Source organism: Pleurodeles waltl, chromosome 1_2, assembly GCF_031143425.1.
Source record: "Pleurodeles waltl isolate 20211129_DDA chromosome 1_2, aPleWal1.hap1.20221129, whole genome shotgun sequence".
NCBI lineage: Eukaryota > Metazoa > Chordata > Amphibia > Caudata > Salamandridae > Pleurodeles > Pleurodeles waltl.
In genome coordinates, this window is record NC_090437.1 from 168,583,322 (window position 1) to 169,160,037 (window position 576,716).

At 44.7% G+C, this 576,716-nt stretch overlaps 2 protein-coding genes across 2 annotated transcripts; one reads left to right on the top strand and one right to left on the bottom strand.

The window, feature by feature from the left end:
* The first annotated feature begins 846 nt into the window (after positions 1-846).
* LOC138298954 (zinc finger protein 248-like) lies at positions 847-118,314 on the top strand. The gene is made up of 8 exons (XM_069236916.1): positions 847-1,111; positions 25,308-25,434; positions 27,463-27,573; positions 34,502-34,615; positions 35,112-35,213; positions 73,232-73,345; positions 84,481-84,591; positions 117,057-118,314. Exons 1-8 carry the CDS (start codon positions 1,088-1,090, stop codon positions 117,725-117,727), a joined length of 1,374 nt encoding a protein of 457 aa, XP_069093017.1. The 5' UTR covers positions 847-1,087; the 3' UTR covers positions 117,728-118,314.
* Positions 118,315-132,962: 14,648 nt separating this feature from the next.
* LOC138298970 (sulfotransferase 6B1-like) lies at positions 132,963-439,405 on the bottom strand. Its single transcript, XM_069236917.1, has 7 exons — positions 439,013-439,405; positions 344,156-344,265; positions 335,771-335,860; positions 320,055-320,181; positions 238,814-238,908; positions 184,298-184,454; positions 132,963-133,665 (listed from the first exon to the last, which is right to left on the bottom strand). Exons 1-7 carry the CDS (start codon positions 439,209-439,211, stop codon positions 133,535-133,537), a joined length of 909 nt encoding a protein of 302 aa, XP_069093018.1. The 5' UTR covers positions 439,212-439,405; the 3' UTR covers positions 132,963-133,534.
* Between the last annotated feature and the right edge of the window lie 137,311 nt (positions 439,406-576,716).

Sequence of the window (576,716 nt, forward strand, 5' to 3'; positions counted from 1 at the left end):
TGTTTCTTTATGGGACACCTTATTGTGACAATCTGTTTTCTTTGTATTGTTCCTATTACTATTTTGTTCTCATTTTATTGTGCGTAACTTACTAGCTTGTTTTGGTCCCCAGACTTTATTGTTATACCTTTTGAATTTGTTCCTGCTTTGCATATATACTGGTTAAATGAATTTTCTAAAATATACCTTTATGTTTGAAGTAATTGATTTTTGTCTTCACTGGTGACTCATTTTGTCTTCACTGTTTCGGAAATGAAATTCTGATCACAGCTCTTTTACAATACCTCACATCCACTAATAAAGGGCCATACGAACATGGGAAGATATGGTAGCAGAAGATTGTTAGTCACTGAAGAGTAGGGAGCTAAAATAGCTTTGAAGGAAATTTAGATTTGACCCAAGCCGAGTTTAAGTCCTAAATGCTCTTACCTTTTAAATTTGTTCCTGCTTTACATTTATACTGGTTGGATTCATGATCCAAAATAAACGTTTATGGTTGAATTTAATTGATTCTCGGTTTTTCTTGTTGGTGTCACATTGGCTTTCCATTTTGGAAATAGGATTCTGATACTAGCTCCTCTATAACTCAGAAATCTTGCATCGCTCTTAAGTTAAATTATGCAGGGAAGCGGAGAGGCTGTATGCATCGATGCAGCTGTCTACGGAGATAACCCCACTCAGTGCTGACTACTGTGTGCTGAGCCTCTCGCTGGAAGAAACGAGAACACAAACTTCTCACCCATGAGTGCAATGAAGCGACATGCTCCCACTACGCATGCTCGGGTTGAAAGTGTTACACTGAGCATGCGCCATAGAGCATCATCTCTGCTCCGAAAGTGCCCGGTTAATTCTAGACCGAATGAGATGCAGGAGCTGCACAATAGATCGGAGCTGGCAGGTGTAAAAAGAGCCCGTTACTTTTCGGATAATTATCAAGGCGGAGTTTTTCGAGTTTGTCCGTCTAGCCTATTTTTTCCCCTCTCTGTGTAGGTACGGGGAGAGGCACTCGGCTGCTCCTCCTGATCCGTTATCTTGTTTAGGGACCCTCTGAAAATTCATCTTGAAATTTCCAGCAAGCAAGAGAGAAATGAACGGGCAAGATTCAGATGAGGTAAGTGTGAGTGACCTGTAAAGAAGTTTCAACATAATAACTTCAGAAATCTGTTGTACTTTTAAAACACCGGGGTAAAGCTTGCGGTGGCTGGTGAGTCGATGAAGATTTTTAGGTACCGCAAAGTAAGCAAATAAAATCCCTTACAGACGCCTGTCGCAAAGGCTGAAAAGCAGAAAAAAACTGCCCTAAATTTGAGCGCTACGTCTTTTTATTTTCAACTAACGACTTATATACTCATAGCTCCCATCTCGTGATGGTACAACATCGCAGTGCACTGAATATATGATTGTAGTTTGCTTTTTACTAAACGCGTATTTTAGGCTTGGATCAGTCTTCCTATTTTTTTTTTACGATGATCGTCAAAGTATGCCACTCGACCAGAGCACCTGTTTTTTTAATGGCCAGTGCCAGGACCAGTCGCACTTAAAGCCTTCGTATCAATGTAATATGTTTTAATTTGAATATAAATGCCTCTTTTCACATCGCTGCAACGTCCCGGAGGTCGGATCGATACTTTTGAAAATGTGCATCATATTAAAGTTTAATCTATCAAGTAGAACGTAGTTTCGGTACTTTCTGATAACCAAGGACAAGAAATTGATAATCTGTTGTCCTGGCACGTTAAAGAGAGTAAGTACTCACTTTGGTGAACTCTAACTCCCATGTTAACATCTAGCTGTGCTATTTAGGGTAGATGGACCGTTATGTTCACATGCTTCTGTTGCAGAAATCGTGTTTAATGCACCGTATCCAGTTTACCTAATATGTGCATTGCCACCTTCACCACTTAGGGCCCGATTTCATTCTTGGTGGTAACAATACCCTGTCGTAACGGCCACAGAGTATCTTCGCCGCCAAGAATGCGGTCCTCCTCCAGCATTTTACTGTGGGTTAATCACAGCAGAGACTACTCTGTCTGATTAACCCCTTCCCACAGCACTGGGGAGCAAGGGCAGTGGGAGAAATGACGATATGTCCGCCACCCAATTTGGATGGGTGGACATGTAGTCATTTTTAGGTTGAAGCCTTCCACACAGCTCTGCTGTCTAGTGAGCTAGACATCTCAGGAAAATTCAAAAAGCAATCCTGGGAATGCATTCCGTCCATGCTTATCATTGGCTTTGTGGTTTGTAACTAACATTTGCTTACTTTCAGTTTGTTTTAGGATTCCCAGCTTGAGTTTGTCCCTTCTCAGACCTGCAAACTCACATGGTGCCACCATGTGACACACTAAACAGACTCCCTTCAGAGGGTCACCTGGCGAGGAGCTGATATCACACAGTGGCAGGGAGAACAAGCTGAAAACTGCTGTAAGCAGTGTTTTCAGCTTGTTTTCGGAGGCTTTCAACTGCCGACATCCATTAAAGGGTGTGAAAGCACCACAGGACATCAGAAGCAGCCTCAGCAAGATTATTTTTTTTGGGGGGTGCTTGTGGTGGAGTCAAAAGTGCTGCTTAGGTACTTCTCCACACAAGGCCCTACCCTCCGTCACACGGTTAGATTTGTATTCAAGTTCGTAGGTCTGCGTCGCCCAACCCTGTTTATTGTATTCTTCCACCAGTACTGAATTTCTGTAAACAGGCCTTTAAATCTCACTCAGTTTCAGTCTTCCAGGGAGCTTGGTGTTTACTTTGCATTCTCTGATTTCAAAGTGAGAGGGTTTGTGTGACAAGTATGCTGGCTAATGGGGGAGTGCTTGAGGAAGGCAGTACAATGTTATTGTTTTCCAGCACACAACAACATTTAAATGTTAAATTAACTTGCAGATATTTCAGAATATATCAGAATTAAAAAAACACAAATGAAGCACATTTTTAAGTTATTCTGAAGTGTGGTGTAAACAAATATTTTAATACGAGTAAAAAACAAATCAATACACTAGGTGCTGCAGTTTCCACACATTATCTTTTGCAGTGAAAATCGTTTTAGCAGTAAAACTGTATGTCTGTGCAATTTTAATGGTCATTTCAACTGAAGATGTTTTGTCTGTATGGCAGTGAGCTATAACACCATGCATATTCTCTATGCCATTGCATTATATGACAGTCCACGGTACACCGCTCTAATCTAATATGTGCTGGAATGCCACTCTGCTCTATGCCACTGTACTCTACCGTGCACTACTCTACTTTACTCTGAAACAATCTACTCTACGTCACTGCACGCAGGGCCACTGTACTCAGTGCCACTACACTGAACCCCTCCACGCCACTCCACTCTGTGCCATCACTGCTCTGCATTACTGCATTCTACGCCAGTGCACCCTAACAACTTTACTCAAAATGAATGCATGCTACGCAACTGCACTCTATACCTATCTACTCTGCACCACTGCACTCTACACCACTATACTCTTCTCAGCAACACTTTATGCTACTGCAGTGTATGTCATTGTACTATACGTTAGTGCTCTCTGCCCCACTGTACTCTATGCCTCTCTAATCTGCACCACTCAACGCCACTGCATTCTACGGCACTCTTCTATATACCAATGCACTCTATGACAGTCTACTCTGCAACAGTGCACTCTCTCCCATTGAACTCTAAGCCACTGCACTCTATGCTATTGCACTGTATGCCATGCTACTCTACTGCACTCTACGCCAATTCACTAAACACCACTTTACTCAAAACCAATGCACTTTACGCCAACTACTCTGCCGCATTGCACCCTATGCCACTATACTTTACTCCGTAACACTCTAAGCCACTGCACTCTACGCCATCTACTCTGCTGCACTGCACTCTACGCAACTATAATCTACTCTGCAACACTTAATACCACTGCACTCTAAGCACTCTACGTCCTGGCACTCTACTCCACTCTATTCTACTCTCCACTACTGTACTCTCCACCACTACTCTATATGCCACTCCACACCACTGTCTCCCACTGCACTCCACACTATGAACTTTATGCCACTCTACGCCACTGAAATGCCCCACTATACCCTACTCTGCTACCCTTGATGCCACTGCACTCTATGCCAACAAGTCTGCACTGCTGTACTCTACTGTGTGCCACTCTATTCTGCACCATTCTTTTCTGTGCCACTGCACTGTGTGACACTCTACTCTGCAAGACTGCATTCTGTGCTAGTGAACTCAACACCACTCTACTCTGCAGCACTGCACTCTAAGCCACTGCACGCTACACCACTCTACACCATTGCACTGTATGTCCTTGAACTCAGTGCCATTCTATTCTACTGTGCACCTCTCCGAACCACTCCTGTCTGCTTCACTGTACTCTGCGCTCTGCACCGCTGCATTTTATGCCACTGAACTCTACAACACTGCAGTCTGCAAGACCGCACTCTCTGCCACTTACCTCATGGGCACTCTGCACCACTGCACTCTACGCCACTGTACGCTATGCCACTCTACACCATTTTGCTCTGTGTCAGAGTACACTCTTCAGGGTAGAGTGATATGGAGTGCACTATCAGTGCTCTCTGCACCACTCTGCCCTATGCCATTGCACTCTTTGTCACTGAATCTTACTCAGCACCACTCATATCTATGCTTTTCTACTGTATTCTACACCAATGCACTCTTCTCCACCACACTCTGCATCACTCAACACCACTCTAATTCATTCAGCACCACTGCATTCCACACCACTGCAATCTACATCACTCTGCTCTACGCCACTGCCCTCTATGCCACTCTACTGTACGTCACTGCACTCTATGCCAAGGCACTCAACAACACTTTACTCAAAACCATTGCACACTACGCCACTGCACTCTATGCCAGTCTACTCTTCACCACTGTACTTTACACCACTTCACTGTAGGCCACTGTACTCCACTCTCTGACCCAACACTCTATACGATATTCCACTCTATGATGCTCTAGTACATTAAACTCTACTCCACTCTGTGCCACTCCAATCTTCTTCACTCTACTACACTCCTCCGCTCTAAGGCGCTCTACACAACTCTCTGTATGCCACTCCATGCCACTTTACTCCACTTCGTTCTACGAGACACTACTCCACTCTACAGCACTCCACTCCATGCCCCTCGCCTCTCAACTCTACTCCACTCCATGCCATTCCACTCTCTAAACTAATCTATGGCACTGTATTCTGCGACAATCTGCTCTACGCATCGCTAATCTACTACACTGCACCACTCTGAGCAACACCATCTGTGCCACTCCACTATGCTCTACATCACTCCATGACAGTGCCACTCCATTCTATGACACTCTACTCCATTTCACTCCACTCAACTCCACATCACTCTCCACCCTTCCTCTCTATGACATTTTACTCCCTCCACGATACTCTGCAACACCCCATGCCATGCAACTCCTCTTCACTCCACCCCACACCATTCAACTCTACTCCACTGTACGCCGCTTGATAACACTCTCCTCTACTCCACTTTACGACACTCTCCTTTACCCCACTAACTTTTAGCCATGCTGAACATCAGCCACAAAGGTGTACAGTATGGCTAAAACGTATTGGCAAAGCCAATAACTCTTGTGTAGGCACTACCTGTTGGCTTTGCCAATGCTTATTTACTGTTTCCTACTGCTGGGTTAAACCTGGCGGTAAGAAGCAGTAGAAACATTTTAATGATCCCGCCATGGAAGAAGCACCCTATCACGAAGGAAGCATTACATTTTTTCTTTACAAAAAGAAAATGCAATACAGGGATTTTCTTTCTGAAAATAAAAATAGATCACTGCTTGTTAATGGGCTGCGTCCTTCCAACGCAGTCCTGTAAGAAACTGTAAAATGCATTGACAGGAACCCCCATGGCAGCTTTCCTGCCAATCCCTTTATAAATGACCAGCTGTGAGCCTGTCATTTATAAATTTGACGGGCCTAGTAGTCTCAGCCTGGCGGACGTAAAGTCTTCCACCAGGCCAATGGTGACTACTCCATCCGCCAAATATTAAATCGGGCCCTAAGTTATGTGATTATGGCATCATTCTCTTACTGTCTATGTTGATGATGAACTACTCATTGACAGGGCTAAAAAGGCTGCTCCAGCTAATCTTCGCACAACAAAAACATCACAAATAATTATTAAAATAAATACTAAAGCTTTGCACTGGAACACAACTCTTGTCAGCAAACACTGTCTACTTGTGGGACGGTAAGTCTTTTGATGGTATGACTGACAACTCTGTGTGAAGGTGCTGAAACGTGGGCCGCAGTCAGTTGCCCCGTTTCAAAGATTAACGTTTACCTTGAGCCCTGCTTCCTTTGATAACAATACTTTATTAGTTTATAGGCATTCAAGTACTGTATAATCAACATGCGATATTCCATACAAAATAGAACAATAAAATGACATAAAAAGGTAAACACGTGAGCATCCAAAAAAGCAGCAGTGAAAGTGTGTTCCATCAACACAATGCAAAAATAAACCAAAAGCCTGATTCTGCCGTATACATTTTTTCAGTTTTCACTTTTGGAAAACAAACACAAACTTGCAAACATTCTATAAAGTAATTAAGCAGTTCAATCAGACGTTAACATTTCGTGGTTTCTAAGCTTTTGCTAGCTCTAAAGTACCTTAGCATGGGAAATGAAAATATTTTAGCACTTTCATTCTAGCTTTGGAGCGATTCCATCAAAAATCATTGTATGTTCAACGCTGCATCTACTGGTTGGGCCTCTATGTTAGTTTAAAAAATTGGTCTCAACACATCTTACGTTGAGATGACAGTATCTTGAGTGTGGTCAGTGAATGAATAAACCCTGAGATGCCCTCTGTGAAAACAGCATTAAGACACATTTTTAACAGAGCCTTGACTCCTCTATATAAAACTAACTTGGTAAGTGAAATTCTTTCACGGATAGATACCGGGCTTATTTCTGTTCTCATGTTTCCTGGGATGCCTAAAGATATTCCTAGAGTTAATATTAGGATGGAATTTTGAAGAACTTCATTTCCGTTGTGTTGAGTAACCCACTCATACTTTACGGCTATAGGAAATGAATGAAAGTACTTTTGCTTTATTTGTATTTTAACTTGGCATATAAACATTGGGTTTTGACAAGTATTTTTATAAACGACTGTCAGGCCATGTCTGATGGTCCCAGTGAACTCTAGCAGAAGTGGCAGTCCTTGTGACAAATACTGTATGTTGATGCTGGATCCTCTGGCACTAGGTACTTCTGTATGCTTATTAAAATCCCAAGTGCCTCTTTTTAAGCTTTGTGTTTCAAGGTGTAACAAGGCCAAAGAGGCAATAGCTTCTATTGTATGACTATGATGTCCGTTTGAAAGGTCATTCACAAATAACACAGAACTAATGCCCAATTAATTGATAAACTAGTCGGTACTACATCTGTATAAAAGAGTAGGAGTTCTGTTCATTTAAGATTCAGTAGCTATGTTAAGTATGATCATTTGCTAGTTACATACATTTCTATCCACTGTGGATGATTAGCAGTAGTTGCTGTTCGATGTCAGAGGATACATTAAGAAGAGTACATGGGAAAGTCTGCATGTTCAGTATCTTAAGGGAAGTTTGTTCCCTTCTTCCTAGCCTGCACACCCACTTCAGAAGGTTTTGTGAGTGAATCTGTTCAGTCGTACTTCGAATTTGGTGGGTGCACTATAGCACCATCTGTTTTCTGAGACTTCAAAGTTCGTTTTTAATTCTTCCAGCAGAGGGGTTGCTGCAGCGGTTGGGGTGTCCCATACATGTGTGATGGTGCAAGAAGAGGTGCCCGGTCTCAGGGAATCAATACTGTTTGCTGTGGAAGTGTATGGTGCTAGTCTGGGTCTCAACAAATGGAAAACAGTCTTTGAGAAAGGTTTTCAGGTGAAGTGATTGCATAGGCTTGTTGGTGGTAATCCGCAATGGGAAAAGCACCAAAAAGCCCACAAACACGAGGGCATGGGAGGAAGAAAAGGACAAAGGGAAGCAAGAGGACCTGGTCAGCCCATTGAAAGACATTTGTGCATTCAAGGAAATCTTGAGCTCTTTCCTAATCATTGTCTCAAGTGCAGTAGCCCACGGGCTCTCTCTAAAAGTAAACATTGAAAGAGGCAGCAAACTACTATCTCTGACTCACGGCGATGGTAGTACCCATGGCAGGGGTCAAAGCAGCTGATCGTTCTTGAGATATTTTAGGGAGGTACTCGACCTACTAAACAGTCTGAATCAGCCTGTGGCAGAGCAACAGTAGGCTTTCTTTCTCAGGCATACTCTGTGCCCGACTCTCCTATCTTTTACTCCGCAGTTTTGGCTTGAGTTTCATCCACAAGTAAAAAGGTGAACGAAGAACTAGGCTCACAAGACTAGCTTGTTTTTAAAATTAGTTTTAGTTTGTGCCTGACCCACTGCCTGCTCAGACAAACAGACTCCTTTAAATTCTGGAGGGAACCAGTGTGAACAGTACATAGTCCAGTCTCATGGTAACCAATTTCAACATAACTCTTGCAGAGTCCAAGAATCTCTAATAAGGATAGACACCTCTTAATGCTAGCAGGAAGTGTGAACTTGCTCAAAATTAACTGCAGCTGTTGCTAGGGCTGAATTTGTTTTGAGAGAGCTGTATGCAGGACCCAGAGATGGGTAGGGAACACGGCCAAGTTGTCAGAGGGGAGGGGAGCTGGCCATGTTACTAGTCACCTCTTTTGTGTTGTATCTTCTTTTAGGCCCTGTGTGAGCTTTTTGGGAGGAGTGGGATGAACAACCCACATTTGCCTCTTTCAAAGGTATTCCAAACAAGACATTGTGCTCTTGTGGGCATTTGGCGTAAAAGACTGACAGCATTTTATGTCCCCTGTCCCAGGGTTTAAATGATGACATACGGTCTACGACCAACTTAATCCACTGGGATTGTAACCTTACTATGAGATGTGGGGTGACTTGTCACGACCGGCGCATCTCTCATCTACAGTCTCCAAGTCTTGATACATAAACATTTTACTAATGCTTTTCTGTTTCTCCCCTAGTGCCATTGCTGTATGATGGTTTCATATATATATTGTTTCATGCCCCTGGTGAGGGACCAAAGCAGTTTTAGGAGTCTGCTAGTGTTCTACTGCATGGGATGTGCGTGGATGGAAGGGTGGCGGCTTTGTAATGTGGTCTGTGTGAATGGTATTTTGCTGTCTGTCATGCATGCATTTTATTGTTTTGCATGACGTTTGGCTGCTCCTATGTGGGTTTTGGTACCTTTGCTATTGTGGTACAGTGCCCTGCCCACTGTCCTTTTCTCTGTTGACCCCTTCCGTTTGTGCTTTTTTATGATAAATGCTTCCAATACCTAAGTTTCTTTGGACATGCTACTCAGACAAGGCCTGGTGTCCAAATGTTTTATCACTTTTTCCACCTTTTCTACTTAATTTGAAAATGAAATGTTGCCAGGCAGTGGCACGTCACGCCACTGGGACCTGATACACATGCTCACCTATATAGGTGGGGAGTGGTGTCAACAACGACTCTACTGGACATCAGGCTTTTTAGAAGTTTGTTCTCCACTATTAACGTGAAACCAATACCACACAAGTTCCTTAAAAAAAAACCAGCTTGCAAGCCTGTGAGCTTTCAGGAGACCTGTTTACCAGCACATAGTTTATTGTGCTCAAAGTCATGCAGGGATCAAAACGTAAAGGCTTTTGTACTTGCCTGCCCATGTACACTTGTCTTGGTCACCCTTCCAGATCGAGCATGATGCCTTCAGTGGCCATTATGAAGTTCCTTTTTTAGTTCACAATGTAATGCATACATATAAAACCAATAGAAATATTGAACACGACCACCCATAAGGTGGCAGTGTGCTAATGTTGTGTAACTAATTTTGGAATGTTTCTGTGCTACTCATACCAGACATTCTTTATTAATAAACTATTAGAATGCTGCTTTGGTGATATACACTAGAAAGAACTCAAATGATTGAAATACTTCACTTTTTTTCTACTGGCGAAGAACCACATTCATGTACTTCCACTCAACCAGACTTTGGCATAACGATTTCTGCTGAGAAGATGGCCCATGTAACACCTAGTGCTAACCCACAGGTTTCATTGGTTTCGTCGATCATTAATCCTTCCTAACACAGAATACTGATACTTGTGCTAGCCTTGAATTTTCATGATACATCAAAAAGCAAAGCAATTCCATTCTCCTCCTCCACAAACACCTTTGGTCGTTGCTCTCCGAAATCCAGTCGAAGCCAGATGACCTTCTTTCAGCTTCGTAAGCATCATCAAGTGTTATTGGGTGGAAGAGAGATATGATGTAATGGAATTTATTTAATTATGAATGTGGTCAAGATTTCATTTGAGTCTGCAAATATCAGTTCCTTAGGTTGCATGGTCAAGGTAGACAGAGGATTTCTGTGTAATTACTGTAATTACTAAAGAGGCCAAGCATTCCTGCTCACCACTGAAGTCTATGATGCTAGTGACAATATTGTGCATTTCTTGCATTAATTGGTCCGTTGCTCTCATAAACTTGAGCGTCACCCCTGTTAATTTGCCCATTTTCTATGTGCGACGTTCTGAAGACTTTCTCTTCTATAATTCACCCACTCCAGACTCTACCTGCTTACGAGTTTAGCACAATTTTAGCTCCTTTTGTTTCATTCAGAATAAGATGGGTGTTACTTTTTCCATGATATTGACTTTAGCTGCTGTTACCCTATCTCTATGTGTAACAATCACCCTAATACAACAGAATGTATTGTTGGCGAGCCTTCATAAGCGGATAACTATTTGAACACACACTATGTAGTGGCTGTATGGGACTCGTGATTTGACTAAAAAGTGTACCTCTATAGTTTAAAGAGTACTCTGTGACAGGTTGTTTTGTGTTTTCCGGTGTTCATTAGGGTAGGAAAGTATCATCTTGCCTGGCATGTTATCCCCATTTTTACATGTATGTAAGTTTGTTTTTGCCTGTCTCACTGGGATCCTGCTAGCCAGGACCCCAGAGCTCATAGTTTGTGGCCTGAATGTGTGTATCTGTGTAGTGACTAACTGTGTCACTGAGGCTATGCTAATCAGAACCTCAGTGCTTATGCTCTCTCTGCCTTTAAAATTGTCACTATAGGCTAGTGACCATTTGTACCAATTCTAATTGGAATACTGGAACAGCCTTATAGTTCCCTAGTATATGGTACCTAAGTACCCAGGGTATTGGGGTTCCAGGAGATCCCTGTGGGCTGCAGCATTTCTTTTGCCACCCATAGGGAGCTCAGACAAATATTACACAGGACTGCCACTGCAGCCTGAGTGAAATAATGCACATGTTATTTCACAGCCATTTTCCACTGCACTTAAGTATCTTCTAAGTCACCTATATGTCTAACCTTCACTTGCTGAAGGTTAGGTGCAAAGTTACTAAGTGTGAGGGCACCCTTGCACTAGCAAAGGTGCCCCCACATAGTTCAGGGCAATTTCCCCGGACTTTGTGAGTGCGGGGACACCATTACACGTGTGCACTACATATAGGTCAATACATATATGTAGCTTCACAATGGTAACTCCGAATATGGCCATGTAACATGTATAAGATCATGGATTTGTCCCCCATGCCAAATCTGGTATTGGGGTGCCAAGCCCATGCATCCCCGGGGCTCCACTATGTACCCCGGGTACTGCCAAACCAGCTCTCTGGGGTTTTCTCTGCAGCTACCGCTGCTGCCACCCCACAGACGGGGTTCTGCCTTCCTGTGGTCTGGGCAGCCCAGTCCCATTAAGGAAGAACAAAGAATTGCCTCTGAGAGAGAGAGTGTTACACCCTCTCCCTTTGGAAATAGGTGTTAAAGGCTGGGGAGGGGTAGCCTCTCTCAGCCTCTGGAAATGCTTTGAAGGGCACAGATGGTGCCCTCCTTGCATAAGCCAGTCTACACCAGTTTTGGGAACCCCCAGTCCCTGCTCTGGCGCAAAACTGGACAAAGGAAAGGGGAGTGACCACTCCCCTGTCCATCACCACCGCAGGGGTGGTGACCAGAGCTCCTCCAGTGTGTCCCAGACCTCTGCCATCTGGAGGCCTCTGAGTGGCCAGTGCCAGCAGGTGACGTCAGAGACCCCTCCTGATAGGTGCTACCTGACTAGTTGGCCAATTCTCCTCTGAGGGCTATTTAGGAACTCTCCAGTGGGCTTTTCCTCAGATAATGACTTGCAAGAATTCACCAGAGTTCCTCTGCACCCCTCTCTTCGACTTCTGCCAAGGATCGACCGCTTACTGCTCCAGGACGCCTGCAAAACTGCAACAAAGTAGCAAGAAGATTACCAGCAACATTGTAGCACCTAATCCTGCCAGCTTTCTTGACTGTTTCCTGGTGGTGCATGCTTTGCCTTCATCCTGCACTGGAAGCCACAAAGAAATCTCCAGTGGATTGACGCAATCTTCCCCATGCTCCAGCAGGCACCAAACTTCAGCGTCACCGGTACACTGGGACCCCTCTTATCTTGATGAGCGATGCCCCTGGAACACAGGTGGTGGACCCAAGTGACCCAGACTGTCCAGTGGTCCAACTGTCCAAATTTGGAGGAGTTATGTCCTTACCTCCCCTCTCCAGACAGTAATCCTGTGCACCGCGTGAACTGCAGCTGCTAGGGCTTCTGTGCACATTTCCAAGGAATCCTTTGTGCACAGCCAAGCCCAGGTCCCCGGCACTCCGTCCTGCATTGCTCAACTCCCTGAGTTGACCTCCAGCTTCGTGGGACCGTCTTTTGCCGTGTTGAGACGACCGCCGTGTTCAGACTTCTTGAACCCGTGTTGAAGTGCTTCTGTGGGTGCTACCTTGTTGTGCGTGGGCTCTCTACGTTGCTGAGGGCTCCCTCTGTCTCCTCTCCCAAGTGGCGACATCCTGGTCCTTCCTGTGCCCGGGCAGCACCCTTTTTCTTCAACTGTGACTCTTGCAGCTAGCAATGCTTGTTTGCGGTCTTTTGCCAAAGAAACAACTCTGCATCCTCCGGGCTGTGGGACATCTTCTGCATGAAGGAGAAGTTCCTAGCACCTTTCATTGTTGCAGAATCTTCAGCTTCTTCCATCCGGAGGCAGCCATTTTGCACCTTCATCCTGCCCCCCTCTCCCGGAACACTTTCACGACTCTTGGACTTGGTCCCCTTCCTTTGCAGGTCCTCAGGTCCAGGAATCCGTCTTCAGTGCTTTGCAGTCTGTTGTGGTCTTTGCAAAATCCACTATCACGAGTTTAGTGTGTTTCTGGGGAAATAGAGGTACTTTACTCCTACTTTCCAGGGTCTTGGGGTGGGGTATCTTGGACACCCTTAGTGTTTTCTTAGACTCCCAGCTACCCTCTACACACTACACTAGCCTAGGGGTCCATATGTGGTTTGTATTCCACTTTCTTAGTATATGGTTTGTGTTGCCCCTAGACCTATTGCATCCTATTGTATTCTATAGTGTTTGTACTTCTTTCTGACTGTTTTACTTACCTGATTTTGGTTTGTTTGTATATTATGTGTATTTTACTTACCTCCTAAGGGAGTATATCCTCTGAGATATTTTTGTCACTTTGTCACTAAAATAAAGTACCTTTATTTTTAGTAACTCTTGAGTATTGTCTTTCTTATGATTTGGGGCCAGATGTTCCAAACTTTTTGCACGTCGCAAACAGCGAAATTCGCTGTTTGCAACGGGCAAAAAGCACATCGCAATGCCCAATCCCCGTTTTGCAAGTCGGTAACCTGTTTACTTTCATTGTTTACTTTGGAATCTTGATGCATGGATGATAAAGCACTTTCTAATGCCAATTAACCAACATGGAACTTTGGTTATTCTAAATGGTCATGTTTAACATATAATTTAAACCTAGTTACAGATACATTTGTAATCAGATTTAATTATGTTGGTTTTTGAGCCTTGATGAAGTCAAAGCAAATACTGTTCGCACGACGAAACATGTGTTAGCTGGACTGTTTGGAAGTGAAGAACATACTAAATAAAACAAGTGGATCTGCTGTACTAAGAGATACGGACAATGGTCATATTTATCTGACATGAGTGCCTTGGATTGTGCGTTGCTTTTTCTCTTTAGAGTGTTTGTGGAGGAGTGGGGTGGGTCCTCCTTCCAGGAGCACCGTGGAGACATTTTTGATTTTTGAAAACTTTGGGTGGAATAATTGTGAGCGCCATTCCTGTAAACACACCCTGTCGTATTGTTATATGAATATTTTTGGGGAATACTAGCATTCAACACCTGTTACTAGTTGAGGCTTCAAAGAAATTGCATCTAAATTATTTTCTAGTTATACTTCTTTGTGAACATTTTGGGCATGATTATGACCTTGGCAGATGGGATACTCAGTCACAAACGTGACGGATATCCCGTCTGTTGTATTGCAAGATCCATTATATCCTAAGGAACTTGTAAAACAGCGGGTGGGATATCCGTCACTATTGTGACGGAGTATCCCATTCGCCAAGGTCGTAATTAGGCCCTTTATTTTGAAAGGAAAGACTCCTCAGTCTTGCTTTCAAGCTTTTGCAAAATTTGCATCTAATCAGAGAGAATTCTGGGAACAATATATGTAGATTCATATTGTGAATCTTTACAATTGTGCATACACACTGGAGCCACTGTCAGCAGTACAGTCCAGAATTGCACCATTTCCTTAGAGCTCTCACCATAATAATAAAGGATTTGCATTAATGAACCATAAATACAAGTTCGAAAAGCATTAACATATGGATGCAAATATTACCTTAACTGCAGACAATGGTGCTGCACGGTTTGGGATTACTTGCTACAAGGACAAAATAAATAAGGAAACCCGTTGTGCTTGACCACATACATTATGTTTTGAGAGTCAGGCTATAGGAATTCTACACCCCTGCCTACCTGTATGACCCTGACAGTGAAACACCATCCATCAATCACAAATTATATTTAAGAACTACACACCCATTCCATTGTCCAAAATAGGTAACCTTGCACAATCAACATTTAGAAAATGGATAGTGATCCTGTAAGAGTATCTAAGAGAACACTGAATATCATATCTAGCCTGCTCTAACAATGTAGATAGGGGTAAATGTGGCAACTGTAGAAGCCTTGTAGCAATAATGCCACACGCAATGTATCTATGCTATCCTGGAATGAGTCTCAACTCTTCATTTTCCGCAGTATACCAGATGTACTTGGCAAGATAGGCTTATAATCCAAATGGTCAAGTTTGGTTGAGATTTTCTGATGTGCCAAATTCGTCAGTAGGATCAGGCTTAAGTAAGTACTGATATTTAGAGTAGCAACAGCCTAGTTCAGATTCTCGAGCATAGTAAACATTAAACCCACAGAACAGCTGTTTCAAATGGCTTGCTAGATAGAATGTGTGTTACACTTTTACAGGTCCCTCTGTCCTCATCTTGAGCATGCATGGCACAGCAATATTTAGTCCATCTTCAATGCATTAGTTTGCTGCTTGGCTCAATGCTGATGCAAGAAGGATCACTCAGTAGTGATTGTTAACATGGAGACCTTTAGACACCAGATTTAAATGCCAACATGATCCCTCAGCCAATGAAGTGGTAGGTTTGTGAGGAAAGTCAAGAAGCTTGCTGTTCCATCTAAGGAGGAAGGGGGAGGTCCTGGCAGACTGTTTTTTGATTGTGTCGAGCATGACTATACGGTTTTTGGGGAACCCACAGTAGATTATTGCAGTAGTTGAAAAGTGACCTGACAAAGGATCTTGTTGGCTTCATTCTGTGATCAGTATGAAGAATTGGACGGGTTTTTTTTTTGTTGAGAAGTTACACATTTGCCTCCTTTATCACTGCACTAACTTAGGGAGCAAAAGTGTGATTGACATCAAATAATTCACAGGTTCTTATATTTTAGCTGAATTGAAGAGAGGGGTACGAAAGCCAGACAGCAAGCCAAAGGGCAGTAAGTTGGGCTCAGGGTTACATAGTACTAAGTTCCCAGTCTAGAAATCATTTATACACAAAAATCTGTTTCATCCAGTGGAATATATGTTCCAAACGTGACATGATGTTGGTGGGATTCTCCTTTATAATAAACCAGGCTTCTTTATATTAACACAATCACTTATTCTTACATTAGGATTCCAGACAGCATGTGTCCTCCCCATCCATCCCTTAGCTTTAAGCTGTCTTCTAAACGTATTTTTTGCAGTTTTTCCTATTTTCATGATTTTTTTACTAAATTCCCTTGACCATGTGAGATTAATTTTAGCATGAGGTATGTGTTTTTTTTATTAATTCCACATGAGAAGTAACTGATACACATTTGTAGGCTAACACCACAGCCTTTCCACTAAATGGTCCTTGACATCAATTCCATTAACTAGAGCTGTTTAAATTGCTTCACATCCAACCATCTAAAACCACTCTATCAAACCGTTGTTCTGTGGTAAATACAATTGAGTTATTATCCAATTAACTCCAGATTTAATCAGAAATTCTTGCATCTTTATTGACAGGACCTACACACCCTTGTCTATGTCTACAGATACCAGCAACCCTTTTCTGTAAAACTCATCCCTTATAATCTGGAACACAGCATCTGTGATGGGGTCCCTTACAAACCTCAGGTCACCCTACTTTGAAGAATAATCATTAATCACTAGAATATATATCATGCTACCTTTGATCACTTTGTGGTTCAAATCTATTTTTATTCAGTTGCACAAGGATACACATGCGCTCACCTACATCCAGCGGCTGGTGTGGTGCAGTAGAAAGGAACAAAACAACTAGTCTGATTTTAACATAGCGAGAAAGGGGGAAGGGATTAGGAAGAAAGATGAAAGGGAATTAAACTTGGGGATGCAACCAGGTGTGGAGGATGGCTCCTTGCTTGGTGATGCTATCTTATTAAGAACAGTATCCCTGTTGGGGAAACAACAAGGTCCTCGGTATGACTTCAGTCCATTCCCTTTTGGTTGTCTGCAGTGTGTTCGCCCTGCATGAGTCAAAAGTGAGGTAGAGTGCAAAAGTTAGTTTCCAGAATTATTTTGCTAGGAAATGAATACATGAACCTCATATCTTGTGAAACTGTGGTAATGTGGATGTCAACGAGGGTGTAATATTTTCCATGCCAATAGTGTCCCAGGTGTTATGCAGCCAGTCTGTGAGGTTGGGGGTGGAACTGGTGCCCCATTTAAATGTGATGACTTGCTTTACCGTGCATAGTGCATCATAATGGCTATCCCTTTTCTGGAATACAGTAGGTGCATCAATGTGTTCGGCAGCCCTAAGGACCTTTGAACACTTCGAAGAGCTCAAAGTAATTTGTAGATAAATGGACCACCAGGAACTGCACACATTGTAATGGGACTGCATAGCTATCCATGATTTCCCTGCATTTTATCTGTGGTGTTCATATACGGCCACAAGTCAGTAATCCATTTTAATTTCTTAGAAGCTGTTTCTTAGTTATATAATTGATACATTCCTTGAACTATTTTGCTTGTTAAATTTACGCAGATCAAAAGTCATTTGAAGGATAAGTGGTTATTAGTGGAGCAAGCCTTATTGAACTTTCTAAAATATTTGCTAATCGGTTTTGGGTAAGCCCACTACCACATATTTATTTTACTTTTGTCAAAGATTTATTAATCAGCATGTCTTTCCTTCATTCTTCGTTCCATGCTTACTGGAAGTATCTACATGTGGTATCACCGACCAGAACAGACACAATAGTAATCCAAATCTTTATTCTGCTTAGCATCTTCAAAATTAAGCTACACTACACAAGGAAGGATCCACACAATTCCTGGTGGACCCTGCTGTTTATAGGGCAGAGCAAGATGATACATATACCCATTTACAGCTAAACATAATGACACACACTCTTGACCTCTGAAAGCAACTGGAAACATTTTTGGGAAAAGTTAGCCACAGGGCAGAGACCTTGAAATACTGTAAATCAACCCCTCCTCTTGCATACAGTCTGCCTTCTGCCTTGCCTACCTAACTTTAGTAATATTTTTCAAACTGGACCCTTCGTATCCAGTAACATAGATTCTAAGTTTCATTCACAACTTGTATCTAACTGATATTTAATAATTTACATAGTTTGTTTGATTGTACATTCCACACGGCTACACGTAGGCACGCAATTTGTGGTGATTGATATATAAAAGAAAAAATAAATTGTGTTGCTTACGTTCTTGTTGTATCTGCAGAGTTTGTTTGGTATAGCAGGGAACTTGTCCCTGAAATCCATTATTTATACAGAATATATTAGGCATATGCACTGCTGTTTCAAAGTACTGTTACCCTTTTCCTATGTATGCATAAGATATATCATTTAGTTGATTCTACATAGTTGTATCATGTATTAAGGGTTTCCAACTACCATATTCCATGATGTGTATGAAGGTATGTATGGATGTATGCTTTTAAGACTTTACGGTGTGTGTTGTCATTGCTGTATCAGAGGCAGGGACCAAGGTTCAGATCAGTGTGCCCTAACTTCCAGGGTCCTTCTCACTCTTTTTAGAGGATGTCCTTAATCATGGTAAATAGACTCTTAACCACACAGAGAAAGTGCATCTCTCATCTGGAAAAACTTTAATAATGTCATGAAAGACTGAAATCACGTGAAAGTGAAGAACAGAGTGTCAAAATAAAGAGGCCAATAGGAGTGTGATCATTTTATCCTAAAAGTCAGTAAAATGGTGAAGCAATGATAAACAAATCATTTACTGTGAACAGAATACAGGAGTAAAAAGTGAATAAAGTAAATTGAAGATTAGATACAGATGAAAGGTAAGAAAGAAAAGCAACTGAATGCTAGACTAACTGGTCTTTCTTTGTTCTCAACTGAATTATTGAAGCACTGCCCTTTGAAGAGTGGTAGGCCCTTCTCCTGTCAGACGTCCTTCTTTGTCCTGTTGCTGATAACCTTCATGATGCTAAAGTGCGATTTTTCTGCCTTTTTGCCCTGGACCCACATAGTTTGGTCTAGCTTTTAAAGTGACTATAACTGACAAAAGGAGCATAGGCTGGTGATTTCAACATTGAAGGTATGACAACTTGCCTTGCTCTTTGTCCCTTCCGCTCCACTCGCAGATATGTTGTTTGGCTTTAGACAGGCCCACAGAGGATGTTGAGCAGGCAGGCGCTAGATCTCCAAAGGGATTGGGGAAGACATGAAAGCATGTACTTGGAGGGTGGCTCAGATGCAGTTATGGGTTGCAGTCCTATATTCTTATAAACAGATTACTAGTGCCAGCACGCCCAGGTCTTCCTAAAAAAGATGATCATGCCAACCATTTAATTGTGAGTTTATCTGGCCATCTCCTCTCATTCTAAGTGAGTATAAGAGGAACTGCAATGAGAAATCTGCATTTTGCACATGTCTGCTTCATTCTGACTGGCATTAAATATAGACATGTGCGGACTCATGCAGAGATGAGAGCTATTCCATAGTCCTCCACTCACCCATGTAAAATTTCAGCTTGTTGAATACAGGCCTGGAAATCAGAAATGTGGCGCTTTTGTAAGGCTGCATTTCAGCTATCTCATGATCTTTCTGCTCTTTCTACACTTAAGCACTGGTTGTTCTAGTCACAGATCTTCTGTGAGCTCATCAACAAATTGTTATTCCTTCATTTGTTGTCTGAGTGATGATAGTGATATTTGAAAGCTGTCATGCTGTAGAATCTGGGGTGGATGTTCTGTTTGCCCTCCCGTTGTAAGCTCTTCAAGGCTGTGGCTGGACTGCTTGATGGGATGCGGTGACAATCACTTTGAGGTCACAGCATTCCAGGCAGTGTCAAGCTTCTGGGGACGATTTGAATGTGATCAATTAAGATCTTGGTTCGCTGCCTGAGGAAGTTGGATAAACATGCTTCGAACCTGATAAAGGTTTATGAAGTACCTTTGAAGTGAAAAGCGTATTCTTAACACTGGTGGCAAGGGAGAAACTGTCGCCAATCTCCTAATTGAATCAGAACCCACCGACCCATATTAAGCATCTTTTGAAGTAATATGGTGGACACCAAGGTGAGGGGGAGCTGCCAAGAGAGAGTAGAACCGCTGTGTATGTTTTTGCTGACCCTGGGTGTGGGTGGAACTTTGGTGCGTTTTGTGATCGGTTGAAGGTAGTGAACTGAGCCGAGGTGTGAGCGGAACCTTGGTGCATGTGCAGCTGGTTGAAGGCACTGAGTCGGGGAGAGGTGTGCTCTTGTTGCTGTCTGCGAGCACAATTATGATGGCGTGAGCCTGTGACGTTCCGTCTGACGTTCCTTACGTACAAAGGAAAACTTGATCATAAATGCCTACACCCATTTTTGATTAATCCTTCTCCCGCGGCTCACTTGGCAACAAGCGGTGACCCGCACACCTTTGAGATTGATGGGTGATCTGTACACCGTTGATATTAATTAATTGCTGACAATAAATGAGGCATGATTTCCTTTTTTTTGTCTATATGTATATATAAGTTATTTGCTGGTCTTCGTTTCAGTGATCAGCACACTGTAGTCCTTTTGAACAACAGAGAAGTAAGTTGTTAGCCCAAAGTACTTCTAGTGTTACTAACAATTCAAATATTCAGACATTATGGCAGGCGCTAATATGTCTGAGCCTCCTCATTTCCTTTCAGATAAGGGGAATCCTATTTTGCCATGAAAAAGATGGAAGCAGATATTTGATTCATACTTGTGATTGGGGGAGAAACATTGTTGGCAGTTTGAAAAGAAGATGTGTTATCACATAATTTAGGAATAGAAGAGAGAAATGTGTATGAGAGTTTGGAGGAAATCATTAGTTGTCATGGGGAGGGTGAACCAGACAATATTTTTGACATATCTATAATGATGGTGGAGAACCATTTTGTGCACAGATTAATGTGACACTGGAAAGGCACAAATTTTTCACTAGAGTGCAAGAGAAACAGAAGAAAATTGGCACGTGTGTTCCATCCTTGAAAACATTAGCTTGTAACATGTGAATTTGAACAACTGACTGATTCTCTTGTCAGAGAACAGATTGTCAGGTGCACAAACAAAGTAATAGTACAAGAAAAAATATTAGAAAAAATCCCACTTTGAAAGAGATGATAGCTATAGTTGAAGGTATGGATAATACTAGTATGTGGATGCGTGAAATGCGTGATGAAAAAGAAAAAGGCAGCATGCTTGTGGATGAGTCAGTGAATGAAGTAAGGGGAGTGGGTAGAAATGCAGATAGAGAGTAGACAAACATAAAAGAATGAAGAGCAAGGAGGGACATAAAAAATTTAAGAAGAAATTTTCTCAAAATTATACTCTAAAATAAACAAAAAGTGGAGGTGTGAGATGTTTTAGGTGTGGGAGCGAAGGACATCTTTCCAATAGTCCTGGATGTTTCTCAAGGTTAGCAGTCTGCAAGAGATGTGGTTATAAATGACACTATGCAAGGGTATGTAGATGAAGAACATTTTGAAGAAAAAATTATTTTGAGTTATAAAGGATGATAGATGTGTGGATACAAATCCAATTGAAATGCTAAAATGTGAAATTGTGGTGGGTAGTAAAAAAGTTGTTGTACTTGCTGATTCAGGATCACCATACAGGATGATTTGTGACAAAGCACAGGAACTCAATATTTGGGAATGGAGAAATTGAATTACTACCACCAGATATAGATCCTGAAGGGTACGGAGGCAAGAAAATCGATGTTTTGGGTTATTCGTGATGAGAATTTGATTTGATGAGCGTGAAACAACTGGGAAAGGTTATCTAGCGAAAAGGGGAGATAACTTTTAGGTTGGAAACATCAAAGGACATGGGGATAATATTAAATCCAAATTCCAAACAGGAAGTTTTACTAATGGCAAACAATGGATTCTCAGATGATATAGTTTCTAGGTTTCCTAAAGTATTTGGAGATGATTTAGGGTAACTAAAGAACCTTGAACATAGAATTCTTCTCAAGAATGGTGCAATACCATGTGTGTCTAAAGTAAGTAAAGTTCCTCATAAGATGTTAGCACCCCTCGAACAAGAATTTAAAAAAATAAAAGAGGAGTAATTGAAAAATTGAGTGCTCAGTGTGGTTGACACTCCTAGTTCAAGCACCAAAGGATAGGGTAAAGAGATGTGTATGTCTGTCGACTTGAGAGGATTAAATAGAAACATCTGAGTTGATTGTCAACCATTACCGAATATTTCTGAAACTCTGGCTTTACTCAAAGATGCTAAGATATTCAGTGTGATGAATTCTATTCTTATTCTAGGCCATTAATATCATTTATAACCTCTTTGGGAGCATCTAGGTTCATCCGGATGCCTTTTGTACTGGCTTCTGCAGCGGTATGCTTTTAGATTGTCATGAAGAAAGTGTTAAATGGGTTGGACAAAGTTTTGTTTTTCCAGGACGATGTTTTGGTCTATGGATGAAACTAATGTGAACATGATGAAATATTGTGCAAGTTGTTGGAGCGAATACATAATGCAGGCTTGGTGATAAAAAAGGAAAAGTGTAAGTTCAGAGTATCCACTGTAACTTATCTGGGGCCAACTATCTCAGGTGAAGGTATAAGTCAAAAAATTGATTTGGCAAACAGTATTGTGGAAGCTCCCAAACTAGAAAACAAAGACCAAGTACGATCATTTCTTGGTTTGGCAGAAGTTTGTTCAAAATGTATCCAAAATGTTGCTAGTGTTTCTCAACAATTGAGGTTGCTGCTAAAGAAAGGTGCCCAGTTCAGCTGGACTGAAGAATGTGATCAGTCTTTCGACAGTATTAAATGTAGCATTAGAAAATTACCAACTTTGGAGAATTTTGATGCTCACAGGAAAACAATTTTACTGACCGATGCCAGTCTGAATGGTTTGGGTGCAGTTTTAGCCCAAATGGTGAAAGGTGAAATGAAGGGGATAGCTTTTGCTTCTCGCTTGTTAAAAAGTGCTGAAGAGCGTTATTCAGTTATTGAACAAGGGACCCTAGGTGTATATTGGGCAGTTATCCACATTAAGTTTTTTTATGGGGACCATTTGTGGTCAGATCAGATCATCAACCACTTACTCGTTTGTTCTTATGTAAGGAGATGGAGAAAGTATCCTCCAGGATCAGGATGTGGTCAGATAGATTGACCAGTTATAATTAAACAGTTGAGTATATACCTGGAGGAGGGAATGCAATGGCAGATGGTCTCTCTAGATTGCCGATCAACCAGAGTGTAGATGTGTGTGAAGAAGTAGCTGTAGATTGTGTATGTGAATCAGCCCTGGAGGAAACAGAGTGGGATAATGCTGTTTCAAATGACTTAGAATTATCTACATTAAAAGAACTCATTGTAAATGATTGGCCAAAGAAGAAAGATAGACCAGCTAATGTGGAAGGATTTCTTTGTGTAAAAGACAAACTTAGCATTAGTGATGGGAAAGTATTAAGGGGAAAACGGCGGTACCGCCTGATGTTTTGAGACAGAAGTTAATTACCTTGGCTCGTGAAGGACATTTAGGGAGAAATTTGGGCAAGGCTTGTTTGTGTGAATGGTACTGGTGGCCAAAAATAGATCAAGAGGTTGAAGTGGTGATAAAGGATTGTTGGCATTTTGCGAAAAATGACAAAAGAAAACTCACACAGTTCCCCTGTCACTTCTTGAGGTTCCAGTGAAGCTATGGAGTAAGTTAGGTTTAGGTATAGCAGGACCATTTGATCATCTAGCCATTGATGAGCAATATATTATGCTGCTGGTAGACTAAGTGGGTAGTCACAAAGTGTGTGGCTACGGTAAACACTGAAATAGTAATCGATTTTTTTTAAAGAAGAATTTCCTAGGGAGGGTGTTCCGAGAACTCTTTTAACTAATAATAGGGTACAGTTTGTATCCCAGGAAATGAAAAATGTTCTTAAAGAATTGTCAATAACTCATTTCAAGACAGCCCTCTATTCTCCTCAAGCCAATGGTTTAGCAGAGAGTATGAATAAGACAATAAAATATTGTGCACAGCGTGCGCTCTTGAATAGGACATCCCCAAAAGATATGTTGAGAGAAACCTGTTGGGCACACTGTGTCACTCCTAATATTGTAACTGCTATATCTCCATTTGTTTCACTTAAAACAAGGAAACCACATTGTAAATTCAATCCTGTGTGGCTAAAAATAAGTGGGGAACAAAATGTGTACTTTCCAAATCAATAGCTTGTTCTGCGTAGGAAGGAACATCAAAATAAATATAAAACTCACTACGATGCTAAGAATTGTGCACATGAATCAAAGTTTCAGGTCATTTACAGAGTTTTAGTGAAAAGGCCTAATATAATAAGAAAGGGCCGCTCAAAATTCATGTTTCCTTTTGTGATAACTTCTCTTAAAAGGAATGTCGCAATTGTAGACTCAGGATGTCTGGAGCATATCTAGATTAACAAAACTAAATGAGGTTGGTTCTGGAACTATGCTTAAAGAGGGGCATGGGGTGGAGGATCTGAATGATGATAAAGAGTTTTTGTTAAGAAGAGAGAGAGATACACCTACTTGGCAGAAGGACTACGTAATGGGGAAAGTTACAAACTACAGACTTAATTAAGTTATGAATGGAAGGATTTTATTAAATAAGGGGACCTCTACTGTTATACATAAAGTGAATGTTTGTATATAATATGTTTCATTTCATTTTATTTTTGTAAACATATGATTTCCATGATGTAATTTGTTTCATTAGAAGCTTAATATGTTAATATTGATTTTTAATTTGTATTCTGATATGATATTATAAGTGAGGGAAATGTGTTGTGGTTTGCACTAGATCACTTGGCTGGAATCACTTTGAGGTCACAGCATTCCAGGCAGTGTCAAGCGTTTGGGGGGGGGGGGTAGCGGGGGGGGGGAGATTTGAATGCGGTCAGTTACAATCGATTCCCTGCCTTAGGAAGTTGGATAAACATGCTAGGAACCTAATAGAGGTTTATGAAGAACCTTTGAAGTGGAAGGCGTATTCTTAACATTGTTATTCCTTCACTTGTTGTCTGAGTGATGTTAGTGATAGTTGAAAGCTGTCATGCTGTAGAATATGGTGTGAGTGTTCTGTTTGCCATCTAGTTGTAAGCTCTTGTAAGCTATGGCTGGACTGCTAACCTGTCTGTGATGAGTAACTATTAAGAGGCTCATTTTATTGTACTTCCTGCTGGAAAGCACTTAATAACATTGTGCTGGCAATGAATGAAGATATTATGGACAAGGTGATCATAAATGTCATGTTATCAATCCACGTAGTGTCATTTTATGTTTTTAGCTGAGGGAAGTAACTGGATTTTAACATGAAATCTGTTGTTCTAGGCACAAGTCAAATTCCGCGAGGTTGCTGCTTTTTTCTCTGAAGAGGAATGGAAGCTTTTGCACAGGTGGCAGAAGGAGTTTTACAAGAATGTGATGAAAGAAATTCACCAAGCCCTAATTTCGCTGGGTAAATTCATAGGTGTTTGCTATTACATTGCGCTGAATGTTAATATTTATTGACTCCAATGTCAAATTCCTCTTAGTACATAGGAACACTTAGAAGCGTCCTCTGCTCTTTAGTGAAGCACAGTCAGTATACCATATCTTACCAGTCTACAGTTTATTTCTAGTTTCTGAGAGAAGGTGGGGAAGGTGCCCCTTGTCAATGGCAGGCCAAGGTTACCAGGTTCAGAGATGTATAACCGTCCTGAGTCCGTGTGGTCTGCATTTGCTTTCAACACAAAAGCGGGGATGCCTCTAAAACCTGAATGGCCCTGGGCTATACCATAATTACGCAAGATGGAAAGCACAGGGATAAATCATGAACATTGTGTTATTGCAAGACAAAATTAATTTGTTTGCACAACTGTTAATGTTGTTCCAAAGCTTCAGCTAAAATACAGTAACACCCCACATCTTTGTTTAAACACGTGTGTATTTCTTAATTCTTACTATATAATAGAGGTCACATTCCATACCATTCCTTGTATACATTTAGTCATTGACATAATTTATAAGAAAATGAAATACATGTACATAAATACACAACAACACATAAAAATACACCTTCTATTTTATATGCATTCTTTCATTTTTTTATAATTTCTCTTCTATCCAAACAACAATTTTATATCCAACTGGTGGTACATACAGTATATTTTGAGTCCATAAGCCGCCATGAGGTAGCAATGGGAAGATCAGACTTAGGAAATAGTCTATTCAAATGGTTCCGACCTTTCCGCTGAAGAAGTTAATATACATGAGGAGAGACAGAGAGTACATGGGAAAGTCTGTGCATGCTTGTAATGTAAAGGTGAAGCCTTGAGCTTTTAAATGTTTTGGACTTTCTGGGGCTCATTTTTAGTGAGAGGATGAGGTTCCACCTTAGTAGGGTCCATCTGTTACATGGGCTCATGCAGAAACTGAGGAGTGTAAGAACTCCCTTGATTGTGCACACTGGCTACATCATTTCATTTTATTGTGTCTTTACTCAATGAAATCAGTACATTCTTCTTATCTAGATAAAGGTGCCAGTGTCCTGACCTGGCCACGGGGGATTCGTATGCTGCTTGAAGTGTGGTATCCTGGCACATAACTTTCAGAATTCCCTTCACATCACTTTAATTCTGGAATTCCCTTTATTAGTGTCTAAGAACTGAGCTTTGCTTGTTGGATACATTTTCTGTGTAGTCCTGGTAAGTGCAGTTTCCTCTTCGCTTTCGAGCCCCTTTTTTCTCTGTGGGTGGGTGAGACTGTTAAAGGAATTCAATATCAGTGTCTCCCTGCTGGTATGCAATAACAAGAGACTCCCCACATTTCCATCATTTTAGTGCCCCTGTGTCAGGCAAGGATGGGAAACTTGATTTGAGAGAATCCATGTGTGCACCTGGTTGGACCTTTATTGGTGTATATCCTCTCCAGGTGCATGTCCGTGTTCCATATTTGAGGGCGTAGTCTATCTCTCGTTGTATATAAGATGGTCCTGAGTTAAGTCTTAAAAAGCAGTGGGAAGACACATGGAAATCTATATGGTGCAGAATGCCAAGCAAGCAGTATTTTCCTGTCTTGTAGTTAATGCCTCTTTGGTACCACAAAGGTGAGGGCTCTTGTTGGCCCTGATCAAGCTCTGCAGAAGAGATTAGGATGCTATCAAACTACTCTGTCACTTCCCTAAAGGCAACTGAGCTATTTATCCTTGGCCATGATTCGTATGTGAGGTGACTCATGGGTGACACATGGGTGCATTTCTGCGTAAAAGAGAACTGGAAAGGGCACTACCACATCCCAATGTCTCCTCATAAAGTTCACGTAATTACTTCTTCAGTGACAATGCAAACCAGGTGCCCTCCATCTTTACAAAACCCTACCCATTTCTCAGAAAGCTTTCCTGTCCCCCTACAAGCTCATATTTGCAGGACCCAGGGTGCATTTTCATGCAGCCACTTTATGAATGAAAAGTCTAATAGAAATGTGCTCTTTTTTTTTTAAATAACAGGTTATCAGATTGTCAATCCTGATACATTGCTCAAGATTTATAAAGGGAAAGAGGCATGCATTGAAGATTCCCTTGATCCAGAGAGAACAGACATTAAAGATGCCATCCTATGTAAGTAGGATCTTTTAATTATTTGCATGCCTGTAAGCGTGCTACTCAATAATTGAAATACATTATTATTTCCTGCAACTAACTTTCACAGCTCCAGTCAAATGATTTTTGGAGTCTTCAGCAAAAGATTAATTTGCAATTTGTGTACTTCCTTTTCCCTAGCAGTATGACAATTTTTGGGACATTGTTCCAAACCGTTGCCCTATTGTGGCAATTTATGGTGAAGCTGTAAGGCTGGGCCTACAGAAGCCTCAATACAACACCTGCCCTGCACTTTGAAACATTGCAGAAAGCTATTTTCAGTATACCACCAACTGTTATAGTTGTTAAGGAACAATTCTGTCTATTATTGCCGCCTTCACTAGCATTATACAGCATGGTGCCTACAACCCCACGGGCTGGCTGCTTTCGAGAGCATAAAAACGATTACATTATTGTACATAGCTTTTGCCTACAGCCCTCTGGCCGGCAGCGCAAGGTAGGCAGGTTAAAAAAAAAAGTTACATTTTAAAAAAAAACGTTCCCCCCTACACCCCCAATTCTCCTTTCAAATAGTAGCTGAGTGGTCAATATCATTGGCAGAATACTAAGTCAGATCGTGGATGTAGAAGACAGAGGACCCAGAAGTACACATGGTCTCCTGCGAGATCATAACTGGAATCAAGCGGAGTAGTTGCAAATAGGCTGGGCAGGTCAAATCCCGGAATTCAGACGAAAGTAGGTGAATGAAGGGTGCCCACAAATCCGCCTATTGAGTGCAGTCAGGTTCTGAATCTAGGGGCAACTTCTCCATCCCCAAGATGAACCACAACCTTTGCAACCAGGAGGTATGATCTTGTGTTCTGTCTGTGCCCCAGAGTGAGAGTATAACCTGTTGTGCTGCACCCAGGGCCAGAGCCGTTTGTCTACCTCTATTAGAGTGTAGTGGGTAAGTCAGAGGATTTAGTAGACCCAGAATGGTTTTGGCTGGGACCTTGGAATGGATGTGTTAAAGGCAGAGTCGATATCATGCAGGACTTGTTCCCAGTATCGGGTGAGCTTTGGGCAATACCATGAAAGGTGTAGGTGGGTCTCAATGTTACCACAACCCTGCCAACTCTCCTAAGAGCTTCTGGCCTTCCACCGCTGCAGTCTTGATTGGGTTAGATACCAATAGCAAACAATTATGAATGTATGTCGGAACAACGCATGCTGGAACAACGCATGCCTGAACAACAAGGTCAGAACAAAGACCGCGTTGTTACCACAAATGCCTTTACCACGGATGCCTTAACAACGATTTTTCGGTGTAAAGGCATTCCTGGTAAAGGCATTAGTGAACAGCATGCATGGATCCAGTCTGCGTCCCCCCGGTCCTCCACCCCTAAAATTACGGCGACCCACCCCACCCCTAAAACCATGCCAACCCCCCAACCCTGCCCCTAAAACTACCCCAACCTCCCACCTTGCCCCTAAAATTACTGTGACCCCCACCTGCCCCTAAAACCACCCCAACCCAACTCCCCCACCCCACCCCTAAAACAGACCCAACCCCCCACCACAACCCTAAAACCTAAACTACCCCAACCCCCACCCTCACCCCTAAAATTACCCCGAACCCCCACCCGAAAGCCTAAAACCACCCCGACCCCCCACCCCACCCCTAAAACCACCCCAACCCCCACCCCTAAAATTACCGCAACCCCTCACTCGCCCCTAAAACCACACCAACCCCCACCCCTAAAACCTAAAGCACCCCAACCACCCACCCCACCCCTAAAACCTCAACCACCCCAACTCCCCACCCCCAAATACTAAAAATACCACGACCCCCGACCCCTGCCCCTAAAACTAAAAATGCCCCCGCCACCCCACCCAGCCCCTAAACCACTCCGACCCCTAAAACTAAAAATACCTCGACCCCCCACCCCTGCCCCTAAAACTAAAAATACCCCTCCCCCAAACCTAAACCGCCCGACTCCCCACCCCTAAAACTACAAATACCTCAACCCCCCCACCCCTGCCACTGAAACTAAAAATACCCGACCTCCCTTCCCCCACCCCTAAACCGCTCCTAAAACTAAAAATAACCCGACCCCCATCCCACCCCTAAAACCTAAACCACCCCAACCCCACACCCCCAAATACTAAAAATACCCGACCCCCCACCCCTAGAAATAAAAATGCCCAGACCCCACCGCCCCAAACCTAAACCACCTCGACCCCCACCCCTAAAACTAAAAATACCTTGACCCCCCACCCCGCCCCTGAAACTAAAAATACCTCGACCCTCCCAGCCCGCCCCTAAAACTAAAAATACCCCGACCCCCTTCCCCGCCCCTAAAACTAAAAATAACCCGACCCCCGCCAAACCACCCTGACCCCCAAAACTAAGAAGATACCACGACCCCCCACCCTGCCCCTAAAACTAAAAATACCCAGATCCCCCACCCCTAAAACAGCCCCACTTACCTGACTGATCACGTTGTCCTTCTCATCCGAATCCCTTCTTCTGTGCCTTAACCACGCATGTGCGTGATTCAGCACATGCGTGGTTAAGGCACCAAGCAACGTAGTCGTGGTTAACGAAAGCGTTGTTCCACTTTCGTTGTCCACAACTTTGTTGTTACGGAGTTGTGGTTAAGGCCACTTCCCAACAATTATATATGCCGTTTTCACTGCTAACTATATTGTGCACAGAGTGTTGTACTCTGTAAAAAAAAAAAAACTGCCGATTCTTTAGTGCAGTGCTTCCCAAACTTTTTTGACCCGCAGCTCCCTTGACAAATTAGCCGTGGGCCGTGGCTCCCCATTACAATACTAATTGAGACAACACATTTTTCCACAACCGTCGGTTCCTCATTATGCCACAGGACACCAGATGTTTTTTACGTGACTGGAGACTTTAAAGTACTTCATTTATCCACTTTGGAAGAATGAAAAGCTAAGTTGGCGACTTCAGGACTCAAATTTGTGACCTACAGCTCACCATACATTTGAGGTGTGAGCACTGAATTCACTAAGCTATGCAGCCTCTGAAACATTCCCACTACTTGATAATATCTTATAAAACACACACAGATAAGATTAAATGAATATATTTTGGGCAAGCTATCACTGAAGATTGAAAAAATGCAACTTAGAGAGTGTATGAACTATGATCAAAGATACAAATGAGTTTGCAAAGGTTGCACAGGGATGTGGATATGAAATTTTCAGGAATGAAATGATAAACAAGTGAGCCTTAAACTGCTTTGCATTATTTGCATGTTTGAAGTTTGCGATGTTCGCTGCAATGCTTTCTTAAAACATATAAATACATTGCACGGTCATAAATCACATTCTTAGAAAACCCTGATTCTTTCTTTTGGTAGATGCAGTTTTCATTACTGACCTTTCATTGCTAAATGCATGCAATTTAAGCTCTCTAACCTGGGTGTGTGCTAATACTGACATCTAGTGGCTCCAATAAGAACCCCAAGTTTGTTTATACGATCTGCTAAAACTTCACTGCTGTGCAGCATTGATAGTTTTGTGATCTTGGCGACCTTGGCGCCCCTGGCTGGTTTTGGCAGCTCACCAGAGTTCCGCGGCGCACAGTTTGTGAACTACTGCTTTAGTGGATAGGGTTCTTCCCAATTCTTCTTTCCATCAAAGTTGCCCTTTAGATTTGGTTAAAGTCTGCTCCCTCTCCAACACGGCATACAGTACAGATATAAGGCGTGTCATCTGATTTAAGGAGTATCCATTTTTCAAAGGTGTCTTGGGTAGTCCCGCTCCCTGTGAGTCCCAGGGCCAGTCACCCAGTGACTAAAATGGAGACATCGGACATGATCTAAGTCAGTTAAGGAATAGTCAGCTTTTAGTTGCTCGAAGGGGATAAGCACCTGAGAATCAAAGAGGGACCCCACCCGCTTGCAGCCACCATCTGGCCAGTTTCGGAATTGTCCTGTCTGCATCCCAGGGATTAAGGCAGGGTTGGCTATGATCAGGATCCTAGGGGAAGGGAAGGTCGTTAGGCCTGCCTTGATCGCTATGAAGTCCCATACTTGCAGTGTTGAGCTTGCTCCGGGGAAGAGTACAGGCTTCAAGCACTATGCTTATGGGGAAGCCAAACCTCCTTCCATATGTGAGAACCCGCCACAGATTGGTCCATAAAGGTCCAGTGCTTCTCAGAGAACAGACGGTTCCATTCCACTATAAATCGGAGTTGAGCCGCTTAGTAATACCAGAGCAGCTAGGAGACTGCCAATCCACCATTCTCTTTTTCGGCAGATACCCGCGGAATCATTATTGGAACCCGGAGACCCCCCCACTTAGTCATTACTGAAAGCTGGGGACCTAATCTGTTAATATTATTTAATTTTCTGAGCAGTCGCAGACCCCCTGAGGAAGATTAGCGGATCCCGCGGGGTCCCCGGACCACAGGTTGGGAACCACTGACCTAGTAGATCCACCTTTGCCCTTAGGCATGCAAACGTATGTACCAACTTGGCAACTTACGAAGGAGGAATAGACATGTTATAGACCATACACTTCTCTAAATGATCTAGTGAGAGGGGAGTGTTATGAATGTAACAGAACCTGTCAGGGAGTGTCAGGCATTTTGATTTATTATTGCGTGGTTTGCAGCCTTTTGCCACAGATGCACACAGACAATAAATACAGTTATTTTTAAGGCTCTATTCTACGCTGAATTAGTCAGAATAAATGGAAAAGTAATGTTGCAGAAATTAGTACAATTGTAAAAAATGCAACAACACAGAATGTGAAAATTATGAAAATGGGCAACATTTTCCATAGTGCATGTTGAAGGTCAATAAAAGCTTAATTGTAGCATAAAACGCTTGTCATATGATGTTTTAGTATTTAAATATAGTCATCACACATACATACCGGAACTCATTTTATTTTCCACAATCCACAGACTTCCTGTCTTGAAGACAACATGAGTTGTGTATATTTGAAAGGATTTGTATTAGCCAGTGACCTTGGTGCGGTTACATGAGTAACTGCACAGCTCTATACTTAGCCTGGAGTTGAAGTCTAACTCTGTGCCCGGAATGCTATGAACATCTAACTAGTACAATCCAAGCCAGTTATTTTGAGAAAAATAAACCTTGTGACTCTTGATGTCAATTTGGAGAAATACCATGACAATGTACTTGCATATTCATTTTAAAGCTTAAAGCCATTATGACTTTCAATCATTTAAATGAATACATGAATATATTAACTAGAAACATACTATCAGATTGTATGATAAATGTAGCACAGATTGATGACCATAAATGCATTAGTTATTTCAAACAAGGAATTACTTATAGAGCCTAAGATTTCAGTCCGTAATTGAGCAGGTACACTATATAGGGGCGCTCCCAAGGCACACGTAAGGCAAAATATATAGCACCCTCTATCCTCTTCATGTACCAACCACCCTTTATCTTTCTTATGCCCTTACCTGCTTGTTCTTGACCTCCATTCCTGGCAGCTGCCTCTTTTCATTCCCGCCTCACTTTCAACAACCTCTCCCACTACCCTGTCTTTGATCTGTACAGGCTCCACATTCTCCCCAGCAGATGATCTAAGAGTAGTTTCCCTTTCACTCCTGAAACTCTACTTTCCTGCTTACTCCTTTCTGTCTCTCCCTACCTGTATTCCCTGCTCTTCTTTTCATGCACTAGATCTTTTCTGATGCAAATCTGTTTACTCCTAATATTTTAATGTACTGCCTGTGACTATGGTCTCCATGCGAATTTTTAAATATGTAGCACATGGCACCTCAGGTGGCAACAGCGTTGTTTTATAATAATCGTGAATGAAATGGAGAACTCAACCCCCAAATAACTGCTACCCCCTTCACTTCATGCAGCAACTGCTACTCCCTGGTCTGCACTGCAGCTGCGTCACCTCCTGTGCTGGCACTGCCGGCACTGCACTAGTGTGTCTGAACCACCTTTATCTGCGCACCTGAGACTTCCCACCTGATGTTGTTAAGTCCACCTCAACCCCCTTTCCTTCCGTTTTTCCTCTTAGGCAACTGAGTGATTCCACCAGCCCCTCCTGGCCCTCTGCAAGTGCTTTTTAGTCAGCCACATCGGCTCTGTGCGACTCTTTTCACTTCATGCGCACCTGCTTGGGGGTGAGGCCTGCTCCTGCCACCTTCACTCACCTCGCCAGCTCACTCTTGGCTTTGGAGTTACCCTGCGCACCCTTCCCCCAGCTACCTGTGACCGGGTGGCAAGGTGGTGAGCATGACGTACTGCTGCCACCAGCCTCTGTGGACGCTGCCTACCTGGTCAACTGACTAGAGTGTACTATAGCCCATCTCCCTCCACTCTTGGGCTACCTGGCTGTCGCACCTACGCCTCCCGGAGCCCATGAAGAGCTGTTAGCACTTTGACTGACACTTCACCCAGTGCCAAAGCACACTAGCTTGCTACACATAAATTGACAACACTCGACACCCGATCTACTAAGCTAAATGTAAATAACAGAAAGGCCCACTGCCCAAACACTACTGCTCCGTGATTAACTGATTGGTGTTCAGGAACAACAAAAAGAGGAAGGTTCCACTGGTCATTAGTAACAAATATCTCTACTAATGTCGCCCTCACAGATATCCAGCAATCCGATGGCAGGGCAGCCATTAGACTGGCCACCTTGCCCAAAAAGCCGTAGGGTAGAAGTCGGTGGGGAGGGGGTAAGTGGGAGGATTGGGTGACTGCCCTAACTCCCTTCCAGGTTCTGGTTATGAAACTCGGGACTTCTGATTATGACTTTTGCAGATCATTTTTCATGCCTCTTTCGGGTAAGGGAGAAAAAGGATCAGATTGTTTTATCTGGATCCTTCTTGAAAGTCAAGTTTATGTCTGCTCTTTTTCTGATCTCACATGTGTGATTTCTTGCACACTCAATAATATATATTGTTTCTTGTCTCTTTGCGCAGCTTCTCACCCAGTAGTCTATCCTGACATATTGTTCAGGATCACACAAGAGGATTCAGTTTGCAGAGATGAGTGCAGCTCAGTGGAAACTGAAATCCGTAACCGTTCCAGTGCATGTGAGTTTAATAATTGGACATTGCAAGTAAGTTGAATGCTGAATGGTAGTTGTATGAGGCTTTCCCCTCTATTAAACTCAGAACTACAACCTGTTGTATTAGCTTCAGTTTTATTTATTATTAATAATTTTTGCAGTTTCATGTAGCGCAAACTATCCATGGGTTTAAGAGTCCTTCACGTGAGCACCAGACATTTTATAATAGAGCCAGACTTCAGATTGTGTTATTAGGCATGAGGAGGTTAAGTGATTTGCCCAGCTCAGAATCACAGGATGTTGAGAGTTGGCAGCTCCAGCCATTATGCCACATCTCCTCCACCTCAACCCTAAACTTGGACAGAGAGGGTAAGTATTGGTCGGTGAGAATGGGGGAGATGGCCACTTTTAATTCGGCATGGGGTCTCGGAGATCGGGTTTGTTCTAGAATGTTTAGTAAGTAATATCCATAATATTTATCATGGATCTTTAAAATCTTATTTATTCACTTTTTAAAACAGGTTTTCCTGTTGTGAGTTCAGTCTTCTCCCTAGCATCCGAAGACAAAAAGCTGCGTCACATGAACTATCAGAGGAAAAGAGAGAGTATTAATCATTCCTCAAGTAAGTGAGAGGTTTGCATGGGTAGAAGAAAATCCCAATGATCAATATATATTTTTGGTTATCTGCCCTGGAATCCTTACATTTGTAGAGTAAAGAGAGAAATGGACCAGGTTCCAATATTGCACATGAGGCACGTGAACGGGGGCACCAACTTCTTGAAGGCTTCATCGCTTCTACGGCCAGACCATGACGTTGTAGTTTGACCATAGCTTTTGGCTAGTTGTACAGGATAAACAGGAGAGTAAAATAGTAGAGGAGGGCTACGAAACAAATGGCCAGTTTAATTAAATTAAAAGGCTTAGGGGCACTTAGCTAGGGTGTCACAACAGGTAAAGTTTTCAAGCAGGAGCGAGTGGCATAGACATACATTTGTGGACAGACATCAGTATGTGTCTCTTCAGTTAGTCATCTGGGTATCCAGTGAGCCATTGATCTTTATTAACTGCCCTGTGCAATTTAAAAATCTCTCTAACACTCACTGATAGTGAAATCCAGAGTCTTAACATAGGTAAGAATTTAGGGGTTTAACCAACACATTTATATTTCAAATGTATTAACCCCATGTATGCCGTCAGTAAACAAGAGTTCCTCCCTGTAAGTGACACTTGTGTTTGAGCCTCCTGTCGACTGATTTTGTCCTGCTGAGTAATGCTCAATCACAGTCTAATCCAGTGGGTCAAAATAACATTTTAAAAAATCGTTCCATCTTGATTTTCTCTGTGACAAACGAGTGTTTACTACCACAATTCCCATGGTAGTATGAGCGGTAAATCTGGCCATGCACTGACATATTTGGGCGGGTGATGTTGCCCAGTTTCTTTATTTTCTTTACCTTTGTCCTTTGTCTAATGACCCTAATCTTTCACTGACCAGAAGGGACTGCAACCTCTACATTTTATTTTGTGTTTCAGAAAGTTTTACATTACATACCTGGCTTGGTGAGGTTTAATTCCATGTTATATTAATTTACTCACTTTTTATTCCATCCATGCTACAAACGCTTCCTTTCAAAGCACATTGGGTTCAGTGATCAGCTGCTCTAAGATGCTGACTCCTATAAAACTGATGTTTAATTAAGTTGTTTTTCGGATTAACTAACCATCCTTGGCTATCCACCCAGGTTCATTTAAATACAATACAAGTAAGGCATATGTTCTCTGTCTTGAGGGATAACATCTGATTGGCTCCAAGCAGTTCAGTTCACAGATAACAAGCTGCACAGTGTAAAACACCTCCATAGTTGTGAGACTTCTAGGGAAATGTCCAGAAGTATAATGAGTACAGTATTACGCCCCCAGCAGTTATCAGTGATCTATATACCTTCTCGACTTCCAGCACAGACAACATGTTTTCCAGGCCAAACATTTCTTAAATCAGGGATTCCACAGAAAATTCCATTTTACCAGTGTTGGTGGCCTCGGGCACCCCTGTAATCCTCAGGTTGTTCCTGCGGGGCCTCGCTTCCAAGTTCTCATTTGTGACCTGAATCCCCGCCAGGATCTTTTCCATGTTGAGGCACTTAAATGTTACCGTATGTAGGTCAATTTTGGCTGTGGAGATGTGCTGTTCCGCCTTAGTTATCTGCAAGTTTTGCTTGTCCAGCTTGGTCGCCATATAGTCCATACATAGATTGAGAGTATCTGTTTTCCCATCTATAGATTGCAGGCTTTGCTGCATAGCTAACAATGTTGCTTCCAGCGCAGTTGCCCTTTGAGGAGGGGAGTCCTGGTCAGGGTCAGAGAAAGTGTATGGTTGAGATCTGTGAAGACGTCTGGCCTCGAAAGTGAGAGACAATTAATGCTTATCTGTCTTCCCCATTGCAGCACAGTGGCTCAGATCAGTTCCAGTAGGGAGCAGGGGCACGGGGCAAAGCACGTATGTAGCACAGCAGTGGGAAGCGGCCCGTATCAGGGATGGGCATGTGTCTCTTAACAGGTGCTGATCACATCCTCAGGTTTGCTATATAAAACTGTTCACCCCGGGTGTCTCTCAGGCTCACCAGCTCAGAGGGTACGATCATCAGCAATGTGCCATTCCAGCTCAAGTCTCGCTGATTGAGTACTCAGCATGGGCCTCCTGGCTCCACCAGCTTTTGGGGGGGGGGGCAATATCCTAGGGTCCCCTCAGTCCATACAACAACAGTGCTCACAGTACAGTCTTCCTGTCATCAGCAGATCTGTCCTGCTGTGCTTAGCACATCGCTACTACCCCAGCAGGGATCTCCCCCACAGACGCCTCTCCTGTTCCATGCCAGGGTTGGAGATAGGGCCTCAAGGGTATCCATTAGGGCGCTTACCTCAGGTTCCAAGAGCTAGCAAATTTGCGGCCTCCAGGAGAGAATCAGAGAGCTGCGCACATAGCAACACCTCCAATGCAGGCCCCCATCTTGGGCCTGCAGAAGACCTCTCACTGCCTTCAGGCCCCGCTTTGTCTGGCCTGCGACCCCTGCTCCGTCAGTTGGCTTTATGCAGAACTCTTCATTGCCTCACAGCTTCTCTCCAGCACCACTCCACAGTGCGGTCTGAGGGGGACCCGCACTCCTGGGGCCGCAGGCTGCGCAGCTGCACAACTAGCCACTGTCAATCAAGGCTGAAGAGTGTGGCCTCTCCCAGTGCCACACAGCCAGGCACGTCTGGCCGTGACCACCAGCTGCTCCACAGGCACCACACTTGCAACGTGCCTCACCTCTCCCCAGCCGCAGCCACGAGGACAGCCAAGCTCTGCTCCTTGGTCTGCCTCCAACTCCATAATATTCTGGGGCCCGCTAGTCACCGACCGCAAACCTGAACTCTCTATTCAGCTGCCATTTTAGGCTCCGCCAAGCTGCACCATACAGAGCTATGCAGGGTTGGCCCTATTGCCCTGTGACTCCGATTTTCTTGCTCTCTGGGGATAGGCAGGTTCACTAGGGCCCCTGCGCGTCAGGCCATCCCTTTGCAGGTGGGATGGGTGCCTGTTTGTAGGATTATGGACGGATATTAGAGCTCAGTTGGCAGAACTGTGCTACTGTGCGGCCATCTTGCCGTGGGCTCACTAGCGCCCCCCCCCTCCCCCAAGTCATGCACATTTATGGACATTTCTCATTGTATAATGCATCTCAGCGATCTCCAACCTTTTCTGTAGTGAGAGCTACTTCTGATAATTGAAAATCATAGTGAGTTACTGAAGGCTAAACAACTCACACATTCTTACCAGACATCCCCACAGCCAGCTTCATTGACTTTAAGCATAATGTCCATAGAGCCAAATACTATGGTTTGAACAAAATACTAGGGGCACTATGGCAGGGCTGCCATGTGTGTTAGTAAGAGCGTGGTCTTTGGGGGATATATAAACCTGTGTGAGTATGAATGGGATATGTGTGTATGGGTGACCGAGAGCCTGTGTCGTACGTACCTGTGGCACAGGATATACTTTTCACTATATGTGGCACCTTCACATGTATAACACAAATATACAAGTATTTATTTAATGGGAGAAATTTAAAGTGCAGAAAAATGTTCTCCAAAAATGTTAAAATTATGTAACAGTTTTCTGCACTTCAAATTTCTCCCATTTAAAAAAACACTGTATTTTTCGCTTCTACATATGGCACAGTGTCTACTGTGCAATGAAAGCAAGAAGCCTGCTGTCTGTAGAGGGGACACTTTGAAATGGCAGAAAATGAAAACGAAGTTAACTTAATCATTAAGGTAACTTATGCTTTTAATTTTAGCAGCATTCAGAAACATAATTTTGTTCTCACACCCCAATATTGAGTTGGCAACGACTTTTAAGAGTTAAATACCTCGTTTTTTTTCAGTTTTTCACCTCTGTGCCCCAGCTGCAGCCTGACTCATAAATCTGACCGAGGACTGCTCATTATCAGGCCCTGCTAACCTGAAGATAATAATGCAAAACAGACTTCCCTTAAATTTAAAAGGGCAATGTGGCCCGGTCCTTATTTAAAAATGAACTCTGGGCAACAAGCTACTCTGAACGTGTCTGGGAGCTACTGGTAACTCGCAATCAACTGGTTGGAGACATCTGTCTAAAGGATTTGTTCAACTCAACCCTGCCTAGTCTCCAGCCCTTTCTAAGGATCCATCAGAGAAAATAGCCATTTCTTTATCAGTGGCATTCTTGACACCTCAGAGGAGCAAGAGCTGTGAGCAGAAGAAAACGAGAGCTCAAATCGTGACAAGTATTCTCAAATAACCCTATGGCCCGTACAATCACCTAATTTCCTTTCTTCCGGGAGGAGAGGATTCAGTCATCACAAAAATCCCTTATCAGCCTAACTTGATAGTTTTCAGGTTTCTTGCCTGGAAGTATTTATTATTTCCAGACTATCACGTGAGGAGGCCTCTACACCCACCCTCCTTCTCTGAATCCTCTAGACAGAAGAATCTTTAGTCCCAAGTAGTCCAAATTTCATGATGGTACCAGATGCATCCTTTCCTGATACTTCACAGAAAATAGTTTTTGAATCTGTCTCTTACAGCTAATCCTAACTATTTTTGAATGTCCTAGGCAAAATGAGAGTGGGGCAGTATCATAGGAAGTTCCCTTAAACATCCTAGGGTTCAGAGATGTCCTTCAAGGCTTTTAGGGTCACAAGGTGGAGTCTTCTACTATCACATTAAAGATAAACCTTGCGCTGCTCTTCTTTTTCAAGGAAAGGGATGTCCTGATTCCTGAAGAGATTTAGACTGACAAGAAAAGTATAGTTGATCTTCCTATGCTCTCAAAAAATGTTTCACTAATCTATACTCCTGGCTAGTTGTACAATTCCCTCACCACCTTCTAGAGCCTTCTGGCACTTCACCAAACTTTGACCAATTTCAGTAGTTTCAAAGAGCCATGGGCATTTTAAGTTGTTGCATCGGTGTGGTGGATCCTATTTGCTGGTAATTTAAATGACACAGATACATTTTGTTTCTCACTGTAATTATCAGACGGACCCCTGGTTGCTGATGATCCATTTTTCCCAGGAGGAGGTGGGTCATCTGTATCAGTGATTTCAGGGGGCCTGCCTCTTTGTGATCCGCCTTCATGTTTACAGACTATTGAATTTCAGTGACCACACGTTCCTCAGAATATTGTTTAGAATTCTCCATTGGTCCTATCTATGTGCATGACCTCAGGCACCCAGTGGACTTCCTACTCCACATCAACATTCAGACTTAATTCATCTACTCACCTTTTCTTTTATATCAGCAAGTGGTCCTAGTGCTGCTCCAGTGTCTTTGGTTGCCCTCCTTGGCCCCTAGCACCTGATAGTCTGACACACAGACATTTGGGACTGTCTTTCTGTTAACCTACCAATGCTAGATGCTGCCTGAAAATAATTCTCAAGGCCAAATACACACAAGTGGCTATGGTTGTGCCCTGGGACTTTGGAAAAGAGTATCAGTTCAGTAGCCTATGCGCTAAATGCCTAGGTAGGTTTGGGATTTAAGTGAAGTACTGTAGATACCACCTGACATCTATTGGAGTATAGGGAATCTGTTGTTTTATGTAACATTTTCTGTATGCTGCTGTGGTTAAGCAGAGTGAGACCTTACTGTGATCTTTTCAGTTACGTCTCATTAGCCTTCACAGTACTGAGCAGCAGTGACATTCACCCAGTGACCTAGTATATTTTGTTTTTGGTTGGATTTACCTCTATGGGTGTTACAGTGAAACCCAAACACCCATTACCCAAACAGGTCATCCTAACCTTTCAAGCTCTTGTTTCACATAGATGAGTTCTTCAAAAGAGTTTCTGGTTGTAGTGGCACTCTGGACCCACAGGCTCAAGCCACACCCACTGCAAGCTGGTATTTACAGGCATAATCCAACCACACCTTCAAAAGATAAAATCTCATACCTGAAGTCACAGCCCTATGACAGTCAGACAATAAACTCACTTTGGACATGGCGTAGTTGCATCTTGGTGGTCTGTGTTCAGCATTCTGCTGTGATTTAACCATTTAACCCAGCATGGATCAACCAAGCTCTGCTGCAATCCTCATACAGCTCTGCTTCCAGATCTGTGTATGTAAATTGTTAAGTGCATTATTCTGAAGCACACTTGGAGATGCATCCTCAAAGTTTTGAATTTACGTTGTGCTTAGATTGCATCTGTAGCTTCCACTAGATCTGCAGGGCCGCAACTTTAATTATCTTGCACACCTAGTTGATTAAGAATAAGCATTTGCAATGCTAGTACATCCGGCTTCAAAATACTGCACTCAGTCCTGACAAAGGCACACCTCTCACCGTGCACTCATTCGGGCACACTACTTACACACAGGCATGTCACTCAGGCACATTACTCTGCCTTCATTCACACACCTCTCACATTGTACTCATATTGTACTTGTAGGCTCACGTTTCACCAGGCACTCACATGGCCACAGATCTCACTATGCACTTACACAGGCATACACCATGGCCTGGACTCCCATGGGCATACTACACACCTTGCATCTACACATCACTAACCCTGAACTCATGCAAGTATTGTTCTTACCCCAGCACTCACAAAGCACACACCACATTCTCACAACTACTACGTACATCCTGGACCCATACCAGTGCAGAAAAGATGAAAAGCAGGTGGGTGCCAGGGGATACACAGGAGGTGGAGCGTGTTAGTGCTAGGGAAAAGGGCAGGGGAGTGCCACAAATGAAGGTCAGGTGAGTGCAACAATAGATGACTGGAGTCCACCAGGATAAGGATGGCAGTCAAAAAGAGGTCCATAAATAAAGGCAGAGGGTTCCTGCTGTGGTAGCTTCCAAAGACAGATGTTAAAATAGGAAGGAGGTACAGTATCAATAAAGTATATTCTACATGTATATCTGGAAAAAGGCAACAACTATTACACGTGTGGTAGCAATGGAAACAGAGTCCAGCACAATCCTTCCCAACAATGTGATCAGTAAACAGAACTAGAAATATAGTTTAATGTGCTACTACAGGCAGAACCCCTGCTGAAAAAGGTGCAACCAGAGACGCTGCCTAGGCAGAGACTGATGCTACATTAAAAAAATGTCTGTAACACATACTGAATACATTTAATTGAAACCACAATAACAATAGAACTAATTTATTTAATCACAATCATATAGTAGTAAAACACTACAGAGAGGTATAACTCTAATACATGTGCATTGTAAAAACCTTCAGGCAGCCAAGACCATAACCAAGACAAATCCGAAGCCTCTATGTTTGCTTCTCTGCACTTATTAATGTATTAGCAACAACTTTCATTAATTAGGATACAGATACCACATTGTTGAGACATTAATAAATCAAGAGCATGGCTGTTTAGCATCATCATTGCGACTGCAGAGTTAATCTCCACCTGCAACCCGAATGGCATCTTGTGTGGCATTGAAGGCAATGGCCAATTCTGCGGAGATGTTAACGACAGCCCGTTCTAAGTATATAAAGTCAGGGATGTACTCAAGGAGGCTCTTCAAAAAGTCGTTCTGTCATGTTTCCATTATTGGGGTGCCTCTCAGAGGCTCATAGGTCGGAATACGTGGCACCACTGTGATGTTTGGTGTGATGTAGTCTATGTAGCATGTTCTTTCCCAGTCCTTAGGGATCACCTTATAGACCCTACTGCCACACACAAAATACATGCCTCTTTGCACTTGAGTGTCCATTATTTAATATTCACCAGCAAAGAGTCCTATCCCCTCTGGCAAATTGTGACTGAATCCACTGCACCGTCTGTAGTCTTCCCACATGATTTTCAGGCCAGGCATCTTCACCCAGGGTAGCATAGGATCATTGTGCTGACCAGAGAGAGAATCCCAGGAATCTGTAAACTATTTGTGTTGGCATAGCACTGTGACTCTGGGCCTCAATCAAGGGATCATTTATAGCCCCATCAGGAGCCACCAGCATGGTGTCCACCTCCATGGTCAGGTTCCTGTAATAAACTGTATAGTTGCGAGTCTGCAGCCCAATCACATTGGTCCAAATTCTCTCCTCCAGGTCCCAGTTCCCTGTAATGACATCAAACTTCAGCAGCCTACAACACTTATCCTGCTCTAAGTCATCCAAGCGATGGACGCTGGGATTGTGTCCCAGGGAAAGGTGTCGAAAACGCAATGGAAACTTGTCCTGTGTCGTTTTTTTCTCCAGGGAAGGGGGACAATTCATACTGGGCCTGAACATTGGACTCCAGGGTACAACGGAGCTGCTACTGTCCTAACTCTCACTACATGTCCAGGCGACGTTAGTAACATGGCACACCTCCTCTTTTGTATACTCTCATGCTCAACAGGAGAAGCGTACAGCCCTATAAGGTCTCTTGGATACCTTGACTGATATATACAAATCCAGCTGTTCTCAAGACTCAAAGTCTTATCTAGCTGCTCATGAACCTTGATCAAAGGGTGCAAGGCTGGCCTTTGCAACTAAGGAGTAACACAGACAGATGCCAAATCCATCGGAGGAACACAGTCCTGCCAATTCATCTTTGGTTTTTTGTGGTAATAAACTAAATACTATTACATGTAAAAATTCAGTTCTCATAGAGTTTGTTTACATAGGCTAGGTCTATGCAGTGTTCAGTCTCACTACATCAAGTATTGGTAAAGGTAATTCCTTGCTCATTTGTAGTCATCTGCTTCTCATCCTGGTCTGCCGTTGTCGGTTTCTGAGGCAGTTTCCACACCTTCCCTGCAGTGTCCTTTTTGTCTTCTTCTGGGGTGGTTTCCCACACCTGCCCTATGGTGACCTGTTGCATCTAGTTTTTTGTAGGTGAAGATTATCACCTTACTTTGAGATTCCATTGTCTCTACTTCACTCAGGCACATCAGGTGGTGCTAAGCTCCTTTAAACATGAGTGAGATGAATCCAGGTTGGACGTGCAGCCACCTTGATCGCAGTGTGGAAAATTAGCAGGACTTGGCAGGGTGACCTCAACCTTGGTTCAAGGCAGTCCTTCCATCTGAACTCTTTAATGCACACCCAGTCACCTGGCCGCAGGTTGTGGGCAGGGACTGCAAGAAGGAGAGGTTGGGCACTTTTAGCAAGATCTAAGCTCTTTGCATCCTTCAGCAATACTACACCAAGTTTTCTTTCCCTCTCAACAGAAAAAGAGAGAGCAGTCTGAAATACTCTTGGTGTGGAAATGGTCTCCCAATAAGGAATTCTTGGGGAGTTAGCCCATAATTCTTCTTGGGGTTGAGTCTGATGTTCATTAACACCATGGGAAGAGCATCTGGCCATTCGAATGCTTTCTCTTGACATATTTTGGCCAGTTTGATCTTGATCTGTCAATTGATCTTCTCCACACTACTAGAAGATTGGAGATGATGAGTCTTCAGACTCTGAGAACCTCGTAGTCACTTAAGAATGTGTTTAAATAAGTGAGCTACAAAATGTGGGCTATTTTCTGAGTCCAAAGATTTTGGGACTTCGAAATGAGGAGTAAACTTGTACATACGTTGCTTTGCTCTGGTAATGGCATCTGTTTTTCTGCACTGGAAGGCCTCCGGCCACCCTGACATTTTATCAGCCATCACTAGTACATGTTTGAAGCCTTGTGAGGGTTGTAGGTCAATTAAATCAACGTGCAAATGCTGTATTGGCCACTCCGCTCATTCCGCCCACTGCCTCACTCTTTCTCCCTGCTGCCTCAGCACCCTCCTGGGTTATTTCTCATACATGTGATGCAGTTATGGGTCACTTCCTTAGCTATCTGATGTATACTGGGGACATACCAATTTTTCAGTATCATTTGCAGTTCCCACCTTGCACATGTGTTACATTGAATGGAACACATGTAAAAGCTGTTGTTGGAACTCTGAAGTAATGGCTGGCCTGCTGTCATGGGAAACATACAGTTGAGAAGCAGGGTCTGGTGTACAGCTTTGTGAAGTCCAGTATAAGATAAGCTCTGGAGTGGCTGCTTTTTGCATTGCTAGGATATCTGAAACTGAATGATAAGGGTATCCGCAAAGGACCTAAGTTAGGGAATGTGGCAGGCGCCCCATCCAGCACTGCATGGCGTGCAGCAGCATCTGCATTGGCACTACCATGGGCCTTATCTGACAGTTTGTTAGTGTGGGACTTCAACAGAGATACTGATCAACAAAGGATTATCCATGATGGTGTCTAAACAGAGTCCCCAGGGAGCTCAATGTCTTTCAGATCTTCCTTCAGTATCTAGGTAAATGATGGTGGGGCTAATCTAACCACTCTGGCACCTCTCGAAAAGTGACCACAAACAGGAACTGAGAATCATGGTGGACTGGCAGGTCAGTATGATTCTCGGGGGTTGGGGGGTGCTTGGGGGGGATGAGCTTCAAATTTCCCAACAATCACACAGGGACACTTGTTTAAAGTTAAAATGTGTTATATGAGAAGCAGCACATGAGAGAGACCTATGGGGCAGTGAAAAAAGAATGAGGAGTGGTGAGTGTTAGGGGTCCTTAAAACGTAAAGTGTTTGTAAGTAATCAACATATTTTAAGGCCTTCAAAACATAGACGAGAGAGTGTGTGTATTTTTGTCTCTCTGTGCATGTAAAAATCCAGGTTAAATTCCAGCAGACACCTAACTGTGCCCGACTGAAAGCACTTTTACCCAACTATTTACTACAAAATTAATGTTTTAAGGGAGTGGAACACCCCAAACCTGCCTGGACGTAGGCCCCTGTGGACTGGGATGAAGAAGAAGGCATATCAAAGGTCCATGATGGTAATGTGGGGTGCACTTGTAGGGATAGTGGCATGGATAGTTGCAGGATTGGGGACCACTGGGTTGCAGGTTGACAAATTTGTTCACTGCTCTAAGGTCCTACAAAACATTGGTGTGGGGTAGCATCTGGCAAAGGTTTTGGATTTTCTAAGGAGAGTATAGGAGTGTTACATGATGAAATACAAGGAACCAAAATGCCCTTCAGTAGAACCAACTCAATAATAATGCTTAAGGGTACTGCGGTTTTCATGGAAATGGGGATGTCAGTACAATAAGTAATTTGAACAGTGCAAGGGGACTTCAACAGTCCAATTTCATTTTGGTGTGTAGACCATAGTCAAACAGGAACACTGTCCAAATAGGATCAGCATCAAGTCCAGCATCTTCATGATGAGTATAGAATAAATACTATGCACTCTGTTATTTGAGAGAAAATCATGCATACCTTTAGGATCACAATAAATTGTAGCCCTCATTGTACAGAGGAAGCCATGGCCTAACAGATTGTCTAAGGCTTGAGGGCCAAGAAGAAATGTGTCTGTCTTTGATAGGGCCAAAAGAGACAGAGAGAGGTTAAGCAAGGAGGAGACTCATTGGGGTGCTAGCAAAACCCTGAACAATGGTGTTAGCATCTGAGGGCCATATTTGCCTGACCCCCAGAGAGCTGAGTGATGCCCCAGTGTCGACCAGTATTTCATAAGGAGTGCCGTCAATGATGCTGATAATCTGAGGGTCCTGGGGTTCCAACACATAGCAAGGCATCATAGTGTTATGTAACTCAGGGTGGATGGGGGAAGAAGGGGGGTTCTGGTGTTGGTACATTGGGGCAGGTAAACTGCTTACTTGATGGGTGGGGTATACTCTGCCCATCAGGTCTCGAGTCTCTGTTCCTCTTCTTGGAGCAAGACCTCACCCAGTGTCCCTTACTGTAACAATACCTACACTCATCCTCTGGGCGTGGCCCATTGCCTGCCACCTCTTGGTCTTTCCTGCCCGCCCTGGCCATTGCCTCTGCTGTATCCCTGGCCCCTCTGCTGAAGCCTGCAAATGTTTAAGCTGAAATGCAAGGACTTTGCCATTCTTATCCTCTTCCTTCAACATGTCCTTCTGCTTTTTCTGCCGCAAATGAATCACTATGACAATGAGTTGCGGGTGCCCTATATCCTACTACACACACTGTGTTCTTCAATGTACCCTCTGATGTAAGAGAGTGAAGTTCTAACATAGACTCCGACCACTAAGGACACAGAGAAAGCTGAGTCTGGATTGACTCCCTGTGTGCTCTAGGTGTATCTACAACTCTAGAGGCAGTCAGCGGCTGCTCATCTGCTATTTCTGTGCATAGCTCAGCCTTACTTCGATTCACCTGTGGCTGCCCCAACTCTTCCATATCCTGTGTCAGGGCACTATGGGCATTCCTTAAGCAGTCAGGTGTGCACTACTTGCTGCCTGTATGTCCCATCCAGGGGCCTGTACTGGTCACACCTGGGCAACATTATCTGTCTCGTGAGCTTTGACTGTTTGGGCAACCACAGCTCTCTTCTCAGCGTGGGATAGAAAGGTGTCTAACTTCATGTTCGAGGTATGCGTGGCTGTAGATACACATGCTTAACATAATCCTGCCATCTAGTATTGAGCTTGTATGTGTGCAAGTTGCTTTTCTTCGAAGAAGGTTTTCGATTCTTGAGGTAGAGTGACCTCTCCTCTTGCTGGTAATGTGCATGGGCATCCACTCCATTGTTAGATTATTTTTTTCCGTCGTCGAGCTCAGACCTGTGTTCCTCTGCTGCGGTTCGACACTGTCGTCTCTCAGTCCTATCTAGACTTTACAGTCAGTATTGTTTTCAATCACGGTTTTCTCAGTCTCTGTTGTCCGTTCATCGTGTCTACTTTGTTGGGGTGACTCGATTCGGCTGCGGGCCCCATGGGCCTTTGCCCTTCTGGGCAAATATCATATATTCGATGTTCTTTCTGCACCATGTCCACTGCGTGATGCAACAGATGCCCTCCCAATCCTGTCCTTGCTGCCACACCAAGTACCCACGTACCGATTTCCAACAGGTGTGTAACTTGTGCCTTTCCCCTGAACCTGAGGCGGCTACCTGCGAGGCCTGCAAGTCCTTTTGGTCAAAGAAGACGCTGCATGACCATTGAGTCTGATGCTTATTAGATGTCCTGCGGCAGCACTGAAGATACATCCGACTTCTTCAAACCCGAGGGCCCTCAAGAGGAGGCACAAGCCCAGGCATTGGTTGATGATGAGGGCACCTTCTCCTCCGAGGACAGCTCAGGCTCAGAACTGGGGATGCAGGATCTCAGACCAGGTTGAACCATGAGCACTAAGCTCCCTCCGCCTCCATCTGACCCCAGCAGACCACCACAAAGGGTCGCCTACCTACCCCAGGTCAACCAAAGACTGTTGTTGGACCACCACTGCCTTTGGGCCATGACCGAGATGACAGGCCACATCGGACATGCCCAGCCTCGGTTGTGCGCTGAAAAAACAGCACAGCCCGCACACTCCGAACTGACTCCTCGTCCATTGGAGTTGAGCTGATCTTCGGATCTGAGACCACACCGCTCCACCTTGGTGCCGAAACACTGCTCCACCTTGGTGCTGAAAATTCCAGCTTTGGACCGTAAACCCTTCAGAACCGAAAACTTCAATGTCGGAGCCAAAATCCCACACCTTCGGCATAGATGCACATGCTTCTGAGCCTGTAGAACCAGTGCATCAAAGGCTGCAAGAGGAGATAGACTCCAGACAAAAACATATTATGATACACCCGGACACTGGTTGTATCATTACGAAACCTCCTCATTCTGGTGCAAGGCAAGCAAATAGACAATTATCTTTCTAAGAGACTTTGGAAGTATCAAGACCGCTAAAACAGAGAAGGAGGACAGACAAGGCCACAAGCCTGGTGCACGTCAGCCCACCACCAGCGCCTGTTATGCATCACATGCAGCCGCCACCGCCTTCACCTATAGAACACACACCGTACTCTTCTGGGAGTTCCATCCACTCTTACTCAGGGGTGAATAAAGAGGAGACCAATTTTTCATCCCACCCCACGACGACCCAAGAGATTCCTGTGATGCAGATCCACCTGCCAACACAGACCCCAATATGTATCCCTCTAAACCCTCTCCTCAAATGAAGCTACCACCTACCACAACCGGATATGCAGAGCTGAAGCCTTTCACAAAGTGGAGCTACATACTGAGCCTTTAGCGGACAATTTCTTATTTGAGAGACTCACCTATAGCCAGCCCTTGGCACAATACCTGCCAGTGCTTAGAGGCATGCTGTGCCACACACCAGACATATTCAATGACCCTGTTAGGTCACAGGTCATCACACCCAGGGTCAGCAAAAAACACAAAACATCACCCAACGACCCCACATACATTAAAAGGCACTCTCACCAGATGCTTTGGTAGTTGCCACTGGACGCAAGAGGGCTAACTCTCAAACATCTGGTGAGGCACCCCCACTAGATAAAGAAAGGAAAAAGATTGATGCCACGGGTAAGAGGATGGCTGCCCAGTCCCCCAACCACTGGAGGATCTCTGACTCCTTTTGCCTTCAAGAGACGGGCATACCAGGTTGCCTCCAGGGGTAAGTTAATTTCTAACACCTCAATTCGCTGTGTCCTCGATGCTGCCAACACCGCAGCTAGAGGCAAACATTCTACTGTCTGCCTTCGGAGACATGCCTGGCTTCCTGTATCAGGTTTTAAACCTAAGGACCAGCAAAATCTCTTTTCTCTTCCCTTTGATGGGGAACAACTTTTTGGTCCCCAGGTCGACACCTTCCTGGAAAAAATAAAGATGAAATGGCCAAGGCCATGGGAGACACCATTGTAACACGGCTCCTTTCACCACTCCTTATCTTGGAGGATCCAAGGCCACCTGCCATAAGACCTCACCTCATACTACCGTCCCCTGGGATAGACCACTTCACCGGAGGATACTAAGGAGGCTCCTATAGGGGCAATAATTCCAAGTGTAGAGGCTAGGGTTGTTTCACTAAGCCCTCTGCCACACCACCAAACCATGACTTGCCAGCCACCCCCCTGACCACAAAACATATTTTGTGGGGTCGAATACAAGTGTTCTTTTCCGTCTGGCGGAATATCACCTTCAACTAGTGGGTGTTGAATATTATCCGACATGATTATTGTCTGGAGCTCCCTTCCACACCTCCAGATGTTCCACATCTCAAATACAAACTCTCATCACATCAACAATTGCGCAAGGAAGAAGTTCAGGCACTCTTCAAAAAAGGGGCCATAGAACCAGTCCCAATACACCTGCAAAGCATAGGAGTTTATTCACTCTACTTTCTTATCCCCAAGAAGGACGGGTCTCTGAGACCAGACTTGGACTTCAGACCCCTAAAGGAATACATTCTTTCAGAGCACTTTCCCATGGTTACTCTTTAAGATGTCATTCTGTTGAAACAAGGAGACTTCATGGCTGTGCTTGACCTGAAGGACGCTTATTTACACATTCCTATTATTCCGGTGCATCGCCAATATCTCAGACTCTAATTAAACAGACAACATTTCCAATTCAAGGTGCTCCCCTTCGGGGGTCACAACTGCCCCCAGACTTTTCACCAAATGTCTTGCGGAAGAAGCTGCTCCATTGCGCCCGCACATTATACACGCCTTTCCATATTTAGACAATTGGCTCATCAAAAGCACAACTTGTCAAAAGTGCTTTCAGCACACTCAGGCCACGATAAACCTACTTAGTCAGTTAGGCTTTATCATCAATGCAGTTTAATCCCACCTCCAAACCCTTCAAATGTAACCCTACCTGGGAGCAATCCTCAATTCGCCATGGGGCATAGCTTACCTCAGTGACGTTTAGGTTCAATCCTTCAATGCACTCATTCCTCAGTTCCAACCTAAGCAGGTAACAATGAGTACAGTCATACGTCACCTCGGTATGATGGCTTCATGCATAGCGATCGTACCCCATGCCTGACTCAGCATGCGTCCGTTGCAAGAGTGCTTCGCACACCAATGGACTCAAGTGGAGGGTCAATGTGAAGATCTCAGTGTTGGTCGGCAATCAAGCTTGTCACTCTCTGCAGTGTTGTTGGAACACCAACAATCTCCTAAAAAGACAACCTTTCCTAGATGGAGTTCCTCACAGAACCCTAACAACAGATGTGTCCCTCATGGGTTGGGGAGCGTATTCACAAGACGTCTATCCAGGGTCGCTGGACACCCAGCCAGAGACATCTCCATATCAATCACCTGGATTTGCTAGCTGTTCACCTTGCGCTCAAAGCCTTTCTTCCTCACCTTATTGGGAAGGTAGTCCTGATCAAAACAGACAATATGACTGCCATGAATTATCTCTAAAAGCAAGGGGGCACCAGGTCCCCTCAGCATTCTCTTCTAGCCCAAATCATTTGGAGCTGGGCTCTCTGTTACAAAATTCACCTGTTAGCGGAATACCTCCTGAAAGTAGATGACTTTGCAGATCTCCTCAGCAAGAGGTGCCAGCAAGTCAGCGAGTGGAAATTGCACCCACAGGTCCTCCTCTCATACTTCCAGCATTGGGGTCACCTAGAAATAAAAAAAAATTGCCACAGCAGAAAACACCAAATGCCCGAACTTTGCCTCCAGGTTCTCACAGTCCAAGGGCAATGCACTATGGATGAGTTGGTCCGGGACATTTGTTGAAATTTTTCTGCCTCTCCCACTGTTTCTGTTTGTGGTTTGCAAACTTTGGCAGACATCTCTCACCCTCATCCTAGTGAGGTACTGCCGAACAGGCAGGACCTTCTCAAGCAGAGCCATGGAGAAATTGGTCCCCCAGACTTCAGGACCCTCAACCTTGTGATCGGGCTCCTGAAGTCCTAGAGTTTGGTTATGTAAATCGACCACAAACTTGTATGGACATTCTTAAAGAAGCACGCAGGTCCACTACTTGTGCCTGTTATGCAGCTAAGTGGAAAAGATTTTTGCACTATTGTCATTCCAAACACATTGAAACTTTGGCAGCCAAAGTGTAAGAAAATGTCTAATACTTGTTTCATTTACATACTTCTGGTCCAGCTTCTACATCTAGAAGACTACACCTAGAGGCAGTAGCAGCATATCTACAAAACAGAGAACACACTTCTCTATTCAGGCTTCCTGTCATTAAAGCCTTCCTAGAAACTCTTAAAATAGTCATTCCTCCTAGGGTGCTTCCACTCCCCACTTGGACTCTCAATATTGTATTGACAAGATTAATGGACCCACCGTTTGAGCCCCTCCACTCCTGCCCCCTCCAGTTTTTATCCTGCAAGATATCATTTATAGTTGCTTTCACTTCACTGGTATGTGTCACTGAGCTTCAAGCATTTAGAAGAATCCTTCTTCCAACTAGGGTGGTACTACAAAGCACTCCTAAATGTCTTCCAAAGGTGGTGTCTCAGTTCCACCTTAATCAATCAATCCAGCTGACAGTATTTTTTCCCCAACCTGACTGAGTTGCAGAAAGAGCTCTACTTACCTTAAATGTAAAACAAGCCCATATGTATTAAATTGATAGAACCAAATCATTTAGGAAAACACAACACTTTGTTGCCTTTTCAAAGCCACTCAAAAGAAGGGGCATTTCTAAATCAGGCCTTGCACGTTGGATTCTCAAATGCATTCAAGCATGCTCTGCTACAGCTAAAAGAACTTTACCTATCCCTCCTATAACTCACTTAACTCGTAAAAAAGGAGCTTTAATGGCCTTCCTAAGAAATACACCTATAGCTGACATATGTAAAGCAACTACAAGGTCTACACAGCATACATTAACAAAACATAACTGTGTAGATGTGCCGGCCCATCAGCAAACTAATGATGGCGAAGCAGTTCTTCGAATATTATTTCAAACAACTGTTAACCACCGCTTATGGAGTAGGATTGCTTCACAGTCTATGCTAAGCATGTATATCTACAGCCACTCATGCCTAACACGTAAAATGTTACTTAACCAGTAAGCATGTGTTTATGGCATGTAGTGCTGTAGATTTAAATGTGCCCACCCTCCTCCCCAGACACCTGTGTTTGTTACAGTTACTTTTATAAGTTAGCACAAATCCACTTAACATGGATATTTCACTCTACTACGCTATGCTTCACATTTCATCCTCACCCACCTTGCGGGAAAACAATCTAACAATGGAGTCGATGAACATGCCCATTACCAGCAAGAGAAGGAGTCACTGTACCCTGTTACTCAAAAGACTTTCTTGGAAGAAAAGCAACTGGCACACATCCGAACCGACCACTAGATGGCAAGATTGTTCTAAGCATGTGAATTTACCACATTACATACCACGAACAGATGCTTACCGGGTAAGTAACATTTTCCTTCAACATCTGCCCAGTTTGGATCGTGTGTTATACAGATAGCCTGAAATTGCCTAATAAAATCACTGGAATCATCTCTAAACTTGTGGAAAGAAATGGATTAGGTCAGAAATGGTCCAAAGTACTTGGACTAGTTTGTTATGTCCCCCTTCAGCTGTTGGTGAATATGCCTTAAGGAATGCTATTTTCACAGGCTTGACCTCACTTTCTGGTGGGCTTTTCCCTTTTTCCAGCTACTTGCCCAACCTCAGCACCATTCCTCAATCCCCTGCACTGGAAGCCTCTCCTCCCTCTGATAACTTCTCCTGCTCATCAACAAACACATCCTTCACCTCCTCCCAGTGCCCCCTGTCCACCCCTGAATTGGTTAACAGCCAAGCAACTGGTTGGAACTTCTCCCTTGAAACCTGAATCTGGGGAGGAGGTGGGCGAATCCATGAGTACGAGTCCAATACATCCTCATTATATGGGGTGGTCTTGTTTCTCTCTCTTTGCCTGGGGCGTGGAGGGCAACCAATGACTGCGTTTAAACACCCCAAACCCTCTCAGTCTCTTGTTTAATGTTTCGTCAAGGTTCTTGTTAGAGTGCTGCACACTAGCAATAACAGATTTATCTTATCTTCGTGAAGCTTCATTATATCACAAGTAAAAATTTCCCATTTACACTGTGCAGGGTACCTCTAATAAACCCTGGAAATACTCCAATTTATCAAGTTCAAAAGTACCATCATCAGGATTTTGCAAACCAGGCTTGGCACAGTATATCGATTTCAAGCATGACACAAGAATACCAACTTTTTCTGTGACAATCCTCGTGTTCCCAAAAATTCGGAAATATCTGTACACATATAGGCCACTAGAGTGTTGCTGGCGGAACAAGACAATTTTCGTCTCCTTTTGCTTCACACTTAGCCCTGTCCCTTTCACAGCAGTCACACTTTACTCTCCTGCGCACAGAGGACTGAATACAGACATTAGGCGCCGTAGGTCTTGACTTGCATTCGGATCGCTATTCTTGCTGCCGAAAAAGATATGATAAAAATGAGCAAAGAGATAATGTTACGGAGTTTAAGGAAGAGAGATGATTTGCTTAGGAATAAAGTCCGACACACAGTGGTCCTTCCATTTAGCAGACACCGGTTATAGCGAGGGAGAGCCCGAGCCACTGCAGTTGGGACAGCTACCGACTATATACTTGGAGTTAAGAGTTCATACAATCCCGCCAAAGAGATAACATGCACACAGAGGACCTCACATACTACATACTCCCCAGAACCCCACCCTTCTCAGGCCCAGACTATCTTGAGGGGGACAGACATCAGGGAGAGATACTTTGCCTTTCACCCGAAGAGTGCTCAAGCGGGTCCCATGTAACAGAGAATACCCCTTCTGTTTTGCCCCAGTCCCCAGTACACCTTACCTGGATGCTTCTGCGCTGTTGAGTACCGCTGTCTGCGGTGGGTCAGTGGGCAGGAAGAGATCCCACACAAGCTGCGGACTGGCCTGCCTTTGTCCCCATCACTTTGACAGAGAACCAGGCAATCCCATGCACTGACACCAGCATTTTTACAGAACTGGCCAAGGAGTGTGTAACTCAGCACTACCTTTTGCCTGGAAGGCCAATAAGTGACATCATGCTAGCAAGGTGTATTTAAAAAAGCGTCAGAAGTTTGTTTGTGTTGTACTGTGTGGTGTGACGCCTTCATCAGAGCTCCGAGAACGTGTCACACTGTGAACTTCATTGAAGAGGTGTTTATATCGTTTTTACAGATTGCAGACGTGGCAAGAATTTTCAAGAATTGGAGTGTTTATACCCTAAATCTTATATTTCATGTACACAAATGTAACATTAACACAAGTTCTGGCATTCTTCGTGAGTTTGCAGAGTTTGGGCCTGTCCTTGCGTAGGACTCTGCCTTATCTTTACCACTCAACACAATCCTTCAGCTAAGAGGCCCTCGGTCTCACCCAACCGTGGCAGGCAGCAAGAGCAGATCTAGGTGCGCGCACGCATGCAGCAAAAAAGGGTCGTAGTTCATGGTACTAAAGGGTCAGCATACCAAGGGTAGAGTAAGTTGAGTAAGTTGAAGAGTTCAGAAATTCAAGAATCCAGTGTACAAAGAGTCTAAATAGGGAAAGGGTTTAGACGAAGTTCATTTGAAAAAGTTCAGCGAGAGTTCGCTACATTTCCCTCTCACTGTGAACTGAACACACACTGTATTGACTGGTGCTTGTAAGCCAACCCTTTTTTTTAACGTGGGACAACGTCAGATTTATAAGGGTAAAATTAGTATAACGTACTATAATATCTTTACATAACCAGAGCACAGCACTCATTTAGCAATTATCAATGTACATGTATTTTCAACGGACATCTAATCATTGTGGAAGAACACAGTACACCACACATAACATATCAAAACATAGCATACACTGTAATGTAATGTAACCCAACATAGCCTAAAAAGCATAACGAATTTTCCTCTACTTCAATTGGGAGACTACCCATAAGGCACAAAAACGGCCAAAATAGAAAAGGTACTATGAGACCATAAGGAAGTCGTTTGGGGCTATATGAATATAAATAGCATAATATAGCCCCATTCTTTGACAAACCTCTCTTCTAGAAGGTTCTTCCTTGTACTTGTAATTGGGAGGAAATAATGTTCTGTTCACGTTAAACCTCAGTGAAACTTTGGCTTGGGGGTGCATGTATAAGTGCAGTGCAGGTATGTATGCAGTATGTTTAAATACTGAGAGGGAGACCAGTGAACAGTGGAAGCACACCTTGAATACGGAAATGCAAAACATGAAATGAGGATGAAAAAGGAGAGATCTCATGGGTTTGGCGAGAAAGTGGGAAAACAGTCAAGAGAAAGAACACAACAGAAAACAAGGTTAAAGGAGAGTTGATAGAAAGGGGAGAGGAGAAATGCTAGAGAGGAAGGAGAGAAATAAGGGAAAGTGTAAAGAAAAAAGTAATAAAATGGCAATGGAGACAGGGGTTGAGAGAAAAGGAAGAAGAAAGAGGGATAGATGTGAATATAGAACAGTGAGAGAAAACACGAAGGAGGGAAGACAAGAAAGAAGGAGAGAAAAGAGATCAAGCATAGGCAAAGCCAATAGCTCTCGCCAGTGGCGTAGCGTGAGGGTGCAGGGGGGGCCGGCCGCACCGGGCGCAACATCTAGGGGGGGGGACTCGAATGCTAAAATCCACGGGTTAGGGGGCGCAAATTACTTGCCACAAACAGTTAGGAGCGCACCTGCCTGACATCCCAGCAATTAATCTGCCCCATTGCATCATGGTAGATGTAGTATCTTCAAAAAACGAACTCCATTAATTTTTAAATATTTCACCTTTAAGTAGGTACAGCCTTTACTGTGCATCTCTGGACACATGTGTTTCTGGGTTAATCCCTTCTTCAGCAGAGAACATATTTGCGGGGTGCTGGGAATGCTGCCATAAATCCCCCGGTTTCAGTACCTCTTCCCTGGCATGCTGGTGCCTGCTCCAGAGCTCGTCAGCCCAGTAGCTCAAGGGAGCCTTTAAAGTCACAAACAGTTAGGAGCGCACCTGCCTGACATCCCAGCAATTAATCTGCCCCATTGCATCATGGTAGATGTAGTATCTTCAAAAAACGAACTCCATTAATTTTTAAATATTTCACCTTTAAGTAGGTACAGCCTTTACTGTGCATCTCTGGACACATGTGTTTCTGGGTTAATCCCTTCTTCAGCAGAGAACATATTTGCGGGGTGCTGGGAATGCTGCCATAAATCCCCCGGTTTCAGTACCTCTTCCCTGGCATGCTGGTGCCTGCTCCAGAGCTCGTCAGCCCAGTAGCTCAAGGGAGCCTTTAAAGTCACAAACAGTTAGGAGCGCACCTGCCTGACATCCCAGCAATTAATCTGCCCCATTGCATCATGGTAGATGTAGTATCTTCAAAAAACGAACTCCATTAATTTTTAAATATTTCACCTTTAAGTAGGTACAGCCTTTACTGTGCATCTCTGGACACATGTGTTTCTGGGTTAATCCCTTCTTCAGCAGAGAACATATTTGCGGGGTGCTGGGAATGCTGTCATAAATCCCCCGGTTTCAGTACCTCTTCCCTGGCATGCTGGTGCCTGCTCCAGAGCTCGTCAGCCCAGTAGCTCAAGGGAGCCTTTAAAGTCACAAACAGTTAGGAGCGCACCTGCCTGACATCCCAGCAATTAATCTGCCCCATTGCATCATGGTAGATGTAGTATCTTCAAAAAACGAACTCCATTAATTTTTAAATATTTCACCTTTAAGTAGGTACAGCCTTTACTGTGCATCTCTGGACACATGTGTTTCTGGGTTAATCCCTTCTTCAGCAGAGAACATATTTGCGGGGTGCTGGGAATGCTGCCATAAATCCCCCGGTTTCAGTACCTCTTCCCTGGCATGCTGGTGCCTGCTCCAGAGCTCGTCAGCCCAGTAGCTCAAGGGAGCCTTTAAAGTCACAAACAGTTAGGAGCGCACCTGCCTGACATCCCAGCAATTAATCTGCCCCATTGCATCATGGTAGATGTAGTATCTTCAAAAAACGAACTCCATTAATTTTTAAATATTTCACCTTTAAGTAGGTACAGCCTTTACTGTGCATCTCTGGACGCAAATTACTTGCCTTGCCCCGGGTGACTTGCCTTGCCCCGGGTGCTGACAACCCACGCTACGCCACTGGCTCTCGCCTTAGGGACCTGTGGGTTTTGCCATTAACTCTAGCTATGCTGCACAGCATCCCTAATGCTGTGCAGCATGGCTTTTAAAAAAGAAAGACAAAGCTGTATGTGTCCGGTCATGTGGGGGAGGGGGCCAATGCAGGGAAGCACCGCCTGATTTACTCTAGCAAGCCCTCCTGAATCTAGAGCCCAAAGTGAGATGTGGGGGAGCAGGAGCATTAGACCCTATTTGGGGGGAAAGTGGTGTTGTGCTTGCTGTAACTGGAGATTGGGAAGCCCTAAGGGGAGGGTAGTGAGGTCTCCAAATTTGGTTCCCACCAGGAGTTTCTGGAGAAGATTTGTTGGGGGGGTCTTGGGGTCCAAGGAAACTCTCTGTGTTTTTTGGCGAATGCCTGGTCTCTAATTAAACATAGTCTAGAAATTAATGAACTGATCAAGACAGCCCAGTTGGGCTGCCTATTCGTCATGAAGACCTGGGCTATGGAGGATTTGGCCCCTGACTTTATTGCTACATTACCAGGTTATGGGATGGTGAAATAGGATAGGCCTGTCCAGAGTGGGGGAGATCTTGCCATTATTTTTTTAGAAAGGTTGAGTTGCATGTTAGAGCCTATTAACACCTGCACTGACGGCTGCAAGGGAGGACACGTCAAAAACCAAGTTAAGAATGTAGTCAAATTGGCAGGGCTTTTGATTTGTAGCCCGCCTGGTCTCAAAGAGCAACTCAGTTCTAATTGGCACCAAGTGTTAGAGCCCTTCATCTCTTGTAGTAACTTTATTATCCTGGGGGATTTTAGTTTTCACTTAGAGGAAAGCTGGACAGGGATACTAGAGCTTTTCTGGATTTAATGCTTAGCTTCGGCTTGATCTAACGAGTTAAATCTGCGACTCATAATGCCAGTCATATATTAGATGAGATTGTTTCCATTCAAGAGGGTTTGATCACTATTGAGTACTCACAGTCAGATTGGACCTATCACAGTTTGATTTCATTCAAGGGCCAGGAGGTATGCATGGCAGAACACATGCGGAGCACCGCCAAGCGCATCAGAAATTGGGGTAAAATTGAAGCTAGAAAGTTCACTCATGCCCTGAATAAATTAATGGAGAAGGGCTTGATGGATCTGAGCTCTCCAGCTGAGAACTTTAATAATTGGATCAGGTCGGCGGCAGAAGAGGTTGCTCCCCTGACGAGAGTAAGCTCTAAGGGCAGAAACCAACCATCTGCCCTGTGGTTTTCAGAGAAGCTCAAGGAGCTCCAAAGGCAGTGCAGGTGACAGGAGTCGAAATGGAAATTGGTCCCTGAGCCAGTAGAGAAAATCAAACTTAAGGAGCTTATACTGAAACATAAAAGGGCAATCAAAGAAGCAAAAGTTGGATACTTCTTTCAGAAGATTAGGTCGGCCATTAATGTCCCGAAAAAACTTTTCAATACAGTACACACCCTTATGTCACCTCCAATGCATCAGGAAGTTGAGAACTCTCAAATCTTTTGCAATAAAGTAGCTGAGTTCTTTAAAGAGAAAATTATTAAGATCCACACAGATTTCACTGTTCTCACTGATGACCCCACTGATTCTGGGACTCAGTCAGGATATGGTGAGGACAGGGCAGCCTTAGGACAACTTCCCTCCAGATTCTTCATGCTGCCTGCGCTTAAGATTAAGACCCTGTTAGTATCACCTCGGGTTCCCCAGACGACCGATGTCCACCTAGGGTCCTGCAGTTAGTTCCAGATCTCATGGCTGAGTCAATAGAGAAGATCTTTTCTGAGGTGCTGGAGACCGGGGGTACCCACAGAGCTGGAAGAAGGCAGTTGTCATCCCTCTGAAAAAGAAACCAGACGGGGACTCCAGCGATTTAAAAAACTTACGTATGATCTCTTTGTTGGCTGCTCCTGCGAAAATCTTGAATATGAGTATATATGAATATAGAAGAATATAAACCAGGAGCTAGCCAATTATCTCCTTGATCAATAACTCATGGACCCTTTGCAGAACGGATTCAGGAAGAACCATAGCATCGAATAGGCGCTTATTGCTACTGTGTACTTTATTCGCAGGAAAGTTGCTCAGGGAGGAGCAGCTATTGTGGTTTTGCTAGACCTGTCAGCAACCTTTGACACCATATCTCCATCACTGATGGTGCAAAGGCTACGGCAGGCTGGGCTGAAGGATGTGGCAATTAAGTTGTTGGAGTCCTTCCTGTATGATAGATCGATCACAGTGAGTTGTGAAGATTTCAGAGCAGCCCCCTTTCAGCTTCCCTGTGAAGGTCCCCAAGGGTTGTCCCTTAGTCCGACTCTATATAACTTGTATCTTGTCCCCCTGGCAAAACTGGTATGCTCTTTCTGTTTCAAGGTCTTGTCCTATGTGGATGACACCCAGATCATCGTTTCCATATCTGAGGACTGGGAAGAGGTAGCAGACAGGTTTCGGGCATGTATGGGGGAAGTCATCTGGTGGATGAGGGAGAACTGGCTCCAAATGAACGAGGAGAAAACCAAGATTGTGGTGTTTGGATTTGACAGTTCAATATGGCCTGATTGCTGGTGGCCAGATATTTGTAGTACTTTACCTGTCCCAATAGGTGCGGCCGAAAACCAGGGTATGATGTTTGATAACACTCTGACCTTTGACACCTAGGTTAATAGAAAGGTTAGTTGTTGCTTTTGAATGATCAGGATCTTGAAGGAAATACTGCTTTTTTTACCAAAAGAGTGCAGGGTCCTGGTGGTCTTAGCTCTCAATAGATCTCAACTGGACTACTGTAATGCCCTGTATTTAAACTTCAACTAACTTTTGTTAAACAAGCTCCAACTCAGGTATTGTGTTATCTTAAGACAATCCTGTACTGGTATGATCCTAGGAGACCTTTGAGATCGAGGGGTGCCACAAGGTAATAGCACCACGTTGTAAGAAAGCCAGGTGGGGAGATAGGGCTTTCACAGTTGCGGCTGCCAGGTCGTGGAACTCCCTTCCTGAACATATCAGGAGCCTGTTCTCGCACATCCTGTTCTGTAAGTGACTAAAACATGGCTTTTTTTTACATTAGGCCTCTGCTGGGAGCTGCATTGCAGGAGGTTTGCAGGTTTCAAGCTACCACTGTTTGCTCTGCTTCAATTTAATTTTAATAAGGTTTCCAGCACTCTGATGCCTTCTGGTTTAATGTGCTTTAGAAATACCATAGAAATAACAACATTGAAATACAAAATGATACAGGCCCTTTTTTTCTGTTTCTAGTTCTGAGTTGGATTGGTAAACAACAACAGTAGCGTAGGTGGGTGGAAACAGCATGGGGAAGTGGGAAGCAATGAAGGGGTCAGCACTGAGGAGGGAAGTCACAGGAGTGGGTGCGTAAAACAAACGCGCGGTGCGGAGAGGGGAAGCAACACAGAGTGCACAGGAAAGGAACATGGTGGGGGAGAAAACAGCGAGAGAAGTGACCGTGGGATAAACAAACAAATGAGAGTGTGTGCCGCACTCTCGTAGAATGCTTAAACAAAATGCAAAAAATAGCACCTGTAAAAGCAGCAGTGGAAGGGCACAAGGAATGGGTCATTGCTCCTGGAGAGGGATAAACCCAAGAAAAGGAAGTGAAACCCACACACCCTAACAAGTTATAAGCAAGAAGATGAGGGCGACAATGAGGCTGATCTATGGTAAGTAAAGGGCATTGTAAGTAAACACAATGTCACACAACAAACAGTATGTGCGCTGTTTTAGGCTAAGCCTAAAAATGAAAAGAGACCTGGGGTAAGAAGGAAGACAGGATAGGGGAACAGAATGGAAGGATGAAATGGGGACAGTGCCTGTACTTATGGATCAAAATTTACATTGATTATAGGGGTGAATAGTTGACAAAGACCAAGGTTCTGTCTTTACGGTGACCATAGTTACTTAGTTCAGAATTAATTCCACTGGCAAACCTGCCGGACAAAATCTCCAGCTTACGGTTGTAGAAAAACAAGCATCCAATCATTTAATATTTGAAAATTAGGCTCAGGTATACATTATTGCAGTTAGGGCGTTTGCACTGTGTCATATCAACGATGCAGGAACAGGTAGATTTTAAGTATTTTATTCAGAGTAAAAAAAGTACGTCAAGCGTAAACCGTTTCCAAGCTAAACTGTCCCTCTCTCCCACATTCTTTTCCTCCCTACCCCACGTATTCACATTCTAATTCTACATTCCTTAAAGAGACCGACATATAAGAATACAACACATTTTCCTCCTTAACAAAATAAAGAAGTATAATAACAGTCTAAAGTGAAATCAATAACTATAAAGATATGTACTAAGAACAAAGAGAAATTAACATAGACACTTATACATAATCAACTAACCGCGAAGATCTCTGTCGGTTGCGCACATCAGACTTCACTCTTGATGCAATAGAATCATCTTCTATCTCATCATTCATACAACTCCTTCCATTGCTTCCACCGTTCTCCCAATCTCTATTACATACAACACCATTGGTTACAACAATACTTCCCTCTTCATCGACCGCATCGCTGTCACCATCCCCACACACATCCGCACCAATGGGCTCAAAAAACTTCTCACTACCAATGGACCACGACCCCGTTGAATCTAGCTCACCATCATGTTCAGGGGGACACTTTGCCAGTCTGTTAACATTCCAAACTTTGCCATCCTGTGTAACCACCCTCTTATTGAAGACTTTAACAATTTTCATGGCTCTACTAAACTTAGGCATGTCTTTTCTTATAATTCCTGGTCTCCTTACCCTGACCCAATCACCCACCAGAAAAGTAGGTTCTCTCACCTTCCACCTCCTATCATATGATTCCTTGCTCTTTTCCTGCTTATTCACCACATAATTTTTAACTCTCTCAATATCAAACCCACCATCACTATTGCCACTTATTTTTTTGAACCACCAAGGACAAAGCTTAGACACAGGATCTCTACCCCTTAATAATCTAAATGGGCTAACACCTGTGGTACTATGCGGAGTAATGCGGTAATACCACAATTTCTCTCTTACCTTTTCCTTCCAAACTCCACCAAAACTTCGCGCCCAACCTATGCAATCTTTAAGTACACGATTAAACCTCTCTACTTGACCATTCTCTTGCGGTTCATATAAAGAGGTGGTCACATGTTTGATGTTGCAGTACTTAAGGAACCCTTTCATTTCTTTCGAAATCAATTGAGTACCATTATCAGTTACTAGAGTCTCAGGATAGCCTTCCTTTGCGAAAATCTCCTTAAGAAATTCAACAACCACACCCAAAGTCACGTGAGGTACTAACTTTACTTCAGGCCACTTGGAATGGTAATCAACAAGTACCAAAGCAAACTTTGCCTCATGAGGTAGAAAAGAGAATGGACCAGAAATGTCCAACCCTAGCTTTTGCCATGGGGAATCTGGCCATGGTACAGGATGCAAAGGCGCAGGCACTGTCTTCAGCATCTTTTCATTATTAATACATACGTTACACTCCCTAACCGTCCTCTCCGCCATCTTGTCCATGCCAGGCCACCATAAGGAGGTACGTATTAATTTTTTCATGGAGGACATTCCTGGGTGACCAAGATGGGCCAAACTTAGAATAGCCGATTGCATGCCCATAGGTGGAATGCATTTTCCCTTCTTAAACAGGAGTTCATTCTCAATTTCCAATTCTTCTCTTATCTTAAAGAAGGGAGAAACTTCTTCTAATATTCTTTCCTTCCTTGGCCAACCCAATTTCACAAAAGATTTTACTTGTTGTAACACAGAGTCTTCTTGATCTTTCTCAAACCATTCTTTCTCCTCAAGAGATCTAAACTCATCAGCTACAAATTCAGACACCACAGACACAACATCTAAATCCCTGGATTCACCTCTATCAGGCGTATCTGGCATTTCCTGAGGTAAGCGTGACAAACAATCTGCTACTGAATTCCTTTTACCAGGCACACACTCAACATCAAAGGAATACTCTTGCAATCTCGATACTAACCTTGCAATTCGAGCAGTTGCGTTCCAACCACCACCCGGGGATAATATGCCAACCAACGGCTTGTGATCAGTGCGAAGCACAAACCGTGAACCCCATAAGTAATTGCGAAAGTGCTCAATAGCCCAAACACATGCAAGCAACTCCTTCTCAATAACTGCATATTTTCTCTCTGCATCATTCAAAGTGCGAGAAGCAAAATTAACATTCCATTCATCCTTACCAATTCTCTGTGACAACACCCCCCCAATACCATACATACTGGCATCTACTGTTACCATACAACGAGCTCTGATATTGAAAGGTCTGAGGGTAGGTGCACACGCAATCTCCTTTTTTATAGACTCAAATGCATGTTCCTGTTTATCCAACCACACAAACTCTACATTTTTACGTGTTAACACCCTTAAAGGTTCCATTTTAGTAGCAAAATTCTCAATAAACTTGCTGTAGTATTCACATAACCCAGCAAAGGACAAAAGTTTCTCACGATTGTCCGGTTTAGGTGCATCCAGTATTGCTTTAACCAGAGAACTTTTGGGTACAACACCGTTGCCTGAGATGGTGTGCCCTAAATACTCGACAGATTCTGCAAAAAAACGACATTTCTTGAACTTCAGAGTTAGTCCATTCTTATTGAATACCTCGCACACCCTTTCCAGATGGTCTCTGTGTTCTCGTTCATTTTTTGAATATATCAAAACATCATCTTGGAAACACTTAACAAATTTGTCCATATCTTTGAACATCATAAACATTGCCCTCTGAAACACAGATGCCGCTGACGCTAATCCAAACGGCATACGTTTAAATTGGTACGGTCCTTGTGGTGTAATGAACGCCGTGAGATGACGAGAGTCTTCTGTGAGTTCAATCTGGTGGTAAGCTGACCTCAGGTCCAATGTAGAGAATATTTTCGCTCCTTCCATCATGCTAACTACTTCATTAATATTTGGTAAGGGGTGGCAATTAACTATAATATTAGCATTCAGGGCTCTCAAATCAACACACAATCTCAACGATTTGTCTGGTTTACGAGCCAACTCAATGGGGGAAACCCATTCGGATGACTCCACCTCCTCAATAACGCCATCTTTCACCAATTCATCCAAATTATTTCTCAACTCCTCACTTATACTAATAGGAACATTTCTTAATTTCTGCGCAACAGGTTTAGCTTTCTGTTTAAGCTTAATCCTATGGCTGTAGTTTTTTAATTTCCCCAACTTTTCAGAAAATACTTTTGGAAATTTTGATGTAATTCAACTGGACTTTTCCCCAACACTCGCCAGCATAACTGGTTCAATCGCCCTGGGGTTCAGAACTATGCCCAACTCTGCTTGATCCCTCCATCCCAGGACATTGGCCCCTTTTTCTGCAACATATACCTTGATCACAGCAATACGTTCTTTAAACCACACAGAAGTCTCTACATAACCAAGAATATTGATTGCTGTACCGTCAAACCCTTCAGCCACTATGTCTGAAGAGTTCAAACTAGATATATCCCACAACGACTTAAATTTTTCCAGAAAATAATCATATGTAATAATTGTCCAAGGAGAACCAGAATCCGCCATGAGTTCTAGTTCACGACCTTCAACCACTATAGTACATTTAGGTTGTTTCACAATATTTTTTGTATTGTCAAGGACATCATCTTTGACAGAAAGAACTACTCCCTTTTCCTTCTCATCGTGTACATACGAGATTTTCTTCCTATCATTATTAGCAGCACTTTTAATGTCCTCACACACTCTGGCAAAGTGTCCAGACCTTCCACATTTGTTGCACTCTTTACCAATCGCAGGGCAATGTGTAGAATTTGCAATATGACTCAGACCCCCACACCTATAGCATTACATTCTATCTGTTCTTTTACTTCTATCTTCTCTTTTGTTTCCTGTATTATATTTCAACGTGGATCTACTATAGTTACTACTATTCCCAACAGCTGCAACAGAATCCCAATTAGGAGAGTTGTTTTTTTCAGCGTCTTGCACAGTCCTCATCCATTTTTCCGATTGCTCCAGTGCTTTGGCTGTGTTTATAACTTCCTGTAACTTTGGATCCCCCATCACCCATAGTTGTTCTTGAATCCTTTTACTCTTTAAATGAACAATGATCTGATCCCTGATCATCTCATCTGTGATGGGTCAAAAATTACAGTGCATAGACAGACTGCCTAAACTGGTCAAAAATTCGTCAAATGCTTCGCCTTCCTGTTGAGTTCTAGTATAAAATTTAAATCTGTTCAATGCAATGCTTGTGGTAGGTTTAAATCTTTTCTCAAGTTTGCACAAGGCATCATTGAATACGTCAATTTCTTCATCCTGAAGCATTACTTGTGGAAGTGTCCTAAAAATAAGCTGTCCTTCTGATCCTAAACAATGTAATAGAATGTTCTTCTTTCTCTCTTGAGACATTCCATCCACATCAATTGCTTTGAGATAAGTTAAAAATTCTTCCTTCCACCTTGACCAAGGAATGGGAGGGTCTCCTTTTAATTGCAAAAATTTTGTAGGGGGCTCAAATTGCATATTGATTTAAAATTATCTATTTATCTTACTATAGCAACAAAATAAATAATTTAACAGCAATTTGAAGGTAATAGCCCTTGCAAACAGTCTATGAATAAATAGTAGTTTATTCTAGTAATTTTTTTATTTTTTTTTATGCTTAACACTCCTTGAGTTAATAGAAATAGTGCTTTAAAACAGCCTTCCAACTGTTTGTAAAGGTATGTTTTTAGTTGCTAAACAATACTCGATAACTCAATGAGCGTTTCCCAAATTCTTTCACGCGAGCGTTTCTGACACAGCATGTGTCTTTCGAAATGTCAATGGTTGAGAATAACACGAAATGAACACAGCGAGCGTCTTTTGAAGCGTGCTCGCGCAAAGGAGCGTCTTCGGTTGCTAGGCAACCCCACCAATTACAGTTCCCGTTATGTTGCCGATAAGAAAAAAAATAACCCAAGGGCAAATAATACTTGCACTTAGAGAGAAGAAGGTGTGTTTCACAAACTAGCGTTGTTTGCTAGTTAAATGTTTTCCTCTTCAGACGTCCTTCTTCAAAAGGTCAGCAACACGCCGTATTGCACCAATGAAACGAAAATTCCCTCAGCAATGGTGACACAGGAAATCACAGGAACAGGTTCTTCACCTCGTCGACAATTTCTGTCATATCAACGATGCAGGAACAGGTAGATTTTAAGTATTTTATTCAGAGTAAAAAAAGTACGTCAAGCGTAAAACGTTTCCAAGCTAAACTGTCCCTCTCTCCCACATTCCTTTCCTCCCTACCCCACGTATTCACATTCTAATTCTACATTCCTTAAAGAGACCGACATATAAGAATACAACACACTGGTTCTGAACAGCCTTTGGTCATCCAGCTGTACAAGCACCAGGCAAATATGAGCTAAGTTAGTAAATCTTGCCTCAGCATTGTGGCTCGAAAGGTGAAGTCCCCTGCTGCGGTGGTGCCCTTATAGTCACCGCCAGGATGGCAGTGGTGGTCCCGAACAAGAAGTCTGTGGCCGTTCCCGTAGATCAGCTTATGTACCACGCGGTACATTTACATTGAGTCTGGTAACTACAGTTTTAGTGCATCAAACATTTTTCTCCCTAGGATAGTTGACAATTTCATTTTAATAAGGTTTCTCCCACCTTTTCCGTAGTATGTCTTTCTTCACATAGTGAGCTGGTGTGGGATACCAAATGTTCTGCTGCTGGCCACATCGACAAACAGCCAAACACACTAGAAAGTGTACAATTCATTGCATGTACTCATTGAATAACCCGACTGGCCTCGGTTCAAAAGAGTGGCCACGGAATGCCTCCTCATGATTGTCGAAGGAAAAACAGATTCTTACTAACAGCAGGATAATTAATGTGAGTCCACCTTCTGCAAGGTGTGGTCGAGATTAGCCATTGACACAGGGGGCAGATAATGCATTGCGATCGGAAATGTAACCTTATTGTACCTCGCACAAATGAAGACACAATCAAACAAGGAAATTATAAAGTTTCTCCAGCACCTAAAAATGTAAACGGAAACTGCATGAATGCGAGCTTCAACAACCCAAACGAATTCCATACACAATGCATTTCATCCCATTTACTTATGTTTCAAAGTGTGGGAATTACGTACAAAAAGGAATTAAAATAGGTTAAAGGGAGAACAAATGGCGAGGGACCATAAAAACATTAGGCAAGCACACTCATCTTGTTTCTGTGTGACATGCCTACACCTTCAGGTGCTTGTATGTTAAAATCGTGTGGGTAACATAATGGGTTAAGGGTGATCCAAGAATAGTGGCAGGAATTCCCCAATACAACAGCTGCAACCTCTGGGAGGATGGATAAATATGTTTAGCACTCAGAAACATGAGGCTAGACAATGCAGTTTGACAGCCAGGCGAGCCAACAAACCAGTAAGAACAATGTCAAAAGATATACTGAAACTTGAATCTTATCATGTGACATTAATCACCTCAATGCACTGAACAAAAAAAAAAACACAAGAATTTACATAACCACCCCTAATGATGGACATGAAACAAGCTACAAATATCATCCCTGTGGCGTGCTATAAAGACCCCGGACTAAAAAAGTAAGCTGTAGCAATTGCTAGTAAGAGCTGTACCATAGAGCTTAAAGACTGGAAATAGTTTTTTCCCTGAACACGAAAATGCTGTTGGAATAGCCCAAACAGCGAGGATCAAAACTTGGCACGCAAGTAATGCTGTGACTGGCCTGATCACCAGGGCAAATCCTGGGGCTATATTTGCCCAGACCAAATCATGCTAAGCACCCATAGTAGACTCCCAATAAACTAAATATTAAAAAAAGAACCCACACGAAGATGGGAACCACACATTCCTGAATCAACACATTGGTCCTCAGAAACAACACTCCTTGGTCAAACAGTGGCCCTTGAGTTGATTACGCTTGATAAAAACCGTACCAATCTCTAGCTGCATACAGTCTTCTCCTGTGAGGTCGCAGGTGCATTATGATGTTGTGCCACCATGCATAATGATATCTGTCCGCATTATGAGACTTCTGCCAGTCATGCTGCTGGCTTACGCAGCATAATCGCAGAAGGCCCTTTGAGCTAATGATATTACAGCATGTTGGGACATTTACTTACCTCTTGCATGCCGTCGCATGGTGTACTAATGCGGCGCCCAACTGAGGTGGGAGAAACCCTATGCCAGCCAATAGGAGTGCTATTTAAGCACTCTTTCTGTGAAAGCACATAGCTTTTGCCACATCAAAAGTAGTACTCAGGTCAAACAACATCTGAGTGGAACCACAGCCCCTCTTTCTGTATCACCTTTTAAATTTATTTTTTATGGTGATCACATAAGGTGCCTAAAAATTGACTGATGCCTTGTTCATTCTAAAAGGCTTTTAGAATTCTTTTCCTTAAAAAAGTGTCCCAAAAGACTACAGTTTACACATGAAGAATTGGATGGAAACCAGTATTAACTTTATTTATAATTTACATGGTATGGTTGTCTGAGGGGCTCGCTGCATAGAACGAAGCAAAAATAATTCTTTCAAGGTTAGATTCTAGTTGTAGTATTCGTATGAGCTAGCATTGTATTCTCCTAAATGGTGCAAGAAATAAGGGAGATCCTGCCAGACCCTCTTTTCGTTAGCTATTTCTGATCTGAATCTGGAATCCGGCTAAGCCAGTAAAATATGCTGTTTTTTTCCCTGGAGTAATTTTCCTACACCATGACATAATTCAGTAATGGCTGCACTTTGTCTGCTTTCTGTTTGGAGTAGCAACCTGCAGGCCGTGATGGGGCTCTTTGTTTTTTTTTCACTTCCACCTGGGCCCAAATCAAAGGCCTGATTTAAAGGGTCATCCGACCTTTTGCTCTAATATGATCCTAGCTGGGAGCTATCTGAAGCCTAATACCTAGATGCCAAATCAATGGAGGGAAACAAAGGCACTTAGCTTATTATCACTTCTCAAGCACTTAAGAGAAACTATTAATTAGAAGAATATTTTTTAACTATCTATGTAAGCTATGTACATGCACTGTTAGAATACCAGATGTATCTGTGTGGCAATGGAATAGAGGTAAGTCATGCACACACACTGTACATTAGCCTTATGTGTCCCACAGCACAACACACTACAGTACACACCACATACACACTATATTCCATTGCCATTGCAACATGACACAACACGTACATGCTGAAAACACACATTGCCATGCATCCATGACACAGCGCACACACACATTGACACTTCACCCACAAACGACACAACCACAACAACTGACACAACTACACACTCTGCTACACAAACACACTCACACATAAGCACATCTACACATGTCACAACAACGATCACCACACAACAACACTAACCTCAATGTTGTGTCATGTACCAGTGTGTCCTCATCTATGTCCCTCACAAATGTGCTCCCGACATATGCATGTCACGGTAATTAAAATAATTATTGTAACATGTATATGACTGCAGTGGTCTCAACCTCCTATGTGGTGACCACACAACGTACACAGCCAATGCCGATTCCCTACCTTTAAGTCCAGTGACTGGGGTGCAGGTGGGGGGGTGGGGGCTGGGGGATTTTCTGTGGTCCAGTGGCAGCAGCGACTGAGGGTCCTGTTCAGTCGTGTCCAGCTGGAAACAGAAGTGGAATGCTGAAAAAAGGTAGGTTTGGACCCCATTTTCCCTACAGTCCACCAACTCATATGTGGAGGTTGGGCCACCACAATTGTCTTGATGGTAAGGCAGATCCAGGTCTGCTCAGTGGTACAGGTAGCTAAGTCCTGCCGTCAGCCCCTATTCCCAATGCCGCCGTTGAGGCAGCTGGAGATTCTTGGCAGGGTTGGCAGGACTTGTGCTCTGTTTCGCCCATGGGACTGACAAAATCTAAATCAAGGGGGCGAATGAGTTTTTCAGTAGAAAATCAACGGCGGGACCGTTACTACGAAGATCTAAATCAGGACTATAGTCAGGATTTAAATGTAACACAGTGATTGGGGTTGTCTGTGCTAACAAGACTTTAATTACTCGCCTAAGGACCCCTTATTTGTTATGCCATATTATGTTATGTGCATCTGTATAGTGCATAACTCACCTGGGACAGTATCCTGGAGCTGAATCAGGCAAACGTAGAATAAAAATAGATTGAGGGAAAAAAAAAACAATAAGGATCTAAACCTATGGCTTGCAGTTCGCATGTGCTCCTTGATTCCGGCTCAAAGCTCATTGTGCTATTTTAGTTGGATTGCAAAATATGAACCGGAAATAACAAATGGATCTCAGTGTCAAAAGCAGAAAGTCACTTACTTATCTACATAAAATAAAAACCTGTGATAGGCATGTTGCATGATGTGCTTTGCAGCAGGCACATTAGCCCTCTATGCTGCTTTATGAGTCAAAACTGTGATAGGACAAAACACAGAACTCTCCTGCAACTGCATTAACCACCAGAGTTATATTACTTTTACTATAAGCTCCTGACAGTTGCAGGCACACAAAGATTTCTGCTGCAGGTGACTTAACCCTTTAAGACAGTACTTTACAAACATTTCAGGATACAACAACGCAATATTTAGAGCAACAAACTTTCAAGACCCACCTAGCCTTAGGAGCTATGAGATGTGAGCGATTTGTTAATGTAATAATAGACATGCTTTCAAAATACAGTGAATTCCCCAAATAGCATACTTTTTTTTTTTTAAACAAATTTGCTTCGCACTAACAGCAATTGCATGTAAATGTCATGATCTTGACCATACCCCCTTGAAATGTCTTTATTAGACTCTGGCCAAGACATGAATCTGCAGATAATGAACTTCTCTGGAGATGGGACACTTTTCACAGTAGGGTGCTGGACAGTGGCATCTATTCACTAAATCAGAAGGCTTCTGAAAAATATTAATGTTGATACTAGTGATTTTAGTAAATTTGAAGAACCCCTTCTGCAGCAGAGTACAGGGTAAGGCCTCATACCCATTTTTATATCAGAACAAGGCCCAGCGGTGCTTTTATATTTTGCAGTTTCATATAGTCATACATAAATTGGATGTTTGTATATGATCACGTATAGAGAGCCCATTCTGTGTGCAAATGAAATGATATTGTGAAGTAAGAAAAACAACAGTAAGAAATACTGGAAGGTTCACCCATAGTTTTGCTTGAGAATATTTATAAGGACCTATTTTAAAACAGGACATAGGGACATAATTCAGCACATTTGCAACAGTAAAGTTGTAACATTTTTCAGAACGGGGTTGCTTGCATCAGTGTTATACACTCATTGAAGCGTAAGTCATATGGATTGTGAAAAAAACAAGCTTCACAGTACGTGTAGCAAATGTACTGAGCAGGAGGGAGGTAAGGCTGTAGCAGGTAGCTGGTGATGCATTGCAGAGCACTCAGTCACATATATTACTAAAACATCATACAGTAGCTCATTGAAGTCTACAGACAACACATTTTTTCTTTGAAATGGCCAGTAATGTTGCACGGAAATACAGTTATACTGACAAAACTATATAGAACACACATGGTAATGTGTGGAAAATCGTTTTCAGTGAATATTTATTATTTGCACATTACCAAGTCTTGATTTGTTTTGATCCTTTAAAAATCTTTGTTTCCATCACACTTCAGAATTGCAAACACATATGCCTCATTTTTGGTTTCCTAATGACTGATATATTATTATGAAATATGTGTACATCTCACTTACTGGTATTTCATTTTTTTGAGTCTTTAAAAAAAATTACATCCTACAGCCTTTCCTTTGACACACCTTGTACCCGAACAAGATTGTCACATAGTTCACCTTGCAACTACTCTCACTTTGCAGTCAGAGAAAGAAAAATAAACACTAATCCTCATGTTAAAAGAATAAGCAGCAATTTTTCAGAAGGCATAGCCTGACATTTGATCTCTGCCTTTGATGTACAGCAACTGTGCCAAAATGTAAAGGCATCTTTATTTATTGCTCTTCTGAGACCCACCAGAAATTGGCTGGGGACCCACCACTGGATTGCTGGTAACAGCACAACAAAGACAGAATTGATTTTGCCTAGAGTCAAAAACTGGAATTGCTGTCTTTTCACAAAACTCATAGCACAATGTCTGAGATGTTATACTTTTTGCATCTTTTCTGTAGACACTTATTGGATCCAACTTTAATTCCAATAGTTTTTTCCTTGCAGCAATTTATTTTTTTGATGTAGGATACTCTTTTTATGTCTTTATGCAGGAATGCCATTTTTCCCGGCGGACGTCTGCTCAAGAGATGAAGATGAGCATTCTATGCGTTTGATGGATCACTCTTGCCCTGTAGGAGAAGACCGCCTTGCTGCCCCCAGCTCAGGCATGTGATCCCTGTTTGAGTCATCTTAAGTCAGTGATAGACCTGGGGAATTTTAAGGTGTTTTGTGATACTGACCACAGACAGTACTTGGCACCCAACAATCAGAACATGTAGAATTCATAAGTAGTAGAAATAACACATCACTGTGACTGAATTAGCTATCCATGATCCAGGATAGGGAGTAGGAATAACTATTTCTCTACAGACACATTTTGAAATGATGAAGTTAGAAATTATTTCAGGTGAAGAGAATATAAAAACAATTAGCAGGAATAGCTGTCAGAATACTGACATACGTTGAAAATACATGTCATTCTGTCTTCATATGTAAAATAAGCACTTTAGCAAGTGACTGACCTACAAAGCTTTACTGACCCTTCCAGAAGTAGTGGCATATGAAGATTGGCATCTGACGAAATCTGCGTCTGCAGCTACATTTTAGAAACAACAGCCTCTGTCTTGTTAGTCCAGGACACCTGTCCTCTTACCTAAACAAATGTTATGAAGTTGGAAGAATAGTTTTTCTGTTTTGGGACTGAGACTCCAGTAGCTGTCTAATGTGAAGATTTGTTCTTCAGCCTGTGGCCCAATCATTTCATATCTGTGTAACTGAAGAGATAGGTCTGGTGTGTGACACCCGAGACAGTCCGGTAAACAAAGGGTATGATCTGCTAAGACCTGAGAAATCTAAATAGCCTGAAATATCAGCCTGCAAGATATAGGTAACCCAAAAGACAGCTATGCTGTTTAAAAAGTTTGCACAATTTACAAACTGAGTTTCTTAAATGGAAATCCTACCACAAACTAGCACATCTTTTATGTTTCTGTGCAAAACATGCTTCCAACTTCCCAGGTCTGGGACATAGAATTGGATTTTACTTACTATTTTCTGTCTTGTCTTTCCTAGCAATCATTTCTGTTCAGCACTTTTCAATGGTAAATTGATCCCCTTTTTATTATGATAAAAGGTTTTAAGTGAATATGACTTCCTTTAATGGTCACCCACATCCCTGACTGAAGGAGCTTTTAATAGATACTTTTTTAGAATGAGGCTTGGGGCATGCCATGGCATCCCATGTTAAAATGCACTCACAAAAAGCAAACGACTTTTCGAGCTTCCTAATGCATCTATATTAAGTATGCAGGTCAGAGGAGGACAAAATTCCATTTGAGCTGAAAATGTATTATTTTCTTAATCCAGCCCCCTCTAAGTTCTACCGAAGTGTAAATAAGTTACCCTGGGTAAGGCACAAGCTGAATTGAAGGTAGCAGTGTGATTTGCTTCCTTAATGTATCCGTTCAAGAGAGAGCAGGTGCTTCTTTGGTTACGTAGCCTCTACATCCAGTCATATATTACCTATGCTCTCCAAAATGGATCCACCCAAAGGTCCCTTCGCTTAATTGCTTTAAGCAGTTGCAGAGAAGTGGGCTTAATGTAGCACACGTTTCTGACAAAATCAGACCAAAAATGGTTGCAAACTACTTAGACTAGGTTGATATACATTGCAATTAAACAGGCGGATCAAATCACTTTTTAACACAACAGGTTTTCCCTTTATACCCTAGGCAACGAGACGTACGTCTGGGCCTAAACCATATGTCTTTGAAAGCCAGGAATACAGTGTTAGTATGGCCACCTGACAGAGTTAGATGCATACTCTCACTAAGCATGTTGCCACTGTTTTGAAGTGTTTTCTCCATGTTTTGTTTACCACTGGTGCCTGCTTACCAAGAGTTCCTTGGGTGTGTAGTTTGCCATAGTTTCAGTAAACACCTGCCCTGTTGTTCCTAATTGTGGCAAGTGGCACTTTTTAACTTTAAGTTGAATATCACAGTATAACTTCATGTGCATGTAGTTCAAAACAAAGTAGATATTAAGGCTTTTATTATTCGTATCTACATTTTCCAAAAGCTGAAGCAGGCTATGACTGTGTTGGAGAATGTGTCTGAAGAAACAACGTTCCTTTGCCATTTGTCACACACCCTACCACCAATTATGTATTCAGGAAATCTGTGTATATTCCTGCCTGAAAGTGGTGGATATGGGCGTTGCTTCCCAGTCCTTGTCTTGTTGTAAACTCGACTGTGCATTCATTATTGACTCAAGTTCTCCATGAACTTTATTAATTACTGGCTGGAGACTTCTTAATCCTTTGCGCATGATGTGGTTTGCCCTAGTCTGCTTTTTACCTCCCAACAAGAGGATCCAGCTCCTCAGGAGGACCGTGTCTTGCCCCCGATTTGCAAACCTGTATCTGGCTAATCGTTTCAAACCATCCAGAGCTTATTTTTGTTCAGCATGGGGCACAGTGATAGAACTTTCCAGCAGTGGTTTGACAAAGAATAGCCTTATACCGGGAAACTAATAATATTTCCAGCTCTTCTCTCTTGTCCTTGAAATGTAGACAAAGGAAACCTTCCCAAAGGGTTTGAGGCCTCTCAGATGGAAGTTGGTTAGTGTTGACTCTACCAAAACCAGATTGTTTGCCAGTGGAGCTCTTGGAGTGTGCCATTTGCCACAGCCACTTACATTTCACGTTCTATCTTGCAATAATAAAATGTATAAACTCCACATTGTTAGGAACAAACCCTGCAGTGTACCAGTAGAAGGTCTGCACTTTGGTTCTTTTTAAAGTTGTCCCCTTTGACACATGTTGTTAGAGTGAACTCTGGCTAGGCAAGTGTCAGACTTCTTGTTTGTTGGTCTCACTAGCCCTGGTCAGGGATGTTCTTACAGACATTCCCCATTTGTCCAATACTTTAATAAGTCATCTAAAATTGGGTCACAATAGGAACTGAATAGACCTGTTAGATCTAGTTAAGACATACTTGTTGCTGGCCAAAAGCAGAATCCTGCAACCTCCATAACTATTAAGTTGAGATACCAGGATACCAAGAGATACCACTTCCTGTTATTCATTTCAGAGCATGAAGGAAAAACATGCTTTCAAACACCTTAACCTGTCCCACCAGAAACCTGAGAATCTTGATGTTGATTAGAAACAACTCCCCAGATGATAGTACTTCATTAAAAGGCATAAAAGTTTCTACTGATATCTTGAGAATAATATAAATGATTTTATGCGTACTGTGGATTCAGTTGTGTAATTAGCTCTGAACTTTGCTTGCATGGAAATTAAAATGAAGAAGGGTCCCTTGTGCAAAACATATCATCTCCATCTTGTATTCCTCAGTTACACTTTGTGGCAACACTGGCCAGCATTTCAGAAGCAATAAGGTCCATTGCAAAGCAATATTCACCCCTGGATATGCACAGATAGATTCAGTGGTCATACCTTCCTCTACCTAGCTTCTAAAGTCTGGAATGATCTGCCCCTGCACAATAGAGCTGCATTGTCAGTTTTTGAATTCTGTAAAAACTTAAACACCTGGCTCTTCACCTAGCCCTGACCTTGGCTTGGCCCATACAGCTCTTCCTTAACATAGCATAACCTTCATACGTGTGGCTACACTGCTTCTTCATGAGAGTCGCTAGGCACTTGCTGTGAAATGATGGTTAACAGCTTTTCCCTGCTAAGATGGTTAGAATATTTCACCTCCCATTCAGTTTGCACATGTGGTCTCAATGTAGTAAAAGCCATGGATTAAATTGCTTGCCCAATTCCATTAATTCAGGCTTCTATGTACCTTTTCTCTTTCTCTTCTCTAGGGGCTGTAGCTGCGGATGGATGTAATTTGTTGTTCTAGCCAAATTTGTTCCTAGCAGCTTGGTTGACTTAGTGTAAAACCTTCCATCCCATAGTTTGAGAATTGTTTACACATTGCCTTCTATGAATAAGAGATTGTTAGGTCATTATACCTAATCTAGCAAAATAAAACGTGACAGACATCTGGTTACAGAGCACAACGTTGGAAGGGAAAATAACCCTGTCCTAAACTCTGTTTAGGCAGTGTGGAGCCCCGCTACTATTCAGCCCTAAGGTGTTTTAGAAAGTTGCCTTTAGAAGCATAAGCATAGAAACTGCCACGCACACATGCAGAGCTGTCCACCCTTACCTGCCATTGTGTTCCCGGCTCGTTCACTTGTTTAAGAGATTCAGGACCTTGCTTTTGGTCATGCCACAGGCTTACATCTCTAGATTTACATTTGGTCTGTTTAATGCCCAGTTTCTATAAAACAAGGGTGACATTTCAAGAAGCCATAGGGAAGAAGAACATATCTAAAGTGATAGAGATAAGGTTAACAGTGGTTAGGAACAGAGTGTAGGATCTGGTAGACTGAGTTTTCACCTCACTCCCATTACAAGCAGCAAGAGAGACAGTATGCATGAGTCGTAGGAAAATATAGAAATTCTACTAAAGAGTCATACATTTTTGATTTCCAACACTTGTGAGAGTGAAATTCAAGCAAATTTAATGTGTAGTCTCTTAAAACAGCATCATTCTGAAAGGCACATGGTCATTATCCTACTGATGGTAACCTTACCCATTGCTCCCTTAGAGATTAAAGTGTATTGCCTTAGCTATGCTCGCCTTGATAGCCCCACTCTTGGCCTGTACACTTATTGAGCTGTGCCACATCCATATATGATTTGGAGCCTTCCAATTTTCATGCACTGAGATTTTTTTTCCATAGGGCTCGGACTTCCATTGCAAAGGTAACCATAAGTGGAATGTGAGATGTGGTTTGAGAAAGTTACACTGGCACCACTGCTCAGTGTAGCTACATGTTTGATGGCATGTGTAGCTGTTGATACACATGCTCTGCATACTCCTGCCATCTAGTCTCGGGTCTGGAGCTGTGCAAGTTATTTTTCTTCAAAGAAGTCCTTTGAATCACAGAGTCGAGTGACTCCTCATCTCAGTGATATTGCGCCTGGGCATCGACTCCATTGTGAGAATGTTTTCTTTCCTCTGTCGGGTTCGGATGTGTGTGCCTCCACTCTGTGTTTTTGACTCCGTTCCGTACGATTCTTCCGTTTCCTTACTGTCCTCAATGGTATTGTTTTCAATCTCACTTTTCCACTTCTGCGCTTCTTTCAAAATTTTGTTAGGTCGAACTCGTTCAACCCTCTTTGTCTCGGGGCACCGTCCACTTCAGGCCTACCTTCCAGTGTGCCACCGGCTCAATGCAGGATGCTTTTCTGATGGAACAGATTTTGTCTGCGTTGCCACGCAAAATATTCGGACACCGATCAACACCTTGTGTGCAACCTCTGCCTTTCACCTGTCCATAAAGGGATCATATGCAGTGCCTGCAAATCATTCCGTTTCGAGAAGACCCTTTGGGACTGAAGGGCTTGACAACTTGAAATGTCGCAAAAGGCCTAGGTTGACGCTCCTGATCTCTTCGGTGAAGAACATGCGCAGGAAGAGCTGACCGTTTAAGAAGAGGAGGTCTTCTTGTTCAAAAATAGCTCAGGTTTCGATGTAGAGGTGGACCTCAAAGTGCAGGAGATGTCATCTGCCCAGCGCATGAGTACTGTGGCTCCTACTCCAACACTCAAGCCCTCCAAAAAATCAAGGGCTTCCCCCTCCCACTATCCGAGGTCCCCAGACCACCGCTGCTTTCTAGCCACAGTCAGATCCGAAAGACTGTCTTGGCCTCCCAGCCCTCGCCACCGAAGATCGCCTTAAAGGCCAAGCCTTTGGTAGCGACCTACACCATATCGTACCAAGCGTATGTTTTGGCATCAACCTGACCCTCTGTGCCAATCACTGCGCGATGAAGCCTCATCCGGCCAAGCCCAAACTTTCAATACCAAAAGCCTCAGAGCCGAAAGACTCCAGACCGGCTTTGGCCTCTGCTTTCCCTGTTGAGCCCATCCTTGAAAAACTGGAAATTCGACAGAGGAAGATTCAGATTCTAGTGGGGATTAGCCGCATTGTAGCTACTCCTTCCTATCCCCCACCTCTAACGAAGAAGTTGACTTTCGAGGAGGCACTGGATTTCCCTCTTCCTGCCAGGAAGAAGACTAAAGACAAGGCCATCAGCCCTGCCTACCATCCTGTTCCTAGACCATCTCCTCCACCATCACCACCGTCTTCTTCCCCTCCTCATTCTCCTCCACCACTGTTTCCTACAAACAGTGCACTTGACCGTAAGGTGACCCTGACCCTAGGTACATCTATGACACTGATCCCACCATCCCAACCGATCCTGACCTATACTCAGCTCGTCCCTCCTTTCTGGAGAATACCACCTTCTTCCAGCAGGTTATTGCTATGGCGGCAGCCTTTCATAATGTTGAGCTGCACAAAGAGCCCCTAGAATACTACTTTCTTTTTAACCTCCCTTGCTTCCACACAAAGGGATCCACAGTTTTTGCCCATGCTTCCTGGCATGATGAGGTATGCCAAGGAGCCAGTCCGAGCTCGGGTCATCACCACTTGGGTGGACAAAAAATATATAGCGGCACCTTCTGATCGCTTGTTCATCCAGAGTCAAGTACCCTTTGACCCCACTGTAAGAGTGCAAACAGTCAGGCTACTGGGGATACCTCCTCCTGAAAAGGAAAACAAACGTATAGATGCTGCTGGGAAGAGGGTTGCTGCACAAGCCCCCAACCATTGGCAATTTTCAGGCCCTGTTAGCCTGTTATGATAGAGCCAATTGGGAGGAGAGGGAGGAACTCTTGCAGTACCTCCCAAAACAGCATAGGATGCAGGGGTCAGCAAATTGTCACTGAGAGCCATGTCATCACAAACAACTCCATCTGCTGCACCCTCAATGCAGCAGATACTGCAGCTAAATAGATTAATACCAGTGTCCTTCTTAAGAGACCTGCATGACTAAAGTGTTCTGGGTTCAAACCAGAGGTCCTACAGGCAGTATTAAATATGCCTTCAGCTAAAGATCACCTTTTGGGACCGCAGGTAAATTTTAACCTCTACAAAATGAAAAAGAATACCAATACTTCCAAGGCAATGGGAGTGTTGCAAACTTCCACTCCCAGAGGCTCCTTTTGTCACCCAGGCTACAGAGGTACATATAAATCCACCTCCACAGATGCCTCCACTTCTTAACAGAAACAACCCCAGTCTGCCTACACCAAGGGCTATTATGGAGGCTTCTTCAGGGGAAGTAACAACAAGGGTAGGTTCAAGGAGGCCTATGCACGTAGAGCAACATACACTGCAAAGCAGTGACTTCCCAAACCTCCCCTCCGACCACACAACACCAGTCAGAGGCAGACAACAGTTCTTTCACCTAGCCTGGAATACCATCACCATAGACAAATGAGTATTAGCCATTATCCAACAGAGCTACTGTCTGGAGTTCATTACCACACCGCCCAACATTCCACCTCGCAGTCACAGGTTATCACAGGAACACCTTACACTTCTCAAGCAAAAGGAACAAGCCCTTCTTCTCAAAGGGGCCACAGAACCCATTCCTCTTCAACACCAAGGCTCAGATCTCAGACCTCTAAACAAGTGCATCCTATCAGAACACTTCCATGCGGTCACTCTACAGGATGTCATTCCGCTTCTGCCACAGGACGACTTTATGGCAACACAAGACCTAAAAGACGGCTGTTTGCACATACAATACACCCTGCTCACCTCAAATACCTAAGAATTATCATAGCAGGCAAACATTATCAACTCAAAGGGATTCCATTCGGGGTGACTACTGCACCTTGAGTACTCACAAAATGCCTGGCAGTGGTCAGAGCACATCTGCGAAGACAAAATATATATGTATTTCCCTACCTGGACGACAGGCTTCCCAAAGCCAGCACTCACCAGCAGTGCCACCTAAACACTCAGTTGACAGTGGATCTACTTCACAGACTAGGGTTTACTATCAACGTCCCCAAGTCTCACCTTCAACCTCTTCAAGTTCAACCTTACTTGGGAACAATCTTAAACACACGGTTGGGATTAGCCTACCTCAAGCCCTCTCGAATTCAGAACTTTCAGGCAACTCTGCTCGCGTTTCTAGCCAAACCAAACACTTACAGTAAAGACAGTCATGTGTCTGCTAGGAATGATGGCCTCTTGCACTGCGATAGTTCCCCACGCAAGACTACACATGCGTCCTCTGCAGCAATGTCTAGCTCGCCAGTGGTCTCAGTCACAGGGTCACCTAGAAGATCTAGTGCTGATAGACCGCCACACACACCATTCTCTGCAATGGTGGACACCAACTATCTGTTAAAGGGGCAACCTTTTCTGGACCATGTTCCTTACATCACTCTCACCACTGATGCATCACAGACAGGTTGGCTTGCCGATCTACAAAACTGGACAGTAAATGGTCTTTGGGATGCCAGACTTCAATCTCTATGCATCAACTACCTGGAGCATCAGGCGGTCCACTTAGCACTGAAAACATTGCTTCCTCAACTGTCTCATAAGGTTATCCTAGTCCAGACAGATAATATGACAGCCATGTATTATCTACAAAAACAGGGAGGTCATGGTCTTCACAACTATCACACCTGTCTCAGACTATAAATGGAAGTTGGCTCCTCCCCACAGCATTCACCCCTTAGCCGAATACCTTCCAAGAACAGACAACAACTTTTCAGACATGCTCAGCAGGGTGCAGCAACAATTCCAGGAATGGGAACTTCACCAACAAGTACTTCTTCCATACTTTAAAAAATGGGGGTTCTCTCAGATTCACCTTTTCGCCACTGCAGAAAATGCAAAATGCCCAAACGTCACCTCCAGGTACCTACATTTGCTATCCAAGGGCAACACACTATGCATGAGTTGGTTGGTTCAGGATATTTGCCTGCGCCTTTCCGCCTCTCCCTCTCATTCAATTTCTGGTTTGGAATCTCAGGCAAACCTTGTAGCTCCCACCTAGGCACGTCAGCCCTGGTTCACAACACTGCTGATCTCTTAGTAATTCCTCACGAGAAGCTCTGCAACAGGCCAGACCTTCTCACTCAGAAACAAGAACAAATCAGACACCCTGACCCCAAAACGCTCAACCAAGCAATTTGCCTCCTGAGGTCATGGAATTTAGCTACCTTGGTTTACCACCAGAATGTATGGACATTCTCAAGGAAGCACGCATACCCACCACTAGAACCTGTGATGCAGCAAAATGGAAACATTTTGTTTACTACTGTCAATCCATGGATCCTTTGAAAGCCACGGTGCAATACATTGCTGCCTGCTGTATTTTCAGAAGGAAAATGTAACTTACACTTCTATACGGTTACACCTCCCTGCAATGGCTGCCTATCTCCAACATCTTCCAGTGTTCAAAATTCCAGCCATCAAGGCTTTCATGGAGGACACTAACTCTAGACGCATGTGTCCCCCATTTGAGCCTTTTCACTCATGCCCTCTTCAATCTCTTTCATGGAAAGTGGCATTCGTAGTCGCCATTACCTGACCCATGTGTGTTAGTGATCTCCAGGCTTTAACCTTAGAAGAACCTTCCAAGTACATAGAGACAAAGTGGTTCTTCATATTAATCTTAAATTCCTACCTAATGTAGTTTCACAATTTCACCTCAGTCAGTCAATAGAGCTCCCAGTTGTTTTCCTGCAGCCAGATTCTGTTGTGGAAAGAGCTCTTTATACCTTAGATGTCAAAAGAACACTCATATTCTACAAAGCCAGAAAAAAAACTTTCAGGAAAACTAAACAACTCTTTGGGGGCTTTTCCCAGCCTCATAAAGGCAACCCAATATCAAAATTGGGCATAGCCAGATGGATAGTCAAATGTATTCAAACGTGTTACATTAAGGTCGAAAGACCTTTACCTGTTTCTCCCAGAGCACACTCCACTCGTGAAAAGGGAGCCACTATGGCCTTTCTTGGAAACATTCCAATGATTGACATTTATAAGGCAGCTACATGGGCTACACCACACTCCTTCACAAAGCACTACTGTGTGGATGTTTTACCACGGCAACAAGTCAGTGTAGGTCAGGCATTGCTACATACCCTTTTTAAGACTACTGCAACTCCCACATGCAAGCCACCGCTTCTAAAGAAGGACTGCTTTACAGTCTGTGCAAAGCATGAATATTTATAACCCTGTAAGCATCTGTTTGTGAACTATGAAGAATTTGTTAGAGGCACATTTCCAACAAATTTCACAGCCTAGAAGGATTATGTTACTTACCTTATGTAAGCACCTGTTCATGGCATGTAGGGTGTAGGTTCACATGCGCTCTCCCTCTTCCTTGGATGCCTTGGATGCCTGTGGCCGTTGTAGTTACATTATTATATATTTACATTTAGCATGGGCATCTCTTTTCCTACACATACCTTACTCTCCTTCCTCACCCACCTGTGGGAAAATAATCTAATAATAGAGTCAATACCCATGTGCAATATCACTGAGAGCAGGAGTCACTCAACCTTGTGACTCAAAATACTTCTTCAAAGAAAAACAACTTGCATAACTCTGTACCCAACACTAGATGGCAGGAGTATGCAGAGTATGTGGATTTACAGCACTACATGCCACAAATAGATGATTACAGTGTAAGTAACATAATCCTTCTAGGCTGTTAATTTTGTTTGAAATGTGCCTCTAACAAACACTTCACAGGTCTCCATTTCCCATTGGGCTGTGCCATACATCAACCTTTGGTATAACATGCAAGTTGACTATGTTTTCAGTGATGTTCATGCCATTCCACTGGACCAAAGGCATTTCAGAACAATGTTATTTTCTTTATAAACACTATTTAATAGAGGGTTCATGTCATTTTCACCTTATGTCTGTTCCTTGAGTGACATCTAGATTATCTGGGGTGCATGGAGACAGAATCGGTGTTATGAAAGGGACATGTTAGACCAGGCACTAGTTAATGTAGGCTCCAAGAAACTGGCCAGAACAATGGCCTATTATATTATAGGTTTTATTCACAAAAACATTTATAGCAAGTAGTACTACAGGAGTACTATTTTAGGTACTATTGTATGCCTTTGTGAGCTGGCCTGAAACATCCGACTCTATTACTGTAAGTGCTAAGAGGGCACAGTCCTTTCTATGCGTGCAATATATAGCTGATTCTTGACTATTCCCATTTAATATGTTTTGGGGCCAATTCATAAAGGTATGGAAGAGTACATAACTACAGGAATATTACTTTATATGCTCCAAAATGCCCTAGTGAATATGCCGCTATGAGTCCCTGGTTACAGCATTTATTTTCTTTTTTTGGTTAACTTGTTTGTTATTCTAATGAACAGGACGTGCCGTTAGTCCAGCAACTGTCGTAGTATGCATAGAAGAGGATGAAGAGACCAGTTCCACAGATCACCCTGATGTAGAGATAATAGAGTCCACTAGTAGTCCAGTAGGTGAGTTAAAAAAGCTTACCTCAGTTAATTTTTTTAAATTGCTACGCTTCATTCGGGCATATGTACAAAGCATGGCAGAGCCACTTTCCTGTTTTTGTTGTGTAGTTCCATTTGTAGCCTACTTCAGCATATGCTATTACACTGTTTGGTTATATCAAAGATATAATTTATTAAGTACTGACCTCCAGATCAAATAAACATGATGTGCTGTAGGGATGGGAACTTGATAAACCTGTATGTCTGTCACAGTATTATTCACTATTGGTAGTGTCCTTTTCAGTGTAAGATCTTTACCAAAGCAGTGCGTTTTCTGATTATTGCTTTACCAAACTAGCTATAGGCATCGCCTACTCACGTGCTTAAAAATATTTCTCTGCAGAACTCAAATCACTTGCTGAGCTTCTGATTATCCCATAATATGGCTATACAGATATTATCGATCAAAACTGTTCAGCCACTTTAAAAAAGGATGCACAAAAAAGATAATTTGGGATGATGGACTGCATTCTCTTAAGTGTCCACCAGTGGCAGTGTTTGCAGCGCATGTAAGTTTAATGCTTACATGTGCAAAGTGAAAGTTAACTCTCTTCAGCAATTGTTATTGTTTACCTACCAGGATGTGTTTTAGTTTACATGGGCAAAGTGAAAGTAAACTCTGTTTATCAATTCTTATTGTTTCCCTATCAGGATATGTGGATTAAATGGCTCTTACATATATCTGGTACTGATAGTTATTAATGCTGAAGGAAAATGGGCATAGCTTTGATCTGCATTAGTGATTATGGGTGTTCCATTGCCATAAAATCTATTTAGGAATGTATTTGTATTGTTCCAGATAGGAAATGGGGATAGGAATTTTCTACATAGGGATGATGGGGATTAAATGGCTATTACATGTACCTGGTACTGTAATTTAGTAAATGTTGAAGGAAAATGGGCATAGCTGTCTTCGGCATGGGGGATATTATAGGGGTTACAATGTGTTGCAGAAATGGGCATAAATATTTTTTTAATGGGGATGTTGGTGGTAAAATGGCTGGTATATACACCCGGAACTGTTATCTAGTGAATTTTGAAGGTGTGATCTTTATGGGGGACTATGGGTGTCACCTGGTCATTGAATGTATTTGGAAATGTACTAGGATTGTTCAAGGTATGAAATAGGGATAGGGATTTTCTCCATTGGGGCTGATGGATGTTAAATGGCTTTGACATATACCTACCACTGTATTTTCATGTTTGGTGTAAGGGAATGGTAATAGCTACTTTACTGACAGAGGATAATGGGCTTTAAACAGCTGATGAATACATTTCCCCTATAATATAATAGTCCTGTTAGGAAAATTGAAATAGGTAATGCTTAATGGGGAGATTATGGGGGTTAAATGGCTGCTATGTACCCTGGGCATCGCATTTTACATAGCCTTCTTGGATTAATGGCCATAATGATTTCTGCATGGGGGATGATGGGTGTTAAATGCCTGTTGCTTACATCTGCCACTGTAGTATAGTCACATGTTTTGGGGAAATGGGCATAAATATTGTTTTAAATGGGGATGATAGGGGTTAAGTGGCTGGTACATATACCCAGCACTGGTATTTAGTAAATGTTGAAGGTAAGCGGTCATTAGCTGTGTCCTGCATGGGGAATTATGGGTGACGCATGGCCATTGAATATATTTGGAAATGTATTAGGATTCTTCAAGGTAGAAGATAGGGATGGGGGTTTTCTACATTGGGGATGGTGGACGTTAAATATTTTCATGATGACTGTAAGGAATTGGTAATAGCTACTTTACTCACAGGGCATTATGGGCTTTAAACAGCTGTTGGACATATTTTCCACTATATTATAATGGTCATGTTAGGAAGATGGAACTAGATAATATTTAAAGGGGGGTACAGGGGTAAATGGCTGCTACATACACTGGGCATGGTATTTTATGTAGCCCTCTTGGGATAATGGCCATAATTATTTGTACATGGGGGATGATGGCTGTTGCATACACCTGCTACTGTAGTGTAATAACATGTGTTCAATGAATGGGCATAAATATTTATTTAAATGGGGACGATGCTGGTTCAATGACTTTTAGATACACCTTGTACTGTTATTTAGTGAATGTTGAAGGTAAATGGGCATAGCTGGGTTCTGCATGGGGTATTGTGGGGGTTACATGGCCGTGGAACATATATGGGACTGTACTGGGATGGGTTCCAAGATGATCAGACAGCATTGTAGTTCTGACCATAAATGATGCCAACTGGCGATCCGGCAGCGTTATTCTTTCGGGAAACCAAAATCATTTATGGTCAGAACTACAATGCTGTCTGATCATCTTGGAACCTCTTACTTTCATTCTTAATTGATGAAAACATTCTTGGCAAATACTTTTGCTGTTGTTCATCTTGCGCCGGGCCATGAATTTCACCTCTAGCGGCACAATACCAATGCCCCCGGCCATCCCTCTTAATTGTGGCCTAAGCTCTGAAAACCAACCAATTAGAACTGGAGTACTTTTCTATTATTCTTATCCAAAATATTCAGGAGATCGGCTTTCTTTGAACACTCTAATTTGTTTTTAAAAAATGTTTCGGACCCCCAGGATACTCAGAAAAAAGCATCAAAGGGGTGCAGTGAGGCAGGGGCTAGCAGAGGTGGTAAATCATCTTGCGGTGAACCCCCAGCTGGATCGTAAGATTCAAATATGAGCTTTTGAACTGCAGCAACTTTAATATATGCTATTGGAGCTGGAATTTCCACTGCTGCTGGCACCAGACTTGCCCTCCAGTGGATCCTCTTAAAGGATTGAAAGTGTACCCATTCCAATTACATGGCCACGAAAAGTTCAGTATTGTTATTTGTCATCAGTGTTGGGAGTGGGTAATTTGCATGTCTGCTGCCTTCCTTGCATGTGGTAGCCATTTCTCAGGCTCCTTCTCCAGAATTGAACCCTGATTCCTCATTAATTGTGATCACCATGGTAGGCACAGAAAGTACCATCAAAATGTTGATAGAGCAGGCCGAATGTATCTTCGTCATCACAGGGTTGTCTGATTGGCCTGAGAAAATCCAGAGTGGCCTGGTGAGCCCGGATTGATCTGTTAAATGCACGCAACCCAGGAGGTCAACGTTTATTGGCATGTATTAGCTCTAGAATTATCACATTTATCTGAGTAACAGACAGAGCGATCAAAGGAGCCATAACTGATTGTTAGAAATGGGGTCTCTAGTTGGCAGAGGTATGCAACCTAAGTAGGGACTTTCCTCTGGTAGCTTGGCACAGAGCTGTCAGGCTTATCTTAAGAGGCAATGTGTAAAGTATTTGTTCATCACTTAAAATACAGTAACACAGTGAACACACCACAAAAAGACTTTTCACTGGTTTAGTAGAAAAATAGAGAATATTTATCTGATTAAAATAAGACCAAGACGACAAACATCTCATAAGTATTTCTCAAGTTTTCTCCTTAAATACCTTCGGTAATCACAATGCTCAAGGGAGCATGTTTGCTTCTTTTATAACTCATACAGTAGTGCTTTGAATGAGCCCAAGGGGGCCCCTGGCGGTCTGAGCATGAAAACAGTGCTCCCTATGTGATTTACCAAGATAGTTGATGTCGGTCCCACAAGACCGATTTGTTCTCAAACACCCAGCAACTTGCGAGCATGTGAAGCAGCTGCAGAGGCCTGCTGAATCCCTCTGGGTTCACCGTACCTTCGTCCAAAGTTGTGGGGCTGGCAGCCCCGTGACTCCTGTCACTGGGTTTGTGGGTTTGAAGGAGGTACATCAACAGGCCGCAATGGGCTATCTATTGGGCTGGAGTTGACGATCCATGGACAGAGAGGAACATAGGGCAACAATCCACGTTGATTAGGTTCCTTTTGCCTTAAAGCGGTCGACACGAAGTGTTGGTTCAGCCGAGGTAGGTGGGCTTAGTTGATGTGGCATTGCTAGAGCAACCCTAGTTACCAGGGCAACGCCAAGGGGTCCATGCTGCGAGGGCTTCTCTTGGTGCTGGCTGCGAGTTCTGAGGCAGCTATTGTATTCAGTGCGGGGATCTGGCTCTCAAAGGCGATTGTTGCAGGTCAGAAGGTGAATGTACTTAGACCATTGTACGGCCCCTTTCACTGGGCAGGGGTGCAACATGCCTTCCTGAATGAAACTGGGTTGTGAGGCTCACAGGCTGAGTCGGCAGATGCATTCTGATCTTTGTCCAGCTGCCGGACTCTCGAGTGGCAAGATCCCAAGGTAGTTTGCAAGAAGGGGAAGCCTTCGATGGCCCTGAGACTTCAGAATACAGGAGGCAAGCCAACATCCCCTTGGAGCCATCCTGGGTTCAAATGAGATGGGTCTAGTCCCTGTCTTCAGTAGGGCAGAGATCAGCAGGCAGCAGGGCAGTTCAGCAAAGCACAGAAGCAGTTCCTTGGAACAGTCAGTCCAGGCAAAGTGGCAATACTTACAGCATGGCAGTCTTTACTCCTGCAGAGTTCTTCCCAGGTCTCATAGTATACTGATTTGGTAGGGTCAGAACCCCAGTACTTATGCCCAAAAGTGCCTTTGACGTAGAGGGTGACTTCAAAAGAAATCTCTGAAGTGCACAAGGACCCCTTTCATGTTTAAGGGCTCCTGAAGTGAGTGGGGTAATCAGTGCTGCAGGCCCACCAGTAGCATTTACTTTACAGGCCCTGGTTATATGGTATACCACTTTACAAGGGACTTACAAGTAGATTACATATGCAAATTGTGTATAAACCAAAGTTGCCAGGTTTAGGGGAGAAGCACATGCACTTTAGAACTGATCAGCAGTAGTAAAGTGCTGATAGTTCTAAGGCCAACATAAAAAAAAATAAAGCAAAAAGTGGAGGTAAACAGGCAAAAAGTTGGGGGAGGGACACCCTAAGGATGACAAGTCTAACACTGATTTAATGAGCCATTCGCAGTTTCACTATACCAGCCTTGTGTACTTACACACGCATAGTTAAATCTTTGAGACAAGTATATGCTACTGGCAGGCTCAATCAGGTAGCCACACCTGCTGACTAGGGTTGAGGGGAGATGCATACCTGTTTTGGACCAACCTTCGCACCACTTGGAAGTCTGCTGTATGGGGTAAGCCCCTGAGCCTGAGCGAGGGTGCCGGGGACACCCCACTGAATGTTCATTCTGAGCTGCTGTGGAAATGCGCTGGATGGAAGAAGGCAATGGTGTGGCACGCGGAGCACAGACCACCAGACGGTATTCGAGTCCTGGCGCAACCGACCCCTTCAACTACGGTCAGGCCACTGGGGAAGCGAGCTGCCAGGCTGCTTGGCATTTGCTCTGCTGGGTAGGGCCAGTGCGAAAGGCAGGCACTCGAGTTGGATGGTCCCTGGTGGACTGAATGACAGAGAGGACCATCGATGCAAACGCACCAAACCTCTTGGAGACCTGACTGGGCTTGAAAGAAGCAAATGCACCGTCATAGGGTCTTTTAGGGCAGTCCAACCATCTGTACATGCCATAGGAACGCACAGCGCATGAACAGATGCTAGAGTGCTCAGATCAGACAGATGGCCGGGCTCCAAGTACAGCCATCTGGTTGCAGCGTTCCTTAGCAAAAAAGCTTCTGCTTGCCCTTGGAGGGGGGCAGGGACTCTGAGACCTGGTTCTCAGACCCCTCGCTGGGCCCTGGGCAAGGGGCAACTTGTAGAGCTCTGACCCTGGGCCTGGAGGCACATTTTCCAGCCGGCGAAATGGGGGAGGCTCTCTTGGGACCCCATCATGGGTGCTTTGCCTTGGGGTCAGCCAGAGAAGGGAGCCCTGGCACGGGGGATACCGCACTGGAGTTCTGACCTGAGGCCTGGTCAGAGCCTCTCTACTCTGGCTACCAGGGGAGGCCTTCTTGGGCCCTAAGGATCCCCTCCTATGCACTTTCCCACGTGGCAGGCCATAGATCCAAGCCCAAGAAGGGGGCTGTTGACCCAGGGCCCACCATAGTCCTGTCCCGGGGACCAGTCAGAGCTCCTGAACCTGATGGAGCAGGGAAAGCCTATCAGTGCCCATGGGATCCTGCCCTGGGAGCTTTGCGATCCGGCAGACCGGGCTAGGCATCCTAGTGTGAGGCTTCCACTGATGGCCAACCAGAGCTCTGACGCAGTGCACAGTCAGAGCTTCTCTCCACCCTGTCCTTGGCACTGTGTGACACGGAAGGCCAGAGAAGGGAGTCCAGGGCCCTGGGGGGCTTGCAGACCCAGGTAGGCTGATTCAGCGGGCTTGCAGTTTCAACGGTTCCCTGACTCTGCGCAACCCCATCCCTTATGCTTTGTGGTTCTGAAGCCCTTAACAGGGGGGCTTGATCAGGTGTTTCCAGCAAAGCAGCCTATCTCCAAATAGGCCTATGTATGCCCAATCAACCATAGTCCACAAGCAGGCCTTCCTGTCTGGGACCGCAGAGCCCTGCCTCTGAGCTTTGCGGCAGAGAGGGCCAGTGAATGGAGCCTGGACCCTGCTGTAGCTCTGATCAAGAGCACGACCACGGTTTCTGTCCATGCTGGTGGATGGGAAAAGGCTTCTTTGGCCTGCTGCTTCCACTTTGCTCTTGTTGGTGGGGGGGGGAGGGAGGGGGGAGGGATTGGTGCGTTGTGAAGAATGGTAAGCCTTGTGTGGGGCCTGCTTATGGTACCTCCTGGTTTGTGCGGGACATCAGTAGTCACTTCCTTTTGAGACCGGGTCCAGGCATCTGTTGAGGGCATCTCGGAGCTCTCCTGGGGTCGTGTTCCATATCGCGCCCCAGGGGTGGGTGCTGGGCCTTCAAACAATGGGCTGAGGGTGCTGCCTTGGTTGGGTGCCTTCCACCTTCCTGGAGCCCAAGCTGGAGAGCCAGGGAGGTTTAAGTCAAGCCCACCCTAAACCTTCTCCCCCCAGACCTGTCTGGAAAGCTGATTATCATTGACTATTAAGCCCCCACGCCTGCCTGCCATCTGGTCCGCCATCATGTGGCCAGCCGGCCCGCTGGCAATCTAGTCAGCTAGTCCAGTGATTAGATGGCCTGGGCCAATCCAGTGACCAGATGGCCCAGGCCAACCCAACAGCCAGATGGCCCGGGCTGATCCAGCGACCAGATAGTGCGGGCCGACTAGAGTGACCTAGACCTCAGGCACACAGCAGTCTGACGAGGACAAGAGTGGCAGTGCATTTTACGGCAAGTACCAGGGAGGCTCCTTGCCTCCGGGTGACTCCTGCAGGGTAGAAGAAGGGTTTCTGCTCTGGCCATCCAGTTGCCCTGCTGACCAGCAAGGTTTCATGCCCCATCCCAGCACCCGGCGATACAGGGCAGGGGGGAGGCCCCGGGTTGCACATTGGGGAGGCAGCTTCCCATTGGCCTGGGCTCCATTCGCTGGCCCTCTCTACTGCAAATCGCTGGGTGGGCTCCACAGTCCCAAACAGGGCAGCCTGATCGGGGACTGTTTGGAGATGGGTGTACAGGACAGGGTTCGGCAGGGTCAGAGAACCAGCAGGCCTGGGCTTGCAAGACCACTGAACCAGCAGACCTGAGTCTGAAAACCCACCAAGGCCTGGGCTCTGTTTTCTGTCCTTCCATGTTGCACAATGCCCAGGATGGTGGGGATGGAAGTTCTGACAGTGCAGCGCTTCGACTGACTATTGGTGGAAGCCTCACACTGGGCTGCCTACCCCGGTCTGATGGGTTGCAAAGCACCGAGGACGGGGTCCCGCGGGCCTAGAGAGGTTTCCTCTGCTGTGCCTGGGCCAGAGCTTGGCCCTGGGATGGGCACTCCCTTTGTCCTGGGCTCCGGAACCCAGCCTGGTGTGTCACAAAGGGCCTGGGACGGGATTCCCGTCTGTCTCAGGAGACTTACCCTGCCAGGCCAGGCTGGCTAGGCCAGGTTCAGGAGCTCTGGCCGGGTTTAATAGCTCTGACTGGGTCTCAGGTCAGGGCTCTGGCAGGCCCTGGGTTAGGAACCCTCTTCCTGGGCTCTGTTTTCTGGCATTCCAGCTGGTAAAGTGCCCAGGATGGAATCGTGCGTGCCCAAGGTGCCCTCCCCAGGTGGTGTGGTTAGAGGAGTCTGACAAGACTCCAGGTCAGAGCCCCAGGCTGGACCTGGGGCGGTAGGTGCAGACCCAGGGCTCCACTCTGGCTCACTACCTGGCAAAGCACCCGGGATGGTGTTCTACAGGCCCCGGGAGGGTCTCTCTCTCTCTTCACCAGCATGTAACGGTGCCTCTGGGCCCAGGAACAGAGCTCTGTCAGGCACCCCTCACCTGAGGCCCAGCTGGGTCTCAGAGAACCTGACCTCTTAAGCCGTATCCCCTCCAAGGGTGAGCAGAAGCCTTTCATTAAGGGATGCTGCAGCCAGATGGCTGTCCTTGGAGTGCGGCCATCTGGTCGATCTGAACCATCTGGCATCTGGTCATGCACTGTACATTCCTGTTGCGCAATACAGATGGCCGGACTGCCCTGGAGGTTCTATAAGGGTCCATCAGGCCCAGTTAGGGATCCAGGAGATCAGGAGCATTTGCACCGATGGTCCCCTCTGTCATTCAGTTTGCACCAATTACAAGAAAGTGGGAGGGTAGCCTTCCTCAGGATTATCAGTGACAGTATTGTGGACGCCGGTGTCCTCAGCTGCCTGTCTGAAGGGCCCTTCGTCTGAGCCTGCCCCTGCAGAGAGCAGACAAGGACATGAAGCTGACATCCCTGCACAGGGCAGCCTGACCGGGAAAGATCTGACCACCACCATACTTTAATTGATTGAGGATGCTTGGTCCATTTAAGGATGGATTGCTTGGCCAGGCATGACTGTTGTTTCAAGCAAAGTGCTTGGACCCCACCTTAGACCATCCAACTCGATGGCCTGCCTTTCGCGGACACCCTAGCCAGCAGAACGAAGGTCGAGCAGCCTAGCAGCTTGCACCCCCCCCCCAGTGGCCCTACCACAGTCGAAGGGGTCGGGTTGCACCAGGACTCAGATTTCACCTGGTGGTCTGGGCCTTGTGTGCCACGCCGTCGCCCTTCTCTTCCCAGCAGATTACCACTGCAGCTCAGAACGAATGTTCTGTGGGGTGTCCCTGACACCCCTGTGTTTTGCTCAGACTGTGTCTCTGCCCATTTCTCCCCTCCATAATCGACAGCCAGGCCCACTGGTGCCCATGCGACTGGGTTGTCCCTCCCAAGCCCCCCAGGCAGGGGCTTCCCCCAAACAGCAGGCTTCCGAGTTATATGAAACTCAGGTATGCATTTCCCCCCAACCCTATCCAGCAAGTGCGGCTACATGGTTGATGCTACCAGTAGCATATGCTTGTCTCAAAGATTAAGCTATGCACATGTAAGTACTCACTGCTGGTATGGTAAAACTGCCAATGGCTCAATAAATGAGTTATAGCTCATTAATTTGCTCCTTCTGTTACCCGGATAACTGTGGTAATTCTAGAGCCAATACATGCTGATGAGCGCTAACCTCCTGGGTTGCGTGCATTTAACAGACCAAGGCCAATATTGACTGTTAGACCTGACATGCTGAGGTAGTATTTCTCCAAACCTTTTAGCTTTTTCTAGTATGTTTTGCTGCTTCTCCCTTAGTGCCCTAGGTACTTTCCCACTGTAAGCACAGTGTGAACTGCACCGCACCTTCATACATATGTTAGGAAGTGGTGCTGTCCAGTGTGTGCACGCATGCCCACTGGTGTTTTAAACATGTGTTTTAGCAGGCCTGTGTGTGCGCACTTGCACCTGAGGTGTTGTTAAACATGTGTCCATCCTGCCAATGCAGGCTTCTATGTGTGCATTGCACATATAATACCCATGTGTGTATTTTCACTGTATTTGAGAGCTGCTCTGTTCATAGGTTAACATGGAGGAAGTTTCCAATTGCTCCTAGCTGCAATAGTGAGTTGTAGGAGAGCAGCCTCCTAATGTTTCCTATCATTGAATTCGTCCTTATAAACCCCTTCCCATGGTGAAGGTGGTTTTGTCAATAATAACTTAGAAATACCACTTCTAGAAAGTGGGCTTTGCTATGCTCTAAAACACATTGTGTGCCATTTAAATTTGATTTTAGTCCACACTGGAGGATGGGGAGCACATCTCAGCATTGCCAGCCGCAGTTATAAACCTGGCACACAACTGGATCAACAGACCTCTGCCATTTGAGGGCCTGGCTGGATAGATTGGAGGGAGAGGTTTTGACACTTGCCTCTCGGACCAGATCATGACCCCACTAAAGATTAAGATCTGCATTCCACAGCTCCGTGGCAGACAGGACTGACATTTAGGGGAGACATCTGTGGTTCAAAGGAGAACCTTCTGAACCTCCCCTAACATCAAAGGCACACTGCAGTATACCTACTGGTGTTGCCCTGCAGCAAACGAGAGATACGCTTGCGAGGACCACGGACCAGAGATTCTGAAATGCGTGGTGCACACTGCCAGAGGAATCTGTTGTACACATGGAGTAATTACTGCCCTTGAAAGGGATCGCACACCTTTCCTGAATCATGGCTGGCGTGGGCCAGATTGCCTGCTGCTGTGTAGGACCCCAAAGTGTGCTCTCCAAGGGCTTTTTGGCTTGCCCCCTGTTCTTTGGTGGAGGTCTCAGGAACATCAAAGACTGCCCGTGGTGGACCAGCACCTTCGCCTCTACCCATGACATCTGGAGAGTGGTGCCCTCTTAAGTGCTCTGGTAGCAGAGGTGTGAGCGTGGAAACAAGTATTGTGTCTGGAGACTCAATTGCCTGGTGCAGAGCCCTCAGAATACTGCCTGCAGTCTTGTTGATGGTGGTGAGTGAATTCACTGATTGCGGGACCCAGTGTGACCCGCTTCATTGTTCTTGCCACATTTCAATTGTGTGGCACATCGACTGCATGCTCATTGTATGCGGTGTCCGATTCACAGGTTGAGACCCTCATAGGTGGGTGCTTACCCATAGCAGTGCCGCATTGTACCTTGTGTGGCACCGCTGAACTTGCGCCTTTGTGTGCTAGCAGAATTGTCTGCTGCGACTCAAGTCACTGTGTACCGGACTTTGTGCCTCATCCCAGGTAGGTACGGAATTAGTAACTCTTCATGAGTGATCAGAACTGTCTTGTGCAATGCAGGTCATCGCGTACCAGACATTGTGCCTCATTCCAGGGAGGTATGGAACTAGTAACTCTTCATGTGTGATCAAAATTGTCTGGCACCACCTCAGTCATCGCGCACTATACGAACCAACATCCCAGTGGGATGGGGGGGACAGAAGAGTGGATTTGTATACTTGATCGCTTGGCCTGGCTGGGTGCTATTGTAAATGGCATGTGCCCTTTGGTGACCCTCTCCCTATGCTTTGCAGAACAGGGTCCATGTCAGAAGGCATAGTGCGGAGACCTTTGAGTGAACTTCCTGAGTGGGGCCAAACGTTCATTTGTTGAATGCTGCCTGATCAGCCTGTTATCCATTTCTTTTTCCCCACCTTTCCCCAAAGAGCCTGAATAAGTATGACTCCGGCTGCGATCGGCCTCATACCCTGGGAAAGTTGTCTTTCATCTACAGCCCGTGGGGCAGGATAGTAGGGGATGGGTGAACGGTGGAGGAGGGTTTGGGCCCAAGGGGTCTGCGAGTACAGTAACAACTGACCTGCCGGTTATCAGTCGACCTCATTAGGGTGTTGGGAGCGAGTATGTGCGAGTGAGTGCTATACAAGCCTGTCTGATATCCATGGCACCACGGAGTGGTGTGGAGTGAGTGTGTGGAGTGACTGCCTGTGGTTAACTGCACCGCATGGCAGTGTTGCCTTCCATGTTGTTTCCTTGACAAAAGATTATCACGGTTGACACTGGTTTTTACCTGTATGGCCTAAGCCCACAAGGCTATTTAAAAGTTCTGTATTTACTTGTGTTTATACAATTCTGCTATTGTTGTGAACCGGGGTGCACCCCGTAACTGTATGGTATTTAATGTGAATCATTGCTAGGGTGGGACTGGTGTGGACGTTTTGCACCACATGAGGGTGCTGGGAGGGAAAGTAGGTTTTTTCCCAAGTGTACATATTGCGGATGTATTTTTAACATGGCTGGGCCTAGTACTGACAGTGTTATTTCCAAATGTGATTTATGCCCAGATGTACTTGATAAATATGTCGTGTTAGTTAAGATGTGTGTTGAATACAAATCTTCGTTACATACCCAACGTGTGAAGTTTCTTTTGTGACGTTCAGTGTATTTGTGTAAGTGTGCTGTGCCACTGCTTTACACATCGCCCCTGTGACAAGCCTGACTGCTCAGTGTCAAGCTACCCAAGGGTGGGCGCAGGCTATACAGCGAGTGTAATCACCCACCCCTGAAAGGAGTGGTAGGTTCTTCCTGGTTAGGGTCTCGCCTCAGCCAACCAGTGTCCTGCCTCCAACACTGGCTCACCCGGCCCCTCTAGTAAGTCTAGATAATCTTGGGCTGATCACATGTCCCTGTAATGGCAATGATGCATTCGGATGCCTGCCCTATCAACTTTTGATGGTACTTTCTGTAACCACAAGTAATGTGGAATCAGAGTTTGATTCAGGAGAGGGAGCCTGAGAAATGGCTACCCAATCCAAGGAAGGCAGCAGGCGTGCAAATTACCCACCCCGACTTGGGGATGTAGTGACGACAAATAACAAAATCGATCTCTGTTGTGGCCCTGTAATTAGAATGAGTACACTTTAAGTCCTTTAAAAAGGATCCATTGGAGGGCAAGTTTGGTGCCAGCATCAGGGGTAATTCCAGCTCAAATAGCGAATATTAAGGTTGCTGCAGTTAAAAAGCTCGTATTTGGATCTTGAGATTGAACTGGCAGACCGCTGCAAGATGAGTGTCCTGGGGGTCTGAAGCTTTTACTTAGAAAAGGTTAGTGTGTTCAAATCAGGCTGGTTGCCTGAATGTTTCAGCTAAGAATAATAGAATAGTACCCCAGTTCTATGTTGTTGGTTTTCGAAGCAGGGGCCATGATTAAAAGAGACGGCCAGGTGCCTTCGTATTGTGTCGCTAGAGGTGAAATTCTTGGACCTGCGCAAGATGAACCAAAGTGAAAGTATTTGCCAAGAATGTTTTCATTAATGAAGAATGAAAAGTTGAAGGTATGAAGATGATGATGAGATACCATCGTAGTTCTGACCATAAATGATGCCAACTTGCAATCCAGCAGCGTTATTCCCATGGCCTGCTGAGGAGCTTCCAGAAAACCAAAGTCTTTGTGTTCCAAGGAGATGGGGGTATGGTTGCAATGCTGAAACGTAAAGGAATTGACAGAAGTGCACCACCAGGAGTGAAGCCTACAGCTTAATTGACTCAACATGGGGAAACTTTACCCAGTCGGGACACAGAAAGAATTGACAGATTGATAGCTCTTTTTTGATTCTGTGGGTAATGGTTCATATTGGATCTTAGTTGATAGAGCGATTTCTCTGGTTGATCCCGATAGCGTACAAGACGCCTCCATGCTAAATGTTAAATTAGGTGGGCCTAATTAGAGGTCTGCCTCCAACAGCCCTTACTCCACAGGGCTGTTGGAGTGGTTTAAACATGGCGGGCACACTGTGATTAAACCTAACGTCCAGCTGCTTTTAAAATTGGTGGGCATACAAAAATCTTAACAGTATGTATACTCCCTTGCAACGGAGCATACATAACATCAAGATATAAATACCCCATGTAAACATGATACATTCTCATTTTCCTAATAGGACCAATATAAAATAGTGGAAACTGTGTCCAGTAGCTGTTTAAAGCCTATAATCCCCTGTGAGTAAAACAGCTATTACCATGTCCTTACAGTATTCATGAAAATACAATAGGAAGTATATGTAAAAAACATTTATCAGCCATCATTCCTGATGCAAAAAAATCCTTATCCCTATTTCCTACCTGGATCAAACCTAATAAAATACAGTTCCAAATATATTCAGTAGAAACATAATCCCTCATAATCCTCCATGCAGTACACAGCAATGCCCATTGACCTTCAACATATACCAAATAGCAGTAACAGGTATATGTACCAGCCATGTAACCCCCATTATCCCCATATAGGAAAATGTATGCCCATTTCCTCAACATACTTCACTACAATGAAAGGTACATGCTATAGTCATTTAACACCCATCATCCTCCATGAAGAAATCATTATGGCAATTCTCCCAAATGAGCTATATGAAATACTGTGTCCAGGATATGTAATAGCCTTCTACCCCCATAATCCATCATGTAAACATTTCCAATGCCCATTTTCCTAACAGGACCAATATAATATTGGGGAAACTGTATTCAACAGCTGTGTAAGGGCTATGCCATGTTAGTAATATAGTGATTACCGTTTCCTTATAGTATTCATGAAAATACAGTGGGAGATATAAGTAAAAGCCAATTATGGTCCAGCAGCTCTGATAGAAAAAAATCCCTGTCCCTATATCCTGCCTTGAACAATCCTAATACAGACCCATAAATATTCAATGGCCATGTAACCCCCATAATTCCCGATGTAGAACACAGCTTTGCCCATTTACCTTCAATATTTACTAAATAACAGTATAGGGTATATGTACCAGCCTTTGAACCCCTATCATCCCCATTAAAAAAATATTTATGCCCCTTTCTTAAACACACATAACTACACTACAGGGGCAGGTGCATGCAACAGCCACTTAACACCCATCATCCCAATGCAGAATTCATTATGGCCATTGCCCCAAGAGGGCTACAGAAAATACCAGGGTATGTAGCAGCCACTTACACACCTTAATCCCCCTTTAAAAAGTATCTATTTCCATTTTCCTAACAGGAACATTATATTATTGTGGAAAATGCGTTCAACAGCTGGTTAAAGCCCACAATCCACTGTGAGTAAAGTAGCTATTAGCATTTCTTTACATTAATCATGTAAATACAGTGGTAGATATATGTCAAAGCCATTTAATGCCCATCATCCCATATGTAGAAAATCCTTATCCCTGTTTTCTACCTTGAACAATCCTAATACATTTCCAGTTACAGTCAGTGGCCATGTAACAGCCATAATCTCCCATCCTGAACACAGCTATCGCACTTACCTTTAGCATTTAATAAATAACAGTACCAGGTGTATGCCCATTTCCTCAACACACCGCACTACACTACAGTGGGAGGTGTATTCAACAGCCATTTAACACCAATCATCCCCCATTTAGATCAATATGAGCATTATCTCAAGAGGGCTATGTAAAATTCCATGCCCAGGGTATTTACCGCCCCATAATCCCCTCTTTAAACATTATCTATTTCCATTTTCCTAACAGGATTATTATAATATAGAAGAAAACGTGTTCAACAGCTGTTCAACATCCTTTATTTATTGCGAGTAAAATAGCTATTACTATTTCCTTACAGCAGTCATGCAATTCCAGTGGTTGGTATATGTCAAAGCCATTCAAGGCCCATCATCCCTGATGTAGAAACTCCCTATCTCTATTCCCTACTGTGTGCAATCTTAATACATTTCCAGATATATACAATGGATGTGTAACGCCCATAATCCCCAAAGCAGAACACAGCAATGCCCGCTTGCCTTCAACATTTACTAAATAAGAGCACTGGGTGTATGCACCAGCCATTTAACCCCATCATCTCCATTAAAACAATATTGATGCCCATTTCTTCAACACACTTCACTATACCACAATGGAAGTTGTATGCAACACCCATTGTCCCCCAATTACAAATCAATATGGCATCATCCCAAGAGGGCTACATAAAATACCATGCCCAGGGTATGTAGCAGGCATTTACCCTCATAATGGAGATTTTCTTAGCCTTAGTGAAAGAAAGTCTTGATTTTATTAAACACACGGAGGCGAGTATTATGCTATCTTCTCTTGCTTTAATTTGAATAGCAGCCAAGAGAAAAACTACAACTCCCAGCAAACCTAGCTGGGAAACTACTCAAAATATGTCATACAGAAAATAACCAATCAGAATAACAGGTGAGTATAAACATCTTGACTGAGAGCAACAAGTCCTCTTTTCTTGCAGAGCAGTTAATCCACTCTGAATAAAGGAACAATCAGAAGTAAAATAACACATGCCAACAGAATCGAAAATAAGACTTCAAAACGATATATGATATTAACAGTCTTTTCATCGAGGTCTGGATGAAAAAAGGAAAGATGGAAGTCTTGAAGTAGAGTCCTCTTCTGCATAAAAGAAGGTATGCCAGTCGGAGCATCATAGTTTGGTGAAGCAAAAACTTTAAGACGTCTGGTTGGTAGAGGTAGATGGACCTGCTGAAACAAAGGGAGGGTTAAACGAAGGAACAAAAGTGGTGGGATAATACTCGCCTCCGTGTGTTTAATAAAATCAAGACTTTCTTTCACTAAGGCTAAGAACATCTCCATTTTATTACAAACACGGAGGCTCCTATTATGCTAGTTCAAAGCATAGAAATCACTGAATTAGCCACATGAGAAACAGGCTTACAATAAAAAGTTCTAAAAGTTGAGACATTTGACCAATATGCCGATTTGAGAATGTCGACCAAACTCAATCCTGCCCAAAAGGCCGTCGAAGCCATAGCTCCCCTAGTGGAATGGGCCCCAAAAAGGGAAATGTCAATGCCAGCCAAGTTCATAATCCATTTCACCCAACGGGCCAAAGTAGTAGTCGAGACAGGATTGTGAGGGGACCTGAAGGAGAGGAGGAGTTGAGTTTCGGAAGGCCTTCTCAAATCTTGTGTTCTTGATATGTATTCTTTCAAACAAGTTCCTACTCATAAATTAGCATGACCAGGGAAGTACGGGTAAAAAACTGACATTAGATTAGTCTTTGTCCTTCTTCGAACCTGGAAGAAAACACCTTGCCAGGAGCCCAGGCCTGACGTATGAAGCTAGCAGCTTCCTGCGAAAATTCCTGGGGTTCTCCAGGCAGACCCGAAACCATCTATGCGACTAACCGAAGTGAATGGTTGAGTATCAGATCATGAGGTTGTCCCTGGGGATTCAACAAAAGAGAGGGAAAGAGAGAAAGAAGAACAGGGAAGTCTACCAGTAATTCGAGAGCTGAAGGGAACCAGGGCTGTCCCTGCCAAAGGGGGGTAATCAATAAGATTCTGGTGGATTGGCGGCGGACCTGCGCCAAAACTCTGGAGATCATAATGAAGGGAGGGAAAGCGTAATTCGTTTGGTTGGACCAATCCTGTTGAAAAGCGTTGGTAGCCAAAGCTTGAGGGTCCGGTCGCCAACTGTAGAATTGAGGGATTTGAGAGTTCAAACGAGAGGCAAAGCGATCGACAGAGAAGGGACCGAATTTGGTAGAGAGATTCTTGAAGATAGAAGGGTGAAGACGCCAATCGCTGGAGTCTTGAAGGTACCTGGAGCACCAATCTGCAATTGTGTTCATATTTCCCGGAAGGTATTCCGCTCGTAGGGAAATTTGATTTTGAAGACAAAATTCCCACAGACTTTTTGCTAACTCGGCGAGGGGTTTCGACCGAGTACCTCCCAGGTGATTTATATACTGAACTGCCAAAAGGTTGTCCATCCGGAGGAGAATAGAACAACTTACCCTGTCTTTGGCGAAGGTTTGGATCGCAAAGGAACCCGCAAGAATCTCTAAACAATTTATGTGCAGAGATGACTCCTCTCTTGACCATAAACCTCCAGTCGAGAACTGAGCGTATCTTGCGCCCCAACCAGTCCGACTTGCATCGGATTCTAAGACAAGATCTGGTGCTGTAGAGAAAATTGCCAGGCCATTCCAAGCGTCTAGGTGGTCGAGCCACCATTGGAGTTCGATCCGGGACTCGTGATCTAGCAAGAGTAGATCCTCGTATCCGAAACCTTCGCGAAGATGGCACATTTTTAATTGCTGAAGCGCTCGATAATGAAGAGGGCCTGGAAATGTGGCCTGAATAGATGAGGCTAGAAGACCGATTATCTGGGCTAGACCTTTGATCGTAAGTTGTGACTTGTTCAGAACTGACCGTATTTCCTTTTTTATATGGGAAATCTTTTGAGCTGGAAGATGAAGAGTAGCCTTGATGGAATCTATGAGAAACCCCAAAAACCCCATGTGATGGGACGGAATAAGGTCGGATTTGTCTTTGTTGATAAGAAAGCCTAGGCTCTGAAGGAGGGAAATGAACTTTTCTAAGTGTTGTATTAGTAAGGATTTGTCCTGATGTAAAATGAGAAAGTTGTCTAGGTAGACTATAATCCTGACCCCTTGCACTCTCATGTGCGTTACCCCTGGTTTTAATACCTTGGTGAAACACCAAGGAGCTGAAGAGAGACCAAAAGGAAGACATGTGAAGCGGTAAAATTGGTCCTTCCATTGGAACTGAAGAAATTTTCTGAAGGACTGATAAATAGGGATGGAGAGATACGCATCTTGTAGGCCCAAACGAACCATCCAATCGTTTGTCAATAACGAATCCCAAAGATGGAGAATAGTTTCCATCTTGAAGTGGTGATAAACCACAAATTTGTTGAAAAATTTGAGGTTTATAACTGGACGAAATTTTTTGTTCTTTTTTTGAACTAGAAATAGCGTACTGGTGAACCCTGAAGGGTGAGGGGAACATGGCTCTATTGCTTGTTTGAGAATGAGAGAATGAATCTCGTGAGAGAGCAGACTGTCTTGTTGTTTGGAAAACATTAAGGGTTTTGGAACACAATGTTGGATTGGAGTGGAATAGAGTTCTATACAATAACCTGAAACTGTCTGCAAAACCCATGGATCTGCTGTTAAAATCTGCCAGTTTGTCAGGAATAATGCTGTCCGGCCTCCCACCAACAATGGACCACAAATAGGAGCGCTTACCTGAGTTTTGTGCGCCTCTGGATCTGAAGCCACGTCTGAAGGAACAATACCTCTGTGGGTAGAACTGCGGCTTGAATTCCTGTTGATAGGAAGTGGAGGCTCTGGTGTGGTTGACCGCACCCCTATGGGTGTATCGGCCGACAAAGCGGCTCCTGCCTTTGCCGGCTCTTCCAAAAACACGTGAATGAAAAATCTTCTGCATGGAAGACTGCGCTTTGTCCATAGAAGTAAAAGTTTGTACATATTTGCTAAGCTCCTTGATAAAGGAGTCCCCAAACAGCAGGCCGTTGGCTTCCGGACCCATCTCTTTGGAGGCCAGACTGTTGAGTTTAGGGTCAATCTTCAGTAAAAAGGCTTTTGCGTCTTTCCTGCGCCATAGAGGCGTTTGTGTTGCCAAGTAGGCAAATCGCCCTTTGGGCCCAATTAGAAAGGATGACCGGTTCAACTTTCTTGCCCTCCATTCTGGCTTCTTCAGCCAAATCCAAAATTCTCGTGAGAGGACCAGAGAGATCCAGCAACCTGTCCTGGCAGTTGGTCCAGGCCCTGTCTACCCCTTTCTTGGGTTCTTTTCCAAATCTGGTAAAGAACATTAGCATGTTGGGATCAATAACAGGAGTGGCTGTAATATTGTTGGCAAGGGAGGGTCTGGGGCATTCCGATTTGAGTCTATTACGCACTAACTTATCCAAAGGTTGTCGTAAATTTCTCGAAACATATGCTGCCACATGATCACAGGGAGTCCATCCGGTGGAGTTAGGGTGACGGATAAGCGACGGATCAAACATCGGTTGACCCGCAAAATCCAATAAAGAATTATTTTCATTTGATTTAGATGACTCTCCCAATAAATTTAGAGAAGTTTTATGCCTCTTCTCCACAGGCCCTGACCAGGATCATTATGTCTGGATCATCCTTATCCGTGTTAGTATCACCTATGTCATCATCTGTATTTACCAGGTTAGTGATTTGAATGGGGATGGTGGCATTGGAGGAAGTGGACGGTTGGTTAGAAACATTTTTTGACGGAGAGTCAGAGTTAATGGCGATATTGTCTGCCTTTCTTTTCCTGGACTTGGAAGGGGTAAATGTAGAATCCAAAGACAATAGTTTTTTGACAGAGGCTTCAAATGTCTTAGAAAAATCGGAAATTGAGTTGGAAACCGCCTTCTGAACAGAGTCCTGAATAAAAGAATCTAAATCCTCTTTAAACTGTTGAGCCTCTTCATCTTCAGAATAATTTTCCATTGTGAGTAAAATGGAAACTTTTTGTAAAGAAATAAATTATTTAAGTAATAATGTAAAATGTAAAATGTGGGGTGAAGGGTTAAACTGTCTTCGATATAGAAGCAGGCCTAATACTGAAGAAGGGGAAAAAACTGGCAGTAAAAACGAAGAAACAACGAAGAAAAAAGGCTTTCCAATGTTGAAACGGTCGCGCTTGACAAAGTGTGACTGAGGAGGGAGACCAGCTGAAGAAAACAGCTGATCTCCTTGGGCGAAGAACAAGGAAAAAGCTCACCGGTTAGAAGTTGTTAATAGCGGTCGCGCTTGATAAAGCGTGACCGCGGTGGGGAAAGCTGAGGAAAACCAGCTGAACTCTAACGTGCTGTGCCGGCAAGCGTTGAGCTGTCAAACGCTGCCGCTGCACAGCACGCGCCGCGGGCGTTTGCTTTAGAACGCCAGGAGAAGGCTAAATATAGAGTCAAACAAGCGGCAGGAAAAAGGCTGGAAATAGATTCAAACGAGCGCACGGAAGAATTCAGAACAAGCGTATCAGCAATACATTATGATAAAAGTAAAAATTTAATAAAAACAGCAACATAACCGTATTAAAACTACATAATAACATGAACAAGAAAGATAGTACTTATCTTGACTGCGAGCAGCAAGAAAAGGGGACTTGTTGCTCTCAGTCAAGATGTTTATACTCACCTGTTATTCTGATTGGTTATTTTCTGTATGACATATTTTTAGTAGTTTCCCAGCTAGGTTTGCTGGGAGTTGTAGTTTTTGTCTTGGCTGCTATTCAAATTAAAGCAAGAGACAATAGCATAATAGGAGCCTCCGTGTTTGTAATAAAATCCTCCATTTAAACATTATATATTTCCATATTTCTAACAGGACCATTATAATATAAGGGAAATGTGTTCGTCCGCTGTTTAACACCCATAATCCGCTTTGAGTAAATTAGCATTTCCATTTCCTTACAGTCATGAAAATACAGTGGTAGGTGTTTGTCAAAACCATTTAACGCCCAGCATCCCCGATGTAGAAAATCCCTATACCTATTTCGTACCTTGAACAATCTTAATACATTTCCAAATATAATCAATGACCATGTAACCCCCATAAGCCCCCCATGCAGAATACAACTATGCCTATTTTTCTCCAACATTTACTAAATAACAGTACCAAGTATATGTAATAGCCATTTAATGCCCACCATCCCTATGTAGAAAATCCCTATCCCCATTTCCCATGTGGAACAATACTAGTGCTTTCTGAAATATATTTAATGACAATGGAACACTCATCATACCTCATGCAGATCAAACCTATGCCCATTTCCCTTCATCATTTATTTATTAAATAACAGTACAAGGTATGTGCAATAGCCATGTAACCCACCTATCTTAATAGGTAAGCAATAAGAATTGCTGAAGAGAATTTACTTTCACTTTGCCCATGTAAGCTAAAACACATCCTGGTAGGTAAACAATAACAATTGCTGAAGAGAATTAACTTTCACTTTGAATGTGTAAGCATTAAACTACACTGCCATGGAGGACATTTAAGAGAATGTGTCCCATCTTCCCCAGTGATCCCCTTTGTATGTCCCGTTTAAAAATACAGATTTCAGTCAGACTACAGCTATGAGGTAGAAGAAGGAGAAATAGCTGGTTTGTAGCATGTGTTGCTGTAGATACATATGTAAGTAAGTAAATATTTGTTGTTTCAGTTGATTAAAACCATAACAATTTTGTAAAGTTACATGGTAAAAACATTCTAAGGAAAAGAACGAAGATTAGGATTGTGATATAAATTACGTGGTAAAAAAATTAAATGAAGGTTGAAGAAATTGAAGGTTAAAATTAATAAATTTAAAGAAAATAACTCTTAAAATGAGGGATAAAGGATGAGCGGGCCGGGGGTCTAAGATATCGTTAGAGATAGGTTTATTACTGACCCAGTCTTGAAAAATGTCATTGATACGTATAGACTTTTCGTGGTCTGCGAGTGCTTGGTACACTGGAGCTAAAGATCTGAGCATCCTTTTTTACTTAGTGCATTTCAAGAACTTATTTAGCTTATACTTTAACTGGGGGGGACAGTGTGCATAACGTGTTTCAGGAACTTGACAAACCTGCAGTTTAGCTGGGAGTCATGTGGATTAAAGCAAGCTACGATGGCTCCCCTGCAAGTCCTAATGGCTCTGTCAATGAACAGCCTCTTAAGAAATCTCTTTCGAAGATCTAGCAGGCCCGGACAAATGCAGATTATGGGGGTCCTTACAACATTGGCAGAAAATGTCGCTTACCGCCGTGCAGAAGATCGCCAACACCGCGCTTCGGCCGCGGAAGTCCTCCACAGCTATTACGACCCACAGCTCGGAATCCGTCAAAATCCAGACACCCACACAAGTCCGCCACACCAAAGGTCAGTGATAAACTGGCGATAACAAAATCTCCACCGTCACGCAAACAGGAATATGCCCACACTATCACTACCCACGAATCCACGCGGCGGTCTTTCAACTGCGGTAAACCATTGCCGGTACACACTGCCGCGCTCAAAATACACACACATTTACAAAACACTACCACATTGGACAATTCGAAATACACACACCTGATACACATACACACACCACTCCCACACACCCAATACAATATAAAACACCCGCCCACATCACCCACAAACCCTTACTACCAAAAAGTTAGACGAAGGCCAGAGAGACAGCACAGCAAAGACAACACCAGCATACAGAGGCACACAACACCATCACAAATGCACATCCACGCACAAAACACCACACACCCCTAAACATCACCCCACACATCACAACACACCACCCCATGGCACTGCAAAGACACCCCAGGTTTTCAGAGGAGGAGCTCAGGGTCATGGTGGAGGAAATCATCCGGGTAGAGCCACAGCTATTCGGATCACAGGTGCAGCACACCACCATAGCTAGGAAGATGGAGCTATGGCGCAGAATCGTGGACAGGGTCAACGCAGTGGGACAGCACCCAAGAACACGGGATGACATCAGGAAGAGGTGGAACGACCTACGGGGGAAAGTGCGTTCCGTGGTCTCAGGACACCACATTGCGGTTCAGAGGACTGGCGGCGGACCCCCACCTCCTCCTCCACAACTAACAACAAGTGAGGAGCAGGTCTTGGCTATACTGCATCCTGAGGGCCTCGCAGGAGTAGCTGGAGGAATGGACTCTGGTAAGTCAACTCTTAACTATTACATCCCCCACCCTACCTGCATGCTATCACATACCCCCACCCTCGCCCTCACCCTTATCACTCCAACTCCTCACATATGTCCCACTATCACAAACCACACATCCCCACACCAAGCCCTGCATGTAACAACAAAGCATGGACACCCATCACCAATGCATGGCCACTACACATACCCACACAGATCCCTAAACAATTAGCACACAAGGTCCTACACAAAAATGCCAGCACTGGGGTACAGGGTCACCCACCCATTGCACACCATGGCACACACAGATGCAATCATCATGCATTTACACCCCCTACAGGACCCCTACCCAACGTCACCAGACAGGAGGTTCCAGACATGTCCACTCCACCCACAGAAGAGGCCCACCGTGATGACAGCAGCTCTGTCCATCTGGATCTAGATGACCAGCCCGGCCAATCTGAGACCTCAGGACAGTCGGTTCCCCTCATACTGGCACAAGCCACAACAGAGCCTCTCCCCTCTGGAAACACCAGCACAGAACACAACCAGTGGGCCCATACCTCTGTCCCCAGGACACGCCAAGCAGCAGTGTGTCCACCACTACAGGGAACCCAGGCTAACCCACACCCCAAGAACAGCAGGGACGTGGGGGCAGTGGTAGTGGGACAGAGGCCCAGGAACACAGGGGAACTGTGAGGGCTGCTGTTCGACAGGGGGAGGACAGGCCCAGGGAACCCACTCTCCATGAGGCACTCTCCAACATCATAGGAGCCTACCACCATTCCCAGGAGACAATGGCAACGGTACTGGCCAAGTTTTAGGAGACCCAGCGGCTGCAGGAGGAACAGTATTTGGGGTTCAGGGAGGAACTCAAATCCATCAATACCACCCTGGGCACCATTGTAGGGGTGCTGAAGGAACTCGTGAACACCAGGAGGGACACTGTGGCACAACAAGGGGCCCCTGACACTAGCCTGGACGATGAACTGCCCACAACCTCCGCCAGCGCTAGTGGACAGGAGGCACCGCCACAGGACCACGACACCAGCACCCCACCCCCTGCAGATCGAGAACCACCCAGCAAGCGGACCCTGAGATCCAGGACAAAGACAGAGAACAATGCCAAGACCCCCTTCCTGAGACCACCCTGATTGTCATCCTTTTGTCCCACTTTGTCACCCTGTCCATCTTTAAACTGCCCCAGCTCCACTTCCTATGCCCCTTTGGACAATGCACCTGTGAGACTAATAGACTGGACTCTGCCATGGACATTCCTCCACCGCCAGCCCTGACCATTTTACAACCCCCTCCACTATTTAGCACTTAAACACCCTTAAATCACAATACTATACAGATGAGAGGTAGAACAAGTGTATGAGATGTAGGAGGCAGTGATGTCTTCTTACCTGTGTCTCACTGGAAGTATTGATGAATCACAGTGTTTCTGTTGTCGATATCCTCTTCTTCTGCCTCCTCTTCTTCACTGTCCACAGGCTCCACAGCAGCCACAACACCTCCTTCAGGACCATCCTCCTGCAGAAAAGGCACCTGTTGTCGCAAAGCCAAGTTGTGCAGCATACAGCAGGCCACGATGATCTGGGACACCACCTTTGGTGAGTAGAATAGGGAACCACCTGTCATATGGAGGCACCTGAACCTGGCCTTCAGGAGGCCAAAGGTCCTCTCTACAACCCTCCTAGTTCGCCCATGTGCCTCATTGTAGCGTTCCTCTGCCCTTGGCCTGGGATTCCTCACTGGGGTCAGAAGCCATGACAGGTTGGGGTAGCCAGAGTCACCTGCAAATGTCGAGGGACAACTGTTAGATACACACTAACCCTTAGGGACAACCCCAGACAAATATTCACACTGTATAGGGTCCCTGTGCTCACCTAATAGCCACACACGGTGCCTCTGGAATTGCCCCATCACATAAGGGATGCTGCTATTCCTCAGAATGTAAGCGTCATGCACTGAGCCAGGAAACTTGGTGTTCACATGGGAGATGTACTGGTCGGCCAAACACACCATCTGCACATTCATTGAATGGTAACTCTTCCGGTTTCTGTACACCTGTTCACTCCTGTGGGGGGGACCAAGGCCACATGTGTCCCATCAATGGCACCTATGATGTTGGGGATATGTCCCAAAGCATAGAAGTCACCTTTCACTGTAGGCAAATCCTCCACCTGAGGGAAAACGATGTAGCTGCGCATGTGTTTCAGCAGGGCAGAAAACACTCTGGACAACATAGGCTGGGACATCCCTGATGCTATGGCCACTGTAGTTTGAAAAGACCCACTTGCCAGGAAACGGAGTACTGACAGGACCTGCACTAGAGGGGGGATACCTGTGGGATGGTGGATAGCTGACATCAGGTGTGGCTCCAACTGGGCACACAGTTCATGGATTGTGGCACGGTCAAGTCTGTAGGTGACAATTACATGTCGCTCTTCCATTGTCGACAGGTTCACCAGCGGTCTGTACACCAGAGGATGCCGCCCTCTCCTCACCTGCCCCAGCGGACGTGCTTTATGGATGGGAACAGCGAGCAGAGGGTGAGCCAACACTGAGGTACAAAATAAGCAACTTTATTCCACACATTTGTCAATCCACTGCGTGCCTGTCTTAGTGTGTATGCAAGGCCTAGATATGTGTGACGCATTTACAATTAATGCCATGTGGCCCCCTGAAATGGCGGCTGCCTGACCTTTAAGGTGGGACAATGGGATATGAGGTAACATCGCTGGCGTTGTACACAGTCGCGGTAGGCGGTCAAAGACCGCAGCGCAATCCTGCATTGGTTAACATTGGACCCTATGGGTCCCAGGAGCCAATGACGATGTACGGCAGCAGTGACGGTACGCACCACCACGGACACGACCGCCATTTTCTCTCTGTTCACTCACTTGATACCTGATCTTCGACAGGAGAGGACCTACACAGCAAGTGCTGCTGTGACCTCAGTCTGGAAGCGAAAATGGCTCAAGTGTCTGGGGAAAGGGCCCCTGCATTCACATCGGAGGAGTTGGACAAACCAGTGGATGGGATCCTCCCCCAGTACACCCTACTCTATGGTCCTCCAGACAAACAGGTGAGTACACTGTGAGCATGCTGTATGGGCAATGCCTGTTTGGAGTGGTGTGGATGGGAGATGGGGGGGGGGGGAATGAGGCGTGCATGAAACTACGGTGAGTGTATGTGCGTCATGGCAAGGGTAGGAACGTGGGCCAATGACTGTTACGGTCCGGACGGGTATATCTTCTTTTCCCCTGTACTATTCCTGTAGGTCAGCGCCCACCAAAAGAAGGATATTTGGCGTGCCATCGCCAAGGAAGTCCAGACCCTGGGGGTCCACCACAGACTGAGCACCCACTGCCGGAAAAGATGGGAGGACATTCGCCGCTGGAGCGAGAGGACAGCGGAGGCCCAGCTGGGGATGGCCTCCCAACATGGGAGGGGTGCCCGTCGCACCGTGACCCCCCCCTGATGTTCTGGATCCTGGCGGTGGCCTATCCAGACTTGGATGGGCGCTTGAGGGCATCACAGCAGCCACAAGGGGGTGAGTACAGTCACATTCATCTGATTCAGCGCACATGGGATGTGTCTGGGTGGGGGAGGTGGGCTGTGGGTACCCCTAGGCCAGGGCGAGTTTTGTAGGCAAGGTCCCTTCGTAAGGCAGGCCATGTGGCACCCCACCCCACCAGTGTTCAGAGCTATCTACCCCTAGTCAGGCTCCTGTGACTTCCATGTGTGCAGAAATCGGGCATAGGCCTTGTACCCCATGGCCCTGTGATTAATTAGTGAACTCTAAGTGCATGGCGTAGTGCAGAGGGCTGCTGTGTCTGTAGTGTCCGCCAACGGTAGCGGTATTACATGCATTGAACATGTCTTTCTACTTTCTTTCTCCCCCTTTTTGTGGTCTCCCTGTTCTTGTGTGCATTAGCATCATCACGCAGAGGAGCAGTGCCACCGGAGCAGAAGGGAGCTGCATCCCACATGGCCCTGGAGGGCGACACTACAGACTCCGAATTCACCAGTGGGACGGAGGGCGAGGGGAGCTCCACGGCGGGGACAGGAGCTGAGACCAGCGACACCGACTCCTCCTCTGATGGGAGCTCCCTTGCGGTGGCAGGCCCCTCTGTGCCGACCGCATCTACAGGTACAGCCGCCACCCCCCCTACGAGCGCTGCCCTCCCAGCAGCCCCTCAGCGTGTTCCCCGTGGCTGCTCACCCAGGAGGGTGGGCATCTCCTTCGCCCCAGGCACCTCAGCCCCTGCCCCTGTCAGCCCTGCTGCCCTCAGTGAGGTGTCCATTGATGACCTCAGATCCCGCACTGTTGGGCAGTCTACCATTCTGAATGCCATCCAGGGTGTAGAGAGGCAGTTGCAGCAGACGAATGCATACCTGGAGGGCATTCATTCTGGTCAGGCAGATCAACAGCAAGCTTTTCGGACTCTGGCCTCAGCACTGATGGCAGCCATTGTCCCTGTGTCCAGCCTCCCCCCTCCAACTTCCTCCACCCAGCCCCAATCCCCAGTACCTCAGCCTATCCCAAAAACACCATCAGACCAGCATGCACACACCTCAACACACAAGGGTAGCTCTGGCAAACATAAGCACCACACATCCACAGGCACTCACACAAGCATCATACCCATGCACACATACCAACATCCACTGCCTCCACTGTGTCCCCCTCCTCCTCGTCTCCCTCCTTCCTCCCTGTCACGTCTCCACTCACACCTGCATGCACTACATCTTCAGCCACTACGTCCATCACCAGCACGCCCACCACCACACCTGCTCACTTGCACTCACCACCCCCACTACCATTCACACATCCTGTGTCCTCTACCAGTGTGTCTGTGAGCCCACCTCCCAAACTACACAAATGCAGTCACACACCCACCCACCAGCCATCCACCTCACAACAGCCTACAGCCCATGCACCTTCACCCAAAGTCGGCAAACAAACACCTCCTACAACCACTACCTCTTCCTCTACTCCCAAACCCCCTCCATCTACCCGTCCCAATGTGTCCAAAAAACGTTTCCTCTTAAATGTTGACCTCTTCCCTACACCTCCCCCACCCCTTCCATCCCCTAGGGCACGCCTTTCCAGGTCCCAACCCAGCACCACATCACCGGGAAAGTGGTGCCAGCAGTAACTGGCTTCTGGAGTGCACCAAGCAGCAGGGCAGCCAGTGTGCCAAGGAGCCAGGCCAAGGACAGTCCCCCACCTCAGAAACATAAGAAGTTGGCCACAGCCGGGAGGGAGAAGGGCAAAACACCTGCCACCAAGGGCTCTTCCAGGACTACAGTTGGGAGTGGCAAGGCAGCTGTCCAAGGTGGGGAAGGGGCAGAGAAAGAAAGGGAAGTCGCTGCCAACCTGCACGGCGGACAAGACCGCCGCCACCAGCACCGCTTCCCAGTACACCGCTGCCACCAGCACCGCTTCCCAGGACACCGCTGCCACCAGCACCGCTGCCCAGGACACCGCCGCCACCAGCACCGCTGCCCAGGACACCGCCACCAGCGGCACGCTCACTGAGCCACCCACCAGCACCGCTGGCAAATGAGCGCCGCAAGCACCGCTGCAGCTGAGGCCGCCGCAAGCACCGCCAGTGGCCACGCCACATCATGTGCCAGTGGCACCACCGCAGACATGGCTGCCATCCCCAGTGGTCAGTCGTATGAAGCTGGTGATCAGTTCCAGGGGCCTGGACAGCTTCCGTGTAGGCCCACCGTCAGTGGAGTGTCACATCCACTACCTCAGTCCTTGGCAGGATGAAGCACTCTGGGCACCAAGCCCCCTCCAGAAACAGTGGAGTATCACATCCACTACCTCAGTCCTTGGCTGGATGAAGCACTCTGGGCACAAAGCCCCCTCCGGAACCAGTGGAGAAAGGCATCCACTACCTTAGTCCTTGGCAAGAGGAAGCACTCTGGGCACAAAGCCCCCTCCAGAACCAGTGGAGAAAGGCATCCACTACCTCAGTCCTTGGCAATATGAAGCACTCTGGGCACAAAGCCCCCTCCAGAACCAGTGGAGAAAGGCATCCACTACCTCAGTCCTTGGCAGGATGAAGCACTCTGGGCACAAAGCCCCCTCCAGAACCAGTGGAGTATCACATCCACTACCTCAGTCCTTGGCAGGATGAAGCACTCTGGGCACAAAGCCCCCTCCAGAACCAGTGAAGAACTGTTATCCACTTGCGAGACTGTGGCTTTGCACTCCCCAGGATAAAGCAGTGGGCAAGCCACCCACTGGAGAGACTTGTGAGACTGTGGCTTTGCAATCCCCAGGATACATCAATGGGCATGGCGCCCCCTCGTGGAGCTGGCGTTGTGCACTCATCCGGTTGAGGTGCCCTCCCTTCCCTTCCCCCTGAGGTGCCTGTTTTATTTTGATCTGATGCCCCTGCAGTGTTCTCTCCGTTTTGATTGGGTATCTTGTGTGGGCCTCGCCCATGCATTTTGGGCCCAGTGGTCCACGGACTATGTAGGTGCAGTACATGGACTTGAATTCTTGGTGTATATATTTGTTAATAGTGTATATATATTTTTGAGTAATGGATTTTTATTGATTACAATCGTTCAACTCATTTAATTTTGTCCTTGCGTTCTTCCAGGGGGGTTTGTGGGGTGTAAATGTAATGTATCAACATGTATTTGTGTGTTGTAGTGGGTGATGGTGGGGGTTTTGCATGTTGTGTGTGTGTGTCCCTCTCTTTTCTCTCCCCCCTCCCCTGTGTCGTAGGTGCAGTACTCACCGTGGTTGTCCCCGCCGGCGTTCGTGCTCCTGGTAGAGGAGCAGGAAGTCAATGGCAGGTAGAATTTGGAGTTCCGGCTCCATGGCGTCCTGGTTCCTAGTGGGGTGTGGAGAGGTGAGCGTTTCCCCTTCCAAGTCCTGTTTCCGCCGTGTTTTTGTTCGCAGTGAATCCGCCCCGTAAAAGGTGGCGGATTGACCTCTCATGATACTGTGGGCGGTATATTGTCTTCCGCCTGTCTGTTGGCGGTGACCGCCACGCTGTTTGTTTGTACCGCCGTGGCGGTTGGAGTGTTAAAGTGTCTGTCTATGTTGGCGGTTTCCGCCACAGTTGTAATTACATTTTTTTTTACCGCCGGCCTGTTGGCGGTTTTACCGCTGCTTTAACACCGACCGCCAGGGTACTAAATTTAGCTTTATCCTTTATGAATGAGTAGCAATCTGGAAAGAGAGTTATATGTCTGAGCAGCCTCCCACAGATCCTTGAGCCGTAACTCGACTATTGAGGATCGAAGATACTTATGGTAGGGTGAGCGATGGTCATATTCTAGGGTCTGCCAACGGGCCTCGTTCAGACTATCTGCAGAGTGACTGATTATATACCTGGTTTTGACTGCCTCTACTCTTGCAGCCAGGTCTTGCCTACAAGTCTGAATTCAAGGCGGAGCTGTGCGGGGAGGCAGAGTTTGGTAGTTTGGGAACTCGCCTAAATACTTTGAGCTGTGCTTTATCTATCAGGGGCCCGCCTTCACCGTGCATAGCCACTCTTGCATAGGTTAGGGTGGGAAGCAGTTTGGATGAAATAATTGTTATCAGTGGACGAAGTCACGGTCCGTGTAGTCATTTGGCCGGTAAGGAGAAGGCGTTGATTAGTGCTGGGACTCTGCACGATGTATTTCTTCTGTTGATGAAAGGAGCCCTGGGCGTCTAAGATTACTCCAAGCTATCTGTAATAGGGGACCATCTCAAATGAAACGTTGCTTAAGGTCATCCTGGATTTGAGGGTGTGCTTGCAGCCAACACACATTATTTTTGATTTTGAGACATTGAATTCCTGCTGGTTGGATTGGACGTAGTCTGCAAGAATATTTAGAGATCTTTGTAGCCCACCTTTGGTGCAGCTGAATAGTACCAAATCGTCTGCATAAAAAGATGTGTCAGTGAGAGACCTCCCAGGCTGGGAGGAGTGAGTGTTACCGGCGTCCAGAGATGGGGTCAGGTCTGCCATGAATAGATTAAACAGAAGTGGGACGAGAATGCAGCCTTGTTTCAGGCCAAGGGTTGTGTATATATTATCCTTGAGAGCCTTGTGCTATCCCCGATCTTTAAGCCTCCATTGCTTTAGCTTACTCCAGAGCAGGTGTCTGTTCACTCGGTCTAAGGCGGCCTTGAAGTCAATGAAACCAAGATGTAGTTTCCTATGCCGCCATTTGCTCTGCTCTATCAGGAGAGTTATAAGTTATTAAGATGTTTGTCGTAGTACCCACTCCTTTTCTGAAGCCTGTTTGGTTGATTGGGCCGATTTTATGTTTTCAGACCATGTCGTTAGTTCAACGAGGAGCAGGGAGGCGTAATTCTTTGCCTGCAACCCCTGTTGCGCATGGTTGGATGGTTATAGGGGTTGGCGTTAGGGCCAGGCCACAGGCCAAGCCCTGCAACCAACCCTCGCTGCACACAGCCACAGGCAGTGTGCCACAGGGGTTGGGTTGTTATAGGGTTGGGTGCATGGCCTACAGGCCAGGCTCTACGTCCAACCACCGCAGGGCATGGCCAAATGCTGTGCACGGTGGTGGTTGGATTAAGATATAGTAATGAAAATTACTTTACATTAAAAAACTGTACAAATTCACTGAAAAAAACGAAGGTTACAGGGACGTTATAGTTAGGTTCTGAATTTACTCGTACAAAACCATAGAAATTCAGCAGTTATAGTTGAAGTTCTTTTAAGTAACTATAACTCACGCCCTAAGGTAACTATAAGAAGTACATAAATATACATTTTTACAGTTATTTAATCATTCATGCTCATTCGGTAGAAGCACAAATGTTGTATTGTTACTACTAGCATTGTGAAATTGATTACTACCAAGTAATTGGCTCATCTGGCCCAACAGTCTTTTGCCCATATTAGGTGTTCATCTTCCTCATACTTAGTGTTGTGAACTCACCACGGCTTTAAAGATCTGAGAAGAGATTTTATACTGCGACATCTGATTGTTAAATATTGTACTAACTGTGGAATGAACAGCTAAATCACCCTTGCCAGAATCTAAAATAGAGAAATGCTTGTTGCACAAAGTTTTCTGCAGTAGACAAGTCGACCTAATGAGCAGTTTTACCAAAGATGATGTTTTTTATACAACCCCTGAGAATAATAATTTGAAGTGAACTGTTGTTGTAGAAGCTATTTTTTTAATACATTCAATGTTAATAAGTTTTGTTTCAATCCAACAGGCCATGAAGTCATGAACAGACAAAGGAAATGTGTTGCATCTGCACAGTTTACTAACAAGAACCAACCCTGCAAAGCTTCATCTGGGACGACAAACATTAAGGGTCTGCAGAACTACCACAAGAGAAGCAACATTAAAAACCACCTATGGGCAGAAAATTATGTGCAACTAAAACAAGAAAAAACTGCCCAATATAAGGGTGACTTCAGCAAATCTGAACTTTTCAGATTACAGCAGCAAAGGACTAAAATAGGGATGTCGCAGAAATATAATGAATATGAAAGTAATATGAGAAACTCACGTTTTCTTGGTTTCCTTCCAAATGCACAGCAAAACCAGTCACAGTACACATGTCCTGAATGTAATAAAAGCTGCAGGTTGAAAAGAGAGCTTCTTCGACACATGGAAACACATTCACGAGAAAGGATATTTGCTTGTCCTGATTGTGATAAAACTTTCTTTCGGAAGACCAATCTTATGACACATTCTAGAACACATACAGGTGAAAAGCCATATGCATGTCATATCTGCAATAAAAGATTCAGTCGAAAAGATAACCTGAACGGACATATAAGGATACATACTGGAGAGCGACCATATAAATGCACTGAATGTGGAAGAAGCTTTACTTGGAAAGGGGACCTCAATCAACATCGAAGAAAACATACTTGAGAGGACTGCTTCACCTGAAAAGTAAATGACCAATCAAAAAACATAATAATATAAAGGTTGTTACACTACAAGGAGCATTACGAAAAATGAATTGTAACCTGAGGAGCTAGAACAAGGAGGTGCATGTAGGACCTAGCACTGGAGAAGTTAACAATAAGAGCTCAGATAAGCAAACCAATGTGATTTCTTTATATCACAGATTTGATCTGTTTAGAGATAGAAATACCAGGTTGTTGACAACGACCTCAATGAAGGCCTTTTATATGAAAAGCAAGCCCTACTTCAACATTGAAAACATGAGAAGGAAATCATTGTCTATACTATCTACCTCTTCAGTAGATTAACTACTAAAAATTGCAAGTTATGTAGCAGTGCTAAAAAAGAGAGGTCCACGACGGGTTTAATGACCAGCTTGTCACTAGGTTCTGGTTAAACCTGTTGAAACTTGTCATTGAATACTTTATAAACATGAACACATATGTACAAAGTGACAGAATTAAATGTAACATGGTTATTAGATGGAATAACTTCCTCCACCTTGAACTTTTCAAACTGCCTTCCAGCCCCTAATAAAAGCTAAATACACATGGTGGGTTGATCTGCTGTTTCATATTGAATCACTAAATAAATGCAATCCAGAGGTACAAAGTCATTTTATTTTGTGCAAGAAACTTTAGGCAAAATGTGCAAAGTGCAAGTAAAAGAGCGATTGTGCATCATATTGTTATGCATACATTTTTATGTAGCACATTTACCACTGCATTAGTACAGCATGCACCTGCCATTGACATAGCTGTTTAGAGTTGTGCATTCTGTAGACTGTGGTTTGCCTCACTGTTCTGAGATTAGTCCTGAAAGGGGTCTCCTTGTGGAAGCTTAGTGCCAGGCATGGCTACGTGTTGTTTGAGTAATGGATGTTTTGTGGCCATTGTGGGGCTGCAGCAAGTGTATTATTCATGGAGTGTGTATGTTGGTGTGGGTGTGTAGTTTTTTTCCAGGAACAACTTGGCATGTATGTCCAAGTACCTTTGCAGATGTGAAAAGGTATATAACACTCTTCTACCCAAGAAATACAGTAGAGCACAGGGCAGAATGTACATTAGAACTTTTAGAGTGCCCTCTTTCGTTGAATACATATTTTGCACTGGAGAAATGTCATCTTAAATATGGGGCTAAAAGCAGCCTGTTGCAAATCATGCAGCAGTGTGGAAACCAGTACATGTGCAGAAACTCATTTGGATGCAGGGAATCATTATGAGTATTTAAGGTATGTGTTAGCTACATATAAGGCCTTGCCATGTGCCATCATATATAGTAAGATAGTAAGTGCACATGGATGTGTATAGTTTGTGTACATGCACCCCAAGGGTTAAGCAGCCATGCTGTCATGACAGGCAGACTTTGGGATGCTCAAGTGTCCGTCACCTTACCACAGTTAGTCAAACTGTTAGTAGCTGGCATATCAAGATATTTTATGTACCATGTTTCTGGGGTTTTGTGCAGTACGAGTAATGTCTGTATATACACTGTACTGTTATTACGCTTTTTGATAGATGTTGGGGCAAAAAAACACATCCACTTTGACAAGTGAATATTCTGGTTTATCACTCATTTAAATGGTTTATGACACCACATGCCAGCCCTGGACTGTTATATATAACTTTCATTGGGAGTTATGATGCCTTAGTAGTTATTACTGGAATTGTTAGTTTACAGGAAAAGCTAATTAATCTTATTTTGCAAATTAAGTTGATGACAATAGACAACAATCTCATGGTTTTTCAAAACTTTCTTTTTGAGTATATGCCGGGCTATCATCAGTCTAAAAAACAACAATTTACTGCTGGTAGAAAAAATATTTTTGATCTAAAAAACACAAACATTACACCACTTCTTCCTAGCACTAAGGGGAACTACTTAGTGTGGATGCGTATCATGCGAAAAGGGAGCACACCGTAACTCATAGTGAAAACAGCCAATGGCTGAAGTGGACTTATACACTGTCCTTTATTGCAAGCTGGAGTGGTGGAAGAAACATTTGAATTACACCAACCACAGACTAATGGATGAAGTCTGGCTGAAAACCCCAGAAGTAACTATGTTACACACATATTGTTAGTAAAATCAAAAGGTCTTGGCTAACACAGACCTTAAAGTAAATTGGGTGTTTGCTGCAAGCTTCTTTCCTTAGACAAAGGAAGATAAAAAGGAGGAAATAAACAAGGAAGGAAAAAAAGAAGGGAAGCGAAAGAAAAGGAAGAATGATGAAAACAATTAGAAGGAAAGAAAGAAAAGGAAAGAAGGCAAGAGAAACAAAGAAGTAAAGAGAAAGGTATGATAGAACCAATAAACAAAGAAAAGGGAAAAGGAAAGGAAAGAAAGAGAAGAAAAGTGAAGGAAAGAAAGAAGGAATAGAGAAAAAGAAATGGACAGAAAATAGAATGCAAGAATGGAAGAAGGCAAGACAGAAGGAAAGCGAAAGAAGGAAGGACTGAAAGTATGGAATGAAGAAAAGAAAAAGTACAAATACTTAATACAGAACAGTTATAAATGGGCACAATCTGATTTGGTGTGCTGTGAAATAGTAGCTGTCAGAAAAGCAAAACACTCCAAAATTAGTTTACAACAGCATTTGCAGGAGATCGGATCTGATAAAGATATAATGTGCATCAGAAGTATCTTGCTCTCACATGCCTTTACAATATTGGTAAAATCCTCTCAGGGTCACAATCTGAAACTACTGGTAGCAGTAATGAAGACCAAATTGCTACCTACTCTTTCCTATGGATCGGAAATAATGGTAGGTGCTGAGGCCAATCTCTTCGATAAAATCTTGATAAGATCCTACAAACAATTTTTCTAGTTACCCCTTCTCGGGCAATGAGGACAGAATTCCATACTAGTAAGCAAGTCCTAATATTACAGCTGGGTGGCCACTTCTAAACCATTTTCTGCTAATTTTGTGCAAAAATGACCAAGTGCAAACATATGTCATCTAAATTTAGAGGTTCTCTCACAGTAAGGATGCTCTCCATTGTGCCTCAGTTTCACTTCCAGCCAGATGACGAAGTAGACCCAGAGAAACAAAACTATACATTGGGATTCAGGTTTACTGCACGTCATGCAGTGAAGCACTGCCTGACATTGTAGCACTGCATCACACGAAGGGAAGAAAATAGTGCACCAGCAGGTTTAGTAAGAACCTTCTGCCATTACATCATGGGCTGCTCTCATGCTAAATTTGGCTATTATGTGTAAGGCTAAGTCTTGTGTTGTTGAGCAAAGATGAGCCAGTGGTGTCTAGCCTACAATGATACTGTAGGTACAACCTCTAGTTCAAATTCTGAGGTGGGGAGAACAGCAATGGGATCAGACATGAAATATATTCGCTTTATGGTTAAGCACACGCTACAACTAGGTACAAGAGTCGCTATACTGCTTGACCTATTGCGTGCCTCTGATTTCACTTGGCATTAGAATTTTAGAAAGAGTCAGACCATGCTAATTTAGTAGATCTGGCTTTGTGCTGAGACCTACATTTTTTTGTGCAAGCTCATCTCAGACATGCTTTCCTGGCATACATTAACGGAGATAGTACAAAGGTATTTGGGTACTGCATGATGGTCATCTTTCAACACAAAATAGATTTTATATTTGAAAGTTGCTGTTTGCACCTTTTTACAACACTTTGTATTGTCCCAATCCCACAGCAAACCTTTAGTAAATTTGGGTCTCTTTGTGTTTTCTGGGAGAGGACAAATTCGGTACCAGGTTTAGGATATTTCTTGTACTGAAAATCAGAGTTTCATTGGTTTGACAAGGAAGTTTCCTAGCATATTTTGTTATATGTAGAAGCAAATGTCTTGTGGTTTGTCATCACACTTTCTACAGATATTTAGCTGGTTACAAATTACTTCCACACAACAATATAGATGAGCAAAAAGAAAGCAATGTATGAGACATTTTTTGAATGAATGAATGAATCTTTATTGCCTGATTAATTAAAATCATTACAACATATTAAAATAATAAAAGTGAAAAATATAAAATAAACAGCAAGAAACACCCTTGCGATACCAAAACTGATGCCTAATCATAGCACCTTATATCTATGTACAGTAAAATACTATAAAGCCCAGAAAGTTGCCCCAACCTAGGGTCCCCAGATGTTAAACCCAAGCTGTTACACTAGTAGGTACCAGTAATACAACCTTCTGCGAGCACCAACTAATTGTTCTCCTGTTGAGCCAGACCCGTTTCCAACATTCCCCAGGACCAGCGCAACAGGATATGCACTAGCCAGGGAACTGCTGTGTATAAGGAGCCTCTCTCATCTCATCATCCAAGGGCATTAAGTGACAGGGAGGGATGACTTGGGAGGCAGGAGCCATCTCGTCAAAGCTGTTTCTTTGAGGGCCCCCTCCGTCCACAGGTAGGTAGAATTTTCCAAAACAGGCTTGTTCCATGGGGACCACTGCAGTAAAAATAAGGCTTATGGCTTAATTATATGTTCTCACCCCATGTTTCAAGAACAGAGGTTTTAACAGGAGGCACCGTTCAGACGCCAGGCAAGGGCAGCAGCATACAAGATGTTTTATTGATTCAGTGTGGTATTAACACAACATGCATTCATGCTTGTGCCCCTGTGCGGTTTTCCACTTCTATCGATATTCCCAGGCAGGTAAGGTTAAGAGGCACATCTGAAGAATATTCTGGAACGCTCGTTCTCCTAGAGGGGCTTTTAGATAGGGCTGGCCTTTGGTGGTTGCATACGATTCATGTAAGTGATCAGCTCCACGGATATCCCTAACTATTAAAATATCTTTGGCTCTTGAAGCTTGCACGCCAGGCTCTTTCAGTTTTTTCTTCGGAGCCGCTTTCGTAATGGCAGGGTCTGTAGAGTAGGAAAGGGCCAGATTGAACTGTTCCTCAGCCTTTGTTAGATAGATGGCCCAATTACTTGTTTTATGTTTGAAAATTACTTTCAAAGCCCCCCTGAGGCTACAATCCTCTGCCTTGCTGACACTTTGATAAAACTTTATCATATCCATTTTGCACAACAAGTCCATGCATAGTATATCTAGTTCCAAGCAAATCCCTGCATGCGTTGTTGATCTGGGGATCTTGAGGATCGTTTTGTAGGCTCTCACCTGGGCATTCTCTAGAGTGACTGTCAATTTGCCCAGAAACGCAAAATGACCGTAAATAATTGGGGTTAGCAGTTTTGCTATTATCACCCTCCCTAAGGGCTCAAATGTGGGTGCCTTAAGCCGTTGATGGAGTTTTGCTAATATGTGGGAGATTTTTACCGCTTTAGAGGTCAATGCCGCTACCTGGTGTATTGTTGTCCCAGTGTTTGATAGCCAGACACCCAAGTAGTGATATTTATCTTCCAGCTCTATGCTTAGAGGACAGAGTTTCCATCTTCGATACAAGTTTTTTGACTGACGGCTGAAAACCAAGACTTTGTTTTTTTCTGCATTTGATTTTAAAGCATTTCTTTCATTGTAGTCATGCAGTATATCAAGGCCCCTTATGAACCCAATCTGGGTTTGGGCAAGCAAAACCATGTCGTCCTCATATTGTATTATGGAGAGCACCAATTGCCCCAGCCACGGAGGAAACGTATTTCCTCTGAGCAGCTCAGCACCCAAGTCAGCTGTGTATAGATTGAAGAGAGTGGGCGCTATGACGCAGCCCTGTTTTAGGCCTTTGTTGGTAAAAATCTTCCTAGTCATGCAGGATTTTGTGATTTTTATTCTCACCCAGGTGTCCGAGTATAGGGCCATTACTGAGACTAGCAGTTTCCTTGGAATCCCCCAGGATGCTAATTTCTTCCACAGGATGTGCCGCACCACCCCATCAAAGGCCGCACTGTAGTCAATAAAGCATGCAAAAAGCGATGGAGACGTTGGTTTTAGTGCGTGTTGTCCAAGATATAACAGTGGCAGGACATTATCTAACGTGGGGGAACTGGGTCTAAAACCTGTTTGATAAGGTGGAATTATGCCATTTGCTGAGATCCATTCTTCCAACTCTTGTAATAAAACCCTTGCATATGCTTTACCATCTACATCCAGTAAGGCTATCAGCCTATAATTTTCAGGGCAAGTAATGTCCCCTTTCTTATAGATAGGTTGAAGTATTGATCCCTTCCAAGCCGCCTGAACCACCGAAAAATATGAACAGTCATTAAATAGAGCTGTCAGGGATACGTCCCAGTAAGCTTGATCGTCTCTGAAGATGCTCCCTGGCAGGCCATTGGGTCCAGGAGCCCCATCCCGCCTTATTTTGCCAAGGATAGTTTGCACAGATTTAATGGTCATGGGGCCAATTGTGTTGTCTAATACATCCAGTTCATTCAGACCAGCGCTGTGAGCTTGATCCCCTACATATTTTATGTTTACATACAGATTTCCCACATGCCTTTCCCAGTCGCTGGCTGAGATCACGTTAGTGCTTGTTTCAGAGTCGTAGAGCAATGTGCTGATGAAATCCCAAAATTCTCTACTTTTGGTAGATGGAAGCAATGTTACCAGATGTTTCCAACGTTCTTCCGTCTCTTTAATCTTCAACACCCATAATGCTTTTTTATAATCTTTCTGTGCCGATTTCCTTAGTGCATCTGAGGCTGGAGTTTTAAGCCTCTTATAGCACCTTTCTGCATGCTGATATGTCTTTTTATGCTGGGACCATTCCTTGGGTACTAGCTGCTTAACCACCCTGTTCTGTTTACACCCAGTTTGACCGGGCTACACTCTGTTGCAGAGGTGAGCTTGAAGTTTTTTAAGCACCAGCCCCCATTGATCTATTATTTGACCAACCCCTGATGAAAGCTCATTGGACCGTTTGCCTTCTTCCATGCCTCATATTTTATTTTGCAGGCAGCAGACCATTTAATGCGTTTTATAGTGGGGCCTTCTGCAAGTTGACGACCACTTGCATTATACAGGTCATGTCTCGTAGCCCTTAGATCGACTTTTATCGCCAACGGGTTATGATCACTTTCAGATCTGTAAATCAGCTTGTGGCTTAGGCACCGGCTCATGAGTGCTGGACTTAGAAAGATGTAGTCTATTGTGGATATGTCTCTAAAAGTAGGAATACAGGTGCCCACTGCTATATTGCTAAGATCAGTTATTTTTCATATTCATTAAAAAAAGATTCTAAGGCCAGTCTTACGGGGTCCCGAGAAAGACCCCCTTCCTGACCAAGATGCCGAGTATTAAAGTCCCCTGCCAAACACATATTTATGGCCTGGATGATCATAAACAAACTCTTTTTAATAGGGCCAGTGTAGATTTGGCCATCATCAATTTCTTACCTTGGTGGGGATTAATGTATATGTTTATCACTGTAACAGGAGTGTTTTTTTTACATAAGGCTGAGCTGTGTATTGTTAACAGTAGCATGTTACTAGTAGATTTCTCCCACGTTACTAGTTTAGTGGCCAGATCTAGCTTAACATATGTAGCAAGGCCTCCGATACGTCTACCAAACACATTTTTTTTATAGGCTGGGTACTGAAATGTTATGAAGCCCTCTATAGCCAGAGGTTCTGCCGACCATGTTTCTTGAAAACACATAATATCTGCCTCATTTGCAAATGTCTTAAAGTCAGCGCTGGACAGTAATGAGTCCAGGCCAGCCACGTTCCAGCTAATTATTTTAATTCGATTAAATTGAACTTTACTGGAAGTGCGTTCAGAGCTAAATACACTTCTTCATATTGATATTCAGTGCTGCAGGGAGCCAGTCCCATCCTTTCCCCTTCACAATATCATGACACTCATTTAGCCCACCAGAGTGAGTCCTACCTATATTCTTAGGCCCATCCTGGTTGGGTTCATCAGTTTCCCTTATCAGATGTATCGTTATTTTTTCCCCGTAAGAATAGTGGATTCATAACCGAGGTTCCTCTCAATACATTGAGATTTTCTCTCGCCAGAGGCGAAGCTTAATTTCCAGCGGATAAGGCTTGTGGGTGCCAATCTCTGACTTCCTTACTAATTCTTAGGCCCCAATTTTCTAAAAGGCCTTCATATTCAAAAATTCTGTCAATATTACTATGTCCAGACCATGTGGTCAAATGTTGATTCTATCTAACTAATCCATGTGAGAGTGCTAAAATTTACCTCTAATAAATCTTCTGACATTAGATTTGCAAATGCCGATATATGATGTAATAATTGTAGGATATTCAATCAATTGAGAATATCCCATGACCCCTGAGTAGCATATAATGGGGTAAAAATTATGGTAGACAGAACCGTGTTTTCTTGATGGATTACAGGCTGTATTTTTAATACCCTAATATATTCATAATCTGATTCTAGACGAGTTTGACATCTGTTCTCACTGCTCCAGATCCCCACCTGGCCTGGCCTTAAGCTTCCTGTTGATTGAAACCCCCTCTCAACTTTCCCCATAGCCCCATGCAGTACAGAAGTGGCGTCTACAAAGCTCAGATGCTGGATGATTGCATTGTCACTATTACTTTGTTTATTCAGACCTGTGGGCCCGTTAGAGACAGATGGCATATTATTTAACTCTTTATTTAGATTTCCTTCAGTGATGCTGCACCCACCCTTCGTGCCCAATGAGTAAGGCTCAGGGGTGTAGCTCGGCACCTCTGCTATTTCCGTACTCCCTGTAGATTCTTTTCCCATCACAAGCAGCTCCCCTCCAGCTAGAGAAGACCCCTTTGTTATCCCTGGGACTAAAATTCTAACAGACCTAGCACCTACTGTAGATGGTACTTGACTAAGTGCTGTGTTTGAGACACCCAACCCAGAGTTGGTAGGTGGGGATTATACATTTCTTTGTTAGTCGAAACAGCCTTATTGTCATTGGTTTGGAGTTTAGGCTCGATATTAGGTGAAAAATCTTCACCTGCAGGGGGACGCTCAGCGTGGAGCTAACTACTGATCTCTGCATAAAAATGGGGTAAGGTGCCAATGTATCTGCGGGGTTGCTATTTTCGCTGAGTGTTCTCTCAGTGTGATTCCATCTAAAGTTTTTTTTTGTGGATTTACGTGTTTTTTTCAATCTCTTCTTCTGTCTTCTTGACAACAATGGCTGTTGACCATACCCCATACTCGACTTGTGCAGCTTGTTCGACTCTGTCTTCAGTTTCCGCTTCTAGTCTACTTTTCCCCACAGTAATTGTAGGGGAAAGTTGCAGCACCGGCAGGGGAGGCTCATTTTGAGACTCTTTCGGGCCTATCTCCGAAGTTAGCTCTTTTAAGCTATTGTTTTCCACAGTGGTAGAGGGGTGAGATGGAAGCACCATGAGAGGCGAAGCTTTTTGCGGCTGGTCTGCAGCTTTCTCCAGATTTGATAGCTCAAGACTTTCTTTCCTCACAATAATTACGGGAGATAGTGGGGCGCCGCCAAGGGGAGGTCAATTCTTATGTCCTACACCATACTAGACAACCCCACAGGCTTGGATGCGGGGGGACTCCCTTTACGGGCGTCCTGCTTCTTGCCTCCAAGTGACATGCAGCTAGTTGTTTTTTCCTTTTCTGTAGTCCCAGCGAATCTATAAGATTGGATTAAACTGGTTAACAGCTCTAGCAGTATTGAGGTTTTATCCAGAATTGCTTCTGTGTGACTCCCATCCTCTCCCTTCCCTGTTGGACCGCACTGGTCCCAACCTTCTAACTTCCCCATCAACGCATTCAGTTTATTATCTATCAGGAGCACATTCTGAGCCATCATATGGATTAGATCTAGTTGAATCTCCATCTTATGGGATTGCCATGTCAACCCCTTGACTGTCGCCAGCAAAGAGTTATTGATGGTGGTTATAATGCAGTCAGTGCTGCCCTCTGCCTCTCGATCCACTTTGGGTGCATGATTTCCTTTTATTTTTTCCCCAGGATTTCTTCTGTAATCCTCTTCATGTGCTTGTTCGTTGGAGCAAGGGTCTTGCAAGCACCACCCTTCCTGAGTCAATGAACTGTGTGAGACCTGCGGGACCCACTCAAGGCCCCGTTCAGGGGGAGATGCGGACCAGCAAGTGTCTATCGGTTCTAGAGCCAGCCGGGCCGCCGATTGGGTTGGTGCTATATGATGAGTCTCAACAGGTGATTGCCATCGGCTATCCCTTGCATGGACATCCAACCCACTGCATGGCAATCCTGTTGTTGGTGATAGGCTCTTTACTTTAGCTTGATGTGTTTGTGGGGTGTTGATATTATTGCCAATGATAGTTCCAGGGATATCATACTGCTGATTCTTGTTGTGAGTGGCCGTATTGCCTCCTATTGCGTTATCCGCCAACTCTATCAGTTCCCCAATGAGTGAGGCATCCAGGCTGCTGTCTGTGCCTACAATGCCACAGGGCTCATTTTGTACTTGTTCTGGTTGCGTTGTCTTACTTCCTGGAACGGTCCATAAATCTTGTGTCCCCTTGTGGGAGGTGGATACCACTGTTTCCCCAGCAATACCTGGGTCATTCCTAGTTCTTGTAAAATAGTTATGTATGTATGATTGATTGACATCTCAAGCCTTTTGCTTCAGGCTTTGGTTTTGAGCCTTTCTGGTGCTCCAGGTCAGATCTTTGTTGTGCTCCTTGCGGCTGGCCAGATCTGTGGGAGCTATAAGCTCTATGGGATTCACCAGTACTGAAGACTCCTTCTCCGGTGACATCGGGCCTCCTGTGCATGGATCAGTCAGGCTAGGGGGGTTGTTATGGCACTAGAGATTTTTTTGTTGCTTTTTTTCCATATTAAGATTATTACTCGGGCCTAGAACCTTAAGGGGACGTCTTGCCCTTAGTGATTTTCTCTGCTGCTTTGGTTTACTATGATCCTATTATCTAAGGAAAATTCTATGTGCCAGTTTCCATTTATCACCAAAAGGCCTATGGACCCTCTGTTCTTTCGGGCCCTTGGATTTGACCTCCTTTGACAGTTTTGCCAGCTTCATCCGCAGCATTTGCTTTCTTTATACTGATTATGCTGTTTTATGGCTCGGTTTTGTCCTCTGATGTCCTAGCAGGATAGACGCATGCCAGAATCGGACTGAAGCTGCTGAGGGGGCGCTTGTTGCTGATGTTTAAGAAAGAGGTAGAGGTAATAGAGGTGTAATTGCTTAGCACCACACCACCTCCAGACCTTACGACTGAGCCTGGGCCTGATCTAATGTTGACTTAAAGCTCCTGAGGCTAGTCACTAATAGGATGCTGGTGCTGATTATTTTGAGCCTTGTAGGAATTCTGGGTGCAATGTACAATGCGGTGTGGAGTACTGTTTCTGGAAGTTGCCAAGTGAAGTTCAGATGCCACAGGCAAAGAAGTGCTAGGCGCCGCCACACCTCCTGCGCTTACTGTCATTCCACCTTGTTTATTGCTGTTTCCTCAGGCTGAGGAGGGGCACGAGCACGCTTACTTCTTTCTTTCCTTTTCCCTTCTCAAGTCTCCAGATACTCTAACTCTCTTGGCTTGAGGAGTTGGAGCTATATATGTGTCCAGTGAGAGTGCAGGCAAGTGTTCAGAACCACCAACGGGAAGAGACTGAGCGCTGCCACACTCCCAACTGCTTGTGTCGCTATTGCAGTACTTGTTGCCCTCCACCACCTTACTTTATTAGTGCTTCCTCAGTCCAAGAGGGGGCACGAGCATGCTTATTTCACCCTCCCCACGCTCCAGAATACTCTTAGGGCCAGATGTAGCAAACTATTTGCGACTCGCAAACATCGAAAATCGCCGTTTGCGACTCGCAAATGCGTGTTTGCTATGCTGAAATGCATTTTGCGAGTCGGAACCGACTCGCAAAATGCATTTCCGAGTCGCAAATAGGAAGGGGTGTTCCCTTCCTATTTGCGAGTCGCAGTGGTATGCAATTCCATTTGCGACCGCGTATGCGGTCACCAATGGAGTCGCAGTTACCATCCACTTGAAGTGGATGGTAACCCACTCGCAAACGGGAAGGGGTCCCAATGGGACCCCTTCCCCTTTGTGACTGGACCCAAATTTATTTTTTCAGGGCAGGCAGTGGTCCAAGGGACCACTACCTGCCCTGAAAAAATCCGAAACTAAAGGTTTCGGTTTTTTTTTTCTGCAGCTCGTTTTCCTTTAAGGAAAACGGGCTACACTTGGAAAAAAAAAAACTGCTTTATTTAAAAGCAGTCACGGACATGGAGGTCTGCTGTTCCCAGCAGGCCTCCATCCCCGTGAGTGCCCAGAGTCGCTATGGGGGCGCAAATTGCGACCCACCTCATTAATATTAATGAGGTGGGTCTTTGCGACCCCATAGCGACTCGCAGAAGGTGTCTGAGAGACCTTTCTGCATTCCAAATTGCGTGTTGCAATTTGCGAGTCGCTGGGACTCACAAATTGCAACTCGCAATTTGGATCCTACCTACATCTGCCCCTAAGTCTCTTGTTTATCGGGAAGCTGTAGCTATAGCTGTATACTGGCAAGCACACCTGGGGTGCATGAGCGTGCCTGCACCTACCCCCGCCCCAGGACCAGACTCCAGTCTGCCCCTGTCGCTACCACAGCTCCTACTTGGACTTGCTTGTTGCCTCCACGGTTTCCATGTGGGTTTGTGGACATGAAGGCATGTGGGTTACTATACCCCCTCCGAAATGATTGTTGAGGTCGTTGTTGGCTTTCTCCGTTGCCGGACCAGGACGGCCACACCAAGTAACCTACTGAAGGTTGCGCTAGCACCCCCGAGTGTCCTGGACCAAGGATGGTGAAGGGGGGGACACAAGGGGCACTGGAGTTCGAAGAGGCTCAAGGCCCAGGCGGCTGTCCGGGCTGAGGGCTGCTGATCACAGCCCACTATCCACAAGTCCAGAGAAGGGCCCGAGTGCACCCCCCCGAGAGCCTGTGGGCTGTGGTCGAGGCTGTGCCTTGACAGCAGCAGTAAGGAGTGAGCAGCAGTGCACAGCAGCGAGGAAGTTCGGGCTGCACCAGTCCTCTTCACCAGGCACCTGGGACCTGGCTCCCGACACCTGACTCCCAGCACAAGCCACGGAGAATCCACAGAACAGCACCCGGATTAAAGCGGCAGATGCAAATGCAAATTTTGGGACCACACCAGCCCCTTCAGTCCCGGCGCTCGAGCAGTGACGCTCCCCCAGTGCCCGGGTGTCAGTCGAGTAGGAAATGGGTTTATGGTACAGACCGGGGGACCGTGGGCCGGTTGTATTCGTCTGTAGCCACAGGACATAGAGCTTGCCGCCCGTCGGAAACGCGCGTTGTGTGCAAAGTCCCACTTCCGGGTCAGCAGAATGAATGGGCTCCCTTGCAGCCACTCCCAGACTGTTAGAGATCCACCGTCCGTCCTAGGCTGAGTGTCCGCAGCAGCCATCACATCCCTGGAGAGCCCGGAATTCGTGCGGTCCTTCCCGGGAGAGGTTGCATGGTTTCTCGGAGCACCGTGGGTCTCCTTCAGGCGAGCAGTGGTGGATGTGGCAGCCCAGAACTCCCGCCCGCTCCTCTGCGCTGGTCTGGCTGAGACTTGCACACCACAGAGCAATATTGCCATTCTTTTTATTTTCTGCTGAAATATTTGAACTCACGTTCCTATAAAAAGCCATACAATCCAATTTTTCTCAACATATTTATGAATCAGGTTGTATAGATCTGCATAACAGTACAATATTCTTAAATTATGTTGTGATTGTGCTGCTCCATGTCTTAAGTTACCTCCTGAGTGCTAGTTAGTCTTGGTGGAACTAACAGGTTTGGTGAGTTAGAGGAGGTTTATGAAGATCATTGATGGAACTGAGCGAATATCAGCACAAAGGAACAGGAATGAGGAACAGAACTTCACCCAAGCAGTAGCCTCACACAGCCCATCTAACCTCTAGCAACGGGATGTTCTTTTAAAATAACCAGCGTGTCTCGGAATATTGGTGGGATTGCACACAGGTAAACTCTCCTATTTATTTTGCTAAATGCCCAAAGGAACACACTTTTAACTGGCTTCAGGAGACCTGTATTCTTGACCCTGTTTTCATTTTGAGTCAGTAAACTATTACAAGCCCTGCAGTGTGTAGCCTAAGCAGATTCACAAAGGGTGGATTAGTAATGGCTATGGCTAAACTGTTGGTATGTCGCTCATTAAATGCCACACGGATCATACCTAGTACAGTTGTAGTCATACTAAACTACAGAATGCACATAAGAAAAGTATGTTACCAATTATACTTATTGTTACTTTCTCCAAGAAAGAAGAGTTATCTTATGTTTACACAGTTTTCAAGGTAACAAGCACATCTAAATAACATAAAATAGTTTCATAACGGTTTCCAGTTACAAAGAAGGGTGACATGCCAATCTATCACTCTTTAGACTTTTGACAATGTAAAGTCCCCTGCACACTCACTTCGAAAATCTACACTGAAATATTGACTGGTAAACTCTCACAGTAGATGGAATAGTCTACAACTATCCTGCTAATCCAGAGTTGATACAAGAATAGAATGGCATGATGCAGCAGCACCTTTGCTGTTGACTAACCTAGCCCATGTTCATTCCTAGACTTTATAATCTCTTGCCACAAGTTACACTGGACCTTTGTTTGGGGAATCTATAGACCTTTGTTGTGCCATTCAAACTGGTGATGTTTATTAGTCAGTTTTATGAAGGATCAAGGACCGCTGTAAATAAAGTGCCAGAGGCTAGAATGATGTACAGTGGGGTACAAGGGTGCTTGCCCTGCTCCTATTCAATCTGCACATGTGACCTTGACTCAGAATTTGAGGGGGCACATTTTTCCACTAAAATTGGAGGTAAGAGTATATTGTTTAACAGATGATATTCTTATCAAGTAACTGGCTATCCTTTCTACTTTTCCACCCACTAGGAATTTAAAATTCATCCATGTTGGACCAAGGTTATGTCTTTTGGCAGTTTATAATACAGCAAGAATTGGCTTATTAATGGCAGAAAACTGCCTTGTACAATATGGTAGCAAAATGGTGTAGGAAGATAAGAGAAGGGCCAAGGGGAAGGTTTATTTAATAGTGTGCAGTGCTTTATTAAATTTCTGTAGATCCTAAGAAGCTCATTGATTTGTGTCTTTACAAATCTCAATAAAAGCAAGATGCTTGCTTGATATGCTGTGTGAAATAATAAAATCTCTGGCGATACAGACATCAACTCAAGTCAAAATACTAGTCCTTGTGAAAAGCATGATATTTTGCACTGTGATGATTCAGACTTTATAGTTTCCAGTGGGTATTTGCAGACATTGATGAACAATCCCGTCGAGATGAAATTTAATATGATGTTTATTGTATATTGTGGATGGAAATCTTGAATCAGAATATTATTCATTTCACTGCTAGTATTCTGATGCATTATTTTAAAGCTAAATTAATGAGTGCCTTAGGAGATGGCTTACAAATTTCAGAGCATTATTTATTGAGCTTCAAAACCACAGGTACACATAATTTCATTGCCTTTCTCTGGTATAATATATTATATGAATTTGATTGAAGACTGTCAGGTGAGATCAGTTTTCACCTGGTACAGATCTGGATAGGTTACAACCATCTGGATTATGAAATCATAAAGACAATTAGGGAATAAGGATATCAGTTGCATAGCACTGTATATAGTCATGAGAACTGTTGGCTAATATTTTATTGTTTAGCACTTTTTAAGTATTGTGGTGTAATTCTAGTGCCATTTTTATGAGAACGTGGTCTAACACTTGACATAATGGGCACTTAAAAGTATGTTTGTGATTATATTGCTACAATGTTAAATTTATTTGTATGTACAGTTGGAAAGTAAAATTACATTATTGTTGTGCTCAAGGTTAGCAGCTCTGTCCTTCGCATTAGGTCTTGCAGTATACATTGTATAACATCTTTTCTCCTAGTTTTGTTCCGGCTAGACATTCTTCAAACTTTGCATCCATTTCCTGGCTTTGTGCTTCAGAGAAGTAGTTCTTCCAGTCCCCAACATCTCCTTTGAAGACAAAGAATATAAACATATATATGCAGTTGGCAATGACACGATCTTAGGTTTTACATTGTAATATCACACTGCCTTAAGACAACTACATGGCTCATAGGGAGTAACGACAATTTAAAGAGAATGTTGTGCAAATCAGGATCGATATTTGCATTCAGAGTTGCATACAAGCAGGCAGGCACACTCATCAACACACTATACTCTATAGAATTGCCCAGCAATAGAGACCTACTAAATACAAGTTATGAGGAAATTGGAAGTATACTGGGAATGTCCTCCTGACCCGAGCACCTATCTTATTGCTGAGAATATGGGGGGAAACAAGAGGTACCCAGATCTAAAAACGACTTATCCATTCATGCTTGGTAGTGGCCAAGAGGGTCATAGCTCACAAATAGTGAAGTCCAACTCTGCCAATATTTGAGGAGAGGTGCTGCTGCTTGGATTGAAGCAAGGCTGCAGAAAAGTGATTTATGCTAGCTGGATGTAACCCAAGCAGTGTAAATAAATCTTGGGGTCCTGGATAACACACACCTAAATAAGACAGCCAGTTCGAGAGTTGCTAATAATGCAGGGCTGTAAAATCTATATTGTATACATAAAGTAACTGGATTCAGAGATATGAAATCGTTTATTTTATCATTCATACTGCTCCTGAATCCACACTTTCAAATCGATCTGCTGCCCTGTCTTTCTTATATGTCAGTTATAACTAAATATGGTTATTGTGGATGTCCAACACTGTTGCATAATGGAGATCAGTCTGTGTTACATGCATTAGAATTTTAAAAAGCAAATATTGTAATAAAAACATTTTAAATGGAGGATACAGCAAAACTTCTTTTAGAAAATAGCAACATTTGGAGTGAATATTATTACTATTTCTGAACAAGTGGAGAAAATATTACGACACCTGAGTAGCCAAAACACATTTGTGAAACACCCTTACACGTTCTCTTCTTTTTTTGCCGGCGACACTTCTTAATCCAATGTTTATTTGTTCACCCCTGGATTTCTGGGTATTTGTGGCGCTGACACAGCTTTCTCAAATTAAATCTAATATTTTCTATTTCTATTCTGATGACGAGGGTGGTGAAATCTTTGCAGAACTGAGTGGAAATAAGCTGATGGAACCACAAGCCATCTCTAAATGATGATCATGCACACTGAAACAACACTGGCTACTCGGAAGAAAAAAAGTTTGATAATTGTTTGTGGAAAGAGAAAGGGGTGGTGTTCCGGTAATTGAAAGGGCAGCATAGTCTAAACACAGGATTTTAATTTAAAAAACTGAATTTGCCTCTGGTGAACAACCAGTAACATATAGATTTTTGTAGTTGTTTCTGAAGCTTTTAAGCCTTGATCCTATATAACTTTAAAACTCCATATTCCAGACTTGCACCCCTGCAATTGTGGGATGCTCATGGGTGAACTGTGGCTACAGGGTCATTTGTAGGGTCATGTCTCTTAAATATGCTAGGAGGTTCTTGCTATTAACCAGACTATAGATCTCTAAATGTTTTCGCTCTCTAAACGTTAGAATGTTATATTTACCTTTTATTTTCCCTTGTATTATTTTGCATTCTTTAATATAGCCTTAGAACCTGCCGTAGCGGGCTCTACCGGCTATTAAAGGCCCACTCCCATGTAAAGGCCCAAGCCGAAGCTGTTGAAGCTGTTGCGTGTTTTTATGTTGGGATGTTTTAAACATGACATTGTGTTTAAGGTGAAGCAAGTACCGGGGGTGGACACTGATATTGCGGATGCTTTGTCTCATTCATGGTGGGTGAGATTCCATGGGCTGGCCAAGGAGGCAGACGGGGAAAGAACGCCAATGCTGAAAGAGTTGTGGACAGTAAGATACAGAGGATGATCCAGCTGATGGTAGGGTCATTGGCTGATCCTACCAGGAAGACATATGCACAGGCCTGGGCTGCATTGTGCAAGAGAATGGAGGATGTGGTTTGGGGTTACGCGCTGTCAGCATGAGAGTTAGGGTGGGTGATGTTGGAAGGTTGAGCCAGAGAAAAAGGTCACATGAGCCAAAAGGAAGCCACTGTCTAGGTATTTGTTTAGCTGGGTGATTCATATTTTGCCGGCAGTACTGTCGTAGTTCGACTCTCGCTCCTAGGCGAGACTGCTGGTTTAGGGATGACAGCACTTTTGTTTGTAGGTGACTAAGACAATACTACAACAAGTCACAACTATCTGCCTAATCCTCCCGGCTCACAAGCAGTACCTCACCAATAACTCAAACAGTAAAAGGTGATTTCTAGCAGCATTTACACATGTACTCTAGAGTGCAACCTCTCAGGGGAGTCATGGTGGAATGGAAATTACCCTTTTCTCACGTTAGTAATAAGTCTCAATCACACACATTCAATGAAGGAGATGCAGATAATGAACAATGCAAGAAGCAGAATTGTAAAGATGAGAGTTGTGAATACAAAGACCCCCATCATCTTGCAATAAACATGAAATATATGAAATGTACGAATCCCTAAAACCCTAGGGGGGAGAACCTAATCTCTAACCTAACGAGCGCTAGGTGTGATAAACTTAATCTGCCAATGGAGTGTCTGTGTGAGATGTATTTACACAGATCTTGTAGGAACCCTGATCCAGGTATGTTCCCAAACAATAGAAAAGGAGGCATACCTGGGGCGGCAATTAGATAAACAATTTCTTCCAAAAGTACATTATGTTCCTGTCACACGTAAGTGAGAAAGGGACATGATGTGAATACCTACGTTCATCACTTGTCTTTGACGCTGATAGTGACGCCTTCACAGGGTGGTACTGATAAAATGAAGATCAAAACATTTTACTAACTAGAAACATAGCAGCCATCTTGGAAGAAGTAATTAAATGTGCTAAAACAGAGCATGCTACGTAGGTTTAAAGTCACTAGGTGATGGGGGCACAGGTCTGCGAGCCAGAAAGCTAAGCAAACTCCTGATTCCCAGTAAAACTAGATAGGATCTACTGCACTATGCAGGAAGAATGCAGAAGCTGTTGTATTTGCTACACTGATGACCTGGATGCTCTTTGGTGCTTTTCAGGTGTCAGAGCTATTGCAGAGAAGGGGCAATACATGTCTACTCTGGGAGGATGTAGTAAAGCAGGAAAACAGGCTGGAGATATGGGTACACAGGTCAAAGACGGATCAGAGACCGAAGTGGAGGAAGATGGTGCTGCAGACCTGCCTGTGGCTATTTACTGCCAAAGCAAAGTGGGGAGACAGGTTCATACCTGTACCGGTGGGGTGGGGGTTTCATGCATAAGGATGAGGCTCCTGTGACGGCTTTTCACTTGCTAGCTGTGCTATGAAAGGCGCTTTTTCAGTTGGGGATGGTAGCGGGGGAATATGGCACACATTTGTTTTGAATCGGGGTTGGTAAAGCTATCAAGAGAAGTTGGAGATGGGAACACATCATTAGGTGGGGAAGGTGGTCGTCCAAATGTTTCAAGAGATATGTGAGACTGGAAGGTGGGGATTGCTGAAGATAGGTACACTGCTCTTCATTTACTTCCTGTTGCTGTTTTGCAGGTACAGTTCAAAGTCCGGAGGCTTTCGGCTTGTCTGTATGAATCATGGGACATTCTTTTCAAATGAACAGAGAGACTACCAGCAAAGAGAGGACACAGTCTTAATTTGGGCTTTGACACAAGTTTGTTTTCAGTCACGTGGCACAGAAAAGGGGACATGTGTTGGAAGCCACTGCTGTCAAGTTTGAACATGTTCTTGAAAAGAAAGAGGTGCCCAGATATGTTAGCGGTCCATCTTGGAGAGAACTATCTGGTTGTATGAAAAGCCTTGGCTTTATTGAGAGCAATATAAAAAGACTTGTGGGAGGTTAAGCAGCAGTGGCCAGGGTGTTTTGTGATTTGGACAGTTTATCCCCAGGAGAAATTGGCAGGAAGCCTTCAAGCCAGTGGCTATTGACAAAGCCTGGAGCCAGGATCGACTGTGCAGACTTGAGATATGACAATGTGGAGTTTTTTCGTGGCGTACATCTTTCACACAATGGTATGGACTGGTATTTACTACAGTTGAGGGAGGTTTTAACTAGAACGTTAAACGTATGCCAGTGAGCAACAAGGGCATGGGGGTGGGCAGAAAGTCAGGATCAAGGCCTTTTTCTGAGTGGCGGTAGGCTGAGAAGTTTACAGGGGTTTAGCTAATTTTATTATTGTTGTCATCGGCGAACAGTTCTGAAAAGGAGGGTGTGAACAAGCTCACACCTGCGTGAGGCAGGAAGTCAAAAGTTACGCTATAGAAAGTTACGTTAATTAGATATTAATAGATGCAGTGATAAGGTGTAGGGAAAGTTAAAGGTCACAATTACAGAAGTGCAGTACGGTAGGAGTTATATACTTGTTGGGTTAAGCTATGTGGGGGACGCGACATTTAAGGGTGGGGGATAGGAAAACATAGGTGACACTTTTTGTGAAGTAAGGTTTTAGTTTTGTAAGGCAGAATGCGAAAGGAATTGTGTGATGTGCAGCTGTTTCAATAAAAACTGCCTTTTTTCACATAAAAATGTGTCGGTGGTCTGTGCTGCACCTTTCTCACCCAAGAAGCGTCATGCCTGGTCAGTGACAGGATCTTAAGTAAAACAATCGCCACAAAAGAATTTGAGCATAAACCTTTCAACACAATTGAAGCTCGCTTGCCTGTCTTATAAGTAAGGTGCATTCCCCACAAAGGATCATGCACCAATCTGGAAACTCACTTGGCATACAATGGCATGTCAATTATGTGGTATACGGCTGAGAGTATTTTGCACATCCTCTGTACCTGCCCCCTTTGACGAACATACAACGGAAATTGTTAAAGTCAGAAGTTCTGGATCTACAAGTAAGAACATGTCACCAAGCATTTTTTTATGTCTTTCTTGAGAGAATACCTAACTGAGGTGTAAACTTTTAAAATTTATGGTACATGCATGCTTTTAAAATTCAACCATGCGTGCCAAAATGGATTTGAAGTAAGCTTCACTAATGCCAAAGCAATAATTTGTAAGAATCTGCTAAATTTATGAACAATGTACGTAACTAGTACATCTTTTTAAGAAGTGCCTCACTCCAATTAATTTTTACACATATTGGGGCAGATTTAAGAATCTTTCACAGAGCACAATGCAACAAGCCACCTAGCTGTACTGTGCTGCGTGAAAGGCCAGGAATGTGCTGTATTTACCATTATATGGCACATTCCTGTCCTTTCCTAGCGCTGGTGCACTTTTGGCTGCCTAGCGGCAACGCAGGCACCATTGCAACATATACAGGCACCTTTAAGTTATGTTTAAAAAATGCCTGTGTTGCAGGCAGGGTTGTTTTTGTGCAGGAAGCGACATCCAACCTGCGCAAAAACAATCCTGGGAAGCATTTTCCTCTTTCTACATGTGCTGCAGAATGTAGCACACGTAGAAAGAAGAAGAACTAGGAGAAATAAAGATATTTCCCCTCATCTGGGGAAACATAGTAGTTATGACGCATTCCTAAGTCTACCACAAATGGTAAATCTGGGAATGCTTGAAAATTCCTGGGTGGATTTATGGGAACACTCACACTCCACCCATGAAACGCCTCCCTGCTGCAGAGTAATGCAAGGCAAAGATTTGTGCTGACTTGCAGTAGTCTACATTTATCAAGCCATGCAGGGCCACACAAAGTGGCCTTGCGCGGTTTGATAAATCTCACTTAAGTTTTGCTTCGCCCTTGCGCCCTCTTCAGAGGCGCAACGGTGATGCAAAATCCTCATAAATATGGTCCGTATTCTTTTAACTCTGTCTATTTTGTAATAGTTTTTATTATCCGAAAAAATAATGTATATATACTCATATTGTCAGCTTTTACACTGGGTCCTAGAACTACTAAGTGTTGTACGGGTGTTTGCACTGTACTGCAGAGTTTTGCACCATACCCATCTGCATTTATAATGGTATGTAAATTGGCGCAATGCATTGACATGCAAGCGCCGTGCACAAAACATTAGTAAATAACATGTAGAGCTATTCTCTTCATCCACTGCTTGATTTGTAACTAACTAACAATTAAATAAAGTGGTGGGATGGAATATTTGCCCCATACTCCAGTGAGCAAGGCAGAATTTTTCTAGAAGGGTTCAGGTATTTTTTATTGAGAAACGTTTGAAAAAATGGGGTGCACTATTGCAGTTTGAAGGGCTATTTTCAAATACATTTGCTAGAATTGCATATGCTCAGAAAGGGCACTCATGAAATAGTGCATTTTTTTTATAGTGTGCCAAGGAAGCTTGATCCTCCCCATGAGCTGGCTCCATTTCTTTTTACAAAATTTGCCATTGGCTCATCTCTTGTATCTGAATTACATCCAGTATGCCAGAGCCAGCATTTTGTCATGGGAGCCCCCAATGTGTCACTGGTGCCCTTCAGTCAAAATTACCCCAGACATACAAGGGCCAGAATTTTGCCATGATTGCTCCCCCTTCCATGGGTCTCCTTTCCTATACCAAGAATTACCTCCAATATGTCAGCAACAGCATTTTGCAATGGGTGCGGCATGTGACTAGAATTGCTTTTGGTGTGCCAGAGATTTTTTTTTAATTAACATTTTATTTTAGGGTGAAACAACGATTAGTACATTAATACAATGACTCCACAGCACCTTTCCAGACATTACAGATATCTCCCCTCACCACCCGCACACCCCCATCACAACGCTAGTTCTTTTGAGGTGTAACCGCTCATGGCATTGACAAATCCTTTGCCCTTATGCTTTGTGTGTAAATAGTCTCGCCCCCATAACCTCCTCCGTCTTGTGTCCCACTCACCACTCTACCAGTTGTAGCATAGTGCCTAATATGTACCCCTCGGGTCCCAGGCCCCCCCAAATCTTCTCAATTTTTTTCTCACATCCTCCAACCTTGTATAGCTGTCGTTCTAGGATTTTACAGAGTTCCATCCCTGCTCCCAAGTCTCTAAGTAGTGGAGACATCTCACAACCCTATTTCTGGGCTATCTCTAATTTTGCCACCAAATACAACCTTTACTAGGATCTTCTGATATATTGTGAGGGTTCACATATTCCCAGAAGGGCCACCCGGGGCATCAGCTAAATGCTATCCCCAACTGCTTCCTCAAGGGATTCTACTGGCTGTTCCCAGAAGTGGGGTATCCGGGGACAGAGCCACCATGTATGATTAAATGTACCCCCCCCATACCACACTTTCCTAGGCAAAGAGCGTTTCCCACCCTCACAGTTTTGTGTGTTAATGTTCTGGTGTAATATGTTAGGTGGAGGAGTTTTAGTTGTATTAGCAGGTAGCTAGCTTTATTAGTCACTTCTGTTGGGAAACTTAATACCTTCTGCCAGTTCTCATCCTCAATTTCCCCAATTTCCTGTTCCCAGCGGTCTTTGAGGTGTGTTAGTGTCCTCTGTGTTCTTTGCAGTAATGTGCCATATGTCAGGGATATTAATTTTTGGCGGATTCGCTCACCTAGCAGTCTCCTTTCCAATGGGGAGTCCTCCTGGGTCTCCTCCTCTCTATTTATACTCCTATTGAGTGCATGTCTCAACTGTCTGTATTACAGCCATTGGGTAGTCAGCATTTGATATGTTTCTTGGAAGTCGTCAAAGGGAACCACTCCATTGGCGTCTCATATGTCTGTTAGTGTGGTGATGCCTATCTTATCCCTGCCCTCGAAGTCCTTTGGTGCGGTCACTTGTTTCGTTCTAGTCCCTTCCCAGAGTGCTGTGCGGGGTGAGTCGCTTGCCCCATTGCATCTCTTGGAGTAGGCCTCTTCACACTGCCAAAACATTGTCTGTCGCTGGGCACACCCGATTGCTCAGTCTACCTCCACATAACACATGCAAATGGCTCTGGTCCCCCATTGGCCATCAGTCCGTTTAAAATGCCAGGTCTTCCCAGTCTGCATATGCCCCGTCATTCACTATGCTGACCTGTGCTGCCTCGTAATATTTCCTGACATTTGTGAGCGCTATGTCCCCTTCAAATTTGGAGTGGTGCAGGGTCCCCAGTGCTATTTGGGTTGACCTCCTTCCCAGAGTAGCATCCTCACCAGGGCATCCACCTGGGCAAAGAACGTCTTCAGTATCTTAAATGGGCTATTTTGCAGAATGTATACAAGGGACAATGTCAGCGTGCACCAATGTTTTACATCCCTTTCCAGTTCCTGAATTAGAGGTTGAGGTTTTTCTTGAAGTATGATGCAGCATCCCTGGTAACCCAGATGGGCAAGTTGGGGGAAGGGTCTAGTAGAAATAGAAGGATCTTTCTTGCTGTTATATTACGTTGTTTATTGCGAAATTATATTACAGGATACGTGGGTTATGTTGCTGTACAATGGATCAGTACTGGGCACACCAAGTCTAAACTGGGGTGAAAATGTTATGATGCTGACCTGAAATGTGATATAACCGACACTAAGACATGCCGTTAATGTTATTCTTACTGAAATACGTTTGAAAAAAAAGGAAAATAATACACAGAAGCCCAAGTACTTGAACCTGTGGCGTTCCACTCGCCAGGGCAGTGGTAACTCATTGAGTTGTTCCCAACCCCCTATCAAGAAGAGGAGGGATTTCTCACAGTTGATCACAAATCATGAGAACTCACCAAACACCTGAAATATTTCACAAATGCGGGCCAGCGTTCGTTCCGTATTCATCAGGTATAGTAGTATATTGTCTGCATATAACAATATTCTTTCTTCCCATCTGAGCCCTCCTGTCCAATCCCAAAATTGGGCATCTATCCTCTTAAGCTCAGCCAGGGGTTATACTGCCAACACGAATATCATCGGCAAGAGAGGACAGCCCTGCCTCATACCCCTCCCAATGGGAAACTCTCTGGAGAGGCCGCCATTTACTTTTAACCTTGCTTGCGACCCCCTGTACAATAGTTGACCCATTTAATATCAAAGATTGTGAACAGAAAAAGCCATTCCACCAAATCAACTGCCTTGTTGGCCCATGTCTCATGGTTCCCCTCTGCACCTGTCTGCACTATACTGTTATGCGTCACAGACTCAGTCAGACTCAGTCTTGTCCAGCAGCACGACAGGAATCCAGTCTGGTCCGCATGGACCAGATGTGCCACTACTAAGCGTAACCTATTTGCAAGCACTTTTGCAAGGATGTTTGTGTCCACATTTAGCAGTGAGATTGGTCTGTAAGATTCACATTTATCTTTGGGTTTTCCAGCCTTGGGTATGAGGACAATCGTTGTCGTGTGCATATTTCCTGGTAATGTTCCGGTGCGGAAGACATCCAGGTATATCGAGAACAATGGTTTGGCCACTCTCTAGAACATTTTGTGGACGGATTCTAGTGGCATCCCACTTGGGCCTTGAGCTTTCCCTGTCTGCATCTGTGCCAATGCTTCTGTGATGTCGGGCTCTGTTAGTTCTGCCTCCATTGCTGCCCTCTGATCTGGTCTCAGGGATTTTACAGGGCAGTCTTGTCCAAATTGTTTGACTTCTTCCTCCGAGGCCTTTGATTTTGGTTCATAGAATGCAGCCTTCTGTCGCAAATGCCTCTGCTATCTGTTTACTACCTCACAAAGTCTCTCCTGTCTCCAGTTTAAGTTCCTGAATGTGCATGTCCTCCCTATCCCTGCTACTTATCCAAGCCAGCAGTTTCCACACTTTGTTGTCTGGTTCATAGCTGTGCTTCTGTTTAACAAGGAAAGATGCTTCTACCTCCTGATGCGCCACCTATCAGTACTCTGTGCAGTTGAGCTCTAAGCTTCGTGTAAGAGGTGACATGGGGTGGGTACTATGTTGCCTTTCCAATACCTCAAGTTCCTATTCTAGCGTCATCAGATGATTGGGTAGGCCCCTCTTTTCTCCCACTTCTCCTGCTATGAGCACGCCCCGAATTGTCACCTTATAAGCCTCCCATACTGTGCTTGCAGTTTTTACGGATCCCTCATCCTCTCGAAAGTCGAGTTTGGTAGCCTTATCAGGTGCCTTCACCACCTGCTTGTTGGCCAGTCTCCATGTTGCCATCCGCCAACCCTGGGGTTCATTATCCCTACTTGTGGTAATGATAACCTGCTGTGGAGCATGATTTGAGATCCCTCATCCTATGTATTTGACCTCTGAGAACCTGCCCAGTGTAGCTTGTGGTGTCAGGAAGTAGTCGAGCCTGAATGACAGTTTCTGTGAGTGTGAATAGAAGGTGTATTCCCTTTCCTGCCCATGAAGTGCCTTCCATACATCGATCAACCTCAGCTACTGTGTACATTTCTCCAATTTCCCTGCTGTGGCTTCCCCTTCTGGCTTAGTACTCATTCTATCCAACTGTGTGTCGAGCGCTAAGTTATAGTCCCCGTATAATATTGAGACCCTGCGAATTCCCGCAAGAAGCCATCCCAGCTTGTTTAGGGTCAGTGACTGGAGGACTGGCGGGGCGTACACATTAAGGTGGACCACAGTCTCACCCTCACATTGTCCCAGCAGTGCTGTATAGCACCCTGCATTGTCCGAATATATATATGGGACTCAGGAACACTAGTGCTTTCCTGATCAAGAGTGTCAAAGCCCTACAGCCCGAGGTGTATTGCTCAAAGGATGCTACACTGTATCTGCCTTTCTCCAGACTATTGTGTTTTGCATCCAGTAAGTGGGTTTCTTGGAGGGAAATCACATCAACTTGGTATCTATTGAAAGCTATGGTTACCTTCTTACCATCACCATTAACATTCCATGATACTAGTGTTAAATTCGTTGCCTGCACCATAACAGTTGGTTACATTTATTTTGGTCTGTCTCTACTATACCAGGTGAGTGCAGTTGATCTCTGCATGCCTGATTTGGTGTCTGTGTGTGTCTTTTATAACTTTTCCCTGAGATACCTCCCACCTTACCTTACCGTACTTTTATCAGGGACCTGACTACCCCCCAAATTCACAGTATGTGTGTGCCCTCAACCAGAAAAACATGAACACTTTATGCACTACTCATGCAAGAGTGGACTTCTCGGGCACTGCAACAATATCAACGATACAACTTTCTACCCACTGGCTCCATCCCTGGAGAACACCTTCTGTTTCATGCAGGTGCAGAGCAGAAGCCAAAGTCCAGCAGCACCCATCCCCATGATCACTGAAAGTCCCCTCCTGTATTTACAGTCTGCAGATGTGGATGAGGCAAAGAGGCTCATATGATGTGGTCTGATGCCATCAGGGTAGGAACAGGCAATAGTTCCCCTTCAGTATCAGGGTCTGACCCACAGAGCCTGTCTCACTCCCCTTTCCCTCAGACGCTATGCCCTCCATTTATGATTGTCAAGAATGTCACTGCAGTTATTGATTTCCTCAACTATTTTCTCCTGCTTTGCTTTCATCTGTGCTTAACTGGTGAAGACCTGCAGCTGATGCCTCTACGTGTTTTGGATTTCCGCAGTTGCCATTCTTCTTCTCCCTCTGTTGAGGCCTCCTGGCCTGACCACAGCCCCTGACGTTTCAGCCACATCCATCCCTCCTGCGTGGAGAATGGGAAATGTGCCTTATCTTTATGCACTAGTCTCAGTTTCACCGGGAAGATGAGTGCGTATTTGAGGCCCAGTTGATATACTATTTTATTTACAGGCATAAAGGTCCCTTTGTTTCTGGACCAAGGTTGTGTAGTCTGGGTAAATGTTAACTTCTTGCCCTTTAGTGCTCCATGGGCCATGCTTGCGTGATATCTGAAGGATGTTATCCCAGTCTCTGTAGCACAATAACCAAACTATAATCGGTCAGAGGGGGCGCTACCCAGGGACCGGGGCTCTTGTCAGTATACTGTGTGCTCTTTCTACTGAGAAGAATTGTGAGGGTTGGCCCTGCAGCACTGTCATTTCCAGGCTTTCCTCCAGGAAGAGCTTAATGTTCGGTCCCTCTGCCTCTTTTTGGACCCCTACCAGTCTCATATTGTGTCTTCTGGACCTCCCCTCAGTGTTTTCAAGTCAATCAGTAAGGGTCAGCACCCCCTTCTCTAGGTGTGTGCATCACCTTGTGAGTTTTTGTACTGCCGGGTGGATTGTGTCTAGTTTGAGTTCTCTCACTCAGATCCTTGTCACTAGCTTTTTGTGGTTAGCCCACAGTATTCTGACTTTGTTCACTACTGCCGCTATTTGAGCCTCCAGCATCAGCTTAGCATCCTTGATGGCTGCCAATATCACTGCAGCGTGTGTGGCTAGTGAGTCTCCCTCCCGGTCCCTGGCTGGAATCTCAGAGGGCATAACTCATGTTTACTTTTTGCCACATGAGCATTCCCCATGTTCTGCCGGACTCATTACCAACCACCCTACAGCTGGGAAGGTAGGTGGGGTGAGGGGGGTTGCGCAAAGCAGGGGCCCAAGAGAGAGTGGAACCCCTGCCTGCTGCTGTGCCTTCCAATCCCTCTTCATGCAGCCAGTCCCCCCACTTGATTTCATGAAGAAGACTAGCCACTCAGTTTGGCGGCCAACAATGGAGGGTCCCTCGGTGCACCCCCTCCTGCTGTTGGCCAGCCCTCCCTCCTTTCAGTGTTGGCTGGGTCTCAGTGTATGTCCATGACTCTCTCCCTCTAAATGTAGTGGGTGAACGGACTATTGAAAGGTAACAGGACAGAACTCTGGGCCCTAGACTTTTTGGACCTTCCAGTGTCCAGCCCTCCAACATTACAGCTGCACCATGCAAGTACATCAGCCAACTTAAGAAATCTCCCAGACCTATATTGCAGTATCTCTCACCCTCCCAGGACACCTTCATCTTTCTCCTCAGACCATTGCCTCCAGCCTTGCAGTTGATCAGTTCCCACTGTTGTGGCCTCGGTACCTGATCCACAGGCCAACCATAAGTCCCAGCTTTCTGTGGGGGGTATAGTGGGGAAACCTTCCTACACCGTGCGCAGCAGCATCCAGGGCCCCAATTTGTTTTAATTGGTAGCTGACCGCCTGAGCCCCCTCGCGTTTCTTAGACCACCATGGTGTCCACACCTGTTCTGAGCCGCAAGAGATGTATATTGCAGAATGTTTTCAAGCCAATATCGACTTCTCTGCAGTTGCTGAGGAACAATCCTGTCCTGATCGGTCTGGTGCCTGCTCCAGCCTGCTCTGCCTATGGTGAGCCCCAGCAGCCATCTTGTTGTGAGCGTCTCACAGGCCTCAGCACTCCACCTGCAATCCTCCATGCAGGGAGATTTCTTTCTTGCAGGGGTGCTCAAAAGCACCTCCCCACATGCCAGGGGTTCTCATCCCCAGATTCCGCTCACCGTAACGTACAGGGGTGCAGGATATTTGGCTCCAGGGTGTGGTGGCCAGCAAGAGCTAAGCCGATAATGTCCACCGCCATTGCCCACTAGGCCACACACCCCAGGGCCTGCATTTTGCCACTGGTAATTTGTTCACTGTCCATATGCTTTGGGTGACTTCCTCCATATGCCAACAATTACTTTCAGTATGCCAGGGCCAGCAGCACACTTGCATGCATAACACATGCACACACTCCCACACAAATAGTCTCCCACTCTCACTTTCACATACATTTACACTCACACTCTCCCTCACACATGTACTCTTACAAACTCTCAGACACTGACACACGATCACACACATACACACTCTCACACACTAACAGACTCCCATAGACTGTATCACATACGCTCATATTCCTACTCACTCTCAAACATGCACTCCCATACACACATACAGACTGTTGCTCATATACTTTTTCATTCACATACCCATTTTTCCACCTGCTTATGGTAGAAAAGCTTATACTACAGCTGCCACCCCTGTACCTGTTTTGCCTTCTAGTGAAGGTTTGTAAAACCACTTTTTAAAGACACAATTCAAAAATCAAAACAAATGATTTTGGAAATGCTTGTTTTTAAGCATGATGTGAATGAAAGCGAGCACTTCCATAAAATAAACCTAAGAGTTTATGTTTCGGTTTATATGTGGATCAAGCAGTAACAGTACTGCAAATGGAGTAGACCACTATGTACAATTTGAAAACATTGGACCTGATTTAGATCTGGGCGGAGGGGTTATTCTGTCACAAATGTGACAGATATCCTGTCTGCCGTATTATTATCAGCATAGGATATAAAGGGATCGTAATACGGCAGACGAGCTATCAATTGCATTCATGAGAGTATTCCCCTCTGTGCAGATCTCAATCAGGCCCGTTATTCCCACAGCATCTTATGTTGTATGTGATTCCTTCAAGCAGCATTGGCTTTTAGCCAATCTACTTGCAATTTTACAAGCAAGCTACAAGTCCCAGAATACACAATGGTGGCTCCTGAAAAGTCAGGACTATCTGAAGGTGTCATTCAGGCCACTTGATAACTATGTGAAAAGTAAAAAAAAAAAAAGTTTTCATTTTTGATGTTTAACTTATATTCATGTAAGCAATCAAAGGTTAACCAATGACGTGGTGAAAGGCAAAGGTGGAATTTCATGTGCAGATGTTAGAATTCCAGTGTTAATGTGCAGGCATTTACACTCCTCTAAAAGAAAGGAGCTATTAAAACCTTCACTGCCCAACACAATGAAAATCCATATGGAGTGTGGGGAATAGCCCACCTGAAACCTCCACCCCTCATGTGGTCATGCTTCGATTACTTACTTATTGGTAATTGCATTACTCTGAGTCCTTCTCTCGCTTGACTTCCTTACTACATGAGGCCTCCTGTGCCTGTCCTAACGCCTCCCCTTAATCTAATAAAGGCCCCTCCTTACCCCCTGTATCATCAACATGCTCAACCAAAACCACTTGGCCTGGACTGACAGGGCAGGAGGGAGGGTGTAAGGAAGCCAAGCGAGAGAAGGACTTGGAGTAATCAATTACCAGTAAGTAATCAAAGCATTATCTCCTCCTCCCTCTCGCTTGGCTTCCTGACTACATCATATGTACCCAAGCTATTAACGTAGCCAGGGCAATTGAGCTAATACAGAAACAAACTTTATTATAGAAAGAATCAAGCCACGGTTATACCACCGCAGACAATATTTTTGAACGAAAGAGATCTGCCATTGCAGGACCCTGGGCGACTCTGTAATATTTAATAAAGGTGGAAGGAATCACCCAAGTGGCTGCATACAAATTTTATCCAGGGATGCCCCTTGACACTCAGCCAGAGAAGCTGCTATCTGTGGTCTGACCTGCCCTGAACTCCTACTGCAAATCAGACACCAAACTGGGAAATAAGCTAAGGTAGTCAGTGAACAAACCCACCTGCTCAAAGGTTTGCATGGTAGGCTTGCACCCCTTCCTTGCAGGCCTGAAATTCATAAACAAAGAGCAATCCTGATGGAAGCTCCCCGCCCTTTCCAGATAAATCAAGACAGCCCTCCGGACATCCATGGAATGAAGACTCACCTCCTCAGGTGACTGAGCATCTGTCAACACCAGAGCAGTACGCGCTTTTTTGGCGACAAAAATGCAAAAACCCAGCACTCTCAAAACAAAGTAATTTATGCATTGTGCTGATATGTTGTGGTTTAACCTTTTGCATTGCAGAGTTCAATCCTGAAAACTTATTTTTAATATGCTTACAAATACTGTTCCTTTGCAATGTATTGCTGCAGGTTTTCAGAGTGTGTTAGGGTGTGGCCCATTTCCAGGGCCTTCCAGAGACTTTCCCTGCAACATGCCTGGGCGTGGTTCTGGGCTGGGCCAAGACTCTATAAAAGAGAGCCAGCCCAACTCCCAATGCTCACTATTCAGAGGCTCCGGTGCAGAGCAGCAGCTTCTTCCTGAGCTCCTGTCCCGGCGGCCTATTTGGATCTTCCAGTCTTCTACCCTTCATCCTTCATTGGTGATCATTGTTCCAGGCAGTAAGACGGTGGTTGGACTGTCCCGACACCGTTATTGAGAATTTTCATATTCTTGATTTAATTCTTAAATGAGTAACAGATTACTTGCGCGCTACCATTTCTTGACATTTATATGGTAGTTTGCAAATAGGCAAGACGCGCGATTTGTTTCATAAATGTTTGACTTTGTTATTCATTGCGTGCTACCATTTCTTGACATTGGCATGGTGGCTTAAGAATCGGCAAGACGCGCGATTCGTTTTATGGTGTTTAAACATTGTTGTCCATTGCGCGTTACTACTTCTTGACATTTAGATGATGTTTTACGAATTGGTGAGACGCGCAACTCGTTTCATGAGGATTTAACTTTGTTGTTCATTGCGCGCTACCATTTCTTGACATTTACATGGTGGCTTAAGAATCGGCAAAAGAAGCGCGATTTGTTTCATTGTACTTTGATCTTGTTATTTATTGTGAGCTGTTATTTCTTGACATTTACATCGTGTTTTACGAATCGGCAAGACGCGCAATTCGATTAATGATGATTTGACTTTGATATTCATTGTGTGCTACCATTTCTTGGTATTTTACATGGTAACACTCGAATTGGCAAGACGTACGATTCTCTCCTCAAGTTTATTTCATGTTGTTTATTGTATGCCATCAAACCAGACCGCTCAGTGTCCAAACCATCAATTTCAAATGAACTCAGGACTCCTCCCGAAGGGCAGGGAAGCTCAGAGGAGATGAATTTGAAAGCAGCAACCACTCCCTGCCCCTCCCCATCTTCACCAGAAGAGGAAACCAAGGAGAGCGACCCCATGCCAGAGCAACTATAACTACCTGTGCTCCTTCTCTCCTCACTCTGAACACAAACATCTGTATCAAAGGGAAAGGAGAGAAACCAAACAGCAGACCTTGAGGCCTCAGACAGGACAGGGCAGCTATCCCCTACGCTGACTGCTCCCTCATCCTGGAACTAAAGCAAAGAAGTAGAGCAGTGGGAACATCCACAAATAGATCCAACACTGGGCACCCCCACCTCTGACAAATCTGGCTGAACAGACGGGGACAGAGACAAAACCCTGTTGTCATCTCAACACATCTGTCCAAGAATTCAGAAGACAATGAATATAAATTGCAGTTAGAGATAGGAGATAAGACTGGCTCCAAGAGAAAATGCAATCCAAAATGAGGGACAGGGCCTATGTTACCCCCTGCCGATTGATGTAGGTTTTTGCAGTAGTATTGTCCATCCTGAACAGCCTTGTTCCGAATCCATGGAGAGAAGGCCAGCAGGGCCAAATGAATTGCTTCGAGTTCCCTCCAGTTCACTGACCGGACACTCTGAGAGGATGTCCACTGACCCTGCACCTGATATGAGGCCATCCAAGCCCCCCATCTCTTCATGCTTGCATCCGCAGTAACTATTACCGGCGGGGAGGACATAAAGGCTCTCCTTCAGTAGATTCAATGGATCCAACCACGAAGCCAGTTCTTGCAGTACAAACTGTGATTCAGGAAGATGAAGAGACATATCCTGCAAGGCAGGATCCCAGGCTTGAAGCAGGAAGCGAATGAGGATGCCCAGATGAAACTGAGCCCAAGGAACCACAAAGACAGTGGCTGCTGGATCCCCCTGAGCTCTCAACTGGTCTGCAATCCTTGGAGAAGGAGAGCTCAGAAAATATGGGACTGAATCTTCTCTACCCTGTCCTCTGGAAGAGTAACCACCCCAATGTCCGTGCAAAACCAGGCTCAGATGAAGACATGATCCTGTGCAGGTATCAACTGTGATTTCTGGGAGTTGATCAAAAACCCATGGGATGTTAACACCTTGATCACCTGGTAGACCTGATCAATTGCCTGACTGGCTGAACCCGCTGAAACCAATCATCCAAATAGGGCTGGACACAAATCCCCTGTCGATGAAGAAGATCCATCAATGGAGGCAGAACCTTCGTGAAAATCTGTGGGACACACGTAAACCAAAACAGTAGTACACAGAACTGAAAATAAGTTCCACACCACCTCAAAAATGAGATACTTTTGATGCGTGAGGTGAATAGGAACATGCAAGTAAACATCCTGCAAATCGATGGTAACCAGGATGTCCTCAATGATGACTTGCAAAGTTACCATTCGAAAATGCACAGACTTTATCCAATAGTTGATCCTTTTTAAGTCGAGCACAGGACAAAAACCTCTGCACCAAAAACAGAATGGAATACATTCCCTGCTGTTGCTCCTCCGTTGGAACCAGAATGATGGCCTTCTTTTGTGCCAGTGCAGAATTTCCATCCCACAAAGCCTGCCTTCGAAGTGAGATTCTGGGAACAAGAGTATGGATGTACACTGAGTTTGGAGGCAGAGAGCTGAACTCAATAAAGAATCCATTCTGAGTGATGCTCAGAACCCACTGATCCATGATAGAAGCTTTCCACTGAGGAAAAATGTCCTTGAGTCTTCCTCCCACAACCTCCATGAGGATTGGAATAGTCAGGACCGCAGTGAAGGGGGGCCCGCCTTGCTGGACCCATCCTGAGTCTTTCTGGCTTACGGGGCTGCTATTTGTGACATTTTAATGAATACGGTTCAGACTCTCCCTTACCGAAATCCTTAGAATCCCTAGCCCAGGGTTTAAAGGTTCTAGTAAAAGAGGAATTATAAGACCAGGAATGCTTCTTGTCCTTGAAGGATTTCCTCATCATGTAATCCAGCTGGTTTCTAAAGAGTTTCTTAACCTCAAAAGGAAGCTTCATCAGGGATGACTTCTCTGAGAAATCAGCCTCCAAATCCAAGAGCCAAATATGCCAGTAGGCCATCCACACCGAGCTGGAAGCAACAGAGGCTGCCTTAATGGAATCGGCCGAGATGTCCATCGAAAATTTTGACTACTGTTCCATGTGAACCAGGAGATCCTGTACATTTACTTCCTCTTGCATCAGCTTAGCCAAGGAATCAAAATCATTTACCAATGATTACAGGGCAATGCAGCATAGAAGTCTGTCTGAAGTGCTTGGTTAGCAGCCCCAAAACACCATTTCAATCTGGCATTAACCTTTTTTATCAGCAAAGTCCGAAGGTGAACAGTCATCAGGATTCAAAGAAGATCTGCCCAGCAAAGGAGCTAATATCAAGATCACTTTAATGCTCTGGGGCAACATAGATTTTGCCTTTTCTAAATGATAGGATTTCTGAATAAATTGTGGAATCTGAAATTAATCTGCTTCCTACCAACACCCAAAAACGGGTTCCTTAATTTTAGGGTGAAATGAAAAAGCCACTGGAGCCGCCTTGGCAAATTGAGGAAGGAAACCATCCGGATTTTCCTCAACATGGGGAGGATTAAACCCCAAATTTTCCCAAATGGCAAAAGCATGGCCCCTAATTCCTTTCTGGAACTACACTTCCCTCCTAGAAGAACCAGGTTTTTCGGGCAAAGAATCACTGTCTGAATCTGAAGAAACATGCAAAAATGTATTTTTCTTGCTGTAAGAAGGACTGGCGACCAAGGCCCTGGCCACAGCCTCATCAATCATGGCCTGCACTCGTCTGGCCGTCAGTTTGTCATCCGCATCAGGACAGTGACTGGAATACTGCTCAGACACTTCCTCCTGCTCACCCGCCAATAAGAGACAAAGAGGATGCTTGCTCTCCTCACACCCCTTTCCCTCTATAGCCATAGCTAGCATAGAAAAAAAACCAAGTATTTGTAATGCAACGGGTCTTGCGTTTGCTCGAGTTAGAATTGTTAGCGTTCTAAATTCCTAACTGGACTCTTCTCACCACACAAACTGAAAATAAAAAGTAAAACAGTTAACATTAGCGGGCTGATTCAAAGTGCCACCGCCACCATGAGCGTGACCGCAAAGGATAGACACAAAAGGAAAAAGAAGTTCCCTGGCAGTCAAAACTATCAGCAAAAGTGCAATTATCCATGTAACAGGGTCGATGGTAAAATGGTAACAAAACTGCCCCAAGGAGGGACAAAGGTAAAGCATTTACCAACGAAAACAAAGGATTTTTGAAAGGCAAGCCCATTAACAAGTGAAAGTGATGGACGTGAGGTGGGCGTGGCTTAAAGCCCAGATACATGCAACCACGTCAGAAAAGCAGCGCTTGCGCGCTGCTATGCATGACACAATAAGGTTTAAATACAGATTAACCTACAAACCTGGGCCAATAAGGAAGAAACACCTAGGTCTCACCTTCTAAACCTGGGTCAATAGGGAAGAAACACCTAGGTCTCACCTAATAAGGCAGCAGATGGACCAAAGAAGCCAATCCACAGGTGCCACAGCATAGCTCCATCCTCCCTAAAGCGTGCTTTCTTTACCTGTCCCTCCTATTTGACACTCTTGAGCGATCATTGCTACCTCCAGCCAAAGTCCTTGCATTACTTCCTTAGAGTGGCACTGCCACCAGCCAAGGGAAACCTGCGACGTGAATGCAGGAACAGGTGCACTGCACTTGCTCCATGAAGGGGATGACAAAAAACAGGAGGTAAGGATGAGGGAGGGGGTTTATTACATTAGGGAGAGAGTGAGGCCTCAGGTATTAAGGAAGCCAAGGAAGAGGGAGGAGGAGGTAATGATGTGTATCAGCAATACGAACAACTGAGTAACTAAAACTATATAACATGAAATGGACGATGCTCCACCGGCGCCTCTGCTTCCAAGCAAAATCCACGTTTTTGTGCACTTTCAGGAGCCATTCAGCTAAAATATTGTTCTTAGTCAAGCCACAGTTCCCCACAGAAGCTAGTGTCATTGGCCGCCAGTAGCACCAAATGCCAGTGTTGCCAAATACCAAGTCTACCTAATCTTGATTCCATCTCATGTCTCTTTCTTTGACCAGTCTACACTTCCTGTCTTTACCTCACTCTGGCAGATTATTTTTCATTTGTGCTTCTCCCCTAGTTTTTTCTATTTTTCACTTCTTAATTTCTTCCTCATTCGCTGCCTTTTTTCTCTTGCACTGGGTCTAATTCTGAAATCAGCAATATGATTTGTGTCCAGAACTCAACAGTTTTATGTGTGAGCTGGGCCAAGCTGTTGTATACCTCTTTAGAGCCTGTTTGTTTCAATTTGAATTTTCCTAACATTAGAATACTTCAACAAATCAATATCAAACATGGCTGAAACTAATGTTTTCTCTGTCAAAACATTTTTGTCACTGACACAGATGAAATGCCTTGCTTTTTCTTAGAAGGCTTGACAACAGTTGAAATTTGTTTCAAAGACAATGGCACCTTATCAATATGAGGTGCCTATGTCAGAGAATTCAAGAATATTGGACATAGTTAGTCAAATGGTGACTCTTGTTTAAGAGGCTTGTTATTACCTCTGAAGCGTCTCCTTAGTTTGAGGCATCTTCCCTAAATCATTGTCTTGATTTTCATCACAATAACAGATCTTTATTTATATAATGACTATTGAATCCTTCAGAGACCTATGAATGGCCAGTTCCATGAGAGTGAGCAACACCACTCTGTTTTTGAAATCCAAGATTGATATAAAAAGTGTTACATTTTAAATAGTCCTGTTTTTGTTCACATAAAAAGGCCTTAACAGCATTTGAAAAGAGTAGGGGCAAATGCACCCCCTTGTCTGATCCTTACTGTTACTAATAGCATAATCAGATTTCTATAATTATCATAAGGTATGAATGCGATATTCTGTGTGTACAACAGTTCCAAAATGTGTATCCCATTAAGATGCGGTCTATTTACTAAGACCTTCCTTTTGGTACTGGATCAGATGTTGCTTTTACTTGATAAATGTTAGAAATATTGGTGTTTTTTTGGAAGAATATATTTTGTAACTTTTGTAAATAGCCTAAAGCACTGACATACAGTCCTGACACCTTGAGGAGCCTTACTTGTCAGCCAAACCTTTGTTGATAATTGCAGTTTCAATTTCAGATAGCTGGTACCTTCTCCACTATGAAACCATATAATAGTGACAACTCCAAATAGTAAAAAAATGGGCCATTTCTGTGGTGACTCCAGACATTTTATGGATGAGCATGCTGTATGTGTTGATCGGTGCACTGTGCTCTTAAGACTACTATTGTGCTTTTGATACATTTACTGGATTTCGATACAGAACATGGCCTGGTAATAAGCTTTCTAGAGCCTCTGGCAACAAGGTCTTTGTCAATGTGCCAACCGGAGACTGAAAGCCAGATGAACTTTAAACAACTCACAACGTAATGAGCATTACTTGAGTGGGATGCATTTTAGGTAACAATCAATCTTGGACTACCACAGTGGTAAGGGAACCCAAACCTTTTTTTCAACAAGTAAAGGCACACTCAAAAATAGTCTCCCTGAGTTTTCAGAATTCAGGCACTCCGAGATCCGCACATGTCTGAATTATTTTTCTGTGAGTGCGCAAGACTTGTTTTTGGAGCATGTTGGCGAGCGCCATGATACTCTCAGACAGCTTGCAAGCGCACATGAGACTTTGCATCCGCTAGTGCGACTTCCGGCTGCTACAACACCTTTATAGTGCAGCTGGCAAGCAGCCATGCTGCACCTTGAGCAGATTCTATACTTGAGAAGCAACTAAATCTACTTGAAAAGATGTTTTCAGGTGGATTTTGTACTCCAATGGTCCATTTAAGTTATTTTTTAGTGCGAGAAGTTTTTTGTTTCCAACAGGAAGGAAGTGCCCCAGAGACTCCAACTTCCATTTCCTGTTCAGCAGGCTCCTCCTAGTGCTTTGTCCATCTCCTGGTCACTTTTCACTTGTATTTCAAGGAGAAAGGATCATTCTCTTTGTCTGCTGCATATATACCATTGGATTTAGGGTTTTGTTTTTGTGATATCACATAATTAAGTAAAAAAACTATTATATAAGGGTGTTGTTTGTTTGATAGGGCATGCACCAGTATTTCTTTTGTACTTTTATATGATTTTTAAATTTCATTGTGGTGGGTGGCATGGAGTTTCAGTAGGGGTATAGTTATTTTTTTGCATTACATTTTTCACCTTTTGTAAATAAAAAATATTGCACAGTTTAGTACCTTCTGCTTCATTTGCAATATTCATTTTTACTTTGTGGCCTAGTCTGCCAATAGACCATCCAGCCAGTAGGCCAAGTACTAGTCATCAGTGCATGAAAGAACTGTTTCTGTGGTATATCTTGTGTAAATGTAAATATCATTTAGGGCAGAGATAGCATTATTGTTTGTATTTCATGTTTTTTTTATGCAAAAAGTGTATATGTGGGGTGACATTTGATGCTATAGGAGGATGTGTGTTGTAAAATGTTTATAGATAAGTTAATTTTGATATTTGGCATTGCTGAATTAATGACAGTGTTTTCTTCAGTGTTACCATGCCTCTTTGTCTGGCCAGTGTGTCTGTGAGTGTATTTGCCATAAGCAACCACTTGTCTTTGTTCTTTAGACCGTGTAGCCAGGGGCCATTTTGTGTAGTCTGTGTCCATAGGCCTGAATGTGTTCTTTGTTTTCCATGACTCCTTGCTTGCTGGTTCACCATATGGCCATTTTGTGTAGTCAGTCAGTGGGCTTTTGCCATAGGCTTGCATGTATTCTTTGTTCTCCATGCCTCCTTGCTTGCTGTTGCTGGTTTGACAATGTGGCCGGAGGTAATTTTGTGTAACCAGCCAGTGTGCTTTGCTATTGGCCTGCATGTGTTCTTTGTTCTCCATGCCTCCTTGCTTGCTTTCGTTGGTTTGACCATGTGGCCGGAGGCCATTTTGTGTAGCCAGACATTGTGCTTTTGCCATAGGCTTGCATGTGTTCTTTGTTCTCCATGCCTCCTTGCTGGCTGTTGTTGGCTGACCATATGGCCAATAGCCATTTTGTGCATCCACCCTTTATTCATTCCAGTTTTTCAAAGGTATTCTCTAAGGCAGTGGTTCCCAACTTGGCGTCAGGCGACCCCCGGGAATCCGCAAAGCCTCCTCAAGGGGTCCGTGACTGATTAGAAAATGAAATAATATTAACAGATTTGGTCCCTAGATTTCAATAATTACTGAATGAGGAGTCTCTGGTTCCAGTAATTATAAAGTGGGGGTCCACAGAAGTCAAAAGTTTGTGAACCACTGCTCTAGGGCGAATTGTAGGCGAGAGCTATGGATTTTTGTTTTTGTTCAATTTTTTTCTCCCCTGATATCGGTTTAATAACATGCTTGTGGATCATTGTAGTATATGTAGATTCTTATAAATATAATTATGATGAACAGTGCTTTATGTTACATAAATTTTTTTGCATTTCTCACCTGCAACTTCTTGCCTCCCAATTGGTATCTCATACTCCTGGAGTAAAAACATCAGAAATTATTTTTGTTTTTTTTATTTAATTTTTTTATTCTACTTTTTTATTGTATTCTTTATTTTATTTTTGTATTTTAATTTGTAAAAATGATTTATGTCTTTGAATTTTTTTTCTTCTTTTTTTGCATTTTGCCTCCATCCATCCATCCACCCCTGACTGCCATAGGCACACAGCTGCACAACAGCAGTAAATATTTTAGGTATTACTCTGTTTCCCCATGGACCCCCTGCCTGCCACAGGAGCACACCAGCCTTCACTTTTTTGTCACATTGTTTTTATTAGTATTTTTTGGAATATTTAAAGCACAATTTCAAGTGCTAAATCACCATACAATTAAATCATCAAGCAATATGAATAGTTATTAGTCAATACAATTTTGTGAAAATGTAAAATCATATATATTTGTGCATATTGCTTAAGTGGTACAAAGTCTATTACCGGCAGGTAACATTTCTTTTGACATCTTGGGATGCTTATTCAACTTCTTTTATAAACTTAAATATTCTGGGATGCCTCAAATTTATCTGACAACAAACAATTAAAAAAACATACAAATATAACTTTCAATCCCTAAACAATGATCTTCAAGTGAAACAGTGGTGGGTGGAGTAATGGAGCGATCTATCATGTATGATGGCAGGGGAGCACCTCATCTATACCATAGCGCAGGAGAACAGCGGCAGGCCCTGCGAAAGGAAATGGACAAGCGGGCCTCAAATGTATTCAAAGCCTTTTCTGGTGTCGTCCATAACATCTGTCACATGCTCCATTGTTAGAGCTTGCCATATACAGGTGTGCCATTGAGGCATAGTAGGAGCTGTGGGCTTCTTCCATGCTGCTGCTAGTGTCATTTTAGCTGCTCCCAGGCAGAGCCACATAACAGAACGGTTACCTATTGTTTGGTGTTTGAGGGCTGGCGAACGGATTCCCAAAAGTACCAGCTCAGGTGTAGTAGGGACTGGATAGCCCAGGATTTCCTTAATCTGAGCTAGAATTTCGTCCAATACGGTCGGATAATTGGGCAGTCCCACCAAATGTGTTGAAAGTCTCCTAAGAGGCTGCAACCCCTCCAGCAACAATCTGAGGTATCTGGAAAGATCCTTTGAAGTTTTTCCAGGTATAAGTACCAGTCGAAAAACACTTTGTAGTGTGCTTCCCGTAGACCTATCGATTGGTTAAATTTTGGTATATTTGACCACAGTTTTTGCCATTTTCCCTCAGCGATCGGTGTTCCTAGGATATTTTCCCAGAATGTAACATAGTGGGGTATGGGGGTCTGTGTGGTAGATTGGAGAAGGGTGTAGAAAAAGGTAATGTTGCCCGTGTGACCCCTACTCTTTTTATAAATTGTTCTACAGGAAGAAGTTCCCTGGTTGCGGCCTCTCGCACTAACGGTGTGAGCACCCAATGCTTTATTTGAGTGTAGTGGTAGATCTCAGAGTCAGGCAGGTGAAAGTTGCGGCAGCAGTTTCAAAAGTTAGGATGTCCACCCCATGAACATGTCATATATAGTGAGACATCCACCCTCCCGCCATCTGTCAAAAGGACCTTGGTGAAGTGCTGGTTGAAAGGCCTAGATATAGTGAATAGGCATGTGGGAGGATGGCAATGTTGTTATTCCATTCATGCGTGTTATCTTGTCCCACACATTGCCGTCAGTGTACTTAAATATGCGTTATTTTTGGGCTTCCATAATACATCCCATATTGTCTTCCCAACTACTGCTCTGTCCATGTGTAGCCATTGTTTCTCTGATGCTTTAAGAGACCACTCTGCTAGGATTCTTAATTGGGACGCTTTATAACAGTTTTCAAAGTCTGGCAGTGCCATTCCTCTCACCTGTCAGGAACGTGTTAGTAATTGATGTGAGAGACGTGCTCTGCTGCCTTGCCATATGAAGTTCATCACCGTGGAGCATATGGTTGGAAAGAAGCTGCTTTCTAGTTCTATGGGGAGTCCTTGGAAGAAATGTAAGATACAGGGTAGTACTATCATTTTGACTGCCTGAATTTGTCCTATACATGTTAATGTTGTGGAGCCCATCACTTGAAGTCTGCTTTTAGTTGTCTTAGTAGAGGGGGATAATTTGCTTTATATAAGTCTTTACTTTTGGGGGTAATTTTTATGACAAGGTATGTGATTTCCCCTTTCCTGCTTTGAAAGGGAGACGTGGTCATTATGTCCTCCATCTCCATCTCCATCCTTGGGACTGTAAAGTTAAGCAAGAAGGATTTACTAAGGTTAACCTTAAACCCTGCCATTGCCTCGTAATTTTGTAGTTTGATTTGTAAGGCTTGGAGAGAAGTTTTAGGAGTGGTAAGGGACAACAATACATCATTGGCAAACAGGGAGATCTTGTGCTCATCTGAGCTGAAGTGGATGCCGCGTATGCAAGGGTGTTCCCGTATTTTTGCTGCAAGTAGTTAAATACTAAAGGCAAACAATAAAGGGGAAAAGGGACATCCTTGTCTCATTGGGCAGGTCAGTCCAAAGTATCCCGATATCACCCCATTCACCAGTACACGGGATTCAGGGGATATATAATTGGCTCTAACCATATTGATAAAGAGTTCACCAAATCCAAACTTGTGCAATGTCTGGAAAAGAAAGTTCCAGTCCATTCGGTCAAAGGCCTTTTCAGAGTCTAGTGCTAGTAGTATCATGGGGATGTCCTTTTTGTTGAACTTCTCAATTAGTTGTATCACCCTTCTCGGGTTATCATGGGTCTGCCATCCTTTGATAAAGCCGGATTGATCCTGGTGTATTAATTCTGGCATGAGGTCTTCTAGTCGTGTGGCTAAGAGTATTGTGTATAGTTTAACAACAATGTTGAGTAAAGCCATAGGCCTATAAGAGGCACATAGTTGTGGGTTTTTCCCAGGCTTTGGGAGAATCAAAATTAGTGCTTCCCACATGGTAGGTGTCACTGTGTGAGAGTCTGTGATATAATTATCTAATTCCGTCAAATGGGGGATAAGCTCAACACTGAAAGTTTTATAAAAGTGTACACTGAGTCCATCTGGACCTGGGGATTTACACAGTTTTAAAGTATTTAAAGGCATTCTGTACTTCTTCTTTGGTAATGGGGCCATTTAATGTGTCATGGAAAGCTGAGGAGACCTGAGGTAGGGTAGCCACCTCTAGGTAGGCTACTTGGGCTTCTGAGCCTCTGCAATCTGCAGTATATAGTTGTTGATAAAATTGTTTAAATGTCTCCACTTTTCCTTCTTTGGGGTGGATTATTGCCCCCGAGTCCTCTCTAATTTGGCTTATGTATGTTTGTTCCTATCTAACCCTCAATTGTCTTGCTAGATGTGGTCCTATTTTGTTTCCTTGTTCATATGTGATTTTCTTTAAGCGAAGTGTTTATTCTGTTCTATTGGAATATATAGCTTTAAGTTTGCCTCTCAATGCCGTTACCTTTCTATGAAGGGATAGAGAGGGAGACGATTTATGTTCCCTTTCTACTTTTTTCAGTTGCGCTTCTAGAGTTAGGCGCTCTTTGGTCTTTGTTTGAGCAAGGTGGACATCAAAGATATGCATTTACGCCAGATCACTGCTTTGAATGTGTCCCAGTTTGTGGAGTGGGAAGTGTCTTGCGCCCTATTTGTTTTAAAGTATTCCTGAATCGTTTTATGAATCTTATCTCTAAAGAGGCAGTCCCACGCCAACACAGCCGGCGAAATACTACTGATGCACTTTCGGGGTTGAGGGGCTCCAGTCCCGCACCACTTCCAATGGGGCATGATGTAACATGGCCATGGGGTCAAAGCTTGTATTATCGACTATCGTAGGTGCTGGCTAATGAAGACATAATCTATTCTAGAATAGGTTTTATGCGAATGGGAGAAGAAGGTATAGTCTTGTGTTGTGGGGTGTAGTTCCCTCCAAGCATCAAGCATGCGTAGTTGACGTAGAGTCTGTTTAATTTTCTTTGTGAATGTACTGGCCTGTGTCCGATGTTGATGTGCACTATCGACCGTGCTATCCCAGACCATGTTAAGATTCCCCATCAGTATTATAACCCCTTCCACAAAGCCCCTCAATAGGGACAGGAGAGACACAAGAAACTCCTACTGGCCCGAGTTTGGTGCGTATGTTGTTACTATGGTGCATTTTCTACCCTCTAGCCATCCCTTAACCATTATTATACATCCCTCTTTGTCAGATTTAGTTTCTGTAACCTGGAATTTTAGTGAGGTATGGAATAGTATTGTTACCCCATTATGTTTAGTGGTGGCTGATGATTTATAGATCAGGGGTACATTTTATGTCGCATTCTATGATCCTCACTATGTTTCAGGTGAGTTTCTTGGAGGGCCACTATATCTAGGCACCTGTCAAGAATATATTTCCATACTAGCTATCTTTTCGCTGGGGAGTTCAAACCCTTGCCGTTCCATGTCAGTGTATTAGGAACCATTTAAAAGTGAAAGAAAGTAGATTGCATATTGTCTCCCTGACCATTCCCTCGATGCCCTTCCCTTCCGTCATCTCTCCATTCTCCATTTCCCTCCCCCCTCTCCCTCCCGGTCCCCACCGCCCCCCACTCTCCCACCATCCAAACAACAATACAATATTGAACAAAACAAACCAACTAGAATTGAGGGTAGTATGTCCCTCCTAAATCTTCAAGTCCATTAATTCTGCTAGTTGTTTGGGCATGGTGACTGAGGTCCCCCACCATTTCTACAGATTTGTATTTTGAGCATATGTTAATAGCTGAGATCTAATATGATTTGTATCTTATCGGCGGTCCCCCTAATCTCCGTCACTCATCAGATCCCCCCTTTGTGCAGCCCTGTGTACAGCAATTGTTGTGCTGGTCTTAGCATAGCCCTTAGGCCTTTGACTTTAGTAGGTCTCAGTCTCTGTGTCTGGCACAGCATCTCGGTGTGTTGGGACACTTTATGCTTCGAACAGTCTTAGGAGTAGTTTGTCTCTTAGTGTCTCTTTTTCTCCTCTGTTGAGTACGCCAGTCTCCTGTTGTTGAATTAGCTCTGGCGCTTGATATAGCCCCCTCCACTCTGTCCTCCAATTCTTGTTGTAATGCTGGGGAAAGACCCAAAACTGATGCGGCTTCTTCAAAGGTTGAATAGTGATGCCCCAAAACTGATGCGGCTTCTTCAAAGGTTGAATAGTGATGCTGCTTATTATGGATTTCAAAGGCTATGCCAAAGGGGTAGGTTCAGTGATATTTGATCCGTGTTTTGCGGAGTGCTGCTGTTACAGGTTTAAATTGCGTGCATCGTGCCAACGTAGCATGAGCGATGTCATAAATGGAACACGTCACTCCCTGGAAATTTACTTTGTCTTTTCTTCGCGCTGCTTGTTTTATTGGTTCTTTGAGTTTAAAGGAGTGCAATTTCAATAGTACATCCCTTGGTCTTCTGCTCCTCCCAAGGAGCTGGGGTCCCACTCTGAGCACCTCTTGGTCTCCATCGCCCAAAATGTCCGAAAATAGGCCAACCACAAACGCTGCTAGGTCTGACTCTTCCACTCCTTCTTTCAGGCCTTTCAGTTGGATGTTCTCCCTCCGGGATCTATTTTCAAAGTCTTCGCATTTGATTAGGGCTGTTTGAAGTTGTGACTGAAGATTATCCAATGTCTTCTCCATTGGCTGCAAACGTCATTCTACGTCTTGATGTTTCATTTCTAAGTTCATCGTTCTTTGAACAACTGAATCAAAGTCTGTTTGTATAGAGGTCAGACAAGTGTCGATCTCTGTTTTGAATGACTCAAAGGAGGCTGCTATGCCTGCTCTAAGTTCTTCCCTCAATTTGGATTTAAAGTCACACAGGGAGGAGAGGAAGTCCTTTTGGTGAGGGTCATATTCACGTTTGTGGGGTGGTCTTCGCCAGTCGTCTTTGACGCTGTCGTGGGGAAGTAATTGGACTTGGCATATACCTCCGGATTACTGGGGCTCCTATGTGGGTATATGGGATATCTCTGAAATTCTATCACGCTTTGTCCCCCTCTGGACCTGTAGGAGTTATTGATGTTGTTTATTATGTGATGATTTACCTTTGAGGCAGCTCAGCCATGTGGTTAGGGTTCCCCGTTATTTTCTGTGCTGATCTTTTTTGGGCGCTGTCTTAAGGTCAGGCATTTTAGAAAAGTCAGGCATGCTTTCGCAGTGGTCCGATCTGACCCGAATAGTCTTGTCTTCTTTCCCAGCTTCTCCCTCCGTACCTGTCTTTTCTTGGCCTTCTATCTAGCTCTGTGTCGCTTTACATCTCCTGGGGCCCCATCCATGGTCCTCGACCACCACCTCTCCGTGGGTGCTCCAATTATGTGTTGTGCCGGCTGGTTCCCTCAATGTGTGTATTATTGTCTTTACTGTATTGGCTACTAATACTGCTTCCCGATCATTGTTTCTGCACCCTTCTTGCCTCTTGGAACTCTTTAACGCGGTCTCGACCTTCTCAGCTTTCCTCGCTGTTTCTCCTGATCGCCATGTTGGGTTAGGCCGCTCAGCTTCCTTGCGTCTCTCAAGGTCGTTGATATTTGAACTCACTCTCTGGTTGTTTTGTGTTACTCTCCTTCTCTCATCCTCTGTCTGATATGGAGACCGGCTGGGAGCCTCGGTTTTGCTGCGATCTATAGGATATTTAGCGGAGCCGCTGCGGATCACGTCTGCCCAGCCATTTTGGTTTGCCACGTCCTGTCCAGCATTAATTTTTTAAGGATTATTCCAGTTTCCCATGCACCTCCTTGACTCCCGCCGGTGTCTCCCTTAGATTAAATGCGCATAAAGAAAAGAGTTTCATCTGAATGTTGTTCTCCTGATTGGAAATTAAATGTTATGTTGTGGTGTGGTATGACTTTAAAATGGCTGTATATATTTGCTAATTATTTAGGACAATAACTTAAGTAACTAACCACACTAAACTATCTTGTCTTTGTCTGTACTAATTCATACTGCAACAATTCCACGTTTCACTAAACGTTTCTCTTGCTTTTAGGTGCACAAGAGAAGAGACATCACCCACAACACTGCAGACCAGAAGGCCTTTCCAAAGACTGACAACAAGTGATGTCAGTCCTCCAATCTCTTCTGCTTGTGCAGCTCTGTGCCACAGCCATCTGACAGATTTAAGATGGTCCCAAAGAAAGGTGCTGCCAAAAAAGTGGCCAGTGAGACAAAGCAGCTTTCCACCACTGGGGTACCAAAAACAACTATTTTCCTGAAATGTGTGTTTGGTGCACTGGCCTCTGGGCAGGAAACTGGGAGCAGCATTCCCTCATCAAAGGCACCACCCCAACTTAAGCCCAAGCCCATGTCTGACAGCGAGGCAGCCACTACAATCATGGTGACTTACTATACGCACTGCAACCTCAGGAACAGTAGGAATGTATTTGACTTTGGACGGCTCAAATTTAATATTTCCGCTCCAACCTGAGCACCAGATTGGCAAGTACTGAAGTTTGTAGGGGTCAGATTTACTATCACTAACTACATTTAGACAGAGAAAAATGTATCTCAGTAAATATGTTCAAAATATAAAATATTTTGTAAATTATATAATATAAATAATAAAAAATTAAGACTACAGTAGTGCACATTAAGATTATAAATAATATGTAAAAAATCTTTACCAATGAAAAGATTAAAAATATATATAGTTAAAACACTTCTACCCACTGCCCTGAACCCCAGCAACACAATAATAATATAATTTACATTAATTAGTCTATAAATACTAACATGGAATACATTTAATAAATAAAAAAATAATAAAACAATTAAATAATATACGCAATCAATCATTCAATGAAATAATTAATAGTTACAATAAATTAGCTACATTCAAAAAATAATATAACACATAATTTACAAAAAAATAAGTTGTAAGATTAATACTAAAATGAACACATTCAAGTGTAAAAAATAGGTAGACTATAAACACATATAAAATAGATAGTAAAGCACATCACTCTTCTCTCCTACAAACCCAGCAACTCACAAAAAATGTCAAAAGAATGCTTGAAACAATAAACATTACATATTAATTAAAAACTATAATACATAAAAATAATAAAAAATGAATTCATAGTGAATTAAATTAATCAATTGAATAAAACAATTCATTAATTTACAAATTTAGTAATCTAATTAACTAATTGAGCAATATAAATAGAAGAATCACTTCTAAACACATATAAAATATAAATTAAAAAACACTCCCATCCTACTCCCTACAAACCTTAACCTGCAAATGTAGAAAATTAAAATAAAATTAAAAATATATATAAATATATAAGGAAAAAAATAAACTCTACTATAAATAGTATCATGTAATTAACATTAAAATACTAATAATGTATAACAGAAGAAATAACAAAACATACAAAAACATTAAAAATAATATTTTATACAATTATGTAAAATAAAATTATAGTCAATACTTAAAAAATGATATTCCTACCTGTGAAATTCTGTCCCACGTCATTATTGGCTTCAGAACCGAAAGATGACAACTCAACACTTACAGGCAAATGTAAAAGATGGGAATGGGTGCTCTTTCACATAATAATATTAAAATGCAAAGAGTATGGAAATGTTTGTGGTTATTGATTCTGGACACGTTATAGTCCAAGAGACTATGGGCTGATTTATTTGTTTGCAGTATGTATACTCCGATGCAACAGCAACGAAGTATACACAGTGTAAACATAATGGTCCTATCGCCAAATTTATATACGGGTGGACCTTAGGTTTGGCTATGATGGTGACTACTCCATCACCACCATAGCCAAATCTCTCTAACGTCTGAATAGAGTAGAGTACTGGCCGTTTAATAAATGACTATTTGTGCGCCCACCAACCAGGATAGGTGGACATTTAGCCGTTGTGTTACAGTCCATCACTTCCAGGCAAACCATGGCAGTTAGGGACAGTAAAATGCAAATTATGGTCTTCCCGCCATGGGAGATGACTCCTTGACACTTTGAAATTCACTGCCTACGATAATTTTAAGTTCTGTTGGTGACATGGCCGCAGTGGTGCAAAATGATACAAGAAAGGCCCTTTACATTTACACTGGAATTCATGAATCCTTTTCATTTTGATTTATTTTCTGGCTCTGACTGGTCTGAGTTCTTCTTGCACCTGTTATTCTTTTCAGCCATGAGGTGCTACAGTTTCTAAGCACCTTACTCATTCATTTTAATCAATCGTATGTGTATGCATTGTTTGTCTATCAGGTGCTTCTTTCTTCCATGGTCCGAAGGAGGCCGGTACTTGACAGGGACCGAAATGCATCAACACCTTTTTGGAGAATTTGTTTGAAACTAAAAAGACCTGTAAATGTGTATGGGAATCACATCTTTGAAAGAACGTGGAAGTAACCTCTTGATGTGCTTCCCATGTAAACTACCTCCTATGTGAACTGGTTTCACAAATTAAGGACTATAGCCACATTACAGCTGAGAAAATTGGAGGATTGGAGTAAGACTGCACTGGACTGAATGTTTAGCCTGAAATTTGGCACCATTTGTGTTTGTTTTTTTGTGCATCTTAGCGATTTGTTTGTTTATGTATGAGATATGTTTTTTGAAGTATATATGATACTATTTACAGTTCAGGTGTTAAATGCATTAAGTAACATACTACTGCATGATTTCGATGAATTACAATAAATGTGTTCCAATAGATCATTTTCTAGTCTTCCAGTGACTTATTGATGTATTCACTGTTGTAACAATGATTGTATCATCCTTCCCTATTACAAACCACTTCTTATATATATGTATATACCATGGTGAGGAGAGCATTACTTTTTTTTCAAAAATAAAATCCTGTTTTGGGATTTTCTGTTTGAAAATAAAAAAATAAAACTGTTTGGTGCAGGTCTGTGTCATGCTGCCACAGCCTTGTATCGTACTGCGATATGCATTGACAGGAACGTCCCTGAGGGCGGTTCCTGGCAATGTATTATAAATGACCACCTACTTGGTAGTCATTTATAAATTTTGCGGGCAGTCCTTCTACCATGGGGAGAGACTTATCTGCTCTGTCCCCAGGGCCGAACGATGGCCCGTCCATCAAAATATAAATCCAGCCCTAAATTCTTTGCAGTGAAAAGAGCACATGGGCCATCCGACAAAAGATGATTCCCTGGGGTCTGCTGCAATCTACCTGAAGTGAGTAAACTACTGGGCTTTTACAAATGGTATTTGATCGGGATATCAATGCTAGGAGACAGCTAGATGTTCAAAAATAGATCAATTTTGGAAGAAGGTCAAACTCATCATCATGTGAGTTCATCTTTCAACTGAATATGAAAATGTTGCTTTTGGATATCTGGGATGAACTAACACCCCTAAAATATACTAAATTATTTTGCAACATTGGCCTCATTGCGGCTCACTGTGACATTGCCAGAATATGGGATAACCAAAACACACCTTTGGTGACTAAAGGCCTGATTTAGAACTTGATGGACGGGTTACTCTGTCACAACGATGACAGATATCTTGTCTGCTGAAATCTAAATCCCATTGGATATAATGGGATTTAGATTTTGGGGGATGGGACTTCCGTCACTATTGTGACTGAGTAACCCATCCAGCAAGTTCCAAATCAGGCCCGAAGTGGGGCTATAATATGGACTGGTGGGTGGCTGCATAAAGAAATGTAGGTGAAATAAGACAGTGCCAGGGTAAATTCCAAAAATGTTTTAGACAATGGACAAACCATTCGGGATTGGTAAGGAGGCGCGTTTGAGAGAGCAAGAATAAGGGGAGTGAGAAATCTAGGAGTATTCCTGTTTTGCTACATAGTTAATATTGTAAGGTAAACATTTTGTTGAATGCAAATTAAGACAATAAAATTCACCAACACTTAAAAAGGGTAATGACGGAAATATGTTTGATGCTACTCGCTGATCCTGACAAATGCTATTTATTGAATTTGTTTGAATGTATAAAAATCAATAAGAAGGATTTTTTTAAAATTCAATCAAATTTGAAAAATTCCTCCAACAAAGTATTTCCTTTGTATTCTACATTGGATTCTTTTACATTGTCAGACATCTTGGGTATCGAAACATGATGAGAGTTAGTAATAATATTTTCAGAAACAATACTTTTCTATTTCTATATTTCAGGAAGAATTCCAATGATTTTGTAATTTTCTGACCTTTTCAAGTTTTTTAGGGAGATTTGTTGCACTCCTATCAATTTCAGGGAAATTGCCATCATTTTTATCATTTTGGTAACTTCTGGGACTCTATATGGTCCTTTTCCAGAGAGTTTGCTGTAATTAAATACATTTGAGGGAAATAGATCTAAGTCATAATTAAGGGAAGACATCTTATTGCTTATGTATTATATTTTTTTCTAATATCCATATTTTGATTTACAACATTTGTCATGGTGGAATTTCTATTATGTAAGTGCATTGACAAAAGTGGGAAATCCACTAGAGGGGGGAATCCCCCCATCTACAAGTTTATGGTTAGGGATGCAAGTTTAGCGTTGAGGGCATGATGATGGGTTTCCAGTGGCATTGAAAATTGTACTGAGGCCCCACAACACATATGTTTGTGGGTATTCTTGATTAATTTGAAGGCTGCCCCATGCTAAATATGCTATTTGGCATTAATGCACATATCAACAACTGCTACCACTGGTTGTTAGGGGGCAAACACTGTACCCATGTTTACTAAAGCCAGAATGTAAAATGTGAGAAAGCGGCATCCAGATGGTGTAATATTGTTGTATATCTTCAAGTGCTTCTGTATATTTTTAAGGATAATGTTAACTTTTACCTATGTTTTTATATTTTAGTGTCGTGTTTTATTGTATCTTCTATCTGTCTATGTATTGCTGCATTGTATTGTTATTATATTTTATGAAGAACTAAAAAAAATATCTTAAACTGCAAATACTCTCTATGAAAGCAAGGCTGGCAAGTTTTCAGTGTGACAACTCGACTGATACATCATCACAAATTGAATTATTGGCCAGAGGAGAGAAACAACCATCACTATATAAAGTTTTGTCCTTGATAGTATATTCAATTAAATACAGGCATTAGAATGACTTCAAGTAGTTGCCACAGTGTTCCCAGCAGTAAAAGTACATCTTAGAGTTTGACATGAAGCTGATTGACTTCTCTCAAACTTTTACATTTATCAAGCTGCGATGTTCTTCAGGTATTAGGTGACAATTCCTTGATTTGCTTGACTTCTCTCCTGCTGTGGATGAGTTGCGTGTCATCAGCATACATTTGAGATTCATAAAGATTTTGCATCACCCATCAGCACAGGAAGTGATATCATTGGATCTCCATCATCCACCTACAGAGGAAGTAACATCACTGAATTCCCCACCATCCATCTGGGCAGAAAGTGACCTTACAGGTTTTCCTGCCAAAACCGGCTTTAGTGGAAGCCAAGCAAGAGGACTTCATTTCCCTTCATCCATCAGCACAAGAAGTGACATCACTGGATCATCCATCATCCACCTACACAGGAAGTGACATCAATGAATGTCCCATCATCCATCTCGACAGGAAGTGACCTTAGTGGTTTTCCCACCAAAACCGTTTTTAAAAGAAACCAAGCAAGAGGACTTCATTTCCCATCACTTATCAGCCCAGGAAGTGAAAGCAGGGCGCCCTGCACTCCTCTTCTCTTCCAGGTCCTACTTAATGGCAGCTGCAACATGGATGTGTTGTGAACGCACACAGTGGGCGCCCAGTGCCAGGAACCCTGGTCCAATCACTGCTCAATGATACTCCGCAGCACTCCTTAAGAAACTAGACCCTGGACGGCACTCCCCCAACTGATGTTGTGCTGTCCTCACACCACAGTAGGAGCTTTCATATGCACCCACTGCCTGTTCTCCCACACCCCACATGCATATACTAACAAGGCAGTCAATACCCTCTCCCAATATATAAGCACCAAAAATGCCCCCACAACACACGTCACAGCAAACCCACAGGTCAAGGCCCACTTGTACGCATGCTTCTCAACACACAATCACTCAGCAAACACACAACTGAAATATGGGACCTGCTCAGTAGTGATGCACCCGACATCCTCTTCATTAGAGAGTCCTAGCTCAACCCCTCATTGGTTCCTGACATCGCCTCAGTAATCCCTGTGGTCTACTAGATGGCTCAACAGGACTGCCTTCATATCCCAAGAGGAAGACTCACTATTATCTACAAGGAACACATGAAATGCACAACATCCACAGAGAACGCCATCCCATTCATGGAAAACCTGCACTTCAAGCTGCAAATCTCTGAAAACTTCACCCTGAATGGAACCCAGGCCTACTGACCACCCGGACCATGTGCCACCTAAACCAATCTCATCACCAACTTTGTCGCTCTGCTTACCATTGACTCCAGATCCTACATTCTCCTTGGTGACTACAACTTTCACCTGTAAGACCAAAATGACCCCTGCTCCACAGCACTCAAAAGCTTGAACAACATCAGAATCACCCAGCCCATCCCAGAACTGACATACACCGCACCACTCACATAGACCGACCACTCCATCATCCACTTCCAAATCAACATACATCAAGTCAACACCCCGCCCAGGTTCAGCATTCAAAGCTGTAGCTGTGGCAAAATCACAGAAGCAGACTGGCTTAGCACCCTTTGCACGGATCAGTCTAGTCCCACAGACAACCTTGACAAGGACATAAACAACTTCAACAACTGGATTAAGATCTGCGCAGACTCCCTCGCACCCATCAGACCCAACAAGCATAGTGGAACAAACAAGCAGGTCAGCTGGTACACAAAAGACCTCAGAGACATCAAATGACACTGTAAACAGCTTGAAAGGAAATGAAGGGTCAGCCACGACACCACAGACAGAACTACCTACAAGCCTGCATTCAGACGCTATCACCAGCAAATAAGAGACACCAAAAAAAAGCACTAGTGAACCGCATTGAAGAAAGCTCTAACAAGTCAAAGGAGATTTTCGCAATAGTTAAGGATTTCACCTCATCCTTAGCCAACGTCAACAACATTGCTGCCTCCTCATATCCACCTTCTTCCCCAGCAAAATTGCAACTTCGCACACCAATCGAACCCTAGAGATCTCAGTGCTAGCCTACCCACCACCAACCAAGAGGTCACCTGACCAAATGAACAACCCTCACCAGAAACGACACAGCAGCAATCATGCAGTCCACCCACTCAGAGGTCTCAAGGGACCCATGCCCCCACTACATCTACAACTCAGTAACATCACCAATTAGCACCCCCCTGACCCACATCATCAACACCTCCATCAGGTCTGTCGCTTTTCCAGATGAATGGAAACTTGCAGAAATCAGCATCACCTTCAAGGAGCCCACACCTGACCCGTATCAACTGAACAATGTCCGACCCATGTCCTTGCTTCCCTATCCAGCCAAAGTAATTGAGAAGGCCATCAACAAGAAACTCACAACACACCTCAAACTTCACAATCTTCGAGACAACACTCAATCAGGGTTCAGAAAGAACCACAGCACCGTAACAGCACTCATCGTGGCCACTGATGACACTGTGGCCCTAATCTTGCTCGGTCTCTCTGCGGCCTTCGACACTGTCTCCATAAACACTCTCATCAGAAGACGCCACCAGATTGGCATACAAGAATCTGCTTTCAAATGGCTTAATTCCTCCATCACAAGAAGAACCCAAAGGGTCAGGCTGTCACCAGAGACCAGGAGATTAAATTGCAGAGTCCCACAGAGATAGTTTCCTCAGCCCCACCCATTTCAATATATACATGACACTGCTCGCCAACATCATCCGATCACAAGACATCACTGTTGTCTCCTACGCCGATGACAACCAACTCATCCTCTCCCTGATGGACAAGACAACCACCACTAGGACCAACTTCACCAACTGCATGACAGTTGCATATGGGCCAATAGTTGTCGAATAGTTTTGCCTTCTTCAGATGTGGAGCTATGATGGCATGTATGAGGACCTTAGAGTAGACTGCCATTTCATTGAGGCAATCAGAACTCTAATGTAGTGTGGTGATGTGGTCCTTGATGAAGTATGCTAGGAACAGGGCAACTAGAAGGTTTTAAGCTTTGATTGTGTTGCCACATTACAGGGCGAATATGAGTAGTCGCTCCAAGGTTTATAGAAGCTAACATCCCATCACTTAAGTATAGGATCCGCTGAACATTTGTTTTTCAGGGCAAGAGGTGCTGCAGATTGCACAGCAGGCACGATCCAAAGAGGGATAAAGGAGGTATGGGTTCTGGGTGCAGATGCATAGTATGGAAAGTGTGGATGGGTCATAAGTTAATGGAAACTAGTACAGATGACATTAATCATCTGGAATAAACTCCTAAGTAAAGATATGGTTAATATGGTTTATGCACCACAAGCCCCACTTTGACTTCTTCCCGAGTGTAAAAGACAGGCAAGAGAAATTATATGAAGACCTAGAAACAGAGAGGTGGTATCACAATGAGTGTTTTGTTTAATGAAATTGGATTAATCACATTGGAAAACTTCCAGCATGCTTAAATCGTTAATGTAGGACCTTTCTTGCAAAACTATGGACTGTTTAATGCAACTAGGGCCACATGGGAGACAACCCCTCTATTTCCACCAATATTATCTACACTTTCCATCCTACCACACATAGTACAATGTGAAGGCATGATAACTCACAATTAATGAACATGATGTGCCTATGCTTTTTTTCTCCTGTTTAATGTTTTCATTTACGTGATAATAGAAGAATGTTTTAGTTAGTTGCTATAATACAAAAGCAGAGAACTGGCTGTTCCAATGTATATTTTATGTTGCAGAGAACTCTAATTTTAAAGGACACAGCTGCCATAATATGCAGGAATCTTTGACACCAATGAGTGCTAGATTGTGTCTCAGTGCCTCAACCTTGCAGAGTTTTATGGGACCTATTTGTAGCAAAAGTTAGAATGGTGTGATTTAAGTTAGTGCACAGCAGAACCTTTCCACAACACGGAGAGACATGCTATTGTCCACTTTCAAGACAGCTTAGAGCAGAGTAGGGTGCTCTCTTTATTGGATACCTGATTTTACTTAACTATTTCCTCTGAGTCAACTTTATGCCTATTTGTCCTCTTTCTTGTATGACTTTGAATGTTTTTGTACTTCATATTAATTGATGAATTCATTTATTGATTACTGATTAATGCTAATCGATTACCTTTATGGTTTGAAACCATAACCACTAACCACTCTCTGTCTTCTTTGTGGAGCCTAATGTGCTTTACATTATTTTAATGTATTTATTTGATTACTAGCCTCAGTTAAGGATTTCGATTTATCAGATAGCCCTTTATGGAACCTGAATTTGCACAAAGAAAACAAAACTAAAGGGAGCAATAACAGAGCTCATTCTGCTTGCTAAGGTGATACAGGACACAGAGACCTAATGGTGAAACATAAATGGGAGAATGGCTGCATGGCTGTCTTCACATAATGGGAATGACACAAGGTACTCAAGATGATCTGAAGGGCTTCTAGAAATGTGAGATTCTGACTTTTTTTTTTTTCACAAACTTTATTCGACTTTCAAAAAGTCATAAAAGTATCAAATATTATACAATACAGTATGCAATAAATAAGATAAAAATTAAGATAAAATAGATTAAGATAATAAAAGATACATACAGTCAGAAAAATTAAGGTGTCTTTGAAAAAGTTTCATAGTTGCAGTCCAATAATAAACTAGGTATAAAATTACATCACTACCCCCATACACTTTCTTGTATTTAATACGGAGCATAGAAAATTAGCCAAGGTTCCACACATCTCAATAGAGATTCAGACATCGAATGTGTATGGCTTTGTTAATGTTGCACAAATTGAACCCCAGTAAACAGCAAATTTGACCCCATTGTCAATCTGGAAAAATCACATTCTATCAGTTAACATGGATGTGCCTAAGATAGCTGAATACTGGAACGAATTAAAAAATGGATACTTAATCTGTGTGAACATGATGGTAAAACTGACAGACAATGCATGCCTACCACAATTCAAAACAAAGAACAACATTTTACACTATTCTTAACTAAGGGCAAATAGCCATACATTGTACCACAAAAAGAGAATGCCAACTATTCCATACTGTATCAAGGGTGCAGCAGAATGGGCAACATCAAAAGAGGTCATGTGATAATGCCCACAACAGATGTAAAGTTAACAAAAGATTTGTTAGGCTGGCAATAGTTCACTGGAGACTTAGGGCATGATTTTGATCTTGCCAAAGGGGAATACTCTGTCACAAACGTGATGGATATCTCGTCCACTGTATTCCGACCCCATTATATCCCACGGAGATCGTAATACAGCGGGTCGGATATCTGTCATGTTTGTGATGGAGTAGTTCATCCACCGAGATCTAAATCAGTCCCTTATTTTACTTTTTGATACTAAGCCCCCCTGCAGGAGAGATGTGAATAAAGGCAGATACCTACATTTAAACATTTTTGAAAATCCACTGTGGATTGCAGTCCCTGCCTTTGTTGTTCAACAAATATTCAAGCTATACAAGGGTTTTCTCTATGTATTTTCTATACTTATTTCTAGGTTACCCTTGATTTTCAATCCTAAAGTTAATTGGGACAAGTTAGAAAGTAGTTTCTAACAACTGTTCAGCATCCCCTCTTCTACAATGATTCAAGCCATTAAATTAGAACTGGGAGTTTCAGAATAGTAGTTACAAGTCACAGTGCAATCCCCTAGGATCTTCCATTCTTTAGCCAAACTAGAACAGCACAAGGGGGGTCATTCTAAGTCTGGCTGGCGGCGGACGCCGCCCGCCAGACTTCCCCCTCCAAAATACCGCTCTGCGGTCGAAAGACCGCTGAGGGTATTTTGGGATTTGCCCTGGGCTGGCGGGCGACCGCCAAAAGGCCGCCCGCCAGCCCAGGGCAAATCATCCTTCCCACGAGGACGCCGGCTCAGAATTGAGCCGGCGGAGTGGGAAGGTGCGACGGGTGCAGTGGCACCCGTCACGTATTTCAGTGTCTGCATAGCAGACACTGAAATACAAAGTGGGGCCCTCTTACGGGGGCCCCTGCAGTGCCCATGCCATTGGCATGGGCACTGCAGGGGCCCCCAGGGGCCCCACGGCACCCCCTACCGCCATCCTGTTCCTGGCGGGAGACCCGCCAGGAACAGGATGGCGGTAGGGGGTGTCAGAATCCCCATGGCGGCGGAGCGCGCTCCGCCGCCATGGAGGATTCACAAGGGCAGCGGAAAACCGGCGGGAGACCGCCGGTTTTCCGCATCTGACCGCGGCCAAACCGCCGCGGTTAGAATGCCCTGCGGGGCACCGCCGGCCTGTCGCCGACCCTGGCACCCCCAAAATGTTTACCTTGTGCTTGAATGAATTAAATAGTATGGAATTAATCTTGGCAAAATCAACAAGAAAGTACATTTTAAGGATCAAGGACATTTTTATTATTGGTAAGAGAATTCCCAATGTGCCCTTGTGAATATGAAGATGTAAAATAAAATGCACAGCTGTAGAAGAATCACTTACAATGGATAAAGAATACATAGGAACAAAAAGTTATACATTCCTAAATTTTAATACTTTAAACACTGCCACTTTATTTCATTATATGTCAAATATTCCGGCTAAGAGATTTAGGGAAGTTATTTTTAAATTTAGGATAGGTCTAGACCCCTTATGTTCATTACTTCAATGGCCACAAAATTGAAATTTACAGGAAGTTATTGTTGGTGATTTCTTAATACAACGTGTATCAGTTCTCATAATGTACAAGCTTGTTTTTTATTTTTTTGCTTGTTGGCATTTTTGTCTTAATGCCACTTTGATCAAATATGGTACCTTAGCTTGTGATTTTGTATAACATTTATGAATAGTAATGAGATATTTGGATGTGACAATAGCTCTTGGATGGTATCTATACCTGCTTAGGAGGAATGTACAGACATCTTATAATACTTAAACCATAATGTGTTATTGTTGTTTTATTTGTTGTTGCTTTATTGAGGAAATGCAATGTGCTTCAGTTATATTGTTTCATTGACAACGTTTGGAAGAGCAAGGTCCAAATAAGCATTTATTTCCCTCTATGACTTCTCTTGTAGGCACAATTATCAAATGCTCACTGTACCATTGTTATGGTCCAACGTTGAAAAATAGTAAAAAAGTTTTTAAAAAACAAAACAGGAGTAACACTTCAAGAAGGGTCTCAGACTGATCAGGACATAATTAGTCTGGGTGTAGGGGAGTTTTTATCCATTAGGAATGATCATCAGGTACTACAGAGTCAAGTCTTTGCATTTAGGAAGCAGAGTGGAAAATCTCTAAGGCAATCTCTGAATGTCTCTAGGAAACCTAACCTAGATGGATACCCAACCTCCATGGGTTGTTGATGTATGTAGATGCAGAATCATCTTACACACTCCTGGACAATAGCTGGAGAAGCAAACTAGTATTACTTGACCTGCAAATGACAGTAGCTGGCCTGAACTATAATGGTGTAAGGGCTGCAGGGTGCATTTATAAAACCTGCATGTGGGACAAACATTTATATATGCCCGGGGCACTACTGCTCTAGCCAAAGTTTAAAAATACTGCAGTGACAAATGGCAGAGGAAAGTGTCTTTGCCATACAGGAACAGCTTTTTTATATAGATTCAGGAGTTATATAAGAAACTAGAGCACACTACCTATTGTGGTTAGTGTGCCCACACATTGCAATAAAACCCAAAGGGGTTTCACTCTGTAGGCTTTGCTTGACTTTTTCCTGAACAGGCCTTGATGGGATTAAAGCTTTTTATTTTCTATCCCCGCCTTGGTAAATGATAAAGTTATTTCTTACTTAAACTTAAAAATGTGATTTTATGGTGAAAAAAATCTGACTTTTTCGATAGATTATGTGGAAAGGTAATTTTATAGAAATTTATTTTGCATGTCAAAACTGGCCTAAAATCAGTTTTTTTACTCAGGCATTCCACAGCTCGATTACACATCATTGCCTGGGAGAGGTAACGAATCTGGCTCAGAGGACAATATTCACCCCCAGAGCCTTGGAAAAGCAGATGGGTGTCGATTGTTGACCATTATGAAAGGATTAGCAATCTGGGAGTGAATAGGAACAATAGACAGCTTTACTATTACCTCTATTGACTTATAGATGCCAGGGGCATGGGTGGCTTCTCCTATTCATTCCTATAATACTAGGGAGCTATTGTTCATGATTTCTAAATACAATGGGTACCGGTTCTCATAATATACTAGGTTGTTAGTTATTTTGTGCTTGTTGGTGTTTTTATCTTAAAGTCATTTGTATCAAATATGGTACCTTATGTTGTGATTTTGCATAACTTTTATTAGTAGGTATTAGATTTTTGGATGTGGCAATAGCTCTTAGAGGCTAGCTTATACTTCCTAAGAAGGAATGCACTAAATATTCAAATCCAAATCATGTTTTATTGTTGCTTTGTTTCTTGTTGCTTTTTTGAGGAAATGTGTTGTGCTTCAAATATATTGTTTCATTTACAATGTTTGAAAAGAGCAAGGTCTAAATAAACATTTATTTCCACTATGACTTCTCTTGTAGGCACAATTATCAAATGCTCAACATACCATTGGTATGGTCCAAGATTGAAAAATTAATACAATTGTTTTGTTTTTTAAAAGCAGGAGTGAAATTTCAGGAGGGGTCTCAGACTGATCAGGACACAAATAGTTTAGGTATGGGGGTGTCTGATCCATTAGGAATGATCATCAGGTACAGCAGAGTCAAGTCTTAGCATTTAGGAAGCAACATAGAAAGTCTCTGAGGCAATATCAACATGTCTCTAGGGAACCTCACCCAGGTGGAGATCCGGCCTCCATGTGCTTTTGGTGTATGCAGCTGTAGAATCATCTTACGCACTCCTGGACAACAGATGGAGAGGCAGACAAGTTTTACTTGTCCAACAGGTTACAGTAGCTAGCTTGAACTGTGGTGGTGCAAGGCCACAGGGATAGAATCCGTGCCCTGCAGTCTGTCCTCCACGTTGTCCACAAGGTTACTCCTTCTCACTGTGTCCTCAAGGTCCTCAACCTGTTCCCCTCTTTTCTTCTTGTCTGTTCTGCTTCTTTCAGCTTTCGTCTTGTTCATAGTGTCCTCCGTCCCTTTTCTCCTCCATGTTCCTCCCCCTTCCTGCCTTAGAGACCAACCATTCCTTAATTTCCTTAGTTTCAGAAGCTGGTGAACCCGCTCCTTCTCTTCCTGTTTCCGACTTCCCACTTCTCTGCTAACTAGTCTCTTTTCTTTTTCTAGGATGCCCCCCTCTGAAACGGAAGACACTGCTGGACTGACAGCAATTCCAGCCAGTAAGATTACTGATTTCCTTACTTGTTTTTCACATTCAGGTACCTGATTTGTCTAGTCAAGACCCTCCAAGATGGGAATTAGACACCACAGAAACTGAATTCAGTGGGCTTATTCCACCACTAAACCTGCTGGAGACGTAACCAAGGGGGATGCAATATTGTTACATCCTACATGATTGCCTGCACATTCCCCGACTTTGGTATGCAATAGGGAACACCCTCAACAAGATCCTTCAGATCCCGCTGCCCTTACTGCAACTTCAAATAAAACAAGGTGATTGATGGAATGCATGAATTAATCTCAGCCACTGGCAAGTGCTCGAGACCTCATTCCAATCCATTGTTTTTTTCCCTGTCATGCCACCCCAGGTTGGACCTAGCCATCTGCAAATTATTCTTGATCCTACTCTCTGTGGGAACAGTCCAGCCTGAACTGCCAGCCAGGTCCTCCATGGACTATAAGCAAGCATCCTGGGACCGGTTTCGGGATATCACCCCTCATCAGCCACGCTAGCTTGAATCCATTGGCACAGTGAGCCTGGGACCCGCGTATGGGCATACCCAGTGTACTTAGGGCACCAAATGTAAAAACAGCAAGGTGATGGAAGGAGCTAGCTGGTGTCATACCAGAACTAGAACATCCAGTAGCCTGCTCTTGGCTTTTTACCATCTTCTCCATCTAATGCAACCACTGCACCCACACATTCCTTTCACCTTTGCTTTCCTCACACATGATGCATAATCTGTGCAGATATTTGAAGTAACCGCAAATATCACACAACTCCACTGATGGCCGCACGAACAGTTCCCTGACACTTTTACTATTAGTATGAACACATATATGTATCAACCCTTAATGGGGTCCTTCTGTGAAGGTCATCTTTTCTTGGTCTCCCCATTCAATCAATCAATCAGTGGATTTGTTGAGCGGGCTTATCACCTGTAAGGGGATACAGGCTCCGTGTCAGCTGCCAGGGAATCAGCTTGAGGACTCAGTCGAATAACCAGGTCTTGAGCTGTCTTCTGAATTCCAGGATGGAGGGGCGGACCTCAGGTGAAGGAGAAGATCATTCCACGCTTTTGCTGCCGGGTGTGAGAAGGCACAATCTTCGTGGTTGCTCCTGCAGATGCGTGGTGTACAGGTGAGATAGAGGGCAGCTGATAGGAGGTGTCTAGTGGGGTGGTAAAAGTTCTGGCAGTGGTTAAAGCAGGCAGGTCCCAGGTTGTGCAGAGCTTTGTAGGTGAGGATCCATAGCTTAAATTGGCGTTGTTTGTGTGCGGGGAGCCAGTGAAGCATCCTGACGTAAGGGGAGGTGTATGTGCATCTTGGGAGGTTGAGTATGAGTCTTGTTGCTGCGTTCTCAATGATTTTGAGTTTTTTTGTGAGGTGTGTTGTGAGTCCGGTGTAGAGAATGCTTTACCATAGTCCAGATGGCAGGTGACTAGGGCTTGGGTGACGGTGTGTCTAGTGTTGGTGGGGAGCCACTTGAAGGTCTTGTGTAGGAGGCGGAGGGTGCAGAAGCAGGCAGAGGAAACTGCGTTGACTTAGTTCTTCATGCTTAGTTTGTTGTCACTGATGATCCCTAGGTTGCGGGCGTGTTCTGTCGGGGTGGAGGGAGCCCTAGGTCTGTAGACTAACAGGAGTCGTCCCAAGGTGATGTGGAGTTTAAGGTATTAGGACTTTAGTTTTGTCAGTGTTAAGGTTAAGGCAGTTCTCCCTCATCCAGCCATCTCTTCTGATCATGCAGTGTTGGAAGTTGGTTTTAGACTTATAGTGCTCTTCCGATAGCGGGAGGATAAGCTCCATGTCACCCGCATAGGCGATGACGTTCGGTCCATGGTTTCTTACGATGTTGGCCAGGGAGGGTCATGTAGGCATTGAATAGGGGCGGGCTGAGGGCAGATCCTTGGGGAACTCTGCTGATGATGGGCTTAGGTTGACAGGTGAGGGGGGAGGTGGGTGGTCTGAGTCCATCCTGAGAGAAACAACACAATTCATTTCAGGGCGTTTCTTTGAATGCCGATCTGGTGAAGTCTTTTGAGCAGAGTATGGTGGGACTCTGTGTTGAAGGGTGCTGAGAGGTCGATGAGGGTGAGGGCAGTGGAGTGTCCGTGGTCTACGATGGGTCTGATATTGTCTGTAGTGGTGATCAGGGGAGTTTCTGTGCTGTAATTGAAGTGGAATCTGGACTGTGACAAATCCAGCAGGTTGTTGTCTTCTAAGTATGACACGAGTTGCTGATTGAGAGCTTTTTCTAGAACTTTTGCTGGGAACAGGAGCAGGGAGATCGGCTGGTATTTTTTTAGTTTGTTGGGGTCAGCGGTGAGCTTCCTGAGGAGGGGTTTGCTTCTCGCATATTTCCAGTTGTAAGGGAATAGGCTAAGTTAATAGGTGAGTTGAGGATGTCTGTGAGTCTTTTGCTGATGCTAAAAGTTGAACATGTTGTCTGGGCATAGGTCAGTGGGGAATCCTGAATAGATGGTTTTCATGATGTCTGAGGTATTTTGGGTGCTGAACTGATTCCGCTTGTGGATACCTTATTTGGAAGGAGTGCCCGACTGGGAGAGGAGGTGGATGGTGTCCTCTGTGGTGAGCTGGGGTTCGAAGTACCAGTACATCGTAGAGATTTTGTCATGAAAGTAGGTGGTGAAGAAGTCGCACAGTTCCTGAGTTGGTGTAAAGGTACTCTCTAGTGCTAAAGGGTTGGCAAACTCTTTGACGATAGTGAAAAGTTCTTTGCTGTGGTTGGCTTTGACTTGAATGCGAGTGGTCAAAGCTTACTTTCTGGTGTTTTTTATGAGTTTGTGGTAGTTGTTGAGAATGTCCTAAAATGTGGAATGATTTTTGGAAAATTTGGATTGGTGCCATTTTTTCATAGTTGTTTGCAGGTGCATTTTGTGGTGTGCAGATCCGACGTGTACAACTTGCTTGTTTGGAGGTTTTGTCGGATTTGGTGTTTCTGGTGGGAGCGACGATGTCTGTGCAGCGCAATATCCGGGAGGTGAAGATTTTGATGTCTTCGTCGATGTCCTGGGTGGTGTCAGGTAACTGGTGTGTGGTGTCTTGCAGGTGGTAATTGAGGGCATCGGACCACTGGGGCTAGGATACCTTGTTCCAACTTCGCTGTGAGGTGGGAGGAGGTCAGGTTATCTGTTTGGCGTGAAGAGATAGTTGAAATGTATGATTGTGTGCTCTGCCCAGGTGAGCTCTGTGATGTGACTGTATTTGATTCTGTTGCTAGGTGGGAATATGGGGTCAAGTGTGTGTCCTGTAATGTGCGTCAGGTCTGTGACTATCTGTTGGAGGCCGATGATGCCTATGCTGTCCAGGAGGTTGGAAGTGTGGGAGTCAGATGTCATACAGAGCCAGAAGTTATAACCTTCACATTTTTGCTGGCCGATAAGAATGTGTTCTGTTACGGTAAGTATTCATATTGCTTGAAATTACTAGGGGCCTGATTGAGATATTGTCGGATTGGTTACCCCATCTCAACAGTGAGAGATATCTCATCCACCAAACTCTAAATCCCACTATTTTCTATGAGATTTAGATTTCTGCGGATGGTATATCCATCACGGATGTGACAGAATAACCCATCTGCCAATATCTAAATTGAAACCACGGTTAACTGTCATTTGTACCTTGCCTTCTTGTTTATGAGGTTTCCATTTCCTTGTTTTTATGATTGTCCTTTACTTTATTATGGCCACATGCATCTCACGAGATGTATTGCTGACCTTGAACTCTTGCTGGACATAAAAATGCTATAATCTTTGACTGGAACGACCTGCTTGGTATATCTCTATGGCAGTTGATTGAAATCAGGCGTAGGTCCAGGTCAGCTGTGAAAAGTATATTTTTATTGGAACTTTTTACCTTTAAACATAAAAAATACATATCATTGGCTACCCTTAATATATTTTAATATTCTTGATATACTTATTGCTCATTACATGTTTCTATTTTTCTAAATTGGATTTGGTAAATTGTGTTGTTTTATATTCTTGACTTTGAAATTCTTAATGCAACTTAAAATTAACACACACTTCTCTCCGGATAGCCTACAGCTTGTGCCAGAGCTACCAGCGGCTGATCAGAGATTGTCTCAGAACTGTTTTGATCTAACTATTATGAAGATATTCAGTTGTTTGTAAGGGGTAATTTTCTCCCAAATTAATAAACCAATAACCCTATTCCAAACACCAACCTCAAAGTTCTTCTCCAACCACTTCCAAGATTGCTTGAGCATTATGAAAAAATGAGAATGGTGCTTCACAATAACCTTCAACTTTGCCTGGAATAGCAGGATGAGTTTCAGTTCTTGGCTTATGCATTTCTTCACCACAATTGCTTCTGCTTTGTTTCTGCAACATTTGTATGAAATCAGGAAGCACAATAATGTTGACATTTTCAAAATATATGACCCTTCCTCAAATTGCGGCCTGTATGATAGCAGTTATGTAGTTAGGTTAAGTGAAAGTTCATTCACATTAAATGTCCATTTTATACAGATTATTTTAGGAAAGCATTGTCACTGCTTAACACTAACAGTTCGTTGAAACTGCTACTGCACCAACATATTCTTTGAAGTACTCTCCCTGCATTTGATTGTGTGCTCTGCGGTAATTAAAGATACTGAAGTTGGCAGGTAAATAAGAACATTGAATTATTCAAGAATGGTGTGCCCAATCGAAACTACAATATTTATTGGACACAATATTGAGGCCAGGATATTGAAAATAAAATATTGACTGGTAAGTAAGTCTAGATTTTCTATACCTAACCGTACATGTATGTGCCTATGTGGTACATATGTCTTAAAAGTATGTAGAAGTGGAGTTAGAAATACTTAGTATATGTTTCTCTATATGCACTTAGCTTTCGATATTTTGTCCCTCGATATTCTGTCCTCAGTATTCATGTATTAGGATATTGTTGGTGTCGATATTCAGTAGTACAGTCTTCAAGAATATGGGTTCACGAGAGGAGCAGGGATATGCCTAACCTCATAGAGTAATACTGGGTCTCTAACACCCCAGCTGATTCATACTCAAATATTACACACTAGCATTCACTTTCAGGTAATCTGCTCCTTTTCTATCTTCAGTTGTATTTTCATATTGCATCAAGGAGTCCAATAAATTGAAACATGCTTATATATATAAATAAATGTACCTTTTCGGAACAAGAATGAGCCCATTTTGCCATGCGTCTCGTTAGATTTGTCTTTCATAGCTTTGAAGCTGCCTTTATCTGCAATTAATTGAATCTGCTCTTTAGTCAAAGGTAGCCCAAAGAAATCCGCTATTTGTGTAGTTGCCGCAACCAAATCCTGTAAGTAAAAAAGTCACTTTAAAATGAATATAAGGAACTGATATTTCTCTTCTTGTAATATATTGCAGCCAATGTCATTCTTACATCTAACAAAATGAAAACGAGAATAATATCGAGAAAAGATAATAGTAATTTGTGGTTAAAGGGGAAGTATTTAGCAAATATGACACACTGCTGGGAACTGGGATTACTAGTTCCTTCTTCTTTCCCCTCCATTTAGGGGGAAGACGGAGATCTTCCAGCACCAATCAGAGATGCACATCTTTCTATCATGATAAAGTATCAAAGGGATATGGGACAGGGAGGGAACAATTCAGTGAGGTATATCACTGACTACTCCCAAATGCCTAAATAATTGATGTGATCAAAATAACTCTGTCAGGAAACTACTAAAGTGCTACCAGGTGTCTCCCAGATATGCGATTGAGCGTCAATATTTTTAAAAAGCACTGCATATTTCGTTGTCATTTAACATGTATATCTACCTACAAAGGGCGCAGCCTTCAAGACAACGCCAGGGCTAATAAGGGACATTAGACTCTAGGGTGGTGCTTTAGTGACCCATATGGGTAGCATTTATTCACAGCACAACCCCTTTTAAAAGAAAGTTAATTTCTGCATAGTGCAGCAACACTGGAGTATAAAACCTGCTGTGAGAGTAGTAAAAAGTGATTGGACTAATGCAACTGACTAGACTACATTTGTGTAAGGGATTAGCTTCTGCCATTCGTTTCCAAAACCCCAGGAAACTTTTTTCTTTTTCATCTTTATTTATATTTACAAACAGTACTCTTGAATCATGCAGCTTCAATATCTTTGTTGCTAGCCATATTTTCCTGCTCATCCCCATTCACCACCCCCAGTCCATTAGCCATGTAGACCAGTCACATAAGTCCTCAGCTACCTGTTCTGACCACTTTCATGCAGTCTTCTTTGGCCATTGCCTGTTCCAGCACATCCCTGTCCTAAGCGGTCAATCCTTGGGGTTTCGGTCACTTCCAGTGAATGGTGATGCAACACTTTGTCAATCCCAAAGCCAAGGATGCACATGTATGCCATAGTTTAGCGTTTCGGGGTTTCACAATTAAATTTAAGAGGTGATTGTATTAAGGTACCCTCTTTTTGGCATGGTTACCCACACTTTTTGCCTGCTATCACTATGCTTGGACTGTTTTCACTGGGATCCTGCTAACCAGGACCTCAGTGATTGTGTTCTCTCCCTCTACATTTGGTTGCCTAGGACCTTGCACATCCCACAACTGGCATACTGGTGCCCCCTTATAAGTCCCTGATATATGGTACTTAGATACCCAGGGCATTGGAGCATCAGGGGATCCCCTAGGGCAGCAGCATGTATAGTGCCACACATGGGAGCCAATGCAAAATGTGTCTGCTGGCCTGCCAGTGCAGCCTGCATGAAAAGATGCATGCACTCTTTCACCACAGGTCACTATTCCAGGTCTCTATAAGTCACCCCTGTGGGAGGCCCTCCTAGTCCAGAGGGCAGGGCACAGGTACCTGTATGTGAGGGCACCCCTGCATGAGCAGAGGTGCATCTATGAACTCCAGTCAATTGCACTTCGAAAGTGCATGGAAGCCATTTTACTCATGAATAGGACACAGGTCACTATGGCCCGTATTTAAGGGAAAATGACAGAGTGCGACACTGTGCCAAAATTGGCAGCACCACGCTCCATCATTTTCACAATGCAGGGATGTACCGTATTTAAGTGAATACGGTGCACCCCTGTGTTGTCCCCTGCGCTGGCGCTAAATTTAGCTGTCAGCGTCAACGCAGCCATCCTTGCAGCATCGTACAAGGATGTCTGCGTTGAGGGGTGTGATTGTTTATGTGCGGGAAGGTGGACCTTCCCGCACATAAACAATCACTAATGGCGCTTTGGCACTTCTGTCTGTGCTGCAGAATGCAGCACAGACAGAAGTGCCAAAGCGTGATTTTCAAATGATTGTTTATGTGCGGGAAGGTACACCTTCCCACACATAAACCATCTTTTCTGGCATTTTGGTCTTTCTATGTGCGCTGCAGGATGCAGCACGCATAGAAAAAGCAAAAAGACGAGGAGGAATAAAAGCATTCCTCCTTGTTGTGCCTTGCTAACACCACCCCCGGGGGTGGTGTTAGATTTTGGCGCTGCCTCCGGTTTACGAAATCTGGTAAATCTGAGGAGCGTCAAAATGCATTGGGTGTTGTTGTGGCACACCCACAGCAACACCCATTGCACGCCTATCTGACGCAGATAACTGCTTCGGAGGGGCTCATATTTACAAGGTGGTGTAACGCCACAAAAAGTGGCATTCCTTGTAAATAGGGAGCAGAGGCTAGCGCCACTAGAGTGTCACAAAAAGTGACGCTCCAGTGGAGCTAGGGCCTCATAAATATGCCACATTCTGTGTCCAGCTACAGAATGGTAACTTCATACCTGGACATGTTTGGTATCCAACATGACAGAATCATGCCCCAATATTGTTGCCAGTATTGGTTCTATGATTCTATGTCCTCTGGGGGCTCCTTAGAGGACCCGCAGTATTGCTCCTACCAGCCTTCTGGGGATTTCCGAGCAGCCCATGCTTCTGCCACCGCTTAGACAGGTTTCTGCCCTCCTGCTGCTTGACCAGCCCAGGCAGTGGAAGGCGGAACAAAGGATTTACTGTGGGAGAGGGAGGCAACACCCTCTCCCTTGCAAATAGGTGTTACAAGGCTTGGGAGGGTAGCCTCCCCAAGCCACCGGTTTGTTTTGAAGGGCACATTTGGTGTCCTCCTTGCATAAACTGGTTTGCACCAGTCCAGAGACCATTGGTCCCTACTCTGGCATGAAAACGAACAAAGGAAAGGGGAGTGACCACTCCCCTGTCCATCATCACCCCAGGGGTGGTGCCCAGAGCTCCTCCAGGTGGCCACTTGATTCTGCCATCTTGCATCCAAGATGTGCAGAGGCCCATGGGAGCATCTGAGTGTCCAGGTCAGGCAGGAGATATCACAGCCCCCTCCTGATAGGAGAAACCTTGCAGGTGCCCATTCCCCCTTTTAGAGCTATTTAGGGGTCCTCAGATGCGACATGAAAGACTCTACCAGGACTCCTCTGCATTGTCTACTTCCTCTTCTGGCCACTGGAACTTCTACTGGACTCTTCAGGAACCAACAATCTGCAACGTCAGTGATGACTCTGCTTTGCAACATTGTTTCTTCGGATCCTTCCAGCAACTGCAACATTTCCCCAGCAGTGCATCCTCTGAGGTGAGCAAGACGTTAGCTTGCACCAGGAAGTAAGAAGGAATCTCCCTTGGAGTGAAGGAGTCACTCCCCTGCGTCTGCAGGCACCAACTGCTTCGATGACTGGCTGCGTGGAGCTGCTGTACTCCGGAACTGCATGGATCCTGCATCACAGGTGGTGGTCTGAAGTGGTCCTCGTGGTCCTCTCTGCCATCTGTCCAACTTGGGAGACAGTAAGCCCTTGCTGTTCCTTGAAGGACAGTACCCTTGTGCACTGCAACTCTTGCAGCTAACAAGGCTTGTTTGCTCCTGCTCCAAGGGATCTTCAGGCTCTGTGTAGGCCCATCCCCCAGCACTTCTTTCTGCCAAGCACAGTCTCCTCTCTGCTGCTCCAGTGATGTGGGACTCCTCTTCGGGTGTGGGAACTGGGCCTCACTGTGACTCACTGTGCCTGCGGCCAGTGGATTGCCTGGAGTGGCTGCAACTGCTTCAGTTGGCTCTTCCAACTGCTGAGGGCCACCTCAGACTCCCCTCCCTGGATCGAGTCCCCTGGGCCTTGCTGGTCCTCTTCAGCCTTGCAACTCTTCTTTTGCTTCTCTTGCATTTGCCAAGGCTTGTTGGTAGTTCTCCAGCACCACTGACCATCTGCAACCCGACAACCGACGTGGGACACCATCTGCACTGCTCCAAGGAATCCACATCAGCTCCTGGGCTCCACAGCTAGTCTTCTTCATCCCTTGTCGACCCAGTTCTGCATCCACACAAGGGTGGGTAGTAGGTCCTGCCCCCACTGAACACTCCATCATGGACTGTACCCTGTCCCCTTCTTTTACAGGACCTCTTCTGCTGGAATCCGCCTTTGGTGTCTTCTTGTCTGGTCCTGTACTTACATAATCCTTTCTCTAAGTCCTCCTTTTAGTCCTTGGGAAAACCAGGTATTTACCTCTGCTCTGCTGGTTGTTGGGGGTCACTCTGGTACTCATCTCTTGGGGTTCCAATTTCCTCCAGCTCCCCTCTAACAACTCCACATCCTTGGGTGGGGAACTGTATCTCCAATGCTTGTTATGTCTATGCAATTTCCTAATTGCTAATGTGTATATAATTAATGTGTACTTACCTCCAATCTGGGGGAACTGCCTATAAGTATTCTAGTGCTGTGTTACTATAATAAAGTACCTTTATTTTTGTAACACTGTTATCTCTATGCAGAGCATCACCACACTATGTACTCTTTCCTCAACCCCCCTGCCAATAATCCACAAGCAGACTGCTACTCTGGATCACGTGGAGGAAATCTGCCTCACTCTTCTCACTTCCTGGGCATGCTGGAGGCCTGGCCACAAATATTCTAGGAAGCCGGGAGGTGTCAGATATGTGCTGTGTATAATGTTCAAATGCACCAGTTTGAAACTGGCGTTACTCAAGATAGTTTGGACCTGCCAGCAAGCCTGTTCCATCTCAATCTGCCAGTGGAAGTGTTAATTTGATATCCGACCCTCTCTTTATAGAGTGTGGGAGTGTACCCCTGCCATGCTTCAATGCGCAGTATGGCATCGAGACAACCAAGTGCAGCATGGCCCAGCTGGAGTAAGGTGCCCAGTACAGCTATTTGCTAGGGTGTTTTAGGAAAACCTGTCCAGAACGACCTGATTGTATGTACCATTATGCCATAGTGTAGAAAGTGACCTGGTCCCTGCCCCAACATTAGTCTGATTCTCTTCAAACATAACAAAGGTCTCCTCCAGGTAGAGATCCCCCATGGTAATGCTCTACCATTCCCACATTGAAATACTTGTACTTACTTTTTTGGAAGGGCTGTGGCTACCATACTTCCAAGAATCTGGAAAAGGGAGGTTGTTGTAGAATCCTTTTGACTGTTATGTCCCATGCTTAGTGCCCCTCATTAACATGATGGGCAACTGTTCTGTCTCCCAGGTAACCCTCAACAGTCTTCTTTCCCAATTGTCGTCAGAGTCACACCATTGAGCTCCATTTTGGAGATGTGTCACTGAATAATAACAATTCTAGGTCAGGGAGTCCCAGTCCCCTTCACTTTGATCTTCTTTAAACACTTCCAATTTCACTCTGAATAATTTTCCCACTGAGTCAGAGAGATTAATGCGGAGTCCAGGTCTTTGAATATCGACAGGGGAAGTATACTCAGGGTGTTTTGTCAGTGATACAGACATTGGGAGATAAAGTTCATTTTGGCAAGGTCTCTGCAGCCCGCGATGGAGAGCAGGAGCTTTCTCCAGAACTCCTCTGTTTTGCGCAACCCATGCATCACCTTACCCATATTCAGATCATATTGTTGTACAGGTGTGTGTGTTGTATGGATACCCAGATATAGAAACTGATCCAATGTCCATCTATGGTTAATATCAGGTAGCCTATGAGTCCCAATCCTGACCATGAAACCCAGCAGGAACACCACTTTTTACTCATTGCCCAGCTGTGTACATGAACCTGTCCAACACCATGAATAATTTGGGTGGCAAAAGATATGGTTCCAGAACAGACACCAGGGTATCAACTGCATATATCAAATGCATAAATGGACACTACATGTGCCACATTTCCCACTTTGATTCTGTGTATGGCTAATGGCTAAATAAGGAGATGAAGCAATAAACATGAAAGGGTGCACCCCTGTTGGCTGCCCCTATCAATTGGCCGTGCAGGCAACACCAACCCTCTCAGCAATACTTTAGCTGCAGGAGCTGTATACAACAATGGAACCCATCCTGAAAACTGTGGCTCAAAACCCATCAATCTCAAAACTTCAAAAACATAGTCCCAATGGACAATAACAAAAGCTTTCTAATGAGATCAGAGATCCCACCATGTCCATTAGTTGTGTGGAGAAGAGTAAGCAGGCCAATGAATGTATATATTTAACATTGTACTGTGTACTGATAAAAAGCGGCACTCGTCCTCATGTACCTGCGCACCAATCATCCTGTTCAACCAATTGGTCAGACCCTTAGCAAGTAATTTGGTATCTGTATTAATCACGGACAGTGGCCTACAAGACCCTGACCAAGCAGCATCTTTTCCAGGTTTGGGCAATATCACGATCACTGCCTACACCTGTCATTTTATATTGCAAGGGCTCTTTAAGAATCTTCATGAGACCATCGCATATGATGGCAACCTCCAAGACCTTGTTTTGTTGTCCTGTTAACCGCAGGAGACGGAGACCAGCCAGATAATATCTGGCAATCAATTCAGTTATCGCAGGTGAATGACGACACATCTACTGGACATGATTTTGGAGTCCATTTAATATACCATTTTGAGTAGAAACCAAACTGCCGTTGAGTCTGAAGAGCGTCAGGATCTGCGGTAGGGGCTTCACCCTCTGAAGTAGCCAGGCCTGTAGCCTCCCAAATTTGTCTCTTATCCTATGGAGCTTCTGCCTATATTCTTTTAGAGTAAAAGCGACCAGTGGATCACATTTCTTTGCTAACAGTTTCTGGACCAACATTGTCTATTTCTCTATTATAGCACCTGATGGCTCTCTGCGCTGCAGACAGGCCATCTGCTGTTCGATGCTGCATACCTCTGCACATATGGTGTTGAGTGCCTTTTTTTGCTGAGGCATTCACCCCAAAATACATCCTTGAATAAATACCATTCATTTTCCTTAGCTAATTCTTAACTGGTAGTTTTTGACCAGGAAAACTATATATATTACTCATATTAAATGATCACTGGCAATAGTACAAAACAGATTGCTATAATTATTATCAAACGAGTAGTGCATAACATGTGCCTCTGGGGGCAGGTGGTGGATACTGCTGATCATTTTTGGGGACCAAGACTTATTTTGCTTCACCTTACTTTGACAACAGCAAGAAAGGGAAGGGCAGAAAAGGTTGGACAAAGATAGGAAAACAGTGACAAAGGGAGAACGCAGTGATGAAGACAACCTACAAGTGAGACAAAGAGATTTGAAGTGAAGGGTGATGAAGAAGGGTCTGTGCCGGAATCAATATTATACAGCTTTAGTATTCTGTAACCCTGGCATTTAGTATCACCAACTGCAAGCTCCTAAATCAAAATAATTGCATGCAGATGTACAGAACATCACTGACTATACCACCTGATTACTGCATATCGCAAGAGATCTTAGGACTGAATTGATTCCATATTTCAAATGGAATCTTCATTCAATGCTTTTTGATAAACTAGCAGTGCAGTTGTGTGGGCACTGAGCAAACAATCTTGCACTACCTGAGGAAGGTGAAGGCAGAAACGTTGTAATTCTTCTTCAATATCTATCTGTTATACCTATTATATATATGTTATATCTATCTATCTATCTATCTATCTATCTATCTATCTATCTATATATATATATATATATATATATATATATATATATATATATATATATACACACACACAACACCCAACCAGGCTTAGAGTCAAGGGCACCTGGTGTTCATGGGCAAAAGGGGTGTTGCCTTGCCACCCTCGGGGCAAGAACAGGGAAATAAACACAGAGCAGCTGAAAAGAAATTACTCCTCGAGACAGTATACTGAATCTCTTGGGTAAACTCTAGCAAACTTTGTAGATGTCCTTCTATGCAAGCGACAGCCGTGTAATGTTTTCTTTGACCTGCAGGCACAAAGTATAGCAGTGACATAATCGGAGAGGGGGTGCTGAATTAGAAAGTCATGGATCTGTTTCACTTGGGGCACACAAACAGTGGCCTTGGGAGAAGTTAGCAAAACTCCACTCACTTCAATCGCTGGGGGTGGGGAAGGCCGATGAGGACAAGAAGGGAGTGGATGGCAGCAATTTGTCGGTCATCACAGAGGGACAGGCTATATGAGGGGGCAGGGGGCTGCTCTCCTTGAAGTGACACATATTTAGTCCTGCATTTGCTTTCACTTTAAAAAACACATTATGGAGCTGAGCACTCTTAGTGCTCCTTATCTCAAATCCGTAGAGCCCCAAGAGAAGGAAGGAACCAGCTGTGGACAACACTTGCACTTGTGGACTAAGAGGAAAGTGTGAAGTTAAGCTTCAAGGGGCATTGCCACTCCCCACCCCGCTTTAGCAGCTACAGTGGGGTTGGAGTTCTTAATGGGCCTCTTCTGTCTGCATCTCGGCAAACAAAAGCTCATAATGAACTCGTGAGGGTGAGTGAGTAAAACGATGGATGGATGGATGCATGGCTCGATAAATATATGGATGAATGAGTGAAAGGATGGATGTAAGAATGGAAAAGTGAAAAGGAGAGAGAGCGTATGGGTAAAAGGAAGGATGGATGGATGGATAGGTGAAAGAGTGAATGGATGGAGGAGTGAAAGAATGGATCAATGGATGATGAAAGAAACGACGGATGAATGGAAGAATGAGTGAAAGGATAAATAGGTGAGTGGAAGTTCAAAAGGATGGATGGAGTGAAAATATGCCTGGATGAGCGAAAGGATGGATGAGTGAAAGGATGTATGTTAAGATGGACAAGTAAAACAATGGATGGATGAGTGAAAGGCAGGGTAGATGGATGCCTGGATGAAATTGAGAGAGCGTAGTTTATATAACCTATATTAGAGCAGAATATCTATACTAATATGTGACAATACTGCATAGAAAACTATAATAATAGCGATTTTGATTAAACGCGCACCTGAATTGTGACCACGGTGAATGACCACCACTGTATACGCAAACTAATAATGATGAATAAAATGTTTATGTTATGATTAATTAAGCTTAACATTCATAATCTTAATAGGCCTTAAGTTAGCGTGAGCTGCAAGATTTAGCTTCCCAGCTCTCATATTAAATGCATTTTTCTGTTTTTCCAGTGTGCTGACTCGCAAAGGGCCATGACCCTGCAAATGTTCTTTTTCTTCAACTTGGAAGACAAATGTATCTATGTTAAATTCCGTTCCCAAGAGCATATGCGGTGCCTTGGTTTAAAATGTATGAGCAAATTGAAACAAGTGTAGATTAATGTTATGTACAAGGTCACTTAGACCTATGGACAATGAATCTGCTGACCCAAAAGACGTGCCAAAGAGTGAAGTAACACCGGATGTGCCACCTCCGAAGACGTCAATGATGAAGACCAATCAAAGAACCATGAATTAATGTGGGGTGACAATTGGGATTACCAAATGCTAAATTTGATAGGTTCAAGATAGTGGGGTATAGTAAGTGTCCAATAGAATTTTGGGGGAATGTACTACGAAAAAGGGATAAAAACCCATGTCACAGAAGGTTCATTGGAATTAGGTAGGGAATGCTATTGATTTTATCCAGAAACTCTGTCACTCTGTTTGGTGACTTTGAGACTTATTAAAACCATCCTCACCCATAGACGACCCATTTACTCTTTTCCTCCTTAAGAGGGAAGAGCCCCTTATGTCCTTTAGTTGAAATTTGGCTCATGGCGTTTCGACTGATGTCCTGAAGACGAAGACTGAACCTGGGTGCTGACCTAATCTTTGGAGGGTAATTATGACAATGCAATTTGTAATTTGTCTGTTTGCTTTTCCTTTCTAGGTACCAACTGCTTAATTTTGACAGAGACCATAGCTAGATGTTTTCCAAATTGGTGTTCTAAATTGTTTTGCATGGAGCCCAACATGCCAATGCTAATTAGTCGTTAGGACAGGTGATCACTAAATTGACGCAAATAGATAAACGACTGACGTTATGCTATGTTGAACTGATGCGTATTTGACACTTTGCTGTATTAAGATCTATGTTTGCGCTGTGTTATACTCTGATGTTTATGATTCTTGCCTTATTGAAATCTTACCAAAGTTGCCATATCGTAACTATGCTGTTGTGTTTCTTGGCTTTGAGATTGACGCACCTAATTTTAGATTGTAACTAATAGGGAATAAACTTCATAAAATTCTATCAAAGGTGTGGTTATTCATGGCTGAAAGGTCATGGCTGCGTCGTCAATTTGATTAATGTCTTTGACCAAAGTGAAATGTATTGTGGTGATAAATATTGATGACATTATTGATATATTGATTGACATATTGATCAGCTATCTCGTCCTATGGTGTCTCTCAACTGGGTCTAAAGATTAATTGGCCTAAAACGAGTCCTAATGTGTAATAAATTAACATAAAAGGACGCGTTAACAGTTCTGGTAGCAGAGGATGGTTTGGCCCTTTGGGGCCCTAGGACGGAGAATCACTGTTTAAATTGTTTTTCTGTGATAATGCAAATCGGAGGTATGATGGGTTTCTAAGTTCACTATGACTTTCCCAGGATCTCGGAGCCTGCCTGAGTGAGTTGGGAATGTTCTCGGCATCATAATGTGAGTGGTATAGGGTTTTGGGCTTGCCTAGCTTATGCCTTTTTGCAGGTGATTGTGAAATCTGTGTGTATTTAGGCCATGTAATGTTTTTTTAGTAGGAGTGGGCATACTCCGTGGTATGAGAGTAGGGAAGTCGGCGCACTTCACATGAGTGTGGCGCTTTGTGCTCAAAATTATACACGTGGTTGGTTGTTTATGTACGGACCCGTAGTGGTCTAAGACTCCGGAGTATATTGACAAGCGTAGGAGACACTTGGGTTTATGTTGTGATCTGTGCGGTTTAGTAGGTCAATCGGGCATGATTGACAAGTCGAGTTTGAGTCAAATTGTATGTGTGAAACCTTCGATGGAGATTTGGCAAGCTCTAAAGTGCACTAGGGCGAACCATTGACAAGTCGAGAGTAGAATTTGCGGGTCGAATTCTGCTTGCGTATGCGGGGACTGAGAAAGAGAGAGTAGCGGCCGAGGCCGAAGCAGATTCTGTAAAGTTCTGAAGCGAATGTGTTACCCTTCCTGTAGCAAACCAACAGATTTGTGTTGTTATTAAAGGTGCTCGCAAAAACTTTGCATTAGGTTGTGTGGATTCAGTGAGGGGCAGACGAGACGCAAGACTTTTTCAGCTGCAGTGTGTGAGTGTGACGTCAGTGGTGCCGTGCTGAGATAGGTCAGTTGTCGAGAGAGGTCACGCACGGATTGCCTGCCGTCCGTGAAAGACAATAGGTTGAGAAAGGTGGGTGAAGAGTGTCCTGGGAATTAAAGTCACTTTCTGATTAAATACAAATAAGAGAAAACGCAAAGATTAATTTTGTCAAGGCTTTTAAGAGTGCTCTGAAAGGAGACGTGTATATTATGGCAACTGATGGGGAGCCTACGCCACCTGAGGGTACTCCAGCTTACATGTTTATGGAGGAGAAGGGTGTTGCGCCCTGCTTATGGATGAAACAGTGGCGCAAATTAACAGAGAAAGAGGGATGTTTAGCGTTCCCAGAACATGGGACGTTTAATCCAAAGGTGCTAGAGAACTTAAGGTGGATGCTAAGTTCACAAAAACCACCTCCGAGGCCAGCTCAATATGAGGCTTTAGCAATTTGGGACTTAATTGCTCTTAAACATAGACAAGAGAGGTTCCAGAGAAGGCTAAAAAGGGCAGAAAAATCCTATGCAGAAGCTAGGTGGGAGAACGAGAACAGACGGGGGATTGTTGATGGATTAAAATTGTTCCCAGCAATAGCTCAGGGAGAAGAGTCACAGGGAAAGAAAGCCTCCTGTAAAACAGATAAGGACTCTAGTAAGTCTAAAGAAAATAAGAGACCTTGGGAAGAGGAAGACGATGAGGAATTCATGGACCGATTATTACATGATCGCCCGCCACCTTATGCGGTGAGCGACAGTGTTCCAAGCACTAGCATGGGTCCTGGGAACCAGACGCAGGAGAAGGGAGTTACTGATACGGTACTGACTAGTGATACGACTTCGATACAGAATGGTGTCAATGTACCCACTGCGCCAGACATGCCGATACAGTTGCAACCTCCACCGCAGATACAGAGAATCTATCCAGACGTCCCAGTACTTGAGACTACTACAAATCTGATAGTGCCGCCAGACCCGATATATACAAAATCAAGGTTAGTGCAGATTGAGTCAACTCCTAAATTGCTGTCCCAGCCGCAGCCACAATTGATACCAGGGTACGACCCAGTAGCTGGTCCTCCATTAGTACCTGTCCCGTGTACTTTGGAACAGACCTATGGAGTTACTGCTCCACAAAGTTTGGGATCGGGCCAGACACCTGCTCCAATATCATTACCAATTACTGTCGGTCCACCAGTGCCATTATATGCACAAGGCAAATCTGGTGCATGTGATCAGGGAGTAATGACCCAAGATGCGATAAGAGGTGGGCCCATAGGAACTCCCCAGATAATGGCTCCAGGAGAACAAGCAGTCGAAAAGCCGAGGTCCTTAATAGACCTTAGCCCAGTAGAAGCACCCTTAGAAGCAATGCGTCAGGCAGGGTTAGGGGTTTTAACTCCACAGACAATGAGTACGAACACCTCACAGTCGCCAATGATACATGCAGGGAACATTTCACTGCAAGGTTTTACAGTGCAGCAGCTAAATGAATGGCTAGAAAAAACTTATACTTCGCAAAAGACTACAGTGACGGCAGTGGAACCGGAAAAGGTAGGGCAAGATGACTACCTAAATTTTGTAAGACTGGGAGTGGAAGCTGCTGAATTAGTGGAAGGTACGATGGGGGTAAATAGATTAGAGTCCTACACTGAAGCAGAATTGAGATACCTGTGTCCTAAGATTACTAAAGAAGTGGGCAAGGTGCATCAGAGATTAGCGAACCTGGCAGACAAATACAATATTGACATTGAAAACACTAAACATTTGAAAAGAAGTTACAGATTAGACTTTGACTCAAAAGATTTTGAACACATGAGGTCTGCTGGAATGAAGGCACACTTAAAAGAGCTATTGCAAAGTGCGCAAATTTGGGGGGCATTTGAAAAATGGGAAGGCAGATGGGCAAAGAAAAGAGATAAGGAAAAAGGTGACAGTCCAGGGTCAAGTCAGACCAAAACCTCACCTGACACAGAATCAGTAAAAATACTACCCATGAGAAACAGCTGGTGGTGTTTTAGTACATGTACCGTGGACCAGAGGAGACATCCTATCCTTTACTAACGATTATCCCAGATTGAGGGAGAAACCGATCGAGTGGTATCAACAAACAGACAGGTTCGTGAAGCTTGCAAAGTGTCTCTGGGAAGACTTGAATACCTTGTTCGAGATCATTGTTCCGCCTTATTTGTGGCTCGAGTGTAAGAGAGGGGTAGATTGGCCGACGAAGGAGCCGGCAAGGGATAAGATGACCGGAGCTCCCTCTGAGGAGGTGAGGAAGTACTATCATAAGGTGATTGAGTTTTTTAAACAAAAGGTGTCGCAAAAGGTGACTGATTGGCAGAAGATTGACCGGACCTCCCAGGAGGTTAAGGAATCAATACATGCTTACTATGAGAGGTTGTTAAAAGCATTCAAACATTACAGTGGTACTGAGACTATTGAACCAAAGGACATGAACCATCTCGTGTTCAGATTTGTTGAAGGGCTGAGACCAGAGGTCAGTCAAATGATTAAGAATCATTTGATTTGTTGGCAAGCGAAGCCAATTGATGAGGTGTTGCAGTATGCGAAATACTGTAGTGACGAAATTGAGTTAAAGCAGAAAAAAACTGAAAGAAAAAAGTGATGGCGATGCAGATAAGGGCTGCACAGGCAGGAATACAGGGAAACGGAGTCCAGTAGATGATACAGCAGCAGCCGCAAATGAATGGTGTGTTTCAGGCGCAACCGAGAGGTCGAGGCCGATCGTTCGTGAATCGCGGTCCAGACTTGAATACCGTTGTGGTTCAAAAGGACGTACAATGGGTGAAAAAGATGTCACCATGTCACGTGTGTGGGGCGTGGGGCATTGGAAACGGGAGTGCCCGAATGTGGTACAGGATGGTGTTGTTAAACAAAGCACTAATGCCGGTACATTACAAAATGTAAGAGGTCCACATCTGAGACATCAAAATCCGAATTTTCAAAATAACATGGTACAGATGCAAGGGGTACAGCCCATGCAGCAGATGCATATGCTGCGTTTTCAGCCAGCACAGATGCAGCCAGTACAACAGCAGGTTCTCATGGTACCTAGACAGCAAATGCAATTACCAATGGCTCCGATGGGACAGCAACAGGTCATGCTTCCTCAACAGGTCACAGGTCAGGTAATGAGTCAAAATAATACAGTACAGCAATTCCCATTACGAGGTGAAAATGGCATGAATGGAGAATGGTTGGATGATAGCTCAGATAGTGAAGAATGCAGGCTTGCAGCGTCCCTAGAAGTAGATCAGAGGGAACCCTATGTAGAAGGAAAGGTAATGGGTCACAAGGTTTCATTCTTGGTTGATACCGGAGCTACACGCTCTACAGTCAGAAGTGCAGAGGTTACAAAATTACCACTTTCGGGGAGTACCATAAGGGTAGTCGGTGTAGCAAACCAATACCTGACAAACCCGATTACAGATCCAGTGCAAGTTGAGATCGGCAACTTCCAGGGACTGCATAGATTTGTAGTCTGTGATTCAAGCCCGGTATCCCTACTGGGAAGGGACTTACTGTGCAAAACAAAATGTTTGATTACCTGTTCCAATGATGGAATCGAAGTACAGACAAATAGTGATGATGAAGGAGACGAAGGTCAGTTCTCAGAGGAAGAGACAGTAACGTCAAATTATCCTTTGATTACCTTGTTTCCGATGCTTACGATGATTGACCTACCTGCCCAGTTACAGGGAACAGTGACAGAGAAAGTGTGGGATCTGACAGGAAAGGAAGTGGGACTAATAAAAGGTGTGGAACCAGTTAAAGTTCAAGTGAAGCCAAATGCAGTGTTTCCCCAGGTGCCGCAATATCATATGACACAAGATGCTCTCATTAAAGTGTCACAAATAATCACAGACTTTGTGAAACAGGGAGTTCTGAAAGAGGTGTTGAGTAGCCCGTGCAATTCACCGATAATGGGTCTGAAAAAGCCTTATGGGAAAGTTCGAATTGTGCAAGATTTGAGGAAAATAAATGAGATTGTGGTAAAATGTTGCCCCATAGTGCCCAATCCAGCATTGATCATGTTTCAGGTTCCGTGTGATGCTGAATGGTTCACCGTTGTAGACCTGTCACAAGCCTTCTTCTCAATACCTCTTCACGAGGATAGCCAGTTTTTATTCAGTTTCAAATTCCTGGATAAGGTGTACAGTTGGTGCAGAATTCCTCAAGGGTTTTCTGAATCACCGTCTATCTTTAATCAGATATTGAAAAAGGACTTAGAATCCTTAGTACTGCCCTTTAACTCGACTCTAGTGCAGTACATCGATGACTTGCTGATTGCATCCAAAACAAGGGATAACTGTAAATATGATACAATTTGCCTTACTGAATCATTTGGGAAAAAACGGACACAAGGTGTCACCCAAGAAGCTGCAATACTATCAGAAAGAGGTGAAATACCTAGGGCATCTAATTGAAAGAGGCTCCAGGAGGATATCAAAAGAAAGAATAACAGCCATTTTGCAAATGAACCCCCCAACAACAAAAAGGGATGTCAGAATGTTCCTGGGAATGGTGGGCTACTGTCGCCAGTGGATACCCAACTTCTCGATCATCTCAAAACATTTGATAAAACTGACAAAGAGATCAAGGATGAGCCATATACCATAGCCTTGTCCAAAGAAGAGCTTGAGTCATTTATGGAATTGAGAGAGTGCATGTGTAGGGCACCAGCGTTAGGTATGCCTGATTATACGAATCCTTTTCTACTGTTTTGTCATGAACGTGATGCTTGTTCTTTGTCTGTCTTGACACAGGTCCATGGAGGTGCAAATCGCCCTGTAGCGTATTTTTCAGCTACCTTGGACCCGTCGCAGCAGCCTTACCGGGTTGTTTGCGTGCAGTTGCAGCAGTTGGTCAGAGCCTTACACAGTGTGAAGGCATAGTCATGGGATACCCACTAACTGTAATGGTTCCGTATTCAGTTGAAATTTTGTTGACTCGAACTAAAACTCAGCACATGACAAATGCCCGTCTTACTAAATATGAGACAATTATACTGGGGTCACCAAATGTTTCTCTGAAAAGATGTACTGTGTTAAACCCGGCAACTTTACTTCCTGCTGAGAATACTGAAATTAATAATGAGGAAGAATTTGAGCATGATTGTCTTGAGGTAACGGAATTATGTGCCAAAACCACGACCAGATATTCAAGACACGCAGCTGAAAGAAAATGATTGTATCATGTTTGTTGATGGGTCTTGTTTAAGCGATTCCATCGTAACACTGAGGGCTGGTTGCACTGTATGTACCATAGCTGGTATCATTGAAGCTTCCTGGCTCGAGAAAATTGTGTTTTCCGCACAAGTGGCAGAATTGATTGCCCTTACTAAGGCATGCCACGCAGCTGTGAATCTGAGAGTCATTATCTATACTGACAGCAGATATGGATTCGGAATTGTACATGATTTTGGCCAACTGTGGTCGCAGAGAGGTTTCATGACCTCTTCTGGTTCTCCTGTGAAAAATGGTGAACAGATAAAGGATTTGTTACATGCGATTCAGTTACCTCTTGAAATTGCTGTGGTAAAATGCAATGCTCACGTTAAGTCACAAGACTTTGTGTCTATGGGAAACGGTTATGCAGATCAAGTCGCAAGGTTTTGCGCATTGAACTGTATATCGTTCAAGGAACAGTGGGAATTGTTACCGCAAACTGAAAATTACACATGTTTGAACCTTGCATTAAGGGTGGTGGATACCTTAGATGAGCTAAAGACATTACAGGGTCGTGCTAGCAAAGAGGAAAAACGTTCCTGGCAGAGAATGCAATGTATACAGAGGGCTGATGATTTATGGGTCTCAGAGGAGGGGAAATTAGTCTTGCCAAACAGCCTTCTGTCACAATTCGCCAGGCTATACCATGGACAGGCTCACCTTGAGAGAGATGCAATGATCAGGTCATTCAAAATCGATTGGTTCAACCCAAAATTCAGACATGCCGCAGAGGTTACCTGTCACAGATGCATCATCTGTCAACAGATGAATGCCAGAAAAGGGACTGTGGTAACTTTGAGCCACATTGGGAGAGCTGGTGGTCCTTTCAGCAAAATGCAAATGGATTTCATTGAGATGCCTGTTTGTGGAGGATTGAAGTACGTGTTGGTGATTGTGTGTGTTTTCAATCACTGGATTGAAGCCTACCCCACACGTAGGAATGACAGTTTCACAGCTGCAAAGCTGCTACTTAGAGAACTAATACCAAGGTTCGGGTTTCCGGTCTCTATAGAATCAGATAGGGGCAGACACTTCGACAATGAGGTGATTAAACGTCTATGTGCCGCACTAGACATTGAACAAAAGCTGCATTGTAGCTACTGCCCTGAAGCATCAGGACTAGTAGAGCAAATGAATGGTACTCTGAAATCAAGAATGGCAAAGATGTGCGCAGCTACCAATATGAAATGGCCAGATGCATTGCCCTTAGTGCTGATGTCAATGAGGAACACCCCTGATAAGAAAACAGGACTATCACCCCATGAAATCCTCATGGGCAGAGCTATGAAGTTGCCAGCAGTACCTGCGAATGCTCTAGTGAATATCACAGATGATATGGTGTTGGACTACTGCAAAGGTTTAGCTGACGTGATTCGCTCTTTCTCTCACCAGGTAGAGGCTAGCACATTGCCACCGATCAGAGATCCAGGTCACACCCTACAGGCTGGTGACTGGGTGGTTGTCAAGAAGCACGTGAGAAAATCGTGTTTGGAGCCACGTTGGAAAGGGCCATATCAAGTAATCTTGACAACAACCACTGCTGTGAAATGTGCAGGCGTTCCAAATTGGATACATGCCAGCCACACAAGGAAGGTAACATGTCCAACTGACGAGGAACTTGAAGTTTCCGGCACAACAGTTCCAGGAAGAGGAGTCTTAGGACCAGAAAGTAGCCAAGAAGGAACTGAGACTGCAGGAGAGCCCACTGAGAACAGCCTCGTCCCTCAAACAGTGAATGAGTTCGAGAGAGGTGACAGAGTGCCTACCTCAGTAGAGGCGCAAGGAGAACTAAGTCAAGGAGAGGTTCTCCCAGAAGTAGACGGATACGGGTTAGAACTTGAACCCATTACAGATCAAGAAGAAGAAGAAGGAGAAGAAGGGGAAATAATAGAAATAGATCAGAGTGTACCGACATCCCCTGAGCACGCTGCAGGTCCATCAAGTGAAAACCCCATATCACAAGAGGAGGGTGCTGTCCAGCGTCCTGAAAGGCCATATCGGAAGAAGACGCATAAGGGTGATAACTGGCCAGAGAAACCACTTTTAAGGATAAGAAGCATACCAGATGAAACCATAACAGAGGAAACTGATACATCCCGAGTGGAAGATCTAGGTGAAGGAGAACTACAAGGTGAACGCAGGTTGAAGAGAAAGAGAGTTGCAATGAATGGGCGTATGCCACAACATCTGAATGGCAACAAGAATTCCTAGCATTCTGTTTTGATCGAGAAGTACCAGGTCAATACCATGGTACCTGAATTAACTCAAAGGAAAGACTTTGTTAAAAATCAAAAATTGAAAACTAAGAAAGAGACCTATAAATTACCGGATGTGACATTAGAACCAGATTTGACTTCGAGAAACCTGATTATGACAAGCTGCTAACCTGATTTGACGAAGGGGTCCTGGAGTGAATGAAAACGCTGTAAATACACGCAGAGAAAGAAAAAAAAAAAAGAGAAACAGTTCTGTATCATCCTCGAGTTGATTATTATTTTGCTATTTGATTCTATACAGACATGGCTTATAATAGAGGTAGTAACAAGGGAAGTAAGGTGTGTGGTTGGTTAAGCCTTATAATAGGTATTGTGTGTGCAATAATAATTGTGGAGGTGATTGTGGGAATGCAGTGGTTGGAGAAAAAGACTATTAACGCTACTTCAAAACCTGAAACTACAACACTAACACCATGGGAGAGGTTTGAGCAAGATGCAAGACACTTGCATGAGGGAACTAATTTAAAGGGGGAACTTTCTACTAATGTCTTCTATCGCTTGCTTAATGAGTATGTGGAGACCATGGATGCAAAAGACTGTTATGTGTGTACCAAGATTCCTTCATCTATGAAAGAAGGGGTTACCTACCATAGCCTTCTTTTAACATACGGGATTAGCTCTAGTTTGCTATTAACCAGATTCTATAATCAAGAGCATGTGCAATACTTTTACTCAAATCTGGATGTTGTGTTTTCCTTTGTGCCTGTGATTGAATTCTTGAACAAGCTAGCTAAGGAACATGATATAAAAATAGTTAGAGGATTCTTTGAGCCAACGCTTACATTTGGAACTGCTTCTGCACATCGCAACAATCTGACCTGCTTACTGTCACCTGTAGAGAAAAGCTTTTTAGATCACACTGATGATAGTCGCAAAGCATTAAAAGAAAGATTAGAAAAAGGATTAGAAAAGCTCACATATGCAAATGGTTATGCTTACACCGCAATCAAAACACAAGGCAAACTAGCTATAGATGCATTACATGTAGGTAGGCTTTGTATATATAGGCCGAAATCTGATCAGGACAATTTGTTTGTGGGAACGAGTGAATGTAGACATGTGTTTTTGTTTCAGAGTAAATGGACATTTATGTTGAATGGACAGGATCCAGCGATCCCTGGAATTTATTACATCTGTGGACTTAATGCTTATTACCGTCTCCCTAAGGGATGGCATGGGACATGTTATTTGGGAATAGTCTTCCCAAAGATTTACCAGATTGATGACTTAAAGCAAATACCTAAAACGTCTGAATTACAACATGCTAGACAAAAATGAGAATCAGTGGCTGCTGTCATTGGTGATATATTTGGAGCTATAATCCCTTCAGTAGGGGTTATCTTGAATTCTATAAAGATTCAAAAGTTGTCTACTATTGTGGATAACATGCTGACAAATTATACAGGGGCTATACTCCTAATGGATTCTGAACTTCCTGTAGAAAGAGCTATGACTCTTCAAAATCGGCTTGCTTTAGACATTCTTTTAGCAAAGAGTGGAGGGGTCTGCAAGATGCTCAACGAGCACCATTGCTGCTCATTTATTCCAGACAATAGTAAAAAGATTAGAGGTATGCTTACTAACATAACTACAGATAGTGCAGATTTGAAGGATTTGAAGGAACCCAGAGTTTGCGACAAATTTGGAAAGGGAATTGCCATAGTAGGGAGCTGGTTTACCAACATTTGGAATGGGGTACTTGCAAAAATACTAATGGGTCTATTAATTGTTCTGGCCTGTCTATTAGGATTATGGGGGCATGCAAAATTAATTATAAAATTAAGAGCAATTGGACCAAAAGAACCAGGAGAAATGAAGAAAGTGAAAGAGAGAAAATGTTCAATGAAATTTGGGAGAGCTCACATAAGGGGCAAGATGTTGAAATGCACATTATGTACAAGGTGAAAAATTGAAGTGAAATGTCAAAGAGAGAGGTTTGTGTGATGACGAGCGTCATCAGAGGAGGGACTGAGAGAGCGTAGTTTATATAACCTATATTAGAGCAGAATATCTATATTAATATGTGACGATACTGCATAGAAAACTATAATAGTAGTGATTTTGCTTAAACGCGCACCTGAATTGTGGCCACGGTGAATGACCACCACTGTATACGCAAAATAATAATGATGAATAAAATGTTTATGTTATGATTAATTAAGCTTAACATTCATAATCTTAATAGGTCTTAAGTTAGCGTGAGCTGCAAGATTTAGCTGCCCAGCTCTCATATTAAATGCATTTTTCTGTTTTTCCAGTGTGCTGATTCGCAAAGGGCCATGACCCTGCAAATGTTCTTTTTCTTCAACTTGGAAGGAATGTATCTATGTTAAATTCCATTCCCAAGTGCATATTCGGTGCCTTGGTTTAAAAAGTATGAGCAAATTGAAACAAGTGTAGATTAATGTTATGTACAAGGTCACTTAGACCGATGGACAATGAATCTGCTGACCCAAAAGACGTGCCAAACAGTGAAGTAACGCCGGATGTGCCACCTCCGAAGACGTCTATGATGAAGACCAATCAAAGAACCAAGAATTAATGTGGGGTGACAATTGGGATTACCAAATACTAAATTTGATAGGTTCAAGATAGTGGGATATAGTAAGTGTCCAATAGAATTTTGGGGGAATGTACTACGAAAAAGGGATAAAAACCCATTTCACAGAAGGGTCATTGGAATTAGGTAGGGAATGCTATTGATTTTATCCAGAAACTCTGTCACTCTGTTTGGTGACTTTGAGACTTATTAAAACCATCCTCACCCATAGACAACCCATTTACTCTTTTCCTCCTTAAGAGGGAAAAGCCCCTTATGTCCTTTAGTTGAAATTTGGCTCATGGCGTTTCGACTGATGTCCTGAAGACGAAGACTGAACCTGTGTGCTGACCTAATCTTTGGAGGGTAATTATGACAATGCAATTTGTAATTTGTCTGTTTGCTTTTCCTTTCTAGGTACCAACTGCTTAATTTTGACGGAGACCATAGCTGGATGTTTTCCAAATTGGTGTTCTAAATTGTTTTGCATGGAGCCCAACATGCCAATGCTAATTAGTGGTTAGGACAGGTGATCACTAAATTGACGCAAATAGATAAACAACAGACTTTATGCTATGTTGAACTGATGTGTATTTGACACTTTGCTGTATTCAGATCTATGTTTGCGCTGTGTTATACTCTGATGTTTATGAAATTTATCAATTTATCAATTTGATTAATGTCTTTGACCAAAGTGAAATGTATTGTGGTGATAAATATTGATGACATTATTGATATATTGATTGACATATTGATCAGCTATCTCGTCCTACGGTGTCTCTCAACTGGGTCAAAACATTCATTGGACTAAAACGAGTCCTAATGTGTAATAAATTAACATAAAAGGACGCGTTAACAAAATGATGGCTGGATGAGTGGAAATGGGAATTGATGAAGCGCGTCTTTCACAGGGAGGAGGAGGCGGTGAAGTGTGCCGGGGCAGGAGCCCTTTAATAAACTTGCTCGCGAGGAGGAGGCGTTGAAGTGTGCCGGGGCAGGAGCCCTTTAATAAACTTGCTCGCGAGGAGGAGGCGGTGAAGTGTGCCGGGGCAGGAGCCCTTTAATAAACTTGCTTGCGCTCCCGCTACAGCGGGAAGCGCGACTTTCACAGGGAGGAGGAGGCGGTGAAGTGTGCCGGGGCAGGAGCCCTTTATTAAACTTGCTCGCGAGGAGAAGGCAGTGAAGTGTGCTGGGGCAGGAGCCCTTTAATAAACTTGCTCGCGCTCCCGCTACGCGGGACGCGCGCGGGCGCGCCCCGGTGAAGCCCGGGCCAAGGGCGCGCCCGTCTTGTGCCCGTCGGAGACCGGAGGAGGCTGGGCTGGGCCCCCCCTCTTTCATCTGCATTGTGGTAGTAGCAGGCTTGCCAGTGCCTGGTCAGTGCCTGGTGGGACCTCCAGTCCCAGGTACCCTTATTCTCTTCCTATACCTAGGGGATCCGTGTGGGCTGGGTCATCATTATTCAATTTTCCTTTTGTTTTCGTTCTTGGGGGCCCCAGCACATGGCTCGGACACGCCGTAGTGAATAATGGGGAAGGGTAAGGCAGATGATGTCCCTGCGCCACCTTCTGGCGCCAAAAAACACAAGAAACGAGCTGGTCGGAAAATTGATGACCCTCCTAAGCCCATTAGGAATCAATTTCAAGCTATTGACTCCTTGTTTGAGGAAGTAGAGGCAATATTGAGGAGTCCATCCATTACCGCTTCTTCCATTCCTGCTACTTCGACTATTAGGAAGATCCCGGATTTATTTATCAAAAAACTACGGACACCTCTTTTGTCTGTGGAAGCGGACCTCTATCCCCCTCCTATATCTGAGGCTGCAATTTCCTCACCGCTAATGAGGTCTACTTCGAATGTTGAAGTTGCAGAATGTAACCAATGTAGGGACTCTCTGCATTTGGGTTCCAAGTCTGTAGTTTCTAGTGATATTCCCTGCTCCAATAGATTTCAACTCCTATCCACTTCTAGCGAGAGCCCAGGTTGCTCTCCGCCCTTAATATCTGTGGAACCTGATACAGAGGAACTGGTCTGGCAGGCTCAACGCAAGATGTCACTCAAACTGGAAAATGTTTCCCAGAAGCTGGACAATTTAAAATCCTTGGTAATGGTTATTTTGGTTAAAATCTCTGGACTATCTGAGACAAAGGTATTGTGTAATTGTAAATCGCTTAGTACGAATGACCACCTTCCTGAGTTGATTAGAGGGCTTAACGTGCTAGCTACATTAGACACTGGGGACAATTTAGCTTCTTACCCTAAATGTCCAAAGCTGGGGGCAAAGTCTATGAGTATGGCAACAAATAAAAAGGGGAGTTGCCTCTTTCTATCCGATGGCAACCTCACCGACTCCGGTCGCATGTTTATTCCTGCTCCAACAAACAACGATCTACGTCCTCCCTGTATAAATCCCCTGTCCATGGGAGCTATGGTTGGGAAGGGTGCACGGGTGCCCGTAAGTCCACCCAGAGTCCCACGCCAAGGTCAATCCAAATTCATTCAGGCGACAGTTCCAAAGGGGAGAAATGATCAGAGTAGGAAGGATGCATACAGGTTATTTGCTGGGCAGAGAGAGTCCCATGATTCTCTCATTAATAAAGTTGTCTATTGGTTTCGCATTCAGAGGAAATGTCTGTCTGTTATCCGTTCTGATATTTGGGAGGCACGTAGATATGCTCAACCAGACTCAGATTTTGATTATATTTCAATCCTCTTTTTTGACACCTCTATGGTTGATAACCTTTTGGCTTTCAACCTACAGACTCATTCTCTGACATCTGGTAGAAATATCGGAATTGGCCTCTGCATGTATTCTCCGGGGGGGAGTCGCGAAGGACCGATAGACCTTCCAATACTCATGAGGGAAGGGCTCTGGGTCCACTAAATAGCAATCGATCAGCTTTGACCTAGATCCGCTCCCCCCGGCTATCTGATTTAGATTGACTAAACAACGTCTCTCCCTCAGTGCTCCCCACCTCAGATGCTATGGTTTATAGAGGCAAACGATCAAGGGTCCTGAACACAATCATATCCCCGAGAGCTAGACCCACACCTGTGCCCTCTGTACTTAATATTGTATCTTGGAATGTGGCTGGAATAAGGAAAAAGATGGGAGATCCTGGATGGGTTAACTTCATCTCTAAGCAAGACTTATGCCTCCTTCTGGAAACCTGGGCGGAAGAACTAATATATGTTGAGGGGTTCACAACTTATTCTGTCACAGCTCAGCCTGCCTCTGGAGGCTTTGGTAGGCCTATGGGTGGGCTCATGATTTTAGTGAATAAGAAACTGCAATGCAACCACTCTGTATTTCCCCTTAACTCATTAGATCTATGGGGTGTCTGACTTATATTTCACCCTGGTTTCACAGTGACCCTGGTCAACGTGTATGCGAGGTTCATCCCCCCCAATATGGAATCAAGGGTACTTGCCCAGTTAGTTGAGCATATGGAATCTTTGCATCCTTCTAACCATCTGGTGATAGGGGGCGATATAAATTGTTCTTTTGTATTCAAGAACCTCATAGGTAATTTAACATCTGAAGAAGATGACTCCTGGGGTATTCCCAAAGTGAAGGATGATTCTCTTAGCATTGGTTCTTGTGCCGCTACACAGATGGCTTCCCTTTGCCTACGCTATGGACTCAGGGAATGTAATGGACGGACTAGATCTGATCTTAATCGTGCCCCCACTTTTAAGCGGGGTGTTCATCCAGCACTATTGATTATTTTTTTGTTGACACCAGGCTTTGGTCACATATTCTGGACATGAAGGTTGAACTCCGTCATGACAGCGATCACAACCCTCTATGTCTTACTCTATTCAACAAAGCATTTGTGAGAACTCAACATCTAGAGATCACTGATGTTCCGATCCCTTCCCTAAACTCCAGGCAAACTCGTGTTAGTTGGCCAAAAGTTATATCTAACCCACTTCTGGTTAAACAAATGTATTCTTCCTTTCTACAGCTGTTCTTTGGTCTTGAAAAACAAGAGGTCGATAGTCTTCCAATCATGAAAATTCATGCTGAATTGATACATTTTCTACAGAATGTTTTTTATAAAGAAACCACTGTGAGACATACTCTAGATGCTATTCGATCCAGGGAATGGTTCAACAATGACTGCGACCTTGCTAGGCTCAATCTTAAATTGGCCCTCCGCAAGCACTCACAGGAGGAAATCAGGACCGCTAGAGTTAGCTACACTAAGGCCCTGAATCTAGCGAAGAAAAACTGGGAATTTGAGATCTGGCAGAAGCTGCTGGAGGCAGTCGAAAATCGAGACAAGGGTTATTTTTGGAGGTTGTTGACTCATAGGCAAAGAGAGGGTAATGTTATTCCTAATTTTCACATCCAGCCTGAAAGATGGGTGGCTCATTTCTCCGAGATTTATGCCTCATTTGTGCAACAGCATCACGAGGCCTATACGGGTGGCAAATGTAGACCTCTCATTGAGGGTCCCACAGAGGACATTGTTTTTACAATTGCTGAAACCACGGCAGCTATTAATTCTTTGAAACCCGCTAAGGCTCCTGGTCCCGATAAGATACCGGGGGACCTGTTTAAGTCTGAACCCGTTATTTGGGCGTGGTCCATTAATACTTTATCAAATGCCATCGCAGCAGGTAGCCCCATTCCGGACTCGTGGCTCGGAGCCAAAATTATCCCTATTTACAAAAAAGGAGATGTGGGACTGCCAGCTAATTACCGCCCAATTAGCCTCATTGATAATCTTCAAAAGATTTTTTCTAAGCAAGTCCTAGACAGGCTAATGGACTGGGTCCAAGCTAACCAGGTTCTATCTCCCCTTCAGGCTGGGATTCGTTCAAAAATTAGCACTATGGACTAAGTTTTTAGATTTTTTTTGTTACTTTGAAAATACGCTACCTTGGCCAAACAAAACTTGTATGTTGCTTTTGTTGACCTTAAGTCCGCGTTCGATCTTGTTCCAAGGCAGAAATTGTGGGAAGTCCTAAAGAAAATTGGCGTCCCGATGAACTTGGTCCATCTAATTCAAAGATTACACAAGAACACTTATGCTCGAGTAAGATGGGGCAGCCAGGGGGAACTTACTGATCGTATTAATATCAGGCGGGGAGTACGCCAGGGCTGTGTCCTGGCACCTACTCTCTTCTCGTTGTTTATCAATGAAGTAGTGCAAGCTGCAACTGATTGTCAAAACGATGCCCCTTCCTTGAATAATTCTAAAGTTCCAATTCTCTTATTTGCAGATGACTCCCTCTTGATCTCTAAAACACCTATGGGTCTTCAGGCCCTCCTAGATATGTTTAGTGTGTTTTGTGCAGATCATGGATTGGAACTGAACTCTAGTAAAACAAAACTTATGGTCTTTGGTCCTGGTAGCTCAAAACGATGTAACATTCTGTAGAATGAGGTTCCTTTGAGCAAGGTATGCTCTATTGATTATTTAGGGGTGAGAATCAGCAATGATATGAACTGGCAGGCCCAGGTAGGGAAAAGCTCAGCCCTCCTAGCACATAGGTCAGGGGCAATTTTGCGTTTTCAAATGTCTAATATTGAGAAAGCTGTTTCCCCAGCTATTAAAATTTATCTAGCCAAGGCTCAGAGCGCTGCGGTCTACGGTGCTGAGGTCTGGGGTTGCTCTAAATCTAGCAAGTTATCTGTGGGGGAAAATAATTTTGCAAGATCACTCTTGGCATGTCCTTGTAGTAAGCCCCTGGTTCCAGTGTTTTTGGATCTAAGGTTCCCTCGCATCTCTGATGTAATAGCTTTAAGGCCTTTAATTTTTTGGGTTCGTATTTGGACTACCCCTGAATTAGTCACATACAAGGAATCTTTGCAAGACTTATTGGATAGACCAAATGTACTTTCTATCCCCTGGTTCAAGCACATTTCAGAATAGTTCCATATCTTGGGACTCAGTCACTTTTGGAGCCAGCCCAATAACTTAAGGAGGGCTCACAAGGACCACCTGAAATCTGTTTATTGGTCCCATGTTAGGGAAAAATATCTGCTCTGTACTTCACATGGTAGGTTGACGTCTCTTTTCCTCGATTATAAGTGGTTTCCCCACTTCGAACCCTTCCTGGACTTAATTACTGATCAACTAAGCAAAAGTTTGTATGTTCGATTTAGGTATGGATGCCTCCCTCTGAAGTCCTTTTCTAGTTCACGGAGCTCCACCCTGTTATCCGATAAATGCCCCTGCTGTAATGGTTCTGTGGAAACTGTAGTGCACTTTATGTTCATTTGTCCTGCCTATGGCATTGCCCGGCGGAAATGGCTTCGTCCCGTCTGTAGAAACATGGGGTTGAGAACGTGTAGAGATGCCCTCAGGCTGATGTTGAGAGATTGCTCCTCTCTTCTAATTTGTGCGGTCAGCAAGTTCCTTGCGTCCGCTTGGCATACACGTACATACTTAAAAAAAAAAGGATTATAGTGATTTGATATTAATTGATCCCTGATTTTACTGTACTCTACCCAATTGTTTTATTCATTGAATTTCTTATAAATTATTGATGAGGAAGTTAAAAGCAGCCAACAAAAGGATCTTTGACACTTCCCCCTTACTTATAGTACGGGATACATATGTGAAGATTTATTTTAATTTTTTCTCTTTGTACATTCGCAGATTCCTCAGTTTACAGTATTTTTATCTTATTCTTATTACCTACTTTTTAAATTTGTTGTTATATATTTATTATGTATAGATCATGATTTTATTGTTGTAAGTTATTGCTTTGATGGTTATTTAGACCGAATAAAGCTTGCTTGATGATGATGATGAATTGATGAATGGCCAAATAGATGGATGAGTGAGTGAAAGAATGGATGGCTGAGTGAAAGTATAACTGGAGGGATGTATTAGTGGATGGCTGGATGGGACGAAGGGTGGATGGGTGTAAGGATGGAGGCTGAGTGAAAAAATGGATAGATGAATGAGCCAATTGGAAGATGATGGACAGATGAGTGAAAGGATGGATAGATGGAGCAAAAGGGTGGATGGAAGAGGAAAAGATGGATGGATGATTGAAAGGATGGATGAATTGAGGCTGGAAGGGGTGGATAAGTGAAAGGATGGATGATTGAGTGGATGGATTGGTTTGGTAGATGGGTATCCCTGGACCAGTGGCAGCTCTCCTTTTGGGCTCCACAGCTACACTACACCCTCCTTGTTTTGTTGTCTATTTTTATTGTATAAAGACTGAATAATTGTTTACTCTTGGTATAATAAAATTAAAATGCAGACTGCTTCGGGTCCAGCAACAAACAGAGGCAGCTAGTGACATTGTTGATTGCTGACACGTGCATGAAGGTGCCTGCGCCAGCCATCAGAGATACTGTTCAGAGCTGGTGAAATCCCAGCACTGTGGGCATGTCCGTGTGACTAAGTATGTCAGTTAAAGTGAGAGAGAGTCAGTGAAGGAGTGAGTCAGAGTGAGTGAGAATGAGTGACATTAAGGATGAGTATGTGTGAGAATGAATGTGAGTGGGAGAGAATGACAGTGAGTGTAACTGAGTGTCACTGTGTGTAAGACTGAGTGACAGTAAGACTGGGTAATTCACAATGAGTGGGACTAAGTGGGACAGAGTGGGTCAGAGTAGAATGAGTGCGTCTGCGTGAATTAGTGAGGCTAAGTGAGTCAGAGTGAGACAGCAAACATAGTGCTAGAGTATGTGAGAGAACCCTTCAAGAAAAAGCTCTTTGGAATTCGAGCCAAGGATTACGACCCACCACTTTGAAAGATCACCAGCCTCCACTGGAAAGAAGGTGTCTTGTAGTGGATGAAAGTGGCCTGAAGTGAGTTTAATACTACAAAGCCTTAGTAATGGGTGCTCTGTCCATCAACTCGTTTTAGTGTAGTGTATAAACACATTTACATTATTAAAAAGAATTTAACCTCAATGCATATAATTGCCTTTTCAATCGTTACAAGATACTTAAAATTGAATAGAACAACCTTTAAAACTATCATTCTAAAGAGAACACTGATTGGACAGGTCAGGTGTAATATGTTTGATATTGTTGTATGGCCGTGTCTGCTTCACAGGATAGAAGGATAGTCATAGTCATGTCGTAAAAAAGCGCCGGTTTGTAGTAAAACAGTGCAGTAATCCAGTTGTGCTGCCCCAATAGGGAAACTTCACATTAGAGGAACTAACTGTTGCAAAAGAAAAATACAGTATTCACCACTTCACTGGCAGCAGGTCAGTGGGTTTCTTGGATTTAGGTGTTTTACAGTGGCGACATGTTGCCTCTGTAGTTATAAGATTTACACAAAACACTCCATCGGAAAGTCATTATCAAGTTTAGCGATAATTCAAAATAAACTTGTCATCATCAACAGCATAAAACAATTCTAGGTAGAAAAATGTAAATCAATGATACATAAATATACCTGATTCCCACATACATAAAACCAACTTTAAATAGTAGTTATAAAACCCTACAAGGCAAAAATGTCTCAAATCAGACCCCATAGAATCTCATTCCATCATGTTACTTATTTGCTTTTGCCTCGTTATCCAAGCTGCGAGTAGAAACTTTGACACAGCCACTATGACACTTGTTGAGGTGTCACTTTTACAGATTCTATGCGTTTCTCCGCTCTCTGCCGAGCTTAGAGCTTAGAGTGCGACAAAGGCGCACTATCCCCTTACTTCTGACTTTGGCGCCCGAGGGGTCAGAAGAATAACACGTTTGTCTGTTTCCACAACAGATCCACAAGAGAAACAATCACGAGCCCCCCCCCCCCCCCCCCTCCGCACATGAGGAAGTAAAGGCTGCAAACGGGAGTATCCCGTCTGAATTGTGAAAACACTGTACGTGCATATGCCCGGCGAATAAGGTCTAAAAATTATTTAGGTATATTAGTGGATTGGTGTAATAAAAACGATCTAGTTACACTGCACCTGTGGTTTTGGTTCTCCCCGCAAGTAATAACTTTCCCAAAAAACAGTTTTTTCACAATTTTTGCGCCTCCTGGTGAAATAGAACAGGATTCATCCCAAAATGTGTCTAGGGACAGGTCGCTCCAAGCCTTTTTCACAAAGCCCAGCCGTTTTATTTTTGCAGTTGGTTTCGTTCTTAAAATCCCCCCAACACAATTCACTGGTACTCCAAATACATATCTAGTTTAACAACGGTCTTAATGTAGCCAACAAAGCTATTTCGTGGTTACCTAGATCCAAGCGTGGAGGTTCTAATGGTGTTCCCCTCCCTAGGTCAGTGAGTGTTCTGAGGAAATTATTTTCAGCAACATTCAGGACATCCATGTAACAATTGCTGCTTTATTCAGCTCCAGATAGGGCTACCCCTTGCTTGGACCTTGTAAATTTCCACAGCTGGTAGGATTGGGGCCCAGGTGGCTCTTTTGGCAAATCTACATATTGCCCCGGCTCTATGTTTAACCCTAATTGACATTTTTAAAATCTGCTGTTCTCAGGACCCTGATTCTGCCAAGTGATTGCATAGGTAATCAAACGCCTGTACTCTATCTAGTGGCTCATTCCCTACTCTGATGGCATCACTCACCCTGCCCTCCTACAGCAGCTCATGAATTTCGTTTTGATGGTATTAATTTCAAGACCATACTCTACACAAAACTGATATAAGCTATCAATCACATTCTGCAGGCCCCTCCTAGTTTTGGCCAGCAGAAGTGTGTCGTCAGCAAAGCGTAGTGCCGCGATTTAGTGGCCCGCCAGGGAGAGGGAATCATTAGCACATTTCAACAGGAAACTAACGAAATCATTTAAAGAAAATTTTTTGGTGCTAGAACACATCCTTGTCAGACACCTTATTCAACTGGAAAAGCCTCAGTCAAATCCCCACGCGTGCTACACCGGATCTTTGCGAAATTTCCCTCGTGAAGGAGTATAACCTATGTGCAGTACATTAGGGGGGACTCCCATCCTTCTCCTAGGCACTAAAGTAAATGCAGCACAAGGTCAATAAATGCAACAAAGGTCACCCGGTCCCAAGTATACAGTTTTCCATTTGATCAGAAGAAATTGGAAGCCCTGGTCAACTGCATTGGTTTTGAGACAGAAGACAGCCTGCAGGTTTGAGAGGATGCGATTCTTTCTAGTCTAGGAGTCACTCCAAAACCTACATACAAATGATCTTTTGTAGATTGTCTATAAGACTGATTGGATGGTAGTAGAGGCGGTGCTGGGGTTCCCTTTCTTAAAAATTGGCACAACCTCAGCACCCTTCCATGATATGAGAATGGCCTCCTCCGCCACATTTGCATTAGACGGCATTGACTTAGCACATCCAAACAAAGCTTTCAGGTTTAAAACTGTCTGCAGGCATATGGTCAAGCCATCACAGGCTTTCCCTTGTCTTTATGAGGCCACAGCATAAGCGGGTTCCTCTGTGGAAATGACTACTGGAGGCAAATTAAGGTTTGGTAGCAGCTAACGTCCCAGGGAGAGACAACCCTCTCTATTTCATAGGTGGTTTAATACAAGTTTTCAAAGTGGGCAATCCATTCGCCAGGCATGATTGAGGGCACAGCTGGTTTACCCAGTTTTACCTCACCTACACTAATTACTAGAATTTCATCTGGTTGTTAGTGGTTAAGGCATTCAAAAGATCCATCTACATTTCATTTTCCCATTCTGCTTTGGGTTGTTTTATAGTGGTCCAAGAGGAGGCCCTGCTTTCCCTAATATTCTGGGTGACTCCCTTTTTATTGCTTCTAGCAGCTTGTTTTTTTCAGTTTTACATGGTTTATTAAACCACCCCTTTGGAGTAATCGATTTTGGTTGCCCCACGACTTCCTTGGTAAAAAGCTCCCTCAGCTTTAGAAACACACCATTATGCTCAGCCAGGATTGTTGCACTGTCCCCTCATTTTGTGAGCATAGTCTCCATGTGGGGGGTGAGAATTAGATATAAGTCTGAAACTGCATCAGGTGAGGAGCTCACAACCTCCTACCTAAACTTTTTCCTGTTGTTTGTGGCTTCTATCTAGTTCTGGTGTCCCTCCTCTTCAGGATCATACGAGAAAAACTGTTTCAGTTTGATTATCAGAGGGTTGTGATCGTTCTCATCTTGCTCCATCACCAACATATCACCTAGCTAGCTCTATAGTCTCACATCCAGTAGGATGTAGTCAATGGAGCTACAATGCAACCCTCTTCTAAATGTGGGAGCAGGAATTTTATCTGAGGGTAAACAACCATTACAGGCATGCAAGCCATGCACCAGTGTGAGTTCCACCACTTGGGGTGCCGACCTAGAAAGGTTCCTACTCACCAGAAAGGTGAGATCAGGGATGCCCCATATTGAGTTCTCAATGCTAAACACATCTTGCACTATACCGCTTGGTTCAAAAGAGAGGTTGAAATCACCAGCCACAAGCACATGGCAGGATTCTGTGTGGGCTACCAATATTCTGTAAAACATTCGGAGAGTTAGGGATTTCTGCTTGTGCCCACCATTCCTGTTGTATAAATTGATTATCAGGAAAGGTTTGGGTGAAGGAAAATCAGCCCTTGAATATTAGGAGAATCTGATTTAGATTCAGTGATGGGACAGAATAAAGAAGATCACACTAATATGAGCAGCTCACCCGAGCGGTGGTCAGTAGCAGATTTAATAGCAGGCACACTAACTCTTGTACTCTCCCTTATACCCTCCATTATACACTTGCTCAGTGTCCCATGTCTCGTGAAAGAGGCAAATTTCATGTCTGTCAATAAATTGTCCCCAGTTAGGGACGCCTAACTTACCCTTAATGCCCGCAATGTTCCAACTCAGAATAGTTGCCTGTGGAGTTGGAGGACTGGGTAACAAGGCATTGGTGTCTACATCATCTATCCAATGGCGATTGATCAGCTGTTTTGATAAATAATATTTCTCCTTTGAATTACGAGTCACCTAGGGTGCAATTCTATTAGGTTGGAAACTAGTCTCACAGTCTGTGACAAGCACAAATTCATTGCTTCGAGATTTTCTTATTATGTTGCGATCTACAGTTAACAGTCCATTCTCATCATGGCCTGCAAAATTTACTTCAGAGTACAGTCAGTCAACCTGGCAGAGGGAATAAGTGATTTCTAGTGGAACAAAATGGTTCAGGTGAGGACCATTTCCACTAATACTGTAACCTCAAAGTCGCAATAATGGAGGTTGTGCACAGGTGTGCTCTCAACCCTTAAACGGCGGTAGAAAAAACCCAACGTGAGGCTAGAGATGTTGGAACCTTGCACACCCAATCACACACTGTTGGCCAATAGGTTTTGGACAATTGTGGGACACCTGAAGTTTACCACAACACGTCTTCCAGAGATATTGGGCCTAATTTAGATCTTGACGGTAGTCTTGTCATCCCAGCCCATGACGGGGGTTCTGAGTACTCAATCAAGCTGATGCACTTCAGACCCCTGTATTTAGATCTATGGTGGCTATACCTCCATCTGTGCCGACAGAGGAGGTCCGCCATGTGAGCAGTCTACCCCTGCTTACACAGTGGACTCCAATGCTAGCTAACAGTACTCCATTGCCATCAGAGCGGCTGGATTGTGACAAGCATATTTAGGCTTCACAGCTGTGCTGGTGTTCCGGTGTCATACTCCTGACGGGGGAAGTCCGACATGGGACCCACTCAACAGTGTACAATGGTTGTGGCTATTGGGTGGATGCTAGTAGCACACACCTGATATATAATGGCCAATTGTGAACACCAGCAAACCACACTATAAAACACATTCCATTTCAGACCATGATCCCTTGCCATTCCATTGCAGAACACCATTTTGCTGCTGAATTTGCCACTCTGGAGTCAGGTTATTTTTCCCCCCTCTGTTCATTTTACATTTGTTTCATTTGTAAAGTTTTTTTATCAACTTGTGGGCCACTATTTCATTTATTTCTAGTTTCTCACTATGGCGGGGAGGAGGACTCCAATTTTGACTGAGGGAGAATTGTCAGTCATGGTGGATGAAATCATCAGAGTACAGCCACAATTGTTTGGAGCACAAGTACAAAATACAACCATATCTCAGAAAAGGCAAATGTAGGCCTGAATAGTTGACAGAGTAAATACTGTAGCAAACAACCTGCACACACAGGAGAAAATTAGGAAGAAGTGGAACGACCTGCGGAGGAGAGTGTGTTCCCTGACGTCCAAGCATCACCTGGAGTCCCAGAGGACTGGTAGTAGTTCTCTCACCCACCCCCTTACAATTTTTTCCCTGGGAGAAGAAGGTCTTGCAGATTCTACATCCTGAAAGCTTGACTTGGATCCCTGGTGTAGTGGAGACTGGTATGTTACACTTCTCAATGGCTCAATAAGCAGAAATGTAGGGTTTGCTCTTAAGTTAGATGTTGATAATGTGCTTTCCACCTTTTTAAAACATATAAACCCAAATTTAAAATTCACAAATGTAATGTCATCATCAAAATAGTAGCAATGTGGTACTATCTCTTGTTTCACTACTGGGCAATATGTGTGATCAATATGTGTGTTCTTCCTTGATCATGTTTTGCATTTGCTTGTTTGTTTGATTGTATTTTGTTCTACTTAAGACAACAGGTTCCAAACTCCATCTATTGGAACATGAAGGTATGGTGATTGTAAGAGTTTCTTAAGTTATCAACTTATTTCACAAATGGTATTCTTTTGTATATCTGTGTACATCTACACCGCATATATTTCACTAGGAATGTTCAAGTAAAAATTTTCAAAGTGTTGGTAATGTTATGTTGAAATGAGTACAACTACCATGATACCTTGTTTCTGTATCTGGAAGACATGTTTGCACTGTGATGTTTCTCATCCACTCTTTTCTAACATATATGCATGTGTTAAATTGTCATGCATTAGACAAAACCTATTTGATGCAATGAATGAAAATGGCATAATTTCCGATATTGTATGTTGTCTCTTGATTGCCAGTACATTGAATTGATGCAATTCGTATCACAAATCAAAGTATGTTGATTTAAAGGTTTTCTTACAAGTCATGTTGCATGCAGAACCTACTTTGTATTGATATTAAATGTACCTAGCAAAGTTGATATGATGACTAATGCCAGAAATCCTACCAAGTCTTAGGATAGTCTGAATATTAGCATGCAAGGCCTTGGAATGGTTTCCTTCACATTTCTCCTCTCTACTGAGTTGGATGGACTGTGTGGTATATCACATGTACCTTTCCTAAGTATTACTTTCCAGAACATCTGTTTAAATGTAGTTTTTTGAAGTTTGCATGAATGTAATTTCTAATGTGTTTGTAAATTGCCACAAACGTTGAAAGGCCTAATCATACCATTAGATGTAAAATAATTTCCCTTCAGGTTGCCTCTTATGTAGCTTAAGAGCCAATTCGTTCGTACTCCAGACTCCTACAATATGATGTTCCTGCAATTTATCTTACCTACACCAATAGTATGTTGTCAACAATCAGTCAAAGAGGATACTTCCACTCCAGACAATGGTCAAGCCTACAGTGAAGGCTCCACTCGTACATGTCCGGATGATGGTGAGCTGCCTGTTCCATCCGGTCTTTCTTGGCAGACAGCTCCAGTTAGTCTTACTTGACCCACACCTACACCTCCCACCCCAGCTGTTTCAACACCTCTTCCAATGGATACCTCCACTTTCTGTGTCCAAAGTAATATCACACCACACTTGAAGCAGTTGCAGAGGGCACACATTTTAGAAACGCAGAATCAACACTTCCATATGAGGTCCCTGACAGGGGTGCTCTTTGACATTTACTACCATATGTGCAGGGCTTTCCCAGCAACATCCACCCCTTTCTGTGGCCCTACATCTGCCCCTACTACACCTGCCTCCGCCATAGAAAGGAAGGCCCTGCCACATGCAGAAATACCTGTAACCACCTCAGTTACTGCAACTGTGGATCCCGTCCAGATTCCGCAGGAGGGGATGGTCATCTGGAACACCAGGAGAGGATGGCAAGACCTCCACCACCACCACCAAGAGACGCAAAACCTAATTTCCTCCAGTGTGTGACTACAATTCACTCTGTGGACTATTTTTGGACACATCTACCTTATTGAGGATAGTTGTATTATGTACATTGGACTTCAAACAGTTTCGCTTCTACAAAAATGGTTTCATTCACCTTAATTGACTGTTTTGTTTTTTGTTTTTCATTTGTATATTGTTTTCATCTTGTTTGAGTTGATGTGTGTTTGTAAAAATCAAAACTTAACATACAAATTCAAAGACTGGTGTTCTTGTGGTATAATTTTGTTAGTCATTTTTACTTCCACATTTTTTGAGAGAATCTGAAAACAAAAAGATAGTTTTAAGTAAATTGCTACTTTTAAGTAATGGTTCTCCCATTTCCAAACATGTAACATAATTAGTATCAGCACAAATCTTGATGTATCCATTACATCCATTTCCAATTAAGATTTGTTAGTCAAATTAAAGGAAAATTAAATACACTTTTGGCATGAACCAAATTGTCTGTGCCATGCTTACAAGTACAGTTCTAGACCTTGACACCGTGGAAGAAAGGAATTTGAGACAACAAAACAGATTCTATAGGCAAACTAATCTTGATTCATGTCATCAACTGGAGCCAGAAATAATGACTCACAAGAGAAATCCCACATCAATAACACCAGTAGGCAAAATCATGGCAGTCCTACCTTTTGTGGACACAGGATCAATCCAACACACTGTGGAGTATCTGGTGGAATGACACAAGCAACTTAAATTGGTGTGCTACAAGAAGTTAATCTGATAATGATGAGGCGCATCAACAGTTTCATACATGTAATACAAAATGAGGATTTCGCTAATGTGAATAGAGATTAGTATGCTGTGTCTTTCACAGGACCAACACGTGTTCCCTTTGTACTTGGCAACAGCAGCATATACTAGCAAACGTCACAACTTTGAAATGTTCAAATAAAGATGACTTGATGAAGTATCCTAAAACAGAAGAGCAAGAATCAATTAATAACTTTTCCTGACAAAGTAGACATCTTACGAATTATAGTATATGAGGACCAATCACTTAGATCAATCAAAGATAATCAATGTACATGAACACAGTAGTCAATGTGTTGAACCTATTATCAAAAAACATTCTTGCCCAGGATTTTTCCAGCCCTCCCATTCCTAACAAATGTCCAGCACAGACTGATGTGCTCATCTCATTCCAATTTGTTCTGACAGTGAATGTAACATTATGTAAAGATATACTTACAATCATGCGATGAAGTGGTAAATGGCATCTTGACGTATGTCAATTCCTTCCTCTTCACTACTGTCACCCTTATTTGCCATTTCAACATCCTCACCCGGTGGTTCCTCATGGTCTCCATCCTCTCCGATGTATGGGATGTTCCATCGTAGGGCTATATTGTACAACATGCAGCAGGCCACAGTGGTTTGGCACACCCTATCGGAAGAGCAGAGGAGAGCTCCATTGCTCTTATCCAGACAGTAAAATCTGGCCTTTAGGAGCCCAAAAGCACAATCTACATGTTCTTCCATGGGTCTCATTGAAGTGTACTTCCCCTGGCGATGTTGAATTTCTCAGCAGTGCTAACATCCTAACAGCCATGGTTGGTTAGGATAAGCTGAGACTCCTATATGAAAATAAAAAAATATATTAAGTAATAAAATTGTATCCCATTATACATTCCTAAACTATAAATAAAGCAAATTATCCTTTTGCCGTATTGCACTTACCAATAAGCCAGACCCTCTCAGGTCCAAGTGTGCCATTTGTAGGGGTATGCTGCTCTTCTGTTGCACAAAGGAATCATGTGTTGACTTTGGGAAATGGACACACAAGCTTGGGATGTACTTATCTGGTAAGTAGACAACTTGCACATTGAATGAATGGAAGTTCTTATGATGCAGTAGACCTGTTACCTGGAGGGTGGTGACACCAAGGCAATATGTGTACCATCAATTACTTTAACCACACGTGGAATGCCACCCAAAGCATAAAAATCTCCCTTCACATTTGAAAAATCATCATGTTGTGGAAACCGGATGAAGCTTTTAATGTGTCTCATCATTGAAAAAGGACTTCTTGTAGCACACCACTCAAAGTTGCTTGTGACATGCCTCCAGATACTGCCACAATGTATTGGAAGGATCTTGTGGCAACAAAATAGAAGACTGCCATGATTTTCACTATTGGTGTTATTGCTGTTGGACTCCTATTGTGAGGCAGAAGATCTGGTTCCAGATGATGAGATAAATCCAGAATAGTTTGCCTATTATATCTGAACTTTTTTATAATGTCCCTTTCTTTCATAGTGGCAGGATCTGGAAAAGGTCTGAACACTTGAGTCTGTTGTCTTTCACTTCTCCCTGTGTTCATATGTCTGCATTTAAGGAAAATAATTTATCACTTAAAATGGTCAAACAATACTTTGATAGTCAATACACATCTCATGTCTTTGTAAAATTACCTACGCTTTGTGACATATATGTGCACATCAATTTTTTATTACCTGCCTGATATTTTTTTATATAATGTGTAAATAATACATTTGAAATATATTATTTACACAGTTTTTTAAATTAATTTTTTCTAAAATTCTGTCAATGGAAGTATAAAATACACAGCGTCACTATCGATTTTAAAAACAGTAACACATTACATTATAATGTGTTAAATTGATCAGAAAACAGTGTTGTACGTACTTTACATTGGTAAACAAACTAGCCACCATTTTGAGTGGTGGTGACACACTTAACATTGAAAAATACACTAGTTCACGACCTAAAATGGCCAGGCGCCTGACCTTGCCGTCAGGACATTGGCAATAGGATGACTGTTGGCAGAAGTTGACTGTTTAGTAGTTGTAGCACTCCACGACAGACACAGCCATTGGCTAACGTGTGATGGCAACTCATGGAAAACAATGACTGTATCCATCTCTGTTGACTACCACACACGTCGTGTACACGTGCACGGAGTTTGAAAAAAAGCTAATTTGCCTCCTGACACTGAAGCCAACAACACATCCTCCACTTTTTCTGCAGTTATCAACCTCTGATAGCCAGGATGCTGGGAAAAAAAGGTGACAGGGTCCCTAACTTCTCAGCTGAAGAGTTGGATTTGGAGCTCCTCACCATGGAGGTCCTGTCCCTGTCCACCAGCTATATGGGAAACCAGAGGAAGAGGTACGTGTGAATAGAAAATGTATTTCTAAGTTATTTTTTTTAAATACCCAGGCTAATTTGTCCTTTGTAGTTCCTGAGTGAAGTGTTGTGATTGGAGTGTAGTCAACTCAATCATTTGACAGGGAACATAATTATGTAATTTACAAATTGCATGCCCCTTCATACAAGGCCAGTAGACACTGTACCATAAGTACACATGAAAAACACAGCCATATGTTGAAATGAGAGAAATATTAAGTGCAAGGAAAAACTTTCAAGTTATGGACTTGTCAGAAATGTATTTTTAACTTTACAATTATTCAATTTTCGGAAACATGAGTAGCTGTATGTTTTACCCATGTGATGGTCACCCTTATGGAGAAAGTAATATTCTGTGCTGCAAGTACATATGACACAGGCTCTCAATCACCCATACAAGTATGTCCCTTTCCTACACACACTTGTTCATACATCACCAAAAAACATGCTCTCACTGACACACATGGCAGCCGTTCCATGCTACCCCTAGTCATTGTATGTGGTTCAAACCATAGTATATGGCTCTAAAAACATTAGGCATTAAGCCAATGTAGCTGTGAATGGGTGTGTGTGCTAATAATGTACAAGTTGTTTAGCCTTCAGTAGCTCAGAATGATTTGTACTGCTCAGAAGTAAATACCACTACAGTAAATGTTTCAGACCCCTGGCCTAGATGATGTTTGTGGCCTGGATTTGTAACATGAGGATATTTAAAGGGTGGAGGGTACTCAACAGGTCACTACAAATTAGTATTTCCTAGCAAAATTAAAATGTAAAGTAATAGCGTCCTGTTGTGTGGCTCCTTTCACACTTTCTGGACTTTCTCCCTCAGGATTCATCTGGACTTGAGAGGTGGGGCTGGCTAAATCCATCCTGCTGTAAAGCGCTGCAAGGCCCACGGCACAGGACATTGTATTCCTACTGTGTCCTGTTGTGTGGCTTCCTACACACTTTCTGGACTTTCTCCCTCAGGATTCATCTGGACTTGAGAGGTGGGGTTGGCCAAAACTATCCTGCTATAAAGCGCTGCAAGGCCACACGACACAGGACATTGTATTCCTACTGTGTTCTGTTGTGTGGCTGCTTCTCCTGGGGTGGGACTTCATCCCCAGGATTCATCTGGACTTGGGAGGTGAGGCAAGCTAAATCCATCACGCTGTAAGGTGCTGCAAGGGCTCCGCAGCGTGGGACATTGTATTCCTACCATGTACTGTTGTGTGGCTGCTTCTCCTGGGGTGGGACCTCATGCCCCAGGATTCATCTGGACTTGGGAGGCAGGACTGGCTAAATCTATTGCACTATAAAGCGATGCAAGGCCCCCATTGCACAAGACATCGTATTCCTACTGCATCCTGTTGTGTGGCTGCTTCTCCTGGGATGGGACTTCGTCCCCCAGGATTCATCTGAACTTGGAAGGCAGGGCTGGCTAAATCCATCATGCTAGAAGGCGCTGCAAGGCACCCCGTGGCTCGGGTTGAGAAAACTGGCCGAAGACCGGACCCATCTGCGCCGTCCGTGGCCGGATGAGGCGGGGCTGGGCCTGGTCTCTTGGTTCTTGAGTTTCGTTACATGTGACTTGGAAATCATTGGGAAAAAGAAAGCCCAAGTGGAAACGTCTGGTGCTTCCAAGCCAAATGGCGTAACCCTAGACTCATTTATAGCTGGAGCAGTAAGTGTGGTCTCTTAGATACTGAGTTAGCTGGCTGAGAGACGGCTATCTCAAGACTATGGTGATGCCCATTGTCCCCCATTAATCTCCCTAGACTGACCTCCAGAGGCACACATGGATCTAAGAGCCCAAGGTATCCTCAGTCCATCCTGTGAGATGTCTGTGGAACAGTCTGAGGTAGCGCCAGCCAGGACTTCTCTTTGTGACTCCGTTGTTACTCTTTATAGTGACTCTGGACCATGTGCCAAACGAAAGGAAAGAAAGGGGGTTGTGATACTTCACAGACCAGGTGGAAGGAGCACTGTAGATCAAAAAATTTGGTTCCCCAACCGTTAGTTCGGGCATGTTTGTCTCCTCTGATGGATAAACTATGCTCACTTAAGGCCATAGTTAAACAATTATCTCTATCAGTTGTCTCCCTCTTTTGTCAACAGGCTCCATCATCAACCCATACTAAACCTGCCATTCTCAAGGCTGTCCCTGCTCATGTGGTGGCTCAACCTAGGCCCTTATTTATGAGAGGCTAGGCCTGTCTTCTCACATGTCTGGCTGTGTGCCTCGCCCACAGATGGTTACAGATGGGTGTGGGCCACTAGGGGGGGCATGTCACTAATAATAATGCTGCAATTTAGGTATATACTCAACAAGAGACTTCAGCTACCGACAGAAGGCTTAGTTACCATTTGAATCTTCCGTCAGACCGCTGCCGTTATGTAGTGGTCCTCACTGGAGTACACCTCCTCCCAAATTCCAGCAGCTAAGCACATGTGGACCTTGAAAATAAGGTCTGCCATTGTCTAGCTCAGAACACAGACTTTTGTCTTGCTAAGCATGAAGATATTTTATTTGTGAGGAGGGTTAACCAGGCGCTTGATTAAGAGTAGAACAGGGTTATGTGTGAAGACCACTTGTAAAAAATGTGGCCCCCCTAGGTTTCTTTTATAAACACCGTCAATGCAAAAGTAGTGTTGCTCATGGAGTGTTGCCGCCTAAAGTTGATAGAGTTGTCAGACCCCCGGTGATGGTCTCAAACAGATTTCAGTCCCTAGCTGACCTGGATGGTCTTGATTGACACAAAATACTTGTGAACAACAATAATGCGCCCTGCCCTTTAGAGGGAGTTGGGATTTTGGGGGCAGCTACCTTTCTGTCTGAGCTGGTGGAAACAGTTCCCTGTCTGATCAATGCCCCTATCCCCGTGGGCGTGCCCTCTGGTGCATTTGAATCGTCCCTTACAGTTGAGGGTCCATTAACAGCTATGTTGGCATCTCAAGAGCTATCTAAGCCATTGCTGCTCTTTTGATAATACTAAATTAATGTCCTGGAACATTGCTGGGATAGCGCCCAAGTTGGCTTGGCAGCTTTGGGGCTTGTTTACAGACTCCTTTGATATCTGCTTCTTCCAGAAAATGTGGGCACTTGTCCCATATTATCATGCAGGGTTTGTAACTTTTTTCGTGGCAGCAGTGTCCTCAGGGAAGGGGTCACCCTTGGGAAGGCTAATAGTTTGGGTTAAGGCCTCCTCATGCTTTTTGCTCAAGGCCTTTAAGCTGGGAAGTCCTGATAGTTTGTGTATTTCCTTGTCCTTTTCAAATAGCCAAGTTTATTATTTGTATAATGTATATTGCAGACCTGGGAGAGCCGGTGAAGAATTGCAAGTGATCAATCTGATTGATGGACATATCTCAAAGCTAAAGAGGGACTACTTCAAGATTGTGACAAGGGACTTTAATTGTAAGTTTGAACCACTGTCAGCTGATCACGAGGACCTCAGCAGTGTTGAGAATAATGTGTGGGGAGTGCCAAGTGTTACAGTCACTCCTGTGAATAGGTGGTCTGCTGCTATATTACAGCTACAACTTAACATGTTTATGCTTAACAAAGGCCTTCGGGCATGCAAAGGGAGAACCAAATCATATATAAATAGGGGACACACATTCCATCGGCTGCAATGTGCAACTCTAATAGACTATATTATTTTGGATATAAGGATGTGGCCATTTTTGATTGATATGGAAGTAGTACCCAAGGTGAAAAGTGATCATAATGCACTGAGTTTACCCCTAGAAGCCTTGGGTAATTCCCTTAAAAAAATCCCATCAAGACTTTAGACCAAAGGCTGCACCTCACAAATAGTCATCGTAGGCTTAAATGGAGTGTGGTGGTTGAGTCAGAAGAAACTCTGGTTAAGGTGCTAGAGGCTATGATACTAGGGCTGAATGCTTTGGTATCTAATAAGTCCTCTCAGGATTGTATGGATCCCTTGTTGAAAATAAGCGTAATTCATAATTCTGTGTTTGACTCCCTCAGGTATCTGCTCACAAAGGAGTCCAGGCATCTTTTGAATGTAAACAGGGAGACCTCATGGTTTAATAAATCTTGCAGGTATGCGTGAGGTGCCCTGTTGGGGGTGATTAAAACAGGATCAGAGAGGATATCCAGTCCACCAGGTTGTCCTATAAAGCCACCATAAAGACAGCCAAAAAAGAGTGGGAATGGGGTGTGGACCACAATGCTGGATACTGCCAAATGCAAAGATTTCCGTACCTTCTGGCGCACTGTGGCGGGTGGCGATCCGGATAATGACGCTCTGTTTGACAGTAACATTGCTGCGGATACTTGGGTTGAACACTTTCCCATTTGTATTCAGTTGGCGACATCTGTGAGCCAGCAGGGGACAATATGGTACTTCCTGCCCAGAAATTAAATTTGGCTATACCATGCGATTATGGGCTAAGGGTTGTTATTTGTTCCTTTCAAAAAGTAGTTTCTGAGGGCCCCTGCGGCGAGTGCCACTCTCAGGTGGCATCTAATTATTCTGGCTGTTGCTGGAAGGGCAGTAATTCCATTGTTTGGCGCCCATTGTGTTAGCATCACAGCTGGTACCCTCTACATCCAACTTAGAGGCTTCTAAAGCACTGGTTTTGATCACCCCTAATAAGGCGCCTGGGTTGGACAAAGTCCCTGTTGAATTTTTTAAGTTATTTAAAGATATTTGGTGTCCTTATTTTGTGCAGTTTTTTAATGCCTTATTGGCTGGTGCACCTATGCCTTCCTCCTGGGCCAGGGCGGAGATCATCCTCATTTTCAAGATGGGATGTCGATCTCCACCTGCCAATTATGGGCCAATTAGCTTAATTGATAGTGCACAAAAATTGTTTTTCGCATAATCCTGAACAGACTGAATGAGTGGATGGTTGATTCAGATGTTTTAACTCCACTGCAAGCTGGCTTTAGAGAGGGCTTAGGCACAATTGGCCAGGTATTTCGTCTACAACTGTTGTTTTGGAAGTATGTGTCTCTGAGGGGTAGTTGACTTTATGTAATCTTTGTGAATCTTTGTTCCGCTATTGACCTTGTCCTGAGAAAGTCTCTTTAGAGGGTGTTGATGGAGATCAGTGTTCCTGCTTGTCTTCTAAAAGTTATTGCTGCATTGCACACTAAGAATTATGCCCAGGTAAGATGTTGATCCCAGGGAGAACTTACAGATCCAATCCCCTTTAATTGCGGTGTGAGGCAAGAGTGTGTGGTGGCCCCCACTCTTCCGCCTTTACAACAATGACCTTGTGACCCATTTGGAGAAGTGTGAGGGTGATGGTCCATGCTTAGCTGGTACTAAGATCCCTCCTCTTCTGTTCTCGGATGATACCCTTGGCTTTCCAAGTCCCCTATGGGCATATGAAAGCTTTTGGTTTGCTTTGTTGCCTTCTGCGAACAGCAGGAATTGGAGATCAACCTTGGTAAAATGAAATACATGGTATTTAATCCTTGCCCTACCTCTCAACCTAACCCATCCCTTAATGGTGAAATGTTAGAACAAGGACAAGTATTTGATTACCTGCAGGTTACCATCTCATAAAAATGTGATTGGTTACCTCATGTCCATAAGCGAAGGCTTCAGCTAGAGCATTACTAATTCCCCCTTCCATCCAATTTCCCCAGCTTTAGGAATGAATAAGTGCTGGGCTTTGGGGGCCTTTTTGTATGGTGGGGAATGTAAGGTTATCTAGACACAAGACCTTTCGAACTAGTAGGGAATCGTTTTATGAAGAACTTGTGTACTTTACCCACAAGAACTCCATTGTGCCCACTGCGGCTAGACCTTGGTTTAAAATGAATTAGTGATGAAGCTAGTCTAAAACCCCGGTTGTATTGGGGGAGGTTGTGGTCAGTCCCTGAGCTCACATCTTTTCAGAGAGCTTTACAAGAAGTAACGGGGCTGCCAGGTGTCAGTAAGATCCCATGGCTGAAGGAGGTTAACCTTCACCTACTGCAGATTGGGTTTGAGAACCTCTGGCTTTCTCCAGCAGATGCTGCATTAGTCTCTAAACAGGTGTTAAAAGGTTCTTTTTGGCAGTTTACCGACTACCAAACTTTAAGATCTTGTAGGTCTGGCTGTCTTACTTCCTCCTTTTTGGAGTTTAAAGATGATTATCAGCTGGAACCCTTTTTGGATAATATTGAACCACCAGGTGCAAAGTCTCTTTACATTAAATTCTGCCTGGGTATTCTTCCCCGGCATTCATTTACAGCAACATGGAACCATGGAGGCCCTGACCCAATTAGAACTTGCCCTTTTTGCCCAGAGGTTGTAGAATCGGCAGTGCATGTCATTCTCTTCTGCCCAACCTGTTGGGAATAAAGGAAAAAGGGGATTTTTCTGGTATGCAGCAATTTGGGCCTCAGAAACATTAGAATCTTAAGAAGTGACACTAACCAACCCGTTTTCTTTGCTGTTTCTAGGTTTTTGATGTTTATGTGGTGGCTCAGACAAAAAAAAGTGTGTTTTTGATGTAGAGCGGTGGTCCCACTGTTTATTTTATGTTTTTTAAACTGTTTTAAAACTGCTTATCTATCATGGTTTATTAAATTTTAATATATGTATTTCTTGGATTACAGATGAATTTGTTACTGTTCTTGTTTTATTCTTTTGTGGCTAATTAGCCGTAATAACGATTATGAACTGAACTGAACTGAAAATGTTGGTACATAATCTGTACTAACTTCTTAGAAATGCTTTTGAGAGATGTTACAAAATTGTGTCACAGCAACACAGACAAACATTATCTCACAAAACGTATTTTTCTTCATTTTTTTCTTATCCATATAGGTCAACGCTCATCAGAAGAGGGCAATGTGGAAGACCATTGCCAAGAAGATGTGGACTCTAGTGGTCTATAAGAGGTGCAGCACTGATTGCAAAAGGTGGGACGACCTACAACGCTGGACCCAAATTCATCAAAAGTCCAGCCGAGCCTGTCCTCCTAACGTGGGAAGCATGTGCTGTGCACCCTGACCTCCCTAATGGCCTACATACATGCTGCAGCCTATCTGAATCTTGAGGGGCAGTTAAGAGCCCAACAGCTGCATCAAGGGGGTACATTCTTTTGTGAGTTTTTATTGTTAGTTAACAATGTTTTGTTACAGCAATGATTTATTGCATCAACATTAAGGTTGACACACATCTGATGCACAAAATGATTTCTGAAAGGTGTAAGTGATGCACAAGGTGTATGATGATGTGTTTTGTGTATTGATTTGTGTTAAAGGTTGCCACTAGATTGCTTATCACAACCCAAGGACTGTTTTGAGTGGACACATGCCTGCATAAGAAAATAAAAGGTACCTGGATTTTGTCTTTGTTCTGAGGGTCAGTTGTACCAAACAGGCCCCAATTCAGTATTTGGTCAGGTGTGATGCTCCATCACAAATGTGATGAGGTAATGTGGCCTATCACAGGTGACAAAGCATACAATTCACCTATGATACGACGGATGTTTCCAACTTCACATTGGTGAGTTGGAAAAATGACCAAACAATATTGAACATCTGGTCCAAAATGACTAAATACATGTGTACAAAAGCAACATTTCTTAGCAATTACAATTGATAATAGGTTTTCACAGCAAGATTAAAGTCAATTCATGTTGACAGTAGCAAACTGGCATGGAGCCCTACTCCTTCACAAATGTGCATGGAAGCCATTCTGGTTCACAAAACATGAATTTCATAGGCAAACTTCATTCAATCAATCAATCAATCAATCGAATATTTGTAAAGTTACTCACCCGCTATGGTCTCAAGACACTGAGAGAAGCGAGGGAGGGAAGGGCTGCTACTGCTCGAATAACCAGGTCTTGAGGCGTATCCTGAAGGTCAGGAGGTCCTGGGTCTGTTGAAGGTGGGTGGGGAGGGTGTTCCAGGTCTTGGCGGCGAGGTGGGAGAAGGATCTGCCGCTGGCCGTAGTTTGATGGATGCGAGGGACGGCAGTGAGGGCAAGGTTGGCGGAGCGGAGTTGACGGGTTGGAGTGTGGAAGGTGAGTCGCTCGTTGAGGTAGGCTTGGCCTGTGTTGTGAAGAGCTTTGTGAGCGTGGATGAGTAGTTTGAAGGTGATCCTCTTGGTGACAGGAAGCCAGTGCAGGTCTCTGAGGTGGGCTGAGATGTGGTTGCGGCGAGGGATGTTAAGAATGAGGCATGCAGAGGAGTTCTGTATACGTTGTAGTTTCCTCTGGAGCTTGGCTGTGGTTCCTGCGTAGAGTGTGTTCCGTAGTCCAGTCTGCTGCTGACGGGGCGTGGGTGACCGTTCTTGTTTCGGTGGGGATCCATCTGAAGATCTTGCGAAGAATGCGGAAGGTGTTGAAGCAGGAAGAGGAGAAGGCGTTGACTTGCTGGGTCATGGTGAGTGATGAGTCGAGGATGAAGCCTAGGTTGCGTGCGTGGGTGGCGGATGTTAGTGCGGTTTCTAGGGTGGCTGGCCACCAGGAGTCATTCCACGTGGAGCGGTTGGAGCCGAGGATGAGGATCTCTGTCTTGTCCGAGTTGAGTTTGAGGCGGCTCTTCTCCATCCAGATGGTGATAGCATGCAGTCCGTCGTGGAGGTTGGTTTTGGCAGTGGCGGGGTCCTTGGTGAGTGAGAGGATCAGCTGGGTATCATCGGCGTAGGAGACGATGTTGAGGTTGTGGGATCGAACGATCTTGGTAAATGGTGCCATGTAGATGTTAAAACCAGTTAGGCTGAGAGAAGATCCTTGGGGAACGCCGCAGATGGTTTTGGTGGCCCCCGACAGGAAGGGAGGAAGGCGGTCTCTCTGCATTCTGCTGGAGAGGAAGGACGTGATCCAGTCCAGAGCTTTGTGGCGGATCCCTGCGTCGTGGAGGCGAGTGCAGAGGGTGTGGTGGTAGACAGTGTCAAAAGCAGCTGAGAGGTCCAGGAGGATGAGGGCCACGGTCTTGCCTTTGTCGAGCATGGTCCTGATGTCGTCGGTTGCTTGCGATGAGGGCAGTCTCGGTGCTGTGGTTCCTACGGAATCCTGATTGGGAGATGTCCAGCATGTTGTTGTCTTCCAGGAAGCGGGTCAGTTGGCCGTTGACTATCTTCTCGATGACCTTCGCCGGGAAGGGGATGAGGGAGATGGGTCGGTAATTCGTGAGGGCGTTGACTTCGGCGTGCTTCCAGCTCTCTGGGAAGGTGGCGGTCTCGAAGGAGCTATTGATGATCATACAGAATTGGGGGGCGATGATGGGGCACGCTTTGTTGAAGACATGGTGGGGGCAGGGGTCGGAGGGAGAGCCGGAGTGGATGGTGCTCATGGTTTTGATGGTGTCCTCGTCGTTGATGTGGGTCCATGAGAGCAGGAGATTGGTGTGGCTAGGTGCGTCGAGGTTGGTGGTGGCCGTGATGGTGATGGGGGTGAGGAGTTCTGTGATCTTGCGATGGAAAAACATGGCGAGGGAGTCGCAGAGGTCTTGCGATGGAGGGGGGTCGATGGAGCATGACCTGGGGTTGGTGAGTTCTTTGACTTTGAAACAGATAGGAATGTGTACACATTGGGGACAGAGTAACACATACCCCAACAACATTTGTATGTCCTTTATTAGGTCCAGATGATGTATCAATGTTGGAGCATAGGAGTTTTAGAAAGGGACATTTGAAGATGGACAATGTACATGTTAAAAGGTTTTTTTCACTAGATATTTATGTGACACAGGTTCACTGTTCAAAACAACCAATCTGTAACATTCAGAGGTGTTAAACAAATCCATGAGGAATTTGAAGTATTTAAGTGAGATGATCTAAAACGAAATGGCTCTAATGATGGTAATTTCCTAAACTGTGGTAATTTCCTAAACTCTAAGCAGGTGAAATATTGAAACTAGGAAATGTTTTATAAGATGACCTCGTGACTATTTTGATTTGCAAAGATGTGCTAAAAATGTTGTATATGGGATTTCAGCACCTGCAGCAGCAGTTAAAGGAGACATTGGCCAAGAAGGCGGAGAAGCAGCTGGTAGGTGGAGAAACATTGGACACCAATGGACACAGTGGGATGGAGAGTGAGGGGCCTGGCACAGAGGTCACTAGCTCTACATCTACTTTGGAGGCCTCCAGAAGACCAGTCCCTAGTGGTGGCAGACCAGACAGGACCTGTACCATCTGCATCCTTGTCCGCCACCCATATTTCAATCTTCACGCTCCCTGTTGCTCACCCAATAGTTGCCCAATCCTGCCCTCCTAAAAGGATCGGGGTCTCCACTGCCACAGGCACCCCAACCCCCACCCCTGGCTGCGCTTAGTGAAGAGGCTATTGGCCTCTTACACAGCATCTCTGTAAGCCAGACAGCGATTGTGAACAGCATCCAGGGACTTAGATCCAGATATATCAAAGGGTTCACCCATTCTGTGCCTATGGGACAATGTGTTCATATATATGGCTCTTAGGGGGTAATTTTGACCCTGGCGGTACTGGACCGCCAGGGCTAAAACGACGGAAGCACCGCCAACAGGCTGGCAGTGCTTCCAGGCGTATTACGACCGCGGCGGAAGCGCCGCGGTCGCACCGCCGGGGCCGGCGGTATTCCGCCACTTTTGCCCCAGCGGTGTTAATCCCACTGGGCAGCGCTGCTTGCAGCGCTGCCCAGGGGATTACGAGTCCCCGACCGCCAGCCAAACCGCTAGGAAAAGGCTGGCGGAACGGGGAGTCGTGGGCCCCCTGACAGGGCCCCATGCAGCTTTTCACTGTCTGCTATGCAGACAGTAAAAAGCGCGACGGGTGCAATTGCACCCGTCGCATGGCTGCAACACTGCCGACTCCATTTGGAGCCGGCTCCTATGTTGCGGCCGTGATCCCCGCCGGCCCAGTGGGGATCTCCAAATGGCCACGGCAGGGGTGCGGCCGCATTGGCGGCCGCATTGCGGTCAGATCTTGGCGGGCGGCTGACGCCGCCCACCAAGGTCGTAATGACCCCCTTAGTTTCCAAATGCAACAGATGGTTGCATTCCTGGATGCCATTCATAGTTTCTTGTCCGTCATGCAGAGATCGCTTACAAAGATAGCCTCTGCACTGACCGCAGCCCTGCAACCTGGCCCCACATTGTGCCACTACTCCTGCCCTTCTATCCCAAATCCAACCTCCCCCCCAATACTAAGCACACTCACTTCTTTGCATGCACAACAGACAAAAGCAGCACACCCACTCACAAACACAAAAAAACACAAGTGTACACCTATCCATCAGACATACACTATTGACACTATATCCACAGGCACCACAACACCCACCATCACACCAACAACCACCAAAACCACCACACCCACCACCACAGATACAACCACCACACCCACAATACCCACCATCACAGACACAATTACCATACCCACAACCACAACATCCACCATCACAGACACAACCACCACACCCACACCACACACCACCACAGACACATGCAACCTCACTACCATCACAACAACCCCAGCCACAACCACCAGCACACCCCCTAGTAGCACAACAACTTCCACATCTACATCATACCCATCCAAACATACCACACACACACATATACACACACGCAAATCAACCCCACCAGGCACTCAAGCTCACAGTCATCTGAATACAGTACACGTACAAAACCACACACATCCGAACATACACACTCACATAAAAGCACACACACCCCAACACCCACCATATACACACACACACACACACACACTCACCCACCCAAACACCACACATCTTCCAAGACAAACACACCCAAATATACACCAGACCCACATGCGCCTGCACACCAGACACACACACAACACCCACTCCTGCTCCCTCTACCGCCCACGTCCCATCCTCTTTCACCCCTTCTACTCCTTCTCCTCCACCCACCTTTACTGAATTCCTGGCCCTGATCCCAAAGAAATCAAAATGTCCCCTCCCAAGAAAGATCACTGAGGTGCCACTAGATGCCCCTTACTGAGCAGGTTATACTTGGCAGTGTAATTAGGAGGAATGTTCTGGGCCTGAAGCCCCCAGGTTCATTAATGGTCACTTTTTTTTACATTTTTGTTGGATTGATAATGATAGACGTATCTCATTCTTCAATTAAATGTCATTTATTTTCACTAACTTTGTTGTGGCATTATTTTAAATTATTGATTGCTAAAAAATGTTATTGATGCAAATGTGTGTAACATTAAGTTATGTTTATTTCTGACAGTGACAGTTTTTATTTTTGACATATCTACATAGTGCATATGTTAGTGTTGGACATCTGTGTTGGACGTGATAATTTTGGTGCAAACATTCATCAATATACTGGACACTTACAGCAGAATTTTTGTAACTTGTGAATGTAGGTGTGTTTATTTTAAAATGGTGTGTTAATAATAAACACATATGCATTACACATGGTAAATAACACTTTTGAGTTAAATGGAATCTAAAGGTTAACAGAAATTGCACAAGACAAGGTGAAATATGACATTAATACATCTATGACATGTTTGAAGTTTAGAGGTGACATTGGTTGTACGTTTTGTGTAAACCCACTTGTTGCATTGTGCAGTGCAATTACAACATTATATTGGATTTATGTAGTTACGGTGAAGTGTACTGTTTATGTATATGATATGGTAGTTTAGGGAAAATGATTAAACATACTTGTATGGACACATTTCGAATTACGGATTGATGTAATTTATTTTGTGTAGGTGTCCATTGGCATGAAGGCAGTTAGTGCCAGAGTGGTGAGTGTTAAAAATATATAGAGGTGTGTTTCTTTAAGTTTTGAAAACTACTAAATTACATACATATGCATTGCACACCATTGTACTATTGCTTGCAAGTATTTTGTAAACATACAAGAGTCCAGAGCTAATATACACAGACAATTCTGGTGATAACAGGTAAAAAAGCCATTTACTCTTGGTTCTGGTGATGAAGGGGTTGATTTCATCATGGTCCAGTATCAGCACCAAAGGCATGACTTGTGCGATTGGGTCCATGGAGGCAAGTGAAGTGAACAGAAGAGAAAATGGTAAGTTTCATCCTTTTATCCCTTCCTAACCATAAGCTCAGATGTGGAGGTTTAGGCATTACAGTTGCATCAGTGGGAAGGCACAACTTCACTGGCCCAGCGGTAAAAGCGGCTGTGGTCTTGCCAACAGCTTTTACCTATGGCGCAGTCGACGTGGGTGTAAAATACTGGTGGTGATGGCGGTTCGCTGATGGACTTTCATCTATCGGCCCACCAGCATCTAAATAGAGCGGGTGGACCACCTAGTTGGCAGACGGATTATCTGATGGAAAACCGATGACAGGACCAATTGGGCCAATATCTAAAGCAGGCCTTTAGTCAGGGGACCAACCCGTCCCAGCTTCGTAACTATTGGCATATTGCAGGAGTTTGAATACGACAGACCAGCGTGGGTGCGCAGCCAGTGGACAACCTTGTTTTTCATTTGGGCAAATTACTCCTATACACCATCAGCTAGACATGGTACATTTGTTAATACAGTCACATATGAGCAAGTGTCAGGGGTAGGTTCATTGATATTTGTTTAGATCCCAAAGTCTGGCCCACCCTTGTGCTTACCAGTGCCCCTCCCACACCACCTTCCTCCCACCTCCTCCTCCAGTTCCAGTTCCAGGCTGCTGTATCTCTGTCAATAGACGTTGTTGTCAGAGAGGACAGAGGTACACAAGGAAGAGCATGGTCGGGGGAAGAAGAGAGCGATAAGCGGCGTTCAGCAAGCTTGATTTCTTTATTAATTACTCCAACTGTCCTCTGTTAAAAAACATCAAAAGTGGCACCATGAGCAACTTTAGAGCTACTCTCCTGTGGCTTCTGCTTGCCCATTTTGAGTCAATACTTTGTAGGAAGAAAAATGAAATCACAGTAGCTGAGACACTCCGAATGAAAGAGGAGTGTCCCAGCCCAGCCTCCTCCAGGAAATGACAAGCCCGGTCTTGGCCCAAGCACGCACCCAGGCGCATCTCTCATGCCGCCGGTCCAAGCACTCTTTTGAGCATGAGGGTTGAGTTTCCAGGAGGTCGTCCTGTACAGCAGCAGCAGTGAATCGTGGGGGATTGGAGTCCCTTCCACCAGCAGGCATAGAAGTCATTTTCACACCTTTGACACATTTATCCCCTCCCATGACCAATTTGCAGCAAACTCTGAAAAGACCCCATACAAAATTGAGCCTTTGAATCTACCAAATTTGGGGGCACATTTAAGAAAAGTAGTGCTTCACACAGTGCAGAAACACTTTTCTTGCACACCATAGTGCCCCCCCTAACGCTACCAGGTGTGCACATTATTTAAAATACTCTGCACCATTGTGGTAGTTAGGGGAATAGTGCCTGAATTTTTGACACTAGTCCAGCGCTTTGCAGGATTTGCGTAAAAAATTCTGACTCTTCTCCTGCAAAGCACCCAGAGGCCCATTGTAAGCAATGGAAGCCTCCTTTTCATGGCTGCTTCGAGCAGGCGTTAAAAGTGCCAAAAAACTGTTGCAAGGAAATCTCTTAGATGGAGGGACACCCCCTTTGCATACATTATGCCTGGCACAGGCATAATGTTGCATAAAGGGTTACAAAGTGGCTCAATGCATGCATTGCGACACTTTATAAATATGGTGCCGCGTTTTTGGCCTTCCAACGCCACATTAGCTTCAAAACATCATGCTAATGTGGCATTGGAATGGCGCTAGGGGCTCTTAAATATGCCCCTTGGTTTTTATTAGTCAAGGGGACACCCTTAACTGGGAGGATTGTAACTATTGCATTCTAACTGTGCTATTACTGGGAGATACTCAGAGGGCAAACGTTCAGTCATAAATAATCAAATCTGGGCATTTTGAAACATCAGTGGTATACAAAGGGTTGAGGAAAATGATGATGATGGCGAAGTGATTGTTGTGAAGACAGCGACCTGGAATAAAATGTGACTGGACATATACTTTTGTAACTTAAACAGTGCATTTTAAGCACAAATCATTTACTATGTACCAGATACAAACACATTATCTAATCACAAAAGCAAAAATACCTGTTTCATATCTTCGAACATTACAATCATTACATTCTCATCGTCTATATGCTTATTCCAAGCAATGGCGTGGTCAAAATATGAGCCGTAGGCAACTGAAATGTAAAAAAATATAAACTGTGAGCAGTGATTATTACACCGAATCTCACCCTTCAAACGCACTATTGAGAAACAGATCACATTCACTTGTTTTAACCATTCACTCTTCCAAATGTTACTTCCCAAACAACCTCGACAAGTCCTGTGCAGATAGTGTTATTTTTTGACCATTTTATTTTGATTTTCTTTATAACAATACTGTTATAGAAAAAATGACAATCACATCTTGAAAAACATTACATTTACTGCAGGTATAATATGGATGAAAGACACTGAGCTGCAACAGTTAAGGATATCCAGGAAAGGGCGTCTGCATCGGAGGAACTGTTTGAATTTGACTCCATTATGTTAAGTCCAACTTTTCGGATCAGCTCTGGGACCTGGTTGTGATCAGTTTCTATCAATCTGTCCCGTCTCATGAACGTTCAGAAAGCTGAAGCACCTGGTCTCAAGTTTGTCCATCCTATAATGGAGAGCTGCAACCAGTGGCGGCTGATGACCTTTAAAAGTGGTAAGTCCTAATCCTTGGATCGAATTCCAAAGAGGAATTTCTTGAAGAGTTCTCTCACACTTTCTTGCACTAAGTTTACTGTCTTACTCTAACTCACCCAATCTCGCTTGGTCTCACTGATTCACACAGTCTCACTCATTCTACTCTGGCCGTCTCTGCCTCACTGAGCCCCACTCATTCTCATTCATTCTAAATTAGTCTTACTGTGACTTAGTCTCACACATAGTAAAACCCAGTTGCACTCATTATCAATCTTCCTGACTCGCTCACATTTATTCTCATACCTATTGGTCCTTACTGTCACTCATTCTCACTCACTGTTACTTATTTCTTCACTGACTCTCTCTCATTTTAACTCACACACATAGTCACATACACATGCTCTCAGTGCTGGGATTTCACCAGCGCTGAACAGTATCTCTCATGGCTGACGCATGCACCTTCATGACCCTGTGTTAGCAATCAATCAATGTCACAAGCTGCCTGAATGCAAAGTGGGTCTGCATTTGCTTTCTATTATTTCAAGGGTGAATAATTCTTTACTCTTCATACAATAATAATGGACCACAAAACAAGGAGGGTGTAGTGTGGCTGTGGAGCATATAACAGAGAACCACCACTTGCCTAGGGATACCTATCCATCAAACCAATCCATCCATTCAATCATCCATCCTTTCACTTATCCATCCCTCCTTTCATCCATCCATCCTTTCGCTCATCCATCCACCCTTTCACTCAATCTATCCATTTGTTCCCTCCATCCATCCATCAACCTCCCTTTGGCACATCCATCTAGCCACCCTTTTACCCAGTCATCCACCCTTACACCCATCCATTCACCTTTCATCCCATCTATCATCTATTCATACATCCCTCCATTTACCCTTTCACTCAGCCATCTATCCTTTCACTCACTCATCCATCTAGCTAGCTATTCACCCATTCATCAATTCACCCTTTCACTCATCCATTCATCCATCCTTTCATCCAGACATCCATCCGCCCTGCCTTACACTCATTCAGCCATTGTTTTACTCATCCATCTTTACATACATCCTTTCACTCATCCATCCTCACAAGTTAATTATGAGCCTTTGTCTGCCGAGCTGCAGCCAGAAGAGGCCCATAATGACCACCACCCCACTGTAGCTGCCGGGGGAGGTGACAATGCCTCTTATGTTATTTCCCTCCCTTGGGCTTCTACAGTCCAGATAAGGAACACTCTGTCATGCTCAGCTCAATAATGTTTTTTTCAAAGTGAAACCAATGCAGTGCTAAACACGTTCTACTGCCACCCATTGTACAGTCTGCTTCTCTGTGCAATCAACAAATTGTTGCCACCCGCTCCCTTCTTGTCCTCATCGGCCTGCCCCACCCCCAGCCATTGAATTGAATGGAGCTTTGCTAACTACTCCCTGAGCCACTGTTTTTGCTCCCCAAAGCAATCCAATCAATTGCATTGTAAATCAGCCCTTCCTCTCTGATGATGTCACTGCAGTAGCTTGTGCCTACAGGTGAAGGAATACCTCGGCTGGCTGGCACTTGCGCAGTAGGACATCTGCAGAGTTCATTAGAGTTCACCCAGGAGATTCAGCACACTGTCTCCGAGCAGTGATTTCTTTTCAGCTGCTCTGTGTTTATTTCCCTGTTCATGCCTCTCCCCCAAGGGTGGCAAGGCAACGCCCCTTTTGCCCAAGAACACCAGTCCCGCCTGGTTGCAGTTAGTCTCTCAAGTGCATAAATCATCCATACTTCCTCCCCAAATGTTTTGGAGGACTGATGTGTTGCTTCCAGAACTGGGCGAGTACTAAACATGTCAAAACCAGCAGATGAGTAATACACTTCCCATGTGGTGTGGTTAGAGGGTATTCACTGTTCTCCCGGCGGTTGCCCAGCAGTATCAGTGGTTGTAAAGGATTCATTATCCCCATTATGGCTCCAATGCATGAGATGACAGCTTTTCAGTAAACAATTTACATGACAACCACATGTAGAAAAAAGTGCTTCTCTTGCCACAATTGTTCCAGCGAGACTCTAGGTGGCCGAACATTAGCTGAAGCTGTGTAGGGGATAGATACTATCCAGTGAATAATTTATATGCATTCACTTCTTTTGTGGTATAAATTGAAGTTTGGTGGCCCTCTGCCCAATTCTGTTCCATGTGTCATCTGGTATCTCTCAACCAAGGTCTCTCTGCTAATATGTTGTGGAACTATTTTTAGTTTTGAGGCCTATGTCTAAGATTGCGGGTGGTAGCCAAGTTATTCCCTTCTGGACTACTATGTTTGTCAATGTAGCCTCTAATAGGGGTTTCTAGTGGACCATCGTGTACATCCCTGGAACCAGCCCATTGTAACAGCTGTGTAAATTAGAAGTCATCTACTCTATCCAGAAGCCACCTTTCCTGAATTGCCTTCTGAGAGAGTATCTCACAGCACCAGTAAAGATTGCTTAGAGAAGGAGGACTGCCATTATTCCAGCCTCTGAAATGAAGGTCACCAACCCCAGGGGGTAAATCAGGGTTATAAATGGTAGGGGTTAGTGGCAATGGGAACACAGTGGATCCATTCTTGCCTGTCATATGTTACTAATACTCTAATAAGATCTGTGTTGTGGTCAGCATTTACTGTCGCCGCAAGCGAGCCCACCGAGGGAACCAAAGCAAGATATGTAATAGTATTTGGGTGAAAGGATGCTCAACATTAACCCAATCCTTATTTCTGGGTTTATGATTCCAATCCAAAGCAGGATATAGCTGAGCAGCTGGAATATAGGATTTCATGCTCAGAAAGTCCAGCCCCTCTCTGTTGTCCCGTTATTTAGAGGTTCCCTTGAAACTTGGGGAGATAGACCCTTTCAAACTAAATAAATACATTTTCTGAATTTGTTCATCTATGGCTTTCAGGAATCACAATGGCAGAGTCTGTGTCACATAAAGGAGTCTCGGCACAATGTTTCTCTTTACCAATGTCATCCTCTCTAGCCAAGAAATTTCAAGTTCGCCCCAAGGATAAGGGTCCTTTTATAAATTCCTCAGCAGACAGAGCATATTTCACTGATATAGCTTGGTAGTGGTGTTTTTTAAATTAATACCAAGGTATTTTATGGGCCATTGTGTCTAGGTGAAGTCATGTTGGCCGAGGATTGCCTGAGCATCCTTGATGTTGACTGTTAGCCCTATCCTATAAGATTCTGTGTAGTTTATAAAAAAACCAGAGGCTGTCTCAAAACATGATAGTTCCTCCTTCAATGCTGAGATAGAGGTTTCAGGCATGGTAAGGAAAACTAAAACATTGTTGGCATATACTGCTAAACTAAACTTCTGTGTGCCCATCTTGACTCCCTTTAGGGTGGGGTTGTTTTGTACTGTTTGAATAAAGGATTCCATTGTGAGAGAGAATATCAAAGGGGATAAGAGGCAGCCCTACCTACTACACGTCCTGACGGACATTCCAAAGGAGTGTTCTCTATTGACTTTAATGTGTGTTGCTGGTTTTTGAAAATTCACCAAGATCATTCACTTCATTCTTGCTCCTAGCGGATTTTTGTCTAGTATTTTAACTATATATAGCCAGTTCACCTTATCAAAGGCCTTCTCCACATTAAGCATAAAGAAGGCGCATCAGAGTTTAGGCTGTCTCTGCACTTTCCATTGTAGAGTCTGATATTACCCCTTGTGTGGCAGTCTCTAACAAAAGCAGCTTTTTGGGGAGACATCAGGGTGGCCCAAATTTAACAACTAATGTGTAATGTGCGATGGTCATAAATAATATTATGTCAAATTGAATTGTGATATTCACAGAATTAAAAGATGCAAATGTTTTCTTATTAAGATATGACAGTGGATTTTAACCTCCCCTTTAATGCTCACCACGGGCTCTGGGTTTTGCTTCAAAGATATTGTTGGAATATCCTGTGACGGGACAAATAGACGTGTGCTGTGCATGGTAAAAAGGATAGATAAGCTAGTGGATTTAGCATGTGTTCTTGGCAGTAGAGAATGCACAACATGTACAACAAATGTTTTTCTTAATTTGAATGTTTGTATGATTTTTCATACACCCTGGATGCAGATATATATATATTGATGATTTAAATAATTGTTTGGTGCAAAAGTACTTTTCCTTCCATGTTTTTCCTAGGTTTCAGAACATGGACGCGGAGATGTGTTTTACTGCATATGTCTGGTTGTGTTCCGTTTTATGTTATTTTCATTGTTTATGGAAGTTTTTTGGGTACTTCTTAATATATTAAGTACAGTGACATGGATTGCCTCCATGTGTCAGCAGATTGCAAATACATACTTTCCGTACTGGCCTTCAGTATTGAAAATACCTACATTTGAATTTTCTTTTTCTCTCTCATACTACCTATACGCTATTTTCTTGTTCCTTAGAGCATAGAATGCCTTTATGTCTATGGCACTGAATATACTTGCATGTGTAATTGGCACCAGCTGCTTTGAGGTGCTTGCACTATTTTGTTTCCTCCTGCTGTGTTTTGAGGTTTAGGGGAGTAAATGTAATGATGTGTGGCACTTGTGATACTAGGCACACAGTTCAAGGATTATATATCTTTTGAAAAATGAATAAATAAGACAGAATTGTTCCTACCTCAAGATGTACAAATGTGGTACTATAATAAAGCAATAATTCATCTAATTTTGATAGTAAGGGTGCCAAATGTATATCTCCCCTTTCCCGTCCTGTTTTCTGTTCACGCACTGTGGAATAGTATAGCCAAATGGCATCTACAGACCCTGTGCAAAGTGCAAGGACTGGTGCATGCCACTTGCCCCGCATGCAACTTTCTTAAGGGAACATCTGAATTCCACAACATCATGCTTGTAGCAGAATGGAGAAGTGGCATCCGCCACTTGTAATACCTGCGTGCCCCAGCCCCACTAGCCTTGATGAAACTATTCAGTGCTTTGAAGAAGATGAATGGGATTCCAACAATACTTGTTATATACATGTGTCACATTTGTTTTCTTCTGACCTTTGGGGTTATCATTTATTAGTGAAATTGTGTGTGTGAATATTCAACTGTTACGTTGTCTTCTTGTGTATTTATTATTTGGATGTTGTCTTTCTTTTAAGATAGTATTAGTGTACACGATTAGCAGGGCTATCCAACTGTAACATTTTGCTTTTATTTAATGCATTGGTGATGTCATGAACGATGACTTTTGATACAGGACCAGTAAGAAATATTTGCATTAAATTGCATTAAATTATCAATGGATTTCCAATGTAATTTCCAAATAAATGTCCTGTGTTACAACTACATTATAAGAGGAGGGGTTAGTGTATTGGTTATGTACTGACTATGCAATAATGTTTGGCTAGTCACATTGATGGTATCACTTTTCTAAATGTTATCACTTCCTATTCTTTTTCAAGTATAATTAGAATAGTTTATGCTGCAAATGTTGCATCAAGCACTCACCAGAGGAAGAGAAAATGTGTGTTTCTGTGCACAAATGTATACAATGTTTCAATATCCTTGTTCTTCCAAAATCATGCAGTTGTGGACAGATTAGGGAGCCTCCTCCCCCCACACCCAAGACAGGGGTTTCCTGATTTAGAAATGATTTAGATGCATAAGCTACCAACACACTTCAGGCTCACCAAGGTACAGGTTCCCAATATAGTACAAATATGGTTTGAAAAGATAATGATTGTTCCCTTGATAAATGATATGTGAACGAAAACTCATTATTGCTGTCTTAACCACATTTAGTTGAAATAAATTGTCCCATTAACAGTGATGTTGAATGTATGTGCCTTATGATTCTACTGCTTTTACTATTGGTTACGCTACATAAATAGTATAACAGCCTGTGGGATTCTGTGTGTTCAAAGAGGAGGAAGGCCTACATGAGCTGTTCCCATCAAAATATGACTTTTTTCACAGACCCTCATGAGCTAAGAGACTAAGGGCCTGATTTAGAGTTTGACTGAGGGAGTTACTCCATCACAAACATGACGGATATATTACGATTCCATAATATCTTATGGAGATTGTAATATGGAGGATTTGTGATGGAGTAACACGTCCGCCAAACTCTAAATCAGGCCCTATGATACTTATTAGCACCATTAGATCAGGATTTATATTTTATAAGTATTGTTTCCAACTTTTTACATTTCATTGCAAATACCAGAAGCATACTAGGTGAACTTGGACTATGGCCAACATCCAAATTTTTAGCTCCTGAGTTCTGACAAGGGGCCTACAATTCTTTCCATCAAAAGTCTTGCAAGGGGTTTGGGAACATTCAAAACTGAACTGTGCCTACCATTCTCCAGCAGCGGGCGCAGTACATCACAGGAATAATGTGCTGAAAATGAAAGTGGAAAGATTTGTTCTTCTACTGAGGTGTCCTGGATGGATGCACTGACACTTGATTTATTGGCCATGAGAAACACTCTTACAGAGTGACCAAACCTGGCCCCACGAAATACGATCTGATGATTTGCTTTTACAGTACTGCAAGGAACTAACAGGCACGCTGAGTTGCCTTCATTGTCAGGTGTTGCAGGCCTTTCCTGACTCAACAACAAACACCAGCTGCACATGATCTCCAGCCGGAAGATTGGGGCTGGGTCACCTGTGAAGTGTGAGAGGCTGACCTCCTGAACTCATGGCTCTCACACTAAGAAAGAGCCTCCACCTCTGGAGCAACAACAAGTACCAGGAGCACCACCAACTTCATCGCCTGCAGTTCTGGCTGAAATACCTCTCAAAAACTTCAGTTCTAGAGTACCTGACCTCCATTCTAGAGCACCCGCTGCCTCTAGTACTGATAACCTATAACACAACAAATAAGGTACAGAAAATTGTTCATTTTGAAGATTTATTTAAAAATTCATTGAGACAACGATGTCCAACACCTCTTCAACGGCCACCAAGAAATTACTATGGGTACCAACAGTTTCTCTTTACTTCTGTACTGCTCATGGTGTCTGCTGATTTCACACAAATACATGTTATTTCAGAATAGGAACATTGAATGACACTGAGACTTTTGAACTTTGAGACTTTGACCTTCTTTCCCAGATTGACAATACAATTATACATCAAGGGATTCAGCAAACATGTTTTGTGGGAAAAAGAACTATGTTAAAGTGAAGTATGATACAAAGTTATATGTATTATGCCATTTGATGTTTGTGCATACCTGCTCCAACAGTGCCCAGTGGATAATAAATTACAAAGTAGTATGGCACATCACCTTTACTAACTATAGCTGTGAAAGAAATACACCAACATTAAGGCTCCATTACCTGTCTAATGAGATTTGTCATTAATAACAATGCATTATAGAAAGTCCCAGGGTAGGGCTCATAATAGGAGGAGTGGGTTGTTGTTAGGTTAAGAATAGATCAGTAAGTAGTGGACCCAAATATGCCTCCCAGATTCCTTGTGGAGGAGGTTTTGTTAATGTCCCATGTGTAACATTGCCAACACAAACTACCACAGATAGCAATACATCATGTATCCACTTAAAAATGACCACAAGGTAAAAATGATGATTCAAGACAGCAATAGTATTTATTCCCCAGGGTAGAAAAAGCACACATGCCAGACACAATATTTAGACCTAAACACTGATGGGTGCAGAACAGTGCCAGGAGGATTAGGAAAACCATGTATTTTTCTGATCAACATCACACCATGTACTTTTCCATAGCAATGAAGAAATCACCTTTTTCTGTATCATGATTGGATGATTATTTTCATGCCTTTGTGGTTTTCATGCATAAAAGACCCGATGACTGTTGTAAGACTCATTGCCCTGTGATTCACATATAAAGCTGCTTAGGAACTTTGACATTTGTCCATGTTTATTTAATTTGCTTCAACACCAAGGCTGAGCAGTGTGATTAGGCAATGCAAGGACCACATTGTTGGTTCTTTAGCAGGCATCAACACTTTAGCAGGCTTTAACATCAGTGTGAGTTGGGATTCTGACACTGTATCTGTAACTTTCTTGTTCCAAGATTTTGTTTAAGACTGCTGTAAATAGCTCCGCTAAGAGGTATATGAAGGCCTTATAGAAGGAAACCAAGGTCCCAGTGCCTCTCTGCCTGGTAAACTGCTAATCGTTCCCTTAACCTCCTCCACTGAGATTTCCTCTTCAAAAGGGGAGCAGTGTGTCTCTGTTAATTTGGTCAGGAAGACTGCCAAGTAAGCCTCCTTTATGTCTGATGAGAGAGTTTCGTAATATGTCATAAAAAAATGTAAAATATGCTTAATGTGTGAGTACAGAATGCCTTATGTATCATTAATTTGGTAGAGGTGATTTTTTTTGCAACCCTTTCTATGTTTGCAAGCTAACAATCTGTCCACCTTATCTCCTTTTTCATAATAGAATTGCTCTATATACAATAACTTCTTGGCTGCATTGTGCATTAACAGTTGTTCTACGTTACCTCGTGCTTTGGGCATGGCTGTTTGGTTATGGACTAAGTTGTCTTGCTTGTGTTGCATTTCTAAGCAATGTAACTCCTCCTCAAATTCTTGCTTTCTCTGCCTTCCGTCCTCTCAAATGTAGCAGTGTGGGATATTAATTCTCCTCTGATTACTGCCTTCCCAGCATCCCACAGTACAATACAGTGTAGTTCTCTGCTATCATTCTCATGAAAGTAATTGTCTAGTGCAGTGTTTCTTGACCTGTGGTCTAAGGACCGCAGGGAGTCTGAGAGGCATGCTCTCTGCGATTGTTTTACAAAAATAATATAAAAATTAACAAAGTATATTAAAATAAGCAAAATTGAGAATTTGAAAACCTTTTCTATATTTTATTGTGGAATAAACAAAATAATTTATTATTTGACCTTCTGTTTGCTGTATACTTGTTTTTTATAATTTTGTGTTTTTCTTTGAGATTCAAATCGTAAACCTTGCTTAGGCTCAGGGCTGTTAGGTAATAATGACTCAATGGTCATTCCCAGAATCCAGAAATGATTCAGTGGGGGTCCACAAAAGTCCAAGGGTTATGAACTGCTCGTCTAGTGCTTATCCTATACATTCTTTTACTACAATATCCCTCAAAGCTATTTCTCTCATCATAATCCATGGCCTACGGATTTGTGCACAGGGATTACAGGTGTAGCCATATTGACGCATGATTGGATGGGACTTTAAGGCCTATTTCAGAGTTTAACATTTGGAACCTCAAAGCCCGTGAAGTGAGAATATGAGGAAGAAATCAATGTGAGGATATGGTTTCTCTACATTTGAATAGGAGGTATAATCCCTGTCTCTCTGATCCCCCCTCCACACATCTATCAATATATAGATCCACTAAACTGCGCAAAATAGAGCGGGCCAGGGCCTTGAGACATGCTGGGCAAGAAGACGTTCTATCCTATGCACGTTGAGTATCCCCTCCCTTTATTACATTACCCTTGGACGAGTGTGTCAGATTTGACAAAAACTGAGTGTAGAACTATTCTTTTCTCTCATTTGGGGCATATAAAGAATAAATAATCAGATGAGGTCTACCTAATCTTTCTTTGATGAAAATGCATTTTCTATCCATCTTCTCCCTTATCTGTGTGTTTGGAATCTAACTCACATGTCACCCCTTTCCTTGTTAGTATTGCAGGGGTTGGCTGATGCGATGGTGCTGCTAGTGGCGGGACTCTATTGAGCAGACTGCCCTCTGGGACTCCGCCCATTATCTTCTCGTGCCAGAAGGGGCCAGGCTCATAAGCAGCACAGCACTCCTGCACCACAGGTTGGCTGATGCGCTGCTTCTGCTAGTGGCTGGACTTTGTTGACCAGACTGCCCTGTGGACTCCGCCCATTGTCATCTCGTGCCAGGAGGCGCCAGGCTCATTAACAGCACTTTGCTCCAACAACATGGGTTGGCTGACAAGCTGGTGCTGCTAGTGGTGGGATTCTATTGATCAGACTGCCCTGCGAGACTCCACACGTTGTCATCTCGTGCCAGGAGGTTCCAGGCTCATAAGCAGCACAGTGATCCCGCACTTCACGTGTCCGGTGAAGACTGGGCCAAGAGCGGGCACGTCTGTGCCCATCCGCTGCCGGACAAAGCTGGGCTGGGACACCTCTCTAACATTATTTGTTATGACTTGTAGGAAGCCATAAGGTTGTATTTGGTCACTTGGGTTATTTTTGGGCCTTAAAGTTGTGTGACCTGTTTTTGGGAACAGGGCTTAGGCCCAACCACTTATTATTTACTTATATTGTGGGGCTTGTGTTGTTGGGAATGGGGAATTGGGTTGGGCACTGGATACTGTCTTGAGTTGTCCATTTTGCTGCTTACAGCATTTATTAACCTGCCTGGAGGTTAGTTGTTAGTGTTTTCTTGGATATAAGTATCCTGTGAGGATTATTGAATGGCTGAAAACAAAGCCCCTGACTCCCGGCCCGCACCTACTCCTTTTTCAAAGTGTACCTCCATTGACAAGATGTTACAAAGGGCATTGGGGGTCCTTAGTACTGAGATTGAGATTATTGAACACTGTCTTTCCTTACAGGCAGGTCAATCTCCTGGGGTTTATTCAGCCCAGTCTCATTGCAACCCTGATGTATTTATTATTAAATTCTCCTCAAAGTAACCTACAGTTTTTATTGCTCGTAACCCTGAGAATCTGGAAAGTGGTTCATCACAGAAGTGGTCAGAGAGATCTAAGAGTACACGACAGCAACTCCAACAGCCCACCTTGACCCACACTTCGAATTGTGACAAGCAGGGTGAAGGCTCTGAGGTTGTAAAATTGGTTTGTAGAGAGGATATTTCTTGTGACATCCCTTTGTCAAAGCCCGCTTGGATTGAGCAGTTACTGATCTGTTGCAGGGATAGCTTTAAGGAGCTCCTCAAAGCTGAATTTGGCTACATCTATGCTCACCTTGATTCTATCAGTAAGGAATTGACTCTCCTAAGACATGCCAGAACCTCTCTAGTTCCCGGCAATTGCTTCGACGGTGGGGGAAATTTGTCTGTGCGGGAGGAGTCCCAGAAGTGGGAGGTGCCATGGGTGTGGTGGTGATCCAGTTAGTGGTGGCTGCAGCAAGGTTTTTGATAACCTTGGGAAGAGGGTGCATAACTGCCACTTCACTGCAGGTTGATAGGTTAAAGGATGCAGCCATTCTTCTCTCTACTTTTCATGATGGTGGCACTTCACTACAGTGTAGTTGGGTAGAGGAGAGTAGTGGGGACTGCAACCATAAAGTCGATGGCAGATTAGGTGGACATGCTAGGGGACCTATTTCATCTAATTTGCCAAGAGTAAATCTCTCTCCTGCTTCCTGTCAATATGTCGTAATCCTGAGTAGAGTACCTAAGCTGCATGTGGATCAAACAGAAACTTAGGATGAGTTACTTAACACAACGTTTAGATGGCTTGCCAAACACAGAAAGTTTCAATGTCCCAGGCCATCAACTTCCTATTTACCCGGCGGGTTGCTTGGCTCGGGCCTTGCTGGGTGGATCGAGAAGGGGATTGCAGGATTATAAATGTTAGATTCCCCTCATTGGCCCACGTGGTGCTCCTTCATAGGGCATGCAATCAACGTGAGAGAAATACTGCTATTGAGCCTCTTCCTTTGGGTAGTTTTATAGATCTCTTATTAGGCACCATGATTCTTCTTTTAGGCAAATGCAATGGCCTCCTCTTCAACTGCCTATTCAACTCGCCGCAGTCTAGAGATGGTGAGATATTTAGTATACCGATTCATAATTGGTTTGGACCACTTGATGTAATATATTGACTGAGTGTTGGTTCTCAGCCATTGGCTCCAGAGCTTCTCGAACAACGGGCTCCAACTGATCTTTCCACTATTAGCTCATCCGCCCATCTTCACCAAGTAATCAATGAACAATGGACAGTTTCTTTGGACGTTTCCAGTGGGGTCACTGATCCACAGCCACTCCTAGCTGAAGGTAGGCACTCTAACAAGGTAAAAAACCCCACCTATAAGGTTAATTTCATGCAATGTCGCGGGTTTGAGCCTTAAATTGGCCAATCCGAAGTGGTGTGAATTCATTAATGGTTTTGACATCTGTCTTCTTCAGGAGACTTGGGCCTTGGTACCCCTGTACCTTGCTGGGTTTGTCAAGGATCACTGTTCTTTTTAGAACCTGGTTGGGATTGGTAATCGGAAAGGTGCCAGCCCTTTAGACAATAATATAGCTGCACTGGACTGGGTTGAGCACTTTTCTTCCTTATATTCCCATGGGGGCACAGGCAGTTCTTTAACCCGACAGGGTAGATGCTGAGCTATCAGTAGCGGTGGTACCGTTTCTGAGAGTGATGACCCAGGCAGAAATGTTGGCTTATATATTTTAAAAAGGAGTCTTCAAGTTGATGGCCCCTGTGAGATTTCGGTCCCAGAAGTGGTCAAAGCCATAAGGAGATTGCACCCAAAAAGCGCCCTGGCCTTGATAAGATTCTGGGTGATCTGTATAGGAATGAGCCCGGAATATGGGGCGGTTACTTTTCTCTGGTTTTAACTGCTATTATGGAAGAGGCCCCACTTCCGCACACTTAGGTTGGGGCTAAAATCATCCCTATCTTTCAAAAAGGTTTTCGTAACTGCCCCTCTAATTACAGGCCCATAAGCCTTATTTGATTGTGCCCAAAAATTATTTAGCAAGATTATATTGGGCAGGTTGCAGGCGTGAATGACCTCAAACAATATCTTGACCCCCCTGCAGGCGGGGTTCAGAGAGTCTGTAAGCACCCTAGACCAGGTATTTAACTACGATTGCTCTTCTGGAAGACCGTCACCCTTGATGGCAAGCCTCTGTATGTCATCTTCGTGGATCTCCGCTCGGCCTTCAAACTAGTTCTAAGAAATAATTTTTGTGGAATTTCCTAGCAGAGATGGGGGTCCCGGGTTATCTTCTTGACATTATAGTATCAGATAACTATGCGCAAGTGAGATGTGGTAACACAGGAGAAGTGATGGACTCCTTTCAGGTGAACAGAGGGGTTTGGCAGGGCTGCGTCCTAGCTCAGACGTTATTTTCCTTCTATATTAATGGTCTTATTGACCATTTACAGCTGTGTGAAAGTGACGCCCCAAAATTAGCGAATTGGAGGGTTCCTGCACTTATGTTCGCAGACAACACTTTACTCATATCTAAAACATCTATAGGTTTGCAGAGATTGTTGAAACGTTTTGAATGTTTTTGCAAAGACCGAGGTCTGGAGATTAATGTGAGTAAAATGAAGTATATGGTTCTTAATCCAGGGCGTATAACTAGGTCCAACCCTAGATTAGCAGGATTCCCTCTAGAACGCATTTGTACGTTTCAGTATTTTGGTATAACCCTTCATGAAAATTTGGGGTGGCACACTCATATCAAACAGCATAGGCTGAAGATGCAGCAAGCGGCGGGGGCATTAATGGTTACGACTGTGGCTGCGGCGCTTCCCCTTCCACCCCGACCCCTCACACACCCCCTCCAATGACGTCAGCACGTGATCACGCGCTGACCTCCTCAGAGGGTGCCAGATGCGCTGGAAGCCATGTGCGTCCAGGGCATCGAAGAGCAAGGAGGTGAGTTTTTCCCAGAAAATTGCAAAAAAGGAGGAATAGTGGGAAAGGAAAGGGTTTTCCTTTCCCTCGATGTCTCTTTCAGCATTCCTCCAGCAGCAAGAATGCCCACTAGACACCAGGGAATTTGTTTATGTGTGTATGTGTGTGTGTATGCAGTGTGCGGGAGCGACCCCTTGGCCAAGGGTCGTCCCCAAGGGACAAAAAGCACTATTGAGCAGTTCTTCCCCCTTGGGGGCAGATCGGCCTATTTTTCTTTAGGCCCAACTGCCCCCAAGGGGGCCACAATCCACTTAGCGCTAGGGATCATGTGTGTGTGCGCTTTGTGTGGGGGGGGGGTGGCCCCTTGGGCAAGGGTCGTTCCCCAAAGGGGGCAATATATTCGATGCCATTTCTGCCCCCCTATTTTATTTAGGCCCATCTGTCCCCCGGGGGGGGGGGGGGGGCAGAAACCATAAAGACGCCAGGGATTTGTTTTTTCTTTCTTTTGTTTTTTTTGTGTTGGGGGGTGCCCCATTTGACAAGGATCACCCCCCAAAGGGGACAAAGCACTGTTGGGTAGTTCTGCCCCTGTTGGGGGCAGATCGGCCTTTTTTTTAAGCCCACCTGTCCCCAAGGGGGGCAGAGTCCACTTAGCACCAGGGATCATGTGTGTGTGTGCTTTGCGTGTTGGGGGGGGTGGCCCCTTGGTCAAGGGTCGCCCACAAAAGGACGCAATATATTCTATGCCATTTCTATTTTTTTAGGCCCATCTGCCCCCAACAGGGGCAGAGAACACTAGACACCAGGGACAATTTATAAATGTTTGGTGGCGGGGTGTTTGTCAACTGGTGAAGTATTTGCATGTGTGGGATCATAGCAGTTTATTTCTCCTTTTTGTTCTAGTTCAAAGCTTTTGCTTCCTTTGGTGTAGCTTGTTGCGTTTTGGCAGTAGTTGTCCTGCGGTTTGCGTAGTTGCATGTTTTAGATAAGTAAATAAATGTACTCCAAAGGAGTATTGTTGCCATGCATGAATGATGTCTGTAGGTGGTGTACTAAATGCAGGATTGTGTGTGAATTTGTCCTTAGATTTATACACAATGATATTTGTGTTGTTTTATGTCTAATTTGATTTTCTTTTTTCTTTTTAGTGGGATATCATTGGTGATTGCTGTGGCTGTGCAGAGTAGTTGCTGGTGAGTCAAGCTTTTTCAGGCAAGTGAGCGGTATAGTTTGTGAGTTTATAACTCTTAGTGATAAAGCTACACTTTGTTTATTACTTTTCTTACACAGTGCTGGTTGTTGTTGGTGCATTTGTCCAGTTAGTTTTTGTAGGAAAGATCATGGCTAACCGTGGAATGACCGCTCAGCAGGTTGTTGGTGTGCTTTTTGAGTCATCTTCTGACCATGATTATGAGTCTGACTCTGCATCTGAGGCAGAGGAGGAAGTGCAAGATTCTGGAAGTGAATTTTCTGTCAGAGAGGAATCATCTGATGATGAAGCCACTCCCAGTGCTGATGAAGTGCCTGTTTTAGAGGAGGACACTGATGTGCCAATGGTGCAGCAGCCAGTGGTTGAAAGGCTTCCCATTGGAAGCCCTGACACGTGGGTTTCACCAAACATGGAGCAGCCACAGTTGCCAGTCTTTACTGGTTTCCCAGGGTGTAGAGTAAATACGGAAAACATTTTGCCTGCCAACTTCTTTGAGTTGTTTATGGACAATGTATTTTTGGAAGAGATTGTTGAGCAGACTAATTTGTATGCAGAGCAGTATTTGAGGGACAACGCTGCCAGACTTAGGCCTCACTCTAGAGCTATCCGGTAGATTACCACAAATCTGGAAGAGTTGAGTTGAGACTTGGGGGAATGCTAGGTGGAAGGAAATTTGTGGCTCCTCTCAGATTCCAGAACTTCCTGTCACTGAAATGTGAAATAAAGTGTTTTTTTAACCAAATTTTGTGGTTTGCACAGGATTCTGGGTAACAGAACCTGGTGAGAACCCTGCAATTCACCCCATCTCAGATTCCCCAAGGTGTCTACTTTAAAAAAATGCAGAGGTTTGGTAGGTTTCCCTAGGTGCCGGCTGAGCTAGAGGCCAAAATCCACAGCTCGGCACTTTGCAAAAAACAGCTCTATTTTCTTTGGGAAAATGTGATGGGTCCACATTGTGTTTTGGGGCATTTCCTGTTGCAGGGACTAGGCCTACCCACACAAGTGAGGTACCATTTTTATCGGGAGACTTGGGGGAATGCTGGATGGAAGAAAATTTGCGGCTCCTTTCAGATTCCAGAACTTTCTGTCACTGAAATGTGAGGAAAAAGGTTTTTTTTTGCCAAATGTTGAGGTTTGCAAAGGATTCTGGGTAACAGAACCTGGTGAGAGCCCCACACATCACCCCACCTTGGATTCCCCTAGGTGTCAACTTTTAAAAAATGCACAGATTTTGTAGGTTTCCCTAGGTGCCAGCTGAGCTAGACGCCAAAATCCACAGCTAGGCACTTTGCAAAAAACAGCTCTGTTTTTTTGGGGAAAATGTGATGTGTCCACGTTGTGTTTTGGGGCATTTCCTTTTGCGGGCACTAGGCCTACCCACACAAGTGGGGGACTTTTTTATCAGGAGACTTGGGGGAATGCTGGGTGGAAGGAAATTTGTGGCTCCTCTCAGATTCCAGAACTTTCTGTCAACGAAATGTGAGGAAAAAAGTGTTTTTTTAGCCATATTTTGAGGTTTGCACAGGATTCTGGGTAACAGAACCTGGTGTGAGCCCCGCAAGCTACCCCACCTCGGATTCCCCGAGGTGTCTACTTTTCAAAAATGCACAGGTTTGGTAGGTTTCCCTATGTGCCGGCTGAGCTGGAGGCCAAAATCCACAGCTAGGCACTTTGCAAAAAACAGCTCTGTTTTTTTGGGGAAAATGTGATGTGTCCACGTTGTGTTTTGGGGCATTTCCTTTTGCGGGCAAAAGGCCTACCCACACAAGTGAGGGACTTTTTTATCAGGAGACTTGGGGGAATGCTGGGTGGAAGTAAATTTGTGGCTCCTCTCAGATTCCAGAACTTTCTGTCAACGAAATGTGAGGAAAAAAGTGTTTTTTTAGCCAAATTTTGAGGTTTGCACAGGATTCTGGGTAACAGAACCTGGTGAGAGCCCCGCAAGCCACCCAACCTCGGATTCCCCGAGGTGTCTACTTTTAAAAAATGCACAGGTTTGGTAGGTTTCCCTAGGTGCCGGCTGAGCTGGAGGCCAAAATCCACAGCTAGGCACTTTGCAAACAACAGCTCTGTTTTCTTTGGGAAAATGTGATGTGTCCACGTTGTGTTTTGGGGCATTTCGTGTCGCGGGCACTAGGCCTAGTCACATAAGTGAGGTACCATTTTTATCAGGAGACTTGGGGGAATGCTGGGTGGAAGGAAAGCTGTGGCTCTTTTCAGATTCCAGAACTTTCTGTCACTGAAATGTGAGGAAAAAGTGTTTTTTTTGCCAAATGTTGAGGTTTGCAAAGGATTCTGGGTAACAGAACCTGGTGAGAGCCCCACAAGTCACCCCATCTAGTATTCCTCTAGGTGTCTAGTTTTCAAAAATGCACAGATTTGGTAGGTTTCCCTAGGTGCCGGCTGAGCTGGAGGCCAAAATCCACAGCTAGGCACTTTGCAAACAACAGCTCTGTTTTCTTTGGGAAAATGTGATGTGTCCACGTTGTGTTTTGGGGCATTTCCTGTTGCGGGCACTACGCCTACCCACACAAGTGAGGTGCCATTTTTATCAGGAGACTTGGGGGAACACTGGGTGGAAGGAAATTTGTGGCTCCTCTCAGATTCCAGAACTTTCTGTCAACGAAATGTGAGGAAAAAAGTGTTTTTTTAGCCAAATTTTGAGGTTTGCACAGGATTCTGGGTAACAGAACCTGGTGAGAGCCCTGCAAGTCACCCCAATTGGATTCCCTGAGGTGTCCACTTTTAAAAAATGCACAGGTTTGGTAGGTTTCCCTAGGTGCTGGCTGAGCTGGAGGCCAAAATCCACAGCTAGGCACTTTGCAAAAAACAGATCCGTTTCCTTTGGGAAAATGTGATGTGTCCACTTTGTGTTTTGGGGCATTTCCTGTCGCGGGCACTAGGCCTACTCACATAAGTGAGGTACCATTTTTATCAGGAGACTTGGGGGAATGCTCGGTGGAAGGAAATGTGTGGCTCCTCTCAGATTCCAGAACTTTCTGTCACCTAAATATGAGGAAAACGTGTTTTTTTGGCCAAATTTTGAGGTTTGCAAAGGATTCTGGGTAATAGAACCTGGTGAGAGCCCCGCAAGTCACCCCATCTTGGATTCCCTTAGGTGTCTACATTTAAAAAATGCACAGATTTGATAGGTTTCCCTAGGTGCTGGCTGAGCTAGAGGCCAAAAGCTACAGCTAGGCACTTTGCAAACAACAGCTCTGTTTTCTTTGGGAAAATGTGATGTGTCCACGTTGTGTTTTGGGGCATTTCCTGTCGCGGGCACTAGGCCTAGTCACATAAGTGAGGTACCATTTTTATCAGGAGACTTGGGGGAATGCTTGGTGGAAGGAAATTTGTGGCTCCTCTCATATTCCGGAACTTTCTGTCACTGAAATGTGATGAAAAAGTGTTTTTTTTGCCAAATGTTGAGGTTTGCAAAGGATTCTGGGTAACAGAACCTGGTGAGAGCCCCACACCCCCTATTGGATTCCCCTAGGTGTCAACTTTTAAAAAATGCACAGATTTGGTAGGTTTCCGTAGGTGCCAGCTGAGCTAGAGGCCAAAATCCAGAGTTAGGCACCTTGCAAACAACAGCTCTGTTTTTTGAGGGAAAATGTGATGTGTCCACGTTGTGTTTTGGGGCATTTCCTTTTGCGGGCACTAGGCCTACCCACACAAGTGAGTGACATTTTTATCAGGAGACTTGGGGGAATGCTGGGTGGAAGGAAAGCTGTGGCTCTTTTCAGATTCCAGAACTTTCTGTCACTGAAATGTGAGGAAAAAGTGTTTTTTTTGCCAAATGTTGAGGTTTGCAAAGGATTCTGGGTAACAGAACCTGGTGAGAGCCCCGCAAGTCACCCCATCTTGGATTCCCTTAGGTGTCTACATTTAAAAAATGCACAGATTTGGTAGGTTTCCCTAGGTGCTGGCTGAGCTAGAGGCCAAAAGCTACAGCTAGGCACTTTGCAAAAAACATGTGAGGTTTCAATGTAAAAATGTGATGTGTCCATGTTGCGTTTCCTGTCGCAAGCATTAGGCCTACCCACACAAGTGAGGTACAATTTCTATTGGTAGACTCGGGGGATCACAGAATAGCAAAACAAGTGTTACTGCCCTTTGTCTTTCTCTACATTTTTTCCTTCCAAATGTAAGACAGTGTGTAAAAAAGACATCTATTTGAGAAATGGCCTGTACTTCACATGCTATTATGGGCTCCCAGGAATTCAGAGATGTGCAAATAACCACTGGTTCTCAACATCTTATTCCATGCCCATTTTGGAAATACAAAGGTTTTCTTTATACCTACTTTTCACTCTATATTTCATCAAATGAATTGCTTTATACCCAGTATAGAATGAAAACCCATTGCAAGGGGCAGCTCATTTATTGGCTCTGGGTACCTAGGGATCTTGATGAACCTACAAGCCCTATATATCACCGCAACCGGAAGAGTCCAGCAGACATAACAGTATATTGATTTTAAAAATCTGACATCGCAGGAAAAAGTCACAGAGTAAAATGTGGAGAAAAAGGCTGTTTTATGCAAGTCAATTTCAATATTTTTTCATTTCAGCTGTTATTGTCTGTAGGAAAACCTTGTAGGATCTACACAAATGACCCCTTGCCGAATAATATTTAGCTTTCTGGGATCCAGCATTGGTTTCACACCCATTCCTGTCACTAACTGGAAGGAGGCTGAAAGCACAAAAATTAGTAAAAGTGGGGTATGTCCCAGTAAAATGCCAAAATTGTGTTGAAAAATGTGTTTTTCTGATTCAAGTCTGCCTGTTCCTGAATGCTGGGAGGATGGTGATTTTAGCACCGTAAGCCCTTTGTTGATGCCACTTTCAGGGGAGAAAACACAAGCCGCCTTCTGCAGCCCTTTTTTCCAATTTCAAAAAAAATAATGAAATTTTCGCTGTATTTTGGCTAATTTCTTGGTATCCTTTAGGGGAACTGTAGGAGGCTGGCCTGGCTTGTAGTGGGTACCAAAGGTACTTACACCTTGTGCCAGGTCCAGTTATCCCTTATTAGTAGAAAAGAGGTGTTTCTAGCAGCTTAGGCTGATAGAAGGAAGCTATGGCAAAGCAGTTTAGGCTGAACTAGGAGACATGCAAAGCTCCTACTATACCACTTATATCATATGCACAATATCATAAGAAAACACAATACACAGAGTTACTAAAAATAAAGGTACTTTATTTTTATGACAATATGCCAAAAGTATCTCAGTGAGTACCCTCAGTAAGAAGGTAAGTACTATACACAAGTTATATGTACACAAACCAAAATTAGGTAAGTAAGAGCAGGAAAAGTAATGAAAACAGTGTAGAATTACAATAGGTTGCAATAGGCAAGCATAGGTATAGGGGCAACACAAAACATATACTCCAAAAGTGGAATGCGAATCACGACTGGACCCCAGAACTATGGGAGCTTGTAGAGGGTCGCTGGGACTGTAAGAAAACAGTCAGGGTGTCCAAGATACCCCACCCCAAGACCCTGAAAAGTAGGAGTAAAGTACACCTACTACCCCAAAAGAGCACAATAGACGTGATAGGGGGATTCTGCAAGAAGAACAAACACCAGCAGTGCACTGACAACGGATTTCTGGACCTGAGGACCTGCAAGGCAAGGGGACCAAGTCTTTTAGAGGAGGAGACAGAGGGGGCGCTCAGCAACTCAGAGAGCCCTCACAAAAGCAGGCAGCACCCGCAGAAGTACCTCAACACACACTTAGAAGAAGAGTGAAGCGGAGTCCAGGCAAAGTTACAAAAGAGTGTCCCAAGACGTCCGAGGCCAACTCAGAGGGTTGTGTACTGCAGGACGGAGTGCTGGGGACCCAGGCTAGGCTGTGCACAAAGGAAATCCTGGAAGAGTGCACAGAAGCCAGAGCAGCTGCAAATCACGCAGTACACAGCTTTGAAGTCTAGTGTGGGGAGGCAAGGACTTACCTCCACCAAACTTGGACTGAAGAGTCACTGGACTGTGGGAGTCACTTGGACAGAGTTGCTGTGTTTCAGGGACCACGCTCGTCAGGATGAGAGGGGACCCAGAGGACTGGTGATGCAGTCTTTTGGTGCATGCGTTAGCAGGGGGAAGATTCCGTTGACCCACAGGAGATTTCTTCAGAGCTTCTGGTGCAGGGTGAAGGCAGGCTACCCCCAGAGCATGCACCACCTGGAAACAGTCGAGAAAGCCGGCAGGATTAGGTGCTACAATGTTGCTGGTAGTTGTCTTGCTACTTTGTTGTGGTTTTGCAGGCGTCCTGGAGCAGTCAGCTGTCGATCCTTGGTAGAAGGTGAAGAGGGAGATGCAGAGGAACGCTGGTGAGCTCTTGCATTCGTTATCTGAAGAATTCCCCAAAGCAGAGACCCTAAATAACCAGAAAAGAAGGTTTGGCTACCAAGGAAGGAGGATTGGCTACCAAGAGAGGTAAGAGCCTATCAGATGGAGCCTCTGACGCCCCCTGATGGCACTGGCCACACAGAGCAGTCCAGTGTGCCCCCATCACCTCTGTTTCCAAGATGGCAGAGGTCTGGGACACACTGGAGGAGCCCTGGGAGGTACTGGTCAGGGGAGTGGTCACCCCCCTTTCCTTTGTCCAGTTTCGCGCCAGAGCAGGGCTGGGGGATCCCTGAACCGGTGTAGACTGGCTTATGTAGAGATGGGCACCATCTGTGCCCATCAAAGCATTTTCAGAGGCTGGGGGAGGCTACTCCTCCCCAGCCCTTCACACCTATTTCCAAAGGGAGAGGGTGTAACACCCTCTCTCAGAGGAAATCCTTTGTTCTGCCTTCCTGGGACAGGGCTGCCTGTACCCCAGGAGGGCAGAAACCTGTCTGAGGGGTTATCAGCAGCAGCAGCTGCAGTGGAAACCCCGGAAAGGCAGTTTGGCAGTACCCGGGTTCTGTGCTAGAGACCCGGGGGATCATGGAATTTCCCCCCCCAACACCAGAATGGTATTGGGGTGACAATTCCATGATTTTAGGCATGTTACATGGCTATGTTCGGAGTTACCCTTGTGACGCTATACATAGGTAGTGACATATGTATAGCGCATGCGTGTAATGGTGTCCCCACACTCACAAAGTCCGGGGAATTTGCCCTGAACAATGTGGGGGCATCTTGGCAAGTGCCAGGGTGCCCACACACTGAGCAATTTGGCACCCAACCTTCACTAAGTGAAGGTTAGACATATAGGTGACTTATAAGTTACTTATGTGCAGTGGTAAATGGCTGTGAAATAACGTGGACGTTATCTCACGCAGGCTGCAGTGGCAGGCCTGTGTAAGAATTGTCAGAGCTCCCTATGGGTGGCAAAAGAAATGCTGCAGCCCACAGGGATTTCCTGGAACCCCAGTACCCTGGGTACCTCAGTACCATATACAAGGGAATTATATGGGTGTACCAGTCTGCCAATGTCAATTTGTAAATTTAGTCACTAGCCTGTTAGTGACAAATTTGGAAAGCAGAGAGAGCATAACCACTGAGGTTCTGGTTAGCAGAGCCTCAGTGAGACAGTTAGGCATCACACAGTGAACACATACAGGGCACATACTATGAGCACTGGGGCCCTGTCTGGCAGGGTCCCAGTGACACAAGGACTAAAACAACATACATACAGTGAAATATGGGGGTAACATGCCAGGCAAGATGGTACTTTCCTACAGGAACCCACAAAGTCTGGGTACCTCGAGAATCCCTAGGATGTTGAAAAAAAAGGACGCAAATTTGGTGTGAGTAGCTTATGTGGACAAAATGTTATGAGGGCCTAAGCGAGAACTGGCCCAAATACCCCAAAAAAGGCTTGGCACCTGAGGGGGAAAAGGTCTGGCAGCGAAGGGGTTAAAGTATCATTAAGATCCCAGTTCCGCATCATCTCAACAGCACTGCAAATATATAAAATCCAGGTTTTGGGATCAGTCGGCTATGGAGTTGAGTTGGTGGGACATTTCAATGCGAAAATACTTACAGCAGTAGAGAATCGCTTTATGAGAGAGCTGCTCGGATTACCCATTAGTACATCTTTGCTTCCCATTAGGTTGGATTTAGGGTTAAGACTTGTTTTTGGATAAAGTTGGGCTATGTCCACTTTTTTTTTATATGATTTATGGTTTACTCCTGAGCTTCTTTTCTATCACAAGGTTTTGGAGGAAATTCTGTCCTGTGCTGGTTCCATTATTATCCCCTGGATGAGGCAATGCCAAGAATGCCTTGTTGGGATCAGCCTTCTAGAGTCTACTTGCTCGGTGATGCTGTGAATCCCATAAAAATGGTGTTCAAACAACTTACTAGCATTCCAAAGACCCTGCTCTTTTCTCCCGAGTGGGTTATAGGCCATTGTCTTCAGCTTTTTTAATTGGTAAAGAGTCATATAAACTTGAGTTTTTTTTTGGACGAAATAGAACCGCCTCTTGTAACAACGTTATGGACGTTGTTGTTGGGCCTGTATACCACTAGATGGGGGCATCCTAGTGGGGGTGCTGAAAGATTAGTGTCAAATGTGTGGGTCCAATAAAGCAAACATCGAACATGTCCTGTTCTTTTGTCTGGCGTATGCTGTTTGTAGGGGGACTTGGATAATCAATCCCGTTATGCCAGACAACGCGGCTCAGTGATTATGGAGTAGCAGCTACAATGCTGAGATTTGATTATCTTTTCTGTTCGTAGATGTTTATTGGCTAAGTGGCAAGTAAGGCAAAGGCTGCGTATTAGTCCTTCAGTCGGGGGCGGGGTAGTAAGCTGTGGGGTTCAAATGGCAACTGTATAACTCCACTATCCCACACACGGTGAATGTGCTCAGAGACCTTAGCTGGATGTAGCTGGTACCTCTACCATGTTGTTGGATTATCTTAATTGCTTTACTGTATGTTTGTTGCTCATCTACTTTGTAATGTTGGGCTGTAGTGTTTAACCAAGCCCCCCCCTTTGATATTTCTAATAATGGTGAATTTTTATGGCTGACTTTTTTTTTGAGGCAACAATATTGGAGAGTGAATCGGGCTCATGGGAAATAATCGTGTTTACTTTTAAAGCATAACATGTCTATCGGCTGTTTTATTCTTTTTTAATATTTTTATTGTGTTATTGTATTTATCTTTTTATTTTTGTGCTTTTGTGGCTCAGTGCCGAAATAAAGCTTTTTACTTCTACTACTACTAGTATTGCAGTGCCCTTTGTTTTCGTGCAGCGCCCTTCTTTACTGTGGTGTTCGTTGCATAAAACTGAGATAGGAACCAATAAGAGCGCATCCTGAGGAGGTCTCTTGAGACCAAGTAAGTCTCCTGAAGGAGAGAAACGTCTACCTCCAGTGTATCAGCGTCCTCCGTTTCACGGGAGAGTATGCCCTTCATAGAAGCAAAAACGAACTGTAGAAAATGAGGCAGATTACCTCACCTTCCCTTTTAGGCAGACCTCGATGACAGTTTAAGCCAATCAGAAGCAATAACTAGCCTTGGATTGTGGTCGCAATGCTGTTTCTATAATGAATGTGTATGCCATGATTAACAAATGGTGTTAACTGCACTAGATATAGGCCCTCATTACAACCCTGGCTGTAAATCCTGCTTTCACCCATGCAGAAGACCGCCAACAAACCGTTGCGGCTGTGGAATTCCGCTACAGGTATTACGACTCACAGCTCGGAATCTGCCACAATGCAGACACCCACACAAGTCCGCCACACCAAAGGTCAGTGATAAACTGGCGATACCAAAACCTACACCGTCACGCCAGCGGGAATACGCCCACAGTATCACGACCCACGAAACAACGCAGCAGTCTTTCAACCACGGTAATCCATTGGCGGTACACACTGCCGCGCTCAAAATACACACACATTTACAAAAAAAATCCACATTGGAAAATTCAAAATACACACACCTGACACATACACACACCACACACACACACCCAATCCAATATAAAGCACACACCCACATCACCCACAATCCCTTACAACCAAAATTTTGAAAGAAGGCCAGAGAGAGAGATTACCTAACACAACACCAGCATCCACAGACACACAACACCATCACTTATACAACATCCACGCACCTCAAACAACACACACCAACACATCCCCTCACACATCACCCGAACCAAATCATGGCACCTCAAAGACACCCCAGGTTCTCTGAGGAGGAGCTCAGGGTCATGGTGGAGGAAATCATCCGGGTAGAGCCACAGCTATTTTGATCACAGGTGCAGCAGACGTCCATTGCTAGGAAGATGGATCTATGGCGGAGAATTGTCGACAGGATCAACACAGTGGGACAGCATCCAAGAACACGGGATGACATGAGGAAGAGGTGGAACGACCTAAGGGGGAAGGTACGTTCCGTAGTATCCAGACACCAGATTGCTGTACAGAGGACTGGCGGTGGTCCCCCACCTCCTCCCCCACAACTAACAACATGGAAGGAGCAAGTCTTGGCAATACTGCATCCTGAGGGCTTCGCAGGAGTAGCTGGAGGACTGTACTCTGGTAAGGCACATCTTTACTACTTTATCACTCCCACCCCACCTGCATGCCATCACATACTCCCACCCTCACACCCATCACCCCAACACCCCACAGATACCCTACTACCACAACCCACACATCCCAAAATCAAGCCCTGCATGTAACATCAATGCATGGACACCCATCACCAAAGCATGTCCAGTAGAGAGACTCACTCATGCCCCAAAATCACCAATCACACAAGGGCCACAGCAATAATGCAAGCACAGGAGGAGAGGTTAACTCACCCATTGCACAAGATGGCACACACAGATACTAACATTATGCATTCACACCCCAACAGGACCCCTACCCAATGTCACCGGACAGGAGGTGCCAGACATATCCAGTCCCCCCACAGAAGAGGCCCACAGTGATGACAGCAGCTTTGCACGACTGGATCAAGATGACCAGCCCGGCCCATCAGGGACCTCGGGACAGTCGGTTCCCCTGACACAGTCACAAACCACCACTGAACCTCCGCCCTCAGGAAACACCACCACAGCACCCACCCAGCGGGCCCATCCCTCTGTCCCCAGGACACGTCAATCAGCAGTGTGTCCACCACTACAGGGAACCCAGGCAAACCCACTAACACAGGACGATCAGGGACCTGGGGGCAGTGGGCACACGGTTCAGGGGACAGAGGTACAGCATAACAGGGAAGCTGGGAGGACTGCTGCGCAACAGGGGGAGGACAGGCCCAGGGAACCCTCTCTCCATGAGGCACTCTCCAACATCATGGGAGCTTACCACCATTCCCAGGAGACCATGGGCACGGTACTGGCCAAGTTTCAGGAGACCCAGCGGCTGCAGGAGGAACACTACCTGGGGATCAGGGAGGACTTGAAGTCCATCAACACCACCCTGGTCACCATTGCAGGGGTGCTGGCAGACCTTGTCAACGCTAAGAGGGACACAGTGGCATGCCAACGGGCCCCTGACACTAGCCTGGAAGATGAACAGCCCTCTACCTCCGCCGGCGCTAGTGAACAGGAGGCACTGCCACAGGAACAACAGACCACCAGCACCCCACCCCCTGCAGAAGGAGAACCACCCCGCAAATGGTCCCTGAGATCCAGGAACAAGACAGAGAACATTGCCAAGACCCCCGCCAGGAAATAAGACCCCCCTGAATGTTACCCTTCGGTCCCACTTTGTCACCCTGTCCACCTTAAACTGCCATTGCTCCACTTCCTATGCCCCATTGGACAATGCACCTGTGAAACAAATAGATCGGACTCTGCCATGGACATTCCTCCACCATCACCCCAGCCCATTTCACACACCCCTCCACTTATTTGCACATAGATAAACACACTTGATGTTGTTTCGGTTGTAGACATCTTCTTCTTCTGCCTCCTCTTCTTCACTGTCCACAGGCTCCACAGCAGCCACAAGACCACCATCTGGCCCATCCTCCTGCAGAAAAGGCACCTGGCATCGTAAAGCCAGGTTGTGCAGCATATAGCAGGCCACGATTATCTGGCACACCTTCTTCGGTGAGTAGTATAGGGAGTCACCTGTAAAATGGAGGCACCGGAATCTGGCCTTCAGGAGGCCGAAAGTGCGTTCTATAAACCTCCTAGTTCGCCCATGTGCCTCATTGTGTAGTGTTCTTCTGCCCTTGTCCTGTGGTTCCTCACTGGGGTCAGTAGCCATGACAGGTTGGGGTAACATGAGTCACCTGCAAATGTCGAGGGACAACTGTTAGACTGACACTAACCCTTAGGGACAACCCCATACCCAGACACCTATGTCAACTGTGTTGGGACCTTGGGCTGACCTATTAGCCACACACAGTGCTTCAGGAGTTGCCCCATCACATAAGGGATGCTGCTATTCCTCAAAATGTAAGCGTCATGCACAGAGGCAGGATACTTGGCATTCACATGGGAGATGTACTGGTCTGCCAAACACACAATTTGCACATTCATGGAATGGTAGCTTTTCTGGTTTCTGTACACCTGTTCATTCCTGCGGGGGGGGGACAAATGCCACATGTGTACCATCAATGGCACCAATGATGTTGGGGATATGTCCCAGGGCATAAAAGTCACCTTTCACTGTGGGCAAATCCTCCACCTGAGGGAAAACGATGTAGCTGCACATGTGTTTCAGCAGGGCAGATAAGACGCTGGACAACACGTTAGAGAACATTGGCTGGGACATCCCTGATGCCATGGCCACTGTTGTTTGAAAAGACCCACTGGCCAGGAAATGGAGTACAGACAGAACTTGCACTAGAGGGTGGATTCCTGTGGGATGGCGGATAGCTGAAATCAGGTCTGGCTCCAACTGGGCACACAGTTCCAGGAATGTTGCACGATCAAGTCTGTATGTGATAATGATGTGTCTCTTTTCCATTGTCGACAGGTCCACCAGGGGTCTGTACACCGGAGGATGCCGCCATCTCATCACCTGCCCCAGCAGACGTGCCCTATGGAGGAGAACAGCGAGCAGAGGGTCATCCAACATTTAGGTATCACAATGTGTTATTTGGTAAAACGTTTGAAAATCTCAATGTGCCGGTATCTGTCTGTATTCCAGGCCTAAATAGGTGTGACGCAGTTTTTTTTAATGCCATGTGGCCCCCTGAAATGGCGGCTGCCTGACCTGTAAGGTGGGACAAGGGGAAATGAGGTAACTGCGCTGGTGTTGTACACCATCGCAATGGGCAGTCGAAGAGCGAGGCACAATTCAGCATTGGTTAACATTGGGCCCTATGGGTCCTAGGAGCCAATGACGATGTACAGCCCAGTGTTCAGCCCAGTGTTCAAGGATTGCAAAAAGACCTAGGTAAGGAGCCCTGATATCTTTCTGGGTAAATAGTATTATTTGTTCAAAATTGTTTGTTTCAGCTAACTGTGTGTTTTACTGTGGACTCTCAGTCTGTGTTTCAGGGAGCCTAGCCTCTTTTAAAGTGGTATTTGTTTGAAAATCGTTTTTGCCGTGACTGTGTGAATTGCCTTGCTAGTTTGTGGCTCCCCCCCCTTTTTTCTCTCCTAAGTAAAAAGGCTACATACATCTTGCGGAGTGTGCCTTTTAGGAGACTGTTTTAATCTGTTTGTGTGATTTAAATTGTGCTTAAAAACTGTCTGCCCCCATGTATTTTTGCCTTTAAAAAAGCACGATTTCAGAGTGTGCGCCCAGCACTATTGCAGTATTTGTTTTTTAAACAATCTCCCCCTTACCTGGAAAGTAGACTCTGCTAGCTTGGAAGTGTGGATTCAGCCTGTCTGTATCCAAGGAGATTCTAAATAGAGCAGCAGTTGCCTTTCCCCCTGACCACAGGGACTGGACTTAGGTGATTGGCTCCCTGAGTCCCTGCTGCACCTGAGACCCGACCCCCCCCACCTGCTCTTGCCCCTTAAGTTTGTGGAGGAAAGCCCAAGACAGCCACCTCCATTTTGTGAGCCTCTGTGCATCTCCCCTGTGTCCTGATACAGCCCAGTGTTCAAGGATTGCAAAAAGACCTAGGTAAGGAGCCCTGAGATTTTTCTGGGTAAATAGTATTATTTGTTCAAAATTGTTTGTTTCAGCTACCTGTGTGTGTTTTACTGTGGACTCTCTGTGTTTCAGTCAGCCTGGCCTCTTTTAACTTGGTATTTGTTTGAAAATCGTTTTTGCCGTGACTGTGTGAATTGCCTTGCTAGTTTGTGGCACCCCCCCCTTTTTTCTCTCCTAAGTAAAAAGGCTACATACATCTTGCAGAGTGTGTCTTTTAGGAGACTGTTTTAATCTGTTTGTGTGATTTAAATTGTGCTTAAAAACTGTCTGCCCCCCTGTATTTTTGCCTTTAAAAAAGCCCGATTTTAGAGTGTGCGCCCAGCACTATTGCAGTGTTTGTTTCTTAAACAATCTCCCTCTTACCTGGAAAGTAGACTCTGCTAGCTTGGAAGTGTGGATTCAGCCTGTCTGTATCCAAGGAGATTCTGAATAGAGCAGCAGTTGCCTTTACCCCTGACCACAGGGACTGGAGTTCAGTTAACTTGCTCCTTATATAAGTTCCTATTGGTGGTTGCATATGCTGTTGTGATAGGTTGTTGGGAGATGGTCTTTCATTGGTTGCTGTCTCCAGGGCTGCAGTTATGATTGGTGGATAGGGCTGAGATTCTGATTGGCTGTTGGTTCTAGGGCTGTGATTGGTGGATAGGGCTGGGATTCTGATTGGCTGTTGGTTCTAGGGCTGTGATTGGTGGATAGGGCTGAGATTCTGATTGGCTGTTGGTTCTAGGGCTGTGATTGGTGGATAGGGCTGGGATTCTGATTGGCTGTTGGTTCTAGGGCTGTGATTGGTGGATAGGGCTGGGATTCTGATTGGCTGTTGGTTCTAGGGCTGTGATTGGTGGATAGGGCTGGGATTCTGATTGTCTGTTGGTTCTAGGGCTGTGATTAGTGGATAGGGCTGGGATTCTGATTAGCTGTTGGTTCTAGGGCTGTGATTGGTGGATAGGAATGGGATTCTGATTGGTTGCTGGTTTTAGGGCTGGGGCTGTGATTGGTGGTCAGGAATAGGGCTATGAAAGGTGATTAGGGCTGGGTCTCCCATTAGTTGTTTAAATCAGGGCTTGAAATTGGATTGGCTAGGGTTAGGACCAGCTTCTTATTGGCCAGTAGGGCTATAAAAGGCTAGGACTCAGGGCGTCTCAGCCCGGGCGTCGGGTCAAAGGGCGGAGAGGACAAGGGCAGTTGTCTGTTTGGGCCTGTTCGGGACAGGTAGGGACTAGGGACTAGGGCCAGAAATGCTGCCCAATTCACATTTGAACATGAATGGTTTCAGCCCCCACACATCCCTCAACATGCAAACACATATTCTACAAAGGCATCCAAATCATGCATCACAAACTGACCACAGACAGATTGCATTGCCCCATCACACAACACAATACCCTATATACAACACATATACACATATCCCCCACAACTACTACAGTCAAACACCTGCATTCTCACAACAAACACTACTCTGTCCACTCCCACTAACACAACCTGTCATCACCCACACAATACAAAACTACAACATACATTTCTCTCAGTTTCAGTCTCCCAGATACACACTCTCTGCTCATACTAACCAACAACACTATCCGCTGTTTCCTCCACACAGACCACCTGTCATCATAACAATGGCCAAACCCTGCCTTCAAACACATCATCTACAAACACTCTTCCCCTCTCTTCACCAATTGCACACAACCATACAATCCCCACATTTCACTCCACCACACAGATTACCTCTTCCGGTCATCGCAACTAATACTAACTCCCCTGACACACACCCATCACCTCTTACACACCTCGTACATTCATCTCCAAAACACATCAACACCCCATCTAACACTCAAATTCCGCTTAGCAGCACTAACTCACATACAAATCCCTCACCAAAAACAACTACACCAATATCCCCTCTCATTATTCCACAAAAACAATACCAACCACAAACATCAGCACATCAAAGCAACACAAACTTACATTACACTCATCGTCATACCCACTCCCACCCCCAGGACTACACAAAGAATACAAATTCCATCCTATCTCCACCCCTACCCCCCCACTCTTCACAAACACCTACCACAAGCACCCCAACCCAGCAACTTTCATTCACTGGCCTCTCCTCCATTGCACAATTTAGAGCCATACATCATGATCCACATGCTCCTCCACCACCCCTAACCCATACTCCATCCGCACTAAACAAACACAAACAAAATAAAAAACATGACACTCATAGCAACCTCGCATCCCCTTGTCTGTTACATAATAAAAACTACCCTACAAAAAACAGTACACTCTTCATGGCTCTATCAGCCACCAAGTCCACCACCCACACACACAGACCCAATAAAATGCCTCCTTAACCTGCTGGAAGAGGAACACTATGTTGAAAAGCAAGACTATTGTGAGCCTCAAACAGTTATCACAACTAGCAACACTCCTGCTTCAAGCTCACATTACACTACTTACCCTTCTACTAAACAAAACAACACTACCACTAACACACCTTTTCTAAACTGCCAGCTCATAAATGCTCGATCACTCTAAAAAAACAAGCACCACATCTACGACCTGCTCACAGACACACAACCTGACTTACTATTCATAACTGAATCCTGGTTGGGAGATGACATGGCACCAGTGTTGCACAAAGCCGTTCCTCCGGGCTATCAAACCATCACTCAAAACCGTATAGGCAAGAGAGGAGGTGGACTAGCTATTATATTCAAACAGGCAATGAACCTCAGTAAAACAGACATCTCCATACAAGGTTGTGAAGCCCTCCTTACCAGATGCCACCCTACTCCAACTTCCTCCTGTAACTTTCTCCTCCTTTACAGACCTCCACCTAACAACTCCACTTTCCCAGATGCTTTCCTAGACACAGTCTCAAACCTTATTACACTATACTCCAACCTTTGCATTCTAGGGGATCTAAACATTTGGTTTGACAAACCCGATATGCCCCATCCAAAAGCTATCACCACTGGCCTAGTCGCATTGAACCTACATCAGATTGTACACAATCCCACACACATCGCTGGTCATATCCTAGATGTCATTTTTGCTAAGCCTGAACTAGTTACTATTCATAGCATCACACCAATCACCTGGTCAGACCACCATATGATAACTTTCCGACATACAACTCCACAAATCAACACACCCCACAACTACTTACATACATACACCTATCGACCATGGAGCAAACTCAATTTGGATCACTTAGAAACACAACTAACAGCAAACACATATCTAGATACAATTAATTCTGTACCAAAACTTTATGAGTGGCTACAGGAAGCTTTTGATGTCCTAATACCACTCAGATTAACTAAACACAACAAAAGAAAACCAACACCTTGGAGAAACACAGAACTTAAAAAGATAAAGCAACAAATCAGAAAGTTGCAGCGGACCTGGCTCAAAACAAACAGCAGTCAAGACAAACTGCAGCTACACAAACTTAACAGGATATACAAATCATCAATCAAAAAAGATAAAAAAAGATACTACTCAGACAGAATTCAAAATGCTCAATCTACAACCAAGGAATTTTATAAAATTCTCAATGAATTTCAAAAACCTACATGCATGGAAGGAAGTCATCCCACTACTCAAGATTTCACAAACAAATTGGCAACTCACTACACAACCAAGGCAGAAACATTGGACTCCTATTTAAAACAGAAGAAAACCAACGGCACCAACCCCTTTCCTAAAATACCCTTTAAGAATAAACCAACCCAATCTCTACAGTCCTTCAAACAAATATCCCAGGATGAATTTATGGATTTGGTCAAAACAAGCAGACCTTCTGGTTGCCCTTCTTACCCTTGCCCACCACAAATCTTCAAGAACATCCTTTTATCTACTTCTGCTGCCACACCTGTAAGAAAAATCATCAACAACTCTTTAACTTCAGGAACTTTTCCTGTAGACCTGAAAAAGGCATACATACAACCTTTATTAAAGAAAACAAACCTAGACCCGCAAGACCCCAACAACTACAGACCAATCACAAATAGACCTTTCCTGGGCAAATTGATAGAAAAGAGCAGCATTCGCCCAGATGTCACAATTCATTGAAGACAATTCTATACTTTCAGACTTCCAAACTGGATTCCGCCCAGGAAGAAGCACTGAATCGGCACTCATGGCAATCTGGCCGATCTTAGAAACACAGTCGACCAAAATGGAGTTGCTGCACTACTTCTCTTGGACCTCTCAGCTGCCTTTGATATGGTTGACCATGACACCCTAACTCAAAAACTCCACGAAGCCGGCATACAAGGGATTGCTCTTGACTGGATTACTTCCTATCTTCAAAAAAGATCGAATATCATCCACTCGCCCCCCCTTTTCATCCGAACCCTACCTCACAAAAGCAGGGGTCCCCAAGGGTCAATCATCTCACCTTTGCTTTTCAACATCTACATGATATCTTTACCAGAACTGATCAATGATTTCCATCTCACATGCTACAACTATGCAGATGACACACAAATACTACTTAAATTAGAATGCCCCAAAAACATTGAAAACTCACAAATCTTCAGTTGCCTCACAGCCGTTGATCAGTGGATGACCTGGAGCCATCTCAAACTAAATACTTCCAAAACAGAAATACTCATATGTGGTGACTGGAAAAATTATGACTCTCTGTGCGTCTGGCCTGACGATCTCGGACCACCTCCTCAATTATCCAAGGAAGTTAAAAACCTAGGAATCACCATGGATTCCATGTTAACTATGAATGCCCAAGTAGACAAATTAGCACACACAAGCTTCATCACCTTGAAGACTTTACGACGCATCTTCCCCTACCTCGGATTTCCACACAAGGTGCAAGCTACTATCTCGCTTGTACTATCCAAACTGGATTATGCCAATAGCCTCTACCATGGATCATCTCTATCTGTTATGAAAAAACTACAACGTATCCAGAATTCCGCAGCCAGGCTACTATTACATATAAAGCCGCAAGCCCACATCTCCCCTGCCTTGAGAGCACTACACTGGTTACCCGTTGCCAGAAGATGCACTTTCAAGCTGCTTTGTATCACCCACAAAGCTATACATGGAACAGGACCTCTTTTTATCAGAAAGAAAATTACCAAATACATCCAACAAAGAACCCTCCGCTCAAGATTGGCACCCTGCCTTAGAACACCACCATACAAGAAAAAGACTATAGGTGGTACATCCTTCTCCGTCCAAGCAGCCAAACTATGGAATTCATTACCCCCAACTATAAGAGCCACAGATAACTTTCTTGTCTTCAGAAAACTACTCAAGAGTTGGCTCTTTCCTTCATAACCACCTTACTCAAACAACTATGAACTGCATATGCCTATGTTGATAAATATTTTTTTAAGATTATATGTATATTTCTATTTATTTATAGTTTCTTTAGAAAATATGTATTGCTACTGTGTCATAACAATACAATACACACACACTCTTTAAACCTGTTTGACTAAGTATTTTTTTACCCATGGTTCTAAATCTGTATTGTATGTGCATATGTGTGTGTATTCATGTGTATGTGTGTGTGTGTATATATATATGTATGTATGTGTATATGTTGTTTCTGTGCTTGGCATGTTCGTGGATCATTGCATGGCTCCTGGGTGGGTTGTTATACTAGATATCTATGAATTCCTGCTCTCATCTTATCACACTTATCTACTCAACATCATATGTCATGTCTCTATCAAACTATCCTCCATTCTCACTCTGACTCATCCCAAATCCCTTCTACTACTTTCATCTCCTAAATATCTCTGCCTATGCTCTTCCATCCGCTTCCACATCTAACTCACCAAACCTCACTCTACTACTGTGACCTCCCAAACAACCCTACTAAATTCTCCTGCATTTATCTCACCCTGCTACTGTGCTCTGCCTAGCCCTTACTCTTCTCCCTCCGCCCCCCTTTACTCATCCCAAGTCTTTGGGTTGAGTAAATGAAGGATACACTCCCAATTAACACTTCTGGATTTCTTTCCTCCTCCACCCCTCCATTACTCCAGTCAAGCTAACTAACAAACTCTCATATCCGCAGCTCAAATTAACTCGTAATAATACTAAAACTGTACTCATCATTTAACGATACTAATCCATCACTAATTCTTGTTGGGTTCCAGAGTAGCATGCTACTCATCGAAAAAGCGCTTTGACGCCTCGTCAGGGGTAGTAAGCGCTATATAAATACGATTACAATACAATACAATACGCCTGTGGTGACGGTGCGAACCGCCGCGGACGTGGCCGCCATTTTCTTACTGTTTCCTCACTTGATACCTGACCTTCAACAGGAAAGGACCTACACTACAAGTGCTGCTGTGACCTGTGTCTGGAAGCAACGATGTCTGGGGAAAGGGCCCCTGCCTTCACTTTGGGGGTGTTGGAGAAACTGGTGGATGGGGTCCTCCCCCAGTACACGCAACTGTACGGTCCTCCAGACAAACAGGTGAGTACACTGTGAGCATGGTGGATGGCACATGAGTGTATAGACTGTCGTGGATGGAAGAGTGTGGGAAGGGGGACAGGCCAGCATGTCAGGATTGTGTGTGTATGTATGTCTGGGCCAGGGTGGGAAGTATTTGGCAATGCGTGAGATGAAATGTACGAGCTAGAAACATCCATTTTTACTTCACTTTTCCTCTAGGTCAGCGCCCACCAGAAGAAGGGTATTTGGCGTGCCATCGCCAAGGACGTCTGGACCCTGGGGGTCTACCATAGACGGAGCACCCACTGCCATAAAAGATGGGAGGACTTGCGCCGCTGGAGCAAGACGACGGCAAAGGCCCAGCTGCGGATGGCCTCCCAACGTGGAAGGGGTGCCCATTGCACAATGACCCCCCTGATGTACCGGATCCTGGGGGTGGCGTATCTGGAGTTGGATGGGCGCTTGAGGGTATCACAGCAGCCACAAGGGGATGAGTACACTCTAATTCAGCTGACTCTGCATGCTTTATGAGGTGTCTGGGTGGTCGAAGTGGGCCAGGGCGAACTTGGTAGGCTAGGTCCCTTGTTAGGCAGGCTCTATGGCACCCCAACCCCACTGCTGGTAATAGCCATCTACACCTAGTCAGGCTCCTGTGACTTCCAGGTGTGCAGCAATTGGGCTTAGGCCTCGTCCCCCAGGGGCATGTGAATTTGCTAGGAACTGTTAGTGCATGGCTTAGTGCATAGGGCTGCTCCCTGTGTGTTGTGTCTGCCAACGGTAGTGGTGTTGCATGCACTGAACATGTGTTTCTTCTGTCTTTCCCCCCCTTTTTGTTTTGTCTCCCTGTGCTTGCGTGCAATAGCATCATCTGGCGGAGGAGCAGTGGCACCGGAGCAGGAGGGAGCTGCAACCCACATGGTTCTGGAGGGTGAAGCAACAAAGTCTGCAGCCACTAGTGGGATGGAGGGTGAGGGGAGCTCCACGACGGGGACAGGAACATACACCAGCGACTCCTCCTCTGACGGGAGCTCCCTTGCAGTGGCGGGCACCTCTGTGCCCACCGCATCAACAGGTACAGCTGCCACCCCCCTACCAGCACCGCCCTCCCAGCAGCCCCTCAGCGTGTGTCCCGTGCCCGCTCACCCAGGAGGGTGGGCATCTCCTTCGCCCCAGGCACCTCAGGCCCTGCCCCAGTCAGCCCTGCTGCCCTCAGTGAGGAGGCTAGGGACCTCCTGAGATTCCTCACTGTTGGGCAATCTATTGTTTTGAATGCCATCCAGGGTGTTGAGAGGCATTTGCAACAAACAAATGCATACCTGGGGGGCATTCATTCTGGGCAGGTGGCCCAACAGAGAGCATTTCAGGCTCTGGCCCCAGCACTGATGGCAGCCATTGTCCCTGTGTCCAGCCTCCCCCCTCCAACTTCCTCCACCCGACCCAATCCACACTCATCAACACACAAGAGTGGACATGGCAAACATAAGCACCACACATCCCACAAGCACTCACACAAGCACCATCCCCATGCAGACACAGCAACATCCACTGCCTCCACTGTGTCCCCCTCATCCACTTCCTCCTCCTCACTCCCTGTCTCATCTCCACTCACACCTGCATACACTACATCCTCAGCCACTACCTCCATCACCAGCACGCCCATCAGCACAAACCGCTCACGTACAATCACCACCCCCACTACCATGCACACATCCCTAGTGTCCTCTCCCAGTGTGTCTGTGAGCCCTCCTCCCAAAGTACACAAACGTAGGTACACACCCACCCAACAGCCATCCACCTCACAACAGCCTCCGGCCTATGCATCTTCACCCAAATTTAGGAAACGTACACCTCCTACAACCACTACCTTTTCATTCAATCCCAAACCCCCTCCATCTTTCCATCCCAGTGTGTCTAAGAAACTTTTCCTGGCTAACATTGACCTCTTCCCTACACCTCTCCCCGGTCCTTCCCCTAGGGCCAGGCTTTCCAGGTCCCAGCCCCGCACCTCAGCCACCAAATCCTCAGGCACAGTGCTGCCAGCAACTGCAGGGTCATCGAGTGCGCCACCCATCAGGGATGCCAATGTGCCACCTTGCGAGGCCAAGGACATTCTGCCACCTGCCAAGGTGAAGAAGGTGCCCACATCCCGGAGGGAGAAGCCGCACCTACCAGCCACCAAGGGCTCCTCCAAAACAAAAGAGGACAGTGGCAAGACACCTGCGGCACCATCAAAGGTGGGGAAGGGACAAAAGCCAAAGAGCAGGTCAGGACAGGGCACATGACAGGACTGAGGGACTAGTATGACCCCTTCTGTCAACGACTACACCAACCTGTACGGCGGCGAACACCGCAACCTGCACTGCCACCAGAACCGCCACCTGCACCGCCACCTGCACCACCACCTGCACAGCCACCTGCACCGCCACCTGCACGTCTGCAGCCTCAGCAATAGTCCACAGTGTCTTCTCCAGTGGGCAGCCGTCCGAGGCTGCAGGAGACGTCCTGCTGTGTCCCTCAAGAGGTGCTGACACATGCACCACCGTCAGCACCGCCACCACAGACACCGCCGCAAGCACCGCCACCAGCCCCGCGACGTGCTCGGACAGTGGCACCACAGCTGACATGGCTACCATCCCCAGTGGGCAGCCGTCCGAGGCTGGAGGAGACTTCCTGGACCCTGCCCAGCTTCCATGAGGCATGACTCTCATCACAGTTTGCACCTGCAGGTGGAAGGCGAAGCCGCAGCAGGGTGGGGTATGTCTCTGCCTCCATGGTGTATCATGCTACCTGTTCCTAGGCAATCTCATGGCACACACACCCATGTGCAGTAATGGGACCAGCCACACTGCACGTGGAGCACTCTGGGCACCAAGCCCCCTCCAAAACCAGTGGTGAAAAGCATCCACTACCTCAGTCCTTGGCAGGATGAAGCACTCTGGGCACCAAGCCCCCTCCAGAACCAGTGGAGTGAGGCATCCACTACCTCAGTCCTTGGCAGGATAAAGCACTCTGGGCACCAAGCCCCCTCCAGAACCAGGGGAGTAAGGCATCCAATACCTCAGTTCTTGGCAGGATGAAGCACTCTGGGCACCAAGCCCCCTCCAGAACCAGTGGAGAATCACATCCACTACCTCAGTCCTTGGCAGGATGAAGCACTCTGGGCACCAAGCCCCCTCCAGAACCAGTGGAAAATCACATCCACTACCTCAGTCCTTGGCAGGATGAAGCACTCTGGGCACCAAGCTCCCCCTCCAGAACCAGTGGAGACTGACATCCACTTGAGAGACTGTGGCTTTGCACTTCCCAGGATAGAGCAGTGGTCAAACCACCCACTGGAAAGACTTGAGAGACTGTGGCTTTGCACTCCCCAGGATAGAACAGTGGGCAAACTACACACTGGAAAGACTTGAGAGACTGTGGCTTTGTACTCCCCAGGATTGAGCAGTGGACAAACCACCCACTGGAAAGACTTCAGAGACTGTGGCTTTGCACTCCCCAGGATTGAGCAGTGGGCAAACCACCCACTGAAAAGACTTGAGAGACTGTGGCTTTGCACTCCCCAAGATTGAGCAGTGGCACACCACCCACTGGAAAGACTTGAGAGACTGTGGTTTGCACTCCCCACGATACAGCAATGGGCATGGAGCACTCTCGAGGAACAGTGGTGTCTTGCGTTCATCCGGCTGAGGTGCCATCCCCTCCCTTGCCTGTTTATTTTCGATCTGATGTCCTCACAGTGTTCTCTCCGTTTCGAGTCAGGTATCTTGTGTGGGCTTCGCCCATGCATTTTGGGACCACTGGTCCACAGACAATGATTGGTACACTATCCGGACTTGTGTAGTTGGTGTACATGTTTGTATATACTGATTTTTTAACTTTCACTATCTGATTTTTCATGATTACGTTCTTCCATGGGGTGTATATTTAATGTTGCGGCCTCTATTTGTGTGTGTGGTATTGTGGGTGAGGGTGGGGGTATTGTGTGTTGTGTGTGTGTGTCACTCTCTTTTCCCTCCCCCCTCCCATGTGTTGTAGGTGCAGTACTCACCGTGGTCGTCGACGGCGTCTGTCCTGCTCCTGATACAGCAGGTGGAAGACCACCATGGGCAGGACGTGTAACTTTGGCTCCATGGCGTCCTGGTTCCTCGCTGGGTGTCAAGAGGTGAGTGGTTTCCCTTCTGTGTGCTGTTTCCGCAGTGCTTTTGATAGCGTTGGTTCCGCCCCAGAAAGGGTGGCGGATAGGAGTGTTGAAATACAGTGGGTGCCGCCTGTCTGTTGGCCTCCGTCTGTCTTTTGGCGGTTACCGCCGCCTGTCTGTCCTCCGCCTATCTTTTGGCGGTTACCACCGCAGTGTTTGTTTCTACCTCCGTAGCGGTCGGAGTGTTAAAGTGGCTGCCTATGTTGGCGGTTTTCCACCATGGTTGTGATTCTATTTTTTTTGCCGCCGGCCTGTTGGCCGTATTACCACTGTTTTAACTCCGTCCGCCAGGGTTGTAATGAGGGCCATAATGTTTTATAAACTCTGTGGCAGGCTGTTCGACGCAGCCTAACTTGGACAGATTATGGCTCTCATTATGACATTGGCGGTAAATCCCGCTTACCGCTGCTGTGACGGCCGTCAACATACTGCCGCAGTGGCGAATATCCATTCACATATTATGACACACACACACCAAACCGAGAGAATACAGCCACAAGCATGAATCTGCCAGATCAAAGGTCAGTGATAAAGTGGCGGTACCAACACCCATAGCGTTATGCCAACAAAACAACGCCCATCACATTATGACACACGAATCACCACGGTGGACATTCAAGGGCGGTAAACCATTGGCGGTACATACCACTGTGTTCTCAATGGACACCCACACACAAAACAACACTACATTGGGCAATATGAATAACACACACTTGACACTCATACACACACCACACCCACAGCACTATAAAACACACATCCACATTACCCACAACCCTTTATGGATACAAATTATTGCCACCAGACTGTCACCAAGACCACTGCGACAACTAGACACATACACCACTTAGGGTCATGGTGGAGGAGATTGTCAGGGTAGAGCCACAGCTATTTGGAGCATAGGTGCAGCAGATATCTATTGCAAGAAAGATGGAGCTATGGCGGAGAATCGTGGACAGGGTGAACGCCGTGGGACAGCACCCAAGAACAAGGGACGACATCAGGAAGAGGTGAACCACCTACGGGAGAAGGTACGTTCCATAGCAGCAAGGCACCAGCTCGCCATACCGAGGACTGGTGGTGGACCCCCACAGCTCACTGCATGGGAGGAGCAAGTCTTGGCAATACTGCATCCTGAGGGACTCGCTGGAGTAGCCGGAGGACCGAACACTGGTAAGTCAACATTTACTACTTATCACCCCCCCATACCTGCATGCTATCTCACACCCTCACCCTCACTCCCATCACTCCACTACATCCCACACACTGCACCTACACATATGACTAACCCCAATGCCAAATCCTGCATGCTATACCAATGCATGGACAGCTCTCCCAGCCCTGCATGGACACCCATCATCAAAGCATGCACATCATAGGGAAACTAACAATCACACAATACATCACCATACACAAGCAAAAGGTGGCAGGGCAACACCAACAATGGAGGGGAAGATAGGGATGTACAATATGTCACAGACATGAAGCATAATACATCACTTACATCCCCACAGGTGACCCAGCCAGTCTTAGCATAGAGGAGGTGCCACGACTATCCAGTCCCCCAACAGAAGATGCCCCCAGTGATGACAGTAACTCTGGACATCTGGATCTGGAGAAACTACCTGGCCCATCAGGGTCCACCGGTCAGTCGGTCACCCCTGCCCACTCATAGTCCACCACAAGCCTCCCTCATCAGTATCCAACACCACAGCACCCACCCAGTGTACCCACACCTCTGTCCCCAGGGCACGTCAATCAGCAGTGTGCCCACCTCTACAGGGACCCCAGGCCACACCTCATACCAAAGACAATCAGGGAACTGGGGTCAGTGGCAGTGGGCACACCATTCAGCGGACAGGGGCACAGGCCATCAGGGACACTGGGAGGACTGCTGTGCACCAGGGGGAGGGCAGGACCATGGAACTGACCCTCCAAGAGGCACTCTCCGAGATCCTGGGAGCCTACCAACATTACCAAGACATGATGGGCCAGATCCTTGACAACGTGCAGGAGAACAGGCGGCTGCAGGAGGGACAGTATCAGGGGATCAGGGAGGGCTTGCAGGCCATTAACACCACCCTGAGCTCCATAGCAGGGGTGCTGGCAGACATGGCCAACATCATGAGGGAGGAAACAGCACAGCAGCGGGCCCCTACCACTAGCCAGTCCTTTGACCAGCCCTCCACTTCCACTGCAGTTAGTGGGCAGGATGCACCGCCATAGGACCCCCAGACCACTAGCACCTCTCCCCCTGCAGAAGGTGAACCACCCCGCAAACGTTCCCTGTGACCCAGACAGAGGCCAGAGCTAATGCCATGACCACCGCCAGGAAATGAGACCCTCCTGGCTGTCCCTCTTGTGTCCCACACAGTCACCTAGTCCACTTTGAACTGCTTTTGCTCCCCTTCCTATGGCCACTTGGACACTGGACCTGTGCTACAAACAGACTGGAACAATACCATGGACTTTCCTCCACCATCACCCCATTCCATTGCACTTTTCTCACAATTTCATAGCACTACAATAAACACCCTTGAACACAACCTGACAACTGGTGTTTTCTGTTTTGAAAATGTGCATTTATAGAAACAGTCACATCTAGTGCAAATGATCTGAAAACTGTGAGTGCATAGACATAAGGACCTGTAGCTGTCTGTAGTCAGCACATTAGTACACAGTTGTTTTATCACCAACATTTTTTGAATGACAAGCCATAGGTGATAGTAAGTTGAGATTCAAAGGAAGTTAATGCCATTGTGCTACAGCCACACAGAATACACCAATAGTCATAGGAATGGTCAGTTGCTCGGTCTCACCTGTGTGTCATTGGAAGTATTGACGGATAAATGATGTTCTGTTGTCCTCAGCCTCATCCTCAACCTCTTCATCCTCACTGTCCTCAGGGTCTACTGCTGCCACAGGGACATCTCCAGTCTCTTCCTTCTGCAGAAAGGGTACATGCCGTCTGAGGGCCAGGTTGTGCAACATGCAGCATGCCACTACTATCTGGCAGACCTTATTGTGAGTAGCACAGGGATCCACCTGTCAGATGGACGCATCTGAACCTGGCCTTCAGGAGCCCAAAGGTCCTCTTAATGATCCGTCTGGTTCGCCGATGTGCCTCATTATAACGTTCTTCTGCCCCTGTCCTGGCATTCCTCACAGTGGGTCAGCAGCCACGATAGGTTTGGTAGCCAGAGTCACCTGCAAGTATTGAGGGACCATATTTAGCCTCACACAATGATTTCGGGATGACACATGAAGACATACACTAACATACAGTGGGTGGAGACCAAGGCTCAACTATTAGGCACACCCTGTGCCTCTGTAGTTGGGCCATCACATTTGGGATGCTGCTATTCCTCAGAGCAAAGGCATCATGCACCGACCCAGGATACTTAGCATTGATGTGGGAGATGTACTAGTCTGCCAGGCACACCATTTGCACATTCATGGAGTGGAAACTCCTCAGATTCCTGAACACTTCTTCATTCTGGCGGGGGGGACAAATGCAATATGTGTCCCATCAATCGCCCCAATAATGTTGGGGATATGTCCCATTGCATATAATCCGGCCTTCATAGTGGCCAAATCTCCCACGTGGGGAAAAGAAATGTAGCTGCACATGTGTTTGAGCAAGGCAGACAAGACTCTTGCCAGCACAATTGAGAACATTAGCTGTGACATTCCTGCTGCCAAGCCCACTGTCACTTGGAAAGAACCAGTGGCCAAGAAATGGAGCACTGATAGCACTTGCGCAAGAGGGGGGATCCCAGTGGGATGATGGATGGCAATTGGGCACCCAGCTCTGCGATTGTGGCCCTGTCCAGTCTATAGGTATTATGTGCCTCTCCTCCAGTGTAGCCAAGTCCACAAGGGTTCTGAACTCGTGGTTATGTCTCTACCTCCTATTCATCTGCAGCGGTAGGAATCTAAGGGATACAAGATTGTCACAATTTGAACAATGGAACCACAACTTCAGTGTACAATGTGCATTTATGTTATGGGATAGTGGGAATGGTGAGGTATGTGCTAATCTAGGCTGTGACCCAGTTACTGTTGATAGGATCGTTGTCCCCCCACCCAAAATGGTGACTGCCTGTCCTGTATGTAGGGAAAGGTGGAAGTGACGTAATTCCGCCGACGTTGGGCGTCGTGGCGGAAGGTGGTCTTGCACCGCCGTGCAATTGCTCATTGGATAATATGGGGCTCTATGGAGTACAATGGCCGAAGGAGATCTGCGCTGGCGGTGACGGTGTACACCGCCGCGGACGTGGCTGCCATTTTCTATCTGATTCTTCACTTGTTTCCTGACCTTCAACAGGAGAACACCTACACTGCATGTGCTGCTGTGACCTGTGTCTGGAACCCAGTATGGCCCGTGTGAACAGGGAAAGGGCTCCGGCCTTCACTTCAGAGGAGTTGAAGTGGCCGGTGGATGGGGTCCTACCCCAGTACGGACTGCTGCATGGGCCTCCAGAACAACAGGTGAGTACACATTGGGCATGATGCATGTGGGAAGGATGTATGGAGATGTGTGTGCAAGCATCGTGTCATCGGAGGGGAGGAATGTCTTGTGGTGGTGTACATGGTGGGCACTGGACAGTGTGTGTGCCAATGGTGATAGAAACGGGATTGGTGGGCCATATACATGACAGGCTGGACTGTTTGTTCAATGGTATTCTCCTCTCTGTATTGCCTCTGCCCATCAAAAGAAGGGATTATGGCATGCCATCGCCAAGGACGTGCGGGCCCTGGGGGTGTATGGCAGGCAGAGCACCCACTGTCGAAAATGGTGGGAGGACCTGAGACGCATGACACGGAAGACCGCGTAGGCCCAGCTGGGGATAGCCTCCCAATGAGGAAGGGGTGCCCGTCGGAACCTGACCCCTCTGATGGCACGCATTGTCGAAGTGGCTTACCCAGAGCTGGATGGGCGCTTGAGGGACACACAGCAGCCACAAGGGGGTGAGTACAGTGGGTATTATTCTAGAATTTGGCAGGTGGGGTGGGATCCGGGTGGTGGATGTCGGTTAGTGGGTGCCCCTAAGGACAGGCCAGACATTGCAGTGTGGGTCAACTCAGGGGTAATGGGTGTATGTCAAATGTAGGTAACCTAGCTTGTTAACATTCCACTTCAGGCAGGGCTTTGTGGGTACCAGGAGGGGTGCAGTTGGTGGTGTGTGGCCCTAATCTTGCCTTAGCAATTAGCCAAATCACTGGCAGTGCAATGCATAGTGCTTAAGCTAGATCCCTGTGTGTGACGGTGCTGGGTATGCCAGCTATGGTATTGGTGCAGTAATTGACCCACTGTCTCCTTTTTCTAATCCCCCCTTTTTTCTACTGTCAGCCTGTCCATATGTGCATTAGCACCTGGCGGAGGAGCAGGGGCACCGGCGACAAAGGGAGCTGCATCCCACAAGACCCTGGAGGCAGAGTCCACCGACGCCGAGGGAACCAGTGGGACAGAGGTCGAGGGGAGCACCACGGCAGAGAGAGGATGTGACAACACAGACTCTGATACCTTCTTCGATGGGAGCTCCCTGGTGGTGGCGGACACCTCTGTGACCACCCCAGTTGCAGGTACAGCCACCACCCACTGTACCAGCACCACCCTCCCAGTAGTCCCTCAGTGAGTTGCCCATGCCCGCTCACCCAGGAGGGTGGGCATCTTCTTCACCCCAGGCACCTCATGCACTGCCCCAGTGAGCCCTGCTGCTCTGAGTGAGGAGGCTATTGACCTCTTGAGATCCATCACTGTAGAGCAGTCAACCATTGTGAATGCCATCCAGGGGCTGGCATCTCAGATGCAGCAATGCATTCCTGGAAGGCATCCATGGTGAATTGGCGGCCCAACAGAGATCGATTCAGGCTCTGGCCTGCTTTCTGATGGCAGCCATTGTCCCTGTTTCTACAGTCTCTCCTCCAACCACCACTTCCCAGTCCACCAACTTCAGGCCAGCACGGCTGGAGTGCAAAAAACTGAGTGACGAACACGTATGCCAGGAGGAGCTGCTGGAGACGGTGAAGCTAAGATGTCCAGGTCGTCTTCCGTGACCGAGAAACTGCTGTGGCCAAGGTGAGACCCAACCGCATCATGTGGACCGCACCAATGGAGTCCTGTTGGAGCAAGGGGACCACCCCCAATCCCTGCTGAGGGAGAAGTGACTTACTGCATGACCGATTTAGCCAGAGCACCTTGCCTGTCCTAATCCACAGGTACTGTGGCTCGAAGAAGAGAGCTGGCGCCTGACAGGTGCTGCTACGTGTGACTGCTTGTGGCCCGATACAGTTGATCCAGAAGAAGACTGTGCTGCACTGTAGCAGGGTTTTCTACTGCTGGAGAGGGCAAGTTGAGAATTGGGGCCTTGACATATCACCAATGGGTTGCTAACCCCTAGACTATAATGACTGAACAGACTAGAAGAGTCCAAGGGAAGAACTCTTGACTATGGCCTATTAATTTACATTCGCTGGATGCGTCCATCAATGAATGGGGAATTGCACTAGAGGTGGGAGGACAGGGAATGGTCCGACAACTACTAGAGCCCTGACTTCAATTGTGTTATTGCTTTTTGAATGTCTTTTATCTTAATATGTGTAGAGGTAGTATTACATTTTTTCTTTTTACACAAAAATAATTATTTGACTGGACATTGATTTATTGTCGCACTGCCCATATGTTGAGTTATGAGTTGTGTTCACTGTTCTGTATCTGAGCTTCCCGTCAAGGAGCCATGATGGCTGGAGCTATGCTACTCAACTGAGAGCCAAGTGCAGAAAGGGGTGATTGACCCAGTTGAGCAGGATCCATAGTATGGTGGGTCCTAGGACATCAGGAGTAAAAGGCCTCAATCACCTCGGTTGTGTCCAGTAGCCCCTGCATGCCCTGTGGCCTCCTGAATGGGTTCTGAAAACTGGCGACATACAGTGGGATGCCTAATGTTTAGGAACCAAAAGCTACAGAGGTGGCATTGTCCATATCCAATTGGAATCAGTGCTGCAATACGTCCACTTTTCGTTTCCCTCTTCTAGACACAAAGGTGACATGCTTAAGCATTGGAGAACACAGGTTTGGGAATTGACCTCAACACCCTGTCCATAGATCAGGTGAAGGATTTATGTAAGGGCATAGGGTGGAGGATTCCCAGGTGTAGGGCCAGAGAGTTCCTTGCTAATTTCAGTAGGGACCAGTTTGAGATACTGGGTGAAAAGAAGGAAGATGTAGCTGACCCTGGGAGGGAACATGTCAGGAACCCAGGAAGAGCATGCTGCTGATTGAAGCTCTAGGGTCCCCTTAGCACAGATATATCCTAGACACGCACCAAGTGAGTTCCTGAATGTAATTTCCAGAGTTTCACCAAAACACTCATCACCTTTGGTTTCTAGAATATCTCATGAGTATACACCGCCTTGAATTTCTAGGGTACTACTGTCACCACTTCCAAGAATAGATCCCTTGGTTGAGTTGAGTCTAGCAGTGACCCTGAGCTTGCAGTTGGCACTTCAGAAAGTGAAGACTGAGGAAGATGAGAACGCCAGAGAACTGGGAACAAGAGGAGAAGAGGCAGGAGAGACAGGAGGAGTGGAACCAGGATAGCTAAATTGTGAGAGAAGGAGGACAATCATAGAGAAATGGAGTAAAACTAGAGACAGTGGGAGGAGAAAGAGAAGGAAAAGGTAAGAGAGCTGGAAAGGGAAACAGAGCGAGAAACTTAGGATGGCATCAATGACAACTCCATCAGGGATACGTGACTCTGCTTCCAGTTCAGGGCCGGTTGTGGCCAAGTTTCTAAAACATCCTGTGCATGCGTATGTTGAAGGGCAGGATATTTTGGAATGGTCTGTGAGCTTTGAGGTCACTTGTAAGGCGCAGGCTTTAAATGAGGCATCTAAGGCAGCTGCCTTAATGGGGTACATGCCATTGGAAGCGACAGCCGTCATTGGGAGGATGCCTGCGGCAGACTAGATGGTCCATATGCGAATGAAGGAACCTCTCATTAGGTGCTTTAGGTGGTCAGTGCCTGCAGAGATTCCTTGACTGTAAGAGCGGATGATGTCCCGTTTGAGAATTCATGAGATTCATGGTATATTGCGTGATTTGAATGAGTGGGTAACAGGGATGGAAGCAAAGGATTTTCAGTCCCTTAATCAGCTGATGGTAACAGAGTGACTCAAGGAGGAGTGCTCTACCTCACTTAGGCAATATCTGTCTGATCTGACAGAGAAGGATCAAACAAAAAAATGCAAAGAACTCTCCACAGACTGGTTCCAAACCAGAGGGTAAGTGCCAGGGTAATTCTCAGGGGACTCGAGTAGGACACATGGAAATGGTATGTCTGGGAGGGAGCATCATGAGGAGCATCATGAGGAGGGAAGGCAAGAAAGCCCTTCTAAGTCCAAAGTGGTGATTTGTTTTAAGTGCCACAGGGTGGGACATTACAAGAGAGACTGTTAGGAGAAGGAACTTAACACAGCCACACCTGTGATAGCAAGCATTTAACACATGGATAACGGTACCCGAGAGGGACCGGTTGGGCTCAACCTAGTAGCTGTGGACATTTGAGAGCGGGACCCATACTCTCTGATGCACATCCATCCTAACACATTGGGATTTGTGCAGGAATTAGTATCAATGGGAGGAAGGTACCTGCCATGGGGGATACTGGAGCCTTCCACACTATAGTTGAAAGGAAGTACCTTAAGACTGAGAAGGTATTCCCTGGAACCAAGGATACAGGCAGTTGAGAGGGCATGAGTTATCTGCTTGCTAGCGTACGAATGAGGTCACTGGTAAGGTGGTCATGATTAATATCAGGGTAAGGAAAAAGCAAAGAGCTGGATGTTTCTTGGGCAATGATTTGATTACCCCTAGATTGGTGCCAGGACCAAAAGCCTTTCTGTTGGGCAACATTAGCTGTGTTGACTAGAGGACAGACTGCATCACAGGCTCAGTGAGAATTGAATCATCTCTGATTAGAAGGGTCCAGGACAAGGTAGTTAGCAGGAAAAGGCAAAACTCAGGGAAAATGGTGGCCTTGGAGACCATTATTTCTACTCCAAAGGGAGAGGAGGACAAGGCTCCCAAAGTGGACCATGTGTTAGAGTCTGGGTCACTTCCAGAATTACGAAGTTTGTTAGCTGATGGGGGGCCTACTCAGGAAGATTTTTGCAAGGCACAAGAGGAGTGCCCCACACTTGAGGGACTTCAGACAGAAGCACAGAATAGGTCAGCGAAGGGGTGGTTGGGAAGCATTATGTTCACTGGGAGGATAGTCTATGTTATAGTGAGCTGATAAATCCTGAGTCAGGTACTAGCAAGAGGCACATGAACATCCTGTTGTCACTAGCCCATGAAGTGCCCTTAGCAGGACACGTATGGATTAGAAAAACCCAGGATAGGTTAAACCCTCTATTCTACTGGCTGGGAATGCACAGAGACACAGAACAGTTCTGTAGAACCTGCCCAGCTTGCCAGTGAGTGGTAAGACAGGAGGGAAGACTAAAGAACTGTTAGAGCCTCTGCCATTTGTAGGTGTTCCATTTGAGGAGGTGGGGTAGACTTAGTTGGTCCATTCGACCCCCACTCACAGTCAGCGAAGTTTATCTTGGTTGTGGTAGATCATGGCACCAGGTATCTTGAAGCTGTACCTCTGAGGAGCATGACTGCGAAGGTGGTAGCAAGAGCTCTTCTAGGGTTTTTTCTGGTGTCAGATTTCCAAGGATGGAAATGGCAAACTGGGAAACTAACATCACCTCTTTTTACATGAAAGAGATGTGGGTACAAGATCGTGTCACATACCACTTTCTATAACATACCATCCCCAAGCCAATGATTTGGTGGACCGGTTTAACAAAACAGTGAAGAGAATTATAAGAACTCAACCAGAGAACCTCAGGAAGAAGTGGTATTGTCACCTGCCATGCCTCTTGTTTGCCTCCTGAGAGATTCCACAGAAGGGAGTAGGGTTCAGTCCATTTTAACATCTGTATGAACACTAGGTAGGGGGTTCACTTGCCTTAGTGATCCAGATGTCAAGTGCAAGGGGAGAATTACATGCTTACAGAAAAGGCAGTTATCTGCTGTATTGCATTAACACTGGCCCTATATTCATGCCCTTACAATTAATGCTAAAAACATGGATTGATATGCAAACAATGAATGTTAACGTGTGTAATGTGTGCCAGCCATTCAATCCTCTTATTTCATGTTTTACTTAATGTTGCATTCCACAAGAGAGTTAACTATTTCACCATGCTGTGTTTCTGTGCATTGTATTACTCTTGCATACTGCATACTTTGACTCGTGCCAGGTGTTTATCAGGGGCTTTGATTGAGAGCGCTGGTGCTGAGGCTGAAGGCATAGCAAAGTGCCTGTCAGTGGGTTGGTCTCTCAAGAGCACACAGAACAATGGTCATGTATTCCAGTTGCAAATGAAATTCAGTGTAAGTATGTGTGAAGGGGTGTGCAGGGGTCAAAATATTTGGAACGTAAAAGCAAAATGAAATAAAGTGCTTAAATGTGAATGAGGTCAGTGTATGTTTGGGGTGGTAAAATGAGGAACATGCGAGGGAGTGCATTCAGGGGAAAGTGAAAAGATGGTGCTGAAGAGGAAAGAGAGAAGTTGAAAATGTGCAGATAGCCAAGACGTGAAGAGAAAAAGGAAACACACATTTAACATAGTGCACACATAACTGAAGTCTGCACTCCTTCCATAGGCCTCAATAATATTTGATTCACAGTCTCACAATTTCAGAATTCATACATTTCCAATGTTATTTATAACTAATCATTGTTGTTACTCATTTATCTTAAACAGCTAACAACTATTGACAAAGCCATTAATACTGACAGGTCGTAGGTGTATGTCAGTTGTTGTGTTATATTTCTGGATGCAATAACATGTCAGAGAGAAACCAAAATACAGGCCGGGTGGTACACTATGGAAATTACATGTTCCCTGTTAGAGAGCCTCCACTTTTTCATTCCACTTAAAGACCTATCTGCATATATGTCTGTATGACTGATTGCAGGCAGCAGCTGTGGAAGCTTTGTGATGCCTTGTTTGGGCATATTATTCCAAAGTTGATGCTGCAGTGCAAGACACGGGGCAAGCACACACTTTAATGGGCCTGAAGTTGTCACACTATACAATGAGCACATTAAAGTAACTTGTGAACGTATTAATGCAGTAAGATATGGGGCAGTTTTTAATGTGTTTAAAATTTCAAGACTATACGTTCCCACTGCTTTATAAACCTGGCTTTCTCACTAAATTCATTTACTTTCAAATGCAATATTTGTTAATCTTTTTTTATTTTTTTCATGGGAGGAGGACCCACCTTGGACCCCATGTTTGTTCACTAAGCTTGCTCTTTTCACTCGCTACATAAAAGTCACACACTACTTTTAGGCCTCACCACTTTCAAATGTCACCAGCCACTACTATACTACTAGAAAATGTGTGGTCCTTATTTTCAAATCAGAGTTCTGAACCCAGAAATTGCCATTAGAATAGTAAAATCAAGCAGGTTGTCTTTGACGGTCAGGTGTGTTGAAGTGAACCTGCATTGCGTAGGCATGCTTTTAGCAAAGTAATTGGGACGTATTGTTAATTTTGCCATTCTTTGTCAATAAAGGGAGGAAGCAGTAGGTTATTCTTTTCCCTGGGCTATTGTGAAAGGCACATGAATTATGCAGCAACGAACGACCAAATTATTCAGCGGGTTTGATTATATTATCAATCATGTATGAGGCAAATACTGCTACACCAATGTTTCATCAGTTTGTAATTTTGACACATATTCAGATTGTCAAAGGCTTCACATCATTAGTGGCAGTTAAACGCTAGAATACCAGGAGCTGAAAGCTGACCAGTAAGCCTTTGGAAAGTGTCTGCCATCACCCAGTACCACCTGTAGTGTGTTTTTTAGGTCAAAGCCTACGAGACAGCGCAGCTGTCTGGTTGCAAAGACATATCGGAGACATGCTGAAAACTTACCTAGGAATGCATTCCACCCATTGCTTACCATTAGCTTTGTGTTGTGACATTCATGTATGCTTACTCTCTATTTGCTGGCTGTTACGGTTTTAGCATCCCTTTGTTCCTCCCATAGAGAACAGCATCTTTACGACCTGTCTGACTAGCTCCATGTTTATTTTCATGAGTGCCTGCTTTTCTGGCACTCTTTTTATCCTTTTCCTGAAGCACTCCATGAAAACAGTCCTTGTTGTGATTAGAAGGCTGCTCGTGCCACTTCTGTCTGTGCACTGAGTTCTCAGCAATTGTTTGTATGAGTCAGTGTATTTTGTAATGAACGGCTGGTCATAAACCTATGGTCCCCACCTGCTTATGTTTTGAGCAAGAAGGGCATGAGATATTTTTAAAGGCTGCCGTGGGCCGGTGCATACACTGGAATGTCACCCCTTCTCTTCTAGAGTGTGTGATTGCTGTTTCAGCTGATCCGCAAACTATAAAATCCTCATGTAACAGCATCTTGCAAAAACGTCCCATGACCAGGAGGCATGGAACAGCAGAAGTTACACTTTAACTAGTCTGCTGAGAACACTGTTCCTGGGGAAAACGTGCTCATAAAAGGACATGGCCCACGTGTGACATCTGGTTAATGTCCCAAATCACATTTTAAAAATCTGTTTTGAAAATATATGCTGTTCAACATCAAAGGCTAAAATCAATATAACACGATATTGATATGCATGTAAAAATATAGGGATGAAAGCCAAATAAGTTCATCTTGGGTCGAACAGTGAGCAGTGCTACAGGACTCACAATGTATTAATGCTGTCAACAGTTGTAGCATATGTGCTCCTACTTAGAGGTTATGTAACCTCTTAATTTTAAATCAATGTATTACCAAGCTGTCATATCTAAAGCTAAAATAAACATGTTATATTGCTAAGCATGCAAAGACAGTATCAAGTAAGCCAAACAAGCCAAATAAGAAGTTCATCTTGAGTCGAGCAATGCATTTATAAATATGAGAAGTGTACATTGTCTTGCACAACAAATGAAACTGCAATGGAAATGCACTTGTTTCCAGTGTAAGAGCGAACAATTCCAGCACTCGCTATTGTTTGTAATTTTGTGACTTCCTTTAAAAAAAAATTCACAAAGAAGTATGATTGGATGTGTATAACATAGTGACCCTAAAATAAGAGTACTGTAGCCATGATCAAGACCTCTGAGGTAGAAATGCATAAGCTTTTTCTTATTCTTCTGTTCTACATTGCAAAAAATAAGCTTTTTTAGGTTGAGCCTAGGCAGCGTGCATGCGCTATCTGCAAGACATGCTGTATCCAATCTACGGGCTTTTAACCACCCACACTATTGCCATCCCTTCTTTGTTGTGCTTGTCTTAAGTGCTTCCTTTTAATTGGTGCACTTGTCTAAATGTCCCTCCCTCTGTGTGCTTAGTTCCCTCCAAAGCGATTTCATTCATTTTTGTTGGCCATCACACTAAATCACGCTTCCTCCAGTTACAGTGTGTGAGGGCCCCTCCTGTTTTTCATTTTGTTTTTAATCCCAGCCGCAAACATTGTTGTTGGCCATCACACTATGTCACACTTCCTCCTGTTACAATGTGTGATAGCCCCTTCTCCCTCCTCTCATCTGGTTTCAATTTTACAATGTGATCAGTATAGGGAAAGGTGCAGAAGACATTGTGACGCGAAGGGTTAATTAGCTTGAGCAGTGTAGATGAGCGTGATGCCTCCTGAAACCCGAACAACGTGGAAAAGTTCACAATATTAGTTTCAAGCTTGTTTGTGTAGGAGACTCCGTCTCAACCTTGAGAACGAGAGTACAGGGAGAAGATGGAATTAAAACAATGGCTGGGGAAGGGCAGAGCAGCCAAGAGACAAGTGCTGATAACATAGCTAGAAAATGCCAGAAGGGGATAGAATCCAAGCTTTGAGTTATTTAAGCACTGAAGTGCGGGTGAGGGATTTGAAGCTCGCAGATGGGGTTGTGAAAGCTGCCATCTCCAGACCCAGTGCTGCCTCCCTGTTTGCTGTTCGGAGACCGTGATGCTTGAGAGGGGGGAGAGGTCCAAGCAGGCGGTAGAGGGCTTCCCAGCATTTTGTGGACTAAGTTAAGTTCCACACAGGGATGAAAGGCCTTTGTTTCTCTGCTATATTATTATGATTGATTATTATGCTTGCACTGTGTTTATAATCTAAAGTATTCAGCTCGTTTATATTTTGCTTTCTGAACATCGTAGTGTGATGCATTTTGGTATACAGTTAATCAAAGCTTATATCTGTCAATGAACTCTTTGCTCAGTAATAATAATAATAACTTTATTCGGTATGAAAATATTCATCCATTACAATAAATATTTTCCAATACATTTGTTAAAAATAGCAATAAAACCATAAATAATAAGAACACCCATCAGGAATAAAAAACATATATAACCACATACATAGAAGCAATAAAATAAAAACTCCACATTATTACGCCAAGTAATAGCTCCCTTCAGGAATGATCCCAGCCCCTTCCACACCAATACATCTGAGGCCATCTGCAACCACATAAAAGCAGGACGATATTGCACAAAACCCTTGGGCCTTAGAAGAGGTAATAAAAAACGAGTTCTGAATGGTGCATAAAAAACACAAAACAAAGTAAAATGGGGCAAGGTCTGTTGGGACACCCCATCACAGGGGCAGGGTCTAATACATTTGTCCCCATACTGACCTAACGGGAAACACAGATTACTTCTGATGATCCCCATGCGGAAACGGGTTATGAGAGACCTTTCCCTCACATCTTTTATCTCTAAGAGATAGCGCTCAGGACCTACCCACATCTTTAGCATAATGAAATCCCTTATCGATTTTTTCCCTAAGGCCTCCCCCTCCCTCCTGTTCTTCTGGATTCTTAAAAAATTATCCTTAACCCATTTCTTATCACAGCTAATCAGGCCTTCGGGATGATCAACCAGTTCAGGCCGCCCCAAATCACGAGCCAACTTCCTTATGTGCATCAACCAGGGAATATTCTTTGCATTATTACAAGCCAGACAATCCTTTAAAATATCCCTATTCAGAGTGGCATGTTCGTTAGTCCAAATTGAGATCCATAGCAGAAGGGGAGCCAACTGAATAGTGTCCTGCACAAACTCCAGCTCCAGCTCCAGCTCCAAATGGAGGCTAAAACCACGGATATTTTGTCCAACTCCCAATAGCCTTCTACAGAACCGATTTTCTTCCACCGTAAGGGCTCGGAGTCCCCATACCCCCAAAGTGCAGCACCATATAGCAGGACAGGGAGACATTTCCACCTATAAATTTTTGCTCATATATATACATACATGCTCTTTGTAGTGTACTCATATATAAATAGATGCTCTTAATTGCTATTCTTATTCTGCCATTGTTGATGTGCTAAATGCATACATTTACCTGAAATTCTAGTAAAGCTAAATTGTATTCATAATTGGCGTGTAGTCCTTCATTGAGCGTCCTTATTGACTTATACCAAACAGGTGTCAACCAGTCCCCTGGATAAAACACAAGGGTAATCATAATAAAAAGTGGTCACATTGCCGCAGTTGCAAATTTGCATAATTTCAGTTGCCCTGCCTAGAGGCTAATGTAGACACTCTTCCAAAAGGGAAGAGGGATGTTTATGCTCCAGTAGAACGATTCCATACAATCGATCACAGATCAACAGTACCACCTTGTGGGCAACAATTTAATGGTACTCAAGTTCACCTTTCTGGAACTTGAAGATTGGCGAATGTGTAGCGATGAGCATTCAATTTGCTGAAACAACCATGTCACCAAGGGCACTGAAAATTAGCTGGCTGGAAAAAATGAAAAACATTATACAGATTTGATGCATATGTCGCAGTTTAGTTCATGGTATGTACTCTAAGACAGCTCAAGGGATTCACTATTGAGACTTGTTGTCCATGATAAAAGCAACACGTGTAGAAAAACCTAATGGCACTAGCCAAACCTGTGTACACAGCAGTGTGTTCAGTCCGTAATCTTAAGAATGCACTGTCCAGTGTTGTGAATGTGGCCACTTTCGAGTGTAGCCCGTGCTCCATGATGCCCACAGCCTCAGGCTGTGTACACAGGAGATGCCACGCCCAGCCTTATTATCAATTTAGGAAGTGGGCCTGACACCACAGCAGCAAAGGAAGGGCCAGCATCAGGCATGGACTGTACGAACAAGAAGCAAGACGGTTCCACAACTAGGAAAGCAACCACAATTTTATTTTCACTTGTACACAAAACATGGCCAGTTTTCTGCTGTCATATTCCAAATATTACTGGAGGCGCTGGACAACCATTTTTTGTTGACTGATTCAGACGAGATGCACAAGCTATATTGTCGATTCACTGGGCACAACTAACAATGAAGTGTTCAATTAACAGAAATACCATCTGTAACATCAAATACATACTGCTGTCACCCCCCCGAACTTAGGGACAGATTTATACTTTTTGACACAAAACAGCACAAACACAGTTTTGCGTCAAAAACCTTAGCGCTGGCTAGCGCCATTCTTTAATGCCACCTAGGCATCATCATCATCAGCTTTATTCGATCAATTGACCATAAAAGCAGCATACAACAAAACTAGTAAAAAGTACATGAATAAATAATAATTTTTTGTTAAAATACAGCATCTACACATCTATAAATTAGTTTGAAATCATTGAGACAATAAAAAGCTCAAATTACACATGAACTCTAAAAAATGATAATAACCTTAGGTTGCTTTTTGGAGATGGCAGCGTATGCGCCAGGCTGTCACTAAATACTTGCTCACTGGAAGAATTACATCGACTGAATTGTGACTTTTTAACACCACGTTTAAATCCCATAGCCCTACAGGTATTGCGAATCCATTTTGATTGCGGAATCGCATAGGCTGGACAGAAGAACATAAAATGTTCGATGGTTTCAAGGGTACTGCCACAAGCAGGGCATATATCGGGAAGACTGATCGGTCCCCACCTATGAATCAATGACATCAGGGGCAAAGAGCCGAAGAAAAACCTTGCATATAGACTTTTGCCCTGCAGATCCGGTATGATGTCCAAATAAGATTCAAACTTTGGAGACCATTTAAGATCAATAAAAGAATTAGTTAAACAACCGTGAGATTTGAAGGTTATATTGTTATCCCTAACATAAGACCAATAAGTTAGCTTTAAAACATTTGTATGCCGTCTCTCTAGTTTGTGGGGATTTACCCAATAATCGCCCAAACCCAACAAACGAAACCAATGGGACACATGACAAATCCAGGGGAGAGTATTAGCATTTTGACATTTTAGTAGGTCAAGTAATGAGGTGTTGTATATATCTAGTTCAGGGGTAATCCATAGCCTAATCCAATAAATGTATGCTATGATGCAGGATAGTGCTAAAAACGGATTAAAGTCAAAATCTTTGACGTTAACTATTGTACCTTGTCATAGGGCAAAATTATGTTCATGCCGAAAAAATGACTTTAACCTGTTTTGCGACATGTGAACATGTTGCAAAACGGAAATGCACCATTTTTACCTGCAGTAGCATCAAATTCAGACTCTAATGCAGAAAACAGTGCAAAGAAGAGGCAAAATGGAGCCAGAAGAGACCCCAGGGTGACCCCAGACAACCAGGAACCAGCCAGGAGGACACACACAAGTCCCAGGGGAGGGTGAAGAAAAAGAGAAAGTGTTGTTTCAGTGCAGAGGAGCATGACATTCTTGTGAGAGAGGTGACAGAGCACCAACAACAACTATTTGTCACCTCCAACTTCCAATTGGCAGGAGAGAGGCAATCTGGCAGCCGATAGTTGACAAGATCAACAGTGGGGCAGAGGTGAGGAGAACTGTAACTGAGTGCAAATAACACTGGCATGACTGCAAGAGAAGGACAAAGGAGAAAATGGCAAGGAACAGGAAGACAGCACTGCAAACTGGAGATGGGAGTCCAGCACCACAAGAGGACCTGGACGAGATGGAGGAGATGGTTGCAGCGGTCTTCCTGGAGGAACTGGTCACTGGTATCACAGGACAGCGCAGACTACCAGGAAACACCACAAATGCAGTGTAAGTTGCATGGGGGAGAATAATGCAAAATTGTCAAGTGCAAGAAGGGGAGGCACATAGAACACACTCAATGCATGTCAAAGGAGCACTGAGGGACACATTGCACATGAAGCAAGTTGCAACATTCAAATGTAAGCAGCATATATACATACACCTTGGTAGTGCCATGCACCACAACACATACACAACCTGGACATATGTTGACCAACAGGGATAAATACCTACATGTACATATGCAGCACATAGGATGGAAGACATGTCTAATGACTGTGTCGTCACAACATCCCTTGCATATAGTCAAACAAACCCTACCAACACGACCAAGACATCAGAGACTAGGAAGTCAGTCAATACAATTCCTGGGGATCCGTCAAGGGGGTGTCCCTTGCAGAAACACCTCACAAAGGCCTTGTCTCATTTCCAAATCACATGTGTGCTGCATCTTACAGCACACAATATATTGAAACCTTTCCCAGCAGTACCCAGAAAAGTGCCGGAAGCACCAACACCCCACACATAAACAACACATCCCCATAAGCCAGCCACTACTCCATCATGCAGTAAGGATGCCACTCGGTGCAGGGAAAACTAAACTGGGGTATGTGCTGGGGAAATAGCAGGGTGGTACTGTATCACAGGAAACATGACACTACTAGTGCAACTAAACTGGTGTAGTGTGGAGCCACACATTTTGACGCTGATCAGAACTATGCCACTAGAGAAAATATATACTACAGACTGCAATCTGTAGGTCACAACAAATACAGGCTGAGCCCACAACTACTCTGACACTACCATGTGAGACATGAGGAATAGAGAAATAACCACACAGATACAACACATGCTGTACATCTGTGAACATAATGGTGCACAATATCACGTCGATGGACGGGGGACGGTGCATGAGCCAGTCTGGTGTTGGTAAGACTGCTTGTGCAGTGTACTCTTTGAGGTTAGCAGTATGAGTAACACGCTGGGATGGCAGGTGGAAATCTGTATCCTCAGATATCTGTACATATATCCATTGTTGATGGACCAAAAAGAGTCAGTCTTGGGGTGCATCGGGTGTGACAGGCCATGGTGCTTTTAGCTCTGCAAATCAGGCAGTGGAAATCGCAAAGGACCTGGGGATGGGGCCCCCTGCACTGCCCATGCCAGGTGCATGGGCTCTGCAGGGGCACCCAGAGGCACACCACACCACATCACCACCAACCTTTGCAAGGGGGTTTCACTGCCATGCAGATGCTGGTAGAAAAGCAGGAACATACCTCCAATAGCAAGTCAGTGATGTGACATGTCAACTCCTACAACATTGAAAGATTGATTTTACACCATCTCATTGCAGAGGATGATGGCTCTCCTGATGATCTGCCTGTTCTGGAGTTCCCCGATGACCTTGATGACCAGCTGACAACCATCAGCCAAAAGGCCCTCCAAGAAGTCCTGCTATCCCTCCAGAAACCACCTCCAGTTGCAAGGAGGACAAATAATGTAGCAGCCATCCCAGATGCCCCACCCAACACCCCAATAGTGCAAATTGCCAGCACCCACACAGCTCATGACTCTGAGAACACAGGGACCACCTTTGAGAGGACAGTGGTAGGTGTCCAGTGGGAGCTGGCCAACCAGCAGCGGGTGGGGATGGAGACTGTGACAGCCAGCCTCGAGGGAATTTGCACATGCCTTGTCACTGCCAATGAGACAAATGAGACACACAATCCCACTGCATGGGGACATAGCTGCTGCCATGAGGGAGAGGCCACAACAACTGTCCTCCCAAACTAGCACTGCGCTTGAGACAAAGATGGACTCCATGCGCTGGGAACTTGCCTCCCTCAGGGCAGACATGGCTGCCTACCACCGGGATGTTCCTGCTATCCTGAAGAATCAGCACCTTCTCCTTGCTGCAGTGATTTCATATGGTGTTCCACAAATGGCAGCTTCCGGGAATTGGGATTCCACATCTTCTACCACTGAAGTGTGTGTGGCCCCCTCTACCTCCCCACCACCACCATCAATGTCAGGGGAGACACCACACACATTGGAGGATGAAGATGTGGAACAGATTACCTTCACTCGGAAGAGTACCAGGTAGCACCAGCCTATGCCACATGGGCGTTGTTCTCCTTTGTCCTGTGCTTGAAATCATGCCAGTGTTAGCACAGTTGGATATGTGCACCTTTCACCCACACACTGTTGACCTGTCTGCTATGATTGTCATTGGCAATATTGTTCCTCTGCACTTAACGACACTTCACCCAAGCATGTTCCATGACATGTCCCTCAACCCTGGACTTGTGTTGTGTCACAATTGTATGGATTTCACAAATGGGGTCACTGACCTGGACATTGTAAATATCGCACTACGACACTTGTAAATAAACACCTCCCACACAAAAAGCATGTCTTTGTGTATTGCGATCCATCTACTATGCTAAGTAATTGTGATGTGTGTAACCATGTCATTAGTCATAGTCACACATGCTCCCAACATGACAAATGTTAATGCTGGTCTCATCTCCATCAAGCAGTTCACTGAGTATGTCACAAAAGAAGAACACATGTATGCTTCACTCACTACATATGGCAGAAATGGTTGTGAAACAGTTCTAGGGCACTATCGTCAGCTGGGAGTACCAGTAGACCACATTGGTGTGATATAGAGGTACCTAACCTTATTAGAGATTGACACCGGTCAGTTTAGCAGGATAGAGTTCAAATGTGGGCTGTTGTCAGATTTGCCACACTTCCGAACATTCCTACACAGCACCCCAACACTGACAGCTGAAGTACCACACCTACCTGTCCAATACAAAGTAAACATAGTCACCTTGAGTGGTGGGTACACTGGATGGCAGATGCATGGACAAGTAGATGTGTTGTTGCTGCCAATGTGACAGCTCAGTTGTCAATAGGTGATGCATGTGTCAAGAGAGGTTTTCGGAGGCCGGATGGAAACCCTAGGCCAACACACAATTTGCACTGTGCACTCATGGGAAGACCCTGAGACACAATCATATAACACAAAATGTATAGGAGTACACAAAAATGTTTACTAATATTTAACTAAACTAAAAACAATAATAAAACCTACCCTATCCTATATTAACCTATCCTAACTATACTTAACCAACAACTAAAGCTAACTACCCTATGCTAAACTTAACTAACACATTTAACACCACACTCTAAACATTGGCCGCCCACCCCCCTTAAGTCACAAGACACATGCAGGACAACATATACTAATACTACACATATACTAACTAAATCTAAACAAATACATATTTTTTTATAGAAAACACATAGATACCCCAACATGACCATCCCACACACCCACCCACCAATTAACACTTAATAAGTAAATAACCCACCCCAGAAATCCACTTATCCTATCTAAACTACATATCTACACTGACCTAACACTAACCACCTAAAACCCACAATAAAACATAAATTAAAATTAGATGGGAGGGGGCAGAACTTGGAGGTGGCATTTCAGAGATGACTCAAAGTTTGGCCTTCTTGAGTTTTTTCTTGATGATTTTGAGTTTCTTGGTATTGGCGGCCACCTCCTTCTCCAAACTGTCCAAACATTTTAGGACCAGGAAAACATCCCTCTGCAGATCCTGCAGCAATTGCGTGTTCATGGCAGCAGGTGGTGTGGGCTGTTGCACTGTGGTTGTTGTAGTTGCAGCCGATGTTGAGGGTGTGGTACCTGCTGTGCCCCCCTGGACTGCTGAGGAGCTAGGTGCCTGCTATGCCTTCTTAGCCAGTGTCACGACCCCTTCTAGGAATACCCGCTATTACCCTGTTGCCCTCTCTGCACAGTAGCAGTGAGCCATTTTTCGGAGCCCAGATTCCACTACCAGGATAGGGTGGTACCACACTGCCCTGTTTTGAAATGCACGCAGCTCATCATTGTTCATGTTGGCAGCTGTGAAATGGAGACAGGCAACCATCAGTGTCAGCATTGTGTGGAGTCTGTACAGATTAGTAGCTTACACTGCTAAATCGAAATACCCATGCTCTCCAACTCACATTCCAGAAAAGGCAATGGCCCTGATAAATGTAACAGCAATGCAGCCTAAGCATCATATTTATGACACTAAAGCGATTCAAAGCGAGAAAGTGAACCAAACATTTGGAAGTGTGCATTGCTTATGCATAAAAAAGAATAATGCAAAAGCAGCACTAACTTTACATAGATCAGGCCCAAACTTCCTCATCATCTGTGTCTATTTCCAACCATACATCACCAATAATTTGGACATGCTATTGGGAGGATGGGATGCTGTTGGTAACCATGAAGGGTCAGAGCTGATAGGTACGCCTGCAAGCCTAATCAATATGACTGTCACCTACACTGTGAGCATCACATCTACCTACAAATTTGGTATTCATCTCCCCCGGAGCTTAAATGGGGATGGCCATGCAATCCATCATCTCAACTGTCCTGGTCATCCACCAAGGCCTGCCCACTCATACATGGAGTCAAGGAGTGGATCATATGTTAGGAGGACTGCTAACTAGGAAGCTGGTATCCATAGGCCTATCACATCTACATTCATGTGTCCAGGTGTAGTCATCCATCAATACCAGATCTGCCCCTTCTATTCCTTTCACACCCATTTCCATGCCAGGACACGTTTGGCCTGGACCTGCATGCAAGCCAATTACATTCCACATAAGTGTAACATCCATGGAGTGCAAAAGACAGAGCACCATGCTGGGGGAAAATCACCATCCCAGCCCACCATCTTTGTGACACTACAGAGATGCACCAAATTGGGTTTAATATGGCGCATCCCTGTGTTGTGAGAATGATGGAGTGCGCCACTGCCAATATTTTCACAGCGTTGCACTCTGTCATTCTTAGTCACAATGGCCCTATATGTGGCTTGTGCACCACGAGCCTCACAAGATGTGACCCTCTGGTGGTGCATGGGGATCCTTTAAATGGGCCATAATGTCAGCATCCAGCCTACTTTGATATCTGATCATTGGACAGCTTATCACATCTGGCATTGTATTCAACACACATGACTCGATCACACCAAACCCTGGATTACTTCACAGGACACACATTGTCACACTTACTGGATACATCTGGGTCCTCAAATCGTGCCACTTCCCCAATCGTGTAGGGGGCAGGTCCACCTGTAAGGCATAAATTGTAAACCATGCTTAGTGTCAAATCATAGTCACTCCGAGTGGACTACAAATTTCAGTGTGAACTAGTTGAGAGGAGTGAGCTAGTTATCCTAGTGGAAAAAAGTGCAACAGACACGCCACTATGACCACACAAAGACACAGACATTCAGGTGAGTTAGAGCCACACATCTGAACACCAACACTGGGCCTGAGACTCATGTAGTGCTTCACCCTGCAACATCCATATGTGGGCCATCTAAAAAAGATGGAACAACATGGTATAAGGGGGTGTTGTGTAAAAAAACATGACACTACCCTGGTGCTTTGCAAGACTTATGACTCAGATACTCAAGCATGTCCTGCAAGGCACCCAGAGGCGCTTTGTGATAGACATGCCCCTCAATTTTAAGTCTGCAATGATCATGCGTTGATTAATCCATGACTGATGTGGCAAAGTTGCCTAATGGTATCAAATGCCCCATAGTCATTGCCCCCTAAGGCGGGTAAACCCCCTTTGCTAACATAATGGCTGAGGCAGAGGTCATGTGCGTGAAATTTTGACAAAGTTGCGCTCTGCTTGCATTGTGCCTCTTTGTTGACACAATCCAGGGAAAATATGGTAGGCTGGCTGTGCCTTGGCATTTCATACATGACACTATGCTGGGGCACAGATGTCGCAATGGCCTCTGAAATGTGTGCCTTTATGATGGTTTTCAGGACTCCTCAGACATCTGACCTGCATTGGTATCATTGTAGGACATGTGAACTCCAGGGCTCGACTGGTGCAGATACACTTTATTCTGGTTGCATACAACCTGTCCACAAGCATTGCATGCAGCACCCCAACTCATCTGCTACTGTCATTCAAGAGAAGTGAACAGTCAATAGTATGCCAATAGGAGACTCACCAACAGGGCTGCCGATCTTAATCCCAAGGTGATCGAGCAGATCCTACTCCCTGGCCACCAGATCTGCCCAGCAATGTTTTAGCTGGTGACGATTTCTGCCGGTCCTGCATACTCAATTCAGGTGGTGGAGAACCTTGCCCCACTGCAGCCGCTTGGAATCGGTCCAGGATCCCTGGATGACCCGGCCACCCATCTCAAGCATCATAGGCAGGTAGTGGGATACCAGCCACACAAATCCACCGAGCTCATCCTCTGACATCCTTGCCAACCTCCCCCTACCAGACATGTTGAATATGCTCAAAGTTGACCCCAAATACCAAGAAGGAAAAAACATTAACGGAAACTTAACCCCACTAACTTATCCCAACTATCCCAAATGAGTAACTACCCCGGTCAGACACCCCACAGTACAAATACAAATATTGACAAAAACCACACAAAACCACAACTATTAGGACACAATGCACACAATATATAACAGGACACGACGGAAGGGACACCACAAACTTCAATACACAACAAGACTCAACCACCAGCTCCAGAACACAACCACACAGTCACAAAGGCACAGACTGTAAAGAGAAAGTGAAACTACACCCACTGTACCATGCTTTTAGACAGGATTTGCTATTACATCACTTCCTGTCATAGTGCGTCACGCTTTTCAGTTCTGTGTGTATTCATTTGACGCATTTGACATTTGCGTAGGTTTTTTTTGACGCATAATGCACATACATCCTTTGCATTGACGGATGACGGTTATACGTCAATTTCACTGAAGGTTGCACTGAGAGGAGTGCGAAGGTAGAATTCACGCTAAGGGTCCATGTGGCATTTTCTTCGTACTTGCAGATGTTTTAGACGCATTTGCGTCATATATTTTGACTAATTCCCTGATTGCGTGTTTTTTTTTGCATTGCCCTTAGATGCACCCTGGAACAACATACATATGAAATGGGCTGCACTGCAGTGTGGCATATTGGGTATGGCCACATGTGATAGTCCATGTAACAATGTGGTAAAGGTGTAATTGGTCTGTTCCACCAATGTTTGTGTTACAGAGCCAACAGCATGCAAATTGTTGCATTTGATGCATATATATGCATGTGTGACAACAGTGTGTCCACATATGTTTGGCATTTAGTACAGTGCAATAGTTCTGATTTGTGATTGTGTATTGTGTTTTCATATGTGATGTTGTCATACAGTCCATACTATTTAAAGCTACATACAAAGCTCAGGCATTGTTGATGATGGGTGAACCAATGCTACCTAGGAAATATGACCTGACAACTGTCTCTGTATGTAGATTTGGAGTTTATGGAGACTTGTGTGAAGCATGCATATTTGTCTGACATGTGTACATCTTTGGTACATAGTGTGTATGTCACACTCTGCCTACATTCCACCAAGAATATGTTTTGATCGCAAATGTTTGATTAAACTTGTTGCATTTACCAGTGGTTGTTGGTTTTGTGTGATGGACCTGCAGCCCTAGCTGCATATGTTCTCATCCATACTGATGTGCATTCCACAGATGTGTCCGGTAAATGTGTGAGGTCATGTGTACCCTGTGTCAGGATTGAGCCCCATGGCAGTGGCAGGACAGGGTTACCATGGATAGACTGCGCAGGCCCAACTTCTTCCTTTGGTTGTTATCCCTGGGCAAAATCATGATGACCATAGTTACCAATGATGTCCCCCCCTTGTCACACATATTCCATGCAGCCATTGAAACTCTCACACTGAGTTGTGACAATGTTCTGTTCCAACATGATTACATATCTATTTTTTGTCATCCACTACCTCATGTGAAGGCCCCTTGCAGACATCCTATTTGGACATGAAGTAGTTGTGTGTGATGACCTACTGATTGAGAAGTTGGCAACGTGGATTTACAAAATATGTTGGGGTCCATAGATTGTGTCCTTCCGTTGTCACATACAAGTGATGAGGCTGTTAGTGATATGTGTGATGGTGGCAGTACAATCTTACACATAACATATGATGTTGCAACTGTACTTGCCAGATTCGTATTCCTAACGTGCTCCCTGAGGTTAGACTCACATTCCTGTGGTATATGTAGTGGAGACTGAAGGGACCAAAGCAGGATTGGTTGTATAAGTGAAGTGTTAATTTACAAAATTGACAAGGTGAATTAAGTGGTTCTTAAGAGTAAAAGTTCTCAACTATGTGCTGTCTCCGGTGTACACCAGCAGCTGTGTTGTGCTGTTCCCCCTCCATATCGTCACCACCATCGTCCTCCTCCTCAGGTAGATCATCAACTGGTCATACATAGGAACGTTCATCTGCACACATATGTTGTGCAGAATAGCAAATGTCAGGATGATTGTGCACACAATGTGTGGGGCATATAGGAGGCTGCCTTCTGTGAGGTCCAGGCACCTGAATCTTGTTTTCAGTATGCCAAATGTCTGTTCCACAATATTGCATGTCTTACAGTTTCCCTCATTGAATGCACGCTCTGCTGCTGTGCTTGGGTTTGCAAATGGGGTAATCATACATGGCTCTATGCCATAACCCTGATCCGCTGCAAAAGATGAAAGGTGTAAGTTGTTGTTAAGGCTTGCATCAGGTTTGTCATGTAGCATGGCAGTTGTTATTTTGAGGTGGTTGTGACTCATATGTCTTTGTGGCATGGTGTGAGTTCCTGGCCTTGTGCAAAGTTTTATTAGCACTGTGTTGCTGAACATGACAATCTTGGGTATTGGCTCAAGGACCTGTGACATATAATTTGGAATCCTAACTGATGCTCAGCATGTATGTACCATGTGTTGTGTAGTGCACCTTTGTATCAGTGTGTTATCACTAGAGGGGACATGAGATATCCTCAGACCACAATGGGGTCAGATGTGGTGACAACGTGGTAGCCCTACAGACCATGGACATCCCAGCTATTCTGACGTGTCATTACAGATGAAGTGCAACACTTAGGCCTATTTTAATGAGTAAGTGACAATGCACAACACAGCTCCAACATTGGCAGCACTGTGCTCCAACATTTTCACTATGCAGGAATGCACCATGTATGACATGCTACTAGACAACCCTTTGTTGTCCCCTGCGCCAGTGCCTGATATGCAGCAGTGCACCAACACTACCAACCTTGCAGCAGGGTGCTTGGCTAGCTGCCCTGTGGAGGTGGATATATCTGTGCAGGAAGGGACACCTTCCCATACATATATTGTTTTGATGGACAATTGGCTCTTTCTGTGTGTGCAGCAGTATGCAGCATGCATAGGTGGCACATTCATATGAGGTCATATCACAGTCTATTTCCTTATTGCAACCTGAAAACGGCACCCGTGGGGTACTGCCTCACGTTTTAGGTGATACCTACATCTGAGTCAGCATTTTCATGCTAATTATCTAGTGGTGACAGACTTGCAGCAACACACATTGCTCACCCCTTCCACGCTAAGAGCTATATGGGAGGGTGGCCGATTTACAATGTGGCTTCAAGTCACAAAAGAGTGGTCATTCGCAAACGTGTACATACAGTGCAGGCCAGCTGATCTTTGTGCCAGCCATCAGGTGTCCAAGGGTGTGTATCCCATTGTTTCAGGATGATCAACATTACTACCAGTGTCTCTCCTATCTTCCAAAACATGAATCAGCATTTATACTGTCAACACATGCACAGTGCAGGCTATGGGAAGGAGCTCAGCTACTAAGCAAATGTGTCCCTTAGCACATTGCATGTAAGGTCAGTGATGTCCTAAATACTCCTACAGGGTCCGATTATGACATCCATGATCTGCACTGTCTAACAGTGACTCTGCCCCAATGGTACAGACATGATGGTGTTCTGAGTCAGTAAGTGGTGCATGTCAGGGGGCACTACAGCTCACAAATCTGGCACATAGTATGTGATGCCTGTTAATGTTGTATTCCTAGGTGTGTGATCCAATACATCAGGCAGATGTATATGCACAGTACAGGAAAGTCAGGTATGGGTTGATGAGATGTAGTTTGTATTGGCACCAGTTGTCTGGCATTTGATGTTTGTTCTGGCAGAGACTTGCACAGCATGATTTGAGAGATCTGTGCCTATGTGCGACTTACTGGTGTATGCCATTGACATTGCTGTGCTATTCTTTGTTTGGTGTACTGTGTGTGTGAAGTGTACGTAGTAGGCAACCTGTGGGCACTTGTAGTGGTGTGTGTACATCTTCTGTTTACAAAGGGTACATATATGCACCTGTCCTTCATGTGGTGTGCCTGTCAAGTTGGGGGTGTGTTACATACATGTGGGTGTACTGTGTTTGTGGTGTGCACTGATTGTGCTGTACTGCAGCATGGTGCATATGTGTTGTTACCTGCAAATCTGTGTTACCCTGGCCATGTGTTTTTGGAGTGGTGTATGTCTTGTGTGTCCTACAGGGTTGGTGTGTTGTGTGTAAATTGCAAGGTTTGTTGACTTACCCACAAGTAGGCTATTTCCATATTGGCCAACCTGGAAGTGTTCGTTGATGCTTCTGTGCCTGAATATGTAGGCTACATGGACACTCCCAGGAAACTTGGCCAAATTGTTTGTGAATAGCCCCCGGTGGTCCACTATGGCCTGCACATTTATGGAATACGTGTGTTCGTAATTCCAGTATAAATGCTCTGTTGCTGCAGGAGAAAAAAGTCGGACATGGGTGCAGTCAATTGCACTGAGCACATGCGGGAAGCCATCAAATTGGTAGAACCCCTACTTTATCTCCTGCTGCATTTGCTGGGTGTTGAGGAAGCTGATGTGGCAGGGTGTCAGATAGATAATTGTGTCTAACACCTTTGGCAGGAACACTGAGAATGACAGCTTTGACACACCAGGAAGCAGGGCACACATGGTTTTAAATGAGCCACTTGCCAGCATGTGCAGGAGAGCTAGCAGCTTTGTCACAGGTGGTATATTATGTGGGGTCTGCAGGCTGGCTCTGATCTGTGGCTCAATGTGGTGCAGCAGGTGTAGTATGGCTTTCCGGTTGAGTCTGTATGTCCTTATGATGTCTCGTTCCCTGAGGACAAGGAGGGTTGTCCTGTTTTGGAATATCCTCTCCTGCCTTTTGCGTTGCCTTTGTGGGCCCTGTTGTGGTGGTAGTGGTTGCTATTAATGTTGCTGTCCTCGCGCAAGCTGGAGCAGTATGACTTCCATGGTGTCCGGTGGGTTGGTAATGTTGCTTCTGTGAGTTTTCCTTAAGTAGTGGTGTGTGGGCCTCATTTTAACACCTGGTATGACCTAGGCATTAAAATGTGACACAAATCGGAGGTAACGTCATTTTTTGGGTCTGCCTCCCACACATGCGTCATTTTTGCCTGGGTGGATAAATATGGCGCTAGGTGCTTAGAGTCATTTTTTGGACGGGAATGCCTACCTTGCATCTCATTGATGCAAGGTGGTTTCACGCATCCAAAAAATGATGTTGGTGTCACACCCCAAGATGGCAGGCAGGTGAGACCACTGCAAGTGCCTCTCCGCCTGCCCCCGTGGCTCCCGTTGATCGCAAGCTCCCCCAGGGGCGGTTGAAGCACAGCCCCACCCCCGAGGAGTAGGAGAGGACCAGGAGCCAGAGAGAGGAGCGAGGGACGGCAGCAGGAGCCTGCTTGCAGTAGGGGCTGAGCCAGTGGGCCATGATCCCACGGCTCACAAGATGGTGGTGCTCGTCAGAGATCGGGTGTGAGCCAGCGACCTCGGTCGTCGGAGGCCGGGGAGAGGACACCCAGGGCCCCACAGAGAGAGCATGGGGGCCCGCCAGGAGCGCACACAGGAAGGAGCACAGCGGAGACCGGCAATGGCCTGGGGGGGTACAGAGGGCCCCCCCCCTGAGATTTAGTACACAAGCGGGTAGACGGGCGCTGCAGCACGGTGGAAGGGGGTGTGCTGACCAAGGGACCCCCACCTTTTAAGATAGACCAGCCGGCGCAAAGGACACCACAAGGCCACAGGACAGGTCGGTGAGCCCACAGGGGAGGAGGGTTGCGGGCCCCCTGACCTCCTGACCATGGAGGCCCCACAGAGGCCCTGACTAGGCAAGGAAGAGCAGAGGCACAGGTGAGCAACACTGACCGAGGCGGACCACGAAGGGCGTAGAGGCGGCCTATGCCTTTGCAGCAAACTCCCCCTGGGGGGTGAGAAGATAGAGACCGGGCAGCGAAGTGGTGAGGGCGCCGGATCGCAGGGGCCGGCCCAACCCGACTGAGGAGGTCATTGAGGAGGCTGGGGGTGGCCTCAGCCATGACGGGGGATTCCTCACTGGGGGTGAGAGGGCTGGAACTGAGCAGCAGAGTGGGGAAAGGGGACCCCAACCGAGGAGAGAAGAAGACCCACCAACATTTCGCAGGGAGGGCCGACGGGGAAGAGGGAGGCGGCCCTCGCGTCCTCGGGCCGGTTGGCTCCCATAGAATACCTCCCAAGTGAAACCCACAGAGACTTGGGCACGACTGGGCTCCCAGACGGGCTCCATCGGAGTCCGAGTGAGACAGCGGAAGAGAGGGAGCTGCACCACACTGTCAGTCCAGAGGTGAGACAACGTTGGGGGTCTTACGCGAGTGCAGGGGAGGAATCAATAGAGAGGGGGGCCCTCCAATGCCCGATGGTCGAAGAGGGGTGCAATGGCCAAGGCACGCCCCAAAAAGGATAGATTAGTCAAGGACATGTTGGCCAAGACTATGAAGTGCAACTCAGAAGGGGACGCCCTCACTACGTTCCGGAGAGAGGGCGTTGAGGAACGTGAGGGCCCAATCACACGATCCTTCCTCGAGGGGCTCTTTCAGCCCCTAAAAGAAGACCTACAGGTGGTAAAGCATGATCTGTCCCGGGACCTGAAAGAAGTGAGACACAAGCTAAATACAGTTGGAGAGAGAGTGAACACCCTGGAGGAGCATGAAATAAAAACGAGAAAAGGAGATAGAACAACTCCAGCAAGAAGTCATTCACCTGAAGGAGCAACATATCATGCTCCAAGCACCGCTTGAGGCGGAATAACATCCGCATCAGGGGGGCCGCAATGGGGGCAGAAGAGGATGACATCGCCCAATACGTTGACTCCCTCTTCTGCCACATTTTAGGGAAGGACATGGATAAGAATGGACAGAGTTCACAGAGTGGGCCCACCAAAACCGGCCCATGTACCCCCAGCGGACATTTTGGTTTGTTTTCACGACTTCCCCCTTAAGGAGCGCATTCTTCGCCTAGCAAGGGAGCAACACCCACTAAAGTTACAGGGCCACTTGCTCCTCCATTACCAGGACTTAGCAGCTATCACCCTACAGAAGAGGAGGGACTTTAGGATATTCACCTCATACCTCAGGGACAAAGGTGTTCCCTACTCCTGGGGCCATCCCTTCTGCCTGATCTTCCGCTGGGACGGCAAACTCCACCAACTGTGCTCTCTGAAAGAAGCCTGTTCTTTGCTGCACTTGGAGCCACTTCCGAAGGACCACCCCACCAGACGAGACCCAACCATGGGCACCGGAAGCGCAACTGGTGGCAGACGGTCCAGTTGGGGAGAACCAAGCCAGACCCAAAGACGATAGCGTCAGAGCGAACGTTGGTCCTGGAGACCCTTGCCTGTTGAGGGGGGAGAATGAGGGGCCTGCGGACATCTCGACACAGACTGGAGGGGTGGGGGTGGACACTTGGTGGTGGAATGGTAACCGGGGCACTTTTTTTTTCATACTATGGAACACCTTTCTGGACTACGCCGGATGTTCTGGCTCCCCCTGACAGGACAATGTTGTTGTTATTTAAGGGTTTTTTTCGGGGGGAGGTGCCACAAAGCTTACACACGGGCATATAAAACTTAACAGGGATGGAGTGGATCAAAATAGCCCTAGCCACACCAGGGGAGAGGGACACAGAGAAGGCGTAGAGGTCTATGAGCCCATGACTTAGCGACTGCACAACTCCAAGCATATTCAAAGTAATAACACTCAATGTTAAAGGGCTGAATAAGCCAACCAAGCGCTGGGCCGTCCTTTCCTACCTGGAAAGTACCAGAGTGGACCTGAGCCTCCTGCAGAAGACCCCTCTACGTCCTGCAGATCACCATAGATTACGATCACGGACCTTCCCAATACAACACTTCTCCTCACAAGAGAACAAGGTAGCAGGAGTGGCACTCTTAGGGCCAGATGTAGCAAGATACGAATTTGCGAATCGGAAATTGCGAGTCAGTGCGACTCGCAATTTCCGATTCTCAAATTTGTATGCAAAATGGTGTCTCAGACATCTTATGCGAATCGCAAGGGGGTCGCAAAGACCCACATCATTAATATTAATGAGGTGGGTCACAATTTGCGACCCCCTTGTGATTCCCTGCACTCACAGGGATGGTGGCCTGCTGGAGATAGCAGACCTCCATGTCTGTGACTGCTTTTTCAATAAAGCAGTTTTTTTTTTTTATTGCAGCCCGTTTTCCTTAGAGGAAAACGAGTTGCAATACAAAATAAAAAAATAAACCCTTTGGTTTCCATTTTTTCAGAGTAGGCAGTGGTCCATTGGACCACTGCCTGCTCTGAAAAAACATTTTGTGTGACATTCACAAAGGGGAAGGGGTCCCATGGGGACCCCTTCCCTTTTGCGAATGAGTTATCACCCACTTCAAGTGGGTGCTAACTACGAATTGCTTTGCGACCGCTTTTGCGGTCACACAGCAATTCTGCATCGCGGTGCGAGTCATAAATAGGAAGGTAACACCCCTTCCTATTTGCGAGTCTCATTCCCATTTTGCGAGTCGGTACCGACTCGCAAAAATGAGAATGTGCATCGCGATGGCCATTTTGCATGTGCCATGCAAAACGGTTCGTACCTCTGGCCCTCAGTGTCACGATCGTTCGGGGGAAGGTGGCAGACAAAATGGCGGAAATACCGGGCTGGCTACTAGCCTTCAGGGTACACCTAGGGGACTCTCAGGTCGTCGTGGCCTCCATTTTCACGCCTAACGAGAAGCAGGAAGGGTTCATATGTAGAGCACTAGGCGAGGTCATGACCGCGCAGGAGAGACAGGTACTCATTGGGGGCAACTTTAATATTGTCCTCAACAACGACTAGGACAGGTCAGCCTCTAGATATGGGGGCGGGAGCCTTGTCACCAAGGGGACTACAGACGTTGGAGGAGTTAGGTTTGAGCGACCTCTGGAGGATTAGACACCCCACAACCAGGGACTACACCTTGTACTCCCATCCCCTTAAACCCTATGCCCGCATTGACCTTTTCTTGGGTACTAGAGACGTCCAACAGAATATGAAGGAGATGGACAAAGAACCATGCACCCTGTCTCCGTTACACTGGATATTACAGACCACCCCAGGGCCCATCGTCATTGGAGGCTCAGGACTACTCTCTTGTCGAGGCCTGAAGTGGTGGCTCAGATAAGAACGGCCATCTCCAACTTTTTAGACTTTAATGACACACCAGATACCTCGATTTCCCTACTGTGGGGAACAATGAAGGTGGTCGTGAGGGGCGAATTCATTGCCATCTCAGCCGCAGACAATAAGGCTCGAAGAGAGAAGAGGGTCGAGCTGCAGTTGGAGGTGAGGGAACTCCAGCGGATTCACAAACGTACCAGGGCCCGAGGGTCTGGAGGAAGTTAAGTGCGGCTGGGGCACAGTTATCTAGCCTAGATATTGATAGGGCAGAATACTCAGCACTATGGCTGCACCATTCCTGCTATGTGGGGGGAAAATGTGCGGGAACCATTTGGCCAACAGACTCCGCGCCCAGAGGCAATCCGCGCTGGTGGAGACAGTGAGGTCAGGGGACAGAACAGAGGTGGTAGGTGACACGCAGATAGCTGCGGCTTTCTGAGATTTCTACCGGGACCTGTGCACTCCCCATCAGTCCAACATAGATCCCACATGGCAATATCTCAACGGCGCCCACACGACGCGACTCTCGGCTGATGACGCAACCCCGCTTGAGGCTCCTATATGAATAGAGGAGGTTATGTCAGCAATAGCCAGGTTGGACACCATGAAGTCCCCGGGAATGGATGGCTTTCTGGGCTTGTTCTATAAAACCTTTTGCTGTGAACTTCTCCGATACTGAAGCGCCTTTTTAACGATATCTCTGGTCCGGATACAATTCCCCAACCATGCTAGAGGCATCCATCGTAGTCATTCCAAAACCTGGGAGGGATCTCTCACCGTGTGGGTCTTATAGACTCATCTCACTACTTAATGTAGACATCAAAGTGGAAAGAGGAAAACGAGTTGCAATACAAAATAAAAAAATAAACCCTTTGGTTTCCATTTTTTCAGAGTAGGCAGTGGTCCATTGGACCACTGCCTGCTCTGAAAAAACATTTTGTGTGACATTCACAAAGGGGAAGGGGTCCCATGGGGACCCCTTCCCTTTTGCGAATGAGTTATCACCCACTTCAAGTGGGTGCTAACTACGAATTGCTTTGCGACCGCTTTTGCGGTCACACAGCAATTCTGCATCGCGGTGCGAGTCATAAATAGGAAGGGAACACCCCTTCCTATTTGCGAGTCTCATTCCCATTTTGCGAGTCGGTACCGACTCGCAAAAATGAGAATGTGCATCGCGATGGCCATTTTGCATGTGCCATGCAAAACGGTTCGTACCTCTGGCCCTCAGTGTCACGATCGTTCGGGGGAAGGTGGCAGACAAAATGGCGGAAATACCGGGCCGGCTACTAGCCTTCAGGGTACACCTAGGGGACTCTCAGGTCGTCGTGGCCTCCATTTTCACGCCTAACGAGAAGCAGGAAGGGTTCATATGTAGAGCACTAGGCGAGGTCATGACCGCGCAGGAGAGACAGGTACTCATTGGGGGCAACTTTAATATTGTCCTCAACAACGACTAGGACAGGTCAGCCTCTAGATATGGGGGCGGGAGCCTTGTCACCAAGGGGACTACAGACGTTGGAGGAGTTAGGTTTGAGCGACCTCTGGAGGATTAGACACCCCACAACCAGGGACTACACCTTGTACTCCCATCCCCTTAAACCCTATGCCCGCATTGACCTTTTCTTGGGTACTAGAGACGTCCAACAGAATATGAAGGAGATGGACAAAGAACCATGCACCCTGTCTCCGTTACACTGGATATTACAGACCACCCCAGGGCCCATCGTCATTGGAGGCTCAGGACTACTCTCTTGTCGAGGCCTGAAGTGGTGGCTCAGATAAGAACGGCCATCTCCAACTTTTTAGACTTTAATGACACACCAGATACCTCGATTTCCCTACTGTGGGGAACAATGAAGGTGGTCGTGAGGGGCGAATTCATTGCCATCTCAGCCGCAGACAATAAGGCTCGAAGAGAGAAGAGGGTCGAGCTGCAGTTGGAGGTGAGGGAACTCCAGCGGATTCACAAACGTACCAGGGCCCGAGGGTCTGGAGGAAGTTAAGTGCGGCTGGGGCACAGTTATCTAGCCTAGATATTGATAGGGCAGAATACTCAGCACTATGGCTGCACCATTCCTGCTATGTGGGGGGAAAATGTGCGGGAACCATTTGGCCAACAGACTCCGCGCCCAGAGGCAATCCGCGCTGGTGGAGACAGTGAGGTCAGGGGACAGAACAGAGGTGGTAGGTGACACGCAGATAGCTGCGGCTTTCTGAGATTTCTACCGGGACCTGTGCACTCCCCATCAGTCCAACATAGATCCCACATGGCAATATCTCAACGGCGCCCACACGGCGCGACTCTCGGCTGATGACGCAACCCCGCTTGAGGCTCCTATATGAATAGAGGAGGTTATGTCAGCAATAGCCAGGTTGGACACCATGAAGTCCCCGGGAATGGATGGCTTTCTGGGCTTGTTCTATAAAACCTTTTGCTGTGAACTTCTCCGATACTGAAGCGCCTTTTTAACGATATCTCTGGTCCAGATACAATTCCCCAACCATGCTAGAGGCATCCATCGTAGTCATTCCAAAACCTGGGAGGGATCTCTCACCGTGTGGGTCTTATAGACTCATCTCACTACTTAATGTAGACATCAAAGTGCTCATAGGCATCCTGGCTTCCCGCCGAAATCCGCTGATGCCCGGCCTGGTGGACCCAGACCAGGCGGGCTTTATCCAACTTAGACAGTGCAGGGACAATACCAAACGGATCATGCACATCAAAGATAAAGCTCAACGTGCGGGGAGAGAACAGATGCTGCTCAGCATTGATGCTGAAAAGGCATTTGACCAGGTCCAATGGCCACATCTTCAGGCAACCTTGGAGTACTTCGGGCAGGGGCCCAGGTTCCGTGCATGGATTACTAGTGTGTATAGTCATCCGAAGGCTGCAGTCAGAGTCAATGGGACAACATCTGCCTCATTCCTGGTGGGCGCTTTCCCCTCTGCTGTTCGCCCTTTATATGGAGCCTTTAGCGCCGTGCGTTAGGGATGACCCAGAGATCATGGGGCTAATTTTGGCGGGGAAGAACACATAACAGCACTGTATGCGGATGATGTGGTGGTGGCCTTGGACGACCCACTGAAGGCTCTGCCGGCTTTCTTGTAGGAGGTGGAGACCTTTGGAGAGTTTTCTGGTTTTAAGATAAACCTCTCAAAATCAAAAGCTCTTAGACTCATGCTCCCAAAGGATACAGTGGAGCTGTTGGCCTGGTGGTATCAATTTCAATGGCAACCGCAATCCATTCCATACTTAGGCATTCAGATAGCTAAGACCGTTGCGGAGTCCTCACTTTTGAATTATCGGCTCCTCCTCCAGAGTGTCAAACGAGACCTGGCCCACTAGAGATTCATCCTATCTCATGCTGGGCAGAATAGCTGCCATAAAAATGTCAGTCTTGCCTAGGGCCCTATTCCTCTTTCAGACGCTCCGGGCGGAGCCTTCCATACACTACAGCGTGATATCAGCCACTTCATTTGGGCTGGTGGGCGGCCCAGAATGGCCAGACACCTATCTTGTCAACACCTGCGGAAGGGCGGCCTGGGCATCCCTGACCTTCAGCAATATTATAGGGCAGCCCAATTCTGATACCTCTTAGAGTGGTCCCGGGCAGAGTCCGACAGGTGATGGCTCTACATGGATAGAGAAGTCACAGGGACCACCCTTTTGAAGATTCCTTTCCTCCAGCGTTGCCATAGACCATGGGGTCTATACTCCTCCCCTGTCACCGGAGCAACAATGAAGGCATGGGACCAAGTGGCCCACACTAAATACCTCACTACCTTTCCGACCCCTCTGACACCCATAGTGGGGAACCCGAAGTTCACGCCGGGCCAGAGTCAGGGATCTTACTGGTTCTGGTCCACTCCACAATGTTGCGGGGCATAATGTCCTTTGATAGCTTAAGGAAGGTACATTCACTACCTAAGAACGAGATCTTCAGATATGGCTCTGGGTGATGAACCCCATGATGCGTGAGAATGCATCTCGACCCCTCCTGAAGTATGAGAGATGGTTATTGACTAAGACAACAGATAAACACATAATCTCTGAACTGTATGATCTGATACACACTCAGCCCAGCAACCTAGAATCCCAAGCAAGAAGAGATAGGAGACAGAATTGGGGAGACAATTTACACCTGCGGAGTGGGAGGCGATCTACTACAGGGCCAGACACACGGCATGCAGTACGGCAGCCACTGAGACTGCAGTGAAAATAGCTACGTATTGGTACCTTACTTTGGCCCGGCTCCATAGGAGCAATAGCTCGCATTCACTTCTGTGTTGGAGGGGTTGTGGGGACTTGGTACGCTGACACACATCCTCTGGGAATGTCCAAAGCTGGCTACATACCGGGGGTATTCTGGACGATTTTGACCGTCACATGACCACACAACTTCTGAGATTCCCAGCCTACATCATTCTGGGCCTGCCGAACCCCTTGACATTTCCACTCAAATCACTAAAAGGACACCAGATTAGTCTCGCTCTTGGCGCTGCATTCCAGAACATCTTAACACACTGCGGCTCACCACTGGTCCCCACTCAGCTGGGCTGGCTACATCGGCTTTGGCAGATTCTGGGGATGGAATGGATTACCTTCACTCTGCAGGCACGGGACCACTCATATAGAGAACTATGGCACCCGTTTCTGACTTTCCACGCTGGGGAATTCCGAGAGCTGACCTGCCCTAAATACCTACGACTTCTACATTTCATAGACGGCGACAGTCCACAGAGCAACGAGAGATAATGGACATAATATTAGTACTGCACGTACTCTCCCATGTTTGTGGGTCATAGAGGCACTGGGGGAGGTAGGTAGGGGAGGGGCTGACGGGGGCGGTTAATGCCCATGGGCAGTTTTACTCCCTTGTTTTTTTTTTTACCTGTTTAAGGGCGGGATTCTGCCCATGTTTATATCTTTTGCTGAAACTCAATAAAGAAATTTGAACCACAAAAAATGACGTTAACTCCAATATTTTGAAGCTAGATGGGACTAGTGTCAAAATATAAATATGGAGTTAAGTTTGTGCTGAATTAGCTTTAAAAAAAATGACGCTAATTCAGCGCAAAGCAAGTATAAATCTGGGCCTAAGAATGGCCGCATGTTTTGCACATGAAGTAGTACATGTGTGTAACAAGACCTCTTTGTGCGCCCTGTTTTCAAAATGATGGCCGTCATCTGTAAATGAAGACTAAGAATTTGTTTTCAAAAGTGCCTCCTAAACTATTTTCGAATGTTTGCCTCCTCACCTGCCTGTGGGTAAGTTAGAAGCATTTTGAATAGGTTAGGCGTTCAAATGTTTGCTACTAGTTCATAAGCATTTTTCTCACACGCACAACGTAAGACAACTGCTTACAGCTTTCTCCAGTGCCCTCAAACTCACCTGATTGTTACAAAGCTATGACCACACCTTCCATTGCACTTACTAAAATCCTGATCAATACTTTAGCAATGAACAAGCAAAAGTCCCCTCAGATGATTATCGAATTTTGCCCCTCCCTCCTTGAATACGTTTTCAACCTTGTCACCCACCTGTTTATAGCACTCACACTTCCTCATGTTTACATCACCTACCTATCTTGCAGCCCATAGCATTTGACCATTACCTCCCAGCTTCCGCCTCCATGTTTTTTTAAATCTTCATGATTTCCAAAAGGCAATGAAAAGAAAATTACAATCCACGCAGTCGTTCACAGTATGGTATGACTTAGTGACTGTGAAACTAGAGGAAATGAGCTTTGGCAAAGTAAAAAGTTCTGGCACTGGCTACCATTTTTTTGTCTTGGTCACTGTTTACTTAAATTGTCATGGTTTTTGGAAAACTTTATTGTTGGGAATGTTGCTGGGCACTCGTCATTAAAAAACTACACAAAAAAAGAATAAAAACTAAAATATTTCTTCATTATTGAAAGGCATATTGCCATTGTAGTCCCTAGCACTTATTGCATATAGTTGTGTTCAAAAAGGCAGAATGCTGTCACTCACAGTGAAGTTAGCCAATAGCTGGATTGGGCTGACCCACTGCTCCATTCTGTATATTGTACGGATTTGCGATGTTTCGAAAGCTCCCACTTTCATCACAGGACTAAATCAAATTTTCTAAAGCCTGATTAGAAAAAGTTACTAAAACCCTAACAAAATGTTTTATGGTATTTGTTTTGCACATCGGTGAAAGGTTGAGAATTTTGAGAGAGTTTTACAGGAAAGCAGTTTCATTAACAGCCACAAGTCTGACTTATGCTTTCTATAAAGCGCATTCTATTATGAGGGCATTTTCATCCTTAAATATCTACATATCTTTTATTGGAGAAGGTGCCCTTTTACCAGAACTAAGCACTCTAGTTCTAATGTTATCTCTTCTTGACTTGTGAGGAGCTAGACTAATTGTCACTTCGTAAGGAAATGCCTGCTCATTTATAATGAAGTGCTTGTCTGAGCTGGTTTTCCCTTGCAAACATTAGGAAACATGCTCTGGGCACGATGGTGTAGCAGCTATAGTATGGATAGTGCAAATATATGCGACCAATACAAGTGACCACCATCCGATCAATTACCTGGGATGTTTTCTTACTGGGAAAGTATGGAGTTGCTATGTTTCCCGTGGAGTCATGTGAACATGAAACAATAAAATTATATTTTCCTGAATTTCACTACAGTTAGTAGCCACACATTTTAGATTGAGCCTAAGCAGCGCACAGGCGCTATCTCTCAACATGCTGTTGTAATCTACTTCTGCGGGCTTTCACCACGCCCATCACGTTTGTTCGTTCCTTGGCCTGCCTTTCAAAATTCCTTTGGTTTCTTTCATAAATGCTTTACTTTTGTCCCACCTTTTGGCTGTTTTGTTCCTACCCTGGAAACTGACCCTGTTAAAAGGATTATTGCATGATCGACCATATATGTTAGTGTCAGCGCACTACTTTGTTTCTTTTGCCTCGGCTTGTTTTGTTAGTTTTCTGCTTGTGCTCTACTTTGTTTTTGCAGTGGCTCATTTCGGGGCACTTGGATTGTGTCCGGGGAAACACTCTCAGCTGAGGCCATTTGCCAACCAGGACATAGCTGTGTATGTGTATGTAAACAAACTTTAATTCCTAACTTTTCATTAATGCATAGGGCGAGCCAACAGAGAGACTCGAACTCTACTTCTCAGTTCCAAATTCAGCAGCTCTAAATGTTATGCCACATTCTCTCTCCAAGACAAATGGTATTTTTTGGTGTTGTGCGTAGCAGTTCTATAGCTCTTCAATCCCTGGCAGCACAGCACCCAGGATAATGTGCTGGCTAGTCTAACACTTATAAGGTCCCGAAGGTGAGACCTATCGGTTATGTCAATGCTTGTCTTCACCTCCCTCTCTCCATCCCTCTCTCCCGCTGTCTCTCTCTCTATAATTATCTCTTGATCTAGGCGAGGTGGGACTTATTAGCTTTGGCAATGCTTGTCAAGTAACTCTGTATTCATTAAAGCTGACAATAAAACGTATGTTGGTGAAATCTGCTGATTATAGAGGAAATTGTGGCAGGTGTGGTAAATCCATAAATATTCCGAAAGCACTCAGCTGCAGTATAGCATTAATTGCACTGGCCCTTAATATTGTTCCGTGATTACCATAACAGCGTTACTCATTACCTTTAAATACCATGCACAGAACTGTTTTCCAACCTAAGGTATTAAAGGTTGCAGAAAAGAACCATACCTTTCCCATTCATGAAGCATTCGAAAAACTCATCCCAGGAGTCGTAGGTGGGAAGTCCAGGATTATTATGATAGAAATGGAAATAGGAGACTGCTGCATCCTTTGGATTGCGAAAAACAACTAAAGTCTGTAGGGAAAAATGTAAAATGTTAACACCACATCATAAAGATTTCTAAAAAAGCATATGTTTTTGTTTTAAAAAATAGTAGAGTTCAGAAAGCAAGAGAGTTATCACTTGTGAAACCATCAGATGAAGGTGAAAAGGAAACAGTAGAAAATCTGAACTCATAAGCACCGAAGTGGTTGCACTGAGTTGTTAAGTTCATTCATCTTGAGAACAACCACAAGAGCTCTGCATTTGTTGTAAAACAGGGTTTGTGGTTTATCGAAATTTCTGCCACCCCGAAAGCTCATCTTACACTACACAGCTTTGTTTACAGGATAACCCGGTCTTCTTTAGATAAAATATTTAATCGATCGGGTCCTGGGTGAGCATAACAAGCAGTGCTGATTTCACATTGGTTATGTTACGCAATGTACTTTAATGGGAGGGCCAGAAATGAAAGAGTACAAAAAACAATGTTTTGTAGATTAGAAAATTGCAATATCATTAACATTTATCACTGCTAATATTTACCTTTAAACAAATGGGCAAAAAAATAGAACAACCTGGAAAGGCAATCTGTTAGACAGCGTGAGAAAACGAGAATATAGTCTCAATCACAACTCCCTAGAACTGCAGAAGCCCCTACAAGGCAAACTTTTTGGATTATAAAAATGAATTCACACTTTAAATGATACTAAATGCTATTTTTATCTCTAAAGCGGCTCAAAGCTCAAAAACACATTCATTTTCTCCTCATCACATACCCTACAATTTATAACTAAGTACGAAGTATTCAGGCAAAACATTGTGGGCCATATTTATACTTTTTGACGCAAAACTGCGCTATCGCAGTTTTGCGTCAAAAAAATTTGCGCCGTCTAACGCCATTTGGATGCGCCATTCGGGCGTCAAATTTATACTTTGACGTACGGCGGCGCAACCAACAGGTGGGAGTCATTATTTCGTGACGCACACAGCGTCGGTCTGTCGTAAGGGAAACCCACGTAAAAGTGACGCAAATCACTGTGGGTCGATTTACGACAGCGCAATCGTGAAAACGCCGGTTTTTTTCACGCTATTGCGTGAAATTTTTGCGCGAAAACTGCACTTACAGGAGAGAAGACCCAAAATGGATCCTAGATGCCCCAACAGACCCCAGGAGGATGAGAGCAGACCAGGAACCAGCCAGGAGGAAGCATACAGGAACCAGGACATGTTAAAGAAAAAAAGAAAGTGTCGCTTCAGTGCAGAGGAGCAGGAAATCCTGGTGAAAGAGGTGACGGAACACCAGCACCAACTTTTCATATCCTCAAAGTTGCCACTCAGTAGGAGAGAGGCCATATGGAAACAAATTGTGGACAAGATAAACAGTGTGGCTGAAGAACGCCGGACAGTCACCGAGTGTAAGAAACGCTGGCATGACTGTAAACGTAGGACCAAAGAGAAAATGGCCAGGAACAGGAAGGCAGCAATGCAGACTGGAGGGGGGAGTCCAGCACAACAGGAGGCCCTGGACCACATGGAGGAGATGGTTGCAGCCGTCATCCCGGAGGAGATCGTCACAGGGACACAAGGACTGGACAGCGCAGACTACCACGACACTACGCACATGCAGGGTAAGTCGCATGGGGAATTACAATGCAATAATGGGGACTGTAAGCAGGGGGGGGATACCTACTACACAATGCATGTAACTTAGCACATATATGAAGTGGCATGGGGAAAGGGGCACGGCAGGGGGGAATGGCCAGTACTGACCATAGCCGGGGCACGACAAAATACTGCCACCACTACAGTCCCACGGGGACATCCTGTAATTACAACAAGAGAGCCAAGGGAAACCAGTGACAGGTGGGAAGGACACTACCCTGAATCCACATCCAGGCACTTGTTTTGCACAAACTATTCCCCATCAACTAGGTCCCTACCTGTAATGCAGTAGCAAATACACCAACTGCAACTTAACTGCCACCACAGTTGACAATAACACCTCTCATCTCTGGGCAGCTATAGTACCAAATGGCAGGAACCCCACCCTGGAACATACATACCTAAATTAGGGGGTGAGGATGACATCTGCAACTACTCCTAGAAATAAGGCAAAGGTACCAGTACACTTAAATGCCGAATGTCCATAACTGACACATACATAAGCCTAAGTAAACAGCAATAGGAGCCACACAGCACTAACGACACACACATGCTGCATACGTCAGGGTCCCTCACGTGCCTGCCTAACAATGCTACATCACAAATGTCATACTGCTCAGACAACAACATTGACGAGGGGACACAGGCAACTGGTCAATGAAACACATCTGCACAGTCTAACCAAAAAATAGGACATTCATACGATAAACAGGCCAATCCAGTAAGACACACATGAGACCCCATCAGATACAAACATCAACAATGTTTACATCCATACCACATACATAGGTCATGCCACCTAACATGTACAGATCATGCAATGTGAATAGAAAGTGTATGGTGCAGGGCCTGTGAGGCAAGTGTGCTGGCAGGGCAGTCACAACACCCACAGTCAGTCAAAGTGTAGCGTGGCAAGTGAAACGTATACTTTGCGCAATAGCCTCAGGCTGGAGGCCTTTGTGCATCTTACCCTGAATGTACTTATACTCATTTGCTGACATCTAAGTGCCTCAGAGCACTTTGCACTAAATGAATCTCATTGCCCTTCCTATCAGTTAATGTAGCAAATAGTCAGTCCTAAGGTGTTGGCAAATAGTCAAATCACCCTGTTTTGCCTACTTCTGCACTGGAGTTTGCCAGAACATATTCACTCTGTGCCCCAGTCAAGGATACCGTCTGGTTCGTTGATGATAGATGTGGTAGGGGTTAAGGTTTGCCATTCCTGCGTAGGGAAACTTTGTCATCACAATGACATATGTCTTTTAAATTCACTTCCTCGTCCCAAGACACTCATGGGGGAGTTTACAAACAGAAAATCACATCTAGATGCTGGCTGCCTTGTTGCTGATGCACAACCAGATCCCAGCCCATTCCTCTGATATGAGGGATGATGTCTCCCCTGTGATTCAGACAGCCAAGCTCCAAACTTAACATGCTGTGCTATATATAGAACAAGCAGAGGGAGAGTAGAAACTGTTAGGCACCATGATAGCTGTGTACCAATGTATTACTCTCCTGCGGACTATTTCAGTTCTAACTGTGTGTATTGTTTTGGTTATTGGGGCTCACACCTAAATTCCTACAAGTCAGTTGTACAATGAAACTTCATATCAAACAAATACTGTCTGTGTCATTTGTGTATGGGAACATACCGGAAAAGATAGAAATGTGTAGGACCTGAATGACCACCACTTCCCTGAGAAGTCCCAAAGATGTCATGGCCTTGGACTTCTAAACATTCCTCTGTTGTGGGAGACCAGAGGCACTGCTAGTCTGTCTGAGCTAAATAGAATATCTGGGTGACAGAGTTATTTACAAGTGGGTCAAACTTAGTCCCCCACACCATTAGCTATCCTGCTGCCTAGAAAGCCAAGAATCACATGTAGGATAATGAGAGCCCACCCAAACAAATGTCCCTCCATAACAATAGAGAAACACCGAGGGAGGAGTAGGACAAAAAAATGCATATTCCGAAATAATTACAAATCAACACCTAGAGATGACCTGGCAGGCATGTCTGATAGCTCCATATCATACATGTGACACACAGGTGGGCCATAGGCCTACAACAATGCCTTATGATGGACAGCAGATACCAAGACAAAATCAGAGTACAAAGTTAAGGCATCCAAAGGCTTGTATCTTCGTGCAAAATGATCTCAACACAGACACACTAATTGTACCCTGTTTCTTTGCAGAGGAACACGGATCTCCTGCCGATATGCCTGTCCATGAGTTCCCTGATGACATGGATGACGAGACCATCAACCTCACACAAGAGACCATTGACATGGTCCTCGAAAGCCTCCAAACCCCCCCTTCAGTAACAAGGAGGAGCCAAGAAGAAGCAGCCACCACAGTAGAACCACCCGCCACCCCAATTGTAAGACCTGCCAGCTCCAACACAGCTGAGGACTCTGACGACACTGGCACCAGCTTCGAAAGAACAGTCGTTGGGGTCCAGCGGGAGCTGGCCAAGGAGGTGCGGGTGGGGATGCAAACTATGGCAGCCAGCCTTGAGGGGGTGCGTTCGTGCATGGTGTCAACCGCTGATCAGGCAGCTGCAATGCAAGCCAGAACATCGCTGTTGGAGGAACTTTTAGTAACACAGAAGGCAATCTGCACAGCTGTCATCCAGTTGACCAAACAACTCCAACAGCAAGCCAGTCAGCATGTGCACAAATGCAACATCGAACCCCTCAGGGCCGACCTGGCTGCCTACCATCGGGATGTGGCTGCCATTCCGAAAAACCAGCACGCCCTCCTTGCTGCAGTACTGCCCTTCATAACTGGACAGGGATCAGCCCCCGGGATGTCTGCCTCCATGTCTTCTGACACTGAGGTGTGTGTTGCCCCTTCACAACCAACAATAACAAGGACACACCAGGCAACACACACATCAGAAGAAGAAGACATGGAACAGATAACATTCACTCGCAAGAGTACCCGGAAGTCCTAGTCCCTGCACCATGCCCTACTCTGACCAAGGTCCTACGTTTTGACACATGCCAGCCTCACTCCAACTACCCTCAATGACTGTTCGGCAATCCACTGTTTAACTTGTCCACATTGGCTGTAAATGTTTCTCTCCTACCATTTGGCAATTCCTGTTCCTCTGCACCGTCTGTGACATCACCCCAGCATGTCAGGAGCATCATCCACACCCTGTAAATAGGATCACCATTTAAGAATGCACCAGAACGGACTCACCTAACATTGTTAATGGACTTTTTGCACTACTCCACCTAAAAATAAATATCAGTTGCACACCTATTATGTCTCTGTGTCATTTCACACTTCAACTGTGCAGTACATAACTCCAAAGTGGCTGTGTGGCAACCATGTCGATTCTCTATACTACTGTCCTGATTTCATGTATACTGAAACATCTGTGCAGTGGCCAGGATTGCATCATAGCTTTACTAGACTGAGGAAAATAACTGATGTAGGGACTAAGCACACACAATCATGCTGTGTTGGACAGAATGAGGCCCCATCCATAGCTATTCTAGACAACTAATGGTGGCTGAGAAATGTAGGCACCTTGCAATACTAAAACAAGAAATTATGCTGTAAAATGAAAGGAATGATAACCAAATTACACTGCATCAATCACCCTTACAGCGTATACTACCATGAAGGAAAGTCATGCTCAAGCAGTACACACATGATGTAGGTCAGCAATGACAGCAACAAGACAAGAGTGTGAACAAATACTCATCTACAAAGCTCTCCCTGAACTTCACAATGCTGTCCGACCTATCGATTTACCTACAAAATCAACTCTGGAAGCACTCTTGTGAAGTAGGATACATACCAACCCCAAATCTTGATGATCTATGCACACTACCAATGGTGGCTCTCCCACATGGTGGATACTTACCAAGTTAGCACACGGGTAGCTGGCATGTTAAACCTCAATAGCCTGGGGATAGCGAGCATAGGACACAAATGTCATACTAAAACTTTCTGCTACACTGATGTCAAGGCCATGAAAAGGTAGCACCTAACGCATCAGGTAAAGGGTTAACAAATTTTTTATTTCCAATAAGTAATAAAAGAGGCAACTAAGGGAAAGATAAACCTACACTAATCTAACCTGACTACTACTAACCCACAACTGTCCCTAACTAACCTAAGCTAAACTTACTCTACACATGTAACGAAACGATCTAAACATCAACCCCCCACCCACCATTATGAGACAAGACACATGCAGGACAACACTTACTAACCTACACACATACTACACTATCCTAAACAAACATATATTTTTTTTATTTATTTTTTATAGATATTTTTTTTTTATTTTTTTTTTTTAAACAGGAATCCGAACATTGCCCAACACTAAAAGATAAGATATAAAGAAGAAGGACCCCCCACCCTCTTACCTAACACTAACTAAGCTAATTTCCTACACTTATCCTATAACTAACCCCCCAAACCCAACTAACAGTATGAAATAGGAAAGAGGTGAGAGGGGAGGGGTAAAAGTTCTGGAGGGCAAAATGTCTACTGATTTGGCCTCCGTAGTGTTCGCCGGATGGAGCGCACCTTCCTCTTCACCTCAGCAATGTCCTCCGTCAGGGTGTCAACGTTTGCAATCAACCTATCCAAATTTCCTTGACAATGCGTGGAAGTCCGCTGGGTTGATCGGAGGGTCAGTGCAGGTCTGGGTGCCGGTGGAGGTGGATTGTGTTGGTGGAGTGGTGTGGGCACGGGACTGCCCTGCTCCCACCACACGGCTGGGTCCAGGTCTGGATGAGGATGCCTGGTCTGTTGCTGGGTCCACTTGGCCAGACCTGGTGGATGTAGTGGAGGGGGTTGTTGGGGGCACCGTTGGGGGAGCCTGTGGTGTGGCATACCACGCCCCGGAGGCCCGTTCCGAATTGTATCTGCGGGCCATCCTCCGATACCCACACTGCACCTGCAGGATGTGGCTGTACCTCATTGCCCGGCGCTCAAACTGGTTGCGAGCTGCGGCACTCAGGTTTGCAGCTGTGAAGAGAAAAGGCAAATATTGAGCATAGAATTTACAGTGGGTTGAATACCACAATGGGTAATTTGTCCATTACTAGCAATGTATTGGTTGCAGCAATTGTTACAACATAGTTCACGGGAAGGCTCAGAGGAAGTACATGTGAATCATGCATACTGAAGGGCATATCACATATAGCATATCCATGTCTCTACATGATGGATGACATCACCCTAAACTACTCATACAATTCATACCTAAGGCATTATACATTATGGCACCAGCTCGTCCGCATACTGACTTCACTACATATGTCATTCTATGTGATAAGAATCACACTCCTCACTCAATGGCATTTCGAAATAGTTGTGTGCTAAGATTGAACCCCTGGCCATGAATCATATGTCGACACTATGGGCCAGATGTAGGAATTGATGGGAAATCAACTAGCAAATTGCAAAGCTGAACGGTGTCTCTGACACCGTCTGCGAGTCACTATGGGGTCCCTAAATCCCACCTCATGAACATCAATGATGTGGGTTCCAACTTGCACCACCTTAGCAACTATGGGCACTCACGGGGATGGAGGCCTGCTGGGAACAGCAGAACTCCATAGACGTGACTGCTTTTAAATGAAGCAAGTTATTTTTCACCAAGTGTAGGCCCTTTATCTGAAAGGGAAATGAGCTGCGATTTGTTTAAATTCACAACAATTGATTTTTCTTAATTTACACAATAATTATTGCTCCCCTAGACCACTGGCTGTTTTGTGCAGGAGTATTTTGGTCCACTCACAAAGGTGAAGGTTCACAATGAGGACCCCTTCCAGTCAGCAAGTTGGTTAGCATCCACTTCAAGTGGATGATAACAGCTACTCACTTTGCAACCACGTACTCGTTAGCAAATGGGATTGCCTACCACTGTGATTTGCAAGTAGGGCTGGTAAACTCCTTTTTTTTTTTCATTTAGAAAAGCATTTTGCAAATATGTACATGACCACCAAAAACATTTCGGATTAGGAAACAGACGTTTGCAACTCACTAACATCAAATTATGCTATTTGCAATGTGTAGACATTTTGCTACATCTGGACCTAGGTACAAACTCAAGTCACAAAAGGTGTTAAGTACGTGTAACATACTGGTTGCTACAGTCCTAGGTACCCTGTTTCACAGTAACATCCCAGTCTTTGTGGGTGGTGTGGGAAGAACAAACAACAATCCCATGATCAATGCACAACCAGGAGTGTACAGAAAGTTCAACAAGCATGTGCCTTCACACACAACACCTATGAAGGGCTAGCAACACGTTGAAGTCAGCCCAACCTTGTCACATCCCAGGTCCACACATGTCAAAATGATATGACTTAGCCCAACATAACATACTATTAGTGAGGCATGTTTTACAACACACACAGAGGAGGTAGAACACCCATTCACATGATTCAACAGAACACCTAGGCCATTGCACTCAAGTCACACACACTTCGAGGTCACCTTGTGGAAGTACATGCCCCCGGAAGATCCGACCTACAGTGTACACAGTCCATCCTCAACTAGGAAGAAGCACTTGTCATCGAAGCCATGTGCCTAAGCTATCTGGGAGACTGTCAGTCTGATATGCTGACTCAGTTAATGGCAAGTTCCTGACCAAGTCTAACATTGACCAGTGTATTCAAAATGAGTCATGCCATTCCCAATTGTCGCACTAATTGAATGACCTACTGCCCCTCAATCTGAGAGATGACTACGTATTGCTTTACAGAAACATTATTCCTATTTGATATCACACCAAAACAACAAAGCCAATGAACGGCCAGCACATCAAATCATGAATTATCCTGAACACACAGTAATCCATCATGCTTCATTTCCAAACAATGTAAATAGCACTTAGGCAACACTCACTGTAGGTATCGGGGTCGTCAAAATGGGCCACCTCACCAACGGTGTACGGGGCTGGTCCACCTGTAAAGCATGAAAGGAAGATTATACTCAGACTGGGTGAACAGACAAATAATTTCTGTTACAATGACACTGTGTGAATATTACATGGTAATGATACACTTTCACACATGCTCATCCTGCCTGGCTGACTTTGTATTCTAGATTCTCATTGGATGAGTCTCCTGCTCCAGTGACACACCCTACTACACTCATGCAGTGGCCAGGACAGTCATGTGTCGTCCAAGTTAATCCTCCATTAGTAGGCCCCAACAATCATGTGATCCATACATCTCAGCATGTGCATCCCAGAGAGAAACATTCCACAACTGGTTCCATGAGAACTGCATGACCACTCACAATCAAACAGGCTATGTGGACAGGTTCAACACACAGCAACCAGACACACATGTGACATATGTGTGGACAACATGACTAACTTCATGTGACGTGAAGGCAACACACATGTGTAGCATCATCATGTGTTTGGAATTTTCGGTCTAGCTATGGCGTCTACATATGTAGGTATGTTGTTTCTACATGACGTACTCACTGGCCATTATGACCAGTAGAGTACAAATAGAGCAGTTCACGTGTTGCTTTTCAGACACAAATGCAACAGTACATTCCATGCAGCTACAGCCATCTGGTATGTGTTGCAAAAATGAGGGATCGGCCTGGTAGCATAGGTCTTCATACACATCCTGCAACAAATACACATTTGGACACATATGTATACCTTTGTAGCGCAGCATTTGCATCATTTTGTGACGCAGAGAGGGGGCTACTTAGCAAAATGCAAATAGATGTTGCATTTTACTGCTGTTATTGGGTGTACATGTGTAGCAAAAATTTATGTGGGGATTTATGTGTATACCCATGGGCCTAGGTTTCCCTAGCATGACACGCAGTCAGCTACTTATTTTGCAGATTGACTACCAATCATCACATGTTCACGCACACATTCCTATTATTCCCATGTAATTGATTAGTACTCACCAACATAGGCACCAATCCGGAGTCCCAGGTGGTCCAGCAGGTCCTGTTCCCTGCTGATCAGATCTGCCCAGCGGTGCTTGAGTTGATGGATATTCCTCAGATTCCCGTAGACCCGGACCAGGTGATGGCGCACCTTCTCCCAACGGATTTTCCTCGCCTCCGTGTGATACCCCTGTATCACACGGCCCCCAGCCTCCAGCATCAGTGGGAGGAAATGGCTTACGAGCCATATGAAGCCCCCCAATTCGTCCTCACCCATCCTGGACAGGCGAGGCCTACCTGACATGATGAGAGGTGTAAAAAAGTACAAACGAAAAATGAAAGAAAAAGTGGGAAATGGGGAAAGGTAGAGGTGTGAAAGAAAAAGAAGAAGGAGAAAAATAGCCCAACTAACCCCCCAAACTATGCTACCCACAACAGACTCCCACAGACAATACAAACTATCACAGGTATAGACAAAATAACACTAAACAGACTGAGACAATGTTATACAACAATAAAAGATTGACACAAAGACAAAATACAAGGCACACAGGACACTAAAGCAGTAAAACACAGGACAACACCTTTCACACAACCACACAGTCTAGATAACTCTGAGACTGCAAAGTGAAAGTGAAAGTCAACTCCCAGTACAGATTTGGTAAACAGGATATCCTATTACATCACTTCCTGCATAAAATGGCCGCCGTTTTTCTTTTCGCGTAATGCGTCATATTTTCACGCATACACAGATGTGCGTCATATTTTTTTGACGCATTACAGTGCACATGATGCGGAGTGTAAAAATATGATATGAATATCATTTTTTCAAATTGTACATGAGATGACCAACATATTGTCCATGTAGCGTCATTTTTAACACGCATACATCATAGGCGTCATTTTTTTTACACGTACAGTGGTGCACATGATGCGAAGTGAAAAAATATGATATGAATATTAATATTTCAAATTGTACATGAGATGACCAATATATTGTGCATGTAGCGTCAATTTCACCACGCATACATCATGGGCGTCGTTTTTTTTACACGTACAGTGGTGCACATGATGCTGAGTGAAAAAATATGATATGAATATTAATAATTAATACTGTACATGAAATGACCAACATATTGTCCATGTAGCGTCATTTTTAGCACGCATACATCATGGGCGTCATTTCTTTTACACGTACAGTGGTGCACATGATGCTGAGTGAAAAAATATGATATGAATATTAATATTTCAAATTGTACATGAGATGACCAATATATTGTGCATGTAGCGTCAATTTCACCACGCATACATCATGGGCGTCGTTTTTTTTACACGTACAGTGGTGCACATGATGCTGAGTGAAAAAATATGATATGAATATTAATAATTAATACTGTACATGAAATGACCAACATATTGTCCATGTAGCGTCATTTTTAGCACGCATACATCATGGGCGTCATTTTTTTTACACGTACAGTGGTGCACATGATGCTGAGTGAAAAAATATGATATGAATATTAATATTTCAAATTGTACATGAGATGACCAATATATTGTGCATGTAGCGTCAATTTCACGACGCATACATCATGGGCGTGTTTTTTTTTACACGTACAGTAGTGCACATGATGCAGAGTCAAAAATATTGTGGATGTAAATAATAATTTGAAGGTGAAATATCAAGACACTTTTGGATACATTTGTATCTGACTCTGCATTGTGTGCACTCATGTACGTGAACAAATTATGACGACCATGCTGTATGCGTAGAATATGGAGCAAATTTATCAAAATGTCTTCATGTGTTTATCTTTTGAAAGGTGATTTGTCATGGTAAAACGGTGCAATGTGAGACACATTTGTGTTTGTATATGACAAATGTCCGTACTTTTATGTATAGACGGCCTTCACACTGTGATGTTTGGGATACGTTAACTAATGTATTGACCATATTTGACAACATATTTGGTGTAATTGCTGATGGCTATTTTGAAATGATGTTTTTGATACCATTATGTATTCCGTCTCCAAAATGTCCCCACCTTTATGATGGGGATGCTTTTATCTGTAGTCCTAACAGGGAGTGGGAGAGTCACTTTCAGTTTTTATGGGGCTGACCATGTCCCATTATGATTTTGAGTTTCATATTTGTGTAGGACTTGTGACATGGAGGCCACACATGTGCCTTATGCATGTGTTTAGTTCACAAGTACATGATTCTTGTATGTTTTGGGGGTGGTAGAGGTGGAGTTAGGCCCCCAGCACCCTAGGATTTGGCCATCCAGAATAGCTACTGTATCCATGGAGTATTTTTATCATATCCTGGCAAACCTGCAGCAGCGGGCGAATGTAAGGCCATATGGTATGAATGACTGTTGACCATTCATTCATCTCATTAGCCCATTTGACGTTTGCAGTAATGATGATTTGGAGCTAAGTTGCATACCATTTTCATATGACTAAGGGGGTCATTCTGACCGCGGCGGTCGGCGGGCGCCGCCCGCCAAGCGGTTCCCGCCGAAAGACCGCAGCGGTCATTCGGGCTTTCCCACTGGGCTGGCAGGCGACCGCCAAAAGTCCGCCCGCCAGCCCAGCGGGAAACACCCTTCCCACGAGGACGCCGGCTCAGAATGGAGCCGGCGGAGTGGGAAGGTGCGACGGGTGCAGTTGCACCCATCGCGAATTTCAGTGTCTGCAAAGCAGACACTGAAATGCTTTGTGGGGCCCTCTTACGGGGGCCCCTGCAGTGCCCATGCCATTGGCATGGGCACTGCAGGGGCCCCCAGGGGCCCCGCGGCACCCCCTACCTCCATCCTGTTCCTGGCGGGAGACCCGCCAGGAACAGGATGGCGGTAGGGGGTGTCAGAATCCCCATGGCGGCGGAGCACGCTCCGCCGCCATGGCGGATTCGCAAGGGCAGCGGGAAGTCGGCGGTACACCGCCAACTTCCCGTTTCTGGCCGCGGCTGAACCGCCGCGGTCAGAATGCCCATCGGTGCACCGCCAGCCTGTTGGCGGTGCTACCGCCGACCTCCGCCATGGCGGTAATTACCGCCAGGGTCAGAATGACCCCCTAAGTTTGCAAGACTCTCAGCATTCACGATGTGATAATGCGAAGATTGTTTTGCTTGTCTGTGTCCCTTTCTGCATAAACTGGTTTAGTGTCATGTTACAATCTTCCTGCTAGGTTCAAACTGGGACACAACTGTGATGGTCTACTTTCAAATATTAGGTTGGTTGTATGACATATGTGTACATGTGTGTGGGAATGTGGATCCAGTATGACCTGTCTGTGTGTATGTTGTCACTGTAACTTCAAGGTCTCCTCCTGAGTTAGTGGCAGCTGATGTTGTTGCAATTGTGTATTGCTCACATCATACACTTGAGAGAAGCCATTGATGACATGTTCACGTACACATGGATGGTCCCACCCTGTCTCTGAACACGTGTGATGTGACTTTCAAAGGATCTCCAATTTTGGGCTGGATGAGAGACTGTTTCAGTTGTTTGGATCCGGCATGTGTAATTGTCACATTTGTACTCTTGTTGGGCTCTGTGTATGGTAATGTAACATGTCACATCCTACCCTCTGTGCATACAGTTGTGATGTTTATTTTTGGTGTGATGAATTTTAATGGCATTCTTGATCAATGAGACGACATTCATCTTCAGCTATTTCAAACTAAAGGTGGTCAGAAATGAATAGGCCAAAGCATGATGTGGTGTTTGTGATCTGTGTTTATTTACAAGTGTGGAATACAAGTGATTATAATAAGTTAAGTAAAAAAATTGTTCACAAGCTGTTGGCGCCTACGCACTCCTGCTGCGGTGTTAGGTTGTTCCCCCTCCTGTTGCAGGCCAGCATCCTCCTCATCATCATCCTCAGGCATGTCTGGGTCCGGTTCAAGGAGGGGAATGTTCCTTTGTACCCAAATATTGTGTAATATGGCACAAGTGAGTATGATTTTGCATACCATCTCTGGGGAGTATAGGAGGCTTCCACCAGTGATGTCAAGGCAGCGGAACCTTGACTTTAGGATCCCAAAGGTCCTCTCCACAATGCTGCGGGTCCTCTTGTGGGCGTCATTGTATGCCCGCTCAGCAGCAGTATATGGGTTCCCATATGGTGTCATTAGCCAAGGCTGGATGCCATACCCCTGATCAGCTGAAAGAGAAACACAGAATGGTATCAATTAGATGTAGGAGGCACTGTTGTACGTATCTTTGATGGCAGTAGTTGTGTTGTGTTGTCTGTGACTATTTTGTGTACTAATGTGACAACCTATGGTTGTTGGTGGAAACTTTGGCATTGTTTTTTTTCCTTGGCTGAGCAAGTGTATGTTGGCTAACTGTTTGTCAGCAGGAGGAATTGGTTTCTCAAGTACAGTGTGCTCTCCCTTGCATTGTGACTTGTGACACAGGTGTCCGTGTGTCCTCACTGGGGGTGTGATGATAGTTCCATGCAGAGTTGAAACATGAAAGGGTATTAGAAACGTTCATATGAACATAGCCAGGCCATCCCATCCCTTAAAAGTTATGCATTGTATTAGTGTACAGGTTATTGTGAGACTTCCAATTTGCAAGGTGACATTTAGGCAACCACAGTCATGAATGTCTTCACACTAAGCTGTGGAGTAAATTCTAATGTGTGAGAGGTTCAATGGTGACTTGTGACACATGGCTAGTGATGTGAGTACCTCAGTGTGTTCCTGTCTAGGTGTTGCTATTGTGGTGTATGGGTTGTTTATCCTAGAGGGTTTCTGTGCAGTGAGTATATAAGTAGATTTTTGTCCTTACCAACAAGTAGTCCATTGCCATACCGTCCATCCTGGAAGTGTTGGTTGATGGTGGAGTGACGGAAGATGAATGCGTCATGTACACTCCCAGGATATTTAGCCACAATGTTGCTGATCAGTCCTTGGTGATCGACTATGGCTGCACGTTGATGGAATGTGTGTGCTTCCTGTTGCGGTAGAGGTGTTCACTCGCAGCAGGTGGCACAAGGCGTACGTGTGTGCAGTCGATTGCACCAAGGACGTGCGGAAAGCCACTGATGGCGTAGAACCCCTGTTTTGTTTCCTGCTGCTTCTGCACTGTGTTAGGGAAGCAGATGTGGCGGGGTGTCAGTCCAATGATGGCATCCAGTACTTTAGGCAGGAATGCGGAGAAAGATGGTTGTGAGATTCCACCAACCAGGGCACCAGTTGTCTGAAAGGAGCCACTTGCCAGCAGGTGAAGTACGGCAAGCAGCTTTGTTTCGGTTGGGATAGTGCGTGGAGTCACTAAAGTGGGGGCCAATTGCTGTTCAATATTTGTCAGCAGCTGCTGAATGGCCTGCCAGTTCAACCGGTACCTCTGGATGATGTCTCGTTCCCTGAGGCCATGCAGGGTTGTTCGTGGGCGGAATATCCTCTCCTGCCTTCTGCGCTGTCTTTGGGGTCCCTGCTGTTGTTGTTGTGGCTGCAGAAGTTGCATTAACGCAAGGAAGGCGTTCACGCTAAAAAATGACGCTATTTGCCCATACTTTGGCACTAGACGCGTCTAACGCCAAAGTATAAATATGGCGTTAGTTTTGCGCCGATTTTGCGTCAAAAAAACGACGCAAATTCGGCGCAAACGGAGTATAAATATGCCCCTGTATTCCATACATACTCTCAAGATCTTTGGGTAAGCCGCCTCCTTCATTGGCTCAAGAACGTTCAACCTTTCCCTGAGAAACTGTCATTCACTTCCTGGATCTGCCTACAAGAGCATTTTAGTTTTACCTTCTTTCTATTTGCTGTATGTGTGTATCATTTCGCTTCCATCACAATAAATCAGTTTATTTAATTCTGAAAAGTGCACTCTGTTGTGCGATATTGCATTTTGTATCCTGCCAATGCATTGTATACACAAAAATACATTTTTAACTCGTTTTGCATCGCAGCAGGCGTTTTTATTGGTTTGTATAGCGCACGCTTTGTCAATGCTTTGCCAATGCGTATTTTGGATAGTGAGGCACATAAAGCATTGGAGGTTCAGGTAGGATTGGCAAACAAATTGAGAAGTCCTCTCACCTTTATTTTCTTTGCAAACACTGTCTTTGGTAGGTTATCAGTGTGGAGATGTGTTACCAACACTCTTGAAGACTGAAGGTTGGTTAACCTCTGCACGAAAAGAAAAGTAAAATGGTGTATTAATGTCTGTGTTTCCTACTTATATTACATTAACTTGGCCTGATCAGATATCCAATCTTTTGAAGCAGTTTGAAGCATACTGAAACACATTTCCACCAGAATTGTTGTACACTGTATTTCAGCTCTATATTTGATTGTAGTCAGCATAATGATCTGGTCGATTGGTGGTGAGGATGGTTGAGGACGATAACTATAACATTACAGATATTCTTTACACATTAAATCATATAGAGCTGAATGAAGTTTGTAGGTGGGTAGATGGAAGGGCCTTTGCCACAGTGGGCCAGTCACTCTCACAAAATTTCACATACCTACATGCAGTTCTCAGAAGGACAGCCCATTCAGGTTAAAACAAAATTATACAATTACATTCCCAGGTTTTCATTGTTTCTCACTATGCAAGCATCTCTTTGCACCCTTCATACTTACACTATTTCTAACTAGATAAGATATCTATATTTTTTAACCATTTTTAAAGATTTATACACGTTTTCATTAGTGTATTACAGACTGGTGGATCAATTTTATACATCAATTTTCGCTGACCCTGGTACGACTTCTGCATATACATTGCAATGTAATAGTTTTAACAGGAGTAATTGGTTCATTATGTTAACAATTAGAAATTAATTAATTAACGGTGAGTCCTAACAGTTACAGTTTCGAGTATAGCTAAGCAGAGGCAGAATAATTGTCGCCTCCTCACGTGCCCGCCCTCCCACACCTCAGTTCAGATGAATAGTTACAAACATGTGTATTACAGTAACACCCAAGGCATCTATGAGGGGTAAATCTCCCACGCCATCCACTTGCAAGTTTGGGGCAAGGTGCAAGGGCTGTGAACCATAATGTCGGTCAACTACCGGGTCTATAATTTGTCTCAATCTGGGAGATCCTACTGAAATGCTTATAGCTCATGCAGTAACCCATCGCAGTCTGCAGCTATGGGAACCCTGTGTAGACCTTGGATCTCTTCTGCCGGAGTGCCACTGACTCAGCTCTACACTATTTAAGCATTGCTGCACACCAGTGCCTCAGCCCGGGTAATGTATTGGCTTTCCAGTGCATGGCAATGGATCTGTGAACTATAGGTAATGCTAAATCTAGGAAGCGATTTGTGATGCTCCCTGTCTTCTTGGTCCTAAAGAGACCCAGGACACCATTCTCCAGACTGTGGAGGTCATCGCTCCCTGTGATAACTTTCAGTGCAGCCATGATCTTGCACCACAATTCTGCCACCACTGGGTAATTCCAGAACATTTGTGCAATATCAGCATCTGGTACTTGGCATCAGGGACAATTCTAGGGAGACCCAAAGATTTTGTGCAATCTGGCCTGGGTGAGTCAGGCCCTGTGGAGAATATTATGTTGGATATATTGAAACTTAGTGTTACTGGAAAGTTTGACTAGGTATAGTAGTACTCTTTACAACTCCTTTTGCGCCACATCTCTGCCTATATCATGCTCCCAGGACCTGCAAGTTGGTAGTGGGGAGTCTCATGGAGTGTGTGCCAGTGCTCATGTGAGCCAGGTTATAATACTACAGCCCACACCAATGGTGTGAACCAATGGGTGTTGATCTGGCTATGAGACGACAATCTGCCACAGGCGGCCCACCTCAGCCAACAATCTGCCATAGTCAGAATGTAGCTGCTCAAATAGAATGAGCATGCCGTTTTGGAACAGATCACCTAGGGTAGCCACACTAGCTGCCTTCCATGCCATCAGTCTTTCAACCAGATTCCTGAATGGTTTGATAGCACTGATGTGGATCTCAGGGGAGTATGGTGGCATAGTTGTCACTAGGCACAGACTACTGAGGAAGCTGTTTAATTCTACTCGTAGCAGATTAGTAGCCTCTCGGGACCACCGCATGCAGTAGGAAGGTCTCTCGGACCACCTTCTCTGCGCACTCCAAAATTGGTAGCCTCAGTTCATCCACCAGTCAACCCGCCAGGCAGAGGGCAGACAATTGCAGTTGTATCACAAAATAATAGTGTTCGAAGTTAGGAGACCCCCTTTTTGACTGATAACTGCAGTATGTGCACTGCCTTTATTACATAGAAAGCTCCCCAGAATAACATGCAGAGTATAAAATTTGCTCTGTGGTATGGCCACTGGGAGGTTGTGGAAGAAATATAGTAATTGCTGGAGCATTACCATTTAAGTCAGGGATACTCTAACTTATACAGTGAGAGGGAGTGTGCTCCAAAACATAATTTGGGGATGGAGAGATGCACTGGCCCTGGTGAGGTTGCCATCATTGAGGTCTTGTGTGGTATGGTAAATGTTAATGACCAGGTAAGGTGGCATCGTAAGGTGCATGGTTCCCAGAGGAGAAGGTTTTACTGCTGGTTCATCTGCCCATTTATTTTATGTTTATAAATATGAAAGTCTAGCCTGGGGCAACCTCTTCCGGCATTGGATGCCATCCTCAGTAAGGTGACATCCAGAAAGAAACTTCTATTGTCAACTTTGAGCATACTCACCCTAGTGAGAATGGTGGTCCTTTCCTACCTCCGGTACTTCTCCAATAACCTGACAGTAATCCTTAAGACACTCTTTTTAAGGAATCTGTCGACCTTTTGTGTGGTGTGATTTGGAATAGAGGTAGGAAGAGAGTGGCACTTTAGTAAGCTCCAACTATACCTAATTGTGTTGCTCCACTTTTCAGAACAGTGATCTGTTCTGTCCTGCGTGCAAACACTTCTAATAAATAATTTCAGTGTAGTGGTGCAGGTGATCAAAGTTTATAGATGCCACCTGCAGCTTCTCTGTCCCAAGGGTGATAGCAGTGACCTGAGCTTCTTGAAAAGATACCTGAGAAGAGACAAACCTGCATAAATGTATGCTACTTCTGTTCTGATGTGGTTTCCAGTCCCACTGCACCAAAATCTTGAGGGGCATGAACGTGTCTCCATGAACCTTAGCAGGCTTTACACAAGTAGCAGACTGTTTAGATCTTGTACATTGATACTGGACTATGGTGACACTGTGTGCCAGATACTAACATACGGGAGGCCTTGAAAAAATCTTAAAACTGTTACTAGACATGCAGGTCGAGTAAGTTGAATAATCTACTCAACCATAATTGTAATGTACTTGACTAGTAAACAAGTCTCGAATTGAGTGATCCTACACAAATATCTTAGTTTACAGAGTTGCCTTTTTCTTCATTCTCACATATGAGTGCACCTTCAAATATGTGAGCGCAGCATTTGTGTTGTACAAATAAAGTTCTATGTTTCATTAAACAGACTAAACGTTTGCACAATGTATAAAAAAAATATAGCCCACATGTAGGGGAGACATGATCCATTACTTGCCTCTTAGTGTTATTATAACATATCAGAGAAGGAGGGTTATGTTTAAACACTCACTCTCAATAAATATATTACTAAAGCATGATGTGGTCACACACTGTCATTTACAGACAGAAAATGTCCAAGAAATGTCCAAAATCCTTCCAACTAACTTGCAGCTTTACTGATAAAACTATATAATGTATTAAAAATTCTGTGAAATCTGGTTTCAGAAAGCATATTTATTCTTTGCACTATATCAAGTAAAGAGTTCTGATCAGTTTTCGTCCTATTAAAATATGTTTTCATCGCACAGAAGTACAAACAATAGGCTTTCACAACTACTGAAATATAGTTTGAAATGTTTGCACAGATGACTTAGTTATTTGAATGTTGTGTGTGAGGAAAGAACTGACAAAATCCTGGAACTCTGCAGTCAGAAGGAAAAATAATTGTAAGACAAACTGACTTTTGACCTCTGTCTTTGAACTCAGAGCAAATTAGATAATAACAAAATGTAAAGGCTTCCTTCACTTTCTGACTGAACAGAACACCTGTTCTATGTCTACTCGCCAGAAGGGGTAAGTCCTAAAAACAGCTTGACTTGATAAAATATGACTCGCCGTAGCAAGTGGTTGAGTAGAATTTCCGAGGCCTGTATGTTTATATTACAGGGGAAGCCTGCCTTTGATGGAACAATAGCGCACAGGAACCTTCCACACAGGGAAAACTTCAGACCATGATTGACTTGGTGACAGGTGGGAAGAAGAGCACCTTTCTGTACTGGGCAGTATCCCAAATGCAAGGTTCCTAGCTGGATTACCTGAGGGTCAAATGGTTTAAGGATTCATAAAGGGACCTGACTGGTAATGAATCACCTGTGAAGTTATTCTGCAATGCCTGATTCAAACCTGTGCAATCTGACTACATGCATTGTGCTGATCCGACTCACACAAGACTCAACAAGATTTATGGGGCAGCTTTGAACTCATTGTGAAGGATTTTTACATCTTCCACATGAGCTGGCTGTGTTCTAAACTGTGGCTTTTTGGAGCCATGTGACAGCAGCAGGGGCTGAGCACTGCACCCATGCACGCAGAAATCTCATACAAAAGAGCAATTATAGCTTCATGTAATATAGTAGGAAAGTGTGAAAGAATTGGTTACAAAATACCTAGTAGTGCTACTGCCATTGTCACATTCATTTGGGAGCAAATTAGAGACACAACATTGACTCCAACCTAGAAGGGCACAGACAATTATTTATGTGTTTTAAGAACTTGAAAGACCTGTTGATCCAACATGGCGGTTCTCTCACATACGGACGATGAATTCCTGAAACTTTAGCTCTGTGGTTCGCGATGTAGCATGTTATCTCATGACATCTCAAGCCATGTGAATTGCTGTACTCAGTTATGCCCTGATGAAGGACCTGTACAAGGTCCAAATGCATTGAGGTTAAACTGTGTAATACATTAAAGAAGATTAGACACCTGAATCTCAATACAACAAATGTGCCCAGAAAAAGTATGATGATAGTATACAATTGTGGAAACACATCGATAAGCACATGCAACTGTTTTTTGTCAAGACTTCAAAATTTTATTCTAGGAAAACAGTAATGAACTAGGCATCCATGCCACTTCAAAGCAGTGCCCAAAGTGTCCTCTCCTTAACAAAATGGAAGACAGACAATATGGTGGTGTTTTATGGCTCAACTCAAGTTTAGTGGAGACAGTAAAGTGCACATCTGTCTGCCTTGTGTGGGTGTGTGAGTGTAGGCATGTGCACAGCTCTCTGGCCTTTAAGCCCCGGGAAGATGTAGCCACAAAGCCTAATGGGAGTTGCTGCACCCTTTACTGAACTACCAAGATTGGATTGGCTTCTTGTGGTACTACTGAAATAAGCTGTGCATTTGTGTGATAGGTTGAACACTGTTGATAACAGTGTCTTTCCTGGCATTTGTTTTCTGTAAGACATTTTGGGGGGTAATGGGTCAGACAGGAGCTACAGAGCGTTCACCATTGTGGCTAAGGTTATTTGCCTCTGGTGTCTGAGGGCCTGTCCTACTATGGTTCTGCATGAGCCAAGTACACCACATCCACACTTGACTCTCACAGTAGCGAAAGCAAGCAGTCAAAGGGCACTAGATGCAAGAGGAGTTTGCTGCAGGAGCTAGAGTCAAGGAGTTGCCGTGCTGAGGGACACAGACGTAAGAACCAAGCACCGCTTGGCCGTCTGAAGTGAGAGGCTCAGAGAGAAGTGTACATAGGCTCCTGTAGTTAGTTACAACTCCTAGTTGGAGCATGGAAGCGGTCGGCCCAGGCACCTATATGGCTTGTGCTCCTGGCCTTCATCCCCTGCATCTTGAATTTCCCCAGCTCCCCCTGCTCCTCTGGTGACTGGCAACCCACTACCTATTTGCCACTTGCAGGATGCCATCCTCCCACCTTTTGCAGCCAGTATTCAATCGTTTCCACCTCAAGTGACAGAAACAGTCATCTCACAGAAACCCTGCAACCCCCCCGCCTCAGGCAGCCTGATCCATTTCCCCCTGCTGTGCCTGCCATGGTGCTTCTCTGCTGGCTCTGGGCCCCCCGCTGCAGGCGGGAAGGTGTAGACACAGGGTGGAGTAGACTTCTGAAGATGGCTTGGCTCAACTCAGCACATCTCGGCGTTATGTTCACTCCAACACTCTGCTAAGAATTTCAAGGCTAAGGTCAACTGGCTGTGAGCCCCTGATGCTCTTTAGAGATGTGTGGGGCTGTAACAGATCCCAGCAAGACCACACTGAGGACCTTTACCCCAGATAAATCAAAGCCAATGTAGATACTGCTGAAGACCACCATGAGGTCTGAGAAAATGAGAACACGTAAATATGTATTGTTCGTAAGTTCTTTTTTATATATTCTAATTGGAAATTGCGCTATAGTTTACTAGTGTTCTTTTTTTGATAATAATAAAAAAAGAAAAGAAAATAGAACTGATTGCCACTCTGCTTTCTCTCATAACTTCCGCTACGGTCAACATACAACCTGACTCCATGATAGCCCACTCTATGAAGTGATGCCAGACAACTGGAAGGAATCACTAATTTACACCGAAAGTCAAATAGCTGAGCAAATTAGAAAAGGGCGAAGTGTCGGTGCTCCCGGGCCAAACAGTATTCCTCAAGCACTGTAAAACACTCAAATGCACTCTTGGTCGGCTAAACTATCCCTGGTATTTAGTCACATATTTCAGAGTGAGGAGGTATCAGTCTGAAGAGGCTCCATCATCAATCAGATCTAAAGGAGGTGGAGTTAGATCGTCACCAGTAAATTATAAGCTCATAGCTCGTCTTGACAATGAAGCTTACTTTTGCAAGACTTGAGGCCTTATTTAGAGTTTGGCGGATGAGTTACTTAGTCACAAACATAGTGGATATTCTGTCAGGGGTGGCTCCTCCATTAGGGCAGAAGAGCATCACCCCTCGCCAGCAGCCGCTGCAAATCCTTTCACAAGGAACGGATAAATAAACTGTTTATTAGCCTTTCCTTGTGAATGGGTGAGGCATTTGGGGTGACAAGCAGAGGGGAGTGCACTGTGCACTCCTCTCAGAGTGCATGTGTGTTTGGCCGGCCATCTTGGGTCGGCCAAACACACATGCGCACAGGCTCCCAGTCTTTAAGCAGCATCAGGATCGGCCGCAGGGCAGGATGGGAGCCTGTGCCTGCATGTAACATGCTCACTTGTCTAGGATTCAACACTAAAACAAGTTTGATATGACGCTAGAGGGCAGTCATTGGAGCCATTTGGGTTAACTAGGGTATAAGAAGGCACATGCAGTTCCAGTTCATCTATTACCTTACATAGTTGGATGTTTACTTGAAATTAAGTAAAATTCTTTCCCAAAGTCAGATGCCAGACAGATCCCGGTGCTCATGTTCATTTTCACTGACAAAGCTCTGCTTCTGTCTTGAAAAACTAGTGGTCTCTGTGTACATGCGTTATATGGAAGAGTGAGGTGTATCCTGCAATATTCAGTGTCGAAGGTCATGTTGCACGAGCCCATGAATTTAATAAAGCAAGATTTTTTAAAACATTTTCGAAGCACGTAGTGCAGAAAACCATTTGGCACTTTATTATGGCATTTTTATCTTACTTGATACAGTTCCTTTGGAGTATGAAATATAAAATAAAAATGTACTTGACAGTAAAACCAGACAAAGAGAGGATAAGGGATGAAGGCAGATACTTTCCCTCAGTTGTCTTGGTTTCAAACAAGGTTATTTCTAAGAGATGGTGTTAACTGAGTTTACATACATTTGGTAGGACGTATACTTAGCTAATGTATATCCTTAAAACAGCAATCGTGCTTGGCGAAATAGTGAGGTTAACTAGCAACTTCTAATTTCCAGATATTCAGATGTTATAGTTTGAGCTTCTAGGGAGCAATTTCATGCTTTACAAAAGTACTCTTTTAATTTCGCGTCAGTTTCCAATGTTGTTCCCATAACGTCCCAAGGGCATATGCTTATATGAAGGAGACTTGTGTTTTGGGTTCAGTAATCAATGGTCAGAGAAGTGGAGGAAACAATGTTTGTGCCAGTTGATCTCAGGTAAACGGTCCAAGCAAGATTTTTGAGGACATTTCACTAGGCAGCTAATTTCTGAACAATGAAGGGATATCCTGTTTCATCAGTCCCAGCCCCTTCGACACCTGGGTTCACGTTCAGTCTGTTTCATTAAGGAAAAGAAACCCATGTCTGAGTATACCATTCACTCCAGAGGCTTGGTTCTGTTCATTCTGTTACATAAAGGGGTTGCCTTGGGCTTGGCTAGTGCAGAAAACACAGTAAAAAGGATTTAAACGGTAATCACTTAAATCTGTGCTAGAGTATAATTCTAACACTATTCCCCTTTTCAACACTTTGCCCTTTTCAACACTACAAATCCAAGTTGTGCAGTTTTCCATACCAACCTTTAGTTTATCTGGCGTTCCAAATTCAAGCAATGGCATTTCTTGTGGAGGCTCCTTTCCTGAAGTGGTGTATACCATGTCATTTAAGAGCTGGCAAGTCCAGTTAGTGCCTGAAAGACATCATCAGAATGTTCAAGAGACAAAATAGTAAACAAACCATACACAAATAGCTGAAACAAAAATACATGCTTCGTAAAACGCAGAGATTATAATGCTGCCCTACACCAATTGTTTGTAAGTATGCCCCCCAAGTATTTTGAATTGAGCAAAACATATATACTTATTGAATGGGAATAATTCTACTTAAATACCACAACCGAAAAAATGAATAAATAAAGAGCACTGGCCCATTTCCCAAATGCAACCAACAGTGAAGACACTGCATGTATCACCTCGTTCTCAAGCCCAGAATTCAAATCGCTGACAAGACACAGAAAATTTAGAGGCAACATGCAATAAATGTATAGGTTGCACTGGTATACAACAGGTTTGTGCGTGCATTCGGCACGGTCATTCTTTTTTGTAAGTGCACCAAAAACATATAACTAAAAGACAGATAGCACTTACTTCAGCGGTGCCCACTGAGCCCTTTGTTGGGAGACCACAGAGGCCTGCAGAGCTCCACCAGCCATTGGAGGTTTTGTACTCCAGCAGACGTAATTAAAAGCAAGAGATATAGCAACAAAAAAAATGGACAATAAAACAAACCTTAAGTCAGAAACTGACTCCACATGAAATAAACCATAAGTCGTAGCATACCCCCGTATCCTCTGAGAGGTGGTGGGAAACAGTGTGTCCTTGACGAACATAAATGTACATCTTTGAGGGCAAAAAAAAGTAACAGCTAATTCATGGGTGCTAACTGTAAACGGACTATTTACAAATGCGACATTAATACGTTATTCTCAACTGAAAACTACAGCAACAGTTCAGATATTATGAAGTCATATGTGACCACGATAGATGCCTTTCACAACCATACATTTCTTAAAGGTTAACAAATGCTTTCATCAATTTAAAAAGCTGTGCCAAAAGTTCATTCACAGATCAAGTCCTTGAGTTTGCATTGGGAGTGTGTGTATGGGAGAGAGCGGGGCTGAAGGGTTCCGGCCTTCTATGTATTCCATAAATCTCCTCTCGACTACCCCAAGAACCTTCTGATTTATGGGAACCAACTTCTCGCTTTGAAAAAAAACATGAGCACTCGGATATTGTAATCGGAGCAGAACAATCCTTGATATTATCAAAACTGTTGCTCTAGTTTTCAGTTAAGAATAATTAATTTATTTCACATTTCTAAACATTAGGGCCCATATTTATACTTTTTTAGCGTCGCATTTGCGCCGCTTTTTGACGCAAAGACGGCGCAAACCTACAAAATACAATTGTATTTTGCAAGTTTGCGCTGTTTTTGCGTAAAAAAATTACGCAAATGCGGCGCTAAAAAAGTATAAATATGGGCCCTAGGTTTATAGTCAGTAGCGGTTAATTAGCTGCTAATTTTGTTTACCACAAAACATATACCCTTATTTCTATGATCGATTTATTTGTGCTGCTAATCAAATGTACAACAGTCCACCAGGCTGCATGTTTCAACCTCCATGGTGAACTCACTGCAGCTACTTGACAGCCAAATCTGAACCAGTATTGGCTTACTGGTACTACTCAACTCCTAAGCTGAACTGAATTGGAGGACCAAGGCAGAATGCAATTATGTAAAACTAATGCTAATATAATTGGATAGAAGTAAATGCAGCACCACACCATGTAAGGCTTGCCAGAACACCTTCCACTTGCTACCATGCAGCTCACTTGTGACCTCTAAACCACCTGGCTTTTACAGCATGCACTTGAGAGTGACAGTGTATTTGTACTACTTAACAGCATGCATTACACACCAGGCCCAGGCTTCTGAAGAACAAACAGCTCCAAATGTTGAATACCAGATGGAATTCCGTTAGCTCCCCTTGCTGGCCCGCACCAGCTTCAAAATCAGCTGAATCATTTACAGTCATTGGAATCAGCCTCCCTGCTAATCTGACTTCCACGAGCATCGTTTAGGTGGATCTCAGCAAACCCTTGTCGGGGTACCATCAGACTGGAGGCAAATAAAACACAAAAAGGGAAAAGCAAGGCAACAGAAGTTCTCTGCCTATAAACGTAACATCATATTGCCATTTAGAGTGCCCACACTTTTTTCATCCCACTTAAAGATCTGTCTGCGCATATTCCTGTATGGCTGTATGGTTGCTTGCAGCCAGCAGCTGTGGATGCTTCCTGATGCCTGGTTACAGCATTTATGCTACATGCAGTGCAAGACACTGGGCAAGCACGCACTTTAAACAGCCTGAAGTTGTCACGCTGAACAATTTGCACATTAAAGCAACTGTTGAACGTATTAAGACAGTAAGATATGAGCAGTTTTTAATGTGTTTAGTATTTCAAAACTATACGTTCCCACCGCTTTATAAACCTTGCTTTCTCACTTAATTCATTTTCTTTCAAATGCACCATTTGTTAATCTTTTTTCAATTTTTTCTTGGGAGGAGAACTCACCTTGGACCCCATGTATGGCCATCAAGCTTGCTCACTTCACTCGCTACATATGAGTCATACCCAACTTTTATGCCCCACCACTTTCAAATGTCACCAGCTGCCACTGTATTCTGTCCACCTTATTACAAGTTCATTACGTTCTACGGCATTTGTAATAAGGTAATTGAGATATCTGTCACATTTGTGATGAAGTAACCAGTCTGCCAAACTGTAAACTAGACCCTTAATCACCAGGGCGAAGGACAAGGAGGATAATTCCAGTCAACCAACTGAGCTTCTGTCGTGGGGCAGGTACCTTCACCAATCTTTTATCTCTTTCCCTTATTATTACTAAAACACTGGAAGCTGGAACTTCCCTACATCTCTTTGTATATTTCAGATCTGTATTGATAGAGTTCAGAGAAATAATCTGTGGAAAAAACTGGTTCAATGCAATAATCCATCCTCCGTTCTCAGGGGCATTCAACTACTCTCGAGAAATACATGGGTGAGAATAAACACTGGGGACGGTTTGTAGGCCTCCTTAAAGATCAATAGCACTATAAGACTGAAGCACGGTTGTATACTGGCAGCTCAATTATTTAATTTTTACTTAGCCGACCTAACCATAGACCTAGAGACTGTCAACTCCCACTCACCTATGCTTTGTGGCCACGTGTTATAGAACCTGCTGTGCCCAGATGATGTGATCCCTGCCAATCAAATCAAAGCTAATCTACAAAGACTAATAATGTACTTTGCAGTATACTCGATAAAGAATGGATTGAAAATAAACAAAACAAAAACCAAGGTGATCTGCAAGAAAATAAAATGTTTTGATTAAGGTGAGTATGCTTGTGATGTCTTCCGCTATCTTCGGGAAGGCTAATAAGCTCTCCTTAACCTTCCCCAGCTGGTGCATTATTTTGCCACTGGTGTCTGAAGGCCTATCCCTGGGCAAGGTTGCACAGATATTGTTAACTAGTTTCATAAAGTACCTTGCTAACATATTTCATCTGGCCTCCAATGCTATCAGGCCTGCTTGTACCACAGGAGGCTTTATGTATGAACTAACTTTTTTGAAAAGCTCCTTGGCAGAATTAGCAGCATTATCAATCTTAGTACTAAGGAAGGAAACTCTAAACTTCATTGTGGCATAGTGATTATTTTACAGTTTCCTTGTATGTTAGACCTGACAGCCTTAGGGTAGTCACCCCTAACTTTTTGCCTGCCTCCCTCCACTTTTTGGACACTGTTTTTGCTGGTTTATAGACTCTGCACACTTTACCCCTGCTAACCAGGGCTAAAGTGCATATGCTCTCTCCCCTAAAACATGGTAACCTGGAATCAGACCTGATTGGACTATTTAATTTACTTATAAGTCCCTGATAATGTGCACTACCTGTGCCTAGGGCCTGTAGATTAAATGCTACTAGTGGACCTGCAGCACTGGTTGTGCCACCCACTTAAGTAGCTACCTTAACCTTGTCTCAGGCTTGCCATTGCAAGGCCTGTGTGTGCAGTTTCACTGCCACTTCGACTTGGCATTTAAAAGTACTTGCCAAGCCAAGAACTCCCCTTTTTCTACATATAAGTCACCCTTAATGTGTGCCCTAGGTAACCCCTAGGGCAGGGTGCTGTATAGGTAAAAGGCAGGACATGTACCTGTGTAGTTATATGTCCTGGTAGTGTAAAACTCCTAAATTCGTTTCTACACTACTGTGAGGCCTGCTCCCTTCATAGGCTAACATTGGGGCTGCCCTCATACACTGTTGAAGTGGCAGCTGCTGATCTGAAAGGATCAGGGAGGTCATATTTAGTATGGCCAGAATGGTAATACAAAATCCTGCTGACTGGTGAAGTCGGATTTAATATTACTATTCTAGAAATGCCACTTTTAGAAAGTGAGCATTTCTTTGCACTTAAATCCTTCTGTGCCTTACAATCCACGTCTGGCTGGGCTTGGTTGACAGCTCCTTGTGCATTCACTCAGACACACCCCAAACACAGGGTACTCAGCCTCACTTGCATACATCTGCATTTTGAATGGGTCTTCCTGGGCTGGGAGGGTGGAGGGCCTGCTCTCACACAAAGGACTGCCACACCCCCTACTGGGACCCTGGCAGACAGGATTGAACTGAAAGGGGACCTGGTGCACTTCTTAGCCACTCTTTGAAGTCTCCCCCACTTCAAAGGCACATTTGGGTATAAAACAGGGCCTCTGCCCTACCTCATCAGACACTTGCTGGAGAAGAAACCTGAACCAAAAACTACATCCTGCCAAGAAGAACTGCCTGGCTGCTCAAAGGACTCACCTGTCTGCTTTCTACAAAGGACTGCTGCCTTGCTGTTGCCCTGCTGCCCTGCTGAACTCTTGTCTGGCTGTGAAATTGCTCTCCAAGGGCTTGGATAGAGCTTGCATCCTGTTCCCTGAAGTGTCAGGACCAAAAAGACATCTCTCTTTTACTTGGACGCTCCGTGCGCCGAAAATTTCGATGCACAGCTTGTTATGCGGCGAGAAAAACGCCGCACACCGACGCTGATCGACGCGACGCTCTTGGGACGATCGAAGATCCGACGCACGGCTTCGCAAGGACAACGCCGCCCGACCTCTAGAGGAGAAATCGACGCGACGCCTGCCGTGAGATCATAATTTCAACGTGCAGCCCCGCAGATCGAAGTCTAGAGGAGAAATCGACGCAACGCCTGCCGTGAGATCGTAAATTCGACGCGCAGCCCCGCAGATCGACGCGCAGCCGGAGAACAAGCACGAGAATCCACGCACAGACCCGGGACAACTGGTAATCCCCGCGATCCACAGAAAGAGACTGTCCACGCGCCGGAAAACGACGCCCGACTTCCCCGCGTGGACAATAACGACGCAAGTCCGTGTGTGCTGGGGAGAAATCGACACATACACCCTTTTTCCACGCACCTCTTCTCTTGTGGCCCTCTGAGGAGATTTTTCCACTCCCAACCAGGTACTTGTGCTTAAAAGAGACTTTGTTTATATTCTAAAGACTTAAGACACTTTATATCACTTTTCAGTGATACTTCTACAAATTTCACATTGCAACTTTGTTCTTTTTGACCTACAATTATCCTGATAAATATTATATATTTTTCTAAACACTGTGTGGTGTATTTTTGTGGTGCTATATGGTGGTATTGTATGATTTATTGCACAAATACTTTACACATTGCCTTCTAAGTTAAGCCTGACTGCTCGTGCCAAGCTACCAGAGGGTGGGCACAGGATAATCTTGGATAGTGTGTGACTTACCCTGACTAGAGTGAGGGCTTTTGCTTGGACAGGGGGTAACCTGACTGCCAACCAAAAAACCCATTTCTAACATTGGTGATCAGCGGTGAGGATAGGACTTGTATTTGTGCAGTGACATCCAGTAGCTAAGTATTTCACTACCTACCCACAGTTGAAGGTCAACTTGGTTTTTATCTCTTTTTGAAAATCCGTTTTTTCCTGACAATTTTCAAAAACCAAATACTCACTCAACATGTCTCTGACTGGGTCTCAGACAGGGGACTTTGACCTAGTCCAGTTGGATACATACACGGTCAAACAACTAAGAGGATTCTGCAGGGCATTAAGGGTACCCACCCAAGGGGCCTCCAGAAAGGAGGACTTTCAAGTGGCGCTGAGGGCCTGGGCAGAAGCCCATTTAGAGGATGATGAGGAAGAGGAGCCAGAAAATGGCCCCTCAGAAGGATTTTCACTATCTGTGGATGGTGTTACCACTGCAATTGTGCACCCTTCCAGACCAGGGAGCAGTGTCTCCATGCAAAGCCTGACCGCAGAGGAAAGGAGAGAGGAAAGGGAGTTCCAATTGCAAATGGCAAAACTGAAAATTGAGGCTCAACAGGAGGAGAGGAGGGCAGAGAGAGAAGCCAAACAAGCTGAGGCTGAAAGAGCAGCCAAACAGATTGAAGCTGAAAGAACAGCTAAACAGATTCAAGCAGAAGCTGAAAGGGCAGCCAAACAAGCGGAAGCTGAAAGAGCAGCCAAACAAGTGGAAGCTGAAAGAGCTTTGGCTGAAAATAAACTATTGTTGGCTCATGAACTGAGTCTCAAGGAGCTGGAGATCAAGGCAAGACAGTCTGAATCCAGCAATAATGGTGGCAGCATACAGACAGGACCTGCTGGAGAAAAGAAGGTTTGTATACCCAAAAATGTGGTGCCCAGTTTTGTGGTGGGAGATGACATAGATAAATGGTTAGCTGCTTATGAAGTTGCACTAAGGGCTCATGAGGTTCCTGAAGGGCAATGGGGGGTAGCTATGTGGGGTTATGTGCCGCCATTGGGGAGGGACACACTTCTGATATTGGATCCACCGGATCAAAACACATACCCACTTCAGAAAGCCACTTTACTTGCCAAGTTTGGGCTGACCCCTGAGGGATACCGTCAGAGGTTCAGGGACAGCACCAAACAAACCACACAGACATGGGTAGATTTCTTTGATTTCTCCAGTAAGGCACTGAATGGATGGGTGCGGGGCAACAAAGTAGCAGATTATAAAGGTTTATATGACTTGATCCTGAGAGAGCATATGCTTAATGTTACTTATACAGATTTGCGGCAGCACCTAGTGGATAGTAAGCTGACTGATCCCAGGAAGCTTGCTGAGGAGGCGGACCTCTGGGTTAGCACCAGAGTGTCCAAAAAGGTACCTGGGGGGGACTCCCACAAAGGTGGTCAGGGTTCCCAACAGAAGAAAGAGGGGGGAGATAAACTTACAGATAAGGAACTCTCTAAAGGCCCCCAAAAGAATTCCCAGGGAGGGGATGGCAACCCTTCCTTTTCCAAATTTGGGAAAAAGCCAGGGACATTTGACAAGTCAGGGAAATCTAGCCCCAAATGCATGGAGTGTTACCAGTATGGTCACTACAAAGGCGATCCACAGTGCCCCAAGAGGGCACCGTCCACTACCGGACAGGCACCTGGGTTGACTAGTGTAGCACTCGGGGGGGAGATGGACCCAACTAGCTTTGGGGAGCAGGTAGAGATTTCCCTAGTGTCCCTGGGAGAAGGAGAAATGGTGCCCAAGGCCCACATGCCCAGAAATACTTCCAAGTACCGGCAGTGGGTCACCATTGATAGGCAGAAGGTGGAGGCTCTGCGTGACACAGGAGCCAGTATGACTACTATCAAGAGTCAGCTGGTGTCAACAGAGCAGATAGTACCTAATACATTCCACCAGGTCAGAGTCGCTGACAATCGCGAGAGTCACCTACCGGTGGCTCTGGTTCCCTTTGAGTGGGGGGGGGGTCTCTGGTACTCTGAAAGTAGCTGTGAGTCCTGCCATGCCTGTAGATTGTCTGTTAGGCAATGACCTTGAGCACACTGCTTGGAAAGAAGTGGAGCTCAGGTCTCACCTGGAGATGTTAGGGTTACCTGAGTGGGTCTGCATAACCACACGGTCCATGGCTGACCGAGAGGGAAGTCAAGGGCATCTGGAGCCTGGAACGATGGCCCAGAGAGCTGCCAGGAGGAGGTACCAGGGGTGCGGGAAACCGGCCCCAGAAATTCCCACAGTGGCTGACGGGGCTCCTGAGGAGGAGGCTCCCGAGCCAACTGGGGAAGACATTGCCGCCCTAGGTGACTTACCTGAGCTTGCTGGCTGGCAAGTTGAGGGGGGACCCACCAGGCAGGAATTCTGCAAGGCGCAGAAGGAATGTCCCACTCTGGAAGGTTTGAGGAAACAAGCCTCAAACCAGGCAGCAGGCGACGCCTCTGGCGATCACCACCTATATTGGGAGAATGATCTCCTCTACAGTGAGCCTAAGGTTCTGGGCTTTGGGGCAGCACGTATGCTGGTGGTCCCCCAATGTTACCGAACCTTCCTACTGGGTCTGGCTCACGACATTCCCCTGGCAGGACATTTGGGGCAGGGCAAGACCTTTAACAGGCTTGTCACCCACTTTATTGGCCCAAAATGAGGACACACTCAGACAAGTTCTGCAGATCCTGTCCTACCTGCCAGGCCAGTGGTAAAGCAGGAAAAAGGGTTAAAACCCCCCTGATTCCACTTCCTGTCGTTGGCACCCCCTTTGAAAGGGTGGGCATCGACATTGTTGGTCCCTTGGACCCCAAAACTGCCTTAGGCAACCGGTTCATCCTGGTTTTGGTGGACCATGCCACCCGTTACCCAGAGGCAATCCCTCTGAGGACCGTAACTGCACAGGTGGTGGCCAGAACCCTGATGGGGATATTTACCCGTGTGGGATTCCCCAAGGAAATAGTGTCTGACAGAGGCACTAACTTCATGTCTGCATACATGAAGTCTCTGTGGGATGCGTGTGGTGTAACTTACAAGTTCACCACACCCTATCACCCCCAGTCTAATGGTCTTGTGGAGAGATTCAACAAGACCCTGAAAGGCATGATTGGTGGCCTCCCTGAGGCCATGAGGCGTAAGTGGGACGTCCTCTTACCATGCCTTCTCTTTGCTTACAGAGAGGTCCCCCAGAGGGGGGTAGGGTTCAGTCCCTTTGAACTTCTCTACGGGTACCCTGTCAGGGGACCCTTAAGCATTGTCCAGGAGGGATTGGAGAAAGCTCCAAAGACACCCCCTCAGGATGTGGTCAGCTATATGTTGGCCCTCCGCAACCAGATGACCCGCTTCTGGAAAGAAGCCCAAGATAACCTTGAGGCCAGTCAAGAGGTGATGAAACAATGGTATGACCAGAAGGCCACCCTGGTAGAGTTTCAACCTGGAGACAAAGTGTGGGTAATGGAGCCAGTAGAGCCCAGAGCTCTCCAGGGCCGCTGGTCTGGCCCATTTGAAATAAAGGAGCGGAAAGGGGAGGCCACTTACCTAGTGGACCTCCAAACCCCTAGGAATCCCCTAAGGGTGCTCCATGTGAACCGACTAAAAGCTCATTTTGAGAGGTCGGAGATCAACATGCTTCTGGTCACAGATGAAGGAACGGAAGAGGAGAGTGAACCTCTCCCCGACCTCCTCTCTGCCCAAGAAGGTGATGGGTCAGTAAGCGGGGTCATTCTGTCTGACTCCCTGACTCTAAATCAGAAAGGAGACTGCTATGAGCTGTTGGAGCAGTTCTCCCCCCTGTTCTCCCTTACTCCTGGACTGACCCACCTCTGTGTTCATGATATTGACACTGGTGACAGTCTCCCTGTGAAAAACAAAATTTACAGGTTGTCGGATAAGGTGAAGGCCAGCATCAAGGAGGAGGTCTCCAAGATGTTGACTCTAGGGGTTATTGAGAAATCCAGTAAGCCCTGGGCCAGCCCAGTGGTGTTGGTCCCTAAGGCTACTGCCCCAGGTGCGAAGCCAGAACTCCGGTTCTGTGTGGACTACCGGGGTCTCAACTCAGTCACCCGGACTGATGCTCACCCCATCCCCCGAGCTGATGAGCTCGTGGACAGGCTAGGCGCTGCCAAGTTCCTAAGTACGTTTGATCTTACTTCAGGGTACTGGCAGATCGCCCTGACTGAGGGGGCCAAAGAAAGATCCGCATTCTCAACCCCTGATGGCCATTACCAGTTCTGGGTGATGCCGTTTGGGTTGAAAAATGCCCGCTACCTTCCAATGGTTGGTTAACGGGGTCCTAGCTGGCAAGGATGCCTTCTGTGCAGCCTACCTGGATGACATAGCTGTCTACAGTTCCAGCTGGGAGGAACACCTGCTTCACCTCAAGGAGGTGCTTCAGGCCCTGCAACAGGCAGGTCTGACCATCAAGGCCAGTAAGTGCCAGATTGGGCAGGGTTCCGTGGTGTACTTGGGACACCTAGTGGGTGGTGGCAAGGTGCAGCCACTCCAGGCCAAGATTGAAACTATCAAGGCCTGGCAACCCCCACGAACCCAGACAGAGGTGAGAGCCTTTCTAGGCCTCACAGGACACTACCGCAGGTTTGTCAAGGGCTATGGTACCATTGTAACACCCTTGACAGAACTCACTTCCAAGAAACAACCTAGGTTGGTGAATTGGACAGAGGCTTGTCAGAAAGCCTTTGACGCCCTGAAGGAAGCCATGTGCACGGCCCCCGTACTCATGGCCCCTGACTACTCCCAGGAATTTATCGTGCAGACAGACGCTTCAGAGCATGGCATAGGGGCAGTCCCAGCACAGCTGAATGAGCAGGGCAGAGATCAACCGGTAGTCTTTATTAGCAGAAGGCTATTACCACGGGAACAAAGGTGGAGTGCTATTGAAAGAGAAGCGTTTGCTGTGGTCTGGGCACTGAAGAAGCTAAGACCCTACCTGTTTGGGACTCACTTCCGGGTTCAGACAGACCACAGGCCCCTCAGATGGCTCATGCAGATGAGGGGTGAGAATCCAAAACTCTTGAGGTGGTCCATTTCCCTACAGGGGATGGACTTTACGGTGGAACATCGCCCAGGGGTTGACCACGCCAATGCTGATGGTCTCTCCAGGTACTTCCGCCTTAGCGATGAGAGCTCCCAGGAGGTCGGGTAGCTCTCCCTACTTTCAGCTGGGGGGGACACATGTTAGACCTGACAGCCTTAGGGTAGTCACCCCTAACTTTTTGCCTGCCTCCCTCCACTTTTTGGACACTGTTTTTGCTGGTTTATAGACTCTGCACACTTTACCCCTGCTAACCAGGGCTAAAGTGCATATGCTCTCTCCCCTAAAACATGGTAACCTGGAATCAGACCTGATTGGACTATTTAATTTACTTATAAGTCCCTGATAATGTGCACTACCTGTGCCTAGGGCCTGTAGATTAAATGCTACTAGTGGACCTGCAGCACTGGTTGTGCCACCCACTTAAGTAGCTACCTTAACCTTGTCTCAGGCTTGCCATTGCAAGGCCTGTGTGTGCAGTTTCACTGCCACTTCGACTTGGCATTTAAAAGTACTTGCCAAGCCAAGAACTCCCCTTTTTCTACATATAAGTCACCCTTAATGTGTGCCCTAGGTAACCCCTAGGGCAGGGTGCTGTATAGGTAAAAGGCAGGACATGTACCTGTGTAGTTATATGTCCTGGTAGTGTAAAACTCCTAAATTCGTTTCTACACTACTGTGAGGCCTGCTCCCTTCATAGGCTAACATTGGGGCTGCCCTCATACACTGTTGAAGTGGCAGCTGCTGATCTGAAAGGATCAGGGAGGTCATATTTAGTATGGCCAGAATGGTAATACAAAATCCTGCTGACTGGTGAAGTCGGATTTAATATTACTATTCTAGAAATGCCACTTTTAGAAAGTGAGCATTTCTTTGCACTTAAATCCTTCTGTGCCTTACAATCCACGTCTGGCTGGGCTTGGTTGACAGCTCCTTGTGCATTCACTCAGACACACCCCAAACACAGGGTACTCAGCCTCACTTGCATACATCTGCATTTTGAATGGGTCTTCCTGGGCTGGGAGGGTGGAGGGCCTGCTCTCACACAAAGGACTGCCACACCCCCTACTGGGACCCTGGCAGACAGGATTGAACTGAAAGGGGACCTGGTGCACTTCTTAGCCACTCTTTGAAGTCTCCCCCACTTCAAAGGCACATTTGGGTATAAAACAGGGCCTCTGCCCTACCTCATCAGACACTTGCTGGAGAAGAAACCTGAACCAGAAACTACATCCTGCCAAGAAGAACTGCCTGGCTGCTCAAAGGACTCACCTGTCTGCTTTCTACAAAGGACTGCTGCCTTGCTGTTGCCCTGCTGCCCTGCTGAACTCTTGTCTGGCTGTGAAAGTGCTCTCCAAGGGCTTGGATAGAGCTTGCCTCCTGTTCCCTGAAGTCTCAGGACCAAAAAGACTTCTCTCTTTTACTTGGACGCTCCGTGCGCCGAAAATTTCGACGCACAGCTTGTTTCGCGGCGAGAAAAACGCCGCACACCGACGCTGATCGACGCAACGCTCTTGGGACGATCGAAGATCCGACGCACGGCTTCGCAAGGACAACGCCGCCCGACCTCTAGAGGAGAAATCGACGCGACGCCTGCCGTGAGATCGTAATTTCAACGCGCAGCCCCGCAGATCGAAGTCTAGAGGAGAAATCGACGCGATGCCTGCCGTGAGATCGTAAATTCGACGCGCAGCCCCGCAGATCGACGCGCAGCCGGAGAACAAGCAGGAGAATCCACGCACAGACCCGGGACAACTGGAAATCCCCGCGATCCACAGAAAGAGACTGTCCACGTGCCGGAAAACGACGCCCGACTTCCCCGCGTGGAAAATAACGACGCAAGTCTGTGTGTGCTGGGGAGAAATCGACGCACACACCCTTTTTCCATGCACCTCTTCTCTTGTGGCCCTCTGAGGAGATTTTTCCACTCCCAACCAGGTACTTGTGCTTAAAAGAGACTTTGTTTATATTCTAAAGACTTAAGACACTTTATATCACTTTTCAGTGATACTTCTACAAATTTCACATTGCAACTTTGTTCTTTTTGACCTACAATTATCCTGATAAATATTATATATTTTTCTAAACACTGTGTGGTGTATTTTTGTGGTGCTATATGGTGGTATTGTATGATTTATTGCACAAATACTTTACACATTGCCTTCTAAGTTAAGCCTAACTGCTCGTGCCAAGCTACCAGAGGGTGGGCACAGGATAATCTTGGATAGTGTGTGACTTACCCTGACTAGAGTGAGGGCTTTTGCTTGGACAGGGGGTAACCTGACTGCCAACCAAAAACCCCATTTCTAACATTGTACACTTGTTTACTAGCTATATCATAGTGTTTTGTCCACTTCTTTATTTTCTTTTACATTTCTTTTTAGGCTAATGAGATCATTTGAGAACCATGGGGCATGCGCTTGGGTGCGACTACTTTTCTGCAATCTCTTAGGAACTAGCTGCTCTAGTTGGTTTCTATCAACTCTTCAAATGTGGAGTACATGTTGGCTATTTCCTCCATCATAATGGGGGGTGGAACTACAAAGGATGGATTTCCAGCTATCTCCATCTAATTTCGACCAACTTTGCTGTTGGTTATGAATAGGTTTGTTTCCTACCCTTTCAAGATGGAAAGGGATCATACCATGATCTGACCAGCATAATGGGAGAGGAGATGCTGAGCTTAAATCAAAAATGTTTGAAAATATGGTATCAGGAAGGTGCCTTTTTTGGTGCATGGGCAGCATCACTGTGTGAGTGAGCTGAACGGCCTCAAGGTCCTATGTTAGATTCTTTGCATTTATGCAACTGATATCTTCATCATGTAGGTTGAGATCACCCTGTACTCTATAGTTCGCTCTCTGCATGCTTTGTTCCATCACTATATTGGGTAGTGCCTGAATAAACTGGGATGTGGGTCCAAGGGATGCCTGCTGTTTGTAGATGTGACACTTGGAAATGGGAGAAAATTTAAATGATGAGTTTAATGGAACCAATATAAACATATAGTTAACTCTTTAGTTTAATTTTCTTCCATTTCAAATTATCATCTTTACACACAGCAGGCATCTTGCTTCCAGTGGCTGCTAGACATGGTCCCATATTTGTAACTGAAAAATACTGGGATTATTTCAAGTTTCCTCACCCAAGACTGGAGTACAAGCCCAAAACACACTCAGGATGAAGCCTCAAACTTTAATGAAACTGACTGGTCCTGGACAGTGATGACAACCCAACAAGAAGACCTAAGCTAGAAAAATGTAAACTTCCACTACGGGATAAAGAGAAATATTATGAGTAGATGAAATGGACATTTGGCTGATCATGTAACAGCAGAGACCCTGCGGCTGCAGTCAGGTGGAAGGGCTCCCAGAGCGGTATACATACTGACTAGACAAAATGATATATGGCGGCATCCTGCTGGGAGTTTGAACCGTGCAGGTATGGTGCAACCCTCCCCGAGGTGCTGCTGAACTTTGGAGAGACCCGAGTTAGGCAATGAATCTGGAATATAATAACCTTGAGACGGTATTCATGTGGCCACCACTACTACTTGCTCTGGGTATGCTCTGGGTATGGGTATGCTCTGTCCCCGAGTGTGACCCACAATGTCACATATTCTAAGATGGATGGTTTGGGCAGGGATGGAAGGGAGGGCAACAATGCTGTCACTGCTAGCTTGGGATTGCAGTGTAGTTGGTGAGTGGGGAATTTTCTGAATACTCATCACAACACAGGAGATTGTAGGGAGATATTCTGAGACTGAATGTTTATTGATAGACTCACACATGCAACATTATGGAAGGGAAAGTCATACATGGCAGACACTAATAAATCACACACTACTGCAGTGATATTCTTAACATGAATGTGTGTAGTCTTAATGGCCATAGGAAGGTTAGTAGAGTTGCAACATTTTTAAAAAGACACACTACAGAACTACTCCAAGAGACACACTAGCCCCAAGTAATACATTAACCATCAGCAGCAAATTGAAAGGGGAATGCTCTACAGTCTCTTATGGCATTCAAGTGAGAAGAGTATTGCTGTGGATCAGAAGGGGCAGGGGGATCAAAGTGCATGACATTGTACTGGACCCTAGATGTAGATATCTGTTAGCTCAGTGTTCCGCTGTGACCAAAATGTTTATATCAGTGGGCACATATGGTCTGAACTATGGCAATCTACAATTTTATTATGACCTACAACAGGTCTTGCGATACTGATGCCAAACACAGATTTGAGGCGGTGACTGCTTACTAGATCGTGAGAAGGAGTGCTCCCTTGCTGTCCAGGTGCCCATCCACGGCTGTACGAGCCATAAATACCATAGCAAGACAAGATGGGCTAGTGGACATTTGGAGGCATAAATGCCGGAAAGGTGCAGAATTTATCTACTGTTCAAAAATGCCCTGGCAAATTGACTATTGGTTAGTGACGAAGAACGCCATATCTCATGCTCAACAATGCAAACACTTCTCACAAATTCAGTTATGTTTCCCATGTTGATTCCTATACAACCTTTAGACACATACACAGCTCGGACCGCAGGACAGAATTACACCAAATTTGGCAGAAAGTTAGCATTCGGTAAACAGGTCACACTTTTGCTTATTTGTTGTAAATCCATTCAGTAGTTTTTGAAATATTAAAGGGAAACAAATGTGTATATCCCTGGCTGTGATGACTTTGTGAATATGTTGCAAATTATTCACAAAATATTCACAAATTTTCACTAATACACATGCGAAAAGAAGCAGTGCTATTGGCTGACAGCAACCTGACTAGAAAGCTGCAACTGCCATTTTATTTCATGGGACACAGTCCCCGGGGGTTGAAAATTCTAATTGAAAGGGGCATAAAGGGTTATACAAAAAAAAAAAGTGGCATTAGGGGTCAGGTTGAAAATACCCTGACCAAAGGGGCGTGATAGAGATGTGTTTTAGGGTCAAGTTATAGGTTTAAAATTATTTTTTATCACCATGCGCACGGTATTCATGAAAATTCACAAATATTTGCAAAATATTTGCAAATATGAAAAAATTTGGAAGAAAAACCACAGGCTCATCCATACACTAATTCATTCACTCATACATGCACTCAGAGACTCAGGCACCCACTCACACACTCACTCAGACACTGATGCACCCACACAGATCTGCTCATAGACACACACACACATCCACTTTCAGACCCACTAAGACACTCATGCACCTACTAACAGATCCACCGACAGAGACAGGCCCTGTGGTCAACCTGCGCTGGGGGTGGGGTTGGATGGTTATAAGGGCTTTGTTGCAAGGCCGGACTGCAGGCCAGGCCTTGTGACCAACGCCAACTGCGTACAGCCAAAGGCTGTGAGTGGCAGGGGTTAAAATAACGTATAGTAATTAAAACTACTTTACATTAAACAACCATAGAAATTCACTGAAAAAAATGGTTACAGGGACATTATAGTTAGGTTCTGAATTTACTCATACAAAACAATAAAAGTTCAACAGTTATAGTTAGAGTTCTTTCAAGTAACTAAGTTGCACCCTAAGGTAACTATAACGTCCCTGTAACTTTCGTTTTTTTAGCAACTATATATATTTATATATATATATATATATATATAATATCATCATCAAATTACATATAAGTGGAGATAGCTACAGTATAGCTCATCCATACTTACCTGTTGATATTTTGGGTTTTGATATTCTGCTTGTGAAAGTGTGGCCTCGATAATGCTGCTTCAATATTCAGAATCGACACCCCATAACACAACAAGACAATACAATTGTTCAGTCGAAAAACACAATAGCACTGAAAACACAACATAACACATCATGGAACAAAAATGCAACACAACATATTTGCACAAACATTCTTATCTCAAAATACAGCCTCCAGAAATTTGCCGACGCAATGTGATGGTAAGAGGTGTTCGTAATAAACACCACCTTTGTTTCCACAAAGGGCATCAAATCGCACCAGTATAACATTTTATTGTGATGCGAGGCCAACCTCTGGCACGTGATGGTGATACATAAGCATGTAAGGCAGCATTTGTCCATATGGAAAAGAGTAACTTGAGGATGAAACTAAAAATCCAAAGTGGATGTTTGAGCATTAAACAGGTGTATGTTTGGAAAATTATACAATTATATTTGAGGGAAATGATTTATGAGATAATAAAAAAAAAACTACTTTTTAAAAGCCAAATTAATTTATATTAAGAAAATGACAGATTGAAATTTGACTTCCTCTTAAAACTATATTTACAGTTGATATTAAGAGAGAAAACTCGTGCTGTGTATGCAACATGTTTCTCATGTGGAGGTATTCACACGCTATATAAGAACTATTCTGGGGGCTTAACCTGTATTAGAACATTGGAATGTTGGGTGCTCCATTGAAGACAATGGAGTGCTCTGGGCTTCTAACGGCTGGTAAAAGCCCGGAGCATCAACATTCCAATGTTCTTTGTTCACAGCAACAGCTGTGAACAAAGGCCTCACAAAGCCGAAGGGGATTTTAATCCCCTCGAGCTCTGTGAGGACTTTGTTTTATTTATTAGAACATTCTGCCTTCTAGTGGGAAAATGTTCTAATAGTCTTATAGCCCTTTGTAGCTGGGCTATTCCGGCCATTAAAGTCCCGCTCCCTTGTAAAAGGCCCTCGCTACGCTGGAGCGGTGTAAAGTAAACTCCAATATGCGAAGGATGAGTAGGATCTTTATTAAAGCACCACTCCAGAAAAGCGTCCAACTCACAGATCAACAGAAACACAACTGCCAATACTAGAGTAGGGCCATTTTAGAATACATGTTGGAATAATGCACACGTTGCCACGTTGTCATGGAAACACGCACACACTGGACATAACACATCCTCCTTTCTTTATAAACAAAACAAAAGCAATAAGCTTATCCAAACACTAATGCAAACACACAATAGATATACATAAAAAAAAAAGAAACAAACTAAACAATAATATTAAATATTTAAACAATATAGTCAGCAAGCCATTTTGGTTTACTTCTACTTCTTTTACACCCAGTAAAAGAGTTATTTTCTGCCACGTCAGGCTCTGAAGACTTAGCCCCAGAAATTCCAAAATTCATGAATTCCTGGGCTTTATTCATAAGATTATTATCATCATGGGACTCCTGTGACTCATAATCCTGCCTAACTTGTTCCACCTCCAAATCCTGCACCCCATGAGCACATTCACTAGATTCCTTCTCTTCGTTGCCCTTCAACAATTTAGACTCATGCACTAATTCATAGTCATGAGGAATCTTGCATTCACAAAGCATATTGTGATCGTTAATATACACCCATCCGTCCCAGTTGAGGATGGCAATGCATTTTAAATTCCAGACTTAACCATCAGATAATCTCACCTCATTTTTCAATACCTCGATTACATCAAAAGGTTTTGAAAACTGGCTTTCACCTTTCTTAACTTTCCATGGTTTCTTAACCTTGACTAACATTCCTACCTTAATGTTAATTCTGGAGTTAGTACCCCTGCTTTAATCGAATTTTGTTTTATAATGATCATGAGTGTCCCTTAACTTACGCCTTACAGCATTTAAATCCATAGTAACTACAGGATTCTCAAATAACCATGAGGGGTTGCTCTTAGTTCTTGCTACTCTCCCTCTCATAATTTCAAAAGGAGTACATCCTGTCATCTCATTCATCGTTGTATGATACATCCACATTGATTTATGAACACATAACTCCCAATTGTCATTGGCAATACCTTCGGATTGAATTGCTCCCTTAAGTACTCTGTTAAAGCGTTCAATAAAACCATTACCACTGGGATTATATAAAGAGGTAGTACAATGTTTTACACCAACTTTTCTGAAATAATCCTTAGCCTTTTTTGACATAAATTGTACTCCATTATCAGTAATTACTTTTGTGGGAATACCTTCATCAGTAAAAATTCTGTCCAAAAATGTTAGGACTGTGCCAGTATCCATCGTATCCACAATTTCAATGACAGGCCACTTAGAAGAAATGTCTATGGCAGCAATGATGTATTTGTCTTTAACACCAATGGGGCCCATAAAATTCAAAGCAATGACTTCCCAAGGACTCATTGACTTACAAGAGATACACATGTTGGGTTTTAAAGTCCTCAAAGATTTGTCAGCATTAGCACACTTTATGCAGTCTCTCACACACCGTTTTATGAAAATATCATAACCAGGCCACCAAATATTTACACAGATTGTTTGGTCCTTACAATCCTTCCATGTCCCTCATGGCATTGCAATGTGATTAATCTCTTTAGATTAGCTGGAGGGATAGCTCTACCACCCCTCCATAATATACCATTGAAACGGGATAATTCATTTCTAACTTCCCAAAACATTTTCAAATTTGGTTCTAAAACTTTCTTCTCTGGCCATCCTTGAACAATGTACTCTAAAACCTTCTGCACAATAACATCTTTGGAATACTCCTCATCCCATGCTTTCTTGTCAGTAAAAAGGATGTCTTCATCATGTATCCAAGCAATATGATAATTTTCCAACTCAGAATTGATTTCCTCCTTAATCTGTAAGGGCATCCTGGAAAGAAAATCAGCAGACACAATGTCCTTTCCAGGTACATAAATCCTGGAATCTCATAGATAATCTGGCTATACGAGCAGATGCCTTGATCATACCTTTTGTTGTGAGTAATTTAACTAATGGTTTGTGATCACTACAGACCTCACAAGGTCTGCCCCAAACAAATGCCTTGAAATGCTCCAAAGCCCACACACATGCTAATGTCTCTCTTTCTATAACCAAATATTTCTTCTCTGTACTAGTGAGAGATCTAGAGGCATAAGCAATGAAAGATTCACTACCATCAATCTTTTTCTGTCATAACATTGCACCCAACCCTTTCAAGCTGGCATCAGTAGTAACAATGCTAGGTAAATTTGGATCAAATCCTGGCAGAGGAGCAGCAATAGCTGATTTAACGTTTTCAAATTTCCTATTACACTCCTTACTCCAAATAAATTTGTTACTGTTCTTGAGTAACTGTCTTATGTGGACTGTTTTGCATGAAAACTTCATAATATATCTAGACTAGAACTCTGTGAGACCAAGAAATGATCTCACATCATCCTTGGAAACAGGTTCTAGGGCTAAACGTTTTGCATCAATCAAATCAGGTTTGGGCTTAATTCCTTCCTCGCTCAACACATGGCCTAAGTAAACAACACTTATAATGGCAAATTACCACTTTGAAAACTTGACTGTTAGTCCTCTCTCATCCAGAGTACTTAACACACGATCTAAAAGTTGATCATGCTCAGTTTTATCCTTGCCATGAATCAAAATATCATCTTGAAAACAATGTACGTTGGCCATATTACCGAATGATTAATGCATAAGGCTTTGAAATACTGCGGCAGCAGAAGCCAACCCGAAAGGCATTCTTTTGTATTGGTACCACCCAAAAGGTGTAAGGAATGCTGTGTAGTTTTTACAATCCTGTTGTAACACAATCTGGTGGTAAGCGGCTGAAAGACCTATGGTAGTTGAAAAGTCTGCAACCTTAATGGTAGAAAGCATTTCTGAAATGTGTGGTAAAGGAAATTCGTCAATGAGTATATTATCATTCAGATAATGTAAGTCAATACATAATCTAATTGTGCCATCTGAGCGTGTAGCAACTACAACTGGAGAAATCCACTCAGATGATTCAATTCTTTCCATTATGTCCTACTTCACCAATGTATCCGACTCTTTCTCTACTTCTTTCCTAACTGTTATAGGTATATTTCTTACTTTGAAAATTTTAGGAATAGCATTTTCTTTGAGTACAATTCTATGCTTGAAATCAGTTAATTTACCAATGCGGTCACTAAAAACTCGAGGAAATTTCTTTTGAATCAAATTACTTATTTGTTCACACCCATCAACTACCATCACAGGTTCAGGACTATTGGGGTCCAGAATAATGCCCAAACTACCTTGATCTTGCCAACCTAAAACTGCAGGACCTTTCTTCGCAACATACAATTTACATAAGCTAGATTTATCCTTAAACTCAAATAGAAATTTGCTAAAAACTAATAAATCATTTTTTTCACCAGATAAACCTTCTGGAGAAATATCAGGACTGACCAAAACATTCCCAAAACTTCTTTTAAACTTATCAAACCACATTTGCTCATCAATAACAAAGTAAGGAGAGCCAGAATCTGCATACATTTGAACCTCAGCCCCTCCAATAGTCACAGTACACATTGTTTTTTTCTTGACCTTCCCCGTACCAACATTTAAAACCTTGTCTTCATTACCTCAGATGTTTAATACAAACTTATCATCTTCTCTTTTGTCCCATGAGAAAACATAATCTCTGTCACACCCTTCCTCTACAAATTTAACACCATTGTGGAGTTTCTTTGCGCAAACTTTAGAAAAATGCCCCAACACTCAACATGAAGAACACTTTTGTTTTAATGCAGGGCATAATTTGCTATTCGCCAAATGTGAGCTTCTACCACATCTAAAACATTTAAGGTGGTCTTTGGATAATTATTTTGAAGTATCCTTATTCACCTCTAGTTTCCTTCCTCCTTTTTATCCTCGACTTTTAAAATGAACCTTACTAACACCTTCATCTAGTTTGGACTCTTTCTGTATAACCTTAGCACTCCTGGAAGACATTTAAGCTTTTCTGACAATATCTAACATTTGTTGTAAATTAGAATCCACATTCACCCATAACCTCTGCTGAATAGAAAAATCATTAACATGCATAACAATTTGATCTCTTATTAAATCCTCTTGTAATTGGCCAAAATTGCAATCTAACAATAATGTTCTAAGTGCTGCAACATAGTCATCAATATTTTCATCGGACTCCTGTTTCCTGTGTAAAAATGTGTATCTCAATATACCAATACACACCTGTAGGACCTGGCCTTTTTGACAGGGTCATCCCCAAACTTTTTGCCTCCTTCCTCCTATTTTTTCTGACCTGTGTTGTTGGCTTTTGAACACTGGGCACTTTACCACTGCTAACCAGTGCTAAAGTGCATATGCTCTCTGTGTAAATTGTACTGTTAATTGGTTTATCCATGATTGGCTATTTGATTTACTTGTAAGACCCTAGTAGAGTGCACTATATGTGCCTAGGGCCTGTAGATTAAATGCTACTAGTGGGCCTGCAGCACTGGTTGTGCCACCCACTACTATTTTAGAAATGGCACTTTTAGAAAGTGAGCATTTCTCTGCGCTTAAATCTTTCTGTGCCTTTCAATCCACGTCTGGCTAGGTTTAGTTGACCGCTCCTTGTGCATTCACTCAGACACACCCCAAACACAGGGTACTCAGCCTCACTTGCATACATCTGCATTTTGAATGGGTCTTCCTGGGCTGGGAGGGTGGAGGGCCTGCCCTTGCACAAAGGACTGCCACACCCTCTACTGGGACCCTGGCAGACAGGATTGAACTGAAAGGGGACCTGGTGCATTTCTTAGCCACTCTTTGAAGTCTCCCCCACTTCAAAGGCACATTTTAGTATAAAACAGGGCCTCTGCCCTACCACCTCAGACACTTGCTGGAGAAGAAACCTGAACCAGAACCTGCATCCTGCCAAGAAGAACTGCCTGGCTGCTCAAAGGACTCACCTGACTGCCTTTTACAAAGGACAGCTGCCTTGCTGTTGGCCTGCTGCTTTGGTGAACTCTTGTCTGGCTGCAAAAGTGCTCTCCAAGGGCTTGGATAGAGCTTACCTCCTGTTCCCTGAAGTCTCAGGACCAAAAAGACTTCTCTTTTTCAACTGGACTCCTTGTGCGCCGAAAAGTTTGACGCACAGCTTGCTCCGCGGTGAAATATATTCACTGCACGCCGATCCAGAAAGACGCCGCTCGACACGACGCCTCCGGTGCGACCGGAACTTTGAGGCACGGCCTGGCATGGACAACGCCGCCCGACTTCCAGAGAGGAAATCGACGCGAAGCCTGCCGTGAGAAAGAAAATTCCACGCACAGCCCCCGGAACGACACGCAGCTGGATAACAAGCCGAGGAATCCACGCACAGACCCTGGGACATCTGGTAATCCCGCGATCCATAGAAGGAGACGGTCCGCGTGCCGTAAAACTACGCACGTCTTCCCCGAGTGAAAAATAACGACGCAAGTCCATGTGTGAAGGGGCGAAACCGACGCACACACAATTTCTCTTCCCGTAGAACGACGCACGTCTCCCCGCATGAAAAATAATGACCCAAGTCCGTGTGTGAAGGGGCGTAACTGACGCACACACCATTCATCCACGCATCTCCTCTTTTGCGGCCCTCTGCGGAGATTTTCCACTCCAAACCAGGTACTTTGTGCTTGAAAGAGACTTTGTTTACTTTTTAAAGACTTAAGACACTGTATATCACTTTTCAGTGATATCTTTACAAATTCATATTGCATCTTTGATCGTTTTGACCTGCAAATACCCAGATAAATATTATATATTTTTCTAAACACTGTGTGGTGTATTTTTGTGGTGCTATATTGTGTTATTGTATGATTTATTGCACAAACGCTTTACACATTGCCTTCTAAGTTAAGCCTGACTGCTCATGCCAAGCTACCAGAGGGTGGGCACAGGATAATTTGGATTGTGTGTGACTTACCTTGACTAGAGTGAGGGTTCTTGCTTGGACAGAGGGTAACCTGACTGCCAACCAAAAACCCCATTTCTAACAACACCTTAGGGGAAAAATATTGATCAAAAGCACTGATAACATTATCAAACGCATTATGATCTCCTTCCTCACCCACATCTTTAGTCACTTGATTATATGCCTTCAAACCCTCAGGTCGAACACAATGTAAGAATTTTTTTTTCTTTCTGTTGCGGTGGCATTTCACCTTAGATATCAATAGTGTCAATGTAATTAAGAAAAAATGCTTTCCATTCTGGCCATTTCATACAAGGAACACTTCCTGCTGGCCAAAATACTTGCCGAGGAGGAAGAGAAAAACTCTGTGCACACACAATGGTAGAGTAAAACAAACAAAAAAAATAACTTTAAAATGAAAATAAAGAACAAATGTAGAATTACTGACTGAAAAAAAAAAATAATTACAACACGCAGTCAAAGAAACACGGTCCATGTAGATAGTTGTTCAGATTAATATTCCTCAAACGTGAAAAAATCAGAGGTTTATTGGTTCCACAGGTCGAAAGAATGTAGGTAGAGAAAACTGACCAAATGTATAACAACAAAGTGAATAGGTCAACAATGGAGACTGACACTCCCTGTTTGAAGCTACCAATGAAATAGGAGGATGTGAAGACGACGTAAGACGTCACTGCCTGGAATCCAGGATTCCCTTGAAGATGCAAAAGGAATCCAAACAATGGTGCGGGAGCAATTTCAAACGTAAGTCTTGTTCGTGCGTGTGTGGAAAGAGCTTGCTGTGTGTACTAAATCCTAAAAACGTACACACTCATGAAGAATGCAGAAACCACCTTGATGTCCACAACCGAAATGCCCAAAAATAGCCATCGGAATAGTCAGGATCAATAACATTCTGCAGCAGTCCTTGGCATGCTATAGATTTAACCCGTAAAAGGGTCTAAAAAATATCTGTGCTGAAAATGCACAGCGTGCAAAAAAACACTGTAATCCAGGGAAGTAAAATCAATCTGCGATCCTCATCATGATGAGACGCTAATTGAGGGTCCGAGGAGTGGTGCCGCTCGTCGCCACTTGTAAAGTAAACTCCAATATGCGAAGGATGAGTAGGGTCTTTATGAAAGCACCACTCCAGAAAAGCGTCAACAGAAACACAACTGCCAATCCTAGAGCAGGGCCATTCTAGAATACATGTTGGAATAATGCACGCGTTGGAACGTTGTCTTGGAAACACGTGTGCACTGGACATAACAAGCGGGCCTTTATTGGTCAGTATAGCCTGCTACAGCGGGCTCTAAGGTTATATTAGAACACTGGAATGTTGTGAGCTTCATTGGAGACAATGTAGTGCTCAGGGCTTTTACTGGCTAGGAAAAGCACGGAGCATCAACATTCCAATGTTCTTTGTTCACAGCAACAGCTGTGAACAAAGGCCTCACGGAGCTGAAGGGATTTCTATCCCCTCGGGCTCCGTGAGGACTTTGGTTTATTTACTAGAACATTCTGCCCTCTAGTGGCAGAATGTTCTAATAGCCTTATAGCCCTTCGTAGCTGGGCTATACCAGCAATTAAAGTCTTAAAGTCCTGGTCTCACCTCACTGAACGCTGGAGCGGGTCTGTGATGGCAGGTATAGCCCGCTACAGTGGGCTCTAAGGATATAAGAATGGTGTAGCATAAAGGGTACGTCTGCTCCTGAATCTCTAAGGGATAAACTCCTCCCAGATGGTTGATAAACCTTCATTTATGCCCCCCCCTTCTTACCAACCTCCCTTCTTCCAAACACCACTATGGAGGCATTGTCCAGTCAGTCAGTCAAAGAACTTTATTTCGGCTACAAGAGCCACAAAAGCACAGAAACAATAAATAATTACATAGGATTAAATAAAATATATATGTAAAATATATACAATCCATGTGTTTAATTAAAATAATAAAATTAAATAAAAATTTAGTGCGCTTCCGGAATGAGTCTATACATTCTTGCTAACACCATTATCCAGATAAAAGTTTCCCTCTGACAATCCAAATTACCACAAAGAATTTGGCAACAGCAATCACTAGCATAGACTGAGTGTTTGATCTAAGAATTCAAAGAGCTAAGTCGGACCTGCGAACTCCCAGCAGTCTACAACCATTTCCTGCGTGAAGCAGTGTATGCAGGGCAGACAAATAGGACGTGAGGGAGGTTTTCAATGGGTGCCTTGCAAGCTGGGCAGATTGTTGTTTCGTCATGTGACCAGCAACTAGTAAATAGTCTTAATGGCAGGGTGCCAATACGGAACTGGAAGTACAACTTCCTCTCTCTTGGCACCGTGATGATGTCCCAGAAAGCCTCATATTTGCACGTCTCTTTTAGGTTGGTGAAACCATGTGATAGTGTAAAATGAAGAGCGGCCCTTGTGTCTTCAGAGTCTACCATGTGCCAATACAGTTTTTTAAGATCACTTTCTGAAGGAAAAGAAGTAGTGGTTGGGGAATCCCACAGTTCTCTGAGCCCAAGAGAGTAAAGTAGCCCCTTGATGTGTCTAAGCCAGGGGATCCTATGAGAATGGTCCGCTTCTAAGATAACCTGCAGGGCTGTAGTGAAGGAGACGAGCTCCGGGGTGGTCCAAAGGCGCAGCCAATACAAGAGGGGGCGTAGACGGGCTTTGTGGTCAATGCGTTTCATGCCTAGGTCTTTAAAAAGAGGAAACAGTGTAGTACTCAACTGGAGGGACACTAGATTCTGTAAGAAATTATTTTCAGACACCTTTATTTCTTGGGCTTTGGCATAGCCCCAAAGTTCCACCCCATAGAGGGCTGATCTTACTGCCTTGGTTTCGTATATCCGGATTGCGGGGCGTATTGGTTTGGTATATGAAAGGTTAAAGTCCTTTATTAAGACCCCCGTTGTTAGCTTTAACTTGAGTGCTTGCTTTGCAATGTGTGAATTCCAAAGCATTTTTTCAGTTAACATTATGCCCAGGTAACTAAAAGTGTCAACCTTTTCAAGTGGCGTTCCCTCGAGAGTGAACTTTTGTCTAAATGATCCGTGTGGATTAAGCGTCATCAGTTTAGTTTTAGAGGTGTTGATTTTAAAGCCCCCTTGTGGAGCAAAATTCCTCAAAACACGTGAGGAGTTTACGTAATCCACTTGGGGTCTTGGATGTCAGCAATGTATCGTCTGTAAGGAGCAGAACTGGAATTTTCTGTGTGCCTAATGATGGTGCATCAGCCTCCAGTCTGAGTAAAGAGGGACGATATAATTTATGTACAGGGAGAACAGGGTGGGGGCAAGGACACACCCTTGCCGCACACCCCTTGATGCCTGAATTCTGTCAGTTAACTGCCCCCTATCGTCCCACCTGACACATGCATAGTTACCCTTGTGGAGCCGAATTAGTAAAACAAGAATGTGCTCAGGGATTCCCATTAGGGAAAGAACATCCCACAGCTTGTTACGGGGTATGAAATTGAATGCGGATTTCAAGTCCACAAAAGCAACATACAGGTTCCCTTCACCAATAAAAACGTTTTTCCAGTATAAGAGCAGGAACCTAAGGGCTTGCTCAATGGTAGATTTTTTTGGCAAAAACCTGCCTGGAGGGGACTGAGGATGTCGCGTTCTATCACCCAGTCTTGAATCTTGCCCAGAAGGCAATGACAGAACACTTTCTGCACACAGTCTATTAAGTTAATAGGCCTATAATTGCTGGGAGGTTTCTGTCCCCCTTTTATAATAACTGGGATAACAATGGCCCTCTTGCAAGACTCAGGGTTTGGCGCCCCATATTCTATTGTATTCGCTATGATGGCGACATATCTTGACCAGATTGCTATATCGGTTGAGAATAGGTCTGCTGGGACACCATCCACACCAGGTGCCCTACCGTGCTTTAGGGAGCCTAAAGAGTATGCTATGTCTGCGTGGGAAAATAGTTGCAACACTGGAGGGGTAGGTGTGAGAGTAATAGATGAGCAAGAGTATAACCCACTAAAGTGGTCTACCCAGTCCTTTGGTGCGATATTAGTTGTAATGTTCAGATCACTGTTTGCAGGGCCGCGCGCTGCCAGGGACCAAAATGTGCTGCAGTTCCTCTCTTGTGCAGCGTCACTAAGTGCAAGCCACCACTTATCGTCTTGTTCACGTTTAGCTTTGTCAATGGCAGATTTGTAAGACTTTCTGGCTAAGCTAATTGCTTTTACATCCTTGGATTTGATAGCTTGGATGAAATGCTTGCTTGGGGAGCGGCACTCTTTGTTAAACCAGCAATGCCTACCCTTGAGCCTCTTACTATCAGGGGCTGTGTCAGCATAGAAGAGGGTTGCGATACCCTTGAAACATGTAGTGTGAGTTAAGCTTATTTCCTCGTTAGTGTATGTGGAGCCCCCCTCTAGGCCTATCAATGTGGTTCTTAAGGTGTCATTAGCAAGGTCAATGAGTGTTGGTCGAGCCAGAACCTGGTTCCACTTTGGGTGCCATTTGTCATTGACCAGACTGATCCCCTTTGGTGCTTTAGCTGAGGTGTTGACTATGGGCAGGTGGCTGCTCAAATCTGACAAGTGGGCTGAAAGAGGATTATGGTCACTTTCTGATCTCTCGACAACCATTATGTCAATCTTTAAAGGCCATAATTTTACGTCGACTAGACAATAGTCAATTCTACTGGTATGGTTAACTTTGTTGTACGTGTGACAGGCCTTTACATCTAATTTGGTCCTGCAATTTAGTGCCCTAAGTCCAAATTCCATAGTCAATGATTTTGCATGAACAGCAACTTGGGACCACCTTTTAATGGGCGCGATATCCAGGGCAGGGATAGACCATACCTGATCCTCCTCGTGAGTGGACCCAAGATCATCCCAGTCAAGAGGTTCAAATGTGACATTAAAGTCACTTGCCACAATAATTTTGTAATGCCGGGGACAGTTTTGCAAAAATGCCTCCAGAATGGAGAGGGTTTTGGAAACCCGACCATCCCCCCAACCCCTCTGGCATAGATGTTAAAAATAATCACAACTGCATCAGCCCCGAATGATAGGCGAAGACCTAGCAGGTCGGGGGAATCAATAGATAGCTGTACTATGCAACAGTTTAGTGACGTTTTAGTCCAAATGGCTAGACCAGAGCAGGAATATAAAAGTTGGAGTAGCCAGTTCGAAAGAGTGGATGGATTGACCATGTATATTAAAAATGACACATGTCGTGTTCATCAATAAAGGAGGTGAAGGACGGGAGGTGGAGGAAAGATCGCAGGCCTGCCACATTCCATGAGACAATTCATACCCCGGTAGTTGAATGGACAGCCCTGTCCACTGACATATTTGAGGGTTTGGTTTCCAAAGGTGGGTTTAGCAGGTGAGATCGTTTAGAAGGAGAGGGGTCATCATCACCATTGTCCAGTAAATCCAGAATTGAGTAATGATAAGCATCTGTGGGACCTGACCTGATTCAAGGTGTGGTATTCTCATGCTTTGCTATCTGTAATGAGTGTGAATCATGGAGGAAAGAATGTACAATGTTGTCACGGCCATGCAATAGATCACGGGCGGTCTGGTGGGATCTGCATGGAGAAAGATTGTGAGTGCTTTCAGGGGTAATATTGGAGGCTACGGCCAGCCCGTAAACAGTTGTTTCATGAAAGTCAGGGGGAAGTTCAACATGTATTTCAGATGATATTTTAAGTCAATCATTCTCGCTAAGAGCAGATGGTTTACCTGTTGGGCAGTGGATGGGGTGGGCCATGCAATGTGCAGGTGGACTAGGATATTTGAACTGGATACAGGATTGCTCTGGAGCACTTGTCCTTGTATCTAGGGCCACCAGGTTGTCCACCATACTCCTATCTCTGAATGCCAACTGTAAAATGTCAAAGTGTGTGCCAGGGTCGGGCCTTCTTACTGCTTCAATTATATCCTCGCGTATTACAGAGTAACAGCCTCTTATGTGGCGAATCCAATGAATTGTTATATTTCTAATGGAATCGCCCCCTTCTCTTGGTGCCAACAGGTGTAGCTTAGGCACATTTACGATTAGGACAGTCCTTGTGGATTGGAGTCTGTCAATGATGGGTTTAACTGTGTATTTAGGGACAGTATTGCTTGTAGGTTTTGTAATTTGATAGCAGGCATCAAGTGCCTTCCCTGCACCTAAACTAATGAGGGGGAGGGGGCTGATCGGATTCCTTGATCTTGGCATCGGCTAAAGATTGGTCAGCACAACCATTTGCTTGCGTTGTGGGCAATTTCATCGTAGTACCTAAGTGGTATGGTATTGGATTGCAATAATGATTTATGGAACTAGTTGTGTCTGGGGGAATTAACTGCTTGACTACTGCAATTAAGGAATTAACTGTAGACTTAAGTTCTGACACCTCCCTTTTTAAGCCTTGTATGCATAGCATGTGCTGTGCATTTGACTGGACTGAGTGCTCATTTACATCTACATCTACTGACCTACCCACCCTGGTAGATAGATCCGGGTCATCCTGAGAGTCTGGGATGTTTATTAAGGGGGTAAAGCGGTTGGTGCACTGAATAGGGTCACTGGGATTAGCTGGAAGCTTATCCGCTGATATTGGGGGAAGCGTGGGTGATGACATCCCCACCCTCCCCCTGGCCTGTGGAGGCTATAGCCTGTTGGCCGCGCTTTACAAATATGTCATCAATTTTCTTGTGGCCAGTGCCCTTCCTGACAGGTGAGCACTCTCCCCCAATTCCGGTGGGGCTTCTGTCCAGGGAGGAGTTTAAGATTCCTTCACATTCGTCAAGAAGGTCGTCAATTCTGTCCATAACACAGTTGTTGACTACATGCTTCTGTCTTTTCCGCTTAGTTTTTGAAACCACCCCTGCCCCACCCTCTATTGCTTTCCTTTTGCCCATTTGCTGATAATTAATGGATAACTGTTCAATGATAGACCTGCAAAAAGATACAGTAGTGGCAATAGTCAATGGCGCCTATTAAAAGAAAAAATGTTAGGGGGGTGGCCCAGCCTCCTTCGGGCTACGATGGATATGGACGGGCTCGCCCTTGGCCCGGGCTTTGCCCGGGCGCAGCCCGCGCCACGAAGTGCTGTCCTTTTCACTATTATCTGTTCAGCTCCTCGGGGTCTCAGCGTGTGCCGGTGGCTAGGCTTCTCTTGCTGTCAAGTCCTTGTGGGCAGTCCTGATTTGAGCCCGGCCCGCTAGTGCCATGCCCACCTGCTGCTGCCCCTCTTTTCTACCAAGGCTTGTCTGCCCTTCGCAGCCCCTGCCGACAGGCATCCCAGTGGCACTATGGGGTACTTTTTCCACTTTGAAACACTTTGGTGGTCATTACAACCCTGGCGGACGGTGTTAAAGCGGAGGTAAGACCGCCAACAGGCCAGCGGTAAATATTTTGCAATTACGACCGTGGCAGAAACCGCCAACAAAGACAGCCACAATAACACTCCGACCGCCACGGCGGTACAAACAAACAGCACAGCGGTCACCGCCAACAGACAGGCGGGAGACAATGTACCGCCCACACTATTACAACCCACCAATCCGCCACCTTTTCCGGGGCGGATTCACCGTGGATAAAAACACGGCAGAAACAGGATTCCGAAGAGAAAACGCTTACCTCTACACACCCCACCAGGAATGAGGACACCATGGACCCGGAACTCCAAATTCTCCCTGCGATAGTCTTCCTGCTCCTCTACCAGAAGAACGAACACCGGCGGAGAAGAACACAGTGAGTACTGCACCTACGACACAGAGGAGGGGGAGGGAAAAAACAGGGATACACACACGCAACACACCCACCTCCACCCTCACCCACTACAACACACACAATAATGCATATTGATACATCACAGTTACACCAACCAACCCCACTGGAAGAATGCAAAGACAATAGAAAATGAGTGTAACCATTGTAATATATTAAAATCAAGTAGGCAAAAATATATATATACACCATGTACAAAATATATACCAAGCATAGTAGTCCAGGTAGTGCTCCAATTAAGTTCATGGAACACTGGGCCCACACGGTGTGGGCGAGGCCCACACAAGATCCCCGACCGTGACGGAGAGAACTCTGCAGGGGCATCAGAGAGCAAGAAAACAGGCACCTCAGGGGGAGGGAAAGGGGGGTCACCTCAACTGGTTGAGTGCACGACGCCAAATCCAGGAGGGGGCCACATGCCCACTGTTTAATCCTGGGACTACAAAGCCACAGTCTCTCAAGTCTATACAGTGGCTGGGTTGCCCACTGTTCCATCCTGGGGAGTGCAAAGCCACAGTCTCTCAAGCCTCTACAGTGGGAGGTCTTGCCCACTGTTCAGTCCTGGGGAGTGCAAAGCCACAGTCTCTCAAGTCTCTACAGTGGTTGGGTTGCCCACTGCCATATCCTGGGGAGTGCAAAGCCAGAGTCTCTCAAGCCTCTACAGTGGGTGGGCTTCCCACTGTTCAATCCTGGGGAGTGCAAAGCCACAGTCTCTCAAGTCTCTACAGTGGGTGGGTTGCCCACTGTTCCATCCTGGGGAGTGCAAATCCACAGTCTCTCAAGTCTATACAGTGGCTGGGTTGCCCACTGTTCCATCCTGGGGAGTGCAAAGCCACAGTCTCTCAAGCCTCTACAGTGGGAGGTCTTGCCCACTGTTCAGTCCTGGGGAGTGCAAAGCCACAGTCTCTCAAGTCTCTACAGTGGTTGGGTTGCCCACTGCCATATCCTGGGGAGTGCAAAGCCAGAGTCTCTCAAGCCTCTACAGTGGGTGGGCTTCCCACTGTTCAATCCTGGGGAGTGCAAAGCCACAGTCTCTCAAGTCTCTACAGTGGGTGGGTTGCCCACTGTTCCATCCTGGGGAGTGCAAATCCACAGTCTCTCAAGTCTCTACAGTGGGTGGGTTGCCCACTGTTCCATCCTGGGGAGTGCAAAGCCACAGTCTCTCAAGTGGATAACAGTCTCCACTGGTTCTGGAGGGGGCATTGTGCCCAGAGTGCTTCATCCTGCTAAGGACAGAGGTAGTGGATGGATCTCTCCACTGGTTCTGGAGAGGGCATGGTGCCCAGAGTGCTTCATTCTGCCCGTGACGGACACAGTAGCGTCAGTGCCCTTGGCGCTCATGGGCCAGCGGTTCTTGAGGTGGCGGTGCCCTGTTCAGCGGCTCTTGAGGCAGCAGTGCCCTGTTCAGCGGTTCTTGAGGCGGCGGTGCCCTGTTCAGCGGTTCTTGAGACGGTGGTGCCCTGTTCAGCGGTTCTTGAGACGGCGTGCCCTGTTTAGCTGTTCTTGAGACAGCGGTGCCCTGTTCAGCGGTTCTTGAGGCGGCGGTGCCCTGTTCAGCGGTTCTTGAGACGGCGGTGCCCTGTTCAGCAGTTATTGAGACGGCGGTGCCCTGTTCAGCGGTTCTTGAGATGGTGGTGCCCTGTTCAGCGGTTCTTGAGACGGCGGTGCCCTGTTCAGCGGTTCTTGAGGCGGCGGTGCCCTGTTCAGCGGTTCTTGAGATGGCGGTGCCCTGTTCAGCGGTTCTTGAGGGAGCGGTGCCCTGTTCAGCGGTTCTTGAGGCGGCGGTCTCCATTGCAGTGACTCAGCTGCTGGCGGTCCTTCATGGCCCTGCGGGGCTTTTGCTGGTGGTCCTTCATGGCCCAGCGGGGATGGTGGTCCTTCATGGCCCAGCTGGGCTTTTGCTGGCAGTCCTTCATGGCCCAGCAGGACTTTTGCTGGCGGTCCTTCATGGCCCAGCGGGGTTTTGCTGCCGGTCCTTCATGGCCCAGCAGGGATGGTGCTGGCGGTGGCCTCCTGGGCAGCTGGGCTTGTGCTGATGGTGGCCTCCTGGGCAGCTGGGCTTGTGCTGGTGGTGGCCTCCTGGGCAGACGGGCTGGTGCTGGCGGTGGCCTCCTGGGCAGCTGGGCTTGTGCTGGCGGTGGCCTCCTGGGCAGCTGGGTTGGTGCTGGCGGTGGCCTGGGCAGCTGGGCTGGTGCTGGCGGTGGCCTCCTGGGGAGCTGGGCTTATGCTGGGGGTGGCCTCCTGGGCAGTGGGTATGATGGCGGTCTTCTCCGCTGTGCTGCTCTTCCCAGACTTGCTGACTTTCTTGTGCCCCTTCCCCACCTTGGAAGGTGTCGCAGCTGACTCCACACTTCCACCGGGACCCCTGGGAGCGGCTTTGGTGGCTGGAGTCTTCCCCCTCTCCTGCCGGGCACTGGCCAACTTCTGATGCTTCACAGGTGGGGGACTGTCTGTGCTGTGGCTCCGTGCCACACTGGCTGCCCTGGTGGCCGGTGCACTCCAGATTCCGGTGACTACAGGCACCACTGGTCCCAGAGATGTTGTGGCTGAGGTGCTAGTTCGGGACCTAGGAGAAGGACGGGGTGGGGGAGGTGTGAGAAAGAGGTCAAGGTTGGACAGGAAAAGTTTTTGGGAGACACTGGGACGGGTAGATGGAGGGGGTTTGGGAGTGGAGGAAGAGGTTGTGGTTGTAGGAGGTGTATGTTTGCTGACTTTGGGTAAAGGTGCATGCACTGGAGGCTGTCGTGAGGTGGATGGCTGTTGGGTGGGTGTGTGCCTGTGTTTGTGTATCTTGGGAGGTGGTGTCACAGACACACTGGGAGAGGACACAGGGGACGTGTGAATGGTAGTGGAGGTGGTGACTGCAAGTGAGCGGGTGTGGTGGTGGGTGTGCTGGTGATGGTAGTAGTGGCTGTAGAGGTAGTGCATGCAGGTGTGAGTGTAGACGAGACAGGGAGGGAGGAGGGAGACGAGGAGGAGGGGGACACATTGGAGGCAGTGGATGTTGGTGTGTCTGCATGAGTGTGATGCTTGCGTGAGTGCCTGTGGGATGCGTGGTGCTTATGTTTCCCCGAGCTTCCCTTGTGTGTTGACGTGTGTGCATGCTGGTCTGATGGTGTGCTTGGGATAGGCTGAGGTACAGGGGATTGGGTCTGGGTGGAGGAAGTTGGAGGGGGGAGGCTAGACACAGGGACAATGGCTGCCATCAGTGCTGAGGCCAGAGTCTGAAAAGCTCGCTGAAGGGCCGCCTAACAAGAATGAATGCCCTCCAGGAATGCATTTGTTTGTTGCAACTGCCTTTCTACACCCTGGATGGCATTCAAAATGGTAGACTGCCCAAAAGTGAGGGACCTGAGGAGGTCAATGGCCTCCTCACTGAGGGCAGCAGGGGTGACTGGGGAAGGGCCTGAGGTGCCTGGGCGAAGGTGATGCCCACCCTCCCGGGTGAGCGGGCACACGGGCAAAGGCTGAGGGGCTGCTGGGAGGGCGGTGCTGGAAGGGGGGGTGGTGGGTGTACCTGTAGATGGGGGGGCACAGATGTTGCCGCCACCACAAGGGAGCTCTCTTAAGAGGACGAGTCCGTGTCACTGGTCTCAGCTCCTGTCCCCGCCGTGGAGCTCCCCTCCCCCTCCGTCCCACTGGTGATGTCCGAGTCCGTAATGTGGCCCTCCATGGCCATGTGGGATGCAGCCCCCTCGTGCTCCAGTGCCACTGCTCCTCCGCCTGATGATGCTAACGCACACAAGAACAGGGAGACCACAAAAAGGGGGGACGACGACAGAAGAAAGACATGTTGAGTGCATGCATTACCGCTACCGTTGGCGGACACAACAGACACAGAAGCCCCCTGCACTACGCCGCGCTCTTGGGCTCCACTGTTCAATTCCTGGGAAATGACCTACTAGGCTATGGACGACATCTGCACACATGGCTGACACAGGGGCATGACTAGGTGTAGTTGTCACTCTACAGAGGTACGGTGGGGTGCCACATGGCCTGCCTTACGGAGGGACCATGCCCACGGAACTCGCCCTGGCCTAGGGAAACCCACAGCCCACCTCCCCCACCCAGACACCTCCAGTGCGCGCAAAATCAGCAGAATGCGAGTGTACTCACTCCCTTGTGGCTGCTGTGATGCCCTCAAGCACCCATCCAACTCCGGGTGCGCCACCGCCAGGATCCTGAACATCAGGGGGGTCATGGTGCAATGGGCACCCCTCCCACGTTGGGAGACCATCCCCAGCTGAGCCTCCGCCGTCTTCTTGCTCCAGCGGCGAACGTCCTCTCATCTTTTCCAGCAGTGGGTGCTCCGTCTGTGGTAGACCCCCAGGGTCCGGACGTCCTTGGCGATGGCACACCAAAAGTTTTTTTTCTGGTGGGCGCTGACCTACATGATTTGTACAGGGGGAAGAGAAAGTTATTACTAACTGCACCGTCAAAGTGATTGGCCCCCATCCCTACTCTTGCCATGTGGCACATGCACTCACTGTTGTTTCCTGCACGCCGCATTCTCCCCCCTGCCTTCTTACATCCACCCCTCTCCACACAGGCATAGCCCACACAGCATGCTCCCAGTGTACATACCTGTTTGTCTGGAGGACCGTAGGGTAGCGTGTACTCGGGGAGGACCCCGTTCACTAGTTTCTCCAACTCCTCTGATGTGAAGGCAGGGGCCCTTTCCCCAGACACTCGAGCCATTGTCTCTTCCAGACCGAGGTCACAGCAGCACTTGCAGTGTAGGTCCTCTCCTGTCGAAGATCAGGTATTGAGTGATTGAACAGATAGAAAATGGCGGTCACGTCCGCAGCGATGCGTACCGTCACCGCCGGCGTATATCGTCATTGGTTCCTGGGACCCATAGGGTCCAATGTTAACCAATGCAGCATTGCGCCGCGGTCATCGACAGCCTACCGCGACGGTGTACGACGCTAGCGCAGTTACCTCAAATCCCATTGTCCCACTTTACAGGTCAGGCAGCCGCCATTTCAGGGTCACACATGCCTACAATTTCAACTGCGTCACACATACCTAGGCCTAGACTCAACACACATACAGGCCACTTTTTAGATTATGAATGGTGTTCTGTGTAAGCTGTGGGTACGTTCCTCTGAGTTGTTTGACTCTGTGCCCGCTATTGTCCTTCATAGGCAGCGTCCGCTGGGACATGTGAGGAGATGGTGGAATCCTCCAGTGTACCGACCGTTGGTGGACCTGTCGACAATGGAGGAAAGACATGTGATAATCACATACAGGCTTGACCGTGCCACAATCCAGGAACTGTGTACCCAGTTGGAGCCAGACCTGATGTCAGCTATCCGCCATCCCACAGGAATCCCACCTCAAGTGCAGGTGCTGTCAGTGCTCTTTTTCCTTGCAAGTGGGTAATTTCAAACAACAGTGGCCATAGCATCAGGGATGTCCCAGCCTATGTTTTCCAACATGTTGTCCAGAGTGTTGTCTGCCCTGCTGAAACACATGCAGAGCTACATCGTTTTCCCTCAGGTGGAGGATCTGTCTACAGTGAAAGGTGATTTCTATGCCCTGGGACATATCCCCAACATCATAAGTGCCATTGATGGGACACGTGTGGCTTTGGTACCCCCCACAGGAGTGAAAAGGTGTACAGAAACCAGAAGAGTTATCATTCCATGAATGTACAGATGGTATGTTTGGCAGACCAGTACATCTGCCATGTGAATGCCATGTTCCCTGGCTCAGTGCATGATGCCTACATCCTGCGGATTAGCAGCATCCCTTATGTGATGGGTCAACTCCAGAGGCACCGTGTGTGGCTATTAGGTGAGCGCCTGGAAGCTAGTCAGTGGGAATGGTTGTGTGGGTCTGGGGATATCCCTCCAGGTTAGTGTGTGTCTAACAGTTGTCCGTCGCCATTTGCAGGTGTCTCTGGTTACCCCAACCTGTCATGGCTACTGACCCCAGTGAGGAATCCCAGGACAAGGGAAGATGAACGCTACAATGAGGCCCAAGGGCGAACCAGGAGGGTGATCGAGCGGACCTTCGGCCTCCTGAAGGCTAGGTTCAGGTGCCTCCATATGACAGGTGGATCCCTATTCTACTCACCAAATGAGGTGTGCAGATCGTGGCCTGCTGTATGCTTCAAAACTTGGCTTTGCGACGACAGGTGCCTTTTCTGCAGGAGGATGGTCCAGATGGCGGTGTTGTGGCAGCTGTGGAGCCTGTGGACAGTGAAGACGAGGAAGCAGAGGAAGAAGACATGGACAACAGGGACTCATTGATCCATCAATATTTCCAGTGAAACACAGGTAAGAATACAGACCTGCCTACTATATGTACTTTAACACTACTGCCTCTCTACTGTTGTTTTCACCCAGTGTATGGTCACGGAGTTGTCACTTTCCCTTACGATTTCAGAGATGTGGGTCCCACTGTGTGACATCTGCTTTGATTCCTCATTGACTATAGCTGTGTGACATAGGTATGTTGACATTACCAATGAAAAAGCTTTTTGCCACAGTTATTGCTAATACAGTATTCCGAAATCACAGACAGACTCCAGATTGTTTTGTGCTTTAAGGGTGTTTATTTAAGCGCTCAATATTGGAGGGGGTTGTAAAATGGTGAGGGGTGATGGCGGAGGAATGTCCATGGCAGAGTCCAGTCAATTAGTCTCACAGGTGCATTGCCCATATGGGCATAGGAAGTGGAGCTGGGGCAGTTAGAGGATGGACAGGGTGGCAAAGTGGGACAGTAGGATGACAATCAGGGTGGTCTCATTTCTTGGCAGGGGTCTTGGCATCGTTCTCTGTCTTTGTCCAGGATCTCAGGGACCGTTTGCAAGGTGGTTCTCCCTCTGCAGGGGGTGGGGTGCTAGTGTGGTGGTCCTGTGGCGGTGGCTCCTGTCCACTAGCCCCGGCGGAGGTGGTGGGCAGTTCATCATCCAGGCTAGTGTCAGGGGCCCCTTGTAGTGCCACAGTGTCCCTCCTGGTGTTGAGTACTTCCTTCAGCACCCCTACGATGGTGCCCAGGGTGGAATTGATGGTTCTGAGTTCCTCCCTGAAGCCCATATACTGTTCCTCCTGCAGGCGCTGGGTCTCCTGAAACTTGGCCAGTACCGTTGCCATCGTCTCCCGGGAGTGGAGGTAGGCTCCCATGATGGAGGAGAGGGCCTCGTGGAGAGTGGGTTCCCTGGGCCTGTCCATCGCACAGCAGCCCTCCCAGTTCCCCTGTGTTCCTGGGCCTCCGTCCCCTGGACCGTGTGCCCACTACCACTGCCCTCAGGTCCCTGTTGTTGTTGGGGTGGTGGGTTAGCCTGGGTTCCCTGTAGTGGTGGACACACAGCTGCTTGACGTGTCCTGGGGATGGAGGTATGGGCCCGCTGGGTGGGTGCTGTGCTGGTGTTTCCAGAGGGGGGAAGCTCTGTGGTGGCCTGTGGCTGGGTGTGGGGAACCGACTGTCCCGAGGTCCCCGATGGGCCGGACTGGTCATCTAGTTGGACAGAGGTGCTGTCATCACTGTGGGCCTCTTCTGTTGGTGGTGTGGACATGTGTGGACCCTCCTGTCTGGTGACGTTGGATAGGGGTCCTGCAGGGGTATAAAAGAATGTTTATTACATCTGTGTGTGTCATGGTGTGCAATGGGTGGTTGACTGTGTACCCCAGTGCTTGCATTCCTGTGTGGGACCTTGTGTGATGATAGTTTAGGGGGGTGCATGGGTATGTGCAGTGCTTTGGTGATGGGTGTCCATGCTTTGTTGTTGCATGCAGGGCTTGGTGTTAGGATGTGTGGTTTGTGATGTTGGGACATATGTGAGGAGTTAGAGTGATGGGGGTGAGGGTGGGGGTATGTGCTGGCATTCAGGTAGGGTGGGGGATGTAATAGTTAAGATTTGACTTACCAGAGTCCATTCCTCCACCTACTCCTGCGAGGTCCTCAGGATGCAGAATTGCCAAGACCTGCTCCTCCCATGTTGTTAGTTGCGGGGGAGGAGGTGGGGGTCTTCCGCCAGTCCTCTGAACCGCCAGGTGGTGTCTTGAGAACACAGAACGCACCTTTCCCTGTAGGTTGTTCCACCTCTTCCTGATGTCCTCCCGATTTCTTGGGTGCTGTCCCACTGTGTTGACCCTGTCCACTATTCTTCGCCATAGCTCCATCTTCCTTGCAATTGAGGTGTGCTGCACCTGTGCTCCGAATAGCTATGGCTCTACCCGGACGATTTCCTCCACTACGACCCTGAGCTCCTCCTCCAAGAACCTGGGGTGTCTTTGCCATGCCATGGGGTGGTGTAAGTGATGTGTGGGGTGGTGTGTGGGATGATATGTATGCTGATATGTAGTGGTGTGTAGTGTGCGGTGCGTGGCAGTTATGTGGGTGATGGTGTTGTGTGCCTGTGGATGCTAGTGTTGTTGATGGTGGTGTCTCTCTCTGGCCTTCTCTCAGTAATTGTTGTCGTAAGGGTTTGTGGGTGACGTGGGTGTGTGTTTTATATTGTATTGAGAGTGTGGGAGTGGTGTGTGTATGTGTATCAGATGTGTGTATTTCAAATTGTCCAATGTGGCAGTGTTTTGTAAAAGTGTGTGTATTTTGAGCGCAGCGGTGTGTCCCGCCAATGGAATACCGCAGTTGAAAGACCGCCGCGTGGATTCGTGGGTCGTGATAGTGTGGGCGTATTTCTTTTTACGTGACGGTGGAGATTTTGTTTTCGCCAGTTTATCACTGACCTTTGGTGTGGTGGACTTGTGTGGGTGTCTGTATTTTGAAGGATTCCGAGCTGTGGGTCATAATAGCAGTGGCGGAATTCGGCGGCCGCGGCGGTGTATTGGCGGTCTTCTGCACGGCGGTAAGCGGCTTTTACCGCCAATGTTGTAATGACTTCATCTCCCCTGCTGACTGCACGCTTCCTCATTGGAGAGGCTGCAATGCCAGCTTTCAGGTATGGGTGGGTGGGGATGAATCAGATCTTCCTGTGCCTCGCTGTGGGCTGGACCCCTATTACCCTTTGGTGTCCCACGCTGCCCTGTCCCTTCATTGGTAGGTTTGAAACTCACTAGCAATCAACGCCAAACCCTTTGCAGGCATTTTGTGGGCTTGCTGGCTTTCCTTCTGGTTTCTGCCACCAGGAGGCATTTCTCGCAAGTCTTTTACTGTTCGGCTTCACCTCCTGGCCGGCTCTCTGACCTAATTGTGAGAGTGCTTATCTACTACGAAGAGTCAAGATAGAAAATGAAAGGAAGAATAATCTAGCTGTGACATAATGTTCTCCTAATTTTTAACAGGAAGCTATGTCAAAATTATACCTAATGGTTTGATTTGAAAACTCTATGACATTTAATTCAAAACGTTTGGAAAACTGTGTAGAAAACTGCACAGTTTGTGTCCATTTGTATGTGTCTTCAGTGCGCATACAAACACAAGCACTGTTTGATTTTTGTATCACCTCCACCTTCGCCTAGAATCCTGTGTGTGTGCTCCTGCTTGATTCAGGCACTGCTGCTTGCTAACAGTCCTATCATTACAATGCTTCACAGAGAATGGAGTTTCACTTGGCATCATGCGGATGACCACATTTCTTTAACTGACTATTTAAATACTTTGCTGTATGCCTTCTCAAAAGAAACTCAGATACAAGAGATACTAGACACACAAACGTAAATGATGATTTCAGAAAGTAGCAAAGTTAAAATACTAATCTAGGAACATCACACCACGATTAGGCAATGCTAATTCCTTAGTCTGTTTTAAATAAAAGTGGTGCCTGTGGTTCTCAGACCTGAGTGGTTCCTATCGTGCTATCATCCTGCTATTACCGTTATCTGTCATCCAAATAATTTGCCTCAAAATGCGTTTGAGGACGCATGTGATCCTGCGTGGGGATGCCCCTGTCTGTGAAGGGATGGCTTGCTCCGTGTAGCCATGTGTAGCTGGCTAAAGCTGTGCCGGTCTGTGGGCAGTGTGAATCTGTAGCATTTTGGCTGGGAATAGGGCTGAATGGGTGGGGTCTGGAGATGAGTGAGGGGTTTCTGGAGATTTTCGGTGCTTGTGTACTACAGAACACAACCCTGAAAGGGATTGCGTATAGGTGTTTGGGTGGCCCTCTAGGTGTATAGGTGTTAGGAAAGGTATGTGAGAGCGTTAGCATCTGTTACAGTGAGTGCCTGATTGTGTGTGTGTTCAGCTGTCAGTGAATGTGGTCATCTGGGATTACATGAGTGTGGCTAAGCAGTCAAGTGCATGTCTCCTACGGTCAGTTAGATTTTATGGGTGTGTGGGTACCCGAGAGTGAGCATTTAGTGCGACTGGGTTTGAGCATTGGTGTTATAAAATCTCTACATTAGGGTACATGGGTGTGTCTCTGAACTCTTGTCAGTTCGACGTGTGCCTCTGTCCCTGATGTGTATGTTAGGGTATGAGGTTTTCTGAAGAAATCAGCATGAGTTGGTGTTTCTGAAGACATATACAAGGCCTCAAGTGTTTGTGCGGGTGTCTGAGGGTTCCTGGTTTAATACTACCAGAAATTGTGTGGTTGAGTGTTATATTCTGCTCATTCAGCTGAGGTTTTTAAAACATGCAGGTGAGTTTAATGGGCTACCCAGAGCCTAAGAATGGGCTGTTTGAATGCCTCGGATAATGCGTTCTTGTCTTTGAGACGTGAGGGTGTTTGTGCAAGGAGCCTATAACAGACTGCATGATTCCCTAAGGGAGACCATGGGTGTTTGAGGTTGTGCAACTTGGTTCGTCAGGGCGGTATCTGGATGATAGATGTGTATAAAGATGAGTACGAGGGATTATTAGTGTGTGCGTATGTGTGCATTTTTTCAGTTCTTTAAGCATGTGTGCCAGTCTCTTATGCAGTGTGAAGATGACTGGACATAAATAGTCTGCAGTGGCACAAAGGTCCGTGGAGCAAATTGATGATGCTCGTGGGTTACTGGGGATGTGCCTCAGGGACTGCGGCTACGTGCACACTATTTCCTGTGAATATCTGAGGGTATCTGCCTATGCTTGGGTGTTTAAATTGTTCTGATTCTCTAGGATTTTTCTTGGTCTATGAATCTGTGTAGGTGTGGGTGTCTGTGCACCGGAGTGCTGGAGTATCCACGGCTATGCAATGGTGCATCTTTGGGCCTGAGAGTGTGCAGTGGTTTACGAAGGGTGTGAGTGAATGAATGGAGGTCTGAGTGGTTACTCAGGGTGTCTGAGGGGTTGGCAGCAGCAGCAGCTGCAGTGGAGACCCCGGAAAGGCAGTTTGGCAGTACCCGGTTCTGTGCTAGAGACCCGGGGGATCATGCAATTGTCTCCCCAATGCCACAATGGCATTGGGGTGACAATTCCATGATCTTAGACATGTTACATGGCCATGTTGGAGTTACCATTGTGACGCTATACATAGGTAGTGACCTATGTATAGTGCACGCGTGTAATGGTGTCCCCGCACTCACAAAGTCTGGGGAATTTGCCCTGAACAATGTGGGGGCACCTTGGCTAGTGCCAGGGTGCCCACACACTAAGTAACTTTGCACCCAACCTTCACCAAGTGAAGGTTAGACATATAGGTGACTTATGAGTTACTTAAGTGCAGTGGTAAATGGTTGTGAAATATTGTGGACGTTATTTCACTCAGGCTGCACTGGCAGGCCTGTGTAAGGCCTCCCTATGGGTGGCAAAAGAAATGCTGCAGCCCATAGGGATCTCCTGGAACCCCAATACCCTGGGTACCTTAGTACCATACACTAGGGAATTATCTGGGTGTTCCAGTATGCCAATATGAATTGGTGAAATTGGTCACTAGCCTGTTAGTGACAATTTGGAAAGCAGAGAGAGCATAACCACTGAGGTTCTGGTTAGCAGAGCCTCAGTGAGACAGTTAGTCATCACACAGGGAACACATACAGGGCACATACTTATGAGCACCCGGGCCCTGCCTGGCAGGGTCCCAGTGACACATAGACTAAAACAACATATATACAGTGAAATATGGGGGTAACATGCCAGGCAAGATGGTACTTTCCTACAAGCACCACTTTTCTTGCATCCCCTACAGCCCCCATGTGTGCGATGTATTTATAATACAGTGCACCATGGTGCAGGGTAGGGGCAATAGCGTCAACATTTTTGATGGTATTGATGTACTGTTCGATGTTAGTGCCAAAATGTCGGCATTGTAACCAATGGGGCGCCCCCTTTTAATGCCTGCTCTGAAAATGCCGAAAAAATTGGCACAAAGAAATCTTTTAGATTTCTTTACATAATTTCCCCCCACCTCGTTTGACAGGGGAACAACCCCTTGCATACATTATGCCTGGCACATGCATTGCGCAACTTTGTAAATATGGTGCAGGGTTTTTGCCATAATATTGCCACATTAGCGTCTAAAACGTAATGCTAATGTGGTGATATATGGCGCAAGGGGCTCTTAAATCTGTCCTTTAGTTTGCTGAAAAGAAAATGTAGCTGTCTGATTTAGCCACAAGCTGCAAAACTGAAGCCAGGTGTGCTACGCTGCATAATGTTGCAATAAGCAGAACCTGCAGATGAATCAGCTTCTGCTGACTTAGACAGCGCAGATACACATCTCCAACACCAGGACATGATGCTATCAGAGCTGTTAAAGGACGTGCATGCAGGACTGCTGTAACAATTACTTTTGAGGTATTGATGACAAAGATATAGGTTTTATTTCACAGTTTTATTATTTTCCTGATACATAACCATAAATATTTTGTCATGCATTTTACAATATCGGTTAACAAAAGGTATGCCGTTGCTCTGGCTTCAAAAAAATATAAAAATAAGTAAATTAGTTGAAGAGCAAGTATTTTACAAAGGTGATCTAAAAACATATTTCATTTACGTCTTGAACTTCCATTAGCACACTGTTGTACGGCAAATGGTATTGCGCTTAACCTTCTCTACACATTGTGGCTTCTAGTTGCTCCAGCAATCCATAGTTCAGATGTAACCGATCCCTAGACCCTAACACTAGATTATTCCTCACTGTGAACAACTCAGTCAATAGGTCTAAATCAGAATGTGGTGCATCTTTGCTGGGTCGTCCACATGTTGCAGCAGCCTCAGGTCTCCTATTGGTTAGCTTTTCTTTGGTTCTTGACCGTAGGTCAGGGATACTCAAAGTACGGCCCACGGGCCTCATGCGGCCCCTCTGACCTTTACATGTGGCCCCTGGGGCAACAGGAGCACTGGGCAGCTGTTTGCTGGACTCCGCACTGACAAAAATATTAAATACACACACAATCTTTTATTTCAAACTTAATTGGTGTTAAAGAAAGGAAGGGACTCCTGCACTTAACTTTGGAAACGCCTTCATTTTTAAAGACATCTTGCAGCATAAGTGTAAAATTAAGACAGTCTCTTCAAAAATAATTAAGTGTATTTAGTTAACATGCAGAAGCTTTTTGCCTTAGTACAATTTATTTTATCAGTGCATTGAGATGTATTTATTTTAAAGTGATAGTTTTCAAACATAAATTTGGAAACATTCATTATTTCCCTTACCCTGAGAACACCACCAATAGTAAATTAAAGAGGCAAGTCACTTGGTATGTGCACCTTATGGGTGGCCTGGGTTCCTATCATACATAAACAACATTATAGTTTATTAAATAAAACATAGAAGCAGGTTATGTGCAGCGCACACCATGAATCATGTATTTCGAGGTCATCTTAAATGTGATAATGCAGAAAAAGGAGTGAAGTGAGACTAAACAATTGCCTAGGATCACACAATTTAGAAAAGTCGGTAAACTGGGATTAATTCCACGTTTTCTGGTTTCCCATTGTTTATTTCAGCCAATAGATGTATATCCTTTGTTTCCCCTACACCTACCTTGCCACCAATCCCCCTAGTCACCCCACCCGACCGCCACCACCCTGGCATCAGTGCGGCCCCCAGGTACGTCACAGACCAAACTTTTTGGCCCCTGGGAAAATGTTTGCAAGTACCCATGCCCTAGGTCATACCATCTTTCTCGATCTCCTCCCAGCCCCTATCGGTAACCCCAAAAGCATTCACTTTGTTCCGTAGCCTCCTTCATATTTGTTTTATAATTGCTTCTGGGTCTCTTAGTGAGGTGTCCCCAAATAGTTTTTCAATTTCAGCAATACACTATTTTTACTAATTTTTAAATTTCCATATCATTAAATTAGCATTTTTTTGTCAGGCAACATCCACACGCGACTCCTGGCTTACACTTCTGCAGCCTTTCAAGAAGTAAGGAATAACTCCAAAGGTGTGCTCCTCTCACAGGCTGTAAATGAGCGGTTCTAAAACACTTTCTGGGCCCATTATGCCATCATTTCCCTTACTGTGACGGTCACAATTTAAACAGAAGATTCACAATTTGTAATGTAAAATGAATCTCAAATTGGAATTTATTATTAAGTTCTAGAAAATATTAATAACAGGGGCAACTCCTCCATGAGGGTGAAAGAGTATCAACCCCCCCCACCACCACAGCCAGCAGCAACTGCTGCAAATCTTTTCACAAGGAAGGGATAATAAACTGTGTTTATTATCCCTTCCTTGTGAAAGGGGCAGGCCACAGGCTGTGACTTGCAAAGGGGAGTGCACTCCCCTCAGACGAAGGAGTGTTTGGTCGGCCCAAGATGGCCGGCCAAACACACATGCGCACTAGGCTTTCTCCACTAGATTGGCCGCAGAGCAGGCTGGGAGCCTGTACCTGCAGGCAGAGGTGAGGAACAGTGCAGTTCTCCAGGTGGTGGCCCAGGTAAGTTTCTTTTAATTTTTTTAATTTATTAATATTCCCCCCCGTGCGCGCTGCCCTGCCCCCTCTAGCACCGTGAGCCGCGACTGATTAATAAGTAATTGCTATTTAGTAATTTTCATGCTGTGCTCATACTATTTTGTTAATCAGAAATTGCACTTTAAATATCACTGTTCCCAGATCTTGAAATCAAACTTTAGTACATCCAGCCACAAGACTCTTCAATTTGGGGAAGCGAACCCCTTGCTGAGAGTTCCCTGACGACCTGTACCTTTAATAGACTTATGCGGTACATAAGTAAACATTGGCATTTGTCATCCGAGCTTGCGTGGGAGTGCATAAAAAGACCTTACTAAAAAACAAACAAATTTTGCATGTTAGAAGTTTGCTAGCAGTCTGGAGCTGTGGGATCAAGCACATACTTGAATTTAACCTCGATATTCAGGGCCGGATTTGTCAAACTTTCATGCATCAAAACGCAGCAACACATCTTGCTGCGCTGTGCTGCGTGAAAGAGGGAGGGCAGGTATGCACCATATCTATACCAAATCAGGCACATTTGCGCTATGGAGCAAGCGTGCCTCTGTTATAGACAGGATTGGTTTTGTGCATGAAGGGACATTTTCCTGCACAAAAACAATACTGAGAGGCACTTTCTCATTCTATATGTGTGCAGAAAGCAGCACACTTAGAATACAGAATGCAGTACAAGTAGAAAGAGGAAAAAACAAGGAGAAATAAATATATTGCTTCTTGTTATGTCTCCCCTGGAGAGGCCTAGGAGTTTGACACACACCCAGATCTACCACTAATGGGAAATCTGGGACTGTGCCAAAATACATGGGTGGATGCATATTACACCCACGCTCTACCCATGTAACGCCTCCCTGGGACAGAGTAATGCAAGACAGCGATTTGTGCTGCCTTGTGTTACTCCACATTTATCAAGCCATGCAGGGCCACAAAAGGTGGCCTAGCGTGGCTTGATAAATCATACGTAGGTTCTGGCCCTCATTGTTGCTGTGAAAGGCAACGTTTAATAGTTCATGAATGTCTCTCCCTATTTTGTTATATGCTCAGTGGAGTCACTACATTTATCAACGAAGTATCCGAAACAAATGCATTCCTTGAAGGTCACATAATTCATGCATGTATCCAAAAGATATCAGATGTGCTGCCTGCTCCAAACATGCCATTAGAGTCACAAGTTGTAAATGTTTACCCCATATAGGCATATGCACACAAAGAATAACATAAACATCCATAACAAGAAACGGTATGAAAAATACAAATGTTTACGTGTATTTGTAACAAATAAGTATTTTTCACATCAGTGGCCCCAGGTGAGAAATATTCAATAGTGATTAAGATGTTGAGTGTGGCTCTCATTTAGAGGGCATGAGCAGTAATGAGACATTCTGCTCACAGAAATAATTACTAAATTAATCAAATGTGGGCATTATGTGTAGCTCCAAATCTACAACTGTGTTGATTATGTCATCAGCAAGTCTGTACAAACATGCTGCTTCAACATGATGTTAAGCATTTCCCCACAGAACAAAGTCTATGGAGCAATTTCTTTTTTGGAGCTTCTACCCATGGGCCAGCATTGACTACAAATTTCTACGTAATGTCACATAGTGAAGGTTTTCCATCTTAAAATGTGTTATTTTGGCAATTACATGTTATACATGGGAACATCATGCACTATTCTTGTTGCCTGTTGTTTGTGCCTGGTTTCATTTGGCATTCGGGCTGCACAAAGAGCCCTTTCACGTTTTTAGGTTGAGCGTAAGCGTTTGACCTCTTGTATAGTTTTAACTATAATTATTCTGTGGGTTTAAAGCGATTTCATCTGTTGGTTGCAATGTCCTTTAAAAATCATTGCTCGCTAATGGTCAGTTCTGCATCTTTGTCCTGCCTTTTTCTCTTTGGAACAGGGACCAACTAAGACATAATTGCATTAGGTCCTGTTCATCTCTTCTGTAGGGGACTTTTTTTTTGTTTTTGCCTGTTCGTCTTACACTGTGGGTGTGTGTTCTAGAGCAGCTACGCTTTCTTCGACATGTGCTTCCCCACAAGCTCCCTCTGCAAACATAAAACCAATAGCAGAGGGGGTATTTTCTGGGGACAGCTCGCCCTCGCTCTCTTTCTCTTGTTTAAGTGGTTTCTACAGGGAATTGCTTGCCCAAGGAATGTGTGGGGAGTAAAAATCATGTTGCAGTTTGTTTATTTAAAATGTTTATTCTCTATTGCTGTGCTGTATCTTCACAAAAACACTTTTGTTGTGTTTTATTTTTGAAAATGTCTGGAGTCCCTTCCCCCTGCTCACTCAAACTCCCCTAGTAGTTCCACTCGTCCGTCTCCTTGAGTTTGGGGGGTCTCCTCCTCCTCCCCCCTGCATGGCAGTCTCTTTCATCACCTGAGGAACGCATGAGACTGTGAATGCTTTTAACACATGGCATTTGCACTCGCACCCCCACCCCTAAACCCTTCCTCTGTCACCACCAGCACTCAATCTGTACAGAATGGGTTCACAATAAATGGCAAACAAAAAGCTTGTTATTAAATCCATTCATGTAAATTCTGAGGTCACACTTCCTTGGGCAAGTCCTCCTGCAGGTCTCCCTCCCCCTCCCAGCTCCCTGTGCAAACATAAAACAAACAGCAGAGGGGGGACGTTTCCAGGGCCAGCTTGCCCTCGCTTTGTTTTGAGTGCACATTTACATGCTTAGTTTGCGGCTCCTTGCTTACAGTGCAAAGAGCAAAATTCTAGGTGAAGAATGTAATGCTTTAAAAAGTTACAACAGAGAACACATCATGTGTCACATGGGCAGCCATGCTCTGGGCTTCAGATTATGACCCACTTACACAATGTCTCCATGTGTTGCCTTCAAAGAATGCTCATTTTCTCATGGCTCTGCTTTAAGTAGCCTCCTCCCCCCAGCACTTCCTGAGCGTGCTAAACCAAGAAGCCTGCTTGTCTTTTTGTGTTTCTCCTTCACGCTCATGGCTGTCGTGGAGCTTTGAATCGGCTCATTCTATTTTATGTTTACTTTTTGTCATGCACTCAGAGAGTGCATGCCTCTGCATTCTCTCACCATATCTCCCTACCACACCTCTCTCCTTTGGCTCACCTCCTCCAATCTTTTCAACCCGCAGTCTGCCTGCTGTCCATTCTTGTGAAAACAATACCCCCTACCACCGCCGCCTTTCTCTTTAACCCACTCCAACCAGCCCAAACATGTTTATTAGCTTTTCAAGTCAGGCAAAAGACGTGCTTTGAATAGCAGGGCATAGAGCCCAAACAAAGCAATGTTCAAATTAAAAAAAGATGTTAATTTGTAACGTTACTTTCTTTCAGAGGTAATTACTGATGTATTTGCTTCAAAAAACGTTTTTGTTGCGTTTTTGCTGCAGATCACCTGTGCAGCTTTCTATAATGTGACACTTTTTCGTTTTTCTCTTCCTCCATCTTTTCCGTATGTGTCTTTTGCTGACAGTAAATGCTTGAGGCAGAAAAATTAGTGTCGGCTCTCAAAAATATTACCAGCTCAAATGAAGCACTGGTCCACCCCACCAAACCCCTCAGCTTAATTACACAATTCATGCTAATTATATCAGGCACCATTGCACAGCACGGCATAACTCAGCACAACACAGCACAACATAGCACTGCTCAACATAGCACGTCACAGCACAATATAACACAGCACAAAATAGCACAGCACAGCACAGCTCACCACAACACAGCACGACATAACTCAGCACAACATAGCACAGCACAATACAGCACATCATAACTCAGCACAACACAGCACAGCATACCTCTAGCAAATGCAAGACCGATTTTATTACAAATGCTTGTTATTTGATTGCTGTTCAAATCCTACAGTCGTTTCATTGGTCTCTTCCCTTTTTTCCCCTTTGCATAAATTAGGAGAGGAAAAGATCTTGCTCACCAAAAGGCATTTTGGCACTATGGCTTACTCAACTTTCATTGTGAACTAGCTTTTTGGAGAGAATGTTACTGCCACTTTGCATTGTGCACAATGAGAAACAACCTTTATTCAGCAGTGCAATTACAATTCAGTCTTTACCACAGATATGCCTTTACAAATCTTGCCTTTACCACACATATGTCTTTCCCGTGAATTTCTTTACCACGCATGCCTTTACCACTGTCTTTTGGTAAGTATATTGGTAAGTATATTTAAGTATTGTTACGTTGTTTAAGTGAATTGAATGTGTATATTTTGCAAATAAATATTTTCAACTTATATATTAAATTATAAATAGATATATTTATATATATAATAATGCAAATTAACATTAAAGATCTTATACAATAGTTTTAGGAGCAGGATTTAAGGGATATAGGGGTAGTGGGAGGGGATGTATATTATTACTCGGGTATCAACTGTGATACTTAGTATTAATAATGTAATCTATATATTACATATTTTTCTATTGATTAATGTAAATTAATATAAAAAATCTCAAAAAAGTTTTAGGAGTGGGGTGTAAGATACATAGGGTTAATGGGTGAGGAAGTGTATTAAGACTAAGGGCCTCATTATGGGTTTGGTGGTCCCGTGACCGCCATGTTAGCAGTCCGACCGTCAGCGGTCTGGCGGAGCAGACCACTGTATTATGAGTTTGGCGGTAATACCCACAGAACACAGCCAGCGGTCTGCTACCACCGCCAGGCAGCACAGACTGCCACGGTACACAGGAAGCATAAACTTGCCGGCGGAGCCTGTGTTTCCATTAGACCCAATACGAGGTTGCACACCACCAATGTGACATTGGCAGTCCAACCACCACATATCAGAAGGCGGAAACAGACAGTATAAAGGGAGAGACTCACCCGTAAGCAGCTACACACGTCCTGAGCCGTCATGGAGCGTCATGCCACTGGTCATGCTCCCAGTCAGACAACAAGATTAAACACCGCCGCGGACAGCAGCAGCCGTAAGTAAACACACCTACCTGTATCATTAACCTTTGAAAAACTGCACGTAACGCTGGCAAACTCATCATAGGGGGTGAACACCACGGGCAGCAGCTACACGTTTTATACAATACACAGTCACTAACACACAGCAACACAAACACATACACACTTACAATACGCACACTTTGGCCAGCACATTAACACTGCACGGCAACACCACACAAATACACACGGCCACATAGCTCAGGTACAGGGACAATGAAGGCTAGACAACATTGTCACATACAATAACAACAACACGCCTACAGCACATATACAATGACAACTCACACACTCACATTCAATACTGGCCAGGGACTATCCACACATACAACACACATACCTATTAATGTGGCATGCAACACAAACAACACCACCATGAAACAACCCCACAAAGTGCACAAACATCACCCATATAGCACCACAATGGAAGTACAATGGCATCCACAATAGACATAGAGATAAATAGATAAAATGGACAAAGTGCACCATACCAACAATACCTGAATAGTTGGGATGGGAGCATCAGGAGCATAAATGGAAGGAGGCTGCCCTGGGATACATGTCACGTTGAATAGGCCCCTCAAACAACATGCACATGGGAAATGACCCCACACAGACCCAAACAATACCAAAACCAATTGTCATGCATAGCAACACAATGGGGAAAGGCAAATCAACAAGGCACATACAACTCCAACACCATGGGACATACCTCTACATGAACTAGCTGCAAAGGACACACACCTAATTGGACACATGCACACCCAAATGCTAAGCAACCTAGCACAATTGAACAAATGCCATGTCTGCACAAACAAAACTCAAGAGTACACACATAACATGTATACAATAGCCATATCAGGGAGACAAGTCCAACACCATACATGCCCACATTGGACAACACAAAAATAAATACTTACCACACCAAACAGTGCACCATGCCATGAAAATAACATTGCATATACACAAATAACTAACACACAGCATATACCCTTCCCTTCGGGGACAACAGCACTGCACAAAAACTCAAATACTGCAGACAACAGCACATGGAGCAACAAGCAGGCTCAAACACACATCTGGACAAACGCAACCAAAGTCACTGAGAAACAACATCAGCCTAGGAAAGGAATTGCAGGACAAAGGTATAGCCAACAAAATCAACTCCTTGGCTTTAATGCCAACAACTATTATGGCATAAACAACGTATGAAGGCCATTGGCCAGTCCATTAAAAGTCCAAATCATGGCACAGTGTTGTGTCTCTACTTGACTCCTGACTGCCATGTAAGCTCCACAGTAAGGGGCATCAAGGAAGCAGACAGGCACCTCAGGGATTATCCAGGGGTGGGGATTGGATTTGGGAGTGGGGTGTTTGGGCTTGGTAGGGGGGGGCTCCTTTTTGTGAAGGGTGGGCTTCTTCTTAAGGAGGAGGGGCATGTGTCTTTGCAGGGGGGCTGGGGAGGACTTGGGGATGGATGCAGACCTTTTGGGTGTGGTGCAGGGGGAGAACAATGGCAAGATCTAGTTCACAAAGGAAATGTTTTTTGGACATATGGGGATGGTCATCAGAAGGAGGTTGGGATTTGGAGGTTGAGGAAGGGGTTGTTTGACATGACATTTGGATGTTTTGGGTGCATGCTTATCTGAGGTATGCTTGTGTGTGGTAGGTGTCTGTTGGGTGGTTAAGTAAGGGTGTTTATGTGTCTTGTGCTTTGGGGGGTGAAGTTGTTGGGGGATGCCGTGGTGAGTGGGTGTTTGTTGGGGTGGTGACTGCAGGTATGGTGGGTGTGTTGGATGCAGGTGTATCAGTAGCTGTGGTGTCTGCTGGTGTGGTGTTTGGGGTGGATGTCTGTGGGTCTGCTGGGGTGGTGTTTGTGGGCAGGAAGGGTGTGGTGGCTGTGTCTGTGACTGTGTCTGTGGGTAGGCATGATGTTGTGTGTGTGATGCTGGGGGTGTCAGGGAAGTTAGTGACTGCTGCTCTGTCTGCGGGTAGATGTTGTTTGTGTGCGTACTGGTGGTGTGTCTTGTGGTGCTTGTATTTGTGTGCGCAACCTTTGTCTGTTGAAGTGGATGCCTGAGGATCCTTTTGTGTGCTTTGTGTAGGTTGGGCAAGGGCGGATGTGGACTTGGAAGAGGAAGGTGGAGGGGAAACAGAAGGTGGGGGGTGAATGGCTGCCATCAGTGTGGAGGCCAGAGCCTGAAAAGATCTCTGTAGGGCAGCCATTTCACCATGAATGCCTTCCAGGAATGTATTGGTCTCTTGGAGTTGACCTGCCAATCCCTTGATGGCATTCACAATGGTCGACTGACCCACAGAGATACTTCTCAGGAGGTCAGTAGCCTCCTCACTGAGGGGAGCAGAGCTAACAGTGCATGGGCCTGAGGTGCCTGTAGCAAAGGAAAAGCCCACCCTCTTGGTCATGGCCAACTGGGTGGGGACCAATAGGGAGGGGTGTGATAGAACCCGGGGTGGTGGACAAGGATGGTACTGTGGTACTTGGGGGGGTCCCCGATGGGTCCGCCACCACTAGGGAGTGCCCAGTGGAGGAGGAATCCGATGATGATGAATAATGTTTAGTCTCCCCCGTGGAACTCCCCTCAGGCCACTGGGTCCCTCTGTATCTTCACCCAAGGTCCTGTGGCCAGATGCTTTCCTATTCGGCTGTGCCCTGTCTCCTTCTCTTGCTGTGCAGAAGCTGCATAAATAAAGAGAAATAGAGTTACAACATGTACCTGATAACACTTCAACCACAACACTTAGTGACAAAGAAACCCATCAGGTCAAGTAGGCCTCAGCAAAAACATACACCTATGTGGCACATACATGTGCCATGCCATATGCTTGCATTCCAAATGTTGCCCACAAGAAATTCAGGATGTCAGACTACTACAATTGCATGGATGAAGTCTGGCAAACCCCACAACCATACCACAACTAGATGACCTCTCCATCCCCAATGCTGTGTCACATGCAGCAGACTCCAGTTAACTTGAGACCAACCAACGTATCCTATTGTAAAGTACACACCCATTTTTCACACACAAGCCTGTGCACACATCCATTTAGCACTTTAATGATGTACTAACATTTTAGGATGAGCCAATGACACCCAGATGACTCTGATACTGAAGTGCAATTAACTAGAGTATTTGAAATGGAAATACCCATGTCATAATGGACATGTCACAACAGAGTCAAGGACATATTATCAGTGTCACACAGAGGCCTTGCATGTGTCAATGAAAGGAACACTATTGAGGTCAGGTTCAATATGTCAGGAACTTATGTCTCAAGGATACACTCAACAAAGAATCAGTAAGCAACAGGATAGTCACCACAAATGTCTGGCACCCATGACAATGACAACATCGGAGTGTGTCTGTAGTACACAGCTGTCCCTTCAATATTGTAGAGACACAGAACTCAAAGTCACAAATAGAAGGAATCCAACCTGTTGTCCAATGAGAAGCAACATCACTACCCATATCTTGGACATGCCAAACATGGTAGCTATCTATGGTTAAATGCATGAACCCAAACACATGGAATGGCAACACCAAAGCAAGACATTCAATGACAACACCAGGGAACAATCCTCATTCAACACACATGTGAAGTAAACTCTTCAACATGATGCCATTTCAAAGACATAGATAAACACAGATTGGTCCCACAATCTTGATCCACCTGTCATATCCCTCATTGCTACAGCAGTTCTACATGCCAAATGACATACAATTATGCATGAAGGTATCTGTCAAACAATACATAATACAAACAATCTCCTGTCTGTGACACAACATGGAATGTACCACCATTGTAAATGTACTATTTCGCTAACAGTTTTCCTGGCAAATGTATGTGAGTGGATGCTGATATCATACCAACAAAATGACTAGGAAATGCCTGAAATTTCAGACAATGAACGATTCCAAAATGGAAAAGGACAGATGCTGACATGGAGGCACAATGATTGTTGGCAAGCATCATGTGACATTAATCATGTCAATGGACCTTCCCCACTTACAAAAGGAAAGTGGTTTGCAACACCTACAAACAATTATCCAGGTAAGCCATGTCACATATATGATGGGCACTAACATGGCACAGACGGCAGTGAGGGACCAGTACCCATCATACACTGAGGATAACTTGCTTTTTGGCATCAGATATCTACATACACTTATACCCACACACATGGCAGAGGACAGTAATCCATAATAAAATCACCATTTGTCTGAGACATTCAGATGAAGTGATTATTGGCTGACAAATAACATCCACTACAACAACAAATAGTACATGAATGAGGAATGGACACAGACATTTTTGGATCCTGCAGAGTAAGTGGTTTGTGACATCCCCTAAGGTTTGTACTAGGTCCCAGGTTCAGAAGTCAAGGTACACCAGTTAGATACACATTGCATGTCAATACAAACAATCTCCCAAGTACTGAATGACACATGGCTCATTCCTAATTGTTAGGGGGAGCAGTCAGTAACCCATACAATCAGCTAGCAATGAGTCAAGCAGGAATTTTCTGTGTACTCACCCCCTTGTGGCTGCTGTGCTGCCCTCAAGCACCCATCCAGCTCTGGGTAGGCCATTGCTAGAATGCAGACCATTAGGGGGGTCATGATCTTATGGGCACACCGCCCACGTTGGGAGGATAGTCCCAGCTAGGCCTCTGTGATCTTGTGGGTCCAGTGTATCAGGTAGTCCCACCTCTCTGGCAGTGGGTGCTCTGCCGGCTGTAGATCCCCAGGCTCCATGCCTTCTTGGAAATGGTTCTCCAAAATCTCTTTCTTTTGATGGGTGTTGACCTGCATGGATGCACAAACACAAGACAGGAAATTATGTCCCCAGATCACAAACAATTTGCAGAGTCATGTCATTACACATTGCAAAGAACAATCTGTTTACCCAAAATGCCCAAGAGCGGACATACAAGCTACTGAGTACATGGACAAGACAACAAACATTTCCCAATCTGCAGACCAAACCACCACCCTGCTCAGGCCCTCCACTAACTAGGTTGGTCAACTGACATCTTGTGGGATATTCCCTGGCATTCTGACAGAGATTTCAAATAGTATGGGACACAACACAACTCTGTGGCTTCTTAAGCCACAACGACTGCAGCTCCATGGCCTTTACTACAAATATTGGCACACATGGGCACAATCTAGACTGTGAGGAGGGTATCTATGTTGAAGTACAAGTACAAGGAAAAAGTGGTCTTGAGGCACCTACCTGCTCCTCTGATGCACCATATAGCTGTCAATACAGGGGTAGGACCTCCTACCAGCTTCTTCAGTTCCTCCGGGATAAGGCAGGGGCCCAATCACCTGCTGGTCATGGCAAGATTTCTCCCGGAGGTGGTAAACAGCAGTTCAAGTCGTGGAGGTCTTACTGACAGCAATATCAGGAGTCAAGTGAGGGGTTATCCAGAACATGGCGGTCATGTCCATGGCCATCACTGTCGGCGGACACAACCATTGACCCAAGAGTGCCACTGGCAACAACGTTAGCCGATGGCTGTGCCTGCCACGCTAGCAACTGCCTACCACCATTATGATTTCCACCAGCAGATGTGGGCAGTTCCTAGTGTCCAGTGGAGTAGGTCAAGGACCCGCCTTTTTAAAAGCATTTGCTGTTGTATTTGGAAAATACAAAATGCATCATAACTCCAAAAAAATTATCTGAACAAATGATAAGTGCTGGCCTTGTCCTGTCATATGTTTATTCTTCCACTTAGCAGCATTTTGTACATTGTCAGGCACATGGGGCAAGTTGATTTTGGCCACAGACACCCCCCGGTCATTTTAAATTAGGGAGCTTATGTCCAATTCCGAGTAGCATGTTTAATGTAAAAATCCGTTGCTGTCCTGATAGATCATGTGTACACATTTGTTGTGAAGCAATGGGGAAACATGTTATTTCTGTGTAATTGACAATGGTAACATGTACTGAGCATCATGTCCTAAAATCATGGCATGCCTTGTCACAGTATGTCAATAACATGCATTATGCATGTTGCAAGATATGATTCAGATGATGACTAGACTAATTTCTTGTCCTACATAGGTACCCAGCGAGGGGAAGGACTAGACATCTTCTTGTCTACCGTCCACTGCCAGACCTTCAGGCCATGGAAGACAGACACATCATCCAGATGTACTGTCTGAATAGGCAAAGAATTGTGGAACTCTGTCGTCAGTTGGATCTACTGCCTGCCATTTCTCATCCAAATTGCATACCACAAGTTATTGCAGTGTTGCTCTTCCTGGCCACAGGGTCATTCCAAAATACAGTTTCCCTATCTGCTGGGATGTTCCAGCCTATGATCAGTCTTGTGTTGAAAGATGTACTCTGAGCAGTACTGAAACTCCTGGACAGCTATATCCGGTTTCCTCTACATGAGGATTTCACCCATGTGAAGGCTGATGTCTATGGTTTGGCACGCACCCCACATGTTGCGGGAGCCATTGGTGGTACACATGTTGCCTTGGTTCCACTGCATGGCAATGAACAAGTCTATCGGAACAGGAAGAACTTCCATTCCATCAATGTCTACGTTGTTTGTTTGGCGGACCTCTACATTTCACAGCTCTGTGTCTGTTGTCTGGGTTCAGTCCTTGATGTCTTCATCATGCGGAACAGTGCAATTCCACAGCTGATGCCACAACTTTACCCAGAGAGGGCCTAGCTGGCTGGTAAGTGTTAGTGCGTCAGACCTTCCTAAGTAAACTTAAAAGGAAGATGTAAATAGGCCTATGGACCTTTTGACTGCGCTTCGAGTTTTTCCAACCATATATCCCGTACCAATACAGATCAATAACATCAATAATCAATAGGAGTCAGTAATTTCCACTCACCATGACCTGTCGGCCAGGAATAACCACACATTTATGCAAAAGTTAGAATGTTTATTTCCCTATATTAACAATGCTAATGTCATGTAACATAGTCTCAATATCAAATGAAAAACATACAGAAACAACACTGGCTAAACAAAGCGGTGAAAGAATCGCAATCTAATCAAAGCTTGACCTATTATACCATCTAAGGTGACAGTACAAATTAATAGCAAGAATTACGGCGCAAATGATATAACATACATTTCGATTCAGAAAAGAAAAGACCTCAACTGTTATTACATGTCGCGAGCATCATGAGTGATTACCCTAACTAACACCAGATTAGAATAGCATGTTTGGACTTCATGCAAAACAATTTAGTCACAAAAATGTGGAAAAACATCTAACTATGGCTTTATCAAAATAGTGTTTGGTACCTAGAAACAAAAGCAAATAGACATGACAATCAATAACATCATTATATACCTGTCCTCAATAAGGTTCAGTAAGCTGTGACAGTCGTCATCAAGTTAGATTTCCTAAAACTACTTCCCATGTCCCTATTGGTTAGAGAATCACATGTTTTACAGTTAGTCAAATGCAAATAAAACCTCAAATCTACATTTCTACTAGTACATAGTTCACATGTCGATGATTGGCTCCTCGTCTCCTGTTCCCATTGCTTGGCGTAGCAGGTATCAATTTTGTTGCAGCTTATACTCCAGTCAGTGCAACCATTGCCTCCTCCTGAGGTCAGTCTTACATACATTACATTAAACATTGTTTCACTAGCAAGTACATCATCTCCTAACAAGCAGTTCTCATGAGAAAGACTTTAAGCTACGAGCACTTGGTCAGCGCAGTGGAAAATCACAATTTAATCCTCTAAGCAGACATTTCATAAGTCGATTAAGAAATGCAGCTTGACATGAGGCCATGCAACTAGGCCAGGACCTCGCTAAGTTAAGGCCTACAATTAATAAAGTTAATACATAATACATAATCCTTAATATGACATATTACTACATTAATCAAACAGAAGCGCAACATTTCATATTAATAAGCAATTAGTAAGTACTCTTCGTGAACACTAGCGGCCATTCAGGTGTGTGCACCTTCAAATGTGTGCATTATATTTCTCTACGTAAATACATTTTCCACGCAAATTCAACACTCAGAATACATGAAAAATCATTATTAATTTTAGCGTTAACATAAGTCACATATGTCATGTGTGTTTGTATCAAATGTGTGCTTCAGAAGAAACTATGAGAGGAACTAATTATTGCATTTACGTCCCATTCCGTTTCAGGGGACTCTGAATTCCCAAACCATCCATGGTTGTTGACACCGGTGAGGAACCCAACTATGCCAGGAGAAGTCCGCTTCAATGATGCCCATGGAAGAACAAAGCGTGTCGCGTCTCTGGCTTTTGGGCTCCTAAAACCCAGATTTAGGAGCATAGACAAGACTGGTGGAGCCCTTCTGTACTCACCCCAAAAAGTATGTATGATCATTGTGGCCTGCTGCATGCTCCACAACATTGCCCTAAGTAGGAATATCCCATAAATAGCAGATGAGGGCGAGTTAGCAGATGAGAATCTTGAAATGCCACCTCAGGATGACAGTGACGAGGTGGAAGGTGAAGACTTGTGGGCGGATCTTATCAATCAATACTTTACTTGAGAGTAAGTGAGTGATAATATGTGATTTCTGTGATTATATATGAAACTATAGTTGACAGGATGTGTTGAGTAGGGGATGTTTGTCAGAAAGGACAGGGGATCTCACGCCATGCAGTGTACAGCCAAGGTGTGATTGCAAATTCAAACAGAAAAAAGCTAATACCATCATTATCTTCATTGTTTGTGTCAGTCTCATGGAAATGTGTATGGATCTACTGAACTCTGATGTAAGGTTATGGTCATGTTTATGTGTTTTTCCTGTCTGCACTCCTTGCATTGTATTTTATTCAGGGCTCTTCACCATGTCATCCTCATGTGGGCATTTCAGAGTTGTGACACTGGCATGTAGCTGTTGCTGCCCTGACACATGAAGTGGACATGGATTGATCCAGGTAATGTTGGTCACAGAATTGGTGTGTATAAGCCCTTTGCCAAAAACAGCTAGTGGATATGAGGAATTCTGAAGTGCACAACACCCTTGTTTGATGAGTTGTGATGATCCAATTGTCTTATGTGTGTGATCATATGACCTTGATACATGTCATCCAGTGCAATCCATGCATTCTCCCTTCACATTATGTTTACAATGATCGTGTATGACCTGTATGTAGCTGTCAAAGTGTTTTCTCATTGCAGGCCAGAGTGCCTGTGCCACAACACTGACATAGGTTGGTATCATACTTCCAGTTGTTTGTTCATTGTAATAGGATAGACCTATAATTAGGGACTGTTTTACTACCCACTTTATGTGTCATGGCATATGCCAAGTTAGTAGACCTGGTTTGGTATGTGATGAGGCTCGAACTGGTGGCAACATCCACAAATCTGTTAGCTTATTCTACGGGATAAGGTCTGAAATAGCCCTTTATTCTGTTGTCCAGGGAACTGTACCTTGAGAAATCTAGCCTAACTCAACTTAGTTCTGGCACTCTTGGCTATGACAGTCCAGGCATTGTGGCAGCCTTTGTGCTGTACAGTGCTATAAAATGTTTGGCATGACTAGCCACTTGTGTCATTGTGTTGGTAGAAATCCTCTGCATGCCACTATGACATTTCTCTCCATCCATTGCCATCTTATGTACTCATTATTTGTATCACATGGATTTTACATTCAACATTTCAAAATGATGAACAATTAGTAGTAGGCATTATTTTACTGTTAGGTGTGTTTATTTACATGTGCACAGAAAATTAAGGTTGAACTCTAAATAAAATTGACAGTGACGGAATCAGTCATGATGGGTGTAACCATTAGAGTAGATGTCACAACATTTGCAGTCCAAAGTCTAGTGTCCTGCTAGCATGGACAATGGAAAGTGGTTGAAGAACACTCAACAGAGTGAATCAGTGGCACACAAAGGAGTTTTATCCGGAAGGGCTCACTTTCTGGCAGTGGTTTGTGTCTTGCCATCTGTCCCTCCTGGATGCTTGGGTGGAGGTCCCCGCTTGTGGGGGAAGGGGTTCTTCAGCTACCGAGGCCGGTCCTTCCCCTAGCAGGGCTTCCTTTCCAGTGGCTACCACAGATGTAGAAGGGGCTGGAATCTACAGACCAATGGAAGGGGTCTGGTGTTGTTGACGATTCCTGATTAGGGTTGTGTTGATGTCTCTCAGCACCCCTGTCAGGGAGGCTATGTTGGTATTGTGGGCCTCCCACTGTTTACAAATTTCCTGATGGAAGTCCCTCTGCAGCCTAGGTTCACCAAGTATCTGGTCCATCACATCTTGGGATTGTTAGTATGCTCCCATGGCTTAGGTGATGGGGTCCCGGCCAGAACCATCCTCAGCAGCCACATGCCACTGGCCCACACCATCCCTCCCACGCACCCTACCCCCACGTGCCTGCATCCTTGGTGCAGCTTGCCCCCTGCTACTAGTTCCAGGACCATCATTGTCAGAGACGTATTGCTGTGACTCAGGATCCTGGATTTGGGGGGGGGCATAAGATTGTTGTCACTGTCCTTGGGACACATATATCTGGGCGAATGGTTGCCTGAGATGTTGATTCAACCAGGCTGGGAGGAGTAGATGTGGTCACGGTGAGCCCAAACCATCCTCAACGTCCACATGTCCAGGAGCGTTGTCCTCACAAAGGGTCTATGTGTTCCAAGTTGCAGGTTGATGTGAGTAACACAATGTTTCAGGTTGTATTGTGACATCTACATCCAATTGTTAACCGTAACATTTGACTAAGGCCATTTACACATTGGATTTGAGAATTTGATTTATGGGACAGGCACACATGCTATCAACTGTGTCAACCTGTAATTTGTGTAACATACCAATTCCATATCAGTCAACTAGCTTCAGAATGTCTGAGTTTATTGGCACTTGTAGGGATGGTAATAGACTTATATCTTGGCAGCACTGCAGTGAAAGCAGTGGGTGGACAGGGTCTGGTTTAGATCATCTTAAGACCTAGCTGACTATCATGCAGGCAGATCCAGAACCTTGTTGTATATGTGATAGTTGTCATCATGTGGCTAGTGCTTCGGGAATATGTCTGCTACCAATACCATTCATATGATGCATTTTTGTGCCTTTGATGTTTTTTGGCACACAGTTTGAGCTGTCCTTCCTGTCTGCCTTTTTGGCATCTTAGCATAGCTGCTCAAGATGGATCAATCTGGTTAGCCACATCACACAGTATACCATGATCTATATCTTGGTCCCTCCCAGGTGAGTAAACTTCATCTGTGAGCTCACAGATGGATGCACATTGTGATATGGACACTGCCCTGTTCTTGGAGTTACAGGGACAGGCCCTCCTTGGATATACAGTCAGGTTACTTCAAGATATACACACAACATACATGGATCATGCCCTCAGGTGAGTACAGTTTAATGGTTGAGTAAAGGGAGAAGGGTCATAGTGGTAAAGGACATGTTGTGGCTGATTAGAGTGAGAGTAGCAGGGCCTCCTGGTCTTAGCATTGCTGTTAGTGCCTGTCCTACCCATAGACTGTACATATGCCAACCTCTAAAGTGAATACAGTTTAATAGTTGAGTAGCAGGAGAAGGGTCATAGTGGCAGAGGATAGTGTTGTTGCTGAGTAGAGAGAGTAGCAGGGCCTCCTGGCCGTAGCATTGCTGGCAGTGCCTGTTCTACAGGAGGACTGTACAGATGCCATCCTCTCAGGTGAATACAGTTTAATGGTTGAATAGAGGGAGAAGGGTCATAGTGGCAGAGGACAATGTTATGGCTGAGTAGAGTGAGAGTAGCAGGGCCTCCTGCCCTTAGCATTGCTGGCTGTGCCTATCCCACACACAAACTATACAGATGCCATCCTCTCAGGTGAGTACACTCCAATGTGGAGTTTGTAACAAATGTTAATTTTCAGTAAGCTACACTGTTCTGGTTTTGGTATTGTTGGGACAGTGCCTGCTGGGATTTGTAGCACTGTCAATCCCTGTACTACGCTCACTATACAGGGATGTAGGTCCCGCAGATGGGTTTAAATCACATGTTGGAGACCAGAAAGGGGTCTGTGGACAGGTGGACACTGCACTGTTAAGTGGTGTGACAGTGAGGGTGGCAAAAGGTGAGCAGTGAGCATACATGCCTATACATTTTGGTGCCATTTTTTAGCAGTCCTGCCTGTGTAACTCATAAAACGGAGGTCTGTATGACTGCCAACATGGCTGTCTTTTGGCCGCCGAACTCGTAATCAGGCCCTAAGGCATCAAAAATGATACCTGAGTATTATGTAAGTTATCCATTTCATAAATATTGTAATGTTTTTAAAATAATTATTGCAAATTATTTTATTAATAACAAAATAAAGATTTAGGTCATATGAGGTAATGGGTGGGGAGGTGTATTAATACTCGGGTATCAATTATGATACTTGAGTATTAATTCAGTAATCCATTTGAAAAACATGGTAATATCTTTAAAATAATTATTGCTAATTAATTTTAAAACAGCAAAATACAGTTTTAGGAGCAGGATGTAAAGGATATAGGGGTAATGGTGGGAAGGGGTATTAATGCTCAGGCATTATTTATGATACTTGAGTATTAATTAAGTAATGTATTCAATAAATATTTTAATATTTTAAAAAACGTATTGCAAATTATTTTTAAAATGTCAAGATAAAGTGTTAGGCGTGAGATATAGGGGATACAGGGGTTATAGGTGGGGTAGTGTATTAATACTCAGGTATTATTATTATTAATTATTAATTCTAATATTTTTCTCAATTAATTTTTAAATATGTATAATTTATGGAAAAAAACAAATACATTTCATGAAAAACTGTATTACTTTTTGAAGGTTCTTAAACAACAGTTTACTTTTTTTATTTATAAAACATTAAAAAAACTTTTTCCCACATTTTCATTCATTTCAGTGGAAGAATTGTCCTTGTTTATTTCTCTGTTTTTACCCTGATGTCTGTGGTTTGCATCCATTTTTACAGTTGGTGAAGGATAGTAACATACACTGTTAGGTAAGGAGGTAATAATTGTAATTGTATTGTATTTATATAACGCTTACTACCCCTGACGAGGTGGGAAAGCACTTTAAATATTAAAAAGGGTTGTATTATGATTTTTTAAGTCGTTTTTGGTTCTCACACAGGTGGTATTCTTATGTGCACATATAGAGTGTTTTTAGTAATTCTCTGGACTCCAGGTAGTAAGAAGTAATTCTGGACAAAAGAAGAAAAGGATCATATCTGGATTTAGGGGCATATTTATACTCTGTTTGCACCAGATTAGCGTAATTTTTTTTACTCGGTGCAAAACTAACTCCATATTTATACTTTGGTGCTAGACCCGTCTAGTGCCAAATATATGGAGCTAAAGTCATTTTTGGGAAGTGGAAACTTGCTTTGCTTTAATGAGATGCAAGGTAGGCGTTCCTGTGCAAAAAAGGACTCTATGGCCTTAACGCCATATTTTACTCCCGTGCAAAAATGGTGCACAGGAGGGGTCAAAAAATGGTGCAAAGCTTGCTTTGTCCCTTTTATTAATGCCTGAGTCAGGGCAGGCATTAGGGGACCTGTGGGCCTATGTCCATGGTGGAACACCATGAAATAAGCCCACAGGTGCCCTCCCCAGGCCCCAGGGACACCCTCACTCACACCAGAGGAACAGCGTAGGATGGGGGACCCCATCCAAGGTAAGTACAGGTAAGTATTTTACTTTATTGTTTAAAGTGCCATGGCACTAGGTGCATTGGTCATGCCTTGGGGACCCTGGTCCCCTGTGCTGGCCATTGGGGTGGTGGACATGACTCCTTTTCTAAGACAGGAGTCATTGGAATGGATGGTTTTGTGTCAGAAAATGACTCGAAGGCAGGTTAGAGTCATTTTTTTTAACAACATTTTTGGTGCAAAAACCCCTTCTTCCATACTGCCAGCCCAACCCGACTAAAGTCATTTTTTTGCTTCTAGCCTACCCTTTGCACCGGCTTGCACCATTCCATAAATATGGTGCCCGGCTGATGCACAGAAATGGTGCAACCCGGTGCTAAACTTCTTGGTGCAAAACTGAGTTGGTGCAGTTTTGCCACAAAACGTATAAATCAGGGCCTTAATTTTTTTACATTTTTAAAAGGGATGTTCTTTTTTATGTGGATTTTTTAACTAGCTCCGTGTGCTTGTTTCCAAATGTTGGTCTCCTCTCCGGATTGTTAGTAAGAAGGGAATGGATTTTTAATTTTTTTTGTCAGGAAAGAAAAACTTTGGGTTTTCGACTTGGATTGTTCTCTTTACTTCATTGGATTACTTGTAATTTTTGGTGAGTGGAGTTAAGGAAAATCACTAAAAGTTGAAAACAGAAGAGTTCTGCATGTAGGGATTGACCCCCTCATTTTATTTAAAAAAGAATTGTGAAAAATGTCAATTTAATTAATTTAGAATGTTAAAAGAAGAGAGTAATCATCATAAGTTATTTTCAGTTTTAATAGTGTAGAACGTATACAAGATTGTCTAGGTACTCTGAAGCACCTATCAACGACATGTGTTTAATTTGCCCAGTAGTCTCTCTGACATTTCTTTCTTTTTTTAGAAACCCTAGAATTCAGAGTACCTGACAGTGATTGCGCCATTCTCATTTCTTGGACACTTTGTTTTTTTCAAAATTTCTAAATGATGGTATACATTAGGGTAGGTTTTACCAATGCTGCTTTTAAATTAATTATGCCACCCTTCTATGGAATTCATGTTTTTTTAGCCTCCCTCTAAGCAGGTTGGGTAACAGTACCATGTGATTTCCTTCTGTGACAAGACCTGCTTAGGTGGCTAATCCGTGTCTCTTCTAAGTAATTTAGAAGTGGTGCCAATTTGTCCTCATTTTCGATAAGAAAGTCTGATTTTATAATTGTGGGTAGCATTCGTCCACACATTTAGGATGTACAAAGCACAAATGCCGTTAGTCTCTTAAATTCATATTGTTGTTTATTGCATTTCATGTAGTCCTCAACTAAGGGTGTTTTTTAATTTTTCCTCAATACACCTGGGAAAAGTGAAAACAACCACTTTGGATTTGTGTATCTGGGTAAAGTTTATTAATAGCATTTATCATTTGTAATTTGAAGTCGATTATTAGGTTACTGTGACTTTTCTTTTATTGTTTTGGTTTTTATAACTGTTAAAAGTGCATTATGTGTTGAGGAATATTTGTCAGGCAGTAAACTCTAAATTAAAGGAATGTGGTGTTATTTATATTTGCAAAAAGTAGTATAAAGTTGGGTGTACAGATGGGGTGTTATTTAAAGGTTTCACCCATCATCCATGTTTCACTATTCTCAAGCATAACTGTATTATGAATGGAACTGAAAATGAACGTGTTTGAGAGGGTTTTCATTATCATGTAGTAGGAAAGGTTCTGGTTGAAGATTCTAGTAACTTCAGGAGGAGTTTTAATATTTGAGTAGGTTCTGGGGGTTACTATCATGGGATTACTCTCCTGTTTTTTCACTGTATCATTCTTCTCAAATTGGGGATTGTGAGCATGCTACTCGCAACATCCATGAGGATGTTCTGGGATACCTCCCTCAAAACTGAGCCACAGTGTTCATTGGAGGTAGCAGCTAGAGTTTTAATATGCTGTACAATTTCTGTAACCTCAGTGCCCACTGCAGAGGCAGATTCATTATGTTTGGTGGTTCTTTCAACGTATTACCAAGGGTAACCGCTCTGCCTTTGCAACAGGATGAGAAATAATCAACACACCTTCACCGACTCCTGGGTTCAGTTAATCTCTCCTTACAATAAAGGCAACCACTGCATTTCAGAAGTCGACTTTCTTGGTGTGACAGCACATATAAAGTTGTTGGTTTTGTGAAATAAAAAATAAAGTTTTTTGTACAGTGTTTTGTAAAGGTTTTACATTAGTTGTCTGGAACTTTTGCTGTGTCTGTGGTTTTCTAAAAAAATATTAGTTTTAAAAACCTGGTTGGATTAAAATGTCATAGTTTATTTGCTGGAAATAGCTAGTTTCCCAAACTTTGAGGAGAAGTGTTTTAAAGTTGTTTTTTTTCCAAAAAGTAATTACTTTTTTGTAATAAAGGTTTGGTCTGTCCTGGTGGAGATAGTTTTCACTTTGATTTGAGGTTTTGGATCTTTGAGACCAGATTCTGTTATGCTTTAAAGATGGAAAAATAATGTTTGATATTTACCAATTTATTCCTCAAAAACATGTTTGCTTAGTGTGCTGCAAGACATATTTTGGTTAATCAGTTCCTGTTGGATTGAATATTTATGTTAAAATAATGCCATTTATTTTAGAATTGTTTTTTATCTGTGAGAGTATTTCCTAAAAGGTATTGTAAGGAGGTTTTTCCCTGATTTCTCTTTACATATAGGTAAATATGTATATTTCAGTTTTGCATCTTAAAGTGTTTATTTATGTTTGATGCTTGTTGTAAAACCTGTAAATCTGGCCCTCATCCACTATCCCGCACCACCCTTAGATAACAATTGGAGGAGTAGGAATAGTAAATTCTCCCCTCCTTCACCAGCCATTGTCCAGCATCTTCTCTAAATTAACTCTTGGAGGAGTAGGAATATTAAACTTGCTACCCCTAGCCACTGTCCAGCAGAGGTAACACTTGGCAGAGTAGTAATAGTAAATGTGTTTGCCTCAGTCACTGTCCAGCACCTTACCTGAGCCCATACTTGGTGTAGCAGTAATAGTAAATTTGCCCCTCTAACCACTGTCCAGCACCTTTGCTGAGGTGACAGTTGGTGGTGTAGGAATCCAAATTTGCCCCATCCATTGTCCAGTAAATTCCCTGAGGCAACACTGGGTGGAGTAGGAATATTAATTCTCCCCAACCCAACCACAGTCCATCACTTTCCTTGAGGTAACACTTGGAGAGTAGTAATAGTAAATTTGCCCCTCAGCAACCATCCAGCACCTTCACTAGCAGAGTAGGAATAGTAAATCTCCCCAATATCTTTCCTAAGGCAACACCTGGGGGAGAAGAAATATGAATTTGCCCTTCCCCACTCCCTCAGCCACTTTCAAGCACCTTCCATGAGGAAACACTTAGCTGATGTGTAACAGTAAATTTGGCTCCCAGCAAATGTCTAGCACCTTCCCTGAGTTAGCACTTGGTGGAGTAATAATAGTAAACTTGCCCCACAGCCACTGTCTAGCACCTTCCTAGAGGCAACACTTGATGAAGTAGTAATATATTTTTCTCCTTTAACATGTACTAATTTTCTTATCTATACTCAATCAATCAATCAATCAATCAGTGTTCGTAAAGCGCAGCTACTCACCCGTTACGGTCTCAAGGCGCTGAGGGGGGGTGAGTGTAGCATTTACCGGTGAGGTGGATTAAAAAAGCCATGTCTTCAGTTCCTTTGTGAAGCTGGGGAGTGAGGTGGTTTGTCTGATGTGGTTGGATAGGGCGTTCCAGGTGGTGGCTTGAAGGTAGAAGCAGCACCCTCCTGTTCTGGTTTTCCTGATGTGGGGTACTTCTGCAAGAGAGAGCTGGGCTGAGCATAGGGCCCTGTGGGGTACGTGGAAGTTGAGTCGCTGGTTCAGGTAGGCTGGTCCGGTGTTGTGGAGGGCTTTGTGTGAATGGGTGAGGATCTTGAAAGTGATTCTTTTCTCTATAGGGAGCCAGTGCTGTGTACGTAGGTGTTGCGAGATGTGCCAGTGTCAGGGTAGGTCGAGGATCAGTCTGACGGCAGCGTTCTGGATGTTTTGCAATTTGTGAGTGAGTTTTTTGTTGATTCAGGCATAGAGTGTGTTGCAGTAGTCCAGTCTGCTGGTGATGAGGGCGTGAATGAAGGTCTTTCTATGTTCAATGGGGATACATTTGAAGTTCTTGCATAGGAGGTGGAGGGTGCGGAAGCAGGTGGAGGTGACTGAGTTAATTTGATGGTTCATGCTGAGGTCGGGGTCCAGGATGATTCCGAGGTTGCGGGCTTGGCTGGCAGGGGTTGGGGGGTTTCCGAGGGTGGGTGGCCACCAGGAGCCGCTCCATGCGTTGGTTTGAGGACCCATGATTAGTACTTCTGTCTTGTTTGTGTTGAGTTGAAGGCAGCTGTCTCTCATCCAGTTGGTGACTGCTTTCATGCCTTCATGGAAGTTGTGTCTGGCCTTGTCGGGCTCATTGGAGAGGGAGAAGATGAGTTGGGTGTCATCGGCGTAGGAGATGATGTTTATTCCGTAACTTCTGACGAGGGTTACTAGCAGGGCCATGTAGACGTTGAACAGCTTGGGGTTGAGGGAGAATTCTTGGGGCACTCCGCAGGTGGTGGGTGTGGTATCTGCAAGAAAGGGGTTGAGTCTCACTTGTTGCTTTCTGCTGAGGAGGAAGGTATTGGATCCAGTGGAGGGCCTAGTCTCTGATGCCAGCTTCGTGGAGTCTTCTTATCAGGGTGTGATGGGAGACTGTGTGGAAAGCTGCCAAGAGGTCAAGTAGGATGAGTGCCGCCATCTCTCCCTTTTCCAGTAGGGAGCGGATGTTGTCTGTTGTGGCGAGGAGGGTTGTTTCGGTGCTGTGCTTTGACCTGAATCCGGATTGGGATATGTCAAGGGTGTTGTGGTCTTCTAAAAATGTGGTGAGTTGGTTGTTGACTGCTTTTTCAATTACTTTCACAGAAAATGGAAGTAGGGAGATGGGCCTGACGTTTTTGAGGTTGGTGGGGTCTGCTGAGGGTTTCTTGATGAGGGGGTTGATCTCTGCGTGTTTCCAGTTGTTGGGGAAGGTGGCGGCAGCTAATGAGCAGTTGATGGTGAGGCAGAGCTTGGGGGCGATGGTGTCTGCAGCTTTTTTGAAGATGTGATGGGAACATGGGTCGTGGGGGCCCGGAGTGTATGGACTTCATTGTTTTCACTGTATTTCCAGTGGAGAAGGGTGTCCAAGGGTGGGGATTGTAAGTTTGTTAGTGTCAGGGTTTGGAAGGGGGGATTCTGTGTGTGGGTTGTCCTTGTTGAAATTGTCATAGATGGTCTTGATTTTGAGGTGGAAGTAGGTGTTGAGTCTGTCACATAGGTCCTGTGAGGGTGAGATGTCCATTGTTTCACTGTTGGGTTGGGCAAATTCCTTGATGATGCTGAAGAGTTCCTTGCTGTTGTGTGCTTGTGAGGAGATCCTGACTTGGATAGCCTTCTTTCTGGTGTTTCTGATGGGTTGGTGGTGTGCGGTGGTGGCGGTTCTGAAGTTGCTGTGGGCTTCTGGGGATTTGGTGTTTCTCCAGATTTTCTCGAGGTGGCTACAAGTGCGTCTTGATTCACGGAGTTCGGGGTGAACCAGCTGGTTATCTTTACGTGGGTGTTGTTCTTTTTGAGGGGGCTATGGTGTTGGCGCAGTCGGGGATCCATTTGTGGAAGGTGCGTGCTGCAGTGTTTGGGTTGTCGTTGTGTGCGATGGTGGGGGAGGCGATGGCGGCGGTGAGCTGATCATCAGTTATTCTTGTCCAGTTTCTATGCGATGGCAGGAGTTGGGGTCTTGTGATAGTGGGTGTGTTGAAGGTGAAGTGGATGCATCGGTGATCTGTCCATGGGAGTTCTGTGGTGTGGCTGAAGGTAGAGGAGGTTCCTGTAGTGAAAATGGGATTGAGGGTGTGTCCTGCTGAGTGTGTTGGCTCTGTCATAATCTCTCAGAGTCCTATGTTGTGGAGGTTGTCTAGGAGGGATGCAGTGTTGGGGTCTTGTAGATTCTCAAGGTGGAAGGTGAGGTCTCCCAGCAGGGTTTAGTTGGTGGCTGCGATGGCTTGTGTGGAGATGCAGTCCGTGATGGAGTCGGTGAAAGGTGTGCAAGGTCTGGAGGAGGGGGGTAGATGATGGTTACCCTGATGGCGGATGGCGGGTTGATGTGTAGCTTGAAGTGGAAGTGTTCCATAAGGTTTGTGGCTTCTTTGGAGTCTTCGGAGTGTGTGTTCAGGCGTAGGTTGGACCTGTGGATTGTGGCGATCCCCCCCCCCACCCAGTGTGGCTGGGGCAGTCTTTCTGGGCGATGGGGATGTCTGGGCCTGAGGTGTTGTTGGTCCAGGTCTCGGTGAGGAATGCGACATCCGGGGTGGTGCTGTCGAGGAGGTCCCAGATGTTTATGGAGGGAACGGACATTGAGGAGGACACACTTCAGGGGTTTCGGGTTCGGAGAGTTGTGGTGGGTGGGTTATGCCGTGTCCCGGGTCTTGGTGGTGGTGCTGGTTTGATGCCAGTGGAGGCAGCTGAAGGGACCATGTATGTTGCCTGGAGATGCTTGCTTGCAGTTGTTGTTGCGTCCTGGGTTGAGTGCGATGAGTTTTGCTGCTGTGTAGCGGCGGTGGGTGGCAGGACCAGGGGTCCTGGCGCTTATCGCGTTTGGGTCGCTGACGGGCGCAGATGGGCTTGCCTTAGGCGCCGCCGCACAGCGGATGCCATTACATGGGGGGGAGAGAACAGCTGGGAGGCGGGTGCAGGAAGCAGCATAAAAAAGGAGGCAGGCCGCGGGGCAGCAGTGGCGAGAATAGCACACAAGAGAGAGGACGGGGCTGGGGCCGCAGGGACAGCAGCTGTGGGGGAGTGAGGGGGGGAGAGCGAGAGTGAAGAGAGAGAGAGTCGAGTGAGGGGAGAAAAATAAGGAAGAGAGAATAATCGCAGAAAGCGAAAGACACAAAAGGTACAGCACACAAAGATTAAAAAGAGGCAAAAGAGGAAAAAAGAGAAAAGAGGCAAAGGGTAGCCTAGCAGAAGAGCAGAGCTCTCCCACTAGACACCAGGGATGAGGCGCAGGCAGAAGCCTACAGGTGGAGGAGGGCCTCAAACTCCTGACAGAGGTCAAAGGACATAAGGGCTTCACTTGCCGGTGGAGCTACGAGGTGGCAGAGTAGTTCACTGACTAGGTCAGTGAGGTTGCTCTGCCTTACTTACTGTGACAGCTAGATGACACAACTTTAAATAGTGTCTCTAGTACTCTAGTAGTTCTGCTTTCTCTCGTGCATGTGGTTATTTTAGAAGGCAGTGTATCACTGATCACAAAATGGTGTACACCTGTTTTTATATGTTTAGTAAGGTTTAGCTACAATTGCAAGTAAAATAAGTGTTGTAATCTGTGTTTTGTAAACAAATATGTGAGTAAAAGTATGATTAGTTTGTAAGTGTTTTTTATATGTATTTGATCTCCCTCAGAGGCTTTGTCTGCTGTCTTGGCTGAGGACAGAGTTACACGCTGTATAGAGATGGAAAACATATGTTTCATTACTGTGTTTTCAAAAAAAGGTTAATAACATTTGCATACTGTTGTGATATGTTGCTCTGTTTTAAGATCTGATGTTTTCTGTTGCACACATAAGATCTAGGCAAGATTTTTTTATGTTTGTAAAAAATATGTATTTTTTTAATACTTATATGTTTTTGGCTATATATATATATATATATATATATATATATATATATATATATATATATATATATATATATATATACACACACTTCGTTTGGCGTTTCTCTCTCTGCACCTAATCGCCAATGGTGCTGGTATGGGACACGCGCCACCTCGTCTATAATACGCACACAGTTCCTTAAAAGATCATTAAGGCTCCAGCACTCCACGATAGTTAAACCAATAGGTTTATTGTGACAAAACAGGAACGCGTTTCGGCGTGACCGCCTTCATCAACCTGTGGGCTGCCATTTTGGCCCCCTTTATATATCCTATGTGCTTTCATTCACTTACAGCAATACTCTACATTTGAAAAATATAATGATGAATGTAATACACTACATTGAAAAAAATAAATGAAATGAAATAAAAAAAATACTGAATGTGACATAAAGTGCAAGTAAATATTGAAAAATCTCTAATAAATGTTTACAAATCTTAGTAAATCTAAATAAATCTAAATGAATCACAGAGAAACTGATGCATATATGTTATTGGAGAGATCAACCCAGTCCAATCTAATTTACATAATTTTTCCTGTTGGACATTAGTTGGTAGGACATTTAGTTAATAGGAGAAATCTCATATGAGCGTGCAACATGTCATGAATTGAATAAAGTGACCTCGTAAACTTTTCTTTGTCACTAAATATAAACTTTTGATAATGCTTGACCATATTAACTTAAATGTATGTATGACTCTTCACTTGAGTTTAATCCCACTGGTTCTCTTGAATCTAATGCCAATATATATCTAGACTCTAATTTTCGCAAATGTTTCTCCCTGTCACCTCCACGGATGTCCTTTCTAATACCATCTATTACACTGTATTTGACCTCTTCAGCACGTCCACCATGAAACTCGTGCATGTGTCAGGCAACCGGGTAAGATTCATCTTTATTGGCTATGGCCCTCAGATGTTGTAAAATTCTTTTATGTACTTGAAGTTTAGTGCTGCCTACATATAGCTTTGGACAACTGCACTTTACAATATAAATTACATATTCACTCTTGCAGTCACATCTGCCTTTAATAGTGTGTATCATTCTATGCGCTTGCTCAATGGTTTTGATGTTTTCCCCATTTCTACACGCCTTACATTTAGTACATTTATAGAATCCATCTTGTGACTTTAACCAACTTTTTTTCAAAGGTTTCTCTTGTCTCACGTCACTTTTGACCAAAATGTCTCTCATCGATGTTCCTTTCCTATATGTAATAGTCGGCCTGTTGCTTATTGCTGTGCCTATGACTGGATCACTTTTGAGCATATGCCAATGTTTTTACAATAACTTTCTTATGGATTCATGTGCAGTGTTGAACGTAGTAATAAATCTCACTTTGCCTGTATCTTTTCGTTTGTTGTTTCTCTTAGTTTTCAACGAATTTCCTTCTTTGTTTGTAGTAAACAACAATTGTTCCCTCATGCGGGATTTAACTCTTGTGATACTGTTCTCTAAGATCTCATTTGGATAACTCCTCTGTCTTAGTCTCTCTATCATGTTATTTTCAACATTTACATATTCTTGTTCTGTACTGCAAATCCTTTTTGCTCTTAGTAACTCTCCAAAAGGGATATTATGTTTCAGTGGCTGTGGATGATGACTACTGGCCTGTAATATACTGTTACCAGCTGTGGCCTTCCTGTAAAGAGTGGTCTCAATTCTATTATCTGCAACAATCACTTTTATATCTAGGAATTCAATCGTTTGTGAGTCAATTTTGCCTGTGAATCTCAAATTACAATTATTGTTGTTAATTTCTTTGATAAATTTGTTGGCACTAGTTGAGTCTCCCTTCCAAATTATAAAAATATCATCAATGTATCTAATCCATATGATAATATTATCGCTCCATTTGTCTAAAGGGAAGTTGTTTAAAATCTGTTCTTCCCACCACCCCATGAACAGGTTGGCATAACTGGGAGCAAAGCATGTTCCCATCGCTGTACCGCATATCTGCTCGAATATCTTGTTGTTGAAATAAAACATATTGTTTTGTAAACACCATGCAATAATTTCTAACAGCATTTTGCTATGTTGATAAAAATTGATGGATCTCTTTTTTAGAAAATACTCAACTGCCTGAATTCCCAGATTGTGTGGGATGCTTGTGTATAGTGCTGTTACATCTAAAGTCATCAGAAGGAAATCTCTTTCCCAGCTTACATCAAAAATCATTCTTAAAAAGTCACTGCTATCCTGTAAATAAGATGATAAATTTCTGACTAGCGGTTGTAAATATGCATCTAAATACTGGGATACAAATTCAAACAGACTCTCTTTGATAGAGACAATGGGCCTCCCAGGTGGCTTATGTGCATTTGTGTGGATCTTGGGTATTAAATAGAATACAGGTAATTTGGGGAAGTCTACTTTAAGAAACTTGTACTCTTGCTCACTTATGAGACCTCTGTCTCTCCATTGTATCAATTCTAAATCAAATCTTACTTTGATATTTTCCACATATTCTAAATCAACTCTTTTGTAACATTTGATGTCATTCAACTGTGTGTAAGCCTCCTCCATGTATTGTTGTCTAGGCCAAATTGCAATGTTTCCTCCTTTGTCAGAACTCCGTTTCACAATTTCTGGATTATTGGAAAGTTTATTCAATGTCTTATGGTACCCACTAATCTGTATGTTTGCTTTCTTGACTACCTGGGCCCTCAAAATCTTGAAACCTTTAATTAAAGTATCAGAAAATTGATCAATTAAATCTCCACTGTATGCTGGAATCGTTCTAGACTTGGGCTTCAGTCCTGATGTGCCTTCTTGGTCTAAACGTATGCCCTCTGATTCCAGTCTTGCAATTACTTGTTCTTCATTTAATTCTTCCATGGAACTGTCTTCCAGTTCTCAAAGATCCTTCATTAACCTCACATCTTCGATGAGTAAGTTCTGACATGTATGGCTCTCAATATGTGAACCTGATTCTTCAATGCTCACTCCCTGTGACAATGACCTCTTGTTTTTAACTGTATGAATTTTAAACAATTTTAATTTACGTATAAATAGAAACAAATCTATACGACTTTGTACGTAATCAAAATCATGGGGCTGACAGTACGAGAGACCTAATGTCAAGTTCTCTTTGTCCTCTTCGTCTAATATAATATTAGACAAATTGACAACCGTCTTATCATCTGTCAATATTGTTTGTTGCTTCGAGTCATCTTTCCTCCTTCGTCGGTTGAAATTTATTTTGCCCCCTCGTCTCTTCTGCCTCTGCCTCTTCCTCTTATTCTGATTCCTCCCCTCCAGGGTCTGTGATTTGTTCTTCGGTCTTTCCTTAAAAAATCAAATTCATCTTGCAATGAAGTATGAAACTTAACCCGTGACGATTCTTCAAAGTCTGTGTCTGAACTCTCACTCATCCCTACATTAGATGTTTTTCTTTCAGTGTTATAATTTTTACTAACCGATTCTTTCCCTTTTTGTTGTCTCCAATAATCAAATTTCTTTGCAAATGTGTATATTTGTCCTGTTTCATAATCAAAAGTGTCCCTGTTAAATTTCCGTGACTTCTTTGAAATTATTTCTTCCTCAATTTTTCTTAATCGTTCATCCATAGCATTGTATAATGATTCAACTAACTTTTTGTCGGAAAAATCTCAATTTGTTTCCTAATATTGTCAATTTTCTCTATAACTGTCTCTCTTTCTATCTGGGCATATTTGATCAATATTTTCATCATGCCTGCAGAGCTAGCTGCGTTGTGCGCTGCCCACTCTTTCAACAGTTCAGGATTAGGATCATCATAAGTAGGCATAATAAAAATCCTTAAACCTATCGGTACTCGATCTACTTCTAAGTACTTGTTCAAAGATTCACATTCCCACCATTTGTTTAACTCTTTCTTTTTTAGTCTCTCTAATTCTTTAAATGTACCGTAGATGTCTGAGTTTCTTCCAGTGGACTCTCCCATGGATGTTAGATTCTTTTCTTTTGTGATGACTTTAGCAAATGCTAATTCTTCTCTCATTCGTCTGTTTTCGTAAATGTTTGTTGCTTTATTAGCCATCTTGTTGATCTGGGCTCGTCTAAACAATGTTTGTGTAAACTTGTGTATCAATTATATGCCCCTCTGGGAGCACCACGCGTAGGGTATTAAATGAAGATGGATCAAAAATCTTTTTATTCAGTCATTTTGTTCCGGTGGTATTAAATCTCTGACAAGTCAAATAAATGCCCAATATGCTGTTAAATCTAAGTTTAAAGTTAGCCTGTTTTCATTGTTTGGTCATCAAGTTCCGTGGATATTTATGCATTCCTGGTTGTACTTTGAAAGTGTGCCCGGTATGCTTGTTCTGTGAGAAACAATGTAGCCCGTGCTCCGAGTTTGAACATATAAATGAACTGGTTGTTGGTTCATTAAAAAATCAGACAGAAATACCTCATGTAAAGCTTCATAGGAATATGTGGAGAAATATATCAATCCATATATTAGTTTATCCACAAGGAAGCAATTCTATGACCCTATATCAATAAAATAGTAAAATTGCTCATAGTAACAGTGCTCGCAGTAATATTATCCATGGTAATGGTTATTTTAATGTAATCCTATGTATGTTCATGGTAAATCCATGCAGGGTTAAGGTATATGCAGTGATACTCAAAGAACGGCCCGGGGGTTGCATGCGACCCTCTTGACCTTTACATGCGGGCCCCCCAGGACGGCAGCTGCACTGAATTGTGGTTTACTCGACTCAGCACCAACATTAAAAAATGTTAAATAGACAAGTAGTCCTTTATTTAAACCTTAATTGAAGATAAAGGAAGTAACTAGGTGGTCCTCCACTGCTTAACTGTAGGAGCACCTTTATTCTAATCTTGCAGCAAAATTGTAAAGATGCCATAAGGTCTCTTAAAAGTTCTGAAAGTGCCTAACCATTTAATTTTAGTACATCAGATTATACCAGGGCATTGAGAAGTTTTTTTTCAAGTGATAGCTTTCAAACATAAATTCAGAAACATTTATTGTCCTCCCCACCCTGACACAGAAGGCAAGCCGGTTATGTGCACTTTTTGGGTGACCTGGCTTCCTATTATACATGGACAACAACGTAGTTAAATCAAACACAGGAGAAGGATTTGTACAGTGCACATCCTGACGTCATGCATCGTGAGATCCTCTTATACACAAAATTGGAGGAGAAAGTGAAATAGAACAATTGCCTAGGATCACACAATTTAGTAAAGTGGGGAAGCTGGGATTAATCACAGGTTATCTGGTTTCCCATTGTGTAATTCAGCCACAAGATGTGTATGCTTTTCTGCCCTCTACACCCACCGTAGTGTCATAACTGCCCACAAATGCCTCCCCCCATTGACTGCTACCCTGCTGCATCAATGCGGCCCTCGGTCACACCACAGACCAAACCTGTGGCCCCTGGGAAAATGTTTGCGAGTACCCATGGTATATGCGTTGTAACAACCACGTGGTAAAGACATGCATGGTAAAGGCATGCATTAGTATGTCATACATCTTGCACAACAGGTTGACGGTGCACGAATACTGGCAGTAATCTATAGTTAATCTGGACCCAGGTGTTACAACTGTTGTTGTCTGCATTCAGCTGTGTCATAAATAGCAAAACGAATCCATTTGATCATATATTGTAGAGTACTTTAAAAATGCACGAGCAAAGCAACATGCTCATCTTAACACGTCCTTCATATAATATGAAAATGTACTGATGTAATAAGCAGGTGATTTTGTTTATGTTCCAATTTTTTCCTTCTTAATCCTCCTACCGGATACCATAGTAAATCTTGGCTTGCCTGTAGCAGTTGCTGATTAGTTCCATAACGCAAAAGAAAAGCTGAAAGAAACATGCATTGTATAGCGATGGTGGAGCACCGGTATTTCTAATAGCAGAACCACTCAGGCCACAGTCTGAGGATTGCTAGCCTACCATAGCCTGCTAACCTTTTGTATTTCAGTGAGAAGCCACCAATGGTGAGAGCACAAGAGGCATCCTCCATAGAATGTCTCTAGTGCACAAAAAAAGCACTGCTGAGCTTAATTGTGTGCTAAGCACTCCTTCCCACACACATTCATAATAAGTTAATATCAAGCAAAGCATTTCAACTTAATGAAAACATGTATTTCAAGTATGCTCCCTCTTCAGCGTTCTGCTAAATTACTATTGTTAGCGCATCAGAGCCTTAATAAGTAAACTTACAAGGAGACGCGTTTAGGTCGATAAACCTTTGGACCACGTTCGAGGACTTCCCAGTACGAGATGTCTTCTTGGCATTACCAAATCAATAGATCAATAAGCCAATCAATAATTACAACAGCTAATCGACAACTAGTCAATAACATTTAGTAAGAATCAATAAGTTGAACACACCATGACCTTTCAGTCATGATTAACCACACCAATTTGTTAAGTGTTAGGATATTTATTTCCCTATTGGTTACAATCTAATGTCATCTCTGTTAATCTCATTAGCAATAAAACTCATTAGAGACTCTTCTAATTAGCAAGTAGAACACAATTTAATAAATGCATAGAGAATATTCATTCAGTAATTAGGCACCTCATTAATATGAAGCAACTTAGCAAAGTCTCAGTAATACATGATTTAACAAAGCAAGAACTCATTCATTTGTCTATTTTCACCAATATATTTGTGAACGCCTTAACTAACCTCAAATTAGCATTAGCATGTTGGGCTTCATGCAAAACATTTTAGTAACACAAATTTGGAAAACATCTAAACTAAGGACTCTATCAAAATAGCAGTTAGTACCTAGAAAGAAAAGGCAAACAGACAATTACAATCTTGCATCAGATATTTACCAATCCAACGGATAAGCAAACAGCATCAATCTTCGTCCTCAGGACATCAGTCGATTCACCATCAGCAGGGATAGGACGGGGCAAAGCATAGCTACAGAATAAACTCTCTTCCCTCATATGGAGGAGAAGTTAGCATCAAGTAAAGAATGGGGTAGAGGATGGTTTTAAAGTAGTCAGAATAAACTCAGGAAAACGCTAGTGTAATAGGAATGACAAGTGGCGGTGTCGAAATGGAGTGAATTTGGAATGAAGTTAACTCGTTTCTTCTTGAGTGATGCCGTTAAATCAAAACTTGTCTAATTAGCCCTTAACTCCTAATTGGATAATAATTGGTGCATCGTTATCTCTGGCCAATAATTTTTCAAGCATCTCGTCAGAATTTTCCACAAACCACAGTTCTCATGTCGCAGATTGGTCCATGTTGTTGAATTCTTCATCGGTTGGAATGTCAGGTAGGAAAAGTTACACTTTGCACTCCAGTCAGTGTCTCCATTGTTTTCTCCTACTACAGTTAACCTTGCACCTGTTACAAATTACACTGTTGCATTCAGCAAGAACATCGCCTTGAGCAAGTCGGTTCTCATGAGAAAGAATTTACTACGGCTACACACACATACACACAACTTCTGGAAAAGTACAGCTTCGTATCCTTCAAAAAAACAGCACATTACACGTTAGAAAATGCAGTTTAATATGAGGCCAGGCAGCTAGGCCCAGACCCTCGCTAAGCTAAGGCCCTCTAATTTGATAAAGCAAACTCTTAACCCATAACTCTGATCATAATATACTAATACAAATTCAAAACAATTATTGCATAAAAATTCAGAATTAACAAGCTTTTCGTTAGTCTTCATATACATTGGTAGCCACTCCCCGTGGGCACATTTCAAACGTGTGCATTATTTTCTATGTTAACACATTTTCTATGCAGCTTCATCACACAACATATTGCAAGCTTTTTATGTTAATACTATTTTAAAAGACACACTCCAACACTATGCACGCCCTTGCAGTGGTGTTACCTTGCTTGGATTTACTAGCCTCCCTAAGATATCAGAGCCATGCTGAAAGGCTCATCGATGGGCTCTGTCCTCAGCCTCTTTATTGGCTATCTATCAAAAGAGATCCACACCATGCATTATAAATAAACCCGTCCAAAGTCATGTGCCTGATACCAGTCAAACATTTTCAGCCCTACCATCCTCCCACCCAACTGAGATCCTCCTTTGTGAAACTTTTGGTTGCTCATCCTACTAAGCTAGAAAGAGTTGGGGCAGATCTCCTCATGCACAGAGAACCTCCTTCGGAACTCCACTGAGATTATAACAAGGCTTTATTAAATTCAGAAGAAGTTTAAAGACTCACATTTACAGCTCCTCTTACCAACTGGCGTCTGCTGTCATCCAGCAACTTCCTGCTTGATCCAGTACTTACATATCTACAGTCAGACTCCCAGTGCTTAATTTGAGACGGCGGTTGCCGGTGAGGGGAATTCCGTCTATACAGTACCATTATTCTGGGCCATAAGCAATAAAACAATCGTCAAAGTTCACTTAAAAGTAAGTAGTGATAACGTGGTTATTCCGTTTTCTTATGACTTGGGCCGCCAACGGTATTCACTGTGCCTCTTCATCCACTTGTCACAAAAGGTACTTCCGCTGATGCTGCATTGCAGCTGTAGCGTGCGACAGGTTGGTGGGTACTGGTTTTTTTCTTCTGCTGAAGAAGGACAATCATAGCAATCGCCTTGTTTCAATGTCCATTTTTCAGCTCTGGCAGGGTTCAGCCCTTGTCTGTATTGGCACACTTAGCGCATTGTAAAATTGTTGTTAATCATTAGACTGCAAGAATGTTCCCATCAGCACACCTGTTGATAACTCTAAAACATCCTGAAGCAAGCATCATTTGCTTCTCTGATAATAGAAGCACAGCCTATATTTTTCTTAATAGAAGCCAAATAAACTTAATGCAGAAAAGGCCATCTACTTGACAAATAAAAGTCAAATCTACATTAGATTTTCATTCATGCAGGCCTACGAATCCAATATCTCAACTGCTGAAATAATCGAATTTGGCCTAGCCTAACAGCCATAAAATTGCTCCGTAATCTAGGTCACTTAACCTCAAACTGAGGTTTCTCCAGCTTTGCATCATTTCTTCCCACTTTTCAGCCTTACTTCTAGACAGGAGATATGTAGTGGTAACCTGGTGAACTCTTTACAAGCACTTTCATAATACTCTTTTTTTTTGGTATCTTTATTTATTAACGTTTTCTGTTCGCATACGTCTTGGAATCAACAATATCAATACAATTCTTATGAATAGCATTTCTGGCCTTTCCCTTGCCAGGATCTACCATTAAATTCCAGCGTCTTTTGAACAAGGATAACCGTAAATGTAAACAGAAATAGTAACTAACACAAAATCCCCAAATAGTCTTTCTATCCCCTCCTCCCTGGTACTCTCCCCTACCATGCCGGGAATATCGCTTGTTCAGAAGAATTTTCCCCTGTCGCTTTCTTGCCTCAGTTTGTGTAATTCAATAGGGTCCTACTCAGCTTGCAAGCCTAACTATGGGTTTGTACCTCAGTGAGTATCTCTTGCTCACTGTCTATGTGCGGAACCTGTTGGGAGGTTAACCCAGTCTGCCTCTCAAGTATTTCTTCCACCAGCTCTTTGATCATCAAACCCCATGCCAATAGTACCTTAGTCCACAGTCGCCCATTCCCGCCAGTCTTTCATCCAGCTCGCCTTAGTTGGGACACGATTATTCATCCAATGTATTGTGAGTCTTCTCTTAGCCGCTATGAGACGCATAATTGCAAATCTTCTACTAATCTTTTTTTTATGGTCACGAGGCAGCAGTCCTAGAATGCAGCCGCTTATGGTTAAGGGTATGTCCCACCCCGTGGTTCCCCTAATCTGGTCTACCACCTCCCACCAATAATTGTGTAACCTGTGGCAATGCCAAATCATATGCAAAAAGTCAGCATCCAAGTCTAAACATTTAGGACACCTTGGGGCATATTCATACTCTGTTTGCACCAAATTAGCGTCATTTTTGTTTTACTCTAATTCGGTGCAAAACGAAATCCATATTTATACTTTGGCACTAGACCCATCTAGCATCAAACCTATTGAGTTAAAGTAATTTTTTGGAAGTGGAAACCTATCTTGCCTTAATGAGATGCAAGGTAGGCGTTCCCGTGCAAAAAATGGCTCTATGGCCCTAACACCATATTTATACTTCTGTGCAAAAATGGTGCAACTATTGTCTCCCCTCAGATGTATACAGATATATATAGTGGTTGAGTGAGCTTAATCCACGTTTGATGCTCACTAGTTTGGGCAGGCACTTGATTGGTTCACTGCTCCTATGGTATTACTTGTATTGTATTTGTTTGCTGATTGTTCTAGACATAGTCACACTCACACTAATCAAACTTACTACGTCCCCCTGCATCTTCCGTATGACACACAACCCTCATTATCACTGCCATGGCAACAATTAAGGTCTTGACATGAAATGTCCAAAGGATCCATACCCCTAAATGTAAATATGCCATTTATTCATACCTCCGGAGAGACTCCATAAATATAACCTTCCTTCAAGAATCACACTTGATCCACTAAGAAGACACTACATTACAAAGGCTCCGGCAGGGACAGGCATACGCCACTGGGTATTCCTCATACACCCGCAGGGCACTCATCTGGATAAATCAGGGACTCCATTCACCTCTGAAGAAGTGGTCATAGATCCAGAGGGTCAATTATGTGCTGGTAAGGGGCAGATTAGATGGCTGACAAATACTTCTAGGTAGCGTTTATGCTCCTAATGTGAAGAAAGCACCATTCCTACAGTCGCTTTCCCAAACCCTCTTACGCTGGAGTGAAATACCATGGTTTATCGGAGGCGACTTTAACAATGTGATTGATACGCCATTAGATCATTCCTTTTCTCCACTGCCCCGCACTGTTGCCTCTGGTAATGCTTGCACACTACGAGAGTGGCTCCACAACTGGGACTTAGTAGACATCTGGTGTCAGTACCATACTCGTTACATGTGCGAATTGATAGGCTAGTGTGTGCACACACAACATCTTCCTCAACATTCCTCAAACAGACTACCTCGGATGTGCTCACTCTTATCATAGCCCTCCATTTTTACAAATGGACTGGGAGCTGGGCCCCCCTCCTGTCCTCACATGGCACTTACAACCCACATCGTTGGAAGACACCCCATTTCAGGAATCAGTGGCCACAGCGATTACTGAATACTTCAACCTCAATACTGATACAACCGCGAAGCGATCCACAGAGTGGGATGCTTTTAAAGTCACATTGTGAGGACACTGCATGGATATGCGCTGGAGCATGAGGTTGCAATTAGATGCAAAGTCAGAAATATAGAACAGAGGTTGTTACACCTGGAAAATGAACTATATCTTACTCTGCCAGCCGATGCAGACTAGTCAAGGCACAGAGTGATCATCTGGTCCTGCTTGAGCGACTGCGCTGTCATAATTCTGCGCATTTGGCTAGAACGCATGCAGCAGCAGATAGGTCTAGTTCTCTCCTGGCGAGGTTGATCAGATGTGACTACACAGGTAATTCCATCATGGCTCTGTGCTCCTCTGAGGGACACGTGTTATGCACAAAAAGAAATAAATTGGGAGTTAATTAATAGATATAATTAAGTATATCGTTCGGACATGCCAGCAACATCAGAAGACATTACCTTTCATCTGTCTACTGTGTCCCTCACAGGGGACAAAGAGAAGAGCTGGATACCCCGATCACAGTCTACAAAATAACGTGAAGCTTTACGGTTACTGGTGGCAAGCAAGACTCTGGGTCCTGACAGACTACTTGCAGAGTTCTATAAATCCTATGCTCCACACGTGGCGCCCCGACTACACCTGCTATGCAAGGAGGAATTGGATGCCGCCAGGCTTCCAGACTCCCTAAGCAAGGTGCTCCTCCTCCCATTGCCAAAACCAAATAAGGACCCTACGCCTTGATCTCCTATCGCCCACTGGAACACTTAACCACAGATTATAAGATCCTGGCAAAGGTTCTGGCGGAACACCTATCCCCATTGATGCCAGGCCTGGTATATCCCAACCAAAATGGGTTTGTGCCAGCCAGGAACACATCACTCAATTTGTGGCACTTCTTCCAGATAATGGAATATGCAGTAAAGAGGCCGCCTGGTCCTGGATCTGGTGCAGGCGTTTGACTCCCTAGAGTGAGAATATCTATTCAAAGTCCTGACTTGGTATGGGCTTGGGGAGCGATTCCAAAGGCTTGTTCATCTATTATACATGTCTCCCATGGCCAGGGTAAAGGCAGGCCCACTGATATCCAAACCAATTGCTGTGGGTGGGAGCAATCGCTAGCGATGCCCACTATCATCACTGTTGTTCTCGTTGGCATTGGAGCCACTAGCAGCCCAGCTGCGCATGTCAGGATGCGAATGGTGTATACTCCTAGGAGACAGTGTTCATGCTGTCTCGCTTTATGCAGATGACTCCTGGTATAGATAAAAGACACCCCCAGTGTCCCATTGAGGATAACGCATATGCAGCTCCAGTTTGCTGAAATGTCAGGGCATAGGGTTAATTGGACAAAGTTTTGCGTGTTTCCCCTCTCCCGCTGTGCTCTGAGCCACGGTTGGTCTGGCAGCTGCACACATTTAGATACCTGGGCTTATAAATATATCACATTTTGTCAGACCTCCTAGAGGGCAATCTGATGTGTGCTGTTGCCTCACTGCGTGCCCAGATGGCCTTCTGGCAGACATTGTTCTTGTCACAAGCAGGCAGCGTGGTCCTGCAAAAAATGGTAGCCCTTCCCCGGCTCCTATATTTTTTCACTAATATACCGTTGTACATCCACAACTTCTTCTTTCGATCACTGGAAGGGATCATCAGATGCATTATATGGAGCAACTCCAGATGCCTGGTGGCGCTGCATAAACTATTTCAGCCTGTGGATGGGGAGGGGTCTAGTGGTCCCCAACTTCGAGCAATATTATCTGGTGTCACAACTCCAGTGGGTTGCGAGATGGCTAGCAGCGCAGAAGCTCATAGACACAGACACATTGCTGCTGGTCTGGATTCATTATGGCGTGCTCCAGCTGTTTCACCCTGTCATTGACCCCATTTACCTCAACTGACCCTACTGCTTGTGTCATACAGATGCTTTCCATGTAGCTTATATATTACCAAAAATGGTTGTGCCCTGTGCTCTGGCTCTGGAACTGCAGCGCACGCCACGAGGGACCCGATTTACCACTGTGGCGGAGCTGACCTGTGGGTAGTAGTAGGGGTATCGACAGCAGGAGACCTGTATGAAGATTGCACACTCTTAACTTATGAAGCACTGACGGAGACAACTGACCTACCCCTGAGCAATTTTGCTGCATGCCCCTCTTATCGGTGCATTGCGACATCAGTGGGGCGTGATCGCTAACAAACCACCTATGCACCTAACCATACAATACCTTCATGTCATGGGTGCTGGATGACATTTAGGACCTCATTACGACTTCAGCGGTCTTGTCCAGTGCTGGCGGTATGCGGGGCACCCTAGTTTGACTTTTCCGCTGGGCTAGCGGATGGAAACAGCGTTTCCTCCCACTGGCCCAGGGGAAAAGTCACATCAACATTGAAGCCTGCTCGTAATAGAGCCGGTGGCAATGTTGATGTACAACAGGTGCAGCAACACCTGTCGCGCATTTCACTGCCCGTAAGTCGGGCAGTGAAATGCGCGATGGGGCTCTGCCTGGCGGCCCCTGCACTGCCCATGCCAAATGCATGGGCAGTGCAGGGGCCCCCAGGAGCACCCGAGTCCCCCTTATCGCCAGCCTTTCCACCTCCATGGACAGGCTGGCGGTTGGGGATTTATAATCCCCAGCGCTGCCCTGGCGGATTACAACTGCCCGGCTGAAGCCTGGCGGTATCCTGGCGAGACCGGCGGTAGGACCGTGGCAAATGCGCCACGGTCATAATTTGCAGGCAGAACACCGCCAGCCTGTTGGCGGTACTACCGCCAGAGTTCACCCGTCTGCCGGGGTCATAATGACCCCCTTAATGTGGTGGCTCGCTGGCTCACTGCCCGCACATGTGACGCCATTGATTGAGTCCCTGCACGCAGTGGGAGCAGAATCTTACCCACCATTGCTCAGACACAGAATGAGCTAGTATAATGCAGAGCCCCACATATGTCCCACGAAATGTGTGGTTTAGGTTAATACAGTTCTATATTTACATAGGGCATACCTCAGCCCCTTCAGCATTAACAGATACTTCAGCACCTCAAACGCCACATGTACCCATTGTGAATTGATTAATGCGGACATAGTCCACATGCTGTGGGACTGCTCACACTTGCAGTTATATTGGGACGGGGTATTGCGGCATCTAATTCACTGAACAGGCGGGACCATCCCCAATACAAGGACAGTGTGCATGCTAGGTCTATAGCATAGAAGCGAGAAACATAAGCTCACATCTCGATTCATTGACTTGGGGCTCCTGCTAGCTAAATGTCTGATCACACGCAGGTGGAAGTCATAGGATCCTCCACACTTGATGGCTTGGCTTTACTAACTCATAAATTGGGAACAGGCTGAGTGTGTGGAGCTGTGGCGTGAGGACACAATGGGAATACGTAGGCAACCCATGGCCAGAGGTTGGAATGCTCTAGTGGCAGGTCTAAGCACAGATTTCACAGAACCATAGGCACACATGGCTAACAACTGTTCCGGGGGGGGGTATTAAATGAATCTCTTCTGTATACACCCGAGAGACTCACTGACATGTACTGGCGATTCAGCCATCGCCCCTGGGTGTTTTAGCCACAGATTACTTGGATGACACTAATTCATCCACATTTAGATGACACTAGTTCATCCACAAATTAACTTGACTTAACTTGACATCCACTCCTGGGAGGTGCTTAAACAATCACAAAAAAAAACAGTTCCCTAAAGGTGAGCAGTGTAAAGACACACGTAAAGTTCTGTGGTAAAAGGCAAAATATAGACAAGGCAAGCCACTGAATATGAAGCAAGTAAATTAGAGTAACAGTAATGTCAACCAATGGTAAGCAATGTGTGGGCATTCAGCCCAGAATAAGATCTAGTAATGTAACAATAGATCTTTTTCTAACTAACAGTATGATGGGCTCGACCTAAGTAGTGGCACTGGAACGTTTGACACAGCCTACCCCACCTCAGAGAGAGAGAGAGTCCGTGAACGCCCAGCAGCAGTCTTCCTTTTTCCGGTGGCCTAGTTGCATCCTCTCTCCATACTGAGCAGGACTGCTTGGTAACGACCGCTACACCTGTATGCTTGCACACCTAAATACACCATTGCTGACAATAATGAAGACAGTTCTCTCATGAATATGTCCTCGATGCATGTTGTTCTTACAGAGGCTACTGTGAGAGATTTTCAATGGAGAACTGATGGAATTGTTCTGCCTTACTTACCAAATGAACCTGCTTTGCAACGTAATTGACTAAGCCCTCAGCCTCCCATTTCTGTAGTTTGTTGACCAAGGCCTATCAATAGTTACAGACACTGCTTCATTTGTAAAACACAAAACAAAATTGCAGGGCCCCAAAGTTTTTCTTAGGAGCTTGTCTCCAGCCCTTGTGACTGCAATGTTTGCTGAATACAAATGCTGCCTATTCTTGATTCCAAATTGTACCTCTTTATTCCACTGCTCTACTCTAAGTGTCTCTTTATCTCACTCTTGCATGTTCTTTGTATCATTATCAAAAATGGTGGTTAAGCAGAGAAATGATCCTACATTAAAGTTTATTGTGTGTTAATTTCTTTGGATATGTCTCCTGAAGGGATCCAAAAGATACTGGAGAGGTCGCCTCAACCACCACCTATCATGGCATGCTTCATTATGAGCGACCTATCCACATCAGAGTAAGTACATACCACTGCAGCAAACTCAAGCTTTTCACAAGTTCTTAGCTAGTTTTCATCTGGACTAGAGCAGGGATCCAGGCGGAAAGTTAAATTATCTCAGGGTATACTTTAGGAGTTCCCTTTATTAGTGGGGACCAGGGATATGGCTAAAATGATTTAACTGTATATCTGATGAAATGCCTGAGAACCATTTGTGATAATGATAGCTCTTTAGGAGGATGTACTTAAGTGTCTTCCCTCTTCCTCACATCTGGTGGATTTATAGGTCAATTATCCTTCTTTTGTCTCAATCACTGTTTTCCTATCTTTTTTTCTTCTCGCCTCCATTTCTGGCAGCACATGTTAACCAGTGATTAAGGAATTTAAAAGATGAAGGCCTCTGACTACTAAGTGATTACCAAAAGATATTGGTTGGATAAATGCACCATATGGCTGGTAGGTGACCAATTGTGTAAGTTAAGGCTTAACTATTGTATTGGGATGTAAGGAAAGGTTTCAGGAGGGTAAATTGGGAATTGATCACTTGGTTGGTGCCTGTAGTCCACTAGAGTGTATTGAATAATCATGATGGGCCGGAGAGGACTGTGGAGGAGAGCACAGGACCACTAACACTCTGTAACGCGTGAAATATAGAATTCTGCGGAACCCATGTGTTGAGTGATTTTAGTGCATGTGTATGGTGCCTACCGTGGAAGGCATGTGTGCTGTAGTTGACTGATTACAGTTTTGCAAGGTGTAGATATGTTCAAGAAATATGTAAATAGTGTCTTTTCAGCAGTACAATGAACTTGTGTTAGGTGAACATACACCAATTGCATTCGTGTTTTTAGGTTTTGCCTGCATGTGCACACTTGGGGGCACTGCTTGCAACATCTGTTGTAAATTTAAAAACAACTTAAAAGGGGCTTAGAACCCCCCTCTTACTTAACTGAACTTACCATTAGCATAGTCCATCGACGCTCCAATTTGCATGCTCCTGATTGGCCAGCATGCCATCTGCTTTCACTTCCTGTTCACTGCTGCTTTGTCATCCTGCCGTCAGGTGGATTCTGGACCAAGTACTCCTTCCAGTCAGATGCCATTGTCTACTTGTCAGTGTCCTACCACTGACCACATGCTTCCATGACACGTTTTGTTTTACTTTTACAAATGAACTTTCTAGGAATGTGCAGGTCTGCGCGCACACTGTCTTGCAGCATGTATCTGCCTCACAATACTGATTTTTACGTCTCTGACCGGAAAAAACACAGAGAAACTGTGGAGATGTCACTACATTTTCAAACGTATGTTTTGTTTAGTGACTCATTTTTATTATCATTATGTTTCGCCTGCACATGAGCGTTTGTGCGCTGTGCTTGCAAAATCTTTTTTAGTGCCTATGCCTGAATTAGGTTCAACATGGTGACATCTCTGAGAGCTCGCTTGGCACATTGGAATGCCATGCTCACTGCAACTGGCCATGTATTCTGGAAGAAATTGGATGGTTCAAGAGAAATCACAAAGACACTAGGTTGTTGTTCCCATGCTCTGGGACACTGGACTGCCCAAGAGAGTCATGGCTCCGCCTGCGGAGTTTGCAAAGTTTTGCACTCACAAAAACTCCTCCAACCACTGGCAAAGTGGAATTAAGTGATGAGCTCACCCCTCAAGAATTATGTGTGGATACAGATGGCAGCTCTGCTCTGTCAAGACCACCTGCTCTGTTTTCATGGCTAGTATTTCATCTGTGTCTTTCTGCATATATGTACACAAGTTAGATGTGGCTACTGCATGTAATGATGTCATTAGCCACATTGACTCCCTCTTCAACGATTTAACGAGCTATCTCTTCTTTCAGCGCTGGTCCTAGTCTGTTGCTATCGGCGACCTCCCCTCTGCCTTTATCAGTCTGTTGATGTAGGCGACCTCTCCTCTGCCTATATCGCCTATATCTTCTGTCATCTGGTCCAGCGAGGTCTTCCTTTTCGTTATTTGTCAATATTGTCTGCTATGTCATCTTTGCTCATACCATTGTTACCTGCTTGGTACATTACATGCATCTCACCCATTTATTTCCTGTGGGTGACACCAGTTATTTCTTCTATTTATATTTTCCTTCTAGGTCTGTTCTTTATCTTGTCTGTGCACTCTTAGTCAGTATTATTGAGATATGTGCGCTCTGCCAGTTTATTGAGATATGTTGTCTCCCAATATATCCAGCTGTGTGAAATATTTGGTTTATCTAGCTATATTCAGTCTATGAGTATTATATGAGGGAGAGGATGCGGCGTAACGGCCTGTGCTGTTGATTTTGCATTTGCGGAACCAAGATCGAGGCTCTGCATCAACTCAACATCCTGTGATTCTGAGCAAAATCATTTAATCTCCCTGTGCCTACAATTCAGCGCCTTGAGTCCCTCACAGTGATTTGTTACACTTTACATTTCCTGGATTTATTTATTTATCCAGATACATGCTTTCTGTGGATATTATTGAGATATGTGCTCTATCAGTATTTCCAGTTCTGCGCTCTTTGCTGATAATATCATACTTCCATGTCTTCTCTGTCAAGCTGTATCTTGTCTGTCAATACAGCTAGTTATTTCTTCTCTGTATATATCATCTGGACAGGTCAGATGTTACACCCCTCTTTGTTCTATTAGGATGTGTGCTCTCTGTCATGATATCCAGTTCTGTATCCTCAGTCAGTGTACTGAATTAAGATATGTGCTCTCTCTAGGTAAAGTCAGGAATTTTGCTTTTCGTCACGATATCGAGATGGTAGGCAGCATGCCCATCCGAGACACTGTCTATGCCTGACTGCAGCTGCATCCCAATCAGGGCCTGCAAAAGCAGCCTGTAGTGCTCCAATGATGCCAGCAGGCAGCAGGCTTGTCTCCATTACATCCTGTCCCTCCCTCGCCTTCCTTATTAACGTCCCTTTGCCTCACCTAGGCCCCTCCCTTCCTCTTTTAAACACTCCCCACCCAAACTCCCTCCCGTACAGAAACAAGTCAAACAGCAACTAATTTGTCCTGTACCGGGAGAGAGGGAACTGTAAGAAAGGCGAGGGAGTAAGACTAGGAGTAATACCATCATCGGTTATTAATGGGCGCATTACCACATAATGTGGTAATGCGTCCATTACCGGGAGGAAGGAACGGAACCGTAAGAAAGGTGAGGGAATAAGACAAGGAGTAATGCCATCAACGGTAAGTAAAGGTTGCATTACATAATCTCCTGACACATTGGGAGTTTTAAGCAAATGCATTTCTTCCTTTCTCACAGCTTTGGGATCACTGTACTAATCCAGCTGTCTGTCCAGCTATTATATGGCAGTTGTGTAGGTTATGCAACTGCTACATAATCGTGTGTGTTCCCTGCGGCCCTAGACTAGAGACTTGGATACCACCGCCTTGGTGATGATAAGATCTGCACTTAAAGGGCACGAGACAAATTACCTTTCCAAAAGCGCTATGTAAAAGCCAGTGATGTTATCTGTTAGCATTTGTGAAATCACTAAAATATAAAAAGGAGTCATGTGGTTATCCAGTTGTCGGATCTTGTTCCATCGCTCTTCTTGGGCTACAAACTGAAGACAGAGCTGGCCACCCCTTCTAGGGGAAACATAAAGGGCCAGGTGTACCAAAGGATTTTACCCATTCTGTGTCTATGGGAAAAAGCTTTCGTACATATGGCCCAAAGTAACTTTTATTTATAATGCTCACTCATTGAAGGGCATTGTGGCGCTGAACGCATTTATTATTGCCCAAGTCAATGATACTCAGTTTATTGACCTCTGAAGGATGAAAGGCTAGGTAGACCCAGCAGGATTTGAACTTGGCTACGTTCATGAGGTGGCTATCATAGAACCCTAGAGTAGGTGCATTAGTACACTGAGCTTCCACACTCAGACAGGTATCGACTTGGAGGAGGATGTGGGAAAACTCAGATGGTCTCTGAATAATATAATTATGGGTAATTTGTTCTTTAAACAGCGCTGTGTGCTGCATTTCTGCCACTTCTAAGTGCTACTGATTAAACGGGTTAGAAGGTAATTTTTTACTAGCTTCCAGGGGCAAGAGCGCGCAGGCTAGGATAACTCATAGTGTTAAGGCACATGCCGCATGAGTCCGTGTGTAAACTGTTGAAAGCATATTCCAATCCCATGGAGATAGTAGAGAGGGTTGCTGCAGCTACTGCAGACATCTGATCAGATAGGTGCTTGAGCTACTCTTTGAGAGACTTCGCTTAACATCCGTCGGAGGCTGATAAAATGCGGAGCACTGAATCTGATACTAAAAACTCCTGAAATGCACGCAGTCTGAAGAGCCTTACCTTAGCAGGCAGCTTACACTGAAGCACAGCGTTAGCAACGAGTGCTAGGTGTGTTTTCATGAAGAGCTGGCACACTTCTAGGATAGGACATTTCAAAGGTGAGCATAGATCTTTAAAGAGCCCCTTCACAGTTTGAAGAACCGCACCTATGCTTGTCCTGTTTAAAATACGCGGTTGTAACAAATTCTGCTAACGAATGGCAGGGAGGGTTAATAACTTTTTATAAAGTTATCCATGTTACATTTACACGCTCTGTAAGCAATGCAAATAGCATACTTTATTATTACCCAATTAAGCAGTACTACGTTTACTGACCTCAGAAATGCATTAATAGTAAGTTCACCATGATGGGAGTTAACTGATCTTCATTCCAATCCATCGAAACAGACAGCTGAAGCGCCCTCCGCACTTCATAAAACAGTGACATAGATACCATGCTGGCTTTGACAATCCTTGTTTTTCTCTTTGCACACGCTAGGGTGGGGCGTCATCGCTGAACTGGCAACGAGTCTTGGCTCGAACATGCACAGTAGTGTGGACACAGAGCTCGTATCTCACTGCAGCCCTGCCAAGTATCAAAGGATCTCGGTGTCAAAAGCAGTATCCCACTGAGCACTGCACATAAAATGCTCTTCTATGATCTGCATATTACACGTTCTTTGCAGCAGGCACATTTACCCTTTGCACTACCTTACATGAGTCAAAACTGCCAGTAGGCAGTACTCCCAACTGCTCCAGCAGGCGTTGCACAATGCTTGGGACGGCCAGTCCGACCTTGACTCGCAGTGCTCAAATCACCTGGCTGCACGCCAACACGGAATGATTCGGGGAAGCGCCTTGCTTTGTTGGTTTTGTTAGTTTGTGATGGGATGGTCAATCAATGTGGGGAGGGCAAAGTCAACTTTTTCTTCCACGGGTGCACGCCCTGGTCATCTGGTCCACCTGGCTCATAACTGGCAGGGACCTCTCGGTGTACTGATCTAAACATGACTTGCTAATGTCGCCAACGTGGTGACTGGCACCATGCAGAATGCATCGACGTCAGTTAGGGGTCGCCAGGGGTCGCAGCTGCGACCCCTGGCTTGCCCCTTGCTTCTGCTGGCAGTGCCTTTGCGACACTGGCTTCAGAGGTGGCAAATTCAGTGCCAGGATCAAACAAAGGTTGGTGCTCCAGTCTCCTCCTTTTTCGACAATTTGTTTTATTACACTAATAGTGAATAGTATTACATTACTCACTATTAGTGTAATAAAAAAGAGACACGATTAGCTGGACTATGACATACCGTAGTAGCTGGGGTAGGAAAAAAATGCTTTTAAAAGTATGTTGTGTGAGTGCTTCCTGGAGAGAGTGTGTTTATGTGAGAGACAGTGTGTATGTGTGAATGTGTGTGTATGTGTAAGCATGCGAGTGTGCGCAAGCAGAAGGAATGGTCAAAAGGCGTGCGATAGCCCTTTTAAGTGACGTCCATGGCAGAATGTTATAAATTGTACTATCCTGTGTGTTCTGCCGCCAGATTATCGCTGCTGCTCGGTCAGGCCCGTCGGAAAACAGCATGCAGGGGTCCTCTAACGCCAGTGCTTTAAATGGGCCGGTACTGTCCGGTACTGAGTAACGGCACTTTTTTATTTTGATAGGGAGAGTACCGGCACATCTCAAGAAAAAACATAATAATTTTAATTGGAGAGTACCGGCACTTCTCAGAAACAAGCAGGTACTCTGGCACAGAGTACCTGCACTTTAATTTTTCCATTTCAAGCACTGTCTAACGCTCAATCAAAAACTGCCACAGAACGAAACTCTTAAGAGGAGAGCTGCCTGTGACTCTCCGCCAGGCCATGATGACACAGCTTTAAAGTGCGGCCGTAGCCTGTCGCCCGCCTCCCCAGGTGAAGCCCAGGGACAACAGAAGGCTGTAATAAAGTCAGCTTGTGAAGCTAATATTGCGGTCAGGTGAGTCATGCGCTCTGCCTCGGGCTGACACCTTTCCAAGAGAACTTTGGTTGCTGTGTCAAGAGTCCGCAAATGCCTGGATGTGATACCAAGTAGAACTGGAAACAAAACCGTATTTATTGATTGCAATTTGTTTACATTAAATATTAGTCGTGGATCATCTCTAAATCATATTTAAAAGTGTTTTCTATTTATATTTGTTCTTTGAAGTATGTACAGATAAATGGAAAATATTAGGACATATTCGGAGTGCGTTCAGAAAGGGGGTATATGTCAAGGCATTAAATACAGTCTGCCAATCTAGCTCACTCCAGAAAGAGATCTTATACACCTCGAAAATCCAGCACGATGGTAATACTCTTGTAAGAGAGTTGCTCTTTTATTTCTCCAAGTTATCTGTCTTTCTTTGAATGAGATAAATAATAGCTTCCATGTCACAATAAAAGAATATTTTTACTCACCACATTTTGGGTAAGAAACCAACAGCAAATCTTCTTCCTTCATTTCAAAAGCATCCAAGGCTTCGAAGGTTTCGGGGTTGCACACAACGCTGGGGTACAAAACCCCCTTATAGGTAAACAGCAGCTCCTCGGGACGTTTCACAGCAGCAGCAGTTAAGGCTTTATCCATCTGTTCGATGTGCTGCTTTCGGCCTGCCATTTTGCAGCTTTCCTTTAAGTTGTCGTGAGGGTGACAGACTTTGATCGAGCAGCTAGAAAGGGAAGGACCTGCTTCCACTGGGCAGGGCTTGTGACTGACTCACCTTTTCACAAGCTCTCCATGAACGGAGCTCACTCTGCCCCTTGCCGCACACTCCCTGCATTACCAGCGCCTCCGGGCGCGAAACAAGCCATGGGTTTTTGTCTGGACAATGAGAGAACTAGAAGGAGTAAAGAGGAGCGGGACGTTACATCTGGATGAGATTAACGCTCAAAAATATGCTGTCAAAACTTCAGTTTTGAGGAAAAGAACATGAAAACAATGACTGGGGACGGTTTTTCGTGACGTGTAACAAACATACCGATTAACCTGGCTAAATCGTCTTTTGAAGAAAGTGTAGAGGGGTCCTGTAACACTTTCTGTTCTGGTACATGCTCTACTTTTTGTAAACATAAAAGTGAAGTAGGGCATAGGAAGGCAATAACCATGTCACCATCAGAGTAGTCAGCAAGGATGCTGTGGATTCTCATCAGTGGTGGCTGGTGACTGAAAGCAGTGGTGGGACACAAATACAATACGGAATTGCACCTTGTGAGAGAGCCTCACTACCCACGTATTTCCATTCACCTACTCACCCACTGCCTTTGGTCACCTACCCATTTACTCATCCACATTGTCATCCACTGCCATTCACACAACTCTTATACACAGACACCCACATTTTCTCAGCCACTCAGTCAAGCCCTGCAAACACTTATTCAAACAAACACACATTGCCTCACCCATCCAGTATTCAGCAGTTTCAGTGATAAAAGGTACATGTTTATTTGAGCTGCAGATTACATGTTTAATATGACATATCACGTCAGTCTGCAGAAGAGATTAAACAATAACTAGCCATGATAAATTACTGGAACCATTACTGCCTTTGAGAGATGAAATTACCTACAGAGGCAGTGAAGGGAGAGGAGAGCTGAGAGAACAGATTTGATTCTTATTATCTGTAAAAAAGATATAGCTCCAACTTACTTGTGTGCAGGGTTGTCTTTGGCATATTTATGACCTGAGGTCTTCAGGTCACACTCCTGTCTCCCAGAGAGCCCTGGATGGAGTTATTTATTGTATTTATTCAATTTCTCTGCCACAGACTGCTTGTAATGCAGGAAAAGGGGATTTTCTTTGCACATTGCCACATTCTTTTAATAAAATGTGACTTCTGGTACGTTTCTGATCACACCCCCCATTTGAGTAAATAGGAAAGAGTGGGTAATAATATCGGAGTGACCTGAAGTTTTCAGAAACCCAGGCTGAACAAAAACGCTCCAGGCTGTTTACTATCAGGGCTTCTGGTGGAGGAGGAGATAAGCCAGGGACGTCACTGCGTTCTGAGAAAACGTAAGGGCTTTGCGTGGGCAAGCCCTGTCAGCCCTACTGTGCAGCTTTCAGCCACATACTGACGCAGGCGTAGTGGGGATTTTCAAAGTGCACAACTTTCACTCAGAAAATGTTGTGCAGAAAATGTTTTACTTTCATCATGTAATCACATATATGCTTCTCTAGAGAGGCCAGAAAAGGCTAGGGGCGAAGCCCCTTAGCCCTTGAACACCAGCCGCCCCGATTCTAATGCAAGCAAAAAATAGCCATTGGAAAAGCCAATAGGCCTGGTGTTGGCTGTCAATTCTTGTTTTTTCATATTTTCTTTCAAAATAATTTTGCTGGAGAAGCAGCTTGACCCACATCAATCTCAAACAAAACAACACAAAAATATTTTTTGATCTAAAAAAACACACATTTCCATTGCAGTCCTTGGAAATGGAGGGAACTACATGGGCTCTCGTAAAGGGACAGACTGCCGTCACTCAGTAAATTGCTGAAGTGGGCTCACTTATTACCCAGGTTATATGCTGTAGTGGGTGGAGGAAATTTGTGAATGTCACAATAACAGATCACTGGATGTCCAGGGCTGACTGAAAGCCTCTTTAATTAAGCATATTATACATACAATTTTAGTAAAATCAAAAGGTCTTGGCTAATGTCAGACCTAAAGAGAGTCACATTCCTTCTCCTCCAGTTTTATAACCTAATAACATTAATTAGTATTGTTGGTGAGTTCTGCTGGGAAGAATTTCGCCCGCTTCGGGTTCAGAAACTACTAACGCGGAGGTGAGATACAATCCCTATTCCCACCTATTGTGGTCGACTAGATCTTTGGACTTGGCAAAGAGTGTAATAGGCAGAGTCAGTCAATTACAAATCCATGACATAAACCATAAACAATTTTAAACACCAGAAGCAATTTAAAAGTAAATCAAGTTCTAAACTGAATAAAGTTTCAAGGCTTTATTACAATTCCAAAATCAATGTCACATATATGGAGCGCAAAACTAAGTTATAATCATACATGAAAACCGTAGCCTGACCAAAACGTCTTAACCTACTAAACATCAATACTGTTAGACACTCCAAAAGAATAATATAGATTAGCAACAGCACAATATGCACATTATTATCAGATTTCATAGCAGATGATGCTGACATCAGTAAATCATCAAAACACAATTTTTAACAAGCAATTTCAGAGTTGGACCTTCCTTATCTCTAACTCAAATTAGGACTTGCATGTGTGGGAACGGGCTAACACAAGCGGACAAAAATAAGAGAAGAACAAAAATAATTGAAAAATCATCTAACTAAGGCAACTGAAAAGGAAACAAGAAACCACATTTAGTGATACCTCTGCTCCGGGACAGCATACAGTAGTACTTCATCAGACAGAATGGTAATTTTTTTCCAGTGTCAGTTGATGGCAGCATCAGGGCAGTGAAGAACACGGGCTGCACATAGGACAAACCAGCAATTCAAAATTAGTTGGGCATACTGAAAAACATAACAGAATAGAGCAAATAGACTAATGAGAAAATTCATATGTTGTCTTAAAGAAACCCAGGGTGACAGCAAACAGAAGTAGACGGACTATGGCAGAGTTCTGGACAGCTTTGAGGCAGGGGAGAAGATTGAATTCAAATTTCAACTTTCCTCACTAATTAGAAATATGCATGATCCATTCATTGGTCCTTCAGGTTTTCTCACTTGAGGTGTCAGATTCAGTGGCCAATGGCTGTCGAAGGCACCACTAATTTGCAACTATTCCAGATTTTCTGAGCTAAAGTGGAGATTTTCTGAGCTAAAGTGCATTGTCATTTCAATTATGTCACACAGTTCAGACAAAATATTACATTCTCTAATACCTTGCAACATCAGGTTCTTCTCTCAATGTACATTAAATAAACTAATACATTTTCATGAGAGTCATACGTTTCCTGTCTTGTTCAAAAGCTAGAACAAATAATGCATCATTGTTATTAACAAACATATTCAACATTAGGACATTCAACCTTACATTAGCAACCTAGGAAAATAAATCAGGTCAGAGGGGATAGAATACACAAGTGGTTTTCCATTGCTACTGCAAAATAAATCTTTCAGGCCTAGCCAAGCTAAGAAACCTTAGTACTCATTAATACATTTATACACCTATTGCACACCTTACAATTCAAATCAAATATGCAAAGCAAATTATTTAATTTTATCTCTCTCAGTCTCTCCTCTGATGGCAATCTATGCTGTCACAAAATCATTTTCCTCATTTACTATGAGACAAAATCAAAACTCTGTAGTTTGATAACGCATAGATCTAGGTTTGGGATAATTGTTAATTCTCTTCATCGTCTGATAATATCTGTTTCTCATTTTCTCCATTTCCATTTCTTAATTCCCTGGCTTATTCTTTACTGTTTGCCTTTTCCAGAAAACCGTAAGCCTTGTAAAATCCAAGTACACAAATTATGCACACTGTCACATTCAATAAAGGTTTCAGGATCATTTTCACAAAACCATTTCCCAAGTTACCAAACCAAGATCCTACTTTTAAGAATCCTTCACCTATTGTCTCCCAAACATTTGTCTCCTTTAAGTCCTTGAAGTCATTTTTCAGACTCATCAACTTAGATATGAATCTCCTTATCTCCCTGCTGTTATTGGGAATGTAAGTGCACTAGTGCTGTGACTTTAAAAACTCAGCAGACTCTGCCCTCCTTCTCGAAAAGGATGTCTAGTGCAAGGTGATTCTGCAGAATCATAGACCTTGCCGCAACTATTTCTATGTCCATTAGGAGCATTGCACCTGAAAAATCAGTTGCCATCTTATCTACAATCTTTGATCATTTTCTTATCTTTATGTCATTTAAGATCACACCCACTGATGGAATAAAAGCTCCAAAAATATCTCCTGTAATCTCTGAACTACTTGCTCCTTTTTTAAATATCATTTAGGTCTCTCAATACCTGCTGGATTGTCAATGTTGTCCACTTGATCAATTTTTGGAACAAACACTCATAAATAACATGTACCATACCAGCCTTTCGGCAACTTGTAATAAGGGTTCTTACCACAGATGTAATAGACACCAGGCACAGCAGGGTCTTGTCAATTTAGCTTAAAATCCCATACACTTGCATTCACTCGTTCCTACAGATTTAATTGTCAACTTTTGATTGCGGCCTATATTTACAAATCTTCCCTACATGTTGTTAATCTAAAGCTAAGCGTCAGGTGTGTTGTGGACTGTTTTCTTCTTACTAACTATACCCTTGTCTATCTTCTCTTTCAATGCCTTTCTTGTAACTTCTACTTGATTATCTACTTGATTAATGAACTCCTTTTCTATCTACGTGAGAAGACCTGTTAGATTATTCCGATGTGAATATGCTGTGCCAAAAATCAGTGTAGGTTCAAAGAACCCTCCCACTATATTGAGGTTCTTAGCCTTTGCATTGCTGCTCAAATGCTGATTAATAGGAACAAAAGAGAAAACAAAATCATAGTTAGAATAAAAGTACTGAATGTGCTCCTGATTGGAGAAACGTGTTAATAGTAGACTGCAACTAATACCATATGTTAGTGGTAGGCTGTGATATGTGATCCCTTCTTGCACTGAGAAGGAATTTGTGTACACACATAACAATCATGCACATTGATCGTGTCCACATACTCATACAACAAACTATAATAAACATTGGAAGTTAAATCTCCCTTTGTGTCATCTAAATGAAGCAATCCCTCATCTTTGTAGAACTTATCCTGCTTAGATGTTGTCACTCTCTGCACTGGAGTTGCTGCGCTTTGCACCTCTCCTTTCATCATTGAAACACTTATTCCCGCAATCAATAAAATGCACACAATCATACATATTATTATTAAACCAATGCATACATATTTACATCTACTGTGTTCAGCCTGTCCAGGGTTCATGGCTTCTGTAGAATCAGAGGAGAAAAAGAAAGCAGAAAAAAAATATAAAAGTAAAATTAAAATACAACAGCCTTCCAAAGTCTTTGCAACATTTACAGCAGTTCACGATCTTCAAGAAAGTTCTTCAAGGATCAACTAAAAGCATCTCAGGATAGTTCAAATGTTTGTTTTCAATAGAACACAGTCTGATGATTGCTTATGGTCACTTCCAGAGTGCAATTTCTTTGTTGATCTATTAGCAAGGTGTTAGAAATGGGTTTTTTGGTTGGCAGTCAGGTTACACTCTGTCCAAGCAAGGACCCTCACTCTAGTCAGGGTAAGTCACACACAATCCAAATTATCCTGTGCCCACCCTCTGGTAACATTGGCACGGAGTAGTCAGGCTTAACTTAGAAGGCAATGCGTAAAGTAATTGTGCAATAAACCATGCAATAACACTGTATAGCACCACAAAAATACGCCACACAGTTGTTAGGAAAATATATAATATTTATCTGGTTAAATGCAGGTCAAAACGATTAAGCTTTGATAAGTACACTTTGAACTATTACTGTAGGAAATGATAAAAGAAGTCTTTAGTCTTTAAAAAGTAACAAATGTTTCCTGCAAGTACAAAGTACCAGGTTTGTGTTCAAATTCTCCTCAAGGGGCTGCAGAAGAGGAGATGGGTGCAAAAACGGGGAGGTCTGCGTGGATTTTTCCGGTGCACACAGATGATGTGTTGTTGATTTTTTATGGAGGGCAGGCTTTGCGTCGATTTCCGACACGTAGACTGGATCCTCTTCGGAGTTCCTTGCAGGATGAAGTCGTTTTGGTCCTGAGACATGGAACAGGAGGCACACTCCATCCAGGCCCTTGGAGAGTACTTCTCAGCAGAGCAAGAGGGCAGCAGGGCAGCAGTCCTTTGCAGAAAAGCAGTCAGGTGAGTCCTTTAGGCAGCCAGGCAGTTCCTCTTGGAAGGTTGCAGGTTCTGGTTCAGGGATTCTTCCCCAGTGGTATCTTGTCCGGAAGTGTCTGAGTTGGTAGGGTCAGAGACCCTGCTTAAATACCCAAATGTGCCTTTGAAGTGGGGGAGACTTCAAAGAGTGGCTTAGAAGTGCACAAGGTCCCCTTTCAGTTCCATCCTGTCGGGCAGGGTACCAGTAGGGGGTGTGGCAGTCCTTTGTGTGAAGTCAGGCTACTGTCCTTTGACATGTGAGTGTCAGGCCCTCCATCCTCCCAGCCCAGGAAGACCCATTCAATATGCAGATGTGTGCAAGTGTGACTGAGCATCCTGTATTTGGGTTGTCTGAGTGAATGCGCAAGGGGGCTGTCAACTTAACCTAGCCAGACGTGGATTGTAAGGCACAGAAGGATTTAAGTGCAGAGAAATGCTCATTTTTTTAAACAGTAATATTAAATCCAACTTCACCAGTCAGCAGGACTTTGTATTACTATTCTGGCCATACTATATATGACCTTTTTACCCCTTTCAGATCAGAATGAATCTAACACTCAAACAGTGTATGAGGGTAGCCATAATGCTATCCTATGAAAGGAGCAGGCCTCACAGCAGTGTAAACACATTTAGGAATTTTACTCTTCCAGGACATAGAGAACACACATGTTCATGTCCTGCCTTTTACCTACATAGCACCTTGACCTGTGGGCTACTTAGGGCCTACCTTAGTGGATACTTAGATGTAGAAAAAGGGGAGTTTAAGGCTTGGCAATTATTTTTAAATGCCAAGTCGAAGTGGCAGTGAAACTGTACACACAGGCCCTGTCATGGCAGGCCTGAGACATGGTTAGGGGGCCACTTATGTGGGTGGCACAACCAGTGCTGCAGCCCACTAGTAGCATTTAATTTACAGGCCCTGGGCACATGTAGTGCACTTGACTAGGGGCGTACAAGAAAATAAAATAAGCCAATTGGGTATGAGCCAATCTTACCATGTTTTAGGGAGAGAGCATATGCACTTTTAGCACTGATTAGGAGTGGTAAAGTGCGCAGAGTCCTAAATCCCGCAAACATGAGGTCAGTTAAAAGAGGAGGAGGAATGCAAAATGTTTGGGGGTGACCCTACAGAAAGAAAGGCCATTTCCAACACAAGGTTATTTCAAGCGCTCAGTCCAAATGCAATTTTAAGTTCCAGAATGTTCAACTGAATTCTCATGGTCAAATCAAGAGGCCATAAACTCATTCTTTCATTCATTTGTGACAAGGTAGATCAATTCAGGTGAAGAGTATCTGTGACTTGGCACTCTTTTCCTTTTCATTCTCCTTACAGCACTATCTTCATGTCCACTCTGGTTTGAATCTTCAACTCCTTCTGTTATTGATGGGAGGTTATCAGCAACAAGTTCATGTGCAGATGCAGCCCATTTAGAACCTTTCACATTTCTCTTTTTGGGTGCAACTGCATTCACCATGTTTGCTGTGCTGGCAGGAATTAGCTGACGTTGACTTTTTGGGTGCAACTGCATTCACCATGTTTGCTGTGCTGGCAGGAATCAAGTTCACATTGACTTTGCTCTCCTGCACTTTTGTTTGCATGCAGACTGCTTGCACTTTCACCACTTTGCACAATTTCTGCTTGATGATGGCGTCCTGCGTGTCAATGAGACCAGGGCTGCAGTGTCAGGCAGGGTGGTGTGACAGGCGGTGTTTTCAGGTCACGTTGCAGGCAGTGGAGTCATTGTTGCTGAAGCACTGTCATTGGTAGGCCCAAGGCGGCGGTGCAGCAGAGGGCGGACTCCAGGCAGCCCCCACGGGTTGCGTTGCAGACTGGGGCGTCTGTTGATGACACTGGAGTTGATGGCACTGGTGTCAGTGGACCGGGGCTGCAGTGCCGGCATGGGATGGTGCGTTGTGTACCTCACGAGCAGGGTCGTCGGGCCACAGTGCAGGCACTGGCGGCAGTGTGAGCATGGAGCGTTGGCGTTGTGGATGTCAACACTGTGGTGTGTGCAAGGTGATGCAGAGTGCGGGGCCCACAGATTACGGTGCGGGCAGTGGCTTGATGGCGGTGTCAGTGAGACCAGGGTTGCAGTGCAATGTGGGGCACAGCTCCATGTGGTGTCATCAAGTCACGGTTGAGGCAGTGGCATTGTTGCAGCATCGTGGTGGTTTTTCTTCTGTTGCAGCACAAAACACACAGTTCCCAGTTCTGTACACAGATGAAACTGAAATCTTTGATATTCCTGAGACTTCCAACAGGAGGCAAGCTCTACTCCATGCCCCTGAAGAAACTTCACAAGCAGGATACACAGCAAAGTCCAGTCCTTGCCCTCTTTAAGGCAGAAGCAGCAAATGCAGGCCAACCCAGCAAAGCATACACAGCAAAGGGGCAGTACTCCTTCTCCTTGGCAGAGGTTCCTCTTGATCCAGATGTGTTCTAAAATTCGGAGGTTTTGGGTCCACTACTTATACCCCTTTCTGCCTTTGAAGTAGGCAAACTTCAAAGGAAAGTCTCTTTATTTCACGAGATCCAGCCTTGCACAGGCCTGGCCTCAGACACACTCCAGGGGGTCGGAGACAGCATTGTGTGAGGACAGGCACAGCCCCTTCAGGTGTAAGTGTCATCTCCTCCGCCCCCACTCTAGCCCAGGGGACTCATCAGGACATGCAGGCTACAACCCACCTCCCTTTGTGTCACAGTCTAGAGGGAATTCACGACAGCCCAATTGTCAGTCTGACTCAGACGTGGAATACACAAGCAGACAGACGCACAGAATGCTTTAAGCAGAAAATGGCCAGCTTCTAAAAGTGGCATTTGCAAACTGACAATCTAAAAGCAAACTTTACCAAAAGGTGTATTTTTAAATTGTTAGTTCAGAGACCACAAACTCCATATCTCTATCTGCTGCCAAAGGGAAAGTGCACTTAAAAGATATTCAAAGGCAGTCCCCATGTTACCCTGTGAGGGAGGTAGGCTGTACAACAGTGAAAACCAAATTTGGCAGTATTTCACTGTCAGGACAAGTCAAACACATCAGTACATGTCTACCTTTAACACACACTGCACCCCGCCCTTGGGGCTACCTAGGGGTTACCTTAGGGGTTCTTTACATGTAGGAAAAAGAGAAGGTTTGGGCCTGGCAAGTGGGTACACTTGCCAGGTTAAATTGGCAGTGCAAGACCACACACACACAGACACTGCAGTGGCAGGTCTGAGACATGTTTACAGGGCTACTCATGTGGGTGGCACAATCAGTGCTGCAGGCCCACTAGTAGCATTTGATTTACAGGCCCTGGGCACACATAGTGCACTTTACTTGGGACCTATTAGTAAATCAAATATGCCACTCATGGATAAACCAATCACCAATACAATTTAATTAAGGAGCACTTGCACTTTAGCTCTGATCAGCAGTGGTAAAGTGTGCAGAGTCCAGCTTACCATAAAAACCAGATGTCAGAAGGCAAAAAGACAGGGGAAACATGCCAAAAGATGCCAAGTCTAACAGGGGTGCTACCCAGGCTCATCAGGACAAGTGGCAATGCATCAGGCCATTTCAGCACTGTAGAGGCACAAACCTTTGCCAGTTGAGCTTTTAGTGTTCCATTAATTTGTTCCACCAATCCAGATGCCTCACATTTGTAACTGCAGTGCAGTGTTGCTCAACACAGTGCTACACACAACTTTATGATCTCATTGTTAAAGTGAGTTCCTCAATGTAATTCCAAAGAAGTCGGGAACGCATTCCTGGGTATCATTTCCCTGAGCAGCAGCTTAGCTACAGTGAGACTATCATTCCTACATGTTGGATAACCCTTGATTCAATAGGAGAACATGCATACAATGACCAATACATACTTCAATCTATTATAAGCAGGCTTCTCAATAAAATCAAGTTGCACTCTGTTAAATGGACCTCCAGATCTGCCTATATGGTTCAAACTAACCACTGTGCATTTACCTACATTCATTTGTTGGCATGCAACACATCTGTGACAGACTGCTTCTGCAATCAATCTAAATCTGGGGTTGTACCATGTCTGTTTGAATGTGCGAATCATTGCATCTCTGCCAAGGTAAACCTTAACATGATAATGTCTAGCCATTGAGTTCAGAAAACAATCTAGCAACAACACTTTCCCTTCATTTAAAACCCAAACATCATCTCCCTCTCTCTGAATATAACTTGGTTTTATCCAACCTCTGTGTTCTTCCTCTGTTGTCTCTTCCTGAAAAATCTTGATTTCATCCCAAGTATTAACAACTGACATCAAGGAATTGTGATTTGTCTCACTGGTGTCACTTCCACTATTCCACTCTTCATAGAATGTGAAACAGTGGAGTGCACAATATCTGGCAATTTGGTCAGGATAGGCATTGCATAATCATTCGACCGTTGATGAGCCATACCCTTAACAATGGCGATATTTCCAGGTAACTGTAAGGCATTCAACAAGTTATGAATGTTCTCCCCATTTCGAATGGGTGTCCTTGGCGAGGTCATGAAACCTCGCTAGTGCCATAACTTCCATCTTAGACAACACCAAATCCGTATTGACTATCCATGAATATTGTCACCTTGGGCTGGTCTGATACTCAGCATGCTCTTGTAAGAGCAACCCAGTTGGCTACTTGGGCAGAAACTACTCCTTGAAGCCACAAGCCTATCACCACGACTGGGAGTTGCAAACTGCACATCCAGCTCTCAGAGTACCTTCACTGTCTCTTAACCAGGAACCATCAACAAAGGCAACTTGGTCATTCTCCTCTAAAGGAGTATCCTAAATACAAGGTCTGGGTTTGGTGCACAGTTCAGTAACATCAAGGCAGTCATCGTCAATTTCATTAACATCATTAGAATAATTGATGTTGACATGGAATAATGTGGCAGGGTTTAAAACCGCACACCTCTGAACAGTTACATTGGCTGACCCAAGGATCAATAGCTCATAATTGGTAAGACAGACATTGGTCAAATATTGGGTCTTAGATCTGGTGAAAAGTACTTCAAATGAATTTGGGACATAACCATAAAGGGTGTCCCATGACAATGCCTTTGCATTGACTTATGCTCACACCAGTGCTAGCCATGGCTTTTTAACAGCAGCAACAGGATCCAATGTGGTGGAAACATATGCCACTAGCCTGTTTGTTCCTCCATGTGAATGTGTAAAAACAGAAAGAGCACAACCATCAAGTTCATGACAAAACAGAGCAATGCTTTTTGTTCCCACAATTGGTGTACTGGTCCCCTCATGTAAGTCCCTAGTATATGGTACGTAGGTGCCCAGGGCATTGGAGTTCCAGGGGATCCCTATGGGCTGCAGCTGTTATTTTACCATCTATAGGGAGCCCATGCAAAGGAGTCTGCAGGCCTGCAATTGCAGCCTGCATGAAACAGGGGCATGCACCCATTTTCACTACAGGTCACTGCACCAGGTCACTGCAAGTCACCCCTATGGCACGCCCTCTCAGCCCAGAGGGCAGGGTGCAGGTACCTGTGTGTGAGGGAACCCCTGCACTAGCAGAGGTACCCCCACAAAATGCAGATCCATTTTCCTGGATTTTGTGAGTGCAGGGAAGCCATTATATGCAGGTATTGGACATAGTCACTACCTATGGTCAGCTACATAATGGTCACTCCGAACCTGGGCATGTTTGGTATCAAACATGTTAGAATCATACCCCAATACTGCTGCAAGTATTGGAAGTATGATTCCATGCACTCAGGGACTCCATAGAGGACCCCCAGCATTGCTACCACCAGTCTTACAGGGTTTTCCGGGCAGCCCAGCTGGTGCCACCCCTCAGACAGGTTTCTGCCCTCCTGCTGCTTGATCTGATCAAGCCCAGGAAGGCAGAACAAAAGATTTCCTTTGGGAGAGGGAGGTAGCACCCTCTCCCTTTGGAAATAGGTGTGACTGGCTTGGGATGGGTAGCCTCCCAAAGCCACTAGTTTGCTTGAAGTGACCACTCCCCTGTCCATCACCACCTCATGGGTGGTGCCCAGAGCTCCTCCAGAGGGTCCCTGGGTTCTGTCATCTTGTTTCCAAGGTTGGCAGGTAACTCTGGGAGCATCTGAGTTGGCAGGCCAGGCCAGGCAGGTGATGTCAGAGCCCCCTCCTGATAGGTGCTCACCTGGTTACGTGACCAATCCCCCTTTCAGGGCTCTTTAGGGTCTCTCTCTCTTGGGTGGGTCCCCAGATTCAGCTTGCAAGATTCTAGCAGCACTCCTCTGCAACCTCCACTTTGACGCCTGGCCACTGGAAACACGACTGGACCCTCCAGGAACCAACAATGTTGCTATCAACAAAGAAGACTCTTGTGCAACTATGTTTCCACGTCTCCTGCCAGCTTTGCAATATTTCCCCAGCTGTGCATCCTCAGAAGACAGCAACTCTTCAGCCTGCACAAAAAGAAGAAGGAATCTCTCTTGGAGTGAAGGAGCCATTCCCCTGCAACAGCAGGCACCTACAGCAAGCAATGACCGGCTGCGTGGATCTCTCCTCAACTTGAGCTGTGTGGATCCTGCATCACAGGTGGTGGTCCAGAATAGTCCTGTTGGTCCTCTTTGCCAGCTGTCCAACTTTGGTGGAGGTAAGCCTTTGCCTTCCCATGCAGGACAGAACACCCATGCACCGCGTCTCTTGCAGCTGTATTTATTGCATCTCCTCCAAGGGATCTTCAGGGGATATGTAGCTTCAGCCCCCAGCACTCCATCCTGTAAAGCACAGCCTCCTGTGCGGTTCTATGGTGGCATAGGATCTCTTTTGTAGTGATGAGTGGGCCTCTTCTGCGACTCCTGTGTCCTTGTCCCGTTGGACTCCTGTGGGAGTTTCTTCTGCTCTTGTGGACTCTCTGTGATGCTAGGGGTCCCAGGGGACTCCCTCTCCTGGGTTGAGTCCTCCTGTGCCTTGCTGGTCCCTGGCAGCACCACTTTTCCACTAACTTGAGTTTGCCTTTGCCAAGTCTTGTTGGTAGAATTCATGCACCAACACCCATCTGCAATCTTCACTCCAGAGTGGGACATCATCTGAATCCTTCAGGAATTCTTCTCTGGCTTCAGGGCTGCAATGCTGACCTGTTCTTTATCACTATTGACCAACTCCCGCAAGTACAGCTGGGTGGATAGGAGCTCCTGCTCCTTCCGGACTTCACTGTGACTTTGTCCCCTCTCTCCACAGGTCTTCTTTCTTCAGGAATCCACTGTTGGTTTTCTTGCAGTCTTTTCTGGGTGTCTTCTTTTTCTTCTGTTCCTTCTTTTGGGTGGTTTGGGGAAATTCCAGTGATTTACTCCTGCTTTCCTGGTTGCTGGGGGCTACTGTGTTACTCTCCTCTGTGGTTTTCTGCTTCTCCCAGCTCCCCTCTACACATTCTACTTACCTAGGTTGGGCTCCTGTGTTCGCATTCCATTTCTTTAGTATATGGTTTGTGCTCCCCCTAGGGTCACTATTGGTTATTGCTGTTTGCACTGTTTTCTAACCTTTTCTATGTCTATTTCTGATTGCTAGTGTACATATATTTAGTGTATTACTTACCTCCTATTGGAGGATTGCCCTTCTAGTATTTTGTGGTGATTTGCTCCAAAAATAAAGTGCCTTTATTTTTGTACAACTGAATGTTTTCTTTCATGTGTGTAAGTGCTGTGTTACTACAGTGGTATTGCATGAGGTTTGCATGTCTCCTAGATAAGCCTTGGCTGCTCATCCACAACTACCTCTGGAGAGCCTGGCTTCTAGACACTGCCTACACTTCACTAATAGAGGATATGTGGACCTGGTATAAAGTGTAAGTACCATAGGCACCCACCACACACCAGGCTAGCTTCCTTCATTGTTTTCACCCATATGACTCAAGAACACTATGGTATCTTGTTGGGAAGCTTCAAGTGTATTGTACGCAACCATCAGGTCATCAATGTACTGCACTAAATTAGACTGAAATGGCATGTTCAAAGACTCTAAATTCTTTCTCAGGATCTGATTAAAAATAGATGGAGATTCTGAAAACCCCTGTGGAGTGCAACACCATGAATAAATAAGGTTGACGAATCTGAATGAAAAAATAAATTGACTATCCTTGTGCAAGGGCACCGAGAAAAATGCCTGTGACAAATCCATAACTGAAAACCATTCTGCTTCACATGGAATCTGAAATAAAATCGGTGCTGGATTTGGCACTACTGGACAACAGGATTCCACAATTTTGTTCACCTTTCTCAAATCCTGTAATATGCAATATTTCCCACTTGCCTTTCGCAAACCCACAATCGGTAAATTACAATGGCTGCCCATCACTTCTTTTAACACTACCTGCTCAACAAGATCTGCAATTACTTGGGTAACTTTCAATCACTTCTGGGGTCATATTATGTTGTGGTGTTCTGGAGAAAACTGCATTTGGCTTTACCATCACTTTGACCGGTTCAACACCTCGAATAAGTTCAATAGCTTTTCCAAAGAAATCTCAAACTTTCAGCATTACTGTCTCTTTTAATTAATCAGGCAGGTCTTTAAATGTCACGGCAGGACACAACATAATGAGAGGATACATCTCATCAGTTTGACTGGAAGTTTCATCATCGCTATTGATTTGAATTGCAATCCCTTCATGTGTACAAGTGATGGAACATTTCAATTTGCATAGAAAGTTTCTTCATAAAGGACTCACAGGACTTGAATCGCAAACTACAAATTGGTACAGACCCTCAAAGGTTCCCATTTTAACTGGAATTACCTCTGTAATGGGGTTCACCAAATGCTGGTTTGCTGCTCCTACAACCTGAACTGTCCTTTCGGAAAGGGGCACATTAGGGACCTCTGCAGATGTGACAGTGGAACGAGTTGCTGCAATGTCAACCAGGAATGGAACATCATGACCCATAACACTCGCATTCACATAGGGGCACACTAATCTACTTACAGTGAGGCAGCCAACACACATTCTTCCTCTTCTGAACTCTCACTCATGTATTCTTCACTCATTTCATCATCACTGAAACCAATCAATGTGTATTGTGTGACTAACTGATTTACATTTGCATTTGTTCTCTGGTTCGCGTTCTGCTGAGGAACCACTACCTGTTGTTGTGCCATCTGAGCTTGTGATATCTGCATTTGCTGTGGGACTTGTATCTGCTGTTGGGGAAATTGTACCTTTTGCTGGGGAACCAGTAGGAACATTCATACTTTGATTTCAGGACCTTTGAACTCTCTGATTTTGGAATTGACTGTTGTCAACCATCTGCTCAACACCACCTCCTTGCACCAAATTATTTACGTTACTAAATGTACACTCCAATGTCTGACGTTGCTGCACACATGACAAGGAAGCATTTTCTTCATGTTCTGAACATCAGCCACATTTGCTTTTGGATCTACTTGAATTCCATGACCTCTTCCTCTGAACTGAGGCACCATATTGGCTTGTCGCAGTGTTCCCTGCATTACAAACCCTGCACACCTGCTGCTTGGGCTGACTTGATTTGTGTTACCTTTGCCTTTTCCCTCAACCTTTTTTGCTTCGACTCAATTTTGTCATTACAGTGTTATGCGTAATGCAATACCTCATCAATCGGCTTCCCTTGCCAACAAATCAAATGAATAATGTCTTTCAGTTCAATAATCTTTGTGCCACTGTATTGCTTGAATGCTTGCACCAATCTCGCATAATAAGCATGAACAGATTCCTTTGTCTCCTGAGATCTCCCGTTATTTCTTTGCTAATCAATATCTCTAGGGGAAACTCTAGTTTTCAGAAACTCAATCACTTTATAGTATGGTTTCAAAACGTCTTCAGATGGGGTACATGTTACTCCATCCCTTGGCGGCTCATGCGTTGGCCACTCAAAACTTCATTTACACTCAACCCACAAATCTGGTGAAACCACAGTCTCAAACAAAGTGTTCAAATCTTCCGGCAAACACTTCACAAGCTTGACAAACCTCTCTGTTTGCTGATACCATTCCACTGGTTTCTCTCTCAACTTTGGGTAATCATTTGTAATTGGCAGTATGTCACTTTTGCTCCATGGGACATGAACAAAATTCCCTCCCGGAATTTCTCTCATTGCCATCATTTTTACAGCTCCCTCAGCCTGCTTTACATCATTTGAGGATGCAGTCAGCTTTTTCTTCTGATCTCTTTTCTTTGGCCACCTGCCTTCCCAATTATCTAATGCTCCTCATGTTTGAATATTCAGAATGAGCTCCTTAATGTGAATTTTCGTTCCAGGTGACCTCATGTTTGCATTGTCTCTCTAGTCAAATTCTAATCTGTAACTCTTCTTGAATTGCTTGGATTTATTCATTTCGATCTCATATTATTCAGCTAAATTAGCTAATCTCTCATAAACCTGTCCTGCTCAAAGAGTAACATCCTTGCACATGAAGCACAACTCATTTTCATTGTAGGAATCTTATCTCTCTAATTAAAGTGTTCCCTCATATATCTAATTTAATTTCAATTTTAATATAGCCATGTTCAATGTCTTTTCTCCCTCTTGTGCGTTTCCTGGAACTGATGCTTCACTCAAATTATCTAACCATTCAGTCAATTGATGTGCTGATAACCCCTGTAAACTAATGTTATTCCCTCGGATTAGGGACTGTGGATAGATACAGGATATTCTCATTGCCTGCTCCTGAGCTAATACAGATGAGCCTATAGACCACGGGGACATGTCACATCAAACAATAGAACCACTCCATTATGTATCTGATTCGAACCAAAAGAATTCATAGGGGTCAGAGCTGGCACTGTAGGGCTCAGATTCTCCATTTCTGCATTGGTTCCAAAAAGTGATTTCATTGCGGATACTGGATTTGGAATCTGGGGACCACTCCTGTTATTACCCTGGGCTTACAATGGGACTACTGGACCTCTGGTCACAGGAACTGTTACTGCTTCTGGCCCTGACACATTCGTTTGATTCTGCATGAACATTAATCCTTTACTTTATCCAGTTAATACTGTACCAAACGTCTGATTTAATATATTCAGGGGCAACATTTTGTGGTGTCATCACTGGGGAATACATAGACATTGTCTGTCTCTGGTTCATGACTTATGCAGGAGTTTGTACATTAGGTGTGGAATCAAACTGAGTTATACCTGCATTCTGCATTGGCATCATGGAAACTGGGACATTCTGAACTGTACTCACATTTAGAACTGTCGGATAAACTGCTGGCACTTGTGTAACATTTGCAGAAGGCACATCTGAACTTGGCTCTCTACAGAGCTGTGGCAACACTCGGGACTACATTCTGACTTACAGATGCGGCTGCATTATGTGGTGGGGGCAATTTTGCAACAACTGAGTTATAAATTGCGACTCACTTAACACCCCTCATGCAAAACCTAAATGTAAATATTGCAAGCACAAAAACCAACCTGTCTACTCACTATGGGTGGGACCCAAATGCTTTGAAAGCTGTACAGAACTTTCAACTGTTTCCATTCGGACAAACAGCTACTCTTTCGACTGTGGCTTTCTCACAAATGCAAGTAAGATTTGACCTGAAAACCTTACTCAGATTAGTACGGATTCTCTCTGTGCGCTCAGGATTCACCTAATACCAACCAATAACAAACACACTCTAAAGGGAAATCTACTGGCATTGTCGACATTGATCAAGCGACCAACACCTCTCTTGCAGACAATAAATTTACCAAGTGTCTCCAAACACTTGTACACTACTCCGGAGTCTTAGGCCTCGCAGGACCCATCAACAACAACAATCATGTGGGCAATTTTTGAGCACAAAGCACAGCATTCACTTGGAGTACGACAACTCCCCACTCTCTTCCTTGGAGTACACAAACTCTCTACTCAATTACCTGGAGTATGCAGTTTGGGAAAACTTTTAATACATTTAGTACCCATTTTCAGGTATTTCAGGCTCTTGTTAGGCAACCCAATATGAATTATGCATTTAACTTTTAGAAATGGGGGCATACAAGAGGAGCTGAAATCTTAAGCTGCATTGTTTCCGCCAGGCACATAGTACTGAAATAATATTGGACTAGCATTGATAAAGCCATTTCTATTTGCACTTCGATGCAGACTTTTATGACCTGCAACAACATAATTTTATATGGGATTCAGTGTTTAAATAGTGACCTATTCTCCCATTGTAAGAAAAGGTGACTTGGTAAATGTTCAGCGGACTAGCATATAATATTAAAATAGGTTATAGGCATATAGAACTTGAATTTTTAGCTTTACGTGCAAGATATTTGTAGCCACAAAAGAACCACCTTTCGCAACTTGCGTTTTTGCTGCAACATTGAAAATCCAAGCATTGTTCTGTGGACTTTTATCATCGTATGAACTCTGATAATTATCTCTGCATTGTTCTTCCCCAGCCATGTTGCTTTTCTCCTCTTTCTGTGTGTGCATGTCTGTAGCTAGATATTTATCTCTGGCTTCTCTGAGTAAGAGAAATCGGAGGCGACAGATAGCAGAGGACATAGAGGCAAAAACAGAAGTTTAGCAATTGAGTGAAGTAGAGGGAAATAGTCCTAGAGATAAGGTATAAAGATAGGTGAGGTAGGGAGAGATGTAAGGTATGGGAGAACACTGAGATCGCTAAACAGAAAGGAGGGGGTGGGGTATACTGAGGGATAAGGTGAGCTATAGTTAGGTAAAGGAAAAGAGAGGTGGTGGTAGACAGGCAGAGAGATTTTAGGTAGTGAGGGAAACATAGAGAGATGGAAGATAGAGAGAGATTGTTAGGTCGAGATAGGGGCCGAATGAAAGCTAGAAAGTTAGGTCAGGTGAAGAGAGTGGTGGGTGGGGGGTTAAAAGAGAGATAGAGAGAGAGAGATATGAACTAGAGAAAGGTGATTTTGATACCAAAATAGAGTGACAGATGGAAGGAAGCAAATTATATATATATATATATATATATATATATATATAGATATATATATATATATATATATATATATATATATATAGTAGGTAGGTATAGTTAGGACCTAGTTTCCATAGAAGAAGCATTTTGTGACTTAGCTTTATATCATTGGCAGCGTTTGATGAATCATTATGAAATTTTCTAAAAAATGTGGGTCCAGGAATCTTGTGGGGCATGAAAAGGTTCGGGGTGATCCATCAAGCAGGGGCTGAGAAAAGGGTGGGAGGGGTCAAAAAAGTGTGTTTCCCATTTTAATATCCGTGGAGATTTTAGACATAACTACAGCCTGACCTGCGGGATGATATTATACCCTATTTGGCACAAAGATAGCTCTTGGTCCAGAAAGTGTGCTTTTTTGTTATTTGGTGTAAATCTGCTCAGTAGTTTTTGCAAAGTAAAAAAAAAAAATGGTATATCTGGGTGGAGACTAAACACAGATCTCATGGTGAGATCGGATTGACTGTCAGCACTTCAACCAGAAAGTGATGACAGACATCTTGGGACCAATATACATGACAGAACCCCATTGAAATGCATTGTAGTGAATGGCAGGGATTGAGGGTCAAAGAAAGGAGAATGCATAAAGGGTGATAACAAATTTTTGTCACATTATAAATCATTTGTTGGTGGTAGCATGCTAATTTTAGGAATTGTGGTGTGTTCTAAGGTGATTTTACGCTGCTGGGATTTCACGAATCATGTTAGAGAGATTTCAGGATGTTTTTTTAGAATGGTAGGTAATTGTCGCCAAAGGATTCCAAATTTCTCAGTCAGTTCAAGACCATTGCAGAAGCTGACTCATAAGGAAGTCACTGATTCCATAGTTGTAGATAAGGATGAAATGAAAGCGTTCAATGAATTGAGAGAGCATTTGTTCTGGGCTCCAGCGTTGGGTATGCCTGATTACACTAAACCTTTCACATTGTTTTGTCATGAGCGTGATGCATGTTCTTTGTCTGTCTTGACACAGGTCCATGGAGGTGTAAACTGCCCACTAGCATCTTTTTCAGCTACTTTGGACCCAGTTGCAGCAGCCTTACCAGGTTGCAGCAGTTGGTCAGAGCCTTACACAGTGTGAGGGCATTGTGATGGGACATCCCCTGACTGTAATGGTCCCTCACTCTATTGAGATTCTACTCACGAGGACGAAAACCCAATATTTGACTGGTGCAAGATTGACTAGATATGAAAAAAGTATTCTGGGGACACCAAATGTGTCATTGAAAAGATGTACAGTGCTGAACCCAGCAACCTTACTTCTGAGTGAACATGCTGAAACTGTAAAAGAGGAAGATGTTGGGCATGATTGTCTTGAGGTAACTGATTTATGCACAAAACCGAGACCTGAGATACCCGATTGGAAGAAAATGACCAAATAATTTTTGTTGATGGTTCTTGTCTGAGAAACAATACAGGGACACTGAGAGCAGGATATGCTGTGTGCACAATGACAGATACCTTGGAGCTTCTTGGCTTTGAGGAGTATATTCTGCCCAAGTAGCAGAACTGGTAGCCCTTAATAGAGCGTGCCATGTCTCTGCTCAGCTAAAAGGATGGATTCGGAATAGTCAATGATTTTGGTCAGTTGTGGTCACAGAGAGGTTTACTGGCCTCTTCTGGTTCACCAGTGAGAAATAGTGAGAGAATTAAAGAATTGTTACATGCTATTCAAATGCCTGAAAAGATTGCCATGGTGAAATGCAGTGCACATCTGAAGTCACAGGACTATGTGTCATTGGGAAATGGCTATGCGGATCAAGTCACAAGGTTTTGCGCATTGAACTGTATATCGTTCAAAGACAAGTGGGAACTGTTACCTGAAGAAGACAAAACTTGTACAAGCTATGCACTGAAAATAATTGACACCTTGGAAGAATTAAAAGCGTTCCAGAATAATTTTTACATGGAGGAAAATGTTAATGGAGTAAAATGAAATGTGTGCAAGACAAATTATGGGTTTCAGAAGAGGGCCAATTTGTTCTGCCAAATAGGCTGTTGTCTCATGTGGCGAGGTACTATCATGGTCAAGCACATACTGGGAGGGATGCAATAGTTTGTTTGTTCAAACATGATTGGTTTAACCCAAAGTTCAGACAAGTTGCTGAGCCAGTTTGCCATCGATGTGTCATTTGCCAACAACTAAATGCAGGGAAAGGAACAATTGTTAATTTGAGCCATATTGGAAGAGCGGCAGGTCCAATCTACAGAATGCAGATAGATTTTATTGAGATGCCTGTGTGTGGAGGGTTGAGATATGTGTTGGTGATTGTTTGTACCTTTAGTCACTGGATTGAAGCGTACCCTACACAAAGAAATGATAGTCTCACAGTAGCAAAACTACTGCTTGGGGAACTTATAACGCGTTTCGGGTTTCCGATCTATTTAGAATCAGACAGGGGAAGTCACTTCAATAATGAAGTAATTAAATTACTGTGTGCAGCATTGAACATTGAGCAGAAGTTGCATTGTAGTTACCGCCCTGAAGCAGCAGGACTAGTGGAACAGATGAATGGTACATTGAAGTCAAGAGTTGCAAAGATGTGTGCATCCATGAATTTTAAATGGCCTAACACATTGCCTTTAGTATTGATGTCAATGACAAACATACCTGACAGGAAGACAGGATTGTCACCGCATGAAAACCTCATGGGCAGAGCAAAGAGGTTATTAGCGATGCCAGCAAATGCACTTGTCAACCTTACAGATGATATGGTGTTGGATTAGTGCAAAGGTCTGGCTGATGTGGTTCGCTCTTTTTGTCAGCAGGTGGAAGCCACCACACTGCCACCGATCCATGACCCAGGACACAACCTGAGAGCTGGGGACTGGGTTGTGGTCCGAAAATGTGAGAAAAACGTATTTGGAGCCTCATTGGAATGGACCTTATCGGGTAGTTTTGACAACTACCACACCTGTGAAGTGTGCTGGAATTCCGTACTGGATTCATGCAACTCACACGAAGAAAGTGGCATGTCCACTGGAACATCAAGAAGCCTTGTTGAGAGTACCAACAACTGTGAGTCTCAGGGCCGGAAGGAGAATAAAGGGGAACTGAGACTGGATCTGAGCCAGTTGAGGACGGCTCAGTCACTCCTGTGAGAGAGGGAGGAGACCTTGAGGAGGGTGACGGAGAGCCTATCTCAATTGAGGCAGCAGGAGAGCCTAGTCAGTGGAGGGCTTTCCCAGAAGCAGACGATCTTGAAAGACAAAAAGAGCAATTGCCAGACCCAGAAGGGGAAGGAGTTGAGGTGGATCGAAGTCAACGTGATCTGACTCCTCCTGAACCGGTTGCAGGTCCGTCAAGAGAAAACACCACAGAACAAGGAGAAGGTTCAAGTTCGACTCTGAAAAGAACACTGACAAAGGGTCCACTGAAAGGAAATAAGTGGCCGGAGTCGCAAGAAGGAAAAGGGAAAGAGGTGGTTGTTGAACCAATAATCTAAGAAGAAATAGATACCACAAGAAGAGAAGATCTAAGTGAAGGAGAAATGAATGGTGGTCGAAAATTGAAAAGAAAGAGAACAGCAAGTCAAAGATACACAGGTCCTGAATGGGCGTATGCTACTACGAACAAATGGCAGCAAGAGTTTTTGTCTTTTTGTTTTGATAGAGAAGTTCTGAGTCAGAATTTTGGCACCTGAAGGAAGCTAATGAACTGAACTGTTGAAACAATCTGAGAGAAAATGTTTGAGAAAGAAACTGTTGAAAATAACCAGAAGAGACATTGACAACCTGATTTGACTTTTGAAACATGATTTTGACAAAGCTGCTAACCGATTTTGACAAGAGATCCTGCAAGTGAAACTGAACTGCTGAAAGAAGAGTTGTCTATTTTTGATTTTTTGCTGCAAGTTTTTCTAAATTTCTTCTGCTTTCTGATTCTTTACAGATCATGAGTAACATTAGACAACAGGGTAGAGATGCTAGGCGTTGTAAATATATGAGCATTGTTTTGGCGATTATGTATGGGATATTGTTTGTGGTGTTGATTGTGGGTATGTCTGTTCTTGATAAGAGAGGAGCCAACCATACTTCTGCTTTTGAGACAACTACTGCACTAACGGCATTAGAGAAGGTTAGGTTAAATGAGAAATATTTGTATGAGGGTGCTAATATGCAAGGAGAGTTTTCTTCTAATGTTTTCTATCGCTTATTGAAAATAATCAGTGGAGGGAAGAAAAGAAAAGGGAAAAATTGTAAAGGGAATATTCAAAGGGGAAACAAAATTATGAAGGGATTGAACTGGCAGAATGTTAGCTGATGCAAAATTTGTGGGTAATAGTTAGTGTGATAACATATTTAGGGCCAGATGTAGGAAACGTTTTGCATGGCGCAAACTGCGAAATTCGCAGTTTGCGCCATGCAAAACGCTCATTGCGATGCACATTCCCATTTTGCGAGTCGGTAACTTTGTTACCGACTCGCAAAATGGGAATGCGACTCGCAAATAGGAAGGGGTGCTCCCCTTCCTATTTGCCATTCGCATCCCGATGCAGAATTGCTTTGTGACCACGAATGGCTCTAAAAATATTTTTTCAGAGCAGGCAGTGGTCCTATGGACCACTGACTACTCTGAAAAAATAAAACCAAATGGTTTCATTTTCTCGAGTGTATTGCAACTCTTTTTCCTTTAAGGAAAACGGGCTGCAATACCAAAAACTGCTTTATTAACAACGCAGTACAGACATGGAGGACTGCTGTCTCCAGCAGACCACCATCCCTGTGAGTGCAGGGAATCGCAAGGGGGTCGCAAATTGCGACCCACTTCATAATTATTAATGAGGTGGGTCTTTGCGACCCCCTTGCGATTCGCAGATGGTGTCAGGGACACCATCCTGCATATGCGAGTCGCAATCCCATTTCTTCCTACATCTGGCCCTTAGTCATCAGAGGAGGGATTGCTAGCGCAGGAGTATTAATACAAATTAGTAATGAGTGTTTATGTATTCTGAATAATATGTTTATATAGAAAATAAAATAACGTAGAAAAATAATGCACGCATTTGAAAATGTGGTTACGAAGAATGGCCACCAATGATAACAAAATGTACTAATCAATTATTTAATACGTATGAAATGTTGAATGTATGTTAGACTAATGCAGTAATATGTCATATTAAGTGTTAGGAAGTAAGCTTTAGCTTTATTAATTGTAGGCCTTAACTTAGCGAGTGTCATGGCCTACCTGCCAGGCCTCATGTAAAAACTGTATTTCTTAACGTTTAATAAAATTGCTGTTCAAAGAAAGTCAAAGTGTGAATTTCTATTGTATTGTTTAAATGTGCTCATAACGGAAGCTTCTTGTGTGAACCGACTGCTAGGAAATTATGTTCTTGCTAATGCAACATTTTATGTGTAATGTGTGTGAGGCTGACTTTCCCAAGACAAGAACAATGAAGATACTGACTAGAGTAGAAGATGCAACAATATTGTTACCTGACAAGCTGGATGATGAGGACATTCAAAAGAAACAAATCAATGACATGTGAATGGAGTAATATTAGAATTTATAGATTAGGGATTTTAGTTTTATTGGATGAAGTGTCAACATATGATTAACTGACCAGTAGGGATTTGGGTGGTAGTTTTAACAGTTTTGACTTAACAAGAATACACAGAGCGCAGACAGACATTCTGAGACATTCTGCCCTTACCATTGCTCATATTGTGTCTTGACAAGAGACATGCTTAACTTTAATGCTTAAAGACTTTGCCTGTACTGAACTATAATGCGGAAGCCTGATGCCTTGCTGATCGACTGTCCTGAGGAGGAAGACTGATTCTGCTTTGCTGATCCACCCTGAGGCTAGGTATAACCTAACTGTGATTATTATGCATATTTGCTTTTTCTTTCTAGGTACCAACTGGGCTATATTGATAGAGCCATAGTTAGATGTTTTTCTAAATTTGTGTTACTAAATTGTTTTGCATGAAGCCCAACATGCTGATGCAAATTTGATGTTAGTTAAGGATCCTTACTAAGAAATTATGATAACACAGATTAATTCTTGGTGAATTTTTCTGCTAAACTTCATGTACATCATTACATTGACGCAGTTGACTTTGCTATTGATTTGCACCATAACCTTTGAATGTGTTGTAGTTCAAGCTCTGATTAGATTGCGTTTCTTCTGCCGCTTTGGACAACCAGTATTGTTTCTGTATGTATTCCATTTGATATTGAGATTAATCTACATGATCTTAGCATTGTTAATATAGGGAAAAAAATATTCTAACTTTTACTAAAAGGTGCGGTTACTGATGACTGAAAGGTCATGGTGCATGGCAATTACTGACTCCATTGATTTATTGATTTATTGATTGATAATGATTATTGATTATTGTGTATTGTTTATTGATTATGTACTGGAGCTATGGTAAGAACATCTTAATTACGAGTCAAAAGGTTCATCGACCTATTTGCGTCCCCTTGCAAGTTTACTTATTAAGGTCAGACTCGCTAACAGTCTCAAGTTTTCAAGGTGCTGCTGCTGACACATGCATGCCTCAGCACAGTAATTTTTCACCTGTCTGTTTTCCATGCTTAGCAATGTGAGCAAGAGACTATTTAAGCTGCATCGACAATTGCTCCCTTGCTTGGCTTCAAGGTTCCTGATTTGACTTCATGCGTGCTCCTGTTGCGTTCTGTCTCTGGACCAAGATTCCTCGAGATCGTCTTTGTTTTGCAAGTGTAATTGTTGTCGAGCAGCTATGAAGCAATAGTTGTTTCAAATTATTTAAACTTTTTGCAGCACGATTTCAAAAGAACCTTGGAACATTTCATTTAAAGATTGTGAAAGACAATAACAATTGCATCAAAAAGGAAAAAAGAAAAAGACAAGGGACACTAGCGCAATTTAAATACTTTATTAAGGAACAAATGTCTTGTCCACAGTATTGAATATTGGTGTGTAATGTTTTCTCTGGTTAATGAAGGATATAAACATTGAATGATTTACAATATACTGAAAGAGCATGTACTCATCTTTCCCTTTATCTCCCATTCAGGTGTTGCAAAACATTTGGCAAGAGGTGCATTCCTTAGAGTTGAGGCCACGGCAATCCCTGGCAGCAGTTTGTCTCTTCCCTCTCCCAAACCCTACCCCTACCCCTCCCCCTGAGCTATACTCTCATTGTCTGTATATGTCAGTTGTGAGGAAATGGTTCATAGGGGTGTGGGTTACCTCTTCACACCTGAGGATACTTGGAGTATAGGTGAGTGGTCCTGGCCATGTCAATTTGACTTTGCACCACTCCACTGTTTCCATCGACACCACTTCTCTGTACACCACCCAAATTTACGCCACTCCACTGTACACTATTATAACCTACACACTCCGTTCTAAGTTACTCCATTGTACACAACTCGACTATACACCATTCCTGTATATGCAACTTAAACTTATACCAGCCCATTCTACACTTTTGCACTCTATACCACTCTGCTCTTTGCCACTCCCCTGTACTCTACTCTACTCTAAGTCACCCCACTCTGCATCGCTACACACTACACTATTCCATTCTATGCCACTTGAGAGTATTCCAGTACATACTGCTCCACTCTAGGTAATTCTCCTTTCGGTCACTCAGCTTTACACCACTCTAATTTATGCCCACTCTGTTCTATACAGTTTCACTCTGTTATTCCACGCTATTCTATTCCATTCTACACCATTTTACTTTAGCTCACTCTACACCACTACACCGTATGATATTTCAGTCAACAAAGCTCTACTGTATGCCACTCCACTCTACTCCATTCCACTCCATGCCATTCCACTCTATGGTATTCTATTGTATGCCAATCCAGTTTGCGCCACTCTTCTGTATGCCATTCAACTTTATGCCACTCCACTTTACCCAACCCAATCCTATGACACTCAACTCTACTCTATTCCACGCTATGCGGCCCAACTCTATGCCACTGTACGGTATTCCCCTGTACGGCCACATCAATGTATGCCATTCCAGTCTACGCCATGCCACAGTACACCCCTCCACTGTCTATTGCACTCTTCACTGCTCTACTCTATGCTACTCCACTGTAGGCCACTCCACAGTGCGCCATTCCAGTATATGCCACTCCACTCTAGGCCACTCCAATTATGCTATTGCACTCTATGCCACTCTGTTCTATGCGTTCCACTGTACGCTACTCCACTGTATGCCACTCCACTCAATGCTACTCCACTCTATGCAATTCCATTCTCAGACATTTCACTATTTGCAAATCTACGTCACTCCACTTTACTTTATTCTACTTTGTGTCACACAACACAAGCCCACTCTACACAACTCCACTCTACGCTAATCCATTCTATTGACTCTACCCCACTGTATGCCACTGCACTCTACAACATTTCACTCAATGCCACTCCACTGTACGCTACTCAACTTATGCTACACCACTCTGTAGGAGGCTGGACTGGCTTGTAGTGAGTACCAAGGGGTACTTACACCTTGCACCAGGCCCAGGTATCCCTTATTAGTGTATAGGGTGTCTAGCAGCTTAGGCTGATAGATAATTGTAGCTTAGCAGAGCAGCTTAGGCTGAACTAGGAGACGAGTGAAGCTCCTACAGTACCACTAGTGTCACTTGCACAATATCATAAGAAAACACAATACACAGATATACTAAAAATAAACGTACTTTATTTTTATGACAATATGCCAAAGTATCTCAGTGAGTATCCTCAGTATGAGGATAGCAAATATACACAAGATATATGTACACAATACCAAAAATATGCAGTATAGCAATAGAAAACAGTGCAAACAATGTATAGTTACAATAGGATGCAATGGGGGCACATAGGGATAGGGGCAACACAAACCATATACTCCAAAAGTGGAATGCGAACCACGAATGGACCCCAAACCTATGTGACCTTGTAGAGGGTCGCTGGGACTGTAAGAAAACAGTGAGGGTTAGAAAAATAGCCCACCCCAAGACCCTGAAAAGTGAGTGCAAAGTGCACTAAAGTTCCCCAAAGAGCACAGAAGTCGTGATAGGGGAATTCTGCAGGAAAGACCAACACCAGCAATGCAACAACGATGGATTTCCAGACTAGAGTACCTGTGGAACAAGGAGACCAAGTCCAAAAGTCACGATCAAGTTGAGAGTGGGCAGATGCCCAGGAAATGCCAGCTGTGGGTGCGAAGAAGCTGCTACTAGGCAGTAGAAGCTGAGGATTCTGCAGGAACGACAGGGGCTAGAAACTTCCTCTTTGGAGGATGGATGTCCCACGTTGTGAAGAGTTGTGCAAAAGTATTTTCCCGCCAAAAGACCACAAACAAGCCTTGCTAGATGCAAATCGTGTGGTTAGGGTTTTTGGATGCTGCTGTAGCCCAGGAGGGACCAGGATGTCACCAATTGTGTGAGGAGACAGAGGGGGCATCCAGCAAGACAAGGAACCCTCTCAGAAGCAAGCAGCACCCAGAGAAGTGCCAGAACAGGCACTACAAAGTGGAGTGAAATGGTGCTCACCCGAAGTTGCACAAGAGAGTCCCGCGCCGCCGGAGGACAACTCAGGAGGTCGTGCAATGCAGGTTAGAGTGCCGTGGACCCAGGCTTGGCTGTGCACAAAGGAAATCCTGGAAAAGTGCACAGGAGCCGGAGTAGCTGCAAAACACGCGGTTCCCAGCAATGCAGTCTGGCGTGGAGAGGCAAGGACTTACCTCCACCAAACTTGGACTGAAGAGTCACTGGACTGTGGGAGTCACTTGGACAGAGTTGCTGAGTTCAAGGGACCTCGCTCGTCATGCTGAGAGGAGACCCAGAGGACCAGTGATGCAGTTCTTTGGTGCCTGTGGTTGCAGGGGGACGATTCCGTCAACCCACGGGAGATTTCTTCGGAGCTTCTAGTGCAGAGAGGAGGCAGACTACCCCCACAGCATGCACCACCAGGAAATCAGTCGAGAAGGCGGCTGGATCAGCGTTACAGTGTCGCAGTAGTCGTCTTTGCTACTTTGTTGCAGTTTTTGCAAGCTTCCAGCGCGGTTAGCAGTCGATTCCTTGGCAGAAGGTGAAGAGAGAGATGCAGAGGAACTCTGATGAGCTCTTGCATTCGTTATCTCAGGAATTCCCCAAAGCAGAGACCCTAAATGGCCAGAAAAGAGGGTTTGGCTACTTAGGAGAGAGGATAGGCTAGCAACACCTGAAGGAGCCTATCAGAAGGAGTCTCTGACGTCACCTGCTGGCCCTGGCCACTCAGAACAGTCCAGTGTGCCAGCAGCACCTCTGTTTCCAAGATGGCAGAGGTCTGGAGCACACTGGAGGAGCTCTGGGCACCTCCCAGGGGAGGTGCAGGTCAGGGGAGTGGTCACTCCCCTTTCCTTTGTCCAGTTTCACGCCAGAGCAGGGCTGAGGGGTCCCTGAACCGGTGTAGACTGGCTTATGCAGAATTGGGCACATCTGTGCCCAAGAAAGCATTTCCAGAGGCTGGGGGAGGCTACTCCTCCCCTGCCTTAACACCTTTTTCCAAAGGGAGAGGGTGTAACACCCTCTCTCTGAGGAAGTCCTTTGTTCTGCCTTCCTGGGCCAAGCCTGGCTGAACCCCAGGGGGGGCAGAAACCTGTCTGAGGGGTTGGCAGCAGCAGCAGTTGCAGTGAAACCCCTGAAAAGGCAGTTTGGCAGTACCCGGGTCTGTGCTAGAGACCCGTGGGATCATGGGACTGTGCCAACAATGCCAGGATGGCATAGAGGGGGCAATTCCATGATCATAGACATGTTACATGGCCATATTCGGAGTTACCATTGTGAAGCTACACATAGGTAGTGACCTATGTGTAGTGCACGCATGTAATGGTGTCCCCGCACTCACAAAGTCCGGGGAATTTGCCCTGAACCATGTGGGGGCACCTTGGCTAGTACCAGGGTGCTCACACACTAAGTAACTTTGCACCTAACCTTTACCAGGTAAAGGTTAGACACATAGGTGACTTATAAGTTACTTAAGTGCAGTGGTAAATGGCTGTGAAATAACGTGGACGTTATTTCACTCAGGCTGCAGTGGCAGGCCTGTGTAAGAATTGTCAGAGCTCCCTATGGGTGGCAAAAGAAATGCTGCAGCCCATAGGGATCTCCTGGAACCCCAATACCCTGGGTACCTTAGTACCATATACTAGGGAATTATAAGGGTGTTCCAGTATGCCAATGTAAATTGGTGAAATTGGTCACTAGCCTGTTAGTGACAATTTGGAAAGAAATGAGAGAGCATAACCACTGAGGTTCTGGTTAGCAGAGCCTCAGTGAGACAGTTAGTCATAACACAGGTAACACATACAGGGCACACTTATGAGCACTGGGGCCCTGGCTGGCAGGGTCCCAGTGACACATACAACTAAAACAACATATATACAGTGAAAAATGGGGGTAACATGCCAGGCAAGATGGTACTTTCCTACACAACCCCCCCCCCCCCCCAAACGAAGGACAATGAGACTAGTCATTACCTGATGGGTCTTCATTGTCTAAGTGGAAATATCTGGAGAGTCCATCTGCATTGGAGTGGGTACTCCCAGGTCTATGTTCCACTGTGTAGTCCATTCCCTGTAGGGATATGGACCACCTCAACAATTTAGGATTTTCACCTTTCATTTGTTTTAGCCAAAGTAGAGGTTTGTGGTCTGTCTGAACAATGAAGTGAGTGCCAAACAGGTATGGCCTCAACTTCTTCAGTGCCCAGACCACAGCAAAGGCCTCCCTCTCTATGGCAGACCAACGCTTTTCTCTAGGGGTCAACCTCCTGCTGATAAAAGCAACAGGTTGATCCTGGCCCTCAGAATTAAGTTGTGATAAGACTGCCCCTACCCCTAATTCAGATGCATCAGTTTGGACAATGAATTTTTTGGAGTAACAGGGGCTTTTCAGGACAGGTGCAGAGCACATGGCCTGCTTCAGCTCCTTAAAAGCTTTCTGACAGTTTGCTGTCCATAATACCTTCTTAGGCATTTTCTTGGATGTGAGGTCATTAGGAGGGGCTGCAATGGAGCCATAGTTCTTTATGAACCTCCTATAGTACCCAGTGAGGCCTAAAAAGGCTCTTACCTGAGTCTGAGTAGTAGGGGGAACCCAATCTATAATAGTTTGGATTTTCCCCTGAAGTGGTGCAATCTGTTCTCCACCTACCAGGTGTCCCAGATAAACCACCTTCCCCTGCCCTATCTGGCACTTTGAAGCCTTGATAGTGAGGCCTGCTTTTTGCAGGGCCTCCAAAACTTTCCATAGGTGGACCAGGTGATCATCCCAGCTGGAGCTAAAGACAGCTATATCATCTAGATATGTTGCACTAAAAGCTTCCAGCCCTTGCAAGACTGTATTCACCAACCTTTGAAAAGTGGCAGGTGCATTTTTCAATCCAAAAGGCATTACTGTGAATTGGTAATGGCCTCCAATGGTTGAAAATGCAGTTTTTGCTTTTGCATCTTCTGATAATTTGATCTGCCAATACCCTGCAGTCAAATCAAAAGTGCTTAGATACTTGGCAGATGCCAGTGTATCTATTAGCTCATCTGCCCTGGGTATAGGCTGAGCGTCAGTTTTGGTTACCTGGTTGAGACCTCTGTAGTCTACACAAAACCGCATTTCTTTCTTTCCATCCTTGGAATGAGGTTTTGGTACAAGTACCACAGGAGAAGCCCATGGACTTTCAGAGTGCTCAACCACTCCCAGTTCAAGCATTTTCTGCACCTCTTGCTTTATGCAGTCTCTGACATGGTCAGGCTGCCTATAGATCTTACTTTTGACAGGCAAGCTGTCTCCAGTATCTATAGTGTGCTCACACCAAGAAGTGGTACCTGGCACAGTAGAGAAGAGTTCAGAAAACTGACCCAGGAGATTTATGCAGTGGTCTTTCTGCTCAGCAGTAAGACAATCTGCCAAAACTACACCTTCCACTAGAGCATCTTGTTCTGTGGAAGAGAAGAGATCAGGGAGAGGGTCACTCTCTTCTTCCTGTCCCTCATCTATTGCCATGAGCAGGATGAGATCAACCCTGTCATAGTAGGGTGTCAGGCGATTGACATGGAGCACCCTAAGGGGACTCCTGGCAGTGCCTAAGTCAACTAAGTAGGTGACTTCACCCTTTTTCTCAACAATTATGTGGGGTCCACTCCATTTGTCTTGGAGTGTTCTTGGGGCCACAGGTTCCAAGACCCACACTTTCTGCCCTGGTTGGTACTGAACCAAAACAGCCTTCTGGTCATGCCATTGCTTCTGGAGCTCTTGGCTGGCCTGAAGGTTTTTACGGGCCTTTTTCATGTACTCAGCCATCCTTGATCTTAGGCCAAGTACATAGTCCACTATGTCTTGCTTTGGAGCTTTTAAAGGTTGTTCCCAACCCTCCTTAACAAGTGTTAGAGGACCTCTCACAGGGTGACCAAATAGGAGTTCAAAGGGGCTGACGCCCACTCCTTTCTGGGGTACCTCCCTGTAAGCAAAAAGGAGGCAAGGTAACAGGATATCCCATCTCCTGCGGAGTTCTTCAGGGAGTCCCATAATCATGCCTTTGAGAGTTTTGTTAAATCTCTCCACCAGTCCATTTGTTTGTGGATGATAGGGTGTGGTGAACTTGTATGTAACACCACACTCCTTCCACATGGCCTTTAAGTAAGCAGACATGAAATTGCTTCCCCTGTCTGATACCACCTCTTTTGGGAAGCCCACCCTGGAAAGGATTCCCAGGAGGGCCTTTGCCACTGCAGGAGCTGTAGTGGTCCTTAAAGGAATTGCTTCAGGATATCTGGTGGCATGGTCCACTACCACCAAGATAAACCTATTGCCTGAAGCAGAAGGAGGGTCAAGGGGGCCAACTATGTCAACCCCTACCCTTTCAAAGGGAACCTCAACCACAGGCAGTGGAATAAGGGGTGCCTTTGGAGTGCCACCTGTCTTGCCACTGGCTTGACAGGTTTCACAGGACTTACAAAATTATTTTGTGTCCTCTGACATTCTAGGCCAATGAAACAAGGGAACAAGCCTGTCCCAAGTTTTCATTTGCCCCAAATTTCCAGCTAAGGGAATGTTGTGGGCTAGAGTTAGGAGGAACTTTCTGTACTCCTGAGGAATCACCAATCTCCTGGCAGCTCCAGGTTTTGGATCCCTTGCTTCAGTGTACAAGAGGTTGTCCTCCCAGTAAACTCTGTGAGAGTCACTGACATCCCCATTTGCTTGTTTGACAGCTTGCTGCCTTAGACCCTCAAGTGTGGGACAGGTATGATGTGCCACACTCAGCTCCTCCCTGGCAGGCCCCCCTTCACCCAAAAGCTCAGCAGTGTCTGCTTCCAGCTCCTCTGGTGTAGGTTCTGCACAGGGTGGGAATTCTTCTTCCTCAGAATTAGAATCCACTGTAGAGGGAGGGATAGTAGGTAGTGATTTACCTTTACTAACCCTAGCTTTAGGGAGCACTTGGTCCATTCTTCCAGGATCCAAGTCACCCTGTCCTTTTTGCTTTTTGGCCTGAGCCCTGGTCAAAGCAAAAATATGCCCTGGAATGCCCAGCATTGCTGCATGAGCCTCCAACTCCACTTCTGCCCAAGCTGATGTCTCTAAATCATTCCCTAATAGACAGTCTACAGGTAAATCTGAGGCAACCACAACTTTCTTTGGGCCAGTTACCCCCCCCCCCCAGTTGAGATTCACAACAGCCATGGGGTGGCTAAGGGTGTTGTTATGAGCATTGGTTACTTGGTACTGGTGACCAAGTAGGTGTTGTTCAGGGTGGACCAGTTTCTCTATTACCATTGTAACACTGGCACCTGTGTCCCTGTAGGCCTGAACCTCAACACCATTTATTAGGGGTAGTTTCTTGTACTTATCCATGTTAAGGGGACAAGCAACCAAGGTGGCTAAATCAATAGCCCCCTCAGAGATTAACACAGCCTCTGTGGTCTCCCTAATAAGACCAACCCCAACTAAGTTACCAAAAGTGAGCCCAGCTACTCCCTTGGAGTGGCTATTAGTAGGTTTGCTCCTACCACCACTGCTATTACTAGAGGCACTAGGTGTAGCAGCAGGGGTTGTAGTGGTAGGAGGCTTGGTGCTTTTCTTTGGACAACTGGGATCTGTTGTCCAATGGCCTTTTATTTTACATAAATAGCACCATGGTTTCTTTTCTTTGTTTTGATTTGAAGAGGATTTGGGCCCACCACCCCCACCAGAGTGTTTTTGTGGGCCTGATGAAGACTCATTTTTAGATTTGTCCCCACCCTTGTCAAAAGACTTACCATCCTTCTTCTTGCCATCTTTGTCACCCCCTGTATGAACTTTTCTGTTCACCCTTGTTCTGACCCATTTGTCTGCCTTCTTTCCCAATTCTTGGGGAGAGGTCAGATCAGAGTCCACCAGGTACTGGTGCAACAAATCAGACACACAATTATTAAGAATATGCTCTCTCAGGATTAAGTTATACAGGCTTTCATAATCAGTAACTTTACTGCCATGTAACCACCCCTCCAAGGCCTTCACTGAATGGTCAACAAAGTCTACCCAGTCTTGTGAAGACTCCTTTTTGGTCTCTCTGAACTTCATCCTGTACTGTTCAGTGGTTAAGCCATAACCATCCAGGAGTGCATTCTTAAGAACTGCAAAATGTTTGGCATCACTTTCTTTTACAGTAAGGAGCCTATCCCTACCCTTTCCACTAAATGATAGCCATAGGATAGCAGCCCACTGCCTTTTAGGGACATCCTGTACAACACAGGCCCTCTCAAGTGCAGCAAACCACTTGTTAATGTAATCCCCCTCCTTATAAGGGGGAACTATCTTGTGCAGATTCCTTGAATCATGCTCTCTTGCAGGATGACTATGGGGAATACTGCTGCTGCCCCCATGGGTTTCTAACCCAATTTTCTGTCTTTCTCTTTCTATCTCTAAGGACTGCCTATCTAAATCCAGCTGTTGCTTCTTGAGCTCCAGCCTGGATTCTTCCACTCTCAATCTATTGAGCTCCCTTTCTAACACTCTGTCATCAGGGTGGGTGGGTGGGACATGCCTTGAAACAGAAGTATGGTGAGAATGAACAGAAGGAGACCTGTTCCTAACAGATGGCACTCTAACAACCTGGCTAACAGAAATAGCACTTCTACTATGATGAGAAGGAATACTCTTACTGTGATGTGAGGCAACACTATTACTATGATGTGACTCTACATCAGTACCAGTTATGCTAGGTGGTCTGCTAATGGCAAGGCTAGGAAGTTTCCCTTCTAAATCTTTTGCTAGGGGTGCCCCAGGGTCAGATTGGGAACCATCAGCTAATTTCTCAACAGGAGTGCCTCTGGCCTTATCCTGTTCAACAAGCATATTAACCAACAGTTCTCTAGAGGGATTCTTCCCTACACTTAAACCTCTTTCTATGCAGAGACTCCTTGCTCCTTTCCAGCTAAGGTGATCATAAGCAAGTTTGGACAGATCAACAGTTTGGCCTGTGCCAGACATTTTAGAAAGTGTTTAAGTGACAGAAAAAGTGAGAACAAAGTTTTTCAGAACTTTTGGAAAGACAGAAAAAAACTTTCAAAACTTTTTAAGAACTTTTTAGAAAGTTTAGAGGTACTTTTCAGCACTTAGTAAAGAAGTGAAAAGAGAAAAGCAAAACTTTTTGGTTAGGTGTACATACACTGAACTTGTTTTGTATATTTTTCTCTTATGAAAAGTACAATGACAAAAGTGGTAAGTAGTTGCAAAGTACTTATCCCACCGCTGCACAACCAATGTAGGAGGCTGGACTGGCTTGTAGTGAGTACCAAGGGGTACTTACACCTTGCACCAGGCCCAGGTATCCCTTATTAGTGTATAGGGTGTCTAGCAGCTTAGGCTGATAGATAATGGTAGCTTAGCAGAGCAGCTTAGGCTGAACTAGGAGACGAGTGAAGCTCCTACAGTACCTCTAGTGCCACTTGCACAATATAATAAGAAAACACAATACACAGATATATTAAAAATAAGTGTACTTTATTTTTATGACAATATGCCAAAGTATCTCAGTGAGTACCCTCAGTATGAGGATAGCAAATATACACAAGACATATGTACACAATACTAAAAAAAATGCAGTATAGCAATAGAAAACTGTGCAAACAATGTATAGTTACAATAGGATGCAATGGGGGCACATAGGGATAGGGGCAACACAAACCATATACTCCAAAAGTGGAATGCGAACCACGAATGGACCCCAAACCTATGTGACCTTGTAGAGGGTCGCTGGGACTGTAAGAAAACAGTGAGGGTTAGAAAAATAACCCACCCCAAGACCCTGAAAAGTGAGTGCAAAGTGCACTAAAGTTCCCCAAAGAGCACAGAAGTCGTGATAGGGGAATTGTGCAGGAAAGACCAACACCAGCAATGCAACAACGATGGATTTCCAGACTAGAGTACCTGTGGAACAAGGGGACCAAGTCCAAAAGTCACGATCAAGTTGAGAGTGGGCAGATGCCCAGGAAATGCCAGCTGTGGGAGCAAAGAAGCTGCTACGAGGCAGTAGAAGCTGAGGATTCTGCAGGAACGACAAGGGCTAGAAACTTCCCCTTTGGAGGATGGATGTCCCACATTGTGAAGAGTTGTGCAGAAGTGCTTTCCCGCCAAAAGACTGCAAACAAGGCTTGCTAGATGCAAATCGTGTGGTTAGGGTTTTTGGATGCTGCTGTGGCCCAGGAGGGACCAGGATGTCACCAATTGAGTGAGGGGACAGAGGGGCGTCCAGCAAGACAAGGAGCCCTCTCAAAAGCAAGCAGCACCCAGAGAAGTGCCGGAACAGGCACTACAAAGTGGAGTGAATGGTGCTCACCCGAAGTTGCACAAGAGAGTCCCGCGCCGCCGGAGGACAACTCAGGAGGTCGTGCAATGCAGGTCAGAGTGCCGTGGACCCAGGCTTGGCTGTGCACAAAGGAAATCCTGGAAAAGTGTACAGGAGTTGGAGTAGCTGCAAAACACGCGGTTCCCAGCAATGCAGTCTGGCGTGGGGAGGCAAGGACTTACCTCCACCAAACTTGGACTGAAGAGTCACTGGACTGTGGGAGTCACTTGGACAGAGTTGCTGAGTTCAAGGGACCTCGCTCGTCGTGCTGAGAGGAGACCCAGAGGACCGGTGATGCAGTTCTTTGGTGCCTGCGGTTGCAGGGGGATGATTCCGTTGACCCACGGGAGATTTCTTCGGAGCTTCTAGTGCAGAGAGGAGGCAGACTACCCCCACAGCATGCACCACGAGGAAAACAGTAGAGAAGGCGGCTGGATCAGCGTTACAGTGTCGCAGTAGTCGTCTTTGCTACTTTGTTGCCGTTTTTGCAGGCTTCCAGCGCGGTCAGCAGTCGATTCCTTGGCAGAAGGTGAAGAGAGAGATGCAGAGGAACTCTGATGAGCTCTTGCATTCGTTATCTCAGGAATTCCCCAAAGCAGAGACCCTAAATAGCCAGAAAAGAGGGTTTGGCTACTTAGGAGAGAGGATAGGCTAGCAACACCTGAAGGAGCCTATCAGAAGGAGTCTCTGACGTCACCTGCTGGCCCTGGCCACTCAGAGCAGTCCAGTGTGCCAGCAGCACCTCTGTTTCCAAGATGGCAGAGGTCTGGAGCACACTGGAGGAGCTCTGGGCACCTCCCAGGGGATGTGCAGGTCAGGGGAGTGGTCACTCCCCTTTCCTTTGTCCAGTTTTGTGCCAGAGCAGGGCTGAGGGGTCCCTGAACCGGTGTAGACTGGCTTATGCAGAAATGGGCACCATCTGTGCCCATGAAAGCATTTCCAGAGGCTGGGGGAGGCTACTCCTCCCCTGCCTTAACACCTTTTTCCAAAGGGAGAGGGTGTAACACCCTCTCTCTGAGGAAGTCCTTTGTTCTGCCTTCCTGGGCCAAGCCTGGCTGGACCCCAGGGGGGCTGAAACCTGTCTGAGGGGTTGGCAGCAGCAGCAGTTGCAGTGAACCCCCTGAAAAGGCAGTTTGGCAGTACCCGGGTCTGTGCTAGAGACCCGTGGGATCATGGGATTGTGCCAACAATGCCAGGATGGCATAGAGGGGTCAATTCCATGATCTTAGACATGTTACATGGCCATATTCGGAGTTACCATTGTGAAGCTACACATAGGTAGTGACCTATGTGTAGTGCATGCATGTAATGGTGTCCCCTCACTCACAAAGTCCGGGGAATTTGCCCTGAACCATGTGGGGGCACCTTGGCTAGTGCCAGGGTGCCCACACACTAAGTAACTTTGCACCTAACCTTTACCAGGTAAAGGTTAGACATATAGGTGACTTATAAGTTACTTAAGTGCAGTGGTAAATGGCTGTGAAATAACGTGGACGTTATTTCACTCAGGCTGCAGTGGTAGGCCTGTGTAAGAATTGTCAGAGCTCCCTATGGGTGGCAAAAGAAATGCTGCAGCCCATAGGGATCTCCTGGAACCCCAATACCCTGGGTACCTTAGTACCATATACTAGGGAATTATAAGGGTGTTCCAGTATGCCAATGTAAATTGGTGAAATTGGTCACTAGCCTGTTAGTGACAATTTGGAAAGAAATGAGAGAGCATAACCACTGAGGTTCTGGTTAGCAGAGCCTCAGTGAGACAGTTAGTCATAGCACAGGTAACACATACAGGGCACACTTATGAGCACTGGGGCCCTGGCTGGCAGGGTCCCAGTGACACGTACAACTAAAACAACATATATACAGTGAAAAATGGGGGTAACATGCCAGGCAAGATGGTACTTTCCTACACACTCTATGCCAATCCACTCTACGCTATTACAGTCCACACCACTCCACTCTAGGGCACTCCACTGTACACCACTCTCCTCTAGCCCGCTCAACTTTACACCACTCCACTATACCCCTACGCCATTTCGCTTTATGGCACTCCATTGTACGCCACTCCACCATATGCTACTCCACTCTACACTATTCCACTGCATGCCAATTCACTCTATACCACTCCACAGTATGCTATTCCAGTCTACGCCACCCCAATCTATGACTCTCTATTGTACAACACTACCTTGTAACACACTATCCTCTACTGTAGCCTATAACACAGGACTTAACAATACTCCACTTGATGACTGTACACTCTACAATTTGAAACACTCTTTTTTTACAATTTGAACACCATTCAAATTTACTGAAAAACCCAAAGGTTAACAATTACAGTTGGATAAACCTTATTTATTCTTTCTATAAAAACAAAATTAAACTACACAAACATTACACATTTTAAAGCTATAGTTATACCTTACATTTCTAATTTATGCACACCTTCATACTATCGTAACTAGCACACCTCCATACACAGTTTAGTGAACTCAGTAGTGACACTATATTAATTATAACTAGCCACTCTACCATGCACTGTGTTCTCACAAATTATGTGATTTGCGATGTCATAAGTGATCTTGTGAATGCTGTAATTTCAGATGCTATAATTGATTTAATATGAAAGGGTATGAGCAATCCATGGAGGAGGCGAAAGCTATAGTTACCAAACATTCAAGCGTTGGATGCACCAACAAAAATTATGGATCAAAGAGAGCAGGTCCACACTTCCTTACAGCAAGCCAAGGATGGGTTCGCCACCTGAAAAGAAGCAGTTAGAGATGGCATGCCAGTAGGCTAATGGGCTGCAAATATGGCAGTCAAAGCCTACTGGTTAGTCTGAACCAGTCTAGATGTTTCTTCAGATTGGAAGAAGAAAACCTCATCAGGCTTCCCAAGAGCTGGATAAGTTCTTAAAAGAAAGAATCAGAGTCCTCTTTAGATGCCCTTCCCGTTAGGTCGAGCATACACAAGAGCACAAGCTGTCTGGTTGCAAGTGTCCTGTTGCGGGCTTACAAAGAACATGCAGGGGCCTACAGCTCATCCATTGCTCACCATTATTTGGCTTTACTTTAATTGTCTTGCTTCTTGTTCAATGGCTAGCCATTCCCATCTTCTGTTTATCCCTCCCATAGAACATTGCCTCTTAACATTAGATTGATCAGATGGCTTGTGTCCTCCCCTGATCACATTTAGGTAACTTTTGTTTTCTTTTTCTTTCAGTACATCATGAGAATGCATTTGTTGTTTAGCTCTCTTCCTCATGTGTTGCGCCCCACCCCCAAACACCCACGACATGCGCTCCTTGTTGCGATCTTCTTCCTATGCTGCTCTCATTCAAGTCCTTCTCCCATTGCTCCCCCCAAACTCCATGGTTCTCTCTTCCTTGTGTGCTGCTTTGAAACTGCTCACCCCGTGTGGCTCCATTTTTCTTTTACGAGATCCACCCCTGTTGCCTACCCCCTACCAGCTTCTCTGTTGTGCCCCACCCCATGTGGACCCATTACTTTATTCTTTTTTTTTTGGGAGGGTCCAGCAGCTGTCCTTTACTGCTGAGCTGCTTCGTAGTGTATGAGGCATTTATGCTGTTTACACAACTCGCTTTCTATTATGTACTGATGCAAGTGGCATCTGCTATCTTGGATCAGTAAGTAAAAAAGCAAAGAAAATCATGTTGTGTCATCACTTGTATGCAGGCATACATTATTATCCACGTGTTGGTGGGATGGCAGTGCAGCTGGTATCTTTTTTGCTTTTTCCCCATGCCGCACAGCATCAGTAAACAGCACTGGGAAAATGAATAAGTCCAAAGGCGCAACCCATTGGCTTTGCCAGTGCTTGTTTCCCTAAGCTCTCAATAAGTGAAGGGTGGCAATTCATCTGATCTCATAGTGTTTTTCTAAACTCATCTTGGACAATTTTCCTTTTGATGAGATTGGGATTTGAATTTTGCAAGAACGACAGAGTGGAAACTGAGTCAGTTACAAATAATATTGCATTTGAGTTTAGTAGAGATTCCACATGTATGCTTCTATGAGAGAGCTATAAGTAAACCTAGCTACCCTGTACTCCAAGAGGGAAAACTGGTGAAGTAAGAAGACAAGGTTCCCTGGGTGTTTTGGTATATGAATTGGTCTGCTTAATATGGAAAATATTTTCTTAGCAACAAGCAATGTACAAATATAAAGGATGCAACAAATGTCAGAGGCCTGGGATTTGCAATTTTGCAGAGAAAATTATTTAATCTGAATTTAGGAACACTGATGGATGAATTTGGCAGATAATGGTGCATTTGACCGACTGGTTAATGTACACAGTGTCAAGAACAAATACATATTGAAAAACATAATCAGGTATAGGAATAATTGGCAATTTTTAACAATTCAATTTTAGAAATGGCTAACAAAGCAGTTGATGATGTTTAGGTCTCAGTGCAGAAATGAACTCTGTCTTCCTTAGGACAGAAAATGAAATAGAAGCAGCCACCAGTCCATTAAACATAGCTGAAGGATGATTAAAACATCCTAAAATGTTTTTAATAAAGTAACAAGAGCATGGACTTCATACGGGACCGGCAGCTCTTTCGGCCACACTGGGCGCCATCACCGCATTGCGTCTCAGTTTACTATTTTGGCATCAGGTTTTTTTCTGACATCCATGACCGAAAAATGACCAGTATGTGAGGAGATATTAAGTACTACTTATATATAAGCCCTGAAGAAGTCCTTTGGTAAGGACGAAACGCGTTGGCTGTTTTGTTTTTATATTCAAGGAAAACCTAATAAAGAGAAGATGTTCTTTCGATAATACGGACTAACTGGACTTAATTGTTCTATTCTGAGTGGTGTTCGTTCAACATTTCTATCTAATAATGCATATGATGTCTACATTTCCGTGCCACATGTGTGGCCTATCTGAGCAACATTAGTACTACTTACATGACTCCATTGGGACAAATATCACTTGGTGAAGTGTGCATTGTGGAACTGCTTCCAAGTGGGATATGAGTATTTCCATTTCGCGTTCCCCAGGCTATTGTACTTTTGTCAGCATTATGGCAGGGTTTTGTGGCATCATTTCTTATTGTTGGGTCATTATATATGTGACAAATAGATTTGTGCATGATCTTGGGTGGGATCTGTGGGAATGTAGTTGGCATTGGCCTACTATTTTATGACAATAGGCAACTGAGGCATGCTCCATGGGGCAAAGCTTTGACGCTCCATGCGCCATAGGGCAAAGCTTTCTGGGTAATGAGGTCTCCTACTAGTTCAATGGTTACAGTGATTGCACAACTTCAGCCATGCAATTGTAGTTGTCTGAGATCCTGATTGTCCTGTGGGCAACTGCTGACTGTTCATATGGCATGCATGCATATGGTATGGCACATGCATGGGCCACTTAGGTGGAGGTTGTTGCAGGTGCCTACTTGACATCATGGTAATGTTTGCTAATCAGAGCTGTTGTTCAAGTGTGATCATGGACGTGTGATGACCCTTTTAATCCTTGTATTTACAGCATCGGCCCAGGGAAGCAAAGGAGGCAGGGCACAGCCGAGTGGGGATGCATCTGGCCACTGGACCTCGGGTCAAGACACCACAGACACAGAGGGACCCAGTGGCCTGGAGGGTGAGGGTAGTGCCAGGGGAGGGACCAGAACATCATCTTCATCATTGGAATCTAACTCCAGTGGACACTCCCTAGTAGTGGTGGACCCATCGGGACATACCCCTACACCATTTTTGTCCGCCAACCCTGTTCTATCAGCAGCCTCCTTGCTGCTCCCCACCCAGTTGGCTGTGCCCATTCACCCAAAAGGGTGGGTGTCTCCTTTGCCGCAGGCACCTCCACCCCAGCCCCTGTTACCCCTGCTGCCCTCAGTGAGGAGGCTGTTGACTTCCTAATGAGTATCTCTGTGGGTCAGACAGCCATTGTGAATTCCAACCAGGGATTGACAACCCAACTGCAGTAGACTAATGCATTCCTAGAAGGCATTCATGCTACAATGTCTAGCCTACACAGATCTTTTCAGGCTCTGGCCTTCACACTGATGGCTGCCAGTTACCCCAACCTTCTGTCCCCCCCTCCATCTCCTTCTTCCCAATCCAAATCCCACATTTCCCTACCTACCCCAAGCACACAACCGATTTCAGGCATCTACCTCAATGCACAAGAGCAGCACACACAAAAACAAGCACCACACAAGCAAGCAATAGACACAACATTAGTCACCACTACCCCAGACACCCCCACCAGCCCACACATGACATCAAGCATACCCTAAGGCACCACCACAACAGTCAGTGACACACACACAACACCTGCAGATACCACTTCAACCGACACTCAGACATCCACCATAACCACCATGCCCGCAGACACCACCCAAACAGACACACAAACATCCACTACATCCAGCATACCCGCAGACACCACCCCAACGGACACACACACATCCACCACTCCATCCTCCAGCATCTCCATCTGCCAGCCCCCCAAAGACACACAAACGCACACACTGACCCACGCAACAGACACCACCCAAACACAAGCATAACTCCCACACACACACCTACGTCATCCACACTGGCACAGCAGACAACTACTACCTTGACCTCCAAATCCCCACCCTCTTCTGCTGACCATCCACGTTTACCTGAGAAACTTTTTTTGTTTGACCTTGATCTTCCCCTGTTCCCTCCATCTCCTGTCCCAAACCCAAGAGGACCAACCTACCTTTCAACCCCTCCCCTCCCTTCCACTTCCAAATCCTTCCCTGTCACACCTGCCCCCCACAAGCACCCATACCCGTCCTTCCAAAAAGAAGCCCACCTCTCTCATGAAGCACTCCACCCCTCCCAAACCGAAAACCAAACCCACCCATCCCAAATACGACCCCCACCCCAAAGATGATACCTGTGGTGCCTGCTTGTCCACTTGATGCCCCTTCCTGTGGATCAGTTAGGCATCAAGTCACAGCACAATGATGTGCCTGTGCGGAACCAAATGTACTGGCCAATGGCCTTGAACTTTAAAGAGTTTGACTTTAATAAACCCAAACAGTTGTTTTTTTTGTGGTATGCATTTTTCCTGAAATTCCTTTTCTACCTTTATGTTGTTCCTGAGTTACTTGTGTTGTCTGCCTACAGTTGTGTGTGCTTCAGCCTGTTTCTTGATCCATTTGCTGTTGTTTGCTGTATCTGACTTTGAGGACAGTGCTGGTATCCCACAAGACGAGGGTAGATATTAACTGCATGGATATGTGGATAGAAATGAAATTGTGGTGTCATAGCATTGTGTACTGTTTGGTTTGGTAAGTATTTAATCTTGTGTTGTCCAATTGTGATGCTATTAATTGTGTTTGACCAATGACTTTGTGTTTCACCACTGCGCATATTAGTTGCTCAATGTTCACCAGTATCACATTGTATGTTTTGTTCAGTTTAGCCGCCTATTGGCTTTAACATGGAGTTAGCCATTACATTCTGTATTCAGCTTAGCCGCCTATTGGCTCTGACATGGCATTAGCCATTACATTTTGTATTCCGCTCAGCTGCCTATTGGCTTTGACACAGCATTAGACATTACATTCTGTATTCAGTTTAGCTGCCTATTGGCTTTGACATGATATTAGACATTACATTTGTGTAGGAGGCTGGACTGGCTTGTAGTGAGTACCAAGGGGTACTTGCACCTTGCACCAGGCCCAGTTATCCCTTATTAGTGTATAGGGTGTCTAGCAGCATAGGCTGATAGATAATGGTAGCTTAGCAGAGCAGCTTAGGCTGAACTAGGAGACGAGTGAAGCTCCTACAGTACCACTAGTGTCACTTGCACAATATCATAAGAAAACACAATACACAGTTATACTAAAAATAAAGGTACTTTATTTTTATGACAATATGCCAAAGTATCTCAGAGTGTACCCTCAGTGAGAGGATAGGATATATACACAAGATATATGTACACAATACCAAAAATATGCAGCATAGTCTTAGAAAACAGTGCAAACAATGTATAGTTACAATAGGATGCAATGGGGACACATAGGGATAGGGGCAACACAAACCATATACTCCAAAAGTGGAATGCGAACCACAAATGGACCCCAAACCTATGTGACCTTGTAGAGGGTCGCTGGGACTATTAGAAAATAGTGAGGGTTAGAAAAATAGCCCACCCCAAGACCCTGAAAAGTGAGTGCAAAGTGCACTGAAGTTCCCCAGAAGACAAGGAAGTCGTGATAGGGGAATACTGCAGGAAAGACACAAACCAGCAATGCAACAACGATGGATTTCCAGTCGAGGGTACCTGTGGAACAAGGGGACTAAGTCCAAAAGTCACAAGCAAGTCGGAGATGGGCAGATGCCCAGGAAATGCCAGCTGTGGGTGCAAAGAAGCTTCTACTGGACAGAAGAAGCTGAGGATTCTGCAGGAACAAAAAAGGCTAGAGACTTCCCCTTTGGAGGACGGATCCCTCTTGCCGTGGAAAGTTGTGCAGAAGTGTTTTCCCGCCAAAAGACTGCCAACAAGCCTTGCTAGCTGCAAATCGTGCAGTAAGTGTTTTTGGATGCTGCTATGGCCCAGGAGGGACCAGGATGTCGCAAATTGCGTCAGGAGAGAGAGGGGACGTCGAGCAAGACAAGGAACCCTCTTAGCAGCAGGTAGCACCCAGAGAAGTGCCAGAAACAGGCACTACAAGGATGCGTGAAACGGTGCTCACCCGAAGTTACACAAAGGAGTCCCACGTCGCCGGAGTCCAACTTAGAAAGTCGTGCAATGCAGGTTAGAGTGCCGTGGACCCAGGCTTGGCTGTGCACAAAGGATTTCTGCCGGAAGTGCACAGGGGCCGGAGTAGCTGCAAAAGTCACGGTTCCCAGCAATGCAGTCTGGCGTGGGGAGGCAAGGACTTACCTCCACCAAACTTGGACTGAAGAGTCACTGGACTGTGGGAGTCACTTGGACAGAGTTGCTGGATTCGAGGGACCTCGCTGGTTGTGCTGAGAGGAGACCCAAGGGACCGGTAATGCAGCTTTTTGGTGCCTGCGGTAGCAGGGGGAAGATTCCGTCGACCCACGGGAGATTTCTTCGGAGCTTCTAGTGCAGAGAGGAGGTAGACTACCCCCACAGCATGCACCACCAGGAAAACAGTTGAGAAGGCGGCAGGATCAGCGTTACAGTGTTGCAGTAGTCGTCTTAGCTACTTTGTTGCAGTTTTGCAGGCTTCCAGCGCGGTCAGCAGTCGATTCCTTGGCAGAAGGTGAAGAGAGAGATGCAGAGGAACTCTGATGAGCTCTTGCATTCGTTATCTACCGTTTCCCCAGAGACAGAGACCCTAAATAGCCAGAAAAGAGGGTTTGGCTACCTAGGAGAGAGGATAGGCTAGCAACACCTGAAGGAGCCTATCAGAAGGAGTCTCTGACGTCACCTGGTGGCACTGGCCACTCAGAGCAGTCCAGTGTGCCAGCAGCACCTCTGTTTCCAAGATGGCAGAGGTCTGGAGCACACTGGAGGAGCTCTGGACACCTCCCAGGGGAGGTGCAGGTCAGGGGAAGGGTCACTCCCCTTTCCTTTGTCCAGTTTCGCACCAGAGCAGGGCTAAGGGGTCCCCTGAACCAGTGTAGACTGGCTTATGCAGAATTGGGCACATCTGTGCCCAAGAAAGCATTTCCAGAGGCTGGGGGAGGCTACTCCTCCCCTGCCTTCACACCATTTTCCAAAGGGAGAGGGTGTAACACCCTCTCTCAGAGGAAGTCCTTTGTTCTGCCATCCTGGGACAAGCCTGGCTTGACCCCAGGAGGGCAAAAACCTGTCTGAGGGGTTGGCAGCAGCAGCAGCTGCAGTGAAACCCCAGGAAAGGCAGTTTGGCAGTACCAGGGTCTGTGCTACAGACCACTGGGATCATGGGATTGTGCCAACTATGCCAGGATGGCATAGAGGGGGCAATTCCATGATCATAGACATGTTACATGGCCATATTCGGAGTTACCATTGTGAAGTTACATATAGGTAGTGACCTATATGTAGTGCACGCGTATAATGGTGTCCCGCACTCACAAAGTTCGGGGAATTGGCCCTGAACAATGTGGGGGCACCTTGGCTAGTGCCAGGGTGCCCTCACACTAAGTAACTTTGCACCTAACCTTTACCAGGTAAAGGTTAGACATATAGGTGACTTATAAGTTACTTAAGTGCAGTGTAAAATGGCTGTGAAATAACGTGGACGTTATTTCACTCAGGCAGCAGTGGCAGGCCTGTGTAAGAATTGTCAGAGCTCCCTATGGGTGGCAAAAGAAATGCTGCAGCCCATAGGGATCTCCTGGAACCCCAATACCCTGGGCACCTCAGTACCATATACTAGGGAATTATAAGGGTGTTCCAGTAAGCCAATGTAAATTGGTAAAATTGGTCACTAGCCTGTTAGTGACAATTTGAAAGAAATGAGAGAGCATAACCACTGATGTTCTGGTTAGCAGAGCCTCAGTGAGACAGTTAGGCATCACACAGGGAACACATACATATAGGCCACAAACTTATGAGCACTGGGGTCCTGACTAGCAGGGTCCCAGTGACACATAACAAACATACTGAAAAGATAGGGTTTTCACTATGAGCACTGGGCCCTGGCTAGCAGGATCCCAGTGAGACAGTGAAAACACCCTGACATACACTCACAAACAGACCAAAAGTGGGGGGAACAAGGCTAGAAAGAGGCTACTTTCTCACAATTTGATATTTAGGTTAGCTGCCTATTGGCTTTGACATGACATTAGCAGTTTAGCTGCCTATTGGCTTTAACGTGGAGTTAGACATTGCAGTTGAGACATTGCAGAGATGTCTGTGTTTTTTCCAAGCTGTGTTTTTCCACAAGATGAACCAAGCTGTTTTCTTCACACCAGACCTTAGCTGATAAGAGCACGTAGAGTTTGTGTTTACCTCGCAATCCAGTCTGAGAACGAAGAGCTCAGAAGAACTGGCCATTCTCCAAGGTCGTTCAGGTCTCACACTGAGTTTGCTCTTAAGGATGACCCTGGGCTACAGTGAGTTAGATTTGAATCTGCTTGACTTCAGGCTGGAGCTAGACGTCAGTTGCCAGTCTCCCGTTTGGGTAGATAATCTCTTTCTCGCAGTTGACCAAAGTCATCAACTTGCAGACCCCAGAAAGATGAAGCTTTAGGCCCTGCCACCTTGCCCATACGGTGATGAATTTGACTTTTATGCTTTGTTATGCTATAATCATATATATTTGCTGTGTACATTGCAACTGAGAAGTACTGTGATATATTTTGCTTTCATTACTGCGACTACTCTTTTAAACATGTGCTTGAAATCTACTAATTTCGTAGCTCAAGAACTTGTGAGTGAGGGAGAATTTACAACAATAAAGGTCTTCTTTGAACTCAGAAGTGCATTCCAGAGAGGTTCTGTAAGCTCCGGTAGGAGATATGTAGGAAAGCAGAACATTATGGCGTAGTCGGCAGGATTTTGTGAGTCAAATTGGTAGATTTCTACGTGCACATTTTAAAAGTGTAATTGTTTTTTGTTGTTTAGAGAATTACAGAAGCACAGCAGACCATGTTTGAAAATGCATGTGAAGTTAAACTGCCTGATGGTGCTGTGAGAAACATGTTTTCTTGCTGTGATAAAGCATATTTAGAAAATGTGCCTTTTGAAAGCAATGATGTTCCTTTTGTTCTTGACAGAAGGGTTTGGATACTTTTATCTGCTTACAGAAAAATGCAGGAGAAATGTAGGCAGTTAGAACATGAAAATAAGAATTTACGTGAGCAAATTAGCCAGAACACATTAATGCAAGATAATGCTGAAAGCTATAAAACTGCTGTTTTAGAAGAATCTATCTGTCTTTTCCCATTCCAGTAATGAGGGGGTTAAGACAGCTGTGAGCCAGTCTGACTTCAGGCTGGAGCTAGACGTCAGTTGCCAGTCTCCCGTTTGGGTAGATAATCTCTTTCTCGCAGTTGACCGGAGTCATCAACTTGCAGACCCCAGAAAGATGAAGCTTTAGGCCCTGCCGCCTTGCCCATACGGTGATGAATTTGACTTTTATGCTTTGCTATGCTATAATCATATATATTTGCTGTGTACATTGCAACTGAGAAGTACAGTGATATATTTTGCTTTCATTGCTGCGACTACTCTTTTAAACGTGTGCTTGAAATCTACTAATTTAATCTCTCAAGAACTGTGGGTGGGGGAGAATTAACAACAATAAAGGTCTTCTTTGAACTCAGAAGTACATTCCAGAGAGGTTCTGTAAGCTCCGGTAGGAGATATGAAGGAAAGCAGAACACCAATGTGAGCATGTGTTTTGTTAGATTTGTCCCCCTGATATGTATTATGGATTCATCTAATGTGTGGCAGCTTGAGTTTTGTTTGTGCAGATATGGAGTGTGTTCAATTGTGCTAGCTTTGTTTGCATTTGATTATGCATGTGTCCATTTAGCTGTGTGTACCTTGCAGCTACTCCAGCCAGAGGGACATCCCATGCAGTCAGAGTTGTATGTGATTTTCTGACATGCATTTCCACATTGTGCAGACAGGCATTCCATTTGGGTCTAGTATTTTTTGTCTCTGAGATACATGTAGGGCCATTTCCTGTGCAAATGTTGTTTAAGGGGCATGTGCAAAGTGATATGTGTGCCAATGCAGCCTTTTTCCCTGAGCTCTCCTGATGGCTCCATCCCTCTTGTGCAGGTGTTGTTTGCATAGGGATCTTTGTATATGTGACTCTCTGTCTATTGTGCATCCCATTGTCCTTCCATTGTGTTGCAATGTGGGTGATGTGTGAGTCTATTGCAGGGTTGTTTCCTGGGAATGGTGTTTGTATTCTATGCAACCCCCAGACATATGTGCTTTAAATGTGACGACAGTCCATGGCATGTGAGGAATGGGAGTGTGTGAGTTATATTTGTAGATGTGATGTTGGTGTATTGTTGGTGTTGTGTGAGACAATGTTGTGTACACTTCAATGCCTCTGTGCCTCAGATGTGCCTCAGTGTTTTTATGTTGTGTTGCGGTGCAGTGTGAGTGTCCTGCTCAAAGCGGGCGTATTGTGATTGAGATTGTGTCCTTCTTTGTGTATGATTCCAACGAGGGACACAGTGACAAGTGCACTTGTTGGTCCTAGCGTGACCCCCCTATTTGATGTGACTAAGAGCACGATGATCTATTGTTGAGTGTATTGACACAGGTAGGTGTGTGTATTTATGGTCGATTGTGCTGACAGCGGAGTGGATTTTGTGCTCCATCAATGATCAGCAGCAGCAGCAGGAGGTGAGTGATGGGCTCCATGGCTGCACCAGATGTGTAAGGATGCCTTCAGGTGAGTGTTTCCCTTTATACTCCCTGTTTCCGTCCGCTGAGACATGGTGTTTGGACCGTCACGGTCACATTGGTGGTGTGCACCCTCATAATGTGTCTGGTGGAAACACAGGCTCCACGCAGCCTGCTTGAGCTACCTCATGACCGCAGTGGTTTGTGCTGCCTGGCCATGGTGGCGGGACCCCAGTGGTCTTTGCTTCATAGGCCCGCATGACTCGTAAAACAGCGGTCCGACCACCAATCTGATGGCGGCTGGACCACCAACACCGCCATGGCTGTCCAAGGACCCCCAAACTCATAATGAGGCCTCTAGTTAGTGTGTTGCAGTCTGAGATTATTTTTTTTCAAATTATTCTTGTTCTTTTTGTACTTTGTTGTATTTTGCCCGCATGTGTTTATCCCCACACATGTATTTCCCTGATTTAGTTAGTTGTTGGATTGACCTGTGCTCAGGCAAAGATTATTGACTCTGTAAATTCTGAGCAACGGGTCACACAGTGTCTCAGATATTCTTATTGTTGTTATGTCTTATTATTCTTTAATATTTAGTTTCATTATTGTTAGTTCGCCTGAATCTATTTTGATTCCTTGGACAACCTTTGGTGATTGTGTACTTTTATAATTTGATTTTGCGCATTGTCTTCATGACTTTGAGCTTGTGTTTTCCTTCCATGGCCGCATTGGTCATGGTGTTTAAATTGTTTGGGGTGATGTTGAAATTTTGTTGATGGTTCTACCACACTACTTACTGGGTCCAAAGGTCCGTTGACCTTGGTGAGCATTTGATTCCTTCAAAGGAGAAAAAAATGCTACTACAATGGCCACATGTGAAATGAAGAACAAATACTGCATAGTGCCTCTTGTGAAAAGACTAGTAACTGATGAGAACAGACTACTGAAACCCTCAGGATTACAAGTAATCCAACAAATTAGTTTAGTTGGGTATTGCTGTGCATCCTTTGATGTAGGATTCTATCTATTCAAGCATTACATTCATCCCCCAAATCAAAGCAGTGATTAAATGCATTGTTAATTGCATCCATTCCTTGGAGGAATCTTCCATATTGAACATGGGTGGAGCTTACAAGAGCCTTGTTGATGGTTTGCCTATATTAGCCAGCACTCATTACACTGGCCTCCTGAAGAAGCTTACTGATAGGCTGCGAAGACTTCAAAACCAAGCATTGAATTCTGTTTATATGTGCGGACCTTGTACGCATAAATCCAAGTCTGTACCTGCTTCGCTGGATCCCAGTGGATGTGTGAGTAAAGTCAAAGTCCAGTCGACTGTTTACAATGCCTGCTACAAAGAACCTGCACAACCTAAAAACACTACAACCACACTAGTCTCCTAAACGTATTCTATTTTTAGCTCCAGAACATATAATTAATTTCCAGACAGTGAACATTGTGAGGGTGCTGTGCACCCTGCTGGCTCCAGCATTACCACCAGCTGGATTTCGAGCCGGTGACAATGCAGAAGCCTGTTTTACGCTTGGCTGGCGGGCGGAAAACTAGGTTTCTGCCTGCCAGCCTAATCGGAAACTCTTAATAGGCCGGCGGGGAGGAAGCCTGTGTGGTGGCAACCTCCCCATCAGAAGTTAGGCGGATAGTGAGAACTGTCCCCCAAACTCGTAATGACCCCCTAAGTGTGCGTCAGAAAATGCCTTAGGACTAAACTGTTCCTGATCGCCTAGAACTGAAGTCAACACCTTAGAACAGTGATCAAAGAATATCGATTAGAGGTTCTCGTCTCACAGGTTGGACTCATCAGCATGCGATTTATACTTTTTTGCTCACACACAGTGCTCTGTAGTTGGCAAAAGAATATAGTCAGTGCTATAAGAAACTAGATAATAAATAACATACAACAATCAAAGGGGTGTTGGTGGTAAAAAAAAAACAAAGAAAACATTCAAGGAGAAGAATGGAAAGCAGTAATGGAGATAGGATGAGGACATTTACTAGGTTATAAGTTTATAACTATGTAATAAAGGTATAGCTATAAACCATACAATAAAGGTATAAACTATGTAATGCATTTTAAAAAAAGCAAAGCGGGCATGGTGATAACAAAACCAAACCAGAAACAGTCAAAGAATAGAATGAAAAGAAGTGACTGCGATCAGGTGGGTAAATTTGCTAGGGTATAGGTACGAGCAAAGGTACTAGGGTACAGGAGAGGTAGAAGAACTAGGTAGTGGTAGAGATGATACGTTATAGGTAGTGACAGAGGAACTAAGGTATAGGGAATTATACTACTGTAGAACTAATAGACTGCCGGCAGGTGGAGAAGTACAAGGGTTGAGGTAGGGGAGAGGTACTAGAGGAAAGACAGAAATAGAAGAGCTGTTTTAGCAGTGCAAATGTAGGGAGAAGGAGTACATGAATATAACTGGGGTAAGAGGACAGTGGTAAAGAAAAAGACAGTAGGGAAAGAAGAGAGATAAGGAGAGAAAAATGGAGAGGAGAGGGAGGATGATAAAGAGGGGTACAGATGGTGGTGGCCAAGATGGCGGCCACGACGGATGCCTGAAACGGAGGCTTCGTCCCGGGCCCAATGAAAAATCCTGATCGGCGCTCCTGGGGAAGAAAATATCGTAGGTGTGGTCCAGCGGAGCCCCTCGGGAGCCGATTGAGGGGTGGAGAGACGTCGCAGAGTGACTGACGTGTCCCCGGAGATCCCCGGCTCCGAAGAGGCCTTGCCGGCCGCCGGAGCCTGGGACTCGCGTACGCAGGAACGCCGAGAGGCGGAGCCCTGAGGAGCACCACGATCAGGAGGATCGTCGATTTCGAGCCCAGGGGGGTGCGGTGAGTGGCTGGGGGAGGTCACCAGCAAGGGGGGCTGACACCAGCCAAGAGGCCTCCCTCCCTGTCCCCCCCCTCCCTCGGACACACCGCGACACGGACCTGGGAAAAGCGAGGTAGAGGCAAACTGGGCGCTACCATAGACCCTGGAGCAATGCACAGTGGGGATCTCCTCCCCACCCTTCCTCCTTGGTCGACACGCCGCTATTGTGGGGAGCACACACGTGGGCCCAAGGGCTTGATGTGGGGTCACTGGGCCGCCATGGCTAACTGGATGGTGCCCAGACACCAGCCCCCATAGGGAAAGGAGAGGGCGATATGGTCACCAAACTTGAGCACAGAAAGGGGCGCTTTTTTGAACTGTGAGCCCCACTATCCGTGGTTTCTTCCGCTGATGCGTAGTGGTCTGGCCCGTATGGAGTGATTTCCCATTGGAGCGTGGGTGCAGATCTCCTGGGGAAACTTGAAGCGCAAACCACAGACTGGAGCATTGATCCAGAAAACGGTGAAGAGATACTGATCGGAGGTCATGGCGGGGAAGTCCAGGGCAACTAAGGCTCAGGAGCGTCCTGTACCCGCGGTGCTACCGGGCGGACAGCAAACAATGCCTAGTCTATAATCCGTAGAAACCACGCTACAAGCCCACTCGACCCAATTCAAGAAAATTTTGCAAGCGGTCATAGACACTAGATCCTCGCTAGAGAACAGAATTGCCACAGTATCCCAAGACCTCAACCTACTTAGGGTGGATCACCGTAACCTGACGGAGATAGTCGGAACAGTGGAGGACAGTCTGGGCAGGCTGAACCCACTGGTCGCAGAGAACCAGAAACAAATCCAACACTTGTACTTTGAGGTGAAGGTCCAATGGAGACGTGCTGAGGAAGCTGAGGGCAGGTCGCACCGCAATAATGTCCGCTTTTTAGGATTTCCCAAAAGATCGGAAGGGCAAAACCTGGAACTATTCCTAGAGCAATGGCTGATCAAGGAGGTACTGCATGGTGCCCTTATCAAAGTTTTACTCTGTGGAAAGGGCACACAGAGTCCCGGGAAGACAACCAGCTCAAGGGCTCCCGCCTAGACCGATGATTGCTCGATTCCTAAACTACAGAGATCGAGATGCGATACTACAACATTTTCGCAGTAAAGGTCCTGTTCAATACGAGAGGTCCTCTATTACTGCCTACCCGGATTTTACCCAAGAAGTTCAGCACCAACGCAATTCATACATGAAAATCAAACAGCGCCTTCGCGAGCACAATATTAAATTTGCCCTGATGTTCCCTGCTAAACTGAGAGTGATCTTGGATGATCGAACTCACGTATTCACCACCCCAGAAGATGCTTGGACATGGATGCATGCCAAAGTAATGGCACAGTCTCAGGAGGGGGCAGGGGATGGTGATGCATGGATCACATTGCCGGCACGGAAGAGACCCAGGAAGCGCTCAAAGGCACAACCTACCGAAAAACAAGCTGCGGCCAAGAGAGCAAAAGTGTTAAAGGAAGTGACTTTGCACACGCAAAACTCCTTCGGTGTGCTACAGGCTAACCTAAGCGACCATATGGACTCGGACTTGGCTATCTCTGACTCAACGGTTCTGGAGGCGCTGAGGGGTCCGAAGCTCACACCCAGATCTGCAGATGCATTGTGATTGTCCAGAGGAGAGAACGGTGGAACTGCCTCATTCTTGAATGTGCTCCGCGGCATTACAGTGGAACCTTGAGACCGAGGGGCTGGGCAGGACAGGAATGACACTGCCTTTAAATATCAATATTAGCTGGTTAGCCCTCTCTATTCGCACACTTGTAACATACAATATTGAGCCCAGAGTGACAGAGAGGCTAGACACCATGGGAGCGCCGACATGTTCACTTTCTGCTTTAATGTTGGGGGCCCCTTATAAGGGCCACTTCCAAATATTAACATGACTCCCCAGAAGTTATCCATATGGATACAGTTTTTCACTGTTAGAAGTGTGCTGTGTTTTTTGCTATCAAGAATGGCAGTTAGAAAAGTACAAGTATACCACAGTTGTTGGGGGTTTGAAGGGGTGGGAAGAGGGTGGGAATGGTTTAGTTCATGTTCAGTAGGTCTACCTAAATTGCAAAGTATTCTACTACAGCTGTTGTAAATTTCAGAAATGGAACAGTACAATTTGGGGCGGAGCTGAAATCCGGAACATAACACACGCACAAACATGCCACAACAGAACGCGGTTCAGGGTGCAATCCGCAATATGCATGAATACAACATAATCATGTGGAACGTGCGAGGTAAGGCAGTGCAGGGCAAGAGACACTGAATTTACACCCACTTCAGACATCAAAGGATACATATTGCCATCCTACAGGAGACACACCTATTGGAGGCTGATTTGGGCGCACTAAGGGGTCGCTGGGGAGGACAGATTTTAGGCACATCATTCTCGGCCTATGCAAGGGGGATATTGGTGTGGATAGCACAGGGGGTACCATATGTCCAACATACCCACAGGATAGATCAGGGGGGCAGATATGTGGTAATAGAGGGACAACTAGATGGCAGAAAACTCACGATAATAGGGATCTACGCCCCCAACAGCGCGTTGACTGAATTTCTACGCACATTGACACCAGCATTGCTGGTGAATCCCGAAGCGCGGGCCGTGTGGGGGGCGACTTTAATAGCACACCGGATATATTGTTGGATAGATCAACACCACCCCGGGGAGGTTGACAGATGGGAGCGTCACTGCTGACATGGGCGGGAGACATGAGACAATATGACTTCTGGCGCATCGGATACCCGACGCAAAGGGAATATTAATTCTACTCTGCACCCACACGGTATACACCAGGATAGATATTATATGGGGGACCCCAGATATATGGTCTCTAATTAAGGACTCTGGATACTTGTTCAAAACCCTATCTGTTCATTCTCCGCTAATGATGACACTACGATGGGGTAGGAGATGTTCTGTTATCCCCACTTGGCGCATACAGGTGGAGGCCCGCCAGGATCAGGCATTAAGGGAAGAATTGAATACAACAATAAGACAGTACTGGGAAACAAATAGGGGCTCTACAGAAACAAGAGTGATGGAGTGGGATGCACATAAAGTCATTGTTCGGGGCTATTGTCTATCGGCCACTTGGGGAGTGCGGTGCACCCTTCATGCTGAGGTTTCCAAGCTGGAGAAAGAAAAGAGAGCTCTGGAAGTTGTGGTGACTCAAAATGAGACACCATACACAGAACTCAGTGCTCTGCGTACGAAATATGATGAGTCAGATTTACGGCTTCTCCAACATGACTACAATTACCACCTGGTGCACTTACAAACAGAAGGTTACAGATCGGGGAGGCTGTTGGCATGGCTCCTTCATGAGGATCGTCAACAAGCTCCTATAGGGACTATACGCCTGGCTGATGGAACTATGGCCACCAGCCAGAAAGCGATCAACAAAGCGTTCAAGGACTACTACAAAGGCTTGTATAGGGGCAAACTACATGCACCACCCAACAACTGGGGTCTTTTCTTGGGGGGGGGTGCCCCTAGCACACTTGTCACAATTAGATAAGGAGACATTAGAGGCTCCTCTAACAAGGAGGGAGTTGGAGGTGGCCATAGCACAGATATCCCGAAACAAAGCACCAGGAATAGATGGCTTGCCCATAGAGTATTACATCACTTGTTCGAAACACCTGAAACCCCACCTATTGGCGGTATTTGAGGAAGCGTGGACCCACAGTCTGCTCCCACCTTCGCAAAGAGAAGCACTGATACTGGTCCTTCCTAAGCAAGGCCGTGACCCCGCAGACGTTAGGTCGTACAGACCACTTTCTCTCCTAAACTTAGATTGCAAAATTCTGGGCAAAGTTTTGGCAAACAGGCTTGCCCCCATTATACATACCTTAATACACGAAGACCAGAATGGCTTTATCCCATAATGCAATCCATTCCTAAATATACGCAGACTGCTCAGCATCATCGGGGATACTCCGCCGGGGGCATACGATAATGTGGCGATATCATTAGACATCAAGAAGGCATTTGATACATTGGGTTGGGACTTCCTGCTTGCCACCATGCATGACATGGGGTTTGGCCCCAACTACATACGCTGGGTGCAGACATTATATGTTGAACCCAGGGCTAGAGTGAAAACAGGAGGCATTGTATCCAATAGCTTCCCCATTAGCAAAGGAACCAGGCAGGGGTGCCCGCTATCCCCCTTGTTGTTCGCTATTGTGATTGAACCACTGGCACCTAGGTTGCGAGTGATGGGGGAGCAATGGGGGGGTGTGCAGAACTGGAATCCGTCATATTATCTCGCTATATGCGGACGATGCATTGGTATATGTGGAAAAAGGGAGCGAGACGATCCCTTTGGTGATTTCCCTACTAGACGATTATGGGAGAATATCGGGCTTAGTGGTGAACTGGGATAAATCTTGTGTGTTTCTACTGACTGATTGGCCTATAGAGGCGAGGGAAGATGCTCCAATGGGACACCTGAGGTGGTGTTTTGATACTTTCTAATACCTAGGAGTTCATATTTATCATAAACCCGGGGATCTGAGAGATGGTAATCTGGGCCCTGCGCTGAACTCCATGAAGGGATCCTTGCGCTTTTGGTGCTCATTGCCACTGTCACCGCTAGGCAGAGTGGCAGTGGCGAACATGTAATTACTCCCCTGCCTTCTTTACTATTTTGCTGCATTACCGGTTGCAGTGCCCAAAAGCTTTTTCCACTAATAAAATACAGTACTACTAGGACTTATATGGGGAAAGGGCAGGAGTTGAGTAGCACTCACCACCCTGCACCGACCATTAAGTGATGGTGGGTTGGGTGCCCCCAACTTCAAACTTTACTTTGCTTCCCCGCAATTGCAGTGGGTATTAAATTGGATACACAGACCCGAATCGGCAGAATCTGCATGGGCCACCATGCAGCTACACAGCGTGCCGCTGATTACATGGCTGTCGAATAACTTAGTGAAAGGTGCCTCCGGTAACCCCTTAATGATAGCTGCACATGAATGTTGGAAACGGTACATACAAAAGGGCCGCATGAAGTCCCCATACTCTCCCCTTATCCCCCTGGGGCAACGCCCGGGGAGAGTCAATACGTCTAAGGCGCACTCCACTGCTGCTTGGGCAGAGGCAAGGATATTAACAGTGGGAGATTGCTTTGAGGAAGGCGTCTTAATGTCATTTGAGTCCATGAAAGACCTCACATTGGTGGGACCAGGTCAGTTTATAGCATACTACTCTATATGCCATTTAATCAAGAAGGCGTGGACGTCGGGCGACCGGGACCCAGCTACCTCCCCTGCACTACACCATATGTTGCTATACGACAGTCAAACTAAAGTCATAACAAATCTCTATAAGGCTAAAGATGTGGAGTGCCTTGACACTGCGCTGGGCGCGTATGGAGCATCAAGTACTACGCAGGCTGCGAGACAGAGTCCAGACACCCACAGGAAGTGACGCTTGGGAAACATTTGTCACTAGACTAGAGGTCAAGAACAGCGAGCGCCCACCATAAATCCCGATAACAATATAAAAGCCCGGGGGAGAAAGGTCTTCCGGTCACCGCCCCGTGTACATAGAAAAATAACCACACATATTACACCCAGCGAGAACGCACAAGTGGACTGACATTGGCCCAGCACACCGCAAGGGCTCAATGGCAAGGCTGAGATGGGAATGCCGACGTGCCCTAAAGAAACTGAGCGATCACGCTCCCATGGTACCGGACATGACGGGGGACAAGTCAGGGCTCGGGCACTCCACGATAAAAAACAAACAAACAGCAGGAGCACAAACTATAACAGGCGTTATTATATTGTACTCCACAGCCACATGATGACTGGGAAAGAGGGGAACAGACTCCATCCAAAAGCTGCTGTCCACAGCACCACTAATAACTCTTGATACAGCTGTGTACTAAAGATTGTAAATTCTGACAGACGTAATTAGACCTAGGCTGTTGTTAATTTATCATGTTACTACAGATTAGCTGTATCCTGTCAGCAGCAGAATTTATTGTTAAGTATCTGTGAGATTGATAAGATGTTTAAAAAAAAGAGGGGTACAGATGACCTCTCCTATAAAATGGAACCAGTGGCTCTATATGAGAGAGAAACTCAACCCAGTATGTGTCTTCAGGTTAGATTACAATTAACAGTTACATTCCAAGAAATCAGTTGGCCTCTACACACACCAAGATGCTACTAGCATTGGACTTTGATCTGGGTACATCTGTTAGAAACAGCAGAACAAGGGCTAAATCATCCTTTAAAGTAGCTACTGCAAAGATCAGATGGGCAAGGGAAAGAGCAAGACATCAGAGAGGCATGACTTAAAAGAGTTCAAGTCTTCAGATTCACACCAAGCAATAAATCTGGACTGAACAGATCGAATTGGTAGTAGGTTTCCAGGCAGCCAGGATGACATTTGCTACTTCCATTAGCAAGCAAACAGCATTAGTTTGCATTGCTTCATCAGTACCTGGACACACAAAGCATCTGAGGACTGGGGTGGAGGACCTGACAATCCTGCTACGAAAAGGAGTCCACACTGTGTCAGAAAGAAAGAAGTAGCTGAATCAGCATTCCAACACACAGGTATACCAAATCACCTTCACTCAATCTGGGATGATCGGAATGTGTTAAATTCTTAAAATCTTCTTGCATCTTTCTGTGGAGCTCTCAAGAGGAGAAGAACTTGAAGAAATGTGTAAAGAAGATCTGGTAAACATATGAACCTGGAGGCATCACACAGGGATCCAGCCTAAGCAAAGTGTATAGCACAAAACAGATGTGCCCTCTTGTTATGATGATCATGTTTTTCCTTTCTAGGTATCCCTCTTTTTAGATTTCACTTGTTAAACATTTAGAAATAAATGTCTGTGATTAATATAGAATGCGCATCTATTTTTAAATCACTTTTAAAAAAAAAATCTTTGTAACATGATAATCAAATCTGCTTGAATATTGTAGTGGGTTATTAGTTGAGAGGGCTAAGAGACTCACTCAAATAAGAAAAACAATCCTTGTCAGGATAAACCTGGGCTTAACCTTCTGGCAGGCCTGACACAAAACTGGTTTAACTAAGAGGCAATGTGTAAAGGTTATATGCAGCACTTAAATAATAATAGAGTGAAAATACGACCCAAAAGAATATACAAATAGACTAATTGTTGACCAAGTCTGAATACATTAATATTTTATGATGCCTATGATTCATACAGGTTCATATGTTAACAGAAATCACTTTGAAAACAATCATACTCGTGTGGTTTGAGGGTTGTAAATGTATGAAATTCCTCACCATCCTTGTCATTAATTGGTCACAGCCTGAATTGCAATGGACTCCCTGATTATTGGTCGTTTTTTCCTAACATGTTGGACCCCTAATTGTAAATAGCAATATCCACTAATGTAAGCATCATTCTGGTGTAAATGTTTCCCCTGACTAGGCTATTCATATTCCTTGACTCATAACATTTTTCCCATATTGATTGTTTCCGCGGTGCTACTTCAATTGTCTACAGACTCCCCTTTGAACTGATGAAAACCACTGTTCATTTCCACAAAACATTGACAAAATGTCATCCACTAAATAAAAGCAGACACTTGGATACTGGCATTCCCTTCTGACACACCTTGTTATGCAGCAAGATTATTTAGGAGCAGAGAACTCTGCACATAAAAAGATAGGACAGGTCCATCTTGTTATCTGTGAAGTTCTCCACCCTGACTGCAGAGTCTCCACAGTCGTCAAATTACTTTTTAATCAGAGTTTGTGAATACCAAAAAAGAGTAAAACTGAAAAATGTAAGTTTATTTTGTGAATCAGGTCCAAAAAAATAATTTGCCTAAGAGAGAGCCATCAGCTTTCTCAATGTTTTTAGTTATACAGCTGAAGATAAAAAATGACTATGCTGATTTGTGAGAAGAACTTTCAATGTTGGGGAGTTGACACCATCGCATAAGTGAACCCCACACCACCTCACCCTGTCTACAGTACTTTGAGTGTGATCCACTGCCAAAGTAGTTGCAAACAGGGTACCACAGCGCCCTCGGAATGTGCACTGTCTGTCATGCCGTCCACAACATGGTCGTGTGCAGTGCAGGGGCCCCCCTGTGTCCTAGACACGTCTAGCGCCAAATTTATGGAGTTTGAGTAATTTGTTTTACTGTGGAAACCTACCTTGCGTTAATGAGATGCAAGGTAGACGTTCCAGGGCAAAAAATGACTCTAAGACCTTGGTGCCTTATTTACACTCCTGTGCAAAAATGGCGCACAGGAGGTTGAGAGCATTACAAAAATTACTCTAAACCAGTGTAGAGTCATTTTTTAACGCCTGGGTCAGGACAGGCGTTAAGGGACCTGTGGGCTCATTTCCATGGTGTCCGACCATGGAAGCAGTCCACAGGTGCCTTTCCCTGCCCCCAGGGACACAGCCTGCCACCCTCACCCCTGGTCACAGATCTGAGTTTAATCCTTCATTATTTTGCTTGCCATGTCACCACAGTCGAGACTTGACCCTGCTCTCCATGGGAACAGTCCAGCCTGAGCTGCTAGGCCAGGTCCTCCATGGACAGGAAACAAGCATCCTGAGGCCGGCTTCAGGGTATCACCCTTCGTCAACACTCCGTCCATCATCCTTTTGTGTTGCTAAAGTTACCCTAAGTTCCTTGCTCACTGTGCCACTGGAGTCAAGCTAGCCTAGTTGGTGAAGGGTGATACCTTGAAACAGGTCCTAGGATGCTTGTTTCTGGTCCAGGAAGGACCTGGCTTGGCAGTTCGGGCAGGACTGTTCCCATGGGGAACAGGGTCAAGACTGATTTGCATATGGCTGGGTCCAAAGTAGGGTGGCATGGTGAGCAAAAGAACGATGGATTAAACCAAGATTTGTGACTGGGGGTGAATGTTTGAAAAGTTTCAACACTCCATCCATCATCCTTTTGTGTTGGTAAAGGTATCCTAAGGGGGAAGGGTATGCCCAGACATGGGTCCCTTGCTCACTCTGCCACTGGATTCAAGTTAGCCTTAAATTAATAGAGGTACCGGGCAGGATTGCTCTATGTCACCTATTGTTTTTACTTTTTTATTGAACCCCTGGAAGTGAGAATTTGAGGTACCGAACCTATTATTCCTCAGTTAGAAGAGATGGTGAAAAAAACCTCTTTGCAGATGATATTATATTGTACTTGAAACCTGATATGGTCAATGTTCAGGGTGCAATAAATTAAATTCAAGATTTCACAAACATTGGTGAGTATAAGAGCAATCAAGGATAAAACCGAGGTTCTTTTGTTCGAAGCATTACCCACCAATCTCACTCAAGATTTTCTGTATCAGTTTAACTCTCATCATCCAACTTGTTACTTGGGGATAGTTGTTACTAATAGTTATTTACAATTATTTCAATTGAATTATATTGTCATGATCTGTAAGGTTAAAATTCCAGGGCTCTACTTTCTTTGACATTAATTGGTAGGGTGGTAGTCTCTAAGGTGTCTATACTGCCTGTATTTTTATTTCTTTTTTATAATCTCCCTATTAAGATTGATAGTTCATAATTTAAAGAATAAGATTGCCTTATTAGAAAATTGATATGGAATAGTAAATCTCCAAGGGTTAAATATTCGATTTTGCAGTTAAACAAATCCAAAGGAGGCCTTAAGTTACTCCATTTCCAGACCTACTACCAGTCTGCACTATGGGGTATTATGACACGACTTATTAAGGGGACAAGAGTTTTCGAAAATGTTTAACTAGCATCTATGGTGTAAGAATTGGCAATTGATTTACTAGCTTTTTTAAAGACGAAGAAGCTTCCCATAAAGACCAGATATAAGGTGCTCATTGCAATAGAAAATTGTATTGATGCTTTTTTAAAAACCAGGACCCAGCTTATCATAGACTCGTTCAGTTACATAATGCAATTTAATAGGTTTAAAATTGTCCTAGGGCCTTATTACGAGTCTGGCAGTCCAAGAACAGCCTGACTCGCAGTGGCGGTCGAACCGCCGCACTCCAGGTGGTCCGACTGCCACATTGCGACCCTGGCAGTCAGACCGCTAGAGAACCACCATCACTGCTGGGAACATGGTATCTGACAGGCTGACGGCGGTCGGGCTCGTGGTCAGCGACGGAAGCACTGAACTCAGCGCTACCATGTTGATCACGACTCCTGTATCCGCCAGCTTTTCCATGGCAGGGACCCTGCCATGGAAAGGTTGGTGAAACACAATGCTGGGGGTCACAGGAGGGCCTGTACATTGCCCATGCCCTGTTCAGCACTCTTGGAATGCACACTGTCTGCTTAACAGACAGTGTGCATTCCAAGGGTACTGTTGTGCTATGGTATTCGCCTCGGTTCCCTTAACGGAGCCAAGACCAATACTGCAACACTGTTCCTGCCGGGCTGACTGGCAAAAACATCATAATAGGATGTTCCCGCCAGTCAGCCAGATGGGAACATTGTAATACGGTGGTGGGTGAGGCAGATGGGTTGACAGCCGCCTCATCCCCATGAGTTTGGCAGTCAGCTCACCTGACTGCCAAATTTATAATGAGCCCCTAAGCCTACTTCAGGATTTTGGAAATCCATTGGTTTCATTGAGTTGGGTGACTTTTTTGTAGGTCACAATCCAATAACATGGGAGGAGATTAAGCGGCACCATGAGACATCGTGTCATCAGTTTTTGTTTAGCTTTATGTAGATAACTAGCTTCCTGGCAGCTAACTACCAGGAGATGAGTGAAGAGACTCAGGCACTGATTCATCTTCTAGTAAAGACTAAGCTGACAGAACTGGGCAATTTGTATAGGGTCCTGTGGAAATATTCGGATAGAGCTTTAATTCCTGTATGATAGAACTAATTATAGGATAACAAAGGGGTAACAGAGTTCAATTCGGAGATGGGATATAAAACTCTCTGAGCAGTACATTTAAAAAGGATGTATTTTCTTTCAAGAGGAATGGCATATTATACTCCACATGCTTTGCATAAGATGTTCCCGTTATTTCCTGATCAATGTTCCCAGTGGCAATTAAATGACACGGGCTATTGGTTACATATTTATTTAAATGCCCTAAGCTCCATCATTCTGGGACTAATTATTTCAAGTCCTTAGTGGATGCGTGCATTTTACGATTCGGCCTGAAACCACTTTAGTATTAGACCGGAAAGCGAAGAAGTGTGTGAAATATTTTATTTCTATTGCCTTAATGGTGTCTCGCTTCCTAATACTGCAGTACTGGAGGACGTCTAATATTCCAACTTTTCTAATTTAGTGTGATAAAATGATGAGGACCAAAGCCTTTGTGGAGGCATATGCACAATGAGTTGGGAATATTAATAGGTTTTAGCTACTTGGAAACCATTTGAATCCTTTGAGTATAACCCAACGTATGTATTTATGCTTTTTATTAATGTGTTGTTGATCTTTTGTGTATTAATACTATTGAACTTTTGTATTTTTTTTTATTTAACAAATCTCACAAAAACGCCATTAATGAGCTGTTACATGTATGGGATTGTCTCTTATGTTAATGCACTAAAGCACTTTATCTTGCTGTTAAATTTTCTGTTGTAACAATATTGCACTTTATTCTTCATTGGTCTGTTTAATACGTCTTTGTAATTACATTATATTCACTTTAACGAGAAGCTGCTAAATGTAGGGTTTTGTGTCTCATGCTAATGCACTATAGCACTTTATTTCTTTTGATTGCTCACTTTGCAGGTAGAGGATGGAGCATCATCCTTCAAAGGAAAGCAGCAATTTTTATGATGTAGATTTATGAACCTATTAGAGCCAAATCAACAGCGGGAGTTTAAAATGACTAAGGTCAAATTTCGTGAACTTGGATAATTGTTTACAGCAAGGCACTGTTGCACCTTCTAAAAATGTATTTGCTGAGGAATCAAACCAATATTCTATTCTTTACGGTCTTCTTATGATGATATTTATATTTTCTCAGATTCTGCTCAATAAAAAATATTTTAAAAAGATACAGTGCAGCAAAGGGCTTATCCAGACATACAGAGTGTTTCCACAACAAAGCCAGTGCTGTACACTAAAAAGCAGTGGACGGTTTAGCTAGTCATACTGAAAGTGCTCACGGTGTACACTGTGCTGTACGCTGTAGAGCAGAGAACTGTTTAGCCAGACATACAAAGTGCGCTCTCAGTGAAAACAGTGCTGTGTACTACACACCAACAGGGCCCATATTACAGATAGGGTGCATTGTCCCTGTTTGAGCCATGACACACCTTAAAATAGGTGCAAGCATGGAAAGTGCACCCAATCAGAAAGAATGCACTCCCCTCGGGGGAGCCGCAAACTTGCGCTGCCCCCAGGGCAGCGCATTCAAGAGAAATATGAAGCAGCTGTTTAAAATCTGCTCCATGTATCTCTGTGCAGGGGACAACATGCTTGCACTTTTAAAAGGGATTAGAGATTATAGATCCCCTTGCGGGCGGGTGCAGTGAGTGACTGCACCCGCCTCCAAGGAAATGCCTGGGGGGGTCCATGGGACCCCCTTTCATCCCTTTAGATGGCTGCATTGTTGTGGGGTACTTTCAATGCACCTTCAAAGGCATGTTTGCCTGTGTGCTCACGTCAGTAATATGGCGTGGGTGCAGAGGCAAAGAGATTCCATCATTTGTGTGGGGCCACACCCCCATGCAAATGAGTGAACACCCTCTAATGGTAGCTCTGTTCCTATATGTGCGCCAGCGCTATTTGTATTAAAGAAGGGGCCGCGCAAGCATTTGTGACCCCTTCTCTAATACCAAATTGCCCCGGGAGTGCACAAAGCTGGCGCAAATGCCCATTGTGCCCCTGGTGTACTTGTGTAATATGACCCCTGGAGTTTTAGCCAGACATACAGAGTGCACTCACAATGTGTACAGTGCTGTGTACTAGATAGGAGTAGGGGTTTTAGCCGTGCATACAGAATGCACTCAAAGTGTACACAGTGCTGTACACCAGAGAGCAGCAGAGGTTAAACAAGGCATTATTAAGTGCACTCACAGGGTAAATGGTACTGGACACTACAGGGAGTGCAGAATTATTAGGCAAGTTGTATTTTTGAGGATTAATTTTATTATTGAACAACAACCATGTTCTCAATGAACCCAAAAAACTCATTAATATCAAAACTGAATATTTTTGGAAGTAGTTTTTAGTTTGTTTTTAGTTTCAGCTATGTTAGGGGGATATCTGTGTGTGCAGGTGACTATCACTGTGCATAATTATTAGGCAACTTAACAAAAAAAAATATATACCCATTTCAATTATTTATCATTACCAGTGAAACCAATATAACATCTCAACATTCACAAATATACATTTCTGACATTCAAAAACAAAACAAAAACAAATCAGTGACCAATATAGCCACCTTTCTTTGCAAGGACACTCAAAAGCCTGCCATCCATGGATTCTGTCAGTGTTTTGATCTGTTCACCATCAACATTGCGTGCAGCAGCAACCACAGCCTCCCAGACACTGTTCAGAGAGGTGTACTGTTTTCCCTCCTTGTAAATCTCACATTTGATGATGGACCACAGGTTCTCAATGGGGTTCAGATCAGGTGAACAAGGAGGCCATGTCATTAGATTTCCTTCTTTTATACCCTTTCTTGCCAGCCACGCTGTGGAGTACTTGGACGCGTGTGATGGAGCATTGTCCTGCATGAAAATCATGTTTTTCTTGAAGGATGCAGACTTCTTCCTGTACCGCTGCTTGAAGAAGGTGTCTTCCAGGAACTGGCAGTAGGACTGGGAGTTGAGCTTGACTCCATCCTCAACCCGAAAAGGCCCCACAAGCTCATCTTTGATGATACCAGCCCAAACCAGTACTCCACCTCCACCTTGCTGGCGTCTGAGTCGGACTGGAGCTCTCTGCCCTTTACCAATCCAGCCACGGGCCCATCCATCTGGCCCATCAAGACTCACTCTCATTTCATCAGTCCATAAAACCTTAGAAAAATCAGTCTTGAGATATTTCTTGGCCCAGTCTTGACGTTTCAGCTTGTGTGTCTTGTTCAGTGGTGGTCGTCTTTCAGCCTTTCTTACCTTGGCCATGTCTCTGAGTATTGCACACCTTGTGCTTTTGGGCACTCCAGTGATGTTGCAGCTCTGAAATATGGCCAAACTGGTGGCAAGTGGCATCGTGGCAGCTGCACGCTTGACTTTTCTCAGTTCATGGGCAGTTATTTTGCGCCTTGGTTTTTCCACACGCTTCTTGCGACCCTGTTGACTATTTTGAATGAAACGCTTGATTGTTCGATGATCACGCTTCAGAAGCTTTGCAATTTTAAGAGTGCTGCATCCCTCTGCAAGATATCTCACTATTTTTGACTTTTCTGAGCCTGTCAAGTCCTTCTTTTGACCCATTTTGCCAAAGGAAAGGAAGTTGCCTAATAATTATGCACACCTGATATAGGGTGTTGATGTCATTAGACCACACCCCTTCTCATTACAGAGATGCACATCACCTAATATGCTTAATTGGTAGTAGGCTTTCAAGCCTATACAGCTTGGAGTAAGACAACATGCATAAAGAGGATGATGTGGTCAAAATACTCATTTGCCTAATAATTCTGCACTCCCTGTATAACAGAGCAGAGAGTTTATCCAGATAAATTGAGCTCACAGTACATTATAGATACATATTGTTCCACTTTCCAAATTTGCAGAGATTATATTCACGTATAATTGGTGTGCTCACAATGTATGAAGTGCCTGGCACTAGTGAGCTGTGGCTGGTGAAGTGAGCAATAGGACCGAGTGCCTCATTATGAGGCTGTCAGTCACAAAACTGCCAGCCTTGCGATGGCGGTCAGACCATAGCGGCTGTGGCGGTCGGACCACCACATTACAAGTTTGGTGGTTGGACTGCCTGCTGACCGCCGTCTTCGCCAGGATTCTAGGTCCTGACGGGGTGACGGCGCTCTTTGTTGCAATCGGCCAGGGCGGCGCTGAACTCAGCGCTGTCCTGCTGATTACAATCTAGTTCTTTGCCAGCCTTTTCATGGCAGTTTCACCACCATGAACAGGCTGGTGGAGAACAAGTGCAGGGGCTACAGGGTGGCCCCTACACTGCCCAGCAGTATCGGAATGCGCACTGTAGGCTTTGCAGATAGCAATGAGATAGCACTCGGCTCCTTTAAGGGAGCCAAGTGCTATTTCGTAGCACTGTTTCCGTCAGTCACACCAGCAGGAATGCTCTATTTCAAGGTTTCCGCCGGTCAGCAGGTTCAGGTCTTCCCGAGACTTTGCATGCACTGTCGCTTGTAAGACATTATGACCCAGATTTATCATGCTTTCATGCAGCAAGCCAGCTTGCTGCGCTGCGTGAAAGGGCAGGAATGCACTGTATTTAACATCATACATCGCATTTGTATCCTTTCCTTGCGCTGATGCACTTTTGGCTGTCTAGCTAGAATGCAGGCACCTTGCAATGTGCCTGCAATGTAAGCAGAATTGTTTTTGTACAGGAAGGGATACTTTCCTGCACAAAAACAACCCTGAGAGGCATTCTCCTCTTTCTATGTGTGCTGCAGAATATAAAGAAAGATATGTGTTAGGCATAGCATTTTGAGGAATTCCCAGGTCTACCAGTAATGGTAAATCTGGGAATGCACCAAAATACATGGGTGGATGAGTGGGAACACCTACACTTCACCCATGGAACGCCTTCCCAGGGCATAGTAACCCAAGGCAGCAACTTGTGCTGCCTTGCATGTATACCAGATATATCACACCATCAATCAAATCAATCAAAAATGTTTATAAAGCGTGCTACTCACCCGTGAGGGTCTCAACGCGCTTTAGGGGGGGGGGGGGCAGGAGGGTCACTGTTCGAACAACCATGTTTTGAGGTTCTTTCTGAAGAGCAGGAGGTCTTTGGTTTTACGGAGGTTGGTGGGGAGGGTGTTCCAGGTTTTGGGGGCGAGGTAGGAGAAGGATCTGCCTCGTGTGGTGGTGCGTTGGATGCGGGGGACTGTGGCTAGGGCAAGGTTGGCTGATCGGAGGTTGCCGGTGGGAGTGTGAAAGTTCACTCTTTCATTGAGGTATGCTGGGCCGGTGTTGTGGAGGGATTTTCTGCGTGGATGAGGATCTTGAATGTGATTCTCTTGTTTATGGGGAGCCAGTAAAGGGTTTTGAGGTGTGGTGAGATTCGTTCGTGGCGGGGGAGTCCAAGGACGAGGCATTCGGCTGTGTGCAGGGCAATACAAGGTAACCTTGTGTGGCTTGATAAATCTGACTTTCGTGTTGCATCGCCCTTACCCCCCTTGAGTGGTGCACGGACGACGCAACACTATGACAAACATGGGCCTTTGTTTATGTACAAAGGACTTAGGGCCTGATTTCGATCTTGACGATGTTACTGCCAATCCACTGCAGCTGGGATTCCAAGTACTCTGTCAAGCTGACGGTGTTCCGACTGCCAAATTGAGATCTAGGGCTGTTCAACTGCTGTCCCGATTGATAGAGTGTACTCCATTGCGCTAGCTGTACCCCACAGCCAACGTGGCGGACCCCAATGCTGGCGAGTAGCACTCCATTGCCGTTGGATGCCAGCATTGCTCTGATCATATTTAGAAAACTCAGTCGAGCTGGCCGCGTACAAGCTGAAATACCATGACAGAAGTCCATTGCGGGACCCATGCAGCATTGTAACAAGGCTGTGGCTATTGGATCGATGGTAGCAGCCCACACCTGATGTATATTGGACACCTGCAAAACACACTATAAAACACACTCTATTCAGACCATGATACTCTGCCATTTCACTGTTGACCACCATCCTGAAGATGACTGCCACGGAACAGCAAGGCTATTTTCTTTTTTCAATTCTCCCAATGTTTTTTTCACTTTTTCGTTTTTTCATTATTTTTCAAATCACTGTAGGGACACTCATATATTTTTTTTGCTCACTATGGCAGGGAAGAGGAATCCACGTTCTACAGAGGGAGAATTGACAGTCATGGTGGATGAAATTATTAGAGTAGAACTACAATTCTTTGGAGCACAAGTACAAAATACTACCATATCTCAGAAAAGGCAAATGTAGGACAGAATAATCAACACAGGGAATGCTGTATCTAACAATCAGCGTACACAAGAGTAAATTAGGAAGCGGTAGAATGACCTGCGGGGAAGAGTCCTTGCCCTGGCTTCCATATGTCACCTGGAGGCCCAGAGGACTGGTGATAGTTCTTCCTGCCCTCCCCAGTACAACTCTTTCCCTGGGAGGAGAAGGTATTGCAGATTCTACATCCTGAAGGCTTGACAGTAATCCCTTGTGGAATGGAGACTGGAATGTTACAACTATGTATGTCTCACTAATCACAAATGGAGTCCTTGCGCTTAACTTAGCTGTTCGGAATGTTTCTAGACACTTATCAAAAACAAAACATATATATTAAAACTTAATTTACCAAAATACCTTGTGTTATCTAAATCAGTAGCATCATCATTGTTTTTATCTATTTAACAATAAACAATATGCAATGTCAGATAGTGTGTTGTTCTTCATGGATCACCCCTTGCATTTGCCTAGTCCTTTGCTGTATCAGAATGTAGGTTGTTGTCCTTCAAAAAACAGGTTTTAAACTCCATCCATATGCACATGAATGTATAGTGCTTGTAAGTGATAACATCTTCACATTAGACACATATGTGTGTGTACATATTGTAAATGTGTGTTTATTTTCACTGTACTCATTTATACAGGTATGTGTTACGCACTTTTTCACAAGTATTGGCAATAGTGTTTACAAATGACTACAACAACCATGATGCTTTTATCTCTGCAAAACAATAGGGCAATGTGATGTTGCCTAACTTCAGTTTACTTTCATATACACAAGCTTTATGTAGTTGTCATTCAACATTTCATGGTATGTATTAAAATGTCATATGCTGTGTTGGTCCAGTATGTTGTCACCTTCTTGTTACTCTATTTAATTGATCTATTTACTTGCATAAATCATAGTTTGTGTATTCAAAGGCTTCCAATCATGTTCCGTGACATGCTGATTATAAGTAGCATTGATACTCAATTGCTCATATGATGACGAATACCATTTAATCCATTAAGTTGTAGCTTGGTTTGTTTTTGAGGCTGCAAGGCTTTAAAATAGCTCATCTTTCAAATCTCCACTCTATTGTGTTGAGTTGCATAGCTTATATGTGTAATGTACACTTTCTAAATAACATTTTACATCTCAGGACATCTCTTCACCACTGTTCCTGAAGTGTACATCAACCTGCATGAGTAAAAAGTTAGAAATCACACAAAGACCTAAACATTGCATTACTTATAATTGGTATTCAGACAAATTATCAAATGTAAAATATAGAGATAAAAAATATTGAGTTTTAAACATTGTGATCCACAAATCTCATGATGCAGGACTATCGTTGACAAGAAATTTGATTTTAGAGGTAAGTAATATCGATGTTAAAATATCTATGTTGTTAATATCGTTTACAAAAATATATATGTTGTTAATATTGATGATATAAATATCTATGTTGTTAATATCTTTTGCAAAAATATTGTTCTCAATAATATTATTTTGTAACTATTTGTATAAATATTGTTAATTTTTTTATATAGTTTGGAAATTTGTAGTTGTTTTTTAATATAATTTAATTGTTTATTGTAATTTTTTGTGTCATAGAGGGTTGTGGGTTTTGTAGGGGTATAGGATGGGAAGTAATTTAATTATAATCAATTAATAAAATTTTTTTTGTTTGTTGTTAATGATTTAATTGATAATTATGTAAATTCTCAAATTAATTTATTTTTTCAGTTAAGTCTTAGGTGCAGGTTGTGGGTTTTGAGGGGTATCAGGTGGGAAGTAATTTAATTATAATTAATTATTAATGAATGTGTAATTTTTGTTAATCATTTAATTGATGATTATGTACATTTTCTAATTAATTTATTTTTTTCAGCTCATTTTTAGGTGTGGGTTGTGGGTTTTGCAGGGGTGTAGAGTGAGAAGTAATTTGATTATAAATAATCAATAATTAATTTGTGATTATTAATCATTTAATTGAAAATTAATTATATACATTCTCTAATTAATGTATTTTTTCAGTTAAGTTTTGAGTGTGGGTTGTGGGTTTTGTAGGGGTATAGGATGGGAAGTAATTTAATTATAATTAATAATTAATGTTTAATTATTATTGATTATTTCATTGATAATTAATTATGTAAATCCTCAAATCAATTTATTTTTTAAGTCATGTTTTAGGGTCAGGTTGTGGGGTTTATAGGGGTACATGGTGGGAAGTAAATTAATTATAATTAATTATTAATGTAAAACATTATTAGTTATTTAATTGATAATTAATTATGTAAATTGTGTATTGTGTATTTTGCAGATTATATGTTAGGTGTGTGTTGTGTATTTAGGATTACAGGACTGGAAGTTAATTTAGTGATAATGTATTGAAAATTAATGATTATTTTATTATTAATTTTTAATTAATAATTATGTTAAGTTATATTTTGTGTGTGTTGTTTGGTTTGTACAGTAATGGGGAAGGTATTTAAGTGATTATAAATAAAAAAAATCAATTTAAAACAAAAATCTTTTTTAATTACTTCATAGGTTAATTGTGGTATACTTTCTTTATTTGTATTACATTTTAATTGTTGGTTCTTATGTTTGTGGGAATATACTGTGGTATTTTAATTATATTAACAATATTTGTGTTCATTGATTATAATTATTAAATTGTGTTATAGTTAAGCTATTTAAAAAATAAATTGTTACAATTAAGAAATGTAAGGGCTTATTATGACTTTGGGATCATGGGACCGCCGTACCATCTTTGGCCATCCGACCACCACCTCCTCAGTGGAGCGACTGCCCAATTATGATCTGTGTGGTCGGATTGCACAAGACCTCCGCCAATACCAATATTTGAGCTACTTTGAAATGTCCAAATGAAGATGACATGGTGAAGGATCCTAACAAAGAATAAGACAGGAAAATTAATGATTTCACATAATAAATTTGACTCAAATGATAAGTTGGGAGGACACAAATACCTAGCACAAGCAAAGTTAATCTATTTCAACAAACACAGTAGTCAATATAGGGAAACTTAAGTCTACCAACATCTTTGCCTTGGGCTTTCCTAAACTGACCATTCCTACCAAATTACAATTATGTTCAGTTTGTCACAAGTTGTTCTGACATTTGGATGTTACAATAGGTAAGGGTACACTTACAGTTAGGTGAAGAAGTGGTCAATGACATCTTGAAGTGGGTCAGTTCCTTCCTCTTCCCTACTATCATCTTGACTGGGCATTTCAACATCCTCACCCAGTGGCTCTTCATGGTCTCCATCCTCTGCAATGACTGGATGTTCTGTCGCAGGGTGATGTTGTGCAGCATGCAACAGGCAACCATGATTTGGCACACCTTATCGGGTGAGTAGAGGAGGGTTCTACCGGTCTTGTCCAGTCACTGAAATCTGGCCTCCCATGGTTCTTCCATGGGCCTCATTGAAGCAGACGTACCATGGTGGTGTTGGAATCCTCAGCGGTGCCAACAACCATGATTGGTTAGGATATGCTGAATCTCCTACATGGAAGCAATAAATTGATAGATTAAAATCATATCAAGCCTTTGTGCATTCCTAAACTAGGTTTAAAGCAAATGATCCTCAAATCATATTGTACTGACCAACAATCCAGGCCCTCTCAGGTCCAAGTTGTGACATTTGCAGGGGTGTGGTGCTGTTTTGTAGTGCAAAGGAATCATGTGTTGACCCAGGAAAGCGGGCTCACACACTTGAGATGTATAAATCTGGTAAATCCACATTAATGGAATGGAAGTTCTTCCGAATGCGGTAGACCTGTTCTCTGGCATGTGGTGGCAACAAGGCAATATGTGTGCCATCAGTTGCTCCTACAACATGTGGTAGCCCACCTAAATCATAAAATTCAACCTTCACATTGGCCAAAATCTGGGTCTCTTGGAAATTGGATGAAGCTGTTGATGTGTCTCATCGCTGAAGCAAGGACTTCTTGTAGCACACCACTGAAAGCTGACACTGCCATCCATCCAGATACTGCCACAGTGTATTGAAAATATCCAGTTGCCACAAAATGAAGTACTGCCATGAGTTTCACTGTTGGCTGTTGTATTCCTATTGTGAGGCAGGAGATCAGGCTCCAACTGCAGCCACAAATCCAGTATAGTTTGGCTATTTAATCTGAACTTTTTCATTATATCCCTTTCCTCCATGGTGGCAAGGTCTGCAAACGGTCTGAAGACTTGAGGATGCCTTGTTCTACCCATCCCTGGGTTCATTTGTCAGCATATAGGGACAACAAACTATCACTTAAAATTGTCACACAAGACTTTCACAATTAATGCACATATTATGTCTTGGTTAGATTACTGATCTTATTGTGTCATATGTGGTCCCATAATTTTAAACCATTTTTGCGACTTCAAATCTAAATTTATTTACGTGTCTGACTTTTTTTTTTTTACAAATAATGTGTAAATAATACATTTGAAATGCATTATTTGCAATTTTTTTTTTAATAATTACCACCAATGGAAAGATACCATAAACCTGCAGCACTATTGATGTCAAACGCAGTAACAGTTCACTTTTTTATGTCATATTTTGGCAAAAACAGTGTCGTACATATCTGAGATTGGTATACAAAGTAACCACCATTTTGAGTGATGGTGACACACAAATAATTTTAAAATACACAGCTACGTGTCCTAAAATGGCGGGTGTCTGACCTTGCTGTCAGGACTTTGGCTTTCCGCTGGCAGAAGTTGACCATGTTTTAGGTGGTACACTCCACAACGGACACTACCATGCCCTAATGTGTGTGACGGCTATGCATGAAAGCCAATGGCTGTGTCCTTCAACGCTGCGCATCGTGTAGGCGGTATACTTGTACACGGCATCTGGAAAAAAGCTCACTTGTTTCCTAACACTGCAGCCAACAACATCTCTTCTACTTTTGCTTCTGTTACCAACCTCTGGGAGCCAGGATGCTGGGCAAAACAGGTAACAGGGCCCCATCCTTTTCCCATGAAGAGTTGGAGCTCCTCACTAGGGAGGTCCTGTCCCTTTATACCCAGCTGTATGGCAACCCAGAGAAACAGGTTCATGTTTGAGTGGGTAACGTTTGTGAAAGTAACTTGTTCCTCCTTTGAACACATGCTCATTTGTCCCATGTTTTTACGAGTGAAATGTTGTTATTGGAGTGTAGCGAATTGATTAATTTAGCTGGGTCCCAAATGTTGTTTGACAATGCTAGAAATGTCCATACATTGAAATGAAAATTTACATGAAAGAATAAGCTCAATTTTCAAATCATGTTACTCATATTTCCAGATTTCATTAGACAAACTGCAGGCCCCTTCCTTCCAGTAGCCAGTAGGCACTGTACCACTAATATAAATTAAAACATACATTTCATGTTGAAATTAGTGAAATGTAAAGTTCAAGAAGAATCTTCAAAGTTGTGGAGTTGTCCGATGCTGTTCTGTCAAGTGAAATTACATTACATAATTTGAAAAAAAGAGTATCTGTATGTTTCAAACACGTCATTGTGCCACGTATGGGGAGAGGTATTTCCTATGCTGCAAGTCAAAATGACACAGGCTCTCAATCATCCATACAAGTAGTCACATTACTACACACACTTGTTCATACATCACCCAATACCATGCTCTCACTGACAAATGGCAGCTCTTCCATACTGCCCTTTGTCACTGTAAGTGTTGGAAACCATAGTATCTGCCTCTTAGAAGATTAGGCATGAAGCCAATGCAGCTGTGCTTGGGGTTATGTGCAAATAATGTACAGGTTGTTTGGTCTTTAGTAGCTCACAATGATTTTGACTAATTGGGATTGGCTACAGGAAAGGTATACTAGCTCTGGCCTAGATGATGTTTGTGGCCTGGATTGGTAACATGAGGAGATAGAAAGTGTTGTGGGTACTCAACAGATCACTGCAAATTAGTATTTCCTAGGAAATTTTAAATGTTTCAAAATAATCTGTACTGACTGTTTTGGAAATACATTTGAGATATGTAACAAAATTGTTGTGATTTTTTCTCATCCATACAGGTCAACTCCCATCAAAAGCGGGACATATGGAAGCCATCGCCAAGAAGGTACAAACCCCAGGAGTACGTAAGCAGCACAGCCTGCATTGCAGGAAGATGTGGGAGGACCTCTGACGTTAGACTAGAAAGTCAGCCCAAGTCCAGCTTGGCCAGGCCTGCCAACAAGGCAAGCACATACCATGCACCCTGACCCCCCCAATGGCCGACATCCTTGCGGTGGCCTACCCGGAACATGATAGGCAGTCAAAGTGCAACAGCAGCATCAAGAGGGTGAGTTATTGTATGTAGCTATTCTTGTTTAACCTTTTTAATATACAGTGATGTTGTTTGGCATCAACATGACGGTTGACACACAGCCAACGCAGGCAAGGATTTCTGGAGGTGTACGTTTTTTAGACGGTGTCTGATGCTATGCTTGGTGTGTTGTTTTGTGCTAAAGGTTGTCACTAGATTCCTCATTAAAAGCCAAGTACTGTTTTGAGCAGACACATTGCTGCAAGTGAAAAAAGGGGTAGCTGCATTTTCTCCATATTATGAGGGACATTTGTACCAAACATGCCCCATTTGAGGACGGAGTCAGGTGTGATGCTCCATCACAAAAATGAGTAGGTAATGTAGAACCTATTACTGCTGACATGGCATACTAAGCACTCATGATTCAGTTGATGTTGTGTCTTGCACCCGGCCCCCTTACCTCTGTCAGTGTGTTGCTTGCCTTTTCCTCCACACCCTCCTGCATTGTGTTGCTGGTCCTGTCCCCCCCACATTGTGTTGCTTGCCCCGCCCCTCCGGCAAGAAAATTATCGCAGTTACATACCCAGTGCTGGTTGCATCATAAGGCTTTTAGCCATGTTGCACAGTAGCCACCCTGCTGTCCAACGTGGATAAAAGACATTAACAAAGCAAATAACTGTCACATTGGTGATACATATTAGCATTGCCAATACTTGTTTAAATTCTTGTCTTGATGAAGACCTTCTGAAATGATTTTGGGTGGAAATTACATTGACATTCCTAATGACCTTTATTAAAATTATATGTGAAACAGAGCACACCCAGGAATGTTGATAAAATTTAAGTGATCATGTGATCTTTTTTATTACATATTCAGGCTGTTTGCTACACTTGCTGGACCATGTGTTCACTTTATGCACTGAGCAGGTACAGCTCAACTGCTTTAAGAAATGTTGTCACCACTGGTTTCCTGGCCTGCATTTGCTCCCCCTTAACGTTTGCTTGTGAGGCTGGGGTGGTACTACGTCCTTCAGCCATTTTTGAGGCAAGGCAGGGCCTAAGGGGCAACAAGGCACTCAAAAGTGTTAAAAGAATTCCACAGTGCAGTGTGTGCCCGGGAGAAGACCGGGCAAAGACCAGGCCTGTCTTCAGCCATCATGGCCTGGTAGAAGCTGGGCTGGACCACTGCCCTTTCATCAGTGTTTAAAGTACTATGTTCATCCACTTCTGTCTTGGCTACCCATTTTTATAATTGCTACCAGGCTCCTGTTGGCAGGGTTTCTTAGCCCCTGTACCCTCTGCTGTCGGGTAACGCAGAGCTACTCCCTCAAAGTTCCTGCCTGGCACCATCTTAAATGTTTTTTACAGCAGGCTGTGGGAGTGATTAGCAATGAAATCGAATGAGCAGAGCGACATCTATCCTGGTCTTCCCCACTGTCGTAGGACTCTTACAATGGGGGTAAGACTGCTGAGTTTAGGGCAGCAGCACCACCGTGTGTGGGTAATTGAATCAGTCCTACACTGTCTGGAAGCTGTCAACTGACTTCATAGGCTAGCTAGCAGTACCTCACCCAAACCTAGAAAGTAAAGGTGATTTGTGGCAGCCTAGAAACATTACACTATGATTTCTCAGGGAAGTTGTGATGGAACAGATCATACCCCTTTCTCTCAGCTGGACCAAGTCTCACACATGCGAAAGCAGAAAAAGAGATGCAGAATACGTTTCAATGCATTTATTGAAGCATCTGCATTATATGAGAAAAGCATGAGCTGTGATTATTAAAAATAAGAAAAATGATACAATGATGATTGTGACCATTAGAGTGAAACATATAAGCAGTCCCAACATCCTGCATTAATCATGAGTCTAAGAATCCCTACCTACACCCTAATGTCTGACATGAGAGCATAGCAGTGTTATCCTTTCTGCCCGTCTATGGAAAGAAGACAAGGGTCTGTCTGTGGTTCAGCTGGCTGTCCTCCTTGTTAGCTGGAAAGACAAGGCCAAGATCAGCAAAGCTGTTGATGAAGTGGTGCACAGCATAAGACTGTCTGGAATGTCCTCTACCCTTCTTTGGCCTATGTGGTGTTTATATAACATGTGTTGTGCTCTGAGAACAGGCCTGATGTGCTAGTATGTCTATGGTTAGACGGCTGACTCCATAGCTCTTGGAGCAGCAATACTAGGTAAACTATTATGTATAAATATAACAGAGTGAAATGTGTGCAAGGAGCAGAAAAATGTGGAACACGAACAAGTATATTTTCTAAGAACGGCAGCTGATAAAATATAAAACAACAAGCTAAATGTGAGCTGTTTTAAAATATAATAAAATTAATAAAAGCAAATAAAATGTGTTTGCTTCTTCAAGGCACAGACTTTGGGTCTAAGAGCTAAAATATGAGTGCACAATTTAGGTGCTAAAAGGAAACCACAACACCACTTGACCCTGAGTCCTTGTGGACCCCTCCTGAGTCTATTATGGTTCACTTGGGTTCCCACTCACCGTAGCAACCAGAGTGTCCTGGCGCTCCAGTCATTTGAACTGGTCCAATTGAAAACCGCAGTCATTGAACCCATTGGCTATTCCAAGGGGACACAGCTCCAAACTCTAATTCTTGCCAGTGAAGGCGGGGGAGAAAATAAAAGCCAAGGAGAGAGAGGAAGAGAGCAGAGGGAGAGCCAGATCTAAGAGACAATGTCCCGGTCATTCAATGCTTTTGCCTAGCCCAGGCCCTGGCCTCAACTCCGGCCTCAACATCTACAATATGAGTAGAACTGGAGAAACACTGCCTGACCTAATTGAGGAAATTTGCATGGGTGTGTTTACTTCCTTCACATGTGCACTGGCCCGATTCTGGCCCACCTTGATAAAGTTGAGAAAGCACTGATAAATTTGAGTAGTGTTTTTGGGGAACTTCTCTCTGCAGGGCTACTGTCTGTCAGTGCTGGGGCCACTACTGATATTACTGTTCCACCTCCTGAGTGTCATGTTCCAGCACATTTGGTGAGCATTTCTACTGGGGCCATTGGGTGGACCACTTTAGAGGTTGGCAGAAGCAAGTGTGCTGAGAATGGGGCTGGCTCGAAAGGCAGGCTGGCTGGGAGAGGTGGGACCCCAGAGTAAACCAATGGGTCCTGTGGCCTGCTGAGAAATAGATCAGATTGTACTCTAGTGCCCTTGTCGTCGAAGCTTCCCATGTTACAACTACCCTTCCAGGCAATACCTTTTTTCATGATCTTGAAAAGTGTCCCCCCTCTGAGGAACGATACATGAGAACACCATGACCAATTAGTAAACAAAGTGGTGCATTGGGGCAATGGCAGATTGGGTGGACCTGAGCTACTTCAGAGCCAAAATAATCTTGACCAGAGAGTCTCATGGGTGGGAAATACCTCGAAGCCAGATATTGTCATTAACTTTAAAGACAGAATGGTGGCAAGAGATATCTTGACCAGGCTTAACTTCACCAAGTTCCTCGTCAGTTGAAGCACTCCTGCTAGGCTATTTCTACAGATCAAGTGGCAGAATGACACCTATGTACATTCCACATCCTATTACTACTTTAAACAGGTTTGCGCACACCCAGCAGTTGGACCAGCTGAACTGACTCTCTGCCAATGCTACCACCTCCAGTCAAAGCATCTCACAGGACGGGCATAGAAGGGCAAAGCTCAGCACAGGTTTAGCAAGTTAATCTACCTCTTGTTATAGTATTATCCTTGGAAATGCCCCTGGAAATTGTTTAGCCAAGTAGTTATCGATAGCCTTGTGGTTGGTCTGACAAATATGTGGGGTAACCAAGATTGCCGCAAATGTATTGAACGCTGTGCAGTTATCTGCTTGCAGGAAACATGGCTAAATTACCCTGTGCCCGTCGACTGGATTGCCACTAATTTCACACCGCCAACCCAGGTGCTAGGGACAGGGCAAAAGGAAGTCTCATCACTCTTATCTCCCTCATGTCCATGTCCAGGCCCAGGTCACATGGCTGAGTCTTGGTTCTGCGCACTACCAGCTCATCTTGCTACAGGGTGTAACTAAGCAGATGTTACTGATTACATTTATAATAATGTTTTTGATCTAACTAATGTGGAAATGACTAGATCACTATTTGAGGACATTGACAGCTGTGTTAGAGACATAAGAGATAGTTATGTGGTTGTGTTCCTAGGGGATTTCAACATGAGGCTTTGCCAATTTTGTTCAATCAACTCTTTCGGGCTAGGGGATGGTACAGGGGACCCTATTGCACATTTCACCCAAAGCCCACGGCCCACTTGGTGATAAATTTAACCTGGTAATGATAAAATGTAATTTAGTATTTGCCTTTGACTCATTGACAGTGGACTGGGTCACTTCTCCCACTTCTATTGGGAGGGGTAGCCACAGTCGAATTATTTTTATTTTATTCTTGGAAAATCTGAGAGATTGGGCATTGGACTTCACTTTAGCAGATTCTCCTCTAAGTGATCATAGGCTATTGGTTCTATCAACCTGTGATTCTTTTTTTTGCCAGGAGGCATATAAAGATCAACTCCCTCCCGCTATCGTTCTCCAAATACAAAGGGGTGACCAGAAGCTGGTCAAAGGTGGCTAAAGACTCCTTTCTGTCAATTTTGGTGGGCTCAACACTTCCTGACTTCCTGATATGCTTAGATGAAAATTGCAATTTTGGACAACCTGCTCACCCATTTTAATCCCGTAATGGGAAGCAAGATAATTATTTTGATGCCAATTGCACTAAGGCCCCAATCAGCTGTTCGGGCCCTTGAGAAGCTGCCAGGAATTTGGAGGTGGTGCGTAGTTGTAGGGTCGCTTATAAGAATGCTTTAAGGGCCCGGGAGAAAACCATCAGGAAGGAAGCTTATCACTATCTAATGCAGGCCAGCGAGTTGAAGTATAGTAAAGCCTTCTGGATGATGGTGAATCACAATTGTTTTGAGAATAACCAGGAATCTGGCCTCGATGCAGTTGTTTTACTGGAAGTCTGGCTTGCTCATTTCACCCACCTTTATTCTGACCATTTCTCTAGGGAGGGTCTCCTCCCTGCTGATGCCGATGCCAGATCTACTCGAACGCCTCAATTTTTTTCTTTGTCTTCTTGGCCCCCAACTATGCCACCTTCTGGATAAGAGACTGAGTTGAGTGAGGTAACGTCAGCAATAGCTAGTTGCCCTGCAGGAAAAGCTCCTGGGCTGGATGGGGTACCAGCTGATTTTTCAAGGCTAACATAAGGACTCCACTTCTGACAAATGTCCTCAAGACCATATCAGTAACAGGCCCATCGAAGGCTTGGGGCCAAGTGACCATTATCCCTATCTTTAAAAAAGGCTCCAAGGCAAATCCTTGCAAAAAAGAATCCAAGGCATCACCTTTAAGTATATACAAAACACAAAATGCAAAAACGTCTTATTTGTAGCAGTGGAGACATATTTTTGTTTTAATTTGAGACCATATGTTGTTCCATGTCGTATTTATTTGCCATGTGAAAATCAGCCTTGCAGTTAAGTTTTTTTAAATCAATTGACTATTGCAATTAAAGAACAAAGAAGCACATTAAAGCTTAAGTGACGGTGATTATTTGTAATTGTATTACTAAATACATTTTTAGCAGTGTGGGAGCGAAACTGTTCCCCAATATTTTAGGACTGCCCCATTTCATTGATTGATTCAACTGCTAAGATAATGGGAAGAACACTGCTGGAGCAAGTGAGCACAGCGTGCTTTTGGAGCTCCAATTTCGTTTTCGACCTGGCCTAGAAACAATCGAGCAGTGACTCAATTTATATCTCTTAATAATAAGCAAATGTCCTGTGGCTAAGAAGGACAAGCTGTAGTTAGCATTTATGGACCTAAGTTCAGCTTTTGATTCCGTAAATAGAACCAGGCTGTGAAGCATTATGTCAGATCTTGGGGTAGACCAGAACATCATCAAATGTTTGAGAGATGTTCACAATGAAGTGACTGCCAGTGTGAGGTACAGGGAGGGGGGCACAACTGAAGCTCTCAAACTGGCTAGAGGTGTATGCTAGGGCTGTGTCCTGTCCTCCTTTCTATTTCTTTGTATGTAAACAGCTTAGAACAACTACTGCTGGAGCTTGGTGTGGCTGCCGACATATAGTTAATTGCAGCATCCCTGCACTAATCTATGCCGACCATGCAGTCTTAATAGCTAGGACTGCTCTTGGCTTGCAGTGATTGCTTGATTGCTTCAGTAATTTCGTAATGACTTTGGACCTTATGGTCAATCAAGCTAAAACCTATTATGGTCTTTGTCTCCAGGAAAGTGTTGCTTTTACAGTGAACACTAACAAAGTTAACACTGTTCCCACGTTTTCCTATCTTGGAGTCCCATTTGATAAAAACCTCACCTAGGGCCCATTGAAGACCAGTAGAGCCGCAGCCCTCACAAAATCCACAGAGGCGTTTTTCAAATTTGATACCAGTTTTGGTAATAAGCCCATTTGGGACATCACTGCCATTTATAAAGCTAAATGCTGCACAATCGTCAGCTATGGGGCAAGTGTCTGGGGCTTTAGTGACCACTTGGGGTTGGAAAGGATTGAGAATGGCTTTATTAGGAGGTTAGTGGCTGTCCCAAAATCTACTAACTCTTTTATCTGCCACTCTGAGGTTGGGCTATGGTTTATCAGTGATGTCATAAAGATGCAGTCCCTTCTCTTGTGCTTTAAGTCTGGACAAGAAGCCAAACCTCTTTCAACCAGGTAGTTCTCATTGACTGCTTGAAGGTGGATCAATGTGCAAAATTCCCTTGATTCGGTACATTCACAACACCTATATTAGTTTAGGCTTGGAAGATCTTTTTACACCTTCCGGGAGCTTTACGGCTAGTTTGCTAAACACTTTGAAGAATATGTTTTTAGCTAAATACAGACAAGAGAGTACAACGGGAAGCTGATAAGCACACTGTCCAGGTATTTGCTGTGATTTACTATAACAAATGCATTCAACCGTACTTAACATGGGTCAGCAATCTCCATCATAGGTTCCTGCTAGTGAGGTTAAGATTGAACACTGTGCACTTTCTAGTTGCCTACCCTCACCAGGGTCCCTACATAGCCAATTCACCCCTGTGTCCCTGTGATGGCTGCTTTGTACAAAGATTGTTGCACTTTGTGTTCTTTTTACAAATATTATGTATCCTTGAGAAAGTGGTATATTCTACCCTTTCTAAAACATGGCAATATCAGATATTATAGGGCCGCTTTAGCATTTTTGCAATCTCTGACAACGGTGAGCATCTGCTTTTTAACTGCTACCTAGATCCAATGCGCTATGTGGCAGAGGGCATCTGTTGTACTGTTGTTGAGCTCTCTTTTTAACACATATTTTAACTTGAATGTATTATGTGCATTATTGGTTTTATGATTCTTTTATGATCACATGCTGATTGAATAAAGATTGTCGAATTGAATTGAAGTAATTAATTATGCCACATGATATGTAAAAACTATAAAGAAAATATTTTTCTTATACATTTTTCTTTTCCTAATGTTTGTTTATATGTTCCAATTATTCCGCTTCTCTTGTGGCTAAAATGTGCTTTGCATATTTAAATATGTCTATCTCGCAAGTACATGATATTTTCTATAAATAATACCTTTAAAAATGCCTAGCTGGTCATTGCTGTTTTGATTTAGCAATCCCCACGTCCACCGTAGGTCTGTGAAGACTTCCTGTGGTTTATAAATAATGCTTTAGTAGCAAAGCTATAACTCCGTGAGCAGCTAGATTATAGTAGCTGCACCATGGTATTTAGCTGAAGGCCTGGACTTTTTACACAGTAATGTCTGAAACTGTTACTGTCACCAGTAGAACGTTAACGCTGGTTCTGAAAAACAGCACCGGATTCAAGAGGCAACTCAGATCCACAAGATCAGTTTTATGAACATTTGTAAGTTTCACTGCGAGGACGTGGAGTACAACATTGTGGTTAAAAAGACCGTGAGTCTGTGCTTGTGACCCTTTATACTCACACTATAATCATGTCTAAACAAATGTTCCTGCTTCATCTCTGTTTAAGACACCAATAATAACTTGTTTATTGTTGCATATTAGCATTGCCATTATTATGAGTTTCACCAGCACTGCATTGTTGGAGAAGATTTGCAACACAATACATAAAAGCATCATAGATTCACATTTAAGTACACACAAAATGCAATAATGACTTATTTGTAGCAGTGGAGACAGATTTTCGTTTTAATTTGCGACAATATGTTGTGTTAAGTTTTTTAATCAATTGACTATTCCAATAAATAACAAAGAAGCGCATTAATGATTAAGTGATGGTGATATCGGGTCTGAATTATTTGCAATTGTATTACTAAATGCATTTGTTGTAGTGAGGGAGCAAAACTGTTTCCCAATATTTTAGGACATCCCACAGGTTAATCTTGCACAAAACGCACCCTCCCCAACGTTAATTCAGCAGAGTAACAATCAGAAGTAACTGGGAACACTCAATAATTTAATTCTAGATCTAAAGAAAGGATTTTACTACAAATATCTCAGAAATAAGCGGTACAGAATAAATGTCATGAAGGTTCTCAAATTAAAAATTATACAGAGAAACACAAAATCAGAAAATCATTTTAAGTCACAAATGAGCAGCAAAACCACAAATAAATCAGGCAGAATCCATAATAGAAAATCCTAAAAAACAGGCTCACTCCCAGAATCAAGAGATTCTTATACAAAATCTTTGCATAACACATTAAAAATGATATAGTATGATCACATTTAACAACTCCTTTGACAAATCAGAATGTTACATTTCCCCATCCAAATACACAATCACTATCCCATATTAAGAAAGCAGTGAACATCTTCCATACTAATGATATATGGAGATGTTCAAACTAATATGAAACATTTTAACAACAACGCTTCACACAAAGCAGAAGCAGACCCAGCAAGAGAGCTACAGTGGAAGTTCTTTGAAAAATGCAACAGTTAGGAACACTAGAAAGTTAGTTCTAAGCACAACAGTAAAAATCCATTACATCAGCTTGTCTTCGCTTTTGCAGAATACAGGAGTGAATGACAAAGCAGCATCAAAACAACACCCATGTTGTCGAAGTTGGAGTTCTCATATAAATGGGGCCTTATTAAATGATGCTAATAAACACATTTTGTATATCATACTGAACACAATTCAACTCTAATAATGTTAATTCCGCATTTGGGTATTGGATCCAACATAAAAAAATAATTATTCATTCTTATTATTTAGTCACAAAACTACAGATTTTGAAAAATGCTTCCACAGTAAAGAATGCTATACAACAGAATCAGGACCAGGACCACCACCATCATTACTGCTTCTACCATTACCCCCACTATTACTGTCACGATTTCCAACAAGGCCTCCATCACCACTATCACAGCACCACAACCAACACCATCGCCATCACCATTATGACTACCTTACCTTCAGAATACCACCCCCATTACCATCCCCAGCATTGCCCCAAAGCCAACACCACCATTAAAACCATTGCTTCTATCATTACTATATTTACCACTAAAATTGCCACTACCATGATCATTACCATTACCATCACCACCACTAACACTACCATTTCCAAAATCAACATTACCACCACCACCATTACCATGGCCTCCATTATAGCGACAATTAAATCCACTGTTACCGCTGCCACCATTTCCTCTACCACCTCCACCATTACCACCAAATTTACCACAACAGCCATTACCAGCATCACCACCATCACTACTAATAGTGCTACCATTTTGGCTACCATCAACTCAACTATCATGCCGTCATCTATAGTACTATCACTATCAACAATTTCACCACCATGCATACTACCAGCATTGCCACAGTCACACTTTCCACCATCACTCGCATCACCACTATCACTATCACCACTACTGCCACCATTACTAGTCTATCGCTATCAACACTGCCATAGCCATTATGATCACCAATACCACTACGTTCACCACCAGTACCACTACCACTCACACTAGTGCCATCATTACAGGCACCACAATGAACCCTATCTCCATTACCATCACTACCACCACCATGATGCTCTCACTTGGGGGGCGGTGTGTGTGTGTGTTTGTGAGTGAGTCAATGGATGTGTGCTAGCCACAATAAAAAGGTCATAGCTATTGGCTTGTGCCAATGCTCCTTTTAAATAGAATTCATGACAAATATCCCTAGGTGTATTATTAATTTCTCCTACACATTCTAGATACAGATCGATTGTTGTGTTATTATCAATAAAAGCTTACTCGTTCTTGACAAATTAGTACGCAGAACACAGTCTCTCCTGCACTGATCAAATCTGGGTAAGAGGAATAGGAAGTATCCTTTGCTCTTTTCTGTAAGAAAAACTGACAACACTGCAATATCCTTGGTAAAGGCGCACAAACCAGGCGTCACTCTCCAAAGCAGGACCTTGCACCGACAGTGCTAATTGCTGATCTCTCAAAAGAGAAGTTTCCTATGGGAAGCCGTTCATGTCAAAATTACAGCTCCCCATATTGGACACCTCCTGAAATGCATAGCGTGCTGCAAAATGAATATGACACACACCAGAATTAATGTACTATGTGTCAAAATAATTATGATACCTGGCAGAGTGAATCTGAATTGAACCAGAACAAATATGAAACCTGGCAGAATGACTATGCTACTTAGTGATTAATATGAATAACACACACCAAAATGAATAAGAAATATACTGAAATATATATAAATCATACTGAAATTAATATGGCCCTCACTGTAAACAATAAAGCAATCACTGAAACGAATACAATATTCACCAAAAAGAATGGGGCATTTCTTGAAATGATTGACTTATGCCAAGAGAAATATGACATACATTAAAATGAATATGGCAGATTGAAAATAATATAAAGTATTGAAATGAATCTATTATATTCTGAAAAGAAAACAATGCACATTGAAACTAATACAATGTACATTGAAATGAACATTTAACATGTTGCAATGAATTTGAATTGCGTTGAAATTAATATTACCGAGATGGCAATGAATATGAGACACACAAAAATGAATAGGAGATGATTGAAAATGAATATGGCTTGTGTTGAAATTAATGCAATCCCATTGAATTGAAGTTGACATGCCTTCAAATGAGTATGACCTCAGCTGAAATTCACATAAGATTTGTTAAAATGAATATGGCACACCTTCAAATTAATATGACACATATTCAAATTAATATGAGACATATTCAAATTAATACGGTATATGTTAAAATTGATAAGTTGCATCTTAAAATGAATATGACAAGTGTTAAAATGAATATGACAGCCATTGAAATAAACTTAAAATTGATTGAAACAAATATAACACATGTTAAAATGAATATGACATGAGTTGAAATGAATATGACCTTCATTGAAATGAGTAACGTTGAAATGATCATGACATTTATCACAATGAAAATGGCTTGCATTGAAAGCGATATGATATACATTGACATGATTATGATATATGTTGCAATGGATATGATTCATGTTAAAATTAAGATGTGTTAATATGAATGAAGCATCCATTGAAAGAAATATGACACATGCTAAGATGAATATGACATGCATTGAAACGAATATGAGCTCCACCGAAATGAATTCAACATGTCTTAAACTGAATATGACCAATGCTGAAATTAAAATGAAACTTGTCAAAATGAATATGTTGTGCTTTGAAATTGGTATGGTTCACAGCAAAATAAATACTGCATATATTGAAATTAATATGACCTATGTTGAAATGGATATGACCTGTGTTAAAATTATTATGACAGGTGTTAAGGTGAATATGACATCCATTGAAATGAATGACATTCATAGAAAGGAATATGACACATGTCAAGATGAATGTGAGCCACTTTGAAATGAATATGACACCTGGTGAAATTAATATGGCCCACATCAAAAGTAATATGACATTCTGTAACATGAATATCACACTTTTTGAAATGAAATAGAAACTGTGACATAAATGTGATATGCTTTGAAATTAATTAGGCAAATATTGAAATGAACACAAGCCATGTTTAAATGAATATGCCTGCTGTTTAAATGAATATGGCTTGCTATTAACTTATGTGGATTTGCTTTAGAACTAATATTACATATTGAAATTAATGTTACATGTTCTCAAAGGGTCGCATTATGAGTTTGGAGGTTTGTGCACCACCATGGCGGCGGTGTGACCAGCATCTGATTGGCAGTCAGACCACAGTATTACGATGCTTGCAGTCCCTTAGGGAAAGACTGCTGCAGTCCCGCCAGCACTACCAGGCAGCGCAGACCACCGTGGGGACGAGGCAGGCCAAAAATTCCGACGGAGCCAGTGTTTCGGATGGAAACATTATGATGGTGCCTACCACCAGCGTGACCGTGGCAGTCCAACCACCACATCCCAGCAGGTGGAAACGGAAAGCATAAAGGAAGCAACTCACCTGCAGGCAGTTTTACATGACCTGTGCCGCCATGGAGCCCATCACACACGTCCTGCCGCAGGTGCTACTCATGGATGTACCCACACAGCACCCACATTGCAACACAATGGAAGATCAATGGTATGCACAATAGGTTGTTAAACGAATATCCAAAGCTCACAATGCAAACAATACCTTCATAATAGTGATGGGGACATCCGGAGCATTCATGGACACATTTAACTTTGCACATGCCCCTAAAACAGCATTTGCATAGGAACTGACCCTTCATGTATCTCAGGGACAAACAATATTTGAGCCAAGTAATATGCCTAGCTGCCAAATGTGTAAGTGCAAGTCAAGAAAGCATATATAACGGCAACAGCATAGTCCAGACATCCAGATGATCTAGCTGTAAGGTACACACATCAAAGTGGACACATGGTCAGTCAAATCCAAAGGAAGCTACCACAATTTAACACCCTCCTTGTGTGGACAAACAAAACTCTAGCTCCCACACATGAGACGAAAGTACAATCTATACCAGGAAACAAATCTACACCATACATGCTGACATTGGCCAACACAAGATGAAATACTTTCCCTAGCAAGCATAACACAATGCAGTGACACCCCAATTGGATCAACACCCACATATCCATACAGTGAACATCTACCCTTGTCTTGGGTGACCAACACTTCCCACAAAGTCAGATATTGAAAAACAACCCCAAATGTGGTGGATGTGTCTGTGGGTGTTGTGGTGGTGTCTGGGGGTATGGTGACTGAGGTGTGTGGGGCTGTGGGTTGTGAGCTGTTGTAGGAGGCTGGCCTGGCTTGTAGTGGGTACCTTAGGTATTTACACCTTATACCAGGTCCAGTTACCCCTTATTAGTGAAATGTAGTAGTGTTCTAGCAGCTTTGGCTGATAGAGGTAGCTGTAGCAGAGCAGTTTAGGCTAAACTAGGAGACATGCAAAGCTCCTGCAATACTACTTATAGTTACACAGTACTTATACACAATAAAAGACAATACTCAGTGTTACCAAAAATAAAGTTACTTTATTTTAGTGACACAAGACCAAAATTATCTTAGAGGCAAAACTGCTCCTGGAGGTAAGTATTATATACTATATATGCATTAGACACCAAAATCAGGTACGTAAATAGTCATAGGATAGTGCAGACAACAGAAAATACCATAGAATGCAATATGAAGAAACAGGCCTTGAGGCAACACAAACCTTATACTAAGAAAGTGGAATGCGAATCATGAATTCCCACCTAGGTAAGTGTAGTGTGTAGAGGGGCGCTGGGAGTGTAAGAAAACCACAAAGGTTGGTAAAATACCCCACCCCAGAGCCCAGGAAAGTAGGAGCAAAGTACTGCAAGTTTCTCTAGGACACACTAAAAGTCGTGAATAAAGTTATTGCAAGAACCAAGCAAGACTGCAAGTAACAAATGGTAGATTTCTGGACCTGAAGACCTGTAAAGAGAGGAGACCAAGTCCAGAAGTCGCAGAAGATTCCAGAAAGGACAGGAGCCCCTGCCAACCTAGAAAATGGTGCAAAAGAGGATTCTCTGGTTGGAAGAAGTCTGCAGAAGAGCACCTAAGAAGATGGCTGTGGGTTCCTGCGTGATGCAAAGGATGTCCCACTTGGAGATTTTGGATGCAGGTGAGTTGTAGCGCTGGATTAGTCCAACAAGCCTTGGTTCAAGCAATGTCGTGGATTGTGTCAAAATTGGGCTGCCCGGACCCAGGATTGACCTGGGGGCCTCAATTCGGACTGACGAAGGAAAGGGGGCTCCCAACACTGGAGGGAACCCACAGATACAAAGAAGAAGAGGACGACAGGGACAAAAAAGGTGCAAATTCCGGTTGCTGCAGCACTACAAAAGAAGGTCCCACGCCGCCGGAGAACAAATCAGCGAGTTGAGCGTTGCAGGATAGAGTGCTGGGGACCTGGGCCAGGCTGTGCATGAAGGATTCCTGCAAATAGTGCACAGAGGCCTCAGTAGGTGAAAATGACATGGTGCACAGGGGTACTGTCGCAAACAGGGAAGGCAAGCTCTTACCTCCTCCAAATTTGGACAGCTGGACCTTAGAACACTCTGTGTCAAAGGGGTCCACCAACTGTGTTCCAAGGAGCACACTCGTCATCAGGAGAGGAGTCCCAGAGAACCAGAGAACCGGTCATCATCTTAGAAGGTGTCTGTCACTCCACAGGAGATTTCTTCGGTCCTTCTGGTGCAGGGTGAAGACAGGGAATCCCCATAGTGTGCACACCATGGAAACTGTTGCAGTTTCTAGCTGGAGCTGAAGTTGTAGAGTCCCAGTAGCCTTTCGGAGTTACCATTGTGAAGCTACATATAGGTATTGACCTTTAGGTAGTGCACGTGTGTAATGGTGTCCCCGCACTCACGAAGACCGGGGATTTGGCCCTGGACTGCGTGGGAGCACCTTTGCTAGTGCAAGGGTGCCCTCACACTTAGTAGTTATGCACCTAGCCTTCAGTAAATGAAGGTTAGACATGAAGGTGACTTATAAGTTACCTAAGAGCAATGAAAATGGTTGTGAAATAGTGTGTGCACTATTTCACTCAGGCTGCAGTGGCAGTCCTGTGAAAGGGTTTGTCTGAGCTCCTTGTGGGTGGCAAAAGAAATGCTATATAGTTACCATATACTAGGGACTTATAAGGGGGAGTCCAGTGTGCCAATTGGAATTGGCGTATGAAGTCGCTAAACTATAGTGACTAATTTGGAAGCAGAGAGAGCATCAGCACTGAAGTTCTGGTTAGCAGAACTTCAGTGACACAGTTAAGCACTACTGACAACACACACAGTAGGCCACAAACTATGAGCAATGGGGTCCTGGCTAGCAGGATCGCAGAGAGACAGTAAAAACACACTGACATACACTCACAAACAAGCCAAAAGTGGGAGTAACCTTGCTACAAAGAGGCTACTTTCTCACAAGTGTTGTCTGGGTGTATGGTGGATGTGATGGATGTGTCACTGGGTGTTGTGGTGGTGTCTATGGGAATGGTGGATGTGGTGTGTGGGTCGCTGGGAGTGTCTGTTGATATGGTGGCTGATGTGGTGTCTATGGGTGAATGTTGAGTGCCTGCATGCCGGTGTGCCTGGTAGAGTTTATGTCGCTGTTTGCTTCTTGTGTGTGTTGAGGTTGGTGCATGCGGATGTGTCTGTGTGCTTAGGACGAGTAGGGGAATAGGGAATTTGGATAGAGAAGAGAGAGGTGGTGGGAGGGAGGATTGTGGATGGTTTGCTGTCATCACTGAGGTGGCCGGAGCCTGAAAAGATTTTTGTGGGCCAGACACCATCAAAATCATGAACACCATCCACTCTGTCTCTCCATATGAGCCCTGCACTCACCACATCCTGTACAAAGCATGCTCTGTCATCGCACCCCAACTATGGAAGATCATCAACAGCTGCTTCGAGTCTGCCACCTTCCCGGAGAACTGGAAACACGCCGAGATCAACGCCCTCCTCAAAAAATCCAAGGCGGACCAAAAGAACCTCAAGAACTTCTGGCCTATCTCCCTGCTACCCTTCCCGGCAAAATTAATCGAGAAGGCTGTCAACAGACAACTAACCCACTTCATCAAGGAAAACAGCACCCTGGACCCTTCCCAATCCGGATTCCGCAGCAACCACAGTACCGAAATCTCCCTCATCGCCGCCACCGACGACATCAGAACCATACTGGACAAAGGCGAAACCGCAGCCCTCATCCTCCTGGACCACCGTCTGCCACCACACCCTACGCTCACACCTCAGCAATGCAGGAATCCGTGACAGAGCCCTGGACTGGGACACCTCCTTTCTCACCGGCAGAACCCAGACAGTCCGCCTCCCCCCATTCCACTCGGAGGCCACCAAAATCATCTGCGCCGTACCCCAGGGTTCGTCCCTCAGCCCGACCCTCTTCAACATCTACATGGCGCTGCTTGCTAACATCACCCGATTCCACAACCTCAACATCATCTCATACGCCGACGACACCCAGCTGATCCTATCCCTCACCAAGGACTCCGCCAAGACCAACCTCCATGAAAGAATGAAGGCCATAGCCAAATGGATGAAGAGCAGCTGCCTCAAACTCAATTCCGACAAGACGGAAGTCCTCATCTTGGGCTCCATCCCCTCCGCATGGGATGACTCCTGGTGGCCTGCCACTCTCGGAGCCGCTCCGACTCCCAGCGACCACGCACGCAACCTAGGATTCATCTTGGACTCCCCATTATCCATGACCCAACAAGTCAATGCCATCTTCTCCTCCTGCTTCAACACTCTCCCCATGCTCCAAAAGATCTACAAATGGATACCCACTGAAACCAGAAGAACAGCCACCCAAGCTCTCGTAAGCAGCAAACTGGACTACGGCCATGCATTCTACGCAGGAACCACGGCCAAACTCCAGAAGAGGCTGCAACGCATCCAGAACGCCTCTGCACGCCTCATCTTGGACATCCCTTCACTGCCACATCACAGACTACCTGAGAAATCTGCACTGGCTCACAGTCAACAAAAGAATCACCTTCAAACTCCTCACCCACGCTAACAAAGCACTGCACAACACGGACCAGAATACCTCAACAAACGGCTCTCCTTCTACACCCCGACCCGGCACCACCCTCGCAACCGTCCCACGCGTCCGCAGAACTACAACCAGTGGTAAATCATTCTCGCACCTTGCCACTAAAACGTGGAACACTCTTCCCACCCACCTGCACCAGACCAAACACCTCCTTACCTTCAGGAAACTTCTCAAGACCTGGCTGTGTGAGCAGTAGGAACACTCCCTCTTTCTCCCCCCGCTCCTCAGCGCCTTGAGACCCTCACAGGTGAGTGGTGCGCTTTACAAATTCCTGAGTGATTGATTGATTGACATGTCACTATGAATGTCTTCCAGGAAAGCATTTGTTTGAAGTTGGCTTACCAACCCCTGGATGGTATTCACAATGGCATTCTGCCCCACAGAAGGCTATTGACCTCCTGATATTTCTCAGGAGGTCAATAGCCTTCTCACTCAGGGCAGCAGGAGCAACAGGGGCTGGCACTGAGGTACCTAGGGCAAAGGAGACCCCCACCCTCTTAGGCCAGTGGGCATGGCCAACTGGGTGGGCAGCAAAGAGGAAGCGTACTTGGGGTGGCGGACAAGGATGGTACAGGAGCAGGTCCTGATGGGTCCCCCACCACTAGGGAGTGGCCACTGGAGGTAGAATCTAAAGATGATGAGGTTGATCCTGTGTCCTCGGTGGCACTCCCCTCACCTTCCGGGCCACTGGGCCCCTCCGTGTCGGAGGTGTCATGGCTGGAGGTACCGTGGCCAGATGCTTCCCCACTTGGTTTCGCCCTGTCTCCTTCACTTGCCTGGGATGATGCTCCAAATACAAAGGGGAAAAGGGTCTCCACATGTTCCTGATCACACCTGAACAAAAGCTGTGATTTACAAACAGTACCATGATGTCAAGTAGGCCCCAGCAACAAACTACTTCAAGGTAGCTCCTACATGAATCATACATATGCATGTATGCCATATGAACTGTCAACAGTTGCCCACAGAAAAATCAGGTCTTAGATCTCCAATTGCATGGGTGAAATTGTGCAATCATAATAACCATTGAACAAGCAGAAGACCATATCACCTTCAAAGCTTTGCCTCATGGAGAAAACCTGTTACCTGTTGTCATAAAATAGTAGGCCAATGCCAAGTTCATTCCAACAGATCCCACACAAGATCATGCAGACATCTATTTGTCACATACTCAATAACACAACAATAAGAAATTATGCTTTAAATCCTGCCATATTGTTGACAGCAGTACAGTATCCTGAAGAAGGTGACATGGAAATACTCACGTCACACTGGAAACATGTCAACAATGCACACTTCACCATGTGTCAATTGTCCTAATTGAGTCATGGAGGTAGTACTAATGTTGCTCAGATATACTACATATTTGGCATGGAAATGTACACTGTAGTCAAAATGTACAAATTGACAGGGAGATATGTTGCTAAAATACATAACACAATGAAACAGCTAGCCCCCGAAAAACAAACCACTATTAAATGGCACCCCCTACAATGACAAACTCTGATTTCATCAGTAGAAGCCATTAGTTCTTTGTATATTGGAGAGGCCCAGGGATTCACAAGCACTTGTAGATGGCCCTGGACATGTTGCCCAATGGGAAGCTACATCACTGTCTCCATTTTGGTCCTGCAAACACAGATGTCCGTGGATGAATGGTTCTACCCAACCACATGTGATTCCAACAAAACTGCAAGTCACTCCATGATGTGTGCCAACAGTCAGGTAACAAATCTTTCCCATTTAACATGTGCAGTGCACTTTGCCACTTAATGCCACATCAATGGTATGGAAATGGACATTGTGTGTAAAAACTCTAGTCCTACATGTCATATCTCTCATTGCTACTGAGGTTGTACATGCCAAATTACATGCAATGACGGGTGAGAGTATGTGTGAGCCAACAATCAATGGTGACACACTCCTGTCTGTGGCACCACATACAATGTAGCCCCATTGCATATGCCCATTTCCAAAGACAGGTTGGCATGCAACTATATGTGAGGGAATACAGAAATCTTCCTGTGAACACAGGTAGACGAAGCATGAAACAGAAGCGTACACATTTTGTTAAAAGAGAATGGGCACTTGCTAACATGTCAGCACAAGGAATTTTGGCAACAGTGATGGGCCATAAATCATGTCAATGGACATTCCCCACTTACCAAGGGAAAGTTTTGATCTGTAGCTGCACCCAAAGAACAATGTATGCTCTGTCACATGTGTGATGCCACCTTCACATGCCAGATAGTAGTGAGGCACCAGCACTCATCACACACTGAAAACAAGTGGCCTCTTGGGAGCAGATGCCAGTTTACTCACTTGACCAGACACATGGCTGAGGACAGTGATCCATCACTTCTTTTTCTTTGGACTGTAACACTGAGGAGTAGTGGTCTGTTGCGTAGAATTTAGACCCACTACAGCAACAAACCTGCCTTGATTGATCACTGTACAAAGCAATGTGTTGTCCTTGGAGAGCAATTGTTTTGTGGATTGTACTCAGTTGTGATCCAGGTCCCTGGGCTACTAGGCAAGACACATCAATATGCACCAAATTACATATCTACACAAACAGTTACTCATCTTGTGTGTCACACATGGTCCATCCCCAGTCATCAGGAGGAGATGTCAGAACCTAACACATTAACTTGGCTGTATGGCAGGCAGTAATATGTCCTGTACTCATTGTGGCTGCTGTGCTCCCTGCAAATGCCCATCAAGGTCCGGGTATGCTATTGCCAGAATGCGGGCCCCTAGGTGGGTAATGCTTCAAGGTGTGCCCGCCCACGTTGGGAGGACAGCCCTATCTGAATCTCTGAGATCTTCTGGCCCAGCACCTCAGGTCCTTCCACCTCTTGCAGCAGTGGGCACTTTGCCGGCTATGGACCCCCAGGGTCTGCACCTCCTGGGCGATGGCTCTCCTAATCTCCTTCTTTTGATGGGATGCAAGAGACCTATATGGATGCAAGAGACAAATCAAGCGATTACAAACACAAGTTTTTGCTCAAATGGTTGTGTCACACACGTCAGAAACACCAAGCATAAAATGGCCAATTTTTCAACACACCACAAGTGTGAAGCACATGCCAATAAGAACAGGGACATGACTACACACTTTTGGATTAATCTGCAGACTAACCCACTACCCTGCTCAAGGCTTTCAATGACTAAGCTAGCCTAATGACATCAGGTATTCAATGCTCCAGCAACATGTACTGTGATGTGAGCCACAATGAAACACCACACAACAATGTGGTTTCTGCAGGTTAAACTCGTTAGGCCTGACTGGACAAACACATTTACACTCTGCAACACTGACTCAAAGCATACAGTCCCTAAAGGCAACTATCATAGTACATACTTCACCCTTACACTTGAGTGACAATGAAAGGGCTGGCATGGTGGGCACAGAAAGTATCTTCCCTGTGCATGTGTGGACATGTGGCCTACCAAATGCAGACTCATGTCACTTCAGAGTAGGTTTCGGTGGTATGTACCTGTACCACAAAACACTCCTTTAAACATATGTTTCTAACCTACAAAGAGAACAACCAGTGAGTTGAGCGTCACAGGATGGAGTGCTGGGGACCTGGACCAGGCTGTGCATGAAGGAATTCTGCAAATAGTACACAGAGGCCTCAGGAGGTGAAGGAAACACAGTACACTGGGGTACCGTCGCTCTCAGGGAAGGCAAGGTCCTACCTCCTCCAAATTGCGTCAGCAGGACCTCAGGACAGCCTATGTCGATGGGGTCCACCCTCTGTGTCTTTAGGAGTACGCCTGTCGATGTGAGAGAAGTCAAAGGGCACCGGTCGTCATCTTGGAAGGTGCCTGCGTGAGCAGGGGAGTGACTCTGTCATCTCACAGGAGATTTCTTCGGTCCTTCTGGTGCAGGATGAAGACAGGAAGTCCCCAGAGCGTGCACACCGTGGAAACTGTTGCAGTTGCTGGCTGGAGCTAAAGTTGCAGGAGAAAAGTATCCCTTGTGGATACTTTGTTGCTGTTATAGCGTTTCCTGGAGCAGGCTGCGGTTGATCCAAGGTCAGAGGGTGAAGTAGTAGTTGCAGAGGATTGCTGAAGAAATCTTGCAAGCAGAATCTGAAGAGAACCCACAGGAGAGACCATAAATAGCCCTGAGAGGGAGATTGGCTACCTCATCAGGTAAGGACCTATCAGGAGGGGTCTCTGTCGTCACCTGCTGGCACTGGCTACTCAGAGCCCTCCAGAGAGCCCCCACACCTTGCAAAGCAAGATGGCTGAAGTCTGGGACACACTGGAGGAGCTCTGGGCACCACCCCTAGGGTGGTGATGGACAGGGTAGTGGTCACTCCCCTTTCCTTTGTCCAGTTTCGCGTCAGAGCAGGGGACAAGGGGTCCCTGAACCGGTGTAGACTGGTTTATGCAAGGAGGGCACCATCTGTGCCCTTCAAAGCATTTCCAGAGGCTGGGGGGGCTACCCCTCCCCAGCCTGTAACACCTATTTCCAAAGGAAGAGGGTGTAACACCCTGCTCTCAGAAGAAATGCTTTGTTCTGCCTTCCTGGGACTGAGCTGCTCAGACTCCAGGATGGCAGAACCCTGTCTGTGAGGTGGCAGCAGCTGTAGCTGTAGTGCAAGCCTCAGATAGCTGGTTTGGCAGTACTGGGGGTCCATGCTGGAGCCCCCAGGATGCATGAAATTGGCTCCCCAATACCACATTTGGAATGGGGGGACAATTCCATGATCTTAGACATGTTACATGGCCTTATTCGGAGTTACCATTGTGAGGCTACATATAGGTATTGACCTATATGTAGTGCACGCATGTAATGGCATCCCCGCACTCACAAAGTCCCAGGAAATGGGCCTTAACTATGTGGGGGCACCTCTGCTAGTGCAAGGGTGCCCTCACACTTAGTAACTTTGCACCTAACCTTCAGCAAGTGAAGGTTAGACATATAGGTGACTTATGAGTTACTTAAGTGCAGTGAAAATGGCTGTGAAATAGTGTGTGCACTATTTCACGCAGGCTGCAATGGCAGGCCTGTGCAAGGGTTTGTCTGAGCTCCCTATGGGTGGCAAAAGAAATGCTGCTCCCATATGGATCTCTGGGAACCCCGATGCCCTGGGTACCTAGGTACCATATAATAGGGACCTATAATGGGGGTCCAGTGTGCCAACGGAAATTGGTAAATGAAGTCACTAGCCTACAGTGACAAATTTAAAATCAGAGAGAGCATAAGCACTGAGGTTCTGATTAGCAGAGCCTCAGTGACACAGTCAAGCACTATACAGACACACACATTAGGCCATAAACTATGAGCACTGGGGTCCTGACCAGCAGGATCCCAGTGAGACAGGCAAAAACACACTGACATACAGATAAAAATGGGGATAACATGCCAAGGAAGATGGTACTTTCCTACAGCAGTATTTCAATATCAGGACATGGGCCTGGCAAGTGGGTGCACTTCCCAGGTTGAAATGGCAGTTTAAAACTGCACACACAGACACTGCAGTAGCAGGTCTTCAACGTTTACGGGACTACTCATGTGGGTGGCACAATCAGTGCTGCAGGCCCAATAGTAGCATTTGATTTACAAGTCCTGGGCATACAGGGACTTATGGGTAAAACAACTATGACAATCATGGATAAACCAATCATCAGGTCATTTTAGACAGAGAGCACTTGCACTTTAGCACTGGTCAGCAGTGGTAAAGTGCTCATGGTCCGAAAGCCGGCAAAAACTAAATGTGGCACATAGTCGAAAACATATATTTATTTTAGTTAATTAATTTGTGTTCATATCATATCCTTTCAGGATATATTAATTTCAATATGTATTCTTAATTTTAAAGCAAATCTACATCGATTCAAGGCAAGCCATATTTAAGCAGTGAGCATTTTAGTTTACACATGGCTTATGTTCATTTCAATATGTGCTTTATTCATTTCAAAGCATGCTATATTTATCTCATATAGTTTCATATCCATTTCAATGAGTGTTATACAGTATTAATTTTAATGAATGTCATATTAATTTTGATATGGGTCATATTCATTTAAAAATGGTTCATATAAATCTTAACATGTGTCATAGTGCTTTAAATGAATGGCATATTCGTGCCAGTGGATGTCATATTCATCTTAACACATGACATTATAATTTTAACATGGGTCATATCCATTTCAACATAGGTCAAATTCATTTCAATACATGCAATATTTATGTTGATGTGTATCATATTGATTTCAAAGCATAACATTCATATTGACAAGTTTCATTTTATGGAACAAATCTGTTTATTGGTATTTAACATACATAAACCAAATGCAAGCTCTGTACCTATATCCAAATCGGTCGGCTGTCAAGATATAACAGTATCCCTTGCCACACATGTCAGTGGCCGCCCAAAAGTGGATATTGGTTGACACAGCTAGCTGTACTTCCTCCACCCAACCGCCCTCCTCTAAGTGCCTATAGTTGTGGCATAGATAACAAGACAGTCCAGTCCAAGGAAGAGCTGGAGAACAAAAAACAAACAGGAACACAAAATGCATAACCGTGCTTCCCCGCGCCACCCACCGCAGTACCACCCCCTCCACCCCCTACCCCCCATCCCGGCCCTCTCAATAAAGACCTCCGTCCCTGGCCCCCTTCTCTCTTCGCCAACCAACGTCCCATCATCAAGCATCTCGTATTAACCCCAGAACCTTTAAATATGCCGGGCAAGTCAGTTCGGTAAATTCCGTGGACAAAATCTGAATGAACGGCTTCCATAGAGTACAGATGTCCCCACCCACTGCCTGGACACCAGTGTTTATTTCTCCATTGCCAGGATGAACCAAAGCTTATGTAGCCAGGAGGTATAAGTCGGTAGCCTGTCCGAGCCCCAGAGAGCTAGGATCGCCTGCAGCGCTGCATTAAGGGCCAGGGCCATCTGCCGCCCTCTCTGCGAGCGAAGAGGGAAGGTGATAGGGTTGGGTAAACCCAAAATAAAATATGACGGCAGTCTAGGGATCTCTGTCTGGAATACTCTATCTATGTCATCTAGGATGCTCTTCCAGTAACTCTTTAACTTGGGGCAGTGCCAAAGTAGGTGTAAAAGCGTGCCCGTGTTGCCACACCCCCTCCAGCAACGGCCCGACTTAGAGGGATTCCATGCATTCACCCTTGCCGGGGTATAGTACCAGTAGGAAGCCAGCTTATATGCCGTCTCTGTCTCTGACGTGTTGAAAGCAGTGCCATGCTCTTTATAATGGATACTTTCCCATTCTTCTTCTGTTAACTCCCTCCCCAGCTCTACCTCCCAACTCCTCTGCCCCTTGGATTTCATCGGCCTCTCTACCCCCTGCAGCAGTCTATACAGTTCCGATATCACCCGCTTATCATGTTTCTTTACCAGAAGCTATTTCTTGAATGGTGTAAGCGGCCTGTCTATCAGAGGCCTATTCGCCGGCAGAAGAGCCCAATGCCGAACCTGGTAATACATCAGCCTATCTGCCTCCGTCAGTCCATACGTCTCCCTCATCTGATCAAATCCATCCACATCAGATATGCTCCCTACCCTTTTACAGCCTCCTTCATACCAGCGGCGAAAATGCTCCACCTGTAGATCTGGGACAAAGTCGGGATTCTCACAGATCGGTGACATACGAGATGGAAATGTCGTCAGACCGTGCTTCCTTGCCACCGCATCCCACACCCGGAGCGTCGCACCCGTAACCGGAGAAGAACAATGCCCCGGTGCTCTGTGCCTACGCTGAAGCCAGGGCTCCTGCCAAATATGGGACCCAGCGACCGCCTGGTCCATAAAGCACCAGTGCTTTTCGGTGAGCGGGCGACTCCACTCCAGCAGAAAGCGCAGCTGAGCGGCTTGAAAGTACCTCAACAGACAAGGGACCGCCAGTCCTCCCTCCTCCTTAGGACGGTACAAGGCACGCTGCGGGATCCGCGCCGGTTTCCCATCCCAAATGAATTTCAGAATCGCTGACTGGAGTGTCGCTATAGTGTGTGGCGGCGGCGTCAGGGGGAGCATTTGAAACACATAAAGTATGCGCGGCAACACTGTCATCTTCACCGCGGAGACCCTGCCAAACCAGGAGAGCTTCTCTTTCCCCCATTTTCCTAGGTCCCTCAAAATCTCCCGGGATAGGGAAATGTAGACGTCCTCGCCACCAAAGTAGCCAATTCAATACCCAGGTAAGATACATGCAACGCTGACCATAGAAAGGGATATCGAGACCTCATGCTCTGAAAGGGTTGACAGACATAATACTTGCGATTTCTGCATATTCACTTTAAACCCAGAGACCCCGCCAAACCCGCTAAGGGCTTCCATGAGGGCCGGCAGTGAGACCATAGGATCAGCCAGAGTGAGGATCACATCATCTGCATATAAACTAATAAGGTGATAATCTCCCCCAAATTTGACACCGGAGATGTGAGGATCGTCATGAAGGCGCTGAGCGAGAGGCTCCATGTAAAGCGCAAACAACAGAGGGAAAGCGGACACCCCTGTTGCGTCCCCCGCCCTATCGGAAACGGCATCAACAGCATCCCGTTTACTCGGACCGCGGCGTTAGGTGCACGGTAGATGCATTGAATCCAGGACCTGAACGCCGGACCCACTCCAAAGCGCTCCAGCACCTGGAAAAGATAGGCCCAATGTACCCTATCAAACACTTTCTCTGCATCAATGGAGAGGATGAGCGCCTCTCTATGAGATCTTTTAGTTTTATCAATTAAGTGCAAGAGCCTCTTCATATTGTCCCTGCACTGTCAGTGGGGTATGAAGCCCGCCTGATCCGAGTCCACAAGTCCAGGCATAAAGGGATTAAGGCGCTGCACCAGGATGCCGGTAAATAACTTGGAGTCTATGTTTAAAAGCGAGATGGGCCGGTATGAACCACATTCCTCCGGGTTCTTCCCCAGCTCATGAATGACCGTGATGGTGTCCTCCAGCATGCTGGGCGTGAGGGTTCCGGTCACCCGAAAGGAGTTAAAGAGCCGCACCAGGAGCGGGGCCAGCTCTGGACAGAAAGTTTTTATAGGAAAGCACGGTAAAGCCATTCGGGCCAGGCGACTTCCCAACTGTCAGGCGGGAAATTGACGAGATCACCTCCTCCAACCTTATGGGCTGGTCCAGGGCGGTCGCATCCCGCTCATGGAGCGTGACAATTCGACAGTCCGTGAGATAGGAGGAAGGGTCCACGTCGTTCCCCGTGTCTGCTGCATACAACTCCCTATAAAAGTCAGCAAACACCTCAGCCATTTGCCCATCTATCCGTACCTCACCCGGAGAAGGGGATCACACCATCTTTATAGCAGTGGCCAATCGCTGCGCCTTCAGATGGTGGGCGAGGAGTTTCCCACAGCGATTGCTCCCTATATAGTATTTATGTTTAAGTCGAACTACTGCATACTCTGCCCTGTCCCAATCCAGGCGTTTCAGCTGATGATGCGCCTTCTCCAATTCCCTCCACACTCTGGGAGCGCCAGTATGCTTAAGGGAGCACTCTAGAGCTGACACTTTCTGTTCCAACACCTCTCTCTGCTCTATCCTAGCCTTATTTTCTTTGGCCGAGAGTGATATAACCTCTCCTCGGACAACTACCTTCAATGCCTCCCAAAGTGTCTCTAGGCTAGTCATCCCGTCGTCATTGTAATTAAGGTAATCGAGGATCGTGCGTCGCAGCGTCTCTTCCGCCACCCGACTCTGCAGTATGGTATCTCTAAAGCGCCAGCCCGAGGTCCCGACGCTTCCACCATCAAGACGGGCCACTAATGTAATGGGGGCCTGATCTGTCAGAGCTCGAGGCTCAATCGTGGTCTCCCTGATTCGGGAAGTAAACTCTGAGGAGTCTAAGAAGAAATCTATACGCGTGTACGTCTTGGAGGAGGCCGAGTAGTATGAATAGTCCCGGAGCGTCGGATGTCCCCTCCTCCAGACGTCCTCTAGATCACAATCAGCCAGCCACTGTCGCCCCGCTGGCGTCAGCGCCCCGGTCTGCCCTCATCGGTGTCCAGAGCAATCCAGCTCGTTGTCAATGACCAGATTGAAGTCCCCCCCCTACAACAATAGCCCTGTCCAGTGTAGTAAGCATTGGGGATATGGCCTGCCTCATGAATGTTTCTTGCTGTGCGTTAGGGGCATATAGTGTGGCAATAGTGAAGTGTAATGTCTCAATGCGCACTCTAATGGCCAGGAACATACCCTTAATCTCATGTATCTTGGCGTCTACCTCCCCAGGAAAGGCCCTCGATAGTAGTATCGTCACCCCAGCATGTTTCGTAGGAGCAGAGGACCAAAACTGCCGGGGAAACCACCTTGAACGCATACAATATGTATCTTTAGACAATAAGGAGGTGATTCCAAGCTTGGCGGGCGGCGGGAGCCGCCCGCCAAGCGGGAACCGCCAGAAGACCGTACCGCGGTCAAAAGACCGCGGCGGTCATTCTGGGTTTCCCACTGGGCTGGCGGGCGACCGCCAAAAGGCCGCCCGCCAGCCCAGCGGGAAACACCCTTCCACGAGGAAGCCGGCTCCGAATGGAGCCGGCGGAGTGGAAGGGGTGCGACGGGTGCAGTAGCACCCGTCGCGAATTTCAGTGTCTGCTAAGCAGACACTGAAATTCTAAGTGGGGCCCTCTTACGTGGGTGCCTGCAGTGCCCATGCCATTGGCATGGGCACTGCAGGGGCCCCCAGGGGCCCCACGACACCCCATACCGCCATCCTGTTCCTGGCGGCCGAAACCGCCAGGAACAGGATGGCGGTATGGGGGTCGGAATCCCCATGGCGGCGCAGCAAGCTGCGCCACCATGGAGGATTCCCCTGGGCAGCGGAAAGCCGGCGGTACACCGCCGACTTTCCGTTTCTGGCCGCGGCTGTACCGCCGTGGTCAGAATGCCCAAAGGAGCACCGCCAGCCTGTTGGCGGTGCTCCCGCGGACCATGGCCCTGGCGGTTTTTACCGCCAGGGTCGGAATGACCGCCTAAGTGTGTCTCCTGCAGGAGGCAGATATGGCTCTCAGACCTCTCAAGGGCAGAAAGGATCGCCAGCCTCTTTGTGGGACTGTTAAGCTCCTGGACATTAAGGCTTAGACATTTAAGGGACATGCATAATTAAGCGGGTAGCCGACCTAAGCGACCTCCCCCACCCAGGGACAGGAGCCGAGGATGGCCTGGGGGTGGCCCACACACATAGCAACAGTGATCAAGATCAGAGCACATAGGAATTTCAGGTGAAGCACAACAACATAAAACAAAGGCACCCAACAGGTGCATATCTAACACACACAAGTCCTCTATCGTACGTCCAAAAAGAGGCAAGATCCAGATAGGGGTCGGCAACACCTCACAAGGTCGCCACTTGGCATCCAGCGACTCCCACCGCCCAGGCCAGTCTCCAGCAGCTTCACTACTTGTTCTAAAAACGACCCCAGACCACTGCAGCGACACGCGGGGACTATCCGCTTTTAGGCACTGGTCCCTGCTGCAAGACTGTTCAGTACAGATCATCTCTCTAGCGCTTGTTCGGTCGAGGGCGGCCTCGGTTGCTTCCTCTTCTTCTCCTTCCGTCGCCATCGCGGGCGGTCCTCAGAAGTGGCCTCTTCGCGTGGCGCCCTGCTCCGCTCCTCCAAGTGTAGAATCCTGCGCGCCTCCTGCAATGATTTCACCTGATGCAGCTGGTCCCCCCAACGAAACATAAGGCGGAAGTGGTGACCCCAGGTGTAAGGCATAGAGTTCACCCGAAGGTGCTCTGTAATGGGCTTGAGTTCTCTTCGCCTTTGCAAGGTCCTCAGCGAAAGGTCCTGGAATAGCTGAAGCGCATGCCCTCTGAACTGGACATGAGGGAGGTTTTGTGTTCTCTGCAGGATGCTTTATTTAGTCAGGTAGTCATGCACACACGCTAAGATGTCAGGAGGGCGCTCCTTGGTCCTCCGTCGCCATCTGCAGGAGTTCCTGTTGCTCACAAAGACGCAGGACCTCCTGTTGCAGTTGTTCCACTGCTTCCCCCCGGGAGATCTCGCTGTCCTCGACATTCGCCACCCTTTGCCCTAGCGATGTAATGTCCGCACTAAGCTCCCTCATCTCCTGGGAAATGTCTCTCCGCAGCTCCTGCAGATCCATCCTAAGTGAGTCAAACAAGGAGGTGAGAAAACCTTTCGTGACTGGTGCCTCACCGTCGTCCTCCGACTCAGCCCGGTCCTCAGGCCCCTTCGCCAGGACGGCCCCCTCAACAGGCTTGCCCTCCGCTGGGTGAGATCTTGTCAACATCTCGCTCACCGACTGGTCCCTTTTCGGTGTAGAGGACGCCATCAGAAATCAGCTCTCCCGCTGGCGTAGGGCCCAGCCCGGCACTGGTCGCGGTCCACAATGCTGCACAACAAACTGACTCCTTGCCGGATCAGCACCACTCACTGGAGCAGCCCGTTCCTGCCCTCTGCACTCGTTCCGGCCAGGGAAGAACGACCGTTCCCCCTCCTTGTCTCCTTCGGGGCCGAATTAGCAGGGCACTTTCTGTTGTGGGGCCCCACCAAAGCCCAACTACGACGAGCCGCGTCCCAGGTCGCCGCCGGCCCGTTCACACCGCGGGCCGATCGTCCCGCTGAGTCCAGGAGGGGCCGGGGGAACTCCGCAGCCACTTCCACCACACGCCGGGGGTCCCACTCTTACCCCCTGGGTGTAGTACGGCCTCCACAGGCCCTGAAAGGCCGAGGCCACATGTCGCTCCTTCAATTGTGGTCCCCTCCGGCCCCGTACGCCTGCCGCCACCGGCTCCCGCTCGGCCGCTCCGCTATGCCGAGCCTTAATGGGCTCAACGCCCACCGCCGTCCACGATGCCGCTCTGCGCGGCTGAGGCCTCTGTCTGCCGCGCCCGCCAACCGCAAGCGCAGCCCGGAGATGCTCCCACCTGACAGCCCCTCCTGGGCCACCGGAACGCTCGTCCGGCTGCTGCTGTCAGCCCCTGAGTCTTCCTGGCGTCCCTCGACCCTCGGGGGTGCCCTTGCTGGTGGGGGCCAGGGACCGCTGAATCGCTGCGGAGGCCTGGGCGGCGGAGCCCGCTAACACGCGTCTGCTCACGCTGCCATCTTGGCCACGCCCCAAGTTTCATTTTAATGTCAGCATTGGTCATATTCAGTTTAAGGCATGTTGAATTAATTTCAAAAGGGCTCATTTTCATTTCATGACATATTCATCTTAGCATGTATCATATTCCTTTCAATAGATGTCTCATTCATATCAACGCATGATATTGATTTTAACATGACTCATACCAATTGCAACACATATCATTATCATGTCAATGTGTATCATGTTACTTTCAATGCAAACCATATTAATTTTTTTATAAATGTAATGTTCATTGCACATTATATTCCTTTCAGAATAATGCATTTTCATTTCAGTCTCTTATCTTAATTTCAAGCTGTCATATTCATTCCACTGTGTGTCATATTCCTCTTGGCATATGTCAGTCATTTCAAGAAATGTCTCATTCTTTTTGACAAATATTGGATGTGTTTCAGTGATTGCTTTATTATTTACAGTGAGGGGCATATTTATTTCAGTATGATTGATATATATTTCAGTATATCTCTTATTCAGTTCTGAGTGTGAGTCATTCATAATAATCACAAAGTAGCATATTCACTGTGCCTGGTTTCATATTTGTTTTGGTTCAAGTCAGATTCAATCTGCCAGGTATCATATTTATTTTGACACATAGTACATTCATTCTGGTGTATGTCATATTCATTTTGCAACATGCTATGCATTCCAGGAGGTGTCCTATATAGGGAGCTGTAATTTTGACATGAACAGCTTCCCATATCAAGGTCTTTAGCTGTTTCTCGTGATAATGAGGAGCACGTTTTCCAGCTCTTATAATTAGTAGATTTGCTTTCTATCACGTGACTCCTTCCTTTGCGTATGTGAAGCAAATATATAAAAGTAATGCATTAGGAGATGTGTAAGTTACATATGTTCAATCTCATTAGATGGGGGTAGCTAGGTTGATTTGTTTCATGATTACTAAGTTGAATTACCTTTCTTGTTGCCTCACATAACTTAGGTTATTCATTAATAGAGTCAGTGAGATTTACTTTTTAAGTAAATGTTGCTCAACAAGTCCTGAAACCATCCTGCAAAGGAATTTCTATATTTAGAGGATAAACGGCTCCCATTCTTTATCCTCTTAAATCTCTGGTAACTACTAATGATTGGAAAGTTTTGAAAATTTGGACAGGACTCAACACTTGGACAGGAGACTGCCTGCCTTTAAGGCAGGCGTATTAACACTATCCATAGCAAAATTCCCAGAGAAGGGGGACATGATGCAGCTATCCGAATTACATTTCAGATAAACAAACAACAGAAAACCATCTGACCTCAGGAGGGACTGTTCGATAACCTCAAACAAATTCACAGACTGTTCATTCTGTAACTAAAGGCAAACTTTGAGTCTGATTTATAGATTGGCAGGAGGAGTACAGCCCATCTGCGTGGCAGGGGACATTGCCTCTGTTACTCTGGTGGACTACTGACTGCCCTTCAAACGTAGAGATGATTGCCAGCCCCGTGATCTTCCATGAACACTGAATGGAACCGCTATCAGGGCATTCAATGTACTAAACTTTTGGAGGACACAGGTGTCAGTTTTGACGGCTGTCCATCAAACCTTTAACTTTATTGTGTGTTTCAAAAACAAACTTCCAAGGTGAGAGTGGGTTTAAAAAAAAAAAAAAAACAACTAATGACCCCATGCCCTGGGTGTTTGAATAATATAGTATTATTCCTGTCCCTCACCACCACCTTTTGCCGGCAGTGACAGACAGGAAAAAAGGACAGTATACCATTCACTCTAAATAGAACCGGCTGTATAATGTCTTTAGTTTGACAGCGCTACTCCACTGAGCCGTCGGAGAAAATATTGCTTCGATGGAGCCAACGGCGGCTCTGTCAACAGAACACATATGGTCTCGCCATCTATAAATGAGGTGGGTGGATCAAGAATTTGGTAGGCAGGGTCTGCCATTGCATTTGCAACAGAATACCATGTCTGCCAAACTCCAATTCAAGGCCTTTGTAACTTGTATAGTGCAACTAAGGAAAGACTCATACAGGAATTTGCCCCTATAAAATGAAGGGCCAAATTTAGGAAAAGAGGCACTGCATCCTATGTAGTGCCACTTTTCATGCACCCCTCAGCGCCACTTACCACCACCATGTGTACGCCGTATTTAACATACAGTGCACCATGACGGTAGTTAAGGAACTAGCATCAACATTTTTGACGATAGTTTGGTGCTTTGCAAGATTAGCGTAGAAAAATTAACACTGATCCTGCAGACCACCTAGATGCCCATTGAAAACAATGGGAGCCTCATTTTAGCGCCTGCTCTGTGCAGGCATTAAAAATGCAGCGAAAAATGTCGTATAGAAATCTTTTAGATTTATTTGCCCAATTTTTTTCAGCCCCCCAGTGTGGGAACGCCCACCTTGCATACATTATGCCTGGCGCAGGCATAATATGGCGGAAGGGGTTACAAAGTGGCGTAATGCATGCATTCCGCAACTTTGTAAATCTGGCATGGTGATTTTGGCTTCATTGGGCCACAATAGTGTAAAAAATGAGTCTAATGTAGCACAAGGAGGCACTAGGCCCTCTTAAATCTGGGCTGAATTGTCTTGAATGAGACTATGATTGCTTGAAAGGAGTGATGGAGATGAGACAGTGATTCTCTTGTGAAGTGGTGGGAGAATGAGCAGAGGCCATCCAGTCTTCTAAATAAGCTAAAAACTGGATTGATTGAAGTTTTGAAAGACGCCTTCTGCCTATAGATTGAAGGGTACACATTTCTACTTGTAATGTCGGTGATCTCCAGAAACACTGTTGCCCTCCTTGACTGCTGTGTGGGTCTATGTCATAGAGTTTCTGAACTGGGTGACCCAGTTAAATACCTCTATGAAGAGGAACCGGTTTAGGTCATAAAGAAATGGAATTAGTCAGATAATTCCTTTCTTCGTGGATACAGTGAAGTCCTAGAATTAAAACTCCATGCTCTTCTTGTTCTGTGGGGCTAATTATGGCCCTCATTTCAACCTCGGCGGTCTTTTCTCAAGACCGCTGAGGTTCCGCCGGGCCGAAGACTGCCAGTGGTGGCGGTCTTCCGCCAACCATATTATGACTGCTGGCAACCCTCTACACTTTTATGGAAGGAGAGCCGCTAGCAGCCATACTGGCGGTTGGCGGTGAAGTGGAGGCTGCTCCACCATCATGCCACGTCATCAGAACACCGCCCAACATAATACGACCCAGAATTCGGCGTGGCGGCGTTCTGGTGATGGGGTGCTGGCAGCAGAGCAGCCCCCATGGATCCCGTTCCCTCCTGGAGGATCACCGGAACAGGTAAGGTGATCGTCCGTAAGGGGAGGGGGGGTGTTGTGTGGTGTATGCATGCGGAGGGTGTAATGTGTGGAAGGGAAATGTAACATGTATGTATGTGTGCATGTGTGCATGTATGTGCGCATGTATGTGTGTGAGTGGTGTGAGCGTGCGTGTAGGGGGTGTGGGGGTTATGTGTGGGGGTTTCAATGGGGGTGGGGATAAGGGGGTGGGGGTGGGTAGGGGGTCCTACCACCTTTGGGGGGTGCTAGGGGGGTCGTGGGTGTTGGGGGAGGACTCAGGGGAGGGGGAGGGGGAGGGAGAGACCCCAATCAGTGCCAGGGAATGAATTCCCTGGCACTGATGGTACATACCGCCATGGATTTCGTGGCAGTACAAAAACCCACGAAATCCATGGCGGTATGTGGGGTCCGGATACCCTCGGCAGTCTAGTGACGGCCGCCGGGCTGGAGAGCGTTGTCTCCAGCCTGGAGGTCTTTACCGTTGTGGCGGACGGTGCAGGACATTGTCATAATGGGGCGGTAATGACCGCTGGCCTGTTTGCGGTCTTATAGCCCTTTTTCCACCATCTGCCAGGGTCATAATGAGGGCTTTTCTTTGTGCCTCTTAGCGCCCCACCTAACGCCACCATGTGTGTGCTGTATTTAAAATATAGCATATAGCACACCATGGCGCACGGTAGGTATCAATAGCGTCATTTTTTTCACACTATTGATGTACTCTGCAGGACTAGCTTTAAAGGTTTGGTGCTACTCCTGCAGAGTACATAGGGGCCCATAATATATAATGGCATGTCTGTAGGAAAGTACCATCTTGCCTGGCATGTTACCCCCATATTTCACTGTATATATGTTGTTTTAGTCTATGTGTCACTGGGACCCTGCCAGGCAGGGCCCCTGTGCTCATAAGTATGTGCCCTGTATGTGTTCCCTGTGTGATGCCTAACTGTCTCACTGACGCTCTGCTAACCAGAACCTCAGTGGTTATGCTCTCTCTGCTTTCCAACTTTGTCACTAACAGGCTAGTGACTAAATTTACCAATTCACATTGGCATACTGGTACACCCATATAATTCCCTAGTATATGGTACTGAGGTACCCAGGGTATTGGGGTTCCAGAAGATCCCTATGGGCTGCAGCATTTCTTTTGCCACCCATAGGGAGCTATGACAATTCTTACACAGGCCTGCCATTGCAGCCTGCGTGAAATAACGTCCACATTAATTCACAGCCATTTACCACTGCACTTAAGTAACTTATAAGTCACCTATATGTCTAACCTTCACCTGGTGAAGGTTGGGTACAAAGTTACTTAGTGTGTGGGCACCCTGTCACTAGCCAAGGTGCCCCCACATCGTTCAGGGCAAATTCCCCAGACTTTGTGAGTGCGTGGACACCATTACACGCGTGCACTATACATAGGTCACTACCTATGTATAGCGTCACAATGGTAACTCCGAACATGGCCATGTAACAAGTCTAAGATCATGGCATTGTCCCCCCAATGCCATTCTGGCATTGGGGGGACAATTCCATGATCCCCCTGGTCTCTAGCATAGTACCCGGGTACTGCCAAACTGCCTTTCCGGGGTCTCCACTGCAGCTGCTGCTGCTGCCAACCCCTCAGACAGGTTTCTGCCCTCCTGGGGTCCAGGCAGCCCTGGCCCAGGAAGGCAGAACAAAGGATTTCCTCTGAGAGAGGGTGTTACACCCACTCCCTTTGGAAATAGGTGTGAAGGCTGGGGAGGAGTAGCCTCTGGAAATGCTTTGATGGGCACAGATGGTGCCCATCTCTGCATAAGCCAGTCTACACTGGTTCAGGGATCCCCAGCCCTGCTCTGGCGCTAAACTGGACAAAGGAAAGGGGAATGACCACTCCCCTGACCTGCACCTCCCATGGGAGGTGCCCAGAGCTCCTCCAGTGTGTCCCAGACCTCTGCCATCTTGGATTTAGAGCTGCTGGGGGCACACTGGACTGCTCTGAGTGGCCAGTGCCAGCAGGTGACGTCAGAGGATCCTTCTGATAGGCTCTTACCTCTATTGGTAGCCAATCCTCCTTCCTTGGTAGCCAAACCTCCTTTTCTGGGTATTTAGGGTCTCTGCTATGGGGAATTCTTTAGATAACGAATGCAAGAGCTCACCAGAGTTCCTCTGCATCTCCCTCTTCACCTTCTGCCAAAGAATCGACCGCTGACTCCTCAGGTCGCCTGCAAAAGCGCAACAAAGTAGCAAGACGACTACTAGCAACCTTGTATCGCCTCATCCTGCCGGCTTTCTCGACTGTTTCCAGGTGGTGCATGCTCTGGGGGTAGCCTGCCTCCTCCCTGCACCAGGAGCTCTGAAGAAATCTCCCGTGGGTCAACGGAATCTTCCCCCTGCTAACGCAGGCACCAAAAGACTGCATCACTGGTCCTCTGGGTCCCCTCTCAACCTGATGAGCGTGGTCCCTGGAACTCAGCAACTCTGTCCAAGTGACTCCCACAGTCCAGTGACTCTTCAGTCCAAGTTTGGTGGAGGTAAGTCCTTGCCTCCCCACGCTAGACTGCATTGCTGGGTACTGCGTGATTTGCAGCTGCTCCAGCTCCTGTGCACTCTTCCAGGATTTCCTTCATGCACAGCCAAGCCTGGGTCCCCGACACTCTATCCTGCAGTGCACAACCTTCTGAGTTGTCCTCCGGCGTCGTGGGACTCCCTTTTGTGACTTTGCGTGGACTCCGGTTCACTTTCCTTCCAAGTGCCTGTTTAGGTACTTTTGCATGTGCTGCCTGCTTCTGTGCATGCTCCCTGAGTTGCTGGGTGCCCCCTTTGTCTCCTCCTCCAAGTGGCAACATCCTGGTCCCTCCTGGGCCACAGCAGCACCCAAAAACCTCTACTGCAACCCTTGCAGCTAGCAAGGCTTGTTTGCGGTTTTTCTGCGTGGGAACACCTCTGCAAGCTTCATCGCAACGTGCAACATCCGTCTTCCAAAGGAGAAGTCCCTAGCTCTCTTCTTTCTTGCAGAACTCCAAGCTTCTTCCAACCGGTGGCAGCTTCCTTGCACCCTCAGCTGGCATTTCCTGGGCTCCTGCCCACTCTTGACACTGTCGCGACTATTGGACTTGGTCCCCTTGTCTTACAGGTACTCAGGTCTGGAAATCCATTGTTGTTGCATTGCTGGTGGTTGTTCTTCATGCAGAATCCCCCTATCACGACTTCTGTGTTCTCTGGGGGTAGTAGTTGAACTTTACACCTACCTTTCAGGGTATTGGGGTGGGCTATTTTTCTAACCCTCACTGTTTTCTTACAGTCCCAGCGACCCTCTACAAGCTCACATAGGTTTGGTCCATTCGTGGTTCGCATTCCACTTTTGGAGTATATGGTTTGTGTTGCCCCTATACCTATGTGCTCCTATTGCAATCTATTGTAATTCTACACTGTTCGCATTACTTTTCTTGCTATTACTTACCTAAGTTTTGTTTGTGTACATATATCTTGTGTATATAACTTATCCTCATACTGAGGGTACCCACTGAGATACTTTTGGCATATTGTCATAAAAATAAAGTACCTTTATTTTTAGTAACTCTGTGTATTGTGTTTTCTTATGATATTGTGCATATGACACCTGTGGTATAATAGGAGCTTTACATGTCTCCTAGTTCAGCCCAAGCTGCTTTGCCATAACTACCTTCTATCAGCCTAACCTGCTAGAAACACCTCTTCTACACTAATAAGGGATAACTGAACCTGGCACAAGGTGTAAGTACCTCTGGTACCCACTACAAGCCAGGCCAGCCTCCTACAATGTCCCTCTGAGCATACGTTAAAAGTGCCCAAAAAAATGGTACAAGGAAATCTTTTAGATTTCCTAGAGCCATTTTTTCACCCCCCCCCCCCCAATTGAGTGTTAGAAATGGGGTCTCAAGTTAGCATAGGTATACACCCTTGCCCAAGTAGGGACAACACTCCTAGTCAGGGTAAGTAACAACACAATCCAAATTATCCTGTGCCCACCCTCTGTTAGCTTGGCACTGAGAAGTCAGGCTTAACTTACAAGGCAAAGAGTAAAGTGTTTGTGCAATAAATCATACAATACACAGTGAAAACATCACAAAAATAGACCACACCAAAATAGATAATATTTATCTTAGTAAAATGAGCTCAAAACGACAATGATCCAATAAGCACAAGTTGAATATCACTTTTAAAAGGTTTAAAAGAGTCTCAATCCTCAGAAAAAAACATTTGTCTCCTTGATACACACAGTACCTGAATGCTTAAAAAATAACGCTGCATGGTGACCCCAGAGGAGGAGATGAGTGGAAGGTGTTGTGTTGAATTTTCCAACGCAGCACAGCCAATTTGTTGTTTCTTTCCATGCTGCAAGGGACTTGCATCGTTTTTCGGCGTGCAGTATTGGTTCCTCACTGCAATGCAGGGATATTTTGACACCCAGCGATGATGCGTTGAAAATCCTTGAGCATTGGAAGAAGGCCCAGGCGCTGCGTCGATCTGGTAGGTTGGGCATCAAATTTTCTGTCCCAAGGTAAGTGATGCATCAAATTTCCAGTTTGTAAGTGGGGCTTTGTTGTTCCGGTCGGCTGGGTGGCAAATTCTCAGCCGTAAAGCAGGCATTGTATCGATTTCGAACAGAGCAGCAGTCCTTCTCAGCAAAGCAATCTAGATGAGTCCTTTGGGCAGACAGGCAGCTCCTCTGACAGGGTGCAGGTGTAGGTCCAGAAGTGTCTAAGTTGGTGGGGTCAGAGATCCAGTTTATATACCCATAAATGCCTCTGTAGTGCGGGAGACTTCAAAGAGTGATTTTGAAGAGCACCGGTACTCCTTTCAGCCCAGTCCTGTCCGCCAGGGTCCGGGGGGGGGGGGGTTATCAGTCCATTGTGTTAAGACAGGCCACTGGCTTTTAAAATGTAAGCATCAGGCCCTCCACCCTTCCAGCCCAGGAAGACCCATTCAGCATGCAGATGAATGCAGATGTGACGGAGTGTCCTGCATTTGTGGTTGTCTGGGTGAATGCACAAGGGAGCTGTCAACCAGCGCAGACCAGACATTGTTTGGAGACAGACTGTGAGGTACAGATGGTTTTAAGACCAGAGAAATGCTCACTTTCCAAAAGTGGCATTTCTAAAATAGTAATATTAAATCCAACCTCACCAATAAGCTGGGTTTTCTCTTACCATTCTGGCCCTACTAAATATGACCTGGTTACCCCTTTCAGAACCAAGTCTAACACTCAAAAAGTATAAGGGCAGTCCTGATGCTAGTCTATGAAATGGACATGCCTCACAGTAGTGGAAAATGAATTTAGGACATTTTCACTACCAGGACATGTAAAACCCATATGTACATGTCCTGCCTTTTACCTACATAGCTCCCTGCCCTATGTATTACCTAGGGCCTACCTTAGGGGTGACTTATATGTCGAAAAAGGGGAGTTTAAGGCTTGGCAAGTACTTTTAAATGCAGTCGAAGTGGCAGTGAAACTGCACACACACAGGCCTTGAAATAGCAGTCCTGAGACATGGTTAAGGGGCTACTTATGTGGGTCGCTCAATCAGTGCTGCAGGCCCACTAGTAGCATTTAATTTACAGGCCCAGGGTGCATGTAATGCTCTTTAATATGGAATTACAAGTAAATTCAATATGTCAATTGGGTATGAGCCAATGTTACCATATTTTTAGGAGTGAGCACATGCACTTTAGCACTATTTAGCTAAAGTGTCCAGAGTCCTAAAGCTAGCAAAACTGAGGTCACAAAAAAAGAGGAGGAAGTCAAAAAGTTTGGGGTGGCCCTTCTGTAGTGAATCCTAGTTCGTTTTAATGGGATAACAGGAGTTAGCTTAGCCTCCGGCTAACAGACACGTGCCCCGTCACCAAGTGACTTTTAACCTACTTAGCTTGCTCTGTCTTAGCCCATTTAATTATTTAATTATTCTAAGATGGCTGCCTTGTTTATAGTTAGGCCACTTATTATGAGTTACATTATCAGTGTCACCGCGCTAAGGCGTCAAGATCAAGCAACAAAGACAAACAGTAGGTGTTCACACTTAGGGATTTTCCCTCACTATACTTTCGAGGGATTGTTTATATTAATTGCCGTCCCAAGCATGTCTGTTATTTATTGTTTAGGAACACACCTATGTCAGAGGTCCTTGTAGATTTGTATAAATATATCACACGTTAGACAGATAATCAGAGGAATTCCGACCAGAGGGCATCGCCACCATCGCTGATATCAATGCTGCAGTCGTCTTGACGCTGACCCAGTCTTCGTGTCCCTGCGGAGTCTGAGATAGAGACCTCATTCCAAGGTAACGAGGGTTGGGGGCTCCTCTCGTGGATATGGCATTGGCAGATTAGGTTTAACAAACCCAGCTCTCCTTTAGGTAGGAGGTTAGGCCTTTCACATTAGTGTATTAGGGCATTGTACATCTCATCTGTCTTTCCTATGCATTACAAGATGGTGGGGGTCTTTGTAATAATGACTCTCATCTTCACAATTCTGTTTCTTGCATTATTCATTATCCTAATCATTACAGCCCATGCAACTTATCGCAAATTGCAGTTATGTTAAATAAAACCTATTGAAACTTTACTGCATCTTTGTCACTTCCTGTGTTTGTATGAGACATGATATATCTGTGAGAAAGGGGTAATCTCCGTTTAACCACGACACTCCCTGAGATGTCTTATTCTCGAGTCCATGCGTAAAGGCTGGCACAAATCACCTTTTACAATTGTGTTTCTGGTGAGGTGCTGCTAGTGATCCGGTAAGGTTGGGACAACAGTTGCGACTTGTTGTAGGAAAAGCATAGCCGCCTACAAGCAAAAGTACTGTCATCCTTTAACCAGCAGTCTTGCCCAGAGCAAGAGTCCAAACTATGACACTTCAGAGAGGCTTTTTTCCAACAGACTTTATTTAATTCTGTTTCTAGAAGTGAAGATAGGGTCCAGTGTCTGTCCTACTCTGTCCAAGTAGAATTTGAGGTCTCTGAGGAAGATGTTGTGCCTGGATTCTAAGGTGAGTGGGGCAATGAAGTCTGTGATGGTGTCGCAGAGGCCAGTTCGTGGTCTTGGGAGTCCGTATGTGAGGGTGTTTTTGATGGTTTTATTGTCGTTGGTGTGGAGTTGGAAATTCAGGTGTTCCATGATCGGCATAGTTTTGTGTCTGGTGGTGGTGCAGCGGATTGATTCTTTGTGGATGATGTCAATGTTCCCTTCTTGTTTGTTGGTGCAGTCTAAGTCTTTCATTATGCAGCTGTTGGATATCGCGGTGGCAATGTCAGGAGCCGAAGTGGGGTTGAGCCATGTCTCTGTGGTGAAGGTCACATTTGGGGTGAGGGTGCAGATTTTGTCACAAACCTCGGCTGCATGTTGGCAGAGCCATCTGGCTTTAATCAGGAGGCATCTGAGTGATTCTGGGGTAGTGTTGGCTGGTAGGGTTGGAGTGGTGCAGGTTCCTGCAATGTCAGGTGGTGCTAGATTGCAGGGGAACTGACATTGGTGCCAGGTAAACAGTCTTGCTGTCTGGTGAGGAGATGTGAAGCAGCAGTTGTTGCAGCATCTGTGGTCCAGTGCTCGTAGATCTACGGTGGAGTACCAGTGGGTGTCCAGAGGACCAGGGTTCCTGCCGATCCAGGAGTGGACAGTGTAGGGAGCTGGCTAGGTGTGTGGTGACTGCCTATCCAGGTATCCCATTATAAGTGAAGTGTAGGCAGTGTCTAGAAGGCAGGCCCTCTAGAGATAGCTGTTGTCAGGACCCAACAACTCTGCCTAATTTGTCAATATCCTCAAGGGTGTTGTTTAATCATGTGCATGTAGCACCACTGGGTTGCTTGCAATGTCATTGTACTGTTTGCATTTCAGGATAGATATTGCCAATGTTTGATATGTACTTGATGTTACCAATGCTTGTTCCACTACATAGTTGTTTGTTGAACACATGTGACTGTGTCAGGTGCTGGTGCTTCTAAATGTTTCAGATTCACTTGTTTATTGGTTGCCAGGCAACCGCAACGCCCCAAGGTCTTGAGGAAGCAGCTGCCTCGTGTTTTCAAAGACATGAGTCATGCTGGCTATAAATCTCTTGCTGTGCACATGACACTGCTTGGTTTTCTTCCTGTCTCGCAAGGAAAGCACTTTGCACTCTCGGATTCAATCTAGGTCCCACCCGCTGCCCTCTTGACTCGGCTGGCAACAAAGAGCCTCAACAGAGATCTTCTGGAAAGAACACACTTCTGTCAGCTAAGTGGTGCATGCTGTGTGGAATTTGTTTTTTATTATGGTGGCTTTGTTTTTTGGTCAAAGCTAAAAACTAAGACTGATTACACTCTAGCCTCCTTGAGACTTTGAAAGGCCTCTTCTAAGGACGCAGACATGATTTATTAGTGGGGCCTTGACGAGGGTTGAATAACAAATTTAGCGTGGGGACCTTGGCAACTTTCGTTTTGTAACTGAGAACTGTGACAGAACTTCACTGTCCTCCACTTCTTTATTTTTGTACTAATAGTGATTTAGCAATTCAGTGCTAGGATTACTTTATGTGTGAGTTTTCTTGCTGTTGGTATTGCAACTCATTTTATGTTGTAGTTTTACCATAGAAAACCTAGGCCCATATTTATACTTTTTGACGCAAACCAGCGCTGGCGCTGGTTTGCGGAAATTTTTTTACCGACGGCTAACGCCATTCCTACGCACCATGCGGGCGCCTTATTTAAGGATTGACGTTAGCCGGCGCTGCGGGCTGGTCAGAGTCAAAAATCATGGCTCAAACCGGACTTGCACCATTTTCTGACGCACAACCCCCATTGAAATGACTCCTGTCTTAGCAAAGACAGAAGTCATGCCCCCTTGGCCAATGGCCATGCCCAGGGGACTTCTGTTCCCTGGGCATGGCCATTCGGCACAGTGGCATTTACGTGGGCCCAAATTAGGCCCCCCTATGCCACTTAAAAAAATTAAAAAATAATACTTACCTCAACTTACCTGTACTTCCCTGGGATGGGATCTCCCCATCCATGGGCGTCCTCCTGGGGTGGGCGAGGGTGGCAGGGGGTGTCCCTGGGGGCAGGGAAGGGCACCTCTGGACTGCTTCCATGGTCTGAGACCATGGAAGTGAGCCCACAGGTCCCTTAACGCCTGCCCTCACCCAGGTGTTATCAAACAGTGCACATCAGGCTGGGCACCATTTTTTAAGGCCACCCTCCTCCTGTGCATCAAAATGACGCAGGAGTATGAATAAGGCGCACAGGCCTTAAAGTCATTTTTTGGATGGGAATGCCTACCTTGCATGTCATTAACGCAAGGCGGTTTCTCGCATCCAAAAAATGACGCACACTGAGGTTTTTTGACGTCCGCCGGGTCGGGCTTCATAGTTTAAATATGGGGCAAGGTTTTTCAAAATTTTTGACGCAGATTTGGCGCAAACAGAGTATAAATATGCCCCTTAATGTGAAAGTGCAGATCCATGAAAGAGACTTGAAGAACTTCCTAATTTGTTTATAGACATTCAGATTTCATTACTTTTTGTAAAAGAAGAGAGAGAGGGCCAAGTTGCTGATATTACCAGGTGAATGTACTGTGATGACAAACTTAAACGAATTTTATGAGCTCAGTGCATGCCTTTTTGAATGCTGTTTAATGAGACCAGGGCATGCTTTATTGAATGTTGTGAAACAGTCTCTTAATAGCACATAGCTTCACCAATACCGTAATTCATCACAGAAAGGCAACTTCCAGGGGCTCCACTGACAGTCCTTCATAACCCGAAGAACTGCACCCAGCTGGACCTGGTGAAACGGAGCGCAGTGTTTCTTTCTCTCTTTTTCCAAATCCCCTTCATTCTGGGGCTCCTGGTGTAATCTCAGCAGGTCGGGAGAACAGTCATCACCACTGCAGAAAGGCTGGTTTTCAGATGAGTGGCCGCGCCCCAACATAAAAGCCAAGCCACAACATTCAGGGCTGCCTGGGCGAAGGAATCCCTGGATGAGACTTCCAAAGCCTTTGAGCATGCGTTGCGATCTGGCAGATATCACATGGACCCTCCAGGGCTTACAGCAGGAGGTGTCAGCCCTTTGACGACTTGAAAATACTGAATTGCGTTACAAGTTACATACACAAAAGCCCCAGAATTTTTCATGGGAAGACACTAGATCCAAGCCAAGAACCCCTATTGTACACCCATCTCTCTTTCAATATACTGCCTTCTGCCATAGTACTAATTATACACAACCCCTACACAACCCATGCAGGTCACCGTCACCACACCTACTTCAATTCCCATAGCTCCCCCTGAGCGTTTTTTTGGTGACAGCGCCAAATACCAAACCTATATGAACCAATGTCACTTATAGTTTCTCTGCCATCCAATGGCCTTCCCAAATGATGCCAAGGTGGCATTTATAATCTCTTATCTAGGAGGAAATGCCGCAACCTGGTCTGTTCCCCTAGTGGAACGGAACGCCCCATTGCTTTATGACTTTGCTTGTTTTAAGGAATCCATGCGTAGGCTTTTGGCTATACATTTGTTTATTCAAGCCAGCAACAATGAGTTGCTGAGTCTACGTCAGGGAAATAAAGATTTGTTAACTTACATTTTCTATTGAGGCCTTTATGACAAACTTAAGGATGTTCTAGCCCAGATAACAGACCTGCCCATTGAGTGCTCACAGTTTACTGACCTGGTTGTTCATTTAGATAACCGTTTGGCAGAAAGAAGAGGTGAGAAATCATGAGGTGAAACTCGAATGGTGGTGGTAAAGCAAGAAAGAAATGAACCAACCACTTCTAATCACGACTCCTCAGAACCCATGCAAATTGGAGGAGTGTGAGGACCCTTGTCCAAGGAAGAGAAGGAGCTTAGAAGCTTAGAATGAAGTTGAATCTTTGTATTGTGGCAAACCTGGGCATTTTGCTCGAGAATGTACAATAAATCCACCACTTCTAAGAAAGCAGTGGGTGCAGTAACTAATTCAAATTCAGGAACTTCCGAGCAGGCAGAAAACTACCAGGCTCAGTAAAACCTGGGACTATCTTATCGAGCAACCCTATGAGTGAGGTCTCACATTTCCTAGCTAATACCATGACTCAGGTACCCCGTCACCTTACCCTAATAGTCACCTTGATTTTGTCTGACCAAGTACAAAAGGTCCTTCCGATAGTACTTGAATCAAAAGCTACTGGGAATTTATTGGGAATAGGTCTTGCTAAGACCTTGGGGATCACTATGATAAAGAAAGACACACCAGAGCCAGTAAGAGCTGTTGATGGTTCGGAATTATCCCCCTGACTTACCGACCATCAGACTAGTCCTTTAACAATGTTCTGTGCCAATAAACAATACAGGAGTTCAAATGTGATCTCATTGATACTCCAGTTTTTGGTGCCATTTTAGGTATACAATGGCTCCAGGTACACAACCCAAAAATAGATTTAGTAGTTAGGAGGGTTACTTTGGTCTCGAAGCACTGCTGGCATTCAGTCTATCAGGAACAGCCTCAACTGATGACACTCTAGCACTGCACATCCACTATTGCTGCTTCTGTTTTTAAAGGTACCGCAGCACACCCAGGTAGTTCATAATCAACAAGCCATCCAGGTGAGTTTGGTTATAGTAGGTTCCTTTTATTTGTAAATATGGACATCAAAGTAGCAAGATGAGTATCGTTCCACAATCACAGACAACACGTGTTTCATCACAACAGGTGACATTTCAAGGCTGTAAAATACACTGAAATATGTTTTCCAAACCTAATATTTTAGGATGATAGTATAGAGATCCAAAGTTATAATTAGGTTTGTGTCGATCCAAACAAGGGGGCAGGTGGTGAAGCACTCCTATACCCAGAAAAAGGGAGCCACATGGTTGTGAGGCACGCGAGACAATTAGTGATGTAGCGGTGATACCAGTGATAAGTGTGCAAGCAAAAAGCAAGAGTTATGTGTGCCCACCTCATAGCAGTACAATTACAACCAATGTAAAATAGGCTCAGTATACCCAAGCCAGAGACAGTGGAGTTAGTCGACTAGAAAATCCTGTAGATGGTGGGGGTGATTCTTGTGGAGGATTCCGTGCAGTGTTGCAAGCCAACCAGTCAAGAAGTCAAGAAAACCATAATAAAAAGCAGTACCTAGTGGGGTAAGCAAAATCTAAGTTGGAAAAACCAAAAACAGCATGTGTCGGAAACAGAACAAGTGAGTCAACTGAGAAAGATCGGCGCATATATAACAGCTATGTATAGTGAACACCAAAAATAACTGAGAATTGACCTCTATATTACAAAGTGTAACAGAAGGTGGATATGAGATCAGTCACTTGTTCATGCATCAAGGTAAAAGGTAGTTCCTGATGCAACAGACCATGGTAAGTCGAGAACCGAGAGGGAAAAACAGAAAGGTGACGAGCTCCAGCAACACAACGATGATGGTCACGTGCCCAAAGAAGAGGCTTGGTGAAAATGAACTGTGCACCAAATACAATGTCTGCTGGGAAGAAATGTTTGTCCGAGTGAAAAAAACAAAACCATGTTGAGCTAATGGCTCAGCATTAAGGTAACCACGACTAATGGTGTATCACCTGACTCTGGTACAGACAGTAAAAAGTAGGCAAAACTTCAAAGAAACAAGGCAGTGTAGCAGGCTGGCCTGGTTTTTAGTGGGTACCTAAGGTACTTACACCTTATACCAGGTCCAGTTATCCCTTATTAGTGAAATGTAGTCAGTATCTAGAAGCTAGGCTCTCTAGGGGTAGTGCGGATGAGCAACCAAGACCTAACTAGCAGAAATATGCAAAGCTCATGCAATACCACTGTAGTCACACAGAACACACACACATGAAAGAAAATACTCAGTGTTACAAAAATAAAGTTACATTATTTTGGTGACACAAATGCCAAAAATACCATAGAGACTATGGCCCTCATTCTGACCTTGGCGGTCGGCGGAGAGGCGGCGGTCGGACCGCGAACAGACCGGCGGTCAAAAAAATGGCATTCTGACCGCCACTTCCCCACTCCGACCGCCACGGCGGTCATGACCGACGGGCTGGAGTCTGCGCACTCCGGCCCGGCGGTCGACCCAAGACCGCCAACGGTAGCATGACCCTGCTTACCGCCGCGGTTTCTGGCGGTCGGGAACCGCCATGCGAACCATGGCGGTAGGCACTATCGGGGCCAGGGAATTCCTTCCCTGGCACTGATAGGGGTCTCCCCCACCCCCCACTGCCCCCCCGAGTCCTCCCCCCACACCCTCCACCCCCCTGCCACCCCCCAGAGGTGGTACGAACCCCCTCCCCACCCCCACCCCGACATGCACATACACGCACCCCGACATGCACACACCCCCTACACACACACATACACAACGGGGACACATACCCGCACACATAGATGCCGACATGCGCACCCGCCGAACTACACACATTGCCCATAGGCACAGCAGCACCCCCCGCCCGCATGCACGCACTCACACACCCCCTCTACACACTCACACGCACACCCCCATGCACGCACACATCACACAACACCCCCCCCCACCCCCTCCCCTCACGGACGATCAACTTACCTTGTGCGTTGGTCCTCTGGGAGGCGACAGGAGCCATGGGGAGGTGACTGCCAACAGAAGACCGCCAACAGAAGACCGCCACACAGAAATGTGGGTCGTAATTCTGTGGGCGGTGTTCTGCTGGCGTGGCGGTGGAGGTTGACCAGTCTCCACTTTCCCGCCGACCGCCAGTGTGGCTGCTGGCGGTTTTCCGGCGGAACGCTCCCAGCGGTCGGAATGCGCACAGCGGCATACCGCCGCGGTCGGCGGTCTTCACCGCGGCGGTAACTCGGCGGTCTTGCGAAAAGACCGCCAAGGTCAGAATGAGGGCCTATAATCCTGTAGGAGGTAAGTAATACACAAATTCTATACACTAGTATGCAGAAATAGCTCTAAAACAGATAGAAAACAGTGCAGTTAATAAAAATGACAATAGTTAGAAATTGGCCTGGGGAGCACAAACCATAAACTAAGAAAGTGGAATGTGAAAGTCGGTTTCCCACCTAGGCAAGTGTAGTGTGTAAAGGGGCGCTGGGAGTATTGGAAAACACCAAAGGTAAGTAATAGATCCCACCCCAGAGCCCACGAAAGCAGGAGATAATCACAGTAACTTTCCTAGAACACATAAGAACACGAGAAAGAAGATTATGCAAGGACCAGAAGAGACTGCAAGACACTAACAATGGATTCCTGGACCTGAAGACCTGTGGAAGAAGGGGACCAAGTTCAAGAAGCACTAAAGAGTCCAGGGAGAACAAGAGCCCCTGCTAACCCAGATGAAGGTGCAAGAGAAGAACCACCGGTGAAGAAGAACAGTCAGTACTGCACTCAAGAAGATTCCCGATTGGTGCAGATGATGTCCCACATCGGAAAGATGATTGCAGTCTGGTTTGCCTCGCTGGATTCCACCTACAAGCCTTGGAACATGCAAAGCTCGCGGTTAGCGGAAAATGGCGCTGTCTGGGACCAGGAGGGACCTTGTAGAATCTAGCCAGGAGGAGGAGACAGATGGGGCTCTCAGCAACTCAGAGAACCCTCAGAAGACCAGGCAGCACGGCAGCACACACTGGAGTTCTACAGCACGGAGACAAAGAAGGTGCATATGGAGGTCCATGCAGCACTACACAAAGGAAAAACAACATATGATGGATGGAATGCAGAGCAAATCAAACATTCACGTCCTGTCACAGATCTGGGTTTAATCCATCAGTTTTTTTGCTTGCCATGCCATTCCAGTTTGGACCCAGCCATATGCAAATCAGTCTTGACCCTGTTCCCCATGGGAACAGTCCAGCCCGAACTGCCAGGCCAGGTCCTCCCTGAACCAGAAAAAAGCATCCTGGGACCGGTTTCAGGGTATCACCCTTCATCAGCTATGGGAGCTTAAATATGGTGGCATAGCAAGCACTGGTCCCACGTCTGGGCATACCCTTCCCACATGGGGCGACAAAAGCAAAAACAACAGATGATGGACAGAATGCAGAGCAAATCAAACATTCACCCCCAGTCACAGATCTGGGTTTAATCCATCAGTTTTTTTGCTTGCCATGCCATTCCAGTTTGGACCCAGCCATATGCAAATCAGTCTTGACCCTGTTCCCCATGGGAACAGTGCAGCCCGAACTGCCAGGCCAGGTCCTCCCTGGACCAGAAAAAAGCATCCTGGGACCGGTTTCAGGGTATCACCCTACTCAAAGGAATCCCACGCAGGAGGCTGTGCATCACAGGAAGGAGTGCTTGGGCCAGAGCAACACTGTACACGAAGAAGTTCATGGAAAGATGCCAACAAGTCTTGACCACTGCAAAACACAGGGTGCATGGGGGTACTGTTTTGCGTGGTGAGGCAAACTCTTACCTCCACCAAAGTTGGACAGTTGGACGTCAGGACCTTCGGGACCACTTCAGCCCACCACCTGTGATGCTGGATCCACGGGGTCCATGCTGAAGCAGGGAAGTGACTCCTTCACTTCAAGGGAGATTCCTTCGTTCTTCTGGGACAGCCTGAAGACTGGATGACCTCTGAGGACGCACAACCTGGTAACAGTTGCAGTCCTTGCAGGAGATGAAGATACAATATTGCAGAAGTAGTCTTTGCTTCTTTGTCGCAGTTGTAGAGTTCCTGGAGGGTACAGATGCAGTTTCTTTAGTAAGAAGGTGAAGTAAAGAAGACAGAGGATTCCTACTGGAGTCTTGCAATCCGAATCTGAAGAAACACCCAAGAGAGAGAGACCCTAAATAGCCCTGAAAGGGGGATTGGTCAGCTACACAAGTAAGCACCAGGGGAGAGCTCTGAAGTCACCTGCTAGCACTGGCCACTCAGATGCACCCAGAGTTCCCTGCCACCTTGGAATCCAAAATGGCAAAACCCAGGGACCCTCTCGAGGAGCTCTGAGCACCACCCCTGGGGTGGTACTGGACAAGGGTGTGGTCACTCCCCTTTTCATTTGTCCAGTTTCACGCCAGAGCAGGGACTGGATTATGCAAGGAGGTCACCATCTGTGCCCTTCAAAGCATTTCAGGAAGCTCTGGGATGCTACATCTCTCATGCCTGTAACACCTATTTCCAGGGGGAGAGGATGTAACATCCCTCTCCCAAAGGCAATCCTTTGTTCTGCCTTCCTGGGCTTGAGCTGCTAAAGCAACAGGAGGGCAGAAACCTGTGTGTGAGGTGGCAGCAGATGGGCTGCAGTGCAAGCCTCAGAGTGTTGGTTTGGCAGTACTGGGGGTCCATGATGGAGCCCCCAGGATGCACGGGATTGGCCCCCCAATACCAGATTTAGAATGGGGAGATAATTCCATGATCTTAGACACCTTACATGGCCATACTTGGAGTTACCATTGTGAAACTACACATAGGTATTGACCTATGTGTAGTGCACACGTGTATTGGTGTCCCTGCACTCACAAAGTCTGAGTAGTTGGCCCTGGACAGCATGGGGACATCTTTGTGCAAGGGTACCCTCATACTAAGTAACTTTGCACCTAGCCTTCAGTAAATGAAGGTTAGACATATAGGTGACTTATAAGTTACTTAAGTGCAGTGAAAATGGCTGTGAAATGGTGTGTGCACTATTTCAAGCAGGCTGCAGTGGCCGTCCTGTGAAAGGGTTTGTCTGAGCTGCTTATGGGTGGCAAAAGAAATGCTGCAGCCCATAAGGATATCCAGGAACCCCAATGCCCGTGGTACCTAGGTACCACATACTAGAGGCTGAGGGGGTCAATTGGAATTGGTAAATGAAGTCCCTAAGCTATAGTGACTAATTTGGAAGCAGAGAGAGCATAAGCACTGAAGTTCTGGTTAGCAGAACTTCAGTGACACAGTTAAGCACTACAGACAACACACACATTAGAGCACTGGGGTCCTGACCAGCAGGATCCCAGTGAGACAGGCTAAACATACTGACACACAGGTATAAATTGGGGGTAACATGCTAAGAAAGATGGAACTTTCCTACAACTAGTAATATGAAGGAAACTGTAGTGAGGAAATCGGTAACAAACATTCATTAGCTGCATTCAAGACCCGAGGACAGAAGGGTAAGGAAGCTCAAACTCAGTGGAGAAGAGAGATTAGTGAAGTGAGGGAAAAACCAAAAAGTTTACCTTTGGTGCGTCTTCAGTGTGTCGGCGGCACAAAGAACTGCAGAATTAAGTAGGTCCTGAGAGGAGAGTTGGGGAGTTGGGCAGCCGGAGAGTATGGTGGGAGAAAGCAGCATGGAAACTGCCATGGGCTGGCAGATGACAGCCAAGGAATGGCAGAGGTAATAAAATAAAATAAAAAAATGAAGAGTAGAAGCGGACTGATGGGGTAGACTGTCTAGGACTGACCTGCAAAGGGCAGGGACAGCCTTAGAAGCAGTGCCGTGAAGGAGGCACTGACTGCAGTGAGAGCGGAGCTGGCTGGTGTAGGCCATGTTGCAGTCTCTGTTAAGTAGGTCCTGCAATGGTGGAGGAGGGTTGGAGAAGTGTGCAGCGGGAGTGAATGGAGTGAAGCGGGTTGTGGTTAGGAGGGGCTCTGGTCACTAACACCTTTGAAATGACATCAAATACCAGCCAAAAGTGGGGGATAACCATATCAAAAGAGGCCCTTTCTCACAGTAAGCTTTGATGTTTAACACACATTATAATTAACAATACTGGGCCCGATTCACAAAGGGCCACCACACTTGTGATAGAGGACCCACAGTCATGGTGGGGACAGTCCCCTCTCATGGCAGGGGTCCTGTACTCATGGTGGGACCTCAGTACTGCAGTTGCCCATTACTGGGGTCCCACCATGAGCGCATGGTTACTGCCATGAATGGGGGGTCCACTGTCATGAATATGGAGGCCTTTTGTGAACTAACCTTTGTAGGAAAGTACCCCCTTTCTTGGCATGGTTACCCCCCTTTTCTGCCTGTTGTCAGTTTGTTTGGCTTTGTTCACTGGGATCCTGCTAACAAAGACCCCAGTGATTATGCTCTCTCCCTTCACACCTGGTTACTTGAACCACAAACACCCCAAATTTGGCATACTGGTGCCCCCTTATAATTCTATAGTATATGATACCCAGGTACCCAGGGCATTTGGGTACCAGGGGATCCCCCTGGGCTGCAGCATGTATTATGCCACCCATGGGGAGCCCATGCAAAGTGTATCTGCAGGCCTACCATTGCAGCCTGTGTGCAAGGGTACATTCACCCTTTTCACTACAGGTCACTGTACCAGGTCGCTGTAAGTCACCCCTATGGTAGCCCTCCTAGCCCAGAGGGCAGGGTGCAGGTACCGGTGTGTTTGGGTACCCCTGCATGAGCAGAGGTGCCCCCACAAACTCCAGCTCCATTTACATACGACTTTGTGATGAGGGGATGCCATTTTACCCGTGAAATGGACATAGGTCACTACCTATATCGAGCTTCGTAATGGTAGCTTCAAACCTGGGCATGTTTGGTATCAAACATGTCGAAATCTTACCCCAATACTGTTGCCAGTATTGGAAGTATGATTACATGCACTCTAGTGGCTCCTTAGAGGACCCACAGCTTTGCCGCTACTAGCCTTCTAGGGTTTTCCAGGCAGCCCAAGCTGCTACCACCCCTCAGACAGGTTTGTGCCCTCCTGATCGCTGCTTGCTCAACTCAAGCCCAGGAAGGCAGAACAAAGGATTTTCTTTGGGAAAGGGGGGGTAACACCCTCTCCCTTAGGAAATAGGTGTTGCATGGCTTGGAAGCAGTAGCCACCCCAAGCCACTTGTATGCTTTGAAGGGAACATTTGGTGACCTCCTTGCATACACCATTCTATGCCATTTCAGGGACTCCCAGTCCCTGCTCTGGCCCGAAACTGGACAATGGAAAAGGGAGTGACCACTCCCCTGTCCATCACCACCCCAGGTGTGGTGCCCAGAGCACCTCCAGAGGGTCCCTGGATTCTGCCATCTTGATTCAAAGGTGGGCAGGGGCCTCTGGGAGCATATGAGCGGGTAGGTGAGGCAGGTGACATCGGAGCCCCCTCCTGATAGGTGGTCACCATGGCTAGGTGACCAACCCCCCTTTCAGGGCTATTTAGGGTCTTCCTCTGGGGTGAATCCTCAGATTTGGCTTGCAAGATTCTAGCAGGTCTCCTTGGCAACCTCTACTTTGACTTCTAGCCAGGAGAACTGCAACTGGGCCCTCCAGGAACTGAGAATCTGCATCCACAACAAAGTCTCTGTTTGCAAAATTGTTTCTACAGCTCCTTTCAGTTCCTGCAACATTTCCCTGCTGTGCATCCTCTGACAGTGGCAAGTATTTAGTCTGCATGAGAAGGAAGAAAGAATCTCCCTTAGAGTGAAGGAGTCACTCCTCTGCATCTGCAGGCACCAACCTCAACAATGATCGGATGCTTAGATCTCCTCTCATCCTGAGCTGTGTGGATCTTGCATCACAGGTGGTGGTCCAAAGTAGTTCTCTTGGTCTTCTCTGTCAGCTGTCCAACTTTGTTGGAGTAAGCCCTTGCCTTCCCATGCAGGACAGTACCCCGTGCACCGCGTCTCAAGCAACTAGCAAGGCTCGTTGGTTTCTCTTCCAAAGGATCTTCAGGCTCTGTGTAGCCCCAGCACTCCATACGGCCTTCCTAAGGGTCCCACCAGGACACCACCCATGGGTTGAGTCCTCCTGGACCTTGCTGGTCGCCGGCAGCTCCACCTTTGCTTCACCGCAACCTCTGCTTTTGCCAAGGCTTGTTGGTGCCTTTTCCACACCACTGACCAACTGTAATCATCCTTCTGGCGTGGGACGTTAACTGCATCCATTTAACGCCTGCTCTGACCAGGCATTAAAAGTGCTGAAAAAAAATTGTGCAAGGAAATCTTAGAGTTTTTTCGGCACCACTGAGTAAATATGGCACGGGGAGAAGGCCACTTTAGCGCTACCTCAGCTTCAAAAGAATCACGCTATGGTGGTGATAAGGTGGCGCTAGGGGCACTTAAATATGCCCCTTAGTGTGGGATGAATGTTTCAATTGTACCTAGTACCTAGAAGATACAAAACGAAAAAGTATACTTGTCATGTATGCAGTAACAGGCGTTACCACTTACGTCAATAAATATAGGCCATTCATAATGAGACTTAAGTATTCATCACATAAACCACTTAGGGCTGAAGCCAAAAGACTTGAGGGGTCATTACGACCCTGGCGGCCGGCGGTATGTTGGCGGTAACACCGCCAACAGGCTGGCGGTGTTCCGCCAGCAATTATGACCGTGGCGGAATTGCCAAGGCCATACTGCCGGCCACTCCACTTTCCTGCCAGGATTCCGCCTGGCGGTCATAATCCCCAGGGCTGCGGTACCAGCACCTCTGCCCTGGGGATTATGAGTCCCCGACCGCCGGTCTGTCCATGGCGGTACACACCGCCATGGAAAGGCCGGCGGTAAGGGGACTTGGGGTGCCCCTGGGGGCCCCTGCACTGCCCATGCACTTGGCATGGGCAGTGTAGGGGCCACCAGGCATAGCCCCGTCGCGCATTCACTGTCCGAATTTCGGGCAGTGAAATGCGCGACGGGTGCTGCTGCACCCGCTGCACATCAGCATTGCCGCCGGCTCTATTACGAGCCGGCTGCAATGTTGATGTGACATTTCCGCTGGCCCAGCGGAAATGTCATAATAGGGAGACAGAAATACCGCCGGCAATGGCGGTATTCTGTCTCCTGCGGCCTCTGCGGTCTTCTGAAAAGGCCGCCGAGGTCGTAATGACCCCCTTGATCTAAGGTGCTTTCTTCACTTTCTCTGGGGCAAATATGTTCATATAACTACTGCATTAGGTGATGGAAAAATAGATTCAAAACACATTCTGTAGCATTGTTGACATTTGAGGCCTGAATCTGACAACATGTAAAATTCTAATACTACCTAATCACTACTGATCCATGAGCTGAAAAAACCTTTTCAACCCCCTTATAAATGAGACACCCATAAACCCTATACAAAACACTTAAAATCACAGATCACCCACCCCTGAACCCTTCCCTGGAATATTTACATTTTATTGATTAAAAACATACTTACATGCAAAGTTAATGAACATAATGTAAACTAGAGAAACTTTTCTGCAAAGTACAACAGCAACAACCTTTTATCAGGCTATCTTAGTTACTTACATGTGTTTTATAAGCAATGATGTCGGGCCCTCACCAACACCCTCCTTGCTGCAGTAAGTGCCTCCTTCCAGCACACTGCTGCTAAGGCTGTCCCTGCCCTGTGTGGGTCAGTAGTAGGCAGCCTGCCCTATTCGTCAGCTTCCACTATTTCATTTAGTTTTATTTTAATTTTATTTCCCCTGCCATTCCTTGATTGTTGCCTGCCAGCCCCTGGTAGTTTCCACACCATTTTCTTCTTGTATTTCCCACCACCCACTTTGCACAACCCACTCCCACCATCTGCCTTTCCAGCCCTCCTTCAAGGACTACTTAACAGAGGCCGCAGCATGGCCCCATTGAGCAGGCCTTCACCAGCTCCCCCCTCGCTGCAGTCAGGGCCTCCCTTGACACACTGCTTCTAGGGCTGTACCTGTCCTTTGCAGGTCAGTCCTAAACAGTCTGTCCAGTCAGTTAGCTTCTACTCTTTATTTTTAATTTTATTGTATTATCTCTGCCATTCCTTGGTTGTCGCCTGCCAGCCCTTGGAAGTTTCCATGCAGTTTTCTCCCACTTTTTCTGACACCAGCTTCCTGCCACCCACTACCGCTGCCTGCCTCCTAGCTCCCCTCCTAGAACCTAATTCACAGAGGCGGCAGTGTGATCGTGATGCTGACAAGCTGAAGACGCATCAAAGGCAAGCTTCTCTGCACCTGTTCTTGTCTGGTCCGGGCTCAGCATCAGAAACCCTGGCTCCCTGACACCCACCAGTACTCCACCACAGATCTACAAGCCCTGGACTACGGATACTGCAACAACTGCTGCCTCACATTTCCTCACCACACAGCAGGACCGTACACCTGCCACCGATGTCAGTTCCCCTGCAACATAGCACTGTTTGTCTTCGCAGGAACCTGCGTTCTCCCACCTCCACCAGCCGACACCACCCCAGAGCCACTCCAATGCCTCCTGATCAAAGCCAGATCACTCTGCAAACATGCAGCCAAAGTCTGGAACACAATCTCCACCCTTGCCCCGGATGTGACCTTCACAACAGAGACATGATTCAATCCCTCTTTGGCTCCTGACAACACCACTGTGATGCCCAACAGCTACAAAATAAAACATTGGCACTGCTATCATCCATATAGAATCAATCCACTGCACCACCACAGGAGACAAAACTATGCCTATCATGGAACGCTGAATTTCTAACTCCACACCGATCAAACAACCATCAAAGACACCCTCACCTACACCCCTCCAGGACTGCAAATTGGCCTCTGCAATACCATCATAGACTTCATCGCCCCTCTCGCTATCGAATCCAAGCACTACAACTTCCTTGGATATTTCAAATTTCACATGGACGACCCAATAGACACAAGTTCTGCCAACCTTTTGGAACGAATGGACAATGTCAGCCTCTCCCAGTTGGTCACAGACCCCACACACAGAGCAGGACAGACACTGGGCCCTATCTTCACTTCCAGCAACAGATTTAAATACAGCCATACCACAGACCTCACCTGGACTGACCACTCCATTGCCCACTTCACCATCGCAGGAACCTTTCACCACTCCCAACCCTCCCACCCCCTACTTCCATAGCTGGAGCAAAAAGTAACACTGAACCAATGGATGAATGCCCTCAACATCACCCAGTCTGACACCGCAAACAAGGTTGCCCCCATCAAACCATCCAAAACTTGAAGATCCACTACTGCTGCTACACTCCAGAATTCAGCACAATGAATTGCAACTGCAAACAACTAGAAAGAATATGGTGCACCAGCCGAAATGATACAGACTGAGTCAACTTAACATCAGCCCTCAACAAACACCACAAACAACTCAGGGTTACAAAAAAGGAGGCCATTGCAGACCGCATCGAGGCTTGTCAACCACTCCAAGGAACTCCTCACAATCATCGGAGAGTTCCTTTGCCCAACAGCCACCAAGAACACGATCCCTCCTTCACAGGAACTCTGTGACGCTCTTGAAATCTCTTCCACAACAAGATATCCACCATCCACAGGAACTTTGAACCCCAGCCCACTGACCTCCTTGCTCTCCCTACTCCTACAGTAGCCTTCCCTGACCATCTCACCGTATAGGAACAGCTCACCCCACTGGACACCACAGCCATAATGAACTCCATCCACTCTTGAGTACCCAAATATCCATGTACCCTCCTTTCTTTCAAACTAGGAAGCAACAAGATCAGCCAACAACTCACCACAATCTTAAACCCATTCATCACTACAGACACCTTTTCTGATGCAAGGAAACATTCAGACATCAGACCTCTCTCAAGAAACTTTCAGACCCCAGTGATCTCCAGAACTACTGCCCCATCCCTCTGCTCCCATTTCCCACCAAAGTCCTGGAGAAGGCCATCAACCATCATATCTTCGAACACCTTGAGAGAAACAAACTGGTAGACCCCTCTCAATCAGGACTCTGAGCCAACCATAGCACCAAGACAGCCCTGATTGCTGCGACAGATGACATCCTCACCCACCTCAATAGAGGAGAATCAGCTCCCTTGATCAATCTCGACCCCTGTGCAGCATTCAGCACTGTTTGCCACCACATGCTAATCAAGATACTGCACCAGATCAGACTCAAATGAGATGCACTCAGATGGATTGCATCATTCCTCATGTTACGCACAAAGAGAAACTGTCTCCCTCCCTTCACATCGCAACCCAACATCACCATTTAATGCATCCTCCAAGGTTTATCCCTCAGCCACACCCTCTTCAATATCTGCATGACACCTCTAGCCGACATCATCACAACCCACAATATCAACCTCATATTCTAGGCTGAGGACGCCCAGCTCATCCTCGAGCTCTCAGCAGACCCCACTACAAGGAAGACTAACTGCATGAAGAAAGTCACTGCCTGGATGAAGGACAACTGTCTGAAGTTCAACACAGACAAGACTGAAGTAATGATCTTTGGCAACCATACCTTCCTCTGAAACAACTGGTGGCCCGCTGAACTTGGATCCAGCCATGCATCAAAAGACCACACCCGCAACCTCTGTCTGATCCTGGATAGTTAACTCACCATGACATGACAGATCAACACAGTCTCCTTGGCTTGCTTCAACACACTGCATGCTCCAAAGAATCTTCAAAGGGCTCCCCACAAGCCTAGGAAAAACAGTCACATAAGCCTTAATCACCAGCAGTCTGGACTATATCATTGCACACCATGATCAAACTCATGAGAAGGTGCCAGATGATATATAACTCAGCGGCCAGAGTGATCCTCAACCTGCCCAAATGAACCTGCATCACCCAGCACCTGAGGCCACTGGCTCACCTTCTAAAAAAAGATGCCAATTCAAACTACTGACACACCTATAAAGCCCTCAACAACCAAGGACCAGCATTTATGAACCACCACCTGAGCTTCCACCGGCCATCCAGAAACATTTGCTCCACCCCCCGTACTGTGACACAGATACCGCACATCCACCATAACCACATCTGAGGAGGCTCCTTCTTCCAGCTTTCTGCCTAGCCTTGGACTTCCTCCCCCTCCACCTTCAAACATCACCTTCGCTGACCTACTGCAGGAAAAAACTCTAGACCTGGCTCTTTGACTAAGCTCAGCAACCCACCACCTAGGCACCCTCACAGATAAGAAGCTGATCTCTACAAGATACTAATTGAGTGATTTGAGGTGTCATTACTGATGTCATAAATGATGTCATAGAACACGTTTTTTGTGAAACACAAACAGATTTTTTTATCACACCCAACTATAGGGTTACTTTAACCTTTGTTTTTTTCAGTATATTTCTAGGGTTTTATTACCAATTGAAAAGCCAACCCCCTCTGTAAAATGCTGCTCCCTTTTACTTTTGTGGACATGTTTGCTCTGGGGATGGGCTCACCAGGGCCCATAATGTCTTGGGCAGGGGGGGGCATACCCCCCGCCTTCCCTTAATTAAATAATGGGGCCCCAGGCCACCATGTCCCACGTCAGTGATGATGTCATGATACCCATGGATCAGCATGCAACGTCAAGAGATGTCACTGGAGCCATGGTAAGCCTTTGTCGGCATGCTGACGTCGGTTTCCACCCATTTTTTACATGTGTTTGTGGTGAAGAGGTGGAACTAACTGAAAATTGTAATCACAGTTCACAGAACCTTCAAACAAATATTTACATATCAAAACTTAAATTATATATGCAAAACTTTTTTTGGTGCATGCAAAAAAGCAGCAGGGAGGTGTTGGGTTTGATGAAGAATCCACAGGTAGAAACTGTATCTACCATAATAAAAAACATTACTGAAGTTAAGTAACTTGTTCCTCTGATGGATACATCTACCTGTGGATTCCACACCTTTTGAATAGACTTCCCAAGCAGTCCTACACTCTGAGGGCGGTGCATTTCCACCTATACCTAAAAATCCTGAAAAAAAGAATGAGCATAGTGACCGTCCCTCCTCACTTTGGACTCTAGACAATAGTGAGAAGAGTGGAGGACGGCCCAAGTTGCCGCTTTACAGATGCCAACTACAGGGATACCTCCAGCTCAAGCAGAAGTAGAAGATTTAGCTCCTGTGGAATGAGCACAAATATCTTCAGGAGGGTCTTTGTGAGCCATGGCATAGCAGATCTCAATGTAAAGGATGACGTATAATGACAAAGTCTTCCTATGCACTGCTTTTCTTTTCATCTTGCCCACATGGCCAAAAAATAGCTGATCATCCAGACAGATTTCACAAAATCTGTCCACATAAAAGTTAACAGCTATTTTGGGGTTCAATCAATGAAGCGTCTCTTCCTCTTTAGTGATATGTGGAGGAGGATAGAAAGTGGGAAGGGTGATAGACTGGACCAAATGAAAGGGAGTAAGAGCCTTTTTTGGGAAAGAAGCCTTGGTTGTAAACACAAACTTATCAGGGTAAAGTGTTATGAAAGAGGGTTTAACACTTAGGGCATGTAATTCACTAACTTGTCTAGCAGACGTCAGAGCAATCAGAAAAACTTAATTATAAGTAGCCTTATGGACAACTATACAAAGGTTGAAATGGTGAACACATAAGATAGGTAGGCACTAAATTAAGATCCCTCGGCTGCATAGTCAATGAAGTTCTGTGTGCCATACCCTTAGTGGACAATCTGGGCTACTAATATGACTTGGGCCCGGTCATGGTGAATCCACCTCAGAACCAGGGAAATAATGGGGGTGGAGGGAAACATGTGAAAAAGATAGGAGCCCCAGTCCAATTGAAACAGGCCCCTTAAAGCTCCTTGCACCAGATACTGGAGGCTGCAGAATGACCTGCGACCTTCACACTAAGCTATGTTTTTTTTTTTTTTTTTAACATTTCAGCCCTTTATGGGCTATCTGGGACCACGAGGGAGCCCTCAAAGGATCCCCCATGGTCCCTACTGATTATGTTTTTTATTTCTTATTTTTTATATATATATATATATTTTTTAATACAAAGCCCTTACAGGCTGCATGGCACTGCATCCCTGGCAGTGCTATTGCTTTAGCAAGCAGGGAGCTGCGTTGAGACCAGCTCCATGCTTGCTGAAGCATTTCATCTTTGACAGAGATGAAAGCTTTGGATTTTGAAGGTGGGACCTGCTTTATAGGTCATAAACAAAAGTGTTTGCTGTGGCTTGGCTGCAGCTGTAAAGCTGTAGCCATGCCGCAGCAAAGAGGTATGTCCTGGGTTGGGCACTCTGGGACATAGCAGGAGCCAGCCCTGGGGGGTGGTGGTACCAGGGCCATCTGTGGCTCTAATGAGGACATAGCCCCGGGGACTTAGTGGTTCCCGGGGCTTGAGGGTCCCAAAGGGACCCCCTTTCTTTTTAAAAATATTTGTCCCAGGGCTGGTGGTCCTTGAGGCCAGCAGGGGGGCCACACAGCCCCTGCTCATATATCAGTGTAGCCATGGTGAGGTGGAGGCCCCCAGAGCTTGGGGGGTCCCCTTTTGTTTCATAAAATATTTGCCCAGGGGTGGTTGTCCCTGGGGCAGCAGGGGTGTGTGTGGCCCCCCGCTCATAAATCAGTGTAGCCCCGGGGAGGTGGTGGTCCCCAGGGTTGTGGGAGAGGCCATCAGATCTCCCCCACTTACGTAACCATTTTAGCTCCAGGTAGTGGTCCCCAGGGTGCAGATGGCCACCTGGCCCCCATTCATATTTGTATATGTGTCCCGATAGGTGGCGGTCACTGGGGCTGTGGGGGAGGCCATAGGGCCTCTCCCACTGTAAAAAGCATTCCCTGGGGAAGGGGGCTGTGCACCCCCAACACACATTAGCTCAATTGCACTGGGCAGGTGGTGTTCCCAGGGGTTTATTAAAGCCCAATTAGGAGGGTCCTGTGCACCTCTCTTACATTA

What these genes read in the sequence shown, in the direction of transcription:
- LOC138298954 (XM_069236916.1), top strand. Translation starts at nt 1,088, where the DNA reads ATGAACGGGCAAGATTCAGATGAG. An exon ending in ACGGGCAAGATTCAGATGAG is followed by an intron (nt 1,112 to 25,307) that starts GTAAGTGTGAGT and finishes CTGTTGTTCTAG; the next exon opens with GCACAAGTCAAATTCCGCGA. An exon ending in CCTTGCTGCCCCCAGCTCAG is followed by an intron (nt 73,346 to 84,480) that starts GCATGTGATCCC and finishes TCTAATGAACAG; the next exon opens with GACGTGCCGTTAGTCCAGCA.
- LOC138298970 (XM_069236917.1), bottom strand. Translation starts at nt 439,211, where the DNA reads ATGGCAGGCCGAAAGCAGCACATCGAACAGATGGATAAAGCCTTAACT. An exon ending in ATGCTTCATGAATGGGAAAG is followed by an intron (nt 238,909 to 320,054) that starts GTATGGTTCTTT and finishes TTTACATTTCAG; the next exon opens with TTGCCTACGGCTCATATTTT. An exon ending in CTCATTCTTGTTCCGAAAAG is followed by an intron (nt 133,666 to 184,297) that starts GTACATTTATTT and finishes TTGTCTTCAAAG; the next exon opens with GAGATGTTGGGGACTGGAAG.